Source organism: Astatotilapia calliptera, chromosome 7 (genome assembly GCF_900246225.1).
Source record: "Astatotilapia calliptera chromosome 7, fAstCal1.2, whole genome shotgun sequence".
Taxonomy (NCBI): Eukaryota; Metazoa; Chordata; class Actinopteri; order Cichliformes; family Cichlidae; genus Astatotilapia; species Astatotilapia calliptera.
Genome location: NC_039308.1, coordinates 63,424,314 through 64,001,029, shown reverse-complemented (window position 1 = coordinate 64,001,029; position 576,716 = coordinate 63,424,314). Strand labels below are relative to the sequence as shown.

The following is a 576,716-nucleotide window of genomic DNA, read 5'->3' as shown; positions in this document are numbered from 1 at the left end:
TTAGGCCTGGTAAACCCCACAGACCTCCCGTGTTGTTGGGATTCACAGGCGTTTCCATTCAGTCTATTGGGTTCACTTTACAGAATTAATTAAATGTTCCCTCTGCCCACCTGAGCCTGGGTTTCACCTGCTCCAAATCTGCTAAAAATAAAATCTTTTTTTTTTTTTTTTTAAAGAAAAAGGAAATAAAATAAAACTTAGTTTGAAAGAACCCTACCTTTGTTCCATGACTCATGGAAAAACGGCAAAAAATTTGATTTGTCTGTTTGCGATGCAGTCACTGACATTCGGCCGAGATGCAAAAGCTTATATCTCAGATCCCTCAGATCAATGAGTGTCTTCTGAAGCGCTCCTTGTAGTCCGTCATTCTCTTTCTGTTCTGCTAAGGAGAGTGCTCCTTTAATGGATTTGAACACTAAACTGATGAAGGGGCATTTATTGGCTTATCAGGACAAATCGCATTTTTGAGCTGGCTCTTTGAATCAGAGCTCCTGTCTATAATAGGATAAACAAAATGGCCGAATCTGGGAGAGTGTGTGAACTCACAGATGTTAGATATTCCAAGAGAGATTTTAAGAAATGTTGGCTCCTGTGCAAAGCTTTTAAAATTTGATTAAAGTGACTGAGCCCTGTGCCTGCTGGCACGTTAAGCCCCTCTGAATATTAGCCTTAGGGATGGGAACTGATAAGAATTTAGCAATTCCGATTCCATAATCAATACCACTTATCGATTTGATTCCTTATCGATCCTCTCATCGATTGTCATTGGGTTCTCATTGGCTCCATTTTGAGAGTCAGCACCACTGCTAAGCATCAATAAAGAAATTACATTCATGCAATTAATGTGCTGTGGGTCAAATGTTTGTTTATGTTTGTGGAGGTGTTTCCACTCTTTGTTCTGATCAGTGTTGGAGCCGTTGTTCAAAAAAGTCATTATTACACATATTACACAGAACATTTTTGTTAAAATTAGTTGAGTACGTTACTTAATTACTGCTGGGAAGAAGTCCTTTTTTTATACTACTGGTTACATTACTTTCATGTTTCTCTTAATAGAATACAAAGCTACAATACAAATACAAAGCCACACAAAGCAAAGATGAAAACCAGCACAAAAAAGTGATCGCCACAGCGATTCTCCTACAGAAACTCAGAGTTGAAACTCAGGGACTGACTGCTGGGATCGGCATTTAGTCAGCTTTCACTCTGGGTTCTTGGCTAGCTTACCATTAGCATGCTGTCCTGTCAGATGCTTGCAAAGAACCAAAGTTGTGTTGGCACCATAATGCGGTTGTTTCTATCCTGCATGCAGTTGCTACTTTACCATTTATCTCGTCCTTTTGTGCAATAAAAACAAATGTCCATATGCATGCTCTAGACTGCGTAGGTATTTTCCTCCTCTGGCATGCTAACTGAAATCAGCTGATTGTAGTGCGATTGCAAGAACCGATAAGCATGATTGATAGGCAGGTAGACTACTGGGAACCAGTTTTCTACAAGAACCGGTTCTCGATTCCCATCCCTAGTTAACTCTTTCCTTGCACTTGCAAATGAATCATCTGCACTCTGTACAAAGTGCAGAAATATAATTTAATTTGGGTAAATGAGATGAAATTAGACCCCCCAAAAAAAATGCTTGTCCTGAAGCTTTAATATCGCTGTGCCTCTGGTGTGGTCTGTAAACTATGCAAACTAGAAAAGCAATGAAATATTGCAATTTCATGGGAAAAGATTAATCATTTCATTCTTCCATTTGGTGTTTCAGCATTTCATTTGTGTACCAAATCAGTCAACCAAAAAGGAATGTTAATGTAGTGAGCACAAAACGAATATTTCACAGCTTAACATCGTACTGCAAGGCAACTATATTTAACAGCACAATTTAATATGCAACATCACTGAGTTATAAAAGCAGCTCCTGCTGAGGGAACCCAAGAAAGCAGTATTGATTGGAGGGCCAACGCAGTGCTTCGTTTTTATCGACTGACCCCCGCTGTCAGGAAGAAGCCTGACAAGCTATTCACTGTGGAAACACAAAGAACATAAATGGACAATTCAGCTATCAAATGCTGGCAGCGTGAGATCACTCACATGTGAATTTTGTGGAGATATAAGTATGTAATTATATTCAGCTTGTACTTTTAGATTCATATTTATTTGTAGTTCCACATAGACATAAAGGAGAGGAAATAAGGAAACAGTGGTCATCTATTACTATTGTCTAACCAGTATGAAATCCAATCTCTTCCACCTTATAAACACACATCATTATGAATTCATATAAACCAGATGACCACAATCCAGAATAGTCAATCAGGTTTGGGGCAAACCATGAAAAACACAGGGCACTGGTAAAGATACTGTCAGTCATGTAGTGCATAAAAAGCTTTTCCATTATCTTTATAAACAACAAAAAATCCACCATAAATTGTCTGAACATAAGTTTTTGTAGGCTGGTAAAAACTAAACTCTAGGTTATGCAGCATTGGTGGGAAATCATATACAGTCATGTGAGGAAGAAAGTTTTCACAAGACTCTGTGTAGTCCTGTGAAAAGCTAAACACACTCTTACTGCTTCCACAAGAATTAAGAGGAAAAGCAGCAGCCATTACTCAAATGACTAACCTCTATAAACCCAGAAGTTTGGGCAGTTTGCTGGTCTGGAGCATTTAAGTCTAAACTAAATGACAACTAAATGACACGATCTCCCCAGGAGTGGATGTCCCAGCAAAATCACTCTCAAGGTCAGACCATCCAATGCATAAGGTCCACAAACCACATCTTAGGTCACAGTTAACAGTTAGAAAAAGAACAAGTATGGCTTGAATGGAAGGCTATTCTCTCTGAAAATAAGACAACAGCGCAGCTTAGGTTTGCAAAATTTCATTTGAATAAAACACCATAGTTCTTAAATAATGCACTTTGGACAGACCAAAGAGGGGGCGACTGGCAATAATGCACAGCATTGGTGAAAAAAACCACAGAATATGAGCATGAAGACCTCATACCAACTATCAACCGCAGGGGTGGAGGGTTAATGATTTGGGCTTCTTCTGCAGCCACAGGACCTGGGCACCTTGCAGTTAATCATAATGAAATCCTCTGTATATCAAAGTATTCTAGAGTCAAATGTAAATCCATCTGTCCGATAGCTAAAACTTGGCCAAAACTGAGTCATGCAGCAGGAGAATGATCCCAAGCACAGCAGCATATCTACAACAGAATGTTTGAAAAAGAAAAGAATCAACGTTTGGCAATGGCCCAGTCAAAGTCAAGACTGAAATGCTGGGATGGGACCTTAAGAAAGCTGTGCATAAACAAACACTCAAAAACATCAATGAATTCAAACTTCGGAAATAAGAGTGGGCCAAAATTGGTCAAAGAGCAAATAATTAGTTGAAGTTACTGTAGTGAAAGGAGATTCTACAAGCTACTGATCATGGCGTGTAGTTTTTTCAGGAGACTTCAAGGAGTCCTGTGAAAAAGACTTGAAGAATTCAAATTTAAATCTGGCAGGCAGAAAGGAACTGAAATAAGAGACAGCTATAAACACATATACACACATTTTTACACCCAAACCAGATTTTGCAATATACACGTAGCTATCCTTACTGGGCCTACTTATGAACATGTTGGCAAAAAAAAAAATCAATAAATTCAGATCTAGCGAAAAAAAGAGAAATAGTTTCCACTCAACAGTAAGCAAATTTACTATTTCTCTGGTTCTACTTTTGGTCTCAGCTGACTCCTGAAGGAAATCTCCTGTTTTTAAACTGCTCACTGTTTACAGTACTTGTTTAAAAAGCTCAACACTAACTTGTTCTGTAGTGCTGTTGAACTAAAAAAAGGGGGGGGGGGGGGGACTCATGACCATGAAACCTTGACATTAATCTAAAAGTTAAACAGTGTCGGGTGATATTTTTTTGAGTTTGGCACCTGAGTCAAACTTTATGTTTTAGCTCAGCTCCACTATCCAACTCCCCTTACACCACTTTAACTCTTCTTAGAGGACATGTAATCTGAAAGCAAACGCATACACTGAACTTTTTTTTTTCTTTATCTTTTCCCTAGGTCACCTCTCTCACATGCTTTTTGGACTTTTGTTATCACGTTTACGAGATAAATTCATTCCAGCTGGTTTAAAGGAAGTGTGAAAAAGAGGTTAAAACAATATTAAAGTACAACTGGGTCATAGCAGCTTGATACTGCTGTTCCTTCCCAAATCTTTCACTGAGTTGCTTTGTGGTTCTGTTATTTGTTCAGCCATGGCCAGGGTTTTCTCGGGGTAATGAATAGCATGCTAGTGTGCAGCCCACAACCAGGAGGCTGTGACTTTGCTGGAGGAAGAACCCTGCTGTTCTCTGCCAATTAGAGCCACCCAGTCGCCCCAGCCACCCTGCTGATCTACAAAGAAACCTCATCATTGCAGTGGCTTCTGTAATAATACCAGACTGTACGTCCTGAAGCCAGCATGACAGTTATTGCAAATAAGAATGCCGATCTGCTTTATTCACCCCCAATGTTAAAGTTGCTGTTCGTGGACTATTTATACTTTTTACTTGACATCGCATCATTAGAGAAATGCCCACTTAGAAGGTGAAACAAGACATTCTTCCACTGCCTGCCAGTTACTTTTTACTGAGTTCCTTTTGTCAAAATATGGAGAGCAAAGTGCTTCTAGAAGCAAGAGTCACAACTCGACAGCCATCTTGGAATGAATCTGTTACGGTCCTGGGTCTTTGATCCAGCTTTTCCTGATTTCTGGACTTGATTATTAGCTGTCTTTCATTTGACTTCATGATTCAAGCCTTGTCCTTGTTTCAATTTTTGTTTTATATGTGGTATTCCCCTTTGTTCCCTATGTTTAGTTAACCCGGTTAGTGTTTCTGCTTATTTACTTCTTGTATTATTTTGATAGTCATCTGTCCTTGTGACTTGTTCTTAGTTTACTTCCCTCTGCTTCCTCATCAGCTTTACTTCAGCTTTGTGTAGTTCCCAATGTCCACATCACGTCTTATTTACACCGTCACTTTGTCCTTGTTCTTTGTTTTGTCCTCCTGTACTGTACCGTTTGCTGTTTTCCGTGGTTCCTGTTGTTTCCGAGTACCCGGAATAACCCCTAGAGCTTCCTTTGTTTGTTCACTGACTTTGTTATTTCTTGCTGCTTGCTGGACTACTGTTTCACCTCCAATAAAAGGTTGTTTTCATTTGATCCAGGCCGATCTAAGAGTCTGTATTTGGGGCCTTTATTTACCATCAAAAGTTTTGAGAATATTTGATAATATCATGGTTTTATTATTAGCTCATTACAGCACAAACCACTTGTCTGGTCACCACACAATAACACTGAATACTTTCATGATAATTCATGCTATAGACAAATTAAGCATAAAAAAATCACCTAACTACATCTTTATGTAGGTTTGTGATAGAGTAGTGTTTTGACTGTGTTGGGGAAATCACCACCGTCTTCAGCATAAGCGTTCGGGGTCATCACTCAAAAAAAGGTTGTGACTTTCTTAAAGAAATGGACACAAAGCAAAGCTGAGTGATTGCCACTCTGTTTCTACTGTAGAAATATGTACAGGCAGAAACTGAAGCTACAGCACTACAAAGTGGACTGCTCATTACTGCCTTTGTTACCTGTTGAAGTTCAGGCTTCACCTGCAGGGCCGGGTCAGAATACACTCAGCTTCAACGTGAATCTGGGTTCTTTGCTGCTAGCTTTATGTTGACATGCTGTCTGTGCAGATGTTTCCAGAGAAAAAAACTTTGTGTTAGGAGTATAATGAAGCGTTTTCTGTCATGAATGTAGTTTTCCATATACCATCTCCAGCTTGTTCTTTTGTGCAATAAAAATAAAGGGAATGTCCATGCGGTTAAAAGCTCCCTCCTTAAAAATTCCACAGGAACTGAAACCTGTGCTGACTGTAGAACAAGTGTGAAGGGAGAAAAGGCACATTTGGTGTTTTGCAATGCTTTGTAATGTAGGGGGGAAAATGTCTATGTATATATAAAACTAATAATCAGTGAATAAATGGTCTAGTTTAAAGGGTTTAGTTTACTCATGTTGCTTTCCTAGTGATAGTTTTTAATAGCATAGTTAACTTCCTGGCTAATGCTAACTGAATGTTAAGACAACTTCATTGGTCAGTTGTGATGTTGATCCCTGACCAACACTGTTATGATGATTTAGGAGCAAAACCAACATGGGGATATCAAACCCTGGCAATACAACTGCTGTATCAAGGCAATTTTTGATAGGAAAAATGGTACTCATATGATATTGATAACTTGATATGTGTTAATAATTAATTAAATAGGTTGATGTTTTCACATTATGAGCTTCCATAAGCCTTTGTAATGTTTTAAAGCTCCTTTTTTGCTTGAACACATTGCGGTTAACATGGAAAACTTTTAATTTTTTTTTTTACTATTTTTAATCACTGTAGTCTCAGGGAGCTGCTGTATATGGATACTACCTGCTCAAAACTGTAGGTTTGTAAACATATATTTATTTTCGTTCCTTTGAAAGGTGCTCTTAATATTTCTGGTTTGAGAAAAATTGACAGGCAAGAGCGCCTCACCATCACATGATGGAAAACTATTACTAAGAGTCACGAGGATACCTGAGAGCCTTGGATTGAACATTATGTCCAACCACAAATAAGAAACTCCAAAGAGGTTTTCCATTTCTGTATTGACATGTTGCTATGCTACCACATTGTACAGTCCCTCTTTTCTCAGAGCAGAGAACTCTTCACATTCATGGTTTTCAGGGTCTGACAACATAGCTAATGGGATCCCTGAGCACTCAAGAGCTGGATGCCATTCACTTCCAGGAAGCATTAGTAATGTTATTAACATTAGAGGAGAAGAGGCTTTTTCAGGAAAGAGACATGGTACAATTAAGAGGCATGTTTGGCTGGTGCTGTTTATTTCTGACAGGCTAGTGGGCTGAAGATTTTATAGATGATATGTGAATAATAATTATATTATACCACACTGCCAAACTGCTTCCTCAATATGTTAGGGCTATAAATTGTCACTAATGAACAATAAAATTTTATGTTAGAATCAAATAAAAGTAGATTTCTCAAATAAAATGTTTGTGTGTGTGTGTGTGTGTGTGTGTGTGTGTGTGTGTGTGTGTGTGTGTGTGTGTGTGTGTGTGTGTGTGTGTGTGTGAGAGAGAGAGAGAGAGAGAGAGAGAGAGAGATGAGTTAAGATGTAGCTTGCCAATTACTCTTAAGATGAGAAGTCTGACATTTTATTTTTGATGGTAGTGGAAGAAAAACAACTTCCTGAAATACTCTAAACCTTAAAATGGTACATTTTGTGAAATGCGCTTTTTTTTTTTGCCAAAACCTACATGAAAAGATGGATACCACCAACAAACAGATGTTCACTATAGGTGCTGTGTATGTTCTTTCTTCATTCAAAACAGGCAGTTTCCCACCTAATAGAACACTTTTAATTTTTTGCAACAATTTGATATCTCAGGGTATCAAATACTGTTCTGTGTCCTTCATGTCTCCAAATTATGCACAAAGTGTTTGTGCACCCCTTGGGCCATACTGTATAACACAAGTTAACAGCCCATTTTTCAAAGAGCTGAACAGTCCACGTTAGGAGGCTGGAACAGTGGTGGTGGTGAAGTCACATTCGTCATCCAGCTACACTTGCTGTTTGGAACTTTTAGTTTTGAACTTCTGTTTGTGCTTTTCTTCGCTTATTTTTTACTTTAAACTTTTACTTGCTAGTAAGACTTAGGCATCAAAAATTATTCTGTTTGGAAGGTTTGGAAACTAAATTACATTGGGTTGCAAAGCATTAACATTTAAACACACTTACACTTAAATGTGAAGAGTTGTAAGTGACTGTTACACCCCGGCCTAGGCAACCGGGGTGCAACGCAGGAAAATAAAAATAAGGCAAAAACACACGAGAAAAAAACTAAAGCTCTCCACCAAAATCCCAAAACGAAGGTGTCTCAAACGAAAATATTAACAAACCCATTCACAACTATTTACAACAGACTATTTATTTACAACAAGACGTCAAACTATTTACAACGGGGGGAAGATCGCGACCATGACACACTGAAACACAAGGCTTAAATACATAGAAGGGCAATCAGGGAATGGACAACAGGAGGGAAACACAGCTGGGGCAAATTAGACCTGACGAGACAAGGAAACGTAAACTGAACACACTAAAATAACACAGACTTTCAAAGTAAAACAGGAAACACATGACAGTCACGCAAAAGCAACACACCGACAACACCAAAACGTAACATTTCCCCCCACCCAAAAATCAAACATGTAACCCCAAGTGAAATGTTTGATCAAAAGCGGATGAAGGCTGGTGGAGGCTGGAGCGGTCCCACTGACCCTCCAGCAGACGACGAAGGCTGGAGCGGTCCCTCGGACCCTCCAGCGAAGGCAGACGAAGGCTGGAGCGGTCCCACGGACCCTCCAGCGAAGACAAACGAAGGCTGAAGCGAAGGCAGACGAAGCTGATGGAGGCTGGAGCGGTCCCACTGACCCTCCAGCAAACGACGAAGGCTGGAGCGGTCCCTCGGACCCTCCAGCGAAGGCGGATGAAGGCTGGAGCGGTCCCACGGACCCTCCAGCGACGACAAAGGCTGGGGCGGTCCCACGGACCCTCCCCCCGGCGAAGGCGGATGAAAGCAGACGAAGCTGATGGAGGCTGGAGCGGTCCCACGGACCCTCCAGCAGACGACGAAGGCTGGTGCGGTCCCCCCGGACCCTCCAGCAGAGGCGGATGAAGGCTGGAGCGGTCCCTCGGACGCTCCAGCGAAGGCGGATGAGCAGCCCACCAGCTGCACACACGGACCCGCAGCCCACCAGCTGCACACACGGACCCGCAGCCCACCAGCTGCACACACGGACACGCAGCCCACCAGCTGCACACACGGACACGCAGCCCACCAGCTGCACACACGGACACGCAGCCCACCAGCTGCACACACGGACACGCAGCCCACCAGCTGCAGAAGGCTGGAGCGGTCCCTCGGATCCTCCAGCGAAGGCGGATGAAGGCTGGAGCGGTCCCTCGGATCCTCCAGCGAAGACAGACGGAGGCTGAAGCGGTCCTCGGACCCTCCAGCGAAGACAGAAGGCCGAAGCTGTCCCTCCTTCGGACCCTCCAGCGATCCCGGACGAGCCCCCATATGTTACACCCCGGCCTAGGCAACCGGGGTGCAACGCAGGAAAATAAAAATAAGGCGTGACTGAACCATGTTTCTACTCCAAGAGTATCTTATGTTTATTTTAGCCACACTAAGGACTTGACATTTGACAAAATGGCAGCATATATGCAAATCAATATATATGCAAAGTGTTGTTACATCAAGACTGAACTGGGACAAAAAATTGGCCCTAGATTTTGGTCAAAGCAACCTATATATATATATATATATATATATATATATATATATATATATATATATATATATATATATATATATATATATATATATATATATATATATGCCGTTATGCAACCCATAACGGCAATGCTCAGTGGCTAGAGGATCTGAGGGCAGACCACAGCGACCTCCCTGAACAGGGTCCAGTAACCATCACAGTGGCAGATATCCAAGAAAGGGTCTCCAGTATGAAGAGTTGGACAGCACCAGGGCCCGACATGGTTCACACCTACTGGCTGAAGAAGCTGACTGCACTCCACGAGCGTCTGGCAGCACAAATGAACCAGCTGCTAGTTAACGAAAGACACCCGGAATGGCTAACTGAAGGCCGGACGGTCCTGATCCCCAAGGACCCCAAGAAGGGACCGGTCCCCTCCAACTACCGACCAATAACGTGCCTCAGTACTACATGGAAGCTCCTGTCAGGCATCATATCGGCTAAGATGAACAGGCACATGGGTCAGTACATGAGCGGGACACAGAAAGGAATTGGCAAGAATACCAGAGGTGCAAAACACCAGCTACTGGTAGACAGAACAATCAGCCGAGACTGCAAGACCAGACTGACCAACCTGTGCACTGCCTGGATTGATTACAAGAAGGCCTATGACTCAATGCCCCACAGCTGGATACTGGAATGCCTAGAATTGTACAAGATCAATGGGACCCTAAGAGCCTTCATCAGGAACTCAATGGGGATGTGGCGTACAACACTAGAGGCCAACTCCAAGCCCATAGCACAAGTTACCATCAAGTGCGGGATCTACCAAGGAGATGCTCTGTCCCCACTGCTGTTCTGCATAGGCCTGAACCCCCTCAGTGAGATCATTAACAAGACTGGCTACGGATACCGGCTACGGAACGGAGCAGTTGTCAGCCACCTCCTGTACATGGATGACATCAAGCTGTATGCCAAGAGTGAACGAGACATCGATTCACTGATCCACACTACCAGGCTATACAGCAATGACATTGGAATGTCGTTCGGACTGGAGAAGTGTAGTCGGATGGTAACAAAGAGAGGGAAGGTAGTCAGAACTGAGGGGATTGAACTACCAGAAGGCAACATTGCAGACATAGAGGACAGTTACAAGTACCTGGGGATCCCGCAGGCAAATGGGAACCATGAAGAGGCCGCTAGAAAGGCTGCAACCACCAAGTACCTGCAGAGGGTCAGGCAAGTCCTGAGGAGTCAGCTGAATGGTAAGAACAAGATCCGGGCCATCAACACATACGCCCTGCCCGTGATCAGGTACCCTGCTGGGGTAATAAGCTGGCCAAAGGAGGAGATAGAAGCCACTGACATAAAGACAAGAAAGCTCCTGACCATGCATGGAGGGTTTCACCCCAAGTCCAGCACCCTGAGGCTGTACGCTAAGCGGAAGGAAGGGGGCCGGGGACTGGTGAGTGTCAGCACCACAGTCCAGGATGAGACAAGGAACATCCAAGAATACATTGGGAAGATGGCCCCAACTGACCGAGTGCTCAGTGAATACCTCAGGCAGCAGAAACCCAAGAAAGAGGATGGAGACGAGGAACCATCATGGAAGGACAGGCCCCTGCACGGTATGTACCACCGGCAGATAGAGGAGGTGGCTGATATCCAGAAATCCTACCAGTGGCTGGACAAAGCTGGACTGAAAGACAGCACAGAGGCACTAATCATGGCAGCACAAGAACAAGCTCTGAGCACAAGATCCATAGAGGCTGGGGTCTATCACACCAGGCAAGACCCCAGGTGCAGGCTGTGTAAAGATGCCCCAGAGACAATCCAGCACATTACAGCAGGGTGCAAGATGCTAGCAGGCAAGGCATACATGGAACGCCATAACCAAGTGGCCGGCATAGTGTACAGGAACATCTGTGCTGAGTACAACCTGGAAGTCCCGAGGTCAAAATGGGAGATGCCCCCAAGGGTGGTGGAGAATGACCGAGCTAAGATCCTGTGGGACTTCCAGATACAGACGGACAAAATGGTGGTGGCTAACCAACCGGACATAGTGGTGGTAGACAAACAGAAGAAGGCGGCCGTAGTGATCGATGTAGCGGTTCCGAATGACAGCAATATCAGGAAGAAGGAACACGAGAAGCTGGAGAAATACCAAGGGCTCAGAGAAGAGCTCGAGAGGATGTGGAGGGTGAAGGTAACGGTGGTCCCCGTGGTAATCGGAGCACTAGGTGCGGTGACTCCCAAGCTAGGCGAGTGGCTCCAGCAGATCCCGGGAACAACATCGGAAATCTCTGTCCAGAAGAGCGCAGTCCTGGGAACAGCTAAGATACTGCGCAGGACCCTCAAGCTCCCAGGCCTCTGGTAGAGGACCCGAGCTTGAAGGATAAACCGCCCGCAGGGGCGTGCTGGGTGTTTTTTATATATATATGGGTGTACAATTGTTGCTGGGTTAGACATGTGACAATTATAAGCTGGACTTTACTTCTTAAGAGTGGCTCATGGTCAAAGTTCCCATTCATTTTACCTGAATCCTTCAATCGCTCCCTTCCTAATTATGTCACTGCATCTATTTTCTTACCGCGTTGATTTCACCTTCCTCTGTCTCTTTCTCACAGCTAACCCTGATAACAGCAGCCTCTTGTGACGGTGAGGACTGGTTACTAGTTATTGCTGGAACTACTCTTGGTGGTGCAGCTGCTAACATATGACACATTTTGCTGCATCTATTTTTAGTTTCTTTTTTCTCTCTCTCTTAGCTTTTCAGCTCCGCCTTTTCACCACAGTAAACTGTTCTACAGCAAAGGTAAGGGAGGGGCTGCTTGCATCAAGAGATTTGATTGGGCAATACAGTGTCAGTAATGAAAATGAACAAATGGGCTGCTGTGAGTGCTTGTAGGGCCGGCGCACAGCGGCTCTTCAAGTAACCCAGCCCTGTGTAACATCCATATGTACAAGCTTCATCTTTCCAGTTTTTGATAGTCCATTGCTGCCTGTCCTGGTACGCTATCGGATGCTGATAAGTAAATAGAGTATTCTATTTGCAGCATGCAAAAATGTTGGCCGTGTTGACTCGTACAAAAACAGACAACAGACAAAAAAGGCCAGATTATTCACTCATCTTAGAAAAGATTAAAAATGGGGTCTATTAATATATATAGGTTATTAATACTCACTCTAGTTTTTATTAGATAAGATAAGATAAGATAAGATAACCTTTATTAGTCCCACACGTGGGAAATTTGTTAATAATTAATAATGTTAATAATTAATAATTAAATGCACATTAATTTAATTAATAAATTGATTTAGTGACTACCTCTTTAAGTAGTCCAGGAGAAGAGATGCTGACACTAGTGTGTGTGCATGCATGTGTGTGCATTTGTGTGTTGGTGACTACTCATAACCCTAACCAGCTAACCAAGGAAACCATTTAATAAGAAGAAAACTGTCCTCTGTGTTTCTGACATATGACACATGAAACTCTGTCCTTCTTTAACGACACGTTAACATCTCGATGGTGCTTATGGCTCAGCCTTTGAATTGTTGTTTTCCCAGGATGCACAGAATGCATCATTAAAGATCTTTTCTCTAATCCACACAGGCCAACAACAAGTGTGCAGCACAATTCTGGGTCTTCTTCCAGACTTTGGCTTTTCCAGAAGCTCAAACTTCAACCCTATTGAAAATTTGAAGGCTATGTTTCAAAACTGTGTGCATACCACGAAATGCACCAACTTAAGTGAACTCCATCAGTTCTGCCAAGAATATACAACCAAAATTATGCCATAACTATCTTATCAAGGTGCAGCTTGCAAAGGAATGTTTAACCAAATATTAGTGAGATTATGAATATATTTGAGCATAAATAATTTTTACCCTGAAGAAATCATTCAAAGCCCTAAAATTACCGTGACATCCATGCACATAATGAGTGCATGTAAACTGACCACAACTGTATGTTTTTGTAATGAATAAAGGTATAGCGTATTATTTTTAATGGGCCTTACATGTTTGGGATCACTTATAACATAAAATAAGTCACTTAAGTTACTGCTTCTGCATGAAAGCTGCAATAAACTCAGAGGAAAGACTTCTGCAAATAGTTGTAAACAACAAATACTTGAGCTCCTGTTCATGCTCTGGTGAAGCGAAGTGAAATTGTGTAGCAAATTGAGGAGGGGCGGACTATGACATGATGTGGTATAGAAGCTATCTGAGCTTCAGTTTTTCTCATTTTATTTTTGTCCTGCATGGACAAAATCCAACACATATTCACAAAAGGCAGCAGCGCCATGTTACAAGGCAACAGAAATATTCACACTGAACGAAAAAGGAATCACAAATAGCATAATGCTCCAAGGCTCACAACAGAGAGAGAACTCCTACCTTCAACATTCACCCTGACACCCTCAAACATTGATGAGTCTTCAACAGCTATACTGTCAAGCCTTGATGTGCCAACATCTGCCAGCACATCTGCCCTTGCATATTGCAGTGGAAAGCAAATTCACAAGGCCCACAGATTTTCACAGCTGATGAGCAGGAAGTGGCAGAGGAGGCTGTCTATTGAGGAAGAGGAGAGATCATCTTTCTCTGCATTTACTCAAAGGGACAGACACCACATTAACATCTATGCTTTGGGATCAACTGTGAAACACATCAGTGCTTAAAAAAAAAAAATATATATATATATATATATATATATAAAAAAATTTTCACATCCATAACATCTATTCATGTTCATTTTTGTCTAGCTATATTGGTCTCATTGACTTGGGTTTTTTAAAAGTGGCAGTACAATCTTGACCCCAACCTCTTGGTGAGAGGTTATTGTGCAAAGCCCATGGATCCGATTTTCACAGGGCGTCTTGATTACATTTCAGATGCAAATAAAGTAAAAGCAAAAGGAAAAAGATATGCATATAGTGACCCAAAGTCCTCAAAAGAGCTACAACATGTGCGCAGAGCACTAGTGTTTGAGAGCTAGGGGACAAGAAAAGGGACATTTGCAGATTATGGATTCAGTTATGAAGAATGCATTTAAAAAGTTCATAAGGAAGAATTTTATTCATTGTTTAAAAGCCATTTCCCACTTTTGTAGTGGTGCTAGTTTGTATACTCGTTTGCATTTCCTCTTACTGTATACCTCAAATACTTGAAACTGTAGCCTACATAAATACAACTAATACAACTGCTATTACATTTTCATTATAGAGAAACTTGAGTGATTCGTGTTTCTAGTCAATTCATAAATGGAGTACAGCAACAGCATATTCCTGTGTCCCACTAATCAAACTTGTAAGTGTTTAGTAATAGTCCATGTAATTTTGTAACATTTGCTATTTAATTCTTCTGACTTTAAGTACATAAAAATTAAAAACAATTAACAAATGGCAATTTTTAAAGGAAAGGGGAGTATATAATTTATTTATTAAATACATTAATGGGGGGGAAACGTGTAATCTGTGCATCCTTTCTTTTAAAATACTCTGGAAGTAACCACTACAAAATACTAACAGTGCTTATGTGGAAGTTCTAATTTTTAACTGATTTTAGTATTTTACATGAACATTTTTATGGTTTTGTGAAAAAAGTGGCACAATTTAACAGGCTTCTCTATTTACATGAAAGATGTTCAAACTTTATTTTCTATGCTAATAAAAAAGGGCAATTTATGATGTATGCAACATATTCTATAAAGGAGAGGCTTTGAGGCTTCTTACTATTTGATGTGAGATTTTCATGGTCAATGTGAGAGCTTATAGAGTGTCAAATCATCAGTGCACACCTGCTTTAGAGGTATTGGGTGGATTTTCTTAGCTAGCTGTTCATATCCACTTCTAGTTTTCATGCAAGGCCAAACTTACCACCAGCAGTTACCTAAAAGAAGCAACACAGACATGAAAGTGATATCTCTTGACTTATTGGCAAGAAAGTGAAAAATTGAAAATATTCCTCTAAGCTTTAATATATATTAAAGCGTATATATATATATATATATATATATATATATATATATATATATATATATATATATATATATATATATATATATATATATATATATATATGCCTTAATATATATAGAGCCAATTTAAAGCACTTTGTGAATAGAATAACTGAGATCTTCTGATAGTCATGGACTTAAACAGAGAAAAACGGTACAACGGTATGGCCCCATCAAACTCTTTCTCTGAATCTTGGGCAAATCTGGGCTCTTTCTTAAATAAGCCAGATGGAGTCCACAGACATTCTACATGCTCAAGGACAAACATTTTATCTGCAACATTTTATCAGTTTATATTATGTCTGATTTTTTTCCTTCTTAAGCCTGGGGACTAAATATCCTTGGATACTTCACCTCTTAGATCCCAATCTGCCAACCTTGTTGTGAATATTTAAAATTTGAAATACGTGACCTATTTTTTTTATTACAGAAAGATAGAACGTATGCAATGTCTGCAGCTGGACAATCAAGGACACATGCACAGGTTTCATGTAATGAAAAACAAAAATAAGCGTGCACGCAAATAGATCATCAGTTTACAAACAACATTAAATTGCCATGTTAATGGCTGTAGACTTCAGTTTTAAAAAGCAAAAGAGGACCGCAGTAAAGCAGATTAAGTACTCTGAGTGTCACGAATGGCACATATTGCAACACAAAAAGGATGAACCATTATTGTATTATTGCGGGGATGATCTGATATCGTCGTGTTGGTGTTGTTCCCAGATCATCATGAAAATGTTGTTCCAGGTTCAACATTGCAAGTGACAAATCACATTGTTGTGACGTTATTCTTTTGTGTGCCAAGCCATTTGTGCATTTATGAAATTCCAATGTTGCAAGGACAATATCAGTTCTGCTTACCATTTATTAAAGGGTTACGGTTATGGTCTGTTGATCGGCGGACAGAGGCGGTTTCTCGCAGCTTAAGTACAGTTTTTTGTTTTACGGCGGTTTTTCCCGAAGTCGCAAAAGTATGACGTCACAACATTCTGATTGGTCACTTGCAATGTTGATCCTGGAGCAACATTTAATATGATGATCTGGGAACAACACCAACACGACGATATCAGATCGTGCCTTAACTACCATTACTACAAAAGCCACACAGTTTGTATCTGTCACAGCAGGACTGAACGGACTCACGCGCAGGCTCTAGGTCTTTAAAGCACAAGAGTCTTTATTACGATACACCAGGTGATTATTTACAAAGGTGAGGGGAAGGCCGGGCTCCAGGGGTCCACACACGAATGGGAAAGACGCCGAAAGTCACACACACACTCTGTCCACTCCTCACGCTCCTCTTCACACTCCAATCACTCAGGTAACACAGGGGTTGGTCCAGGGAATGAGGGTCGGCAACGGTCCAGCGACGAGAAACACAGAGCTGCCATCTTATAATGGAGCTGGAACACTCGTGATGAGCCACAGGTGCGTGATTGCAACCAGGTGCGTGGGCCAAGGGCAGGAGCCCACAGGTGAGCTCCGCCCAGGCAGAGGGAGGAGGGAAAGAGGGGAAGGGAGAGAGCAGGAACAAAAAAAGAATATAAAAACATATGTAGCCATACTGAGGCGACCGGGTAGGCACAGGGACCCTGACAGTATCATTATCGTTTTGAGCTGTTTTTAATTATGAACACCTGCAAAGAAATTTGCACATCAAAATGATCATTTAAATGCGCTTCAATGATTTTTTTCTGGACATTTTTCTTTTTAAGTTTTGCCACCACCTCAGTATAATGGAGGTAAACACAACAACATGTGCCGCAATAATGCACGATCTGATATCGTCGTGTTGGTGTTGTTCCCAGATCATCATATTAAATGTTGTTCCAGGCTCAACATTGCAAATGACCAATCAGAATGTTGTGACGTCATACTTTTGCGACTTCGGGAAAAACCGCCGTAAAACAAAAAACTGTACTTAAGCTGCGAGAAACCGCCTCTGTCCGCCGATCAACGGACCCTGACCCTAACCCTTTAATAAACGGTAAGCAAAACTGATATTGTCCTTGCAACATTGGAATTTCATAAATACACGAATGGCTTGGCGCGCAAAAGAATAACGTCACAACAATGTGATCGGTCACTTGCAATGTTGAACCTGGAACAACATTTTCATGATGATCTGGGAACAACACCAACACGACGATATCAGATCATCCGTAGTTAAGGCGGAAGAACATACTTCTGCATTCACGTCTAAATGCTGTGAGTGCAAAATCAATCAAATTCTACAATATCTAAAATATCTTATTATTTTATTATTATTTCATTATCTAAAAACATGAGGTTTTTAAAAGGCACAAAATAATTTCCTCTGTTTGCCTTTGTAGTCATTTTATTTAGTATGTGGCAAATATACACATCTATCTAGAAACTGGTTCACCCGAAAGATAAAACTCCAAAACACAGACTTAACAATGTGGTGTATGCTGTACAGTGTAGCGAGGAATGCCCAGACCTCTACATCGGAGAGACCAAACAGCCACTTCACAAGCGCATGGCACAACATAGAAGAGCCACCTCCACAGGACAAGACTCAGCAGTTTATCTGCATCTAAAGGTCAAAGGTCACTCTTTGAGGATGCCAGTGTTCGCATTTTGGACAGAGAGGACAGATGGTTTGAAAGAGGAGTGAAAGAAGCCATCTATGTCCACTGTGAGCGACCATCTTTGAACAGAGGCGGTGGTTTACGACACCAGCTGTCTGCCATCTATAATCCAGTTTTGAGTTCCCTTCCCAGACGCCTTAACGCCCACTCACACCCTGGGCTATCTGACCTCAGGAAATCACATGATAGGGTGGGGCCGGGTTTCACAATGAGCTAACCTGAAACCCTGGCTGATTGTGACCCACACCCATTTTCACACCTTGGCAACCTAAAGAAGTCCAGATGCTTTTCTTTCCAAGCTCTATAGACTATATACATTTATCTATATAGAGAGAGAAACAGATCATATAGATATAACAACATATTTACACATTTGTAATTGATAAGATTAAATTTTAGTATCTCAACAAAGGATTAATAACAATGCTTGTGTGTTGCCTTTGTTGCTTTAAAACCCTGTTATAGCCTTATTAGCAATAAAAATGGTCTTTAGGACTCTAATCTGTTTTTTGCTCTGGGAGAAATGCAGTGAGAACACTTTTAACCCATAAAACAGGTGCAGAGCGGGAGCATGCAGAAGATATTTCTTCATGTACAGCAATTTATGTATTCAGGTTGTATGTCTACATGTGTCTCAGTAGTCTTTAAGTGGTCTAATGGGACCCAGGTGCTAATCCTAAAGTGGAGAAGAAGAAAAAAAAAGCAAGGCTAGGGTTGATTTTATGTAGCCTATTTGCTCTGTGTGAGTATACCTATATAAACATGCATCACAATAGGTGATTACAGGGTGCTGTGTGCAAGGTGCCATTATTCCTCACCACACTAGAGAAGGTAATTGTATAAATATTGACTAACTGGAATTATTAACTTGCCAAAAACAAATTAGCTTGCTATACACTTATAATCAATATTTCTATATTAAGAGTTAATCACATTACACTTGGTAAGCGAAAGCTAAAGCTCATGGTGGTGTTACGTTCTGGTCCCGGCAAGTAAATAAACGTAACAAATAGTTTGCCCCACTCACTTCCCACCCACACAAAAACCCCAACAACGACACCTTTTTTAAGTATTTAAGCAGCCATTTATTTTCCTCAGCAGTGAGCAATGCCAAAACAATAAACAAAACTCCCTATAAAACAATCCCTAGTCTTCCCTACACCAAAATAAAAAGAAGCCAAAACAAAAGACAAGTCACTTACCTAACTATCTAACGAAAAACAGGAGAAAACTTGTTCAACAAAAGAAAACGGCTTCTCACGCCTACTAGGCTGCGACAGTGAAAGTTATACAACAAATGAACAAAAAAAGTGACCGCCACTGGTTAACTTATTTACAATTATTTACATGGCAAGGCTAGAGGTACACGTGAATACTCCAGCCTGCACTACAATAATCACACACACAACTCCGTGATCGAGTCAACGGGGTTCCCAAAAGAAACACTGCCAGGTGTCTGTCATCCGGACGTTAAGTACTGGAGGTGGTCCATCAATTATCCAATCCGAGGATAGGTAAAGACTCCACCCGGATACTTAGCAGCCACGCCTAGGTGTCCACCTTCTAGGAGAGGGAAAAAGAAAGAAAAGGGAAAATACCACCAAACACATCACTGGGTCATAACAGTTTTCCCCACCCAAAAAAATCAAACATCCAACCCCACACAAAGATGTTTGATTTAAGCCCTAGAGAGGGCATCAGCCATAACGTTCTCTAAGCCCTTTTTATATCGGATCTCAATGTTGAAGTCCTGAAGGAGTAGGGACCAACGCATAAGGCGCTGGTTACTGTTTTGCATCCGAGATAGAAACTGGAGAGGGTTAAGGTCAGAGAACACAATGGTTGGAACAGGACTAGATCCCAGGTACACTTCAAAGTGCTGCAAGGCCAATAGCAAGGCTAAGGCTTCCTTTTCAATCGTGCTGTAATGCAGTTGGTGTTTTAGAAATTTTCTAGAAAAGAAGCAGACTGGGTGGTCAATGCCATTGTCATCCTCCTGCACGAGCACTGCACCTGCCCCCAAAACACTGGCGTCCACCTCAAGCTTGAACGGATGTGTAAAATCAGGGGCGGCCAACACCGGAGCACTACAAAGGAGAGCTTTAGCAGCTTCGAAAGCGAACTGACATTTCTCTGTCCACACAAATGGCGATTTTGGACTGGCAAGACTAGTTAACGGGGCTACTACCTCAGAGAAGTTTTTGCAGAACCCACGGTAATAACCTACCATGCCCAAAAAACGCCGCAGCTCCCGGCGAGTCTGTGGAACTGGAAAGTCTACTATTGCCTGCACTTTCACAGCAACAGGGAGGACTCTACCTTGTCCTACTTGTTTCCCTAGATAAGTTACAACCGCCTTTCCAAATTCACACTTAGCCAGATTCAGTGTCAGAGAGGCATCATGCAACCGGTCAAATATTTCCCTGAGAATCTTGAGGTGTTCAGTCCAGGTGGAGGAATAGGCCACTATATCATCCAGATACACTTCGCAATTTACGACTCCCTGTAACACAGTGTTCATCAGTCGTTGAAATGTGGCGGGGGCATTTCTCAACCCGAACGGCATGACGGTATATTGCAAAAAATGATCGGGTGTAACAAAGGCACTGATTTCTGATGCGCGTTGAGTTAAGGGGACCTGCCAGTACCCTTTTAAGAGGTCAAGTTTGGTTACAAAGTTTGCCGAACCCACACGATCGACCAGATCATCCATACGTGGGAGAGGAAACGAATCGGGTTTCGTAACAGCATTTACTTTTCGGAAATCATTACAGAAACGGGGAGTTTGATCGGATTTTGGAACGAGAAGGGATGGTGAGCTCCAAGAGCTATTACTGGGGAAAGCAAAACCGTGGTCAAGAAGATACTGGACTTCCTGCTGCATAATGGCCCGCTTAGTGGGATTTACCCGGTATGCATGCTGCTTTATGGGCTTATGGTCACCCACATCAATATCATGACTTAATACATGCGTTTGAGTGGGGATGTCACCGAAAAGAGCAGAGTAGTTTGTAATGAGCTCACGGACATCAGACTTAGCGGGATCAGACAGGGGCGCCAAATAGGCATCCAAGTCAGCCAAGATTTCAGAGTTCCCAAGACGCGCACCCGAAACAGAGGTGTGCCTGTCATCCAACCCGTCATCGCCGGGACTATACAAAGGTGGAGAAACGGATACCGACACAATAGGTGACACAACAGGTGCCAAACTAGAGCGGTCACGATCAATGTATTCCTTTAGCATGTTGATGTGACAGACGCGACTTTTCCTCTTACGATCAGGGGTTAACACCACATAGTCCGTCTCACTTAGTTTGCACTCAATGACATACGGACCGGAAAACTTTGCTTGCAGGGAAGAACCAACAACCGGCAAGAAAGCCAACACACGGTCACCTGACTGGAACATCCGTACTACAGACTTCTTATCAAAATGTGTTTTCATTCTAACCTGAGCCTTTGCCAGCATGTCACGAGCCAAAGCACAGGCATTATGTAGCCTCTCCTTAAACAAACTAACATAGTCCAGAATATTTTCTTTCGGCCGATGACTATCTGAGAGAAATTTCTCTTTCAGGAGACGTAACGGACCGCGCACCGTGTGGCCAAAAACCAAATCAGCTGGACTGAACCCCAAAGACTCCTGACATGTCTCCCTGACGGCAAACAACAGTAGTGGCACCCCCTCATCCCACTCACGGCCAGACTCCGTGCAAAATTTGCGAAGCATGTTTTTTAGGGTTTGATGGAACCTTTCTAATGCACCCTGACTCTCCGGGTGGTATGCGCTTGAAGTGTGATGAGTGACTCCGAGCTCTGTCATGACCTGGGCAAAGATTTTAGACATAAAGTTTGTGCCCTGATCAGTTTGGATGCGTTTAGGCAACCCGAAAGTGGAAAAAAACTTAACTAATGCTTTCACAATCCCACGGGTTTTTAATGAGCGTAGTGGAATGGCCTCCGGATAACGAGTGGTAATACACATCATGGTAAGTAGGTATTGATTTCCGGACTGTGTTTTAGGGAGAGGACCCACACAGTCAACAATGACATGTTCAAAAGGTTCCCCAACAACCGGGATGGGTTGTAGCGGAGCAGCGGGAATCGCCTGATTTGGTTTGCCGGCAAGCTGACACGTGTGACACGAGCGGCAGAATCTTACCACATCAGATTTGAGACCAGGCCAAAAGAAATAACGGAGGACACGGTTATATGTTTTTGTGATTCCCAAATGACCGGACATAATGTGGTCATGTGCCAAGCTTAGGACCTGGGGACGAAGCGACTGCGGAACAACAATCTGCTGCACTCCCTCATGGGTGCAGCCAGAACTGGGAGTCCAGTAGCGCATCAGCACCCCATCCTCAATAAGGTAGGACGCAGATCTCCCACTCTTAGGCTCGGTCACATACGCCCAACAAGATGACAAGCTCTCATCATTTTTTTGAATTTCTATAAGCTTGTCTTTATCTACTGACAGAGTCATAGTCTCCTCATCCGGCTGAAGTGATACAGAGACAGGGGTACCTTCACAGGCGGGTTGCAAGCTCAGTGTGTCTGAAGCGCTTAAGAAAAAGTCGCTAAGACCCACCACGTCACCCTGTTTGCGTGCCTGCGCACGTGTCACAGCACACACGGGAAACAAAGGAACAGCATTTGATGTAGCACAAGCGAAACCACTATTATCTGTAAGTGGTATATCAACTACTTCTGGCGACGGAAAAACTGTGCAGCCAGCTAGATCGTTTCCCAAAATGATGTCAATACCTGCCACCGGTAACTGGGGTCGCACCCCAAGCTTAACCTCACCAGACAAAAACTGAGACGAAAGCTGCACCAAATGTAAAGGAACCCGTATTACACACATCCTAACTCCCCAGGCTAACACATCAGCCCCACAATAGGATTGAGCTGAAAACGGTAAAACCCCCTCACGAATGAGCGACTGTTTCGCACCAGTGTCTCGCAAAATACTGACAGGAGCCCGCCGATCTTCCCCTATCAAGGAAACAAAACCGTGTGACACAAATGGCTTAAACTCCTCATCTACCTTATCATTTTCGGGTACCATCACCTCCCCCAAAGGAGGAGGGTTTATCTGCAGAAGGTTTATTGGGGAAGGAGATGCACCCTTCCTGGTCATTTCTTTTCTTTTCAGAGCAGGGCAAACCGCAATAAGGTGTCCCTGCTCATGGCAAAAAAAACACACGCGGTTCTCAACGGATGAGGGGATGGCACGGCGGGTGCCCCTTGGAGACCATCGGGGCGGGCCACCGGAAGACGAAAAACTGTGAGCAGGAGCCGAAAACATCACTTTATGTGTCAACACAAACTCATCAGCCCGTATAGCAGCAGCGGCGAGAGTCGTAACCTTCTGTTCGTTTAAGTAGGTTACCACAGTGTCTGGTAGTTGATTTTTAAACTCTTCTAACGTCACCAACTCACGCAGGTCTTCCAAGGTTTTTACTTCTGTAGCATGACACCACTTATCAAACAAAGTTTTCTTTTCTCTGGCAAACTCCACATAGGTCTGGTTGGCGGATTTTTTCCCATCCCTAAATCTCTGCCTGTAAGCCTCTGGCACAAGCTCGTAAGCGCGTAGGACAGCAGCCTTCACCGTATCATAGTCAAAACTGTCCTCCAGAGAAAGAGCGGTACATACCTCTTGAGCTTTCCCCACCAATCTACATTGGAGTAAAAGAGACCACACATCCTTTGGCCAGTGCAGCGCACCTGCGATACGTTCAAACACTGTGAAATACGAATCCACCTCAGTTTCCCGAAACGCCGGCACCATTTTGATGTGTTTACTCACATCAAAGCCACCACCTGGCATCGGGGCCGGTGGCTGCGGAGATGGCGACTGCGGGGATGATGACCCCGGGGAGGGTACCTGCGGGGATGATGACTCCGGGGAGGGTACCTGCGGGGATGGTGACTCCGGGGAGGGTACCTGCGGGGATGGTGACTGCGGGGCTAACCGAGGTACAGGAGGGCTGGCAGACACAGAGGCTCCCCTCTCTACCTCCAGAGCCCTGATCCTCAAGTGCATAGCGTCCACCTCCAACTGCTGTTTCTTTAGCTCCACCTCCTTAATGCGCAGCGTTAACTGCAGCTCCTCCACAGAAGAGCTAGGCGGAACAGGGAGATTTTTCAGTGGGGCAGAAACACCAGCAACAGCCCCCAGCTCAACCCCCCCTGCAGGACCCGGCTCACCAAACAACCCCCTGTCCGTCAACTGGACACACAGGAGCTCCCTAAGATCCCGGACGAGCCCCCAATATGTTACGTTCTGGTCCCGGCAAGTAAATAAACGTAACAAATAGTTTGCCCCACTCACTTCCCACCCACACAAAAACCCCAACAACGACACCTTTTTTAAGTATTTAAGCAGCCATTTATTTTCCTCAGCAGTGAGCAATGCCAAAACAATAAACAAAACTCCCTATAAAACAATCCCTAGTCTTCCCTACACCAAAATAAAAAGAAGCCAAAACAAAAGACAAGTCACTTACCTAACTATCTAACGAAAAACAGGAGAAAACTTGTTCAACAAAAGAAAACGGCTTCTCACGCCTACTAGGCTGCGACAGTGAAAGTTATACAACAAATGAACAAAAAAAGTGACCGCCACTGGTTAACTTATTTACAATTATTTACATGGCAAGGCTAGAGGTACACGTGAATACTCCAGCCTGCACTACAATAATCACACACACAACTCCGTGATCGAGTCAACGGGGTTCCCAAAAGAAACACTGCCAGGTGTCTGTCATCCGGACGTTAAGTACTGGAGGTGGTCCATCAATTATCCAATCCGAGGATAGGTAAAGACTCCACCCGGATACTTAGCAGCCACGCCTAGGTGTCCACCTTCTAGGAGAGGGAAAAAGAAAGAAAAGGGAAAATACCACCAAACACATCACTGGGTCATAACAGTTTTCCCCACCCAAAAAAAATCAAACATCCAACCCCACACAAAGATGTTTGATTTAAGCCCTAGAGAGGGCATCAGCCATAACGTTCTCTAAGCCCTTTTTATATCGGATCTCAATGTTGAAGTCCTGAAGGAGTAGGGACCAACGCATAAGGCGCTGGTTACTGTTTTGCATCCGAGATAGAAACTGGAGAGGGTTAAGGTCAGAGAACACAATGGTTGGAACAGGACTAGATCCCAGGTACACTTCAAAGTGCTGCAAGGCCAATAGCAAGGCTAAGGCTTCCTTTTCAATCGTGCTGTAATGCAGTTGGTGTTTTAGAAATTTTCTAGAAAAGAAGCAGACTGGGTGGTCAATGCCATTGTCATCCTCCTGCACGAGCACTGCACCTGCCCCCAAAACACTGGCGTCCACCTCAAGCTTGAACGGATGTGTAAAATCAGGGGCGGCCAACACCGGAGCACTACAAAGGAGAGCTTTAGCAGCTTCGAAAGCGAACTGACATTTCTCTGTCCACACAAATGGCGATTTTGGACTGGCAAGACTAGTTAACGGGGCTACTACCTCAGAGAAGTTTTTGCAGAACCCACGGTAATAACCTACCATGCCCAAAAAACGCCGCAGCTCCCGGCGAGTCTGTGGAACTGGAAAGTCTACTATTGCCTGCACTTTCACAGCAACAGGGAGGACTCTACCTTGTCCTACTTGTTTCCCTAGATAAGTTACAACCGCCTTTCCAAATTCACACTTAGCCAGATTCAGTGTCAGAGAGGCATCATGCAACCGGTCAAATATTTCCCTGAGAATCTTGAGGTGTTCAGTCCAGGTGGAGGAATAGGCCACTATATCATCCAGATACACTTCGCAATTTACGACTCCCTGTAACACAGTGTTCATCAGTCGTTGAAATGTGGCGGGGGCATTTCTCAACCCGAACGGCATGACGGTATATTGCAAAAAATGATCGGGTGTAACAAAGGCACTGATTTCTGATGCGCGTTGAGTTAAGGGGACCTGCCAGTACCCTTTTAAGAGGTCAAGTTTGGTTACAAAGTTTGCCGAACCCACACGATCGACCAGATCATCCATACGTGGGAGAGGAAACGAATCGGGTTTCGTAACAGCATTTACTTTTCGGAAATCATTACAGAAACGGGGAGTTTGATCGGATTTTGGAACGAGAAGGGATGGTGAGCTCCAAGAGCTATTACTGGGGAAAGCAAAACCGTGGTCAAGAAGATACTGGACTTCCTGCTGCATAATGGCCCGCTTAGTGGGATTTACCCGGTATGCATGCTGCTTTATGGGCTTATGGTCACCCACATCAATATCATGACTTAATACATGCGTTTGAGTGGGGATGTCACCGAAAAGAGCAGAGTAGTTTGTAATGAGCTCACGGACATCAGACTTAGCGGGATCAGACAGGGGCGCCAAATAGGCATCCAAGTCAGCCAAGATTTCAGAGTTCCCAAGACGCGCACCCGAAACAGAGGTGTGCCTGTCATCCAACCCGTCATCGCCGGGACTATACAAAGGTGGAGAAACGGATACCGACACAATAGGTGACACAACAGGTGCCAAACTAGAGCGGTCACGATCAATGTATTCCTTTAGCATGTTGATGTGACAGACGCGACTTTTCCTCTTACGATCAGGGGTTAACACCACATAGTCCGTCTCACTTAGTTTGCACTCAATGACATACGGACCGGAAAACTTTGCTTGCAGGGAAGAACCAACAACCGGCAAGAAAGCCAACACACGGTCACCTGACTGGAACATCCGTACTACAGACTTCTTATCAAAATGTGTTTTCATTCTAACCTGAGCCTTTGCCAGCATGTCACGAGCCAAAGCACAGGCATTATGTAGCCTCTCCTTAAACAAACTAACATAGTCCAGAATATTTTCTTTCGGCCGATGACTATCTGAGAGAAATTTCTCTTTCAGGAGACGTAACGGACCGCGCACCGTGTGGCCAAAAACCAAATCAGCTGGACTGAACCCCAAAGACTCCTGACATGTCTCCCTGACGGCAAACAACAGTAGTGGCACCCCCTCATCCCACTCACGGCCAGACTCCGTGCAAAATTTGCGAAGCATGTTTTTTAGGGTTTGATGGAACCTTTCTAATGCACCCTGACTCTCCGGGTGGTATGCGCTTGAAGTGTGATGAGTGACTCCGAGCTCTGTCATGACCTGGGCAAAGATTTTAGACATAAAGTTTGTGCCCTGATCAGTTTGGATGCGTTTAGGCAACCCGAAAGTGGAAAAAAACTTAACTAATGCTTTCACAATCCCACGGGTTTTTAATGAGCGTAGTGGAATGGCCTCCGGATAACGAGTGGTAATACACATCATGGTAAGTAGGTATTGATTTCCGGACTGTGTTTTAGGGAGAGGACCCACACAGTCAACAATGACATGTTCAAAAGGTTCCCCAACAACCGGGATGGGTTGTAGCGGAGCAGCGGGAATCGCCTGATTTGGTTTGCCGGCAAGCTGACACGTGTGACACGAGCGGCAGAATCTTACCACATCAGATTTGAGACCAGGCCAAAAGAAATAACGGAGGACACGGTTATATGTTTTTGTGATTCCCAAATGACCGGACATAATGTGGTCATGTGCCAAGCTTAGGACCTGGGGACGAAGCGACTGCGGAACAACAATCTGCTGCACTCCCTCATGGGTGCAGCCAGAACTGGGAGTCCAGTAGCGCATCAGCACCCCATCCTCAATAAGGTAGGACGCAGATCTCCCACTCTTAGGCTCGGTCACATACGCCCAACAAGATGACAAGCTCTCATCATTTTTTTGAATTTCTATAAGCTTGTCTTTATCTACTGACAGAGTCATAGTCTCCTCATCCGGCTGAAGTGATACAGAGACAGGGGTACCTTCACAGGCGGGTTGCAAGCTCAGTGTGTCTGAAGCGCTTAAGAAAAAGTCGCTAAGACCCACCACGTCACCCTGTTTGCGTGCCTGCGCACGTGTCACAGCACACACGGGAAACAAAGGAACAGCATTTGATGTAGCACAAGCGAAACCACTATTATCTGTAAGTGGTATATCAACTACTTCTGGCGACGGAAAAACTGTGCAGCCAGCTAGATCGTTTCCCAAAATGATGTCAATACCTGCCACCGGTAACTGGGGTCGCACCCCAAGCTTAACCTCACCAGACAAAAACTGAGACGAAAGCTGCACCAAATGTAAAGGAACCCGTATTACACACATCCTAACTCCCCAGGCTAACACATCAGCCCCACAATAGGATTGAGCTGAAAACGGTAAAACCCCCTCACGAATGAGCGACTGTTTCGCACCAGTGTCTCGCAAAATACTGACAGGAGCCCGCCGATCTTCCCCTATCAAGGAAACAAAACCGTGTGACACAAATGGCTTAAACTCCTCATCTACCTTATCATTTTCGGGTACCATCACCTCCCCCAAAGGAGGAGGGTTTATCTGCAGAAGGTTTATTGGGGAAGGAGATGCACCCTTCCTGGTCATTTCTTTTCTTTTCAGAGCAGGGCAAACCGCAATAAGGTGTCCCTGCTCATGGCAAAAAAAACACACGCGGTTCTCAACGGATGAGGGGATGGCACGGCGGGTGCCCCTTGGAGACCATCGGGGCGGGCCACCGGAAGACGAAAAACTGTGAGCAGGAGCCGAAAACATCACTTTATGTGTCAACACAAACTCATCAGCCCGTATAGCAGCAGCGGCGAGAGTCGTAACCTTCTGTTCGTTTAAGTAGGTTACCACAGTGTCTGGTAGTTGATTTTTAAACTCTTCTAACGTCACCAACTCACGCAGGTCTTCCAAGGTTTTTACTTCTGTAGCATGACACCACTTATCAAACAAAGTTTTCTTTTCTCTGGCAAACTCCACATAGGTCTGGTTGGCGGATTTTTTCCCATCCCTAAATCTCTGCCTGTAAGCCTCTGGCACAAGCTCGTAAGCGCGTAGGACAGCAGCCTTCACCGTATCATAGTCAAAACTGTCCTCCAGAGAAAGAGCGGTACATACCTCTTGAGCTTTCCCCACCAATCTACATTGGAGTAAAAGAGACCACACATCCTTTGGCCAGTGCAGCGCACCTGCGATACGTTCAAACACTGTGAAATACGAATCCACCTCAGTTTCCCGAAACGCCGGCACCATTTTGATGTGTTTACTCACATCAAAGCCACCACCTGGCATCGGGGCCGGTGGCTGCGGAGATGGCGACTGCGGGGATGATGACCCCGGGGAGGGTACCTGCGGGGATGATGACTCCGGGGAGGGTACCTGCGGGGATGGTGACTCCGGGGAGGGTACCTGCGGGGATGGTGACTGCGGGGCTAACCGAGGTACAGGAGGGCTGGCAGACACAGAGGCTCCCCTCTCTACCTCCAGAGCCCTGATCCTCAAGTGCATAGCGTCCACCTCCAACTGCTGTTTCTTTAGCTCCACCTCCTTAATGCGCAGCGTTAACTGCAGCTCCTCCACAGAAGAGCTAGGCGGAACAGGGAGATTTTTCAGTGGGGCAGAAACACCAGCAACAGCCCCCAGCTCAACCCCCCCTGCAGGACCCGGCTCACCAAACAACCCCCTGTCCGTCAACTGGACACACAGGAGCTCCCTAAGATCCCGGACGAGCCCCCAATATGTTACGTTCTGGTCCCGGCAAGTAAATAAACGTAACAAATAGTTTGCCCCACTCACTTCCCACCCACACAAAAACCCCAACAACGACACCTTTTTTAAGTATTTAAGCAGCCATTTATTTTCCTCAGCAGTGAGCAATGCCAAAACAATAAACAAAACTCCCTATAAAACAATCCCTAGTCTTCCCTACACCAAAATAAAAAGAAGCCAAAACAAAAGACAAGTCACTTACCTAACTATCTAACGAAAAACAGGAGAAAACTTGTTCAACAAAAGAAAACGGCTTCTCACGCCTACTAGGCTGCGACAGTGAAAGTTATACAACAAATGAACAAAAAAAGTGACCGCCACTGGTTAACTTATTTACAATTATTTACATGGCAAGGCTAGAGGTACACGTGAATACTCCAGCCTGCACTACAATAATCACACACACAACTCCGTGATCGAGTCAACGGGGTTCCCAAAAGAAACACTGCCAGGTGTCTGTCATCCGGACGTTAAGTACTGGAGGTGGTCCATCAATTATCCAATCCGAGGATAGGTAAAGACTCCACCCGGATACTTAGCAGCCACGCCTAGGTGTCCACCTTCTAGGAGAGGGAAAAAGAAAGAAAAGGGAAAATACCACCAAACACATCACTGGGTCATAACAGTGGTAAACACACAGAGAATTATGACTCAGCTCTGCAGTTCTCCTCACAAAGCATTTACATCGCATCTTTTATGTTTGCTTTTAATGATTCATTTCACTATTATGCACTTTTAATGCCATTCCTCAGTCACACTGTTGTCATCCATACACTATATATAAAAGACTGGCATAGCTTCCAGGTCTGGAAACGGAAGCCAAATGTGGAAGTACCTTGGAATACAATAGCAAGCAGCAGATGACTCAGAAAGTCTGATATAGTAGACTATAAGTCCACTTAGATTATGACTTCAGCTAATAATTTCCTAAAGATGGTTATGGTTTCAATCCTTTGTTGCAAGATTTATTTAAGGCAAAAACCAGCTTTATTTTGTAAGTTCATAAACAGGCAGAATAAAGACCAAGGAGCTGGTGGTGGACTTCAGAAGGAGTCAGCACAGAGACTACAAGCCCACTATCATCAGTGGAGCTCCAGTGGAGAGGGTGTTGTCCTTCAAGTATCTCGGTGTCCACATCTCCTCAGACCTGACATGGTCTCCCCACATTCAGGTCCAGACCAAAAAGGCTAGGCAGCGCCTGTACCACCTACGACAACTGAGGAAGTCCATCCTGGCAACAAACTGTTCCAACTTCTGCAATCTGGTAAAAGGTTCCACATCATCCGGGCAAGAACAGAGAGACTCAAGAGGAGCTTCTATCCTCAAGCCATCTGGGCCCTAAACACACACACCCGCCCTCTCACATCATCCATAAGTGACTGAAACAGGACTCTCTTCCAGACACTCTAAACCGACCGGCACAATGTACATTTCAAATTCCTTTAATTTTAAATATGTTCATATTGTCTGTTCTGTAAAATAGTCAGATTGTCTATTCTTATTTAATTCACTTAATGTACAGAATTCACCTGCTTGCTGCATACATGCTGCTACTGCACATTCATCTAATGTATATATTATATACACTGAACAAAAATATAAACGCAACACTTTTGTTTTTGCTCCCATTCCCCATGGGATGGACGTAGAGACCACTGTTTGGGAGGGATGGTTATATTGTGTATCTGGAATGAATTTTAGGTCTCTACGTCCATCCCATGGGGAATGGGAGCAGTAACAAAGGTGTTGCGTTTATATTTTTGTTCAGTGTATAATGTTCTTTGTCTCCTTTTTGCACAAGTCGTATAACTATGCATGTAACGAATAAAGAACCTTGAACCTTGAAACTAAAGTATATTTATTACATCTATTCTACATTTTTGTAATTGACAAGGTAATCATAATTTGTGTGAGTGTGATCAAGTGTTAAGTAGCAACTGACAATTTTCTGGTACTTTTATTTTTAAAGAGCTTAGGATCTCTGACTTTAAGTTATTAGAATTTTAGATTTGGTTCCACAGTGAAGAGCAGTGTAATAGAACCAACTGACCCAAAATCCCACCAACCAACAGTTGTACAGGGACTGATTCACGCATAGCAACAGGCCAGATACCCCAAAACAGTCCCCACAGGGATGGGGTCAAAAGCCTTCTCAAAGTCCAAAAAACACATGTAGCCTGGTTAGGCAGACTTCAATGCACGCTCAAATATCTCTGAGGCAAGCTGGACAGTTTTTTTCACAACCAAGTTAAAACGCACAATGTTGCTACTCCAAGGTATGGGCAAACTCTCTCAGAATGGATGATGAGTGTGACCCACTGTAATTGGATGGGAGTTATTAGTGCCCAATGATGTGATATCAAAAGAAATAGGGAGTCCACCTTTTCATTTATCAGGGATCTGTGCTGGATGGAAAGTAATGGCGCTCACAGAGTTATAACCAGACTATTGAGGTAATAACTTCAGTACATAGCAACAGACTTGAAATTATATAAACCTATCACTTATAAATGACTTTTCTGTGCTTGGTCATCTGAGCAATCAATAATAGATAAGACAGTGACACATGCAGAAAAGACTCCATTATTTATTCAGCTAAATGTTCAGGATGGGAGTTTGTGGTCATCATGGAAGAATTGCATCTACATATCTTTCAGCTCCAAAGAATCTTATTGCTGTACTATAACCGCATAAAGAAGAAATATTGTCTTGTACAGCGAACTAAGGTCAAAGTCAACCTGTGAACATAATGCAAATGCTTATAACAGATTGTCTGGCATGCGGGGTATGTGCTTAAGACAATCCCTGAGTCACCGCAAGCTGAGAAGAAAGACTTCTCCCTGAAATAAAGCAAACATCTTCCCCCGCCAGTCCTCCACAGAATATGAGTTTCCAAAATGTAGCAGAGCAAATGTAGACTTTTGTTACCTTTCTGATATAAGCAATGAATACTGCAGCTTCTTTGCTAAAGTTAGATAAGTAGGTATGGTGAAACGTTGACACTGTATCCAAAGTCTAAATATGGGCCCTATATTAAGGGCCTCTACTCATGATTCAGTGTAGTACCATCTCATTGTGAAAGTAAAACCATTATTAAAGTGTAAAGTGACTGAGAGGGATTATTTTTCTCCTGTTAATGATTACAGTGTCAACACTCAAATTCCTTAGTCGGTCACATTTCTATCTCACCACTGACACCTACACTTTCGGTTTTCCCATATATGCACGCTGCCAGTAGATGAGTTTCGCTTTAACCTTGAACTACCCGGGAATCTTTCCCACTGCGCTTCCTCTATTTTCTCTCTCAGTACAAACAATCCCTCCCGATGAAGCAGCGCACAGAGTGGTGACCCACAAACGCTCTCCTGGGATGTCAAACATGGTCGCCCGCTGATGATTCAAACTGGTTGACACTGGGAGTATTTAGAGGGATGAGCCTATTGCCTGCATGTGCAACCCATTATTTTCTCTAAGTGTCATCTACCAGTGCTGCCTCCTCCTGTTTCACATCTTACAGCTGTCTTTGAAACACAAGCCTTTCAGGGGAAACAGCCTGTTTTGTTCAGTTTTAGTGTGACATTTTTATGAGTCTGCAATTCTCAGGGGAGAAGCAGCCTCAGCTCAGTGTATTGTTCCAAAAAGTTTCTAATAGGGGTGGGTTTTCACGTAGCAGAAGAGGACTAAAGACTCACTCTGTCTCTTTCTCTCTATATAACCCATAAACTCTCCACCTTTTCTCTCCATATCACTTTCCTCTATGACCATCTCTGCTGGGTCTAATTTCCTTCTATTTCCCTCCAAACTGTCTCACTGTGGTGTGTGTGTTACAAATCACATACCACACACTCGCTGCTCCGCTGGGGCTCTGCCTCAATCTGACACTAGTCGCCATCTGTAAATGGTTTCAAGTCAACCCAACGGTTTAAATCAAGAACATGAAAAACTGCAATTCTCTCAAAGAAATCTTTTAATTGATTTATTTGATGACAATCTACAAAACCTCAGACATGAAAAGCAGCAAATATCTTTGTCAGTACAAGGACAGCTAATTAAACAGATAATGGGTTTCATCAGTAATACTTTCTTCTTCCAGCTGGGCATTTTCTTTTTTTCTCTCTCTTTTTTTTAACATAAGCCAGGACCGAATGAGTGTGACTATTGTCTCTTTGGAAGCAGCTCAGTTATCAGTTTGCACTTGCGTGATCTATTTTAATGAGATATCGCTGCACATTTATTATAATACTTAATGCTGCAATCTGCTTGTGAGCTAGCCCAGTCTGGCAAATACATATGCAGCTGCACTGTAAACAAACACATATGCCGTCATGCACTGTGTACACAGCCACACGCGAATAACTATCGCTCATCACGGGCTGTTTCCATGGTTTCCCTCTTTAAAATAAAAATGAATCCCGTGATCCTGTGTTGACGCCTGAGACAGAGTTTATTTGCTTCTTTCCATGGATGCCCTTATTTTTGTTTAACAGTTAAAGATACAAAGAGGACATGTACAACTGAAATGACTGATCAAACTGGGTGCCACATGTTCCTCACCATAAATGTGAAACATTTAACCTTCACCAATATTCTCCCGAAACATTCACAGCTAGCAGCTGGCAGTGGCCAGTGAATACGAGGAACCCTGTGGTCATCAGAAGTTTTTTTTCATTTAACACTAAATAATTGTCAACAAAATGCACTGAGAGTCCCTATCTACAGAAACCAGAGACTAGGCTATCACTTTTTCTTCTAAGGACGTTACTATTGCAGAGGGCTTTTACCCCCACAATATTATTTAATTACTTAGTAGCAAAAGCCAATAATTACCACTGTGTTACTTCTTATCATTAGTTTTCCGTTACACTGAAAACATATTTCAGTCCCCTTCCCGTTGCAAGCAGTCTGTAAATTCATCTGAAGCATATAGCGTACTCATTTTCTTGTTGCCCCAATCACATCCCATGATAATTAAAAGGAGGAAAATGAATTCGCTACAGCTCATTGTTTTGATCTGTATTAATCAACGAGTAAACTCTCTAAATAAATTATGCTTTCTGAGTTTCCTGGCAAGTATTTCCTCTGGCGCCCTGCTGTACACATTTGTCAACTGAGCCAAACATGTTCAGAGACCAAAGTCACTTTTCTGAAAGCAAGCGGACTGAAAAAAAGAAAGGCCAATGGCAAACGGTCGTACTTAATCAACTGTCCTCCCAGAAAAATTGGCATTATGTCATAATGTTTAGTAGTCATTATGACACAAAATATCCTAAGTAGCATTTATCCAAAGAAGAATTATAAAAGAGACATGATGAAAACAGCTGAACCTCCAGCAGCAAACAAGGTTAACTTTCAGTTGAGTCACTTCTTTAAGTTCAGTATCCCGTTATCTTCAAAACAACCATCTAGGAAACAACATAATGGATTGTTCAGGTTGCCAGACATGTTTGTATGTGTCATCCAGGACACTGACGTCTAGAAATTTAGGGATTTTAGCTACCACTTAATTCCAGTGCTTTATCAAAACATTTTCCTGCCTTAAGGAGGTTGAAACTGCAAAAACAGCTTCATGACTTTCTTTTCTGAGAATAAATACTGCATATAATCAGGTAGTTTTATTACTGGTAATAGGTCTTTTTTTTTTTTACTGAATTTCCTGGAGGAACCCACCCAAAGGATTAATAAAGTTTTATCTAATCTAATCTAGGTGAAAATCTGATGCCAGAACTTCACCTGCTTTTTTTGGATGAATCTATTAATACAAATACTCTAAAATATATTTTAAAAAGTCCTGCTCTGCATGTCTAAAATACTTTCTATGACCCACAGCTGGATTTATATCGTCTAAAATTACTCACATGGCCAGTCAAATACATTATTTATGGGTTACGTAACTTCCTGTAATATGTCTCTGCATTGGCAGGACTTTAATTGTGATTTATTCAGCACCTGTCCTTCGTTCAGTTCATGACAGCTTTGCTTAAAAAGGTGTCTGCAGGTAAAAGTGACTCATAAATGAATAAATTCAAATAATTTCAAGACTTTTTTTAATCAATAGTCGTCTGGATATAACAGAGCTTTTCTGCTCTGATACATGTCTCAGTCTATAATAAATTTAATTGTCATATGCATCTCAAAATGCGTGGGTTCAGTCTCCAGTTATAAATCTGTTTTTAACACTGGCATAAAACCTTCTTCTTTTTTCCCCTTTAAATGAAATGGTGCTAAGCTTTGTGTGAAAGTGTGGGCTGTATGTTTGCATGCCTGGGATTCTGCTTCAGGTAACATGACTAAGAATATCCTCTAGTGGTGAAAAGAGGTTGTGTAAGGACGGTGGATGCTCAGAGTCAGTGTGGTGTGCTCAGCATCCACTTGTACATACAGTAAAGTGGCCGCAGGCTCTGAAGGAACATCCCTGAGGTTAGACATCCATTATCATGATGATTATAAAAGAGACACACAATAGGGCTTCTAGTTTTTTATAAATCTCTCACAAGTCTGAAAGAAACACTTGAGAAGCAACCCATATGAATCTGAAATATAGCTGCAGACAGCGATGAAAAGCTACTGTATTTAATCATTAGTGATTATTAAACGCTGGCTCTTTCTCCCATAGTGTGTGTTTTGGTCCTGCCTCTCTCTGCTGCTCTGTTGCCCTCACCCCCAACCATTCACATGGATGCCTGCCCCTCCCTGAGCTCGGCTCTGCTGAAGGTTTCTTCTTGTTAAAAGGATGTTTTTTAGATCTCACTGTCTCCAGCTGCTTGCACATAGGGTGTCTTGTGATTGTTGGGCTTTCTTTCTAACATTGTAGAGTCTTTATCTTATGATACAAAGCACCTTGAGGCTACTGTTATTGCGAACTGGCACAACACAAATAAAATTGAATGAACTGAATCAGGTGGTCGAGCACTTCAGAAGGGCAACATTAGTTTAGCAATTCTGAACATGTTTCTTTTTTTAAACTCTCAGCTTCCAATACTGATAGAAAAAGCATGCTTCTTCTTATTGAAACACCCACACCCCCCACACCCCCTAGAATGATTGATGCAATTTTGTGCAAACAACCTTAGAAAAGAATTCTTACACAAAGTCTAATGGAAACAAGCAGTTGCTGAGATATGTCTTCATACCTTCAAATTCACTTTGTTGTGTTTGTTTAAATCCTAAGGAAGGACAATAAAGGTGCTATAATGCTTTCTTTCTTATCTTCTTTAACATTGAATGCACTAGACTGCACATTTAGAAAGAAAAGGAGGTGTTCCACAGCATTTCATTTTACATTTGTTGCCAGGAGGGTCTATTCCTTTTTTTTTTATTGCACTTCCAACCCTGTTAGTGAGGTTTTGTTCTCACTGGATAGTCTACATTTATGCAACCCCTGAAACAACTACAATGCATGAGGCTAAGTGTTATAGAATTAAAGATTTGTTTTTAATAGTCCATGATTGGAATATTTTACTTTCACGAGGGCAGAACATCTGCTGCTGCACAAGAGCCCAGAGGTTATCATTGCTGCCCGGGTCTAAAATCTTTTATCCTGTGGTTCCACAGACTGAAGAGGCAGAAGAGGAAGGAAATAGTACAAGAAAGAGTAAGAAAAGTGTGCTCATGTGTGCCAATCTGATAATATAACATTACAACAGAGAAAATAATTAAAACTCACAACAGTAAACGTTGACTTACAAATCATCTCAGCAGAAAAAGGTATGAACAGTCTAACAATATAATATATATTAAATATTAAAATAACTGCCATATTTTGTGACACAGTTTTCACTTTGTGTCTGAAATAAAGTGGTGTTTTAAAGGCCAGACTGTGTTCTACTACCTCACCGAATCCACGCAGAGATCATCTTCCCCATTTTTTCGAGTAACCAGATTGACCAATAGGGGGAGCAATAACACTTGTTTACTTACAAACTACTTTAGAACTAATGTATTTTATTCAATAATAATTTTGTGGTGCTTGGGGCCCCACAGTGGTGTGTGTGTTACCTGAGTCTCCAGATTTTTTGAGCAAACAAACACCAAATTGCCTAAAACTAAACTTATAAACATTCAAAACAGGCCAGTGGATGCAAAAATAGGACTCTGACTCAGCTCTATCAGGAGGTGAGAAGAGTTTATTACAGTTTTGCAGTTCAATGCTAATGAAGCTGATGTTGACTGGAGATTGTGGCTGGCAGTGGCAGGCAGGCTGAAGTTGGCTGAGAGTGGGGCTGATTGAGTGGTGCAGAGTTGGACGGGAGAGTATAGAAACACGGTCCAGGAACACAACACAAAGGAGAACTAGATAACGACACAGGTCTACAAAACTCATCAAAGACAAGAGAAGAGTTGGCCATGACACAACAGAGTGATGAGGAGCAGATGAGAAGACAGGGTGCATGTGCCTCAGAGCTTGATTGGTGGATGGGCATCAGGTGTGCAGGTTGATTGCACATCAGTAGATGATTAGAGCGCCAATGCCATACACACAAAAACAACAGAGAAAACAGGGACCAGAAAAATACACAGGAAGGGGAAAGACATACAAGAAATAGAGGGATTAATGGAGAGATAAAGCAGTGACCGTGACATTCTGAGAAGTACAGTTACACTATTTTGCATATTTTATGTTACTTTGGTTCAGGTTCTTTTTAAAGAAAAGAGGTTTCAGGCCGTAAAGACACTTTGTACTTTGCAGTCTGCACTCCTGCAAACCCCTGGGAAATGGGACAGGAGGACACAGAGGAAATTTATAGCCAGCACTCAAAGGGTGGAGGTTTCATTGCAATATCACTGATGAAAGGTTTGATGATCCTCTTTGGGAGGTTTTGCTTTTACTGGGGGAGTTCATCATGCAGGAGTGGTACCTTTATTTCCCTTTGGAATGCCACTTGTGGAGTTCTAGAGTTCATCAAAAGGGAGGAGATAATTTACAGGTGTCATTAGTCCGGCTGGGCAGAAGAAAAGTGCATCAAACAATAAATTAATAGTTTTAAATCTGAAAGGATGAAGAGTAATGTTGCATTTCAGAGTGGAGGAAGAAGTTGGATGGAAAGAATAGAGGCTTGATACTCATATTGAACTGACTCCGGTCTGGCTGCGCTGTCAGGATTTAACCTTTAAGCCTAAAAACACTTAACTACTGTAACAGTTTAGAGTTTTTGCTGGGAGAGCTGTAGAAAGCACTTCTCATACTAACATAACTGTGATTAACTCGGTGATAAAGAAGCCAAACATCACAAAAATTATAATGGAAACATTTCTAGTAGACTTTATCAACTCGATTCTGTTGTCTGTTCTCATTCTTGTCATTTTTTTCTTGTTTTTTCTTCATGCTCTGTGTATACATTACTAAAAACAGAAAACCTTTTGCTTTGAATTCTCATTCCCATGTGCCAAAAGTATCTTCCTGTTTCAATGAACAGAGGCTATGAATTGCTTTTTAAACTGTTAAATTTCAGGTCTGTTGAACAAGCAAATCATACATGATGCTATAAAAAGATGTCTGAAGCACAGCCAGTATAATGGAGAACAAAGGTATATGTGATCTTCTCCGTGTGCAGAGTGTGATCAAATTGCTGCGCCATTTCCACACAGACTCATAGACCGGGGCCTCAAGGTTGCAATTCCAATATGAAATCAACTCGCTACACCCGCTAGCTGTGATAGACAGCAGCCATCTGTAAACACAATCCCCGAGCAGATCTGTGGGTGTGCCAGTCTAGGCCACAGGGGTCAGGTCTCGGTAAATTCAATGACAAGAAGACAACTATCCATTAGGACTCCTCCACCTTCTCCATCAAAAAGCAATACTTTCTCACAAGATGAGAACATAAGAGGCGCCATAATTGAAGCCTCGGGCTGCAGTCCCCTCTGCCACCAGATAAACTGCACATAATGTATGACTGTGTCTCAGTAAACCACCCGATCATATACGCACTGTTGTTTTTCACTCTATTCATTTGAAGTAAATACTTTAGCAATGTTAACTACGTAAAGCACTTGCTTTAGTTTGTACTGCAAACATGACCGGGATGCTGGGCAAAATGCTTTGTTCTTTTATCATGTTAATTATTGATGTTTTTTATTATTAATTTCAATCTTTTTGTTTCTTTTTATAAAATCCTATTCATATTACTGTACATTTTATCCTCTGTTTTGCAAAAATAGTCTATATTTTCTGAAGCTGTCTTCTACCTGCAAATTAGAGGTGAGACAACATATAAATAGCTTTGATTGTGTGGCTCATTGTCCATCAAGATGGTGAAAAACTTGATTTTGGAAGAAAGAAAGAATTGTAAGATAAAGAGTTTTTAGAACATGAGGCTTTTGCAGTAAATGGCCTGTATTTGTATAGCGCTTTATTAGTCCAAGGACCCCAAAGCGCTTTACACATTGTGAGATTATTCTGTTATCATATGTTATCTTATATCTGTAGTTAAAGTAGTTGAATTATGTTAACTGCTGTAGGTCATATAATTTCCTTTAGTTTAGATGGTGTGCTGTGTATGTAGTTTAGTTCTCATTATACTTTTGGGTTAAAAGAACATATTCATTTTGTAGTTCATTAGATAAAGTGTGCATCACTCTGTATCCTTGATCTGCTGTGAATGTCTCACACTGTGTTCTTGACATGTTTTACTGCATGAAAAGAAAGGTTGTATGCAGGAGACTCTGCGTCTAGGACAGGGGAGACAGACCACATTCCATACCCCCACCTTTACAGAGAGCAGAAAGACAGGGAGCCGAGGTCATAACTTAGGCGCCGTAACAGAGAAAGAATGTGAATGTTTAGGCTTTTACGACTAGATGGGGGCCACTAGAGGCTATAAGAAGCTGAGTAACCCGTCACCATTTGGAGACATGCTGTGACCCTCTGCAAGCATCTCTCCTGTCCGGACGTTCTTATGCTCTTAAGTGTTGAATTGTATGGAAATAAATGATTGTTGATTGAGCATTTATACACTGAGTATTGTCCTTCCTTCAGCCCAAAGATTAAAAGAATTGGGAGATTTTAACAACATCCAGTCATCCACCCATTCACACACACCGGTGCTGGCAAGCTACATTGTAGCCACAGCCACCCTGGGGCGCACTGACAGAGGCGAGGCTGCCGGACACTGGCAGCCTCTGACCACCACCAGTAGGCAACGGGTGAAGTGTCTTGCCCAAGGACACAACGATCAAGACTGTCCGAGCCAGGGCTCGAACCGGCAACCTTCCGATTACAAGACGAACTCCCAACTCTTGAGCCACGATCACCCCATTTATTGGTAATGACTGTGCAGGACAATAGGCAAGGCAAATGACACAGCAAATAGTCTGAGGAAGCCTCAAACTGAGTATCAAACTGAGACTCAAACCCAGGGCATGCAATATGGACTGTAGCCTTCAGCACATGGGCCACTGCCTCAACCAGGCGACCTCTGTGACTTGCATGTTTTTATTTCGTATTGTGGTTTAACTTTTTATGTCTTAAAGGTTTTGAATGGCTTCGTTTTTATTTGTTTTGAACGTCTTATTTTGTTGTGCAAACTCCTAACTGTTTTTTGTTTTATGAATTCTGCCGAGATTATTTTTCCCTAGCCCAAGACTGGCTAATTGACATAATTGAGTCACCTGACAGATGGCCACAAGGGCTAAGCCGCAGCTGGAGATAGGTTGCACATCCCTATGACTAATTTGCTGTTTCTCCTTTAGTGTAACATCTAGTGGCAGGTGGCAGGAGACAAGTAGCAGCTGTACATGACCAGGTCCTGCAAAACGTAGCTGCCACTGATTAATCATTACTTATTTTACACACAAATAGTGATCAGTAATGTGCAGGGCATCAAATCTCATTTTGACTTTTTCATCCTAGATGCCACCTAGAATTGCATCCTAATCAGGAAATGTTCCCTGATCTAAAGTTTATTCTAAATCCAGTAGGAACAAAAGTAATAGCTGTGATATGTCTGCCTAAGATGGACAGAGAGACATAATATGCATGCATCAGGTGAAAGAAAAACTGCAAAACTGTCCCTTATGAGCTGTATAAACTGGTAAAAAATAGGCCTTTTACCAGTAGGTAAAATAGGATCAGTGAAGTTGAGTTACATAGACCAACATGAATCTGTTCAATTTCTAATTCAATTAAAAAAAGGAAACATTAATAATGAGCAGAAACCTGTAATTGTTCAATACAATCACGGTTTTCCCACCCATATATATGTTCTAATTATGTTTTACTGTTTTAAAATTAATTTGGTCAAGTTGCACTTTTGTACTTTAATATGCTCTGACAGGGGAGGTATGTATTACTTGGAATAGCGTGTCCACAAACCCAATTACACTGACTGAGAGAGAAAAACACTATATATCCCATAAACAGATAATAAATGCACGCCCATCATTAGCTAAAATTACATTAATACTGCATATAAACCACTGGTAGGAACTGTTTTGAACGGAACCGAGAGTCTGTGTGTTGTTTCCAGACGGTCGAAGGAAGCTTCGTCCGACCTTGTTTTGCATTCGTGTGGGAAGCAGCAAGAATCGTGTTATCTGTTAACCTTGTTAACTTGATTGTTGCACCATTGTAAGGTTTTGAAGAGTCACGCTTTACAAATAACAGGATACAACTGTTAGCTTCAACGAGAAATAGTAAAAGCCTCTCCAAAAATGCAGTTATGAGGCTAATGGGACTGAAAGCCCCGCTAACGTTAGTCTAGCTGCTTTTATCTCTGCTTTGTTATAATGTCAGCAGCGCTTTTAATGCCCCTGCAATGCAGCCGCCATGGTAAACTTATTTACAAAGTGTTTACGCAGACACAAGGACACAGATACCTCTCAAATGTCTGCCCATCTGCTGAGCACATCAGGAAGTTTATTATAGAAAACACGGAGATAACAGGAGAGCAGAGCCTGACTCCTGAGATCAGGCTGAGGTTATTCACCCCCCGATGCAGATTCTGGCGAGAGAGACCGGAGTTATGGCCCTTTGATGACCCCTACTGGGCTATATACTGGCCAGGGGGACAGGCACTGTCGAGGTAAGATGACAACCATGGCTAACCGGTCACTTTATTAGGTACACGTCTTAAACTGCTCGTTAACACAGATATCTAATAATGCATTCACATGGCTGCAACTCAGAGCATTTAGGCATGTAGACGTGGTCAAGACGACCTGCTGAAGTTCAAACCAAGCTTCATGGGCCTTCCGCATACCTCTACAGTTGTTACCTGACATGTTTTATATCTATATGTTTTCCTCTACGTTGGTGTCAGCTTTAACCTTACAGTTTCTGTGCCATCGCCAGCACAGAAACACCATCCTACCATAACTGCCATCCATTCCTAAGGCAGGTTCTCTCTGATTGTGATCTGTATTAGTGTTAGTGTGTACCAGTCTACCTTCAACGCCCAACCCTTCACACCATGGCGTTAAATACTTGCAATTTTCTAATAACGAGTGTACCAACTCTATTATAACCATACATTGAAATTCATGTTAAAAAGAAACTTTATTAAAAATTTTATTTCTAACAGAACAGAATAAACTTTCTGGCATATGCAGAAGAGCATTGCTGAACACTCAGCGGCAGAAGACCACACCAGGTGGCACTCCTGTCAGATGAGTATTATGTATGTACACTGCAACACAGCATAGATCTTCACCCAAAAATACACTTCAGAATGCTTTTAAGACATCAGGGTTCCGCTCCGTCATGCATTAACAAGAAGATGACATGCATCAGTTACAGTAAATGGTCAATTTAAAAAGATAAAAACAGACAAAGAAGTTCCTCTTTCTATCACATTCTTCCATACATGGCAATTTGTTTCACCCTCCAGATGGTCCTTGAGGGTTTGCAACCTTCTCGACTCTTCTTCTGTCACCTGTTACTAGGCAAACTCAAATGCAGTTAGAAGCAAAATGAATTCCAGGCCTTTGGCCTGGCCTTTCTTTAAAAGCATTTATGTTTGTAAGCGTGTAGGCTTGTTAACCTTCTGTTGCTCCAAGTCACTTACACCATGGATCGTCAGGACATCGCGCCAAACGAAACTTAAGACCTTTAAATAGACTGAGCATCAACTCTTTCATGAGCACAACCTGCAATGTGTGTATAAAATGGTTATAGCCGCACCTGTAATAGAAGTTTTAATGTAATGCCAGTAGCTCTTAATGAACGTTTTAATGCAATGATAATGATGAAAGCTATATGTAGCAGTAAAATATTTTCTTTATTCCCACACACGTCATGTGTTTGCAGCTGACAAATCTACAGCAACTTTATGATACTGTCATCACAATATAGACTACAAAGAAGGTACACCTAATAAAGCGCTAGCTAGTGTAGTTTTTGATGTCCAGCAATTTCTGATAACAAATCGTTTGTTTTTCTTTAATGACTTCCTATTAAAGGTATATCTTAGATAACCCTGAGGTGTGCCGGAATCAGACAGTCCTGGATCTGGGGAGCGGCTGTGGAGCCTCTGCCATTGCTGCAACACTGCGTGGTGCTGCTCACGTAGTAGCTAATGACGTTGACACTGGTACGCATTTGTGTGTATTTATTTATGTGTTCACATAATCTGTTATTGTTGCTGAATGTTTCTGAACTGTTAAATAAAAAAGCAGGAATTATGAGAAAGTAGGTTTGTTGTTAAAATGGTTCACATGTGTATTTTTTACGCTTTGCAAGGACATACACTTTATCCCTCTGTTAAGAGATGTACTCTAAAACACTTCTTCAGTAGAGAATCAGAGAAGAGAAACACGCAGAATTTCTTGCTAGCAAGGGCAGCCTCCAGAACTGAGACTCGCACTGAGAAACTGCCCCGGTCTTTATTTATACTTCAGTGGGTGCTTGTGTGTGCGTGTGTGTCCCCATAAACGACTTCCCTAAACCTGCTGGACTGGAAGTCCAGCAGTTCATCTAAACAAAAAGCACTTAGACTTGAACAGATATAGCTACGTTAATCCTACCGTAAAACAATAAGACAAGGTACGACCTCTCCCATGCTCCTAGGATGTGGGGGTGAACGCCAGAACACCCTGGAATGTTACAGACCTCCTAGGATGAGACATTCTTTCAATATGCCACCAACTATATACTTCTAAACACAAATGATTACATGCAGTATTCTACCATATGCAAACTTATATCATTAAAAGACTATACTGACTACTAAGTACAATTTTCCATTGACACCCTCTATACATCCACATGTATGACCAATTTCAAAAGTCATTCTGACTCTAGATTATTTTAAATTATGATTTATGTCCAGTTTTGCATTTTTGCTGTAGCTTTTTGCATTATCTGAAAGAAATTAATACTTTTTCCTGTGTGTTGTCTAGAATTATTGGTGGTGATACATTTGCACTACTACTGGCATTTAAAGTAAAAAAAAAAAAAAGGCTAATAGATGATGCCAAAAAGGAGGATAACATTAACAAAATAGTTATTTTTAAATACTATTGAAGCTGTTATAGTATTTTACCATATCTTGCAGTAGAAGCCTTAAATCTACTGGTTTGTGTTACAGTTGCAGCTGTTGCGACCCAAATGAACTGTGAGCTGAACGGGCTGGAACCACCTGTTTGTCTGACGACAAACATGATTGGTTCAGAACCCGACGCCTTCAGCCTGATCCTCTTAGGTGACATGTTCTACGATGAGGCCCTCGCCACTCACCTTCACAGCTGGTTGGACAGCTGTGTCAGAGTCTATGGCACTAAAGTACTTATCGGAGATCCCGGCAGAGCCCAATTTGAGAGTCACAGCATCCGACAGCTGTTGCATCAGCTTGCCCAGTTTGAGCTGCCTGAGTCTGTTAGAGAGGAGAACTATGGTCTAACTTTCAGCACTGTTTGGTGCTACCGTCCTGAACTGTAACAAATAAATCGTAGCATCTGTGATGTATTAATCTCTGCCTAATTATTGTATCAAAAATACTCCCCTGAATTGAAATGTGAAGATGTTTTGTGACTTCTACGCAGTTACTGTTTACTCTGGGTCATGAAAAGTCTTCATTGAAAAGAAGAAACAGAAGTGGAAGGGAATACAAGCTTAAAGTTATTCATAATTTTAGTGTATTGTTAACTTGATCACAATTTTTAAATGCATGTAAGTTACACACTGCATATTAGTGCTATTCACAAACATTTGCAGAGAACTCTCATGAATATATTGGTAAATCAACAAGAAACACTGAGAAATATGATTCTTGAAATATTTGACCTGTATAAAGTATTATGGCCATCACACTATCTTTTTCAACTGTTTAATAACTCATGTCTTAAATGTATTTCACATCGTTCACTTTTGAGTCACAAAATTTAGAAACATTCTGGGCCATTCATACAACCTGGAAAGTTTGGCTTAAAATTATTGACCAATTTAAACACTGGGTGGTGAACAGAAGATGGCAAAAGACAAAAAACAAAAACAAAGGGAAAAAAACAACAACTTGGTACCAAACTCTTGAACCTTAATGTCACAGAGTACATAGTGTGCATTATTATTACTATTATTATGTAGGCATTAGTAAATACTAACTTAATAAAGATGTGCCACGCTTAATTTCATAAGAAGCATGAAGATACAGTGATCTTTATCCAGAAATGGGAATTATGTTTGTGGCTAAACCATTATCCACAAAAACATCAAAAATCTTAGCGTGTGAGGCTGTGCCAGTAAAGGGTCGTAGATTTGACATCTCTGAATGAAATTCAAAATGTTTTTTATAACTATGGTTAATGTATAGTTTGACTTCTAAGGTACACACAACACAACAAGACATAGAAGAGGGGATAGTTTACTACACATCATAAAAACAAAAACATTCATCTCCAATCTTTCAACTGTATCTTTCTGTTCTGACTTTAGAGTCTTTGTTTGTTCATTGAGCCGCACTTTGAGAATCACACCGTTGTGGTAGTGTGGGAGAAAAGGGTAAGGTGTGTGTTGGGTCTGTCTAGCACAGGCCCACCGCTGGAACGAGACAATTTAACTACACAGCAAAAGCATTGAACACCAAGTAGGCAAAGTTCTTTATGTTACTCATGCATGAGGGAGAGAACCACGACAAGCGCCGTTCCTTCGCTTGACCACAGTCGCTCTCGTCCGCTCCCCCGTAACACTGCTCTTTTATGGAGGTTACATGAATATACATGGGTTCATTAACATATGACGTCTACATACACACAAAGAGTACCTTGCCTGTGCGTTGTGTAAGTGTGTGTGTGTGTGTGGGGCCAGAGTGTGACCCCATGAAGGCTCCCTGAAGCTGGTGCCAGGAGTCTAGCGGTCCATCTAAACAAAAGGCTCTTACACTCACACGGATATACGTGTGTTTGCTATACCATAAATGAGCAAGAGAAGATACGACCTCTCCTAGGACGTGTGTGATCTATGCCAGAACACTCTGTAGAGGAGTGAACGCACCCCCCTCTTCATGCTACACAGAGTTGTTACAGACCTCCTAGGATGAGACATTCTTTCAATCTACAAATGATTATATATTTCTAAGCATATATGAGTAAATATTTCTAAGCATAAATGACAATGAACAATACAAATCTAACAGTGTGAGAGACTAAACCATTACACAAAAAACTTCTAAAGTCTAAAGAGTGTGTGAGGCTGTTAGCCGTGTTGTCCAGCAATAAACATATCCACAATGTGACTCTCAGAATCGCTGATTTCAATAGGTTTTACTTGGAGCAACGACTGAACCATGCGACTTATCTGCCTCCTTTATATGGGGTTGCCTCCTGAGGTACAAAATGAGTCTTTCAAATGTGTTGGAATATCCCACTGCATGTATAGGCACTCTGGACACCGCATGGTCTTATTTCTATTAGCCCTGACTCAGCTGTGGCCTGCTTTCAGTTAGTTACGGGTTCACTTTCCTTACAAGTACATCACAGTTATTTGCTCCTGTGTTTAGGGGGAAAAAAGCAGCTAATAGTTTGTGGGTTTTGTGTTTGTTGTTAGTGGGTGTCTGTGGTGTTTTGTTTTGGGGTTGTTTTTTGTCAAACTAGGAGTGAACAAAAGCAGAAAAAACAGTAAAGATGCAGACTGTAAAAGTCTAGTTTATTTAGTGAATTCGTCAATTTTTTTATAGTCCACAAAGCAAAGAAGCCTACAACATAAATGGATACTACAACATAACATGGACAGTACGAAGTAAAACTCATTGTCTTAACAGTTTATATTCTTTACATTTAAGAAAAAAATGATATTGGAGTTTTTTTGGTGTTTTAAGCCTTCTGTTAAAACGTGTGTCTTCACTTCTTTCTCCCAGCAGCTTTACTGAAGTGACACTTTAACCTACAGCTGATGCTTCACATCACAATCTTTGTGATGAAAAAAAAACATGTTTTCTCGTTAAAATATGTTCATGCTGTTACTTCTCATGAAAATGGACAAAACCCCTGTTCAAGCTTCCTCTTCTTCCTTCCTCTTTATTAATTACCATAGATCATTAATAGGAACCACAAAAGATTTGTCATATTATCCCCACAAAACAACATGTTTTCATAGAAACCGTTGTGATACAGAGATTTAGTCTTGTTTCACAATGTGTCATGGTCCGGGTGTGTGCCAATGTGTCTCCCTCCAAGTCGGCATCTTCACCCCTGGGAGGGGCCTCAGTGTTCTGCTGATTGCTCACACCTGTGGGTAATTTAGCCGGGGACTCATAAGGCCAGCGCACTCAACCTCTCGACTCGACTCTCCCTCCAGCCCAATCCCTGGAACTGCTGTTTTTTGGGTTTCTTCTTCTTCTTCTTCTTCTTCTTCTTCTTCTTCTTCTTCTCATTTTTAGAGGGACTTTTACAAGAGGGAAGCTGGTTTTCTAATTAGCAGAAATGCTCAATAGACAGAAAAACAAGGACACAGCCCTAAAAGAAAATTACCGTGAGATGAGGAACACAGGGCACGGTGGTTGGCACGGTGGTTAGCACTGTTGCCGCACAGCAAGAAGGTCCTGAGTTCAATTCCACCATCAGGCCGGGGTCTTTCTGTGTGGAGTCTGCATGTTCTCCCCGTGTTTGCGTGGGTTCTCTCCGGGTACTCCGGCTTCCTCCCACCATCCAAAGACATGCAACTTGTGGGGATAGGTTAATTGGATAATCCAAATTGCCACTAGGTGTGAATGTGCGAGTGAGTGTGAATGGTTGTCTGTCCCTATGTGTTAGCCCTGCGACAGACTGGCGACCTGTCCAGGGTGTACCCCGCCTTTCGCCCTATGACAGCTGGGATAGGCTCCAGCGCCCCCCGCGACCCTGAAAAGGATAAGCGGAAGCAAATGGATGGATGGATGAGGAACACAGCCATGTTTTACGCACACTGCAGTTCAAGAAGAAGTCAAGAAGGAGGAGACGACCGAACATCTGTGCAAAGAATGTTTATGTTCATCCTGAGAGGGGGGGTGGAGCTTGGAGGAGGCAACTTTAAATTGGGACCTTAAAGACTGGCGTTGCTTTGCTTGGTTCCAGATTCTAGCTAGACTGCGGTAGAATTCCAAAAAAGGGCATTTCAAAGAAATCGTTAAAGCGTAAAATTAGACATTTACACCCATGATGTAACCTTCTGACCATGCTTATTTAAACACAGTCTTGAAAAAGTGAGCAAATGTAGGTCGACTGCTCTTTGTAACTTCCAGATAATGTGTTAATGTCAGCTACTACTGCAGTCATCCTGTTGCTTCTACTCAGACTCTGTTATCTTGTAATATTGTATATACGGCAAAGGTTTAACTGACTGATGAAATACACATTGCTCCACATATTATGCATATATGCAAGAATATATATTTATCTTGTAACACTAATTAATATTAAAATCTGAAACATAATGTATTGTTTGGAGTTTAGTCTGTTACTGTTACTATTTTTACCATTTCTTCTTGGAGCAGATGTAACCCACAAAATTTCCTTAGGGGTTATTAATAAAGTATTCTGATTCTGATTGTTTCAGGATGACCTGCCATCATCCAATGACACATCTGCTTACCTGTATCTTTTTCTTGTTTCTCCTCTTCTTTTCTCTTTTTTCTAAACTGAGGACCTGAGGGCTTTGAACTTTTCTTGTCCATCTTGGTTTTAATTTTGCACTCCAGTATGAACACCATTCCCCAACCCGAGGATCACCACAACATAACCTAATAGACCTACCTATCTTAGTTCACAGATTAACTTTGCCTAGGGTTTATTTCTGAGATTTCGCACAACCCACAAAGTAAATTTCCCAGTGTTAAATCAGCAGTGTTAAAGTGTATTTACTCTAATATAGTCATTATAACAACAGCTGGAGCAAAACGCCTCCCAGTGTGGGTGATAATTCGTGGAGTTAAAAGAGCAGTCACAGTGTCAATGTTACTCTAGAAAGCTCCTCCCACCTCAGACTCCTTTTCAAACCAAGAGGATTTTTCACGATGCCATTTTCTTCACGTCAGTTACACGGCAAGTTGTTCATATTCACTTATTAAACCAACAATTTGACATTTTAAACACAAGTAGCATGTTAAAATAAGGTTACATTCCTTTTGTCCATGTTTATTATATATTTCATTTCGTACCTGAAGCAAATGTGACACTGCCTGTATGCTAACGTAGGGTTGTTAATTAGTGTTGGCGAAGACTGTAAGGCTTGTTAATTTATTTCAGTGTGTAGTGGTGATTGTGTTGTGTTCTAGCATGTTTGAAATTCCATTAAATTAAACCCTCCATGTGTTGGGAGCTACATATTAACATTAGCTAGCTAACTAGCATTTTGGCTAACCTTGGTGCACGGTCAATTCGCTTGTTATTGTTACATTTTAAATTATGTAAGGCAAGCATTAACTAATTAAAATTTTACACTGATGTTACATCTTTCACTTCTTTTTGGATACCTAGATATAGAGGTCGTTTTCAGTAAGGTTATTGTCTTATTTCAATTCCACTGTCTTCAGTGATTTTACAGTTACAGTGATTACAACCAGCAGGCAGTATAAGCTTGATAAAGTATCCAAAATATCCAGGATTCAGTTTGTAATGTTTTCTTTTTGTAGTTTGAACTTAAGATGACAGTGTTTGTATTTGTAGTGAGTTAACTTGATGTTAACTAATGATGGTATTGACACAAGTTACCTTTTTCCATTTTTGTTAGCAGACTGTGCAGTATGTTAAACTAAAGATGAACAAAATACTGACTCCCTAGTGCTAAGTTAGATCAGACAAATGGTAAAAGTACTAGTAATTATTTTAGGTCTGTATTGAGGAATATATTTCATGTAGGTGAAATACTCATTTAGTACAGGGCTTAAAAACTACAGCCAAAGGGCTGAAACACCTTGTTACACTGAAAAAAAGTAACAGTGTAAGAAATAACGCTGCAAGGCTGTTTTACTGGTATTTATGGGACTGTTTTAATTTTCACATTTTCTATTTACAGTAGTTCAAAGAAGAGCACTGACTATAAGAAATTACTGTCCACAGGAAGCATGTTGCTTAAAGCAAAACTGGGAGGTGTGCAGAAATTTGCTAGAGTATCTGAGCCAAGCCTTAAGGAATTTTGATTGCTGGTAAGAAAACAACATTGTATAAAAAAGGTGTTCAAGGTGCTTTAAGTTCTTTTTGTTATTTAGTCTCTTCAAACTGCATTTAATGATTAATTGAAAATCATTTACGTTTTGAAATCATCTTAGCTATGAATGTATATTTAGTGGGAAAACTGTATGTGAGTGTGTCAAGGTTCGAGTTTTTGAGGAGGAGACAAACGACTGCATGGTCCTCAGTAGATGTCAAAATAGTGGTTTTTATTATACACATATATATGTGGGGAAGATGAGCATCATAAACCTTTCAGAGCTGATCTCCCCCGAACAACCATGTCACAAGGCTTTTATTGCAATGATGACGTCAAGTCACATGATAAGTATCAGTCAGTTCTCAGAACTCAGGAAGTTCCCTGTGATGGCCAAACCCGTGGCCACACTCTAAAGTCGGTAACTTTTGTATTTTCATTCTTCATTTTGAACATGGTAATACATTTTAGTCTCCGATAACTTTATTGATTGGTTTGGATACATTTGTTCTATTTGTAAGCGCGCACATTTAGTTTACTTATGTATTCATACTAAATTTCTTTGCTTTCTGACTAACTTTTGTCTTTTTATTTCTTACCTGCCATCATCCCTGGGAGTTGCTGGACAAAAGATGGTAGCCAGGGTTTGAAACCATTAAATACAAAGGAAGATAATTGGACCACACCATCACTTCCTGCTGAAGGGGGGAATGTGTGTTTTCTTTACTTTAAAAACAAAGTATTTGTATTTAATTAAATATTTGAGTTTAGGGTTTAATGGGGTTTTTGATTTTCTTCTTCAGTGTTTAGTTTATTAACAAACTAGATTGTACTGCATCGTTTGTGATTTATGATTGTGTTTTGTTTTTTACCCCTCATGTGTCACAATGGTCTGATCAGCCATTATATATACCCTTGTATGTCATTTCATGTTTATGTAACACTGATGTAGCGCTAATGAGTTAATACAGGCTAGGGATTGAGTGTGATTATTATTAATCAGAAGATTTAGGAATGCTACTGGAGCTGATGGGCAGTAATTAAATACACACAACACAAAATGCTTTTGCAGGTACCATGTATTTAACCGAAAGCAAAGAAAATTAAGAAAAGAAAATGAAAGCTTAAATAATCATTCCTGCTGTAGCTATTTAATTAATAGAAAAACCCAGTGGGGGTGCACAAAAACAACTAAGCAAATTCTTCTGGCTTATACCAAGCAATATAGATTCTCAAAAAAGTTCCCCATAAATAACACATGTTAACATCGAAAACACTGATCCACACTGAAGTCCATGAGTTTTATCTGAATATCCATGAGAGATGTCCAAGCGCTATTGTCCATAAACGGGGGAACTGGTGTGTATGATTGTGGAAATCAGTGTATTCGGAAATTACGGGACAGAGCGTCGCCTTTGATAGCTTCCTACCAGTCCAGTGGAAGCTTCAATGCAGAATGAGTCCTGCTCCTAGCCGTTCATTGGCTCGCCATCCTTTTCCATACCCAAAAAAGGTTCACCTGGCCTGCATTAAATAAACAAGGCCAATAAGAAATCACAAGAATAACATACAAAAATGTCAGCCAATTAAGCTAAATACATTAAGTTATTCTTGTTCCTGTGTACACAATTTATAAAAATAAACAAACAATATATTGGTTAAATATAATATTTCTAACCAATAAGGATTTAACTGAAAACATTTCAACTGCTACATACATACATACTATGTAGCTCCACAACATTTGTTATTCAACAACTATCAGTCAAATCAAATTGTTTGGACCGGCAGCAGCCGATTAGGGTCAGCTGGTAGCAATACAAACAGTCAATTAAAAGTTCAAACTCACCAATTCCGTTCTGTTCAGTGCACAACAACATTATGGCTCTGGCTCACAGTAATCAGCATCTAAGTTGCATAAGTTAGTTGGTGTTAAAAAAATGCATTAAAACGGGAAAAGCAAATGTTTGCCAATACACACCTGCAACAGCTCTGTCACCTGGCTTGCCTCCACGCATCTGACGGGAGGAAGCCGGGACAGGCTTACTATGACCTACATGCCATTCGATTGGCTGAGCAAAGTCATGTGGTTGGAGTCATGCATTTGTGATGCGTTCAATGGCAGGAAATAAGTGCAGGAAATTACTCTGGGTTACACCTAGGTCAATTATGTATGTTTGGGCAGTCATTTGGTTTGTTAAGGTTGCAGTCTTTGCCTGAGTTCAGTTTTGTTTCTTTGACCTCTTTTATGAGCTCAACATTTATTAGTCTTGTAAATATAATTTTTGGGGGTTAAATAAATGGAAACTATATTTTTCTAATAACTCCTGGGCTCCTCCTGTTTTTCAACTCGGTCCATCACATTCCCCTTATATGGCCTCCAGATGTTTCCACTCAGTCCAGCACTTAGAGAAAACCAGTGTGTGTGGTGTGTATATCTATTCGTTTCTATTGTGAGTGTGTGTGTGTCAAACAGGGAGCATGTCCTGAGACGCCCTCACAGTTCTCCATAAGTGTGTGCGTGTTCTACATGACTATGTAGGTGCGTGTAGTGTGGACTTGAATGTGTGTACTCTGTGTAAGTGTATTCAATTGTTGTCCAAAACCAAATATGGGGTTGTCTTTAGTCAGCCTCAGCTTTGACAGCATTACAGTGGAATGTGTGGGGAGTGTGTAGTGCATGTATCTGCAGACCTCTTATTATTGCTCAGTTTAACATGAATATGATTAAGCCTGGAATGCAGGATTCTTCTGTAACCATAAATGATAAACCATAAGTGATGCAAAAGCAATAATACTGAGTGTGAATAGTAACACAGAGACAGTAAAATATTATTCCACCTGATAAGTGTCACTCCTTTTAATCTACCACTTATCAAGCATGTTAGCGCCACTTAATAATTTAGTTTTTATTTACCTGAGTCACTTTTGAAAAAGTATCTTGACATGATCTTCATTTTAGGCTACAAAACATTAAATGTCATGTAATCTTTTTGTTTACACAAAGTTGTGTGCTTGTTTCCAGCATTTGCAAATTTTGGTGTGCCAGCCATAACAAAAGGAGTGAAAGTTTTTGATAGTTCAGGGACTGAGTTGGATGATGATGTATTTGAGGATATAGTAACAGATTCCTCAACTGGGATACTAACCATCAAATATGAAAAAGGTTTGTTTGAGTGATGTGTGTTTCACTGGATGCCATTATTTTAGTATCATTATTACATTGTTTAGGAGGGACCATGTACACTACATCTGTACAGATGAGAAAGTCATTGCGGCACTCTGTACCATGTGTTATTATCCACTTAGCTGAAAACAAACTGGTAGACAACACAGCTCCAAGCAATTTCTGGACCTTCTTCCAGCTCTCCAAGTGTCACCATCTTTCCTGTTCCTAAAGCTAATGTTTCCAGGCTAAAGGCCTCCCAATGCTTTATTTTATTACTATTATATTTATTTGTACTTGTGGTGTACTGTGAAGGTACACTCTGTAAGGCTGCATCTTTAGCCTGAGTATGAATCTCAAAAAACACATACTCCATTGAGGAGACCAAACTATTCACAGTAGATTGGCTTAATCCAGCTGCCCTGAGCTGTGCAGCAGCTGAGGCACACATATCCAAAGTGCTCTTATTTGACCTTTTCAACTTTTCAGATGTTGTGGGTGTTTCTTCTACATTAGTTGACATCACCTCTCCTGTAGTGCTAAGGTCTTTAACTGCCACATCAGGCACTAGTAGCCTGTTGGTCAAAATAGTTAAGGTGTTTGGTATTTAAATGTTTTCTAAAACCTGTGGTTTGGATGAACGTGTACATGTTGTGAAGCATAGTGTTGTAAGATGTGCCAAACACAAAATGTGCTTTAAACAGTTCATCAAAAGCACCAAGTGAAGAGGTAGACTTGCATGGTATGGCATTCTTGTCAAGAATAATGAAGAACCGGTGGATGCCATTCTTTTTCACCCCAACAGCCAGGAGGTAGGGTTGAGTGCTGGTAGTGAGGCCATTCTCCCCACAAGCTCCTCGGAGCCGGTATCTGGTTGCGGAACATGAAGACGCTCTTATTTTTCCCTTCTTTCCACGGAGCATCGGTTGCTTCTGATCTGTTACTGTAGACGGTGACGGGGGTGTCACTAAGCACCGATGAGGACCAGTCACCGCTGCTGCCTCCCATGGGAGAGCAGATCTCTTCCCCGTCCAAGTACAGAGGAACGCAGGGCTGCAGAATGAAAGGCTCCATGTTGTCTGTGCATAGAAAAGTGCTGGCCCTCCCCGTTTTTATTCTCCTCCCTCCACAGACCCCCCTCCCTCTAAGGGAGAAAACAATTTTTTCACACAGGACGTGATTAGTCACACATATGGAATCCAATACACACTTCCAGAGTACCCTCCCCTCACTGGATGCAATTCGTCGCGCGTATGGATCATATTACACACTTCCAGAGTAGCCTACTTCCGGTAAGGTCAAAAGGTCAAGGTGGGGTGTTACTTTTTTACGGTGTCTTAAAGTCTGAAACAGCCAACAATGCTCAGTTGTTAGAAACAATGTAACAATGCAGCAAGGTTGGGTAGTCGCTTAACTAACCGTAGAAAATCTGCTTATAAAAGAAACACACACACACAATTTGCCGTTTCAGCTCGATTGTCTGATAACAAAAGTCTTTCTATAGTGTCAGTGTAAAAAGACAAAGTAATTCCTGTTTGTATAAATTCACCATGAAAAGCCAAAATGCGCACAATGGCTGATGAACCTAATTAAAACGCACCCGCTACGAGAAGACAGAGCGTGCGCAGTGGGACCGCATGGCCCGGAAGTGCCCCTTTTTCGGATGAGTGGGCGCGCGTGCGTGAGAGTGCATGAGCGCGTGCTCGTACGTGCAAAAAGTGCCAGTTTTTAAGCTCGGCAATGGGGATGTGGAAAGAACTCTTCCTGGCTGCTGACTTTCCTGAGGATGCCACTGACGTAAATGCTGACATTGGTGAGCTGTTGTTTCTTTGATTAGCACACAGAACAGTTATCCTTTTTGTCTTTTGGGTCTACTCAAACATTTTGTCAATGCAGATGCATTGAAATGTGTTTTTGTTGATGATGATGATTCAACTTTATTAAAAACAAATAATTTTTTGCAGGCTGGGACAGTGACCTCTCAGCAATTCTATTGCTATTACATCTGATTCCACCATCTGGTCAGGGTCGGAAGAGACCAGGAAATGTGTCAGCTTCTCAAGCAGAAAGGCGTCTTGTGGTCTTCAAGAAGGTTTGTGTTTCTTTTCTATTTTTATGTTATGAATTACCAATTTAAGAAACACTTGATTCTTATTGCCTGTCTGTATTTGTCTTTTCACAAATATTCAAGAGCACCTTAATGCCATCACTCCACATTTCACTACCACAGAGATTCATACTCAGGCTAAAGATGCAGCCTTACAGAGTGTACCTCCACAGTACACCACAAGTAAAAATAAATATAATAGTAATAAAATAAAGCATTGGGAGGCCTTTAGCCTGGAAACATTAGCTTTAGGACCAGGAAAGATGGTGACACTTGGAGAGCTGGAAGAAGGTCCAGAAATTTCTTGGAGTTGTGTTGTCTACCAGTTTGTTTTCAGCTAAGTGGATAATAACACATGGTACAGAGTGCCACAATGACTTTATCATCTGTACAGATGTAGTGTCTGAGATTCCGTTTTTTTGTAAGATCAAAAGTATTGTTGTGAAAGATGACATTGTATTGCTCTGCGGAAAACTGATGGAAACCCTGTATTTTGATGACCATTATCATGCATTTAGGGTCAGACTGCATCCCAATATGGTGCTGAAGGTGTTGAACATCAATGAGCTGTGTTTCTTCTTCAAATGAAGTATGGCATTTCAGATTCCTCCCTGTATGTCATTCCGTATGGCGGTTTTATGCCGAACTAAATTCATTGTTTTAAAGTGTTTTATACACTACATGAGATATTTTTATATTTTGAGCCTGACATAAAAATAAAGCTGTTAAATGTATTATCTAGTTGTGGTTTTTGCTCACTTTTTTATATGTAAAAGCATTATTAAAAACCAGGTTTTCATGCTGCAAAACACAAAACTCAAAATCTTTCAACATTCCCTCCTGTTGGTAGCGAATTTAACAATATACAGCAGATACATCAATGTGTTTCAGACACAGACCCTACATTGTGAGTGCTTTCGGTCTAATCATAAAATGTGTATCATTCAAACATAATCATTCATCACATTAGTTTCATACTCATCGTCTTCTCCTTCTTCCTCGTCTGGCACAGTGACATATGCAACAAGAGATTGGGATATCATTCTTGATACCATTCCTCTTACACAGGGAATAATGCATGTAGTAAAGATACAAAACATGATAAGTATTACGCCAATAAACATCAAAACCTTAAACATCAAAACCTTAAACATCAGCATTTTCCATGAGCCGCTCATAAGCCAATCCCACCAATTACTTTGTGAATTTGCCCAATCGGTTACCTGTGCCTGTTTAATGTTTCTAAGTAATTGTAGAGCATTTGTCATATTGTCAGAATGCACATTGTCTGGAATATAAGTGCAACAAGTTGTATTAAACAAAACACAAAGTCCGCCCTTTTCTGCCAAGATCATGTCCAGGGCAACTCGGTGTTGCATAACAGTTATTCTTATGGCATCAATTTCCTGATTTTGCTCTTTGTTGATGCTGGTCGATGCATTTAAAAACAGCCCAAAACGATAGTCCAATAGTCAGGGGGTTGCTGTGGTTTAGGACAATTCCTGAATATTGACTGGCAAAGCTTACAGCGCATGTCACTTGGGTCATGTTCATAGGTCTGCCATATAATGTAGCATGCTGTGTTGTAGCAGGCATGTGTGAGCATATATAACAATTTTTGCCTTCTGCGATTATATATGTATCTATACCAGGCGTTGTTCATCCAGGGATGGATGTGGTCCTGTGTCACTTCAGCCAGGTGTGAGTTGTCATTATGTCCATGCCCTTCTATGTAAGTTGGCTTCTTGATCCTTTAAGTGCATCAGGGTCTATGCTGTAAGCAGCAGGGCCAAGGTCGTCAGCAGAATAATCTTCATGATGACCAGACACACCGATTTGCTCTGGTGAGTAGACTACAGGCGAGAAGTAGAAGGCGGGATATACCCAATCAGCCCTCCCTTCACCTTATAGATCACCAAAGAGTCGCGGTGGTGGTATCTTTGTAGCTTCATTTAAAGGAAGAAGAGCTTGTGAATTGGACAATTGCAGGAAAAGGGAGTGAGACATTGTGTGCAGAAAAAATGTGCTGTGACAGCCAAAAAGCTACCTCCTTTTTCAACAGATAAGCTCCTGTTTCAACAGATAAGCTAACGGTTTTTCCTTTTAAGGAGTTATTATTGAATTCTATACATGCCACACCTGTAGTTGTTTGAGTATAAATAAAGAATATACTGAGAGCCCCAGCGCGATTCCCTCTGTGACGGGGCATCGTCCATGTACATGTAAAATCTCTGAGTCGGTGTTTCTTGCCTCCTAAGAGTTTTCTCCTCACAGGGTTTTTGCCGATGCTGCACCCCACCACAATGCCGCCCCGGGCAAAAGCCCGTGTCGCCGGTATCAAAAACCGCTAATGCATACTAGTCATTTAAGCGACCAATAATTTTTTGGAATTTAAAATGTGCTAACTCAATTTGCTCAACACAGCCCAGAGTAGTATTGAAAAAAATAATCTTGTTAGACACAAGAGCAACTCAAACATCTTTTTCGGGAGCCGAACAGGGCTAACACGTTTTTCCGTTAACTCCGTTCAACCTTGCACGGTGCTGGAGGCCTTTCAATAAATATAAGAAGATGGTTAAGGCGAGAGATTACTATTCTGTCTTTTACATCGGTACAAAGGGAGGACTAAAAGCCAAAAAAGAGAGACGTTTTTTAAAAAATGACACTTTAAAACAGTTCAAGTATCTCTGTGTTTACGGACAGTAATATCGAGTAAACATTTACCAGTCTGAAGGTTGGAAGTTGATCATGGAGCAGTCAAAGGAGCTTGCAAAGAAAAGTGTCTGGACTTCTTTAAGTTGCTTGAAGACGTTTCACCTCTCATCCGAGAAGCTTCTTCAGTTCTAAGGTCAAATGGTGGAGAGCACACGAAAACACCCGAAACTCTGGCAGATTGGGACCCACACCCAGTTTCACACCTTGGCTCAGGCGATTAGAGGATCATCGGGGGTCCTTTTGTCCCTCTGTGGGGGGTCACTCCCACTAGGTTATATCTGGGACTCTCCACCATTTGACCTTAGAACTGAAGAAGCTTCTCGGATGAGAGGTGAAACGTCTTCAAGCAACTTAAAGAAGTCCAGACGCTTTTCTTTGCAAGCTCCTTTGACTACGATGACCTGGATGACTGAGAACCTTCACAGACGATAATGGAGCAGTCAGAAAGCTTTCCTTTGTTAAATCAAACTGCTTTCTTATTACGACTGCTGATGATTACTTTGTATTGAATGAACTTAAAAAATTAATAATGTGTCCAATAATATGCATAATATATGGAGCAATGTGTATATTGGTTTCATCAGTCTCTGGGTGTGAGTATAAGCTTTGTGCAAACGTGAGCAGCAGGATGACTGCAGTTCCCTTATAAGTAGTAGCTGACATTAACAGGTTATCTGGAAGTTACAAAAATGACTTTTTTCAAGACCATCTTTAAATAAACAGATTTGGTCAGAAGTTTACAGATATTCATCAGTGGTGTAAATGTCTAATTATAGTCTTTTAATGATTTCTTTGAACGGCTCTTTCTCCAGGATGGGAGGATACAGCAGTCTAGTTAGAATCAGGAACAAAGCAGAGCAACACCAGTCTTATCAGGTCCTAATTTAAAGTCGCCGCCTCCAGTTTCCAACCAGTGGCCAGCTGCCACCTAGCACTCACATAACAGAAAACATGACAAGGTCTTTGATCAGTGACCCTTGATCTGTAGTTGTTGATCAATGGTCATGAGAATTTGCATATTAATGATCAAGGAACTGATCTCACAGCCCATTGATAATTCAGTGGTGCTACTTTCAGTCATTGTGCAATATACTGTGTTATGGAAATTTTAACAATAACCTGCAACACACCCAGTGAGCTTGATTTGAAGTGGGTTTAATAAACACATTGCAATGTGGAGAGAGCATCCCAGTGAAACACCAGCACCATCTCTGAATTGTGGCCACCGTCCTTGCATCTTATATACAGAGACACAGACAAAGAACATTCCACTAACTCTCACATGTTGGCCCCTCCTCCTTCACAGAGAGAATTATGACTTTGTTTTCTGCTTGGCCGTCACCTAAGGATTTACATCCCTGATAAGCAGGAGTCTCACTATCTGTATAATGTCTCCCATTACAATGGCCTCACTGTGTTAACATTCCACATGCATGTAAACTAGTGACAGGAATGCTCCTACAATAGTAAAGTGAGAAATTGATATTACTGTATCTAATGTGATATGATTAAATATGTGATTAATACATGAGAAAAGAAATCTGCCACCACAACTGTTTGTAGGGTTGGTGAAACCTGCAGTCAGCTGAGACTGAAGAAGTCACTTGGATGAGTGATGAAATGTTTCTCACACTGAAAGCGCTACGTCCAGATGAACAGAATAAACCTTTTGGGAACAGAAAACAGAAAAAATGACAGAAGGCAGACTTTCAGGCAGGCAAACTAACTACTGTAATCAATCTGTCTCTATAAAGCCATATGCGCTTAGATTGGAGATTCTGATGCATCACCGATCTCCACTGACACGTCGGAATCTGCATCCTGCAACAACCCCGCAAGTATGTCTTGCTTTGACTTTCCCATGTGATCAGTTGCTCTCTGCCCAGCCAATCAATCAATCAATCAATCAATCAATCAATCAATCAATCAATCAATCAATCAATCAATCAATCAAGGCTTTATTTGCCACGTGCAGGTTGCCCTGCAGTGAAATGGGAACAAAAAAACTCCTCTGCACAAAAAAGCACATAAATGTCCACAACACAACATTATGGAACACATGACCAGCCACAGAGTCGGGTGGGGGGTGAGGAGTAATCCGAAGCAAACACAGCAGCCATCCTGCCCAGCGCTACCATTCCAGCGCGGGCTCAGACCCGCCGTGTTCCCAGGAGGGAACAAGCATCGAAGGCGTTTGGAAAGGGAGGGGGGATGAGTGTGTGCATATTAGTGTATATGTATGTGTGTGCGTATCCATAGTTCAGCTGAGACAGCGTCCTTCGCCCTGCCAGGCTAAGTAAACAGTCTTCCAGCCAAACCAGGTGGCCTTACATGGAATGGGAAGGAACAGACTAAACACAGTCGTTATCAGGGTGTTTTGTTGGGCTCCAGCCTTGCGACCGCAGCTGGCGCCGAAAGGGTATCCGTATGAAGTGATGGTGCTTTTTACTTTAGTGCGAACAACTCATATGAATTTCAAAGCTGTTCTAACAGTCCAACACTGGTCTCTCAATCTCCCGTTGGAGAGCCATGAGCTTCGCCATGATGTTATTAAACTTGCGCTCTGCGATGTTGTCATTCTTGTGCTCAAAGAGCTGATTCTGAGAACTCACGACCACAGTGAGCCTCCCCAAGATGTCATCCAATTTGCGCTCAGAGATGCTATTCCGAGCGAGCCCCTCCAAGATGTAATCCAGTCTGCACTCAGAGGTCTTATTCTGAGTATTCACAGCAGCCGTAGCCTCTCCAAGATCTTATCCGTGCTGCACTCAATGAGCCCATTTTGAGAAACTTACGCCTCTTCCCATCGTTTCAATCCCAGCGGGCAGCCTTGTGGGGGTTTGAACAGCCGGTTCCGCTTCCTTAATTCTTCGATAAGTCAGGGCCAACCCAGCTCCGAACAGCCAGAACCCTCTTATCATGGTTCCGAATAGGTAGATATCTTCAGCACTCAAGCTCACCCAAGCCCAAACTTCTCGTTGAGAAAGGGGTGTCAATTGCATTTAGGGACCAGTTGATCAAATCCATAATTCCTCTTTTAGGTTTCAGAGAGCAGACTGTGAGAGAGTGTTCCAGGGAAAAGTAATACAAAAAACACGAGACTAGACAAGGACATATGAGGCTAAGCAGGGAAGCTAAGGGAGAGGAGGAGGAGAAAAGTGCGACCGCCTTCGTCAAGAGCAGAAAAAAAAGCCACAGCCTGTGGGCATTGTATGCAATGAGTATGTTATGATACCATTGAGATAGAGCTTTTGTGAGATGTTTGTGTGATGCTATAAAAGAGGCGCTGCCCTGCCCAGAGCGCAGAGCACTCATGACTGCAATAACCATCAGTGCTGACTGTCTGTGTATTTCTCCCACGCCTGGTAATAAAGGTACTGACTACAGTTGACTGTGTCTGCAGACTTTGTTAACAGAAATTCCATAACATCTGTTATTAACATCATCCACTGGGAGCTTCATGGCATAAGTTTCAATGCCCAAGCAGTTCCTGTATGTGTAGATGGCCCACTACTGTTGTCTGCATGCTGTACAGTAGTGAATGACAAACAGAACACTGAAGGATTTATTTTCAGTGTTTAGCAATGAGTAGCGTTGTTTCCTTGTCTGTCTCGAACACCAAGGACATACAGAGAATGAAATTTACATTAGTGCTTGTTTCATGTCGAAGAAGTGCTTTGTTGCTGTCACTTGCTAATCGTAACCCTGGATCCATTCATGTTAACCAAATAACTAAGAAGTGTATTATTTTAATGATCATTATTATTTTGAATGAGAGTGTTAAAACAAATATTGATTTTTGTTATGCAACACCATTCTTCACATTCCTCCCCGATAAACAGGCTGCCTATAATCTATTATGAAAGCTCACACAGGCCGTTGAACATTAGTAATTTTACGATCCGTCAATGAAACGAAAAACAGAAATCTCAGCTGTTTCAAATTAAATCATCTCAATTCCACTGTGACAATATAGTGGCTTTTTTTGGCACAATAACTTTGTGAGTTAAGTGTATTGACTTTTTTATGTTGGTGCTGATATTCTGGTTTTAGCTCACTGAATATATAAACATCAAAATTTGCAACTAAGAGAAAATCAATAAAAATACATTTGCCAACTGAAAATGGTGTTTAAGAACAAAGAAATGAGAAGAATGATCATATGGGTGATTCAGCATATCAGTCCAGCAGCAAGATGGCTCACGGTTCAAAACAGCCTTTCTGAGTTTACATGTTCCCTCTGTGCCTGTGTACATTGTCTAGTTTGGTATTAATTAGCATTGTCTAGTTTGGTATTAGCCCCTGTGTGTGGATGTAACTTTGAATGATTGTCTCTATGTATGAGTGTTGCAGTGGACTGGCAAACTGTGAAGGGTGTATGGTGCATAGGTGGGACAGGTGGATCAACTGATAATATATTCAAATATGTTTTTACATAAAGTAATAAACTAACCCTTGTTAAAGATAGGTTTTCAAGCTTAGACAAAATGAATGTTCATGGCTGAAACACACACATAATAAAATTTTATCTCTGGCGAATCAAAGATCTCACTAGAGGTCACCATATCATATCTAAAAAAAATAATAACCACATTTGATTCTAAGCAGTAATTTCAGTATTTTTAAAGTAACCTTATGTCAGTGCGAATGAAACATGACTGTGTTCAGTAAGCAAAAGTGCATAAGTTTGACTTTCCTCCGCTTTATAGATTTTTTAGAAAACATTTTTTTAAATTACGTTTATATTTGATCAGGTGACTTAAAAAAGTGACATAGCTACATGGAAAGTGCCTGCAGGACTGTGTGCAACGGCTTGTTCCACACATACTGGCTGATCAGCAAGTGAGCTGAATGTAGCTGGTAGTTTGGTGAAGTATAGGGGAATTTACACTGATAGGGAGGGTTAGTTTCTCAAGTAGCAACATGTCAGCAGTATAAGGGCGATTACCTGGTGGTGTTGGAGCGATGCATCTAAAAAGGATATGAATCTCAACATGAAACTGTGCAATTGTGTTTTAGTTAAGGGAGTGAGTTCCAACAAGCCCAAATTGGATGTTGTTTGAACAGTGCCACATCTGACATCTGCCTAGGGTCCCATATGGAAAAGATATATATAAATCTTATAAAGTTTGTATCTGTCTTGTGTGAAACTTGTATGAAAAGCATATAAGAGTGAAAACTGATATAAGATCCCTTGAAAAATTATATAAATGAAACTTGTATGTTTTGGATACTTACTAAAACAACATATGAAAGTAATGAGAAAGTGGCCACTTTCATGAGTAAATCATATAAGTTTTTACTATTTCTTTTCCATATGGGGTAATTTCCAGAAAACTGCTATAAAGTAAAAACATGCATAAACATTTTTGATTTGATATCAAACAATACAATAAGATCAACAAAGAGGATCGTTGCAAGGAGCAGAATAAAACCGTTAATGGGCATTTCACCTTCCTGTAATTTGGGTTTGTTTCAGATTATTTCCAGGAACTACGCCATTTCCCTTTAATGCTAAACAACTATTGCAGCTTATAAATCAATTATAATACCTACTATTAGTTTAGACAAAGACAAAACCACATTAAAAATGGATAATTTAATCGTAGAAACAATAATAAAAAAATTTTAAAAAATGGTTAGAGTACAAATACTGAAAGTGTAGAAAAACAGTAAAAAACTCACAATGCAAATGTTACAAGTCAAGTTTTTTGTCAAAAAAACAACAACAAAGATTTTAGACTTACACCCCCTTTCATGGATATCACTTGTTAATTTGAACATGGCTCTGAACATGTGGACTTACCATCTAAAGTCTGCATGCACTCTCTGATGCACAGACACAAGACAAACTATGCAGTGTCATGCATCTTCAGAGCTTCTCAGCTCATTAAACAGAACTGCACCGACAGCAAATACCATGTATTCCTTTCATGTCTGTCGCGAGTACAGTGGTGAACCGACAAGGAGCAGTGACACAATAATAATCAATGACGAACAGAATGTCATCACTTGAACAAATTTGTAAAGGCTGCCAAGTTCCCACATCCCACAAGTCAGTAACTACACCTGCTCCATGACTGTAATGCTTTTTACAGGCATGTAAACAACAAAAGGTTGCACAGCCTTAATGTATTGCTTGTATATACACTGCAGAAAAAAACACAAAGGCATAATTTTAGTCAGAATCTTTGTACTAAATGTCTTAAATGGAAAAAAAAAAAAAAAAAAAAGTATTCCCTGAGAAGAGACATCTTTCACATTATTAATCTTTTGAGTGAGAGCGCTCCTTGTATTTCTTCTGATACTCGTGGAAGAGACTGAAGGTCTTGGGAATAGGTCGAGGTCGATTCTTCTGCAGACTCGAACTCCATTTACCTATGATGTAATTAATAACCATTAGACAAAAACTGCCTAATTAATAAAATTTTTAAAAAGGCAGAATAAGAACTGATGTATGCTTCAGATGTAGTTGCTACCTTTCGGTTTTGCAGCAGCTGTAGCAGCGCTCTGCTCTTTCTCTGGCTCTTCTGGAAAGACAGATTCAAAATTTCCTTAAAATAAATTTTGTTGTCCGTCTCAAAGAAAAAGAAAAAACAAACAGTACTTTCCAGTTCCCATGTTTACCACCACTCTAATCTGCAAGACACCAGTATCCCACTCCAACTATGACCCATCGAGGAGCAGAGATGTCATTAGTCTTTTCTGGGTCAATTTATGTTGAATGTCCCTGCTTTATGTGGACACTCCAACAATATATTTGCCAATCACCCTTCTAACATGCAATAAAAAACAAACAAAAAAAAAACAACAAAAAAAACAAAAACAAAACAAAACTGAGGCGTTATACGTGAATTACAATAAAGCATTGAAATTTTAAATTTTTAAAGAATACTTTTAGCTTCATAAATTTGGATCTTTACCAAAAAGAATGGGTCTGCACCATCTGGAGAGATCACAGTTTTTACCAAAATAAACCAAAAATCTGCCTTCTGTGATCCATTCTTTTCAATAGATAATAATCATCATCATCATCATCATCATCATCATCAAATCAACTTTATTGTGGGCAATATTAGAATAACGGTACCCCCTCTATCTATGGTATTTACCTGAAATGGGATTGGTGGATTGCTTCCTGCCACTGGATCCATCTTTGAGGTCAAAGTTACTGGGTAGAACACTGAACCTCAAGACTATGTGCTCCTGGCAAGGTTTGACATTTTGGCTTTCACTTTTAGAGGAACACCTCTTATTATCAGCAGTGATATCCTTCTTCTCCTCTCCAAGCGTCTTCAGACTCCGGGATTCCTTAATTCCATCTCGTTTCATCAAGATACCCCCGGCAACAGAGTAAGAACGATGTTTACGGGTTTTTTTGTGACTAGCTTTAGTCTGTTGAAAACTTCTCCACCATTTGTCATGAATTAGCTGTTTTACTGAATAATTCCTCTTGTACACCATGTCACTGGACTTGCTACTCAAAGGGTTGAGATTGACAGTAAGAACTTCTGGAGGCCTCAGGTGTGCTGCCTTAGATGCACCCTTTACAAAACGGAAATGGGCTTTTCTGCTGCCAGTTAAAGCACACTTGTCTTGTTGAGCTGAGCCAAACAGCACCAGTTCTGCAGTTCTTTTTGAGTCTATATTGAGAGCTTCAGCTTCAACAGCAGGCTCCTTTTCACATTTTGAAACATCATCAAGGGCATTTTCTAAATTAAGATCAACAGGCAAGTTGCATTTCTTTGATTCCTTTTGGGGTGGACCAAATTCATCATCCCATTCGAGTCTCTTGTGTTTTCTTTTGATTTTTTTATGCTTGACAGATACTTTAAAGTCACCTTCAGCACAGATTTGAGATTGCTCTTTGGTTTCCAAAGGTGACACTGGCACATCTAAAGCTTCTTCACAACTCCTGTCATGATCCAGGATCTGGATGGCAATCTCAGTCTCAGTGCTGCAGAACTTTTCAGTTTCAGCTTTGTTAGTACTGACTGAGGCACCTGACAGACTCGATGCTGTAGACGTTGGTTGTTCTTGTCCACACTTATCGTAAGGTTCAGACATCTTTATGGCAAGATCTGTCTTCTGGCTAAGAATTTCATTTTCACCACTGGAGAGATCTTCATCTTCATCACTTATAATTATAATACCTGAATGACTGGTATTGGCTATTTTGGAGTGGTTCTTAGAATTTTGTTCAGAAGGCAATTGAGGTTGGTCATCAACTTCAGTCAAATCTATGGTTTGACCAAGAAAGCTGCAAAGCTCAGAACCACTAAATGTCACAACTTGATCATCAGTGTTCTCCTTGTCCTTTACTGGATCCTTCCCAAGCTGGTTATTGTGCTTTAGTACAACTGTTTCGCCACTATCACTGGTATTTTTTAACCCTTTTCCAAACTTTTGTTCTTTCTGGCTGTGGCATTTACAATCATAAGATGTACTTGATCCTATAGTCATTTTCAACAGCTTTGTAAGACAGCAAAGCGACTGACTTATGCCAATTTCCACAGTTTCCAATTTTGATTCCCACGATGTGGACTCTGTATTATCAGGTGTCTCACTCTCCGTGGAACTACTTACGACCCTCTCTGCATCCATACTTTGTGGCATCTCATTTTCGCTTTGCTCATGGTAACGTTTGGCTTCTTCTGGAGGCATAACTTGGATTTTCAGGGACAAACATGGGTCACTGGCATCATCTGTCTGATTAGAGGAGGGAGTTTGAATGGAGGGGGGTTTGAGTGTGGTGGCTTCTTTTCCTTCATTTGAATCAACGGGTTCAAAATGTGTTGATGGCAAGATCTTGCTTGGCACTTTACTCATAATTGCAGGATCACTGTTGTTGATGTGCATCTGATCTTTCTGGCCATCACTCTCAAGCAATGAAGTGTGATGTTTCAGAGACAATGGGAAACCAAATTCTTTGTCTATTTCATCCAACTGCTCATTTAGATTTAACCATGATGATTTGTAAGGCAATTCTGAAAATACTTCATTGTCTTTGAGGACATGGTAGCTTTCCATTTGCTCCTCAAAATTGCCATCTACCTGCAACAGTACAACAGAGTTGGCTGTTAAATGTTTTTGGCAGAATTCTTTAACTTCTAAAACCTTGAGAAAGCCTACCTTGCATGAGTACATTTGCAGTGTTTCAAGTTTTCCCTCCCAAAACAGGTCTATAATTTTTTGTGCAGTGTGTAATTCTTTCAAATCGCTGAGCTCTTTCTGATTCTTTTCTGCATCTTTTATCAACTTCGTTAGTGCCAATAATGTCCATGGGGATGTTGGGAGTGCGGAAAGATCAGAAACGGGTGATGTTGAAAGTGTCTGGATCCCACTTTGGTCTTCAGGAGAATTTTGGCATACTGATTCTTGGGATGGAATTGAATTTTGAACATTAACATCCAGTTCAGGTTGTTTTCCTGTGTTTTGTGTCCCTGACTCTGAAGATGGCAGCGTTTTGTTAATTGCTGTGGTATCTAAAACAAAAGTTTCCTTAGGGTTGTTTAAAGAGTCTCCTGCTGTGGAATCAGAAGAAGCATGGTCATTGTGAAGCTGACCTTCCAGTGATGGCAGTGGTTGTACAACAGCAATAGCTTTGGTGCTGGCATTTCCAGGTGATGAGTGAATGGAGCTGTCATTTAACTGGACTGATGACAGCATCTCAAAACTGCTTGCTACTGATGATTGTGTCTTGCGGTCAACAGATTCCGGCAGCAGGGATGAACAAAGCAACAATTCAATTAAGCTACAGTTCTTTTTAGGATGAATTTCGTTACTTGGGCTTCTTTCATTTCCTGCAGCAGATTTGTGGAAACCGTTAGGTACACAGGTTTGCTGATGGGGTGTACTTACAGCGTGCTGTGTTCTTGACATTACATTTTGAGTGCTTTGAGGTAAAGACTGTCCAGAATGCCCGGGTAATAACTTGATGGAATTCAAGTTACTATAATTTTTACGGGTAGCCGAAGTCCCAGGTTGAATATTAGATTGATTAGACGAGACCATTGTGGTCGTTCTGACATACTGCTGCTGTCTGTGATTTGCATAGCTGTACGGTGGAGGAGGACGACAACCATCAAACCCAGGAGTGCATGAATTATTTAAACCATCTGCACTTAATGAGTGCCTGATCACTTTCTGTTGTTTATAAGTTTTTATCTGACGCCCTCTCATTTCTGCAGAGTAATTAATATTTTCATACTTTTTATAAAAATTTGAGTTACTGTAGGTGGCAGTCTTGATCCCATTGTTGTTTCTTAATTGGTGCTGAGCCGAGTGTTGCTGAGTTTTGTGGCTGGTGCTGGAAAAGTAAGAATTCTGTGCACTTGATGGTGGATATGTTGCAATGTTACTGTTTCCTGAAGTCTGAGAGGTTCCCATATTGTAACTCTGTGAGTTGACAGGAGAGAATCCATGCTGAGTGCCGCTTTGTCTTTGAACCTGATTGTTCGAAACAAGGTACACAGTCTGTTCTGAGCCAGACATCATAGTGCTGGTACATAAACCACGTTCAGGTGGAAATGAGGTAGTTGGTGTAGTGTACGCTGAAATGGGTTTTGTCAAGTCTCCATTCACATTCTGTTGCATGCCCTGCTGAACACTGACATGCTGGATATTAGTCACAGTTCTATCCTGTGTTCCAATCATTTGTCTCTCATTAACAACCAGTGGCTCTTTCCAATGAGTGGACATGCCTTGCTGGGGATATGTAGTGTTTGAGTTCATCTGGTTAGGTGGACTCTGAGTTGATGAATTCTGATCACAGTCTTGCAGAGTGGGAATCTGAAATCCAGATGCTGGCAAAGATGGGTTTCCACTTTGCTTATTAGCTGATACATTTTGAATATAGTTAAATAACATACCAGAAAAATAACTGTTTTTATTGCCTCCACCATTCTGCTGAGAAGAAACCTCCTGATAAGTTCCTGCAGAAGTCTGCAAATTTGACATTTGTCTGTTAGAATAAGCTCCATTGTGCAAAGGGAAATGTTCAGCGTGTGCATTTTGCACTCCTAGGTTTCTTGCTTGATAGTGAATGCTTTGTTTTGGAGTCCAAGATTGCAGATTTCTTGTTCCATCATGGGCATGATAAGGAGCAGCTTGCGAGGGCTGAGAGGCTTGTCTAATCTGCTGGTGTTGTCCATTCATCAATGTACAGGACTGCATCTTCTTCCTCCGTTAAGGTTTGTAGTGGGTTCAATTGGGAATGATCCTGAAAAAAAGGATAAAAAAATAAATAAATAAAATAACAAGTTTCTAACCAATTATCAGCAATAGAAGCATTGACCAGAAGTACAATAAATAAACAGGATAGTTGTTTGTGCAAACATGGCTTTTTGCACAAACAAGTTTTCTTCCAACATTTAAAAAAAAAAAAAAAAAAAATTCTGGTAACCTGTCAGGCGAGTGGCTTTTATTAGTGGCATGTTGTGAAAGCTTATATTAAATAAGTAGTTATATATTGTGAGAGGTGACTCTCACAATAAATGAGCAGAAAGGTTATATATATAATTGTTGTGACACGTGTTCGAAATGCAGAGAGGTGCGCTCGATTTGCCACACGGAGCAGCGCGAGAGTAAAGCACGAGGGAGGGGCTAATAATCGGCTCAGTCATTTTTAATGATCGTTGAAAGCCCAGATCGTAATCGTGATTAAAATTCGATTAAATGAGCAGCCCTAGGTGGTAGTCCCCATTTTTAAGGTGGAGTACACCCTTCAGTCCCCCAACTATTAGAGGTGGGAATCACCATACATCCCACGATACGATATTATCACAATACTTAACACACGATACGATATTAATGCAATTTTTAAAAATATTTTGCGATATTCAGATTCTGTACATAAAGGTAAACTTTATCAATATTCGTTTTATCTAATATCAAAGTCTCGCACTCAGTCTCGCTCTCATTTTCAGTCAGTTTTATTGTTGACAAACTGAACGGTTTGTATTACAGTCTAGTCCAACTTAACTGAATGCAACCATCTGGTACAATTATAGCTATTCTGAACTATGCAATTTATGAAAACTATGTAGCCCCTTCAGCAACTGAAGAATTTGAAAGTAAATTAAAACAAAATATAATTTTTACATTTAAGACATGTTTTATTTTAAGTTTAAATAAAAAAGTTTTAATTAAAATAAGTAAACTGTCATGTTTATTGCTGCCAAAAAAAGTTAAACACATTTGGACAGTTAAAGGAATGTCAGGATTCTTGCTCAGAAAAAGGATCAACATGCTCTGAAGTCAGAGCACAAAAACCTTTTTGTAACAAAATATCAGTTTCTGCTGTCCCTGTATCGATACATTATTAGCAAACAAAATATCACGATACTACACAGTATCGATTTTTTTCCCCCACCCCTACCAACTATGAGGGAGAAAGACACTCCTCAGCCTCTCCAGGAAGGTCTATACTATTGTACTGGAAAAGAGAGTTTGTACATTAGTGGAAACCCAAATATAGGAGGAATACAGTTTTCATTCTGGCTGCAGAATGCTGGACCAGTGCATTATCCTTGAGAATATTCAAGTGCACATGGGAGTTTGCCAGACCCGTCTACATGTAGACATTGAGAAGGACATAACCTAGTTTCTACACACTTCCAGCAAAGAATAAGGAAGCTGTAGCATATGGTTTAAAGCTGCAAATAATACACCAAGTAATTTTTTTCCCTTAAAGTGGCAGTTTACATTTCTCCCTCTGCTGACCTACTGTATGCCATACATGCCAACCCTCCCGATTTTTCCGGGAGAATCCCAAATTTCAGTGTCCCTCCCAAAAATCTCCCGATTTTCCACCCAGACAACAAAATTGGGGAGAAGAAAAAAACAAAAAAAAAAAAAAACAAAAAAAAAACATCCCAGATTGGCCCAGCCAATTCCAGTTTCCAGCAATGGCTACTACTACTACTAAGTTTTAATATTACACTTGTTACTCTTTCTGGATCACAAAATAAACTTTTAACATATTTTCAGGCGAGTTCAGGCGAGCTGTGTAAACTTCAAATATCAGCGCCGGCGAGAACAGCAAACTCCCGGCACATAATTTTTAAAACCCCTGCGGTCTTTCGCTACTCAGGTTAAACATGATATATAAGTCACTTAGATAATGTAAAAATGTTATTGTTTGGCGTTTTTCAGTGTTTAATTTGTTCATGAGTAAATTGGTTTGGCTGAGATTAAAGTTATTAGATTAGATTAAATAAAACTTTATTAATCCCTCGGGAGGGTTTCCACACAGCTGAATAAACTTCAAACAGAAAACTGATTAAACAGAAGTGTGGGATGGTCGAAAATTTACGCCAGCATCCGGTTATATATTGTAGATAGCAAGGAACAGACAGCAGAGTTTCACTCCAATGAGAGAGCTAGTGACGTAAGGCTGAAGGCTTTCTGTCGGTATGTTGTAGCGACAGAAAAGGCTAACTTGGTTATCATTTTGCAGGGGAAAAAAAGAAAGAAAAAAAAAAGACTGCTAAAAATAAAAACAGAGGTTTTTGGACAAAGTTTGCATTCTCCATTGCCAAGCACCGGCACCGTTTCAAAAGTACCGGTTTGGCACAGGTATCGGATAAAACCTAAACGATACCCATCCATAGGTAAAAAGAGGAACTGTCAGAAAAGGACATAACAGGCAATGAACCAAGGTTGAGTTTGGGTGTGGTAAAAAAAAAAAAAAAAAAAAAAAAAAAAAGAAGAACTGTCTAAGAAAAGTGGGGTAAGAGTAAGACACGGAGGAAGTGGGACATAAAGTGGACTGGGTTAAAAGCACCACTGCACTTTACAGGAAGGGACAGAGTCGTCTCCTGTTGTGGCCAGTGCCATCCCCTATAACTCCTTTTCCATTAGTACTGTTGATAATAATAGATTGCTTGGTATACATTGGAGTTAGAGAGACTGCAGAGTTTGTGAATATTTGCAACATTATAATATGGCGACTGTTAGGAGGTAAGAATACATATAGAAAAATAGTCTTGGATTATGAACAAAGGGCTGGGGTGCAGGGCAGAAGAACTGCCAACACCCACCCCCAGACAGGAAGCCACAGGTACAAGCCTGGAGGAGGGCAACCCCAGGATGAACAATAGAGAGAGCAGTGGAAGACTACGGAGGAGGGGTGCCAAAGGGCAGCCCTCCAATGCTATAAAGGTAGGTGTGTGTGTGTGTGTGTGTGTGTGTGTGTGTGTGTGTGTGTGTGTGTCATGGGGGTGCGTTTGGGTAGAGCTGGGCGATATATCGAGTTTTTAAAAAATATCGATATATTTTTATACGAGATATAAGATGTGACAATATCCTTTATATCGATATAGTCTATGTTACGTTATAATTATACTTGTGGAGCCGCAAGTTTGCCTCTCTTTCGTCCACTTTTGTCTCTACGTTACTCGGCCTCGCCTCTCCTTCACTGAACACAACTCCCCCTCCTCCCCCATCGCTTCACCTGCAGGAAGCGACAAGATGGACACGGCAAATCTCCGTTAACGAGTTACTGCGCATCGCCCGTGCGTGGGGCTGGACGGCGTCAACGTGTTAGCTAGCTAACCACGCTAACGAGCTAACCACGCTAACGAGCTAACCACGCTAACGCCATGCAGCCCAGAGGTGCTGCACGGACTAAAATCCTTTCATTCTCTCAAAAGTTGACAGCGCGCCTTATGTATGAATTCTGGTTGTGCTTGATGGCCGCGAACCGATTTTATGTGGAACACGGCGCTCAGCAATCTGTCAAAAAATGTTTGAGTATGACTTTGGTAAACTACGGAGCTGCACCGCTTGATGGATTGTCGGAGGATTACGGCTGAGCCTCGCGGAGTGATACGTACTGTGCTTCAACGTAATAGTACCCTACTGTGTATAAGGACCATAAATGGCACCAAGAGACGTGGTTGCGAAGCGGATTTCAAACTCCAGGCTGTCAGTCACGCAGTACAAGTTGGGAACAGAGCAGCTGTGAAATCTGTCTTTGTTATTGTGCTCGTCTGTTAGTTTACATTTTGACTGCACAATTGTGAGCTCTTTGTTTAGCACAAAAACAGCATTGTTTTCTTTTATTTATGGAGCATTATTATTTAATAAATGCTCATAATTTATTTTTGAGTAAATTTTATGTACATCTGTGCTGTATGTTAATAAAAGTGCCTGTGTGACATCTGGGACACAGCTTTGACTAAGAACTCTCTTTTTGTTCTTACTTTATGGCTTTAAAAAATATATATCGAGATATATCTTATATCGCCATCCAGCTAAAAAATATCGAGATATGAATTTTGGGTCATATCGCCCAGCCCTACGTTTGGGTGACCTCCTGCTCACCAAAGGATCATAAAAGCAGGAAGCTTACAGCACAAGAAACAGATCTTTCAGATAGGATCCATCTATAATAAAACCTCCCTAAGCCTCCCCCAGCACCAAATTGGCTGGAGAGGTGGTCAGAGACAAAGGAATGTCTTTGATCCTACTGCTTGAACCAAGACTTTACAAATTTAAGAAACACAATGACAACATTCAACAATTTGACTCTAACATGAACCCTTGGGGAACATGGTGTTTTTTGCAACCATTTCCCCGTTGCTGGGTTTCAAAAATGGCGGTATTGATTTTCGTGCACGAGACCTTCTCACGACTCATCAAGTGATGCTAATGACCAGCCGGTCACATGCAGTCTGATGACATCACATTTTAGCTGTGGCTGTCACGCGAAGGGTAAACTGATGGCACAACCATAGCTGGACTGGCCATCGGGCATACCGGGTGATTTTTCGTTTTTATGGGCCGATTTTTTGTAATGGTATAAACAATAAGAGGTGGTGGATTGGCCAGATGCTGGTCGATGTGTTAAAATAACTCAGTTGTTTGGTGGTGGCTACGGCGGAGATTCCACAGAGGCCAGCAGGTGGATGAGGGAAAGGGGAGGCAGGAGGGGAGGCAGGAGAGACCCGAGGCGGCCGCCGGTCCGAGTGTCAGGTGAACTGAACTTCAGGTAAGAAGTTATGACCTGCAGTCTATCAGGGTCAGATATAAACCAAGTTTAGGTGTGGTTTATTTTCGTTGTGCTGACTTTTCACAGTCAGTTACAATAACTCGTACTGCGTGCTAGCTAGCATGACGGAGTTTATATACAGCTGGGTGGGTGCTATGTTACTGATAGTGAACTTTATTTTATTCATAAGGTTATTAGAGTTGCCAACAGTCCCATAAAAAACAGAATCGTCTCGTATTCAGAGAAAATATTACGCGTTTCGTATTGAGCTGAAAAGGAACAGTTTGTCCCGGACTTCAGCTACAATGGAAAAAGACACAAAGCTGGAGTTTACGCTGCACAGCTGCCTCTTCTTCTCTCATCATGAAACTGATCAATGATCAGCTGATCGGCTTTTCTCTCTTGTTTGTTTATCGCCCCCTTTGCACCAGAAAGGAAACCAGCGGATGTCGTGCTAAACAACAGCAGCACCTTTAAGCTTGATCAGCTGTTGTTAGGATTTATTTAATATTAATTTGACATGAATGAGTTGAAGGGAAGTTATGAACTGTTTCTGAGAGACAAATAACACCAGGATGCTTTTCTGTGTAGCTGACAGCTGGTAACTGTGCAGGGGCGGGTCTAGCAAAGTGTTGCCAGGGGGCCAGGTAGGGCATTAACAAGGAAAGGGGGGCACAAAGAAATACTTTTTTCTTATTCTCATTTAAAATGTCTAGCTTTTATTAAATAATTATCTGAATCTTACAACCAAAGTTTTCATCTGATGTAGCGTGTATAGAAATCATACATATACCAACAAGACGGCATACATCACTGTCACCACAGCATCTGTTTTCATTCAAAGGCTATAATACCTGGTGGGCCGTTCTGTAGTCAAAACGCCCGGGCCGATTTTTGTCCCAGTCCAGCCCTGGGTACGACACGCGGTGAATTAATCTGAGAATGTGCATTAAAAAAAAAAAAAAAATTATGCCGCTTCTTAATGACAGTATCTAACAACCCCAACTACAAGATTCAGTTTGTAATTGGCTAAAAATAAGTTTAACTGTCTTCAGAACATTGCAGAGGCTTTACTGACTATATTTGGCTCAACGTATCTGTGTGAGCAGATTTTCTCTCACATGAAGACTGTCCTCAGGTAGCCGTCTGAATGCTGGACACTGAGACCTGTGTCTCTGAGTGGGAGACCAGAGATCACATTAACATATGTATCCCTGTTTTAACCAACATGCCATATTGCCTTATTTTTCTTATCATTGTTGTGAGGGTATCATAAATAGCATTTGCATTTTCTGTTGTACAGTCCATTTGCTGTCTTTTTTTTTTTGTTTGTTTCAAAATAGCTGATAACTATTCGCTGATAGCTGCCAACATCTGCAAACAAATTCTATAAAGTGGTTCTATATAGTGTGTAGCTGTTAATATAGAGCGTTATTAAATTTATTGCTAATGCAATCATATGGCACATTGACTTCCGAAGACATTTTAGATGGCACACAAGGTTGCCTACCCCTGTACTAATGAAAAAGAGGCTTAATTGTTGCATGCTGGGGCAGCAGGTTGAACTGTACAATGTGGTAGCATAGCAACATATCAATTATAGAAATGGAAATCATCTTGTAACAACATGCATTTTTATGCTTTGAAAAAAGATAAGAGTGTTTGGACATAATGTTCAATCCAAGGCTTTCGGGTATCCTTATGATTCTTGGTTGTAGTTTTCCATCATGATGGTGAGGTGCTTTTTCCAGGTTTCTCAAGCTACAAATATGAAGAGTACCTTTTAAAATAAATATAAATTTATGTTAAGAAACCTTGAGTTTGTTTGATCCATATACAGCAGGGCCCTATTTCAGGAAGCCGGTTTAGTGCAAACTCTGAGTAAGTACACCCTGAGTTAACGAAAACTCTGGGTTTTCGGTTTCACAAAGTGAGTTTAGATTAATTCTGAGTGAGTTACTATGACGACACACTCCGTGAAGCTAACCTGCCCCCTAGCAGGTTTACTTCAACTAACCCTGACCTTCTCCGCCTCCTTGTCGGAAACCTGACTGTAGGAAGTGTCAGACATGGCGTGCCCCTCCCTTGAAGAGCCAGTAGATGTTGAAGCCCAAATCCTCCGCAGAGCTCTCCGCCGGGAGAGCGTGATTAGAGCGCGCTCGGACATTTTATCATTTCCTGATGATTTTCTGTGTGAACGTTACTGTTTTTCAGCACAATCTATAATTCATTTGAATAACATCCTCAGGCCTAATATTGCTCATGTGACACATCGCGGACATTCTCTCAGTTCTGTACATATTATTTGTATTGCACTTCAGTTTTTTGCAAACGGGAGCTTTCTGTATAATATTGGTGATGCTGAGCACGTTTCCAAGGCTACCGTCTGTCGGGCAGTCAGGAATGTTACAGTTGCACTGAAACGTCTCCTGTACTCGTTTGTGGTGTTCCCCGGTCATAGACCCACAAGATTTATCAAAGAGGGATTCCACAAAATTGCAGGTATCAGGATGAACAAAACTTAATTCATGATGTGGTGATACTTGAACTACTTCTTAAATTTTACATTTATTTTCAGGGTTCCCAGGCGTGATTGGCTGTATAGATGGCACTCACATTCCAATCATTGCTTCTTCAGTAAATGAAGGAGACTATGTGAACAGGAAGTCTTTCCACAGCATTAATGTACAGGTACATAGTTCCCTGTAGTATTTCAAACTAACAAATTATTTCATTATAGTAATGGATGCTAATTTGTGTTCTCTGCACTGTGAAGATCATATGTGATGCTGCCAACATTATGACAAATGTGGAAGCCAACTGCTCAGTCTTTGTGAGTGGTGGTGGTGGAGGACCCCCACCTGTTTTTCGGGCCTCCGCTTTTTTTTCTGTTGGCTATAACGGGTCACATTTGAGCATACAGAGTAAGCAAATATGTACTTGTAATGTGCTCAGATAATTTCAATAAGTGCTTACAGAGGGGAAATTAATGTAGCCTCTAACTGCAATTGATTGACATAGGACAAACAGACCAAGCACTATGGCTCATAATACAATTACACCTTACCTGTTTGGACTATATTTTTATATTTCATTTTTACTTGCTGCCAGGAACGTTTGGGGCCTGTTGGGTTGCACCTGCGCTCACATCACATCACAAAATCAAATGTATAAAATAAAAAATAAAATATAATAAAATAACGTGTTAAATGGGTGGAAATCCCTAGATCAATGTTTAAATTAACACTCACGCATTGACTCTGTCGGCTATGTTTTGCCATGCATGCTCCCTTTCTTTTGCAGCTGAGGCTGTGTTACTTTTTTTCCGCGGAATTTGCATGTTATCGGCATATACTGCCATCAGAATTTCGGCCTCAAGCGCTGTAAAATACATTGACCGCGCCTTCTTTCCCTCCGTCTCCATGGTGACTCACTTAATCTGTGCTCCACTAATCAGGGCTTTATGTATCCTCGTGCGTGCGCTTAACTTGGGGTTAAAGCAACTCCGCGTTGACTGAACTAATTGTTATCAGCCTTTCTGAAACCGAATATTCCGAGTTGGACAGTTCGGGGTTACTCAACCCTGAGTATTGTTTTTCACTTTGAGTTTTCTAAACTGGCTTCCTGAAATAGGGCCCAGATGTCTGGGACTAGATTGATTAAAAATAGTAAAGAAAAGGTTTTATTTCGCTTTATTTAAGGAAGGTTTTCCTTTTTCAACCTCAATGTGTGAACACTGCTGGTCTTTTGTCACTTCAAACAAAAAAGGATCTTTAAATTATTACAGAGGGCTAATTGTACCAATACATTAATTATCATTTGTAACTTTAAGATTTTCATTCATTTTTAAAATAGCAAATGGATTGGTTTTTATGTAGCTCGTTTCTAATCCATGTGATACAACATGCCCCATTCAGCTATGATCGATAACTGCAGATATCAGCTGGATCCATCGGAGACCAATTTGGGGTTTGTAGCTTGCTCAAGGATTGTTGGCATGCAGACTGAAACCATGTCCACACTAATGCGTTTTCATATGAAAACGCATCTTTTTCTCTCTCCGTTTTGGCCTTCTGTCCACACTGAGACGGCGTTTTCGTTCAAGGAAAGTGCAGCGTTTTGAAAACGCTCTACAAAGTGGATACATTTGAAAACTGTAACGAGATTTTCTACATAATACAATATAATCAAGTGTGCCTTATATTTTGTATGTTCATATATTTCAACATAACCAAGCTTATTGTTAAAGAGAACATGATGCATTCCTTACTTCAATGTGTGATGTCAGATAAAGCATGATATACTTCTGTATTGTTATATTTCAGTATGTGAGTGGGTGTGAGGTCAGATAAGCACTGAGTTAACGTCTAACCTCTCCCCGACTGCTTACAGAAGAGGAAGTACTATGTAACTTACTTTCTCCTATAAATAAAGCAACCAAGCCTGCACTCTGTGTGTGTGTGTGTGTGTCTTCTCAGAGACATTCACCCGTGCGCACGTTTCTAAAACTCTCTGAGTCGGTCTGCAGTGTCTTATTTCTCTTATTTGTGTTTGAACAAACGTCTACCCCTGACAAAAACGCAGTTTTCACATCGCAGTAGGGCTGCACGATTTTGCATAAAATGAGAATCACGATTTTTTGGCTTAGAATTGAGATCACGATTCTCTCACGATTTTCTTTTCCAGTATAAATATTTATTGCACTTATTAACTGCACATCAACTTCGTAACAGTTGAGACTGAACATAAAAACAATAAATAAACATAAAAACAACAAATGTCTCACGTTTTGTTGTTGCCGCAAAATGTTGTACTGCTTGAAATTCCGTCTCCACCGTTACTCGACACTGCATGTATAGAGCAGGTAGTGCAACAATAGAAAAATAGTTGCGGGACGGCACTGTGTAGCGTTTGTCTAGGGTGTTGATCATTTTCCTAAATCCCTCGTTTTGCACAGTGTTGATGGGAGCCAGGTGATAAGTAATAGCCTCTGTAATTTCTTTGTGCCTGCGGGAGGTCGACGTGTATAGGGAAGCGCTGTGTAAGGTTCCCGTTATTGATGTTTGGGTGGTTGACCGGGACGGATTTTCTCCTGTCACTTTCTCGTCATCCCTGACGTGCTCTCCGTTGTTTTTTCCCCTGCTAATTTTAGCATCACACGGCACAGCTTCTGTATCACGTGGTATAAGGCTCCGCCCTTGTCATTTGTTGAACAGGAAGAGTGAGCGCTTGTTTTCAAGCAGAGTACGTCCCGGATCAAAATGCGGTACAATCGTCGTTGTTTTTTTTTTGTTTGTTTTTTTGGTTTTTTTAAATCGTTGTCATTTGGAAATGAGATCGCACATAAGTATGAATCGAGATTTTCTAACGATTAATCGTGCAGCCCTGCGTCGCAGTGTGGACAGCGGACCCGGAGCCTTTTCGAAAACGATGACACAATTTAGTCATGTGATGCAGTCATGTGACTGTGGAGCAGGGAAATTATTTTACTGCTATTGTTAAATAATCATCATTATTATCAGTACCATTGCATTAATAATATAATCTGCAGTATGATCATTGCTTTAACAATGTAACAGATAGCTTTAAGATGGCCTTAAGATGTTTATGATGATGTTAATTTTGTATTTCAGATGCAGTTATAACTATTGTGTACACAATGCATATCTGTGCTTATTTGAGTTGATGTTCAGGTTCTTTAAAGGTCTTAAGCTTCACTGACGTGACTGTTCAGGTGATACATGCTGAGGGAAAACTAGAACATAGAAGGAATTGCAATACATGCTTACAAAACACTTATATCAGGTCATTTCATATTAAGGTTTTAGTAGAGGTTCTTGGTTAAAACATTTATTTAGTAGAGGACATATACATAGTCTCAGTTAGGTTGTAACACATAAGGATGAGCCTCTGTTCTGGTAAAAGGTCAGAAGTGCAACAGGTGAATTGAGAAAGAGCATTTGAGGACGAGACACAGACAGTTAGTAGGTGAAGAGGTGACACAGAGAGCATGTGAGGTCGTGACACACACACATTAGTTAGATTTATTTATAGGAAAGAGTTTAGTCATGTCTGGCTGTAACTGCAAAATTGTCTCGGTAAAAGAGGAACCGTCCTTGTCTTCTCGGCAAGAAAGAGGAACAAGACAAGAACTGAAAGGTAGACAGGAAGTGCCAGCCATGAAGATAGAAGACGATGTTCTTTTTAAACTGTGTTAAAAGTCGTTGTGGTTTTGATTTGACGTATGTGTATATATCCTGTCTGTGACGCATGAAGGGGCGTCAGTAAATCAAGCCCTGACGGTATAAAATCTGTGTATGCTTTGAGGAAGTCGAAGACTACTTGCTGTCGGCGTACAGAGTGTCTTCCCACACGTGTGTAGTCATTAAAATCATTGTTTGACCAAGAGCTTCTGGACCATGGGTGGTTTGTACTCTCCTTCCTCAATTTTGAACCTTAACATGACCAATTAAACTAAGATAGCGGAGGGCATTATAGCGCAGTTGTTTTGTTTGCTCTCAATTTTGACAGCCCTATTAAAAATTAATATCAGTTTGTACATGCTCCAGATAGCTTCTCTTCAAATTCTTTCATTCTCACTCACTTTTGCAACTTTGTACGTTACTCGCAGCAACAAGTCCACCTCATTGTTAGTCCGTTTAAAAAACTCTCTGCTTTTCCTCAACATTTTTCCGCGACGTTTCAAAGAGCCAGAAAGTAAATAAATGGTAGACAGAAATTAGGTAGTTGGAATAGTCTTGCATTTCACGCATGTGCAGTACTGCAACGTAAGCATTTTCGGCTGTTTCAATGTGGACGCACAACTCTGTGAAAACGACTGAAAACAGTGTGGACGTGGAGCGTTTTCAGACAAAAACGCCTCCTGGCTGCATTTTAACATAGCTATTGTTGTTTCAGCAAGTTTTAGAACTAAAGAATCTCAAAAGAAGTCCAGTTGTCTTCTTTTTTTCTCCCCCTCAAGCTCTTGCAACAATCTTTGACTCACCATCAGCTGTTAGAACTGCAGAAGCCTTTATATTAAGAGGTAAAACATTTTCAAGAACCTCAAAAGAAGTCCAGGAGCCTTCAACTCAAGCACTTACAACTACCATGACTTGGATGACTGAGAGCATACATTGGTTGCTAAACAAAACAACTGCTGCACACATTTTATGTCACAGTATTTTTGCTCCTTCTGTCAGACAACATTTGGAGGTCCTTAACTCTGTGAAGTGCAACAAAACTATGAGAATTAAAACAACTGATAACCAGAGTTTTTGAATCAGGAGTCCTTCAACACAGTACATCACCCACTCACACTGAAGTGCCAAGACACTGATAACACAGAGATGTGTGTTCCCAGGAGACTGAGCGAAACAGGTCCCACAACAACCTGCTACATTTCCCAGTGGCCCTAAAACCATTGGAACAAAGACAAAGCTAGATGTCGTCAACATTTATTAAAAGAATGGGTGCAAATTAACACCCATACTTTTACAATTATTTACTAGTAAAATAATACTAGGCACTGGCTTACATTCTCAAAGGATCCCCCCTTACCACCAGTTTTTAATGATACCATCCTCATGAACTAGCAAAGGTACAGAGGATTGACCAGAACCACACATATACACTAACAAACTGTTCATGATACACGTGGAAGAGAAATCTTCACTTGGACAACATGGGTTCACTGATTCAGGTCACTATGCAAATAAAAAGCAAATTGAATAGTTTTTACTGCTCTTAGGTTTAATGATGCTTTTGTTCCATACATTGTGTCTCATGGTGCTCTCAGAATAGATGCATATTAGGAGTGTGTTGAATATTTTAGGAGTAGATACACTTTGTATATCCATGTTGACCTACATCAGTTTTTTGCATTCAAAGTATAATCTAATCTAATATAATATAATAATATCCTTGACCCATTTTATTTGTGTGAATAATATTACAATTTACTAATCTTTAATTAGTTAGTGTGTTTATTTCAAAAAGGTATGTATACAGCTCAGTTATACCGCAAGATCATAATTTCATATCTTAAGGTAAAGGTTATTAAAACACAGGAAGATCACACGCATAATACCAATACACTTTTCATTTTAGGTCAAATAGCCGCCTCATATTTAATTAATGTTGCACTTATCTCACAACTAAGAGTCTTTTGAACACAAGTATATTAAGGTTTGAGTACTTCAACCAGTTTCTGACCAGTGTGCACATAAATAAACACAGAATTCTTTGTGATCCATCCTACATCCTGTACTGGGCACTGGCACCATTAGGAAGAAGGCATAGAGTGTGGCAGTACAAACTAAATGGGTTAAAGAAGGCTTTTGTCCCTCTACCCAACAGAATCAAAGAGAGCCTAAAATAAGCTGACACAGATTTATAGAACTGAAGTCAGATTTCCCAGTGAGAACAACAAAGTATCAATCAAGATCCTTAATATTATAAAAACACAAGCACACATAGGCACCTTAAAAAAATCTGTATGCATAAAGTAGGATTTGAGGTTCTGAACATGCTTCCTTAAGAGGTAAATAGCCGATTCTAAACAGGCTGTTATTCAACAGACCAGGGGTCCATTCTTCGTACCTCGCTAAGTAAGTTAGCTGGATTTGATTGTTGACGATTTCACGTGATCCTGGATCGTTCGGTTCTCCGAAGCTCATCCGGGACTTGCTGTCATAGCAACAGATCCGTAAGCGTAAACCTGCTCGGGAGCAGGCTTACTTTATGTAAACAAGATTAGATCGCGGCCACTCAGGTATGTCCGCTTCATTTATACGAAAGCAACAGCAATATTTTACCACCGTTTTACCATAAATAAATATTATCAATGTAACTAAAGATAATGCAGTATTTGATCCTTTTATTGATTCCATACAGATACATACAGGTCATTTCCTAAAAAAAGGGAAATGTACTATTAATCATTCTATTTCATGTATTTGATTATTTCAGATGTAATTCATATTTTAGAGTAGTAATAGTAAATTACTTCGTGTAATCAAGATGAGAGACCACGGCTATAAAAGCGAAGGTGGATTTGGGAAGTCTGTCGCAGCCATGTCCTGTCCGTATACGCGAGCCACCCATTGCGGAAGGTGCAAGATTGATGAGGGGAGTTTTCAGAACTCAGCGTATATTGCGGGATAGACAGGATCCTTTAGCTCAGCGCGACAGTGTGCTCATAGAGAGATATCAATTTTCCCGTGAGGGTATTATTTACTTAACCAACTTGTTGACGAGGGGGTGCAGGACCACCACCTGTCTTTTTTTGCTCTGCCCTTTTCTTGGTTGCTGTTATAAACAAACAGATTATTTCAGGGTCTCTTTTCAAGAGACTAAAAAGTAGGGCTGCCACAAACGATTATTTTGATAGTCGACTAGTCACCGATTATTTATGCGATTAGTCGACTAATCAGATCATCATCCACTGGACGTAAAACTACAGCTTATTGCACCAGCAGCATCTGCTCTTATATAACTATCATTAGCTTACAGCTTTAAGCTTTTAAGGTGCTAACTAAAAATAAAGACAAGATGATAGTTTATTCAATTTTAATGAAATTTGCAGATTGTTTCGGTAAAGTTTAATAAACTCCTTGCTATCTAAAATATAACAGGACACCGAGTATATTCTCCAGCATCTCACACTTCTGATAATCAGCTGTCTGCTTGACGTTTATTCAGCTGTGTAAAAACTATAACTTTAATCTCAGCCAAACCGATTTACTCAGGAACAAATAAAATACTAAAAAAAAAAGCCAAACAATAACATTTTTAATTTATCTAAGTGACTCATATATATTTAACCTGAGTCGCGAAAGACGGCGGTGGGTTTGAAAACAATTTGCCGGGAGTCCGGTGTTCTCACGGCGCTAGTGACCTAGCCCCCGGCTAGCTATCGAGCTAGTGGGTAACAGACGTCTCCAAAAACGTCGGAGCGCTTTTGAAAATATGTGGTGTCCTGATAAACTGAGCAGATATTTGAGGTTTACACAGCTACATTCTCGCCTGAAAATATGTTAAACGTTTATTTTGTGACCCAGAAAGATTAATAAGAGTAATATTAAAACTAACTAGCTACCGCCATTGTTGGAAACTAAGCTGGGCCGCACTATGAATTCTGGGACACAGCTGCTTCTTCTTCTTCGGGGTTTAACGGCAGCTGGCATCCTTGTACATGCTGTTTCAGTCCGTTATTACACTCTTAAATCCTGCTATTATTCCTGCGTCTTTTGCGATCTTACAAAGCTTCAAACGACACGTCGACTATTAAATCAGTCGTCGACAATTTTGATAGTCGACGTAATCGTGACCAGTCGACAAATCGTGGCAGCCCTACTAAAAAGCAATATAAGTGATAAATATTACCATTCTGTGTAACCACACCAGCCCAGGACCTCCACATCCAGCAGGTTCACCTCCAAGATCGTCTGAGACCAGCCACCCAGACAGCTGCTGGAACAATTGGTTTGCACAACCAAACAATTTCTGCACAAACTGTCAGAAACCGTCTCAGGGACGCTCAACTGCATAAAATCAGGTCAAGACGTCCTCATCGGGGTCTTGACCTGACTCCAGCTCGTCGCCGTAACAGACTTGTGTGGGCAAATGCTCACATTCGATGGCGTCTGGCACGTTGGAGAGGTGTGCGCTTCACGGATGAATCATGGTTCACATTGTTCAGGGCAGATGGCAGCTGAGAATGTCCCAGTTCTTGCATGGCCAGCATACTCACCGGACATGTCACCCATTGAGCATGTTCGGGATGTGCTTGACCGGCGTATACGACAGCGTGTACCAGTTCCCACGAATATCCAACAACCTCGCACAGCCATTGAAGTGGAGTGGACCAACATTCCACAGGCCACAATTGACAATCTGATAGACTCCATGCGACGATGTGTTGCACTGCATGAGGCAAATGGTGGTCACACCAGATACTGACCGGTTCTGGGTCCCCAGACCCCCCAATTAGGGCTGCCACGATTAGTCGACTAGTCACGATTACGTCGACTATCAAAATTGTCGACGACTAATTTAATAGTCGACGTGTTGTTTGAAGCTTTGTAAGATCCCAAAAGACGCAGGAATAAGTAGTAGTATTTAAGAGTGTAATAACGGACTGAAACAGAAAATGGCAGCACTGCATGTTCAAGGATGCCAGCTGCCGTTAAACTCCGAAGAAGAAGAAGCAGTGTCCCAGAATTCATAGTGCGGCCCTGCTCAATTTTCAACAATGGCGGCAGCTGGTTAGTTTTAATATTACTCTTATTATTCTTTCTGGGTCACAAAATAAACGTTTAACATATTTTCAGGCGAGAATGTAACTGTGTAAGCCTCAAATATCTGCTCAGTTTATCAAGACACCACATATTTTCAAAAGCGCTCCGACGTTTTTGGAGACGTCTGTTACCCACTAGCTCGATAGCTAGCAGGGGGCAAGGCTCACTAGAGCCGGTGACAGCACATACCTTAAACTTAAAGCTGTAAGCTAATGGTAGTTATATAAGAGCAGATGCTGCTGGTGCAATAAGCTGTACGTTTTACATCCAATTGATGCACGATCTGATAAGTCGACTAATCGCAAAAATAATCGGTGACTAGTCGACTATCAAAATAATCGTTTGTGGCAGCCCTACCCCCAATAGCGCAAAAAACTGCACATTCCAGGGTGGCCTTTTGTTGTGGGCAGTCTGAGGTACACCTGTGCACTACTCATGATGTCAGATCAGCATCCTGATGTGGCACACCTGTGAGGTGGGATGGATTATCTCAATGTAGCAGATGTGCCCACTACCACACATTTGGACTGATTTGTGACCACTGTTTGGGAGGGATGGTTATATTGTGTATCTGGAATGAATTTTAGGTCTCTACGTCCATCCCATGGGGAATGGGAGCAGTAACAAAGGTGTTGCGTTTATATTTTTGTTGAGTGTAATAAATTTACCCTACCGCCTACTGGTGTTGGCCAGAGGGGCCGATGGCGCGATATGGCAGCCTCGCTTCTGTCAGTCTGCCCCAGGGCAGCTGTGGCTACAACCGTAGCTGCTTCCACCAGTGTGTGAATGTGAGAGTGAATGAATAGTGGCATTGTAAAGCGCTTTGGGTGCCTTGAAAAGCACTATATAAATCCAATCCATTGTTATTATTATTATTATTATTATTATTATTATTATTATTATTATTATTAAATTACTTACGAGTTTAATTTGTCAGCAACTTTCTGCCAGCCCTCTCTCCTTGCTTTTGCAGCCTTTGCAGTGTTCCCTTGCGTTTTAATTAAACTCTGAAACTCCTGAAATCCCTCAATCAAGAGTTCTTGCTCTGCTGCCGAAAAATACCGAGCGCGCTCCTTCGACATTTTCGCCGACCAATCAAAGGGTTGCCGATCAAGGTTTCTACTATCGATGCGTAGCCCCTGTTAAGCCACCCAGTGATCTCACATTACTTCATCCAGCTATACTAATCGTCAACAACAGGTGTGTTCGGAGAACCGGAATAGCGAGCTCAAAGTTATCCAAGATCAAATCATCGCGCTGTGTCATTTGATCTTGGATGTAGTAAGCGAGGTACGAAGAACGGACCCCTGGAAAAAGAGTATTGTTGGTAGTGATTATGTCAAGGCTACAGAACACTCAAGCCTTCCCACTCCACACAACATCACCATATACAAGTTGCCTTTATATTTTGACGGTACCTGGAGTATCGGCTAGTGATGTGCGGATCGATACTGAAATATCGATTCCTCCGATACCAATCATTTATGTTCTAGAATCGATTCTCACATTAAAATATCGATATTTTAGTAATTTAGGGTAAATTTGTAGTTTACCATTAACAGGAACACAGTGGAAAGAAACTATTTCATTCGGTTGTCTACAATTGGAAGGAACTACTTCCTCGTCCACCTTTCATAGTCATGTGCGAAATATGGCTGTATAAATGTGGCAGGCCCTTGGCTTGCGCACTCACAGTGGCTGAGCGTAATTGGAGTCATGTGCGGACGTATTTTACATCCACAAACAGCCGAGACATGGTTTGAGATACATGTGGCAAGAAAGTGAGGTGTTGTGGCAACACCACAAATTTGTCAAACACCTCAGAGTAAATCATATCTCAGAATATGACGAGCGTATGTTAAGGCGAACTGAAGAGGAGGAGTGGACAGGGACAGGTGCTGCTAGGGCGAGACAGACGTCTCTCACGGAGTCCTTTAGTGCTGCAGGCAGGCAAGGTGTTCAAATAGCTCACGACTTCAGGTTTTTTATTTCTGTATGATGAATTCTGCATTATTAAGTGATAAGAACAAGTAATCTGATGTCCTGTAATCATTATGAAACTATAATTTGAGATACAATAAATAAAATACGTTTTTGTACAAGGTATCGTATCGGATCAGTATCGCCGATACCACCCTCAATATTACTTGGTATCAGATCGGAAAGGAAATCAGTGGTATCGCACATCACTAGTATCGGCCTGTGTTTACTTGGTATCAGGTCAATACAGAAAAAATAATTATGGCAAAGCACAGCAAACCTCATCATCAAATGTTCTTGCTCTGTGGTGACTGGTTATCTGAAGAGGTTAGAAAATAATGCATTTTTAGCAGTTAATATCCTGAGAAAGGTAGCTGGGGTTAACTTGTGCAAACACGAATTTTATTTTTAATGTAATCTTACGAACAACATTTATTTCCCTCCACAGAGCAATAGTGAATGATCAGGGGTTTGCCATCAGTGATCAGAGAGTGGCTCGGAGACCATAAAACATCATTTTCAGACATTGACTGGCTGCCAGAGTCCACACTTCGGGATGTGCTGGAGATGTTAGAGCTGGTCCGACACTCCCCTTATGCTGGGCTTACACTGTGCGATTTTTGGCCCATTTTGAGCCGATTTTTGAGTCGTGCGACCGTTTTGGCGATCGGCCCGATTTTGGCCTTCATCGTCCGTCGTGCATCGTGTAGTATACGTGGGGTAACGAGAAGCGATTAACACCTCACGACCAGCTCCCGATCACCAATCGCTTGGTGACCGTCGTGAGGGTGTCACCGCAGCTTCTCACACTGCGAACGCGCAAACACAAATGTCAGCGAAAAAGACTGCGCAGCACAGCGGTGCAGCGTGTGATCTGGACACAAGCGATGGAGGCACAACTTGTAGAACTATGGCAAGCTCATCCGAGCCTTTTCGTTGTGGCTTCACATAATTATCACAACAACCGTGAAAATAGTTGGATTTACATTGCTGCTCAATCCCAGCTGCCTGATCAGTGTTTTTCCATTAGCAATTTAGCAAAGTTGATGGTGGTGGTGCGCGTGTCTGTGTGAGTGAAAGACAGAGAGGGAGAGCGAGCGACAGAAATTCTGTTATAACCTTCCTTTTATGGACGCACAGTGTGAGCACTCTGGTCGCATCCGAGCATAGTATAGTGCGAGACCCTGCATCGTGACCTACCAACTTCTAACCCCTGCGAGTCAATCGTGCAGTTTGAGCAGAAGCTGAATAACGCGACTGAAAAAAAGAAAAAAAAAATCGCACAGTGTAAGCCCAGCATTAGCGAAACGTTAACGCGACGCTGGATGCAGTATATTCAGACAGTCAGCCGACTTTACATTTTAGGTACATAACGCTGCTGAATGTAGCCCTCCAGCTAAACTGGCGGCTCTCCCGACGCTTAAAAAGGTTGTGCCTTTATTTTCAATGCAAGGCTTACATTTGTGCTTTACTCTTTCTTAAAATCGTAAAACTCAGTAACATCCGGTTTTAACGCTGATCAGTAACGTCGGATGTTAATATTAAAATTTAATGTAGTCTATTATGCTCATCCACAGCTTCACTCATGTGTGCAGGCAGCGTACACTACACAACATCTGTACTGTACTTGAGTATTTGAGCAACTGAGAAACTTACTTTTTCACGAATTCTGGCTGAGCCGCAGCGGTTTCAAATAGTCCGCATCCTCTAGGATAAAACAGCTTCTCTTTGTGGAAGTGGCGTGATTTCATCCATATCACATCCGGGTTTAATAAGGGAAAGTTTTAGTCCTTCTCCTGGGGTTGGTTAAACGCCATGGAGATTCAACTCTTTCACCTCGCGCTAACGCCCTCTGCTTATGAGTGTCGGCGGGTCGGAGACGTCATCGAAGGAGGCGGACCCCGACGAACACGTGTGGCTTCACAAAACAGGACCACGACTCATCTTCGCCCAGAGGAAGTACGAATGTTCGAGTTCCCAGTCGGAATTTGAATCTTTCCCACTCGGAAAGTCGATGCAGTCCCAGCAACAGTGCTGTGCCAAAATTAAGATTTTGGAGCCCATACCAAATACAGGGCCAGTATTATACCCGTACCCATACTTTTAACCTATAAAGGCAGTTTATGTAGGGGAGAGCATGATTGTAGTGATTTATGATATATTTAGTGATTTTCCACAATAATTAGTTAATACAACTAAACGCACCTTTCAGCTTTTCATGCATTTTGAAACTGTTTTTTTTTTTCTGGAAACCTTAAACGTAAACGTGTCTAAGGGACCGAGCTCTAATTCTCCAGAGAATCTCATTCTTCGAAGCACCACCCAGAGTTTGTGACCAAAGGGACAAAGCAAATCAATTCAAGAGCTTCTGGGTTAGCTCTTCCTTCACATCAGACTGGTACAGTGTCCACATCACTGCAGAAACTACACAAATCTGTCAGTCACCTGCACTCTCCCCTTACGCACACGTACAACGACTAACAAGAGCTAAACACACACTGCAGCCACTTGTAGCACACAGATTTGCCTCATGCTCTCCTCAGGGAGAAACAAACAGTTGCTACATCTTGATGCATGCTCAATCATCCAGGTAAAGAAATCCCAAAAAGTTGATTCTGTTCATCTGGACGTAACGTTTTTTTCAATGGAAGAAACATTTCACCAGTTTCTTCATCATTATTATGCAAATTGTTCTGACCATTGGTCAACGACCATGAGTACAGCTCACAGAAAGTTGGGGAATGGTTGAAACCACATCATCGTAAGATGGTGATTTGCAGCCGTTTAGAGAGTTTTTCCCTTTTCATGTAAATGGCCCTCGGATTTGAGCAGGAAGTCAAGGAGGCCGTTAACATGAAAATGGAAGAAAAAAAAACACCTCTGAATCGAGGAGGGGGACTAAGGGTCCATCTTTTTACATCTTACAATGCATCATTGCAGACTGAACAAAAACTGCAAATGCAGAAGCAGGAAGTGAAAATTAACCACAACCTTACTACTTCCACAAGAATAATAGCAGGGGATATCCAGGGGGGATAATAGCAGCCAGGTGCTGCTAATAAAATCAACTTGATTAAGTGAGTGCCAACAAGTGTGACCAGAAAAACAACGGTTTTGGCAGTTTGCTGGTCTGGAGAGGGAGTTCTGTTTAGTTTTAGCAGCGGCAAGCCTGCGCTGCCAGGAGGAGAGGAGGATGGCAGCAACAAGGAAGAACCTGGCTATAAGAAAGTATTTTTCAAAGAAACCTGTAAGTCACTTAAAGTCAAGTTCACTCATAAAATGTGTCCGTCATAATAACGTTACAGGCTATGCTAGGCTTTGGCCCACATCAGTCTAAAATTGTATGTAACCATGAATAACGTGTTTTGGAAACTAACTGCACAACAGGCAGCACTATCAGTTCTCTAAGTCTCAGAGCAGCATTTCTAATTTTGATTGAAACTGTCAGAGAAAACTGCAGACTCGAGTAAGCCAGGATATTAGTTTTAGAATTATGTCTAACGTTAAAATGTTGGTGACACAATAATTTCGTCCTAATGGCACTGACATATTCATAGGGTTAATTTTTGAGACAAAATATCATGAGGTAGTCATGATTTTGCAAATATTCCACCTTGTTTTAAAAATGCACTCACCCTACAAAAATTACTGATGAGTCAAGATCTGCACAAACTGACAGAAACACTGAAGCAGCTACACATTTTATTCTTATTGTCATGTATGTCCTATTTGTCAGGTGACAGAGGCAGCTCTGCCATGTTGTAGCTCAGAGGTGAAGAGGCGAGGTCACAGGTGACTGACTGATGATTTGGTGCTATAGATTAACTAGTATTTATCATCATAACAATTGTTAGGCTGCTGATGCAAATTGATTCGTTAGTGTATATTTGACAAAGAATCTGAATTGACATGTCTCACTTTTTATATGGCATGAATCAATGTATTATTTTATCAGGTAGCAATATGTCCTAGTGCAGGGGAAGAGCCAGGGCCAAAGCTGAGGCACATCAAGCACATAGTAATAATTTTAATCTGAGGATAAAACGCAGGTACTTAGGATGAAAGATACTTCAGTGCTCTCAGGAGACTAAAAAGATGGCTACGGTCAACAATGACTCAAATGAAATTAAACAATGCTGCTGTGTGTCCACCAGGAGAGACTGGACAGTATAGATGTAAAACAAACATGCCAGCAGTTTATCTCAGTTAACGAGAGGAGCAGGCATGTGTTCGGCTCCTTCACATAGTGGACATTGAAGTAATGATGTTAAGTGCTTAAAGTCATTTTCTTTTATTGTCATGACTGTATTTGAAGCTATTTTTATTTTTGTATGATACCTGATTTATATGGAATGTGGAAGTAAACTAAAGCCTAAAATACTTTAGTCAGTCATTTGTTTAATAGTAATTTAACATTATATAATTCGCATATAAAACTATGAATTGTAATTTTAAATGGTTTTAAAGCATGCAGAATAGCATATGTAGGCAAGTATATTTCTCTTTTTTTTTCTTTTCTTTTTTTTTATCAAGAAGCAAAGACAAAAAAAAAGAAAAGGCAGGGTTCGATGGTAGAATCATCCGTCCCCACCAATGCCAAAACCAAATCTACGCCCTTGTCAAAATCCCAACAATTTAGAAGCTACGGTATATGCAAGATGCTGTAAGCCTACAAAAATCTTTGATGAGCAGTGTGAAACCACCTCATCTTTATTGATGGGGTTATTTCCAGCGTGCTCCATATTCTGATTAACCAAATGCATGGATCACCTTTTTAGATGTTAAAGATGCAGCAACCCTGTTCCCAGACAGGGCAGCAAATGCTGTCTCTGCTCAACCATAAATTCCCCCAAACCCTGCCCCCAAACAAATGTGCTGAGCAATAAAAAGGTTTCTGGTGGAGTCTGGAGAAGGCTTCAGTGTAGTGGGGGCGTTGCAACTGTATAAACACTGGAATGATGGCTTAAACAGTTTAATTCCACCAAGACCCAAGAATGACCTCCATGTTTAAACTTAGTGACAGGATGGATATGAAACATGCAGAGGAACCCCTCCCTCTACCCAATAAGCTGGTTGTCAGTTTGATTTGAATGAAGTTGGATGAAGAAACTGTGTTTTCCTCTTCTTTTGGAGACATTGTCATATGCTTAAATGCATGTAGAAATATATGTTATGACCTATTTGCTTCCATAGTTTGTTATAACCTCAAAATGAACACTGTACCTCCCACACACACGCACACACCTATAAAATGCAGAACTATATCTTTCCATATCATAAATCTGTAGCCAAACCAGAGGTGGGGGAAATAGTGCCTTTGTCTTACTTAAAATTATGTTTTAAAGACTAAAATAATACTATTTTTACGATCAACAATATATTAAAATCACACACTGCTTTTAAAGCTTTGATTTGTATTTTTTTTTTAACATTTGTGATTTTATTGCAAGCTGTCATGTTAAAATCTAGTTTTGTCCACCTGTAAGATTTATATTGCCCTGAACTCTCAAGATAATGATAAAAAATCATTTTAATGTGGTTATTCATGCCTTAATTAGAAATAAAGGGTTAAATAAATTGAAGCCACATCCAGAATAAAAAAATGTGATGATAAAGGAACACAGAACCCACTGTGGGATAACCTATGATGTAAATGCTCTGTATATTATCAGTAGTAATATACCTACACTACAAGGCTGAAAACTGATTAGATTAATGTCTGATGATCTTTTGTGCTTCTTCAAGAGAGAGATACTCCCATACAGCTTATGACAAAATTTAATCCGAAGTGATTGATGGCCCTAATCATGACCTTTTGACCTCCCCCCTCCCCCCCGGAAGTGTGTAATTTGATCCCATAAGCGTGTCGAATTGCATCCGGAGAAGGGAGGGGGGAAACCTCCGGAAGCGCGCCATCTGTTGTTGGGAAAAAAAAAGTTTTTAGAGGGAGGGAGTGCAGCGGGGGAGGAGAATAAAAAGCAGAGAGGAGTCCGTCACAATTTCTAAGGCACAGACGCAAGATGGATTTCCTTCTGCAGCCCAGCAGCGTTCCTGTGTCCGATGAGATCTGCTCTCCCAAAGAAGAAGGCTTTGAATATGACATATTCAAATACAGCATATTTACTATGGAAGGCCTCGATCCGGACCTTATGACCCTACCGGAAATACTCCGGAAGTGTCTAGTCATTTTCAGACCTGATGCGTCATGTTCCCTAAGCATGAGGGGAGGGGTATGGTTCCTGAAGCACAGCGGTGATGCAGCAGATGATTCTGTGATGTATAGAGAGACAGAGCGGCAGTTAGTTTTCCGCAAACTCATAGTTTGAATTCTGTTTCGATATTATGACAATTTTCTCTGTTTTTTACAATAGCGGGTGTAATTTTACTTTCTTAAGCTGCACCGGCGTTTGTAATGGGAATAAAGACTGACTTCCTGTAGAGATTTCAATAGTATTTTATTTTCCTATAATACAGACGCTGTAAAAAACCTTTAAGATACACCATAGCTTGTGATGAAAAGAAGAACTTTCTATCCGCTTGTAACCTACAGGCTGCCTATGTGTAAAAAATGAATAAATATCCCTTAGTGAATACTACTTTTCCTTTTGAGAGACTGAAAAACAAACTATAATTGCCGCGACAGGCGATCTTGTTTCACACACACACACACACACACACACACACACACACACACACACACACACACACACACACACACACACACACAGTTTAACAAACCAGAGCTGACACTGCCATCCTGTCGTCTCATTAACTGACTCTGATAATGAAATTTGAATGTACATGTGTTGAAGGTGCGGGTCTTGTTGAATTATTAAACATACTTTCTTTAATTTTTCGAGCCACAAAAACAACAACTTTTAATTTTCTTCTGCTTGAGTCTCGGCCTCGGGTAGCTCTACTTATCATTGCTCAGTCAGTCGTCTGTTTGTGCTACTTTTTTTCAAGGAGCAGTGGATTATTGGTAAGGGTGACTTTATGTGTTTAGCTACTTAAGTGGAAGTACTGTGGAAAGTTTTACCTTACATACATAGATCTACCAGTACAGCTTCTGAGGTAACTGTTTACAAAATGTTATAATCTATTCAAAGGTTCTTTGCAATTTTACATTGATAAACATTATCCTTAACACATTTGGCCCACATAAAGTACTATGGCCATCACACTGTCATTTAGAATTGTTTAAATAACTCGTGTCTTAAGTCCTTCCATCAAACAGAAAATTAAAAAAAAAAAACATGGTTCACTTTTATATCACAAAATGTTAGAAATATAAGCCGTTCATAACAACCTGAAAGGCTGGGAGTTTAAAATGCAAACCGATGGAAGCAGAAGTAGAAGACTATAACGTCTCAGAGCATACGGTGTCTATTAATGTGTAGACATGTATAAATAAGAGCTTAATAAAGATGCCTAATTTCTTAAGAAATAAACAGGTGGAGTGATCTTTATCAAAAGTGGATGTTGCATCTGTGGCTAAACCACTGTACCCAAAAAAACTTTAAAAATCTACTGTGTGTGAGGCTGTGTAAGTAAAGCTTGCCCTTCACACCTGTGTGTAATAAACCATTTGTTGGGGGTTGTGGATTTGGCACCTCAGCATTGTGAAAGTGGGGAAACATGTTTCTGGCTGTGCATAAGATTCCTCCTTACAACTTAGAATCTCAGTTCTAAATGAAATTCAGATGTTTTTTTAAGTATGGCTAATGTATTAATTGACTTCTAAGGCACACACACACACACACACACACACACACACACACACACACACACACACACACACACACACACACAAGAACAACACAGAGAAGAAGAAGAGGGGGTTGTTTTACTACACATCATAAAAACGCAATCATTCATCTTCCAACTGTATCTTTCTGTTCTGGCTTTAGAGTCATAGGTTGTTTACTGAGCCGTACTTTGGGAGTCATACTGTTGTGATACTGAGGAGAAAAGGGTAAGGTTTGATAGACTAAACCCTTACACACATAACTTGAATAACCTAAAGAGTGTGTGAGACTGCTAGCTGTGTTGTTCAGCAATAAACTCCTCTACAAATGTGTTAGTAAAGAGCGACTTGTACTTCTGTCCCATTAAGCAACGGTTTAACAAATTTCACTGCAAACTATAAAAGGAATCTGGATTTATATAGAACATAGTAGTGATGGATTAAGTGCAGGAAACACTAGTATAAGGTGTCTATTGAACAAATCTCCTTCAGCGTTCAAAATGACCAAAGTGAGGCCTACAGGCGTTTCTCTCGGTTGGTTGTGTTTAGGGAAAAAGCAGCTAAATACACTGAGATTGCTCCGCATTGTTAGTGAGTTAACTCTGGATATCTGTAGGTTTTGTCAAACTTGGAGTGAACAAAAGCAGAAAAACAGTAAAAGATGCAGACAGTGAAAGTCTGGTTTATTTCATGAACACAATGAAACATTTTACAGTCCACAGAGCAAAGTAGCATACATGATAAATAGATACACATAACATGAGAAGTAAAACTCGTCGTCTTACCACATGTTATATTCTGTAAACTTAAAATAACCACAGAAATTAGAGTTTAGTGTTTTAAAGTCATTATTAAAAACATGAGTCAACATTACTGAAGTGACGCTTTAACGATGCGTCTTATCACCGTGTTTATGATGATAAAACATGTTCTCTCGTTAGTAGATGTCAGCGCTGTCACTTGTCATGAAAATGTCCAGAGCCAGGGTTCCTCTTTAATCACCATTGATCATTAATAGGGTCACAAAAGATTTGTCACATTATCCCCATAAACAAAATGCTTTTATAGAAATCATTGTGATACAAATATTTAGATTCTTGATTCACAATGTGCACGAACTCAAAATCTTTAGAGGTTCATATTTATAAAGTATCGCAAATAATACATTTATACCATTGTATGAGCTACACTTCTTGTAAAAACTGATTGAAAAAAGCTCCTGTCGTGACCTTCCTTCTGTGAGGACACGCACACACACAGAGAGAGAGAGGGGGAAGATCATTAGGATTGGAGGCGTTTTTGGATTTTCACTTATTGTTGGCTTTACAGTCACATAAAATTCATTCCAATTTTTTTGCCTTTGCTTCAATTAAGGTGTTTCTTTAAATCTACAGCAGCTTCCTTTTCAAAAAGTTTACTGACATAGTAAGGAAGTAGCTAGGGAACTCAGTAAGTATGAGCAACAACAGCTTAGGGACTGTTTCTACAATAAAGAGGAATTCATCATCATCTGCAGTTCATCGAAAAAAAAAAAAGTGCCATTAAAAACAATTCAGCAGATCCTCAAAGTATGGATACAATCTGTTTTCAGCTGTAGAGGTACGCTTCATGTACTTATCAACATGCAGTTTAGAGGCTTGCATTAGAGTGCTTTGGTACTTGGGCCTCTTTTATTTAGCACGGTTATACCATTGTGTATTTAGCTATATAAATATGCTCAAGAGTCTATTGTATGTTTCTCCTGCGCTCTGTGAATGAAAGTCTCTGCAGTTTAACAAACCAGAGCTGACACTGCCATCCTGTCGTCTCATTAACTGACTCTGATAATGTAACCAGAAGGCCTCAACTTCCGTTCATCAGTGATAGCAGTGTTATTGATTATGTAATTATGTCATCCTCATTTCTCCCTTATGTGGTAGATTTTGAAGTTGATATTTTTGGATATATTGTCATCTTATAAGCATTGTCCTATCTGTGTTGAGCTTACAAATGAAGTGCCAGTAAGGAAAAAATAAATTTAAAGAATAATGAGGGCCAGACTAGACAAAAGATTTTCTTGATAGTCTACATCAGAGGTTAATTAGCAATGCATTAAATTAATTGGATGCAACTGAGGATATGATTGTTAACCAAGAAAAAATGGATTCAGTAGTAACAAAGCTTGAAGATGTATATAAAATTGCAGAGGTTTGATTTGGTATGTTGAAAAATGCTACCGTAACTATTATGAAGAGAAGAATTAGTTTAACATTGAGTGTAAGAAGGAATTGTGTTAAGGCAAAGACTTAAGGAAGTGTTAGAAACCTAATAAGTTCCAGATCCTGCTGAGAGAAAAAAAAAAAAAAAAAAAGAACTCTGACGGACGTGTCTTTTAATCTTGTCAACAAATCCTTAATCATCTAAATCTGCCATTTATCATCTTGTAAAATGTTCCCTCTGCTTCTGTTGCACATCTCCCCCCGGACACTCTCTGCTTCACCAGCCCTGTGCAGGTGGTCCAACCCCTGCCTGCCTCCTTAAACTGGGGTGTTTAAATCTCTTTACCTCTGTTGTGAACTTCACACAAAGTTTGTGGTAACAAAATCAAACTGACGAGGATCTCGTTTGAAAAACACACACACTCACGAGACAAAATAAAAACAGACTGCTCAAAGCAAAAGCAGAGCCCTCACAGCTGGTAGTACAAACACAGTGACAACATGCGTATTAGATACCCTCAGTGCCAGAAGCATAAATATGAAAAAATGTGATCACCAAGAGTATCCTAACAACGGCGTTGAGGTGGGTGTTACAGTAAAGAAAAAAAAAAAGTAGCCAAATTTTCATCGGAAAATGTTGAATTTTAGTAAAAACAATGCTCTGTAGTTTGATACTGTCGTTACAGACAAAGCAGATGTTTAAAGCCTTTGGACGCACATTTGAAATGCACTCATTCTCCTTATCAGCTGGAAACATTAAAGCCGTAAAATGACTTTTTCAAACGGATAAAAACTATTGAACAACAGCAATGTTGAGCCTGTTCCAAAATTTGGATGTACATGTGTTGAAGGTGTGGGTCTTGTTGAATTATTAAACATACATTCTTTAATTTTTCGAGCCACAAAAACAACAACTTTTAATTTTCTTCTGCTTGAGTCTCGGCCTCGGGTAGCTCTACTTATCATTGCTCAGTCAGTCGTCTGTTTGTGCTACTTTTTTTCAAGGAGCAGTGGATTATTGGTAAGGGTGACTTTATGTGTTTAGCTACTTAAGTGGAAGTACTGTGGAAAGTTTTACCTTACATACATAGATCTACCAGTACAGCTTCTGAGGTAACTGTTTACAAAATGTTATAATCTATTCAAAGGTTCTTTGCAATTTTACATTGATAAACATTATCCTTAACACATTTGGCCCACATAAAGTACTATGGCCATCACACTGTCATTTAGAATTGTTTAAATAACTCGTGTCTTAAGTCCTTCCATCAAACAGAAAATTAAAAAAAAAAAAACATGGTTCACTTTTATATCACAAAATGTTAGAAATATAAGCCGTTCATAACAACCTGAAAGGCTGGGAGTTTAAAATGCAAACCGATGGAAGCAGAAGTAGAAGACTATAACGTCTCAGAGCACACGGTGTCTATTAATGTGTAGACATGTATAAATAAGAGCTTAATAAAGATGCTTAATTTCTTAAGAAATAAACAGGTGGAGTGATCTTTATCAAAAGTGGATGTTGCATCTGTGGCTAAACCACTGTACCCAAAAAAACTTTAAAAAAATCTACTGTGTGTGAGGCTGTGTAAGTAAAGCTTGCCCTTCACACCTGCGTGTAATAAACCATTTGTTGGGGGTTGTGGATTTGGCACCTCAGCATTGTGAAAGTGGGGAAACATGTTTCTGGCTGTGCATAAGATTCCTCCTTACAACTTAGAATCTCAGTTCTAAATGAAATTCAGATGTTTTTTTAAGTATGGCTAATGTATTAATTGACTTCTAAGGCACACACACACACACACACACACACACACACAAGAACAACACAGAGAAGAAGAAGAGGGGGTCGTTTTACTACACATCATAAAAACGCAATCATTCATCTTCCAACTGTATCTTTCTGTTCTGGCTTTAGAGTCATAGGTTGTTTACTGAGCCGTACTTTGGGAGTCATACTGTTGTGATACTGAGGAGAAAAGGGTAAGGTTTGATAGACTAAACCCTTACACACATAACTTGAATAACCTAAAGAGTGTGTGAGACTGCTAGCTGTGTTGTTCAGCATTAAACTCATCTACAAATGTGTTAGTAAAGAGCGACTTGTACTTCTGTCCCATTAAGCAACGGTTTAACAAATTTCACTGCAAACTATAAAAGGAATCTGGATTTATATAGAACATAGTAGTGATGGATTAAGTGCAGGAAACACTAGTATAAGGTGTCTATTGAACAAATCTCCTTCAGCGTTCAAAATGACCAAAGTGAGGCCTACAGGCGTTTCTCTCGGTTGGTTGTGTTCAGGGAAAAAGCAGCTAAATACACTGAGACTGCTCCACATTGTTAGTGAGTTAACTCTGGATATCTGTAGGTTTTGTCAAACTTGGAGTGAACAAAAGCAGAAAAACAGTAAAAGATGCAGACAGTGAAAGTCTGGTTTATTTCATGAACACAATGAAACATTTTACAGTCCACAGAGCAAAGTAGCATACATGATAAATAGATACACATAACATGAGAAGTAAAACTCGTCGTCTTACCACATGTTATATTCTGTAAACTTAAAATAACCACAGAAATTAGAGTTTAGTGTTTTAAAGTCATTATTAAAAACATGAGTCAACATTACTGAAGTGACGCTTTAACGATGCGTCTTATCACCGTGTTTATGATGATAAAACATGTTCTCTCGTTAGTAGTTGTCCGCGCTGTCACTTGTCATGAAAATGTCCAGAGCCAGGGTTCCTCTTTAATCACCATTGATCATTAATAGGGTCACAAAAGATTTGTCACATTATCCCCATAAACAAAATTGCTTTTATAGAAATCATTGTGATACAAATATTTAGATTCTTGATTCACAATGTGCACGAACTCAAAATCTTTAGAGGTTCATATTTATAAAGTATCGCAAATAATACATTTATACCATTGTATGAGCTACACTTCTTGTAAAAACTGATTGAAAAAAGCTCCTGTCGTGACCTTCCTTCTGTGAGGACACGCACACACACAGAGAGAGAGAGGGGGAAGATCATTAGGATTGGAGGCGTTTTTGGATTTTCACTTATTGTTGGCTTTACAGTCACATAAAATTCATTCCAATTTTTTTGCCTTTGCTTCAATTAAGGTGTTTCTTTAAATCTACAGCAGCTTCCTTTTCAAAAAGTTTACTGACATAGTAAGGAAGTAGCTAGGGAACTCAGTAAGTATGAGCAACAACAGCTTAGGGACTGTTAGGATATTCTTGGTGATCACATTTTTTCATATTTATGCTTCTGGCACTGAGGGTATCTAATACGCATGTTGTCACTGTGTTTGTACTACCAGCTGTGAGGGCTCTGCTTTTGCTTTGAGCAGTCTGTTTTTATTTTGTCTCGTGAGTGTGTGTATTTTTCAAACGAGATCCTCGTCAGTTTGATTTTGTTACCACAAACTTTGTGTGAAGTTCACAACAGAGGTAAAGAGATTTAAACACCCCAGTTTAAGGAGGCAGGCAGGGGTTGGACCACCTGCACAGGGCTGGTGAAGCAGAGAGTGTCCGGGGGGAGATGTGCAACAGAAGCAGAGGGAACATTTTACAAGATGATAAATGGCAGATTTAGATGATTAAGGATTTGTTGACAAGATTAAAAGACATGTCCGTCAGAGTTCTTTTTTTTTTTTTTTTTTCTCTCAGCAGGATCTGGAACTTATTAGGTTTCTAACACTTCCTTAAGTCTTTGCCTTAACACAATTCCTTCTTACACTCAATGTTAAACTAATTCTTCTCTTCATAATAGTTACGGTAGCATTTTTCAACATACCAAATCAAACCTCTGCAATTTTATATACATCTTCAAGCTTTGTTACTACTGAATCCATTTTTTCTTGGTTAACAATCATATCCTCAGTTGCATCCAATTAATTTAATGCATTGCTAATTAACCTCTGATGTAGACTATCAAGAAAATCTTTTGTCTAGTCTGGCCCTCATTATTCTTTAAATTTATTTTTTCCTTACTGGCACTTCATTTGTAAGCTCAACACAGATAGGACAATGCTTATAAGATGACAATATATCCAAAAATATCAACTTCAAAATCTACCACATAAGGGAGAAATGAGGATGACATAATTACATAATCAATAACACTGCTATCACTGATGAACGGAAGTTGAGGCCTTCTGGTTACATTATCAGAGTCAGTTAATGAGACGACAGGATGGCAGTGTCAGCTCTGGTTTGTTAAACTGCAGAGACTTTCATTCACAGAGCGCAGGAGAGTTGAATTCTCCAGGTATTTCAACGTGAAATGAATTCCTTTTTTTTTTTTTTTTTTTTCTTTTCTTCTTTTTCTTTTCTCTTAATACGGGACAGACTTGACTGGGGGAAAGAAGGGGAGAAAGAAAGAGGGAAAGAGAAACAGCTGAGAAGAGGGACGGGGGAGAAGGGCAAAAGACAAAAACCAACAGAACGGGCAGAGAAAAAAAATGCATATATCAATCACCTGGATCACCTGCTGAGAGAGAAAAAAGAAAGCAAGCAGAAGAGAACAAGAGTAATAGAATAAACAACATCACAATGATATATGGGAATATGACAGTAAATACTAAATGTTAAACATTATTGTGCAGCACATAAGATCAACAGAACACAGTGTGCTTTGAGGTAGGAGCCAAAAAGGGTGTAGTTTGTGGGTGTGATCACCCGTGTGTACACCTGTGAGCATGGACGCGCTTGTTTTTTGTTTTTTTAAAAGGTTCCTTCATGTAATAATCTGCTAGAGGGTGTGGGGGGGCCACAGCCCCGTCCTCCAGGGCATGAAGCAGGTATGGAGGAGATCAAAACTCCAGACATCCAGAGGCCCCCAGAACACAAGAGACCAAGGAAGACCAACAGAGGGGCAGCTGCGCCACTGTCCCGGAAAGAGCTGAGGAGAGTCCCAGATGAGGGCTCACTCAGCAGCCGCGGAGCAGAAGCCAGGGGGAGTTGCAGTGACGCGCCCGTGAGCTCCGCCGGCAGCCAGCTGCGCCTGAGTGACCGAGCCCCAGGCCGAGAGGCCGGGGGCACCCCACCTCCGAAGTGGCCCGAGCGAGCCCCAGGCTCCAGGCCCCGATAAGCGGCCGCCAAGGAGTGAGCCGGTGTGTACCTGGACGCCCATCCCCGGACAGAGTTCAACAACATTACAGTTTGATTAAATAAAAAAGTTTTTAGACTACACAAGGTTCATTTTCTCCTCTGATAGTAATCATATTAAACATGTCAAGAAAGAAAGAGTATAAAGAAAAATAGTAAATGTGTGTCTAATTAAACTCTTCCTGTGAGCCTTACTTCATCCTTTAATATGTTTGGTGTTACAAACTTGAAGAAGCACAGAAAAGATCATCAGACATTAATCTAATCAGTTTTCAGCCTTCATTCATATTGAAAAGTTGAAATCTTCCCTGCTAGACCCAAGTGCAGCGTTTAACACCGTCGGCCAGAACATTTTATTACAGCTATTATTAAATGGAGAGTCCTCTTCACACACTGAGGTTAATTATGAAGCTCCACAGGCTTCTGTGCAAAGACCAGTTCTGTTTACATTATACGTGCTTTAGAAGACATAGCATACCACAGGTCAGCTCAGCAACATTTCGACTTTGGCTTGTTTTTTCTGGTTAACGTTAATTACGTAATTTAGAATTAAAGTTGAGTGTTTTTAGCATTTAGGATGGCCGTGGCGAGTAACTCAAGTGCTGTAAACATTTCATGAAACCTCATCAAAAGTTATCTGAGTTGGAAGGGTGGCTGTTAATAAGCCATTCTTAAGGAAGGAGAACAGAGAAAAATAAGGCTGAGGTGTGCCAAATTACACAAGAAATTGACTGGGAAAAGAAATCAGCTGTAATATGTCTTATGGAGTAATGAATCCAAGTTTGAAATATGCATGGAAGAGGTCCGAAGAGAGATACAACAGTGAATGTCTATAGCCGTCTTTAACACAGCGTGGATACTCTACCGTGCTTTGAGGCTGGATTTCAGCCAGTGTTGTTGGAGCTCTTATCCAAATTAATCAAATTATGAATGTAGAAAAGTTCCACCAGATTTTGATCGACCATGTAATACCACGTAGTGTCTGATTGGCTTCAACTTCATTTTTCAGTACGACAATGATCGCAAACATACTGCCAATGTAGTCAAAGTATGCCTGGATGAAACAACGCATCAGTCATGGATTGATCTCTCCAGGGTTCGAACCTCAAGATAATCGAAGCAGTGTGGGATCATCTTGACAGAAAACAAAACAAAAGGCAGCCAGCATCCAAAGAAGAGTCTCGGATGTCTTTCAAGAAGCCTGCAGAACTAAGAAATTACAAGAAAGCTTACCTATTAGAGTTTAAGCTGTGTTGAAGAATGAAAGGCAGCTTTAACTGGACAAAAGGGGAAAAAAATCCCACATTGACAGCTAACTCAAGAGACAAAAAGCATTAGAACTCAAGTCATTACCTTACTTAAGGATAAATAAGTTAATTAATTACATTAATGCATAAGCAGAAAATAACCTACAGTAACTGCTTTGCGATATGGAAGTGCAAAAGACAACTGAAAGGGAGGATAGTTTCTATATATGTGGTTTCTATTAAGGGACAGAGGAACGATAAGAAATCAAGGACAAGGAGTGTGGTGTAGATAAGTGAGGAAATCCGATCATTACTACAAATTTAGTTGAAATTTAAATATTTTAACTATGGTGTGTGAGGTGGGCCCCTGGGTGCCTCCTGTGAGGGCTGTCTGTTTTCCACATTCTGCAACGGTAAAATTACGACTTTGAGGCGGATATTTGTTTTACCAAATGGACAAAACCCGTCTCCTGTTGACAAAACTCGCCTCATGGTTGACTCTTTCCCACAGAGGGGGGGTGCTTTAATAAACTTATTCGAATATGAGCTTTTTTCCACTAAGACTTGTTTTATGGGGAGATGTACGAAATTATTTACCGGGTTACAAGCAATGATAATATCGGATGTTGACTCCTCAGCATCATCGTTTTCTATCTATTGAGAAAACCCAATGTAAAAGTAATGAAGAAAAAAAAAAAACTCTTCCGCCGTCTCACTCCTCCTTGACCCGCGGGGGGGTGTGTGTGTGTGTGTGTGTGTGTGTGTGTGGGTGTGTGGGTGTGTGTGTGTGTGTGTGTAACAAGATCGCCTGTCGCTGCAATTATGGTTTGTTTTTCAGTCTCTCAAAAGGAAAAGTAGTATTCACTAAGGGATATTTATTCATTTTTTACACATAGGCAGCCTGTAGGTTACAAGCGGATAGAAAGTTCTTCTTTTCATCACAAGCTATGGTGTATCTTAAAGGTTTTTTACAGCGTCTGTATTATAGGAAAATAAAATACTATTGAAATCTCTACAGGAAGTCAGTCTTTATTCCCATTACAAACGCCGGTGCAGCTTAAGAAAGTAAAATTACACCCGCTATTGTAAAAAACAGAGAAAATTGTCATAATATCGAAACAGAATTCAAATTATGAGTTTGCGGAAAACTAACTGCCGCTCTGTCTCTCTATACATCACAGAATCATCTGCTGCATCACCGCTGTGCTTCAGGAACCATACCCCTCCCCTCATGCTTAGGGAACATGACGCATCAGGTCTGAAAATGACTAGACACTTCCGGAGTATTTCCGGTAGGGTCATAAGGTCCGGATCGAGGCCTTCCATAGTAAATATGCTGTATTTGAATATGTCATATTCAAAGCCTTCTTCTTTGGGAGAGCAGATCTCATCGGACACAGGAACGCTGCTGGGCTGCAGAAGGAAATCCATCTTGCGTCTGTGCCTTAGAAATTGTGACGGACTCCTCTCTGCTTTTTATTCTCCTCCCCTGCTGCACTCCCTCCCTCTAAAAACTTTTTTTTTTCCCAACAACAGATGGCGCGCTTCCGGAGGTTTCCCCCCTCCCTTCTCAGGATGCAATTCGACACGCTTAGCGACAGATGGCGCGCTTCCGGGGTTCACCCCCCTTCTCCGGATGCAATTCGTCACGCTTAGGGGATCAAATTACACACTTCCGGGGGGGAGGGGGGAGGTCAAAAGGTCATGATTAGGGCCATCAATCACTTCGGATTAAATTTTGTCATAAACCGTATGGGAGTATCTCTCTTACGTGATAAATAGATACACGTAACACGGACAGTGAGAAGTAAAACTCGTCGTCTTACCACATGTTATATTCTGTAAACTTAAAATAAACCACAGAAATGAGTGTTTAGTGTTTTAAAGTCATCTATTAAAACATGAGTCAACATTACTGAAGTGACACTTTAACGATGCTTCATATCATCGTGTTTATGATGATAAAACAGGTTCTCTCATTTGTAGATGTCTGCGCTGTCACTTGTCATGAAAATGTCCTGCGCCAGGGTTCAAGCTTCCTCTTCAGTTACCATTGATCATTAATAGGGTCACAAAAGATTTGTTACATTATCCCCATAAACAAAATGCTTTTATAGAAATCATTGTGATGTGTGCATGAACTCAAAATCTTTAGAGTTTCGTATTTATTAAGTATCGCAAAGAATACATTTATACCATTGTATGAGCTACACTTCTTGTAAAAAAATAAACTGATTGGTAATGCGTTTGAGAAAAGCTCCTGCTGGGACCTTCCTTCTGTGAGGGCACACACACACACACACACACACACACACACACACACACACACACACACACACACACACACACACACACACACACACACAGGGGGGGGGATCATTAATACAAAGGATTGGAGCCGGTTTTTGGATTTTCACTTGTTGTTGGCTTTAATATGAACAGTCACATAAAATTCATTCCAATTTTTTGCCTTTGCTTCAATTAAGATGTTTCTTTAAATCTACAACAGCTTCCTGTTCAAAAAGTTTACTGACATAGTAAGGAAGTAGCTAGGGACCTCAGTAAGTATGAGCAATGTGGGATTATAATATTATAATATTAGTTTGCATTATTCTCCTGAATTAGAAGAAGGTGATAACTATTACATTTGTTAAACTGATTTGCATTACATTAGACTGCTGATTTATTGTGAATGAATGATATTGTTTTATGATGCATTATACTGCTGAGTTATGAGAAATACTGTTCGCAGAAAGTCATCGCCTTATTTGTCTGATTAGAAGAGAACAGAGCATACTGCCTGATCTCAGCAGGAGCAGATAAACAGGGAGCCAAGGCCATAGCTTAGGCGCAGTGTGAGAGAAAGAATGTGAATGTTTAGGCTTTTATGATTAGGTGGGGGCCACTAGAGGCTATAAGAGGTTGATCAATGCTCCACCATTTTGAGATCTGATGCTGTCTGCGTACAGTGTCCATCTCCCACGCGTGTGTTCATTAAAATCATCGTTTGACTCAACCCGGCCGGACCAGTGTTGTTATTTTGGTTTTCCTCTTGTATCCATCTCCAATTCTTTGAATCCGTAACAGTTTGGGGGCTCGTCCTGTGGTATTGGGGTGGAAGTTGGAGGCTTGGACGGTCCGAGGTGGTCAGATAGGCAGACATTATCCGGCAATCGTACTGAGTGGACAGGCGCCTTTATAAAAGAGGTATGCACAGGCCTGTTGATTTTATCCGAAGTGTGCTGAATTGGACGATAAAATTAAATGTCTATTCAGTAAAAGTTGCCGGTGAGTGTCTGTTTTGATTTTGATGAGAAAATGTCATGAGAATTGAAGTTAAAGTAATGATAATGAAACGTTGAAAGTGACAGTACTGAGGATTTAAAGCAGTTGGACTGCTAAGAGAATTTAAAGCAGTTGGACTGCTGAGTGAATTTAGTGTGATAGGGAATTGGTCATTTTGTGGGTTAGAGTCCCCATTGGTCAGACAGGTTGGACCTGCGTCAGTCATACTCTTGTTTTGGGGTGTTGACTGTTGTTTCAAAGTATTATAAATTTTTCAAGGACGGCAGTTAAGATAAGATAAGACTTTATTGATCCCACAACGGGGAAATTTTTGCGTCACCTCAGCTCAGGTACAGATATATGAAGGAAATACAAAAATACAATTAAGTACAATCAATGGGGGAAAAAAAGTAAGATAATACACTATATACAATGGTAGCATACACAGTATGTGATTATGGAGATAGTTGGAAATATGGAAGACAAACTATATAGCTTGGAAGGTCATGGAAGGTCCATTATGCATGAAGTGGTGACCGTGGATGTTCACAGTGTCCAGTGACTTATGGCATCATGATTGAGGAGTTATAGAGTCTAACTGCTGTTGGGATGAATGATCTGCGAAAGCGCTCCTTCTTCCAGCGAGGGTGTTTCAGTCTCTGACTAAAGGAGCTGCTCAGCCCACTCACATACTCATGCAGTGGGTGAGGTGGGTTGTTCATGATGGATGTCAGCTTTACTAACATCCTCCCCTCACCAACCAACTCCACAGACTCCAGGGGATATCCCAGCATGGAGCTAGACCTCCGCACCAGTTTGTCAATCCTGCTCCTGTCCCTGTCCGTGCATCCACTCCCCCAGCAGGCCACTGCATAGAAAAGGGCAGATGCTACCACAGTGTCATAGAATGTCCTTAACAGAGTCCTGCAGACTCCGAAGGACCTCAGTCTCCTCAGCAGGTGGAGTCGACTCTGGCCCTTCTTATACAGGACGTCTGTATTTGTAGTCCAGTCCAGTTTATTGTTGAGGTGAACACCCAGGTACTTATAAGAGTCCACTATCTCAATGTCTTTCCCTTGGATGTTCACCGGTGTTGTAGGGGGTGACTTCCTCCTGAAGTCTATGATCATCTTCTTTGTCTTGCCGGCGTTGATTTGGAGTACGTTGGTCTCACACCAGCCAACAAAGTCACTGATGACCCCCCTGTATTCCTGATCATTCCCGTCTGATACGCATTCAATGATGGCTGTATCATCTGAGAACTTCTGTATATGGCAATCGTCCGAATTATAACAGAAGTCTGAAGTGTAAAGGCTGAACAGGAAAGGTGAGAGAACCGTGCCCTGTGGTGCCCCCGTGCTGCAGATTACCACCTCAGACACACAGTCATGGAGCCTCACATACTGTGGTCTGTTGGTAAGGTAGTCGATGGTCCATGCAGTCAGCTGTTTGCCTACTCCGGCTCCCTCCAGCTTCCCTCTCAGTAGTGCGGGTTGGATGGTGTTGAAAGCACTGGAGAAGTCAAAAAACACGATCCTCACAGTGCTCCCCGCCTGCTCTAAGTGAGAGAGGGATCGGTGTACCAGGTAGATGACAGTGTCATCCACCCCAATTCCAGAACGGTAGGCGAACTGCAGGGGGTCCAACACTAAGCCTACCAGTGGCTGAAGGTGGTGCAGGATGAGCCTTTCCATGGTCTTCATCAGATGAGAAGTCAAGGTAACAGGCCTGAAGTGGTTGGGCTCCCTGGGGTGTGCGATTTTTGGCACCGGAACCACACAGGAAGTCTTCCACAGTTCAGGAACCCTCTCCAGGCCTCAGGCTCAGGTTGAAGATGTACAGGGCCACCTGACAGAGCTGGTCTGCACAGTCCCTGAGCAGTCTGGAACAGATTCCATCCGGACCTGCTGCCTTCCTTGCCTTCGTCCTCTTGAGCTGATTTCTCACCTGATCAGCTGTGAAGTAAGGCAAGGCAAATTTATTTGTATAGCACAATTCAACAACAAGGTGATTCAAAGTGCTTTACAGAGACATTAGAAACAAAAACAAATAAAAAGCATTATTTAAAATAGATTAAAACAAGCAAACAAACTAACTAACTAAACACACACATTTCACACCTGTTCGCGCGATCTGAACCCTTATCGTAAGGGGAGCTACCAGTCCTTCTGTGGACGAGCTACTTTCTATTTTAAATTCCCTGAATTTAAAATACTCTCTAGACCCAGTCTAGACCCAGTTGGGGAGCTACCCAGAGCTCTAATCCCACACCTGTTCGCGCGATCTGAATCCTTATCGTAAGGGGAGCTACCAGTCCTTCTGTGGACGAGCTACAGTAGATGTGAGGCTGGGCTGGAGTGGGGGGTGGGGCTCGCTTTGTTGTGGATAGATGTGTAGATAGGGGTGAAGCAGAGTTGTGGTGAGAGGAGAGCTCAGGTGACAATGGCATTGGAGGGGGGGGCAAATGGAGGGGGGGTTAATGGAACCTGGGGGGTGGGAGAGGTGATAAGTGGGCCAAAGTGGGCCATTGTCAAATCTGTTAAAAAACAGATTCAAGTCGTTAGCCCACCCCCGGCCAGCAGACACTGTGGCTCCTCCATTGTCCTGGAAATGTCCAGAGATTTGTTTCATGTTCCTCCAGACTTCTCTGACGTTTTTCTGTTGGAGTTGGTTTTTCATCTTCCTCCTGAAGCACTCCTTGCCTTCTCGGATCTTGTATTTAAGCTCCTTTTGGACTTAAGTTCCTCCTTGTCTCCCGACCAGAAAGCACTCTTCTTCTTGTTCAGCAGGGCCTTCAGTTCTGGGGTGACCCACGGTTTATTGTTTGAGAAACACTGTATCTTCTTGGTAGGCACAGTGTTCTCAACACAGGAATTAATGTAGTCCGTGATGCAGTGAGTGAGGGCGTCTATGTCCTCACCGTGAGGCTTGCAGAGTTCCTGCCAGTCTGTGCATTCAAAACAGTCTCTTAAGGCCTCAGTGCATTCCTCAGACCACACCCTTATCACCTTCTTTGTGGGGGGGGTTCCTCTTCACCATATGAGTGTAGGCGAGGTGGAGTAGGACCAGGTGGAGAAGGACCAGGTTGTGGTCTGAGTGGCCAAGCGGGGGGAGGGGTGATGCACTGTAAGCCTGCTTTGTGTTGGCAAACAATAGATCCAGGGTTTTGCTGTCCCTTGTATGGCAGTCAACGTACTGGGAGAAGTTTGGGAGAGGGACAGCTAGTGAGGCATGATTGAAGTCCCCAGAAATGATAATGAGGGACTGCGGATGTGCCATCTGTAGCTGAGAGACAGTGGAGTGAATGTAATCACAGGCTGCTGTAGCGTCGGCCGAGGGTGGGATGTAAACAGTCAGCACAATAATGTGTGAAAATTCCCTGGCCAGGTGGTATGGCCGGACGCTAACTGCCAACAGTTCATTGTCTTTGGTACAGCTCTGTTCCTTCACAGTGATGTGCCCGGGGTTACACCATCTCTCGTTGACATACATTGCTAGTCCCCCACCTCTCCTCTTACAACTCTCCATTGCATTCCGGTCCGCTCTAACCAGTTGAAAGCCATCCAGAGTTATGACAGTGTCCGGTGTGTGGTCCGTGAGCCATGTCTCGGTAAACAGGAGGAGGCTGCTCTGCTTGTACTCCCACTGCAGTCTGGTTAGCGCAATCCGGTTGTTCAGTGATGACGCGACGAATCCTACTTCCGGGTCTAAAGTAGTCTGCGTTTAATATGGCTTTTGTGTTGTTAACATGTTTAATGTTATGTATTTTCTTCTATTTGATCTCAAAAAGCTCCTAAAACAGTCAGTGATCCCTGTTGACCTCCCTCGGCTTTTATTATCACTAATCATTTATTTAAGCTCAGTTTTTAAAACCTTAGGATGTAACTAAGCGAAGCTCTCAGTTTACCGGTCGATCTACGTCCCTACCCTCACCTATGGCCACGAGCTGTGGGTAGTGACCGAAAGAACGAGATCGCGGATACAAGCGGCAGAAATGAGCTTCCTCCGAAGGGTGGCTGGCCTCTCCCTTAGAGATAGGGTGAGAAGTTCGGCCATCCGGGAGGGGCTCAGAGTAGAGCAGCTGCTGCTCCACATCGAAAGGAGCCAGCTGAGGTGGTTCGGGCATCTGACAAGGATGCCCCCTGGGCGCCTCCTGGGTGAGGTGTTCCAGGCATGTCCCACCGGGAGGAGGCCCCGCGGCAGACCCAGGACACGCTGGAGAGATTATATCTCTCGGCTGGCCTGGGAACGCTTTGGTATTCCCCCGGATAAGCTGGAGGAGGTGGCTGGGGTGAGGGAGGTCTGGGCCTCTTTGCTTAGGCTGCTGCCCCCGCGACCCGGCCTCGGATAAAGCGGATGAAGATGGATGGATGGATGGATGGATGGATGGATGTAACTACAGCCCAGCCCATGCAGCAGTATATGAATGACTAACCTCGTATTGTGGATGGATTATCTCAGTTGTTCTCCTGGCTGAAGTTTGGTCCTTTTACAGCATCCTGCCATGCGATTACATTTGTTCCTGACCACCGAGAACACTCACGTTAAAAAAGTTAGCTTGTTTATATTATGCTAACATAGCTGTGTCGCTAGCGGTCACGTAGCACATCATTATATACCAGCTAGCCCAACTTCAGTAACCCTACAAACGTCACTGCTGTTTAGTTTTCTGTCTTCATTTATGCTGGAAGTGATAGCAGAGCTGTACGTTTTAATTTGTTTCCAAAACCCCGCAGGACATGCTATATTGTATTTAGATAGAAGCTAGCGAGCTAACTCCCTGCTAACTTCTAACTCCGTTAAATGTCATAAATTCCGTTTTCATGGATGCCTGGATGTTAAACTCAATTGTTACACCTGGTAGAGCAGAACGCTGATCATTTTATTAAAGATGAAAGACTTAAGACAGTTTTTCAACTCTCAGTAATGCCATAGTGATCGTTTGATATATGGACCTGCAGCGGAGTTTAGACCCAGACACGGCTAGTGACGTCAGACTGAACAATCGGATTAGCTCTTCCATCTTGTTGGGTAAAGATCTTACATTACCCATGAGAATGGATGGAATGCTTGGTTTGTACCGTCTCCTTCTTTCCTGGTATTTCACTCCAGCCCTGCGTCCCCTCCTCCAACGTCGTAATTCCTTCAGAATCTTGGGTCGCTCCTCCGGGAGTACTTTCCTGTTGCCCAGTGCTAGCAGCTGCTCCCTACTGTAAACAATGGCTTGGCTTACAGATTCTCCAGAAGTGGTGGTAAAAAAGTCCCAAAAAGAGTAGAAGACGTACTACTATCTCTCACGAAAATTTGTGGGTCCATGTCCCGTTGCACAACAAATAAAACACAACCAAGAGTGTTGGGTAAAAACAACTTAAAGCACAAGAAAAAACAGAAATGAAAGAAAAAAGCTGGGAGCTGAGGAAACAGGCTGCCTACCGTGGAGCCATCTTGGACTGCTAGGAAGCGCATAGCCCGGACGTTACGGTCCCTCCTGGTCACGGACGTGCGACCTTGACCTGTTGGCGAACAGGGTTAGTTCAGTTTGGCTTGACCGTGGGGTACAGGGTATCCTGGAATAAGCTAAGAGTTTGAGTCTCTTTACTGTTTGGAATGGTATCTGCGCTTTTTTTTTTTTTTTTTTTTTTTTTTGGGCACCTTGGGTGTTGGACACTTTTAAATTGAGTTAGGGATTTTAGAGATGAGGCCAGAAACTGTTGGACAGATACTGGTTAATTGATCACAAAAAAGTTGGACTTTATCGGTTGGACCATTAACTTAAATTTGTCGAAATTGTTTAGGCGCTAAAGCTGTCAGGCCTGAGAGTGATTGTAAATATAAGACGTCTTTGTAATATAAAATAAGAGAGTTTGGTGTGAGAGGAGGCGGTGAAACGCTTAGAGTATTAACGGCTTTATAAACACTGTTGCAAACAATGATACATGCCTATAATTAAGACGCTGATTTGGCTGATTATAATATTACAAATAAAGTTTTGAATGACTACGGTGAATGTTTGATGTTTGGCTGGGTTCTGATATAGAAGAGACAAATCATGCATGATTTAGACCGGCACTTCAGTCGGCAGGGTAAGATTGAGTGATAAATACGGGGGGGATTTGTTTCAGTTTTGTGGTGTGAAGCAGGATTTATAAGATTTTTAAGTGGTTCTTGGTTCAGTTCAATAATATAAGCAGTTACATTTGATTTACTTTTGGTTTTATCATAATATAGGGTGTGATCAAGCACGAATTTCAGCACTAGATGTGGTGTAGTAATTTCATTTTATTTAGATTGTGAGATTATTCTCTTATCATATGTTATCTTATATTTGTAGTTAAAGTAGTTGAATTAGAATACTGCTGTAGGTCATATAATATCCTTTAGTCTAGATTGTGTGCGGTAGTTTCCATTATATTCTTGGGTTAAAAGAATGTGACCATTTTTGGATTTGTTAGACAGGTGTGCATTACCCTGTACCCTTGATCTGCTGTGAATGTGTTACACTGTTTCTTGACATTTCATACTGCTGAATCATGAAGAGAATGTTGTGTGCAGAGGACCTTGTGCCGATAATAGAAGAGACAGACCACATTCCATACCCCCACCTTTACAGAGAGCAGAAAGACAGGGAGCCGAGGTCATAACTTAGGCGCCGTAACAGAGAAAGAATGTGAATGTTTAGGCTTTTACGACTGGGTGGGGGCCACTAGAGACTATAAAAAGCGGAGTAGCCCGTCACCATTTTGAGATTTGCTGTGACCCTCTTCATGCATGTCTCCCCATCCGGATGGCTTGTGCTCATAAGTGTTGAATTGTATGGGAATAAAGGATTGTTGATTGAGCATTTATACACCGAGTATTGTCCTTCCTTCAGCCCAAAGATTAAAAGAATTGGGAGATTTTAACAACTTGGTGCCTGGTGACCCGGATCTTTGGCGTGCTGAGGAGGGGCAGATTTGGCCTGTGGTGAGATCGTGGGGCGAGGCGAACAGAGGACCGGTCCAAATATAAAAAGGTAAGCACATCCTGTTGTATTATAAATACCAAATGTGCATATTGGGCTTTCCAAATTAATCTGTTCGCTGAGTTACACGTATTTTCACATTAAATTGTCGATGTCTGGTTTTCGGCGCGAGATACTAACAACATAAGTTGAGGCTGATTTCCAGTGTGTCATAGGAACTGGCTCTAGCAAGATACTAAAAACATTCTACGTTGAGACTAGAGTTGCAGCCCACGTTACCCTCCACATTTAACTTTGTCTATGACTGGCTTCTGTTGCAAGAAATGGGGAAAACTTCTAAGACGCGGCCAAAGTTTAGCATATGAAATAGAGGTGAAATAGAGTCTGGCTTATGGTGTGCTTGCATTTTCAAAGGTGAGCTCAGAGGTTTCTGTGTGTGTTTCTGCTTGTGAGACGCGCTCTTTGTGTGTTTCTGTGTGTGAAATATGAACATGGTGACAGTGACGGTTGATGTGTGAATGGGAGGACATTAGAGCAAAGACACATTTTAGGATCAAAGGTTGATGCCTAGTGGACCTGTGGAAATTAAGTTTGTTCATGGTGTGGCAACCCCCCTGTCTGTGGACGCACAGGCCGGTCCAGCGGCGTCTGGTTAGCCGAGGTGGCGACTTGGGACGTTAGAACCCCCACATAGCTACAGAGTAACACTGAAACTTCTGTGTAATCATGGGTTTACATTTATTCTGGACTAGAACAAGACACATTTTGCGAACAAAGGTTGAGTTCTATATTAGTAAAAGAGAAAGGTTGAATTCCTCGTTTCAGTGATTGAAATTGCCGTTTGCCTCTCCCCTGACGAGTGTGAAATTAAATAAAGAGGGAATTTGGAGCCACATAGAGATAGACGGGCATAATTGGGTGTAATACTCTGTGGTGTAAGAAAAAAGGAATAGAGGAGTTAAAGTAGTAAGAGGTGAGTAGTGGTGTGAAATATGTTGGGTTTTAAAACTGACGTAGAGAAAGGAGAAATAGAGGGAGAGTGGAGAATTATTGAGAAGCAGAGAGAGGAGTGTGTTGGGAGACTGGCATGCAGTCTGCACTGTAAAGGTGGGCGTGTTGCCTGCCGGTCTATTTAACAGTGATGAAGTTGATATTAAATAAATCTCTTAGTGTGTTAATACAGGTGGCTACGGACCTGGACCAACCGCCCCCCACAAGCACAGCGGCCGAAGCAAAAGTATAGTAGTGGTCACCACACCCAGCAAGAATCAGCAGCTGTGGAAAAGACAGCAGCGAGGAGAGAATTAGAGGAGAAATTAAGAGAAGTTTTAACACATAAAACTGGGGCCAACGGACTTGTGGAGGTTGGGAAGGCGTCCGGAGCATCACAACAAAAGGTGAAACAAAAACACACACAAGCAGAGAAATGTGAGAGAAAGGCTCCTTTTAAGGTAATGCCTTGTTTGAGAAAAAAGTAAAAATAACCCGCCTACAAATGCACACACACGCAATGAAAAAACAGCTTACACTCATGAACACATGCAGATTTTCCAGCAAGGTTAAAGCAGGGAAACTTAACATACACCTGTTGTTAAATGATGAAGTTTATCCACTACTAACAAATAAACCCTCTGGGTTGCAGGACAACAATTTAACTTCAAAGAAAAAGAAAATAAAGAGACTGGTATGACCAACCAGTGATGGAACAACAAATTTAGTGGTTAAGAGTCAAATTGTGAGATGTTTTCTGCTGATTACTGACGGAAAGAAATTTCTCTTATGTGAGTTTAAACATGATCTTAAGAATTTGAACATGTGCATGTCGTCCTGTCAACTTGGTGGCTTATAAGTTGATTATATCGTGAGAAAAAAAAAAGGGGGGAGAGAAGGCTGACACAGGGCCTGCCCCGGTGTTTCTCCCCTCTCTTTGTAACACAGCCAACACAACATCATTTTCCTGTTTGTTTGTTTGTTTGTTTTTGTTTTTTCTCTTTATGTTTAATTACAGGCTGCTTTGCCGGCCCTGGAAGCCGAGGCTGACCTGGACTCCTGCTCTCCCCTCTACCATCTTCGACGTGACCCTGACCAAACGCTGCAGCAGCTGGACCCACAACTGCTGACCTTAACAACTCTGCATTAACACTGTGCAGGACAGTGATGGACCAACACGGATGATCAGGCAGCAAAAAGGGCGTGGCCGAGACAGGAGGAGCAACTGAGGTCAAAAGGCACCTCAGAATGGACAAAACACAGAAGAAGATGCAGGTTTCACCTGCGGTGAGCATGGACACTGGAGAAAGGACTGCCCCAGTTGGGGTCAGAGCCAGGATGGACAGAACTTTGAGCAGCAGCAGCAGCAATGGATGCAAACAGACTGAGATGGAGGAGGGCAGGACCCCTGGGCACGCTTCAGGCTGTGGTTTACCCAAGACACCAGAACAGGGAAGTGATGAACACAGACACACACGTCTACACACACACAGATTCAGAATGAAGTGAAATACACACATGAACAGATGTGCACTTGTCGATTGAGTGAGAAATGACACACACACACACACACACACACACACACGCTGATGCAATGAAGAATGCTTTGCTAACAAATGCTTATGCTGATATGCAAAATGCTGCATACAAACATCCAAATATACAGAATTTGTTATGAGAAGCCATTGATTACTTAGAATGTGTTTTATGTCACCCAGAGGGCATTTATGTAGATTTAAGGAATAAGGTCTAAAACAGTTTGGTTATGAAAACAATGTCTGTGCGTGATGTCTGTTTATGGCTCAAGGCCTTGATTGAATTGTTTATTGTGCTTCACACAGCCCTGATGAGGAACAGTGGCACAGAGTGAAAATGATGAACTAATAGAGTAAGTTTTAGGTCGGAGTACCGCATTTTCTGTGATTGAGATTTAATTCAAGGAGGAACAAAAGGTGTTACGGCACCTGAGGTTCTCATTCCAACACAATATTGTCCCAGGAGAAGCAAAAATTTCCTGTGAATTTCTGGTTGATTTTTGGGTTTTGCTTAACGCTAGCTTGATTCTATCAGTGAGCTTTGGGTTGTTTTCTTTCTCTAAGAGAGAGAAAGATGGTTTTATGCTTGGACATGTTTGAAATGGGCCCCAGTATTTGTTATTATATGAGTATTTTATTGGTTACGTTTGTTTTTGCTTTTGTTACAGTGCACTGAAATAAGAACATCTGAGAGGTGTGATCCACCGGTGGTGATATTTTGGTATTTTGTGAGTTCCTGATTTAACAAATCAGCTCTTTAATCCAGGCCTGAGGGATTGAACTTTAAAGCGCTATAAAATATTCTTACTGAAAACAGTCGCAAAGTATTTTTCTCCATGATTATAATGGGCTCTGGAGAAATTCACTTATATGGGACATTGATCACATGAGAACTCCTGAGCCAAAAAGGATTGCAGCCAGTCAATCCAGTCCAAAAAAAACAAGGAACTGTTTTCCTTTAAAATGATGACGTCATCTTGCTGGTGATGGCTACTCGAATAGGTCGCACGTGAGACTCCATTATCAGCAACATCTGGTATGAATGTGTGTGGCTGTATGCATGTGACTGGACTGTGATGGACGGACTAAAAGTTTTGACTGACTCGATTCTGAGACAAAAACGACACAGACTTTAGGATTAGTAAATGTTGAGCAATAATTCACCCAGCCTGCAACAGATGGGTGGATACTTTGTTTTGTTTTGTTTTTGCAGGAGCAGGAGGATAAGAGAGAGCAGAGGGGGAGAATGTAGCTTCACAGGAGTGTGGAACTGCAGACTTAACCCTTTGGTGGCTAATTTCGAGTTACTGATGTTTGCAATAAGAAAATTGTGTTTTATTAGCTGTGTTTCGATTAATGTATCACATTATATTGTTGGGAATGTTAAATGCTAAAGTGAAGAAAAGGTTTGATTTCACTCATGACTGAACATGTTATTATTAACCATAGCAGGCCACTGTAAAAAGTCAATTAACTTTTATAGAGGAAAAAGCCAAAACTTTAACAATACCTATGAATAACAGGGGAATGATAGCCTTGTCACATTCAAAATGAAGATATGTAATAACAAACATGGGTCCACGTGATTTAGGTTCTTTCTTGAAATGGTCAGCAATTTAAAAAGTAGAGATATAACTGACAGGGGCATGTGATAGGATGGGGTACTGCAAGAGAACAAGAGCAAATTACAGACAGAAAACCTATTGTGTTTAGTTTTGATAAATTCAGATTAAAATGTACCATTACACTCAGAGGATCAATAGGAAATCAAATATATGCAAATTTTGCATGAAGCACATGACTGATAACTGTTCTGGCCCCAATTGTCCTGAGCTTTTGTTTTTACAGCACCCACTTGTCCACACCAACAGTTTCTCGCCACCAAAAGGGGGTACTTGCAAAGGATAGGGAGGAATATCATCAAAAGTGGGAAAGGTAAGCCCCGATGGGGGTGATAACACCATTAATTTCACTTATGGTAAAATTTGTTAAAATTAGACCCCAGAAAAAGAAAAATTTTTCAAACATTTAGAGACAGAGTGGAGTTCAGTAATGTAGCAAACCACATAAGGATGGAGCGTTGGAATCGATAAGATGGTGAAATAACACGCAGTAAAAATGTTGACCGTGTTGATTATGTTTATTCCAGTGTGCAGAGATTGGCTAATCTGACCAGGAAATGTTATAAAATGGATTGTCGGAACAGTCAGCGTTAAAGTCACCATTGACAGTCCAGACTAAGATGGCGTTGGACATCTTCAGGGCGGAAAAGAGTTGGTGCTACCAAGGTGTGGTTTGGCTTGTTGTATGTATATTTCAAGATGATATGGCTCTGGATGGACCAGTTACCAGGGCATGGAAGGAGGACAGACTTATTAAATGAGGAGAAGGAATTTTCTGGGATTGAAGATCCTCTGGGTGAGTGGTTGACTAAAAGCATTCCTAAAATAAAAGCTATCTTTTGTTATGGATTGGTAATAGATTGATAATTGGCCACATTTACAGCTGTATTGACTTGTTATAGACTCAGCCTATTTGATGTTTAAGCACTCTGTCAATGGCTGGGGGGCTGGGAGGAGGTGCTGGCCGTCAGACTGGGGTCTGGGACGCGGGGCCTCCCTGCTACTGCAGATAAGGAGGTGGTCCGCTTGCCTCCACCCCAGAGAGAAGGGTTACATCTCCTGGATCTAGGTGCGGCTTGCCCCCCTGAGGGCGGGGGTACCTGGACCTGGGATATAGAGTATGTTTGGGGAGTGCGACTGTCTGTGCAGTGTCTATTTGTGTCTGTCTACACGTTGGGTGAGTGCCGAGTATTTGGTTGTGCATATGGGGTGGGAATGCACGTCTGTGTCCGCGTGTGCCTGTTCGTCTGTGTCTATATGTCAGGTTGGGTCTTAGACTCAACGTCTCTGGGAACATCTCAGGCCCTCTAAAGTACGGAGGCCTATCTCCCCTCACCACACTCCCTGCCGGTGGCTGATGCCCTCAGACGTTGGTGTGTTGGTGGTCCTTGTCGTCTGGGGCTGGGCTCTCATGTATGTACCGGCTCACTCTTGGTGGCCGATTGGCGGGGCTGGGTGCCTGTGGCCCGGCTGGGCTCCTTCCAGGGGTGGGATGCCCTCAGGCCTCTGGCCTCTGGGCCTGAAGCTCGGTCCTCTCTGGCACAGCTGGCTGCCGGCAGAGCCCGCAGGCACGCCACTGCAACCCCCTCTGGCCTCTGCTCCGTAGCTGCGGGCTGTGGTAGGAGATGTAATTGTCTGCCTGTAGAGATAAAGGTGTGGGGGTGTGTCAGTTTTCCTCTGACATGATAAGATAAAGGAATTGACTGAATTTATTTTCCCAGATCCTGTTATTTCGTAAAGTGACGTTTTAGGCTACATGTTGAAAACTTAACAGGCGGTGCCTCGATAACTATTTTTGTTCTGCCGTGCAGACGAGACATAATGAAGTTCCTCTTGAAAACACTCCTTGCATCCACTACTGATGTGGTGAACAGTTCTAAGTAATGTGTTTCCCTTAGAAAATAAAGTATAGAAATAGCAACACAGGAAATAAAAAAAAAAAAGCATGGCTGCAGGAACTGTTGCATAAGAGAATAACAGGAACACTCACAGCAGGATATGACTTAACTTTGCAGTAATATAAATCTTATGAAGGAAATATATACTCAAAAGTTCATGTGTTTGCAATAGTACATGATCAAACCAAGATATAATATCTTAGTTTGATCTAAATTTAACAGGCTTAGTTTATTTCTAATGCATATCTTAAAGGCTAAGATGGCTGTGTGGGATGACCAACAAGTGTTTTGTGCTTTAAGATCCTAGAAATCTAAAATCTACATTCAGAGAATAAAAGAAAACCTTTAGGTTGATTTCTTACTATAAAAAGTAATAATTGTGACATTTTAGTTCTTTTGTGGATAGAGCCACAGTAAAAGCTGCATCCACTGAGCTCAGACATCAAGTAGACTGTTGTTGGGTTCATTTGTGCTGGTAAGGCAAATAATAATGGAAGGAAAAGGTTTGCAGGTATATGAGAAATTCATAGCTTGAGAGGTGTGTGTGTGTGTGTGTGTGTGTGTGTGTGTGTGTGTGTGTGTGTGTGTGTGAGAGAGAGAGAGAGAGAGAGAGAGAGAGAGAGAGAGAGAGAGAGAGAGAGAGAGAGAGAGAGAGAGAGAGAGAGAGAGAGAGAGAGAGAGAGAGAGAGAGAGAGATTTGTTTTTATGTTTTAAAATTTCTCATGAATTATTATGGAAGCTTGTCTTTGTAATCTTGTGCTTACTATCATTAATCATCATGTCTCAATTTAATGCCATAATTTCTTCATGCTTCTGAGCACATAATAGCTGTGTGCAGCTGTCATAGATATCATAGATAACATACTCGGAAGCAAGCAGGAAACAGTGACAGGAACATTTTATTTTGTGACTGCAGAGTCATCAAAGGTCAAATTATACTTTTCTGAGAGACAAATTTGATGTCGGTGCATACCAGACCCACGAGATCTTGGTTTAAAGGCGCCTTCATACTGTGCAGTTTCAGCAGTTTGTTGCGATCATGTGTGGCATGATGCCACAATGTGTGACGTGGATCACTAAATTTTGGCGAGAAGTCAAGATTAATGCATAAAGGTTGTATAATGATAACACAGACTCACGTAAGTATGATAGTGATAACAGCTGCAGAACACATCATACAAATAAGGCTTCTGGTGCAGCAGCTCAACTAGATTTTATTCTTTTTTGAAATCCCAAATGTTTTTCTTTCCCACACTTTACTTATATTTGTTACATTTAAGTTTGCTTTGTTTTTGAGTTTCTTGGGTTTTTTTGCACAAATAAGGGAACCGATTGATCCGTGCTCATTTTATTCTCCAGTTAGTCAGCTGACATAAGTCACTTTAAAAATCACAATAGTGAAATTGTGTCATGTTAAATGTTAAATTTCTTTCTTTTTTTAACACAGTGTGCTTTGAACCCGACTTTGTCCAAGAAATTTAAAAGCATCCCATTTTTGAACATCACACATTTGACTTCAATCTTTAGGTGAGCAATCCAGACTCAGAGGCAAAACTGTGGAGGGACTTTTCCCAGATATGGTCCCAAATTTCATAACTTTTGCACATACAGTTCTTGGGGCTGCTGTTAACTCTACTGGTAGACAAAGAAAGATTAAGAAGAATTTGTTTAACATTCAGTAGCTTCATTACTAGAGCCCCCAGATAGGTTTACAGCTGCTACATAGTACGTTATTGTGTTGTTACTAAGCTGGACTGTTCTGCCTTTTCTGTGTTCATTCATCAGCCTTTCTATTATCTCAAAACTATCTGAAACGGAAAGACAAGAGACACAGTAGCTGGTTTCTACCACTTAATGTACTTTTTCAGACATAGCAAAATACACTGAATACAAATTTGCAACATTATAAAAAAAGATTTAAAATGCAATACATCTGAATAGGCCTCCACATAATGTTTCATTGCACTTTCATTTCTGTACTAAGAGAAATTACAGGGGGAAAAAAAACATATTGTGACAACACACACACACACACACACACACACACACACACACACACACACACACACACACACACACACAGTGAAGCACAAGATGAAAAAAATTGCACTCTCGCTGTCATGGTTTGTCTGTTTTCGTGACGTCCTGACTTTGTAAGTACATGATGGTTTGCAGTGGATTAGACAGACACAAAGATGTGAAATGTGCAAAAATTAAGAGTATTTGTATGTGTCCTGTAGGTGTGTTTCTTGTGTTTTAAATAAACACCTTAAGGCAGAAAACTGTGTTACTTGTTCATAAAGGTGAAGGCACATTTGTGTGTTGCAAATCTTCAGTATTACTTGCATTTTGCCTTTTAAAATAATAAGCACTATAAGGGTTTTGTTTTCTCATTTTGAATCTACACACTGCCTGGATCACCAATGCACCACAGCATGAGAAAAGCAATTGAAAGTAGAGCAGTCCCTAGAAGATCTCCAAGGGCTGTGAGGTAAGGTATTGAGTAACTGTCGGGGTCTTTACCCCTCCTCCACAAACAGTGAACCAAACAGTCAGCCATGCAGAGCAGAATTAACACCTAAAAAAAACAAAGAATGAGACATAAGATCACAGCAGACTAAGTTGCTCTATGCAAAGAGAAATAGCCTGTCAGTGCACATTTGACTTACCTGAATCAAAGATGCAAACAAGAAGGCGATGGTGAAGAGAGGACTTGGCAAAGTGTGGCCTCCTTTGATCAGGTGAATAACATGTAAGAAGATCAACTGACCAGGGATCACCAGGAGAAGCAGAATCTTAGCAGATCGATGGTTTGCTCCTGCCCAACAAAGGTGAACGTCAGATTGTGTTGGCAAACTGTGTTTATTATGTAAATTGTTTCAAATTTGATTTTTACCTGAACCAAAGAATGTGTGCCAAGGGTTGGAACAGCTCTGTCGACCCTCAGGCAACTGCCCCGGTGAGTATTTCAAATGCAGATGAGTTGAAATACGACTAGATTGTATGGAAACGAGATTTCCGCCAACACCTCATGAGAAAAGAAAAGGAGCATTTAAGCCAGCTTTTGTGCAAGTAAAGAATAAAGAATATGAACAAAAAAGGAGAACATTCAACTGGTGACCAACCTAATGTATGTATGCACTGTCAGGAAAAAAATAAAAATAAATATATATATATATATATATTTTTTTTTTTTTATATACATAACGTTGCACTTTTGCTGTAACAAACAAATTTCCCACCTGTGGGACTAATAAAGGTCATCTTATCTTATCTTATATTGTGTGCTGTGACAAAACAAGGGAAAGGCAATTTCCTAATGTTGTAAACCTCAACATCTGGCAATAAACCCATTCTGATTCTGATTCTGATTCTGAAACTGTGCCACAATTAGCATGAGAGTCAAAAACTTTTTTAAAATTCATTTCAGGCACAACAAAATACATATATTGAACATAAAGTGCACAAAACAAAAAACAAAAATTACCTGAAAAGGAGTGGGACGAAGAAAACTTATTAAATCCCACCCCTATACTCACTCATCAACAAAAACAATAAGCTTCCCACAGCTACGCCCATCGTTACAACCAAACAAACCATCAACAGCCGCGGGCACATGCAAGCATCTCAACGGCAGCTCGCAAACAACAATTAGAACCATCATAACTAAATACAGAATATATAATAATTATAAATTGCGTTACCACAGGTAACAGGCAATAATAATTACATAGTGACAAACACACATACATACATACATACATATATATCTACACACACATGTAGTAGTAGTATTTATTTATTGTCATTGTCAAGAACAATGAAATTGCGTTTGGGGCTTCCATACAACCCAAAAAAAGAAGAAAATAATAAATACCCCTTAAAACCCAAGTGTACATATTTAACCCAGTGTGACTCCAATGCAATAAGACAATCCTTAGCAATAATGTTCGTAGAAATTCAGACAAAGACCTGAGAAACATGACAAAATACAACAATGCAACCCATTCAATATTATTGTACTGTGAGATATGATATCAGATATGATAGTTATCTATTTACGAAAGAGGGGGGGGGGGGCAGGAGGGGGAAGAGAATAAAGATATGATGCACCAATGCAGACCAGTTCATTGCTATTAAGAAGTTGGATATGGTTATTGTCCGTGAGAGGGGGGCAGAGAGTTCAGGAGCCTCACAGCCTGTGGATACAGGCTGTTGGCCAGTCTGGATGTTCTGGCCTGTATAGACCTGTACCTTCTCCCTGAGGGCAGCAGATGGAAAAGGTGGCACGCAGGGTGATGTTGGTCCCGCAGGATACTGTGCACCCTCCTCAGACAGCGAGTGGGGAAGATATTACTGATCTCTGGCAGACTTGTTCCAATAATTCTGCCAGCTTCTTTCACCACCCGCTGGAGTGCTTGCTGATCGGCCTTGGTGCAGCTGGGGAACCACACTAGAAATCCATACGTCAGAACGCTGCTGATGGCACAGTTGTAGAAGTTCAACATCAGAGATCTGGGAATGTGTGCGCTCCGCAGTCTCCTCAGGTAGTAGAGGCGCTGTTGGGCCTTCCGTGCAACTGAGGTGATATGGTTGCCCCAGGACAGGTCCTCGGTCACAGTTACCCCCAAGAATTTAAAACTGCTCACCCTCTCCACCGCCTCACTGCCAATGAAGAGAGGCAGATGGTTGTTATGACCCCTCTTCCGGAAATCTACAATGATCTCCTTGGTCTTTTTGGTGTTTAAGACCAAGTTATTGTCGTGGCACCATGACTCTAGTTGTTGCACCTCTGTCCTATAGTTTGTCTCATCGTTGTTGGATATAAGTCCGAGCACTGTAGTGTCATCTGCAAACTTAACAATGAGATTGGACGCGCAGGAGGAAATACAGTCATGGGTGAAGAGAGTGTATAGCAGAGGGCTCAGAACAAACCCCTGAGGGGCACCGGTGTTGACCACAAGGGTGGAAGAGGTGTTCTTACCCACTCTGACACTCTGTCTACGGTTAGTGAGGAAGTCCACAATCCAGTTGCACAGAGAGGAGTTAAGTCCCAGTTGGTGGAGTTTGGGACGGAGTTTGTATATCCGGCCATACAAACTCCGTCCCAAACTCCACCAACTATATATATGTACATACATACGCACACTTTTTTTTTTTTTTTTTGGAATCCATACCAGCAATGGTAAGAGAACAGACATTACAGAGCACACTAAACCATCATTGAGTATACTGTGACCAGACCAACTGTTTGTAGAGGAATTTAAATCTATGAATGTTTTTGCATTGTTTCAGTTGTAAACTCAGACTATTCCAGATTTTCACACCACATACAGACACACAAAAACCTTTACGGGTTGTTCGAGTTCTGGGTAATTTGAATTCCCCGAAGCCTCTCACATTATAAACCCTTTCTCGAATTTCAAATATAATTTGTAAATTTGTAGGTAGAAGTTTATTAAAGGCTTTGTATAAGATTATAGATGTATTGTAATTAACCAGATCCTGACTTTGCCTGAAGAAAGAGTTTGTGAGTATGATCTAGATAACCAGCCTTGTGAATAATACGCAGTGCTCGTTTCTGTACTGTGACTAATGGATTAGTTGTATTTTTATATGTGTTTCTAAGAATTGTACTGTCCCTGTCAAGGTCTGCGGAGGCAGACCGTGCGGAAAGGTGTGTGGTGGACCCAGGTGCGAACACAAACGAGGATGCAGGAGTGGATTCCAACCAAAACGAGCCTTTTATTATGGCTGAAAACTCATGGAAAAGAACAACAAAGTAACTGAGGGAAAACCTGAACATAGACTGGGAAACTATGACTCTAATGAGATTTAGACTGCAAAATACAAACTATGGCTGGGATACTATGACAAGGGGTAGGGGAGATAACACAGACGACGCGAGACAGACTGTATGAAACACAGAGACTAAATACACATGAGGGATGATCAGGGGAAGTGGCCACACATGGGAACACAGCTGACACACATGAACTTAACGACAGGACAGAAGGAGTGAAACTGAATACACTGACCGTGAATACAGACTTTCAAAGTAAAACAGGAAACATGGAGATTAGACAAGACACATGAACCGGGGAGACGTAGTACAGGGGAGATGACATAACCACACGAAGGGCAAGGGAGACTTAATACACGGGTAGTATGTACAAATGGCTGGACTGCCTTAGTGACCCTAAACAAAGAATAAACATCAAAATAGGCTAAAACACAAAACACTGGGTCGCACGACCCAGGACCATGACAGTCCCAAAATCAGACTTCTGGTCATGTTTCAGAGCTACAAATACCATAAAATGTGACACAAACAAAAGGAAAAAATAGCATTTCCACCATAAGCTTCCTAAGAGAAAAACACAAAATGCTACTTTGCTGAAGGGAAAGTGGGAAGTAAAAATCCTCATTAATATTTTGACTAGTGTTTCATTGAATGAGAAATATTATGTGTGAAAAGTACCATAATTATTTACTCCACTATTTTCAGTTACTGTGTGTATTAAAATACATGTGTACAACTCAATTTGACCAAAGGACAGTTAACTTGTTAAAAAAATTCTAAAGCACTGGAATATCACATATATGGTACTAATAGATCATTTATTTTACATCACATGTATTTGTCTCACAACACAGAATGTTTTGAGAACTTTTTGAGCTTGAGTGATCTGTATCTATCTAAGACGAAGACTCTGTGTGGGTGTTGATGTTGTACTTAGACTCCACATGTAGCTTGGGAAATGGATTGTACCCATGCTGCTCAAGGTGTTTTTCATGGCAGAAGGATGGGCTGAATGGTTGCGATACACAAGGCCATGTGGCCTCATAAAAGGTTTATCAGCGCAAGAGCCACATTGGAGATACATTAGAGATAAGAAATAGGAAGAGAACAGTGAAGTATCTGCTCCATAGGTTGATTCTGTTCATCTGGACGTAGCGTTTTCAGTGGGAGAAAGATTTTGTCACTCATCCAAGTGACTTCTTCAGTCTCAGCTGACTGCAGGTTTCCCCAACCTTATAAACAGTACATTGCACCACTGAAGGAACAATGGGCTGGGAGGTCAGTTCCTTCATCATAATTATGCAAATTCTCATGACCATTGATCAACAACCACTGATCAATGGCCATGAGTACCATTCACAGAGAGTTGGGGAATGGCTGCAATCACAGCATTGTAAGATGGCGAAAGATGTACCCTTAGGCCCCCTCCTCGATTCAGAAATGGTCTTTCCCTTTTCACGTAAATGGCCTCCTGGACTCGGCGCTCAAACCTCCCTGTGCACGATGTGTACATCCTCATCATTGAAAGAGTGTCCACTGGCCTGTAGGTGTAAATAGACTGCAGAGTCCTGGCCTGACGAGGTAGCTCTTCTGTTTTGTGCCATCCGCTTCTCCAGAGGTTGTTTTATTTCTCTGATATATAAATCCTGGCAATCCTCCTGGCACTTAACAGCGCACACTATGCTCCTCTGTTTGTGTCAGCGGACCTGATCCTTGGGGTGGACCGATTTTTGGCACAGTGTGTTTTGGGTTTTAAAAGCCACAGAGACACGTATTTACTTACCTGGGTGATTGAGAATGCATCAAGATGTAAAGTATCAGATTTTCTGAACATCTGTCAGGGCAAGGAAATCACAGATTGGGCAACCTTGGTAGAAGCCGTGGAGCTGTTGATGTTGCTGGTCCGCATATTGATTTTGTTCAAGTCTGTTTGGTACAGCTTTTTGGTCCAGGAGTTCCTTTTGTTTATTTTCTCAACACATTATTAAAATTGTATTTCAGTAAATTATTTTCATGATTAAATTAGCTTTTTTTTTTATTCAGTTTAGTGAATACAGGACTGTGTGGTCATAAAATGATTTCAATCTTCCATTAAGTTAAGCCCCTTATCTACAAGTAGAACACTGCACTGTGCTTCATCATAAATACTTATGAATAAGATAAAAAATAAATAAACTTCATGCCAATGGAAATACAAGTGTTTTCTAATAGTGTTCCCTAAATCTATGGAGGAGCAAACCTAACAAAACTTAAAAGAAAGAAACAAATGAATAAACAAAGAAGCAAAGAAATATGAAAAGAATCAGGGTGATTATGCATGTAAAAGTGGAAAAGCCCTTGCACAGAATTCTAAAGAACTTCACATATTTTTGGTGTCAAAGACTTGTTGCCTACAACAAGTAAGGACTATGCATATTCATGTATTCATGTTTTGAAAAGCAAATTGCTTTTAAGATAAAAGATCCCAGTTGTAGGATTGACTGTGCAAATTACAGCTAAAGGAGAGAAGTCTTCCCCAGATCGCTCTCTGATTATCAGATTCTTATCCAGGTCGTCACACTTTCAGATCTTTAATAGGCCTTAAACTGTGGCGACAAGATAAAGTCCCAGCTGTGAGTGTGGAGTCCTTTTGAAATTTAACAGTCAGAGCGTCTGTGTAGACAGTGACGTGTGTTCGCAAGATAGTTTCATCACTGGGACCCGAGTAAACTCTAAGTTTTTGCATCTTTTTTAAATGCTACAGCTCTGTTCTAGGATGCCCTCTGGACCCAGTGGAGGTGGTGAGTGACAGGAGAACGGCGGCTAAGCTGTCATCCCTGTTGGACAACATCTCCCACCCCATGCAGCAGACTGTGACAGCACTGAGCAGCTCCTTCAGTGGGAGACTGCGGCACCCACGGTGTGGGACGGAGAGATTTCGCAGGTCTTTCCTCCCCACTGCTGTCAGACTCCATAATAAAGACTTTAACTGATCAAGCACACACATCCATACATATGCAATAATACTAAGTGCAATAATCCTTTCTGTCATCATTGTATTTTTACTCAGTTGTATATAGTATTTGTATTTGTATTCTATTTTTATCTTATTGTATATTTATTTTATTTTATTCTACTGTATATAGTATTTTATTTTATTCTATTCTGTACAGCTGTGTACTGTATTTATTCTTATTGTATTCTAATTTTTGCCTCATAACTTTTGCACTGTCCACTTCCTGCTGTGACAAAACAAATTTCCCACGTGTGGGACTAATAAAGGTTATCTTATCTTATCCACTGCGATTGGTTGATAGAGTTGTTGTTGTTGTGTCTTTCAATAATGACATATAAAGTATCTTAATCTTACAGGGAATGGCTGTCAGCTGGTCATGTGAGACATGGTTTACCCAACATTTTATAGATTTTGATCATTTTGTTTAAAGGTGCAAGTTGCATGCAGTTTAAACATTTGGATCCCTTTGCAGGATTTGACTTAACCAATAGCTTGAGCCAAGAGCTTTGGTTAAATTCCAGGTCACGTTGTTAATTGTCTAGACTAAACCTACAGTTGTAGTTGGAAGTTTACATACATTCATTGGGGGTCTTTCAACTCTCTTTTTCCAGGGTGGTATGATTTTACACCATACATCTGTAACGTATTTATAAACAAGAATTAGGTGCACAGGTTTGAACTTGTCACGGCTGCCGAGGCGAGCCGTGTGGAGTTAGAAGAAGGACCCAAGATGCAGGCAGTGGATGAGATGCCGGTGAGTTTATTTACACAGTGGTGAGAAGGCAAAACAGGCAAGAGGGAAGACAAAACTAAAGACCTGAACTGGGAAAGCTAAATGACAAACCTGAGATGAAACAAAAAAGGGAAGAGAGGCAGAGAGACGAGCAGGACACCGAGGACCACAGACTGACGCGGAGTTACACAGACGAACCGGCAACAGGCAGGAGAACACACAGGGCTTAAATACACACACCAGTAATCAGGGGATGAGAGACAGGAGGGCAACACAGCTGGGAGGAATCTGGGCTGACGGGACAGGGGAAACGTAAACTGATCACACTCACATACGACACGGACCTTCACAATAAAACAGGAAACTCAGATACATGGAACCAGACAAGACATTGAACTAAACAGACAGATTCACAAACAGATGGGGAGACACCATAGACAGACAGATACAGACTCAGAGGCAGATCGAAAATAACACAGAACTTAAACAATCATCATCTAGAAAATGATAACAAACTAAAAGCGCTGGGTCACCGACCCAGGACCATGACAGAACTTATTTTGGATTTTCCCTAATCCAGCAGTCCCCAACCCCTGGGGACCACTTTATCATTTTTTATCGTTATTTTGTAATTGTTTTTATCGTTAACTTGGTTTCCCTGGGTCTTTTCCCATGTGGTATGAATACATCTCTTTTTTTGATACCGATACTGGTTTTGTTTGTATTTTTTTGTATTAGTGCGCGACACCTTAAAGGCCAGTCCGTGAAAATATGGTCGGACATAGACCGGCCTGTGGCGCAACTTTACTTTACTTATTTGCCATTGTAAAAATGTCTTTTAGTGACTCTATCAACTAATGGAAAGGGATAAAAGTGGCCTTTTAACAAGACACAAAAATAGTAACAAAAAGAACTATAAAAACTAGCAGTTAAAAAAAACTACATACAAACAAAAGGAAGAAATAGCGTACAAAGAACGGGAATATATGCAAAGATTGGCTTGTTGCTATCTATCAGCAATACAGAACCACAAATGATTTTTCAACTCATATTACTGGTCATATTATTTTACAAGCAGAAATATAATACTTCTTTCACTGGAAGAGGTTTGAGTTCCAGGTAATACGGATGCATACGCAAACATCCTGGGCGAACCAGCACAAAACTGTCCTCGGAGAGTAAAAGGAACACTGCTGAAGAATATACAGCAATGCATATTAACTTATCTATCTTGGCTGACATTTTAACTTCCTCATAATAAATTTTTAGGGCCTGGCTTCAGCTCACTAAATCACCTCAAGTTGCAAATTTTGACACAAAGCTGTGGTGGTCCAGCTTTTCAGATCCAATTAATATCAAATCACTCATAAAGATCTTTTGGAAAAGAGTAGAATTCTTAGAACAGAGTTTATTAAACATTGTCATATGAACAGCAGAACAGTACATTTTGCAGCAAAAATAACACGTAGAAAGCAAGCAAAGCAAACTAAAGTGAAGCAACCTTGGGGTGTACAGCCTTAAAGCACATCTGGCAAAGACATACCAAAGGACAGACAGGAAAAAGGCAGCAGTCTGGGGTATATCGACCTTCCTCTTATATAGGATCAGCATTGGGTACCCTTTCATTCTTTGTTCTTTCTTTTCATCTTCAACTTATGATACATAACTTTCTGACCCTACCCCATTATTTCTCAAGGACCGGTCTTACAGCAGGATTATTTTTTTCACATGTTCGCTAAGAATAGAAATTATGATTATGCGAGCATTACCAAATTATGTACAAAATGTAGAATTGTCCATACATTACATCAATATGTTGTTATGATCTCAAATACAAGAACACAAATAAAGAGAACAACTCACCATTTATGACAGGGGCATAAACTATAATCCCTGCCAAGTTTGGATCTAATACAGTCTTGTCCAGAATAACTCCTCCAATACTAGAAGAAAGACAATCAAAATAATACCAGTAAGAGGTATGTGAGGGTATTCATAATATTTTTCTATTATCTTTTTCTAACATAAAGCAAACGAGTTAATGGTATCAAATGATCAAATTGTTATTATAGAAATTATCCATATGATGACTTACTGTTTGTTTGCTTTATTTAAAAATTCACACTAGAGAACACCATCAGGAAATCTGAACATGTGAAAGCAGCAGAGAGTACCTGCTGATGAGCATTGCTATAATGATGGGTTCCCAGCCTGTGTGCAGCAAGATTTCACTGGCTGGATGTTTGGATGAGGCAGCCACCCAGGCAGGAATCAGGCATAAAAACGATAGATTTACCAGATACAACACATATGGATAAAGTTCTGTCAAAAAGAAAAAAGAGATTATTTTGCCTTTTATTTTCTATCAGGATTTAGTTGAAAAAGTAAAGGCTGTGATCTTGGTGGACTTGGGTGAACTGGTGTCATTTGTTGGCCAAAAGTAAAAAATACATGACTTCTAGCACTTGCACCAAATATACAGCATTACTCTTCACTGTTTGTACATTCAAACCAGACCATGTTATGGCCCTTATCTCTCACCTATAAAGGAGTAGAACCACTGACTGAAGCATGCCAACAAGGCAAGAGTGATGAGATCTCCAAAGCTGGCTGCTATCGGTGTGGCCACATTGTCAGGGTTGATTCCTATCCGCTTGGAGCCAATGATCACTCCCACCATAACGATACCTTGAAGAAGTTAAAGACAAGCTAAAAGTGTTCAGTGTTCATTCTGCTTGAGCATTTGACCTTAAAAGATTTTCATTCAAATATTTCAGCTTTAATAGAATAAAGTAATATAGAGTCAAGAATGAATGGAAAGCAAGGGCCAGAGTTCATTCAGTTGTAACCAAAAACACATTTTAATGGGGAAAATTAGGAAAAATTTTTATCATTTTGTAGTATTCAGGTCACTGCTAGAACACTACGCCCAATAAATAATAGTAGTAATTGAATTATTTTAGACATTAGACATCAGTAGCTGTGAATATGTACTGTGTGCATTGTAGCTACAGAGCAATAAAGATGATATGAAATGATGTCTGTGAAGGTCCTCAGTAATCCACGTCATCATAGTCTACGGAGCTAAAAAAAAACCGTGACATCTCATCCGAGAAGCTTCTTTAGTTCTAAGAGCAATTGGTGGAGAGTCCTACATTTTTAAGCCCTATTGGGAATGTTAATAAGAGGGTCGTGGACCCCCTATTGATCCCCTGCCTAATCACACGAGCCAAGGTGTGAAAATGGGAGTGGGTCACAATCAGACAAGTTTTATGTGTGAACCCATTGTGAGATCTAGCCCCACCCTATCATGTGATTTACTGAGGTCAAATAGCCCAAGACGTGAGTGGGTGTTAAGGCATCTTTGAACAGACGTAGGGTTTTCAGTGGCAGAAAGATTTCGTCACTCATCCAAGTGACTTCCTCAGTTTCAGCTGACTGCAGGTTTCAATCTTATAAACAGGACATTTGCATAATGACTGAAACCAGCCCACTGAAGGAACAATGGGCTGGGAGGTCGGTTCCTTCATCATAATTATGCAAATTCTCATGACCATTGATCAACAACCACTGATCAATGGCCATGAGTACCATTCACAGAGAGTTGGGGAATGGCTGCAATCACAGCATTGTAAGATGGCGAAAGATGTACCCTTAGGCCCCCTCCTCGATTCAGAGATGGTCTTTACCTTTTCACGTAAATGGCCTCCTGGACTCGGCGCTCAAACCTCCCTGTCCAGGATGTTACATCCTCATCATTGAAAGAGTGTCCACTGGCCTGTAGGTGTAATAGACCCATTTCTGTAATATACTTACATATCTATATTATTGCTAATATATATTGTAATATATCTATATCACTAAAGCACTTCTGGATGGATGCAAACTGCATTTCGTTGCCCTGTACCTGTGCATGTGCAATGACAATAAAGTTGAATTCTATTCTATTCTATTCTATTCTAAATAGACTGCAGAGTCCTGGCCTGACGAGGTAGCTCTTCCGTGTTGTGCCATCCGCTTCTCCAGAGGTTGTTTTGTTTCCCTGATGTATAAATCCTGGCAATCCTCCTGAACATAACATATGTTAACATATGTTAACTTAAGATAGGTTAACATATGTTGTAACTTATGTTACTCTCACTGAAAACGCTACGTCCAGATGAACAGAATCAACCTTTGGAGACCTATTCTTGTTTTCACCCCTTGGCTCGTGTGATTAGGCAGAGGATCAATAGGGGGTCCACGGCCCTATTAGGGATACTCCCAATGCGTCTTAAAAATCTTGGGCTCTACACCAATTGCTCTTAGAACTGCAGAAGCTTCTGGGATAAGCGGTGAAACATCTTCAAGAAAGTCAAGAAATCCAGATGCTTTTTTTTTTCAAGCTCTTTAGACCATGATATGAAATTATATTGTTGGGTTTATCTAAGTGCAAACCCTGCTGGAACAATTAGACAATCAACTGCAGCAGCAAAACAAGACACAAGACAGAGCTCTTTGTGTGATCACTCACGAGGGAAGCCGACTAAGGTCAAGCGCTGTTCCCTCCACTTGAACGTTGTTGACCTCGGCCAGACTACAGGTGGCACTCCTTTTATTGTGATTACAAGAATATGCATAGTTCCATTAACACGTGATAGTCTCAAACAGACATGTGCGTGTAAGACTTGTAACAGTCCAACTAAGACAAAAGACTGTTGTAACTGAACCTGAACCAAACCTGTCGTGAGGACTAAAAAACTGTGGAGCAACGAGGCTGTGGAGGAGCTTCACACGTGTTTGGAGTCTACAGACTGGGACACAATGAGGGCTCCTTCTAACAGCTTGGACGAGTTTACGGACACTGTCACCTCCTATATCCACTTCTGTGAGGACAGCATTGTGCTATCACGCACTAGGGTGAGTTATAACAATGACAAACCCTGGTTTACTCCTAAACTCAAAAAGCTGTGGCTGGAAAAGAGTAAGGCGTTCAGAAGTGGAGACAGGGACTGCTACAGAGAGGCCAAGTACAGGTTCACTAAAGAAGTGGACGTTGCTAAACATCAGCACTCCGAGAAGATGCAGCAGCAGATCTCAGAGAATGACTCGGCCTCTGTGTGGAAAAGTTTTAGGAATATCACCAACTACAAGCGTAAAACCCCCCACTCCACTGCTGACTTGCTCTTGGCCAACACCCTTAACGACTTTTACTGCCGTTTTGACGAGCCATCAGGCAGCCTTCACACCTCCAACGGCCCCAACAATAGAGACACTTTGGACATTCATTCCCCGACCTCTCCCGTCTCCATAGAGATTGAAAATGTGACGTCATTCAGGGGTAAAACCGCAAAGGATTCTGGGAACGCGTGGCAAGCGGTACTAGCGCATGCAGGCTTTCAATTGAAATCAATTACACAGCGATAAAAAGAAACACAAAAAATGTCAAGAAGCTGTTGTATTATTAACTGCAATAGCCGGTCGCATGACAGCCACGGGAAGCCGACGGGTAAAGAGATCGGTTGTTATCGGATTACGTCGTTGAAGAGAAATTGTTCAAGCCATGTTTCCGAAGTAACAAAGACGCGACGGATGGCCTGGATTGCAGCCATTCGAAGACCAAATATAACGTCCCAGAACACTCCAGCTCACAGGTTAGTCTGCTCCAAGCATTCCCACAAAGGTCAGTCTTCTGTTGTAGTTAATACGTCATTTTTCATAACATAATTAGTGATATAGGTTACAAGCAAGTCTGGCGCTGAACAGAAATTGTCGCGCTATGCTCCTTTGTTTATTGTGCATAAATAGTAAATTGTCCTGACACAATATTGCGTTTCGCTTCTGTTATTACCATGGTACATTGAGAAAAACATATACTTTTATTCACAGGATAAAACAGTTGTTTTGTATCACTAATTGCCCAGTACGATTACAGCATACAGTATTATTGTCACTGCTACATTTCTGTAATGCTACCAGAAATTATTTCCACTACTAATTAATTACCGTTAACCTCAAAGGTCCTATTAATAAACGGTTAACGAATGTGTATTTATGAAGACAATTTGTGAGACTGGTAAACTTACCTTTGTTCGTACAATGGTCTTTCATTCTACACGATGCATTTCAAGGTCCTGTACCCATCCGTCAGTAAACTGTACCTGGGCTTGTTGCAGTGACCTGAAGTTACTAAACTTCATGAGTGTATGCACTCACTCTAAGAACCGTATAATTATAAATCTGAGCGTGGTGAAAGTTGGGCAGCGCGCGAACGTCTTTTGTCCACTCTGTTTGCTCTTAAGGGTCTGACCCTTTCACTCCTTTGATTTTTTTCCTCGTATCTTTTCTTTGACTTTTCATCAAGTCTGTCTTTGTATGGACCGGCATTGTTCTCCTTCATTTTGTACATACCTTTTTTGGGGGGCAAAGAAAAAGCAAAAAGGTATTGGAACCGGAGAATGAACGTTTTGCGGTGCTGCAAATGCTTGCGTTTGATGCATTGCTTTGATTGTTTCCCACTAGTACCTGGCATGCAATGCGCGAAAATCACGTGGTCTGTCAATCTCTATAGAGCCATCACCACCATCAAACACTTCACCTACAACACCCCCCTCCACACCCCACACCAAGGAGGATTTCACACCACCTTCTCCCACTACAACCCTTCATATTCATGAAGCAGATGTGATGAAACAGTTCAAGAGTCTGAATGCTCGAAAAGCTCCTGGCTCAGACGGTGTGTCTCCTGCCACCCTCAGACACTGTGCAAACGAGCTGGCCCCAGTGTTTTCTGGCATTTTCAACTCCTCACTGCAGGCATGTCATGTGCCTGCCTGCTTCAAGTCCTCTACCATGATCCCTGTCCCCAAGAAACCAAGGATCACTGGACTAAATGACTACAGACCTGTAGCTCTGACATCTGTGGTCATGAAGTCATTTGAGCGCCTGGTTCTCTCCTACCTCAAGACCCTCACGGCCCCCCTCCTGGACCCCCTGCAGTTTGCATACAGAGCCAGCAGGTCTGTAGACAATGCTATCAACTACACTTCATCCTGCAGCATTTGGACTCCCCAGGAACCTACGCCAGGATCCTGTTTGTGGACTTCAGCTCCGCCTTCAACACCATCCTTCCAGACCATCTCCAAGGCAAGCTTTCCCAGATGAATGTGCCTGATCCTATCTGCGGGTGGATTACTGACTTCCTGACGGACAGGAAGCAGCATGTGAGGCTGGGAAAGAACGTCTTAATGCTCAATTCTGATTTTTTTGATCAAATCCGATTTTTTTGTCTGCTTGTTCACACTACAAATAAAATGTGACAGCAAACGCGCTCTAGTGTGAAGCGGCCCACATGTGGAAAAGAAGATGATGGTCCTTAATATAAAGACTTCGGACTTCGGAGTCAGCTGCTATAAGAAGATCATTGGTTATTTTTATAAGTGCTGTTTCAGTGCTATGGGAGGGGCGAAAACCAGACTGGAAAACATTGATTGCAAATGAAAAATCCTTCATTTGCAATCAATGACCTCATGACCCTATATAAACAGGAAGTACTGGGGCGGCCCTTCCCACACACCTGGTTTAGATATAGGACCTGAATAAATGAACAAACATGGTAAGTGTAACCAAAGCAACATAAAAAAACATCATTTACCAGACATTTGCCTGTGAACAGGAGAAAATTCAAATGACCTGATGGTTAACAGTATTTGCTTTAAAAAACATATGCATGAATGTAATGGATGTAACTACTATTATGGTTGACTGTAAAATAACAAAGAATAAATTCTCAATATCGTTAAGGGACAAGTGGTAAATGAGTTCATGCCTAACCACTTTGTCACAGAGAGGTCAAGGACAGTGTAGTAATGGCAAGTTATTATTTACCTTGCAGCAGTGAAGCCACAAATGCAGTAGAAACACTGGTTGAGCATAGGAGCATTATATGATTAAAGGGCATCTGTCCTTCTGCCATCCAGCCCAACAGAGATGCCATTAGGGAAGCCAGCAGGCCCAGCACTGTAGCTTGTAGCTTGTTAAATGAAAAGAATAGTGAGAAAATATCATTCCTGGCAGACAAAATGTCATACTGCACAGATAAGCAGATATATTGAAATTTATCCATATATTTTGTCACAGTTTTTTATTTCCTTGTCTTTTTGAATGAAAATGATGTACCTGCTTGAGTGCCAGGTTTCCAGCAATCAGCATCCACTTTTCTCTGGGAGAGTCCATTTTTCCTGCATTCACCTGACAACATCAAACATTTTATCTCCTTAAAAAATGTGCTTCTACAATTTAATTACATGACAAACCCATTTAGCTGATGGAGATACTATCCATCTATCTTCTCTCGTTTATCCAATTCAGTGTTGCAGGAGGTCTGAAACCTATCCCATCTATCACAGGACAAAGGGTAGGGGACAGCATGGACAAACTTGTATACACTGAACATATATACTATATAATCATATATACTGACATACACTATATGCCTACACTAGCGTTTTTATATATTGGACTCACCATGTGTCAAGAGATGTATTCTAAATACACTTCTTCAGCTGAGAGTCAGAGAGTGGAGACACACAGTTTTACTTGCAGCACAAGAGTGAGGGCTCCGGGACTCGCACTCTGCCACTGCCCTGGTCTTTATTTATATACAACAGTAGGTGTGTTTGTTTATTACATTCGAATGTGGATGTGTATATGTGTGTGTGCGCGTGTGTGCGTGTGCCACGAGAGGCTCCTCTACCTGGTACAAAGTGAAACTGCTTGTTAAGCTCTTATCTAGCAGGTACTGCTCCTTCCCTGCATGATAACGGGTCACAGTGAATTAAAACAACAGTCTGAGTCATAAAGAAGTCATCATGCAGTATTCTATCATATGCAAACTTATATTATTAAAATATTATACTGACTACTAAGTACAATTTTCTATTGACACCATGTTAAGCATTTAACAGCATAATTAAGATTAATTTGTAACTTGTGATTGTGTTATGACCTGTGGTGACATGCCAAGACAAAGGGTTAATCAAAGTTGGCCCTGCTGAAGATGCACCTCTGACAGCCTACACTGTCCAAAGTTGTCAAAAACCTGTCATGAATAAAATTTTTAGCTTACTTTTGGCAGCAAAACTGACAAAACTGTCAGGCAGATTAATCGTTTCTACTGCGAAGCCGTCCTTGCACCTGTTGTTTCTGAATTTCTCACTCACTTTGGCCATAAAAGGACTGATTAAAATGATGGATGAAAAGGTCTGGGAAGGGGTGCCAGGAAGTTATATAAGACAAGTGCTGAAGATCAAAAAGAGAACAAAAATGAGTAAAATCAACATATTAACTGGAGTTAATATGTTAAAGTATCGATGTTTGTAAAATTGGGAAAATACCTATCGTTTTAATTTAAAACTAAATAAGTAAAAAGACAAGAAATGGAAAGTTACCCAGCACCAGGATGATGGTTTGTGGACTCCTATAAAAAAGTCAGGTAAGCTTTTTCCATCAGTTACCTTGTATGTCTCTGCTGTTTGTGCTTAAAGGCTCTACACCCCATGGGTTTGCTTTGCTGCTTTGCTATGTGTTGTGATGTACTGTTCTGCTGTTCATATGACTGTGTTTAATAAACTCCGTTTAAAGTACTGTGCTCTTTTCCAGAGGATCTTTTGAGGCAAATTTGATTTTAATAGACTCTAACAAAACGGGATTTCCTCGTCATTAGCTGGATAACAGTTATCATGTTATCATACGATCCGACAAGATCACCAGTCTATTGCAGCGCTAATTCAGAAACAGACAATCATACGTGCACACATTCTCACTCTCAACTATGACCAGTTAACAATGACCAGTTAATTTGATTCTATACATATATTTGGGGTGGAAGCAAGAGTTACCCGGAGAGAACCTACAAAAATGTGAGGAGAGCATGCAAACTCCAGACAGTGGGGCCTCAGGTGGCCAGTGGATTCAAATCCAGGACCTTCCTGCTGTGAGGCAACAGTAAGAAGACCAGAGTTGGGTAGTAACGAGCTACAGTGGGGCAAAAAAGTATTTAGTCAGCCACCAATTGTGCAAGTTCCCCCTCCTAAAATGATGACAGAGGTCAGTAATTTGCACCAGAGGTACACTTCAACTGTGAGAGACAGAATGTGAAAAAAAAATCCATGAATCCACATGGTAGGATTTGTAAAGAATTTATTCGTAAATCAGGGTGGAAAATAAGTATTTGGTCAATAACAAAAATACAACTTGAAGGAAAAAAATGTCCATCCCGGTTTTCCCTCCAAGGCACGAGCGATAAGCAGAGTTCTGTCCTTTCCTTCTAAGATTCCTAATTATTTAAAGCAACACTCAGGTATGCCATTCAGCGTGTTAGTACGAGCTCGGGAGCAGCTTGGGAGAACAAGAAAACCGAGACTGCTTTAGGTTGTCTTCCCAGTCGACTCAAAGGTTTATTAAGTATACAACAGCTTATATAGAGAAAAAAAGGTTCGTGTGTCAGCAAGTTCTCAGTTCAAACCGGTACAGACCAAATAAGGAAACGTCTTCCTGCCTTGTGAGCAAAGAAGTATCCTGTGTGTAGTTTATCAGTTCAGCTACAATTTATGATCATCCCAGCAAAATACACTCCTAGACATAGAATACAGAGTTCTTTCATTAGTGAATTCTGAAACAAACCACCTGGCCTTTAACGAGCCTTTTTCTAAGAGATAAAGAAGGGAGGATGGGAGTAAGGAAGTGGTCTCGTCTCTGTGGTATTTTCGACCTTGGGGTACCAGCCTGTGAGTCTTACACATCAATTCTTGGGTCAGAGAGAAAGAGAAAAACAACTAGTAAATGGGCCTTATTGAGTAACTCTTTTCTGTATAAAACAATATCCTGTAAATGCTACCGTGGTATCAAAATATCACAACACAACTCAATACTTTGTAACATAACCTTTGTTGGCAATAACAGAGGTCAAACGTTTACTATAGGTCTTTACCAGGTTTGCACACACAGTAGCTGGTATTTTGGCCCATTCCTCCATGCAGATCTTCTCGAGAGCAGTGATGTTTTGGGGCTGTCGCCGAGCAACACGGACTTTCAACTCCCGCCACAGATTTTCTATGGGGTTGAGGTCTGGAGACTGGCTAGGCCACTCCAGGACTTTCAAATGCTTCTTACGGAGCCACTCCTTTGTTGCCCGGGCGGTGTGTTTTGGATCATTGTCATGTTGGAAGACCCAGCCTCGTTTCATCTTCAAAGTTCTCACTGATGGAAGGAGGTTTTGGCTCAAAATCTCACGATACATGGCCCCATTCATTCTGTCCTTAACACGGATCAGTCGTCCTGTCCCCTTGGCAGAAAAACAGCCCCATAGCATGATGTTTCCACCCCCATGCTTCACAGTAGGTATGGTGTTCTTGGGATGCAACTCAGTATTCTTCTTCCTCCAAATACGACGAGTTGAGTTTATACCAAAAAGTTCTACTTTGGTTTCATCTGACCACATGACATTCTCCCAATCCTCTGCTGTATCATCCATGTGCTCTCTGGCAAACTTCAGACGGGCCTGGACATGCACTGGCTTCAGCAGCGAACACGTCTGGCACTGCGGGATTTGATTCCCTGCCGTTGTAGTGTGTTACTGATGGTGACCTTTGTTACTTTGGTCCCAGCTCTCTGCAGGTCATTCACCAGGTCCCCCCGTGTGGTTCTGGGATCTTTGCTCACCGTTCTCATGATCATTTTGACCCCACGGGATGAGATCTTGCGTGGAGCCCCAGATCGAGGGAGATTATCAGTGGTCTTGTATGTCTTCCATTTTCTGATGATTGCTCCCACAGTTGATTTTTTCACACCAAGCTGCTTGCCTATTGTAGATTCACTCTTCCCAGTCTGGTGCAGGTCTACAATACTTTTCCTGGTGTCCTTCGAAAGCTCTTTGGTCTTGGCCATGGCGGAGTTTGGAGTCTGACTGTTTGAGGCTGTGGACAGGTGTCTTTTATACAGATGATGAGTTCAAACAGGTGCCATTCATACAGGTAACGAGTGGGGGACAGAAAAGCTTCTTACAGAAGACGTTACAGGTCTGAGAGAGCCAGAGATTTTCCATGTTTGAGGTGACCAAATACTTATTTTCCACCCTGATTTACGAATAAATTCTTTACAAATCCTACCATGTGGATTCAAGGATTTTTTTCCACATTCTGTCTCTCACAGTTGAAGTGTACCTCTGGTGCAAAGTACTGACCTCTGTCATCATTTTAAGTGGGGGAACTTGCACAATACTTTTTTGCCCCACTGTACATTTACTCTGTTCCATTTACTTGAGTAAGTTTTTGAAAAAAGTATACTTCTAAAAGGACCATTGAACCATACTTTTTACTTTTACTTGAGTAAAGGGGGGCTTGAGCAGAGGGAGGGGGACTCTGTATTTAGGTGCATGAGGCCTGGTGCAACAACGGGACAATTATAAACAGTCACTGCTCCCCGAACCTCGAGTACATGTCAGTAAAATGCCGGCCTTTTTTTCTACCAAGATGGCTAACAGTAGTGATCATCACCGCTGTGTACATGCCACCTGACACGACGTGTAAACACAACGCTGTCTATCCTGCTGAACACCATTAACAAACAGCAGCAGGTCCACCCTGAAGGTGTTTACATATTTGCAGGTAACTTTAATAAGGCCGACATAAAGACTGTACTCCCAAAGTTCTATCAGCATGTAAAATGTCCCACCAGGGGAGAGAACACCCTAGATCATATTTACTCCAACATCAAGCATGCATATTGTAGGGATTAGAGAAATTATTTTACTGCTATTGTCCAGATTACCATTGCATTAATAATACAGTTTACAGTATTGATATTGTATTCAGATGTTTAAACATATTGGTACCCAATTAGCCTTTATTACAGGTGCAGCTATAACCACCTTAAACTGTTGAGTTGAATCTATATTCTTAAATGCTTTTGAATGCTTTTTATAATCTTAAATGTTTATAGGCAGATTACATTGCATTATATGAAAGGCTCACCTTTGAATATAATCTGGGCCTAAAAGTCTTGACAGGAAACTGCAGGTTTGCAGTTATATAAGAATATACTTTTATATTATTTTATTAAAGATCACCTCCTCCAGGGTGGAGAGCTTCCTGCCAACAACCACAACCAGGCTCCACCATCAGCCAGCAGGCCACAGCCAGGCTCCACCATCAGCCAGCAGGCCACAGCCAGGCTCCTCCATCAGCCAGCAGGCCACAGCCAGGCTCCACCATCAGCCAGCAGGCCACAGCCAGGCTCCACCATCAGCCAGCAGGCCACAGCCAGGCTCCTCCATCAGCCAGCAGGCCACAGCCAGGCTCCACCATCAGCCAGCAGGCCACAGCCAGGCTCCTCCATCAGCCAGCAGGCCACAGCCAGGCTCCACCATCAGCCAGCAGGCCACAGCCAGGCTCCCCCATCAGCCAGCAGGCCCAGCCAGGCTCCCCCATCAGCCAGCAGGCCACAGCCAGGCTCCACCATCAGCCAGCAGGCCCAGCCAGGCTCCCCCATCAGCCAGCAGGCCACAGCCAGGCTCCACCATCAGCCAGCAGGCCCAGCCAGGCTCCACCATCAGCCAGCAGGCCACAGCCAGGCTCCCCCATCAGCCAGCAGGCCACAGCCAGGCTCCTCCATTAAGCTTCTAGTAGTGGTTCTTGCTTATGAGATTTATTCAATATATTACACATATAGTTTCAGTTGTGTACGTGCTGGCCTTCTGTCTGATGAAAGGTTATGAGCAGAGGTGAGACAAAGTGCAGCTGAGGTCGTGACATATACACACACACACACACACACAGTTGATAGATTTAGTTATAGGTGAGAGGTTAATCATGTTTTTCTTGCAACTGCAAAACTGTCTCTGCAAAAAAGAACAGTTTGCAGGATGTGGGCCTGATGTTTCAGACGATAAGCGAGTGTCCGGCAGCGACAGAAAGACACCTGCCGTGGAGACGGAGACAATGTTCTTTTCAAACTGTGTTAAAAGTCATTGTGGTTTTGATTTGACGTATGTATGTATTGTATCTGATGACGCATGAGGGGGCGTTAACCCTGATGAATCAAAAGCAATCTGAAGTGTCTTTTTGGGTGGAGATCTACAGCTGATGTTTTGCAGTGTACATCTCACCACGCTGCGTGTGGTCATTAAAATCAATTGTTTGACCAAGCTCTTCTGGACCATGGTTGTTTTTACTCTCCTCCTCAATATTTGAACCCTTAACAGAGTCATACCCCTCCCCCACCTTGGCCAGTCCGACCACCTCTCCCTCCTGCTCTTCCCAGCCTACACCCCCCTCAAACACAGTGCCAGGCCCACCACAAAAACTGTTAAAAGCTGGCCTGAAAATGCTCTCTCCAAACAGCAGGACTGCTTCACAAAATCAGATTAGAATCAGAACACCAGGACCTAGAAACTTTCACAGGATCAGTACTGGACTATATCAAGTTCTGTATTGGAACTGTGACTGTGGACAAAAGCATTTGGGTTTTCCCAAATCAAAAACCCTGCATACTTTCACCAGAATCTTGAACCTCTCACTGATCAGGCAGCCATCCCATCCTAGTCACTCTTGGCCTCTCCCCTCTCACATGTGCCTGGATAAAGGACTTTCTTACAAACGGACTCGGCCCTCATCTCTCCTCCACTCGCACACTGAGCACTGGGTCCCCACAGGGCTGTGTGCTGAGCCCCCTCCAGTATTCTCTCTACACCCAAAAATAACCTGGAACTGAACACTAAGAAAACCAAAGAGGTCATTGTCGACTTCAGGAGGCACAGCACGGACTCAACCCCCCTATACATCCTCATCTCCGCTGACATCTCCTGGACAGACAACATCTCAGCAGTAGTCAAGAAGTAGTCAAGAAGGCCAAACAGTGGCTGCACTTCCTGAGGGTCCTCAGGAAGTACAAGCTGGACTCCAACTTGCTGCTGACCTTCTACCGCTCGTCCATTGAGAGCCTGCTAACATACTGAATCACAGTATGGTATGGCAGCTGCACTAAGGCAGACAGAGCGAGGCTTTAGAGTGTAGTCGAGGCAGCACAGAAGATCATTGGCTGCCCTCTTCCCCTCCCTGATGGACATTTATTTCTCCTGCTGCCTCAGCAGAGCAGCACACATCATCAAAAACCGTTCCCAGCCTGGTTTTAGCCTCAGCACAAAGACCCACAGCCTCAAGAACAGATTCTTCCCAAAGGCCATAACCACCCTTAACTCATACATGCGCCAATAACACAGTCCCACCCCCAATTTTTCCATTTACCTCTATAAACCACGACCGTGCAATACCAAATTCTATGTGCAATAACCCGAATCGTATATACATAACACTATTTATTTACATATTTACTTTTTTACTCTGGATTGTATATTTGTACATTTTATATACTTTTTCTGTTAATACTGTTCAGATGTATATAGTGCTGCAGAACTGTGCACCCCCCAGCCCACCCACACATGTTTGCACTGAGTTGGAGATGCTCTGTATCTCACTGTACAACTGTATAGTGATATTTGACACTTTTTTAAATAATTCATTTCACACATTAGATAACTACTAATAATGGATCATCCCGCCAGTGGAGTTACCTGTAACTCTTTCACCAATCAGATATAGCCATCCAGTCACATGACCAGTGTGGAGATACAGAAATTATTTTACTGCTACAATATAACCCGCATTATTAACATTGCATTAATAATATACCCTACAGCATTGATATTGCATTAAAGATGTTTATTAAAGCTACTGCCACCATATTAACCTTTTTATTACAGGTGCAGCCATAATCATTTTATACACATTGCATGTTTGTGCTCATTCAGAGTTGATGCTCAGTCTATTAAAGAAGGTTTTAAGCTTCGTGAAGCGCTATGTCTTCACATACTGTGTAGGTGACTTGGAGCACAGAAGGATTGCGTACATGCTTACAGCACGCATATAATCCAGAAACCTGTCAGGCCAAAGGCCTGAAATTCATTTAGCTTCTAACCGCATTTTAGTTTGCTTAGTAACAGATGACAGAAGACAAGTCAAGAAAAGGACAAGCTCTCAGGGACCATCTAGGCTTGCAACTCATTGCCGTGTATGGAAGGTGTTATAGAAAGAGGAACTTCTGTGTCTGTTTTTAGCCATCTAAGATGTACCTTTTAATCTAATCGATGTATTTGATCTGTAGTCGACGTGAGAAGGGGCATTAACCCTGATGTTATAAAATCATTTTCAAGTGTATTCTTAGCAGGAGTCGTGTGCTGATGTGATGCTGCATACTTCTTCTCCTGCGTGTGTTTTAATAAACTCATTGTTTGATTGCACTCTTCTGGGCTTCTGTTGGTTTGTTTCATTGCTCAACATTTTTTGGATTCGGGACACCAGTTACAAACTGTGACGGGCAGGGCGGACCAAGCCTTTCAAACTAGCGGACACACGGAAAGAAGAAACACAGAAGACAACTGCCCCAAAAACTCTGTAACATAAAAATGAAACTAGATCTTATTGATTTACTGCAAAAGGACTCTAGAAGTAAAAGTTGCACGGCTTTTGTCTTGCAATCTAATCATTCAAATTAATGGGTAGTTTTGACAGTTTTTTGCTGCATTTTGACAGGTTTATGACTTATAGTTTGTAAACAAAAAAAAGGGTTCCAGATGGAGATTATTATTAGTTATGGATTACTTTGACAACACAAATTGTCCAAAGTTTTAGAAATTCCTAATTAGTAAGATTTGTGGTTAATTTTTTGCACTATAACTTATTTTCATAAAAGCCATAAAAATGTCAAGTAGGATTTATTACTTTTAACTGTAAGACTGGCACAACAGCCATTGTTTCTGATCCTACGAGCTGACCCTGACTATAAATCTGTCAAAGTAATGAAGACGGCCTATAAGGTCTGGGAATAATGCCCAGAAAGTTATGTTATGTTATTGGTTGTCATTTGCTTTGTGTTCTTTTCCTTCTCTGTTGTTGTAAAGTTTTGTTTTATTGTTTATATGACTGTTCAACAAACTCTGTTCTTTTCCAGAGGATCTTTTGGAGCGATTTGATTTTTAATTGGATCTTTAAAAAAATGAATCCACAAGTGACAGGTTTGATAAAGTTTATATACAAGATCCAACAGTTTCTCTCCAGCTAGCTTAAGTGTCTGGTTTTTCAAATACATACTAAGCCTTTAAACAACATATGTTTTTCCAGATCGTCTTTCCTGTGCATCTCTGTGCATTCTTGTGTGTCATAAAATGCAAGTTGCAGAGTCAAATGGAGACTGGAATCTTTATTGAGGCAATGCATCCAAGAGAGGCATCATTAATCTCTGCAGGGAAGGGCAACAGGAGAAGATGCAAACTGAAACTTTAAATAGATACAGGAGGTATTTATGAAGAGTAGAAAGGCTGGGATTAAGGAGCACACCTTAAACTATGTGTGATGATAACAAAAGAAGCAAAGCAAAGGACAAGGCACCAGATACAGAGGACTAACAAAATAATACAGGAAGTAAGTGAATGGAGAATCTACAGTCGTTGCTCTGAACACTGAAAAGTCAACTCTGCTAGGTTTTACAATGGGTGATTTGCACTACCGTAACTCTTCGACCAGTTGGGACTTAGGAGACATTTCAAATGGTTAGTGAAAGAGAAGACGAGGTTTACGAAACATTACATGTGCATCATTAGAATGCACGAGCCATGACGGTTCAATCACAGGTAAGAATTGATGACGCATGAAGCAGAGATGCGGGTGTGGAGAAGTGGCAATGCCTAAAAACACCTGGAACTTTGTAATATAAAAGGGACAATATATTAAAAAAACAGAGTGGTCTTAGGCTCAAAAAATGTTTTTGTACATATTTAGTATAGTTCATATTTAAAGCTGATGTTGTGTTACATTTGTTCATGTTGAATATCAGTTTCCACTTAACTATAAATCTGAAAAAACTGAGTCTATTTTGTGTTTTTTCCCACTTTAAACTGTTCCATTGTCATAACAATACAATAATGTAAAATGACTGTCAGATATTGAAAGCGGAGGTTATTCTGAAAGGTGCAAAAGCATTCGCTTATAGTATGATTTCTGACCCTTTTACAGCCAAAATTACCAAATAAGTCCAGGCTGCCTGTATGTATATTAAGGTATACATAGCAAGAAAAGGAAGCAGTTTACTATCAATTATTTACTATCTATTATAAAACACTACTCTTAAGCAGTGGTGTTTCAAAGACATCATTATGTTCTGACTTTATTGAGTTGCATTTTGGTAAAACCTATATGGATTTGGTAAAGTGATCAGAATAGGATTCCCTTAACTGGCAGTAATGTGTTTGAAAGTTCTACTGTGTGAAAAAAGATCTTGACTTTCCTTATTTATAACTTTATTATTTAAGTTTATTTCTGTTCATACTTTTAACTGTTGAAAATTATTCTGATAATTTAATCACCAAAACCAATCTCTCTCTGTGTGTGTGTGTGTGTGTGTGTGTGTGTGTGTGTGTGTGTGTGTGTGTGTGTGTGTGTGTGTGTGTGTGTGTGTGTGTGTGTGTGTTTGCATTATGCACTCGCTCCAGGGCACCGAAACACAGGGTAATGAATATCTTGGACTAATGCCCCCATATCCTCTGGCTTTTCAGCCCAAAAAAGAAAGACATGTAGCCATGTGTTGTTGCTATGGCCCCTTCTGCAGATAGAACAAAAGACAATACTTGATCCTGGCACGATGGCATTTCCCTTTGCCACCAGTTGACACTGATACTTGTGTCTCATGAACTAGCAAACATGTCTAGTCTGGTAGGGTCGTGCATGGGTTGAGGGGGTGGGGGTTTTAAATATCTGCTACTGTAATATTAGTAACAGAAAGGGGAAAAAATGTGATTCTTGTGATTTGAAAAATGAATGTGCTCCAGTGTTACAGTGCAGATTGTGGATGTTAGGGAAAATGTTGCAAATAAATTTGGTAACAATTGAAAATGGTATTTTCTAAAAACAATGTGCAGTCAAATAAACATTTTTGGAGTATTGTTGGAATTTATTTGTCTCAGTATGATCCACATGTATGATAAAAAAAAAGGGGGGGGGGGGGGAATTATAATTGAGAATTTGGCTGTTGTCAGTATACCCTTCCATTGTATCATTTTTTTTTACTAATCTTTAACTTTTTAAATCATAACTTTATTTAATAGAATGAATAGTGGTTGTCTTTATGTTTTTAAACTCAAGCTTGTAGTTTTTCAGTAAAATATGTAAAATTACACACTCACAGCAGTCGAGAGTCTTGAAGCCAGAGTCATTTCCAAGTTTCCCTTCATGCCTAAAACAGCTGGGACCAGAATTAAGATCTCTGTGATTTCTTGGAACACCTCCCAGCTCTGCCCAAAAAACATATAAATAAAATACATATTGCAAAATATTTATGTAAAGAAAACAATTTTAAACATTGCAGTGTTCTGTTCCTGACCTGAGCAATATCGAGCAGTATCCCGGCAGAAACTGTTCCAAGCCCAGCCAACAGAAATGGCACCAGAATCTGCACAACCATGGAACAGATGGACTCTTCGGGTGCACCTGAGACATTTGCATCTTTTGGTTGAGGGGATCTGGTGAGCCGTGACCTGCCATAAAGCTGATTTGGGAGCAAAAAATCTGTCTCGGTGTACTCCTCTGGCTCATAATAGATATTTTCATTAGAAGTAAAATGCTGTGAGTTTCCAGAGAACTGGGATAAAGATGTGTTGGATCTGTTTTGTTGGCTTGGGGAAACAGAATCACTGTGGGTCAGTTTTGTATCCTGTGACTCTTGGACAACCATGGTGCAAACTTTGGTTCAGCGATATGTTGCTCCAGCTGCTCCTACGCCAATGATTAGAAAAAGTTGATCTAAATAGGAAATAGAAAAACTTGTGTCATTGCCAAGTGTGCAACTTTCATATAGAGATAGAGAGAGGGTTTCTTGTACAAGCCTGTTTCAGAATCATCTGATTGCAAGGATTGCTTGAATTATCATTCTTCATGCCCGTTTCACATCAGTATCACTGAGGCTGCATTGTCTTGCAGAGACAGTGCTCTTTATTTGAAATTCCTTAGACATGACCAGGTACTAAACCACTGAGGTTGGCAGTTTATAAGATGGGAAATGGACAAAATGTGTTACTTTTTAGCTACTTTTTATCACAAGCTAAAATAAAAAATTACAGACTATGTCAGAATCGAATTCGTCCTTTTTTTTGTTTTGTTTTTTTATTTTGTTATTCTTCTTTTCAGTTGGGAATGTTAATATAACAAAAATACAGTATCTTATAATCACAAGACATCCAACATATAATAACAAAGATATACTTTTATTAAGATAAGAGTTTAAGCAGGTTCTAATTAACAAACCCTTAAATGATCAAAAACATACAAATATCTAACAGTACTAATCCAAATATAAATAATTTTGTTCTTAGTTTTTACGGTTATCAATGCGGACTCTTGTATTGCTGAACCCACCAGATACACTTAAAAAAGTGTATCCGGTTTGAAGATTAACATCAAATTGGTTAAGGACAGAAAAAAGGACTCCGTTGAGAATTTTGCACTGCTTACTTTTTCCTGGTGTTTCGCCATCTCTCCAGTACCTCTGATAACAAACTCCCTTGATAATGAAACATTTCTTGTTTTAATCTAAGACACTCCAGTCTCTTTTTTTCCAAGTTAAAAAACAATGAAAATGTGCCTTACCCTTTTCTTACACCATAAGTGAACAACAGGAGGGCATCTCTTCTGGCACACTGCTGCTGAGCGTGACTCTTCCTTGTGGTTTCTGTTAATGTCTGAATGGTGTGTTCAATCTCCAGTGTGGCAATATTCTAACAACCCATCACCACACACACCTATCTGTCTGTCTATCCTGAGTGTCAACTCATCTAGTGTTCCTTCCTCAGAGACTCCGTTTCCCATGAGCATTAGCGGCCTTTCAGAGAATCATGAGATCCATCATGGGATCGTGTAGTACTACTTTTTAGCAGCGCTGTGTTTGGGGTTTTCGCTTATTCATTCTAGCACCATGGCGGTGGAAATCATCTCACCCGACTGGGAGTTTGACCGTTTTGACGATGGTTCACAAAGTAAGTGCTCAATTGAGCCCTGACATGCAAAGAAAGACTGTGGCAGGCTAAAGTTTACTACTTTAGCATCAACCGCTAGCTCAAGTTGCTAGCTCGATGCGTTGCAGCTGGGCTTCGTATTAGTGAAAGAAACTGCACACTGCTGTTTAATTCCCAAAATGTATGTTTAGTAAATGCCATCAAAATAAAAGTAAGTATTTACTACCCCCGGAATAATTAAAACTGAAGGAGTAAATTAGTGGAATTAATAGCTAGCTGTAGCTGGCGAACGTAAATCGACGCAGTTTGTCACGTACAGCTGATCGATCTGACAGCTGGTTTTGACTGTGTAGTTAACGCCGTACTCTTTCGCTTACTCACATTTAATTTACTTGTTTGTTTTTTTTCTTTAATGTTATGTTTAGGGCGAGAAAACTGCCCAGTGCTTTCCTGTGTTTATCTCCTTGTGACTTTCCTTCTCAGGCTCTCAAAATATTTATTTACGACAACCTGAACGAACGACCTATATGTGCCGTTACTCAACTACATTTATTGGAAAATGTAGTTTGGTAACACCTTGTAACCAGGCATAGTGTAGATTTACGCATTTTAGGTTAAATTTAGAATCTATTGGGCATCTGAATCATGCTTTAAGTTTTAAATGACAGTTACAAGTGTCTCTTTCTTTAATGAAAATCTAGTAGTGCAAGAGCAGCATTGTTGCTTATAAAATGTTGTAAACTTGTAAAGGAAGGGCAGAAAATCAACCCATATTTTTTTTCTGGTTAGTAAAAGTCAGTAACGTTGTCAAACCTTCCTCACAACAGAGATACACACAGAGGTTCAACTGAAGAACTACAGGAAGTTTCTGGAGGAGTACACCTCTCAGCTGAAGGGTATTGAAGAGGCTCTGGATGAGTCCATTGGAGATGTATGGGACTTTACTCTGGACCCCATCGCCCTTAAGGTAAAACCCCCAAATATACTGGCTTGGTTGAAAAGACTGACATTGCTTTTACACAGTTATAACTTGCGTAATTTCCTTCCTTATACTTTATGCCCTTTCAGCTTCTTCCCTATGAGCAGTCATCCTTATTAGAATTAATTAAAACTGACAATAAGGTAAGTAAAGACAAACAAATTAGTCATTTTTCATTTTCATATCCACAGAGTTGTTCTTTTTTTAAAAAACAAAACAAAAACAAATGTCACTTTGGTTGTGTGCAGGTCCTGAACAAAGTTATCACAGTTTATGCTGCTCTCTGTAGTGAAGTTAAGAAGCTTAAATATGAGGTAAGTGTGGTCAAACAGCTCAGTTACTTTGTGCATGGCTTATGATTATGTCATGTTTATATCGGCATGTCTGCATACTCTTGACTAAGGTGGAAGTAAAGCTACTGTTACTTTCAGCAATTTTAGTAGCTCTTTTTTTTTTTTAACTTTGTTTTCTTTAAGATATTAATTTAGCCTCGTTTTGTTGCTTTTCAAGGCAGAAACCAAATTCTACAATGGCCTATTGTACTATGGAGAAGGAGGTAATCTGTCAACTTTTACTGTTTCATGTTGTTTTTGTTCTAGGTTTGCCCTCTGTGATACACAGTGCTTATTAAGATTAAAAAAAGGCATGTGTGAATTTCTCTTACAGTGTCTGAAACCAGTGTTGTTGAGGGGGAGTCCCAGATTCAGATGGGCAGATTCATCTCATTCCTACAGGTGGGTAGTAACTGATTTCTGCCATAACCTTATTTACTGATGTCTGGAAGACAGAAATATTTATTTTCCTTTGTCCTTTCATAGGAGCTGTCCTGTTTTGTATCCAGATGTTATGAAGTGGTGGTCAGTATTGTGCATCAGCTGGCAGCACTCTACAACAGCAACAAGTATGAACCATGGATACATGACCATAATGTTACAGTCATTGCACTATTTTTGCAGGATTGCAGAGAGAGGTTGTGTGCACTTTATATTTAATGAAAGTCCTCAGCTACTCTGCAATGACAGTCTCATTGTATCCAACCTACCTCATATTAGATAAGTGGTTGTGAATGGCCTGACTTGGGTATTTGCTATAGCGAATGAAGCATGAGCTGGTTCCCAGGCTGTATTTTGCTCTGTCATGGTCAAACAGAATGTACTAAACTATCTTTCTTCTAAATTACAGGGGTGCAACAAAAATCATAGAATCCTCTGGTGTCCATTTCCAGGTAGGGTTCAAATTTTGTGAGACCTTTAGTATTTGCAGATGTTACTCAGTCATTTATACCATGTCTGCCCTGCTTTTCCTTTGCAGATAGTATACGAACACCTGGGAGAGTTGTTGGTGGTGCTGCTCACACTTGATGAGATTATGGAAAATCACAACACACTAAAAGACCACTGGAAGATGTATAAAAGGTAATTACCCAGTAAGCTATGATGGCATGTGACATACAGTGTAAAAGATGCAATGAAGCAGTTCCACATCTCTGGCCAGAAATCACCACATTCGGACAGGAAAGGGTATAGAATGCTATAAAAGCACATTTCTCTTGTGGTTTTTTTTGTTTGTTTTTATTTTAGTCTAAAAATAGGTAAACGAGTTAAGTTTCTGTAAAAACAAAAAACAGTTTGCATACATGATGCTGAGGAGCAGGCAGGACTCGCCAAACACAACAACCTCCATTCATGTATGTTGAGGTTTCTGTCCTTAGCGATCATTCTAGAGTGAAGGTGTTTTCCTCGTGTCACACAAGTGTCTCATTGCATAGTCATAGTTTATAAGCTACAGTTTAATGATCACTTGACCTGTTAAATAGTACACTGTAGACATGTGTTTTCATAAATATGAAGAGAATGTGACCTGTAATTATGAAAGTAAAGCAAAATATATCTGTCACAATACAGAACTGCATCCCAGTCTTTTGTTCACATAAGTACTGGGGTTTGATTTATCATTTGTAGGTTTTTCTTCCACACACTCACACAATCACACGTACATATATGTGCACTTACACTCAGTGGTAAATATATGCATCTGGTTTTGTTGCCTGCTTGGGTCGTGGAATCTATATATTCAGTTACAGACATGTAACAGACATGTAACTGAATATGGGGCAAATCTTATACTGGCCCCAAGATTTCTGGAGTTTGTTTTTTGCAAAGTGGCCTTCATATAGGCCAGCCCCTTAAGTGAAAACATATGTTAAAATCTACATACTTGTTGGAGTTAGCCGATGTTTTTCTTCCTTTTTCATGCGAGGAGTTCCCACGTATGTGTGGGAACACCTCGCACTAGATCTGAAAAGCATCTCTGTAGTCTTCCTCTTTTCCTCTGACCTGGTAACGCCATATTCAGCATTCTTTGTCCAGTGTAGTCATCTGCACGTCCAAACCGTCTCAGCCTTTTCACTTTGTCTTTACACTGCTCAACCTGAGCTGATATACTATACTTTTGATATACTCATTTCTAATCCTCCCCATTGTTAGAGTCAAATTGTTGAATGGCTGTAGCTCAGGTGGTAGAGCGGGTCACCTACTCACCGCAAGGTCGGTGGTTTGATCCCAGGCTCCTCCAGTCTACATGCCAAATATCCTTGGGCAAGATGCTAACCCCATGTTTGCCTACTGGTGGTGGTCAGAGGGCCCGGTGGCGGCAGTGTCTGGCAGCCTCACCTCTGTCAGTGCTGCCCCAGGGCAGCTATGGCTACAGTGTAGCTTGCCATCACCAATGGGTGAATGACTGATTGTAGTGTAAAGCGCTTTGGGGTCCTTAGGAGCGCTTTACTTAGGGACTAAGTAAATTTGTTTAAGTAAATTTTATTTCTGTCACAGAAATAAAAGGCTGCAGAGGAAGCTGGTTCTTCGAAGTGTTCTGACACCGACGGCAGAAGGGCTGTTCTGAGATCCTTCCCTTGCTAGCATGTGAAAAACTGGTTGAGCTGTTCGTCTTGCTTCGTTAACAGGAATATGTTTCTGAAACAGCAGGGCCTGTGGAAGTGCAGACCCAACACCCATCCTGGTCACTCTCACTGAAAAACCCAAGCTCTACCTCTGTCTATGCCACCATCTCCAAACCATACATTATAGAAGGTCTCACGAGCATCTTGCAATCCTTCCTGTTCACTCTTGCTGTTTATCCCTTACACAGGTTACTGAAATCTGTGCACCATAACCCTGGGAAATTTTCCATTCCTGAAGACAAGCTGAAACCTTTTGAGAAGCTCTTGCTCAAGCTGGAGGGGCAACTGCTGGATGGCATGATACTCCAGGTGACTTTCCCTTAATTTATTATTATATTGGTGTTAAGTAGAGGTTTTTGGGAAGATAATATGATGAACATTATTCGTATGATCTGCAACAGGCCTGTGTCGAACAAAGATTTGATGATCCTGGGGAGGGAGTAGCAGTTTCCAAAAACAGTGCCTTTGCTGAGGAGTTTGCCTTCAACATTCGCACCATATTTGCAAGTGTTGAATCCAAAATTGGTCAGTTGTTTCTTCTTCCACAATAGACTAGTTTCCTTTAAGTTGTTCTTCAGAGCCGGACTTATTTCTGGTTGTGTTTCTTTTCTCTTTTTCAGGTGAACCTTCAGAAATTGACCAGAGAGACAAATATGCTGGTGTCTGTGGTCTCTTTGTGCTTCACTTTCACATTTTCAGGAGTGTTGACAAAAAGCTTTACAAGGCGCTGCTCGATGTCTGTAAAAAGGTGGATTTCTGTTCTTGGACTTTTTATTACTTGTTCAGTGGGAGTCCCTGCTCATTGTTTTCTTTGATCTGGCCTGAGAACTAAAAGTCTGCTCTTGTGTGTCAACATCTTCACTTAGGTTCCAGCAGTCACTCTGGTTGCAAACATCATCTGGTTTCCCGACACTTTCCTCACCAATAAGGTCCCTGCTGCAGCTAAACTGATGGATAGGAAGAGTCTACAGGCCATCAAAGCACAGAGAGACACATACCTGCAACAAAGAGCGCAGACATTAACAAAGTGAGTAAAGCTGAATGTCAGCCACATTTATTAAATATAAAGTGAAGTATCTAAACATATTGTTTGTGTTCAGGGACATTCAGTCCTACTATCTGTTTGTTACTTCTTGGATGATGAAGATGGAGTCCATCTTGTACAAAGAACAAAAAAGTGAGAAGTTGCAAGAGGACCTTAACAGCAGGTGTAATGTGTTTGTACAGGTGAGTAGTGTGTTGGGTTTATCTAGGCACAAACCCCGCTGGAACACAAGACACTCAACTGCATGACAAGACAAGACAAGAAGGCGCTCTCCGTGTTTAGTGGCTTGCGAGGGAAGTCAGCCAAAGTTGAGGAAAAGATTCCTTCACCCGAACTCAGCCAACTTCGACTGATTCCTTCGCTACAGCTTTTTATTGTCAGCGAGCAATCATTCATGAATATGCAATTACAAATACATGTGACATTCTTAAGCAGGTGTGTGTGTGTGTGTGTGTGTGTGTGTGTGTGTGTGTGTGTGTGTGTGTGTGTGTGTGTGACCACTATAAATTGACATATGGCCTTTCAATGAACTTAAACTGTGTGTATGAGGTATGCAGGAAAGCAGAAGTAAGCGTCTCGCTAAATGATAGGAACAGGAACTTGCAACAGGTCATGTCTCAGACGAACATTTAAAGGTGTGAAGTCTTGCACTCTTAACAAACAGAACAATCTAGTTCATAAAGCTATAATGGAAATTATAACATCGAGGCTGCTTCCTCTCATCTCATGGTACACGAGTGCACACAGAATCTTATCAGACCTAATAAGGATATGATTTTTATCAGCATACAGATGATTATATATTTCTAAGCATAAATGATTGTGTTCCTAAGCACAAATGACAATATAAAAAATATCAATTCCAACAAATGACTTTTTATTTTGTATAATCTCTGAATGCATGAATGATTTTTTTCTTTCTTTTTTTTACATTGAGTATCTTCTCACCGCAGAAGTAACTTTATTGATTTGTCGTCTTCAGTTAGATAAATCTACTTCCTGTTTCATTTCATAAAGTTGTGTGGAGCTTTACATTCATGTTTGACCCGTTATTTAGCAAAGTGTTGTGTTTCATTCATAGGGTATTCTGTATGCTTACACCGTCAGTACCATTATCAAGACGACCATGAACATGTACGTGTCGATGCAGCGGCCCATGACCAAGACATCGGTCAAAGCTCTCTGTCGACTAGTTGAGTTACTCAAGGTGTGTGTGTGTGTTTGAGTGTTGCCCCTCTGTTTAAATACCTGTTGCATTGAGAAAAATAATGAATGTCATGTGACTCTCCTCTCAGGCTGTGGAGCACACGTTTCACAGACGCTCTATGGTTGTTGCTGACTCCGTTTCTCACATCACTCAGCAGCTGCAGGCGCTGGCGCTCAGTGCCATCAGCATTGCCAAGGTAAACGAAACAAGCAATAAATCCTGTCAATGTTGCCTTAAGGCAACTGTTGTTGTAATTTGGCACTATATAAATAAAATTTATGAGTTGAATTGATGATTTGACCATTTCCACTACGTTTTCTGTCAAGGTTGCTCAGAGTTGAATTTCATAAACGTTTTTTTTAGAGATGAAGCTTGAGCAAAGAAGAACCCTGTCAGGGGTAGACATTTGTTCAAACACAAGTAAGAGAAATAAGACACTGCAGACCGACTCAGAGAGTATTAGAATACGTGCGCACGGGTGAATGTCTCTGGGAAGACACACACACAGAGTGCAGGCTCGGTTGCTTTATTTATAGTGAAAGTAAGTTTACATAGTACTTCCTCTTTTAACAGAAAGGGGAGAGGTCGGGCATTATCTCAGCTTATCTGACCTTGCACACATACACTGAAAATAACAATGCAGAAGTATATCATGCTTATCTGACATCACACACACAAGGAATGCATTATGTTCTCTTTAACAATAAGCTTGGTTATGTGAAAATATATGAACACACAAAATATAAGGCACACTTGATTATATTGTATTATAGAGATTTGGTTATATTGTATAATGTAGAAAATCTCTTGACAAACCCCTTAGATTTCAGTACAGATGTGGGTTGCTGTCTTTAAAATGGTTATGATGGAACATTTCTAGTTTATTCTTTATTTGGGTTTAGGTGCTTAAAATTTCCATTGTAGAAGTTTTATGTAGCTTCATCTCTAGGTTGAATGACAGGCGTGCAAATATGACCTGATATAGCCTGCTTAACTTTGTTATCTGGTGACTGTTAGGGCATAGAAGGAGGAAACTCCCAGAAAGACTAGTGCCAGGTGCTTCCTGCAACATAGGGTGTAGGAGTTTGCTTCCTGCCCAGGTATTGCACAGCAACAGCATGGTGGGGGGGAGACAAGAAACTGCGGAAAGAAGTTCTTACAGTGTGTGTGTGTGTGTGTGTGTGTGTGTGTGTGTGTGTGTGTGTGTGTGTGTGTGTGTGTGTGTGTGTGTGTGTGTGTGTGTGTGTGTGTGATATTATAAAAGGGTTGCTGCAACGTCTTAAGGGCAGAGCTCTCATGACTGTATAACTGTGAATGCAGAAATAAAAGGCTTCCCTACAGCTGATCGCATTGCAAACTTTATTAACAGAAAATTCCATGACATGGTAAAACTGACATTAGTGCAGATGTGCTCTTTGAATGCGTTTTCTGAATGGTGTACCATTATTGTAGGGTCTACCTTACAGTATAAAGAGCCTTGAGGCAACTGTTGTTGTGATTTTGTGCTGTATAAATAACATTGAATTGAAGCATTTAATAAAAATGTCTTCTCTCCCTCAAGAAAAGGGTGATCTCTGATAAGAAGTACAGTGAGCAGCGGTTGGATGTGCTGTCCTCTTTGGTGCTGGCAGAAAATGCTTTGAGTGGTCCCAGCACAAAGGAGCGACGCCTTGTGGTGTCTCTGGCTCTCTGCGTCGGCACTCAGCTGGTAAGTCAGGAGGAGACTTCATTTTATACACAAACCGTCAATAGAAAATTGTACTTAGTAGTCAGTATAATCTTTTAATAATATAAGTTTACATATGGTAGTGATAGGATGTGCGATCCTTAATAGTCTGCAAAAGCTTTGCGTGCATTCCAGAGTGCTCTGGCATTCACACCCACATCCTAGGAGCGTGGGAAAGGTCGTACCTTGTCTTATTGTTTTACGGTAGGATTAACGTAGCTATGTCGGTTTTAGTCTAAGTGCCTTTTTTACATATAGATGAACTATTGGATTTTCCAGACCAGCAGGTTTAAGGGAAGTCGTTTATGGGGTCACACTCTGACACACGCACACACACATACATATACACCTCCACATTCCAATGTAAGGAACAAACACCCACTGATGTATAAATAAAGACCAGGGCAGTCTCTCAGTGCGAGTCTTTGAGCCTCACTCTTGTGTGTGAGCTCTGGTGGCTGCCCTTGCTAGCAAGAAAACTGTGTTTCTCCTCTCTGATTCTCAGCTGAAGATGTGTTTTAGAATACATCTCTTGACAGAAACAATTTTTCCTTCGTATTTTCTTTTCTTCTTCATTGTCATCTTAATTTTATTCCAGAAAACTTTCAAGGATGAGGAGCTTCTTCCGCTGCAGCTTGTACTGAAGAAGCTGGATCTGATTAGTGAGCTAAGTGAAAGGTGAGACCTTTTCCCTCTTTTGTCATGCGCCACAGTGCAGGACACTGTTTGGGGGATGGATGGAACCAGCCTTAAGTTGAAATGACACTGTGGAGATCAGGGAAATTATTTTGCTGCTATTGTTAATGGTCATCGTCATTACCATTGCATTAATAATATAATCTACAGCATTGATATTGCATTCAGATGTTTAAACAGTGTGTGTCTTTCAGAAAGACTAAGTTGCAGGCTGACAGGAAATTGCAGGTTTGCAGAGTGTGCCTTTTGCAGAAGTGAAACTAAAACCAGAGTCTAAGTGCAGGTTATTCTGAGGATTACATGTGAGGATGAGCCTCTGTTCTGGTGAAAGGTCAGAAGTGCAACGGGTGAGATGAGAGAGCATTTAAGGACGAGACACACATACAGTTAGTGGGATCATTTATAGGTGAGAGGTTAGTCATGTTTGCTTGCAACTGCGAAATTGTCTCTGCAAAAAGAGGAACAGTTTCTTGCAGGATGTGGGTCTGGTGTTCCAGACGAGAAGTGAAAGTCAAAAGGTTGACAGGAAACATCTGCCATGAAGATAGAGACAATGTTCCTTTTTAAACTGTGTTAAAAGTCATTGTGGTCTGGGAACCTATGCATATATTGTATCTGATGACGCATGAGGGGGCGTCATTAAATTCAAACCCTCATGGTATAAAATATCTGCTTATGCTTTGATTAGTCGGAGATCAGCCCTGTCTGCAAACGGAGCTGGTCCCCCCACGCGTGTATTTCATTAAAATCAATTGTTTGACCAAGCTCTTCTGGACCATGGTTGTTTGTACTCTCCTTCCTCAATTTTGAACCTTAACAACACACAATTGTAAACTCATAACAATAAAAAAAGAAGAACTAGAGCAGGTTGTCAAAGTGGGGGGGAAAAAAATGACAATCAAAAAAATCAAAGCAGCCTTTTATAATTAGAAGTGGTTGGAATAAACCACTCTAGTGGTCTACTCTATTCACTACAGCATACTTCGTGCCAGTGTGTGTGTCTAGTGCTTTGCTGAAAACAGTGCAAGTGTCTACACACAGCAGGACATACTTATAGAGGTCCAGTACCACGTGTCGGAAGGACAGAAGAATCCAAAATGCACCATTTAGAACTCTCATGTGTCTCATGCCACTAATCTAAAGCCAACAAACACATCCATTCAGACACTGATCCAAATGTTCAGCACAAGCACATGCTGGCAGGTGACTCACTGATTATTTGTTGAAGCTCACAGCCATCTGGCATCTCGGTGAAGTTTCCATTAGATGGTGTGGAAATATTTGGCGCAGATGGGACTGATTCAGTCTCATCTTTCACCTACCTTAAGATTATCCCTGCATGCTAAAATATTCAACAAAGTGTTCTTTGTTCCTCAGGGTCAAGCTTCAGTGTGACTGCAGTTTCCTGTACTGGCACCGAGCTGTGTTTCCCATCTATCTAGATGATGTATATGACAACGCCGTAGACGCAGCACGAATACATGTAAGCAGACAGACCTGTGATGAACATGACACAGTGAAACTCTGAAACATTGTGGTGTAACTCAAAAACAGTTGAGGAAATCTCTAGAAAATGTACAAAGACACTTTACAAGTCCTTGGCCCTCAACTACAGCAACATCTGCTTTCATTACACCTTTATAAGGGCTGTTTATCACACAGGACTGAGTGCAGTGTTCACTGGGTCAGATTGACCCTGGCAAAACACATTATTCTTTCCCCGCTAATTTCTTAACTCACACTTGTTGAGTAGAGTACACACATACCAGCAGAAAGTAAGAGGTGTAACCATACACAAGATAGAAATGTATGAGTAATAGGTTACATATTGCTTCACATCATATTCACTACACAATACTTCGTGCTAGTGTGTGTATTTTTTGTCTTTATTTTAGTGAGGTTTTGAGTGTTATCTCATTTTTGGCTATTCTGCTGTTCTGTCCATCTGCACGGTGATTGGCGTGAGCAGTACATGTTCAGTGCACTAAGGGACAGTGTGCTGTCTATGATGCACTCCAAACACATGGAGTCATGTGACCAGCTGCTGGAGAGCTACGACAAGGAGATCATGGACGTGTTCAAGGAGGTGAGAGCGTGCTCTGAACAGGCTTCTTTCGTGGCTATTTTAAGGCTTTTATTTGTTAAGATTCTTCCTTCCTGTGTTGTAGCACCTGCTCGACAAGCTGTGTAAGGAGATTGAGAAGGACCTGCGTCTCTCTGTTCACACGCACCTGAAGCTTGATGACAGGAACCCTTTTAAAGTTGGCATGAAGGATCTGGCCCACTTCTTCTCCCTCAAGCCCATTCGATTCTTCAATCGTTTCATTCATATCAAAGGTGCAAAAGAACTTTTCATACGTCTGTGCCCTCAAACCATGTTTACTCCTGTTTTTTGCTTTTAGTTTTAGCCATGGGAAACGCTTAATGTTTTTTTGTGGGTGGGGACACTTTAAAGAATATATTTTTAGTCACCTGTATGGTTATTTGTGAAGACATCTGTTATTTTTCTAAAGTCATTTGAATTTTTAAAAAGTGTCCTATCATTTTTATTCTTTTCATTATTTTTTTAATGTAAGGTGTGCGTTTGATTTGCACTCTCAAATTTTTAATAGTACAGTGACTTCTTATGCACCAACAACATGAACTAAACTCTTGTCTTGTGCCATTCTGTGCTGTGGCACACACACGTTTTTTGCATTGCAGAAAAGCACAATACAAACATCCCTTTTTGCTCTCTGAAGGTTGCTGCTATTGCTTTCTGGTGACTTAGTCCCAAGTTATAGTAAATATAAAAAGGTCCTCCATAAGTGATTTGTTCTTTGCATGAATGTTTCTTTAACAGTAAACCGTTTACTGCAATACTGTAAGGTTTTTAATGTGCTACAGCCTATGTGACGCACTACCTGGATAAAACGTTCTACAACCTGACGACTGTCGCTCTGCATGACTGGGCCACCTACAGTGAGATGAGAAACCTTGCTACACAGCGCTATGGACTCACAATGACAGAGGCTCATCTGCCCAGCCAGACGCTAGAGCAGGTCTGTTTGGTTACACCTCCTCCCTCATGAGCAGAGGTGGAGATTTACATAGACAAATTAACCAAATCCTCCTTGTTCTCACCAGGGTTTGGATGTTTTGGAGATCATGAGGAACATTCATGTTTTTGTCTCACGATACCTTTATAACCTCAACAACCAGGTCAGAGTCCATACGGATTTTTCTCCCATTGAATCGCAAAGTGTTGCTGCCTCTGCAGTTATAATTGTTTTTGTGACAGATCTTCATTGAGAAGGCAAGCAACAACAAGCACTTGAACACCATCAACATCCGTCACATCGCCAACTCCATCCGAACACACGGTACAGGAATCATGAACACCACTGTGAGTTTCCAGCAGAAAACAACAGCATGTGTTTTGACATTCTCATATGTGAATGTAAGGCCTGTTTTATATTTCCTCTATTCTTCCGTCAGGTGAATTTCACCTACCAGTTTCTGCAAAAGAAGTTTTACATCTTCAGTCAGTTTATGTACGACGAACACATCAAGTCCAGACTCATCAAAGACATACGTTTCTTCAGAGAAACAAAGGACCAGTCTGATCAGAAGGTGCAGTCTTCTCTGTCTTTCCATTTTCAGTCATTTTAAGTGAACAGAAGTTTGGCAGAGGGGGAAGACCCTGGAGCCAGGGAGTAAAAGTAGAGCTGTCATTGCTCGGGCTAAGCTGTCACAGTACCATATGTCTTGTCTTGTTGTTACAGTATCCGTTTGAGCGAGCAGAGAAGTTTAACCGTGGCATCAGGAAACTGGGCATCACTCCTGATGGACAGAGCTACCTGGACCAGTTTAGACAGCTGATCAGCCAGATCGGTGAGGATGCTTTTATTGGTTTCTGGTATTAAACATTAAACTGCAGTTGCATGCAAAGACAACACAATTTCACACTGTTCTTTCAGGTAACGCCATGGGCTATGTACGTATGATCCGTTCTGGAGGCCTTCATTGTTGCAGCAGCGCAATCAGGTATAATAAAAGGAATTTGAGTGAAAGTTTATATGGCTTCAGTTAGAAGGAATTACTGATATATTGTGTAAACGTGAGGTTAAATGTGATTTTACATCAGAAACATTTTTATCTTGCTATTGGAAACATTTTCTTTTTCATTATTGCTTCAGATTTGTCCCAGATCTGGAGGATATAGTCAACTTTGAGGAGCTGGTGAAAGAAGAGGGACTGTCAGAGGAGACCCAAAAGGCTGCTGGGTGAGTTATCTGTAAAAAGTCAGTCAGTCGCTTCTTGTGTGTCACTGTTTGCTGAGCAGGCCCTTTATTTTGGAAGGACGGTGCATCAATGAATTTTAAGTCATATGTCAGCTTCAGAGTGTAATCCAACAATCCTGCACCTAGCAGTTAGTGTTGTGTGCATTGCTGTTATTGTACCAGCAGGGGGCACCAAAGATAGGAAAAAGATAACTGAAGTGCTTCCCACATTGTTTTCAGTTTATCATTTAAATTCTAAAAGAAAAGGGAAAGGTTTGATGTTGATAAATTACAACTCTAAATTATAGCAAAAGAGTATGATTGTTGGAGTGATATTTTATGATTGTCAATTGTACTTAGAAACATATAATCGATTGCATAGTGATACAATGTCTGATCCTTAGTAGTCTGCAAAGAGTCTGTGTGCGTTCCAGAGTGCTCTGGCGTACCACACACATCCTAAGGTCATGAGAGAGGTCGTACCTTCTCTTTCTGAGACATAGTATGGGAGGACACCTACTCTGTATCTGTTTGAGTACAAGGGCCCTTTGTTTAGGTGGACCGCTGGACTCCTGGCGCCAGCTTTGGGGAGTCGTTCTTGGGGTCATATTTTAAACCACCTCCCCCACACACACACACACACACACACACACACACACACACACACACACACACACAGACTGGTACTCTTTGTTCACATGCATGCCTGTTTAAGATGTCATATGTTAATGAAACCATGCAATGATGATTTGTAATGATGGAAAAAATGTAAAGGAAATAAATCACATCACATCCCGGCCAAACACCGGAGTGATCTCTGCCGATGGCCACCGCCGTATTGCAATGTTACATAAAAGTTATATGTAACATTGTTATATATAATCACAATTGAATTGAAATGAACACATACTGTATTTTTCCCATATAGTTTCATATATTATCTACTGTGGGGGTAATAAATTCAAGTTTCACCCTGCACTTTTCCAAAATATGTATTCCTTCAATGTAATTCCTTCTTTGCTGTCATTTATTTGCTTTCTATTATGATTATTATGCTTCACAGCATCCTGGACTCTGTTTTGGGAGATCTGACCAGCAACTCTGCCGAGGGGACGGAGTACTTCAAGATGCTGGTGGCCGTGTTTGCGCCTGAGTTTCGCAGTGCAAAGAACATGCACCTGAGGAACTTCTACATGATTGTACCACCGCTGGTCGGTGCTGATGCTGTTTTGCTACATGTCATGTTCTCTTCACTTGAAATCAGTTTGTACTTACTTACATTTATTGCAACAAATCTCACTCCTAGACGGTGAATTTTGTGGAGCACTCCATCAGCTGCAAAGAGAAACTCAACAAGAAAAACAAATCTGGAGCTGCTTTTACAGACGACGGCTTTGCAATGGGTGAGCAGACAAACCTGATAATACACACGGACATCCTTAATCCTTTCTTCTGTACTGGCCTTGGACGTACTCTCCTCTTTTTCTGTCCCCTCTCTGCCTCCTCTCTCAGGTGTGGCGTACATTCTGAAGCTACTGGACCAGTATCTAGAGTTTGACTCTTTGCACTGGTTCCAGTCTGTCAGAGACAAGTACAAGAAAGAGATGAATGCAGTGGTGAAAGAGCAGAGCGTTCAGTCTGCCAACCAAGATGAAAAGTTGCTGCAAACCATGAATCTCACCCAGAAGAGGCTGGACGTGTACCTCCAGGTACATTTTGGTTTCAAGAAGTTTAACTGCTGGTTGGCGTGGTTGTGAGCCTGGCACTGAGATGTGTTTCTGAACTGTTTTCCCTTTTCATTTCAGGAGTTTGAGCTTCTCTACTTCTCTTTAAGCAGCGCCCGGATCTTCTTCAGAGCTGACAAGACAGCAGCTGAGGAAACTCAGGAGAAGAAAGATAAAGGTTAGCAGTTTGTGGGGTTCTTAATAAAGTCCTTTAATTATGCAAAACCACTGGCACACTCCCACCGTCATGTATGCTTTTTGTAGATAATTTTTCAAGAGATGGAAAGATTAAAGTTGTCATTTTATTTCCAACAGAAAATGCTGCCAAAGCAGGAAGTTCTGCAGATAGTTCCACCCCCGCTGACCCTGCCTCGAAGTGAGCCTCGCTGTCAGATCACTGTCACGTACTGAAGAGGAGAGCTCAGCAGCAGGCTGCGTTCGTGTGTCCATTTCAGGGATTTAAAATAACTGGAAGATGTTGAAAACGGTAGAAAGACAATGACTTTAAAACGCTTTGTGTTCTGTCACAGCACGGTCGTCTTCATTAGACAAAGAATGTGTACTTAAAGTGCTAATCAGGATATCACCCCTGCATCTAATAACTCACTTTGTATTAGTAGCATTTACAAATGCAGCAGCGTTTTAAAAAGATGAACCGGCTTAACAAATCTAATGTAAAAGTGTATCTTTTGATATTTTTACTCAGTCTGGATGAACGTATTTTTACTACTGCACCGTCAGTCATGAACTAGTTTGGATCTTTGTTTCAATTAACTGGTGTGCTGCCTATTTGTTGGTGTCCACTGTACTTATTGTGATTCTTTATGGCCTTCAATGGAAACTTTGAAATGAAGTCTCTTGTGAATGTTTTCAATGTATAATTTCACATTTGTGTGCCATAACGGTGTACCATTTCTTGGTCCACTTTATACATTGTATGAATTAGGGCGTGTATGTGCCTTTCTAAACTGTGGATACTTGTTTTGATAACATAATTTGGAAATAATTCATCCGATGCAAAAGATACAGCGCTAAAATTAAATTATTTTATACTGCTGCTCTGAAGGTGTATCATTACATTTGTTTTCCAGTTTTGTATCTTAAGCATGTGGTACATGTGTAATTACATTCCATGTATTAACTAAAGGAATAAAAAATAAACTTTGCATTTTCAGCAGAATTTAATGGCTCATTTCAGAGTCTGTATTAAAAGGTGTGAAAAGTCGAGTGTCTGCTGTGGATGATTTCTCTAAACTGTCTTACAAATTTGAATTTAATTTTCTCTGTTGCACTGCACAGTATTAACAAATCAGAGGCCAATTTTAGTAAGATACTCAATAAACAAGACACACGGTTCAGGAAAGCCTTTTTCTGCTTTAATACAAAGAAATTAAGATTTTAAATTCAGAAAATACAAGATTGGTCTGTTTTTTTGTTTTTTTTCCTCATGTCTTTTTTCCGTTTGCTATGAAATGCTGCTGTCCACCACTGTTCAATCAGCTTAAAATGAAATGCATCCTTTTGGTTGTGTTTGAGTCGAAATTCAGGGGATGATAATGATCTCTAGGTTTATTTAATTTTTTAATGGTGGGGCTTAGATTCAGGCCTTTCCTCATGTGACATTTTAATATTTTTTAGTTTGATGCAAGTGCCCAGTGTGATATGACACCCTGTCCAGCCGATCCCGAAAACTCCTGTCGCATCCACATATTGCATCCATGCTTACCTCATAAAAACGAGGTACAAGTCAGGGCAAAATTTCTTCCAAAATAAATGTCATATATATATATGTATATATATATACACACACACACACACATACATATATGTAGCAATCATATATACACATTCGTACATACATATACTAATTTATGTGATGCAAAGAAAAAAAATGTACACATTTCTTACAAAATTGTAACAAAGACTGGAAAGAGTTCTGTTTGCTCTGGAGCAAAGTCGTGTAGATGTTCAGCCTCTGAGGACTTCTCCATCAAAGTAGTCTCCTACATTTGTGTCCATGTTTGGGCAGCACAGACGTCACAGAGAGACGAAGAAACTGTATGTGACAGAAAAGGTTTGGTGACGCAAAAACAGGGTGGAAGGATGAATGTAAATTGAAAGGAGGGAGGCTAAAAAGGTGAAACGTATAGATGTGGGAGAATTGCATGAGCTCCCTGACTCAAAACATCAACAACAAAAGAAAAGCAAATAACAATAGAAAAGAGGGGGAGAAATTATCAGGGGGTGTTCACATAAAAAAAGGACAAACAAATTTTGTGTTCTTTTATTACTAAATATAGTGCAACAATAAACATTGCATTTCTTTCACCCTTTAACTTGCTTCCTAGGATGTCAACGTTTCTTTTCCCCGTCTTTAATTCAGTTAACACTTGGTATAAATACAAAGAATAACCTTTGTTCTGTCACTGCCCTGTGCCACAAGGTCAGTCCTCCTTTCAGAGAAAAAACAGGCTTCAGATTCAGAGACGTAAACATAACACAGACCCTGCTCAAAACAAGAGAGGAGGAAAAAAAAACAAAAAAAACAAAAAAACAAAAACAGGAGGAACATGAAGAATAAAAACAAAACATTCGTTGGTGTTTTGGGGCAGCTTGTAAATTTGAAAATGCAGGGCAGTTTTAATGGTGGTGATGACCCCTACAGTCAAAGAGCCAAATCCTCGAGGAATAAAAAAAACCAAGCTGTGTGGACCTCCTCGTCCCTCCTGGACAACGGTGTCGTGTACAGGAACAGCTGCGGCCTTTGGACTGGTTGGGCCTTAGAAGGCCTGCTGGGCTGGGTTGTAGTTGAATGTTGTTGGCACGTGAGGCCTCTCTTCCAGCTTGTCGTACTCCAGATGAAATTCCTTAGAGAAACAGATAGTTTTAAGATAATAGCTCTAATCCTCAAAACTAAAAATAATAAAACTTGATAATATCAACTCTTACCTTGGCTACTTTCCTCCAGTTAAGACAATCAAAAAAGTAGTAGGTACCCCTCTCATAGGTGTTAGTCTTCAGTGTAGGCTCCATGCCAGGTGCCCTAGTTATCCAAACCCGTTCCTCTTTGTGGTACCTCCAGTCCCGGTTAAAGCTGGAGAGTGAAGAACACATTAATAAGTATTACAATAAATAAATAAAACGCTGCCACCTGGTGGCTAACCAGGGACCAAGAAAGATTCATTTCAAGAGTTTCACTCACACTTCCAGCTATTTCTACAAAAACTAAAAATGATTATGTTCATACAAAAGAAGAAAAATTATTCCATAAACAAACAATATTGTACCTTGTTAAGTGTTAATCTAAGAGTACACAGCAGAATCGATCATCATTTTAAAGCTTTACAAGCGTTTTTTCCAAAGGTTTGTTTATAAGAGATGTACTTGTGTAGTTCGACTTTAAAACCCTGACTTGGCCGTTTCGAGCACTGCCATGTAGGGCTGGGCCATATTATACCGTTCACGGTAATACCGGTATAATGTTAGGCAACGATAGGAAAATGAAATATCGCGATAGAATGGGAGTAAAACGCGCATGCGCAGTGCCTTTGTTTTCATACGCACATGGCCGATTGTTGAGTGAAACAGATGAACCAGAATTGGTTTGTAAAAATGGTGCAACTTCCATGATGTGGAACTGGTTTGGTGTTTGTCCGTCAGATACACGACAAAGCACATTTTTTTGCAGAACATGCAAGCGGCCGTTGTTATTGTCATATTTGTCGGACTAAGATGCTCTTAAATCTGGGAGTAATCTGGGTCCTAAACTCCGTATCTTCAGGTCAAACAACACTGCAGCATCACTTAGAGTTAAAAACTGTCTAAATTCTTTCATCTTTAATAAAACGATCAGCATTGCTGCTTTACCAGGTGTAACTATGAAGTTTAACTTCCAGGCATCCATGAAAACTAAAGTTATTACATTTAACGGAGTTAGACGTTAGCAGGAAGCTAGCGGAAGTTAGCTCGCTCGTTTCGCTAGTTACCTAAGCATGATATAGCATGTTCTGACTGAGAGATTTCTGAAAAAAATCAAACGTACAGTTCTGCTATCACTTCCAACATAAATGAAGACAGGAAACTAAACAGCAGTGACGTTTGTAGGGTTACTGAAGTTGGGCTAGCTGGTATATTATGATGTGCTACGTGATCGCTAGCGACACAGCTATGTTAGCATAACATAAACAGTGAAGCTGGAGGACGAACACTAACACTTTTCCACTTATAAAAGTTAACGTGAAGGTTCTTCATGGTTAGAGACAAATGCAATCGCATGGCAGGATGCTGTAAACGGACCAAACTTCAGTCAGGAGAACAACTGAGATAATCCATCCACAATACGAGGTTAGTCATTAATATACTGCAGCAACATGGGAATAGAGCAGCTGCCAGAGAATTCAACATTAATGAATCAATGGTACAGAAGTGGAGGAAGCAAGAAGAATGAGTTTAATAAAGTTTGATTTATCTGACTGCTTTGTTTCGCTTAATGTGCCTTATAATCCCGTGCACCTTATGGTCCGAAAAATACATACTGCACACTGCAGTTTAATGTTGCAAAGCACCTCTTTTTAACTTCAGTGGATATTATACATGGTTATGCTCAGGATATGTCAGCCCATTTCTACTGGAAATGCCTTTTGGTTAAACTTTCAGCAAGGAATTTGCATTTGCACTGTTACATTTTTATAAAGCTTTAATGTACATAAAAACCAGCTTCTTGTTTAAGTGAAAATAAATGGAAGGTTGTCTTTTTGCGCTAGTAAGGTTGTGGAGTTGTATTTTGTCTCGCATCAATTATATCGTCGGTTATATCGTTATCGCAAATTTTCAAATATATATCGTGATAAATATTTTTGGCCATATCGCCCTGCTCTACTGCCATGTAGTGTTTTTGAAATCTGGTCACAACTGAGGGGTGGAAATAACAGAACCTGTTGTGTCATCTATTCAACTCCAAATAGGACAAAAAACAGAAACTGAGATAAACAGATTACCTCAAGTGATGAGTATGGTTCATTTTCCCCCCCATGGACTTCTACACAAGAAGAAGTCATTAAGAATGAATGCAGATTTGAAAACACTTCTGCATACCCTTTACTTTTTAGATCAGCAAGCTATGTTCATCGTTAATAAGTAGTCTAGGCTTTTTCTTAATGTGCGTTGGTTCAACCCTCCTGGCTTCCGCTCTCAGTTGTGTCTTCCGAGGCCTTTGGACTGAACGGGCCTTAGAAGGCCTACTGAGCTGGGTTGTAGATGAATGTTGCTGAACTTGTGTGTCAGGAAAAAGTCAATTATATTTGCATCTGCTGAGAGAATCCCTGTGGTTTAGAATTTAGATTCAGTTTTATATAATGTTCTAGCTTGTTTTTCTGTTTACGGATTGCTTAATTTCCTCTTCACAAAACTGTCTCATCTGCTCGCCAGTGAAACGTTTTTAATACGAAGCAGCAACTGCAAAGACTGTCGACTTTACACGACTCCTTTAAACTTCTTTGCTAAGTAAGGTGATCATCTCCTGGACAGACAAACACCTTTGTGCCCGTTTCTAGCAAAAAGTCAGTACTCACAGCTCCACTGCTGCCAGAAGCTGTAGCAGATCTCCTCCATTCATGTAGTACAGGTAGAACAACAGGTCTTCACCGTATCGAGACAGTTTGATGGCAGCCAACTAGAGTCAAGACAAGACAGTATAGATTAATTTTATTTTACTACATTAATCTTTGAACCGCTTACATTGAGCTCAAGTTCATGGTTACCTTGTCCCTTATGTGGATATTTGTTAAATACTCCGATGGAACATGGAAGTCTAAAAATGCAGATACAGATATAGGTTAGCAGCACACACAAGAGTGTCTAAAGCAGTGTGTAACTGTTTTAATTCACTGTGGCTTTGAAAATTTATGCTACCGATATGCCAAAAATGTGGTCTCCAGGTCGGATAAAAAAAGCAAAAACCAGGAGGCCTGCCAGAATCTAAATCTTATTAATTAACTCTGTCAACAGCCAACTACTTGTAATAAAATAGTTGAAGGTTTTTTTAGCTGCACTAATTTTAAAGGGCCACATGTATGTCTGTACTTTAATTTCCACAACAACAGTTTTTGTTAAAAAAGAAAAAAAAACATGACTAAAAATGTAAATATTTTACAAAAATACTAAGATTGCATTGCATCCTTTCTCTGCTCCTCCTCAGCACTAATGCAAATGTCTTGACACCTGCTCTGACTCTGGTCTTGAAAGCTACTCAGGACTGTCATACATCAAATTAATGTCTTACCGATGTCTTGAGGTCGACAAGGTGCGGAAGCCCAAGGAGAGGCAAACTTGGGGTACAAGTTTCTGTCAAAGAGTTTAGTTGCAATCAGTTCTTGCTAGTATTAATATCAAAAGCAGACTGTTTGCTAAACGTTTTAGATAAAACAGGAAGAAATGTCAAAAACTCTGAAAATACCAACTTTTACCAACCTACTGATGCAGTCAGCAGGGGGCAAACTTAACTAATGGAGTCTCTTTCCTCTTATTTCTTTATTACCTCTGAGTAAGAATGAAATTTGATGTATATCAAAAATCATAGACCCTGAAACTTAAAAGACCAGCGTGTATGATTTAGTGCTCCTCCCGTGACTGTTACAAATGCAAAAGGTTCCTAATGTATAAAAATGACAGTGAAGGGACTCACCCCTTCTGCAGATAATAAAAAGCTAATTCTAAGGCAACAAAGACACTGCGCCTCTTGTATTCAGCCACTGATACATTAATGACAATACGATTACATCCATCCAAAGAAACGGTGGGGAACTAAATAGATTCATTCATTAAAAATAAAAGCAGACAGATGTAACATGCATTATTGGACTAAAAATTTTTATTGTTTCTTTGTGTGTGTGTTTTTTATAGGAAAAATCAGTATGTATTTGCAGGGTAATGAAATTTGTCTTACTCTGGTGAGTTTAAGTTGAGTCCCAGTGTTGTGAGGTCACTTCCTAACGCCAGATGGACCATCCCCGGATCAGTCTCTGCTGCCCGGATAAACGTCAGTAGGCCAATCATGCCAAATTGATCCGTCACCATTCCTGCGGGAATGTTCGTCACCCGACCTGCAGCAGCAAGACAACTCAAGATTAAAACAAACTGTAGAAACTGGACTCTGAGCTAGATTCAGTACTTAATGTCAAATCACCTCTGCATTAATAACTACACTTTGTGAACAAACCAACTAAATACCTCTTTGAACTCATGATCACAGGTAAATTAATGGAAAAGTGATTATGGCTGTGTTACAATGAACGTTATTTTGTTGGTTTCCTCACTGTAGCTTAGTTGATAATTATCTAACCCCAAATGCAGGTTAACACGTCCAACTGCCTCACTCAAGGCAATTAAGAAGGGTTGTTTTGGTGGAATAGCAGCAATACGATTGGCAGTGAAGACTCACCATCAGGCAACACCTGAATCCCTTTCTTCTGGTTGTTGTTCTGTGCTGAGGCCGTCTTGTCTCCGGGAAACTTGGGCCCATCTGCATTGGATGTGCTCTTGTTTGTGGAGTTCAAGTTCTAAAGGGAAGGGGGAAAAAATCAATAGGCAGGAAAAATAATGCATGTATTTATTTCAATTCTTTTGATCTGTACCCTTCTCACAAAAAAAATAAAAAAGTTCTGCCAGTGTGCTGTGTGACTTACAGTTTTGCTGTCATCGTTGTTCAACGTGGGATCCTTATAGTTTGGCCCAGGCAGTGCAGGGAAGTCCTCATTGTGGATGGAGAAATCCTGTGTCTGCTCAGTTGATGGCTTTGTCACCATGCCAACTTGATGATGAAAGTGTAACAGCAAAGAAAAAAACAAAACAAACAAAATGGTACAATCAGCAATGATAGTCTGTCGTGTGCAGTGTAACAAAAGCTTAGCTAACATTATGAAGCTCATCTGATGGTTTTCAGCTGAAATCCATTTCCAATGTTGATGGAATGTGCTGTCAGTGATTCATGTGAGGAAAATAAGACACTTTCTACAGTCTAATGGCTTACCATAAGGCGCTCGTCCAGTCAGTGGGTTGAGAACTGGTGTAGGGTTTCCGGTCCCTTCTCTCCGACTCCTATCTGCTAATGCAGGGAAGTCTGACAAATCCAGTCCTGTTACATTTTCACTCCCATCTGTTACACAAGGACAATACAAACATGTGAATCCTTAAATACACTATTTTTGTAAATATGTAATAATGTAGCCTTATTGTAAAGTAGATTAAGGATGTAGCAGCTCTCCCCTTTTTTGATGTGTATTTATGTAACAGTTTAAAAAGAGTCAGATCAGTTTAATGAGATTTTTATTCAGACCTAATTTCCTGCAATTCATTTCAAGGATACACAGTTTATGTATGATGGGTAGCACTGTTTGCTGCTGTTAACTCTTGTAAGACCCTAACAGCAGCATTAATGGAAAGCTGTGATTTTGTGCAGGAAACAGTATTATTTATCAGGCTGTGGCTGTTTTTTATGCTTTAAACACACACAGACAGAGCAATGTTAGTCTAAAAGTAGCTGAAACCTAATGGTTACCTGATGGTTAGACAAAAGTGAACAACCAACCTGTGCCGTTGAAGATGTTGCTTGATAATGAGTTGTTCATGAAAGCTTGATTGCGGTTCATCCCAAATCCTGACATGCTGCACAGACAGAAAAAAATAAGAAAAAAGAAAGAAAAAGGATACAAACATTTCCTTAATTAGAAAAATATGTTTTAGAAAGCAACTGTACACACAAAAGGACACACCGAAGGTAACCCATGCCAGCACTATGAAGCAAGATTTGAGCTCATCCAGGTAACTTCAAGGTTAACCCTGGCTTTTCATTATTACAAAGGTGGTACATCACCATGGTAACTTACATCCTAACCTGTTTCAGAGCATGTTACGTTCACAGTTAAAGATAAACAGGTACAAAACCAGTGCCTACTCATCAATCAGTTTTCTGCAAAATGTCACTGTTCCTTGGATTTCAGTGCATGGATAAAGTTGTGTAGTTCACTGTGTTGGATTAGAAACAGATTCTTAGACATAAGTTTATTTTTCCTGTTGGGTGCAAACCATTTTATTGTTCTAAATTTACAAACGGGGCGCCTATTTTTACTTATTTGTTTTGAACTTTTTTTGTTTCTTTTTTTAAAATCTCAGACCGGGATAAAGCTGAAAGATTTAAAAAAAAAAAAAACATCTTGTGTACATCGAAACTTTAATGTAAAGTAAATATTCACTGTATTAGTTTCTCCTGTTCTTGATTGAGCTGTGATAGCTGTGAGGTGCCTGTTAACTTCAGCAGCTTGCATTCTTACCCGCTTTCTTTCAGGCTGTAATAGGCTAAACTTTATTAATACAGTAGGACTCTGGGAGTCTCCCTGATCAAACACTTAAAGCGCACATACATTCATATGGCGCTTTTAATACTACGCTACTATTTAATAAAAATTTAAAAAAACTCTCTCTCACACACACACACACCACACACACAGGTTTGGGTTCAGCATGTATTATTTTCTTCAGATTTTTCCTCATATTACAGTTTTGTCATTTTCTGCAAAATCAGCTGCTCTGCTGCCAACAGACTTATCCACATTTCAGATTGGTCAAAAGCTGTAAACAGCACCTCTTTCATGCTGGTAGCTAGATTGAGAAACCCTGGGTTGCCTTGTTAAGTTGATAATCAGCTTCTTGTGACTGCTTGGCTCAATCACCAGTTTTAAGATAACTGAACCCAGATAGCAGAAAGACATCCTGTGTATGTTGAATTTGCATCATAGTACAGGGCCATGTTCCTTTGAAACACTGGTGGATATGTGCAATAAATACTAAATCCATCTACCTGTTTATGGTAAAGGGCTGGCGTGCTGGCTGCTGTTTGGGCATACAGATGATACTGGGTGAGCTACGGTTGGGGCTTCCCAGCCCCGAGCTGCCCATGCTGTTGGTCCTGCCGCTTATCCCAATGCCTTGACCGACCTGAGAGTGATTCAGCACGTTCCTCGAATTCATCGGTAACGTCCCCCTGTTAAAACATCATCATCCAATTTAGTGAATTCAAAGTTTTCTTAAACAGCACGATTAATCAGTCAAGTTCACACTCACCTGCTTGGTGATGGTGGGGTATGGAGAGACATGGTGGGGACTCCTGTTGTGGGGGTGATATGACTTGGTAGCTGCGACCCTTGCGTTAGACTTCGGTTTAACTGAGGTGTGTTGTTTCCCATGCCTCTTACTGAGAAGCCGAGTGCACCTGCACAAAGACAAAAGAAAGCTTTTCAGTTATCTGTTCAAATAACACAATCAAACTAAGTAACTCTAGTTCAGAGGTAAAAAGCAGAATTGTCTTTACGATTTTAAGTCCATCACAAATGACAAAACTGATGTAACAGGCTGTAAGATAAAGGTCAGCACTCACTTTGTGGACCATATAAACTCGCACCGAGCTGCGACAGCTGACCCGATGACGATGGTGAGGGAGAGGACAGCATCTGGAGAAAAACATTCAAGGACAGAACAGAGTAAGATAAATGTGGAAAAAAAATCTCAACAGGTAAGAAAGGTGTACCAGCACACAAAACTCACATCTTTATCCGACCGATGTGGAAACATCGTCGGCTGGTTGTAGTACATGCTTTCATCGGTAAAGTCGTTATCGACAACGTCAACGAACTCTACAAATTTCTTTCTAGCACCAAACATGCCTTTTGTCACCTGAAGAGAGAGAAAGGAACATTAATTAAAATGTGCATGTGAAAGAAAGCAGACGCTCAAGAGTGAACTTTTTGAACTTATACTGTGGCTTAGATTTGAATTTTAATTCTCTTTAGATTTCTACTTGAACTAGATAAAATTCAGAGCCAGTAAGGTTCAACCTATATATATATATATATATATATATATATATATATATATATATATATATATATTAGTTTCAGATGTAGCCATTCTTGTATTTTGCTTGTTTACATTATTGTATTTTGCACAACTCTGTTGCTTGTGAAGCTCGCACACAAGAATTTCACTCACATGTGCTGTACCAATGTACCTGCACATGTGATGTGACAATAAAAGTGATTTGATTTTGATTTGACCTATACAATATTTTCTGGTCAACTTCTACACTAGCCTAAAAATGTTATGGTTTCAAAATTGGACATTAAATTTTTTTTTAGTTTTAGTATTTATAGAATAATTCTTGCAGCATTCATTCAGGCAGTCAGCGTGGCAATTGCCTGATCTCTGCTCACAGTTGCAGCAGCAGGGTAAGAATTAGGAACAGGGGTACGCATTTTCTGCTAAAGACTCTCTCCGAAATGGTCCGTCGGCCAAATTGGTTTGGTCAAGATAATGCACAGACAAACATATGTCACCACTAGTACCCTGCACCTTATACTACTCTACTAAGTCTGTGATGGGGAGAAGAAATTAGCAAGGAGACATTGCAGGGATCAGAAGTGGATAATAAATTGGCATCAAGCAATCCAAACCACCCGTTAAGGTGTATTGTGTGTCCTAAAACCCCCTCAGCATTCCTCTGGGGTAAGGAAGGTGGAAGCAGGTTCAGAAGGGTAAGCAGGCAGGGGGTGAATCCCAGTTTTGGTTCCTCCTGGGTTTTGAATAGGAGTCAGCTCAAGGCATACTGGCTAATAGGTAAGGATTAGAGTTAAAGAAGCACATACGGGGAATTAAGATTAGAATTTAGCTCCTAGGGTTAGAGTCTTGTATCAGACTGCCAATTGCACCTTGTGTTGATGGCAACTTGACCTTGGAACACTACTGACTCATTACTCCTGTTTTGCTATACTTATTTGTATTTGGGATTTTATTTTATTTTTTACATGAGTACTTGTTGCATTTTTAATCCCTGTGACTACATTTTAAACTTAGAGCAAGGGTCAGGGAGCAAGTGAAAATAACAAATTTGCATAGATTATGTTTAGCAGAAGTACTTTCTCAGTTATAATGAGAGCACCTTGGAAACCAGAGAAATCTGTTCTAATCTGGTAAGACTACTGGGCTGAAATTTTTGTTATGCAGTACAACTTGTTAGGCTTCCTCAATCCAGAATGGTAGCTGAATAAAAATAACTATTTCTTCATTTCTGTGATTAAGCATTCTACATGTTTGATTTTGTACTGTTGTGAAATATGTCAATACCTTCCAGAAACTGTCTCTAACTAATAACTAATGTTATTCTTTTTTGTTAGTCTATGAGACGGTTTTTTTTAAACACATTTGAATAATTCTTGGAACTTTTTACTGTATTTGCTCCCATTTAAAGAACCTGATTCACTTTCATGGTAAAAGAAGCCAGTTCTCTTTAACAGATTCTCAGATATTCGAGTTCAAACACTGCTTTAGATATCAAATCAATGTGTGGGGGGAAAACACACACGTATATATCATCGACAAGCCTAAATCCACAGACGATCTGTGGTTAGTTGTCCAAGATGTTTAGAACAACCTACCAGCCGAGCTCCGTCAAAAACTGTGTGCAAGTATACCTAAAAGAATTGATGCTGTTTTGAAGGCAAAGGGTGGCCACACCAAATACTGATTTGATTTAGATTTCTCTTTTGTTCCTTCACTGCATTTTGTTGTTTGATTAAAATAAATGATTAACACTTGCATTTTTGAAAGCATTCTTTGTTTACAGCATCTTTCCTCACCTGCCTAAAACTTTTGCACAGTACTGTATATCTCAAGTACTTTATATTTAAAGTACTTCCTATGCGATTCTGAAATTCCACAGCAATCAGTCTATATGTTTAAACTTTGGACTACACTTTTTTAGGCAAATCAAAGACGGCTGAGCAGAAAATGTTGTTAAAAACCCCAATGATCTGAGACTGAATAGCCCATGTCTGAAACTAACAGCACCGCATTGTATTGTTTGTGCAACTGGAACTTTACTGCCGCCACACAGCGTTGATATTTCATAACCTTTGTATAAACAAAAAGATATCTTATATGACTGCAAGGCTAAGTTAAATGGAAGCATCTGGAAATGCAATATGTTATAATTTCTTTGTAATTCAATGGGCTACAACTGGCACCTTACGGTTCTTAAAATAAACTTTTGAATAGTTGCTTTCTCTACGAATTTAAAATGAAGATTGATTTATTTGACTTTTACAACAAAAAAAACAAAAACTGCAGCCCTACGATACCTGTTAACTAAATGAGATGACAGCAGAACTGGTTGTTAAGTTCCATCCCGTTAAACTTTACTATTGATGTGTTTAACAGCAACAAAGCTAACAGGCTAGCCAACACTAGTTTAGGTAGCTAACATTAGCAGGCTAGGTGCTTGTCACTTTGAGTTAGCTTAGCTAGCTTAACGTCAGCTTGCTAACTGGCTACTCTAAAAACAACCAAAGTAACAGAGCGTTTAAACTGAGAAATACACAGTGGTTTAGCTACCAGTAACACTGGCCCTCTTTGCCTCCGTTTATCCACTGTCAGCTGTGTGTTTTCACGGCTCAGTTTATGCTCCGATTGCAGGCAGTGGCAGTAGGAGCAGATAGACCAATAGCGACAATCTGCGGATGCTAAAGGCTAACGACGTGCTACGTATTTAAACGAAAGAAAGCAAGGGAGGTAAAAAGCTCCAGCTGACGGAGTTTAATTTACATAGGGCAATTTTAACATAAGAACAAAAATAAGTAAAATAATCTCACCGCATCAATTTCCCTTCGCTTCGTTAGATCCAAGATGGCTGTGAGTATTCTCAATCGAAAGAGGTCTAGCCTTTACCCCCTGACCTTACAACCTGCTGATCACTTCCGTACACAAAAACGAACACATCTGATAGTTTCCCTAACAGGGTGCTGGGAGAAGAACCAACAGATATCCAGAAAAGCACTTCACGGAGGGGGAAAGAAAAAAAGAAGATTTTGCAGTCATTTAAAGCAAATATGACACTGTCGAGTTTTTGTCTCCCTCGTGTGAACATCAGGTGTCTCACTCCAGTAAAATAAATGTGTGGATTTACATACTGCAGAGGATGTGATTGTCAGCAATAAAAGTTTGGTTACCAACCACATTTGACACATATCTCATAGAGTATCCCAAATCTCACAGGTTTCTGTGCAAAAACATGAACTTTGCATGTTGACAAGGGCCTTATGTCACAACTGGGTTTTTGGTTGTTTTTTACTTAACGTTTTTTGTTTGTTTGTTTTTACTCTACATTTAATCAAATTAGCACACAACAAACTGGGGGCTATATCTGTTCATATCTTACATAAAATGAGTAGTTGAGAAAAGCCTGGTAGTCAGAGGTATTTTAAAGTGGACCTGCAGGAGCTAACACTGTTCACAGTGGCATGAATTACTCAGTGAGGTTGGAAAACAGCAGCTTCACATGAATTTAATATGGCCCGGAAACTTAAAACCACATTGTATGGACTTCCTCAGCAGATGGCGTCTTAAGGCTGTTATAATGATCCTTTATCAGTTAGTTTGCCAAACACTTAAAGTGTTTGGCAAACCATCAATCATCATTATTTATCTGCTGAGGAAAAGAACTGGACATAGCTGAAAGCTTTGGGAACAACAAGTAAGCCTAGTGTAAGGGGGGGAAATAAATGGGTTTTACAGTAGAAAAGGCAGGTATAAAATTAATGATGTTTCCATTCCAGTTACTTCACCCTGGAACCATATATTATATCTGTGCTTCCCTTCCTGTGAGATATCCAGATTTTTAATATGAACAGGATCTTTTATGACAGTCACACTATTGTGCTCTGGCAGTAAGTGGCTGCGGGAAAGTGATAAAAACAGTGTGTCAGTGAGTGAAAGCAGATGAGGGTCAACTATTGCCCCCTCAGATAAGGACAATGAAATCCCTTCCTAATTTTATCTAGTTGGAAAATAGCCCCAATGAAGATATGTCAGATAGCATGGACACTTCACACCTCTTGTAAGATATCCAGCTTACTTACAGGATATTCATCTTTGAGTATAAGCTTGCATGAAGATTGTTTGGATTTGGAGGATTTGACTTGCTATGTGTTCATTCTAAATGAACCCATTTCCAAGACTATACAATGTGGCATTGGCAAAACACAGATCTACAGAGATTTTCCATAACTGAAAACATAGTATACTCTAATCAAAGTAATCTGATATCCCTGCAAACACTGGCAAATTGCTAAGAACATTTCACCTGTTGAGCCCAGTGGCTTCCACCCAAGACTGCCTCTGGGATGATTACAGCAGAATGCAAATGACCTTTGTTGCTCTTTCATCACAAAGCACTTATTCTGCTTATCCATGTCACCCTGCCCCTCCCTGTTTCTCTCTCTCCCACCTCTGTCATCTCAGAGAAGAAGAGGGGAAAGTCATTAGGCACAAATGGGGAGGAGAGAGCTAGTGGTTGCTATAGCCATGAGAGTCTGGCAGAGCTTGGAGCCACAGAGAGATAGTGAGAGGACTGCACTGGGAAATATCTGCCCAGGGAATACAATAAGTTTTCAGCTCATTAAGTTGGATAAACAAATGGCTTACTGTAGGAGATACTGGGAGTCATACTGGATATCATCAGCAAGACATTAGAAAGAAGGTATTTTGAATTTTTTGTATGAACATCTTAACACTTACAATGTTTTTCTGTTTAATTTTATTATATATTACCTTGACACAATACCCCCTTTATTACATTAAAGGATGCACTTCATAATATAACTGATGTGTCATCCTCCTTCCTAAGCTGTTGTATGATTTCACTGTTTCTTTTTTCTTGATTATCAAGATGAATAAACGCAGAGGGGAAGTGGAGGAGTGTTAATGGAACACCATGAAATTCACTTGAAGATAAAGGAGATGGATGTCGAGTAACAGTCTTGTGGCAGAAACAGTAAGAAAAATGGGCAATGCCATGAGAAGTATTCTCGCCTTCATTCCTTCTGAACGCTGCCAGCGCTTCTTAGTTGGGGACCTGAAGGAGATGCCACTAGATCGGACCCTGGACCTGAGTAGCCGACAGCTGCGAAAGCTGCCTGTTGCTGCCTGTCTCTTCAATGAGTTGGTGAAGCTTTACCTGAGTGACAACAACCTCAGCAGCTTACCGGCTGAAGTGCAGAGCCTGAGAAAGCTGCAGCTTCTGGCCCTCGATTTTAACTGCTTTGAGGAGCTCCCACTAGCCATATGCAGGTTGCCCCAGCTTAGTATTCTTTACTTGGGTAATAACAGGCTTTATCACCTCCCCGTAGAGCTGAGAGAGCTTAGGGAACTTAGCACTCTGTGGCTGGAGACTAATTGCTTCACTGTTTTCCCTAAGGTTGTTTGTGAGCTCTCAAATCTAAAGACCCTGCACCTCGGATATAACCAGATACGGAGTTTACCCAAAGAATTTGGACGGCTGCACGAGCTGCGAAGTATTTGGCTTGCTGGGAACCAACTGCCAGATTTCCCACCAGTGTTACTTGAAATGCACTCTCTGGCTGTTGTTGATGTAGATCGGAACAGAATACGTCATTTTCCTAGCCTTTCTCACATGCAGGGGTTAAAACTTGTGATCTATGACCACAACCCCTGTGTTAATGCCCCAGCAGTGGCTGAGGGAGTCAGAAGGGTTGGGCGATGGGCTGATAGCTCAGATGACGAGCAGGAAGATGATGCTTCAAAAGCAGCAAGTGAGACTACAGCTGAGGTTGTCGAAGTCCATCCTGAAGAGCAACAGAACATTCAAGGTTAAGGACCAAAGTGACCTTCAGCTGTGGGGAGCTGGGATTGACTGGCCAGGCTCGAGTGGCGTCCTGGAGCACTTAAAGCAGAGTGGCATGACAAATACCGTCAGGGTGATGGTATTTGGTCCATATATGGTAAAGCCAATCATTTAAAAGGGAAAGCTCACCTCTGAAATCAAATCTACACACACACACCCTCAACTGGCCTGCTGTGCTACTTGTCTATCAGATTGTTTGGTGAGAGTTGGCCAGTTTTAGATATACTAGTTATGTTTGCATTTACATATCTTAGGATTATGACTTTATTTTGGATTGAACTGTCCTTATAAAGGCCATAAAGTAATGAAATCCAAAATGCATAGTCTGTAAAATGGGATATTTGAATCACGACATAAAAGCAACATTTAAAAAAACAAAATAAAAAGACTGCATGCCTTGAAATTATTCATTTCAATACTTTTTAATTGATCTTTTCCCTCTGGAATGTTGCATGTATTATATTGTTTGTGTATTGCCAAGTTCACATAGTATGTTTGCAAGGCAATGTGTCAAAACAGGCATTAACATTATTCTAGTAAATCAGCCATGCAGCTGTTGCTGTCCAGTGATCTGAGAATTAGTTTCTACTTTTATACTTTTATAGTCAGTATAATTCACAGTTTGTGACTTCTGATTTTACAATGCAAAGCATTAGAAAACATTTTGTTCCAGCAGTGCAAGATAGTATCTGCACCTGCTGAGGATTTTAATACCAGAGATGGATGGTTTAAGTCAATTAGTGCACTCTGTATCCAGACCAATGCATAATTCATCGACTAGATTGGAGCTGTGGCTTTGAATAAAGACTGCTAATGGGCCATAATGTCGTTGCTGTAAGGTTCTGGTTTGAAACAGATCATACATGCAATTTTGCAATTCCCCTGTGTACCAGGAAAATGTTCTGTAAACAAGCTTAAAAGTAATTCCACGATATATGATCTGGGCATTTGGAAACTTTCTAAACAAAATGCATAAAAAAAAAAAAGATTGAAAGGGCTTGAAATTGTTTTTTCTTCTGGAAATGTGATTATTTACGACTGGTTTCTGTGCTTCCACCTTTCATAGATCTTTATATTATTCTATAAATATGTATTTGATTTTTTAAATATATGAATGCATAATATTTTACCTAAATGTATACTTATATTACGTTATAGTATTTATTATGATTTCAGGTAATCTTTTACATTTGTATGGTCCTATTATAAACTACATATATATCAATCTGATTTTGTTATGTTTTATGTGCTTAACATTATGTTTTAATGTAACAATGGAATAAACTTATTTAATCTTATATTAAACACAACACCTATTTTGTTTTTTAAATCAGTATAGTTAAATTTGGTTTGTGAATGTATAAACATATTTATGTTTAGTCATTCAAAAGCATTCACCAGAGTTTTGGTACGTTTTTACCTTTATAACAAAATCAGACGTCATGTGAAGTTGCAGGATTTTTTTCAAACCAATAGCTGTAATGTTATTTAATCTATGCTTAAGTGTGACACATACCTATATATAGATTTCATGCTTAATACAAGCCAACAGCATCAATGTTAACCCTTTAAGTATCTGCAGATCACAACTTATTACAAACCATTTGAGTTTGCATTGCTGCTCTCTCTGCACACACACACTCACTGACCACTTTATTGGGTACACTGTGCTAGCACCAGGTTCAATCTGCTTTTCCCTTAAAAAACTGTGTTAATTCGCATAGATTCAACAAGATGCTGGAAACATTCCTCTGAGCTTTTGGTCTATGCTGAAATGATAGCATCACATGATAAAAATCTCCTGTAGCGCCACATGTCAAAGGTGCTATGGGATTGAGATCTGATAAGTGTGTAATTCACTGTCAGTTTGAAGAAACGAGTTTGGGCTTTGTGTACCCTGCTGGAACTAGCCATCAGAAGTTGCTTAGAATTTCCAGTAAATTATCTGTACAAGAGATTGGAACAAAAAGAAGTAAACATATTTTTGTTTAAAATGTTAAAAACCCAGTATTCAGGACATGTTTACTGGAGATACAAGTTAACTTATCTTGTCGATGATTTTACATTTCTCAAATGTATATGTAATGTAATGTAAATTTGTTATTAAGTAATTTACTGTAAGACTGCAAGACAGTCATCAGATTTCTCTATAGGAATTAAAAATTCAGTTGGTAGCTAGAGTTGCTTTATTATGGTGACAATAAAGAAGTTAACTGTGTTTAATTTGTTTAACACATAACATCTACTCGTATTTTCTCAGGATACAAGATGAGAGATTATGAGTGCATTATATTACATACATAAATATCTTTGGTTCAAAGTCCAACGAAAACACAACTTGCCCACTTCCTTTACTTAAACTTACTTGGATCCAAAGCACCCCTGAAGTGCAGGTTAAACACATGGAGGCTGAGCCACATACTAACATCAGCTTCAATTCTACAGTAACTTTACTATTCCTCTTATTCTCCATAGTCATTAATGATAAATAAAGAAAGTTTCACATGTATCAATAAACTTATATTACTTAAAAGACCCATCTAAAATGTTCTGGTGCTTGGTTGTGATGAAAACTGAATAAATAATATTTTTTAACAAACAGCAGAACGCAAACTGCACTTAATAATAAAGACCTCATAGAATGAACCACAACTGTATAAAAGAGTCAAGCTTTAACTAAATATGCCACACTAGGTAAGTCATGTGGTACACTGAAAAAGAACATGTATTTATAATATAAAAACAAACAAACAAACAAAACATAATTTTTTTTAGATCCCTCAGGCTGGGCTCTTTGCACCTTTTACCATAGCTGTCTTTTTACACCAAAATTTCCAAATCTAATTGGTCTCTCAATGACCCTTTGAGAAAATGCATCAGTCTTTTGCAGTTTTGTTTCAATTGCAAAGCATTTACTTTCAAAAGTGGCATCATATTTAATGATGTTTGAACTGAGAAGTAAGGGTAACACATGAGGAGATTGAACTGACTTAAAAGGGTGTGTTAAGCTGTTGGCATTATGTGACGATAGAGAATACTGTTAGACAAGCCAGATCTGGAATGTAGCACCTCTTGATGTGGGAAAGAATAAACTCAAATGTAACAAAGACAAGAATTGTAAGACCAGAAGAAAGAAATAAGCAGCACTAAAAGTTACAAAAAAAACCCTCTTGTCAAAATGAGAAGTGTTCCAGCTAAAACAATGTGGCTAGTACTGATTACAGTCATGCATGTGAATTTGATCAAATTGGAACAGTAGGTATGCTTCAATCTATCACGATCTGCCAAATCACATTCAAACTGCTAAAGAGTGATAATGGAATATATAAGCATATCCTACAGGTACTGTAACTGTGTGAGGTGACAGGGTTCAAAGGCTCATCCAGGGTCCAGGTCTCTGCCGTAGTACTGTTTCACCCAGCTGAGGTGGAGAATTCTCTTCCACCTCTGGCCCATCAGACTCATGAGACTCCTCTTCCTTGCTATCTGGAACATCAGGCCCCAAGGAATCTGGGATTACAGAGGCATTCTTTGACAGCTCAGTGCCTGTGCCAGTCTCCTGAAAATCAGATGACTCACTCACAGATCCAGTCACTTTAGAAGAATTAAGTTCCTTCTGAGAGTTTTCCCTCTCCATGCGCTTTCGGACCTCTTCTCTCCTCTGCTGGATGCGGGTGTCGTCTCCCATCATAACCCTGACTCTCACTTGATCTGGAGGCCAGAGTCCACCCCATATAAACTGCAGGTAGCTGAACAGCACAATGACACTGAGGAAGGCAAAGTTGGTCGCTACGCCAATCACTGCAGATGTCAGGGGGAAGTTATACAGAACATATCGAATACCAGTGAAGTAAGCGTGGATACGGAGCTGAGATGAGTAGATCTGAACCTGTTTTGAGTGGATCTCAATGACTGCACCAATAGTGGGTTGATAAGCGTTGGTCTTGAAGTCTGAGAACAGCTCCACCTCTATGAGCTGCTTCTGCTCCGCCATGCCAGTGACGAGAAGAGGAGCGAACACTAAGGTACTCATAGTCTGCAGAAGCTTAGAGCGGTAATGCAGCATTGTAGATCTTCCAACTGATGAGACAGTCGTTCCACCCTTGGTATAACAAGACATCTTTACCATGAACATACCCAGCTCTTCATTCACTGGCGATTCAGGCATTTCCAACTCCAAAGATATTCGGTAAGGCTGACCATTGGCCATCACCTGATCTCTGCCATTCTTCATGAAAGAGATGTTGGCTGTGGGGAAGGAGCAAAGTCTCGTCTCCGAGGTATCACAGTCAGCAGTGTAGAAGAAGTGCACTGGGGTGGAGAAGCTCACGGTAGGCATATAAGAGTAATAAAAGCTCCCATAGAGAAAGATGGACACCCAGAGCAGCAGCACTAGGACACAAAAAAGGATGGCTGCCTGAAGCAGTGTCCGTCGGGCTTTGAGGAGCGTGACAGCTGCCACATCGTGCAGCCAGTGCAGAAGTGGTCCCATGGCACCTCCTAATGTTTCCGAACCGGAACTCACCGACCTTCTTCTGGTCCCGTTCTGGACAGTCGTTGCTCCTTGGATTCCCGTGGACCGCTGCCTCAGCGGAAGGTCCCTACCTTGATGCATCAGTGGGTGGGTCTCCTCCATAACCGTGTAATCGCTTATCTTCACCCTCCATTTCAAGTCTGGTTAACCGGCTACACGCTAACCGTGATAGTTGCAGCTACCGTCACGGGCGAAATAAACTACTCGGCAAAAACAAATATCCTGTTTTTCTAAAGTCTGGACTGTGTTGGTTTCACTCAGACTGTGAATTTAAGATAGCAAATTAGCCTACCGGGTTACACAGTGAATTTCCGGAGACTATGCTCAAAACACTACACCGTGAACCGGAAGTGAAAAGCTTTTGTGCCAGCTCGAAGCAGCGACGTAGAAAAAAAGCAGTAATTAACGTCGCCAGCGAAGGAAGCAGGCCTACAAACACATAAACAGAGATGGGGAAGAAAAGTCGCCTCCCTGGAGGAGCCGTCGGTCGGAGAACTATATTGCAGCTTTCCCCACCCGGGAACCGCGGCGTGAATGTTGGAGAGAGAGAAGAAGCGCCCTCGGGATCTGATGGTATTTTATCTCAGTAGCATGTTAGCGGCAGGCTAGCCTAGTGCTAAATACCTGAGGTGCGAACAACGGGCTCATCTGATTATCATTAATTACAATAATACTGTTATTTTTATATTTAGCTGTCCAGTTACTTAACATATGCTGCAAATATACACCGTCGCTGAGAAACTGCAGCTGAGAGCTGTAGTTATTATGAATTATTTTTCTAATTTTAGCTTCTACCAGAAGCTATAGGCTAGTGCGCTAAGCTAACAGTTCGGGGAACATCATCACTTTATCTTACAAAATATGTTAGAAGATAGGATAGGATCAGCTAGCCAAAAAGAAATGGGGGAATGATCTGTGGGATCGATACCCTTAGACCGCGATGCTTTTTATTTAGTCTATGAATACCTGTAATGTTAAAAGCGACAATACTTTACTACAAAACTTTGGTTTTTTTCCCCAGATGAACAGGATGGGGATGGGCATAGATTCGTGAGACGCACAAACATCAAGGCTCCAGCAGTAAAAGCTACAGGTGAAGTGTTTTTCTCTCCCTCTCTCTTTTCGTGTGTGTTGCTGCAGTCATTCTCAAGCAGCAGATTCAAGACTTTATTTCATTTCGCTGAACAAAGCTATTTTGCTTTCCCTTGTAGAGGGGTTGTCTTTGCTCGGAGCCTATGAGGATAGCGATGAAGAGGATGCGGGAGATTCTCATCGGTCAGCCGCAAATTCTCAACACAATCAGTCAGGTGACATCGACAGCACACTGGCCAATTTCATGGCTGTAAGTATGATGAGGATACTGTAAGCCAGTCTCTTATTATTTATGTTGAGCTAATAAAGGTGTAGATTAATGACAAGTAGGTTAAAGTCAACTTCTACTTCATAACTTTATAAAATTGTTTGTTTTTCCTGATTTTTCAAATAACTTATGCAGATTTTATACTCTCTGAGCTCCTTATTCATTATTAAATCATATACTCTATGTAAAGCCTAGTGCTTTGACCCGTGTGGTTTATTCACGCAACTAAAAACTTGCCGTCTGTGTTTTCTGGTTGCAGGAAATTGATGCAATCACAACTCAGCCAAGTTCAGATGATGCACCAACTCATCAGTCAGTTCCAAGTGCTACTCCACCCAAACCTGAGGTTAATACTCAGCAGCCAGCTGCTGGTGAAGGACAGAATCAGCAAGGCACAGACTTTGAGTACAATACACAGTACTCACTAGCCGGCGGTAATTATCTCTGCTGCATTAAAATATCAAGTGTGCATGTCCTTAGTGAACTGATTTATATTTCTTCACCAAAAATAATTTGTATATTAATGTATTTATATTCATATGAAAAGAAAACTGTATTTTTCTAATGTTATAGTCTTGATTACATAAAGTATTTAACAATGTGCTACATTGATTATATAAAGAGATCAATCACGCAGTGGTTACTTTCAAAAGGGACGGTTTGATATTGATGTCTACTAACCATTAAACGCAGCCAATTTATTTATTTTTTTGTTAATATCTTCTTTGCTCTAACTGAGAACACTGGAGGGTTTTTTTTTTTGTCTTATTTTGTTTGTTTGTTAATTTTTGAGATTATGTTTTGGTGGTTTTTAAAGTCCCATGTATTTGCTTGTATTTCAGTGGGTGTAGAGATGGGAGACTGGCAGGAGGTGTGGGACGAGAACTCTGGTTGCTATTATTACTGGAACACACTGACCAATGAAGTGTCCTGGGAGCTGCCACACTATCTAGCTGATCAGGTGCAAAGCCTGGGACATTATACCAACAGGTAGGAGACATTAAGAGTATTAAACAAAGTGTTTGAAAATTATGTTTATTTCTGACACCTGATAATTGTGGGTATTCTGCTTTTATTTATAGCTCGAGTGTCAATGGAAATGGCACAGCTCATGCAGGTTATTGCACAGAAGAAAATGCTGTATCTGCTGCCACAACATCATCAGCAAAAGAGACAAAAGTAAAGGCATGTTCCATCTGTCCCCAATTCAACTATTCAGCTAGTTTCTGTTTTGTTTAAATACTCTCACTTTGATACTAAATATGACTTGCACTGTGTTTTTCTTTAAAGGAGGTAATTGAAAGCGTTGTAGGCCTCACAAGTGAAGAGGAAGAGCGCCAGGGAGTTGCTGCAGCACTCCTCGCTCCTCTGATCCCCTCTGAAGTGAAGGAAGCAGAAGAGAAATGGAGGAAAAGACTGCTTAAAGGCCTGGATGAGAGTGAGAATAGCTTGGATTCTGACGGAGATGGCGTTCGTCTTACAGGATCTCCTTCTACCCCTCTGAGGGACTCAGACTCAGCTCCCATTGTCCAGAAAGATGGATGCACCAAGAAGCAATCTGGAGACAACTCTGAAGGTGATGAAGAGGCAGAAGAGGACACCATGGAGTTAGAACTGGCTCTGGAAAGGAAAAAGGTGTGTATTTAATGCAGCAAAAGGAATATCTTTGAAACTTTCTTTTGGCACACAGAATAATCAAACACCTGACTCTTAGGCTGAGCTACGAGCACTGGAGGAGGGTGATGTCAGTGCTGGGGGCTCCAGTCCTTGTTCTGAGAATAGCCAAGAAGCCTCCGGTCCTCGTGGTGTTCTGCTGAAGAAGAACCGGTGGAAGACTTCTTTCCTCAGTGCTGCCAGCCCCGACTCTAACAGTAGAAGCTCAGATATACCGGATAACACAGAGACCGGTTAGTTTAAACATTAACACATGAGAGAAGTGGGTGGAATAACATAAAAAAATTTCTATCTACATAATTTTATGCCTCTCTTGTTTCTTGTAGCACTTCCTAAAGTCTTAGAAAGTGTTGAGGAAGGAGAAGACAATGAAGTGGAAAATTCTGAGGACAAAATGGGTTCAAAACCTTCCGTGAAGGAGGAGGGGGAGACATCTGAGCTCAAAGAGGAAACTCCTGAGCTCAAGGTAACAACACTACTACTATTACTAACAAACAGTAATTGTGCACTCTCTTTTGAGAAGTATTTTAATGGTAAAAAATGTAGTTTCAGATCGGTGAACTGGCAAACACCTTAATCAGCAAGATGGAGTTTCTTGGGATAAATAAGAAAGGGATCTCAAACTTTCAGCTGCTTCTGCTACAAACTGAGGTGCGTGGATATTCATTTTCTAAGCAATGTCATCCTAACTTCCATTTGCTGCTTTTCTAATGCGACTTTTAAAATATTTAACATTTAATTTTGTTTCACATGATTTTGCACAGGCACGCGGTAGTATTTAATATTTAAAATCTTCATAATAATTCATCATAAGGTGTCATTCTGGAAACTTACTGTAATTACTCTTCCATATTACTCATCTATCCTGCAGCTCTTCTGTCTGTATCTGTCTCTTGAGCCCTTTAGTTATATTTTATGGGCTTTTGTCTAATTTTTGTCTCTGTCCCTCTTGTCTTTCTTCTTTTGTTCTTTATTTCATTTTTCCCCCAGACACGGGTTGCTGATTGGAGGGAGGGCGCTCTGAATGGAGTCTATCTTCGCCGCCGGCTGCAGGAAGCTGCCGAACACATAAAATATTACGAACTTAACGCCACCCCTAAAGGCTGGTCCTGCCACTGGGACAGGTACGCGCTCCTTACCTTTCACATCTCTAAACTCCCCAGCCCCCCAAAAATCTTACCGTGTGACTACACATCCCTCAGTGCTGAGGTTGCAGACTTTGTAACATGACTTGGGGAGAAGCTTAACCAGTCCGAGTGGATCAAAATACTTACCAGAAACAGACTCTTCAGGTTTTTGTGATGCAGTCCTTTGCGTACACTGATAAGGGAGCATCCACTCTGGGCCTGCCTGCTTCGTGTTAAATACACCTGCCACAGAGAGGACTCTTAGTCCCTTAACAGACTCTTAAGCCTTTTGTTGTAAAAGGGCATTTGTAAACTGATTATGGGTCCAGTCAGTGGAAAAACTGGGAGGGGGTGTATGGTAGGAAGGTTTGGTTGCGTGGGACAGCTTTGCACTTTACAGGACTACAACCCCCTGAATGCAATGCTGAAAGAGTGATGCCCTGGAAGCGACGAGTGTCACGCATCAAATAAAAGGTGAAGATGGAGCAATGACGGGAATCCAGCAGGTCAGACCAACTCTATTTCATATGTTTTCCTGTTTTTCCATTTACTTCTTTCTGACATAAAATGAGTTGAATTTGTGCTTCTTATTTTATGCCCTATGGTTGTTGTTGCTGCTGCTGCTGCTGATAATAATAATGGTACTTCCTCCCCGGCGTCTTCCTGTGTCTGGGAGGGAATGGTTGTCTAAAACAAAAGAAATGTGACAACCATGGTGTGAGCTGCTGAATGCTGCTTTCAGGACCTAGAGATGATTTGTTTGTTTATTTATTCCTGAGAGCAAGGTGGGTTCCCTATCCACAACCATAACCACACTCTTAATTCGGCCTTTGTTCAGGACAGTTAAAAGCACTGTCCATACCAACATTCCTAGTCCTTAATTGTGGCCATACTGTCCACTCCCTTGCCCTTCTGTCCCAGGGTATCAAGCTACACAGCAAGTATGTAGACCAGTGGTTGAGACTTGTGCCTTCTATCTCTGTTGTCCCACTCTCTAGAGAGCACAGGCGGTATTTCTATGTGAAGGACCGGACCGGTGCCTCCCAGTGGGATTTTCCAACAGAGGATGACAAGGAGGAGGACCTGAAAGATGGCGAGGGTACTCAGACACAGACTTCAAGCCAGGTGGATACCAAAACAAGTGCATCAGGTGTCACAGGTAAATCTGTTATTACTGCTGCTGATCTTAGACTAGGAGAAAATTACTGGGGAGTGGAAAGGAAAATAACTGCAATAAAGTCTGTTCAATACATATTTCTTTGCTGTAATTGCATAATAATGTTAATCTCCCTTTTTTTTTTTTTTTTTATTGTTTTATTTTTAAACAAAGGATCTACATGTCCTCCTACTGCCCCGCCACCGCTACCTCCTCAGCCCAATCCATCATCCTTCTGGTCCCCATCCCAACCTCCACTTCCTGACAGCCCTCCTCCACCATCCAACTACCCCCCACCTCCACCACTCCCCCCAGGCTCACCACCTCCCCCACCTCCCCCTCCTGACAGTGATGGAGAGATCATGGAGGTGGAGATGGAGATGGATGATGACAATGATGAAGAGCCTCCAGCCCCTGGAACTGAGGAAGATGGCAGTGGGAAGCCTCCTTTGCCGCCAGGCTCTGCTAGCACGAAGGTGTGGAAGTAGTTATGATTCTAATTACATTAGTGTTTTCATTTTTTTCAGAAGAACAGCCATCAGCTTTAGCTTTATATTGTATTTGTTGTCATTTACACAGGCTGTCGAGTCATCGGGTCCCCTGGGAAAGGGTCAAAAACGTAAAGCTGGTCAGATGAATAAAACCATTACAATTGGCAGCAGTCCCATTCTGTACACCCAGCCAGCTGCCAGTGCAGGTAAAAATAAAAAAAAAAGTTTCATTACACGTCCATCATAATGAAAACAAAAGGCAAAGCTACCCTGAATAAGGGACAGTACATGTACACAATTGGTTAATTTAATATGTTTACAAAGTAGCAATAAAGTTTCTCCTTGTCTGCAGCCCCTCTAATGTCAGCAACTGCCTACTGGGGTATGCCGGCCGTCACTGCCCCTTTGGTACCTTGTGAACCTCCAGCTCCACCTGTCCCAGTTCTGCCTCCACAACCACCACTGCCACCATCTCAGCCACCCTTTGAACCTACTGGGGCAAAAACTCTGCCCACAGACAAGAGCAAGAAAACCAAAAAGGATAAGGTTAGTATTGGAGTTAAAATCAGCTGACCAAGAAGTCTTTCATTCCGGAGTGTTCATCATGGTTTGTCTTTTGTTAGACTAATTGTTCTCAAAAAAAAATTCCTTTCCATGAAGCCGTCCCTTTGATGCAATACTTAAAATGACATTCAGGAAAACATGCAGTTCACGTTTTCCATTTGACACACTTCTCTCTCTCTAGCCCAAGAAAAGTAAGACCAAAATGCCTTCTCTGGTGAAGAAGTGGCAGAGTATACAGAAGGAGTTGGATGAGGAAGAAAAGAGCAGTTCCAGTGATGAAGATAGAGATCTGCTCAACAAGAAAAGTATTGAAGAGTGGAAGCAACAGCAGCTCAGCACGTATGTGGTTATGCCCTTTCCTTTTACTTTAGGTTTTCATTTTTTTATTTTTTAAAATGAGCTTTACTTGTTTTTACTGCTTTCTCGCCCAGTTTTACTCTTATTTCAGTGATTATAAATGTAACTTTTTTTCAATTTTTACAGAGGAAAAGCTTCAAAGAATGCCAACTTTGAGGCACTGCCCGAGGACTGGCGGGAACGCCTGAAGAAAAGGAAGATGAACACGTAACATCAGGTCTGGGTCATACACTGTCCAGGCAATGTTTTTAAAAACCACTCCAACCACTGTCATTAGGTTATCCTTCCCCAGCTTAGGGTTTTCTCTAAACTTGAACTTTTACTTGTCCGTGATGAAGACATTTAGAAGCCCTTACATGGCAGGCCATGAATGTCCTCCTGGTTTTTGTAGCCACCACTGTAAATGTGCCAAATGTCTCGAGTAAATCGGTATATCAAGTGTTTCATGGCTATTTTGTATAGCCCCTTGTAGATGATCACCCATTTGTTTTGGAGGATTTTATTTTGAGCATTTTTACAATGTTGTATATAAAATGTATAATGGGATAAGCCATGTTTGTGGAGGGGAGGGTGGGGGGGACTTCGTTGAACTTGTATATTTTGTAAAAAATTATTAAAATGTTTCTAAAGTGATCTTTTTTTTTTTTTCTTTTGCATTTTTGTTCTGTTTTGTTTTCCCTCCCACCATCTCAATCACAATACTACAATGACTAGGGCATACAACTATACAAACGGCACAAGAGTGCATTTGGATCAGTCTTTTTTTTTTTTTTTTTTCTTTTTTTTTTTTTTTAGGGTTTTATGACAAAGTCGATACTACATTCATTGTTCTGTGTGTTAGTTATGGGCAGGAGGAGACGTACAGAGCTCTGCATCTGAATCCAAGTCTAGAAGTACAAGAACTTGGGTGTCCTTAAGGATAACAGGCTGAACTGGAAGAGCAAAATGGGAATTATTGGGAGATGAGCAGGCTCTTTCCTAAGTAAGCTGTAAATCCTTCAGTATGTGCAGATGGAGACTCACCAGTGGTGAGTGCAGTTTGTACTGTGGTCTGCTGGGGGAACAGGATCAGAGCTGATGATACCCACAGACTGATTAACCCTCTGAGTCTGATCAAAATCACTACCCTTTCAGCTTGTTCGTGGCCACCTACAGATTAGGTCTGTAATTTTTAGTGCAGAGAAAGCAAAAACATAAAAACTCCCTCTCAAACTGTTCGTGGCCAAAAATGGCCACCCCTTGTTTACATTTACAAAATGCTATAGAATTCATATATATTAAGAAAAATGTCCAGTTTTTTTAACATGATTTTTTAGATTAGCATCAGGGCTGTTCATGAAAATCAAAATTTCATTAAAATTCTGAAATTTAACCCTTTAAATATCAGTTAGAGCACATAATCATAACTCATAAATTGAGAAAATCATAAAATCCCAGTTTTTTTCTAAATAATACATGCCATCTGATTTATTTGCTAACCATGATGGTTAGATGCATAGCAATAATTAACAGCATCAATGACATTTATGCAACATTTGTTTTTCTGCAGTGGCAGAAAAACAAAAAAACTCCCTCTCAGACCGTCCGTGGCCAAAAATGGCCACCCCTTGTTTACATTTACAGAATACTATAAAATTATTATATATTAAAACATTTTTCTACTTAGACCAACTTCATTTTTTAAATGAAAACCAGTCCTAGTCATGAAAACCATTTTTATTCCTGTGAGTAATGACCCCAATAAAAGAAACTCCCACTTTGTTAGTCATGCCAAAAACGGCCTTTTATTGCTTGTTTGTACAAAATACATCCTCTTTCTGTGTGTGTGTGTGTGTGTGTGTGTGTGTACACGTGTACTCAGGGAAGGCAGGACACGCAAACCACAGCAGAGTGATCTTTGCAGACACTCTTTTCACAGCTGGAGCAAGTGGTTGCCGTTCTTCTTCTGTTTATACACAGTTCGCACCTTTTCCTCGTTTTGTTGATGGGCTTTGGGTCAGACTCTGTTTCTGATTCTGTCTGCTGTATCTCAGCAACAATAGCAGCGGCTGCTTTTGAGCGTGGGGCACAAGGCCGTCTTGCAATTTCTGGAGTCACCAGCATGTAGCCCAGCTCCTCCAGGAACACCCTTCGTTTGTGGGTCTTGGCGGACTCCCACTCAGGATTCACTGCTTTCCACAGGACAAAGCCATTGTATGCTGAGATGTCCAGAAGATTGTAGAACAGAGCCAGTGGCCAGCGACTGGTTTTCCTCCGACAACTGTAGGTGCCGACAACCTTGTCTAGGTTATCCACTCCACCTTTACACTTGTTGTAATCAAGGATTGCTGCTGGCTTCTTCTTTTCCCCATCACTGACTGCTGGTTCCCTATGCTTTGTGCTCAAAAGAAGCACATTCTTCCCTTGCTTGGGCATGTAGGAGACTGTCATGGTTGTTTTGGTGAAGGCAAAGAGAGATGAAAGAATCTTCCTCTGTCTCAGCTGAACAAGCTGGGGAGGGAGCTCTGGTTTGTTTCCCCTGATTGTGCCAACCAGAGCTACTTTTCTTCTGAGCAGCTCCTCTGCCAAGCTGAACGATGTAAAGAAGTTGTCACAAGTGACAGTGTGTCCTTTGAGCCCCTCTGTCAGTTGTAGCACAACTCTCATTCCCTGATTAACTTCCCGGGAACTTCCAGATTTTCCTGTGTAAATTTCCATCTTCCAAGCATAGGAGGTTGCCACATCACAGATCACCCAGATTTTAATGCCATATTTTGCAGGCTTCTTGGGCATATACTGCCGAAATCCACATCGACCTTTGAATCCAACCATCTGCTCATCGACACAGACGTCAACTCCTGGATTGAACAGCAGGGGGAGACGAGCAACCCACTTTTCCCACAGGTCGCGAAATGCAGCAAGCTTATCGTTCCTGAAACATCTCGGGCGGGCGAGCTTGTCATCAAAGCGGATGTTAGCGCTGATCTGGGCGTAGCGATAGTGGGGCATTGTAGCACGGAATATTGCCCGTCCGGTCTTGTCAGCCCACAAACCACGCGATGCTTCATGCCTTGAGCGGTAGACACCAGCGAGAATCAAAGTCCCAATGTACGCTCTCATCTCCACATCATCCACATCCCTCCAATTCTCACACTTTCGCCTCCCATGCAGGTTTGTGTAGGTGCACAGCAGCTGAATGATCTCTTCTGTCACAAACAGGTCAAATGCAGATCTCAGGGTGCTAATGCGGGTAACTGCATACAGGGTGGGCCCTGGAGTGATACCAGTGGGTACTGGATTGTAGCGCATGGTCTCCTCAGCAGTGGGAAACCACTCAATATTCCCAGAACGAGACATCCACTCGGCCCCCGGCGCCCCGGCGTCTGCCGCTTCTCCTACCGTCTCTTCCATTAGCCGCTCTACCTCGACTGCTGTCTTTGTATCATTCTCACTTGCTGAAGAAGAGGAATCGGGCACTGGATGGTAATCCTCATCATTGGTAGTGATGCTGTCATTCTCTGAGGAGACTGATGCAGCGGATTCCTCGTCATCTTCGCTCTCTGAGTGCCTCACATAGTCAGGTGCTTGAAGCAGTGAATATGACCGTCTTGCCATCTTGCCAGAGCAAAAATGATCTTGAAGCTGCTGGGTTTATTTATAGCTTTGACTATGACTTATGACGGCACCTGTATACAGGACAGAATTACAAACAGTCCCAGTTTGTTGTTGTTTATGCTACAGCTACAGCTTTGAATTTTGCAGAGTGTCCTGTGAGTTCTTTCTCTGTGTTGCGGGAATTACTGTCTTGCGTGTGACTGGGTGCAGTAAGGAGTGTATGTGATGTGTGTGAGCATTGACTGTAGAAAACATGGACGACGCGACAGCTCCCCAAAAATGAAGCCAAAACGTCCCTATCGCCCCCTGCAGTATAAGTCATAAACCCGCCTCCTCCATGTTAGCGGATGGGAGTGGGGTCAGACTAAAATAAATTAATTCTCCTTAGATATTTTTTTCCAAAGATTATTTCTTTTCTTTTCAATAGTTCTCATCACGCTGTTTGATGTCCAAGGGGTCTCCTTTCCCATAAGTTTGATTCTAATTCCTACTACGGTGACGTTAAATTGGGCTGAAACGTACGGTGGCCCTGAGAGGCCAAACGGACTGCAACTTCAGAAAACACGTGCAAAAAGAAAAATGCTGCAAAAAGAAAGACGCTGCACTGCAACTTCAAGAAAAACGCTGCACTGCAAAAAGAAAAACGCTACAAAGAGAAAAGCGCTGCAAAAGCACAACGGAAATAGGAAAAAAGACAACGGAAAGCTTCATTTCTAAGGCTACATTAAACATTATCTTTGTTAGAATTACCTTTGAATGTATATTCCAGATATCTGTAGCATTATTAGAATCATGAGATTACAACACTAGTGATGTGACGTTCTGTATCGAGGTTTCAAAGCTTGTGTCGAGTAATGGAGAGGGCGTTTCCGCGATGCGCGTATCGAGGCTTGCTTCATTTATGGGAGGAGCTGAAAATGATGACGTCCGAAGCCTCGCTGCCCGGCTGTACCACGTGACTGGTTCATGAAGTGGTTCGAACTTTGCCGCGAGATATGACAGCGATATAAACCCCTCAGACTTCATTCAAAATGTGGGTGTTTGATGGAGAGTTGCGGTTAGTGAGAGTTTGGAGACAGTTTGGAGGTTTATGAGAGTGAGGAGAGAAAGTCAGGAGAGAATGGAGCCAGCTAAGAAGAGGAGGATGTCCTCCCCTGTGTGGGAACATTTTGATTTTATTCCTCCCAACAAGGTATGTAAATTTCTACAGAAGATATATTTTCATAATACTGATGGTGCAATACAATTTATGTTAAGCTGTCTTGACTTTTGTACAAGGTGAAGTGTTTGCTATGTGCCAGGGAGCTGGGATATAACAACAACACCTCATCCATGCTTAGGCACTACAGAGCTTTGCATGAGAATAAGGGGAACACCGATTGTGGAGCAAGACCAGGTGTGCCATCAAATGCCATGATAATATAGCATGCAGTAATGTTACTAAATGATATAACAATATTATACAGCTGTAATAAGTTACGTGTGTGATGTTTATATTTGTGCTTTGTCTTTATTGTCTTTCCTCAGGAGAACAATCTCAAATAGATGAAGACCTGGTTAGCATGGTGATTGAGGACTCACAGCCATTTAGCATTGTGGAGGACAAAGGATTTAAAAGATTTGTTAAACCATTAAATCCTAGCTATGTTCTCCCCACTAAAAAGGCCATAAAAGCAGTGAAAATTTAGTTTTTATAGAATAAAATGTGAACAGGCAGGACTGAGGCTCAAAGCCTCAATGTGTAGCTGTCCATACCTCAACGTTACAAAAGCACAACTACTGTCCACACCCCAACCACACCTCACCTCACAGTAAATGATCATTTCCATTTTAAGCATTTCCAAATGATCATTTTCCATACTGCCAGTATAAATATACACAGTATACTGCATCACTACAATATACATGTTTTACACACTCCTTTTGTTGTTGACATTTACAGGCTGTGTGCAAAAGGCCACACTCTTCAAATTCATGCCAACTAATATTTTTACGTCCAGTAGGTGTCCTACTAGAGCAAATGAAGCTTCAAGAAGCTTTGCGCTGGGATGAACCAATTGGATGAAAAGTCAAGTCAAGTCAAGTCAAGTATGTATTTATTGTCATTGTCAAAGAACAATGAAATTGCGTTTGGGGCTTCCGTACAACCCGTAAAAAAAAAAATACCCCTTAAAACCCAAGTGTAAATATTTAACCCAGTGTGACTTCAGTGCAATGAGACAATCCTTAGCAACAACATGAGAACAAGACAGGTAATGTTCATAGGACATTCAGACAAAGACCTGAGAAACATGACAAAATGCAACAATGCAACCCGTTCAATATTATTATACTGTGAGATATGATGGTTGTCTATTTAAGAAAGAGGGGGGGGGGGGGGGGGGGCAGGGGGGAAAGAGAATAAAGATATAATGCACCAATGCAAACCAGTTCATTGCTATTGAGAAGTTGGATATGGTTATTGTCCGTGAGAGGAGGGCAGAGAGGGGAGGGGGGCAGAATTCAGGAGCCTCACAGCCTGTGGATACAGGCTGTTGGCCAGTCTGGATGTTCTGGCCTGTATAGACCTGTACCTTCTCCCTGAGGGCAGCAGGTGGAAAAGGTGGTACGCAGGGTGATGTTGGTCCCGCAGGATACTGTGCACCCTCCTCAGACAGCGAGTGGGGAAGATATTACTGATCTCTGGCAGACTTGTTCCAATAATTCTGCCAGCTTCTTTCACCACCCGCTGGAGTGCTTGCTGGTCGGCCTTGGTGCAGCTGGGGAACCACACTAGAAATCCATGCGTCAGAACGCTGCTGATGGCACAGTTGTAGAAGTTCAACATCAGAGGTCTGGGAATGTGTGCGCTCCGCAGTCTCCTCAGTTAGTAGAGGCGCTGTTGGGCCTTCCGTGCAACTGAGGTGATATGGTTGCCCCAGGACAGGTCCTCAGTTACAGTTACCCCCAAGAATTTAAAACTGCTCACCCTCTCCACCGCCTCACTACCAATGAAGAGAGGCAGATGGTTGTTATGACCCTTCCTCCGGAAATCTACAGTGCTTCATGAAGCTTCATCTGCCCATCACTACTGACATCCACTTAACCACAGCTAAAAAAAAAGAAATTTAAAGCAAACTTACCGCAACATGTTTCCTCAGGTTAGATGTTGAGTTTTTGTACACTGAAACGTCGGTTTGCTTTGGCTCACACAGAAGACATCGCATTATATAGCTGTCCTTTTGTACTCCTTTAAAGCGAAACATGCTTTGCATATGCGGCCAAGGGTGTTTGTCCTGTTCAGTGTTAGCGGAGACGGTTGCCATTTTTTGATGTATTTCTTCTGTCCGTCTTTGGAAGTTGAAAGGCTTGGGCTACTTGGCCTGCCATTTTATAGTGGATCACTTAACAAAAAGGCTATGAAAACTATTACTATTTGTAGTAATTACAAATTATTTGAATGTTTGTAATTCTTTGTATTACACCCCCTGGCATATGTTAATTTTGTTCTGATTGTATATGAAGGAAACGGTTTCCAGGGCCTAATCCGTGGATCGGCTTCCTCCGAGGCGTGGACGTCTATCAGCAGAGAATGTACCTTCACCTATCAGCAGAGAATGTCCCTTAGTCTGTAACACAGTCAAATATATTCTCAAGTAATATTCAAGCATGCCATTCAGCGTGTTAGTACGAGCTCGGGAGCAGCTTGGGAGAACAAGAAAACAGAGACTGCTTCAGGTTGTCTTCCCAAATTGACTCAACTTTATTCACAAGTACAACAGTTTATATAGAGGGTAAAATTCATGAGACAGCAGATTATCAGTTTAAACCAGTACAGACCAAGATAAGGGAGCGTCTTCCTGCCCTTGGGTGAAGAAGCATCCTTTGTATAGTTTATCAGTTCAGCTACAATTGTGATTATCTCAGCGACATATTTTCAAGGCACGAAATAAAGAGTTCTTTCATTAGTGAATTCTGAAACAAACCATTTGGCCTTCAACAGGCGTCTCCTAAGAGATTTAGAAACTAATGTAGCTGAGGGAGTGATCTCTGTGGTATTTCAACCTTGTACCAGCCTGTGATTCTCACACATCAATTCTTGGGTCAAAGAGAAAAATAACTAAAACAAAGGGGCCTTATTGAATGACAGAGTTTTCCTGTATAATGTCACTATAAAACAATATCCAGTAAATGCTCCCATGGTACTAAAATACCTAACAGTATACATGTTCTGTATACTGTTTCTTAATAAAGTTTAATATTTAAAAAAAATAAAATAAAATACTAGGCCTGCCATTTTATATCTGGTCATGTGACCGCATGGCTACGTCTGATTGGTGAAAGAGTTACCGGTAGCTCCAAGTGGCGGCATGATCCATCCAATGTGTGAAATTAATTATTTAAAAAAGTAACGAGTCGAATTTTGCAAATGTAGCGGAGTAAAAGTACGGTTTCTTCTTCACAAATGTACTCAAGTAAAAGTAAAAAGTATCGTGCAAAAAAGGTACTTTAAAAGTACATTTTTTTCAAAAACCTACTCAAGTAAATGTAGCGGAGTAAATGTAGCTCGTTACTACCCACCTCTGATTATAGGCTAATAAAAAGCCTTCCCTTCATAGACCATGGATAAAAGCCAGACTATTCAACGGTCCAGCCGAAATGTGAGACAGGGGACAAAGACTATACATGCTGTGCAGTCCCGTAAAGAGGGTAATCTAGTCACCGTACTGCCATGTAATGTTATTATTATTATAAATCTTATAATAATGTTACTATTAGTATTATATTGTTATTATTTGTAACTATAAAATTATTTTGAAAATGTATGTAATATTTTACACAAAGTATTTTTTTTCTTATCGACATCATCATCGCGCATTTCCTAGATTTTTTCAGTAAGTTACCTGTTTCCATGGCAACTTTGGTGTTGAGGCTTTTGGTTGCATAGCAAAGTCAGGTCCCCCGAAAAAGGTTGTTCAGTGTAGTCTTACTTACCTCTAAAACGTACGCTTATATTTCGCCGGGGGGCCGTAGTACAATCAAATATGAGCGAGGTAAGTGGCCGTCAGAGTGTGATAAACGTAGAAAGCGCTAGCACGGTCAGAAATGTTAGCAAGCTGCCAAAATAATGTATGCTAACGATAGTAGTGGCGTTTACACGCTCGAAAATGTAGTGAACAAGGTTTTTAAGTTGCTGTCTTCATGCAGGAATGCCATGTTAAGATCCCCGTGAGAGATTCTACACTCAAACCTACACAGGTAATTTGGAGTTTCTTTGTTTACGTTAAATGTTATTTTAGTTTACTAAAGCAGAGCTCTGATACAGCTACGTTGGGCTGCGCCCTCATTCACAACGGGTCGCCAGAGCGGGCAGTTACGTGTTTGATTTGGTAGATATTTTTTAAACAAAAGCCAGGCCTAACCCTTTTTGAAAAATGACCCTGACGAAATAAAGGGGGAAAAGAGGGGGTGCGGGGTCTTGATATTCAAACTAAACTGTAAAGATCCAATCCAATCTAAAAATCAATTAAAACTGAACTATATGAAAAACCAAAAGAATGAACATTTCCTTTGGAATTTAAACGACGTGAGAAACCACTACTGAAATGTACAAAATAACTGTTTTTGTCTTTTGGTCATATTTTTCTGATACAGGTTGCACACACGGGCAAAACACATTTTTGTCATTGAAAGTATTGCAGTGATTTGTCCTGGACTACCAATGGTGGAAGATCCTGTATCAGATCAGATCCTGTTGTGTCTCTTTGGAGGAAAATGGGGGGTATCAGATGATTTTGATCTGTTGCTTTGATTTGAAATTATACAGTCAGAAGATTATATACACTTATCATGGGCTTAAATATCAAACACCAAATGGTAATTTGGGGGGGGTTAATGAATTCTTTGAACTTTTCTTTTTCCAGGCTGGAATGATTGTACAGCCTATATTATTAAAGAATTTAAAAATGAAAATTATTTAGGATTTTCTGTATTCCAGACACAGGGTCAGAAAGTATACAGACACACTTTAACATAAACAGTTGTACATAAGTTCAAATTATGCTGGTGTGTCACCACTTTCCCAAGATGTGGAAAAACACCCAAACAGTCATACTCAGGACAGGAAATCTAAAGTTTTATGTTCAGACAAGTTAGCAAGTTAGCTATTTAGTCATAATGGCAAGTATATATTTGGAGTGAAACTTTCAAACTTAAGCCCTCTGTACCAGCTGTCAAGCATGGTGTTCGTAGCATCATGCTTTGGGGCTGTTTTGCTGCCAGTGGTACTGGTACGTTATTCAAAGTGATTGAAATAAGGAGGACTACCTCCAAATTCTTCAGCTAAAAACAACAGCTAGACATTTAAAACACAATGAGCCTTTCCAAAAGGACAATGATCCTAAACACACACATACACAAAAAAACATTGTTCAAAGAAATTATTAAAAGCTTAAAAATCCCATGACTTTCATTCCAGTGATGAGTGTATGTAAACTTCTGAACTCTATGTATGTAACAGCTAATGACCGATGGAAAGACCTGAAAACAGCATAACTGAAAACATCCACTAGAAGATGTTGAAATTTTTTTATTTTATATTGTCTTGATTACAAACCAGTATTGGTGCAGGTGCTAAGTTATATATGTTTATTGGTTAAAAATTGATCCAGCACTGATTACTTATATTTTCCTGACCAGGCAGAGAAAACATCAACCATGGTCAGCTCTGCTGTTAGGAACTGTGGAACTGCCCACCAGCTGGACACAGCAGACACCAGTTACTCCCGCACAGATGAAGATGATGAGGAACTGACAAAGATGAAGCAGTGTAAGCTGTTTTCATAAAGGGTGTTATTGTATAACATGTATGTAGCCTAAATGTTGCTGATACACGAGTGTCAATGTAATGAACTTTTGAAAAGCAAGCATGGTCATCTCATTTCAGTTTTACATCTTTATATATTTAACAAGCACTGTTTTATAAATGAGATAACTGCATCTGTCAGCGTAAACCCCATGAGGCAAGTGGGCATACATGATGAAGATTGTAGCAAACAGCATGATTGTTAAAATAGCATTAAAGGTGTGTTTCATGTTCCCACTCAGTATGTAGAGACCTAAGTCAGAAGCTGAGGACCACACAGCTACTCGTTACCATCAGTGGTGGGCGACCTGTTATAAGTCTCAGGCCACCACCAGAACTGGTCAACTTCTCATGCGGCATCCGCTGGCCAATAGAGTGTGAGGTCATCAGCGACATTATCCATCACATAGGTAATGCTTCATTTCAATAAAACTTTGATGTCACTGGGTTTTTTTAGTGGTAAGAATAAAAACCATACCAACAATATGTTGAACAGAAATTTGGCATTCCCTTGTTTAAAATGAGTGTATTTTCTAGAGTGGGACCCACCAGAGCCAGAGCCCTTCTATCAGTGCACAGGATATGAGAGGACACCCATGCCAGTCGGAGAGGAGAGGGGGAAGGTGGTATTCTGCATTGACCATGGTAACTCTTAACTGTCATCATTGGGATTTATGTTTGCACTTCCAGGTTATTTCATATGTACTTTAAGTTATATACCGTATACTGTCACTATTCTCTGAAAAAACAATGTAAATTCAGTGCATCTTAAAGCTTTAAGTAAATTTAGTGTTTCTTTTTTTTGTTTTGTTCTTCTCATCCTTTAAAGCCGCTAAGCACCCATATTTCACCTACTCTCGTATTGGAGGAAGCAGAGAACCCATTAAGCGAGCCACTTTTTATGATGTCAGTCAGTCAGAGCTGACTCTCAAGTTTGAGTCACGGTTTGAGAGTGGGAACCTTCAGCAGGCCGTCCAAGTGTGAGTCTGCAGGTTTATTGTTCTTTTCAGTTGTATATTTTCACTTTTGGAGTAATGTTAGGTTCAGTTTGGATCTCTGCTCATATTTTCTTGCCTGTTCAGGGGTGCCTATGACTATGAGCTGACCCTGCGCACAGACATGTACACAACAAAGCACACGCAGTGGTTTTACTTCAGGGTCAGGAACACAAAAGCTGGCGTCACCTACCGCTTCACTATCATTAACTTGATGAAGAGGAGCAGTCTGTATTCACAGGGTATGAAACCACTCCTGTACTCTGAGAGGGATGCTGAAGAGAATGGTGTTGGATGGAAACGCGCAGGTTCAAATATCAAATACTACCAGAACTGCAGTCAGGTAGGTGGCATCTGGATTAAGTTTAACTATGATACCTTATTTCCCAGAACCAATCACTTTCTCCCTTTGAACATTAGCTGAGAATTAAATGTATGAACATAGTGTAGAGGTAATCTGTCAAAGATTAATGCCTGAACTGAAAGTCTGACTGTAGACAGGATTGTTTCTAAAAGTATATTTTCTCTGCGTCACTTAGAATACAAAGGACAACAACAGTGATGGCATCACCCTTTACTCACTCTCCTGGACACTCCAGTTCCCTTATGATTCAGACACCTGCTACCTGGCCCACTGCTACCCCTACACATATTCACGCCTGCAGCGCTACCTTAGCCGTATTACTTCCAACCCTACAGTTAGGTCATACTGCAAAGTACGGGTCTTGTGCCAAAGTCTTGCTGGAAACGCTGTGTATGTGATAACAGTAACACCCCAGGACTCTAACAGAATGGACGACAAGACCAAGAAGGCTGTGGTGGTGACAGCCAGGGTGCACCCAGGAGAATCCAATGCATCCTGGATGATGGAGGGATTCCTGAACTTTCTTCTTGGTGACTCAGATGATGCTCAGCTTCTCAGGGACACTTTTGTTTTTAAGGTGCCTGTTGTCTCTATTCTGGCTTAATGTGTTAATCCGTACTGAAATACATTGCAAATTTGTGTGTTTGTTTTTTGTTTGTGAAAGAAGATAACAATCAATTTAATATAATAAACCTATTTTTTATAATACACTTGTTTTTTTTTAACGTATTGTTACAGATCGCTGTGTTTCTCTAGTTTTAATTATGGCAATTAAGCTAATTTTTGTTTGCTCCTCTTTGGTGCTGCAGGTGGTCCCAATGTTGAACCCAGATGGTGTCGTGGTGGGTAACTACCGCTGCTCTCTTGCAGGCAGGGACCTCAACAGAAACTACAGGACACTGCTCAGAGATTCCTTTCCTTCTGTGTGGCACACCCGAAACATGGTGGAAAAGTGAGACTTGATAAAAAAAAAATGCTAAATGCTAAAAAAAAAAAATCATTTTTGACATGTTTAGAGTTGCTTAATCAAGCTCAAGATATTTCTCCTTTGAAGTGCCTCAGGCTTTCCAATATGTTTCAAATATGATGATTACCAAACAGCCTGTGCATACACAATTTTTTAATTGATTGTGAATGTTGACTGAATTTGTTTCTTAATCGAAATCTCTGCCACACTGCATTTTCCTCAGATTACTGGCCGAAAGAGATGTAGTTCTTTACTGTGATTTTCATGGTCACAGCCGAAAAAACGATGTCTTCATGTATGGCTGCAAAAACAAAGGTGACTCTACACTGAAACTTCACGCGAGAGTCTTTCCACTAATGATGAGCAAGAATGCTAGCAATAAGGTAAAGTGTATTTTGTCTGAGGGCTTTCAAACACTGTTGCTGACTTTTAAGATTAAAGTTCGACATTTTTTTCTGTGGTTGTATGGGCCTTACCTTACCCACCTGTTTGTCACTCACCAGTATTTAAACTTCAAGTTTACTACCTATCAAACTCTTGATATTTCATATACACTGTTCTTTTCTTAGTTCTCCTTTAACAGCTGTAAATTCCGGGTGCAGAAGAGCAAAGAGGGCACAGGACGAATCGTCATGTGGAGACTTGGCATCAAAAACAGCTACACCATGGAGGCCACCTTTGGAGGCTCCACTTTAGGTGAGTAAAAAACTTTCTGAAGATGTGCATGTTTTTTGTAAGCTTGCACATATCACGTAAGCGGATTTATAATTTGCTGAACTCTTAGGCGACAGGAGAGGAACACATTTTACTACTCAAGACTTGAAGTCCCTGGGTTTTCACCTGTGTGACACCCTCCTGGACTATTGTGACCCTGATCCAATAAAGGTGAGAGATTAAGCAAATATAAAAACAAATACTATAGTAAGCTCCAACTCAGTCTAGTTGCTATTGTATGACCGTTAATAATAATCCTGGATACTTGTGTTTTGATATAGTGACTGTATATATATGCAATTATTTTAATTTTGTCTGTGCTTTTTATTTGAGATCACTTATTGTCTGACAGAATTGGCATTGCTGCAAAAGGAGTTCAGAGAAAGACTGGGCAAAGATTTGGGCAACAGCTCTGACCTCAAAACCAGGTGATAAAAATATATATTTTTATCCATACTAACCACACTTGGGCAATGTGAGATTGGGAGAATATTTTCTGAATTAGCCTGAATGCAAACATTTTTCTTTTGCTCTCATAGCACGAGTGGCTCAGATAGTTCAGATTCAGAAGGACTCCCACTTCATTTGCTGAACCAGCCAGAAACATATACAGAGGTAAACTGACTACACTAATACACCGAAGCCTCCAGCACCTGTTTGACTGTAGTAATCAGTTTTAAGTCATATGTTCTGTTAGTTTACAACATGCTTCTGTTTTCTGTCACAGCAAACTCTAGTGACGAAAAAAAAGAAACACTTCAGGAGTCATAAAGAGAGGAATAGACGACGACCAAACAGAGTAAAAAACAAAACACAGCAAAAGGTCCTGAAAAGCAACACGAAAAGTCTTTAATCAGCCAGATCTTAAATAAAAAAAGAAAAAGTTGGTGATTCTTAAGTTCACCTTGACTTTTGTTTGATTTTAGCCATTATGAACTCAAAATATTTAATCTTTTTCTGGTCTTGCCTTTTAGAGGCTGGCATTTCTGCAGATTCCTTGAACCATTTCATGGTTTTATGCACTTTAGAGGGAGAAATATGCAATTGCTTTTAAACAATTCTTTAATTTTTTCATTTTTTTAATACCAAATCATGATTGCAGTCACCCATTGACATCACCTCTCTCATTTCACATCTTTATTTTATTATTGCAATTATTGCGACGTTATTAGCCCACATTTACCCTTATCCTAGCTTGTTTTAAAAATGTGATGCAGGCCTGAAATGCAGGACTGGATGCATATTAACAAATGAAATGATCGAACAAAAGAGGAAATATTTTGAGGTTATCTAGCCTGGAATAAAAGTCAAAGTCCATCTAAGATTTGAATTTTCATTATTTATATTGTAGATACAGTCAGAAATGGTCTCCTGACCTAAGTGTTTTATGTACTAGAAATGTCACATGGGCCAAATATAAAATCTGAAAATCTTCTGCAGCCAACTCAGATATTTACTTATAGTTCTGATCATCACACATCCAAAAATTATTTCCTATTAATTACATGCTATTGGACAATTTTAGGGTCTACTTTTGCAAGCCACTGTAACTATTTCATGAAAATTTTAAGCCAAATTGCAAAACCCTCATTAAAGGTTCTTTGGGATACCAAAGGAAATTTCAATAGAAAATTCTGTTTGATTTTGGAACCACTCCAAAAGGATATTATCCAGTAAAATTGCATCTTATCCTGTTTAGTTTAAAATTCAAACGATTCCAACACTTTGGGAATCACTGCTGTAAACAATACTCTTGATCTTTGCAGGAGTCTGACGTGCCCCCTGACAAAACAATCAAAGAGAGCGTCCAAAAGAGGCCTGCTGAACGCCACAGGAAGAAACCTCACGTATGAAACAGCATCCAAACGTGTTTGTGGTCTTCACAGTAACACCAGCTACACTACAATATTGAGGCTGGTGAACAGATGAAGACATTTACTGATCCTTACTGTTTCCTCCTTTGTTAAGGTAAACACTCTGATGAGAAAAGGTCCTACAATCACTCACCATGGTGAGGTCAGTCAGGTGAGGCTGTGGCAGGGCTGCAAGCATGTAAAGGTGATCATGTGAAGGTCATTTATTTGAAGCCTTATGCATCAACCATAAACCTGCCTTTTGTAAGCACTAAAAATTCACAGAGAATCTGCAGATGTCTTGCAATACCTGGAGCAGACCATAATCTTTCATTTCAAATTTGTAATCAGGAAAACTCAGATCTACGTTACAGTCCAGAACCACGCCCACTTCACAGCAAATACACCGGTGCTTCACCCCACAAAGGTAAGGTTTATTTTGGAGATTCAGTCTGCAGGTAAAGGTCAGAGTATTTCCAAACTAATGTGGAGCTCTTGCTTGACTTACTTTACAGGTGATCCGGACATGGAGACAGGACGGCCGGGACACTCCTCTCCCCCACTGAACCTCAGGGCTCTCATTCCACCGTCATCAAAAATCATAAAGTCCAGCCAGCATCAACATCACTGCCACCGCCAGCCTTTTACCCCCTACAAATTCTACAAAGGTTTGTCTGTCTGTACACTTCTTTCAGGTGGAACTTAATTATATTATTACTAATGTTAAAAAGTCAGTCAATTCAAGTTTGTATCAAATTGTCGCTCCTCTGTAGTGAAACTTGTCTTCCCCTTTCAGGGCTGCCACCTTTGCTTACATCAGCCCACGGGTAAACCTCACAATCTTATTATATCTTTATCATTAAACAGAACTAAAGATTGAGAAATGTTGTGTCTCTTTTGTGACAGATCTCCCAAATTCACCTATGTGAATATGTCTCCAGAAATAATTCCAAGAAGGCATCTACTGACAAGTTTCAACAACAACAAATTCAGTGGCCGGCACATTTTTAGAGACAGCTCTTCATGGCTCTCACATTACGTTGATGCAAAAGAGACCTCACGCACAGAAATGACCGAGACCAAATGGTATAAAAGGGAAGAAGACAATTCCTCAGAAGGTTGGGTTGCACATTTGTTATATTAAGACTAGTCAGTTTGTAGTTAGTTATTATTGTGATAAATTTTCATGAAATAGCTCCATCACTGTTACTTACTTTACTTTGACTTTATTCAGTGGATTCATCACTGTTCAGACATGATGTTCAGGACCTGAAAGCTCATACTCGTGACACCTCCCTGAAGGAACCCGATTCATGCAGATTTTTTGTGCCTGTGCTTAGGGACCTAACAGGAATAAGGTGAACTTCTCCATTATCCTCTTAATTCTGTGATTTATTATTTCTGTTAAATATTATGATAATAATACAAGCATTGTTCATTTAAACCCTGGTCTCTCCTTTTTCAATTTCCTCAGAAAAAGCAACGACAAAAGACACAGGGGTATTTTACCTTCATCCCCCATGAGAGAGCAACTTCCACGTCCACAGAGTGACACAGTCAGCGTGCTTCAGGCTAAGGACATTAGGCTCTATCACTTTGGAGAAGAAAGCCATACAACTGTGACTCCACAAGAAGTAATGGTCAAAAGGACATCACAGTCAGCCTTGCACAAGCGAAAACCTCTAATCTGAGAAGTACACACTTAATTTATTCACTGGTCAGTGATGGAATTTTTTTTCTTTTTTACTTCAACAGTTGTTTACAAAAGAAACCCTAGAAAAAAAATACTCAGTATGGATCAGAGGGAAGGGAAAACTCCAGGAATAGTTAAAAATGCCTCTTATTAAACATGAAATAAATAAATTGACTCTGAATTTAATCACTTTTTTTCCTTTTTGCTTAATGTTAATGGCCCTGATAAAGACCTGATTTATGGCTGAAAAATCTTCATCTTTGGCTCTTTCTAACAAACGACAAAGGATTCACATCATGTTCATGTTTTTTAATGCAAAATGTGAAAACATATTAATAAAATAAATGTTAATAAAATACAAAAAATATATGTTAAAAATCCCCTATTTTCAATAACGGATCTTGAGTAGCAGCTACCCCGTGCAGCATGTCTAAGACAAAATGTGACAGTTTCTTGTTGTTAGCCTGTGACCCTGGAGATGTGAGCAGAGGTTTTGCCCAGATGTGGACGTCAGAGTGTGAGAAGTCAGTCAAACTGTCGCAGATGAAATTGGCTTTCTGTGTGTCTGACCATGTCGCGGAGCGCAACAAAACCAGAAATGGCCTGGGAGCATTCAGGGATACAATCCGTGTTAATAAATGTAGCTACGAAATTCTGAAAATGTTGATAATGCAACTTACCATACCTGTGTGAGTATGAATAAGGCAAGGATGATGTGAACACCTCTCTCCAGGGGCTGAACAAGGATGGCTTCATTAAAGAGCTGAAACAGGATTAATGGAAACTGCAGCAGGACGCTCAAGAGCCAAAATCCAGCCAGCTCTGGGACCTTCAACAAATACAGTCATTTGACAAGTTTTCATCTCTGCCGTCCACTCACTGGGTTTCTTTACATATAATTATACAAATATCCTTATTTCATATGTGAATGTATAAATGCACCTTTTGCTGCAAGTTCCCGGCATAACCAAGGTAGAGTCGAATAGCCTCGATCAGCGTCATCAGGATAAGAATAGTAACAAGGATGATTTTGTAGTAGTCTGACAAAGCAGGATACTGGTGGAAATAACAAGCCAAACAACACAGTTTATAGTCTAACACTAAAACTTGTATCCACTTTGTAATGTTTTTTTTTTTTAAATGCTACACTCTGAGATAAACTCAAGCAAATTTCCTGTTGCATTTTCAGATTTAATTTTTTAAAATAATAAGTATCGAAAAAAGTCAGATATTACTGTTTTGGGATTTTATGTCCAGCTGAAAACACTCAAAAAATATTTATGTGTTGACTTTAAAGCAACTGAAATATAAAAATTTTGCAAAGTGCCAAATGTGTCTCAAATGTTAAATCTTGTTCATTCTTCCACATCCTTGCTTTTAAACGTATGATGTGATTTTTTTTTCTGCTCCTCTTCATAACCACTTGTGTATTTTGGAATGTTTTTATTGGTAAGATTACAGTTCCTAACACACTGGGACAAAGTCTGTTTTTGAAAGAAAAAAAAACCGTGAAAACGTGGCACACGGTACTACTAAAAGGTCAAATACATTTAACATATTTTTAACTGAATGTGATTTTTGCTAAATAACTACACGGAGTATAAAAGGAAGCCAAGGTTTGTAATTTTTGATACACGATAGTCTTCTTGCTATCATGTATTCTCCTTTTTGTCTCAATAACCTTTAAAATTGGTATTTACTGTTATTTCAGTTGCTGTTTTGTCCAGTAACTATTTATGTTTCAGTGGTGAGCTACATATTTCATGTGGTGCTCACAAATAATTAACAAAAAACACTAAAACAAAATCTGAGCACCCAGTTGAAAGTTTTCCAGGATTTACTGCAGCTTCATTCCCTTTAATTTGTGCCCACGTTCATTGTATCCCACAAACATTTGTGTAACTTAGGGGCTTTAATTTAGCACCTCGGGCACAGGGTAGGTTGCAGAAAACATTCGACATGTTAACCTGGGAGACCTTCAGGCACCTGTGGAGTTTCCAGCATGACAGGATGGAGCACCATGTCACAAGGGAAAAAGTAATAACTAAGTGACCTGGTGATCATCAAATTCACACTTTGGATCCATGGCCAGGAAACTATGCAGCAGATGGTAGAGTAGTTAGCATTGTTGGTTCACAGGAAGAAGGTCCTGTGTGGACTTTGCATGATCCCCCTGTGTTTGTGTGGGTTCTCTCTGGGTACTACCAACAGTCAAAACACATGCAGCTAGTGAGGTTAGGTTATTTATTGAATCTAAATCGACTGTAGCTGTGAATGGTTGTCTTTCTTTGTTAGTCCAGTGACACACTGGCGACCTTTACAGGGTGGACCCCTGATGCTGAAATCCAGCATACCACAGAAAGGTGCATAACAATCTAAATAAGAGTGGAAAGGGTCAAGATTGTAAACCAGAATTATGTTGGCATAATACCTTAAGCTGCAGCATTACAGTTTCACTGATCCACCACCAGGGGAAGAACCACATGTTAAAGTACAGAGACATCTGGAGCTGGAGGCTTGAAAGAACTCGATTGTCTGAAAACAAATACAAACAGCAGAACATACACGAACCGAATAAGCAACCTAAGTGCAAATAAACTACTGGAAAGCTTAGTTTGAGTAAACAACAGCCATTAGTGCAGCTACATCAATGCTAACACCAATGCTAATTCATCAGTAACGTTAGCTGCATTCACCGTGTGCCAAAAACGCGTCGCGGTCTTTAGAGGAAGACTCCGTCCGACTCTGGTCAAACAAAACGTTGCGAGAAAAGTCCTCTAAATGTTTTCTAAGTGTCTCCGGGAGCTCCATGGTCCGCTAAATAAAAACATTACAAGAGGAAAACCACTCCGCCTCTTCCTCACTGAGAAACTGAACGCCGTTGTCGTTTCCATGGCTACCAGGGAAATCTCGCGTTCTGTGTTTAAATCTCGCATGGAATATGTTCTTTGTATTTAACCAGACACCTTTCCTCTTAGTGCTTTTATTAAATAGCGCATCTGCCTACAATATATTAATATACCACAGTGGTAAGTAAGTAAGTAAATAAATAATTTATAAATAAATATTAATAATGAACTTTATATTTGAGAAAAAATGTCTAACATTTAAAAAAAATAATAATAATAATAGAAAAGTAGCTCTGCAGATTTATAGGTGGAGCTACATTAGCTTTAGATTTTTGGACGTGTTTGGACAGACTATTAAATCACTTGTACTTTTGTTTCCATTGAAAGTGAAAGTTACAGATGTGGAACGAAGATGGCCGAGAGCTGTGAAGTACTACATTCCTTCTCCTGCTCCATATGCCTGGATGTTTTGAAGAATCCCGTGACTCTTCACTGTGGCCACAGCTACTGTATGGACTGTATAAATGGCTGCTTCGACCAGGAGAATCAGAGTGGTATTTACAGCTGCCCACAGTGCAGACACACTTTCAACCCAAGACCCGTCCTCAAGAAAAACACAGTGCTGGTTGATTTGATGGTAAAAATGTCTGTGAGAGCACAATCCAACATGCGAGTAAAGGATGAAGCTGGACCAGGGGATGTGGAGTGTGATTTCTGCACTGTGAGGAAGCTGAAAGCTGTTAAGTCTTGCCTGGTATGTCTGGCATCTTACTGTGCCACTCACTTGCAACCTCACTATAAGTCTGCTGTGTTTAAGAGGCACAAGTTGGTCGAAGTGTCAGCTTCCATACAAGAGAAGATCTGCTCCAAGCACGACAAGCTACTCGAAGTCTACTGTCGCAGTGATGGGCAGTGCGTTTGTCTCCTTTGTGTGATGGACGAACATAAAGGCCATGACACTGTCTCGGCTGCAGCAGAGAGAAAAGATAAGCAGGTAATAATATAGTTGTAGACTTCCAACCATCATCCATGCTGTTGTGAATTTCAATTTAAAGTTACTGCTAGAGCTTCATAGGGTTTTAAGGGATTTTTTATATTCAGCTGTATTTCTGTAATTTAAACTTTGATGATTTTGTAATGATGGCTTTTAGAAACAACTTGGAAAGAAGAAACAAATAATCCAGCAAGGCATTCAAGAAAAAGAGAAGCAGCTCCGGCAACTAAGACAGAAAACTAAAGGACTGAAGGTGAAGTTTTGAATCTGTGTTATGTAAAGTTTTCCTTAAAAATCTGTTTCTGCAAAGTAACCAGCATTGTTCCTTTATGTCCTCTTGTCCTATTCTCGTGAAGGTTTTTTGTTACCTCAAAGGAAAAAAAGTGTAATCAAGAATAAATTTGCCACTTCCAAAACGTCATGTAAATTCTTAACAAGATAAAATTATGAAGTTGTCTAGAAATTAAATAAAATTAATTAAATTAAGCCCTTAAACCAACAACTGTGAGATGTTAAATGGAATTTTTTACTGCTCAGGCTTCAAGTGATGCAGCAGTTGCTCAAAATGAGAAAGCCTATGCTGAGATTGTTCTGAAGGCAGACAAAAGGCGCTATGCCGTGAACGATCTGATCAGAGATCAGGAGAAGGCCACGTTGAGTCGCGCTGGGGAGCTTGTGGATCGGCTGGAGAAGGAAATCAGTGAGCTGAGGAAGCGAGAGGACCAACTGAAGCAGCTGTCGCTCACTGAAGATCACATTAATTTCCTGCAGGTGCGCAAACAGTCAAATACGTGGATCATATTGTGTGCAGGGCAGCAGTTAATGATGTGTTTATTGTTTTGCATGTTTACAGCACTGCCAGACCATTTTTGACTGTACAGAACCTGATCTGTCTTCTGATGTGAACATCCAACTGCACACACCTTTCGACTTTGTCACAAAAGCTATTTCTGACTTGAGAGACAAAATGGAAAGCGTGGCCAAGAGCATTGCACAAATATCTGAGACAAGTAAGATGAGAAGTTAGCTAAAATAATGCTTAGTAAAATCATGCTAATCATTTTTAATTAAATAGAACAGGAAGTGCTACTTTCAATAATATCATGTTTTGTACTTTTAGTTGAAGTTGATCCTGATCCCAAGACAAGAGAGGAGTTTTCTATGTGTGAGTCATTTGTTTAGTGTACATATTTTTATTCAGTTTCTGTGCTTTCCGTTACTTTGATTTCACTGAGTTAATATTTCCTGACATTGTACTTTTAGTTGAAGTTGATCCTGATCCCAAGACAAGAGAGGAGTTTTCTATGTGTGAGTCATTTGTTTAGTGTACATATTTTTATTCAGTTTCTGTGCTTTCCGTTACTTTGATTTCACTGAGTTAATATTTCCTGACATTGTACTTTTCAGATTCCTGCTGCATAACATTGGATCCCAACACAGCATTTGAAAACCTGTTGCTCTCTGATGGAAACACCAAAGTAACCTGGGCTAAAAAAACCCAGAGGTACCCTTACCACCCAGATAGATTTACCAAATATGATCAAGTGTTGTGCACTGAGGGTTTATCTGGTGTTTGCTACTGGGAGGTTGAATGGAAAGGGCCACGGGTTGAGATAGCCCTGTGCTATAAAGGAACAGAGCTGGAAGAAAGTGGCTTCGGCTACACCGACCAGTCCTGGTGCATTTCTCTTTCTAGTTCCTGTTGCGCTTTTTGGCACAATGAAGTCAAAACTAGAATACCCGTCCCCTGTTCCTCTACAGTGGGAGTGTATTTGAACCACAAGGGAGGGAGCCTGTCCTTCTACAGCGTGTCTGATTCTGGTCAAATGGTGCTCGTTCACAGAGTTCAGACCACATTCTCCCAGCCTCTGTACCCTGGGTTCATGGTCTCCAGAGGAGCCTCAGTTAGGATAATCACACCAGAGTAAAGCGACATCAGAAGCACCAGAATTACATCAGGTGTATCAGTACATGTTTATCACTATTCACAAAGTACTCTTAAGTATAATAATACAGTCTGTTGACTCTTGCTCATTATAGCTAAAGCGTCCTTGTTTAAAATATTTTTGTTTGTGAGGCTAAAGACATTAGGCTAACATTTACTGAACTGAATTTATTTGGCAAGTGTGTTTGTGCACAGAGGTCTGTTGTGTGTATACAGTGTTCAAGAGGGTGCAGTTACATAAACATGCACTAATATATTCATAGAGAAAATCCTCTACAGAAATGTCAATGCTGAGAATTCTTAAACCATTATGTGACTGTTTAATTATGTCGATAAAAGTGGAATTCTTCTTCTCAAAAGACTCATTTCTAAGTGTAATCTTGCAAATACAGATCCATAGAACTGCATTTTAAGACGCTGTTATTATTATTTTTATGGTGCACGGTGGTTAGCACTGTTGCCTTATAGCAAGAAGATCCCAAGTTTGACTCCACCATCTGGCCAGGACCTTTTTGTGTGGAGTTGTCATGTTCTCTGGGTACTCTTGCTTTCTCCCACAGTCCAAAGACAGGCAATTAGAGGGGTTTAGGTTAATCGGTAATTCTAAATTACCCATAAGGGTGACTGCGAATGGTTGCCTGTCTGGCGACCCGTCCACCTCTCACCATATGATAGCTGGGATAGGTTCCAGCCTATCCCAACTACCATAGAGGATTTTATTTGTATTAGAGATGGACCGATCCGATATTACGTATCGGTATCGGTCCGATACTGACCTAAATTACTGTTAGAGAAAAAAAAAATTAATCACCTTAAATGGCACGCAAAATGCACCCCACATAGCAGTCGGAGCAGTATGCATCACGTGATAGAGCGGCTGTGGCATGCCGGACCTGTCGGTGGTCTGGATAGCATGTGGAGCTTCGCTAGCAACCTGGCATTTCATCTCCGACAAAGTTATCCCCGAGAGAAGTAAAGCAAGTGTGTAAGTCCATCTCTGAATGTTTGTAAAGCATTCCCACGTTAAGCTTAACAAGTGACTGCCTCTCGCTCTCCGGCTGCTACTTCAATCGTGAAACTGCTTAAATGATCAGCTGATCGGCTTTTCTGTCGCGAGTCCGTCTGTCTTGTTTGTTTTTGGTCCACTTTGCACCAGAAAGAGCAAACCAGCGGCTGAACAACAGCAGCACGTTTAAGCTTGATCAGCTATTGTTAGAATGTATTTATTATTACTTTCTACACCAGGATCTTTTTCTACCTAGCTGACGCTGGTAACTGTGCAGGGGCGGATCTAGCAAAGTTTAGCCAGGGGGGCCGATAGGGCATTAACAGGGAAAAGGGGGCACAAAGACATACTTTTCTTTCTTATTCTCATTTAAAATGTCGAGCTTTTAATAAATAATTATCTGACACCCAAAGTTTTAATTTGATGTAAAATGAATAGAAGTCAATTACTGTATATAGTGACTATTAAGTCTAATAATACCCTAGTAAGCTATAGTACTTTTTACTTTGGGAAGGTACCATCTGTGCAGTCTGCAATTTTGTTGAAGAAAGATGTTGAATCTATTTAATATTTCTTGAAAAATAATTGATTTCTGTGCATTTTTTTTCACACTGCATCAAATTAAGGTTGATTACGTCGATTAAGCATCATGAGGTGGCGCGTGAGGGGTGGTTCCTTATTTTTTATTTATTTATGTTTGTTGTTGCTGGGAGTTGGAACCCTATTAGTTAGGTTGCTTAATATTTACGCTAAGTACTCTTTAAAATACCAGAATAGGGAGGATGGTGTAGGTCTAAGTTTATTAGATTGATCAGTATTGCTGAACTATGAAATATTTTTTTTGTATACAGGTATAACAGAATAGCTTTAGTGTAGTTGTTGTTTTAAACTTGAGTATGAACTTGCAGACTTGCAAAATGCAGCAAGATATTTAAAAAACAGTTTTGTTGATTAAAAAACACTATATCGGATTCTAGTGATGGGACGTTCTGTATCGAGGCTTCGGAGCGTGTGTCGAGTAATGGAGGGGGCGTTTCCGCGAAGCGCGTATCGAGGCTTGCTTCATTTATGGGAGGAGCTGAAAATGATGACGTCCGAAGCCTCGCTGCCCGGCTGTACCACGTGACTGGTTCATGAAGCGGTTCGAACTTTGCCGCAAATAATCATTTTCCATACTGCCATCACTACAATATACATGTTTTACACACTCCTTTTGTTGTTGACATTTACAGGCTGTGTGCAAAATGCCACACTCTTCAAATTCATGCCAGCTATTATTTTTACGTCCAGTAGGTGTCCTGCTAGAGCAAATGAAGCTTCATGAAGCTTCGCGTTTGTATATTATTTAACCTCTTAGGACCTGGCGTCCACATATGTGGACATCACATTGCAAATTCAAATTTTATTTGTCACACACACACAACCATACACAGTATGACATGGGGGTGAAATGCTTGCTGTACAATGCCCGACCATTAAATGACAGAAGAAAAGTTTTACAATATTTACAATTTACAGTTTACTTCTGTCACGGGCTGAAAGCAGGGACTCAAGCGCAGAGCAGGTTGATGTCTCAGAACACGATTTATTTACACACCCGTGCAATAATATATACAGTGACGGGAAATTCAGGGTTCCAGGGGATTAGGGGAAGGCTCTCTCTCTCTCTCTCACGCTCGCTCACGTCCTCACACACGTTCGTACCGCGGGGAGGTCACAGGTCCGGGAAGATAAGCTGGAACAGGGAAAGGGAGAAATCACTCACAAATCACGAAGGCAGGGCGTAAAGGTATAAGACCACGGGAGCTGGAAAGGTAGACGTCAGTAGCGCAATCATCCCGCGATGAGAGGATCTGTGACCCAGCCTCAAATAAGACGGATAATCAGCTGATCGCCAACAGCTGTGAGAGCCAAGGGCGGGAGCCAGCTGTGAGCTCCGCAGGCAGAGAGATAGGGGGAGAAAGAGAAAAAGAAAAAAACACAAGTGTAGCCTTGTGAGGCCGGCTGGGCAGGCACGGGGACCATGACAACTACAGAATTTACAAATTAATTAACATTTGGGTTATTTAGACCAAAATACTCAATTTTGCTTTACAAGGGCCTGATATCCACTTACAAGGACATTATACTGCTACTGTTCTATCAAAATTTTAAATGAATATGCTCATATGTGGCTCTTATTTTTCTTAAAAACAAAAATAAAGTAAAAAAAAAAATCTGGTAATTCTTTGTTTTTACATTCATCGGGCCGAATATGTCCAAATATCAAAGAGAAACTAAAAATGCATGCCGTGGAAGAGTTCAGGTCTTAGGAGGTTAATGTTACAAACTCAAAAGTGAAACCAAATTCTGCCAACATAAGAACCAAAATAACAAAAAGGAAATAAACTTATTTAATTGCTTTAAAAAAGGTTTTGCAGCTCACTAAATCATGTATATCTACTAGCGCCCTGTGGTTTGGCCAGAACGTGAAGAATAAACTCTAACTTAGCAAATTACTTTTTTCAAAATAGCCAAAAGGAAAGCAGGGGTTGTTTTACTGACCTGTATCAAAATGGCATTTTTTTCTGAAAGAGAAATAGCTTTGAATCTAGGTAACAGGTCATGACTGCATTTGATGAAAGGCTGATACTTTCACACAAATACTTTCACTTACTTCCAGTTAATGCAGTTATTCTTTAAATCAGAATAGCGGGCATTTATTGTGCTGTCAATGAGGTCTTGAGTGCCCTCCCACTAGGAACAAGCTGCCTTTAAGCCACTCCTTCCTCAGAGAAATAGAAAGTAACTTCTCTTGTGGAGGAAGAAAATGGCTCACGCTGTGGACCTATTTGACTGCTCCGTATGTTTGGGATTATTGGAGGATCCAGTGACTACTACTTGTGGACACAGCTACTGTATGAAATGTATCAATACTTTCTGGGATACAAAACATGACAGTAAAGAAACTTACAGCTGCCCTCAGTGCAGGCAGACTTTTAACAGAAGGCCTGTTTTGAAGAGGAACACCATTCTGGCTAACTTGTTAGAGGAACATAAGAAAACAACCAGACAAGGAGCTGCTCCTACCGTAGCTTCTGATGATAACATCTATGCTGCACCTGGGGATGTGCAGTGCGACCTTTGCACAGGGAGGAAACGCAAAGCTCACATGTTTTGTCAGGTGTGTTTAGCCTCTTACTGTGAGGCTCACCTGGAACCTCATTTTCAGGTGCCACCGCTACAAAAGCACAAACTAGTAAAAGCTTCTACGAGGATCAAAGAAAGCATCTGCAGTCGTCATGACAAACTTCAGGAGCTTTACTGCCGCACCGATCGGCAGTTCCTGTGCCTCATGTGTGCGGTGGATGAACACAAAGGCCATAACACTATATCCGTCACAGAAGAAAAGCAAGAGATGCAGGTTAGTCAGTTTAGTCCCATGTTGTAAACATTTGTTGCACGGCATTTATGAGGTCCTGAAAAGTTTCTGCATTTGTTTAACAGAGGCACCTGGAAAAGACCAAATGGGTAATCACAGACAGAGTGCTGGCTTCAGAGGCCAAAATGGAAAAGCTGATGGAAGCTGCAGGCTCTATAAGAGTGAGTGTTATCCCCAAACATAAATATGCATTTGTTTGGTTCAGCAAAGGATTTTTTTGTGTTTTTAAATACATAATAAGTAATAAGTTTTATATCATTTTGAGTGGAAAAAGTATGTAAACCTTAAAAATTAGCAGTGCAGCTAAGGGGGGGGGAAATCATTTGTTTTCAGCCAGTGCGATGACAGCTGTGAGTCGGTGCTCTGTTGACATTATTTCAAAAGGTTAGTGGAACTGTTAGAGTAATACAAGATTCATGTTTGGGACTCAGTGGCAGGGGTGAACAAACCTGGCTTAGAATCAATCATTCATTTAATGTAAAAAAACAAAACAACAAACAGTATTTAAAATTAATAGGAGTATTAACTACTACGTGTCCTAAGCCAAGATGCTGAGCACCAAATTGGTGTGAGAGTTTACAAGTCAGCAATTCAGTCAGTGATTGAGTGTGACTTGTTTAGTTGGCTTGGATCACTATTGTAACAGTCATAGCAGGCAAATAGTACATTTTTCCTACAGGACGCTGCCTGGGAGGTGTGTGATGACTTTGAGCGGGTCTGTGAGGAACGTATCCTGCTGTACACCCACTTCCTGAGGAAGAAGTGCTCTGAGATGAGAGAGAAAGTTGGAGAGGCTGAGAAAGCTGGAGTGGACTGGACCGAACACCACCTCGGGCAGCTGAAGCGTGAAGTGTCTGAGTTAAGGAGGAGAGAGAGTAAAATCTGTCAGCTTTCACAAACAGAGGATCCCATTCAGTTTCTTCAGGTTATGGCTGCTTTTTGATACTTTAGGCTTATGTCTCATTTTGTATCCAGTTTGTGAGGTTAAATATTAATATTAATGTTTCCCTGTGCAGGGCTTCCAAACCCTGGGTGACCTCCCTGTGCTCACAGACTCACACAGAGAGCTTGACAACTTGACAAAGTTCGTCACTGCACAAAAGAATAAAATGAAAAAGATGAGCGACGAAGAAAAAAGGGATCTGACGGATTATTCTGGAAAAATCATCAGTAAGTGTGATCATCTGGGATCATTTGAGATTTTTAAACATCATAACTGTGGTCTCATGTTATTTACTTAAAAACTATGCTTTTTGTGTTTTTCCTTACAAGTGTCAAGAAGGACAAGGCCGCAGGAGGGACGGACAAGGACAGAACTTGTGATGAAATATAAGAGTAAGCATGATGTTAATGACTACAGACATATTTGAGAGCTTAAGCGAGTCCTTCGTAATCAATGAGTTTTTCATTTTCCCTGCAGACTCCAAAATCGAGGTGGATCCTGACACTGTAGCAGCTTGTCTTTACCTCTCTGATACAAAGAAAGAGATATCATGGTGTGACAAGGACCAGGCTCATCCAGATCACCCTGACAGATTCACATACTTTTACCAGGCTTTGTGTAAAAAGGGCCTCAGAGGAAACCACTACTGGGAGGTGGAGTGGGATGGTGGCATAGTTGAGGTGGCTGTGTCGTACAGAGGGATAGATAGAAAGGGTTCAGGGAAAGATTGCTGTTTTGGCCACAATGCTCTGTCCTGGAAATTAATCTGCTCTCCTTCTGGTTGCACATTCTGGCACAATAATCTTCACAAAGGTCAAATTCCTCCGGCTGTCTCCCACAAAGTAGGGGTACACCTTAATTATGAAGAGGGAACGCTGGCTTTTTACAGCGTATCTGGAGTTGAAAGTTTGACACTGCTGCACCAAATCCAGACAACCTTCACCGAGCCCCTCTATCCCGGGTTTTCTGTGGATCTTGGTGCAACACTGAAAATAAGCAACATCTAGCTGGCACGGCTGGCAGCCTTAAGCCAATTTCCCTCGGGATGAATAAAGTGTGATCAATCAATCAATTTTGTGACCGGTTGTGAGTTAGATTTCCTGTTCATGAAGTTCATCCAAAAACAAACTTTTTCAAACTTGTGTTTATTGATCAGATCACTCTAAGTTATTGATAAGGCAGATGTTATTTCGAGGGAAAATAAAACACAATTAAGTGCAATAGCATCAAATAAAAATGACCTTTGACTTCTGACAGCCGTTGGTTACAGCAATGCTGACATTAACCTGCTTGTGACGATTGCCTAATGAGAAATAAAGATATCAGTTTAAAATTGTTGACATTTTTAATTCCCTCTCAATGATTACTCACACAGTGACCGCACACACTGATCATCCCAAAGTAAAGATTGAGAGAAAATGAAATCCATGAAGGATACCAAAACACTGAACATGCTAATGACATCATTGAAAGCAGCATCAGTTTCATGTGATGTATTTGTAGAATAATTATATTTTTAAAAGAGTTTTTACATGAAAATGTGTTTCTATTTTTTACTTCATGTTGTGTCTCCAGTTGTGTGTGAACGTTCGATTAGTTCACAGAGTACAAACAATTCAGCCTCCACGTGCTGAAATAAACCTAAAAGAAAATCAAGTGTGTCAGGTGGCTGGATGGGGAAAAACTGAAACTGATGGCGAACCTGTTGATGAGCCGACGGTGGTGGACGTGTCTGCCATTGAACCAAAGGTCTGTAAGAAACACTGGCCTGGTCTTCCTGCCGGTGTTTCCTGTGCAGGTGGATATGGAACAACCAAAGGATTCTGTCAGGTATGTTTTCTGTGATTTCAGTGGAAACTTGTGTTCTGTTGACAAATGTATAAAAAAAAAAGAAGAATATAATCTGACATATTAAAATCCTCACAGGGTGAGGTAATACCAGGATGCTCTGTAGAATCTTGACCACTTTGTCATGGGAATTGATCCGCTGCTGACCGCAAGGCACTGCAGTGGAGACGTTTGACTTCAGATGTTTGGTGTAAAACCAAAGCTCTCAGGAGAATTCTCGAATACTGTAACTCTACATGAGTACAGTAATGGAGTATTTTTACTTTGTCGCATCATTGATTAACATAATTCAACGTTTTAACATAATTTATTTTAAAAGAATTTTGTCTGTGTGCGTGATGCTGTGCAAAGCGTCCTGCATTAGAAACAATGGAAAACTATCCACGTCTCTCATTTTCAGCGTCTCGTTTGATTTTTGATGCAGTACGCTCATTTGGCCACACAGCGGCGCTGCTGACTTGTTAAATAGCTCAGCAGAAACATTTCAAATTTTATTCAGCATTCGTTTCGTGTCTTATTATGAAAACGCCTCATGCGTGACCTCATCAGAAGCTCAAATGCTATTACGGCAGCCATAAGTGACGCCCATATCAGGAGCGACCAGTTTCTGGTCAGGCTCTGGTGTGCTGGATTCAAAAGCCAGCCAGCCCTCATAGAACCCCATGTTAAAAAGTTCAGTTTCTCAGCATCAAGCTAAAGTAAGGGTTTTGTTCTGAATCAACATTAACGTTTAAGAGATGGATGGACTAAAAAATATGGACCATGGAAGAAAATTGAGAACAGTTAAAACATTTATTTTATCTTAAAATATCTGAATAACTGGAGCTGCTTTTATTTGCACTCATTTATCAAAAAAGAGGAAACACATTAGCAGAGGAAAAGTCATTTTCAAAGCATTTTAAACAATGAAAAGTCCTTGTGAAATCTGAGGTAACATACAACTAAACCATCGGAAAATTAAATTGATGACTGCTCACTATACGGCTGAATGTATGAAATGCTTCAATGATAAATTAAAAAAAAAAGACAGAATTTATGAACTCAAGGATAATCATACATATAACAATTACAGCTGTAACCATTAGTACACACATCAAGTTCAAATGATGTCCATTTCAAAGTAATTGCTGGAAAGGACATTGTCGAACCCGGTACAAAATTCAGGATAAGAACTGTAAGTAAATGGCACTTCAAGGGTAGCTCCACAGGTATGAGCAACAGGCCTTCTGTTGAGCCCAGTTTCAGCATTAAAGCACACACAAATTTTGTCAACACAGATCACAGAAGATCCTGTGCAGAAGTGCAGGATTTTTTCAGCTTTGGTTCATCAGTGTTTTTGACATAACGCTGAAGATGGTTAAAGGTTGTCTGTTCTCCCTGAGACAGTATCAATTTTGTTGTTTCAAATAGCTGCACTACTCTTTTGCCTGTGGCCTTCTTTGTCTCATACAGAGACAACACACTTTCCTTGTCTGACAGTTTCAGCTGCAGACGTGCCATGGGTGTGGAGAAGCAATCCATTATATACTTTGGCTCTTGGAGAATGGCCTTATGAGCCATTGTTTCAATGGCAGGATGCATGTTGTTCTTAGGTGATGGGAAGTGGGAACCCATCCTTGTAGAAAAGGTGAAGCAGGTCCTCTTCATCATTTTCATCCAATGTGCCTTTTAGAACTTTATCAACAGCTGATCTCTCAACAGGAGGGAGATAGTTGAGAAACGATGTACGGTAATCAGAATGTCTACATCAACTGATGCCTTTTGACAGCCTCACAGGAAAGACACCATGATCTAGTAAGCCTTTTACCCATATCTGCCCAACTGCTTGCCTTTTAGCCTCACAAAAGTCTGGCCTCAGCCTTGGAACTCGTTCAGTTTCACCTTCACACTGTTCCAAAAATTGCTCCCAAAATGCAGTGTAAACCTCCCTTGACACCCCAGCGTCATCAACAGCATTTTCATTTACAAAGTTCAACTTTAAAGTCACATTCATTATGCTACTGTCCATAAATACAGTCAAAAGATCATCAACAACCTTTATCCTGCCAATTGATACACGTAGGGGGCTCTGTGGATCTCCTGAATTTGATGGGGAAAGTTGGTTGCTTGAATCTAAAGGCAAACCTTGTGCGATGATATTCAGTCCATGGTCCTGGGTACAAGAAAAAACATGCACTTTCCATAAGAAATGTAAATGAATTATACAGATTCTAAAATATCAATGTTCTGAATATGTTTGAAATTTATTTGTGCAAGTACTGCAGTAATTGACAGCAGACACATTAACCCTTCAAGTTCATGAGACTCTTCTTCAATCTTTTACCTTAGCCTATTAAAAATCATGAATGTTCTTAAAAAGTCTACAAAATATGTCAATAGATTTTAAGACATTGAAAAAAGATACACCTCTTTATTTTCAGCCTACATGTCTCACTTACAAGAGTAAAAGGATGTATTACAGTGGCGTCCACGTTACCATGGTAACGGCACAGCCAGATAACTTTATGAAATTTCAAAACATATGTGCACTTAACCAGTTATGTTAATTAACCTGAACATATTTACAAGAGTTAACATTAAAGGCTTGCATATACAACAAGTGTTTTTCAACAAGTTACTCGCCTTCTCAACCCCGGTGTTTTATGCTGTCTTGTTCTTTGACTTACGGAATTTTATACGTACTTTGTCTTGATGCATGTGTATGATGTCCTCTTGTGGGACCTCTCTTGACCGCAGGAAATGTTCTAAATCCTCCTCCATTTCTGCTCCGTACCGTACCGCACCCTTCAACAGAACCGCCATCAAAAAGTAGCAGGATCTTTTGCGGACGCTCGCAAAACTTTTGCAAGATCCCGAGTAACTTTTGCGAGCGCTCGCAAAAGTTCTTCTCATTTTTTTCTCCCATGTCCCTTGCGGGGCTCCGTACTGTACCATACGAATAATATGACCGACCATACAGAAAACATTTGCTTGGCCTGCTAATGTGACGCCTCGACCAAAAATCCTGGCCACGCCCCCTGCTGTGACATCACGTTCCAAAGAATCAAAGGATCAAAGGCTCAAAGAGCGCTGACGTCAAATTCGCAGCCACGAAAGTCTATAAATACCCCCTCTTCACCGTTGCAAACACAGTTTTACTTGGAACATTTTCAGAAACAGCGAGTTGTGTTTAGCAAACCAGAAACCTTTCAGAAAGGGACTATTTTAAAGTTAAATAATTAAGCACACGTATTTTTCTTTCGACACGTTGCATTAAGCTTTTAAAGAAATGTCACGAGAAATAGTCAATAATTCACAGTCTGACAGAGCGATTCCAGCGGAATCAATCGAACTATGTGGGTTAGTGGAGAGAGAAATATCGGAGCCTAGGGACCTTCAAATGAAAATACAAGAACTCCAGTTGGAGTTAAGCACCCTAAAGCGCGAAAAGAAATATTACAAAAAGAATTACTATCGCTTTAAAAATGAGCGTGAACAAATGAGTACAGATGTGCATGACAGGAATGTCCACTTTAGGGAAAGCATGGTTGAGCTTGAAGAAGTGACTCAACAGTCAGATAACATCCAAGCTCTAATTGTTGCAGAGAATAAAAATTTGCAAGCAGAGGTTAGAACCTTTCGGATGATGCTCCATGAATTTCAGGAAAAGGAAGCATCTCTGCTTGAGCAGAACAGCAACATTGTTGCTGAGTTGTCTCAGATTGAAAGGGAGAGAAATGAACAGAAGAAAGAGAACGCACATCTCAAGGAAGCGTTAGTGAGACTTGAGCACCAAGTGGGAGAAGCTCACCATAAAATATCAAAAAAAGAAGAGATAATAGAAAAACAGAATAGAGAAATAGATCACAAGACTGAACAGATAGTTGAGCTGAAAAAAGAAATCTGTACTCTTCAGCGTCGGGTGAGACAGGCTCTGGATGACAAACAGTCACAGGTGGAATCTCTGGAGGCTAAATTGCAGGAACAGGTTAAAGCCGTTCAAATGATGCACTGTGACTTTCAGGAAAAGGAAGAATATCTCCTTAAGGAGAACAGCAGCATTGCTGCTGAGATAAACAAATTAAAAACAGCGAACACAAATCTCAAGAAACGTTTACAAAATCTTGAGTATCAAGAAAAGACAACAGAAAGTCTGACACTGCAAATATTTTGGCTGAAAGAAAAAGTCAAAGAGCAAAATTTCAAGATTGTTCATAACGAAGATCTCATAGATGAACTTTATGAACATCTTAAAATGAAAAGAGAAATAATTAATAATCTTCAGGATGAGCTGAGAAGGGAGGAGGAAGAAGAAATATTAGCTGCTGTTCACAACATCACTGGTGAACCTCTGCAGCTGGAGAATCTTGCTCCTGAACCCGAGGAGCTTTTTTTTCCTGCCTTGGAACCACCTCCTGATGTGGTCCCGACACAGGAGAATCTTGGTCTTCAACCTGAAGAGCTTGATTGTCCTGTCTCAGAACCATCTCCTGACGTGGCTCCGACTAGTGGTTCATGGCGTCATGGTGCCAAACGCCTACTTAAAATAGGTTTAGGTGTTGCCGCAGTAGGCCTTATTATACCTGCAGCTTACTGGGGCTTTTCAATGCTTAACAGTGATTGCCTATTTAACTCTGTCTATGGCCTCCTTGAGCCATATTGCCACCTTGGTGATGGATTAGGTCCCTTTTAAAGACTAGTAATGATGGACTGCTTTTCATCCACAGTCCAGAAAACCATACGTTGTTCATGTTAGACAACGTGCGCAACATTTAGCTAACTTGTGCTCTCATTTTTCTTTTCTTTTGCCTCTCACCCCCCAACCAGTCGCGACAGATGGCTGCCCCTTCCTGAGCCTGGTTCTGTCAAAGGTTTCTTCCTGTTTAAAGGGAGTTTTTCCTTTCCACTGTGCCTAGTGCTTGCTCACAGGGGATCATTTGATTGTTGGGGTTTAATTTGTTAAAAAACACAACAAATTAGGTGAGGGGTTCACATAATAGAGAGCACGACAAAAACTACAAATTTTTAAAAAATTTGTTAGTTGCAAATCAAAATAAAGACAACAATTTCTGAAAAACATCTCTTACGGCTCTGTTTATTTGCTTAAATGAACACTTGTATTTTTTGTCATAGAAGAATATATACATTGTCTTAAATATCTAATAATTTTAAATTTAGCCCTGCACTCCATGAGATAAACTGAGATGAGATAAACTGTGGCACAGACGGCTGTCGGCCTGGCGAGGGAGAGTTCCTCTTCAACCTCCAGACGGAACCCAGTTTGTTACTCGCAGCATCGCAAAATTAGACACAGCAATTTCTTAGAGTCTGGTTTAAGTCCTGAAATGACATCTCCTTACCTGTCACGGTTCTGGGTCAGTTTGAGCCAGTATTTTGAGTTGTTATGTTTTGGTGTGTTTTTGCATTATGGATTGTTTTCTTATTCTCTTGTGGTGCTTTTGTTGGTTATGATGATGATGATTATTAATCTATGTTTTAGTTATTCTTGTTTAGGGATTAGTTCTTAGGTTTTGTGTTCTCATGTTTTTTGCTGGTTTAGTTCAGTGTCTAGTCTGTCTCTCTCTGTCCAGTCCGTGTCTTAGTTTAGTGTTAGTTTAGTGTGTATTGTTGTCCTGTTTCCTGTTTTCCATTCCCTGATTACTTCCCTGTGTATATTAGCCCTGTGTTTGCCCTTGCTCAGTGCCGCATCGTACCATCGGATGTGTGTTTTATACTGTGGTCAATATTTTCGTGTTCACTACCCTTGTTCAGTTCATGTTTTAATTTCTCCAGCAATAAAGCTGAGGTTTTGAGTTACAATTCTGTGTTTGAGTCCTGCATTTGGATCCTCATCTCTGCCTGCCCGCACACAGAGCCCTCTATTTAAAATCCAACTCTTACCTGAACTCTCCTGCCTTTCTGTCTCTCTTGCTGCCTTGTAACGCACCACCCCCCTTTTGACATTAGATAATGGTAAATCAAACCTGCACTGCAGAGAGGTTGGCATGACAGGAAGTCGAGATGATAACGATAGACCAGCCTTCAAACTAAGACGCGTGATGTATAAAAGTCTTTCTGCTGAGTAAAGGACAGTTTGAGTGTCCTGCTGGCACCATGCACTGTCTTCACAAGTTTCTTCTTTGTTTTCTACCATGTCTACAAGGCATCAGTGTGAACATCAAATATACCTGATTTATCTTACGGCTGTAAACGGCACACTAACTTTATCATCTTCTTTTTTTTTAATTTACCAGAGTTTTCAACAGGAATTTTTCATGGAACAAAAGCTTCGGACAACTCGATACCCTACATGGGATCAGTTCAGAATAACAAGGGTCAACATGTCTGTGGAGAATTCCTCATCACTGAAGACTTTGTGCTCACTGCTGCACACATTAATAAAGTGTTATCTTCAGGACAAGCTGCACATTTAAAATTCAGAGTTAGAGACAATAGTGCAGTTTCCAATATTAGTGCACTGATTGACAAAGTGATAAAAATAATCTCTGAGTACTTCTTTCTCAGTTAAAAATCAAGAATCAAACAGTAAACAATTACCTTTCCTCTTATTATAACTATCTTTTTTCTTTTAAATAGTAGTAAAACTGCATCAAAACACTGATTGATAAATGTTTTTTTTACCTTTTCCCCCTTTCAAGTAAATAAATTAATACTTTTAAGACATTAAGACATATTTGATAATAAACATAACATGAGCAATTCAGCTACTTCAGTGTCCAAATAGTGGGAAAAGTGAAAGTAGCTTGGACGGAATTGGTCGCAAGGGAAATCCAAATAGCTCAACACAAATATATGAATATTTCTGAGGTTTCTGCTGTGTGAGTTAAACAGTGGATATTTTTAAGTCTTTCCCAAGATGCTTGTTAAAATGTAAAATCTGACATTTGGCACTTTTTGATGACTCTTACCTCGTTAGTTTTTATATCAAGGTGTAAAATGTAATAACAGCTCAACTCCCTGAGAGTTTAGGAGAGAATTTCTATTATTCTGCTTTTTCTTGTGACTAAACTCCTCTTTATTTGCAGTTTTGTGAAAGACTTGAATGATACAAAACACATAATAAACAATGTAACATGCCTTTTTAGTATTTCATTTTAAGGCTGATTTTACAGCTTCCTTCATGCCTAAAACTGAGCCCAAAGAGACTTTGAGAGGATGATTTCTCTGTAACTTAAGTCTCATTTATGTTGCATTATTTATATTTAGAGCTTTAAACATAGAGGGTGAGTCTTTTTGAGTTTATTGTGTTGTAAGGTAGAGGAACAAAATGAAAACAAGCTTTTGTTTGTTTTAAAGCGATGGGAAACTACTGCTAAACTGACTCAAAGTAAAGGATTGCTTTTTCTGAAATGACTCAAATGAAGGATCATGATAATAATTTGTTTACTGATTTTAATAAACTATAATTTACCTTTTTTGATGAGGTAATATTACAGTATACTCTTAAATTCATGTTTGCATGAATAAAATAAAGTTGTGATGACACGCAGTTAGAGACATGTTTGATTAAATGCTCATTTCATATTTTTCACATCAGTCCTAGAAATTTCTTGGTGACAACATAATTGATTAACAGAAACGAGGACGGTACCTTGGATGCTTTGTCCTTTTTTCCTGATAATTCACTGGAGAAACCTTCACAAAAATACATATAGTTATATAATGTTTATTTACTATTTGTATTGAAATTTATCCTGATATAAGATGCAATAATTTAAAGGTAGTTATACTCTTTAAATGTTTATATATTTTTCAAAGTGACGGTTAAAAACAGATTACGTTATTCTGTTTGTGTCATGTCTAAAATTGATCACGTTTAAGCACACTTTGTTTGGAAAAGTGGTTAATAGCTTTAAGTCTGATTTTCATTGTGAGGAGAGCTTGAAATATGATTGCTTTGTAATTGCAGCTACTGTTCAGTCACGTAAACGGAGTCATTGCTTTAGCTAAACTGCCTTAAAGTAAGGACCATGCATACTAATAATAAAATTCTTTATTGAGTTTATTGTACTAATATTCACCTTTTCAATATAGAAATGTCACAGTTTACTCCTGAATTCACATTTATGTAAATAAAACAAAGCTCACAATTCATGACGTTTAATTAAATACACAATATACGTGAAAATAAATAAAATATGCACACTTCATATATTACATTTTTACATTTTTACAATTTAGTCAATCACTATAAATTTTGACTCGGTAACAAAGTGCTAGCACCAGTAACAGAGGACATTTTAGAGAAATCATTCATAAAATGCAGTCGGTGCAGTCTACAGTGTCGTAGAAGCGCAGACAGGCCTTGTAATGCAGCAGCTTCTCAGTCAGAGGGCTGATGGTCAGCGCTTTGCCCTGAACACTTAGGTCCACGTACCTGCACAACATTAATGTAACAAGAAATACACTTAGAGCTGTGATACTTTTTTTTCTTTTTACAAATATACTTGTAAAAACATGCTTTGAATAAAAAGTTTACACTGAAACCGTTTAGTTATCATGTTTCTTATATCAAACTCTATGTATGTGTTTTTGCTAAAACATCAAATTCTTTACCAGCTGTTGATATGAACCTTCAACAGACTGTGATGGACATGGAACAATCTAACCTTTATTGGATCATCGTCTACCTGTTTTACTGTACCTGTATGACACACTCCAAAATGCCAGGGTATTTACAGCCATCAGTGTGGCCAAGAGGAAGAAGAATCTCTCCAAATTGCCATCATGCAGTGTGCTTGGGTAAAAGCTTCCTGTAACAGAGCACCACAGTGTTTAGTACCAGTGCCTCTATGTCATTTGTTAGTCCTGTATTTGTATTTTCTTGTTTGTTTGTTTGAATTTTACCTCCAGAGAGAAAGTACATCAGCTGAATAATAAAGGCACCGAGAAAACATCCCCCTCCATAGGACAGAGTGAGGAAGTGCAGGGCGATCCCTCTGATGTGGTTCGGGGTGAGCTGGAAAGAAATGAGGGAGCCTGCCAGACAACAGAAACTGTATGAGCATGTCTCCTGCTGCTTATGTGCCACATTATACTCGTTTCACAAATCAGAATGATATGCACAAACGGAAACATAACAGTAAGTCTCCCACTCACACGCAGGGGTGACGAGAGCTTCTGCCAGACCGAGCAGGATGTACTGAGGAGCCAGCTGGAAACACGGCATGGAAGAAACTTGCAAAAGCTTTCCAGAAAGTGTCTGCTCCACCAGGGGGTAAGACTTCCTCTGCAGCTCAGTCAAACCTGCAACCAGGACCGACAGAGTGGCACATGCATGGCCCAGAGCTGGAGGGGGAGGATGGACAGGGTGGGGTGATGAGAGAGGGGGCTGAGGAATGGGAGGTTGTGATTACAAGACAAAAAGAGGGAATGAGAGGAGATAAAGGAATATTTAAGAGAATAAATAACGACAACATGCGAACTAGTTGGGGCTTGCATGCATGTAAATACTCACTAATACGTTTTACAGGTGCTGGAGGAGTTTTTTCCATGGACAGGTAGCAGGTCATCACACACTCCATCAGTGGCGCTAAGAGCAGCAGAGGCAGGATGCTGATCACATTCATGGCAGCGATGGGCAAAAGGTGGTCCTTCAGGTGAAGGTTGGAGCTCATCGTCTGAATGTAGTAACCTGAGGGGATCTGTGGGAGGCATATTTCTTAACCAGACCTGAAGGCGATTAAACATGTCAGTTTTCTGCTTCATGCATTATAATTTCTCAGGGACCTACCTGTGTGAGGCAGACTCTGTAGAGCAGCTGAAGCCCATAAAGAGGGAAGAGCTTGGCCAGGACTTTGGCATTCTCCACGTGAGTCTCACTGTACCGGCCACCATTATTCTCTTTCGCCCGGTCCAGCCAAGATGCTACCTGCCCGCTCAAGTAGCGATAGTGGAGGCAGCACATCTTGAAAGAGTTCAAGAAAACTCCCAATGTGGTCAGTAATGATCCACCTAAGCTCAATAAAAGCATGAAGCACGAACAGTTGAACGTTTTGTGGCCTGTACAAAAAAGGAGACGAGGAAAAGGTTTTCTCTTTCTAATCCTTTTTTTGGTATCTTACCTTTCTTGGGTTTGTAGGTGAGGTTACTGCGCATCATGTGTATGGCAATGAGAGCCAGCAGCACTGAGGTGAAGGGGATGAGGAAGCCCAGATTTTTGGCCACAGATTGCTGGATGTAAGCAATGCCCAGAAACACAACAGTGGAATTCAGATTCACCAGCCAGTAGAACCTAAATTAAGAGAAAAAAAATCTTAGAGTGAGCCAGTGATATTGGTCAGACTTAAATCCAAAATATCTTTGTGCTAATTTCATCATCTAGGGTGGTTCAATTTAAACTTGTTTTGTCTATGAAAGGAGGAGTCCTTAGAGGAAACCCCCCATGCACTCTAGTATAGAATTACCATTATGTCAGAAAGGTTTGTTTGTAATATAATAACAAAGGCATGTCACTACTACTTTTTTTGTCTGAAATCAAACCATACGAAACCCAACCTCGCAGAACTAAAAATGAATCTACTGGTAAACTACATGTATGATGCGTCAGGGTAGCCTCATCACCCACCAGTTGAAGAAGGTCAGGAGCTGGTGCTGGTTGTAGCCCTGCAGGTTGTAAGCTCCCATGGGGCAAAGGATAGCTCGGATGCCACCGATGCCCAGTGCAGCAGCCAGCAGGCCAGTGTAAAAAAGAATCTGCTGCTCCCGAGACCCCAGCTGGTGGGTCATGTGGTGGCTGTCGATGTAGAAATCCTCAAAGGGAAATGCCACCACAGGCAACATGGCTGTACCTACAGTGGCAGATGCATCTAATGATTCTGAGTGATATTTTCTTTTTGGCAATGGTTGATTTGATACATTCATGAGATATGTAGTCAAAAAAAAATTACTGAAACAAATGAAAAGAAGTACAAGGTGCCCACCTGTTTTCCTGCCATTTAAAAATAAAAATAAATACATTATAATATTACAACATTATAAACAGCTGTCATCGCCTAACATCAGATCTTACTCTAGTCTTGCTTTTCACAATAATACAGTCCAAGATGGTAAACACTGTTTTAGAAGTCATATGGCTTCAAATTCTTGGCAGCCAACTTGTGTCAACCTTTAATCCCTTGTGTCTTACCAAAGAAATGAAGAAACGCACACACGTATAGCACCTTAGTCCTTCCTAGACAGGCTTCTGCAAACCAGCCAACCAGAACAGGGGTGAGTGTGCTGGCTCCTATGAAGCACAGGTTGACTGTTGCAGCGAGGTAGTTGTCATATCCGAGCTTCACAGTGCAAAATAGAATCATGTTACATACAATCCCAAAGAAAGTGAACCTTTCAAATAACTCCACAAGAAGTACACAGATGATCACTTGGAGCTTCTTGCGAGGCTTCTTTCGTGGTCTCTGGTCTAGATGAGGCGTGTGGGAGATACGTCGCAGTGGGCTTCTGCCCTCCGGGAGTCTCCTGAAGTCTCCTGCTACCATCCCGGGCAGCTCTTCTGCTTGGTGGGGTGAATGCTGTCGGTAAAGAGCTTTGAATGAGAACTGCTGCCCTTGTCGGGAAGGAGTAACAGAAGCTGGAATCTCACAACCAGGTGTAACTCTGACACTGGACACGTATACTCAGCCACACCCACCTGTTTTCTGCAAATGGCCATACCTGATTCGTCCATCTTTATTTTACGGGGAAGTGTGGATGTATTACTCAGATTTCACACATTATGAAAAACTATATAAGGGAGGAGTGATGGATGGGAGCTATTTAGAGGACAACCCTAAAATATTTCTAATATTTCAAAGATAAACATGTGGCTGTTTGATTTATTTATTTTTGTTTTTTTAAATAATGATCTTTAATGCTGTGAAGATAGCATTATTATCCAGATCAAACGGGTTCAATTTCACTTCAAGTCATCTTATAAGATACCTGGTATAAATAATGACTTAAATAATGTTGCCAATGAATGGTCTGTCATGTGATGATAAATATAATCAGTTTATTAAGTGGAGCTCTGGAGTAGTAGTAGTTAGTTTCTGGGAATACAATAAGCCCAATAACTAATGTCTCCCTTTGAAGGTTAATCTTTCCATGATTGAGGTTAACCACGGTTGCTGACATGCTCACTGTTTTCAGTTAACATAATCACAGTTGTATTGTGGGAACGTACAATATTATTGTAACATTAAAAAATAAACAAGTGCAGAAGGTTTTACAAACACTCACAAAATATTACATGTCTCTGTGAAAGCAGCTCTTCTCTTCACTTCCCCGTACAACCTCATTTTGACTGGCCTGCTGGTAATTAGACTCAAAATGTTAAGTGAGAGTGAGACAGGGTGCATGTGCAGGTTAACTTCAACTAAAGGAGCTCTGAGACAGACAGCATTTTATCACTGTAGGAGGTGAACTAGCTGTCCAAACAAGCACTGAACATTGGAATTCATTAAAGTACAAAGTCTACAGTCCTTAATAGACTTATTTTTAGACTTATCTACATTTTATTGATATGCTGACAACATTTAATGATAAGCACCTTGCAATAATACTACCAGAAATGAAGCAAGAGTCCAATCAATATATCTGATTTCTCTGTCTTCCCCACCTTTAGGAATGTCTCATGTAATAAAATATGATAGAAGCAGTCATTCTAATGAACCTCACAAAATGATTGAAGCTTTATCATATTTAAATGTCCCAATTGCCTTTTTTAATGAAGAAACAGCTAAAAGTTTACACACAGTGTATCACACACTCATCACAAACATGAATGTCATGGTAATTTTGAGCTTCATATGATGTCTTTGAACTTTTTTCCAGATTGGAACGGTTGTAGTATACATAGTAGTATATATATAGTATACATCCTTAATGCCTTAGAAAACAAGAATTAAGTTAACAAGTTTAAATTTCTTTTCGGATTTAGTCCTTTAAAGCAAAAAAAAAAAGTGGCCTATATTTTAGTGTAATTTAAACTGGGAAGTAATATACAAACGTGAGATTTTGTACCATTATTACTTTAAATAAAAAGTGGAAATGTGAAGCAGTTTGAGCAGGTTGATTAGGACTGTTAAACTACGTGCGTTTTTGTGGTGTCGCCATGGTTACGACAACAGCGTCCAGCTCAGCGTGGGGGCGTGGTGTATCATGGGAAAAAGTTTGTAAATCACTTCTAACCTCCGCTGCTGCAAACTCGTGATTGGAAGAAGAGACCAGCTGGCCTGGAAAGAGACAGTTAACCTGTAAAATTAAACATAATAGCTCCAGTTTGCATTTGTTTTTTCCGGTAAGCTAGTTTGCTCTGCTAATGTTTCATAGCATGTCACAAAATGTGTTTATGTTGTCGTTAGAGTGAGCTAAGGAGCTGAGCTAACGTTAGCATGCTGCTAAATACATATTTTCATATAGCGTCGTCCGTGTCTGACATTGGAATTTCAGATTTATGTGTCTCATTACCCATTTCTTTTACATTTTACATAAGAAAACAGAAAAGACTTAGCGAACTTTGTTCGCTTTTGTGCTGTCCGCTACAGATTTGCTGGCTAGTGATGTCTGGAGAGAGGCTACCCAACTGCTTCAGCTCGACCCCTCTCAAAGACTTCCATCCATCAAAGGACTTTGGCGACGGAATCCTATCCGACGAAGAAGACACTTTTTCTCTGCTTTCTCCAATCTATCATGACAGCTTCGACAGTGACGAAGAAGAACTGAGATCCACCCCAGATCAGCAGACCACTTCCCCCAGAGAGAGGGATGACTCCAGGCTCAGTATTTCACCATTCAGGTGCTGCAGTAAAGCTTTAGTTCAGGCTTGTTTGCGGCATAGCTAATTTTATATCTGCGTTTATTTTATAGATGTGAGCTACCAAAAGCGATTTCGGAGCAGCCTGCAGCTTCACCTACCCTCAGTGCGTGGGAAATGTGGTTGGTGAATAAAGCAAAAGAGGAGCGTCTTAAGCAGGAAAAGAAAGTAGAAAAGGCATGCAGTCATTAGTCCCATCCCCATAATAGAAAAGTGTTTTTATTCTGATTGTAATTTGTTGTAGTGACCATTTCACCCCAATAAAAGCTCCGTGTGTCCCGTATATTAGGAGCACTTACTAAAAGAAAGAAAAGAAAAACAAGAACGGGAGCAGGAACAGAAAAAGCTCATCATGGAAAACAAGATCCAAGAATGGCTAAAACTTAAAACAGAACAGGTAAACAACTTCTCAAGTAAAATTGTTGTGTTGATCTTCTTATCTGCTACGCTACAGTCTTTTATGTTTCTTGTTATAATTCTAGGAGAGACATGAGCAACTTCTTAAACAAAGAAAGGAGGAGGAGGAGATGCAGAGGCAGCAGGAGAGACGGCGGGAGACTGAACAGAAAGCTCAACAAAAGTACAAAGACTGGCTGCAAAGAAAGAACCAAGAAAAAATAGAAAAGGAAAAGAAGGAGAAAGTAATCAGGCTCTCGTTCAGCTGTCTCTTCTTTTTTAAATTCCAAATGGTTTCTCAGAGATTTCTTTTGTATCTTTTTGACAGGAGGAAGCCTCCCTGAAGGAGGAGCAGGAGATGGAGCGGCGTAGGAGGGCTGAAGAGAAGTTTAAGGAATGGCTGGCAAAGGCGAATGAAAAAAGCAAAGCTAGTCCCAAAAAGCCCAGCTATCCATCAAGTATGTTTATTTGAATTAACTTGGCGTTATTGGGTTTATTTTACTCAAACATCATAATCATTCCATAGAATAGAATAGAATTCAACTTTGTTGTCATTGCACATGCACAGGTACAGGGCAACGAAATGCAGTTTGCATCCATCCAGAAGTGCTTTAGCCATGATATAGATATATTACAATATATATTAGCAATAATATAGATATGTAAGTATATTACAGAAATGGGTCTATTATGGTATGTTATAATGTACACGGTATGAAGTATGTTATGAATATTCTATAACTATAAGTATGTACAGGCTGTAGTGAGTACAAGCTATGTACAGGCTATGAACAGGATATAAATATGAAAAACTATACAGAAATCTGAGATATACAGTTATACAGAAATGTGAACTATGGAAGTTATAAACAGTTTTAGGGTTAAAAGTTATCGTATGTACAGAATGATTATTTACACAGAATTATACAGTAGTGCAGTTAAGATAAGTGAGACATGTGGATAATTTCTACAGAGGCTATATAAAGTGCTAGTGGTTGTGAGTGGTGGTTCAGTCCATGTTATTATTGTGTGTTTGAGGGTACAGTTGTTCATTGTGTGTGTGTGTGTGTGTGTGTGTGTGTGTGTGTGTGTGTGTGTGTGTGTGTGTGTGTGTGTATGTTCAGTCCATGAGTTTAACGTGGGTCAGATGTCAGGAGGCAGAGTTCAGGAGTCTGACAGCTGTGGGGAAGAAGCTGTTCCGGTACCTGGTGGTCTTAGTCCGGAGGCTCCTGTAGATAGACGGTAGCTCATTAGTTTAATTAGACTTCCAGAGATTTATGTGTCACTGTTGCATTGGATTGTTTTTTTCTAGGTCCCTATGACAAATCCTACCCATCGCCCAGTTTTGTCAATCCAATCCCCTGGAAGCCAATCCATGTCCCTCCTCCAGAACCATCCTCCCTCGAGACATCAAGCAAGAAACCTCTGAAACAGAGAAAAAGTCAACAGAGCCTCAGCAACACATTTAGGCTGAGAAAGACTCAGAGTCCAGCACATTTGCAGCAGAAGAGATGACACAGCAGGTTGACGTGTATGACTGTGATGCGGCAGCTTAGTTACGGGCTTAACTGTGATTTCTGCACCACCACAGCTTCTGGGCCAAGACTCTGCTGAGTCACACAAGGATTTTTGTTCTCTTAAGGTGGTTGTGGTGAAGACGTATTTGGTTTATGTTTTTTTTTTTTTTTTTTTAAATCAATGGAATTATTCAAATTTTGATATGATGTTCGTGTGACTAGATATTTAAAAGTCCAGAATACAATTTTCTGTAGATGTACTGCAATACATTTTTTTTATTTGGATAAATGTGGCACAGTCAAAGATCTGTTTCGGTCTCATTCATTCTGTGGTCAACAAAACCACGTTTCATTGCACTGAACAAATAAGGCACCACCCGCATGACAGAAAGAAGGTGGCTGGTGGTCACAGCCAAAGATAGACCCAGCTTGGTCAAGTGCCCCTCACACTTCACACATTGTTCTGTGTCCAGCTGTGCCTTGTTCTTCTGTGGGCTGAGATGACGACAGAATGTAGTGAGGGGGTGGAAAGAGAGAGAGAGAGATTCAGAGCAGTATGCTCAGTCTGTGTTAGCATTTCACTGTGATGCCAATGTGTGAAGCCTGAGGTAAAATGATTTAAATTATGCTTTTCTGGTGTATTTTTGTGTAGTTTCTTCTTGTTCATTTTGTGGTTAACTCTTTACAGTTTCCTGATTGCTCTGGAATGTGTTAGCTGGTTGTAATCAGGGAGAAGAGCTTATGTTTTCTTTAATTGTTAATCATTGTGGGGTGGGCAGCTGTTAAAACAAAGATGTAACGTGATTACATTTTGTCGTGAGTAGTTTTATTGGGTGTAAGGGTGTAGGCTGTTTGCTCTAAGGTATTTGAAGCCTTGTAAATAAAACCTTTCTCCACATGAAAGGTTAGTCACAGGGACACAGAAATTTGAGAAAAAAGTGCTTTATTTTATCCTTGGAAGAAAAAGTCAAACAGTAATGTTACAACTTAAAAAGTAAGAAGCAACATGAGATAAAATAACATCAATGCTCAAACCAATCCAAGCAACCAAAACTGATCAGATGAGAAGGATCTCTTAAATACCTGCTGATCGGACCAATTTAGACACAAGGGAACAAAGCTAATCAACTAATATTAGAGAAGCAAAATCAAGCTTTAATTTAATTGTTACTCTAACCTAACAGTAATTAAAAGAACAACTAAATACCTTACTGAGGAGACACAGAAAATAAATGCATTTAACATAAATGACTCCAGCTATCTTCCTATGATCTTGGAATACGTGGTATCTCCCAATCAGCACTTTCTGTATTAAATAGTGATGCGTTCAAAGACACCTCTTTTGCTCGTTATATGCTGGCAGACCATATCATTGCTTGGAGAACCCAGCACTGCAAAACCAGAGAAATTATTAGAAATTAAAGTAAATCCAACAAATTTAACATACACTCTCAGTGAACTTTATTAGGTATATTTGCTAGTACTGGATTGGAGCTCATTTTGCCCCCAGAACTGCATTAATTGTTCAAATGTCCCTTTCCACCACATCCTAAAGGTGTTCTTCTGGATTGACATCTGTTGACTGTGAAGGCCATTTGAATATAGTGAATTCACCGTCATGTTCAAGAATCCAGTTTGAAATGATTTTGCCTGGTGCATTACCCTGCTGGAAGACGTCACCATAAGAGCACTCAGACCAGCCTGTATTGGACCAATAATCATACCACATTCAAAGTCACTTAAATCACCGTTCTGGCCTATTCTGATGCTCAGTTTGCACTTCCGCAGGTTATCTTGACCATGCCCACATGCTTAAATACTGATTTTTATAGTTGCATGGCTGCAAGTGTAGCAGTCACACCCTCTTAAAATGGGAAGTCTGCACTCAGAGTGAACCTTCAACACTTTTGTTCACTCCTATAATTTACGGTAAGTTCTAGCTACTCATTTTAGCTCGATCTTTAAGAGCCTTTGGTAATGAATGATTGCTGTCTGGCTCTTTCAGGTATTGAGTCCTGTTAAACATACAAAGAAAATCCATATCCCAAGATGCAGTGGTGCAGGTGGGCTGGCAGTTGGAAATCACAACTTCCAACACAGGTAGGAGGCGTGTCTTATACTGCCTCAGAAGTAAACTGAGTGGCGCAGGGGTGTAGCAAGCACACAGAGTGACAGTCTAAAGGGCAGAAGGACAGAATCTACTTGTGTTTCAAGAATGTGACTACTGGTGTAATGTAGATATGGAAACAAACTCCTGATGAAGAAACAGCTTTTGGATTCTGACTAGTCTGTCTCAAGGAATATTGATTTTTATCCCTGCTATGGAATACCTGAGCTGATTGTGTAATCTTTTCTGATTATTGAACAAAGGTTAAAGAATGGGTTTAAGATAGCAGAAGAAAAAAGCAAGCTGCTTCACTAGATTTGACAGATTAGATTTGACAGAACCTTTACTTTTTATTGAGCTCTGGATGGATCTTTCACCAGGGATCAAACTGTCTGTGTTACTTCTGCCAGTAGACAATTGATTTTTCCCTTTCTTTCTCAAGGATGTGACTGCTGTTTGTGTAAATATTCTAAGTTCTTATTGACACAACTTGGAAGGGACCGGTTCATTTGCACTGAGGCCCAAAGGTATTGGGTCTCGTCTTACAGCGATAGTGTTTTTTTTCCCTCTCTCTGTTCCTCTTGTCACCATGCAGACTGCTGGGCCAGAGATTGAAGACTCTTTTGACTTTCTTTTTAAAATCATCTTGGTTGGTGACTCAGATGTTGGGAAGACCTGCGTGGTGCAAAGCTTCAAATCTGGCATCTTCATCGAAAAGCAACAAAACACCATTGGTGTTGACTTTACTGTTCGTACCCTGGACATTGATGGCAAGAAGGTGAAGGTAGATGACTTTTATTTTAAGCACTTGCATCACAGCTGATAGTGCAGTCCTGTCCACATATTTAGGTGTGTGCAATTTATGAGATCCGTGTGGGTGCACTCTTGTCTTAAAGTAAAGAATTCCTTTTGTTTTATTTCTTCAGAGAAAGGGGAGGGGCTGACAAGCTGTCTGTAGTATCCTCGGTGTTTCTGTTAGCTTTCTGGGTGTGTTGATTTATTAGCTGCTAGTTTATAATTCTGTTTAGACATTTGCAGACATTTGTTCAGAAACAACTGCAAACAGCAGACAAACCTGACATCATACTTGAATAACTTAAGAGTTGTACGCTGTTGATCCTTAACCTATTCTGTATAACCGGTTAACCCATATTTGTGTTATCTGTGTTTTGCAGATGCAGGTGTGGGACACTGCGGGACAGGAGCGTTTCCGCACCATAACTCAAAGCTACTACCGCAGCGCCCATGGGGCGATGGTGGCCTATGACATCACTCGACGCAGCACATTTGAATCGGTTCCACACTGGATCAGGGAAGTGGAGCTGTACGGAGCTGCCAGTGTGGTGCTGATACTCATTGGTATGTAAACTGTCTGCACAGAGCAGAATATATTTTTGAGTTGTAGATATTGTCACAAAAAACATGTTACAAAATCAATTCAAACAACAAGACAAAAGTCACTTGCAAAGTCATTAGCAGATCCGTAGATTGTGCTAATAAAGGGATGAACATGGTCACCAAAAAGACTGAAGTAGACTGTGTTGTTTAACAATGTGTTAACAATATGTGCCAAGAAAATATCCCAAACAATGTCACACCAGCAGCTTTAGCTGTTGATACAAGGCAGGATAAATCCATATTTTCATGATTAGATCAAATCCTGATCTCACTAACTGAATGCAGTATTGTTGTATTAATTTGCAATAGGTCAATGACATGAAAGAGCATGCCAGTGAGGGAGAGTATTTTTATGTAGAGTTTAGATATTCTTCTTGTGTCTCTGTAGGTAGTGTATCGTGTAACGTCCACCTACAGACCAAAGACATATGCATAATGTGCTAAAACAGCGATTCCGGTGTGTGACTGTTGTCTGTATTAACCCTAAAAAAATGTATCTTATAGTTAAAGTCTACTAAGTTTGTTGGGAAAGATATAATTCCAAAAAGTCAGAAACATGCCCCATGTTTTTGACGGGTAAAGTTTAAATGTGATCTGAAGACTTGGTTGTAGTAAGTGTTGCACTAAAAGAGTAATTTAACTGAAAATGATACAAATCATAGCTGCAAATATCTGCTTCACTTCTGTTTTTACCAACTCTGGTTCTGTTCACCACTGCAGGTAATAAGTCAGATCTCCACACTAAGAGACAGGTGCTCTTCGAGGATGCTTGCAATCTGGCAGAAGACAGTGGTGTGCTGGCTGCTCTGGAAACCTCAGCCAAGGAGGCCCAGAACATAGAGGCTGCCTTCATTCTTATGGCTCGAGAACTAATGGCACGCAATGGTATGACCATCATAAACGAGTCCTCTGAAAACTCTCCTCAGTTCATGCTGAGTAACAACTCTCACCCGGTTCCTAGTGCCGTGGTTACAGATAAAAAGTGTGGGTGCCGAGAAGGCTGAAGCAGGGAGTCACTCGAAGAGTGGGAATGGAGGCCTGAATACTCAATTTACCTGTTTCTCTACCAGAGAATGGGATGTTATTTAAAGAGAAACTGTGTGTTGCAACGTGTGTGTGAATACTGGTTTTGTATGTTTTGACTTTTTAATATTTAACATGTTGTAATATTATTCTAAGGATAATGAATGTGATGACAAACCACTCCTCTGCCAGAGGACTCTGTACACAGACTCCAGCACAGTAAACACTACAGTTTTACATGTAGCCTTGTGTCATTTTAATCCCTTTTTTTAAGGTTCTTTCACATCATATGGCTTTTGAAGTACAATGCCACAGGTTTAAGTCACCTGCAAATCACACATTGTTAAACCAGTTACAAATGTAAAAACTGTATTTTCAGTGGCGCTGTAACTATAACTGCAGTCTTCTAACAGACATTCACTATTCATTATGTGAAAAACCCTACTGTTAAATTCCACCAACTTCAGAAAATAAGACTAGTTTTTTTCAAAATAAAATTTAACATGCTGCTGGCTAAAGTAAAAAAAATGATGTAATACACTCATAGCTGGCAACTTAAATAGAGCTTATAAATTCATGTTTAAAAAAAATTATTAGGTAAAATATGACAGCAGTAAAAACAAATTAGGACCTATAGGGGTGTCTTTTTTTTGACTGTGCAAATGCCTGAAATAGTAATGTCACAAAACTGTGTCTTTGTACAGCTCTTTCTGAATCAGTCTAAACTTGCTGGAAAGATGTAACTGTGGAGGAATTCCACCTGAAATCCACTCATGAGCTTACCAATACTTAAAGTACTAAAATGTGTAATTCAACAACTTAATGTATGTACTCAAAAACCTGAATTCCTTGACTCAGAAACAGTGATGTCTATTATTGAAAACTTAAACTTTTTTAAAAGAATTCAGCAGTGGTCTGATGCACTATTATGGATGACTGATTTAAAATGCAACTTCTATGTATTTGATATTATTCCTTTTTACAGCTGACTCTATGGCTCGTTATAACATAGTAACACCTACTTCTCCCCTGTAATAATCAAGGGAATGGTTTGATAACCTGTTGCTAATGGTGAAAGGTCAGACTATGAGATGGAGACCCCTACTGTAGTGGCCAGCCTTCCTGCTTAAATACCAACTCAACCGCCTCCTTCACATCATGCACCACGAAGGATGGTTGAGTGAGGCTGGGATCGAAGCGGAAGTCTCTGTGACCATGGAAGATGCGTTGTTCTGTGACTGTTTTCGTTGGGTCTGAGAGCAGCTCCTGTTGGTCTTTGCTGTACACTCCTGTGCACACCAGGATTGAGCTACATCCCTCAGGGAGATCCCTTTCTACCACACGTGAAGCTCCACCTAGTTCTGCTGATGTCATTTTAGGGGTGTCATCAACAGCTGAGGGATCTATACTTCCACCAGCACTCTGAGCCTGCATCTGTGCCTTGGTGTGACGAGAAGACTGGAGGTAGCGATTGTAGAGGTTGGCGCCATATATGTCGGCCATGGGATTATCACTATAAAAAAAAAAAGGACTCAGTTCAAATTATTTTTTAAACTGAATTTCTAAGTGTTAAATGTAGACTGAAAAACTCACCCTATAGCATACACCCTCTTCACAGGCGTGTTCCAGCCAAGTCTTTCAGCCTGTTGTCTAATCAGCAGCTCAGCGTAGTTATAAGTCACCACACTGGGCTTCCCAATCAGAGCCTCGTACTTGAGTTTGTATCCTGTGACCTTCTTGTACAGAGACTCTAAGCACACCAGGAACATACCATGACCAAACCTGTGATGCAAGGAACAGGAAATACAGTATTGTGAGAAAGTTTTTGTTTTGTTCCCTTTCTTAGTTTTTTGCACATTGTCATATTTGTGACTTTAACGTTACAGATCGAACTAATTTTAATATTGGGCATAACCTGAGTAAATACAAAATGCAGTTTTTTAAATGATTTCATTTATTAAGGGAAAAGCTATCAAAGCCAACTTGGTCCAATATAAAAAAACCTAAACCTAATAACTGGTTGTGACACACTTGGCAAGCAAGCATTTGTGGAGGAGCTTTGTGCAACTCCTCTTTAAATAATTGTTTTAATTCAGGCACATCAGAGGGTTTTCAAGGATGAACTGCCCGTTTAAGTTCAGATGCCAAAGAATCTTAATTGGAATTAAGTCTGGACTTTGAATAGACCACTCCATGATCTTCATTTTGTTTTGTTTTTTAGCCATTCAGAGGTGCACTTGCTGGTGTGTTTTGGATCATTGTCCTGCTGGACGTCCTTTAGATGTTGTTCTGGGTTCTTTTGTGACCTGCTGGATAGGTGATGCACTCCTGGGATCATTTTGGTACGCCGGGCACTCTTGGGAAGGTTCACCTGTGTTCCACGTTTTCTCTCATAGCTTTCACTATGATTTGCCTTTGTACCCCTTTCTAGACTGATAATGTCAATGACTTTGTTTCTTAGTGGTTTCTTCAGAGTGTGGCATGATGTGTTGCTTTCTTGAATAATTTTGCCTAATTCACTTAACTTCTATTGAAGAGGTTTCTTTATTCAACAGGTTTCTCAGTAATCAGGCCACTGTGGCTGGTGAAGTTGAACTCAGCTCTCAAATGTGGTTACTCAAAAGTAATTCATGATTTAATGAGAGATCGATCACTTTTTCACACAGGGCCAGGTAGGTTTTGATAATAGTGCTTTTCCATGGCACTGTATAACAAGAATACTGTAAAATTTGAAGGTTGTAATATTTCAGACTGTGGTGTTGATGTGTACCGGGGATTCCAGGCCTCTGCCATCCACAGCAGGTCCATGTTACATGCCAGGACGGGGATGTGAGGATAATGCGCTGAACTCCAAGTGCTGCCTGGGTTCCCACCAGTTAGCAGCACGTCAACAATAAGCTGGAGGTTGGTCTCCCATCTAATAGGCTCACCAAATAAAACAACAGCTGCAGGACCAAATAAAAACAAAACATACAATTAGGCCACATTACCAGAAAATCATTAATTCTCAGGGATTATGTAATGACTGCGCAAAGGAAACATACCATCTATTGGCCGTAAACCTTTAGTGGGCGGCACCTGAAGGACATTGTGCAAAGTTGGGAAGACGTGTAACTGAACTGAACATAAATGGATTAAACAGTATTACTTACAACATCTTTGGGTCTTCTATTGTGATCCACAACATCTAGGACTGGGTACGCTTCTCTGAGCACATCTATAGTAACAACATCCTGAAAGCCCAGGCTGAAGTTTGGCGAGTTAAAGTCAAACCGGTTGAGCAGGAATTACAAGCTGGAAATATGTAGAAAATCTTAACAGTGTTTTGGGTATTTGGTGTTTTTTTGTAACATGTTTTCCAATGTTTAATTTACTGCATTTCTTTATATTTCAAATAACAATGTTTGACTTGAATTAAAAACAAAATCCCACTAACTCAAAAAAACAAAAAAATCTGTTGAAGGGCTTCACAGAGACTGTCAAGCAGTAAAGGGAACAAAGGGTGAAACGATTAAACACTGATAACAAAGTGGAACATGGAGAAAAACAAGTGAATAAACAGAACATTCAGCTTTAAAGGTCAACATCCAGAGTGCAGGCACCAGATTACCCGAGTTATTGCAGGATACTTATGAGCGACTTCCTCTACTGGACCCTGTCCGGAGACCAGCACACGCATTTTGTGGAACTGGGTAAACATTCGCAAAGGACTATGGGATAGCATCACCTGGTCTGGAGACACCTGAGATAAACAGAGTCTAGAATAAATGGCTGATATCAAAGAATATTAAAAACAAAATACACGAGACAAAGCAAACTGATAATGTTTTAAAAGGCTCTCAATTTACCTCCACCTCAAGCAGATGTGACAGATGTTCCGCTTTTGTCTGCCTCATGCAGTTCCCAGCATTAGTGACAAACACCACAGGGACCTTGTATTTTCCGCTGTGGTCCACCAGGTTTTTGAAGCACTGCTTGGCTGCAGGGATTGGAGTCTTGCCTCTCACCAGCACCCCATCAATGTCAAAGAGGAGCCCGAAGGAGCTGCTTGCCTGAGGAGGGAGCAGGCGACAGAGTGGGGACATGTGTAGTATGACAACATAAGGTTACTCATTAACTGATACTGCATTCTGAGCAGTCTTTGAGAGCTCATCGCTGCAGGCACACTGAACTGAGTGAGACTTTGATCCCACTGCAGCTTCTATGAGCTATGCAGCATAGTTTTATTAAAGTTAGTGATTGAACACTGATGAATTGATACTAAAATAATCTATACCGTACTATATACTATAGTATACTAAAAATACAATGATCAATGTGTGCAGTGAGTAGCCTCAGCATGCTCTCCTGCTGGGACATTCAGTCTCTGGCCTTTTGCTCCACCATCTTGTAAGTTTCTACATATTTATAATAATTCCTCTGAGATTTTAGCTTATTATATTAAATAGTTTCCTAGATATTGTTTAAGAAAGAGCCCATCCACTCACTTTTTTCACACACTGAAATCTAAGGAAATATTCAAATATAAATATCTCAAAGTTCTTTCACATTTCTTACCATAAAATTTATTGAGGATCTGCGTTTGACAAATAAAAATATGAAAAACATTCATGCATTCCTTATAAGTCCCTTACAAGTTTGGTGTGCATTGTAAACATAAAAAATTACTTTATAAAAATGTAAAATGTGGCACATTTGTCCTCTGGCCTCTCCTTCAAGGTCAAACAACATCAAACATTCAGTCTTTTATCTTCAAAATTATGTTTAGAATTCTACTGCCATTGTTTGTATTGGCAACATTTAGGAAATGATATTGGTATATGGGGACTAAAAATAATATAGTCTGCATCCAAATGATGTTATATTTGACCTCTGACCTCAAGCTTTCTTTGTGGAGTTGACTCCAAAATGTATTATATCGTTAAAGAAAGTATTATCAAGAAAAAAGAGCTGCAAGTCAGTACCTATTATCCATTACCCACTCCTACATAATATTTTTATAATCAAATTAAACATCTGTAATCCTACCTTTACCTAATTTTTACTGCACTACAAACAAACAAAGAAAACAAAATTCATACATACAAAATGTAATACTTCCCTTAATAGCGGGTAGCCTTGGTGGAGGTTTGCACTCTGAGTGCTTCTTCTTGTAAAATACAACTACGTCATTCAGAAATTGTGAGTCCTCTTTCCAATGTGATTTTTTATTAGCAGTTTTCAAATATGGCACTCTGCAGGACTGCTTGACTTTTTTAGTTAGCCAATACCCAGACACATGAGACAAATGTGAAGTTGTGTTCAAACATGGTCTGAGATTTCAAAGTGTGGAAAAAGATTTGAAAGTGGGTGAATGGGCTTTAACAAAAGAGACTAAAACTTCACAGAAATCACCGGATATTTCCAAACTTTAGATTAGAATATTTATATTTAAGTCAAAGATGGCTGAGCAGAAAATGTTTAAAAAAAAAATTGGATAACTTGAGATTGAATACTCTTCTGTCAGGATACATTTCTTTGACAGGTAGCACTGAAATGGGATGGAGCGCCACCGTGCTTTCAATCAGCACTCCCTTCTCCACTCTCGTTAATACAGTTTGTACAAAGCGTTGACTTACATGGCTATAACATCTTGAGGCCGAAGACTGGGTGTTCGCTTGCTTTGCTGCTCCCTCGCAGCTTGATTTCAGCAGCTGCCAGCCACTCTTTAAATATCTCACTCTCTGCATTGTTTCAGGCACTTTAGTGGAAAAGGCGACGTGTAAACAACAACAACAACAGACACGGCCGAGCTAGCTTTAGCTGCGCCAACGGTAACGGCTAACTTAGCAAATGTGACCGCTGAAGAACCGGGTCATGATATTTTTATCAGTCTAAGTCAATACCATACTCTGCGCTCCTCATACTGTAATATACGGGTGTATACCGAGGAGCGGTACAATTTGTCATAGCTCTGAGGACGCATGCGCAAAGAAGCAAACCGTTGAACTTCCAGGTCCAATATTACGTCAACAACGGAAACCCACACGTTTATCATTTTTGTAGAAATGAAAGTCACTTTCTAACTTACTAACTTTGAAACTCAATAAACTCTGTACCTGAACACAATACTAATATTATTATTTATTTATTAGTTTCAACATCATGTATAAATAACTGTAAATTTCATGGCAAAGATACAAAACTATATTATCTTTAAAAAAAGACCCCAAAATATTACATTTTATGATTTGCATGTTTGCATTTCCCCCCTCTAATTTTCCTCATTTCTGACACATTTCATGTATAGTTGTATAAAACAAAACGAATATACGAATAATTATTATTTTTTTGTACATATTTTTTCTTGATTATTTGCACTTAGTTTTACAAAAACTTTACTTAATTTTATCTGGGTTATTATAACCAGTAGCAAGGTTTGTTGACATTTTTACCTACTTCAGTTAGTTTACTGTCATTCTCCTTTGCAGATGCCTTTGTGCCACCCACCTCCACCTCTCATCACTCAAACTCCATTCAAGCCACCTTCATCTCAGCTCCGGGGGTCCTGCTCTAATCCCTTTTACAGCCAGGGTCCATTCGGCTGAGATAGGCCATCGGAGTCTAACCGTGTATATTCTGTTCATCGATAAATCATTTTCATCCTTTCTAATAATCTTTCCTTATTGAAACGCTTCTATGTAACACATTAGTAAACATAAGTTCTTATATATGTCATACTTTTAAAAAAAATACATGATTTTAAAAGTACAAATAAATTCATATTCAGTAAACTTTGAATAGTATGTACTTGTTTCAATAAAGGTTACACATTTGATGTGGAACATGAACGTCTGTTCCATGATCCCAAGATGACATCCAACATTCATCTGTATATGAAAATTTAAAAAACTGCCCAATTCCAAAAATAAAAATGACAACAATTTGGTTGTCACAGTAAAAAAAATTCAAAGCTGCATCTTTTTTAATTAAATATAAAGAACTGATTGTACACTGATTTAAAATAACTCTACGATTTTTATTAGTCCAAAGCACAAAATATCAACAACATTTAGTCTAGTTTTTAAAAATAAACACAGCAGAATAAGCAGCCATAACAGAGATAAACACAGCTACACATTACAGAAAATATCAGAGCATTATTCTCAGCTGTATCTTAGCTCATTTTCAAGTCCAAAGATTTTTGCCTTCAGAGCCATCAGCTCGCCCTGAACCTTTTTGGTCCTGGCATTGGTTTGTCGTACTTCATGAAGGATGGCTAAGTCCTGGTTGGGCCCCACATTCAAGGTAACCTGATGAAAAGAGAATCTCCCAGTCAATACTTACTAAAATGTGATTTTGGACATGAGCAAGGTGGAAAAATTGAAGGAAGATGGGTGAAGGTTTTGCTTAACTTTGTTTTGCATTAAAATTAAAGCCATTCACAGTGCTTATAATATGTAAAAACAAGCACAGGCATGCTGAGATCACAAATAACTTTCTAATAAAAATCAATTGGTCACACAGTTTGATCTTTTTACCTTCAGAAGCTGTTTTTCTACATCTTTGAGTTTCTGTCTGAGGAGTTTAAGGTCTGCCTTGAAGCCCTCCACCTCCATCACCCTCCTCTTCTCCAATGCCTCATAACGCTGAGTCATCAGCTGGAGGCGCTTGGCCATTTTCTCTGAACGCTCCTGCACACAGAAGCAAGGTATCAGTAAAAAGAAACTTGGTGATCGCCATCAACATCAGATACCATTTAATCAGAGATGTGTATAAGGCTTGTACAGACTGAACCATCAATCAAACTGGTGTACCTTGAATATTTCCCTGCCCACATCCCCTTCCTCTCTGATTTGGGACAGTTCTGTTTCAAAAGTAATGCACTGCTCCCTGTACATGTCTGCCAGACGGTTGGCTTGCTTCAGCTCCTCCTGCAATATCTGTTTGAAAAAAGAATAAAGAAAAAAACAGAGACTACAATGAACTCGCCAAAAAACTGTGATTTATTCTGAAGACATTAATAAAAGGCATTTATACAACCTCGCGAAATGGAATCAGGAAATACTTCTTACAGACTTTCATGAACACAAACAGATAGTTAATGTTACCTTTAACTCCTCTTTGTGTGGCTGATCTGACTCTGACTGAGGCTGAGGGAGGGCTGTGCTGCTGCTGGGCTGCCACGTTCGCCCCAACTCAGTGCTGACACCCCTGGCCTTCCTAAGACGGCTGTGGCAGGAGTCCAGTTCCCTCAGCAGGCGATCCTTCTCCACCATCCAGCTCTTCTCATTAGCTCGTGTGTCAAACTTTAGCTGTAAAAAATCTCTGGTGCTCTCATGCAACAGGTTCTGAGTTCGCTGGAGTCTGACATGTCAAAGGAGATAAATAAAAGTAAATCTGGAAATTTAATGGAAATTTAATGTCAGCCACAGAAGACAAAAGTCTAGAGGTTTGTTTTACAAACAGCTATAAGTCACAATGATAAATAACTAAAAATACAGACATCATAAACTACATAAACTATAAGACTAACTTGTCAGTCAGAGCAGCAATGCGGTCCTGATCTCTCTGCCGCTGTGCCTCGGCCTCCTCTGCTTTAATCTTTCGATCCTCCAGCAGAGCGTCCACCTGCTCTTTGGCCAGGCGAGTCTGCTCTTCCATTTGAGCCTGCAACGCCTCCACCTGGAGACATGTGCCACAAAATGTAAACACAGGACACACAAGAGAAAGAAATGTTTAACTTTCTGTAACAGATCATATAAATGAAATCGCATTTCAAGCATACATAAAGTGGGCCCATACCTGTAGCAACAATGTCTCTTTTTCATTGTTGTACTGTACCAAGTTCTCTCCATTTTCTCTATCTGCAAATTTAGTTCTCCTGCCACTCTCTGCTTAAATATAAAATCAAAACGGCATGGTCATTACAAAAGGCTGGTTTAAATACATAAGTAGTGATGACTTGATTAAAAACAAACAAAAACAACAACACAAATAAAATACATTCACATTTTCTTGAATAATCAGACGAAAGAAAATAATATTATTTGTAGAAAAATATATTTTCAAACCTTTCCTGGTTGCAGCAGGTCTCAACTTTGTTGGCCTAAGACTGAGACTTTCCTCCAGTCTTGACTCTGGGTACCTCTGTGAGATAGTGACCTGAAATATAGCAATAACAGTAGTACAACAGTATTTTTAACTACTCTGGGAGCTTCAATGTCATAACCCTAAACAACTGCCTGACTGCATTACCATGATAACAGCCAAACGGAGGCTTGCTTTTAGAAGGACTTTGCTAATATCATTAAAAATGCTGTAGTTCTGTTTAGCAGCACCAGCCAATCCAGTGTATCTTACTGAGATTATAAATTTGAGTTCAAAGCATCGACTCAGAAAATGACCTACAATGAAGTAAGCACGTACCTTGTGAGGAGGTTCCCGGTGGAAATATGTCATCTCTCCTGTATCAGGACCCACAAGAGCAAGAAGGTGTTGGATTTTCTTCCTGTCCTCCAGCTCTCTGTAAAACAGTGGCTAGATGGTAATAAAGTTTTATACACAGAAGCAACAACAGATAATGGTGGTTACAAGTTATCAAGATATCAAATGCCACACACCTACTGCTATCAGTCAAGAATAACTTGTATAGGCTTCAACTTTCTTAACGAAATATGTTAACATATATCTGTGCATTCCACTGGTTTTAATTATTAAAAATATGTAAAAAAATAAAATAAATACTTGGTCAGTTGCAGTAAGCCAGATGGTAAAGTAACTCATCACTATTGACAGAATAGTAATCATTCTCTGCAGGCACTGTGACTCACTTTTATCAATATTAAATGCTATACTTAAGGTTGAACTGTACACCTACCTGATCTTTAGTCTGTCGTTTTCTGCATAAAGCCGCAGAGACTGCTCTCTCTCTTGGAAAAGGTAGACCTGCATGTCACTCAGAGCACTCTGAAGCTCTGCAATCTCTCCTTCGCGCTGTCGTATTTCCCACTGTAGCTTATGCTTTCAGGGCATTATGAAGGGAGGCAAGATTAGTCAGGCAAAGATTCTTTGGCACAAATGGCTTAACATCAAAGCCTCTCACATTGACTCCCATCTCTCACCTGATCTTCAGTGAGGCTTTTATACTTTTCCAGCATCTGCAGCAGCTCCAAGTGCTCGCTATCAAACTGGGCAATCTTCTGTCTGTAGAACTCCAGAAGCTCTCTGGATGGACGCAGTTGCGCCAGACGCTCGTGAATAGGGGGGAGTGGCGAGTCAAGCTCCTGACCCGGGGTACGAATAGTAGTCCTGGTGGGTGAAAAACAGAAAAAGAAAACAAAGAACATGAAGCATTTTGAAGAAGATGATACTGGCATACAATTTACATTTGGGCATTGAAGACTCACACTTTGGTTGTAACTGTAACAGCTACAATATCACAGCACTTTACCAATGACATATAAACTGCGTAAAGGATTACCCAGGAATTTAAACCCATTTAGGTAATAACGCTTAATCCATGTGGGATGAGTCTGTAACAGTAGGGGAACCAGACTGTCACAATAAATCCAAGTATCATTTAGGGAGATTAAAGTAAAAAGCATTACTCTGGCTCACTCTGTGCTATGGCAACAAAAGTCCAGCGTTCAGCGTGTCAAATGCATGTTCTTTACCTGTGTGGTGTTGCATGTTTCTTTGGGGACCCCATCCTGTTGCAGACACTGTAAACAAAATGGAAAATACATATACAGATGCTTAAAAGGTTTACATGAATAATGAGTTGTTTTTAAATAATGAGCACTTAAAACAGTTTTGTGGTCTTAATATTCACATACTTTAAGAGCCCAATTATGTAAAGAGCATAAACGGAGTCAGCAGAACAGATATAATTATACAAATACTGAAATACATCATTAGAAAAAAATAAACACATCTTGTATTAGGAATTGGTGGACAAGCAAAATATTACCCTTTGCAGTATTTCTAATTATTATGACACGTTACATAACCGGTGAATACGTCAACTAAAAGAACTTCTAGAGTGGATTGCAGAGCTAACAGGGTAATTTATACCAGTCGTGTATCTCGGTTGCCACACACTGGGCGGTAGGGGGAGCGGGACTTTTAAAACCAGTCCGCTATTCTTGCCGAGGGATAATTTAACGCTTTAAACCCATATTAAACGGCCACGTCAATGATTCAGTTGGTCACAAAGAACCTGTACTTCACATAAAAAATAATCTATAAAAAAGAGCATGTCGTAGCAAAATGAGTAGGTATGTTTTATTTTTCATGGTGATGAATTCATGAGAAATAAGAAATGTCATATTATATAGCGCACCAATATAGCTGTCGTACGTTTTTCCAGGTTTTCTTTTCGCTTAAATACTTCTGAATTTTACTCACCCGTTACAACTTTAAACAGTCTAGCAGCACCGCGGTGTTGTTCTTTTGAAATCAGGAAGTTACCGCCCCTTTTTCTTCTTCGTAGGAACTCAGCCGTAACAGACGTTATTTTGCCACCTAGGGACCGTAGAGACAACAACCTAAAAATATAATATAATATTTTATTATCATGAATATATTTATTAAAAAAACATATGATGACGTGTGTTTAATTCGTTTATTTATTCAATCCTTTATTTATTTGTTTAATTATCAACAAATTAATCAGACTTAGCAAGAAGTCCAAGCGACACAGTCAACCCTTCAAAATAAAGGTCTTAATTATAAATTTGAGCTTGAAATAAAGCGTACAGCAATTAAATTTTGTGGACACGATGTTTTTCAATATTAAAAGTGACTATATTTACAACAAAGACCCCTTTAATTTTGACGAATAAGCATATCACTATAACATTTTTAACCGGAAGCTCCGATTGCAGTCCTACTACCTTGACGTATTGACCTCCGGCCGCTTCCCGTCAAACTTGACCAATGCTGAGATCTCACGTCGGACCGCTTTGTGGTGTTTCTCAACAATGGAGCGGAAAGTTGCTCGAGAATTTAGGCACAAGGTATGATAAAAATAACAACAGTTTTTACTATTTTACATGAATTAAATAGATGTTAAATGAAGCTGTTTTTTTTTCTACCTGGTTGTCTCTTCGCTGGCTGGCTCAGGTGTCTGCCGGTGAGATGTTGCGTAGACAGGCCTGCCCGACAAAGCGACGAATAAAAAACAAAACAAAAACAAAAAATCCTCAACTTTTATTTTAACAGTAATTCAAACATATCATTAGGAAATAAAGTTGCTGTTTGTTTTTAATGTTGTTGTAGTAGATTTACGGGTTTTTATTTAGCTGAAACATCTGCTTCTAATCTCATCTGCTGCCCAAGTGAAACGAGTGTCGGGGGATTTTGTCTTTTTGATGACACTTAAATCTCTTTGCACAATTTAAGAGGTTGCTGTAAGACTGTTTTCCCTCTTGATTGGTACCTTATTCTTATTCAGGTAAAAGTTATACGGCAGAGGTCACTATCGTAAACAACAAGCAGTATAAAATGTTATTAGGAGTCAGGATTCATTCATGCAGCGAATCAACTTGAAATTATACGTGTGTGGGCGGTGTTGACTACTTCCCCCCAAAAAGTCATCAGCAGCAAAGATAACAGAGGAAGAGAACACGATATGTTCAAGGCTTTTTCGTCCCCAGAGCATGTAGGGATCACCTCACAGCCATCTGTGCTGCACGCAGGCAAGCAGAGTCCCATATTGTAGGCTCTCCACAAAGGGCGCTTTCGCATTAGATAATGTGTCAGATACGAGCAGCTAAGCGGAAGAGATGCGACAATTTACGGGTTTAATTAGAGGCTGAGGGGTGAATGAGGCACAAATGGGCTTTGTTTCTGTTTGCGGCACTGTCTTAATTGTTTGGTTGAGGATGTTTGTCAGTTTTATGGTCTGATTTGCCTGAAAATTGGATTATTGTGCAATTTTATTGTGTTTTTATTTGCATAAAAGTCACACATTTTTATTCTGTAGGTACTACACTGTGACAGAGAAGCTCACTGTATGAAAACAGTTCTGATCTTTAAACCAGAACTGCTTGTCTGCCTAACAAGTTATCTATACTTTACTGGTTTATGGTGCCAAGGTCCATGTGGCTCAGTCTGCAGGAAAAAGAGAAGTTTATGACCGTTCACACACCCTGTGTGGCTCAGTGGCGCTGCCTTAACTTTAACCCCTGCAGAAATGGTCCTTGGAGGGTGTGTGCTCTATGATGCCTGTTCTTTAATTTGAGGTCTGATTATTCAACATGAGGCGTGCGTGTGTGAATGTTTACTTCTTTTTGAGATGTAAGGTGACACTCCGGACCTTCCTACTGCAGCCTCTCCTCATCCCTGTGGCCATTATTTCCTCCCAGGGGTTTGATGGTTAGACATGGGCAGCCCATTACACGTTTAGCACATGGACATCCAGGGAGTTATCTGAACTTTAATGTCTTAGAAAGTGAGGCTTTCAGCTTATTATAGGAGAGATTTTGCTGGAGACAGATGGTAAAATGTGTTATATCAGCGACTGGCCCAAACGGTTCCTTAAAACTATCCTGCTGCAACTGAACCGTCATCAGGTTTGTATGACTCGGACACACACACACACACACACACACACACACACACACACACACACACACACACACACACACACACACGGCTCACCCCCTGTAGCTGACAGGAAAACAGGGGAGAGATACAGTGTGTTTCAGGGGCCTTAATGAAGAAGGATGGTACCAGATGCTTGTGTTTTCTTGCAGGTGGAGTTGCTGATTGAAAATGAAGCAGAAAAGGATTACCTGTATGACGTCCTCCGCATGTATCACCAGTGAGTACCATCTGTCACTGCTCAGCATGTCTACAGAGTGTGTGTTGTATTTCCTCACTGATTTTTCACACTTTATGACTAAAACATTGATGATTATGGAATAGATTATGTCCTTAAATAACTTTGCACAACTATAGCCAAAAAGAGTTCCAACGAAGGAACTGTAGGCATGTATGGGTCTTTGTAGTATCTGTATAGATTTAAATACAAAAAACATCTTCTTCTGCTTCTGTATGTTTTCTCTAGCTTTTAATATTTTCATGAATAATATTTAGGAGCCATTAATCTTGTCCCTGACAGTTTTAATGCTCGCAGAACTCTGGTTCAAATCCTCCTCTGGGTCGTGTTTTTTGATGAAAATGTGGTCCTGGAGGACATGAGAGGGGGGAGGGATAGGTCTAGGTTTCAATTAATCTTTGTACAGAGGCACAGTCCTGTGACCCTATTGGTTAAGCCTCTGATCAGTTTCCACTGAGCTCCGACAAGCCTGGCCAGTTATCAACAAAAGCTCTTTTTATGTTCAACCTCCAAATGGAGCTAAAATGGCACATATTAATTATTCAAAAGGAAGGTGACCTGGAAGAATTTCATACCATAGCATTTACTTTGCTGCGTTAATTGCTGTTCCAGTTGCCCTTTATCCTGAAATTAAAAAAATACTCAAAGGGACATTTGGATGGTTTTTTTGTTTTTTTTATTGTGAGGAGAAAATGCCTGTGGCTCTAGAGAGATTGCTTTGTAAATCCTGATCAATTGCATCAGTTGGTGCAGAAGGTAAAGTACAAACGTTTTAAAAATCAGGTGTTTAGACTCTGATAGAAGTGAGATTTTCATCTCCTTGTCAGTGTCAAGGGAAAAATCCCACACGGATCAGGAAAAGAGTCTGGTTCCTAAACTGACCCACCTGCACTCTAGACATATCATGCTTTGAAAACCATTTGGCATATTATGAAACAAAAATGACTAAGCAATAGCTCTTTGAAACAATTAAATATGAGTTTAAATAATTATCTACATTTTTCACAGCATCCCAGCCTTTTTGGAAATCCCTTTTTTGCAGACTTTCTCATATTGTTTGGTTTTCAAGGGGAGCTTTCAGCGTTTTGTAATTGCATAAATTAGCAGATGTGGTAAATTGTTGTGAAACCGCTAATTATCCTCCTCTCACTTTCCAGGTCGATGGATTTGCGAGTGCTGGTGGGAGACCTAAAGCTGGTAATTAACGAACCAAAGCGTCTCCCCTTGTTTGACGCCATCCGACCTCTCATCCCTCTCAAACACCAGGTGGAGTATGACTTGCTCACCCCCAAGAGGTCAAGGTGAGTACAACATGGTTATTTATTGCCTTTTTAGCATGCAGTTATTGACCCTGGCATGCATTCACCTTATGTTGGCTTGTACATCTTGCTTAATATTTTCCTCTCTCACCTGATGTGTGCAGGAAGCTAAAAGAGGTGCGTTTGGATCGGACTAATCGTGATGGTCTAGGTCTGAGCGTCCGAGGAGGGCTTGAGTTTGGCTGTGGTCTTTATATATCCCAGATTATAAAAGAGGGACAAGCTGATAATGTGGGCCTACAGGTACTATAATTATAATTTATGTTTGTTTCTACAGATTTTTTTATTCTTTAAAAAAAATATGAATATACAGACTGGGGTTACAGCACTATTTACGAATCTATCCACATGCGGAATAATTATATCTCTTTATAATGGGGGTGGATTTAATATTCCTAGTTCTAGTTGAATACAAACAGAAAATGTCAGTAAAAGAGTAAACTTAAATTCAGTTAGTGCTTATTTTTTCCATTTAATCTTATGTTATATTTATTTAAAATTCTGTTTAGTTTTTACCCCTCTGCTGTCAAAAGCTAATTGGGTATTGTCATTACCCCACCCGGTGGGCAGGTGGGTGACGTGGACACCCAAGTTCATGAATGCAATAACTGGAGAACGAGGCAACGTAGGAGATTAAAATTGATACCACAGTGTGTCCACTAGGAGGCTGAGGGGTAGCGCTGGTGTTTGCCAGTATTTTTTTTTGTTTTGTCATGGAGCCTTTTATTTAATTCATGTTTTATATATATATACCATTGTACTTAATCTTTTTCTTTTTTTTATTTTTTTACATTTTGTGCTTTAGCTTTTTTTATAACTGTTATAACAAAGTAACTTTTTACTACTACTGAGACCTTTGATAATGGTGATCATTTCTGGCCTAATCAAATACAAGAATCTTCAATCGGAGATTTTAAATTTTAACTGAATAGATTTTTTTTTATTGCAAGTGTGTAGTGTTTTAAACCGGCCTTACATAGTGTAAAATAGACTTATGAAGGAAGCATTTGACTGTAAACCACTTACATAATGACATTTAATTTCTCATCTATGATATATTCTCCTGTCTTCATATATAGGTTGGTGATGAGATTGTGCGTATCAATGGATACTCTATTTCCTCCTGTATCCACGAGGAGGTCATCAGTCTCATCAAGACAAAGAATGTCGTGTCACTCAAAGTTCGACGTAGGTTAACCACAGACTTTGTGTCCATTAGTAGTGCCATTACCTGCTAACATGAAAGTGATCTAACTTGTGTTATCTTACTTATTTTTCTGTGCAGACGTGGGGATGATCCCAGTGAAAACGTGAGATATGAATCCACTTGTGTATTACTGTTGTAACAAACTGTGCCGTGCTCTAGAATACTGCTGCTGTGCAGGGCTGAATTCTCATAGTTTTTTCTCATTTCTCCAGCTCATCAGATGAACCCCTGAAGTGGCAGTTTGTCGACCAGTTTGTTTCTGAATCGGGGGTGAGAGATGAAATGCTACTTTCTTCTTAATGGTGTTTGTTTACCAGCCAGCTAAAAGACTTCTCCTGTACTCTTCAAGGAGAAAAAAAGCAGTGTGGCCGGTTTGGCATCCATTGGAGGAAAGGAGATCAAGGAGAAGAAAGTTTTCCTCAGTCTTGTGGGTACCAAGGGCATGGGCATTAGCATATCCAGTGGTCCAACCCAAAAACCTGGTATATACATCAGTAACGTCAAGCCAGGCTCCCTCTCTGCAGAAGTTGGGCTTGAGGTGATTTTTTTCTAAAAGACTGCAGAGATCGTATTAAATTATGATACTCGTAAATCTATTGACAGTGAATATGTGCGTCGTATCAAAATGTAGGCTGGAGACCAGATTGTGGAGGTGAACGGAGTGGATTTCACTAACATGGACCACAGAGACGTATGTTTTGCTTAATTTAATTATTTTTATATGTTTTTATTTCCTTTTTTAAAATTTCTCTTTGTTTTTAAAAAACTATGCCTCTCATGGTAGTAAAAGTTAAGCCCTCTCTCACTGCTTGTGTTTGTTCTCAGCTTAAATCACTGAGGTGCATTACCAAAGCCAAATTAGTGTTTAACCAGCAAAAATCCTTCCTGTGGCTGATGGCCAAAACCAAGCTTGCAACATGTTTCTATATTTAACTGAATAATTCACACGCTGATGAATGCAAATAGGACACACAACGCGGGCTCCAGAGATTGTCTGTTTTTTTTTTCTCTTTAATTTCATAAAACTGAACTTTATAAGTGCTATTTAAAATCCTCTGTTTCAACATTTCCAGGCCGTGAAAGTCCTGAAGAGCAGCAGAAGTTTGACTATTACAGTTCTGGCAGGAGCTGTAAGTACACTCTTGTTTTGAATACAAATGTACGTCAGGCTGCTGCTGCTGGTGGTGTAATGATGTGGGGGATATTTTCATGGCACAATTTGGGCCCATTATTAAAAACTGAGCATCGTTTAACTGCCACAGCCTACCTGAACATTGCTGTTGACCACATCTACCTGACAAATCTGGAACAACTGTGTGATGCCGTCATATCGATATGGACCAAAATCTCTAAGGAATGTGTCCGACACCTTAAAAAATAATTGCAGTGAAAGATGAAGGCAATTCATCTTTCATTGGATATAAGGGTCCAATCTGGTACTAGTTAGATGTATGTAATAAAGCGTCCAATGAGTGTATATAATTAATAAGTGCATAAAATTTTAGTTTATGCTTTTACTGCAGCTTGTTTAATCAAACCCATATGCAATGAGATGGATTTGATAAAGAGTCTAACGCTAGCAAGCCCCGATCGAGTCACAGATGAATCGTCAAATTTCATTGATATTTAACTTCTGTCCCCCTGATACGGGGCAAAAGGCAGGAGATCAGTTAGGCTCGGGGCTTAAGAAGTTAATAAGGGCAAAATCTTTTACTATTTTGCATAACTTTACAGAATAATATGCAGATGTGGAGAAACCTTTCAGATAAAATCACTTTCCTCAGTTTTGAAGCAACTTCTGAGAAAGCAGGTTCCTCTGAGAAAGTAAAACACTTACGGGATCATCTGTCATGGACGAAGAGACAGAGACTTCTGCCTCCTGCTTAATTTCTCCTTTACATTCCTGCATTGCTCAGATTAATCTGTCTGTTTGTTTTGGAGGCATAACAGCACCAGCCTGTGCTGTAGCCCCGCTGTCTGCAGGAGCGACATTTATCATCAGTCAAGTTACTCATCATGTTGTTTGCTCTGGGACTCAGTCATGAGGCCTGTGTAACAGAGACAGGCATTCACATCTTATTTATTTATTTCCTTGGTGCCCGTCTAATGTCGTTATCTGTGAGTATGTCTTTGTTTGGACGTGTGCAGTAAATCACCTTCAGGTCAGAGACACTTTAGTTTTAAAACGGCTTTTCATATTGGTATGATGTTATTTTTCTGCATATTTGGGGAACCCTGCAGCATTAAATCATCCAGAACATTTGCAATATGCAGTGTAACACCGTGATATAAAGTATACCTCTAGAATGCATTTTATAGCGTTTTGTTCCAGCAGTTGGATAACAAAATTGCAGTATACAATGAATTTAAAATTAAGTTAGAGCTATTCTGCTGAAACAGTGTGTATAATTAATGCTGATGTAAATCAGAAGCCATTTTCACCTGCTTTTATGTGGCTATACCTCATGCTATCTGCAGAAAATTGTTTATTAATCAGTACTGTGACATTTGAAAACATGCAAGAGCACCAAAAAGTGAGCACACCATCAGAAAATCAATACGCCAAGGTCACAAAAAGATGCATGTGGTCTTGAGGGATGTTTAGTGGTCTCTGTACCACTTCTCAGCAGAGGTAACAAGGACAAACACTTCAAGACTGACATATACAGGACACGACAGGAAAAAAAAGGGTCTGATGAATCCAGGGTCGAGACTTGTTACAATAACAGAAGAATGTATGAACAATGCCACAAACCCAGACATTAGGGTGTGACTGCTCTTAAGTTCAGCACCTGCTTCAGTTAATTACACTCGGGCCAAAAAGAAGAAGAGATGCAGCTATAAGGACAACACAGGATATTGTAATTATATACCAGTAATAGAAATTGCTGATCTACTCAATGATTCTGAGAGGCTTCAAGGATGTCAGGTTCCAAAAACTGACATCTCCCCTCTGTTCTCGGTCAGAGAGACTGGTTTGGACTTGCCTGTCAGTCTCCAGAGCTAAAGTTTGAGGACCCCTGCTGTATGTCTTTCCGTCATTACTGTCTGTGGCTCTCACTCTCTCAGGGCAGTGAGCTGTTTATGACAGATGAGGAGCGTCTGGCACTGGAGGCCCGCAGGGACGTGGAGAGGAAGGAGCTGATGCACCAGAAGAAGGTGGCACTGGAGACCAACAAAATCATTAAAGAGCAGCAGGAGAAGGAGAGACAGTGAGTGAACAGCACAAAACTTCTAATTAACCTTGTCCTGACACGAGATGGAGCTTCTGCAGTGTATGGTGGGAGTTGTATAGTTTATGTTGTAATGCAAGATGCTGACTTCATGCTAGTTAGCAAGCTTGCTGTCGCTTTAACTTCAAAGGTACGACGTTGATCTGACTCTGTTCAAACAGATGTTACTTAGGCTTTGGATCACACTTTGTTTTCAGGTAATCCTAACAGGAGAAAGCCTTACTAATGTAAATGCCACTAAGATATTTTTTTATGCTATAGATAGGTCATCAGTAATATGACATGTAAATGTTTGTTGTAGTAACTTTATCAGTGCTCTCACGGTGTCTTTCTAGGCAACAAGAAGCCAAAAACTTAAAAAACTGTTCGTATTGGAATCATATTCTTTAGAACAGGGGTGTCAAACTCCAGGCCTCGGGGGCCGGTGTCCTGCAGGTTTTAGATCTCACCCAGGGTCAACACACCTGAATCAAAGATTAGTTCATTAACAGGCTTCTGGAGAACTTCAAGACATGTTGAGGAGGTAATTTAGCCATTTAAATCAGCTGTCTTGGATGAAGGACACATCTAAAACCTGCAGGACACCGGCCCTCGAGGCCTGGAGTTCGACACCTGTGCTTTAGAAGCACCTGAACAATATGTCCAAATGAATATGGATGTTAGTTTGTGTCTGCTGGACTTTTTATTAGAGTAAAACAACAGCTGATGCCCCACTAATGGTCTTTCTGAGTGGAAAATAGGAAATGTTCACCAAATCTTACAGTTTGGCTGTGTGCAATACCACCATGGATTTCAAATCAAAAGATGTCACTAACCTGGTTATAAAACCCCCGAGAGTTAGTTTTGAGCCTCTGAAAGTTGGTGAATATGTGTAAAAATCCATCTAATTCCAAAACAGTTATAATAACCCCTCTGAAGTAAAGTCGTGTCTTCATTCTTTGCCACTGTGGTGGCGTACAGAGGCAAAACTACAAAAACTGTGTCACTGTCCAAATACTCATGGGACTAACCATAGATAATAAGCATATATGTACCCTTCAGTCTATTATTTTTCCTTTCCCACATAGCAAGCAGGTCTGGCCCCCGATCTGGTATCAAGCCGGCACTGCTGGTTGACTTCTGGCATGATAAGACGTATGCCATCCAGATATGGGCCAGGCCTGGCATAGATGGCACTGTCTATGTGATGGCATGCCACATCTGGCTCGATTGTGGTTTGGTTTATGTGGCCCAGGCTCATAGAAAACAGGCCTGGCCCGGATCTGGCATCAAGCTGGCACTTCTGACTGACCGGTGTCATGGCAGAGTGTATGTCAACCAGATGTGGGGCAGGTCTGGCAATGATGGCACTGTTTATGTTCCTATTTGACTATTTTAGTTAGAAGACCCAAATGCCATGTTGTAATACTATACTTCTATGAAAGCCAACATTTCAAATCAGAAAGGGTTTTATTGCCAAATGTTGAGCAGGTTTACAACATCAGGAAATTGCTGCGGTGCTTCAGTGCAAACATACTGTCATAAATTACGCTAAAATAGACATAAAAATAAGAATAAGAATTAAAAGTGCTAAGTAGATAGATATATACATGAGTGCAGGTGGTGATCAGTGCCAAACATGGAATGATGCAGTGAACACAGCGTAGGGTCATGTGTTAGTGTTGGGAACAGTCATATGGTTATTGTTCATGTGTTCAACAGCAGAGGGGAAGAAACTGTTCTTATGGCGAGAGGTTCTGGTGCGAATGGACCGGAGCCTCCTGCCTGAGGGGAGCAGGTCAAACAGACTGTATCCAGGGTGAGAAGGGTCAGCTGAGATCCGAGCTGCACGCCCCAGTGTCCTGGAGGTGTACAGGTCCTTCAGAGATGGGAGTCTGCAGCCAATCACCTTCTCAGCAGAGCGCACAACACGCTGCAGTCTCTGTTTGTCCCTGATAGTGGCTCCAGCGTACCACACGGTGATGGAGGAGGTGAGGATGGACTCGATGATTGCAGTGTAGAATTGCATCATCGTCCGTGTTGGCAGGTTGAATTTCTTCAGCTGCCTCAGGAAGTACATCCTCTGCTGGGCTTTCTTAATGACGGAGGTGATGGTGGGCTCCCACTTCAGGTCCTGGGTGATGGTGGTACCCAGGAAGCGGAATGAGTCCACAGAGGTGATGGGGGTGTCAGTCAGGATGATGGGGGGGAGTGGGGCTGTGTGCTTCCTGAAGTCCCACTAATGCAGGTTTGACAGGTTTGTGAGTGTACACTTTGTCCAAAACCTAGTGAGGGTTTACTCATTTTTGCCAGTGGGTGGCTGTAGCTCAGGTGGTAGAGTAGGTCACCTATTGATTGGAAGGTTAGTGGTTCGATCCCTGGGTCCTCCAGTCTGCATGTCGTGAGTATGAATGTAGTTAGGAAGCACTCAGTTAAGAGAAAGTGTGTGGTTAGGAGAGTTGAAAAATGCTCTATAAGAATCAGGCCATTCACTGTCTGAACAGAGTTTCATAATGTTACTTTTGCACTATTATTAACATGTTGTTATTACATGGCTTAATTAAGGTACACATTAGGCTGACATCTGGGGCCAGAGCTGAAACTGTTCTGGGCCAGCGGTGTGTCTGCAACTGGCCCGTGGCTGCACACAACTTACACATGGCCCACATACCGCAAAGAATGACGGCCCTTTGGTGGCCCAGACAAGGTTTGCCAGAGGTAATCCACACATGGGCCAGCAAAACCACCAGTGTGTCTGCAACTGGCCTTGTGCTGGCCCATATGTGGGCCACCTTTGGCAAACCAGGTCTGGGCCACCAAAGGGCCGTCATTCTTTGCGGTATGTGGGCCATGTGTAAGCACATTGTGTGGGCCAGACCCGGACCATACCAATTTTGCTATCTGGGTTGTTGATAAAGATCCTGAGATAATTTGATCCTGAGATCATCTTAAGACTCACTTATTCAGACTAGCTTTTAATTAGATTTGTGCTGTATGTTTGATTGTACGTTTATCTGTTTTATATTATTGTGAAGCACTTTGTGGTTTTTATCCTGTGAAGAGTGCTATATAAATCAATAAAGAAAGTAAATTACAATTTAAATGAGTTTTTCCACCATTAAAATGTGCAAACAACAAATTTTACAGAACACTGACAAAAAAATTGTTGTGATAAAATGTCACACAATTACTAGATGCAAATTTAGCCCTCTAAAAGGCTTCACCATTGGTTGTGTGGAGTGGTCCCCTGACTTTGCTCCTGCAGCTGGATGTGAAAATCATGGGCTGTTTAATAAAACATTGCCAATGAATTATTATCAAATTCCCCTTCATTACATTTCATAATGTTAAGGCATGGTCATACTGAAACCACAGACAATATCAGGCAATGAGAGTGTACTACCTTTGTAAGCAGATGAAACAATTTATGCAAAAATATGGGAACTCCGGGCAAATGTTATGCAAATAACGAACATCAATAGGAGGCTTTTTCAATGATTAAAATGCTGCTACTTGTTATTGTAACAAACAGGGGAACAAAGACACTCAGTTCATCAGCTGGAAGGTTATTTTTTGTGATCATTCACAGAGCACTGCTGTCAGCCTAGTATGCCCTCAAGTGTACAAAGTAAACTAACAACTGGGTCAATAATCAGAGATGAAATGTCATCATCTAATGGGAAAGGCGTTGACTGATGTTCCCTCAATATTTTCCAGAAAGCAGTCTTCTCTGGATCCAGTCAGTCAATTAGTGACTGATTACTTATTTATTCTTTTCCCACTGATCTACAAACAGATGATTGCAAAAATGACCAGCTGTGTGCATCAGAAACATTAATCAACAAATACACAGGAATACTCTTTAATCTAACTTATACATCTTATAATGTTCACTTTATTAAATCATTTACAAATTTAGCCCGCTGCTTGTAAATTCAGAGGATACACTTGATAACCTCAGTGCTTTCAGTTGTAATATTCATCTCCAACAATACCTGGGAATGAATAATATGTGTGTATATTATAAATTGACACGCAAAAGGAGACAAGTTGTAATTGCAGACACCAAATGGCCAAAGCAGTAAAACCACCTGCACCACGATGGTCACCTAAATGTCAAAGCATGGACACGAGACGCTGGCAGAGGATCCTTTGGATCGATCGTGGGGGGTGGGAATCCTAATTAACTGCTCTCTGGGGATTTTGCAGGCCGATGGGTTGCCTCTAGATTATTTAGCTGGCTCATGGGTGTCAAAGTAACATCTATATTCCTTTCGCCCACTGGTTGCTGATTAGAGCCCAGTACACTAACATGTTGTGTAAATGGAAGATATTGGTTTGTTTTATAGACGAAAGATGGAGCTCTCTCAGAAAGCTGCAGAAGAGGAGGAGCGTTATCAGAAGGAAATGGAAAGGTGCACAACTGATTACTTTTAATGTGATGAACTTCCAAGCAAATATTGTTTAAATGTGTATATAATTTCGTACATCTCTGTAGGATTGAAGCTATGGAGAAAAAACACAACAGAGAGTGGGAGGAGGACTATGGTACTGACAGACCCAAGAGCCCTAAATCCAGTCCAAAGGTCCCATCACCAAGAACCACCCCAACTCCAAAGGCCAAAAGTTCTCGTAAGGACCGACAGCAGTGTCTTCTTTTTAAAATGCATGAATCCTGTGTTTCGTTCTGAAACCAGCGAGGCGCTCGTGTTTTACTTCATTCACCCAGTTTCTCTGCGCTCTCTCTCTCTCTCTGCCGCTGCTGTGTGCTGTGCTGCTTTTTATGACCTCTTCTTTATGCTGATGAAGTCAACTCTTTCGCTGAGGAAGATGAGGAAGATGAGGAGGATGAGGAGGACGAGGAGGACAGAGAAGTGAGTGTGGGGCCTCAGCTGACATTGTGACAGCTGTTGTAGGTGGATGTCTGCGCGAAGCGAAGCAGCAAACGCAAAGACAAGTGCAGGATTTCCTTTGCCAATCACAGTTTCACAATGGGAGTCTTATGTTTGTATTATTACCCCAGCTGTTTTTTTGTTTTTTTTTGTTGGTAGAAGCTGCTGAAAGTTAATGCCAGCACATGTTTTGCATCACTTGAAATGCAGTTACAACTTCATTTTTTTTATTTGGACAGCATGAATGGATTCATTTCTCTCTTTGAGTGCTTTGTTTGGCTGGGATGATGGAGTTTGATGTCACTGTTTAATCTGAAATCATCCTTGTAAGCTTGACCTGTTCATTTCTGTCTTTAGCATTTGGCTGGTTTTATCGATATGAGGGGAAACTGCCATCATTACGCAAGGTACTGTCAGCTGTGTGGGTTCAGTTTGCTGTGATGTCTTCTTATAGTGTTGGTTAGACGTTTAAAATCAGGGCTTTTGCTTTTAACTTTATTCACTAAGTGAAAGTGGTTTGCTAGGGTTTTTTATTCATACACTGTGTGGTATCACTAGGCTTTATTTGCCTGCAGTGCTTTTGAGTTTGGATTGGCAGATTTGCCTGTCCCCGTTCCTTCCTTGTATTCTGACTAACTGGTGATATGTCAGAAAGGAGACAAAAAGAAGAAAAAGAAGAAAGTGTCCAACACAGACACACTGCAGGAGCAGAGAAAAAACAAGAAGGAGATGGAGTTTGAGCTGAAACTCGCCAAAGAGAAGGAAGAGATGCACGAGCGAGAGAAGCAACTCAAGATCAGTCGGCTGGTTCAGGAGGTATGTGGAGGGGGTGCAGAGGAGCAAGCGCTGAGTTCAGCTGCATACATCGGTTATTTTATAGATCAGCGTGCAAGCATGCGTGAAGGACTGACTCCTGTTGTGTGATGCTGCCTGGCTCTGACTCTGTACCAGGTTTCAGAGACGGAGAGAGAAGACTTAGAGGAGTCAGAAAAGGTGCAGCACTGGGTGGAGCGTCTATGTCAGACACGACTGGAGCAGATCTCGTGTGTGGAGAATGAATCCCCCGAGGTACAGAGTGAGACCTCCTCTGTCTGAATGTAATTTTATATGCAATGTTTAAAATACTGGTTAAAGAACATATATACTGCTTTGAAGGCACAGCAGCCCAACAATAATGAGCAAGGTGGCATCGGTTCACTCATTTGCATGGAACAAAAACAGGGAGACTGCACCATGAGCGGAATATTAAATGCAGTCATTTGTTTGTTGAACAGAATATTCAGCCAGTCATGTTTTTGTGTAATTTGGTAGAAAAGTTCAGGCGGTATTTTTTTCTTAAGGTGCATTCATTGTGAAATGGTTTAAAAAGTGAATTAACGTGAGGTGAAATTTTTTCCATTTCATTCTGACTTCTAAGCTCTCCCCGCCACGCTCCCCTGCTTCTGAGCCAAAAGTGAAGCGTTTTCCTGGTGGTCTTCACCTGGCCACCACTGATCTGGACGACATTAACCTGGATGAAGTGGATCAGAGCTTGAGGGGCCCATTAAAAAGACTAGCCCCCACCCAGCCCAGCACCAGCCAGCCACCCCCTCCCTTGCCTCTCCCTCCACGCTCGCCCAACCTGAATCCAACCATCCATAACTATCCCCCCTCTCCTTCTCAGGCGTCCCCACAGCGCCGGCCCCCTTCCCCACCTAATGCTAGGAAACCTCCATCTGCCTCATCCACTTTGACGAATAAGAGGCTGAGACCTCAGCCGCACCCCCAACCTTCCTCTCATTACCCGTCTCGTGTGTCGCGACCTCCATCGTCCCCTCAACCTGCTCCCCGGCCCCCTCCGCCCCCACCCCCTCCTCCTCCTCCGCCGCCCCCACCTCCTCCACCACCGCCACCTCCACAGCACTCTGAAGAACAACTTGGCACCATCAGAGTGTACCAAAACCATCATCACCAGCATCCCCCCAGTCCACCAGAACCCAGGAGTGAGTGGGAGGCAGGCAGATATCTCCCCAGAGGAGGGATTTACTCGTCTAACACTAGTGAAATGTCCTACCCCTCCAGTCCAAAGGTCAGAGATCCTCATGTGTGAAACATGTGAGTTGCTATTGAAGATGTAGATTGCTACATCTTCAATAGCAACATTAGTTTTTCTTCAATGCGTAGGTTTAGGTGCATGTCGTCTCTTATGTGTTCGGATGTTTTAATGCATGAAGAGAGAGCAGCACGTTCTATCTACAGTGAGCTGCTTGTGTTTCTTTGTAGTGTGTGGTTTCTTCTTTCTTCTTATGTTTGTGCGTGTGCAGTTGGGCCTCTGGGGTTGGCAGTAGATGCTTTTGAACTCTCAGCCATGGTGTGATATCTGAGAGAACGGGTGTGGGTCTTGGAGTGTCTTGCGCTGATATTTTCCTGAGTGGTCTGTTTGTGCCAGAGGGCTGAAAGTTTCATTATATTCCACTGTGGCTCAGGTAATGAGAAATACATCCCATGCCAGTCGTGTTTCAACTTCAAGCAGCCCGCTGGTGAGTCTTGCTGCAAAAGGTCATGCTGACATTTGTAATCGCACCTTCTTCTTTTCTTTTTTTTTGTTCATTTAAAATAATGTGCTTTTCCAAATAAGCAAATATATATATTTCAATACTACCCTTTGCTCAGTTGTTGCTTGGAAACCTGGTCTTTCCCCATTAGCAACTAGCTCCCAGTCCCCCCAATCAGAGGCGTCAGATGGCCCCGGTCATGTCTAAGCCTGTCATGCTGCCTCAGTCACAGACCCACCGCCCAGATCCACACAGACCTGCTCTACGATCTGATGGCCTGGTAATAAACACATTACACTGCAGTGAATTTTCGAATATTCTCAAGATAAAAACCATTGGTAGCTTAAAAGGGTCATCAGACATTCAGACTTTTGACACAGCATGCCATCAGCCGGCTGAAGAATTACTCTTTGCCTCATCTCAGACTCCTGATGAGTTTCCCTGATTCTCCAGCTGTTTCCCAGTCTGTAGTTTTCATATTATAAAGGTGACCAGTTAATCTTCTTGTAATAAACTTGGATCAAACTGGGCAGGCTATGAATGTTAAAATCTGCATTTTAAAATTCAAAAGAACAGCTTTGTTTTCCAGTAACTGTCACAGAGTCACAACACAACACACTTCAGCACTGATATGCTGAAATGAGCCATTAAGTGATTATTATTCATAATAAACAGGCATTTTTGGGCACAACAAAACATTTGATGGCATTAATAGAATTAATATTTTTTTGTTTTATTGTAATCAATAAAACCATCAGTTTCTTAGTAGCAATTGTTAGTTGCTGGCATAGTGTAATGTCAATGTAAACAGCCAGCAATGGTAAGCTGAAACTGTGTTACAGGTAAATGTAGCTAAATGTGGTCAGAAGTCACCCGGACTTTGAACCAGAGGGGGCAGTAACACACTGCTGCTCAACCTGGTCTAAAGTTTCATCTTTAAAGTGTTCAGACTGGACTAAAAGTCTTTACCTGCTTTTGTGTTTCAGCCTCCTGAAATGTTGAAACGGATGGTGCCTTTCAACTCGTCTTTTAAAACAAACAACAAGCGACAAGTAATCCATATGTCAACTTCTCCATTAATACTCTGCAGTGCTTTTCTTCTGTTCTTTTTTTCTTTTTTTTAATCTCCATGCTTACGCCTCAGGTTTGGCTATTGAGTGAAACCTCAGTGATGGCTTCTTCATTTTTCCCCATGTGCATCACTGTCTTTTGATGTAGCTGAGCTTCTATTGATTTGGAGTAGATGATGATATTGTCTACTCCATAAAGGAATGCATGTCAAAGGTTTGGTTTTACAGCAGTGATGGCAAGTGATGCTTTGAACTCTCTCATAGAGGCTCACTGAAGACTCCAAGTGGTTGAAATATCTGTCTACGTGTTTCTTGTACAGTCTACATAACCAGAAGAAAGGAACACGGTTGCTTTACGCTTTCATGTGGCTTTAGTTTAATATTTAAACACTACACCTGTTTGCATTGCTTGATGGCTCCTCTCTCCAGCCACAGCAAATCAAAACGTACATTACCAATGAATTCATCATCTATGTCCAACTTTGAGCCACTGTGTAACAACAGGAAATGAGCCTCTCTGACTCATAACTGCGTAAATGTGATGTCCGTTTGCTCTTGTTTCCTTCCTATGAAATTAAACAGCCGTTTAGAATGATTTGTGAGTTTTTTCTGCCTGTGCATGTTAGTGTGAATTATTGTCTTGATAACGGAATTAAGGGGTGAGGCTTTCAAAGCAACTGTGTTACGCCTTAAAAGCCGAAGTGCTTTTTTAAAATAAATGACTGTTTCCCCCCTTTATCAGATCAACATAGGAGTGATTGTCAAAGGAAATCTGGCCAGCACACCATGCAGTGACTTGTTAAACAGCTCATGTCTGCAGTGATGTGCTCTTTATTAACTTCCTATTGACATATTGATCATTTTTAATAAACTGCCTTTTGATTCTCTTTCAGGGATTTCAGAAATATGTGGATGACTTTGACCCCTACTCCATGGTATCGTATGGCCAAGCCTAACACTACAGCTATGCAGAATGTGCTGCAGATAGTATAAAATCACAAATAAAGACTGTTTAGAGGAATTCAGTCCAAAATTCAGTTTCTGCTTTTTCACGAGCCACAAAGTTTCTTACAAAAGCAGATGATTCTTTGACAAATCCTCCCAAAAGCCATTATAGCATATGACCCTATATAATCATGTCTTTTTTTAAGCTTTCTGCTATTGCAGTCTATTAAAATATGCAGTGAGGCTTCAAAAAAGATGTAAAGTCATATCTCAGTAACAGTTTTATCAATCAAAATCAAACTTTCAAAATTCAACCTCTTAAGCAACAAAAATGGTCTTACTGTATTTGACCACTAGAGATCCATCATTTTTATATTTGTGAAAATATAAAGTTAATGGTTTTGTTTACAAGCATGTGATCAGTAGATAATCAAGACAGCTGATAGGCCTAATTACTTACCTAGTGATGTCATTAAAAATTGGTATTGCTGACACAATTTATAAAGTGGGAGAAAATGATAGGTTAAAAAACTAATTTAGTAATAATATCAATAAGTGACAGGTGTCAGCCGGTAAATAAACTAGACTAAATACTGCTGCATAACTAATTTCTGGTAGCTAGCCAATAGATCAAACATATTATAATTATCATTAACAGTTTGATGTGAAACAGGCAGCTTTTCATTAACTTAAAAAGCTGCAGTGATCTCTTTTTTTCCCTACAGTCCTGCATTTTAAATATTCTTTGTTTGTGGCTAAACACATGTTCAAAGAGTAGCGAGCTATTCATTATGCTGCCACCTCATTCGTTTTATTGATCAGTTAGTTTGTGCCTCTCCATCTGCGATCCTTTCTCTGTCATAGTTCTCTGCGGACCAGATAGCCGGCCGAGATGTGAGGCAGCTGCGAATCAAAAAGGTAGGCAGAGCCTTTGTTGCTGTGAGGAGAGGAAAAGGAAGATATTCAAGAAAACGACTCATGGTGTGTTTGCTTATCATTCTTAAGGATGGAAACCTTGACCTGGCGCTGGAGGGGGGAGCAGACTCTCCTTTGGGGAAGTTGGTGGTATCTGCAGTGTATGAGGGTGGTGCTGCTGATAAGCACGGTTAGTTCATTTTTAATCTCCACACTTGCATGTCATGATTTCTAAAAATCTGTATTTCAGTTTTTTAAAGCTTTGCTTTAAAAGCTACTGATGTAGTGGCTTCATTCACAGGCATGTTGACCTCAGCAAAGGTGGATGTTAGTGAAGGTTAACTCGCTAAATACAAGTGTCAAAGTCTTTGAGTCTGTTTACTTAAACTGCTTGTTCTTAACAAGCCACATGACTTTGTCCTGCTAGCGTCAACAGCTGGAAAACCTAAACATCCACATTAGTTCTTGAAGCATCTTGTTTTCTTTGCCACGGTTTGCTAATCAAATCTGGTGCTTGACTAGTGGCAGACGGACTCATCAACAGTGTGTAGTCTGAACAAATGCTGGACATGGAGATGCACAATACAAACTGGTGTAAACAGCAGTTTGTCTTTGGTTTTTCCTACTGAGCTGATCAGCCAAGATGCATTTTTTTTTCATGCCCTTAAAACAGGTCCTATTCCTACCTAACAGAACAGGAGTTCAGTTCTGCTTTATTTTGTTGTGCCAATTCATGTCAGGGCACTTGAAATTATAAGGTATAGACCCTGAAATAATAGAATGAGCTGACCATCATCAAAATGTCTTATAACCTGGTGTTCCACTCCCTCAGGTTCCAGCAACATACACACCAAGCTTGAGGTGTTTTTCCCTTTGAAATCCTACTCGGGGTAACCTTTGAAGCTCTTTTTTGAACTGAGTGATTTCTGTAATCAGCATCAGAAGTTAGCGTGGGCGGTCTCTCCCTATCTTGTTGATATGAATTGAGGTGTCATCAAGGGTTCAGTGGCAGAGATTCATTTATTTATTTGTAAAATATATATGAGGTGAATATTTGTGTGTGTGCCTCTGGTTGAATGAGTGGCAGTCCTGTTCTTTTTGTAGTAAAATTACATCATCAGGGGCATTGTGATACGGTCTCTGACCTCAAAGGGGATCAATAAACCTCCTTATTGTGACATGCACCTTTGCTGTGACAACAGGCACTGCGTTAGTTATCAGTGTTATCCAGGCATACTTAAACCTGTGAACCTGAATAGCCAGAAAATGTTTAACTTTTTTGAAACTGGAGTATTTATTTAACCTTCTGACAAATTAAAAAAACAAACAAGCAAGAAATTAAATATCAATTTGCATCATTTTTGCAATATATGAAATATGATACACTTGGTGTTACAGGGTTAAGAACTGCTAAAGCAATCTAAATATTATATATATATATATATATATATATATATATATATATATATATATTTTTTTTTTTTTTTTTTTTTTTTTTTACATTTACAGTGTTGCTATTGTCTCCTGTTGATGCTGCTGCCCAGTTAAATATCTGTGACATCTGTCTTTGTAGGTGGGATTGTACCCGGGGATGAACTCATGGCTGTGAATGGGAAGATCCTGATTGATGCCACACTGACTGAGGGGCAAAACTCTCTGACTCGAGCCTGGAGCAGTGGAGGGGTATGACTCCAGAGATTCAGATTAAATGAAACGCCATGCTCCCTCCCTCCCCCTTTTTTTGTTAAGTAGAAATTTCACCCCCTTAGTGCAGCATGGTGTTTTATTGATTTTCATTAAAAACCTTATCAACCCTGATTGATTGTGTGTGTTGTAGATTCAGTCGGGCTGCTTGAGTTCATAACTCCTATTGATTCAGTCACATGCAAATTGGTTTTCACCCCCAGGATTGGATCGATGTGGTGATCGCTGTGGCCCCCCCAAAAGACTATGAGGATGAAGTGTAAGCATTCACGTTCTTCTTATTATTTATGCAGCATTTTGTTAGAAGTTTAATGAAATAAAATGGATTTTGTTCAGGTGTTTATAGGTGTGTGTGTGTGTGTGTGTGCGTGTGTGTGCATGTGTATGCAGCCCTAAGTCAGCATCAGTCAGTCACACCGTGAACAGAAAGGTGTTTGAAGGCAGTGCAACACTTTACAGACATGGCTACCTACTTCAGCACTAGCCCTCCCTCTCCTGTACCTCACCCTCATCCTGGTAATCGACGTAGTCTTCAAACCTCCTCTTCTTCACTGCACGTCCCGGGGGATGTTTGGTGTGGCGCTTGTTTTTATTTGGCCCCATTTTTTTTGTTGTTGTTGTTCTTAAGGGCATGTGACAGTCTCCCTGTCATTTAGAGGAAAGCAAAGAATCTCTCTTCCTGTTATAGCTCGGCTAGTGCCACATAAAGAAAGTGTGACAATAACTCTATGTGGACACAATATGCAGCTTATTTAGAAAATGTCACCTCAAGACAGCCTGTCCAGTGATAAAGCCATGCTGTTTGAGTGAAGACATTTACAACTAATGCGATCAGTGACCTGTGCCTCCATATATCTGTCAGATCACAACCCAGGGAGTCATAAATAAACGCATCCATACACGTAAGGCCTCTGTGGTACCTCATGAGGTCATGGACACTTGTAAAAGCAGCCTAGGACTCCTGCCAGCCTTCAGCAGTTATTCTGATTCATGTTGTTCAATGGGACTGTTACATGTTCTGAAACCAGCCCATTCCCAGGGTTGGATCTGGAGTGTTTTTGATATAAAGATAAATAAAATGATTTCATGTTTTTGGTGCTCAGCTGCATGTGTTGGCCTGTAGTGCTGAGTGTGAAGTGACTGAAGTTTTTCCAGCGCATACATTTGTTAACAGTTAATAAAGCACAGCGGATTTAATCTTTGTGTTTGATGCAGTTGAATAAAGTAGATCTGACAGATCTTTTCTCTTGCAGGACGTTCTTTTGATCTCATCTACAACCTGCCAAGAAAACCAGACTAATTGAGAAGCTTATAATTTTTGATTCTTCCACGATTCACCAATCGCAACACGACACATCAACTTGCCCAACATGGTCTTTTTGTCTTTACTTGGTTTTTCTTTCTAAAATTGAGCCATGCTGTCTATATGAGCTGTCACTGTCTTGGCTTGATAATGGATGGTCCAGTCAATATGCAGTTGTCACCACCAATCTTCATCGCTTCTTCTAATTTAGACACACCTGAGCTTTCCTTTCATCTGTCAGTATAAGAAAGGGGGGGGAAAAAAAGACAATTTGTAATCAATAGCTCCTCTTAAGGACATGAAATGAGGTTGTGTTGTGCATGCTAATTTTTCTGCTTCATGTTTTCCTTTTTAAACACTGTTTCTAAGTTAGTGATGCAAAAAAAATACATGTAAAAATAAAAAATAATTATGCGAGTGCGTGTCAATGCCTTTTCATTATACACTGTATATTTTTATGATTTAAGCTTAATTGATCCATATTCTTCCTTGCTTATCCCTGGTAGAGTAGGTGTTCCAGCTGTTATGGAGGGGGGGCTATTGAAGTGTAGCATATAGCATATAGAATAGAGACTTACAGCCAATCAACAGATAACCCAACATGTATGACTTTGGGCTGTGGGGGGGAAGGTATGGATGATGGCTCAGAGGGGGCATGGAGGTACCATAAACCCTGCCAGTTGGTGGATTTTAATCCAGGACCTTATTGATGTGATTTTGTACATAACTGAAGCTGACTGTGAAACTGCTTAAACTATACCAGGTTCCACTTTTGTTGGTTTCAAAAGTGGATCATGAGGTCAACTGCTTGATTATTTACTCGTTTTTGCAAGTTATGCTGAGGGCTGTGACCGAATGTCCACAGGGGGCGACAAAGCTCCTTCGTGAATACTGATCGAATGGAATCGTGTGCTTTAGATAATCCTCCGTGTCATCAAATGGGCCAGCATCAGATTTGTAATCGGTGTGTTTAAGTTAAAGGTGGCAAACACAAAAAATAAAGAGAATGCACCGCGTGGGTTTCATGTAATATTACACCTGTGTTGCTTTGCTGGGCAGCATTCCGCTTCCCTCTTTTCTAAGCTCTGTGCAGTCATCCACTCCCGCCTCATTGTTCATACGTGACATCTGTCTGCTGCCAGTTGGCCGCTGTGCTGCGTGTAGCTGCCGATGTTCTACCTCTACGGTTCATGATACAGTCCAAAGGTTGGCTGGAAAGATCTGCCTCTTTCTTCCTGCAACCCCTCCTCTTCCTCCTCCTCCTTCCCCTCCTGGGTACCCGGGGTCAGCACCGTGGACAGCTCCTTTCCGTCACCCGTAAACCATCGCCTGCGGTCGGGCTGTCAAACGCAAGTAGGACAGCGAGAAGTCGGGCGCACTCTGAACACATGAGACTGTGCTATTTACGAGATTTTGTCTCTTTTCTTTTTTTAACATCCAAGCGACGGATGTGACAGAAGATTGTTTCTGAAGTCAGAGATACGAGGCTGGAACAATGATCTCACGATATAAACCGGTAAGTGCTACTACAGTATATCTGTAACCTGCCCAGTCGCTTGATCGATATTCAATTTAAAGCATCGAATATTCTGCATGTAGGCCTACGATTAAGGTCGAAAATACACAAAAGACACACGTAATTTGATTTAATTGCACGCAGCATTTTACAGATATGAGCTCTCTCCAGATTAAGGCCTATCCAGTGATGATACAAGTCATTTCAGTTCATATTTAGTCAGTGAATCCCCGTGTGCGCTGTAATTGGTTCATCCATCACCGAGGCTTATTTCTGGAGGCGAGTTCTGAGAGTTTAAACTATTGAGTGTGCTGATTTCTCAACAGGGCCATTGCACCGAGTGTGGTAACAAATTGTCACAGGCAGATGGGGAGCATTTCACAAAAACAAGTACCTCCCCTTCCTCTTTCTCTCATAGGTGAGAAAAATGCCTAGAAAGTAGATGTACACGGATGCTACAATGCAATGCATGAGTCACTGGTCACCCCTTACCCTTACTTTACACCCACAGACATAATCATCACACTACTTCAGCCAACACATAGTCAAACCTTGTTTTCAGTTAAGCCACTGTCGTTTGGTTGGCATCAATCTGTATTTGGGGTTTTATGACGTAACAGTGGCTCAGTGTCTATTTTGAGGCCGGTCTGATATTTTAGGATTTCTTTTAGGATCTATTGTTCTCCCTTTGTGTTGTGAGTTTGCTAAGATGATGTTGACTTTTCCTCTCTTGGCGTCTCTCTGAGAGGCTGCTGCTCTGTCTAGTCATTTTCTCTGTCCTCACCCACTCCAATGCTTCAACCCTCCCCAGGCTATACAGTGATGACCATCTCTGATGTAGGGCATCACAGAACGAAAGTATAATAATAGCCTAGGGGCATTGTAATATAAAGAAGGAATCTTTAATTGAAGCCTGATGCTGGTAGTAGAAACAAAACAACACAAAACAAGTAACCCCCAACAGACTTAACAATATGTATTCTGTTCTGTTTAACTGGACTTGGTCCTATAACCCTATTTTTCCTTTATTTTTAAACAAAATGATAGAGCTAATATCTACTAAGATATTTGACGTGTGCAGGAAGTGATTAGGTAGGGCTGCAGCTGACCCAAACATCATATATTGGGTGATGAAATCAAAAACCAACTGGAATATCATTTTACAGCTATGCCTGGTGTCCCTTTCCTACTTCCCATATATCTCAGTGCTTAAAGTGTAACTAGAAGCACTACAGCATATGGGGCCAACCTGAACCTTACTGTTTCTTGCATTTTGGACACATTTATGGCTTTACAATCATAATCCACTTATTTATTTTCTACATATTAAGTGTATATAAGTATCAGTCAAATTAGAATAATTCTGTTCTGCTGGGATTGAATAAATGCAGGCTTGCAAAAGCATTGCATCCTGTTTTATGGTATCACTGCTTGCAGAAAGCTGTGCACTGTAATGAACATTTGCAAAAGTAAATACTACCTTGCTTTTAAATAGATAGCTGGAATTTAATGTCTATATCTCGAGATGCCTTAAGTACAGGACAACATGTTCGGCGAAGCTTGCAAGTCAGTTCAAAGAGGAAACTCGAGCTGTACTGTGTCACGCACATTTACATGCCCCGCTCTCCTCACGTCACATACCAAACACACCCTCCAATTTGGCGGCCTCTTTAAAGCTTTCCCATCTCTCGCTCTGATATGTCTTTTTTAACCTCTCCTCATTTCAAACATGAGTTCTCAGCCTGAACCTACAGTAAGTTGTATTTTTTCTCATATTAAATGTACATTGCTGTTGTTATACCACAGTCTGAGTCCGTGTACGTGAATCGGCTGACAAGTGTCTGTGTAAACAACAAAACACTTGTGTAAACTGCTCATTACGGTTAAGCTTAGCTCCTTGCTGCAACGATGTAAAAGGTCATCAGCCATGGATTACATTGAATGTAAATCATTTTAAATGCTAAGAAAAGGCCATCGGTCTATCCTGGTCGACAGATGGATTATTGAAATCTGCTCCCATGTGGGTCTTTGCTGATCCTGCTCTACAAGCAGGCTGCTACTGGCTGCAGTGGGATTTCTCTCTGCAGGACCATACACATAATGCATCCACGCCAGGAATTCATAAATATTTGATGCTATCGTTCCTCATGTGTTGAGCCTGGTTATTCCGTTATTGTGTTTGTTTTTTAATTTTTTATCATTTTGATAAAAATTGTGTTTTAGAATTATGTAAGCCCTGAGAACATGTTTTTGAGATTTAGATTTTATGCGCTTGCTCATGCTTCACACGTACTTCTGTATGACGTTTGCACTGTTCATCCACTAGCTGTATCCCAGTGTCTCGCTCTTCATCATTCACTGTTCCCTTCCACCCTCCCCCTCCTACCTTTAGTTTCTCTCCAGCTCGTCTGCACACTCTGCACACTCTGCCCCTTCTGCGCTCCTCTCCCAAGGTCGACTTTGAGCTCTCGATTGCAAAGAGACAGGAATAGCAGGTGGACTGCAGAATGCTGTCGCTGCTCGATCAGTGTGTGTGTGTGTGCGTTTATGAGGAATGCGAACATGTCTGAATGTATTCCAGTGGAGCTGTGCAGCTCTGTGCACAAGTGAAGCTTCAGCCTTAGAGGATGTCTGCAGACTGCGGATGGACGAGCTGCAGATGCTTTTCACCGGCATGGCCAGAAAAGCTGCTTAAACTATCACAGAGGAGAGGGAGCTGCCGCCGCTGCTGCTACTGCCACTGCTGCGCTGGACTGTGACTGTCCCTGACCTCTTCCTCCCTCCTCCTCTGTCTCCTCTCTTTCACTCGAGCTGATATTTGGGAGCTGGATTAGAGAGGGAACAGGAAGGAAGACACCTTGGGAATTACCGGGATCCACTGCAGACGTCAGTGTTTCCTTTTGAAAAGACGACATGCTCTGAGAACCTCTTCTTCTAAATCTCTCCGTCTGTGTCTCCTGTCCTCCCCTCATCCTCTCCTCCTCCTCCTGTTCCCGGCAGAGTCCCGGTTCCACCATGTCCTTGGCATTCTGTGGAAACGAGAATAACTCGATGGCCTACAACGTGGATGGAGGGGTTCTGAACAACGGCTGTTTCCTGGATGCGCTCAATGTGGTCCCACATGTTTTTGTCCTCTTCATCACCTTCCCCATCCTCTTCATCGGTGAGTGTCAATGAAGTGAGATCCTCCTTTTCACTGCACAGTTTTACCTGCCTTGACTTCCACACGTGCTCAGATAACGTGTCAGCACAAGTCAGCATGATGGGCTTCGATATGTTTTCTGTCTTTCTCACATTCCTCTTAATCAGCTTGTTTTATTCTGCATGCGGTTGATGAACTATTGCATGATGTATTCAGTGAGTGCTCCACTTGCTTTATAGAGTCTGTTCATTTCAGTATACTCAACCTTTATGCCACCGACGAGTGGTTTTGAGTGCGCATTTCATTCTCCGATTTATAACACCCACAAATATCTGCAGGTGTATGGGTTAGCCAGTTATGGAAGGCTGAGCCTCTTCAGTGACACCACACGAGGACATAATTACTGAGCTGCAAGCATTTTTCTGAGCAAATTAACGTCTTTCGATAAAATGCAAGCAAACAGATGATGGCATTAGGTTGCACCTTGTTTGCCCTCCTATCTGGCCGCTGGTCATTTCTGTTAGAGTCATCAGCAGCGTGTAATGGATCAGCACTACATGCACATTTTGCTGCTACAGTCACACATGCTCCAGCGCTGTCATCTGACCTTTCACATGGGTGTGTGTGTAATGTGTGTGCCCATTTAGTGCCCTCCTTTTCATTTTTCAAAAGCAAGACACCACTCTATAAGTGCTCACTATTCATTGTGGAACAAAGTGGAAGAAGATGCAAAATGTAACTTTTACACTATTTTCCCCATTATTATCTGGACAATAATAGTGTAATTAAACAGTTTGTGCTTCTACTTTAGAAATATTCCAGTCATCTCTCACATTTAAAACACTGTTTCTCCATATATCAATATTGTTGCTTTTCCTAATTAAAGAATCCCGATACTTTCTCTATCTGCAGATATCTCTATAAATGTTTCTCTTTGTCTTTCCTTTAACTTGAAGACAAAAACACTCACTGATAAGGCACTAAGGGGCTCTATAAGTCCACTGTTAGATGATAACAGGCTGCAAGCTGCAGGGGGTTTTCCCTCTCTCCTGTCACACTGAGCTGATGTGCTCTCGCTAACAACTTTGCCACCAAACACAAACCTCAGGGGTGTGAAATGTTTTCTGTTTATCTTGATTCACTTGATAAAACCTCTTAAGCATCCTGTGATGTGCATTGCCCTTGAGAGAGTCAGCTCATTATTTTCACCATGTCACATCAAGGCTAAGAGAGGATATTGGGGATACATGCACCACAACACCATCGCTGACTTGAATGAATCCTTATTACCTGCTGTTGGCTGTAGGAAATCCATGTAATTATAATTAATGCACAGTTCGATGCAATGCATACTTTTATTATATATCTGCAATGCTATCACTTAATATGTGGCTTATTTACCCTAGTGCCAAATTATTTGAGTAAATATTATGGTGCTGACTTTAATGATGCTTTTCAGTACTTGAGCCGAGAGTGTGCGTCAAAAAGAGTTAGAGGAAGTGATGGAGTACATGCCAGCCTGTGCCAGCACTTCTCACTGAGAAAAACTGTTAAGGTGCCAAGAAGTGAGGAGTGATTCACAGAATTTCATCAGTAGAGATGAGTTTTATGACAGCAAAATCAAATCTGAAATATAAATTGCACTTTGATTATCAGTTGCTGTTTTACAAGCCAAGCTCTATTGTATTACAGGGCAAACTGAGACCAACATCTGTCTAAGAGGAAATTAATGGAGAAGGAGGTTTGAGCAATAAATAATTGACTTAAGGATCTCAGGCAAGCAGCCATCTAACCACATCTATTGGCTCCTTGCCTGCAGAGAGTCAAACAATCAAAGTGATAATAACACAACTTTCCTGCTGTACTCTAGCAGCCTGGTATTTTCTCCCAGCAGAGCCATCTTTCTATTTTCCCTTCTGTAAGTTATTCACCATGCTTGAGCATGCCAGCTCTTTATCATGGAGCTCATGATGTACAACACATTCATTCAAGACTGCTCACAAGTTTATTTTCCTAGTGGAGACTCCCATAGAAAAATGGCTTTTGTCATCTTGCTCTGTGCTAATGTTCTTTCCCCCTGTGCATAAAAAAGATACGTCTTGGTTATATACGAGATCAAGGCCCTCAGGCACCACTGCATTAAAAAAAGTCAGGGTTTTGTCATGGAAATCACTGCATGGGCTCCAGAACACTTGCACAAATCACCGTCTGTGAACACAGTGCACCGTACCATCCACAAACGCAAGTTAAAGATCTACAGAAGAAGAACCTATGTGTGAACATGATCCAGAAACGCTTCTTTCTTCTCTTCATCTCATTTAAAATTGTCACGATCTGGTACAGGGATTCAAACGCAGAGCGGTAAGGTATCTCCAAGGTGTAGTTTATTTACAGTGCCAGTGCAATATATGTACAGTGAAGGGATCCAAAACTCCGGGGGAATCACAGGGTAACTCGCTCACGTCTTCTTCGCTCACACTCACACACGTTCCCGCAGCAGGGAGGTCGCAGGTCCCGGGGGGGGGGGGGGGGGGGGGGGGGGGGCGGGGGGGATGTTAGGGGTACAATCATCCAGCGACGAGAGGATCTGTGTTCCAGCCTCAAATAGTGCTCCCGGTGATGATGGGTGAGTGTTGTCAGGTGTGTGTGTGGGCCAAGGGCAGGAGCCCACAGTGAGCTCCGCCCAGGCAGAGAGGGAGAGAACAGAAACAGCAATTGTAGCCTTGTGGGGCCGACCGGGCAGGCACGGAGACCATGACAGTACCCCCCCCCTCAACGGGAGCCTCCCGGTGACCCACCAGGCTTACCTGGATGCCTGCGGTGGAAGTCCCGGAGCATGGCCTAATCCAGGACAGCAGCTCGAGGCACCCAGGAGCGTTCCTCTATCCCGTAGCCCTCCCAGTCAACCAGGTACTGAAAACCCCGGCGCCGGGAGTCCATGATGCGGGTGATATTGTAGACCAGCTGACCATCCACGAGCCGGGGGGGCGGCACAACGGGCTGGAGAGCACCGGCTTGACCTGAGACACATGGAAGACATTGTGAATGCGCATGTTGCGCGGCAGCTTGAGGCGGACAGACACAGGGTTCACAACGGCTTCCACGGGAAAAGGGCCAATAAACTGAGGAGACAGCTTCTTTGACTCAGTCCGTAGCGGCACAAAACGGGTAGCCAGCCATACCTGTTGACTGATGGTGTACACGGGGGCCGGTGTCCGGCGACGGTCAGCGAGGGTCTTGTTCCGCTCCTTAGTACGGAGTAGGGCAGCCCGAGTCGCCCGCCAGGCACGACGGCACCCGCGGAGGTGAGCCTGTACAGAAGGAACGGAGTGCTCACCTTCGATGGCCGGGAGCAAAGGCGGTTGATAGCCCAGGGACGCTTCGAAGGGAGACTTGCCCGTGGCGGAGGACGTGTGGCTGTTGTGGGCGTATTCGATCCATGGAAGCTGTTCACTCCAGGTCGATTGGTTGTGCGAAGCGACACAGCGGAGGGCAGCTTCCAGCTCCTGGTTGGCCCGCTCCGATTGCCCGTTACTCTGTGGATGGAAACCGGAAGACAGACTGACCTTGGCCCCCAGTGCGGAGCAGAACTCCCTCCAAACACGGGACGTGAATTGCGGCCCTCTATCCGAGACCATGACAAAAATGAACTGAAGCAAAATAGAAAACTGCTCTGTGGTCAGGAAATCAAAATTAGATTTTTTCTTTTCAAAAACATGGATGCCATAACCTGATGGTATGCATTAGAGCGTATGGAATTGGTAGCTTGGACATCTGCAAAGGCACCATCAATGCTGAAAAGTATATACAGGGTTTAGAGTGACATGTTTTCTCAGTTTAAACATTTGATAGAGTCTCTGTCTTCTACTGTGAGTAAAATGGTTCTTTTTTGGCCTTTTTGTATTTAAAGTGAAATGACCCTGTTGCTTTTCAATCACTTTCATTTCCTGGTTCATGTTTGAGGTTGGGGCAGCCAGAGTTCAAAGGTCCACATCCACCACAGCACCTGGCTTCACTTTCCTGGACACAACCTGCGATGGCTCCTCACCTTCATCCTGCTCTTCATCCTCGTCTGTGAGATTGCAGAGGGCATTGTCTCAGATGGGTATGTTTGGCATTTTAATAACACAACACTGCAGCCTCATGATGATCTCAGTCATTATGAGGTGATGTTTGTTATGTCATGACACTAGTGAGAATGTTCATTTTTATATGCTTTTGTTTAGTTTAAATGTATAGTATAGTAAAATGTATTTTGTGTATTATCAGTATGATTTTTGTGTGACACAATTCAATTTTTCCGCCATTATTCAATTATGTAATTATGCAATCCAGGAAGGATTGCAGTTGTTGATTGTTCAAATTGTTGATTGCTTGCTTTCTACTTATACAGTAGTGAAGCAGAGTAGATTTTATTGCTAAACAACTTTTAGTTAAGAATATGAAGACAAAGAACAAAATGCGGCGTGAAATAAAAGCTTAAAGCTAGTCAAAGCTAACAGTGAGGAAGTGGAGGTTGTGATCTGACAGTTATCAGTTTGCAAGCTAAAAAAAAGTTCATGATATGATTTACTTTTTTGGATTTATTTATTTACTGTACACAGAAATAAGGACACTACCACAGCAGGAATAAGAGGAGTTGACATAACGCAAAAGCTGGCAAGGCAAAGAGAAGATGCAGTGGAGCAAGAAAAAAGAAGAACAAAGCACAGGCTCTTTTCAAAGCAGCCATTTTAATATGAAAAATACATGTTACATGTAACGTTAGAAAAGACACAGAGCCCTCATTAATGTGCTGCCGTGAAAAGTTTTTTTTTTTTTATTACTAAAATCCATGTCCGTGACTACAAACAGGAAACTGTAGGAATTAATAGCATACTGAAGTGGGTTTGTAAAAAAAATGGAAAAAGTCTAATGCAGACAAAAGGATGCTACTTAGCATAATGGAGCCTGCTAGCATTCACCACCAGCCAACACAATACAGACAAAGCCACTGAGAGGCAAATGTTAATATTTGCCAACTGAAAGCACGTCAGTGAGCTTTACCCTGGACTCCAATAAGCATGTCTGTAGACTATGAGAGGAAGCCAGAGTACCCACAGACAACCCATGCAGGCACAGGCAAAACATATAAACTTCTCACACTAAGGCTTCAGCTGGCAAATGGATTCAAACCCATAACCTGCTGTGAGATGACAGTACTGCCTCCATTTCCTGGATAATCTCATGAAATGACTCACAGGGCTATATCAGAATCCAAACTGCTCATGTTTAGGTCTCGTTATCTAATTCGTCTCTATGTGTATCCTGTTGTTGTCTAATTTAGTTTACCAGGCTCTAGATTAGTTGTGGAGATTGGGGTGGTTAGCCCTATGAGGTAAAGAGAAATTTGGCTAATTTACTTGCTTAATGAGACATCTGTCAAAATGCATAATGATAATAATTATTATTTTATTGTTATCAGCCTAACCTGTTTCTTTCTCTATCTGATGTTTATTTGCAGGTTCAGTCAGTCCCTCCATCTTCACCTGTACATGCCTGCAGCTCTGGCCTTCATGGCTGGCATCACCTCTATTGTCTACTATCATAACATTGAGACCTCCAACTTTCCCAAACTACTGTTAGGTATCGTCTGTTTATTCTTTTTTTCATTTTCCTGAGAGAGACAACTTTACCTTTACTGTCAGCCTCACCCTGGGATATACTGCTTAGCATATTCATTCGTAGAACTGAGATGAAGTGAATGCAATACGATTTGTGATCATGGCTTGTGAAGCTAGCATTAGCTTTGTACTTACTTGAATGTCTGATAAAGAATGGCAACTGATTATTGATTTACTACACTCTACGGGATTACATTACATTACATAACAGAGCAGCAGGGTCAGTGTTGTCATTTGCAGATGACTGGTTCATTACTTTCAGATAATGATGCAGGGCAGTGTCATCGAGGGGGATTGTTCTCTGTGCAGATATTAATTATGCATTTAAATTAATATAAAGTGAAAGCGCTGCACAGTTTGCACAGCAGACAAGCATCTCCATGGCAAATATATTTAGTTTTTTTGTTATGAAATGATCAGTGTTTTCAGTTCCTCTAGTTCGTGATAGTTATTGATAAATAGGGCAGTGTCATGCTTCACCTTTGTCCATTAGTTTTCCACATGTGATGTTTGCTTGTGGAACAATCACACTACAGTTTTCCCTTCCTTCTCAGGCATCATTAACTCATCTGTGTGCAGCTCCTGGTGCTTTATTCAATGCTCCCATTGAGTCACTCAGCTTCCCTGGCTGTAAGGTTTCCATTTCACAGCCAGACAGAAATTCATCTTCTAAAGAGAGCCTTGGGTGTTGACTTTTATGCTAGAGATATTCTTCATTATAAAGAAGATAAAAAAATCTCAGTGGTTTTGCTATTGGCCAGCAGTGTAACCTTTGTGTAGAAACAAGAATCCGTTATCGTCTCATATCGTCTGGACTGACGTGATGTAGCTCCATCAAAAATCACAATGGAACAAAGACAACAGATTTAGCTTCTGTTTCCTGAATTAGACGTCTCCTAGAAACACAGTGCAATGGAAACGGAGGAAAGAAACAAGAAGAAAAAACTCATATCTTAACTGTTCTCTTACGCAGCTGAAACATGAGATTGAATGGTGTCTCCACATTTTAAATAAATTATAACACGAGTTGAACCATGGACACAGTTATATGAAATGTATCCCAGCCTGTAACAAAATACACCTATTGCACAAATTGAGTTTCAGAGAGAACGATGTCATTTTGATGACACTTTTTCATTTAGACTGAAATATAAGTTTGCGGTCGAGTTATTTATCGTTTCTGGCTTATCTGGTAATTCACTGTGTGACTCTGATCCCTGCTAAATCCCTTTAGCCCTGCTGATCTACTGGGTGCTGGCCTTCATCATGAAGACCATCAAGTTTGCCAAGTACACCGAGCATGGCATCGGCCCCAGGCAGCTACGCTACTGCATCACAGGACTGCTAGTGCTGCTGTATGGACTCCTACTAACTGTAGAGATCAACGTGATCCTCGGCAGGGTAAGTGTGTACATTTGTGTCTTTGTCCACTGTTGTGTGTGCAGGTATAACACATAAGCTACTGAGAGTGACGTAAGATCATTCAGATGCAGTGGTACTACTTTTTGTTAAGCTCTTAAAATGGTAATAATTACACTGGAGCATGTGACGGTGGTTATGAACCTTCACTGGCTTTCATTCGAATGCAAGTAAACATGCCATTTATCCTAAACTGCATATTTATGAAAAACAAAAAATAATCTCCAGATTTTAAAGCCAGGCTGGCCAGCAACAGTGACAATACAGCAGCTGCATTTAAAGACAATGATGTGACATTTCCTTTCAGCCTTGCTTGCGATTTTGCTGAGGCCATTTACAGTATCCCCTGCAGCTGGGGAGCATTTTATTCCCCATGGTTCAGTTTTATGAATCAGATGATTAAAATGATGACAGCTCCAACCGCATACGATGTTTTTGAGAATTTTTAATCAATTGTGGAAACTCTGTGAGCCTGAGAAGAGAGCTTTATTTTTAATACATCATTATAATGTAAAATCCATGAAGGTCATGGTCATTTTTGGACTTTTCATGATTTATTTGAACTGACTGCAATACTGTACATCGTTAATCATTAAAAAATGAGAACAATGTTCAGATGTTTGAATTTAGTTTTGATTTCTGTAATCTATACCAGGTCAAAAGTATTCATAGTCTCACATATATACATACACCTTCAATAATATTTGGTTAAATGTCCCTTAGGAAGTTGCACCTCACCCACATACTTTTGTTAGCCATCAGCAAGCTTCAGGCATAATTCAGGCTGCATATTTAGCCACTTGTTTAACCAGTTGGTCATGTTCATTTAAACTGGTTGCAGATGTGGCTTTTAAGCAAAGTCCACAAATTTTAATAGGATTAATGTTGAGGCTTTGGGAAGGCCTTTCCAGAATCTTAACGTTAGCCTGCTTTATCCGTTCCAAAGCTAGCTATGATGTGTGTTTGGAGTCATTGTCCTGTTGGAACACCACCTACGTCCGAGTTTTAACCATCTATCTGTTGATGTGGGTTGGGGTTAGTCGTTGTTCTTCATTATTCCATTCACATTATGTAATGTACCAACACCGCTGGCATGATGCTACCACTGTCATACTTGGCAGCTGGTACAGTTTTAAATGGTTTGAAAGCCTCACGATTAGGCCTCAAAACATACCTCTTGTCACTGTGGCCAATCTTTGTCTCATCTGATGATAAAGTTTTTCTCCAGAAGGCATTTGGCTCATCCATGAGGGCTGCTTCAACTTTCAGTTTTAGTTTGAATGTGTTGATTTTGGAGCAGGGGGTACTTTCTTGGTTAGCACCCTTGAAGACCATGGTTATGTGAAAATCACCTCACTCTGAATGCAGAAGCTGGTGTTTCAGTACCTTCCAGTTCATGGCAGGCTTAATGGTTTCTGGGTTATTCCTGAATATCCATCCATCCATCCATTTTCTTCCACTTATCCGGGGCCGGGTCGCAGGGGCAGGAGCCCAAGCAGAGAAGTCCAGACCTCCCTCTCCCCATCCACCTCCTCTAGCTTACCCGGGGAAACACCAAGGCGTTCCCTGGCCAGCCAAGAGATATAATCTCTCCAGCGTGTCCTTGGTCTGCCCTGGGGCCTCCTCCCAGTGGGACATGCCTGGAAAACCTCACCCAGGAGGCGCCCAGGGGGCATCCTTGTCAGATGCCTGAACCACCTCACCTGGCCCCTTATCTCTAAGGGAGAGGCCAGCCACCCTTCAGAGGAAGCCCATTTCTGCCGCTTGTATTCGTGATCTCATTCTTTTGGTCACTATCCATAGCTCGTGACCATAGGTGAGGGTAGGGACGTAGATCGACAGGTAAATTGAGAGCTTCGCTTTTACGCTCAGCTCTCTCTTCACCACAACAGACAGGTACAGCGTCCGCATCACTGCAGCCGCTGCACCAATCCGTCTGTCGATCTGGCAAATTTCTTACATACAGTTATTTGAACTGATGATCTCAGAATCCTCAAATTAATTGACCCTTTGTGGTTTGCAGAAAAATAAATTCAAACTTATTGACCCAGTTCTTGTTTTTTAAGGTCATTAAAGACGTGTGCTGTACAACCAGTTCTGTTTGCTCCATCCTAATGTTAGCCTTTTCACCATTTTAGTGCAAACTTCTGATGATTCACATTGAACCCAAAGTAACAGTGATAACTGTGCAGTTACACCAGCTTATCACCGATACAGAAGCATCCTGTTGGAACAGTGATCCAAACTTTTCAAGTCAAATGCAAAAGTTTTAAAAAAAAAAAGGCATAAATATTTTTTTTTCTGAATGCAAAATTGATCCTTTCACTTTCATTTAAAGTATATCTAAAAGACACAAGATCCCCCTCACACGTGTGGTTCAGTGTGAGGCTTCATGCTGGTCTCTGATCACGTTTCTAGATGTATCTTATTAATATTCTATCGATGATTGTTCAGCTTTTGACATTTTCAGCCTTCTGACCCTTTCTGAGCATGGAGAAAATGTCAGAGCAGAGTGCTCTTTTCTTGTCTTTTTCCTCTGGACAATTCACAATGTGTTTGTCTCTGTTAACCTCTGCACTAAGCAAACACCTGTTACTAAATCACAGAGCCGTGGGCAAACAGCAGAGAAACAGATTCTCCCATCATCCGCTGCAATAATTTGGCCTGCTAGACCTCAGTTTCTTGAAGTGTCTTCATCTGCACTGTTAAAAGTGTGCAAACAGTTTATATTAATAATTGATGTGAACTTTCATGTTGAAGTAATAGAAAAGAAATCATTACATGCTTTCATTAAAAAGCTAATTTAGATTTTACTGGCTGACAAAATGAATAAACGATTGTTAAATCAAACCTTTCTAATTATTCATGCTCAGGATCTTGCTGAACATATTTTGCTGGGAATTCCATTTTATTCCATTTTTTTGTTGTGGTTAAAATAGAGCCTGATTTCAACTCTTAAACTTTACATTAGTCATAAATTTCCATATCAGACAGCCTGTACTACTACTACTATAATTAACCCCACTAATAAGAGTCTTTTCAGCTGACATATAATTATCGTCTGCTGTGCACAGGTTAGTCGATATTTCTGTACATTTAAAGCCCAATCAGTGGTTTTTAGAGTTCACTCTTAGTTTTCAGGTAACTAGGGGGAATTGAACAGTTAATCAAAGCTCTTCTTTTTGTCACAGCGCTACATGTGTTTCGCCAATCCAACAGAGGTGAAGCCTCCCGAAGACCTTCAGGACCTCGGCGTTCGCTTCCTGCAGCCCTTCGTTAACTTGTTATCCAAAGCCACCTACTGGTGGATGAACACCTTCATTACCTCTGCTCACAAACGACCCATCGACCTCAAGGTCATTGGCAAACTGCCCATAGCAATGAGAGCACTCACAAACTATATAAAGCTTCGCAGGGCCTTTGAAGACCAAAAGGTTAGTATTAGTAGATCTTTGTGAACAGTAAGTGGGCTGAGGTTGTTGTCCAGTAAATAGTCAATGTGTGTGTCAAAAGCACATCTGCTTTCCTTGTATTTCCTTGTTTAAGCTGAATAAATGATTGCATATACAGGGAGTGCAGAATTATTAGGCAAGTTGTATTTTTGAGGAATAATTTTATTATTGAACAACAACCATGTTCTCAATGAACCCAAAAAACTCATTAATATCAAAGCTGAATGTTTTTGGAAGTAGTTTTTAGTTTGTTTTTAGTTTCTGCTATTTTAGGGGGATATCTGTGTGTGCAGGTGACTATTACTGTGCATAATTATTAGGCAACTTAACCAAAAACAAATATATACCCATTTCAATTATTTATTTTTACCAGTGAAACCAATATAACATCTCCACATTCACAAATATACATTTCTGACATTCAAAAACAAATCAGCGACCAATATAGCCACCTTTCTTTGCAAGGACACTCAAAAGCCTGCCATCCATGGATTCTGTCAGTGTTTTGATCTGTTCACCATCAACATTGCGTGCAGCAGCAACCACAGCCTCCCAGACACTGTTCAGAGAGGTGTACTGTTTTCCCTCCTTGTAAATCTCACATTTGATGATGGACCACAGGTTCTCAATGGGGTTCAGATCAGGTGAACAAGGAGGCCATGTCATTAGTTTTTCTTCTTTTATACCCTTTCTTGCCAGCCACGCTGTGGAGTACTTGGACGCGTGTGATGGAGCATTGTCCTGCATGAAAATCATGTTTTTCTTGAAGGATGCAGACTTCTTCCTGTACCACTGCTTGAAGACGTGTCTTCCAGAAACTGGCAGTAGGACTGGGAGTTGAGCTTGACTCCATCCTCAACCCGAAAAGGCCCCACAAGCTCATCTTTGATGATACCAGCCCAAACCAGTACTCCACCTCCACCTTGCTGGTGTCTGAGTCGGACTGGAGCTCTCTGCCCTTTACCAATCCAGCCACGGGCCCATCCATCTGGCCCATCAAGACTCACTCTCATTTCATCAGTCCATAAAACCTTAGAAAAATCAGTCTTGAGATATTTCTTGGCCCAGTCTTGACGTTTCAGCTTGTGTGTCTTGTTCAGTGGTGGTCGTCTTTCAGCCTTTCTTCCCTTGGCCATGTCTCTGAGTATTGCACACCTTGTGCTTTTGGGCACTCCAGTGATGTTGCAGCTCTGAAATATGGCCAAACTGGTGGCAAGTGGCATCTTGGCGGCTGCACGCTTGACTTTTCTCAGTTCATGGGCAGTTATTTTGCGCCTTGGTTTTTCCACACGCTTCTTGCGACCCTGTTGACTATTTTGAATGAAACGCTTGATTGTTCGATGATCACGCTTCAGAAGCTTTGCAATTTTGAGACTGCTGCATCCCTCTGCAAGATATCTCACTATTTTTGACTTTTCTGAGCCTGTCAAGTCCTTCTTTTGACCCATTTTGCCAAAGGAAAGGACGTTGCCTAATAATTATGCACACCTGATATAGGGTGTTGATGTCATTAGACCACACCCCTTCTCATTACAGAGATGCACATCCCCTAATATGCTTAATTGGTAGTAGACTTTCGAGCCTATACAGCTTGGAGTAAGACAACGTGCATGAAGAGGATGATGTGGACAAAATACTCATTTGCCTAATAATTCTGCACTCCCTGTATATCAGGCACTGATAACCAGCAAAGGTGAAATGCACAAATCTGTCTGTCCATGACTTTAATATGAATAATTCAGGGCCTACTTTAGCATATCCTGGACATAACTTTTGTCCATCACTGAAATTCACCCTCATATTTACACCTACAGTCAATTCAGAGTTAAACATTACTTCACTTAAGTCTGTGGCCTGTTGGGGTAAAGCAGTGCTTTCACAGAAATCCATCCCACACAGGCAAAGTTAGAACACAAACTCTCAACACTGTGTTTCTTTTTGATTATCAGGGGATCATCTTGGACGTTGAGCTTTGAGACACAAATAAGACTTTAAGTATTTCTGTGAGAAGTCAACATGTTGCTTATTCTCTTCATTTTGGCCCGTTTTTGCTGTGCTTTTTTAAAAAAATGTTTCTGCCGGGTATGTTTGAATCAATGTCTTTCCTGCAGTGACTCATGGCTTGCTGAACTCTGGGACTAATAAACTTTATTTAGACATCATAGAGATGAGTACTTGACTAATGTAAACAGTGAATTGTCACACTGCCACGAGAATGTGTGTAGTGTATGTACACACGGTCAGGCTTATTCTCTATATCGTGCTTGTGTTTTATTTAGGATTTACCCCAGTTGTATACCATCCTCTCTACTGTTTTAGATATGTGCTGATTAAACCTTATTGTATTTATGGTATTTATGGTGGTGATATATTAGATTGCATTTTTGCATACTATAAGGGCTTTCTAGTACTTTTTCATCTCCATATATGTAAATGAGGAAAGGCATAAAAGCACCTTGCTGGCTTTGACTTTCTGTGTTGGGCTTGCTTCACATCCCTGCATTTTTGAAGGTTTCCTCCTGGTATACGTCCATTTGCATAAGCCAGTTTTAAATGGATGTAATAACATTTTTATTTGCTGCTTATTAAAAAAGAAGAAGAAAAACTTTCTCTAATAAAATGTAATATTTGAACTCTTTCAATTCCTCTTTCTTTAGCAGAATCGATAGATGAGTTAGTTCTTAATATGGCTCCCAGAAAGATTCCATGTGTTTTAAAATTATATTATGATGTGTGTTTGGTATTTTCATTTGAGACTTTTATGTGGTGAACACAGCTTATGTCCCGTTCTCTTCTTCTCTGGTCTTCTAGTCTCGCTAATGTCAGTCCAAGCTGTCTCTCTTTCCTCTTTCCCTCTCTGTCTCTCTGTCCATCTCACTTCTGGAGCACGTGTCAGGGGTCAGATGTGAAGGGCGTCCTCTGTAGGGTCATTGTTTTCCAGTGTTTGGAAGGTCACGCTCAACGTCACGTCTGCATGTGCGTCCAGTGTGAACGCAACCCCACTTCCTTCCGGCAGGAGCAGAGGATGAGAGAGACTGAGGGATCCCAGTGGAGCGCTGGGGAAGGGTGGTGGTGGGGCATTTAGAGGAGGGCCTGGAGGCGCCAGGTCATTCCCATTCTACTGTGAACGAGGCAACATCCTGACCCCTGTGGGGGTGAAAGCACTACACTTCATGGGAAGCTAGTTACAGTGTGAGTGTGTGAGAACGAAACATCCTCCTTCCTAGTTGTTTGAACTTGAGGTAGGAAGAAAGGATGTGTGTGTGTGTATGTGTGTGCAAACACTGATGTTTAATATGAGCTTGAATTGAAAGATAGAGGCACATGACCAGGGTCACGTTTGTTCTCACAGTTCTGAGAATGACTTAGAGATGGTCACAGAGATGCGCACACACAGTGAAAATGTCCTGGGACTGTTTACTGCACCGTAGCAGTCCAGATGTTTTCCTGTCATCGTACTAACTGACTCACTGAGCCATGCTCTTGTGTTGTTTTAGGAAATTCATAAAATTGTATATAAATAAATATAAATTAACAGCAATACCTTCTCCAGTCAGTCTTGGAATCTCTGTTTTTGTGTCCCTGACATGGTGCTCCAGCTTCATTACCCTCAGAGGAGTTATGTAGGCTTTTCATGTGATGCAGTGTGAAACTTGCCATTAATCATGCTATCCTATGCAGCAACGAGGTGGATGGGAGCCTTGAACCTGACCTCATTTTAAAGGTTTCTGTTGCAGTGCTGTGATCTAATGGTGTTGACTCAGCTTTTATGTTCAAGCAGTTATTTCCTTTTGCTATGTTAGCCAGCTTTTATGCTCAAATCTCTTTGCCTTTTGTTGTGCTGCTAGTTCAACAACACAGATAAATGGCACTTCTCTTCAAAGACGTAATCTTCATCATGCTAACAAAATACTCTGATTACTGTTTGTAATTTAGACTTTCAATAAAAAAAAGCCACACTTGTTATTGTGCCCTGGCAGATTAGCTGTATTTGACAAAGAATATTTAAAAAGTGGCTTATTTGTCTTCATGCTAATATTTTTCTACATCTGGCCCTTCTTTTTATTACCCTCAAGAGGCCTCAGGGCATAGCACCGCAAAGTCCAAAGTGGATCTGGCAAGCCCTGAGAAAAGCATTCGGCAGACCTCTCATCCTCAGCATCACGTTCCGCTTCCTGGCCGACCTGCTGGGCTTTGCCGGTCCTCTCTGCATCTCTGGCATAGTCCACCACATCAGCAAAGACAATCGCACCATTCAGCCACCGGTGAGGCCATGCACACAGCACAACATAACATAAAAACTATTGTTATTAGCAAGTACGGATGCTGAATTTTTACTAGTCCGACATTTAAATACGTTTTATTGCATTTGTTCAGGTAATGAGAGCAGCTTTAGGCATAACAGAGACATTACATAGCTTCCTCTGGCCTCTCAAAGGTTATGATGCCCTGTCTCCCCTGCACACCTGCCTGATGGTGCTCTAATTTAAACTTCGTCAAATATTTATGCGACTTATTGCTTTAGAAGTTGTCTCTGGTCGGGTGTCTTTCTGTAAGAATAACTCTTCAATTATTTGTTTGAAAGTCAAGTCCAATGCAGGGAACGGTAAGAAAAAATAGACTTACAGTAAGAAGCACTCAGTAAATATTCTTGTCTGCAGGGCAACAAGCTGAAAAATAGTGACAATTTCAGCCAATGAGTATCGAGAGAGCAAAACAAGGGAAAGTTACAAGGATGAGTTGCCATGGAGTGCAGACATATTTCTAATCAATAATTTGTAATTCCCTCTGGGAGAACGATTACTTTGTTATGCAGGATTCATAAATTTTTGAGAGAGATACCGTGTCCCTGTTCTTCTTGGGTTTCCAGCCTACACCCACATATCAGCTGTGCGTTTCACTCCAAAGCCTCTGTTTCATTTCAGTTTAATTGAGTTTCATGCACAATATTAAAGCTTGCTCTGAAATGGAGGTAATATGTTTTAAATGGATGATGTTTTCCTCAAATTTTGAAGTGATGAACGGGAACATTTGTAGCTGAAATTAAAAATCCAGGGCAGTTCAGCCTATATTCCTAACAACTGTTCCTGCTTGTCTAACATCTCCCTGTGTCTGCACTTCCAGATAAAGCTGCTTGGGATCTATTTCATTTCCTCCAAGGAGTTTCTGGAGAACGCATACGTGTTGGCTGTGCTGCTCTTCTTCGCCCTACTCCTGCAGAGGACTTTCCTCCAGGCCTCTTACTATGTGGCTATTGAAACAGGCATCAACCTGCGTGGAGCCATACAGGTACACTGCACTGATCTGTTCTCTAAGGAAACTTTCTTTATGAGACGTTTAAAGATCTTTTATTGGAAAACTGAAGTCTGATAAACTCAGTGGCACCCAGTAAAAGGACTAAACACAGAAACTACTGTCTATTTTATCCTTTGCTTACATTTTCATTTTAAAGCAATAAAATCCACAGATTTGGGTGTCTGGACATGATAATGCTGCAACAAGAGGCAGTTTGCTGTTAATGAGTAAATACTTAATTGCCAAAAAGAAACATTAAAGCATTTTTTAATTGTAAATAATTACAAAAAAAGCTCAGTGAAGATTTTGCAATGCCATAAATGATAAATTAAATAAAGACCAGGTTTTATTAAGACATATACACTCACTGGACACTATTAGGTACACCTTGCTAGTACTGGGTTGTTATTATTCAATTCACTTCATGGCATAGAGTCAACAAGCTGCAGGAAACATTCTTCAGACATCTTGCTCCATATTGACACAATAACATCACACAGTTGCTGCAGATTTATTGTAAGCACATCCCAAAGGTGCGCAGTCGGATTTAGATCTGTTGCTCACGGAAAGCATCCGTGTTTTCATGTTGTTTATGCCAAATTCTGATCCCACAGCCTGAATATCGCAGCAGAAATAGAGATTCATCAAACCCGGCAAAGATTTTGTAATCTTCTATTGTCCGGTTTTGGTTATCCTGTGTAAATTGTAGTCTCAGTTTCCTGTTCTTAGCTAACACACGTGGCACCCACCCAGTGTGGTTTTTTCCTGCTTTAGCCCATCCGCTTCAAGGCTTGATGTGTTGTATGTTCAGAGACGCTCTTATTCATACCTGTTGAAGTGAGCGCTTATTTCTTGATGCTGTTGCCTTCCTGTCAGCTCAAAGCAGTCTGATCATTCTCCTCTGACCTCTGGCATCAACAAAGCATTTTCACACAGAGAACTGCAGCTGACTAGTATTTTCTCTTTTTGTGGCCCATTTTATATAAATTCTTGTGGTAGTTGTGTGAGGTAAATCCCAGTAGATCAGCAGTTTCTGAAACTGACAGACTAGCCTGTTAGGCAGCAAAACCCATGAAATGTTCAAAATAACTTAAATCACCTGATGCTCAATTTGAGCTGCCTGCATGCCAAGTTGTTACCATGTGACCAGCTAATTAGATATCTATGTTAACGATGAACTGGACAGGTGGTCTGTGAGTGTGTATTGAGACACGGCATTGTGTTAAAGACTAATCAGCACTATAATAAGCACCAGTTAACTAATGATCATTACAAGGAAATGTATTGCTGTCAACCCTTTTATGTTTTTTGTTCTCTCCCCAGACAAAAATCTACAACAAAATCATGCGTCTGTGCACCTCCACCATGTCCATGGGTGAGCTAACCGTAGGTCAGATCTGCAACCTGGTTGCCATCGATACCAACCAGCTGATGTGGTTCTTCTTCCTCTGCCCTAACCTGTGGGCCATGCCAGTACAGGTATGAAGCACGTTGTTCTTCTCTACTCCGTAGATATCTTTAGGGTTTTGTTTCCACTGAGAGCAGCACTCAGTGTAGGTGTTTTATTGAAGCTTTATATGTTTCATGCTTTAATTATATTTCTAACTTTTGCTCTCTGCTACAGAATGGCAGTGGGTTACTTCCATTAATATACATTTCATCCCAGAAAGCTGCAACACTTGCTAAAGAGAACAGGAGCGGAGATGTCTGCACTAAAATCTTCTGGAAGATGTCCTGTAGAACTTTCTAGCAAGTTATGTTAGAATTCAGTCCCACTGACCATGAAGTTGTAACCAAGCTTAAGCTGGAACTAATGAATGCTTTTCGTTTCTCGAAAATCCTTTTGCAAAACAGATTTATTGTGAAATCCTGTTTACACCATGTGTACTTGCTAGCATTTTTCACCCTCCTCCTGTTTGAAACCTTCAGGATGACTGTATATCTAGTTGTCCATAAACAAAACAAGAACTAGAGGTCCAAAGCTCCAGAGTGAACCTTTAATGTTGTCTTTACTACGAGGGACTCAGTGTCATTGTAACCATGGTCACAGCTCAGGTGATCCCTGTGACTGCTCTGCCTCCTGTTATTTATGTGGCTCTATTGCTAGGCTGCAGTCCTTTACTGCAGAACTATAAATAATGCTTTACACTGTGTTACAGTGCAGGTATAAGTGTAACTCTGTGTCATACTTTTGCTGGCTTTCTGTTACTGCATTCCATTGTGTATTGTTAGATAGTTTTCTCTGCACACGAGTGTGTTAGATATTAGTAAAGGTGTGAGTCAAAGGTGTTTATCACACTGCATTTTTAATACCAGATTGTTTGGTGTCTGTCTTTCTGCAATGTGCATTGTATTTTCTCTTTACCGCATGGGAGAAGAAATGATTGCATGCACAGATGTGGGGGCTTAAAAACTGAGCACTGGGTGTTGGAGATGAACAGCCTAATGCATGCAGTAGACGACCTTTATGCACTACTTTGGAATAAGTGGATCGCATAATTTATGACAAGCAGCACTGTTATTGAGCGTGTTTACTTTTATACCATTGGGATAAATTAGATTTCAATATGACAACTGTTTATGATAAAAATACAATTTCAGCAAAACATGGAGATCAGGTAGTTTCTTGTGTCACAGAATGCCTGCAAAAACTCATGGTTCATCCTCCCACCTGTTCTTTCTCAAGGCCCTGCATAATACATTTTTTATGTCATTTTTGCATATATAGTAAATCCCTGTCTAGTGTTTGTGCCTTGTTTCATTTTTAGTTTTATAATTTGCTCGACAACCACGTCAAACACTAAATGAAAAACTGCTAAAATGAACAAAAGTAAAAAGTATTCTGTGAGTATCTCGGAGACTAAAGCAGAATTTGTATTCACTGGCCGTTCCCACCCGTCTGTGAATGAATCCATTGCGTTTGCTCTCCACTGCCTGCTGCACTGATGAGATGGATGAAGTTCAATACTCATCTCAGACGTGACAGCTCTTTACCTTTTTCACATGATCTAGTTACCTCTGCATTTCTCTGTGTTTCAGATTAGTGACTGCACTAACATTTTAATATTTTATTACCCCCGCTGATGCCTCACATAACAGATACAATTATTTCAATACTATGTTTCTGCTGTGAGGCTATCCAGCATTTTTTTTAGTCATGGTAGAAAAGACAGAGATGGGACCTAGTACCACAATCCCAAAGTCTGAATTCAGGCATCGGTTGTTTTATTTCTTACATCTGTGTTTTTCCTCCGAAATATCTTTTATAGGCAGGTAGAAAAAAGACAAAACAAAATGATGAATGCTTTAAAACTCACCGTGTTGCTTTAAGCAACCAGAGATATCAGTCTTTTATTCGTGATACAGAAAGGCCATTCTTGCCATTGTGGTTATGTTAACAATGGCTCTGGTCCATCAGGTGTCCCAGTGAGCAATAGCAGTGAACCAGCATGTACAATAACAGGAACCTGAACGGAATTCAGTCTTTTTAAAAAATATTAATAATTACACCTTTGCTTTTCCTGCTATGACAAGCCAAAGTACCTGTTGTGACAGGATCAGTTATGACTCAGGATGAGCTAATCAAAGCTCTTTTTGTTGAAGTTTGTCTATTTCCTTCTCATTTAACATCCATGTGAGATGATGCTTGCAGCATGACCAGCTGCAATTGCAAAGAGCAGATTTGGTTCCTTTTTTTAAACAATGCTGCAGTCCTTAGGGAGCTGCAAAGGCAGAAGGTGATGCAAGATATATATAAAAAAAGATGCATATAAAGTAGTGGAAACCTCACAGATGTGTATAGCTTGGCTGCTTAGCTCCAGTTATGTGCGATTGATGTGAGGAGCTGACAGAAACTGTGTGGGGGCTGGTGGTTTATACAGCTGACACCTTTCTAGGCCTTTATAAAGAATAAAGAGAAAACCAATCACTCACCTACTCTCCGGTGACACGTTTCTATCTTTGTATTCACTGGATATTAGGTGGGAGGTTTGCTATAAGCTGACCTACTATAAGGTCACCACTTCACAGAAAGCTCTGCGGTAAATTCATATGGATTTTGTAATTGTCAGTGGGGAGTGTTGTGTGAATGAAAACTACCTCTGTGGAAATCTTGTTTTCGTCTCCTGCTTAATGTTTTTTTTCTTCCCTGCTCAGATTGTTGTGGGAGTGATCCTGCTCTACTACCTCTTGGGAATCAGTGCCTTGATTGGAGCGACCGTCATTGCTGTGTTAGCTCCTGTACAATACTTTGTGGCCACAAAGCTATCCCAAACACAGAAAAGCACCCTGGTGAGTGCTACCATGGGCCTTTCTTTCTTTTTTAAAAGATGTATAACTATGTAACTATTTGTTTCTAGTTTTGGTCATGTTTGCATCTGAGGATGGCCGAGTGTGTCATTTAAGCTAATATATTTAAAAAATAAATGGATGGTAATCTTCTGACCTTTTTATAACCAACTGCACATAATTGCCACTTGGTCAGAGTGAATGTTTTTTAGAATGCAATTTAGAAAATGTTGTTTTTATAGCAGCACCTCAAAATAACAGCTATCGTCTCCTTGGGGAATGAGGACAGCCACTTTCCACAAACCCTCCTTACCTCAGGCCTATCTGCTCCAAAGATACATTTAATACAACCAGTCAAATATGATTACAGTGTTTTCGTCAGTCCTTGTTATCGCTGCTGTGCCTTGATGTGCTGGATTGAGGTTAGGTAATCAAATGTGCCTTTATCAGGAATATTCCAGTGAGCGCCTGAAGAAGACCAACGAACTGCTGCGGGGCATCAAGCTGCTGAAACTGTATGCTTGGGAGCGCATCTTCTGTGACAGTGTGGAGGAGACCAGGGTTAAAGAGCTCACCAGCCTGCAGGCCTTTGCTCTTTACACATCCATATCCAGTAAGTTCATTTGGTCCCCTCCCACTAATGATATTTGACTTGATTCCTGGACTCTTTTAGAGTAGTTTTGTATGATTCAGATTTCTCAATAGTCCAATATTTAACTTATGCTGCCCCCTTCCTGCCTTTAACTCCGCTTTCTTCTTAAACATAAGACTTGATCAGTAAGCAGCTTGAGCTTCTGTGTTCACAGCCAGATGTGTGTCACTGACATGACAGATCAAAGATCCGAGACTGAAACAAAGTGTTTGGACCAATCTGCAGACGGAACTTTTCAGACTGGATTACAAATGCTGACCCTGCTGTTTAAAACTTTGGTTTTACTACTGAAGCAGTATATAAACAGTACCGTGCAAAAGTCATCAGCCAGCCTCCTTATTTTGAATTTTTGGCTTCCAAGTAGTCTGATTTCCCTGTAAAGTTTTTAAAGTGGTGGTAAGCAACAGTCCTCCAGGTTTCCCGAAGCTCTTTCAGAGTTGCTAAAAGAGCTTTGCTGTTTTTTCACTCATTATTTTAGTTCAGTTTTTATACATGAGCATTTTCAAAGAAACTGTTTTTTTTGTAAGTTATTTAACACTGACCTATTACAGTGGGGCAAAAAATGTATTTAGTCAGCCACCGATTGTGCAAGTTCCCCCACTTAAAATGATGACAGAGGTCAGTAATTTGCACCAGAGGTACACTTCAACTGTGAGAGACAGAATGTGAAAAAAAAATCCATGAATTCACATGGTAGGATTTGTAAAGAATTTATTCGTAAATCAGGGTGGAAAATAAGTATTTGGTCACCTCAAACATGGAAAATCTCTGGCTCTCACAGACCTGTAACGTCTTCTGTAAGACGCTTTTCTGTCCCCCACTCGTTACCTGTATGAATGGCACCTGTTTGAACTCATCATCTGTATAAAAGACACCTGTCCACAGCCTCAAACAGTCAGACTCCAAACTCCGCCATGGCCAAGAACAAAGAGCTTTCGAAGGACACCAGGAAAAGTATTGTAGACCTGCACCAGACTGGGAAGAGTGAATCTACAATAGGCAAGCAGCTTGGTGTGAAAAAATCAACTGTGGGAGCAATCATCAGAAAATGGAAGACATACAAGACCACTGATAATCTCCCTCGATCTGGGGCTCCACGCAAGATCTCATCCCGTGGGGTCAAAATGATCATGAGAACGGTGAGCAAAGATCCCAGAACCACACGGGGGGACCTGGTGAATGACCTGCAGAGAGCTGGGACCAAAGTAACAAAGCTCACCATCAGTAACACACTACAACGGCAGGGAATCAAATCCCGCAGTGCCAGACGTGTTCCGCTGCTGAAGCCAGTGCATGTCCAGGCCCGTCTGAAGTTTGCCAGAGAGCACATGGATGATACAGCAGAGGATTGGGAGAATGTCATGTGGTCAGATGAAACCAAAGTAGAACTTTTTGGTATAAACTCAACTCGTCGTGTTTGGAGGAAGAAGAATACTGAGTTGCATCCCAAGAACACCATACCTACTGTGAAGCATGGGGGTGGAAACATCATGCTATGGGGCTGTTTTTCTGCCAAGGGGACAGGACGACTGATCCGTGTTAAGGACATAATGAATGGGGCCATGTATCGTGAGATTCTGAGCCAAAACCTCCTTCCATCAGTGAGAACTTTGAAGATGAAACGAGGCTGGGTCTTCCAACATGACAATGATCCAAAACACACCGCCCGGGCAACAAAGGAGTGGCTCCGTAAGAAGCATTTGAAAGTCCTGGAGTGGCCTAGCCAGTCTCCAGACCTCAACCCCATAGAAAATCTGTGGCGGGAGTTGAAAGTCCGTGTTGCTCGGCAACAGCCCCAAAACATCACTGCTCTCGAGAAGATCTGCATGGAGGAATGGGCCAAAATACCAGCTACTGTGTGTGCAAACCTGGTAAAGACCTATAGTAAACGTTTGACCTCTGTTATTGCCAACAAAGGTTATGTTACAAAGTATTGAGTTGTATTTTTGTTATTGACCAAATACTTATTTTCCACCCTGATTTACGAATAAATTCTTTACAAATCCTACCATGTGGATTCATGGATTTTTTTTTTTCACATTCTGTCTCTCACAGTTGAAGTGTACCTCTGGTGCAAATTACTGACCTCTGTCATCATTTTAGGTGGGGGAACTTGCACAATCGGTGGCTGACTAAATACTTTTTTGCCCCACTGTAGTTCCTGGAAAAATGACAACCATACATTTTTATTTTTAACCAAATATGTTCTTAAAAAGTGGCTGGAAAGTCATAATCGCAAACTACAGGAAAAAAAAATAACATCCTGCAAAGACCTGAGACATTCTTCATTCGGTTGATCTTCTCTTCTGTGAAGCCTCCTTAGAAATGGAAGCTGTCAAAAAGGCATTGTTAGGGAGGAGAACCAGGAAGGAAAGGCTGAGGTATGACAAATTACACAAGAACTGGATTTAAAATCAGTGGCAACAGGTCATATGATGAAATTGTCAACAGAATAGACAGAGAAGGAGAGAGGTACAACAGAGAGTGTCTGCAGCCATCTGTAAAATACAGTGTTGAGATTCTGTCATGGTTTGCGTCTGCACATGTATGCAACGTATCTTATGGAGTAACTAAGGAGAGCAGTGCAACCATAAGTGTTTACAGTGATCTTGGGATCTTGTCAAAACTGATATAATTATCTCAGAAACATATCCACCATCCAATACAATCTGGAAAGCATCTGACTGGCAACAAAAATGCACACTGTAACACTACCAGACATGCAGTAGCCTCCCCAGAGCCTATCAGGAGGATCATCTTGACAGAAATGAACAAAAGGCAACCAACATACAAAGAAGAGCTTTGAAAGTCCTTCAAAAAGCCCAGAGAACGATTCCTGAACACTACTTGAAGGAATTATAAGAAAGAGAGTTCAGGCTGTGACGAAGAAAAGTGACGGTCATGCCAAATACTGACTTTGAAGCTCGTTGCAGACATTGTTTTTGCCTTATGCATGTGTATTTCCATGTATGTTTGCACATGTTTTTGGCTTAAAACTTTCACATAGTATAACAGAAAAGATGGAAAATCTTCAGACTGAAAAATCTGAATCTAAGTTCATGTTTTAGCCCCACAGGTTCCAGTCAATATTTAAAATTAGTCTACTGGAACTCTAAAAGTAACTAGATGTGATAAAAACCAGTGCTGAAGGCTAGCCTGGATTATTGTTACAGTGCTCAACATTATTACTTGATAGTCATTTATTTTTCTCTCATTGTCCATCCTCTTTTCTCCTACACGCTTAGATGAACAGTCCTATAACAGGCTGAGTCCTAAATCTAAAATCAATAGTTGCCGATTGTTGTAGAGGAGGGAAGAAGCAATATCATTTCCTCACTGACAGACGACTCAGGAAAGATTTATGAAGCAAAGCATTTTTATGACAATTAAGTGTTTTCATCTGTTTATATCCGGACAACATGCCACTTTTAAATATTATCTTATATTATAGAGTGACAGAAAATTAGAAAATGATGGACAGGAGAGAAGTTTTTACAAGACTTGAATTCATTACCTTGATTGATTAGCTTGTACGCACCTGCTCCTGGGAGGAAATTAAATTCCAGCCATGAACAAAAGAGATGTTCAATATCAGTTATGTGATGTTTCAACACAACATCTGAGCAAAAAGCGATATAAGGTCAAAAAAAATGTCAAAAAATGTTTAATTCTCTTACAGCTTTTGTGATTTTCTTATTTTCTTTCAGTTTTCATGAATGCAGCTATTCCTATAGCAGCTGTGTTGACGGTAAGTTTAATTTAAAATGTAATAATCATTATGCTTAAGTTAGCTGGGACTTTTATCTTGTTGTCTTGTTCCCAGTGTGAAGGGTAGAGCAGAGACAGTGCCAAGTAGTCTGACTGTCCAGTGACGTTTCACACTGAGACAGTGGAGGACTTTCTGAAGTCCTTCATGGATGTAGACTTGAGTGATGACAAATGAGAAAAGTCAGACTGATACCAAGGAACAGGATGACTGTGAAGGACACATGGAGACAAACGCCTCATCTATCATTTGATTTAATCTTCAGACTCTTAACAAGATGATGCAAGTCAGACTGGCAGCCAAAAGATTATCAATTAAAGGATGAAAATTGTTATTATGAGACTAACTTTTCCCATTATGTGCTCCTTCTGAACCTGCAGACATTTGTGGTTCACGTCCACATCTCAGAGGATGCTGATCTGTCACCAGCTGTGGCCTTTGCCTCTCTGTCCCTTTTTCACATCCTGGTCACACCCCTCTTCCTCCTCTCCAGCGTGGTGCGCTCCACTGTCAAGGCCCTGGTTAGGTGAGAAAGAAAGCCGTGTTTGGACAAATAACATTTTTGAAGACAGTCGTGCGGCAGGAGACTTAAACTACAACAACAGACTGAGCAAAGTCATGAAAAGCGGCTCGATTAGATGAAGCACTTGACCTTTACCCGCAGTGGATGGATCAGCTTATTAGATCAGCCTTTTCTCGTGTAACAAAGACCCTCACTCCTCAGTTACTTCAGTCAACTGGTCTCTGACACTAATGTTTATTAATCTCACCAATTTCAATTAGTTTGCCAATCGTAACATCGGTTGTCATTAGGGTGGTGCAGAGCAGCTACTCCGCTATCACAACTCAGATCTCCGATCCTTCTGGCTGCTTTTCTTATTGTATTGGGTGATGAAACTGATTGTTTCATGCTGTATCTGTGCAGGGTAATTAGAATAGATATGATCAAGCTATTTTATACCTTTATCTTCTGAGAAAATGTGCCACATGTCTGCAGATGTCTTGATAGGCTACCGATTGCACAAAAGCAGGGCTCCCCCTACAAATCTGACCTATAAATAATAAAATCCAAAAAGGTGTTAGTTTATGTTTTGTGTTGTTGGTGTGTGTACTCTCTCTTTCCTGCACTCCTCAGCTGGTCCCTCTGTAAGACTGTGGGATCTTTACCTTACAATTCAAAGCACTTTGAGACGACTCCAACCGTCACTACAGGGATGGAACTGAACCACCCTGGTTAGGCATGTCTTTTGTAAACATAAGCTGTCAGATCATTATCAAATTCAAATATGAAGGAGTTTACTAATTAAAACAATCCTCTGGGGATGTCTCATAAAATCAGCGAAGCAGAGCTCTTCTCGTTAGCACTCTTCAGGTAATAAGGCACGTTGAATCCCATCATCTCAGTCTGTAGCTCTTAGCAGTAATTGTGAATTATGTGTGATGGATGGATGAAATTGCCACAACAGGACACGTTTCTTTTCCTTTAAACAGCCTCCTACAACAGTGTCGGCAGCCTGGTCACTTGTTAAATGTAGTAGATTATAGATTGAAACTTACCCTCTTAACTGTACGGTAATGTTAGAACCCCTTTCTGATTTCAGAGGGATCGTATTTTCAGACGTTCTTTTCTGACGATATAGCCACCCACCTCGTCGTGGGCAGCTGTTCGCGGCATGGCAGACGCGGGCTTCTTAAAGCAATGTGCTTGGAGAGGAGAAGCAGTGGAAATTTAGCTGCAGAAACAGCTTGCTATAAGCCATCGTACTTGTGATGGTGTTGAGTTCAAATTTTTACATGCATGGTGAAACAAATGCCAAGCAATAAAATGACTGTTACATCTCATATTTAAGATTCTTAGAAAGAATAAATTCAGATTTACTCTCTCTGTGATCTGCAGCTGTAATTTAAATATGTGTTCTCAGCACTCATTGTGTGCTGGGTTTAGCAGCGGTAAACATTTTAAGTCGAGCAGTTTGGGATCCTTTGAGGTTTCTATTTTGGGACTGTGCTATCTCACACACTTAATCAACGACAAGGGGGGAAAATTTAGATTTAACACCTCAGCTTATCTTCACTCAACATGAGAAAATGTTTCTTTGAGAGGAAAGAGAGGATTTGATCGTAGCAATATACTGTAAAGAAACAGAAATGCATTTTTTAGACTTTTGGACTGAACATGTGAGTGAATCATGAGTCATTCTCATTACATAATCCAGTTGATTTTGGAGGTATGTTTTTCTTGTGATCTTCTCATTTTAATGCCGTAGATTTGGACGTGTACTTTTCTCATCTATACCAGGTGTTTAATCTCTGGAGAACTTAAAGACATAAATGAAGAAAATGGGATATAACAAGTTTCAGCTCTTTTTATTTGGCACTGATTTTGTAATTTATTCATCAAGGAGAAGGAGTAAAGTGAAGGTGATGCAGAGATATGTGGGTGTGTGTGACAGAGGCAGACCAGCTGATAAAGCTCATCCTTAGTGAACCGTGTTTCATTGATTAGCCAGTCAGCATGGGCAAATGAAAGATGTGACACTAAACAGCAGTTCTCTTCACATGAATGAAAGTGAACTAATTTAAATGCCACGTCACTTGAGCCGGGCTTTTATTATGAGAATTTATTATGATGCTTTATGTTGGCTATATTAATAACAGCCTGTTAATTTTATTTATGATGCATATTTTATTTTAGTATTTATTGCTTCATTGCTTTTCTGTCCTCTGTTTTATTTGCAGCGTTCAGAAGCTCAGCGAGTTTTTTTCGAGCGATGAGATCGGAGACGAGCAGGAGCCCAAAGCAACGTTACCCACTGGCTCCAGCAATCACAACCAAAATCGGTACCAGGCTGTGGTAAGGGCTTGAGTTTAGAAAACAAAGTGGATAAAATCTCTTTCAAAGTGACTCCTTTGAACATTTTCATCCTCTACCTTACCGCCTTCCTCACCGTTACCTTTTTGTCCTTTGTGCTGCATGTTATACAATCCTCCTTTAGTCATCCTCTAAACCTTTCCCTTTGTCCTGCTCCTCCTCCTCTTTATCCCGATTTTTCCAGCCCCTGAAGGTGGTGAATCGGAAGCGCCCCACGCGGGATGACTGGAAAAACTATGGCTCAGAGGGGAACCACGAAGGCGATGGACCCTTTCAGGATGTAGATCAAGATATCTGCATCAAGGTGAGAGAGACAGTCAGAGAGACCAATGAGCCTCCAGACTGGGCTGCAGGTGAGGTAGATATGAGTTGAGATACCCAGGAGCCCAACGTTTATCACACATTTATTATTGTTACTTTAACTAAATTTGGAGATTTATGTTTAGCATTTGTTAGGAAGTGAATACTCATTCCCTGCAGGGTCTTTTTTTTTTTTTTAACATTTTCACCAGCTCATGTAGGAGTTTTGTTTTAGATTTTATTTTGGTTTAGTAGTATACTAACATGTTCCTGATTTTTATTTGTATATACTGTTTAATTTGAATCCATATTCACCCAAATATGAGATGTGGTATGTTATTTATCACACTCCCCATCCCTACGAGATCAAAGTCCTCAGAGCATCACTGCTCTTCAAAACTGTTTCAAAGCTGAACCAATTAGCTTGAAATGTCATCATCACAGCACAGTCTGTACATCATGCATGATGTTTTGGACACCACTTATCAGATTTTAAGTCAACTTGTAAAAATATTTTGGTGTGTTTTTTTTTTTAACACAGTTTCTACATTTGCACTGAATTGTGTGAGATTTGCATTTGCTGTCATCCACATATTAATATCTGGGTTACTGTAAGCGGGATTTTCAATAATTAGATTATATTAGATTAGATGAAACTTTATTAATCCCTCAGGTGGGTTCCTCCGGGAAATTCGGTTATACCATATATACACATATATAACTACAGAGACATATATAAATACAGAGTATACAAAAGGGATAAATAGAATAAACAGAAATAAGAGTACAAGGGAATTGCACATTTCAAGTTTCAAGTATTGTGAGTCTATTGCACCACTGGATATTAACAAAAAGTATTGCACAGTGAAAAGGCACTACAGCTTGTAGGAAATCTGAGCATTTTGACACATGCCATGCAATTCTTTGCCTGCATACAGTAATTCATTCTCTGTATGTCACCAAAATATTCTGGAAGCAAGTAAACAACACCAGCATGACATGAATAAGAATTAGGCAACAGTTACTTTATAGCCTCACATACGTATGCACCATTTTGAGAAGGATTGCGCGCTTACAAAGAGAGAAAAATTATCCTTTGTTTGATGTTTTTACCAGCACGGCAGCTCGGTGGCACGGTGGTTAGCACTGTTGCCGCACAGCAAGAAGGTCCTGAGTTCAATTCCAACACCAGGCCGGGGTCTTTCTGTGTGGAGTTTGCATGTTCTCCCCGTGTTTGCGTGGGTTCCCTCCGGGTACTCCGGCTTCCTCCCACCATCCAAAGACATGCAGCTTGTGGGGATAGGTTAATTGGATAATCCAAATTGTCACTAGGTGTGAATGTTCGAATGAATGTGAGTGCGAATAGTTGTCTGTCCCTGTGTGTTAGCCCTGTGACAGACTGGCGACCTGTCCAGGGTGTACCCTGCCTCTCGCCCTATGACAGCTGGGATAGGCTCCAGCGCCCCCCGCGACCCTGAAAAGGATAAGCGGAAGCGAATGGATGGATGGATGGATGGATGGGTGGATGGGATGGATGATGTTTTTACCGCATGTGCCTGTGCATCTTTTCAGATATCAAATGGCTATTTCACCTGGGTCGATGGAGCACCAACGCTTTCAAATGTGGACATCAAAATTCCCTTTGGTGAGCATCAAGCAGTGCCATGTACAGTCTGTCTGCCCCTGCTTCGCTTGTTTCTCTATTCAGTTGTTTAACGTGCTCATTCACTCACAGTACTGTTGCCTCTTCTTCATGAAATCTCTCAGGTAAGCTGACGATGATTGTGGGCCAGGTGGGTTGTGGGAAATCCTCTTTGTTACTGGCAGCGCTGGGAGAAATGCAGAGAGTGTCTGGAACTGTCACCTGGAACAGGTCAGCTATATTTTTTTTTACTTATTATTTGGTGCTTGCAAAAGTGTGCGATAATCAGTTGTGAAATGTGATTCTGATCTCTCTTTGTGGGTCTGAAGAAGTGCAGATATTGTTGCTTTATCAGTCTGAGAGACTGATGTGCACCATATCGATCTGCAGGGAATCTTTGAGGCTGAAAGTTGATTAAAAGTAAACAGAATTGCAATTCTTCTTTAAACTGTAGGACACTGGAAGAACAATGGAAGTGATTAAATTTTCTTTGTTGAGATTATGATTCTTCTTGAGAACAGTACTGATCTCATTAGCATGATAGTGCTTAATAGCAGTCACCCCAGTACATCGATCACCTCACCCATCCATTCAATTATAAGGAAAAAAAACAAATGCACCACCAGGGAAACACTTGTCACTGCTGCATCTCATACACTTCATTCTATGGAATCAAATTCAGTCCAGAGGTTAAAGGAAATTCCAAGAAATCTGCTACCTATAGGGACCTGAACCACTCCAGCTGATGTCGCGCCACGTTTCCTTCTCCATCCTCAGCCTGCGTTATTTTCTGACATATGGTTTTCCAAACCTCTCTGATAATTGGTCTGTCATGGGCACCTTTGTTCTTTTATTTATGTGTTTTTGCACAACTATTAATTACATGCCGCTGACAGGGCAATTACCAACAAAATCAGACTTACAAGTACTCTGTTTCCATGACACAGCAGTATAACATAAACGGATTTGTAGGTCAGTGAAATGAGCTGATATGGCAGCTTTCTTTTTTATGGTTGGGAGAAACATTGTGGAAGAATGTGGGCATCCTTTTATGCACCACTGACCTAGATTCAGTTGGCTGCTTTTGGTTGAAAATCCCAACTGGTTTGCTGTGGCTGCAGGCCAGAAGCCCACCTCCTAATGACACCTGGGTATGCCTTTTTAGCACTTATCAGCTCACTTCCTTTAAATAATCCTCCAGTTTTCTGTCATCTGCCTTTTTTTTTTTTAGGTTGAATTAATTTATCTGGACAAATGTTTGTTTGTTTTTAATTTCAGACCAGATTTGGCTTTTGTGCTGAGGCAGAATTTCCTCATAACTCTGTAAATTAGATCATCATTTCAACAAATAAAGTCTGTTAATTGAATATTTTGGTTAAATAATAATAAAGTGGTATTCACCATGTGGTTAATAAAAACAAAGGAAATGCCAAAAGCTGTGAAAAGACATAGAAACTGAGCTAAATTTACTCTATTTCACTGCATACTGTGTATCTGTTACAAGTAAAGTGATAGCAAGAATAAAATTATATTTCTCATATTGTACGATAAATTTGAAGAAAAACAGCGATTATGTGACTCTTCAGATTCATTTTGCTACCCTTTGAGTGATTCAGAGCCCCAGATGTAAAAACCACTGTGCTAATGAATGCATTGTAATGCACTGGACAGGCTGTGCTGTTATAGTCTCATCTCAGTTTGACAGATTTAAATAGATGAAATACTTTTTTCATTATAATCTGGATTATTTTGATTAATAGTTTGAATACAGTGTATTTATTATTAATACATCATTCATATTAACATTTAACAATGCTGCTCATTCTGGACAAACTATAAACTTTTTCTTGTTTACTTATTTTTTGGATTGAGTTCATTTAGTGACCCAGTTCTCCTTTTTGGTGCCTTCTGAGTCTTTTTTTAAGGTCCTGCTGCAGATGTGGCTTTCCACTCTTAGGTTTCAGCCAAACAAAACTCAGTGGGTCTTTAAAAGTAGACTGAATTTAAAATAGCACAATGCAAAGTGAATCCTCACATCGTGCCAGATGCATTCTGGGAGCCATTAGCCTTCGTTTTCTGCATCTGAATGTCTCGTCACCTACCCAGGATGGCGCGCTGCTATCAGTCTCCATTTGTCACCAAAGTCTAGGCTGTTCTACTTGATTGTCACAATGTCTCTGGCAGCCAAACACACACTTCTGCTGTGTTGATGCCAGGGTTGTGCTGGCACTCCCTCTGATATTAAATTGGAATGAACTTCAGGCACGCCAAGTGCTCGAGCATCTAAGTTATCATCTATCCCTGGGAGACTAAAAGGCTGTCAGTTAGACTTTGCATTGCTGAAGTATGCAGACGCACAACCTGAGTAGTTTCTTCCTCTGTTTTCTCTGGTTTTGCTGTTATTGTCATGCAATGTTTTTGAGTCAGCAGCATGTACTGTATTGCTAAGAAACACACATAAACATGCAGATTAAATGAGAGCAGCTTGTGCCTGGCAGGGGCCGAACACATGACTAATCAGACGCGTGAGCATGTGAGCTTGTCAGATATATAAAGACAGTCTCATTGACTTGGTGGTAATTGGTGATTCACAGTCAGCTGTTACTGACCGGCTGATGGTGTTTATGACTGCGATACCTTGTCTGAGCTCACCATGCTCCATGTGTTTGTTTCATCAAGCACTGAAAACCTATTCTAGTCACCTGAAAAAAAAGGGGCCATTGAACAGCTGTTGTGAAGCTCTGTATTAGATTGAGGACCCCTCTGTTCATAGAAGTTATGTTTTTTTTTTCTGAGCTTTTTAATGATTTCTTGTTCACCTTGGCTTACAGATTGAAACTGAACCTCTTTAACCTTTGGGGGGAAAGCGTCTGGTTTTATTTTTAAATCAGTGTTGCTTTTTCTGAGCTGTAGATGTATGTGACATTGCAAGGACTGGGACTGTACCTCAGAATCATTAGAAAGGAGTCAAGCTCTAGTCTGTCTTTGCAGGGGTACTTGATTTTAATAAAGTCTGATAATATTGTAATTATATGGAACCTGTTGGATTACAGGTCCCAGAGGGTGGCATCTTTCCTATTAAGGGTGACTGCTTGATAAAAACTTAATTAATCTCATCCATTGGTGGGAAACCACACACACAAACACCCCACCTGCTCCCTCTGGCGCCTGTAGTCCTCTTCAACTCTCCTGATCCAAATATGGCACAGAGCAGGGGGACATCTGGGGCTTCTCTTATATTAAAGTACATGACTATTTGCATTTTGACCTCGATATTCAGTCAAAATGCCGAAGGTCTCTTATCACGTGTGCACTACACCCAGAGTTCAGCTATTAGACAGGAAGGTTGCAACCTTAAAACATACCTGTTGAAGTAATTAACTGCAGCAGGACAGTGACTTACTCTTGTTTTAGAATTATCGGATGAAAAGTGCACTTTACTGTGGAGGATCACTGAAATGTAAAGGTTGTAGACTGCTTTAAATTATGAAGCTGAAGAAAACTTAAGAATTCATGATGGTTTACTACACACTTTGCAGTTTTTATTTTCTTTAGGCACATAGCAACTGGTGGCTACAGCACAACCAAAATGACTGCAACCATGTGCAATCAACTTGTAATGAAACTTGGTCACCTGCAGACTGAGCGTGCTGGATGCTTGACCTTGGAGCAACCAGCTGGTTTTACAACTACTTGCAATTGGCCCCAGACAGCAAAACAATTCAATGCAATCCGATGCCGATCACTAGTTTTTTCGTGGTCTCACAAATGTTGCCAACCTATTTTTCCTCTAGTGTGACTGGGCCATTAAAGACACCAGGTAAATCCTGACAAATCCTCCACAGCCTGCACTACGGCATGCAGCGGGGAAAAATGTTCAGATACATGCCATTAAAAGCTGACCAGAATCAGCACTTATTAATCACACATGGTGTAGTGCTGTTTACTTTATGCACATAGCATAATGATTGTTTTGTATAATGTGTGCATTGCGTTTATTGTCTGTTTGCATTGTCTGCATGTTGTCTGCGTTATCTGAGTCACCGTCAATCAGAAATAAACACTTTAAATTAGAAAGTGTTGGTGAATCACTCAGCCTAGCTTTTTCTTTTTTTTCTTTTTTTTGCCTGTCCCGTTTGGATCTTTAGCCGTCAGAATTGTTGTCTGAAGGCCAAGAAAGATGCCAAGTGGATTTACTTTTCCAAGTGGATCATCATAGCCTTGCCATATTGGTCCATTTGATTGACCTTTATTATAGTTATGTATTTATTTTATTTTCATTTTTTAAAGATGGGACAGACATGATTGGAGGATAGGACAGGGAGAAAGAATGAAAGAAAGAGAGGGAGAGAAAGAAAAATAGAGGGGAGACGAGACGGTGAGAAAAGGGGGAAGAAAAAAAAAAAGAAAAACAAACAAAACACCTGGATCACCTGTATGGAGATAAAAAACCAGAAGAGAAAACAAACAACAAAGAGCAACATAATAAAAAAAACAGCACCATCACAATAAACTAGCTAACAGTAGATAACAGTAGATACTTTTTTAATTTCACCTGTTGAGAATGAAAATGAAAACAAGCAAAAGAAAACGAGAGCAACATAATAAACAACATCACGATGATATATGGGAATATAACAGTAAATACTAAATATTAAACATTATTGTGCAGCACGTAAGATCGACACTCAGCCTAGCTTTAAAGATTAGATTTCAGTTTCTTGCTGCTGATAGAAAGCGTCAAGTGTGACTTCTTATAAATTGTCATAACCTTGGGTCCTTCAAAATGTTGATTGAAAATCTCTTTCAGTATCTCAATCAGAGATAAAACCTGTAAGTCATCAGCTCCATCGTGGTTCCAGCTGCAGGAAAAACAACACCCTCAAGCTTCCGTCTTTGTTAAGTGTCATCAGATGATTTGGTGTGATTAGGTTACTCCTCCACAAAGATGAGAACAGTGGTGGAAGTGCATGATCATGGCTGATTGCTTGTTTGACAGTAAGCTCGGGATGACGTGGGTTGTCATGCCCATTGTTAGCTTTTTTTTTTTTAATACATTCTGTGTTTTTCAAACTTCTCAGTTTAGGTCTCATGATGAAGGAAGCTTTTAATGAGAACATCATCTTCCATTTGTTTTTGCAGTATAGTAACCGTAGCAACCTTGTATTGTCTAGATGCACAGTGTCCGCACCTTGTCCAAGTGTACAAATCACTTCATGTTAGTTGTTCCACTCTAAATTATTGGCTTTTTGGCCACCATTTTTATATTAAAGAAACTAAAGGAGTAATGAACTTGCTCAAAAATAAATATGTTTGCTTTTAGGAGGAAAAAAACATGTTTTGATATTTACCAAGTAAACTAAATTTGCATTTTGACTTGCCACATAAATTTGTTCCCCCTGTTTGCTTCTAGCTGCTTTTACACAGCCGTGCTTGCGTGTGAGTGTGCACCATGTGTGAGCCTTTAAATATCAGTCAGCCTTCCTAACAGCTGTGCCCTCTGGCTGACGTAATGCTGCTGCAGTAAACTTTGAGTAAATCTCTCCGGTTGTCCTCAGATGGGATCGGAGTCACCTTCTCAGGACAAGTGTTTGAGGTGTCAACTTGTCAAACCTAAAAATACACCACAGCATCAACTGAGCATGTGCAAAGCCAAAAACAGCCAATCACATCCTAATAAATGTTAGGGTTAGGGCTGTGAATGTCTGTGCATTTTGTTACACGAGAAAGAGCTTGTGGGAGTTTCAAATGACAATAAATGTAATAATAAAGAGCCATAATTACCAACTTTCCCTTGGTCTTTAATAAAAGCAGTTTTACAATTACGAACTAGTAACATATATATATATTTTTTCTATTATTTACAGTCTGCCAAACCTGGAGTCTGAAGGGGATGAGAGGTAAGTGTTGCAAGCAGAAAGCTAAAATCATCGTGTATTTTTAGTAAGGCCTTAAAGTGCTCGGACAGACTGTGCTGGTTACTGTGTGAACTATTTTCACAGCAACAATAGTGTGCAGTATAAATCAGGATTATAAATAGAGCTCGGTTGACAGTTCAGAGTTGTCACTGCTTTAGCTAACACACATGGAAGCCTTATCATAGCACACTGTGGCTGATTGTTTCTATTTGTGACTCAGCTTTCCTTTCACTGCTTTCTCACTCTGGACCTACATGTACACACAATGAAGCTTCCATATTTCAAGTATTTGTGTTGTGTTTACTTTTGAAAGCTGTTGTTTCGTCATTAACTGATGCCTCTGTTTCTGCTGACTGAACACGTAACTCTTTGCTATGTGTGTGTCTAATGGTAGCATGATGTTTTATGGGTAGGAGGGCAAGAAGCAAAGACCTGAGGCAACACACATCTCATCTTTGTTTAAATAGGAATAATCTAGTTTAGCTAGATTGCCCCAGTGACTGGAAACAGATTCAGTTGCGTTAAATAATAGATTACTGCCCAGTGAAGTTATTAAGGCAATTTAAAAGTATTTTAAAGCTTACCAATCAGAAGGTTGGTAGTTTGATTCCTGGCTCAGACCTGAGTTCACAGGTACACACTGGCCTTGTTTTTTTTTCTTCACTCAGTTTACCTCACTTTTTTATTGTTAGCAGCATCTAACAGTGAGAAACAAAATGAATAAGGTACCAGTGAATGGCCACACACATCCATACACCAGCCGCAGACTTAGTGCTGACGTACTAATCTCAGGCGGAGGAATCAGATTCTCAGAGAACTGCAGGCACCACAATCCAAACGGGGTGATGCTGATTTCCAGTTCAGCAAATTACAGGAAGAAAAATGAAGAGGGCGTGGGCGTTATTTTAGGAAGCATCAGATCACCGCTAATGATAGACTTGCTCATGTAGGGCAGTGGTTGGCCTGTTTGTGTTGGGGTGGCAGTGACATGATTGCCATAGTGAGGGAAGAGTACGCGGGTTAGTGAGTGTGTTTGGTTTTTGTTAATCATTACAGGAATTTGGTGGAGTCAACAGACTGTTTATTTCAGGGGGAACAATGCCTGTTTAATTATTTGGGCGTGTCTCTAATGAGTGCCGTGTGTTTGGTATTTTCTCCACAGTCCGACAGACAAAGACGCAGCAGGTGAAGGAGACATCAGGTGAGCGCAGTCTCCATGGAGATGCATCACCAATAACAGCAGAGCCATTAGAGATGTATCTGTGGGTGGTTATCTACAGTGTGGGCCATTTATATGGATACACCGTAATAACATGGGAATGGTTGGTGATATTAAAGTCCTGTTTGTGGCACATTAGTATATGTGAGGGGGCAAACTCCTCAAGATGGGTGGTGGCCATGGTGGCCATTTAGAAGTCGGCCATCTTGGATACAACTTTTGTTTTTTCAATAGGAAGAGGGCCATGTGACACATCAAACTTATTGGTAATGTCACAAGAAAAACAATGGTGTGCTTGGTTTCAGGGTAACTTTATTCTGCTACGTTCTGTTTTCTGTCTTTATTGATCACCCTCAAGAACTAGCTATTCCCACTGCTTATATACTTGCCCCAGACCCTCGGTTACATATTGACTCCACAAATACGGAAGGTCGTTAATGATCCCAGAGGTTAAATAGATTTTTAACCTTCACCCATGTGTGAAACTATACACTCATTAAGAGGTAAAATGTAAACATAGAGATATTATTGTGTTTGTTTGACCCTGCTTTAAACCTGCTTGTGTCGTAAATCTCTGGTAGGAAGAGAGGCCCTGTGGCCTACGCTTCCCAGAAGGCCTGGCTGCTGAACGCCACAGTGGTGGAGAACATCACTTTTGAGATGCCCATGATAAAATCAAGGTAAGACCTCATACTTTTATTGCACTGTTTAAAAAAACAAAGGTATAATGAGTATATTTGTTCACTCACGCTTTTCAGTGGATGCCGCTGTTGGTTGGGGTGCCGCACGCTGCTGGCATATGTATGTTTGGTATAACTGGATCGTTCACACCAGCATTTTTTATACCCAGTTTTTGTCACAGGATAGGGAGTGTGGCAAGCAGGCAATGGACCCAGAATGCTAGACTCAAACGGAATTAAACTCGAAATCTCAGCTTTTATTTTGCTGGCAATAAGGTGAAGAAAACAAAAGCAAACAAGGTAACAGAGCAGGGTAGGAACTGAAGGATGGAGGCTCACGCAGCACGAGGGAGGACCCGACAAAGAACAAAGGGAGACACGGACAACATATACACGGGAGGAGATTAGGGCAGAGTGGACAAACATGGGAGCACAGCTAAACAGAATCTAAGACAGACAGAAGAAGCAAAACTGAACCTGATGCACAGAAAACAAGAAGACAAGGACTGTCAAAATAAAACAGAAGGCAACTAACACAGAGCCCAGGACTATAACTTATAACTTGACAAGACAGGGACGCCAGACAACCACCGAGACAGAAGACAGTCAGACAATGACTTCGTACAGGAGGTATGAAACACAGAGAAGAGACTAGGACAGACTGGACAAGGAGGGGAACTAATACAGTCAGTCAAAACACTAGAAACAGGCGTACTAGCAAGAACTATACTCGAGACTAAATAATTTAGAACAAGAACACGAGTCCAAAACAAAAACCAGGACCATGAACAGTTTTCTGTTACGTATAGACACAACACTACTTATTAACACTACTGCCTGCCTGGAGTTAGGTGCCTTTTTTTGCTTGAATAATTCGTAGGTCATTATTAAGTGGTTGAATGCCCATAGATAAACTTTGAATAACCTTTAAAGACATTTAAAGACTTTAAAGAACTATCATGAAGTCTGGCACCTGCAAAGAAATGAGGGGCTGCACAGACTTTTTGCACTTTTGCAGCTTTGTGGTTTTCACACTCTTGTTTAGATGATTTTTGTCTTTGTTTTCCTTTTTGTGTGTCTGTGGATGTGCAGAACATGTCATACCATAAGTAACCAGTGTATGAGCTCTACTGAAATTCAAATTGTTGTCACTGTGCTGTTGTGACACGTGCAATCACAACAATGTTAAAAATAACATCCAGAGTTGTTCATTATAACAAGGGGATCTACTCTCAGTCAAGTCGAGCAGTTTAGCCAAATTAGAGCCAACAGCACTTCTGCTCCCTCCAGCAACTGTAGTAAATTGGATGTGAATAGTCAATAGTTCTGTTATGAACTCTTCACATAAGCAGCCTTGACACTGAAACACCTCAAGCCAGGGTGTTTTGTTGCTGAAGGTGTGTGGTTCTTTGTGCCTCTTGTGTTGTGATGCAGCGTGTCTCCAGTTTTGCTCGCTGTTGAAAACGCCTGTGGAGGGACACTCTAGATACACACATGCCGCTTTCATCCACACAACAAATGGTATTTCTCAAAGGTCGAATGCATTTATGGCATCGTCTTGGGTCTCTGTGGCTCTAATGGACTGTTTTTGATAAAACAGGTTTAATGGACTACTGTGCTTTGTTGCTGTGGAGATGTTCAATAAAACAGTCTCCAGTCTCGCTCTATCGCTGCTGTCCTACTGCGCTGTCTGTTTTATCCAGCAAAATCTGGATTACCACCGGGCTGCAGCAGGTCCATGAACTTCCAAGCTGTTTAATCAAGGCTGTTGTAACCTGCTGTGTCCGTTATTGTATCACATTTTCTTATGCTTGTGAAACAGTTGGTTCAAGTGATACAGTTCCTCCAAAGCTCTGCTCCAATTCTATGGCTATTAGGAAATGCCAAAGAAACATAAACAGAACACTTTATCACCTACCTAGCTAATATGTAAGTTTGGATATTCACTAAGCAGAGAGCATGTATTTCTCCACCCTGACATAGACCCCAAACACTAAACTCAGTCTTTGATTCAACATTGTGCTGCAAAACAGTTGAATTCCTGCATTTGGAAAAAGCCCACAATTTGTCCCTGTGTATCCACAAATATAAACCATGAGCTAATCTGTTTTGTTTTTAATTTAAAAAGCAGACATCTAAGCATCTTATTTAATAATATCACCTTAAAAAGACTATAGAAGAAGTCTGTGCATTATCTAAACTTCCCAGAGATATTAGAGGAGAGTTTTTTGGTATTTTCTGGACAACGACAATATTTTTAGGTCATAACCTTCTTGTTACTTCAGTAATTGAGTGACTGACAAACTGTCATGTCAAACTATGTGTGGCTTACGTTTTACACTGTGTGGGTTATCTTAAATAGAGAGTAAAGAAATTCTTGTATCGCCTCTTTAGTCTTTGTCTTTGTGGCGTTGAACCCTTTAGGGTAAAACCTTTTAAGATGAACCAGAGAAGCTGCTATTTTCAGTTTCCTCCACTCTCTTTCATGGACTGTGTTATGCATACATAACGCAGTCCCATGAGTTACATTTATGTGAATGTGAATCAATGGCCCAAGAGATAATAATGAGCAGGGCTGTAGTTTCCCTCTGCTTGGTATTAGCAGCTGCTCTCTGCCCTCATCTGTATTCTGTCTCTGTTTCTGCCCGGCAGATACAAAGCTGTCATTGAGGCCTGCTCGCTTCAGCCTGACATTGACATTCTTCCACAGGGAGACCAGACAGAGATCGGGGAACGGGTCAGTATCACAGTAACATTTATGAGTTTCTGTCTGGCTGTAGCTCCCACTGTGGCTCGTTTTATTGCAGAATCATTTGTCATCGTTACTGTGTAGCAAGATTTTGATGTTTGCGTATCAGGAAACTAGACTGACCCTGTTCATTTAGAGCGCTGTCATGTTGGATTTCTTCATGCACCAGTAATGCAGGAAATAAACCCTAGTCTCCTTTGCTCCTCTAAGGAAAAGAGCCGCACATATTTCTGGATATTGTTAATTCATCTTTGTGTTGCAGCCCCTATGAGATAACATTTTGCTGTCCTCCGATGCAGGGCATCATCCTATCAGGTGGACAGAAACAGCGAATCAGCGTGGCCAGAGCCATGTACCAGCAGACCAACGTTGTGTTTCTGGTGAGACTGCACACAGAAATAACTGAACAGTTTAAACGGATGGCTTCTCAGGCTGCACCTGTGATTTATCAGTATTCATTGAGAAACTGTTTCTGTAGCACTACCTGACGGTGCTTGTGATTCTCTTTCTGATGCCTCCCTGTGTGACATAAATAGCTACACACTCTAAGAAGCCCAGAGCAGAAGGTTTAAAAAACATTCCCTGCCATTAAATAGAAATAACTTTATATGACATCGATCTCAAAATTTCCTCTATTAATCCTTCAAATATTAAAAAAATAGAAGTTGAAGAAACAGGAGAAACACCACAATGACTTTCTGTGTGCTCACGACTCATGACTGGGGGGAATGTAGTGTTCAGTATCTTGTTCAATGACACTTTGACCTTTTAGCTTGTGGATAACTTACCCGATACCCTGAGCCACAGCCACCCTGCCCAGCATTTTTGAATTAATATTTAAATTAATATTAAATATTGTAGTGTAACACATCCTAACACATCCCCATTTATAGTATGTATACATCTATAACACCTTGTGATCACATCCTTACAGTAACATCTAATTTATATTCACAAAACTTCTGTTTCGCATGTTATATGATGATGCCATCAGGTTACCTGGCAACCAGCTAACAACAGCCTAAAATAAGCTGATGTCTGTTTTGTTTTTTTCTTTATCTGCCTACAACACCTTATGAAAGCATTCTGTCATTTTCATTTCATTACATAATAACTTCTCACGTTTACTCAAAAACGTAATTATATATAATATAACTATGATGTTGGCCTAGCAACAACTTAACAGTGGGCATATATGTATGTATATTCACCATCTGAATCATGTTTTCAGGAGATGTATTGGTTTGTTTTCCTCTGAACTTCTCTACATATGTAGGATGACCCATTTTCTGCTTTGGACATCCACCTGAGTGACCATCTGATGCAGGATGGCATCCTGAAGCTCCTGAGAGAAGAGAAGAGGACCGTGGTGCTGGTCACACACAAACTGCAATATTTACCACATGCAGACTGGGTAAGAACTGCTTAATAGTTAATAAGACTGTCCGTCTGGGATGGCTGGTATATAATGGACGATAAAGACATCTTATTGTCTCATTTATGACGCACTTTATCTCTCAAAGATCCCAAAGCAAATAGAGATTGAGTCTCAGCTAAATACAGATCATATTTTTTCTATCTTCTTTTGTGTGTGTGGCTATTATTAGATTATTGCCATGAAAGATGGCACCATCCAGACTGAGGGGACTCTGAAGGACGTCCAAAACTCTGAACCTGAACTCTTTGAGCAGTGGAAAACCCTCATGAACAGACAGGATCAGGAGTTTGAGAAGGTGATTAATGACTGCAAAAGCAAAATGTTATCTTTTAATCAGCGCCAAGAATCTTTAATTTGTGTAATTTGAACACTTTCTTTTGTAGATCCAGGTGAGACAGACACGCCGTCTCTGTCTGGAATGAAAGTTAGATTACCTGGGTGTTTTTATGCTGAAATAAATTCACTGTTGATCTCTCCTTCAGGAAACTGTGGCAGAGAGTATGACAGACCTAGAGAGAAAAAACCTGCGGAGGGCCATGTATTCAAGAGAGGCAGCCAGGACTGAAGAGGATGAGGAAGGTGAGAGGACACAGGAAAGAGTCACGAGGACAGCAGCTGGAATGTGCATGACTGGTGTGGGTGCTTCTCAGCCTGATTTAATGCTTATGTTTCCCTTAATGATAGATGCAGGATGACAATTCCCCTTCTCCTGCTGAGAGCTTAAGCTTATTCAGCTTATTTTAATCTTAACATCTTTTGTAATGTCTGCAGTTATTTGAATGACTCATAGTTCCCTGTATTTGATTCCTTCCTGTCTCTTATCTTGGTTTGGTCTTTTTGTCTTTTCGTTCCTCTTTTGACCTTTTCAGCAACTGGATACGTCGCCATGTTATTTCCCACCGCCTCCTGCTGTGATTAACCATTGAATCTGATCCTTTCTCTGTGTGTGTGTGTTTGCTGTTGAACGAACACCTGCAGTTGAAAAACGCTAAGGTGCGCTGGCTGTACACTTTATCTTTGTTCTGTGTTGTCTCCCGTGTGCTGGTGGCACCCCGGGGTGGACTTGTGCGATGGCTCCAGCTACCCTCATGTTCGATCGAGCAGGTGTGGCCAGAAAGCATGGTTTGAAAAAAAAAGTTGAAACAGAAAAAGACATTTGTGGCATTGTAGCGCTGCTAGCTAACGGCACATGTGTTTGCTTCTCTGTTTTAGAATCTCATCATCCATTTTCCTGCTCTTTCCCCCTCCCAAACATTTGTCTCTCTTGCTCTTGAAGGCTTACTTAGTGTGAGCATGACTGTAGTTGAGAGTAGTTGTTTCTTTAGGCCTGCCACTCATTATTTCCCCATCTTTTCCTCCCTTTTTCTCTTGCTTCCTCTCCACCTGCAGCTTGTCTGAGCCTCTCAGACACCCACATGCAGCCTCATGCTCCAAAGCTTGCTGCTTGATGTAATGTGATACATTTAAATCCGAAGTGGGAAAAAGGTTGGAGGTCGTTACATTATCTCTTCACCCCCGAGTCAGTGTGCGGTGGTCACCCTGGTGCTCCTGAAAAACATGCCTTTCATGGGAATGAGCGACTGCTTGTCTTTGTGGAGTGTAGCTTCTGTAGCCTCTAGCACACCTTCTCCTCTCATTTGGACCTCTGTCTATTATTTCTTCACTTCTCTCCTTTCCTGTGCTAGTCGTGGATTGTCAGACTGGCGCAGGAGGAGAAATGTTGAGCAATATGTCAGAAAAAGAAAGAGGAAAAAGTGAAGGAATGAAATATTTGAGAAGAAGGGTAGAAGGAGAGAAAGAAATGTAATGAGCGTCTGAGCTGTGAGTTGTAGCAGAGCAGGGCGTTTTTAGACAGAAATAAGCAAATTTACATACAGTAAGATTTAAAAAAATGTGACAATGGAAGCAGTCCTTGCAAAATAGATAACTCGGCCTAATTACATCTCACAATTGGCCAAAAACAAAACCTTTAACACTGCACTTCATCTCTGTTTCAACCCCAGAGGAATCTGTGGAGAGTGAAGATGATGACAACCTGTCACAGGTAATGCGCCAGAGAGCTACCATCCCCTGGCGCTCCTGCGGCACCTACCTGTCCTCTGCAGGGCTCCTCCTGCTCAGCCTGCTCCTCCTGTCGCAGCTCCTCAAACACTCCCTCATGGTGGCCATTGACTACTGGCTGGCCCACTGGACGTCACATGTCATCGCAGCCAAGAAAGACGCCTCAGCTCACAACTGTACCATCGTACAGGTGAGAGGATGCACCGCTCAGCTTTTGATTTAGACACTTAGCTCTTTGTTTCTGCTTCTCTTGAGATATTTTAGAGCCATAAAGTATTTTCTGCTTCGTTCACACTGCCTTTTTAAAAATTATTTGACCATTAATACAATCAGTCGGTCATTTTTTTAAAAGATCCATCTAGTGGGATGAAAACAAACAACACCAATTTAAATTATTGTATAAAATGTTTGGCATCATTTGACTTATAATCCAAACATGCTTTTCTGTAAGAGGTAAATATTAGCTAACGTTAAAGGAATAATTGATAAGCTTCAAAAAAGACAGACTGCATTAGATGCAAATAGTTTATCTGATTGTAGGCCAGCGTGAATTACATAATATTCTCACTAATTCTCAGTTAAGCAGAGCTGACCTACAACACAAACACACGCAGATCCAGACCAACACCAACACACCCTGAAGAGACTGCAGCTCGGCCTCATCTGAATATTAAAGCTGAACTAACATATTTATAGAAGTCAGTTTCCAAATGGAAAATGTTCGGGTTAAAGCACGTGTGAGGTCTGATGTGAATGCCAGCTGCAGTGCTGTAATTTATGAAGAAGTTTAAACTCTCAGTAACTGAGTCATAAATCTGAGTGGGTAAAAGCTGCACTCCTGTCCACACCAGGTGACTGTAGAATGATTTAGCACCTATAAAGCATTTCCTACACCCTTTTTCTACTTACTACTTGACTGTTTTAGTTACCGCTTAACCAAAATGGTCAGTAGCCTTCACACACTAACATAAAAAAACACTCTGAGTAAGCAGAGGAAGAGTTAACCTACGTCATCCACATTCAAGAAGTCGCACGGGCTGTTAACAAAGGATTGTGTTTCAGGACCAGTAAAACAACACTGTCATCAGTAGTTGCTGTATATATATATTTGTGTGCATGCGTGTCTGTGTTATGTGTGCATGTGTGAAATGCCAGGTCACGTGAAGGCCGTCGACAGACTGCATAAAAGGCACCGTGTCCTGCTGAATATAAGCAGCAGCCGTCTGTCTCTTTCTCTCACCCACAAACATCCACTGCATGTCCAGCTAAGCGTTGATAATAAATTGTCACTTGAATGCTGATCACAACTTGTCTGGCTGAACTTCAGTGCGTCGTTGCCAGCTTTATCTAATCTGCGCTGTGCTACAGACTAATCCACGAGGAGACTCTCAGAAGTCCTGTTCTGACAAACGCACACTCGGCCACTTCACATAAATGCCACACTGCTTCTCTCCTTCTAGAGAGAGGAAATAATTGAGCAGTGAGAGGATTAGATAGTGGAAATGCTTCATGTCACAAGTGGCAACTGGGCTGAGTGATGAGCAGCTAAAGGGTCTTTTTTTCCAGTGATATCTCTGATATATTTTGCTCTTCTTTTATAGGTCCTACCTGCAACTTTTTCACTGTATATAAAAATAAGCATCAGCTAACATTAATAGCTGAGACGGTAATGAGTTCATCTAAACTCCCAAATATATATTCTGAGAGGTGCTGATGACATCAAATTTTAAAAATGACCTTTTTTTTCTCCTTCAAATAGTAAATCTTATCATTTTATATCATTTCTATGTTCTAATGTGAATAAATGTGGCTTTGTGATATTTGCATTTCACTGAATTCTGTTTTTAATTACACTTTGCACACCTTCCCAGCTTTTTTGGAATTATCTATCAGTTTGAGGTGCCAGACCTGCTTTTGGATTATGCTTCCTGGCTTTTGTTTAAATTTAGATCAGTGTGACTCAGCGGGGAGAGCAGGTTATGTACAAATCACAGGTTTTAGCCAAGTGAAGCATGCCGTGCTGCAACTGTTTCACTCATGCAGCATAATCATCAGTTCAGTTTGCTTTGTGACTTACGAGATCTAATCAATCAGGACTGCGTGGAAACCATTACAACCATAAAATCCTCACGATTACGCCCTGAAGCTTGTCTTTATATGTTTATATGCTGTCTTTATATACATTTTAATGTTTGGTGCTAGAGCTGTTATTTCTTGGCCACTGCTCCTTCAGAGGATGGAGTGCTGTCCCTTAACTCTGTCATTAGTAAATGGTTAGGATCTTGATATTAGGTCTATTTTTATAAAATAAATGTAGCTATTTCTTTAGCGAACTGTGTGAAATTGAAGAAATTTGAATTAGTGATATGTGAGAATGAAAATGAAGATAAACATTTCTTAGTATTATGATCAAAAGTTATCACATAAAATAAAAGAGGATAGAAAATTTGGATCCAGGGTGAAGAGAATAATTAGATTGGAAGAAAAAGGAAGAAGAAAATAGTTCCCCAGCCCTCTTTATTTCTCTTTTTCTGTTCAAATATTACCAGCTTAGCTTGGAAACTCTCACTGGCTTTTGTCCTAGACAGCTGGTTTTTTAACCAGCCTCGATGTTTAATTGTGTTTATAATTACAACAAAGTAAGTAGGACGACAGACTCTTCTTTCTCAAACAACACATAGCATTGTGCTCATGCCTTTTATAACCCCCTCTGTATTTGTATGTGTGTGTGTTATAGGACTGTGGCTTCAGCCACTCCTGGTATCTGTCTGTGTTCAGTGTGCTCTGCTGCCTGGGCATCATCCTCTGTCTTGCCACCTCCGTGGCTGTGGAGTGGACCGGTCACAAAGTGGCCAAAGAGCTCCACCACAACCTGCTCAACAAGATCATCCTGGCCCCCATGAGGTGCGACGCTCAGCGCGTTTGTGTGTTTGTCTGTGTGCATGTGTGCGTGTGTGTGTGCATTATGATGTGTGAAAACGGGCAGAGACAGAGAAAGATGTGTGTTTGCTGATGATATAAGAGAAAACACAGTTAAAAGGTTTTTTGCCTCATTACTCTGAGCACCATCTGCTTTCCTCATGCAAAACCCAGGAGACATCACCTGCCTCAAGACACATTGGAAAGCACTGTATATACACATAAAGAAGCTGCATTAACATACTGTGCAGAATTCACATGAATGAATGTAAACTCAAGATTCAAGATCTTTTATTTGCCACGTGCATAGTTATACAAGTACAACACGCAGTGAAATGTGTCCTGATACGCTCCTCGACTGTGCAAAAAGAGAGAGAAAACACTATATACAGTAAGTAAATATATACAAAGAGGACATTATGTGCAGTAACTGAGCCAGACAACTCTGGAAAAAATCTATTTCCATCTGTAAGTCAACGTTTCGGATTATTGGCTCAAAAAATGGCATGTTAAATTTTTAACTTACTAAATCAAGCTTCTGAAAACAACTCAAATATGAGAAAATAACATGAATGTTTGAGTTATAAAGTGGAAATGCATTTTTTTCAGTGGCAGAAGCATCCACACTGTTTTTAAATATTGAATCTTATTTTATTTTATTGTATAATTCTGATCTTTGAAAATAACCTTATGAGATTAAATCAGTCATGTCAAGGCACTTTACGTTGTAAGGTTCAGTCTTAACAAGATGATAGAAAGGATCCCCTGCGAGCAAGGTCCCATATCAGAGGAAGAGACCCCAGGTGGTTGGGGGTGAGCGGAAAGAGGTGGGAGAAAGCCCACAGGTGAAAACACAAAGTTAATGACATGCAGTAGAAGCACAGAACTGCATGGAGAGTGGAAAAGAGCCGAATGGAGAATGCTCAGTGCATCATGGGAAGTCCCCCAGCAGCCTGAGCCTATAACAACATAACAAATGGTTAAGAGTCACCTGATCCAGGCCTGCCTATAAGCTTTATCAAAAAGAAAAGCTTTTAAGTCTAATATTAAAAGCACAGACACCTCTAAGGGAGCCAAGTGCTCTATTTGGGATAATTTGATACTTTAAGGTCTTTAAGATATGATGGAGCTCAGGTCTTCGTATGTGAGGTATGTGAGGTATGTGAGAAGGATTTTAAATTCAATTATGGATTTAACAGAGAGCCAATGAAGAAAAGCTAATCTCTTTCTAGTCCTTGTTAGAGCTCCAGCGGAAGCATTTTTGATAAGCCGGCAGTATTTCAGAGAGTAATCTGGTCATTTTGATGATAAAGTCCAGGGGATTTTACTCTCTTTCTTCTCTTCAGGCTCTTTGAGACCACTCCTCTCGGCAGCATCCTAAACAGATTTTCCACTGACACCAACACGATCGATCAGCACATTCCCACCACCCTCGAGTGCCTCTCCCGCTCCACCTTGCTATGCGTGTCTGCTTTGGGTGTCATCTCCTACGTCACACCCGTTTTCCTCATTGCCCTTCTGCCGCTGGCTGTCACCTGCTACTTTATTCAGAAATACTTCCGGATGGCTTCCAGGTGAGTCTGACGGGATAGTTGGAGGGAAGTCACAGACACATTGCTATATAGCCAGATTATTTTTTTTTTGGTGGGACAAAATAAATATTCCTTTTCAGAATGAAATTCATTAGATTTATGATTTGGATGCAAAAATCTAATATCTGATATTTCCCCGTTTGCTGTCTCTGCTATGTTCTGGTCAGGGACCTGCAGCAGTTGGAGGACAGCACACAGCTCCCTTTACTCTCCCACTTCTCTGAGACAGTTGAAGGTCTCACCACTATACGAGCCCTCAGGTAACACATGCTTACATCCTTGGTGAAAATGGGAACTTTTAAAAAGCCATAGCCGAGGTTAAAAATACAATATTTTTCAAAAGACTTCAGAACGCTGTAGGATACTTGCGTGCAAACAGAGACACACAAAAGCTTCAGCATTTACGACTGGACTAGAGTGGACTGTTGGTTAGGTAATTATGTACTGTAGAAGTGAAAATGCCAAAAGCTTATTTCAGGTATTTGGCTAAAATCAAACATTCAGTGACAAAGGAGCCACAAGTGCAAACATTTGAAGTTGTTTTCAGATCCTCGAGATCTTTGCACATTTGGAAAGGCAGCGTTTATTGAAATATCCTTACATATGTGGCATTTTCCTGAACCCGAAAATGTCAAAAGAAATTTCAGCCTTAAATACCAAACAGCCAAAGCCATTAGTTTTATTTTTGTCACTAAAATGTCATTATATTCCTAAAAGATAAAGAGCAATGAGAAATAGCATACGGTGCTCTTCTTAGATGTAGATGTAACGCAGTCTGTGATACAGTGAAATAACAAATGAATGAATTAAACCCCTTCTGTTGGCAGGTATGAGCCCAGGTTCAGACAGAGGTTACTACAGTTCACCGATGCCAACAACATCGCCTCTCTCTTCCTCACAGCAGCCAACCGTTGGCTGGAGGTCCGCATGGTAATGATCCGTCTGCTGCGCCCTTCTTTAAAATTCCCATCAGTTCTGCTTCACTGTTTGTCAGATATCTGCTTCACATTTATGTCGATGTTGCTGGGTAACTGCTCCCTCTGTTGGGGTCTATAAAACACTGAATTTTTCATTCTCGTATTAGCTTGAAATGCTGTCTACATGTCATGTTTTATGTATTGACCGTGCTGCTCACAGTTCATTCGACTCCTTGTGTTTCACAGCAGCAGAAACCTTTGAAATGTTGATGAATGCAAACAAGAACACGCCCCCACCGCCCCCACTGTCATGTCTGCTAACAATAAACCAATCTACAATAATGGATCTCTTTAAGCGTTATTTACCTTCTTCAGTTATTAAGTGAAGCGTTAACTTCTCGCTGCGATGTTGACTTCGTCTGTCTCTGCAGGAGTACATCGGAGCCTGTGTGGTGTTGGTGGCGGCGGTAGCTTCCATCACCAATTCGCTCTACAACCAGCTGTCCCCCGGGCTGGTGGGGCTCGGTCTGACATACGCACTCATGGTGAGAGTGTGTGTGTGTGTGTGTTTAACTGTTTAGCTGTTAAGGTATTTACAGGTTTAAGCTCAATGTTGCAAAAACCTCCCGCAGCACTAGTAGTATAAAGAACACTTTCATTACTTGACCAATGTGTTTCATTTGTAGTTAATTTATTTTAAAAAAGGATGGAGAAAATTGTCTTTTGTAACAATTTCTTTCGTCTGTTTCTACTGATTCTTACATGTTTTAGTGCAGACAGATAAAAATAACTTTTACAGTCACAGTAAAAAGAAAATGTGTCCTTTCTCAAGTTTGTACACATCAGTGAAAAGAAATCTGATCCTTACCAGGTTTTAAATTGAGTACATACAACCTGAGATGAACAAAAACACATGACATGCTGCACCATAATAATTAATCATCATGGTATGACTTCATCAGTCTCTCGCATGGCTCACTCTTCTTTACAATGTTGCTTCAGTTCCCCGTTTATGCACGGCTCTCTTAAGTTTCTCTCTGACACATGGACTGGACTGGGTCACTGCAACACCTTGATTATTTTCTTTTTCAGCCATTCTGTTGTAGCTTGGCCACAATAAAGGTTGTGGATGCTAAAAGGTAGAAAAGGTTGATTTTTGTGTAAATTTGTTTCTTTTTTTGGTATATTTTTGCTGTAAAAATGCAGCAATTTCAGATAAATTGGGAACAAAATGTTTTTATTTCAAGTGTTTTATTTCTGTGTTTCTGAAAAAGCCGGTCTAGAAAATTCATCGTGACAGTCACGAAAAGCCGAGACACACTGAGGATATTCGAGTTGTATCTGGGTGAAAACAACAACAATGTCCACACCGAAAGGACTGCGTGTCTGTGTGGTGACATTTACTCAGCTCATCTCCTCCCTCCTCCCTTCTTGTATCAGGTGTCCAACTACATGAACTGGATGGTGCGTAACTTGGCAGACATGGAAGTACAGCTTGGCTCAGTCAAGAGGATTAACGGCCTGCTCAAAACTGAACCAGAGAATTACGAGGGACTGCTCAGTGAGTGCACTCTGCCGCCTCAAATTAAACTTTCTTACTGATTCAGCAGGCGCTCAGAGAAGTCATGTCTAACGTCTTACCACCTGAAAAGTGTTTGTGATTTCTTCTTGAGTGAAGAAGCCTGAAATTAACTCTACGTTCATCACTGTCAGTTCAAGAAGGCTGTCATAATGCTCACGAGAAATGGATCTTTATCCCTCTCGCACTTTTTGAAAACTCTGCTAATGTCGTTTTATATCCCCTAATAATCGATCATGCATGCGCCATGTAAAAGTGTGTGCGTGTGCAGTATGCAGTGCGTCTGTTTCTTATCCATAAAATGTGGGAAAGTTTTACATTTTGGTCACAAATTGAAGGAGAATATATGCTGGTAAGGTGGATTCACTCAAGTTTTTTGCTTCTCGGATGGAAAAAAGATCAAATTGAAAGTCGTGATGTTTTTCTTGTGTGTCTCAGCTGTGTCTCAGGTTCCTGACGGCTGGCCCCGACAGGGAGAGATCAAGATACAGAATCTGAGCGTTCGTTATGACGCCACGCTGAAGCCTGTGCTCAAAAATGTCAACGCACATATCAGCCCTGGTCAGAAGGTACAGGACAGAAACCTGTGTTTGAATGTGGAGGAGCATAACAGATTAAATGAAAACTATTTGGAGAAAAAACAAATATAGGTCATATAGTTGCATAACAGCTAAATGACGCAATTTTTGCATATTTCCATTTAATCTGGTGTTATTTTCCCTCAAACTTTTTGTATTTCTGTTTTTTATGTTATTATTTTACTGTTGGTGTTTGCACGTGTGCCCCGTCAGATAAGGAAGCTGTCATTCAAACTGTGTTATGGACTGTTTTTGATCAGCGTCAGACTCACAGCAGAAATACATACTAAGATTTAAATAAACCGGACAGCTAATTAACAGGAGAAATGATACAAGGTCAAATAAATAAATCACATTTAAATATAAATGAAATAATGTCTGCATTTATTTTTAATGCCACTTTGGATGCATTTAAGGAAATATTAATGTATTCACTCAATACTTTATTTTTTGTGATTTTTATTTTTATTTTACCAATTTAAGTCTTCTACTTGTGAAAAGAGATAATACAGAAAATACACATTTTAGTTTACTGAGCACTGGTGAGCCTTTTAATGGACTTTGACATGTTCAGGGAGTAGCCTGCTCTTGCTTTATCCTGCCTTAACAGCTAAGATAGACTCTAGCCACATGCCTCCCACACCAGTAAGCTGCTAAGAGAATGGATGGATAGATTAATGGTGATAATTATGATGACTGTTTTTGCTTTTTTTCCCAGGTGGGGATCTGTGGCAGGACCGGCAGCGGTAAATCCTCTTTCTCCTTGGCCTTCTTCCGCATGGTGGACATGTTTGAGGGTAAAATATCACTTCGGCTTCACACCAGCACAAAAAAAAGTTAACAGGATAAAATATACATCTACTTTTGGCTGTTTGCTTATTCACACGTAGATCTGCACGTTTGATTTTTACACCAGATGCCCTTCCTGACATAATCCAAATGGGATTCGTGTCTCCACAGGGGATAAAATAATAATTGAAATAGTAGAAAAAAAGAGGAAAAGTGTCTTAATTGGTGAAATCGGGGTGTTTTTGTAAACTTCTGTCACACAGGAAGGATTGTGATTGATAACATCGACATCTCCAAGCTGCCTCTGCAGACTCTCAGATCTCGGCTGTCCATCATCCTCCAAGACCCTATCCTGTTCAGTGGCACCATCCGGTACAGTACACTTCTCTGTCAAAAAGAAGACTAGTGAATCAGTGATTCTGCATTATAGTAAACGGGGGGGGGGGGGGTAGAGAGTCTTCAAAACAGGAGGTGAGCTGTGGATAAGAGCAGTGTCCTCTGAAAACTGCAGTGAAGAGGTTTATTTTTAGACTCCAGCAGCACTGACCGTAAAAGCAATGTCATCCCAGAGAAAAAACAAGCTGCACGATGGTCTCAGACTGTAGTTTTATCCAGTGATGTAAAAGTATATTTCAGTGTTTGTCCCTTTACATGTATGGACTCAGTTTAGTGACGACAGAAGGGTGTGTCGCTCGAGTTGACCAGCTCATACGCTTTAGTCCATTTACTGGAATATTCATTACACAGTCATCAGAGACGCTGCTTCACATAGATCATAATGAAAATGGCCCCAGTGACAGCTCGGAGGTGAGGATTATATTAAAGCTTAAATGTACAGACCACGAATAAAAATGACTTTTTTAAAGCAAAAATACTGATTTCAGACCCTCAAAATATAATATTTATTATGTCTTGTGAAATACAAACATGGATTATTGGTGACTTGGGATATTAGGAAGGATATTTCTCACTGTTTTATGACATTTTACAGATCATCCAAATATTTGTCATTCAAAAAAAATGCCTTAATCATGAAGTAACTGAAAGTTGCAGCACTAAATGTAGCTTGTTTTTGCGGGTTTGTAGGTTCAACCTGGACCCAGAGATGAAAGCAACCGATGAGATGCTGTGGGAAGCGCTGGAGATAGCTCAGCTGAAACTTGTTGTTAAATCACTTCCAGGAGGCTTGGGTGAGACATCTGTGTTTGTTCATATGTGTGTGTCAACTATGTCGCATTTGCAAACTGTTTATTTTAAAAGACACACAGAAAGTAAAGTGTGCTCACCCGGATCTGAACATTAAACAGAAAAATTAATTCTTTCTCAGAAGTTACATGCACTCTGTCAGCGTCACATCTACCAGCTGCTCGAGTGTCCCCATACAAAGATCGAGCCGCTGTATCAGATGACATGAGCATTCATTTTTAACTCGCTGCAGTGGCTGTTTTATGTGCTGCTGCTCCGTCCTGCACAGTCTTCTGCTCGTGGTTTTGACACAGGACACTAGACAGTTGCCGCCAGCAGGACGACTCGCGGCCAGATCAAATATTATCTGAAAGTCAAGTCAGAAAATCCAACGTGCATAAATGATGAATGCTTGAAGCGATGATGTTGCACGGGGCCGTCTTTGTGTGGACATTAACACTGGCGCGTGAGCACTTCCAGTTTATCACTCGATTCCTTACGTCTCTGCCGTCCTCTGGAATTCATCACAACAACAACAAAAGAAACGCTTCTCTTGTGAAATAAGCCTGCTGCTCATCTCACATTATCAATTTTAGTCTTGTGTGACACTGACGAATGTGTGTGTGTGTGTGTGTGTGTGTCAGGATGTGACAGGTTCAAGCTAAGCTGCTTGCAGCTTTAGTTTATGTCTGCTGGAACCAGATGTTCAGTAAGATATTGATCCCTGAGGCTGGAGCTGATGGCTAATTAAGTTCGTCCTTTGATTTGGTTTAAGCAACAATACAGTGTGCTATAGATTTATGCTGTGTGGTGAACCAACCTGAGTCCTTGTTACTGCCTTTATATGTTCATAATGGCAACTGTAGTTTGAGGAATTAAAAAATAACCTTATTAATCATATTTAATGCAAAACACCAAACAATGCCTCTCAGTGTGACTTCACTGCATAATGCAGCTCACCCCTCCCATTATTTCTAACCCTTTACATTCACCTTGTAACTAGTTTGATTCCTGTTGGAAGCCTCTGTTTGAAGAGTGACACGCATCCTACTGTTGAATAAACCGAGCGCCGGATCCTCTCGTTGTTTCTTCTTTCTGTATATAAACGTCAAACTTACATGACGTTACAAACAAAAAGAAAATCTCAACATTCAGCGAATTAAGTCATTAATTATTTACCTAATGGTAGATTTTTTTTATTCTGTGTTAGGTTAAATCACTAGAGAGCTCTTTGGTTCTTCAAGCATTTTTATGACTTAACCTTCATCATTTATAACACTGAGGAGAAAATGGGAAATCAATATCCTATTGATCTGCAATCCAAAACCTAAAGGCTAATTAACTTTACCCTCTTACTCTTTACACTCTTACTTAAGAAAATAACTGAACTACGTAGTTCCTCTGTAGTGTCATGTGTCGCAAAAAACAACAATAAAAATTGCTTCTAAATTCTGGAAATGATTGAAACATATTGAAGTGTATGTTTGTGTTTTCAGATGCCATAGTGACAGAAGGAGGAGAAAACTTCAGTCAGGGTCAGAGACAGCTGTTCTGTCTGGCCAGAGCCTTCGTCAGGAAAAGCAGTATCCTTATCATGGACGAAGCCACAGCATCCATAGACATGGCAACGGTGAGTGTGTAATTAAACAAAGAGCATCTTTAAGGCAGAGAGTGGAGAGCAGGTGTGAAGAGAGAGAAAAGAAATGAGAAAATCAGAGAAAGGGGAGGTGAAGGACACGAGAAGAGCAGGGGTGACACAAAGTGCACGCGGTAATTTTCATCTGTGGGCATGGCAACAAAGAAAATGAAGGAAAAGCTGACAGACTGAATGATTTGTGAATAGATGTGCAAAGGTAAAAGATTAACACTTTGTTCTTTTGTAGAGTAATATTACAAGAGGTACAGAATGAGAAAAAAAATCTCAGCAGTTTTGGGAGTAAATGGTAAATGACCTGTATTTGTATAGCGCTTTACTTAGTCCCTAAGGACCCCAAAGCGCTTTACACTACATGTGTAACATGTAGTGTAACATGTAGTGTACATGAGTAAACCTTTAACTGATGCTTTTTGCATGCAAGGAGAAAAAGTGTAGGAGAAAACATGCATGAAGTGCCAAGAGAAAATCTGAAATAGAAGGAAAATACTGAGCACACCGAGAGCCTGAGGGGAATTTCAGGAAATGGTTGCTCCGTACTTAAAAGCCTCTCTTTTATACGATTGGCCACAAAGAGCGCCTGTTCCAGCTTACAATAAGGCAGCAGCACTGCCCTCAAGGAAACACGATTGAGCCTGTAAGAAGGGACGAGACAATGAACAAGAGATGATGGTTTGAACAATAAGGGTGAAAATGTGATTTTTTTTTTTTTAAACAACACGAATGATGATGTTAACTATCGAAAGCACCTTTTGTTTTTACACAAACTCTGAATCCCAGTGAAGATAAAAGCATGTTTGCTTAAACTAACCTCCCTGCCTCCATCTCCACAGGAGAACATCCTGCAGAAAGTGGTGATGACTGCTTTTGCTGATCGAACAGTAGTTATCATAGCAGTGAGTATATCCCCCTTGCCATTTACAGTAATGCATACAGCTTTGGCATTATCACAAGGACTGCTGACCTTTGCACTGCACTGCTGACGCTTTAAACAATAGCTTTGCCGGCATTTTAACCTTGAAAAGCTACAAATACAGTGCTAGTTATTGAAAGAGGAAATCAAGGCATGTTTCTGGTCTTATTCTTTGTTATTGCAATTACATTATAGAGAAATAACAGAGGTTAAAAAAAAGTATGATAAAATGTGTGGTGCTCACTTTTAATATTTCTCATGAAATATTTAAGAACAAAAGCCAAACAGCCAGAAACCTGATGAACTCTGGTATTTACAGTGGATGCAACCACACACTTAATTTACCAGCCAATATAAAGATGCGCATACAGCTTTTTCTATCGCAGCTTTGTTTCTAAACCGTCCGAGTGATCTAGCATTGGCTGGACTGCTCACTGCAGTAATTACTTTCTTCTGCTCTGTCGCGCAGCATCGCGTCCACACCATTCTCAATGCCGACCTGGTGATCGTGATGAAGCGGGGGATCATCCTTGAGTACGACAGACCGCAGGCTCTGCTGGACAAGGAGGACAGTGTCTTCGCCTCCTTTGTGCAAGCGGACAAGTAGCACAAGAGGAGGAAGAGTGTGGAAGCATTAAAGGAAGACATTCAAAGTGCAATTGATCCCATGGAATATATTCCTTTTATTTTTTAATCATGTTGTATTATATTTGTACATAAGAATGTTAATGCTTTGTTAATAAAACATAACTTATCCTTAAAGTGTGTGTCCAGAGTTATTTGTGCAGTGAGACTAAAAGTGTGTTTTGGGCATTTGTTAAACTTGCTGTTTGAAACTGATTAGTCATCATGGGATTGTAAGTTTAAAATGACCTGGAGCTAAACAGACAAATAAATGCACACTGCCAGAAACAAAGCATGCTATAAACATTCTTCATGTGCTTCTAGTGGGATTGAGGCTGCACTTAATGGAGTGAACACTGACAATCTGACAATAGAAATTTATAAAGCTGGGATGGGCTCGGAGATGAAAAACAAAACAGACAAGATCTGGTTTCTGTGGTTGACCAGCCCACTGCCTGCTAGTGCCTAATGTTGTTTAAGTTACAAAAACTCTGACCATTATATGATCGGATAATAAGCTGCCTGTGGCATAGCAGCTACACGGCTGAACAGTTCTTAATGCGTAATGGTCTCTCCTGCATTCTCATTGAAAATGAAAGGAAGGGCACCACTCTGGTGGTAATGGTGGTAGTGGAGGGAGGGACTGCCTCTCCTTCTCACGTTACCAAGCTATAGCGAAGTAGCGAGATCAGCAAAGAGCCAACTGCGCCTCATGACCCTGCCTCCTCTTCCAAATGTGATAAAACTCAGCTCAGAGGCCCATTACGCGGCGATAGAAGGAACATTTTACATCTCACTCGATTTCCTTTACGCACAGGGCCGCGGTGAGTGCATACCAACGCAGCGGTAGATGGAGATCACAATGGGAACAAAGCGGTGTGCCACAACTACGCATGGTCGCTCCATTTCGTGAGTGACGGCGTCAGCTGCGGAGCTGTTAGAAGAATCTTCTCATGGGATTTGGCGGTTGCGAGGCGCCTGATCTGGAGGCAACGTGAGGAGCACACATACCTCCAGAAAACGGGGCACTACAAGGCTCTCCCTTCGTGCACCTGACAGCTGCCGAAAAGCTGACATCGCACCGGTGAGTACCGGCTGGTAAGAGAAGTCACCGGGAGATAGGAGAATTCATTTTTTTTCATCCAAGCACAAGCAGGCAGCACCTTCAAAGCGAAACGGCTGTGGGTACGTAGCATGGGAGCGCTATGTTGTCCAGGAAAGGACTCATTCCTGAAGATTACTTGCTTACACGTTTGGCCGAGGATGTTCTGCAGCCCAAGTTCAAGGCGAAAGCGGGGAAGGCTCGGTTCGTCTCCAAGAACGGCACATGCAATGTGGCGCATACCAACATCCGAGAACAGGGCCGATTCTTGCAGGATGTGTTTACCACGCTCGTGGATTTAAAATGGCTTCACACGCTCATCATTTTCACCATGTCGTTTCTGTGCAGCTGGCTCCTTTTTGGAATGATCTGGTGGCTCGTTGCGTTTGCGCACGGCGACTTGGACCAGAGCGGAGACGACTTTATCCCGTGCGTAACGGATATTCACTCCTTCTCCTCCGCGTTTCTGTTCTCTATAGAGGTCCAAGTGACCATCGGCTTCGGGGGCCGGATGATCACGGAGGAATGCGTCTCCGCTATCATCATTCTGATCGTGCAAAACATCGTCGGGTTGGTAATCAACGCCATCATGCTTGGCTGCATCTTCATGAAAACCGCTCAGGCCAACAGGCGCGCGGAGACGCTCATTTTCAGCAAACACGCTGTTATCTCTGTCCGAAACAACAAGCTCTGCTTTATGGTTCGCATCGGGGATCTGAGGAAAAGCATGATCATCAGCGCCACCGTGCGAATGCAGGTTGTCAAGAGAACCACCACGGAGGAGGGAGAGGTGGTGCCACTAGACCAACTCGACATACACATGGATAACCCAGTGGGTACCAATGGCATCTTCCTGGTATCTCCCCTCATCATCTGTCACATAATTGACAAGCACAGCCCCCTTTACGAGCTTTCAGCCTCTGATCTGTTACACCAAGACATAGAGGTGATCGTTGTGTTGGAGGGGGTAGTGGAGACCACCGGTATCACCACCCAGGCCAGGACGTCCTACGTGTCTGAGGAGATCCTGTGGGGACAGCGCTTTGTGCCTACAGTGTCCGAAGAGGACGGCATGTACGCAGTGGACTACTCCAAGTTTGGCAACACTATGAAGGTCCCAACACCTTGCTGCAGCGCTAAGAAACTGGATGAGGCAGGTGGCATCGCTCGGTTTAAACTGACCGAGGGCGTCACCTTGCGGGCGTCAGTAAGAAGACGTCGGGGCTCCGCGGTGGCTCGAAGGTCCAGGCTGGAGACCATGAAAGCTCACGATTAAGAGTGTGAAAATCATGTCTGCGAGCATTTTGTATGAGTGTTAACAGTCTAAGATTGGTGGTTATAGATTCAGATAATCATATTTATTTTATAACATATGACAGGGATTACCTGTAATCAACAATCAGCATATTCTCTGCAGCCGTATGCAGCCCGTGCGCACAACATGCTTTTATACTCAGGGTCAGCGTGAAAATGAGATAGAATGCACTGATAATTAGAAGTGACTGTTGTATCAAGAGTGAATCAGCTTGCCTTTTATTTAAAGAAAAAAGTGACTGCATGTGTCCTAAATAAATAAAAGAACGCTGCTAGAAATGGTGTTGTGAATGGGTCACAAGACGGAAATGAAATTAGAACAATGAGGCACTCCCACAATTAAGCAAGGCGTTCTCAACATGCGGAAGAACTCATTAGTATATCCCCTGATTTTACACAGCATAAGTTATAGCACAGTAGGCTGTAGCACTAAACAAAAAACTGCACTACAGTTTCTCATTACTCTTGTCGATGGCTACATAGCTGCCAGCTACTCTGACAAAGATTAAAATACAAACAGTCAAAGATCAGGGCTGAAGAAGCAGTCATACCCAAACCCAACTCTACAGGCTGGATCAAACTAACCTTACAGTTCCCACAGTACAGTCAAAAGAATCATTTACATTTTATGAGATCGCATTTTCCACTTGCAGAAAAAAGGCGAAATGTAAAGTATAAAATATATTTATTACAGAAGCATCGTGGATGAGATTGTGCTATACTCAAGTATGACTTCCCTCCAGTTAGCTCTTTTCAAGTTTCACATGTATCCTTCCACAAAGTCTCTCCAGATAAGGAACCAAAGGTTTTGGCATTTTCTCCCTAAACAGACAGGCAGCCAGACTGCCCTCGAGGTCTCCACAGAGGCCAAACAGAAGAAAACTGAGTTCTTCACTCTCCAAAAAAAGATATCTTTTGCCTGCCTCCCATCTTCCATTCATTCTAACAAGCTTCTGGTCATACTAAAGAACCTTTGATCACCATTACAAAAGGGTCAACACATGCTGAGTAGTATTTTATCTTAGGAGTGAGGTGGAAACAAAAATTCCAGTGTGAAGTTGGTGGAGTTCCCATTAAAATGCTCACATCAGGCTGCTTCTTCAATTTCCACAAAAAACAAAAACAAACAAAAGACACAGAGACAGCTGGCATTTCTCTCTTTTATTAGATTATAATCCGCAGAGCTTAAAATATTAAATTGCTTTTAACTTAGTTAATAATTAAAATACATAAAAACAAGAGCCAGAACTGAGGAACCCTGCAAAAAAAGTTAAAATAAATAAAAAAGGAGAATTATAAATTGAATCCTCCTCCATACAGAGGCTATTTCTGACAGAACCCGCTTGTGATTCTTTGTACAGTAAAGTCCAAGCAGACTGTGCATTTTCTATACATGTGTAATGATACTGTTATCATTTCCAAAGTAATTTTTCCTCTGATATATATATATAAAAAGCAAATTTAAAGGGACTGGTAAAAATAAAATAATTTTTATTTTGCACTGGAATTACTGGTTTAAACAGCAGAGCAGCATCACACCATTGCCCTCACCTCTCACTCCATCCCTCTCTCCCCCTCTCTGCGCCTGCAGACATTACCTCATGTCTTTGTCCTTCTGTGCTGCTGGAGTGAGTGGGTGGAGATGGTGTTGGTGGGTTAAGGGGCTGCTGCTGTGTGAGACACCAGCAAACAGCTCTGATTCACCTTATGCAGGCACCAATCTGTCTCAAAGTCTCGATTCTCTGATAGGATTAAATATCTCTCATACAATCTTTATATTCTCTTCTCCATCTCCCCGTTTCTGTGGCATCTTCCACATCTTTGCTGCCCTCTAAAGGTAAGCTCTGGGATATTTTTGTTAAGGGGTTCCCCTGGTGATTATTTGACTATATTGTAGTTAAACACAATCGACATCTGTCTGAGCAGTCTGGTGAACAAGGGATAGAGAATGAAAATGAGTAGAGTCTCTCTGGCAGCAGTGACGTATTCTCTCAGGTCCTGAGTAGGAAGCGCTTTAATCATCCCCCACATAAACAACCCAAAACAGTGATTGGCTAGTATCGCCCCTGTCAGGCAGTAACATGGCTCCCTACTGGCCAGGGTAGTGGCCATGCGCCTGTCGGCCGCCTCCCACTGTCGAAGGGGGGAAGGACAAGCCCACAAGTCAGCAGAGACGCCTCTTCTCCACACATCAACAACACTGTACAATAGTAGGTCGAAGCAAAGCAGAGCCCCCCTTCCTGTACTGTATGTTAGGCAGAGGATAGAGGGAGGTGAAGTGCTGACAAACACACTGCACCTCCCTCTCAAACCAAAAATAAAAAGTCAACAAAAAATAAAAGAAAATAAAAACCAAAAAAAATAAAACACATACTTTTTGTTCCTAGTTTAAATTGCAGAGAAGGTGGGAGGAATTTGTCCCTTGGAGGAACGCTCACGCCAATTCCTGCTGGCGTGACAAACTCCTCCCCTACCCACCACCCCAACCCTCCCCCTTGAAAAATCCCCCCCCCCCCCCTTTTCTTCCGGCTGGTTGGAGTTGTAGCGAAATATAAGGGTAGTGGAAGGTCTCTTAAGTCCTGCTTGCACCAGGGCCTGGCTGTCTGTCCTTCTCCATCTGATCTTCTAACACCCCCGCGGCTGCCGTTTCACCACCGCCCCCCCGCTCATCTCTCCGTCACGTGGTTTTGTGAAGAAGGGGAGGGTGCTGTGGCGGAGGGGGCCGGGGTTAGTGCTGGCAGCGGGGCAGGGGCGCAGAGGATTTCGGACAGGTCGTCCATGATACAGGTCTCCTTGGGGTCGACCAGGTTGAATTCCCTTACGAAAACGATGAAATGTGCATACAGAGTGTTCAAGTGGCCCTGCAGTTCCAGAGCTACCGTCTCTTTAAAGTGCGCCCAGTAGAGGTGAGCCAGCACGTGGAACAGGTACCGGCAGATCTTCTTTACCAAGGACTCAAAGGAGTTGGGGAACTCTTTGCCTGAAACGAGAAAAAGACAAAAACAATAATAACTAAATGACTGAGCTTTTGGCAGTATTATGAACTGGCTCGTGTTGCCAGTCCCTGAATAAAATATTATAACTTGGTGTGAATGCAAAACTAAAGATGCAGCACTGCTGTAGGTTTGCATTTAGTGTGAGTTATTTAAAAAGTGCTGATAATATTCATTGCTTAGATAATAAAGTAAAAAATCCCAAGACTCACAAAGCCTTTTGATTGCAATCTACAATTTCTTCCTGCTGTTACTCAATGGACTGCTGCTGATTTATGGTACCCTACACTTCCACATCTGCACCAGCAGGGGGAAGTAAAGTGCTTTAACACTTGAGAGCTGCTCTGGCCCGCACTCACCATATTTTGTAGGAAAGATTTCCTCATCTGTGACCAGTTTCTGACAAAGACTCATTACAAAGTCTACATATTGTGGAGCAGTGCACTTCGTCTTCTTCCCCTTCTCGTCATACCAGTAGTATATTCTAGAAAGAGAGTAACACAGAGGAAACGTCACAATCCCTGTTATTACAACAACATTAAGACATGAATGGAGAACAGGATGTGATTACACAGCAGTGATCAGAGCTTTAATAATCATAATGAATGCTGCTGAAAGAATGTGTGTGGCTCATGTAGCAGCAGCAAAATTAGCTCAGACAAAAGTGTTTGCTAGAACAACAACAACAAACCTTATTTATATAGCACATTTAAAAACCAGTGGTGTACCAAAGTGCTTAACATGCAAGAAGTAACAGGGAAGGATGAGGGCTATGGCAAGGTACCAAAACGTGCTAGCATGGCATTAAAACACACGAAGGCAAAAGAATTGCATATAAAAGCATAAAAGAAGGCTAAGTGTAGAGGATAAAACAGTCAGAAAAAATTAATAATGAATTAAAAGTAATTAAGAATAAGCCGAAGATAAGAATAAGCGTTAAGCTAACTATCAAGCAAGCGTTAACTGGTAGAAAAGGCAAGGCTAAATAAGTGGGTTTTTAACCGCGTATAGCGATGGGGAGGTTATTCCATAAATCGGGTGCAGCCAAGGCAAACGCGCGGTCACCTCTAGTCTTCAGCCGAGATCTCGGCAGTACCAAGAGTGACTGGGAAGATAGTAGGGGTGTATGATCTAAGTAGCTCAATGAGGTAGCTTGGCGCTATATTGTTAATAATTCGGAAGGTAAGCAGCAGGATTTTGAATTGAATGCGGTAGAACAGAAACAAGCAAGCAGGAAGATAAAATAACACAAGTGACAATTAGCTCATGAAAAATCACCTGCTTTGTTTCCTCATCGAGGAAAAACCCAGCCCTCTAATCAGAGTATCACTGTATGACTGAAAGTGATACGTCAATCTTATGCACAACCCAGATATTATGTTTACATTTTTTGGCTACAGCGGATCCCGTGACTCTGAGTTTTAATTTCCTGATCAGGCCACATTGCCTCTTGCTGACACTGATCCCCCGTCAGTCCTGCTGCTGGGCAAACATTTCCGTGGGGGCTGACCCAGATAACTGAATTGTAAGCGGCTGGCTTGGAAACATGGTTAACAAAAGGTCAAACGGGAGGTCAGCAGGCACCTTAGAGATAGATGAATGAGCCACGGGAGGCTTTTCGAGGGCTGTCAGGAGACGAGATGTTGAGACAGAAATGGCAAAATAACCACAGGGACGAGAGATGATCTCTGAGTTGGAGAGGCCAGTGAATAAGCAGATAAAATGTGAGTGCAGGTGTAGCGGTCTGCAGTGCGGCTGTGGGAGGCAGCAGGGCAGACATAACAAAACCTGAGGAATGTAAAGTGTCCACATAGCTGATCCTCCAGGAGGCAACTACTGACCACAACAGCAGGACATGACACTTACAATACACTAACAGACAGACAGTCTAATACTGTGTGCATGTGGGAGACGGGCTAAACTACAAATATACCTGTGCTGCTAAATACACAGAGACAAGCAGACATGGTAAAGATAACACAGTGACTTAGTCAGACTTCATGAACGGGGCACAGACAGCTTTTCAAATTTAATATGCTTTTGCTTAACCTTTAGTTTGTCTCTTTTATAGTGTCCTCGGTTTATAGTTAAGAAGAAAAAGAAGTTATAAAAAAAAAAAAAAAAAAAATCAAATCGTTCAAATTGTTCGAGTGTGTACAACGATCGCCTGTAGAGATGTAAGAAGAAATCTGATCACAAAACAAGATTAAATTAAGTAAATCTAATTGAGGATACTTTATAAAACATGGCTTTATGCCTTTTTCAACTTTCTGTCTACTGCAGATTTTGATTCAATTGTATTTCTTAATTTCCTTCCTCACTTTATTTTGCTTTTAAATACTGACTTACACAAAAACTGACTGTGCAGTGAATGTTTAGCTTCGAGCTAAGTGACTGGATGTTTTTTTTATTCTTTCCTAATGACGTACGTTTTTATAACAATGCTGAAGAAGTGGGTGTATTTTCAGAAACAGAATCTAAACTGGAAACATCTATAAGAACTCAATGTATAGTGAACACAGTGAGCACTTCTATCCACCCACCTACACAAAATGGGTCTAAATAGTTACCAAATGGTTCTGGTGCCTTCAGAGCTCATGGAAACATTTTCTTCCAAAAATAGTGCTCAGCTCTGCCCTTGGGCAGGGGCACTGACGCTGCTGCTGTGACTGGGCCTCAGTCAGTTTTAACCACAGAGGGCGGCGCGTGCCAGGTCCTGCATAGGCAGGAAAAGGCGGGGTGCTGGGTACCAGGCAGCGGAGAAAGGTACAATCCTAAATGCTGGGCTTACATTTGGAGTTCAGACTATTTTCATTTTCACTCCAACTCTGCGTCTTTAATATTCAAGACATTAACTCACAAACAAAAACCTGTTAATCTGCTCCAACGCCTCCTCCGTTCAAATACCGCAGGTGAAGCATGTTTGTCTTATTTGTCAGGGTGTGGGTTAGAAGCAGTAGCTCAAGGTGACAACAGTGGAAAACTTCATTGTCTGACAGCTGAACTCGTGATTACTGTCAAACACCAGGTTGTTTGTCGATGTCTCAGAATTCGGCTTGAGTGATTGCATTACTTACAATGTGTTAAGAGGTGTTTAGTGATTTTTGCGGTTTTTCAAAGTGTGGCTAATCTAGTTTTTCGAGCCTTCAGCAGACACAGGGGAAAAGAAGGCCTCTTTTTAAGAGTCAAGGCCTCATAAAAAGACTGCACCAAACCTCAACAGGGGAAGCAAGTTCAATAAATACTTAAGAGTTAGTCATAATCCCCTTGTGTTAACATGAGATGGATACACCTCTGTCAGGATTATCCTAAACAAACTAATGTAAAATATGCCTAATTTACTGCACATAGTAGTGATAAACCAGTTTAGTACAAAAGGTATGGGTCTAAAAACGTGACAAGTTTCAAAAAATATCCTGTGTGGTGACTTCAGAGCGATACACATTTCAGCCCCTGGACTGGAACCGATTGCTAACAAATGGCAAGAGATTAAAGGCAGACATCCTGGTGACACTTTGATCAGAGAATCAAGGAAATGTGTGTGTGATGTGAGTGTAATGATATTAGCAGGGTTCAGACAGCAGCAAAAATCACAGGCTGGACTGCAAGGCATTGAAGTTGAACCTGGCCCAGGCTACAGTTATTAGCATGTGGACTCTACATTTGCCAGACTACATCAGGTTTTCGTCTGTGCAAGCCAGTGATAATAATGAAAAGAGGAAAACTAGTGCTTAAAAAGGCCATGCCTTGGGTGCAACATCTAAGCACATCAAAGCACAGCAGCCCTAACCTTCTGTTTGTGAGGGGCAGCCAATCAGAAAAAAGTTGACTTAATAGGTGAGTGGCCTTAAAGGCCCCCTTCCCAGACCTGAGAACCTGGATGAAGGACTAGTGTAAAATAAGGATCATTTTTGAACTGCCAATCATGCTAATAAATTCACAAAATAATACGAAGCTTCAGATGAGCTGAACAGATCTCCTTGAAAGCTTTAAAATACGCACATTTCTATACTGTGTGGGTAGTTAGAAGACCGAGCACCTCCTCGGGGTTGTGAGTTCGCCCTTGCTGACCAGAGAAACGTTGCTTAATGAATTATCCAATAGGACACCAGATTTCTGATGAATAAACCAATAAGGGCTCTCCAGGTGAGTGATGAATAAACCAGAAGTGTGGGCGATAACTTACGTGTTGCAGGCCGTCATGGCTTGACAGATCTCCCCAGTACAGAACTCTGAGATAGTGCTGTACTGAAGGTTGATAAGATTGAAGAATGTTGTTGCTGTGGGAAAGAGATGAGAGAGCACAAGACTGTTGGTCATCCACAACACAGGAATTATAACAACACTAATGCACAGGCATGCCAGTGGGTGAATGACCGTAAGAAGATATGTTATTGTCACGTTCTTCTTTGGCTCGTGAGGACACACCTAAAATTGTATACGCAATGCTTAGTGGGAAGTCAGAGTCACATGCGCACACACTAATTCCAATTATCACATCCTTCAAAAGATGTTTTTGTTTCTGATTCACACAAAGAATGGGAGGGAGGCTTTGACAAGCATTCACCTAAAACAGACAGGTATTTTTGCTGCAAGGTAGAACTCCTGCACAGCCTTATACGCTTGCACAACAGTGTAACAAAGCAAAGCTGGGGTCTATAGGGGCTCAAGTAAACTATTCAACTGTCAACATGCTTGCAAGGCATGTTAGTTGTAGGAAAACCCGTCCATCTTACTTGTAGTGTGAGACTCCTTAAGTAATACGTCTTCTGTGACTGTGTTTTTTTAAAGCTTTGAACTACTAGAGGGACTCCCAATGTAATCATCTCCAACAACAGGAGACATAAATACGCTAAATAAGGCAAAATGTCAACCGATTTTTACAAAGGAAAGAAGTAGATCCCTTGCTATTCCTATTAGGATTAAACTACCATCCCACTAGTTCCCACACATTTTCCCCCCTGCGCAACATAGAAGCCTGAATTTGGAAAATATTTAATATAAATGACATCATTATTTATTTGGTTACAAGAAAGAAAGAAAAAAAATCTAAACATTGCTCCACCCAACTGAGTTTCCTGGAAGCTAAACCTCAGCCACTGATGGATACATGCAAGCTTGTGTAACTTAATTTTCATGGTGAAAAACTTATCGGCATGTGAAATCACATCTGTTGTTATGCAAAAGTGTTTTATTAGCTAAAATAAAAAGGAAAGAAGAATTGCACCCCACCCCCCTGCACGCACCGTAGTGGTTTGGATATGTAACCAAAGCAAAGTCAAAAAGAAAGTCTGAGACTGATCCAGCTGCCAGGTCATAGAAAGCTGAATAAACTCCAGAAGCGACGCTCATAATGGCAAATATACATTCTGGTAAAGGCTGACACGCTGCACTGAGAGTGGCTGTAAATGGTGGCGTGTAGTGTTGCACCGGGAACAGTCTCTAAACTGTGCCAGGCCTGGATCATGTTAAAGGCTTAGCTCCCTTGTCCTACTTGTTATATCCAGGTGAGTGACAAGCGCATATAGATGTGGAAAGCAATTCCAAGCCCCCGAGAAAACATTACAAGTGGGTGCAAACACCAAGCTCGATCAATGAGTACGGACCTCACTAAATGTCTTTTAAATGCCGAGCATCTACAAGTGTCCAACTCTATTGTTCAAATTTGTCACGACTACCACAGTCAAAGGCACTCACTGTTGCTGGCTAGCCATTCGTTGAGATCTATCTCTCTGGGCAGCACCACCAACTCCTTAAGGTCGAAGTCCACCACGCGGACTTTCGTGAACTCTGGTTCCAAGTACTGTTTCTTCTCTTCTGCTGGTGGCTTCTTTCCATTTGGCTTCGTTTTGGACTTCCTGGAATATAGAAGACAACAGGGCAGATTAATAAAATGATAAGGGTGCCGATAAGGCAAATACAAGATAAAGTGAAGCGGGAGAAGAAATTTACTAGTGCCTGAGATTTATGCCAGCTGTAAAACTACAGTTTAGTTTGAGTCTGTAAAGAATGAAAGTTGCTCAGGCTGCTGAAAAACCCCCCACATATATTCTACAACCAGCCTTTCAAGATGAGCTGGTCAAATGATAAGCCAACAGTAAATATAGAAACAAAACAGCCCAAGTTAGTACTTCAGTAAAATTCCACTGATAAACAGGGAAGTCAGCATAAAATAACTGGTATGCATCCAATCCATAACAGATTGCAAAAATATCAGTTACGAAACACAAACGTTCTGTGACTCTTCCATCGTTTGATTAACAGCAGCCTAAAGAGACCAAACAAAAGAGCCCTTTGTTACTGTACCTATCCTCCAACTCTGGCTCAATACCGAATGTTTGTAGAATAGCTTCTATAAAGGCAGCCATCTCCAGCTCCTTGTACTTCCACTGTTAGTTTTAGTGCTGCAATGTGATATTGCACTCTGCCAGAGTTCCCAGGGCTGAGCCCTTTCTTCCCTCAGCTCCTGCTCAGTGAAGGCACTGCCTTCCTGGGTTAAAGGTTGAAAATCTTAACAAGCAGCAGACTTTGCGCAATCAACTGTCCACCCATCTTCCTTTTTCACAATTTTAAAAGTTAGGACTAATAATAACCAGCTTAATCTGCTATTCCATTCAAGCCTTTCCACACCCTGTAAAGACTATTATTCTTCTCGATTATACATGCGTCTTTATTTCGCTCCTACTTGCCAGTGCTACGCTGTTTTGGTTTGCTGAAGGACAAAGGAGGTTCAGTTTGCTCCTTAAATTTATTGTGCTACTGCTGACCTTCATTTCCAGCCTTCTTGAACTTATTGCAAATTCCCCTCATCCTCGTTTCTCCACAACCTCCAAACACAATGATCCATCAATGTGTTCTCGGCTCTTGCCTTCTGTCCTTTACTTCCTGTTCACAGCTCACCTCACTGGAGTTTACAGGAGGAAAGTTAATTGGCTTGTTTTTCTGCATGAAAAAGGGTATTAAATTCATGGAAGAAGAGCAAAAGAGAGCAGGCAGAAGTAGAAAGGAATGGAGCGAGGAGGGAAGATCAACACAGGCCCAGCTGATATCCATGGGAACTAATAAACACTTTCAAAACACGACTGGACTGTAAAGCACGAGGCCTCTTGGCCAGAGCTCCGTGTTCAAAAGCCTTTCACTGTTTAATTCCGTTCTCCAGGAAGCATCGCCCAGCTTTCCACCTCAGCAAACAAGGAAAGGCATGTCAACATAATACAGACAGATACAGAGCCCTGGAGCTTTTTACTTTGTAAATGTTTAAGACACCCCCGCCCCCATTTCCTTACATGTTCACTGTCTCCTAATTGATCTGTCAGACAAATGCTTAGCTGTAAACTGTCTTCTGGATGCGTCTGAAAACACTGAAAGACTCACACTTGCATAGTCACACTCGCAGACACACACCAAAGGTTGCAAAGGTGCTAAAGGTTCTTGTTTGTTGGGAAATTATTCGGATGTTTCCGTCAGGCAGTACCTGAGCTCGTTTTGGCATCATTTAGAAAAAACAAAAGTAAAACCACAGAGACACTGGAGATTACACGCTGATGGTTAATTATTAATGACAGGCTACTTTCACCAGTTGCTCCACTCATGTGTCTTAAGGCATCTTTCTGTCCTTTCCTCCCATCCTTCTCTCCTCACAGCACCATTTGCACTGTACTTTGAATCTACGACGTGGGTACAGTGCAACTGTAAGCTGCAACTATCTAGACTTACTCTTGATTGTCCTGCCCAACCAGCTTTCAATTTACCCCACACTATGAACTGTACCGAGTCAGTTTTAATTGCCAATCTTTTTTTCACATTTAAAGTTCCTTCAAGTGCTTGTTTTTTTCCCCCATATCTCCTTATCGCCATCTGCTTCCTTCCTCTAGCCAAAACAAACAGAAAATACCCCCCTTCCCTCTCATGAGGGCACAGACATATTCATGTGGTCTGTGTGGTTTTGCGCTGTAAGCTACATGTTCTATCACGTGAAAAAGCTTTTCCCGACAAAAGAGCTTCATCTTTGGATACCATAAGCTCTCACAACGTTTCAAAGGTTTTGCTAAGCCTTTCAGAACAACTGGTCAAGTCCTGTGAAATGATCCTTTTAAAAACATTGTTTCACTGAGCCATTTCCTGCCTTTCTTTTTGTAATTTCATAATTTTCCCACACAATTGCCTCCTCCAGTTCTTACGAATATTTGAGGATAAGGGGAGGTGATGGTCTGTAGCCATTAGTTTATTTTAGGATAAAGAAAACTTCCTCTTTGCCAGCACTCCTCCCTTCACACAACTTTCTGATTGGTAATGTTCTCCAAGGCAAGTTTTTGCCATAAAAGGCATCAGATGCCTCTTTCTCCTCGCCAGATCAGGGGCAGATCAGGGCAATCCAGAAGTCAGGAGTGTGGGGGAGAAAAGGAACATGTGCCTGGCACCAGCAGAAGCAGGTCCACGATATGGCCTCATAATCGAGAGATACATTTAAACCTGATTTATATACGAGTGGATGGCGAGAAGCAGGAAGAAACACCTGCTGGTGTTTATCTGCAATGAAAACAAAAAGGAAATAGGGCTGTTATACAGGTTAGGCAAAGTTCAGTGCTGCAGAGCTGTGGAGTAACTGACCCGACAGCTGTTCAACTCCATCCGTTATCCACTCTCACCCTTTCACTTTTCCCAGCAATGCCACCTCCCCCACCATCAAGCCATCTTCTCTCACTACCTTTCCTCTTGTACAAGACCAAAAGTACAGAGCAAATGCACTGTGTGTGTCGCGCGCAGACACACACACACGCACGCACACACACACACAGCAGTAGCCCCCTTTTCCCACCAAAGAAAAAGTAGAAGAAGCAAGTTCTATCTGGTCTGAAAGACTGTTTGTGTAGACATGTGAGCATCAACCAAGCCAAACATGCATATACATGACGTGCAAATGTTAACTGCTGATTATTTTCTGACTGTGGGCCAAATAAATCCTGAATACGCTTGGTTCTTACAAAAGGCTCATCTAACAGAAAAGGAGGAACCTCTTGGACTTGCTTTTGGCGTACCTACATCTCATTACCAGAATCTGGTTCCAATTAATCGTGCCATCGGATGGGGCTACATTACCGCACCATCTTGGAGAATTAACTACAGTAGTTTCTCTAACACCATAAATTGGCGACTAAACCGCTTCAGGAGTATTCAGAACATGCCGACTTCTTCTTTCCATAGTTAATCATCTCCATATCACCAAATCACTGACATTAATGCTTTAAAATAAAAGAAAAAGAAAAACAAACAACATTTTCAGTTTTTACTGGTTCTTTCTGTGAGCTGAACACAAACAAAGAAAACCTGTTCAACAAAACCCATGTTCCTCTTGAGCCTTTGGCTCCAGGCGAGCAAAATATTACACAACTGTTGCTTGAATTGGCTTTTTGGATAACAGCGGTATCCAGCGAGTGGCATATGGACGCTTTAATGCAATCTGGTCGGGTGACACTGACAATTTTTACCATTTTCTTTAAGACAGCTGCTTTCTATATGAAGAGCTTTGATCTGACTGATAAAAAAAAAAAAAAGCGATCAAATGCACTGGCACATTAAACAAAATATAAATATAAAGTAAAAAGTAAAACAAAAAAAACAACAACAACCAAAAAAACAAATCAGAAATCAGCACTGGCATCCACTGGAGGTCATACAGCAAATAAAGCCTTACTATGTGCCCAGACCTTAAACACACGTCATAGTTTAAGGATCAAGTCATATATTGAAGTGCATCTCTAATTTATTTATCATTTCTAAGCCCATTATTATACTAGTCAAGTTTAAAAAAGTGTGATAAAACTCTGAATAATACTGAAATTTAATGGTAAGGCCAGAACAGAGTGAATGAACTCTGCTATTTTGTTAAATAAGCAGCTTTCTCCAAGTCTGCTGATCTATTTCAGGACTTAAATTAAATAGACCCAATGGCACCCTGCCCTGAAAAACCACAAAGAGGGAAAAAAGCAAGCAGTCTGAGCGCACCAAAGCTCCACCACAGCAGCCATTACAGAGCTTACAAAAGAGACCGACTTAAGGATCGACTAAACCTGAGGTTCATCCTTGTTAAGTCAGTACTGCCTTATTCAGAGTTAAGTATAGTTTTAATATTTTGCCAATTTTAGTTTTTGGACAAGAAAACAAAAACTACAACAGTGCAGCTGTCACCACTTAATCAACAGCTTTACTGGGGGTGAAAGCAGCCTCACAAATGAGTAAATGAGGACTGTAGCCAGGGTGCGGACCTAAACATATGTAAATGTACACACACACACACACACACACACACACACACTATCTACTAGCCCTGTTCTAGCAACTTCTCCTTGTTATCCTATCAAACATCCCATTTACTGGCTCTCAGTCTACCAAAATATGCAAGGAACCCCTGTGAGCACCACATTCGAGCCTCATCATCATAACAACACAAGGGTTTGGGACTTAACCACCTGTGAGTGTAATCTTGAATTGATTTAACACAATAGGAAGCAACATACTGAAATAAAGCACAATTTCTCGACACCAATCATCACCAACCATCAATCTACTTGTAGAAAAACGAGAACGGGTAAGGCATAAATACCTAAAAGCCATCTTAGTAATCTTTTGTCTAACCTCTACTCATAACAGCGTCTAAGTCAAGGGCATTGAATCAGTGACTGAAGGAGGAAATAGGATTATATAAGGTCGGTGTTAACTCAAACAGGGTAATTTTATTTAGGTTTTACTGAAGATTTCTGAAACCATCCCCCCCCGCAAATACATTAAGGCTGTAGTTTCTCGGTGATCAGCACATTTCTTGAGCACGGGTGTTGAGTTCGCAAGAAAGACGGAGCAGAAAAACTTGTTCTTGCAAAAGACAACATACTGTACAACAACACTTTCTGATGCTGCTCTTATATCCAGCCTAGAATATGTTAAGCGAACCTACAATAGTGGGGAGTCCCCTCACTATCCCTCTCCACATCTTCACAAAACACCACAGGATGTGAGGCATGTGCCCTTTGGGCTGCTGCTTGAAGAGAAGCACACCTGGCCGAAGACTTGAAAAGTAACAGGAACCTTCATCACAGCATTAACATGACTGTCTGTCCCCTGGAGGAACACAGTCATAATGACTGTGGGCCTCTGACACAAACAGAGTAGACACATTTATTCTCTATAACTGGGGTAGCTCTATCACGTTGTATGACACACAAACAAACTGTTAACCCATATATTGGGGTCAGGCATTCCTCAGGTATTAAGTCTGCGCCTTCATATTATGACCTGTAGATAGCAGTAAAATTCTTTTTTATAAATTAAGAGGCTAATTACACATAACCTTGGCAAATATTTGACCTTTTATTCATTTTTACTTTAAGGGAAAAGGGGGGTAATTTTTTTCTGTGACTAACACAATTAAGTATGTTAAAATACTACAGGCGTCTTTAATAATTGATTAGACTGGATGAGAAGATAGTGTCACATTTCTCCTGCTCTTGTTGAGTCTTGCTAAGAGCTGCAGCGAAAGCAATTATTAGTTTTCAGGTGATCCTGATAATTTGCACTGACCCCAGAATCACAGGAGCCCAATACTTGTGTAATTACTGCAGGCAAGAGGCAGCAAGTTTATCTTGATTTAACCACAGATTAGAGACTTTCTAGCTTTAGATACAAAAACAACAAATTAAAAAAAAACCGAAACAAACCATATTTAACTGTTAGCGCTGCTGTAATCAGAAGGTGGTGAAATATGACGACAAAAACAAACAACAGGCAAAGTCGACGCGGGTTTTTGCGTCTTCGATAAAAGCAGCATTACGACACTAAAACAACCCACTGCTTCGGCTTCATTAAAAGCAACAACGCAGGGGAAACACTCAAGTGAATAGCAGATACAACACTTTTAAGTTAAAATATAAGTTTTACCTTAGTACTTTTCCAACTGCCTGGAGCACCATTTTGCAACTTAGTCCGGTTTTAGAGTTTTTCTGAGGGTGCATGACCTTCTTATCTACAGAAAAGAAGTAAGAGTCTCTGACCATAGCTTAAAACATGAAGAGAGATGTCAGAGTCTCTCCTTAATACTGTTAAGCTGTAGTCTGCCTGTAAAAACACTACGTTGGGACTTATGAGAAGGTGTGACTCACTGTAGGGTAGAGAAAAAAAAACGTTGTGAGCACACTTTACAGAAAGGCGCTCCTCCTCTATTGCTGTCGTCCAATCGCAGAGGGGAAGAAACGTGCAAAAGGGGTGGGGTGTGGTGACGTCAGTGTCTGCCCATGTGGACGTGGTTCAGCCTTTCCCCAGAATTGCAGTTACAATGTAGCAACAGGTGGTCCGCAGGTAAACGACAAACAATAAAAAGGTGTCGCTAGACTTTATATACCTGCTGATTTACACAAGCATGACCGTTTCTGGGTTTACAACAGTGATACTGCATATGTATGCTTAAAGTTGTTAACTTTCACAAAATAAGTTGGTGCAAATATAACTAAAACCAATATATGCATTTTAAATAATGCTCAAACTCATCTGCCGACATTGAAAATTGTGGATGAAAAGCGTTGCAAGTGTAGGTAAAAAACATTTATTTCTGTGTTAAAATAACCATTAAAACCTTCGTTCACTTTAATTGTCTTGCATGCTGTGCAACATTCCTCCTGTTCATTCTGAACTTCAACTGAGTCAATTTATGATAGGCTGGCAGCAGTCAGGCGAGTTCAGACATGCTGTAAAAGCTGAAGAACCAGTGAGCCAATCAAACAAAGCCTGCTTAAAAGCCAAAAGGAGATCTGTAAAAAACATCTGGAGGTTACTTTGCATTTCTTATTTGATATTTTTTCTTAAAGCACATGTATGATATAAATTCTAATTAAATTATCAGTAGAGAGCTGAAGCGGCAACACTTAAGTATAAAATGTGCTAGTGTAAATGAACACAGACAAGTGGAAGGTGTTCCATTCATGAGAAGATTACAACTAGTGTTACTAAGCTATCATTCCCTCACTGTTCTTCCCTCTAATTACTGCCTTACAACAGATGAGCCCTCTTATTCTCTCTCTGCGCATTTCACCGCCTCACTCCTTTACTGTCTGTTTTTGCTCAGTCTCCTCAGACAAAACTTCATGCGCCCGGCTATAGTATAGATTCATGCATGGACACAAATCTATGGGATTCTGTAGCGCTATGTGCATGCCTTGAGTTGGGGAATGCAGTTGTAAGAGCAAGATGAATGAGACTGTCAGAGTGTGTAAGGAATATGTAGTACTTGTTTATGGGTAACCCTTATATGATCAAAAAAAAAAAAAAAAATAGAAAGAAATTTTAAGAGACAGCGAGTAGGATAGGCTCCTTTCTGCACCCACATCCTGCATACCACATTACGGGTGCACACGGAGTCTGGCTCTGGCCCCGATACCAGCTGTGAGGAGTCTGGGGAAGAGGGGAGAGAGACAGCGAGACAGAGACCAGAACAGGGCACAGACTCTGTTCTTAAGATGCTAATAATAGTATCAGCATGCCTCACCATAAAGACTACAGAAAGCGTTTAAAAAAATAAAAGGGTGGGGGGCATGGGTGTCTGTCTTAGGGTGAGTAAGCAGGAACAAATAAGTGAGCAGCTTAACCAGTCACTGTGTAAGCAAGAGGTAAGAAAGGGATATATAATCAGACGTGGGGGTAGTTTGTGTTGGGGCTGTGGTCGGTATGTTGTATCTAGCTCATTATCAAAAGTCTACAGGTCTCAGGAAGATTAAAAAAAAAAAAAAAAAAAAAGTTCTAAATATTGCAAAATGTACAGCAAATTTTCATCAAATTCTTGGTCATTTTCTGCTTGTGTTTACTGTCATTTCGGGAACTTCTTCAAACTGCTAATAGTTTCATTCTCTTCATTCCCTTTTTGCTGTCATTTTAATGATGAAAAATAAAAGAAAAGAAATTTTATAATAAGGTATTACAGGACATCATAAACACTAAAATCACATTTTTATGTGGTCTATCACAGTGTGATATTGCTGTTTAAAGTGTTACATGTAATCATGAGAAAACAGTGTGTCGCTATAATGGAAATCCCATGCTTGAGGAACTTTCCACTAATTTGCTTCTAACTATTGGACCCAAGTGGTCACTGAAAATAGAAAACATCATTTGAGCGCTTGGCCTCGACAATCGCTTGTGGGAACAAAACGTTTAGCGAATCGGGGATAAAAGTTAGAGGAGGCAGAGCTTGTTAACCTAAAATAGACCCTTCTTTTACTAAACGGGCGATATGTGATCACGACTGCAGTCTGCAGCGCTGTGTGACCATTTGGATTCTGATGATGCACAAGTCGGACCTCTCTTATGCAACGTCTGACGTGAATGGAAACCAACTGCCACATTCCTTTGTCTCTCACACAGAGGTTTACTCTTCCCTCCCTGCTAGCGTCCTCCCCTTCAAATACGCAGACAAGGCTACCTGCTTTCAACAAAACAGATATTGCTGTAAATTACTAATAACACAGCAAAGCTTTCACAGGAAAGGTTGGATAGAAAAGGCCAAGTCCTGTAATGACCTGCCAGTAATGCAGATACAGGATCAAATTTCTATTCTCTGAACACACATCCATTTGTTTGTGGGTAAGGCATAGTTCTTGAGAAAGTGTAGCAACTTTTTTCCACTATAAAAAGGTTACGGATGTAAAATCCACAGCAACAACAATTTGCAGATTAGTTTAACAAGCAAAACCACAGAAAGACTGACTTTATCAGTACCTGGAAGCTGCTTGAAGGATGTTAAACTAATCAAAAACGACCACCCTGATTAAGAGATACCAAAGGATTGGATTTAATTACAAAACAGGACGCTTGTGGGAAAAAATAAAAGAATAAACAGAGGCAATTTATGGAAACACCGACATCACTGATACTGACAGATGCCTAATGAAGCCCTAATGTGATGTCGGTAAAAAAAAAAAAAACCCAAACAACAACATTAAGCATGATAATTATAGTCAGAACTGATCAGACCAACAGATAAGAAAAATAAGCACTGTAAGAAATGTAAGATATTCATTCACCACAGCATTGACGTTATGAGCAACAATGCATAAGGCATAGATAAAATTCATATTTATGTGTTAAAATCTGCTGAAAGTTTTCGTTATCACTAAAAGGTTTTAAAGTGGAATACAAGATTCTGGATAAAACATGTTTGTGAACAGCGATCTCTGGAGCTGGCTCAACAGGTTGAGTCTGAAAGTCAGTGGACAAATTCCACGTATTTAAAACAAAGAAAACACTGATTCCAGGCCAGAGCTACATGAGTCACGACCATAGCAGATGCGCCTTGGGGCCTGGCAACAGACCAGTCCTGGTCAGGCCACAGTGAATCTCCAGCCAATCATCGCTGGGGTCAAAATGCCAAACAGCTCAGGGACCCAACCGTGTTAAAACCCAAAATAAATGAATCGGAAACAGTAGTTCCAAGTTGCTCGATATGACCCGTTGGTGTTGCATTCTGGGCATGTGGGAGTGTGCACTGTGTTTAGGTAAGGTCTTAGGCAGTAACAACAGCACAGACCGAAGGTCTTTAGAGCCTGGGGGGTTTCTATAGGCACGGATAAAGGTCAGCAGGGCCAGGGAGATAACTTTGGACCATGAACCCAGCGACCTGACCTGCAGTACATAACTGCAGAAGAAAATCTGTTTAATAAAAATATAGCATCTGCTACCATGCCTCCCTATTAATCAAAAATAAGGAAAAAAACCAACATTGGTAATTTTCTCCCTTTTCTTCTGAAAAACTGTGGAGATAAATGGGCACGTATGGTCTGTATGTCTGTGCAAACACCAGCCAAAAAAGGCAGCTTCAATGACTACGATCAGCTAGAAAGTGCTTACACCTACTTGCTACAGACCATTTTGGGCTTATAAAGAGTGCAACAAGCAGCTGTGCTTTTAACACCATCTCAACTTGCTACTCATATGAAGCACATGGCATTAAACATTTACAATAATTCAGCAAGCCCCTTACAGAGACTAACTAGTCTTTGCTCACCACTTTCTCCCTTCGACCTTTATGCCTGTGAATCTTTGCACATATGCTCTCGTGTCCTTTGCGTCATCTCTTCTTTGCTCTACATTCCTGTAGGGGAAGGGCTACAAGCAAAGACATGTCATTGCTTTCTGCAAACACAGCTTTGTTAAACAAAGAGAAGAGTTACTTTAAGACTGAACTGAAGGAGATCAAGAGCATTCGATTCTGGCTCACAGTTCAGTTGGACATTCTTGTTTGGGAGGTATATGTGAGCACTTCATGCACAAACATAATAGAGTTCCAACTTCATGCTCTATTTAAAAACAGCAATGGCATCAAAGAACTTGACCTGTCTGATCAATTGCTGCTGCATCTGTAAGCGAGTTACAAGTCAGCTTAGTCTGGAGTTCAGACATTTTGCTGCAAACCTTTGGCACAGAGTTGATTTCAATATGAAAGCAGAGAGAGTGTAATAGACAGGAGGACGGGTTTTTTCTTGTTTAAAGCTAAAGGAAGACAGGACTTCAGCAAGAAGCAGACATGAGATGAGAAATTCCAGATTCGTATCCAAATCCTTATAAATCACCGACATGGATGCTACATGGATTATGTCAGTGAGAAATGACTGAGAATGAAACAGAGAGAAATGGATGAAATGGGGGGGGGGGGGGAGACTAGGAAATGGGAATGAGCAAGGAGTTAAGATTAGTGAGAGTGATAAAGTGAGAGGTTTGAGCTGCAGAGAATGACGCAAGGGGAAAAACAGAAGAGAAAAAGTGTTAATAACAGTTAAAAGCAAGAAGAAGAAGCAAAGAGTGAAAGAGTTTAGATCATGTGGGAGGTTGTCACAGCATGCCCTGGCTGCCCGCTGCACTCCTCCTCCCTGCATTCCTTAGGAGGGGAGAGTCTCTATCTATCCTGCACTTCACCATTTGGACCAGCCAAACGCCTGTCTGTCAAGTGTAACAGCGCACAAAGAGCCCCCCAAAACACAGACACAAAAACACAACCTCCAAGGCTTAAAATGACATGGCATGTTCAATTTTTATTTAAATTTAACAGTCTAGAGGAAGGAGAGACAGATGACCTGCAATAATCTATAAAATGGTGCTTATAAGAGATTCTCCTTCATCAAGAAGAACCAAGAGAATGTGGCTAAGTTTTGGAACACTTAGATATAAACTTAAACATTGTAAAAATTTAGGTATGTGCAAATGTAACAAGTTTGCACTGCTGGAGACACAAAAGCTTTCCTTCACATGTTCCCAGAACCCCGTATAGACTTGAAAAAAGACCAGGAAAAATCTCTTTTCCTGCGATTGTGCAAATTCCTGGATGCACACAGACTTATCTTAATGATTCCCCAACTGCAGATAAAATTCAGAACATTTTTGAACCAAAGCAAAACATTAGCAGCAGGTTACAGTTTAAATAAAACAAAACAAACAAACAACAAACAAGCAGTGCACAGGCTGAGAGAAGAGGACCACACAGGTATGACTTGGGTGTGAGATCAACATTGCCATCTACTGGCAATGAACAGCTGCATCAAACCAGGAAACAGACAACGCAAAGAAATACATTTTTTCCTTTTTTCATCTAAGAAGAAGAAGAAGCTGAGAGGCATCTTCCCACCACTGGAAAAAGACCTCTCAAGGCAGACATTGTTTGAAACTTACACAACCTCACAGCTAGACACAGTTTTCCACTCCACTTTTCCATCCCTGGGTGTGGATGCTTAGATGTGTGTGTTAAGTTTCTGTGTGCTTTTTTTTGCCACCTGAAACCGAACCATAGCTGTGCTGACGTTACAGATGCCAGCATCCTTTGAAGACTATAAAATTTAATGAGTTAGTTTCCACTACTGCTGGTGTCGGTTGAGTAAGATGAACATAAAAGAAAATATAGTGTGAAAAGGACACGGGGAATAATATTTTAACAACTTTTCAGTAAAGCTGGGCAGGATGAGGCAAGAAAAGGGGAACTTGTAACATAAAGAAGAGCTGTGGTCAGACTTGAGCTGCTGTTTGCGTCGGAGCACAAGTAGTAGTCTCTGTGTGTGTGTGTGTGTGTGTGTGTGTGTGTGTGTGTGTTAGGGAGGCCAGCAGAGAATAAGGTGGAAGGGGGAAGGATGGAGAAGAAAGAGCATCATGGAAAGAGGAGGTTGCGGGAAATAAGATGGAGGTGACGCCCATGTTTGCACAGGATGTATGTGTGAAGGGTGGAGTATGATTGGGTAGACCACGGGGCTTTGGGGTGAACAGAGCTCTCTTTTCAGGGTTCCAAGAGAAAAAAAAATAACAACAAAAAAACAACAAAATGAGATGAAACTGCTAGAATGGACCTTAAAAAAAAGAAACAAAGTAGAAACAGGCTTTGGCAAAACAAAATGAAAAGAAATATCGCAAAGCAGTGAAGAAACTGTTGGTGACTCTTAAAAGTAAAAATGATGCACGGGGTAAAGAGCAGAGTGTGGGGTTTCTGCACAGTTTGGGTAGCCTTCTGCTTTTTGCTGCAGGGCTGTGCATGTCTGCTCTGATCCAGCTCATTAACTCCTAAGTAAGGGTATTTAGACACACATTTCCTATTGAGGGGAATGTGGACGCAAGTATCCTATAGCGCTTCCAGGAACAGACTCGCACCACCACATACTGACTGAAAGCACAGAATGTTCCCTTAAAATGGACATTTAAGCTCAAGTAATTGGGTTTCGGAGTGAAAACTAGATGACGACGAGGAATGAGTGACTTACTGATGCAGAGCAGCCCGTTTGCTTCAGTGTCTGGGTTGACATATTTTATATCATCAATTTTTGAAGTGATGAAACGTGGGAAAGGTAAATGTGACAAACGCTCGAAACCTGAACTACATAAAAGACAGGTATGGCACAGTGCCATACCTAAGAGAAATTTCAAACGACACTAACAACAATGCCTTAAAAACCAGCTGATGAGATCTGTATTGCTGTTAAAAATCCAATGCCATATCGCATTAGTCTGCCTGTTAATGCACACGTACACAGACAGACATCTCTTTCTAGGTATACTGTATATCACTGCATCCTCCCCAACCTGTGAGAGAAACACAGACACAAACAGAGACGAGAGATGAAGGGTTTCCCCCCCAAACCCTTCCTATTTCCCAGAGGAAAGATCTCAATTTCCTCCGTCAGACTGTCTGGTATGTTGCCGTTTCATTTGCTTTTTTCTCCAGCCTGGCCAATGTCCTTCTGCTCTTTAACCCGGGGGCCGTGGAGATAGCAGGCCTGCTCTAAACTTGGTAAACTGTAGCCACCAATAAATAGTGAACAAGTCATACTTATCTGTGCTTTGCCCCCTGCCCACTGGGCTCTCACACTGGTCCATTTTCTTGACAATTTATATGTATATATGCATTTAAACATTTGTTATTATAATGTAAAGTTTCTATAGACAATAGTGGGGTTTTCAGGGGTAAAATACTACTTCAAGTGAACCCATGAATGTTACATAAACTCAAAAAGTTCTTGTAAGTTGTTTTTTTGGGCTGCCTCTCAGTTTGTGATCCACTGTCTGAAATGAACCATTTAACCCATCTGTAAGGCAGGTTTGCAGGTAGTGCGACTGCCGAGTGTCTGAGGCGTCCATTTGAAAGGATCGCTCCTCTTTCTTTGTTTTCAACATTCAGCTCAGTAAGTAACATGAGCACTTTGAGAAATGCTCTTCCAACACTTGTCTCCACAGACTGTTACACATCCATTAGCTAGAGTGCGTGTTGTACAATAGTTGACATGTCGTAGTCACAACAAGCCCCCGAGAGCCTGGCTGGCTTTAAATCAGCCAACTCACATCTGCTGCTCTGATTATCAAAACAGTTGCTGGGTCAAATGAGGAGGCCAAGGGTAATAATTCATATCCCTAATAACTCAGGGATATGGGTACAACATCAAAAACAAAGGATAAACAGACTCTTAAGCAGAGAGGAAGTTTATTAATCTAACCAAAAAGCTCTGAGAGGACAAGCACAAAAAGAAAGAAAGAAGAAAACGAGACAACATCCACCTCCTTGATGACTAGACGAGATCTCTTCACCATCTGATAGCAGAGGAAACTCTGGTCCATTGTGTAAGCCCGATTAATTGTGGGAGTGATGAAGCTGCAGGAAGCAGTCACACCCAGGAGCTCACAAAAAGGTGAAAAGAAGCATGTGACTCAAAGAAGCCAACAAATTTACAAAGCAAAAACGAGGCGGCTGGAAAATATGAGCAATTTTAAACCTTTGATGTGCGCATTTTAACATCTAATCGGCTTAGAGGTGTACAGACAGCGTTGTAACATGTGACTGTGTTTGTGCAACAGCTCTGCTGCCCAGAGAGGAAGTCTGATCTCTCCAAGGAAGATACTTGGAAAGAAGGCAGGGAGGTTTTAACCACCAGCAACGCCTTTTACGGACACCCAATCATAACAACAACAGCTCTGAGACTAAACTGCAGAAGCTCGGAAAGACTCGGACCGAGCTGCACTTTGTTTAGAATGTAACCGCGTCCAACCCAAAGACCTTTGTTACGATGATTCGCAGTGACAGAAGATCACGCAGCCATGTCTGTAAATGCCCATCCCTGGTGGCTAATCAAGAGGAAAAAGACAGTGCGCACATGTTAGTGTGATGGTAGCGAGGAGGCAGCCTTGGTAAAGGAGAGGACAGGAGGATTTAGGAGGGGAAAGAAAGGCAGCAAATGTTACAGAAATACAAAGCTACTCATGTTTTGCTATTTGAGGGCAATTCACAGACGACTTCAGATATAGCAAAAAACCTCCGTGACATGTCCTGTGTTTGCAGAGTAATACATGTACACAATCTTACTGAGCTACACAAACACTGACGCACTGAAAGCAAGTGTACATAAAGATTGATCTCCCCTTTTTCCATTCAGCATCCTCGTGGCACGTCAATGAAAAAGAGAAGGATGTGGGCATAGGCAGCTGCTGCCAGTATAAGAACAAGGAAAGAAAAGAGATTGAAGGAAAGAAGACACAGGACAGGTCAAATCAATAGATGCTAATGGAGCCGTTTCACTGATGAGCAGTAATATTTGGGTTTTCCTCCGCAGAATACAAGTGAAAGGATGAGCTGTGGTGAGACGCATTTGAGACTAATTTCACCTTTTCGGTGAGATGAGATCAGCAGATGACTACAGAGCCACGTAAGAAAGTGTGTCTGTTCGTCTCCGTGCCAGGGGATTCAGGTGTAAACAAGCCTCTGATTGGCTGTAAACAGGGGAGGATCCATCTACCACCTGGGAAGATGAGCTTATGCAGTGACATCATCTCTCACCGTGGGGGATGGGCTGGTTGCCAGTGAAGTAAGCACATCTGTCCGCAACACAAAAGACTTCACAAAAGACTGTGTGTGCGTCTTGGTGGCATTGTGCTCATCACAAGCAGAAGAGCTTTATGGCTACAAAAAGGGCATCTGAGGTGAGTGCTTGTTTGGCACACAACCTTTAAATGAATGCTGCCTCAGAACAAACTGGAGTCAGCACTCTGCAGCACCACTGCTTTCTCGGGAGCCACAGTTTCCACCCTCTGATTGTCCAATAATCAATCTCTGTGGACGACTCCTACGTCTGAGCGTAGGAGTCGTCCTACGTCCTACGATGCTTTGATTTTAAGGTGTGAAATTAAAATCTTAATAAAGCTTATTTTTCCTCGTCTTCTCTCTTTGGTAACAGCGACATGTCAGATAGCAGTTAATTGAAACAAATGAGGAGACTCAGCCTCCAGAGGCACTGCAGCATAGAGCCAATTACGCAGCCATGCATGTGACTGCATTTTATTTTTTATTTTTAATAGTACAAACAAGGATGTCTTACCTACTGACCACCAAATTCAGTGTTCAATTAGACAGAACCAGACCACCCCTCCCTTTTCACAACTGCATGGGACAAGCTTGACAAACAGGAAATGAGACGCCCAGGCACTTCCCCTCTCCACTCAAATGGGTCTGTTGTTGCCAGAGGCTAAACACACAAGACGTGGGCTGCTTCTGCAACAACCCGCCACCTTTACAGCCTGTACAAAGCCTCCAGACACGTTGTTTTGGTAGTGAAATTTGTCTCGCCCCTTTCCTGCCACCTGACCAACCGAGAAACTGAGCCAACACAATGAAGCCATTATCCACTTGCCAATTGGGCCACCATGCAGCTGTAACACGTTTTCCGATGCCTACAGGGCACCTGCTGCCACACACACAAACACTCTTGGGTAACATTTGTCTAAACTGCACTGATAGGTAACGTGGAGAGTACCGTCTTCACCTTGTTATTGTTTCGCTGCCACAAACTGGAAAAGGATACTTCAGAAACAAAAAACCTGCGAAGTGGTCGAATGGTTTTTGATTTAAGCATGTGTGCTGCTGACTGAGAGAATCTAAATGCGGAGGTGAGGTTAGTGCAAGGCCATCTCTTTGTACTCCTCCTGAGCCAGCAGAACAGGGCTGCTTCTGAAACACACACACAGACTGTGTTATGCAACCAGCCTCTTGTGTGAGGCTCTGCCCTCTGCAGTGACTAGAGGGCAGGTGAACGTAGAGGACAGTCAGTTAAGGCAAGATGGACAGAGCTTGCTTAACATGTGAACTGACTAACGGCAGATTTAGACTTTTGTGGTGAATGTACAGCGTAACCTAGGTAACTGGCTGACATCACCCCAATCTTGTTGTGTTCAGTTTATTTGTTCCAGGAACAAATATGTTTGTCCCTTAAATTTTTTTTTTTTTACTTCTTAGCACATTTTGCATTTTCTTTCCAAGAATTTACTGACATTTATGCATGCTTATACTGAAATGATGACAGTTATTCTCTCATCAACGGTGCTGAACGGGCCAACCGCAAAAAATGGATTCTGCGTCAATACGATGTGTAGTTATGTTTATATGGAGGACGTCAGGTTACACCGTCAGGAAATTAAGCCCAGAAGAACTCATTAAAAAGCAGATGTCCTTGTTTAGATACCCCTTTATGCCTCATTTCTTCAAATATCTCTTTCCACATTAAGATGCTGGGTGATAAGACGTCTCCTACTGGGCATGTGCAGAGGAAAGCCTCAAACTAGTGAGAAACAAACAGAAAAAAAACAATATGCTTTTTCCAGTTGTGCAGTGGCTGTTTGTCATTTAAATTGATTTTTACTTGTTCCCATTAACAGTATTCATATTTTTTATTTGACTCATCAGGACTAGAAGCTACAGGAGGCACTGGAATTTTTTGGGGGGGATTTTTGACCTGTTTGGATCATTTCCTCTCTTCTGGGCACCTTAGACATGGATGATATTGTACCACAATCCCTTACTGTGTTTCTAATGCACTGATTATTCCCAGGAGATGGCAACAACTTCAGTGACACAGACAAAGGGACTGTCTGGCACTGAGTCATGGTTTCATCACTGAAGAACCAGTTTGGAGAGAAGATCAAACTGGTAAAGCCATGCTTTTGATGAAGCTGTTTTTCCTCCTCCTCCTTCAGCTGAGTTCAATAAACAATCTGACAGTTATTCAACACGCCTTCATTTTCATCACACATTACAAAACCAACCAAGTAGAGCAGGACGATGTGACCAAAAATATTTATCACGATATACATTTGAAAATTTGCGATAACGATATAACTGACGATATAATTGACACTAGACAAAATACTTTACAACTCCTCAACTTTATTAGTGCAAAAAACCCATCAATGTATTTTCACTTAAACAAGCAAATTCCTCGCTGACAGTTTAACCAAAAGGCGTTTCCAGTGGAAAGTGGCCGACATATCCTCAGCATAACCATGTATAATATCCACAAAACTTAAAAAGAGGTTATACACACACAATACTGTAATATTATGTTGAAGCACAGTACGTATCACTCCGCGAGGCTGCCTACGATAGCCGTAACGCTCCGACAATCCATCAAGCGGCGCGGCTTCGTAGCTTAGCAAAGTCGCACTGAAACATTTGACAGATTTTCGAGCGCCGTGTACATAAAATCATTTCGAGGTCAGTAAACACAACCAGAATTCATACATAAGGCACACGGGATTATAAGAGGCACTGTCGATTTTCAGAAAAATCAAAGGATGGATTTTAAGTGCGCCGCATTTTCCAAAAAACACGGTAATAACGACGGCCCGCTAGCATGCTCTACCATAAATAGTGCTTTGTTGTTTATCTGACGGACGAAAGCTAAACCAGTCCCACACCACTGAAGTTGCAGCATTTTTACAAACCAGTTCTGGTTCGTCCGTTTCATTCAACGATCCGCTTTCGCTCTTCTCATTCTGCGTCGCCGCCATGTGCGTATGTAAACAAAGGCACTGCGCATGTGCGTTTTACCCATATTCTATCGCGATATTTCATTTTCCTATCGTTGCCCAAAACTACACCGGTATTACCGTGAATGGTATGATATAGCCCAGCCCTACAACCAGCAGTGTTCTGAGGCCAGATAAAGATCGATTTACAAATTCACCAGGTTTAACGAGGGCACGGTCTGACTGCAGGCATTTGCCTTTTTGCAGCCAGTCAGGGAGTGTCTAATATATGTGAGAATTAAGATTTTGATATCCTGCTGGTTGACTTTCAACTCTATGGCTCATTTATTTGGGTGGAGTAGTTTATGACAAACACTAGTCGGGTTACAAGGACAACAGATTTTAAAAAAAAAGAAGAAACGACTACATATTACAGCCCTTATCTAAAATGTAAAGGCTGATCTTACAGTTTGATTTGATGTGTAAGCCTTTTTCTCAAGTTGGAATGATAAATGCTGCCTATTGTACAACACAAAGCCACAGGAAATAATTCCATTCACTTTTTCCAGGAATTGAATAGATAATGGTTATATGGCATGCCTAGGCATTAGTCGTTTCAACAAACTTTCCTGAAAAATTTGAGCATTTCCAATCAATCTGAGTGACCGTGAGCCACAGAATAAGGGAGCCCGCTGGGCTGAGGGGAAGGATCGCGGGGCTTGTTGGTGGAGAATGGTGTTCTTGTTGAGCTCAGCTCTGTGACAGCAGCCCGGTCTGCCAAAGACAGCCTAATGAGAGACACATGGCATCCAGTATGGTCTGCTCTGCTAGTACGACACACAGCTATTGTTCTACACCACACATTATAAAACTAACCAAGTGACCCACTGCAAGCAAACATACACAAGCTTTGTCATGTGATGGAGCCTTACAGTCTGACTGCAGCCGCTTTCCAGCGACGTGTCAGCAACATGTCTTACGGGTAGAGAAACGCTGAACCACAAAATGCTGCCAAAACTGAAATTTTCTCTTTGTTTCATGCTGTAATTGTGTAGAGAGGTCTGACGACCACAACTCTGACATTCAAAAACTGAATGAAACCCTGACCTTGGATTCAACTCCAACAGCAGTAGTTGCCTCAGGAGTGTTGCGTTGGAAGAGACCCTGGAAAAATCAATTCTTGTGAGTTTGTGGGTGCAAAGAGTATGTGAGAGCACGAGAATGGTTTCTACACGTTACAATTAGAGCTGGGCGATAGAACGATAACGATATGTATCGCGATATAACTTTTACTCGATAGAGAAATTAAGCTATCGCGATAGACCTCGCCGCTCTTGTCCTCTTAAAAAAAAAAAAAAAAAAAAAAAAGGTCAGCCAATCCAAATTAAGTAGCGCAGAGCCGAACCAATCACAGCCGCAGCGTCACGTCGCGTGACTTGTTACGTACAGCACAAGTGCCAAGCCGCACGTGTGTTTGTTTGGGAAGCAGCCAGCGGGTAATGGAGGAAATGAGTGTGCCGACTAGAAAAATCAACCGAGCGTGACCGAAGAGAAAACAGATGATGGTTCCAATGCCGGAGAGATTGTCGAACGGAAGAGCCATAGAAGTTCCGTAGTGTGAAGGTATTTCAGCTATTTCAAGTCTGACAAAAAACAGAGTAGCGTGCACTGTAAATTGTGCCGAAAGCAAGTCTGGAAATACAATAAACTGGTGCATGCGTCACACTGTGCGCCACGTTATTGTTTCGGTGAAATGAATTTCTACAATAGTGTTACTGTTAATTCTACTCTCTGCAGTGTTTAAATGCTTACATATACACACAGTTACTGTCCCTCCACACATACGACTCGGTTCTGCTTCTATGCCCCAGCTTTGTTTACTTTTTCCCACCGAGGCTTCTAGACTTCTGATTGGCCAACATTTCTGCACGGTTAGGAATCTAGCGCCACCTGCTGCTTTGGCATGTTCATAGCAGCGTTTTCCTTCATTTCTGCCTTTATGTGTGGACGGGATTATTTTTTTAAAACGAAAACGGAAAATCTCAGTTTTCAAAAATACCCGTGTACGTGTGGACGTAGCCTCAGTCTCTGACTGGAAGCGCTAATTCATCATTCGGCTTTTGTCAGACTAAAGTAACTGTTAAAACTGTTTGAAAAGCTAAGCTATACAACAAGGAGAGATTGAGAATTTCCTTTTAGTTCTCAGTTTATTTGATATTGACAAAAGTTAGTCAGTTTTGTCTGTTCTTCTGTAAAACAAACTAAGATTTATTTTTAGAATTAATATTTTGTTTCTAAGTGGAATTGACAATTTAGTCTGTTTCATTTGTTCTATTTTGAAACTTAAACGCTTTAGCGGCTGCCTTTTGTGTAGTTTGCAATATTTGCCTTTATTTAGCTGAAAAAGTCTCATGTTCCTTAAGTACATCTACCCTGTTGAACTTATTATGGGAAATAAATATTTAAAAACAAGCTGCTGATTATTTCACATTTTACTTGTGAGCAACGGCACATTTAAATCTTACAAATATAGTTATTTGGCTTATATCGTGATAGATATCGTTATCGCCTGAAATGAAAAAAACATATCGTGATATGAAAAAATCTCATATCGCCCAGCTCTAGTTACAATACATAAAGATCTTAGTGAGGGGTTCCTTAGATAACCGCCAACGAGACTGAAACCATTTTAATTCAGCTATTTAATCGAAACTCATCAGGACAGTCACGCTCAGCAAGAATAAGAAGTATTTTCTGCTCCCTTGGTTAGACGAGACAATCTACCAACAGAAAGAAAGAAATGAAGCACGCAAGATTAAAACAGTGGCACGAACATGTAGACGTGGCCGTGTTAGCTTCCTGTCTTTAATGTATCGGTAATAAAAGGGTTAAATTTCAATTAAAACAAAAACACTAGGATATAGTACACTACATATATGTGATCGAACAATATGCTTCTAATAATATGTTTGCAGTTAATTTTCAGATATTTCATCATTCAAATTAAAGTATTATATTATATTGGCTAAATGTATCAGCACTCTCACAGCAAAGTGACTGCAGTCCCTGCTTTATCGGTTAAGTTATTTGGATAACATTTCCAGAGGTAATACGGTTTATGTCCATGTAGAATTCTATACCCCTGAATTCTGCCCCCTGCTGGCCATTAGAATGATGCCACTTGCATATTTTAGACTTGAAAGCAATTTTTATCTTGCCTATACACATGTTTCCTCCCCCGATTTTGCCTATGTATAAAAATCAAAGCTACTGACTGGACAGAAACATAATACAACGGCCAAGTAATTAAAGCCAAGTCAGTTTTATTTTACTTGCGTCATACGACGACAGACGTTTCAGATGGCTTTGTTCTAAATGACATGATCGACATTGGAGTTGACAGTGATTGTTGGAGTGCTGGCAGGCGTTTTCTACTTCACACAATGCTACCGTTGAAAGCTTAAACACCGGAGCCCAGCGGACCCAGGGCTGCCTCGAGTCGAGGTCAACGAGGACCCGTTCAGATGGGTGTGCCTCCTAAAACACACATTAATCAAGAAATATAACATCACTGCCAAGACATCTGATTGGCTGATGAAGTCGCAAAGGAAGAGAAGAGCTAAAAATAGACCTGAGAGCCCATTTTGGCTTAATGAGCCCAAGAGACATCAGGATCAGGTCCCACCCCTGCCTTCACCATGATGGGGGGAGAATAGTTAAATAGTTCTGGCATAAGCCCTGCCTTTACCAGGCTTCTGTGTGCATTTCACCAACAGCATTTAACACATGCAGAGCTTTAGATTTACATTACGCACACACAGAAACGACAGGCTGTTATTCATGCTAAAAGTAGCGATGAAGTGTAAACAAAGTTCTGAATCCCACTGAGGCCTAATCGAATCCAGCTGTGGTGGATGTGTTAAAGCTACAATTTTACCCTCACCATCAAAATGGTCCTTTAAGACTAGAAAGCTATATTTAGACTTTATACAGCAGTTGGGGCACGCTTCGAGTGGCTAGCTCTAAAACCACAAGAGAGAAGAACCAGAATCTTTCTGCTCCAACTGCCCAAGAGCCTATATCATCTTAGCCTCTCTTTCAAGCACAATAACCAGCTACGTGCATGCCAGTAAGCCAGTCAGATTTTTTTAAAACTAAAGCTCTGCATAGCCGTGCTAGGTCTATCTGCGGGAGGGGGGGGGGGGACAAAAAAACAAACTGGGAACATTTACTTTTTTCTTTTAAAGAGCAAAGTCTGTTAAGTCCAGTGTTCTGCAAACACCAGGGGAAACAGAAGACGAGGAAAAACGTTCCCCTGTCCCTTTATGCTGGAACACTGTGTCCAAAAAAAACAAACAGTGTTGCACAGCCAAAGGGGCACACAACAGGATGAGAGGAGAAGCTGGGCAAGCATGACTGACGAGCTACCTTTTGGCTGTATTCCATTTTATTTCAACCAGTTCTAACCTACCCTCCAAACAAAACCCATAACCTCCAAAGTCTAGCACTCCGCTTCTCTGTTCAGCTATAGGAGCCTGGCTATGAGCCATCGACATCCCCTTGTCTGCAACTCCGTGCCTCCCCCCCTCCTCTTGCCCTCCCCACAATTCAAGATACAGTGTGTGTCTGACTACAGCAGAATATCTGCCTGTTACAGCAGCAGTGTCCTCAAAAGTCTCCCCCAAACCGCAGCACAATAACAGAGAGCGAGTGGGCAGGAGAGGAAACGGGAGGAGGGATCAGATGGAGAAGTTGAAGTTTAACTTAAAGACTGCTAGAAATTATACTCTCAACAGCAAGAAACAACAACAACAAAAGGGGAATGAAAGGTCAAGAGTCGACACGTAAAATATACCTATAGAAGAAGCAGTCACAGCACACCAGCACCCCCATCCAGCAGTCGATCAAGCAGAGCCAAGGTGACGATGCTCCAAACCACAGCACCCTATATACCGTTTCACCTCCCCGTTTTTGCTCCCGTTTGAAACTCTGCTACAGGTGCACCAGGAAAACTGCTCCCAGCTCCAACGTAGCACTGAGTGTAATCATATGTCTGCTGCAAAGACCTTCGACTTCAACGCAGGTCACGCACGAAGCTGGCTGGACGGGCAGAGAAAAACACCTCAAAACAAACAACCATTCACAAAACTAGACGCACTTCTCTGAGCAGGTTTCTCTTTCTCGCTCCTTTCCAACTACTGCAACTGCCTGCTTCACTTTCACACTCTTGCGCTCGCTCTCTCTCCCTCTCTCCCTCCCTCCCACTTGCTGGCTCACACTTGAAAGGCGGGAAGATTAGCTTGGCAAACAGAGTCCCATAAACAAACTGCTGACTGCTGGGCAGTACATGGTGGACTGCAGGGTAGAGCGAAAAGGAGGGACATTGGGGGGCAGGGGAGCGGGGGGTGAAAATCCCTGGGAGGCAGTAATCTTGACATCTGTATACATCCTAAACAAGGGCTAAACATCCCATCTCCACCCATCGCAGACCAAACACACAATGTTTACTAAATCGAAGTCTGAGTCAAATCCTGTCCAACCTCTGCAGAAAGTCGAGGAGTTCAGGAAGCTGACAGACCCGCAGTTTTGCACCGTCATCGTAACTGCAGAAAGGTGATTGCCAGCTCTTGCATTAATATCGAGAAAGGACTGAACACAGGAATGAACACGCAGCACAAGGTTCTACAGCGTTTTGAGCACATATAAGTGCCTGTGACTGTTCATTCATATAAATGATGCATAGGTACGGTAAGGGAGGGGATAGCGCAGAGACAAGCCTCCAGGAAGTGAGCCAATCACTGCAGAGTACTCTAGTTATGATGCGGGCAAATAAGGAGAAGGACACAAATAAAAACATTCAGCTTCTTTTGCTCCCCATCATTCACTTCCTCGCTGCTCAAAACACACATAAGCACTTTAAGGGACTGCAGAGAACAGATCAATGTCTGCTGCTTAAATCGAAGGCTTCAGACACTGCCGGACACACCAGACAAACACAGGATTAACTGAGCATAACGAAGGCAGCCTATGCCAGTGAATACTGACGCTTCAATGTCAAAGAGACCGAATCCACTCTGCTGTTTAGTGAAAACAAATCACTGCAGCCTGCCAAGAAAAAGACTGAGATAGCAGAGCCAGGAGACAGTCACCTTCAGAAGATGGCAGTTATGTAACCGCAGCGAAGGGGGGCTTTGCTCTTTTTCTGCCGTTGAGTTCTCAAAGAAGCTCTGAACTGTGAGATGAATGTGGAAAAAAAACAAAAAACAAACGAACAAAAAAAGCCAGCAGTGATTGTAGACTCTCTCGCCTAACCTATTCTTACCCTGCTGCGCACAAGTTTTTGAGATGCAAGATGACAAAGAAGCACCGCAGCAGCAATGACGTCAGCTCTCCTCCTCCTCATCTTCTTCCTTCTGCTCCCTGGAGAAGTGCTAACAGGAGCTTCAGCTTTAAGGCCTCCTCTGTCATAGCTTAATTATTCCTCTCTCTCTCTCACCTGCATCCACACAGATGTGAAAGTATATGTGGAGCATGACTACATCACACACACACTTCCTAAGTGAAAAAAAGAAAGAGGTTGAGCGCGTATGCAGTGATAATATCACTCGCATTTTCAACCGCGTGATGAAATGAGTGTTGGCACTCGTTAGCCCCCTTTGTTTCCAAGCACCTGAGAGTCAGGATGTGGTGTGTGTGTGTGTGTGTGTGTGTGTGTGTGTGTGTGTGTGTGTGTGTGTGTGTGTGTGTGTATAAAGCACAGCGGAAAGTCCTACATCTTATAACAAGCCAAAGGGGAAAAGGAGTGCCAAGGGGAAAGGGGAAGAAATGAAACTGCCATTGAATCAACTGTCACTTTCAACAATGTGACCAGCTTCTTGTGGGTCTCCATCTGCGTGTGTTTTTGCCAAATAAGTCAAGCCAACCATAAAATCAAGACATCCGGAGTAACGGTTGCACGGGCTGTGCATGACTCATTTGGAGGAAAGCAGAAAAAACTTTTTTGTACAAACGTGTGACTTGGACTGATAACGATGAGGAGAGAGAAAGAGACAAAGTGAACCGATGAGCAGTGGAAAGACCTGACTCGTGATTGGTTTTGAAACACTGGTATATGAATGAAGGCTGTTGCAACCATGCAAAGGCAAGGTCGGTTGGGGAGGGGGGGGGGGGCAGAGGTACATCATTCATGCCGCTACATACAAAGTTGCTAGGTGATGTAACCTCAAGAAAGGGTATTCCTGGGAAGGGGAAAGCGAGGGGAGGATAAAGAAGGGAGAGAGGGACAAAACACAGTTTCCCTAAGTGAGAAGAGGGAAAACAAAAGAAAGAGCCCAACCCCTAAAAAAGCGAGACCAACAGGTTTTTCTCCCCATCCAGCTACAGAAACTTGAATTACACATGGGTACCACGCTGGTGAAAGGGCACCAACGGTTAAACGAGCTGACACACTAAAGGATTTAACAGCCGTCTGATCAACCAATGCTTTTAAGGTAATCAACTCTGAGGCTGTCATTAAAATGGCAAACTCACTCAAATTGTGTAAGTGCATTATAAATAAATACAAAGTTTCCTCTAATGTCCACGCCAGCAGAGACCAAGCCTTCAAAGACTCAAGCTGCAGCTAATGCCACAGCAATATCGCTGATGTTGCAGTAGAAAAGTAGCCAAACTCTCCGTTAGCAACATGAAGCGTTACTCTAGAACATTACAGAGATGCCATAAAGAGACCTCGGAGCACTACGAGAGAACGTGAACTGATTTAGGAGCTCAGGATATGACAACACGTCTCCCCCCGCGCTCCATACAGACACACGCTGGCAGCACTGCTCCGCACTCTTACCTATTTAACGTATAGGACCCGTTCCTTTTGAATCTCATCCTGGATGACAGGAAGCGGATAAAGAAATCCAGAATTGATGGTGTTTCTTTCTTATTGTCGCAGCTCGAAACAAACGAACAGCGCCGCGTCTCCCTCCGGACCGCTGCAGAACAAACAAACGCCTTTTCTCGTTTTTTTGTTGCAGACCTCTCCCTCTCTCCTCCACAACTGTTTCTTTCTACCGTTCCTCTCCCCAGTCCTCCACCCCGTCGCCTCCTTCTTTTCTTCCTCCTCCTCCTACTCCTTTGGTTCCCGACTCGATTTAGTTTCCGTGCATGGGGCAGGGTTAACGAGTCTTCATGCTGCAGGAGTTGCGATTAGAACAAAGCCAGACCTCGTACCGGTGACATGTGGTCGGTGTAAGTTGGAAAAAATCTAGTGATATTAACACGAAGTCTGGTTGAGACTGCTCGGCTTTGTGTCCACAGCCTCGCTGACGCAAACCAGCGCGCTTTACTCCAAAAGAGAGGAAAGCAATGTAACTTGAATCCTTTCAATATTACCACATCTACATCCCTTCCTCAGGCTCCACTCGGCGGCATAAAACCGATATAAAAGTGACCCCTAAACACAATAAAACATTAAAAAACAAAACAAAAAAGGTCCCTTTATGGAGAATGATGATCGAAGCGAGTCAGTTTTCTTCTCTCCACACAGGGTCCCGCGGAGGATCTCATGTTTCAACCGCGTTTCCTATCAGCGGAGCTAAAAATACGCATTTATATTCCTCCATATAGGCTGAACGCAAACCAGACGCCACCACCCCAACACGGATCTTGTCAGCGCCTGAAGGGTGAGACAGATTTGACGCTAAGAATAGGGCTGAGGATCCATTAATGCCATTTAAATCCAAAGTAGTCCTTCCAGGTGTATCTGTGGCTTTCTAACGCGCATATAGTCACTTTACATTAAACTCCAGGAGCACTATTCGGCTCTTTTGTTACTGGCATATAAACACTGGATTAAGATTTTAACAGGATGTGGTTTAATAAAGAAAAACTACGGTAATCACAGCTGATTACATGGTTGGTTTGTAATGATAAAAAGGGGGTGGGTGGGTATGCCTATTAATCCCCATCTACTATACCAAGGAACTCTTGACCGTGCATTAGGTACAGATGAGCACAATGATCAATCCTGACTTGCTAGTGAGTAATAGCCACATTTTTTCCCAGCACCTTCCTTAGAAATGATAATGAAATGAGTTGGAGGATAATTTAAGCGGACATAAAGGTGAGACTGGATCCCCTCAAGCTAGGCCCATGTGTGTCTGTTTCCATCGGGGGGGGGGGGGGGGGGGGGGGGGGGGGCTCTTTCACCTGGCAGATAATCTTCACACCACCTGATAATCTGTGTACACCGACTACAACCAAAGATAAAGCAAAGCTGTTGTTTTGTCAAGCTTGGCTTTTTAATGGATTTGTTAAAAAAAAAAAAAAAAAAAAACTGTTTGGAGGAGTTGGAGAGGAGAAAAGAGGGCAAGAATGGAGCTAAAATTTGGTAGACAGCCAGACCACAGAAAGCGAAGAGGAGATGTGGTTTTCTTATACGGCTGAGTAAGCTTTGAGAAGGGGAAGATGACATGCAATGAAGGCTCAAAATCCAGGACAGCATTGTGTGTTGCAGTAACGGCAAATTAGGGTTTTAGAAATGTTACATTTGCTCTAAATTCTCCAACAGCAGCTTAATTACAGGGAAAGCCCAGCTAATCTAGGAGGATATGGTTTAAAGAATCCTGAGTTACTTGGTTAATAATTTCTCTAATAGCAAAATAAAAGATCTCATTACGTTTTGCGCACGTGTCCTGAGGGATTAGAAGCACAAAATAATGAATCCAGGCATGCGGTTAAGTTTAAAAGTAATCCAACTTATTCCGCATTACATCATATATAAGTGCAAAAGTGCAGTGTGGCATTTGTGTGCGTGTTTCCTCTGCTGCCGCAAAATACTCGGGACTGGTTTCATAGCTCCAAGTCGTTTATTACAATAAGAGCAGCTTGGCACCAAAAGTGCTGATCAATGGCACTGCTGTAGCTGCTCCATCAGTCACTGCAGAGTTGCACAACAGCAGCTGGAGGTAGAGAAGAGGAGGAGGAAGACAACAGGAGGCAGGAGTATGAGGGAGAATATCAACAGCAAGAAAACGTGACTTTTAAAAGGTGTGGGGCAGTGAACGCTGCAGACCACGGAGGCACAATTAGCATGGGTTTTATTGATGCTCCTCCTATTCAGTCTTCCTGCACCTCAACTATCCCTGATTTATTGCTCTGTTTGCAGCCCCTTCATTAAGTTAATTTGAGCTTTCTTCTTTTGCAATTCTTATGCTGATTCCTCCATTTCCTCCACCTGGCATCACTTCTCTCCATCCAGCCCATCCCTCCCTACACTCTTATTCTTGTTGTGCAACAATGTGGTGAACTGTAAGTGCATCTCCTTGCATACTAATGAGGATAAAAGTTGCCAGCCAAACAGCAATGCCTTTACTCTCTCCCTCTCTTTTTTTTTCCTGTCTAAAAGATGAAGCTTCTGAGGGCACAGAGGTTAAAATAAAATACCCATAAACCTTCTCTGTTCATTTCTCTGCCTCGTTTTTAATGACAGGGAAGCTTCCAGAAAGCGGTCATCATTGGCTGGTGTGTGGCTGTGGAATAGCCCTGCCCCCTTCAACCCTCGCTCCTGCTCTGAAGCTTTCCAGGAATACTCTGGTGGACCGCAATGCACAAACACACACAGACACACACACACAGTATATCAAGGCTCCAGGAACCTGAGTGCATGTATAAGAAGAGAGGCCAGCTTTAGAGTCTCCAAGTTTCCCAGCACTGACAGAGGTGATACTGACAGAAACCACACAACTCCCTACTTCAGTGCCAAAAAAGTCTTACGAAACCACTACCATGTTTGTATTATGCAATTTAATGTACATAGGGTTTTGCTGCCAAGAACCAAACACATGCTGTTTTTCTTTCCAACACAAGTGGGCACACTCCAAAAATGTTTACGCACACAAAAACAGCACAGCAGAGGTATATGTGAGCTGGGGCCGAGCCAAGCGGTGTGGTATGAAAGAGCCTATATATACACAGCCAGGCTGGGTGACGCCAGGAGGCGGTCGGTCTTTCTGTGTGTGTCTGTCTTTCACATCGTGGCCTGAAACAGAAGCAAGAGAACTGCTTGTCCACCTTTTTGGGCTTCTGCCACCAGGATGGGTAGCACCACAAAGCCTGTGAAGATAGATTCACGAGGGGCAGATGTGACACAGTAAATTAAAAGACAGTGGTGATTTTATTTTCTCAGGATGGTGGGACTTTGGTGCCACCTGCTGTTAAAAAGAAATAATGTACTGCTCAAGCTAAAGTAAACGCTTTCTCATTATTCCTGTGGCACGCATGAGCTGAGAAACAGTCATGAGAGAAAGACAGCAGGAAGGGGAGGAAAGCTGCAGGAAGAGGTGCGGGCCGCCGCTGATGTCCTGACGACTGGTATGCTGTCTGGTATTGCTGGCATGTGAATAAAGGCTTTGAATTAGAGATAAAGGGAAAAAGAGAAGACAGATGACGGAGGAAGGCTATGTCAAGAAGATCCGGGCTCTCAGTGTCATGGTATTGCTGATATGTGAAAGGCAGGACGTTATGACATGAATGACAGGAGCCAATGAGAAGCAAGGACTCTGCAGAAGATGTTTGCAGGTTAAAAAAAATGGTTACACACTGATGGGAATAAACTACAGATGAGAGGACACAATGAGGACTTGAACCGCCCACTTTGTGTGTGTGTTTTAGGGGAAAAACAGAGCATGCCTCAGCACAAATAAGAACAGAACTAGTGATCCCAATCAGCCTCAGGCTGGTGGTGTACTGGTATCACTGGTTTAAAACTGCAGCTGCTTGGTACAGTCATGTGATACTGGACTGCATCGAGCCTGGTGCACACTGGGAAGGCCTGCAAGCCATGATTATGCAACAACAAGATCTGATTTCATGCCCACTGGATCTCTCCTCTCCTTCCGTTATCTCAACTCGTACTTTATCTACATTTATCCTGCAACCAGAGTATCTTCATCGCTTTTCTCAGTCTTCAACACACATGAGACTGAGCATATTCCACCATCTCTTGGAAAATAGTGACCTTATATGACCTGCTAAAAATCAATGATTAAGCAAATGAAGTTACCCAACTCCTAGCAGGTAATCATTTTTTATCCACAGACATGTTCCTTTCTGGTGAAAAGTCATGTAACCTGTAGATGTGCTGCCCTCTTGTGGCATTAAAAAACAGCTTAAAACCACATTCTATGGACATCACTATAAGTTCTTAGTCTTTTCTCTTAGAAAAGAGAGCCACAGCTGTGCTTTACTTCCTATGATTGTAGAAAGAGAAAAATGGAGCCTGGCCAACTGGTCGGACCAGCTAAGGATGGTCTAGACGATAACAGATATAGAGGAGCATGAACTCAAGCTGTAACATCTGAACTTGAAGACAAAACATAAACGTCCTTGTTAGAGGGTTCTTTCACTCACATTTAAATAACATTCAAGGCTATTTTTACTTATCTCACATTTTACATCACAAAAAGAGGCAGTCATCTGTGCAGTCAACTCGCACGCCATACCTTTCCAGACCACACATACTGGTGTGGCTGTTAAATCTGGGACCAGATCAATGCAGGACTCCATCAGAGGCTCACAATATGTGAGTGAGTGTGTTTTTGTTTTTTTTAATTAAAAAAAACATTTTAAGATTACAGTGGCAAAAACATCCTTTAAAAGTTTTTCTGCACTAAAGATTTAAAATGGATTAAAAACGTGGAAAATCTATACTACAGTACACATAGTTTTTTTAGTTATTTTTATACTTTATTGCAACATTGATTAGTTTTATTTATTTATTTTTATTGACAGCAGGCTCTATATGAATGCTCTAATTGTTGCCGTTATGGCCTCTTGTCCCCTTATTAATTTCACTGCAATACTGAACTTCATAATTTTCATTCTCTACTTAAAACATAATGCACAGCAACTGCATCACTAAGCTTCATGCAAACATTTTGTGTACATCACGCTGGTTTGTACAGTGTTAACTATTGGACAGTGACCCTTTGTGACCAAACACTGAGCTGTGTAATACGAATGAGGCTGTGTGTAACTTAGACTCAAATTCCAGAAATAATTTATTCAACCGCGGGGTTGTGTGAAAATGCCACAGAAAGTGTTTGCTGAGCAAATGGAGCATCTCTAGTTTAGCCCCAAACAGCTCTATGCTAATGCCGAAAAACTCCTTCCCCAGGAAACTGAGCCCGACACTGGAAACCCACTGAAACACTGACAGTGCTGAAGTATGTAGCCCACACCTGACAGTGGTTATGCAACAGCTGGCATGTTCAGCAGTGTGTTTGTATGAAGACTAGCATTGTCCAGGTTGCAGCTACTGTGCAGTCTGTGGAGACCAGTGACCAAACGCCTCTGTGCAAACTGCTCACCTTTTAGCTGTTGGGCAATTGTGGCTCACGAGTTGGCAGTTTGTCTTGTAATCAGAAGGTTGCCGGTTTGAGCCCCGGCTCAGACAGTCTCAGTCGTTGTGTCCTTGGGCAAGACACTTCACCCGTTGCCTACTGGTGGTGGTCAGAGGGCCCGGTGGCGCCAGTGTCCGGCAGCCTCGCCTCTGTCAGTGCGCCCCAGGGCAGCTGTGGCTACAATGTAGCTGCCATCACCAGTGTGTGAATGTGTGTGTGAATGAGTGAATGACTGAACGTGTAAAGCGCTATACAAATACAGGCCATTTACCATTCAGAAATTATATTCTGATAGATAACTCCAATAAACCAGCACCAGTGAAGGGTTCGCCGTAATGTAAGGCTAGACAAAGTAATAAAGCAAGGTCATCTGCTCCGAGCAACACAGAAGAGCCACAATGAAGAATTTATGTCTGTTATTAAAGTTTTTCGGGCAGCTAGTGCAAAGATGTTGTTTAAAGACACAAATTCCACTTGTGATAATCGTCACGTTCATGAATTGTATGTATTATTTTCTGGTCTTTCTTGTTTATTAGCACTCAGGCATGAAATGCAGCTGCACAGACGGAACTGACAGTGACAAGTTGACTAAGACGAGGAGACAGAAAGATGGAAAGAAAGGCACGTGCGGTTAGAGACGCCGCTCACGTTTCTGCGTTATGATAAACGCAAAGGAGCGACAGATGCCCAGCCGGGGCCCACGTGAGGGAAGCAGCTCTTCCTGTGTTTGTGCATCTCGCTGTTTGCTTTCCCTTTTGCACAACAAGTGACGAGATTTCCTGCAAGCTCCTGTTCCAGACTCCCAGCACAGGCAGAGAGGCAGAACAATGAGGAGGAAGAGAGAGCCGGGCAGTGCAGGAGATAATGGAGGAACACACACACGCACAGGTCATGTGCAAACACAGGCAAAGATTGAGGTGTACATGAGGACACACACCCTGAATCAAACAAGCACACATGCAGGCAGTGTGGATAACTACAATGAGGCCAAATACAACATGAAAAAGGAGAAGCAAAGGGACCAAAAAAAGAAAGAAAACAACACAGGGAAATTGCAACATAAAGGCCCAGAACCTTATCAAAATCAAGACTGCAGATTTAATTTCATTCAGTCAGCACTAACATTTCCTTCTGAAGCACGGTCTAGTTTAGTCAGTGCAGTAGCTTCCACGTCATCAAGGTTACTCGGTGAGGTGAAATCCCCAGCGGTTGTGAGAAATGTCCCATCTGTGCATACAGTACATGGCCCTGAGCGACACATGAACTCACCAGAGCGCACCAAACCCCTGACCTACACTTCATCTACAAGAAGAAACGGATGTGGGGAATGCGTCTTACTCTTTTATTCCCCACACAAAAAACAAATGTTCAACCTGACACACTGACACCAAGGTTAAGACGAGAAACAGCTTACAGAGCGGATGTCCAGCACACAAGTGCTGCGACGCATATAGCCTCTTCCAGAGCCATAGATAGCGCTTTTCTATTTCTATCTGCTGCTTCTGTCAAATCCCAGCATTTTAAGTAGTCGGGAAGCTCTCAGTGTGCATTGAATGCGCTGCTGATGAACAGGAGCAATCATTTTGTGTTAGTTTAGACCTCAGAGGTCAAAATACTTTAATTTTTCGCATTTTTCTCGCTCCCTGAAGCAAATAAACCCTTACAGCCTGCACCATGGAAACAAACAATTTGTGTCCATTACGCCTGTGCCTTTACATGATGAAAAATAAAAATAAAACAAAGGTTCCACCTCGTGATACCAATGATATAGCGATGCCATGTGTTTACATTCCCAAGCGAGCACAACAATGACACAAGCCCAGACATGTCTAAGAGTGAGCAGCAGCAGGTCAGCCTTGAATAATGATTCTATACCTGGAAAAAAGCAAGCTACTTCAACAGCACACAAGTGTTAACACTAACTGTGACTCAATCTAGCATCGCTGGGGTGCTCGTTAGTTGCGCTCCGTATGACAGGAAGAGCAAATGGTGGATGGAAGCCAGTGATGTGGTTACAAGCTGCTAAAGCAGAGTTTTAAGACTGTATCCCCCACTCCTCGCGTTTCTGCAGCTTATGATTGCAACTTGCCAAATATGGTAACTTGTGGCTTCAAAGAAATAACAAAGATAGCCAAATTGCTAATACTGAGGCCCTAAAATGTCCAAAATCAGTGACATGTTTAAGAATTATTATCTTCAAATCCTTTATTACCTCATATTTCTATTACAGCTGGGTACAAAATAATTCATTATACAGTAGGGCTGCTCAATTAATCGAATTTTAATCACGATTACGATCTGGGCTTTCAACGATCATTGCAAATGACTGAGCCGATTATTAGCCCCTCCCTCATGCTTTACTCTCGCGCTGCTCCGTGTGGCAATTCGAGCGCACTTCTCTGCATCTCGAATGTGTCACAACAATTAAGAGGACCCGAGGGAAGCTCGGAAAGCTAAGCAGAAGTTATTTCGAGAGGAGAGTGACTGCCGTTGGTTGAAAAGAGAGGTAAAAAAAACTTCAGTGGTGTGGAAACATTATGGGTTCGCGGAGTCAGAACTGGGCTCAATTAGACATAGTGTGTAAACTTTGCTATGGTGTCATAGCTGCACCACAGAGCAACACTGCAAAGTTCACTAAACATAGATGTTTACATTTTTCATTTATTTTTTATATTGCAAACATTTGCACTGTTATCAGTATTTGCACACTATTTTATATTATTTTTTAAAGTCATTATCCAATACATTGTTATTGTTAACCCTTTAAATCCCTGTAGAACCGGAACCGCGTAAGCTAGCGCAATAATTAGTTTTGCATATGAAACCAGAGGAGTTGTACTTACATCTTATGCCATCAGCTTGTCCTCGGTCACGGTTTCCTTCCACATAAAGCTTTGCAAAAATTGCATAAAAAGCGCTTGCAGGAACAAAAACATAATATTCCAGAAACAGCTTTGCCGATCAGATCAGCTGTTCGTAACACTTCCCACAATGAAAACGATGGAAACGCAAACTATCGCATGTCCGCCATTTCCTGTCTGAAACCGGAAGTAATGTCATTTTCGCGGAAAATGTAGTTCTTTACTTGTAGGCCTTAAAAGCCTATACTGGTCATGTTTGACTTTTCTGAATAGTTTCTGTGATGCTTAGAACTCGAATTGCACTGCTGGAAATAGTTTATTTTGATGCACCTGCTGTTTTCTTTGCAAATTTGCATCATAGGATTGTTTTTTGTTTTTCCTGCAGTATATAAAAATTGCTGTATCTCCAAAATAAAACTATGAAGACGCTCAAAATAAATTTCCTATGGTGGGAAACTATTTTTTGCAACTTTTTTGTATTTAAAGTTTTGAGGGATAAACCTCTTAAATTTCTCCAAGTAGAAATATATATGTAAAAAAACAAAAACGATTTTCAATTTTTTTGTAGTTTATTGCACTTTTTTGTAATTAATGTAATTACTATGGACTTAATGCATACATATTATTAAAATATGGGCTATAACAGTTGTATTGATGTATAGCAACTTGAAATGCTCCCAAAAATGGCACTACAGCATGTAAAAAAATATATATATATAAGCTCTGGCGGACTTGGTTCTATGGTAGGTCTTAAAGGGTTAAATAAATATCGTCAAATAATCGAGATCTCAATTTCAGTGAAAATAATTGTGATTATCATTTTTGCCATAATCGAGCAGCCCTATTATACAGTGCTATCACAACGGGTTGTTTTTGTCAGTACTTCTCAATATCTGTAACTGAAAGACAGAAAAAAATAGCCTAAAAAAGGCATAATGCAGAAATGATGCATTTAGTTCCTTCAACCTCCTGTCAGAATGTGTCGTTTCATTACTATTCAATTTCAATAATGAACTCAATAGCACTCTGATTTACTTTGCCCCCCACTGCTTCCTAGTGCTAATTAGTTAATTTATTAATAAATGTCTGGTTTTGTAAATAACATGTGGTGTAAATTTTCCATGGTGCAAGCCATTTACCACCTCCCCCACTGCTGCGTCAAACGTATTTTACCAGCATTTTAAACACAAGAAGTTTTAACATGTGATAGATATACCATTGATTTATATGTGACCAAGCCTGCATGCAAGAAAAGCAGCACTGTCACTGTCACTGGTTGCATAATGATTTAAAAATGCAGAGAACGTCATTAATCACTTCTCAAACAGGCAGCTACTGGTATTGGTGCTTTACAAAGACATGGCATACTCATGGGGAGGAAGTGTGGCTGAAGAAGATAAAGAGTAGCGCAGAAGGAATGAGGGAGAATAAAGAGTATACAAAAGAGAGGAGTTCGGGAGTCACTGGCTCGCGTCACAGATCTCCCTCCATCACTCTTTATGTAGGCTAATCTCTTCCATCTCACCTCCCTGAGCCGACTGGCTCACTTAGCCTCTTTTAACCAGCTAACGGATGGTAATAAATCAGCAGCACACTCCTCTCACCTCTAATCTCTCGTAGCCTGCTCTGCTCCGCACACTCCCCCTGATATATGACTCAGTCCACCTCGACTCCTAGTGCGAGGCAGTTACTGATGGAAGTAGGGGTTAGACAGCAACCAGAAAATCAGAAAGTGTGGATGACGGATGAGACCAGAAGCAAGAAGAAGAAAGAACAGACTCACATCTCCTGTTTTTCTGCTTTACTTATTTTGAACTTTAAGCCTTTTGTTCAATATTTTCTCGTCTAGACCTTTGTCACATATTAGGGAATAGTATTTTAAGAGTTTCACATCTGTGGCAAAATATTTTTGGAAGTTTGTAAAATTTGCATTTAATCAAACTATGCAATTAAAAATAACTTTTTATAGGCAGGGAAAAAGGTTACGTTGTAGCCTCCCATATTGGAAGTTTTAAAATGTTAAATCTGGTGTCGACAGATGAAGTCGGAGCATGGCTTCCTGGATTAAACTGTGGCAAAGTGAGCTGCTCCTGAACCCCCTGTGCCTCATAATACCCTGTATTCACAGCCAGTCTTCTGCACAGCAAACTTGTAACCTAGCTCCCTGTGCTAACAAGCTGTTGGCTCAGTGTTGTCATTTATCACCCAGCTCAGAGACCACCTGGGATTAGAAAGGCTTTAAGAAAGGTCATGTTTAACAGGTCAACCGTTAACAAACACTAGAGAAGATGAAGATTAGTGTTGTGACACGGTATGCAAGACCACGGGCATGACTATGTTATAATGAAGTGCAATGTTGTGTGTGTGCAAAGAGCATGGACAGAGCACGTTCCCCAGTGTGGTTCTCTGCAAACACTCAGATGATCAGACTTATCCGTGTTTACACTAAACACCGCCTCAAGGGTCAAATACTTTGTTGTGTGCCTTGTGTTTCTTGTATTTTGTCCAGCTTTGAGCTTTTCAGCCCTGCTCCTGGGAGGCCGTGTCAGCAGCTTCCACAGAGTGACCCCAACCCTGCAGCGGAAATTGGACGACCCCGAACACCAGCTCCCTCTCCGTTATCTCCCTTTGCCTTCATTCCAAGTCAAACTCTTCCCTCAAAAACATCTCCCTCCTCCTCCACATCCTTTTTTAGATTCAAGCTAACAAGTTCACAGCCTCACACACTCATGTTTGGCACCCTGTCCACAACACAATTAGGTTTGTAGATGCAGGCATGTCGATTGTCCTACAGGAAAAAGAAGGGAATCCTGTGGAGATACACATTATAAACCAGTTTAATGAAATCTGGAAATCTAAACTGCTGCTACTGATATTTTCCATACTGATAGGTGGGGAAGGATGATACTGGTTGTGGGTGGATGTTTTGCATGTACTACCCTGTGTCATCCCACATCAGAGCATGAGTCTTCTCCCCTCCCTCCATCTCTGTCAGTGTGACATTTGATTTCTGACTCACAAGTTAAAGATATGTACAGGCCATATGGGCAGATCAAAGCTGTCAGTTACACATAGCAAATATATGGCTGCTGGTGTTGGCCTGTCACAGTCTCCCTCTAATCTTACACACTGTCTCTCCACTGTTAATTTCTCACCCCAACTGCTTCAATGTGTGCTGTATGAATGTTAATGCACAGACATGCACACATATAAAAAGAGCAAAAAGCTCTGACTGAAGTTTTGTTTCTTCACTGATGCCAGCAACTAAAACTTTGCCAACTAACCTGAAAAAATAAATTAAAACAAATCTTTGTAGTCACAGTTTCTATTACAGGTCACATGCAGTAAAGTCCATTTTTCATCTAGACAATTGTATCATTTCATTTCCTGGTACTTGAACTGTTGAAAAATTGTCCAGTGTTTACTGATAAGTTACATTTCCTTTACTCGTTTATTAAAATGTGACACTTTTATGATCTGAGCGAGCCACCAAGCGGGACAGACAAATGGAACAAGGCGCCAAACTGTTTCCAGTTAACATCTAACTGAGTTTAAAGAAATCAGTTCTGGGAAAAGTCCAAGACACCAATTACAAATTAAGCCTTTGCACACCATTTGGTTGAGAGGCACATGACATCATCTTTTAATTCCTGTCCAAACTACCAAACAGGAAGTTTTTTTTGTTTTTTTGTAAAGACAAAGGGAAAAAAACAAGAAAAGTTAAGATTAGCTTTCTCACTTCCTTCTCCATTTAGGGCAGCTTTATATTCACATCTGCCATGTTCCTATGAGATCTCACATTAGTATCAACACATGACTTCCCTTTCTGTTTTTGTGATTTATTGTCCCACCACAAATGGTAAATAGTAAATGTAACCCATGTAATCCCACTTAAGGTTGGTATCCGTGGCACTGGAAACATCCACATCCTTCCTGTGCCAGGCACCAATGTGCACATACACAAGAACACACATCCGCATTCACCTTTACAGCCAGTGGGAGTGGACGGGCCACTGATTAAAGGGGGATAAAAAACAAATAGTGGGATGCTGAGGAAAGACGAAAGTGTTGGAGAAAAAACATGTGGCAGCAGAGGAGTACAGCCTTGAGATGATTCCCTGAGGCGGGCATGTGTGCTTTGGAGAAAGAGGGAGAGAGAGAGAGAGAGCGCGAGTGAGTGTGTTTACTCGGCTTACCCTGCCTGATGCAACACGGAGATCTCTAATCCAATTATAGTTCAAACCAGCCTAGCGGTCTAGCTTCAGCCACCAAGGACAAACCTAGCTAGCTTACATCAACGCCAGTAGCCCACCGGCTCTGTACAGATTTAGCAGCTAACTGCTCAGCTGAAACCTCGCCCGAGGGTGCCGACCACATAAAAAATAAATAAAAATCAGCCAGAATTAAATCCTTCCTCCTCCAAGACAAATGAAACCTGATTAGCTGAATGAGACTCTAGAGTTCTGCTGCAGAAACACTCAAATCTTGGTCTTCACAGTTTTGGGAATCAAAGCAGGAGGTTAAGGATCCACAGGAGAAATACTATGCATTTGGACTCCTCAGTCCTTCTGGTGCATTTTTCCCCATTTCTGACCTGCACAGAGTTCCAAACTGCATTTCTCCTTCTGTCATTTGCAGCCTGGCCCCTGCTGTTAAATCTCCTTCTTCGTCCTCTATTTAAGAGCTCTGCTGTTTCTAATCTACCTCCCTGCCCCACGTTGCCGCTTCCCATTTATCTGAATATCTCAACCTATTGCCTAGGCGTCTCTATCGCATTCCTCCTTCCCTCACTTTACAAAAAAAAAAAAGTCTCATGCTGTTCTCCTCCTTATCATCTACCTCTGTCTTCCTTTTCCTCTGGTGTATTTAATTCATATTTCCTTAGGTAGCACATCTCAACTCTTATTAGCCAGATCTTGGAAATTATATTGTTAATCTTTTTGGTTTCTTATCTAGCTATTCAACTTCTGGAAAGACTCAGCCGGTTTTGTTTCAGATGATAACTATGTATGTCAGGTTTCCTGTGCCATATCTAACAGAGCATTCTGCAAGACTACATTCCTCAGTTTGGCCATGACCTCAGGAAACACTTTACTCGTGACTTTATGGCTTCAGTTGGTAGATTCAAGTCTTACCGAATAAAACAAAGCCAATTCTGGTCCCCACTGCAATCAAAAATACCAATAAACCAGGGAATGCTACAAGACAGACCTGCTCTAAAGCATACTATTCTATGAGTATACAACAGCCTTTGGTTTCTCAGACAGATATAACCCTCGTTAGAGGCGCCCGCTTTCAAAAAGACAAGGCAGTCATGGCCAAAACACTCATCTCAAAGATTCACAAGTCACTAGGTGACATTGCAGTGGGGCTACATCCATCTCGTATATATAGTTTATGGCATTGAACAAGTGGACATGTATCAGTAGCTCAAGTTCTCTGAGGCTTATTAATAGATTCAGAACTTCTCTGTGACTCAGTAGTGTAATGAGACTTGTACGCTCACACAGAAAATGTGCGTGCCTATTGAAATTGTGGCACTTTAATTAGTTTATGAACAAAACGGTCATATGATTAATCTCTGACATTCTAATTTAGAAAAACAGAATTATATTTAACCCAATAAACAGAAAAGAAACATATAGAGAGAAAGAATATATCTTCTTAAATAAGAAAGATGTCATTAAATGCATCTTATAGCCAAACTTGCAGCAGAACTGTTCTTTGCGGCATTCAGTGTGGGTGGATAGCAACAACAACAACAACTACTAAAAATCTGCTGCAGGATGTTCAACTTATCTTAGATGATCTTAAGACAGTTGTAGCCAACAGCGGCCCATGACTGCGATGCTCTCTGACAGAACAGTAGCTGCTCCGAGGCCTGTGGCAGGCAGTTCAGCTACAAGAAGAGCGAGTCAAGTTTGGGATCTGCATACTGAAGTCAGCTCTGTAATTAAGCATGTGAGAGGAAAATGTCCTGATGTGACCAATACCAAGAGGTGGAAGGGGTGAGAGTGAGAGAGCAGCTGATCAGCTATGATGGTTCCTGCCTGCTGCCAGTGTTTTTCCTCGTCTCCCTCTCTCCATTTGTTGGCAGCGCCAGTGGTGTGTGCTGGGCAGAGCTGCCCAGAGCGTTATGAAAGAGTAAACACAGTCGCAGCGTGGTGCCACTCCCCTGCCAAGTGAAACAGAGGCAAAACACACACATACATGCACACAAACACACACACAACCATGCCAGAAGCTGAACAGTGCAGCCCAGCTGAGAACATCTCCACATTCAAAGCAGCAACAAATTCATTTTACAGACTGTAAACACATCGAAACATATGGCCTCTTAAACCAGTGTAATATGCTGGTTAAATGTTACCAACCAGTGTAGTTGACACTGTGAAACACAGTCTGTTCAAGCTTTTGAACAGGTCAGAACCCATGTGAGTGGGTGGAGAAGCTTCACATGCGCATCCAGCTCCAGGTACTCAGAGCTGGGTTTCATTTGCAGCCTCTCAATCTATCGCAGTATTTAGTTGCAGTGCACTCAGAGCATGCACTGCCCTGAGGCTTTTGAAAGCTCATCTTCACTCAAATATATTGGCAAAAAGGGGAGAAGAAAAACAAAGCCTACCACACTTAGCAAGAGTTTCCATCTCAAGTGCTCGTGAAAGTGCTTAATACAACCATGCATGCATTTGGATTCTTCATTATCCACTTCATCCACTTATGCATATTCAGTGAAAGGCAAACTGCAGAGTCATCCTGGTATCAGATTCATTCATTCACTTTCAATAGTGCCTTTATATCACCCTGAATGATGCACACTGATATCCTGGAACACTAAGATACAGAAACCTCATTTAAGATTTAATTGGACACCAACTGGTTTAGGATGGTTCTCAAAAATGATCGCCCACAATTTTAACCAATGTGAAAATGATCATCTTATAAGTGCAGAACACCTGCATCTCTACGACCACTGTTAATCCTGCATGCTCTAGGTGTCAGCTTTCTGTGAAACTTGATGTCATTGACAACTCTGAACTATAACAGCTCGACTCTGATGGTGTGTCTGAGGAATAGGAGGGACCTGGCACCGCTGTCGCAAAATAATGGTACAGCCTTGAAGAAGGGAGCCGATATCAGAGGCAAGATGAGGACTTGTTTGTTTTGACTCTGCCCCTCCAGCTCTGCTTTGCCCTTACACTGTTTTCCTTTCTCTTTCCCCACACGAGGCAAGCCCACAAAAAAAAGCAACAAAAAAAAATAAAGCATGATAGCGCTTGTACAACATTACTCAGCATCTAGGCGTTCCTCCTACCCCTCCACTAGCTTTTACTAGTTTAAAACATTTCTCAAAAACATTACCAAGGCTGCGTTGCTCTATGTGGCTGCACAGTCCAGCTCAGGCAGCAGTCAAGCACGAAAACGTCTCTGCATGTCAGTGTCCAGAGAGCAAGCGCGAGTAAGGGGGGGAGGGAGGGAGTAGAAGACAGAGTGTGTTAAAGGGTTGAAAGTGACTACAGAGTCCTTTGTGGGGAGTAAACAAACCTCAGAAACGGAGGCACATCATGGTAGAATAACCTCAAGCCTGACGTTGAACCCCGGGAATGGGCCCTCGCGTCACTAAAGCAGCGCAGAATTAATGTGAGGCGCATAAAACAATTATTGGAAAACTAGAAATTAGTACTGATTAATATTAAATATTGATATAATAATCTGATGCAATTCACAGGCAATCTGGTGCTTGGGAAACAAAGTTCCCACCCTGAGTAAGCAGCTTGTTTAATCACCTTTAATAGCGATATCTTGAAGCAATCACTTTTTTGTATGTCGTTATTAACGCTCTCATATTGCTCACTGAAGCTCCAATAACATTTCAATCATTGCAATGCCTTGATTCTTTTCGTTTCAGCCATTCTACAGTAGATCTGCAGCTGTGCTTGGGGTCCTCATCGTATTTCATGACCTAGCTTTAGCTGGTGGACTTTATAGTTCGGTATATAGAGGAACTCAGTCTTGCAAAACAAGCCCATACCATCACCTCTCCACCACCATGCTTGACAGTTGCTTTGAGGCATTTGTGCTGATATGTTGAGTTTAGTTTTTGCCTAATATGAGCATTATGGCCAGACATCTCCACTTTGTTCTAATCTGTCCAAAAGACACTGTTCCTGAATCTTGTGGTTGTGGTTCAGGTCCAGCTTGCATATGCATGACTTGCCAGGATGCTCTTTTTAGAGAGGCCACCCTTCTAAAATAAAAGCTATACTAGTTCAGTCCTTATAATTTAACATTTAACCTGGTAACTGAGGCCTGTCAAGTCTCACAGGTATGTCACTTGAGATTTTTCTCTGAACATCGCTTGGTCTGACCTTGGGGTAAAAGATGGTCACATTCACTGAGAGAATTTGATTAGCAGTACCTCTTAGTTCGGGAAGGCAGTAAGAGAGTACTTGGCTTTTTCCAGATTTGTGTGAAAACTATTTTTCACATGACTGTTACTGGCATTTTAACATTTGTGTTTTCAGTTATTTTTTTTTTGCTTTTACATATAAACACTTGGAAAGTTAGACTCCTAAAGACCGGGACATTCAGATCTCCTGTGCAAGCTCTAGGACAGATTAGTTCTAAACTGACCAAATTACCAGAAACTCAGAAACATTTCTTATTAAACCATAAACATACAGTCACAGGATGTTGGTTTTCAACTGACATTAACCATGGTGTCATTTGTGCTCCATGTTAGGAGCTGCGGAGAAACTACGTGTCAGGATACAGGATTTACAACAAACACGGGCGTAATGTATTAAACACTAAAGCAGATTTAGCTACGTTACGTGGTCTTAAAAACCTTGGCTTGGGTTGCCGTGGGTGTGCAGTAGTAAAGCAACTTCAGTGCCAGACACGTTACATTGATTCTTAATAGAGCAAGGCTCTTACATGCTGTCTGCAGAGAGCCAACAGAAGCTCTTGTTTGATTTATGTATCGCACAGTAAACAGCTTCACAGACAGACGTTAAGAACTTCTGGGAACTGACGCTTACCTCTCTCAGGTTAGACCTAGTAAGCAAACGGTGTACAAAAGGAACAGCACACATGATTCAAAACCTGACACTAGACAGCAAAGACTCAATACTAGGAACTCAGTGACAGGGTTGTTAGTTTCCACCCTTAAAAGCAGGTGACTGCATTAAGATGATGTCTGCTCATCTGTCGCAGTCTATTATCAGAACTGCATCTGTGGTGCAAGCAGCGGAAGCAGCCACCTGGGCTGAGAACGTGCGCATGTGTTTTTACATGTGTATGCCTGCACCGCGGCAGAGATGGAAATAAGGCGGTGAGGTTACTTGAGGACAGGGTTGAAGTGCACAAAATCCCCATTGGGAAGATACACACAGAGCAAGTGGAAAGCGTAAAAAGGGATATTAGTCAAACATGCAGGCTAAGAATGAAAGTACTGACACCGTACCAAGATATTCTACCACAAGGTTTTGTAAGCGTCGGTTCGTGACCACATGAACAGGTCAGGTGATACGCACACAGAGTTAAGAGATTTAACACTGAACATGTTGCATGTTTTCTAAAATACACACATTTTTTTTTGTTCTTAACGGTGTATTTGCAGACAAACTAGAAACGTTTTAAAACATAGGAGTCTGCTGTATAAGAACTAACACATGGCGACTGGTTTATTCTACATGTTTGAACTTCCGTTATATTGTAACTGACGCTCAAATTAAGACATGACTTCATTTAAACTGATGAAATCTTGCAGCCGATTTAGCTACAATAGTTTTATGCAAACCATCCCCCCGCCCAAGAAACTAATATTTGATAAAGAAAACTAAAGTTTCATACCTATATATACACAAACACAATATACAGGAAAATAAAATTAAAATAAATATTTTTTATTTATTTTTTTAAGTCCCTCCTGGATATACAGTCATCCAAATTACTGCTACTCTATTAATATAATCCAACACTGCAACAGAAACGTATTCCCGGCCACTAAAATGATTAGGCTTAGAAACTGACACATGTGCCCACCTCTTCAATCCCCCCACTCACTACTTTTAAACCTAAAAAGCAGCATGGACTCATGAGAAACTGTGCATTCAGGCCATAGGTGAAAAAATTATTAAGAAATTGCATTATCACACTAAAAAAAAAAAAACAACAACAAAAAAAGAAAAACCTACTAAGAGACACAGAAAGACACCTCTTATTTTGGAAATGACCCACAGTGGCAAGCGAGCTTTACAAATAGACAGACGTTTACCACTGCTGACAACGTCCAACCTATAAGTAGTTCATGTGAATTCCCCTTCTCGATCTACCATCATCTGACAGTGTCACTCTCTTTTTACATTTTAAACAGTTTTAAAAAGATAGTAACTAAACCATTTCAATCTGACTCAAGTCACACCTGAAGTTTGACATTTTTCAGTACAATGCCACAAGAAGCACCATAACACCTTATTCTGATGATAGGAAGGTAAATAGCTTAATCGTGTTAGAGCTTAACATCTTCCTACAAGAAATGTGGCTAAAAACATCACAGAGGGTGAAGTCATAACAGAAATCAGGAACTGTACAGGAAGCTTGTTCAGACTTTGCCGAAACCGTTTTAGACGTCAGTTTGACTTTATGGTCATTTTGGCTGTTAGGCAGCATTCACACAGATTCAGCCTTCAGTGCTCCTGCTTCTCACGAGTGCTGATCTGTTGTTTTGCTCATGTTTGAAGTTTAGACAAGTTTGACTTTGTAATGCCAGCAAAGGCGTCAGCCAATCAAGTCGCATTTATTCAAATCCTCCAGACTGCGTCATAAAAATATCCTTAGAGTGCGAGGTGGGTGCGGTGCGGTATCAAAATTTAGGAAAAGTCAGACTGAAGCTTGGCTGCCATGCCTTGTGATCATTGGTTATTGTTGCTATGATGACTGTGCCAGCAAAGCATCTGTGTGAATCCTGCCTTAGTGCTGTTATATTTATACTGCATCGCACGTTATACACTAAATAGCAGAAAGACATTACTTTATATAATCAATTTTCTCGTTCAAATACTTTTATATGAACCTGACGAAATTTGAGATCTATAAAATAAAAAGACACAAAAAGCCAGAACCTATCACATGACTTGCATTACTCCCATAGTGCTGGATATTGATACACTACCCATATACCTAGCCAAAGGTGATACGGTGCCTTTTTAAGTGTACAAGTCTGACTCTTGCTCAGATCGGGCAGCCTGAAGCAGTGCTCCACTTAGACGCTGTACTTTCCATTCGCTCGCTCTTCGTTCAGCATTACCAAGCCATCACTCAAAAGCAAGGGGATTAAACATCTGTCAAAGCCTACCCATTTCACCCAGCAGCAAAAGACACATTTAGGCGTCGCACATCTCTCCAGTGATTTAACATCCTGTCTGACTCTGAATAGGGACAGATGAGGTCATTCAGCTCTGAAATAATGCGCTCCGTCTAAAATATCACAGTACACAGATAGAGTGCAGCTAGTTAACAAACAGATTTAGGCTAAAAAGTGGTACGTGTATGTATCACCATACCAAGAGGTGGTAGCCTCAGCTAAAACCAGTGGTTGGTTCTTGTGAGTATGTCTCCCACCATAATATGTTGTTGTCTCTAGATCTCCTCCTTTATTCACCATTACAACCACTCACAGGCTTCTCATCTGTCTCCATTTGATTCCCTGCAGAGCTTCATCTTTCCTATGAACTACACTCTCCCTTCCCCCACCTTATAATTTCTTTTAACTATCCCACAATCAACCATTTTATCAAAAGCAACCTTATCACCTTCCACCCTCCCCATTATCTGGTTAATTAACGAAAAAAAAAAAGAAAAAAAAAAAGGAGGTATCACTTATTCCTTTATCTCTTTTGATCATCCTGTTTTTTCCTCCTCTCTCCAAATCAGCCACTCTTTTTCACTAGATCTTCTTCTTCCATCATCCTTATGCTCACACTCTCAATTCATTCTTCCATTGGTCTTGGCAGGGGTGTCCTTCACCCCAGGTTTGTATTCAGAGTGATTACACGCTTGGTTAATTCATGGACTCCATACTGTTGATGACGCACACTGGACACGTTCCTGCTGGCCTCCAATGCATTTAGATCACAAACGCTCAACTTAACTGCATATTTGCACTCTATCCAAAGAGCTCCTTTAACATGCAGGTAAACACATACTCTCAACATGACCAAATGCCATCACTGGATATTAGGCATGACCTTCTATCACAAAGCCAATCTGCTTTGTTGTTGTTTTTTAATACACAAAAATGTATTAAATAGAACCAACTACAACTTTTCTCAGCTGGAGAACACGGACTACACCAAATACATTCAGTAACATCCACAGACAGGCAGAGGTCTTTTCTTTTATATGTAGGCCTTTACTTTCCTCATTTCTTCTAAAACCAAGCTACATCAGATCGCTGTGCAAAATAGTTCAGGTCTGAAAGCACCGTCTGGGAAAAAAATGATTATTTCATGGCTTTGGGGGGAAAAAGGGAAGAGAAATTAAGGACCTATAAAAAAAAGAATTATAACAGAGAGCTGATGTTATTTAAGACAAGTTACTGCAAGAACCAGTTAGTGAAACCAGGAAAACCAGTGTCATAGGGAGGGGAAAAACACAAGTTAAACAATGACTACAAGAAACCCGTGTCTACCAAAGCAGTCAAATGCTCTTTATGCAAAGCAGACCATGCATGGAAAACCTGCATAAAATATCAAACAGGCCACTCAGGAGCAAATGTGTTATTTACCAATACTGCCTGATGTCTAACAAGCAACCCGGTTTTCTTTGTTGTTTTTTTAAGTTACTGGAAAGCGTGCCTGGGCACAATTGATAAAGCCTGAGATTATGACTTATGAGCAGACTGTCTTGGACAACAAGTTAACTGTCTTTACAGAGCTAACAGTCAGCCTACATCGAGCTCAGGGAGCAGACTTGCAGCATTGTTATCTACCAGAAAAAACTGAGCAGACATGTAGAAACTCCCCTAAGAACGGGCCTCCACCCTTCCTCATCCCTGATGTGCTTTTAAAGTGCTGCAGCAAGCCAACAATGATAAACTGTAAGCAAAAGCAATAACCTGATCAATGTTTAAGTCCGAGCCATTTGTGTATATGATGACACCGAGTTTTTATTTCACATTTCAGGTTTGGATTTCAACTTGCAAACGCACCTTGGAGTGCAACGTCTCTGACGCCCTACTTTGATTGGAGACAAACGAGACCAGACAATCCAGTGTCTTAAGAGTTTGCATAGCAAATCCGAAGTCTACAACAATGCTCTGGGCTGTCAGGGTTTGGAAAGTTACTCCGTCGCTTCCACTGATTTCAAATGTTAAGCCCGAGCACACCGATCGTGGCTTTGAACTTTGGTTGTATAGCAGGTATCGTCACCGAGGCTGATAAATGCAGTCCCTATCACGAGCTTTCACTCAAAACTCATGACTTGTGCAGCCTCGAGCTAAAAATAACGCAGCTTACACAGCATCACCAACCTCTGTCAGGTGTCAACCGCTACACCAAGGCAGAAAATTGCGCGCTTCACTTCGCTGACAAAAACATACACGCTGTGCTTCAAGATGTGCACGGTGCACACACATTCTCCATCGGTGAGCTTTCTCTCTGACACCAGAACCTCTGCTGTGCCTCAAAGGTTGCACATTAGATAAGTTAGCACGACTGCTAGCAGCGGTTCCCCTCCGTCAAAGCGACCAGCGCACCTTGCGCTGGGAAATAAGGGAAACCGCTCATAGCCGCGTTAGCAGCGCTGACAAGCCGCTAACCTAAAGTCCATCACCTCAGCGATGAGGTCACCGTCCAGTAAACTGCCATGTATAGCAATATTATCACGACCTACTCCGGGAGCTGCCATCCTTGGCTAGTAATCTGCGGCCCGAAGAGATGCCGAAAAATACCACCTGGCCCTGGGTAACGCTATCATGAGGCCGGTTAACCGTTGCCAGCTTTGCTAGCCTCGTCGGAGCGAAGCTAAGCTAAGCAACACGCCAACCGTTTACACACAGATTAAAGCGAGAATTTAACACTGTTGAACACGACAGTGCACCTGCATAACGCCGACTCCAGTGGTATCAGCTGCAGAGAAGTGAATTTGCAGGCAGCATCAGAAAGACTGCGCAGCTGACCTGTCATATAAGAGAGGATGCTATAGCTATGCAAGTTAGCTGTCTGTACTCACCCCATTAACCAATCCATGGTGCTGTTTGTGGCTAGCTTAGCTAATGTTAGCTGGCAGGGGATAAATCCACCAGGAGCTGGAGGCAACCCCCTAGTTTATCCAGCCACCACCCTCGCTACACTAGCTGACTGGCCCCCCGAGTCCTGTTGCTCTTTCCCCACGGGGCCCGCGTCTCTCCCAGTCGATGGATCCCGGCCGGTCAAACGCAAACGCCGCTTGAACTTCAAGCGATTGTTCTTGTTTTGATCCCCCAGTTAGCTCGGATCATGAAGCGGCAGGAACACAGTCGGATCAGTCTGTTAGCTGGTAGCGGGACTGAAGCATTGAGTGACTTTGAGCACGAAGGCGAGGAGAGCGGCAGTTCGAGTCTGTCTTGCGTCGCGGTGTGTTCAGTGTTCAGTAGCGCTGCGTTAGACTTGCCCACGGGGATGTCGCTGGTCAGACCGGTAACCTCTGTCATGAAGCCTTGTATGGCCACTGCGCTGCCAGCCTGAACCTTCACTGGAGCTGCTGCTTTCTGAACGAGGTCTAAATCGGAGTCCGGAAGTAAACACAGACCCGACCCACTCTGTCTCTTGTGCGTAAAATGCGTGTGAGCGCAGATGCAATGGGATATGTAGTTGAAGAATTAAAAATAATGGGGGTAAAACCGGTAGGTTTGGCGTGATCACGCTACGAAGACAAATCCAACACCAAACACGTTCACGCGCTAATAGAACGATTACCTATGGCAAGCCGTTAGAGCCATAATTACCGTCCAGTGGATGCGGAGCTTAGCGGGCTTGGGCGTTATAACACAAAGTCAAGACACTTGCCATCTTATTCTAGGTTAGTGACTCCCAGTTGGATGATTCATGTCAAGTCAGCGTGGGCCTTCTGCTCAACCATTTCCGATTTTGTTTTTTCATTTATTCAACTGTAATTCTGGATTGAGCAAAGATGACAAGCCAAACGATTAAAAACAACATTACAGAACAAAATTGTGGACTTTCCAGATGGTACTCTAATTATAAGTGAGAAAATAATTAAGTTAAATATATGCACCTCTTTAAAGGGAAAATTGCTATACTTACCTACAAAAAATATAATTAGATCAAAATTAAGTTCTCAGTTATTGTGAGACAACCATTTGTAAATACCTTCAAAAGTATTTGTTACACAAAATACATTTAAATAGCTCTATATAAATATAACTATGCATCAAATTTCACGACAACTATTATGTATATCCAAACTTTGGAACATAGAATTTTTGGTCAAGCAGGTTTAAGATGAAATGACCCAGCTTGGAAATGAAGATCCTTTGTCATGAAACTGGATTACCAAGCATGCAGCTGCCAGCAGGTCAACAAAAGTAGGTTGGGTATTATTACAACCAATAATGCTATTCGTTGGTGTTATCATACCTGAATGCTTAAACCTAGGTTTAGGTGCTTTTTTCTTTTACAAGAATCAGTCTTATCATTTATCTGTGGTCAGATATTTATCCAGCATTAGATAACTCAGAAAAGTCTATGGGGAAATATTTCTGTCCGTACTGTTTTATTGTTATAACACACATAAGAAGAGCTCTTCTTATAAATGCTGCTGGAGGCCATACATCTCAATAGGAATACATGCTAACCTTTCACTGTGAACCTGTCCAGCCAGGCAGCTACAGTAATGAGCAGTGTATCACTGGCTATGGTCTTAGCTATAAAGCTCTGTTAGCTCTCTGAAACAGATTGTCCTCCCACAGGAGAAACTGTGTTTTATGTCTATAGTGATATTTCAGTTGTTAGCACTCTAAAGACCCGAAGTCTAAAAAAAAAAAATCATAGATGAATAATAACTCCTGTTCTCTGTTTTTAAATTATTTGGAAAACTCATTTTATTTATTTTTATTCCAGTTTCAAAGAATTGGGTCAAATATATTTAATTAGAATAACAGTAATTGTTATTTACCGAGCAGTTTTGTTTTGCACAGTTGTAGTTTATTGCCATTTTAAACCTGCTTGTCTTATAACACGATATATATTTCATTATAGTTCACCATGCACCAGACTTTCCCCTTCACTAGCTTTTCCTTAGTCAGTTTGTTCTCATTCTTTCCCCACCATTTTCCTCTTAAAGAAAAGCATCGATCAGACAGATGCATTTTGGAGAGAAAAAAAATAGATCAATATGTAGTTTGCTCTGTAAAAAGGACTGCCGCCCTACTGCTTCCTATCTCAGACATCATTAGAGCAAGACGTATAGCCATCATCAGCCCTTAACTCCCCCCTCCTCATCCTCCTCCTCCGTCTGTATCAGCCTCCCTTTGCTTCCTATTCCTTCCTTTCCTCTGTCATGCTCCACTATGCATCCTCGGGCGTCTATAAATAACAGTATCAAACAGGCGACAGAGAGGGCATTCAGAACAGGAGCCCTGTTAACAGCAGGCAGATCCACACGATTGGTTCGTTGACGCTCCAGCGTCCAGCTGGCCACCAATCGATTCAGTGTGGGGCGGGGTTTCTGAATTGATTGACAAAAAGCTGAAAACTCGTGTAATTCCATTGAAGGCCACGCGAGGGAGGTGTGGGATGCTTGTTGATGCTACAGTTTGGAATCAGCTGATCCAGGGTTTGGGATTGTTAGCAACACAAAGCACAAGCACGACACAGAGAGGAAGTCTCTTTTAAACATGCACCAGACTTGCCTTTTCAAAGCTTAATTTCTAGAGATACACAATACTTCTGTCACGCTGGACAATTCCTTATAAACGCTTCCAAAACTCTGGATTATCCTATGAATTTTCCAAAATATTGTGTCATTGTTTGCAGAATAAGACACAAAATCCAGGTTGCCTTCAGTTAACTGGGGAGAAAGTACTGGGATCTCATGCTAATTATTATAAACTGAACAAATGATATCATGCGTGCACTTTTATAGGGAAATTCATAGGGAAATGCTTATGTAGTCAAAATATCTGTTCTAAATGTTTGGTGTATCTGGTTCACATCCAGCCTGTTTTAATTAATTAATTAAAGTTCACTGGGGCTCTCCTAAGTTCTTCCCAGGAGTGGCTCTCACACTCAGGGGGCTCTGGATGTCTGGGGCCTGGATCTCCTTCATGTCTGCTTCATGACCTGGGGGACGGGGCTATGGCTCCCCACACGCCCCCCAGCAGATCATTACATGGAGAAACCTTTTGAATACAAGCGCGCTTATCCACCCAGGTGTGCACACAGGTGTACACACACACAGGTGCTCACAGACACAAACTTCACCTTTCTTGGCTGCTACCTCAAAGCACATTGTGCGCTGTCGGTCTTGCGTGCTGCCCAACAACATTCAATATTTAGTATTTACTGTTATTTACACTTAGCTAGATTATTGCGATGGTGTTGTGTTTATTATGTTGCTCTCTTTCTTGCTTGTTTTCTCTTCTTTTTTTCTCAGCAGGTGATCCAGCTGATTTTTTTCTTCCCCTCCCCTCTTTTTATTCCTCCGCTTTCTTTCTTTCTTTCTTTCTTTCTTTCTTTCTTTCTTTCTTTCTTTCTTTCTTTCTTTCTTTCTTTCTTTCTTTCTTTCTTTCTTTCTTTCTTTCTTTCTTTCTTTCTTTCTTTCTTTCTTTCTTTCTTTCTTTCAGCCTCCTTCCCCAGTCATGTCTGTCCCATCTGTAACTACTGAAAATAAAATAAATAAATAATAATAACAAAGGTCAACCAATTGGACCAATATGGCAAGGCTGTGATGATCCACTTGGTAAAGTAAATCTGTTGGGCATCTTTCTTTGCCTTCAGATAATAATTCTGATGGCTAAAGAACAAAACGGGACAGGCACCAAAAAAAAAAAAAGATTAATACTTAATCTGTGCAATGCAGCAGAAGAGACATTTGATTTTTTTAAAGTCACATTTTAAGCTATATTTTTGCCAAAAACAGTTTTTTGAACTGGGGAAACATTTGCAGATATTCTTTACAGTATGCCCCATCCTCTTCTTCTTCAGTTCATTAAAAAAAAAAACACACCCACACATATAAAGAGTGTTTTCTAGAGGGAACTGTAAAATACCTTAGCTTTTGGCCATCAGGCTTTGCTTATTGAGCAGCACTTACCTGGAATATCAACAACTCTCAAATCATTTTCTAAATCCAAAACACTGGTTACTGAATAATCAAACATGTCATAATCTCAAGTTGTGTAAACTAGTGTTTTGGCTACTTGTGTACCCTTTTGTATTGGTGTGCATGTGACTTTGTGTCCCAGCCACGGGACTTGGGCACCTTGCACGCACCTTGAGTCGACCATAAACTCCTCTGTATGGCAAAGTGAGGCCATTCATCTGAGAGATAAAGCATGTTTCAAATGGGGTCATGCAACAGGACAACAATCCCAAGCACAGCAGCAAATTCACAACAGAATGACTGACAAAGAAAAGAATCAAGATGCTGCAATGCCCAGCTGATGTCCAGACCTAAGACTGACTGAAATGCTGTGGAACTTAAGAGAGCTACGCACAAACAAATGCCCACAAATGTCAGTGAACTGAAGCAACATTGTAAAGCAGAATGGGCCCAACTTCCTCCATAAAGATATGAGAGACTGATAAAGTCATAAAGAAAACAATTACTCTAAGTTATTACTGCTAAAGGTGATTCTATAAGCTGCTGTGTCATTGAGGAAACACAGTGAAAAACATGTCGTTTTCACATGACTCCATGAATGCGCTATTTATTAGTCATATGCAAATGCCAGCCTGCCAGCAACATGCTCCTGAAAGTTAGCCTGTACTGCTAAATCTTGCACAGTTACATGATTTAACCAAGAGTTAATGTTAACTAATGTGCACCGTCTCCTTTAATGCAAAATGAACAGAAACATAAACCGTGTTTAAAACACACTGCCATTGTAAAATTCACGACAATACTTCAGCATACCACTGTGAATGAACCTCAGTCTGCAGTGACCTCAGGTGTTCAGTGAACCATGTTTACCTCTTTCAAGGGTATGACCTGCAGCTTGACTTCAGAGACACAGCCAGAGATGTGCTCTGTGGGAAAATGAGCTGGGCTCTGGTCAGGTGCTCGTCTGAGTTAGCCAAGGTCATTTCCTGAAATGCATCCACTCGTCGATACAGAGTCAGCCAGGGGGTCGATATGTTCCCATTGCACAGCACCCCCGCCAGTACGGTGGATGAAAGAGATCTGCACCCGTACCTAGTGCGTCATCCCTAATCTTAGACATACAGTCAGCAAATGCAATAAAAACAGCAGCAATTCAACGTAATACAATCCAAGATCAATCCTACTTTAAACACAATCTTTGCTGAGTTTGTTATGGTCAGTTTTAAAATAAACCTGTGATCTTGTTTGTGGTTTATTATAACTTGCATATTAAATACAGGTAGTAGATTATATATTACACCTTGCAATGTATTACAAAACACCTAGTTACATACAAAAAGGAAGCACAGGTTTAACTATTAACTATTAGGGTGACCCAAGTACTTCTGATCATGAAAAAGATCTGTTGTGGTGGCTGCATTGTGCTGTTGCCTTCCTTTCAAGTTGTACACCTGCTGTAGCTCCATACATTTGTATCCCGATCGCTGCATGTTGTAATGATCACACAGTCCTGACTCTTCAAAACATGGCCATTTTTACTGGCAGACTTAAACAACCGGGCTTGGACTTGGGCCTTTCTTTTTCAAAAACTTTAAAGCCTTTTTTGGATCAAAAATAAGATTATTGTGAAAGCTCGCACACACAAGCACACATACCTATAGATCAGCTCAGCGCTGCAGGGTGAGTGAAGCTGCGCCATGACTGATATGATTTATTCATAGCTGGCAGCAGTAACTCAAAAAGCCATTAGGAGGCATTAAAACGGAGACACCTCACATTACTCTTGCATGAATAATAAATGCTTAATAGATGCAATGAGGTGTATGCAGATCAGTGTTTTAGCTTCATTAGAACACTATTTTGCCTACTAAGGAACTAAAAGTATGTTTTGATCAGAGGTGCTTGATTGCAAAAAGACAGTTGATTCATTCTTGAATCTTAAAGAAACTCAAATGAGACCTGCAAGTTAAACTCAGTTTGTTTTGGAATCTTTTTAAATCAGACTTATGTAACCTCAGGATAATTTGTTTGCGAACCTTTAATAGTAGAACTGCAGAAATATTTATGTTGAAATAGGTAAACATCCCCTTAGTTGGATACAGTGTGCATGCAAGTGTGTGTGTGGTTGTGTTAGACATGTTTACTGTTAGCAGGCTGATCTCATATCACCGATGGATTAATTTTCAGTTTCTCAATAATGATCACATAACATAAGGTGATGATAATGGCTGTTTGCATGACTGGGTTTCAAAACGTCGGCACCGCCAAGTCTGTCTGCCTGTGTGTCTTTTCAGTCAGTATATGATGTGTGTGTGTGTGTTTGTTGTAGTGCTTGTGTCATTGCTGGCTCCACACTGACGGCTGATGTCTTAGTGCGTGAGTCAGTCTTAGCCACATTACTCATGTCTGCAGACCTACCTGGCTCCAGTGTGCCGATGCTTTAAAGATGGACAAGAGGTGGAGGGGGTGGAGAAGCAGAAGGTGGATGTGACTCTCTCAGACTAAATTCATGCTGTTGTGATTCTAAAAGAGGACAGCAGTTAAATCAGGAGACTGTTTGACCCAAGACTCTGAAACCAATTTGGGATTTTCAAAAAGAAAAAGCTGCACTTGCTGCACAGTTTTGCCTCCGGTACGTTAAACCCAGAGCGACTCGTCTTCGGAGCAGTCAAATCATGCTGTTTTAATGCAGTAAATTTTCCGTGACCACAGTGATGCAGCCCCCCTTCCCCCTTTCTGTTTCTAGCAAATCAGACATGAAGTCATTTTCAGCCAGAAGCAAGTCAACAGAAATAACTTGCATGTGGCTCTGAGGTCATGGGCAGAGAGAGGAGAAATGATAACAGAGCAGCAGCCACAAATACTAAGTGTCAGCAGCAAGCAGTCCACAGAGTGAGAGATTCCGTCTTTGTCTTGGCAACATACAAGTCATGGTGTCTCTGTGATTGTTAAAGCTGTCCTCCCCAAGCAACGGGTCTAATTATGTGCATCAGTGTTTACAGTCAAAATTTTGGGATTTTTGCTCTAAATTCCAAAGCTGTAATCAACAGAAAAGACTCACTACATGTGAAGTATTGTCATCACTGTGTTGTTTACTCTTAACCTAGCTCTAAAAAGTAGGTACATTTTTTTCTCTCAATAAAATAATGTAGTCAGAATGTAAATATTATTTACAAAACCAATAAAATTGTTCAGCCGCAATACCAAAAAAATGTGTTTTCTACCCAACCAAGAAAAGTCACTAAGTTCAAATTGAAAGTATTTGAAAGCAGCTCCCTTTTATCCACACGGCTGACCATAAAAGAGGTCCCATTCATTGTTGTGTGAAAAGACAAAGGCCTGCATTTTAAATCTGATGTAAAAGTCAGCAAAGTGTATACATGTTGAAGCTCAGATTTACCGATTCAGTCAGGATTGCATGAATAACGACAAAAAGGCTTAGGTTCGGTTAAAAACAGTAACTAAAGACTGTTTTAACACAAGCTAAACACAATACCTGCAGGCCACTGTGGGTACAGTATAGTAGAGTTAGTAAAGGCTCAGTTAGGATACTGAACCGGTCTTGCATACTGTGGTCTGTGCTCTGTGAAACTATTTTTGTTTATTTTTGGCTCTCACAGGGATGATGCAGTGTCTGAACTAAGTGGAACCACATCCACCTGAAGCACTGTCTTCTTCTGTGGTGGTCCAGGATGTTGTTTTTGGAGGTGCGGATGCTGAGATATGGGATACACGCTGTGTGCTGCTGACTAGCCTGTGTGTGTATCTGTTTGTGTGTGTGTGTGTTGACATGCTGATGGGGTTTGGAGCAGGGCAGAGTGCTGATGGGGCTGATGTGGTGAAAGAGAGAGAGAGTTGCAGTTTGTTCTACTGAAAGACAGAGACAGATGTCAGCAGCACCAGCTGCTTCAGTCAGCACATTGAGCATACATACACATGCTCATTTACGGTGATGAAGAGTTGCTTTGCTCACACACGTGGTATGTATGGAGAGGAAATGAAGTTAGACTTTCCCTCTCTCATTCTCGTTTCATTTCAGAAAGCAGAAACTGTGGGAAACCTGAGGCCCAACGGGCTGATGTAGATTCAATCTGCTGCTGGCTTCACTAGTGGAACAAAAATATTGATCGCCTCTCACCTTCCTGTCAGGGGACAAAAGTGGAGCTGCTGAGGTTGACTAGCAGCCAGCAGTAGGTGGCAGCAGTCAGTTACACAACACCTGAATGAGTAATCAAGGCCGAGTGTCTGCTTTCTGCTGCTGCTGTGTGCGCATATATGCAAGCCCCTCATCACTCAACCACACTCCAGCTCCACTGTAGATGCAAATTATATTGAACCTGTCTCTGTAGCCTATGAAAATCACCCAGGTGGATGCATGATTGTTACCATGACCCATTTCTGTAAGCACTTTTACTCTTATTCATATCAAAAGCTCCAGACAGCGCAGTGTGTCCTCACAGCCTTTCTTTTTCCAGTGATTTGCCTGTCTAGACACCCCCTCTTGTCTTGCTGTAACACTGCAGGCTGTAATACACAGGTGGCCATGACAACACTAACTGCATTAGGCTGGATTACCTGAGGCCTGCTGAGCCTCTGAGCCAACCAGGGATTCCTCCTCACCACAGGCCTCACACACAGACGCACACAGCCTGTTGCTCAAGAAACTAATGATCTCCCTGTGTTCATTTATTTAGCTCATTTCACTGTGGTGAGTTGTAACTCATGTAGAAATGAAGGCCCGCTCATGACTGCCCTCAAGACTGCATGAGGGGAACAGCAGAAAGGGACGCTGGACACATATGTTTGTACCAAGGCTGCTGCTGGCCTGGCATAGACCAGAGGGGAACTACCACAGTCTGCCTGGCCTCCCAGTCCAAAGAGCTCCACTTTTCGCCTGCTTGCGTGAGAGATGGATAGGGATGAGAGAGAGGTTAGGGAGAGGGAGTCAGACAGAGAGAAATAGTAGGACGAGCAGGCTGCCAGACTACAGGGTTATATAAGGACAAGAGTTTTCCATGGGAAAAAAAGGGGGGCAAGAAATGCTGTTTGGAGTCAGCCATCCTAAGTGACGCGTGGAAAAGTGCGGAATGCTTTGCTGACGTAACTTTCGAGCAGGGAAAGAGCCTAATGAGTATGTGGCGGAGATTAAAGTGTGCAAAAGAAAAAGCACATAAAAAAGAAGGAGAGGAAGAGAAAGCGGGCATGTTCTGTGAAAATATGTGCGTGCGTGAGTCCACTTTGGATGCGAACGAGTGGAAAAGCGGAAAAAAGAGTGGCGTAGATTGCTGACGTAATGCTTCCAAACTGTTTCCATATAGAAGGCCTGGACCAGGCGCCAGGCAGCCCCTCAGCATACGTCTGGTACCCATCAGCCACTGTGAGAGGGAGGACACACACGCTATCATTCACCCACACATGCATGCTAACACATATGCAGCACATGTTAATGCACATATTGTTCACAGATGTAATGTTTAACTGTCACTACTATTTGCTGTCTGCATAAAACATGTAAAAACGTATCTATGCACACATAGAGGGACAAGGAGCAGACATTAATAAAAGCACGCACAAAACAAAGTAGATCCTTCCATATGACCCACAAGAGGTCTGTGGACATGACTGATGATGATGTAGATTTGCATTAAAGAGTTCAAACTGTGCTCTCTATCCCATCATCATAAAACCAAAGATGGAAAAAGTTGTGGTGAGTTGCGAGAGACTTCAGGAATCCATTTCTACTGTATTACTTCACACTAATATCCTACTTTGAGTGGTTATTTAAACAAAAACAAAAAAAGCACCACTGTTTGTGCTTTACACATAAACTTCCTATCCTGAGATGCTAACCAGAGTGCTCTGATTGTTCTTTGCTATGTGGTTTGACTTTGGTCACAGAGAGTATAAACGGTCCTGGGTTGTCATGTACTGTTTAAACATGATAATCCTGCATATTATGAAAAACACAATTTGACTCACAACTATTTATATAATTGTGATGTAGACTAAAATCACTGGTGCTTACTGTGCAGTCATTATGTCTCTGTCATGACCAGGAGCTTCTGTGTCACCACACAAATCAACACAACTTACAAAACCGGTTGGGTTTGCCCTCATATAAATATATGTGTGTGTGTGTGTGTGTGTGTGTGTGTGTGTGTGTGTGTGTGTGTGTGTGTGTGTGTGTAAAAACATCTCATGCATGCATAGAGATATCGGTCTAACATCCAAAGAATGCGTACACTCATCAGACACTTTATTGGGTACACCTATTCAACTGTTTGTTACCTCTAATATCTATGCTTTAAACTTGGTATGGTTGGTGCCAGGCGGCTGGTATACTTTAGTGGTATTTAACTACACAACAATAAGCTTTACAGAGAATGGTCAGAAAAGGAGAAAATATCCAGTGAGGAACAGTTCTCTCTCTCTCTGTGTCAGTCTCTGTGGCAACATTCGGATAGGAGGGTCAGGATTTGGTGTAAATATGAAAACACGGACCCACCCAGCTTTGTATCAACTGTTCAGGCTAGTAGTGGTGTTTGCTTGACCCGTTGACTAGTTTGGGCTCCTTAGTACCAACTGAGCGTCATTTAAACATCACAGCCTACCTGAATATTGTTACTGGCCACTGGCCCCTTTATGACCACAGTGCAGACACCTGCTGACGGCTCCTTCCTGCGTAACACACCATGTCACAAAAGCTCAAATCATCTCAAACCTTCTTCTTGAACATGTCAATGAGTTCACTGTATTCAACAGTGAACTCCTGCACCTTTGGGATGTGGTGGAATGGGATTTGCATTATGGATGTAGAGCCAACAAATCTGCATCAGCTGTGATGACAGTATGGACCGAAATCTCTAAGTACCGTTTCCAGCACCTTGTTGAGTCTGTGCCACGAAGAACTAAGAATTTCTGAGGGCAAACTAGTGCTACAAAGGCATACCTAATAAAGTTTCATATGCACACTTTTATCCGACACCTAGACACACACACACACGCTCACTTTCTATCCACATGCACATTATTTGCATTCTTTCCAGCTGCCTGTCTGGCCTTGACCCTCCCATATATTTGTTTTACTAAACAATCTGCAAAGTAAAGAAGCGCTCAGGGCTATTAAAATATAAATGAAAAATAAATAAATAAAGAAACAGCAGAGAAATTACCACGAAAAAAGGAATTGCTCTGAAAGCTATTTCAGGACATTGCACACTCGCAACAGGAAACCTGCAAAGAAGTGCAGACTACAGCAGAACAGAAAAGAGACTGTAGACAAGGCAGGTTACCCGAGATGCAGATCCGTATATAATACGAGCTGAGGGCACCTTGAAAAACAAACGCACACACATATACGCATCTAGAGGGCGCATATTGTAAAGGGATTATCTGTTGTGATCCAAGTAATAAATATGCACACCAGCGTGGCAAGTAGGATGAAAGTGAGTAAATGGGATTTTACTGTGTATTTCATAGCCACGGTGGTCTTGTCAGGGGGAATTCCCATGATGGCAATAAAAGAGAGACACACTCAGAGAAGAAAAGCAGAGGGACTCAGCTGGAGATGGTGGTAATGTCATTACCTCTGCCTGTCTCTTATTGGACACGCTCATTAAGGCAGCATTGTGCTGAAGGCTAAGGGCCATCTGGTTTTGCATGTTGTTTGTGTGTTTGGACACGCTGAAAGGATTTGTTCCATCTTCTTCGCTCCTCCTCACCTCACTCATTTCCCCATTAGTTGTTTGGGCTAGACCAGATCAAATCCTGGGGCTTTAGGAGGGATGTCTTGTTTGCAGGAGAGATGTTGTTTGATTGCACAAGGTGGAATTCCACCATGACATCATGAAACCAAAACTGCTTTTGTAGTGAAACCCCCACCGATGGCGCTCGATGAATGCCCCCCATGGATTCGGATGTTTTTTGTAACATACGTGTACACTGTATTCTCTTGGGGCAAATGCCTCTCTTTGTCTTTTTCTTTCTCACACAAACACACCACTACCTCATCTCAGTGTCTCATCCCCTAGAGGTAAGCAATGTTCAAACACATCACATCATTGGTAAACACCGCACCCTTGCCAGTCAGCCTCCCTTACTCGTGTGCTCAAAGAAACAGAGGGATAAGGAAGAGGCTGAGGAGGAGACGAGCCGGAAAAGACCTGTGAACCTGTCGTGTGTGTGCTCTGAGTAAAAAAGAGGAAGCAAAGCCGTAACCAGACAGTGAGTCAATCAGGAAAACGGGGAAGAACAGGGTGATGTTTTTTAGAGGCATAACATGCCCCTTTCCTGTTCTCAGACACACATGTACACTCACCAAGCACTTTATATAGCACTTGTGCAATCCAACACAACAGCTGTTTCAAGGCTTCCACATTTACAGCAGTGACAAAATATTAGGGAATCTTTTTTTACAGCTCAGATTGCAGTTGTGCCACCACTTTTGTGTTTATTGTCAACTGAAGCTGAAAACAAGTTTCGTAAAAGTAGAATTTGTGGCGCAGCTGTTTTGTTTGGTTGCATTAGATTGCACAAGTGTTTCTAGTTAAGGCTCAGGGAGTGCATATAAGGTGTGCTTTAGGTCGCCACGTGGTGAAAAAAAATCTCTGATGGAGGCACCTAAACGTTACCTTGGTGTGAATTCATCCGTTAACTACTGGTGAGAAAAACTAAAAAGACATTTATGCAATTAAACAATGTATATCTGTTAATTGTTTTGTACTTCAGTGTGAAATGTTTTACATTCATGCCTATTTCTTACTTGGACAACAAGACTGGCACTGCTCTCATGTCTTTATAAACCCATAGCTAGCAACCTGCACCTTAGGAACTGGAAACAAAGAAACAGCGAGCTCTGTCCAGCTCTAATAAAATCCCTGTTTTTCCTTTATTTATCTATTACTCCTTATTCTTCAAATGAAACCATGGAATATGCTTAGCTGTGATTTTTTTAAGTGCTGAGGGTGGTTGAGGGTGTTGTCAGGCTATTTGGTTCCCTCTGTTTCCTGTCTGTAAGCTAAACTAAGCTAGCTGGATGTCCTTACAACAGATGACACTTAGCACACGTCCTCTCTTCTTGGCCAGAACAAAGCTTGTTGCTGGGCTGTGAGGGTGCATAAAGTATACTGTACAACCAGTGGCTAACAAATTTATTAGACCATCACCCAATGTTTGTGCTGCAGCTGCCCTAAATTAACAGCAGTGGGAATTACCAAATTCATGTTTTAAATGTTTCTGTAACTAATAATCCACCCATATGTGGATGCGCTTTAATCCAAGGGATATTTCTAAAAATATAATTACTGGCAGCACGGTACAGATATTTACTTTCAATCTAGAACATGACTTTTTTTTAAATGACAAGTGACATAATAAACTTGCTAAGAACTGTAAATATGACTATGTATTAAAAATCCAAAGTTATTTGGATTTGTCAACTTTTGTTTTACCTGGGACTGCTTTGATGTTTTGGTTGTTTTTTTGGATTGTTGTCCTACGTTTGAGCTTTACTATCTGTAAATCCATTACCCTTATTTGGACTCATTAAAAGAATGTGTTTTGTATATGAAAAGCTGTAAATAAAATAATATGTCCCCTCCGTGCAAAACTGCGATTAGTACAAGCTGCTAAATCTGCTGTCAGAGATCGGACATCCAAATACTTTAGGGACTTAAGACATCCTTCCTTCTAAGTTATCTTGTGCCACGTTGTGAGAGTCAACATTTATATAGCAACAGTACCAGATATTTACCCTAAAAAAAGTTGAAAGACCTAGCTCAAATAATTTTCTAGATAATTAAAAAAACGATGCCAAAAAGCCATCTGACACCCCTACTTTCATTCACTGTAATATACTCTTCTTTTTTGAAAGTAGGAACCTGAAATGTTGCTTAATTCTTATTAAGACATGTCTCTTTTCTCTTGTTCTCTTCAAATTAGTCTTTGCATTTAATAATTCACAACCCTACCAGCATATGCAACCATGTGCCACCGGCACTGACGGAGAACAAGAGGAAGAAAAAAATCAATGAAACCCTGTTGTGTGGTCAGAGACGAGTTTGTTAAACAGAAAATCAATACTGAGCCTCTGCATCTCTGGATGTCGTAATGTGTTGTTAATCTGTTGGTGGAATTCCCTCCCCAGCCCTGATCGCACACAATGTAAACACACAAAGAAGAAGAAGAAGAAGAAGAAGCAGAGAGGAGTTTGTATTTTGTCATTTCTGTATTTTTGTCTCATTTTCACAAAAACATGAACAGGGGAAGGAAAAGCCTTTCAGTAGAACCTGAGGTATTTTTGCATCAAGCAGCCTAAGGTATCAGGATTTTCTTTTAAAAACTCATCTAAATTCATCAGTGTTCTTAGATGCGTTGCTATTTACACAACAACATAGTAATAATAATAACAATAATAATAATAATTTTAGCAAATGGGACAGCCTGCATCATCCTTGTTACATGTCATAAATAATTCTAACAACAGTTTTTTAAAAAATATAAGGAGGGAGGTGAGGAAAAGAAAGGTTGCTTGAGCCCCGGGGGAAACATAGGAATCTATCTGAACTTACTGTAGTTGCAGCAGCATAAGGTCAAAAGTCAGAGATTGCCAAAGAGTAAAGCTAATCAAGGGTCAAAGGAAAAATAAACACATTTACATCATAAATAAATAACCATCTCGCACCAGGAGAGCATTCATGTCTTTCACCTCAGGATACCAAGATCCTCACTTTTTTCCTTTCCATTTTGTTACTGGTGTTTTTAATCAAAGCTTTGGAAAATAAGAAATAAGAAAACAAAAAACAGACAGAAAGAAAGAAAAGCTAAGGAGCTTTATGGACATGCATTGTGCTGATGTACCAGCAGCTGTGTACCCTGTGTCGGGCTTGGCTCACTGAAAGATCCCCTGAGAATGAACAAAAGGGTGTGTGTGTGTGTGTGTGTAAGGGAGGGGAGCTAGGCTTTACATGTGTGAGTATAAGGGCATACAGTGTGAGGTGTGTATGCGTGTGTGTGTGTTGGTTTCAGCTTTGGTGGATGCACTGTAATGATGACTGATAAACATGTGCTGGCTCAGGGAGGACGCTCAGCCTTTAAATCTCAAACTTGTGAAAGATTGCGTCTGTTTGCATATAGCTGTTGTTATGCAAGCCCTCATGAAACTGGCAGAGGATGTTTCACTGTGTGTGAGTGATCAGAGATTGCATGGCTGCTCTGTCTCCCTCGTCACACAGACAAACAAAACAGTCTTTTTAGGTAACGCTTAAGCCCTCAATTGAAATCAACGAGGTCACGCTGCAGATGAGCGAGAACAGCAGTGCTGTCCTTAAAAGATATTAGAGGGGAGTGTGTGTCATCTTCTAAGTACAAAAAAAAAAAAAAAAAGAGTCAAAACTTGGCTTTAGGAGTATCATGTTGCAAGGATGCGAAAGATAATTTGACTAATTGTTACCAGAAAAGCAGAAAAGTGCATCTCAGGATCATACATCACTCTCCCCAAAGAAGGAACATCACATATTGCTTTGCTTGAATTTGTTGAATGTGTGTATTCGTTTGAGTGTGTGTTCATAAATACCATACAGCAAATAATAATAATAATTATAATTCAACAAAAGAAAAAAGAAATAAATCCACAAAACATTATATTATTTCTCATTACCAGAATGAACCAATACAATAAATTAAAACTATAACTAAACAGAAGTCCATTAAAATTGCTATATATATTCATATTGTATATATAGTATTCGTCTGTCTGTAGTCAGCCTCTCAGGTGCATGCTCAGTGGCGACCATAGGTGGTGACTGGAAGGAGTGGGAGGAGGCTCAGAGGGGGTCTAATAGCGAGCTGAGGGGTTATTAACGCATACCCTCATCAGCATCCTGAAACCTCAGTCCCATCACGCTGTTAACACTGGAAACAAGGGAACAAAGTCAGGAAAGGCGCACTGTGCTTTAGGAGGGGGAAACACTGCCCATTCTTCAAATAGTTTTTCATCAACAAAATGCAGAGGATCCTTCATTGTCAGGGTGCAGTACCGCCTTAATATTAAGTCCTTTGGGTCTCTCTGCCTTGTGCTGTGGCGATGTGAGGATATGGTGCTGTTAAGGAGTCCTTTATTGTTTTCCCTGTAGTAGGCAGAGCCACTGGGAAGGGGGACAAACGTAGCCGTGCGAGCTTATGAGGCTTATCGAAACCAGGGTGAAGCGTTGGGAGAGAGAACATCAGGCTTGGCTCAAATCACAAGCTATACACCCACTGAAACACGCTACGTTTGACCACAGGCAAGCAGTTTGTGTCTCAACTCTGTCAAAATAAGGGAAGAATTCTATATATTAAGGATGCAACATTTGCCCTGGGCTGTTTCATTTTGTCTGGGACAGAGCTCATAAACATAAAGAGTTCAGTACCTAGATTTGTCCTCTTTACCTCCCTCCCCCCCCAAGATTTTTCTTCATTTTTGTACAAGAGTTCAGGATGGTTATGGTCTGCCAAGCACCACATCTGAGGCTCTGTCTGTCCAGGTGCGAATGCTAACCTTTTCACATTAACGCTCAGCTTGCATTTGTCCTTCTCTCAACTAGAGTCTTTAACACTGTCTGTAAGGGGAGCTTAAAAAACCCCAATAACAACTCCTCGGCTCCACCTTGAATGTCCTCTTCCTGTGCTCCCTCTAACTAGGTCCATTTTTGCCCCCAAGGGGCAGCTCTGATGATGTCATTATCTGTCAGGATACCTCTATGATCTCCATGCTCCCAGAGAAGCTTGACTGCTTCCCAATTTTCCCCAGTTCTTCCCTGGACCTTGTCTCGGAGATGCCCTCCTCAAACTCCATCTGACAGCTGCGCCGCTTGAACTGCTTTTCAGATGCAGCCCCACTGTGACTCGAGCTGGTGGACATTGTCACTGCTGAAGACGACGAAGAGTCTCGGAGGTCTCGCTGCGTCTGTGGTGCTGACGGCTTCTCCCTCTGGGATTTGTCTCGTAACCGCACACCTTCGCTACACCCAAATGCCACATACGCCGAGCTGCTACCGAACCTCACCGATGACTCCTGTCCCCCTACCTCTCCTGCTCCCAGCTCCATCTCTCCCTGACCACCTTCCTCTGCTCCAAAGTGCCAGGGAGCATCTGCAGTCGGGGTGACTGGAGTGACGGGGGTTGTGGCTTGGACAGTGTCTCTGTGTTTGGTCCACATAGCCCCAGAACCCACAGTGGGCAGGGAAGGTAATGAGAGGAGCAGGGAGCCCTTTAGGTTTTCTTCCAGGCTGGGGCTCTTGTGGTCCAGCAGCAAGTTGAGGGACTGCGGAGGCTGCCGTGGTTGGGAGTGGATCGGCGAACTGCTGCAGTTTTGTTTGGTTTTTCTTCTGGGTCTGGATGAGGAAGAACCAGAACGATGGACTCCTTCACTTCCACTGAATCCCAAGCCTCCTATGCTGCCCCCACTGCCCGGTGAGGGGAATGGTGAATCAGAGGAGCTGGGGCTGTCAAGGACGGGAGACTGAGAACAGACACCATTGGAGATGCCTGTTCCTGGGCTGTCAAGCTTGCACAGCTTGGGGACGTCTTCAGAGTGTGTGGGTGCCAGGTTGGGGCAGTGGGGACTGTTAGGGGAATAGACAGACTTAATGTCTAGGGAGAAGGAGCGTTTGAGTCGATTAGTGTCCATGATCCTCTCTGCAGAGAGGTGCAGGCCATTGAAGCCTTGCTGGAGAGAGGTGGGTGACGACAGCTTGGGTTCCGGTGGGATGCGTGGCTCTGTGGTGGATGAGTCACAGTTGCTATGATGACCATTCATCTCGAAACTTGTGATGACTCCGTTAACCTCTGAATTCTGCTTAGTGTTGTTTTCAGATTTCTTGTCATCGGAGGTTAAAGCTTGGAGTAATCGCAGGCCCTTCTCAAACTCCAGCAACTGACCCAGGAAGTTAAAGTTGGGGGATATGGACGGTCTTCTGTCCTTTACGAATCTGTCAGCAGAAAAAATAAAAAGTTTGAAAAAAATAGGACACAACTAAGCAATTGTATTCTGAAGTGCGGTAATGGTTTTATAATAAATCACATCTGAATTCCTAAGATTAAATAAATGACCTATATAAAGGGTGTGAGCCCTTTTACTGATTCACAATACATAATAGTGTGCCAGACTTGTCCTGACAGGGCAAAGCTAAGCCTTTTGTATAAACTACGCTTGCTGGCAGGGATCTAAGAATTAGATTCCACCTGACAACAATGGGATGTCTTTCTACTGGTACTGACACCTTAGCTCAGCTGTTAATGGGTGGGAAGTGCAGGTGTACCTGTAGGCATCATCTGATGATAGGCCCATTGTCTTCATGATGTATGCTATGGCGATGGTTGCTGAACGTGAGATTCCAGCCAGGCAGTGCACAATGACTCTGCAGTTTGATACCTTAGCTTTGTCTGTTGATAGGTGGAAACAAATAAGTATGAATATATAGAACTATATGAAAATACATGCAACACTGCATACCACTGACAGGTCTCCTTTTTAGTAGGAAGACTCGGGAGAAAATCAGTGTCTACTGAATAAAAACAGACATATCCTGAAAGAGTACAAGGGTTCATCTAAGCAGACAGTTTACCTATATTACATGTGCATGGTTACATAAAACACAGAACACGCCCTTACCTATGAATTCGTTCGTTTTGTCCAGCCATGGAAGTAATTTCTCACAGTAGTTGTCATTTACTGGGATGCGCATGAAATGGCTTTCGCTGATAAAGTCTGGCTTGGGGCAGGTGTTGCTGGCATTCAGCACATAGGTGATGCCATTCTGAGCCATCAGATCCTGCAGAGAGGGACATGTACGTGGTTTAGCATCATGCTTTATTGCGAGTAAGAGCAAGTCAAGACATTCTTTACTGGCAAAATATCCAAAATAAATGATACCTTATTGAGGACGTCTTTTTGTGATCCCAAATAGAGGTGAGGCAGGATGCGAGTAGGCCCTACGTTAGCTACAGGCAAGCAGGGCTGGGACAAGCTCATAGGTAGAGCAGTGGCGGGCTTCCCTTCACACAGGCCGGGGAAACAGGAGGAAAAAGCTGCAAAGCCTCCTGCAGGGAAAGAAGAGATGGAGAGAAGCGGTTAGGCATATGAATGGTTTTCCATTTAGACACACACGAACACACACGCACTGGGAACTCTGCAAAGACTTCCATCACGAACACTGCACCATCATTAGCAGACGCTCAGTAGTCTTTAAAAGGTGAATCTGGGCTACAAAGTCTGGGTCCCTTTAGAGCAGCAGGAGCTGGAAAAAAAGGGGCTCTCTGTGCTTCTGTGAGTGAGTTACGTTAACTGCTGGGTGGCCAGGAATGCGCGTCTGGCCCTTTAAGAGGCAGGCGGCTCCACTTTTGGCATATGTGTATGCGTGCGTGTGTGTGGCTCCGTTTCCTGCATGAGCTCATGTCCTGTAGCAGAGCATTGCGTCAGGCTGAGGGAATGAGAGAGGCCACAGGTGCAGGGCCAGGACAGAGGCCCAGTAACATCTCCACTGACAGCTGAAAAGCACACACACACTAATGCATGGTCAAACGCACACCCACACACACACGACAGAAGACGAAGAAGATATGACCTGAAGAAATGATCTCATACTGTTGCGGTCAATATATCCCAATATTCACTCTCACTGACATTAACACACTCTCCACTCAATTCACACACACACACACACACACACACACACACACACACACACACACACACACACACACACACACACACACACACACACACACACCCATACTCATTAATAGTCTGTAGTACTGCAGTTGTACAACTACAGGGAGGGGGACAAGGAAAAGAGGTAGGAATCTTCTTTGGGTGCTGACCTCGCTGAGGAGTGTGGAGAGGAGAGGGAGTGCTTCAAGGAAACCTTGAGTCCCAGAAAGACGATTAGAGCCTAATCTAGGTTCAGCCTTCCCTGACCCAATCCTGGATGCAGTGCATGCACACACCTTAACACACACACATACATACACATTCACTTAGTGAGAGTGAGTGAGACATGACATCACTATCCCCAAGTAGCACACACAGCACAGTGCAAGCAGGACGCTGCCTTCCCCTGTAACACACACCCAGCTGCCCTACTCGAGTAACAACAACTGGCAAACAAACACATGTGGAGAACACAGTTTCATGTGCGTGCACCCAACAAACAGGAGAGCTGCGTAAAAAGGTTGTGCAAATCCACAGAAGATAGCAGCTTTTGGTATGTGGTGCTATTTCACAACAGCACAGCTTTTGAGCGGTGAGTAGGCTGGGTGCATCCCGATGACCTAGTGCTATTCTGGGTGCAATGTTCCTTTAAGAGCAAAGTGAAGAAGGCCTGCCTGTTTCCAGCTATTAATGGCAACCAGCGGAGCGATGACATCAACAGTCCACATGGGTGGTGGAGTGTAGAGAGGCATTTGATGCAGAAAGAGCAATCGGATAACTTTCAAGAGGAGGCTGAGGGATTGCTGCCATTACGGCAACAACTCTATGATCAAACCTTTTCTTGGCCTATATAGCGTAGACTAAACAGACAGAGTGTGGAGTTCACACTAGACTGTTTCTCAATAGCTTCTCCCCTTGCAGCAAGCCTACGGGCAGTGCTACAGCACTGATAATTGATAAAGCAGAGGGAGGAAGGGATCTCTGAAGAGTTTCTTTCCTGGTTTCCTACTTCCCAGGCTGCTGGTGAAAAAAATTGCACTACATATAGCATATACTGTATCTGTGTGAGGGAGTGGTATGTTCCTGGAGACAGTCGGATCAACAGGAATAGCTACATCACACAGCAAGCATTTCCTTTTGTATGTGCTTACATTGTTAGAGAGTTGTTAGAAGGACTGAAGACAGGACATTCCACACGGTCTGTGTGTTTATGTGTGTGTGTGAGTGTGCAGGGAAATGAACACACGAACAGAAATATTCTGAATTGACTGAACTGATAATTGTAGTCCCGACTAGTGTAGCACGCCTAATCTCGTGTTAAATAAACACAAAAAAAGCACAAAGTTGGGCCAGCTAGAGTTTGCCTATGAGTGAGTAAGGGGTTACTGGCATAAAGGGTGACTGAAGTCAGAGATAAGAAAGCAGGACTGCGTGTGCCTTCTGGCTTTTCGAGTGCTATTACAGCGACATTACGTCAACACAATTACAAACACCTTCCTTGTAGTCAAAGCTTTACACGGTTGGTGCTAATGGACATTAGTCACACAGGAGATAGCGTGTTATTGCCACCTCGTCACCTGACCTTGCTCTACTTAGGGTTGCCAAGACAACAAAGAAAAGCAGTGTTGTTGATGACAATTTGCTTCCCCTCACCGACACCACCCTGCTCCAAATACTGGTAAGAAACAAGGGCATATGAGCACACTGATTTACGCACACATACACCAAAAAACCTAAAAGATGTGGCCTCACATTCTCCATTAGAAAAGGATGACACATCCGTTCATTCCTATCTAAGCACACATATAAACATACTGTACACTCACACTGAGGTCACTGAAAATACCCTGTGACACACACCAGCCCAGCTGTCTGTGAAGATGACATCAGAAAGTCAAATGGGAGAGATGAGTTCACCTTCATGATAATCAGCAGAAACTGACACCCTGCATTAAACTCACGAGTTAAATTTCCCACAGACATACCAACCTAAACCTACAGTTTTGTTTTTGTGGAATAAAAACCAGAGCTTCTCACATTATTGTTCAAACACTGAAATCATGAAACCATACTCTGGCAGGATGTGACTAAATTCTGAACATACTCTTTAAAAGAAGAAAAGAAAAGAAAAAAGAAAAAAAAAAGCAGTTTGGGGAGTAGGAAAACCCACAACCGGGAAAGAGGGCACTGTGTCGCCATCGGCAGCTCTCAGCAGTGGTGACTTCCTTTTTCCGTTTTTCTCTGCCCACTTCATCATTTAAGCAACTGCTTATTTTCCTCTCTCTTGCTCCGTCAGAGGCGAGCACTCAGGCCTTTCTTTGTTTGCCGGCAGCGAGCAGCAGTCCCTCTCCTCTCCCACATCTAAATTAATACCCAGCTTTCAGTATGAAGGCATGGGCTATTGTTTCGCTAACGTGAAAAGTGTGTATGTTAAGCAGATCAAATTCAGACTCTTCAGAGCTGTGCTGCTGCAGAAAACTAAAAGATGAATGGAGGGTGGAATAAGCGAATGAACAGAGGCACACAAAACACCTGCCTAGAAGTTATGGTTTAATGGGATCTCTGCTATTACATCACTGCTGTTCGTACAATTGACTTCCTTGCCAACACAAGCTCACCCCCTTTCTGTGTGTGTGTGTGTGTGTGTGTGCTTCAGCCTCCGTTTTACTCTTTTACTTGTCTGTTAATGGAGTAGGGGGGGCAATACACAAAGCAGCCGTGTTCATGCACACAGACAAGCTTTCAGGCCCAGGGGGTGGGGGGGCATTGAACGACTACCCCACTCCCCCTCCATCATTTTTCTCTTTGGCTGATATCAGGGGAGACATGACGCCATCCTCTGTGCCCCTCCAGCTGTCCCCTCCACTATGAGGGGACATTAGCATCTCAATGTACCCGCTCCCCTCCCCACCTCACCCTCCTCACATGACATCATTGCACACATGTCCCACTTCAGCTCCACAAAGGCTGTGCTGGGGCCTGACGATGCAATGAAAGTGTGTGCGCTTGTGTGGGTTTTTGTGACAGAAATGTGTAGACTGACAGAACATGGATGAGATAGTAGGATGAGGTCATCGCTTTCATGCACAGCATCGGCTTTATGATGGCTGCGAATGAGAGCACGATATTTACGTCATATTAGCTGACGGTTAAACTTCATTGCTCTTTATCTTCCTGGACAGATAGCAGGAATATTCCACTTTGATCAACTGCCGTTTCAGCAGCACCGTGTTACTGCAATAAAAGACCATAAACCACCATATAATTTAGCCTGCATTGACAAATCTATTTCCACAGAGATGTGTTAAAGTGCTCAGTACCTGTGACACATATAATTCTATTTTCATCTGCTGATGGCAAATGTGTGATCCCCCACCCATCCCAGCTTTCTCTGAGTACATGAATTTGACACTTACAGCAGCAGAATCTGGTTGTGTAGATATAACCCGTACATGCACATGTGCACATGTGAAGAGTGACAGGTGCAGATAACTGCTTTGAGCCGGTGCTCTAAAATGCCCTGTGTGTACCGTCTAAATAGACGTACATCTGTTATCCAAAAGGTTCAACTACAAAATGAGCAAATTAATTTGAGCAAATGACGAGATATTTTGTGCAACGTGCACGATGCCGTATTGTCGTATAAAAAGGATTTTTCCATTGCTCTGCATTGCCTCATTGCTCTGTGTGAAAAGGTGTTATGTTAAACACCTGCAGTGCACACTGCACACATATTGATAACATAATCTCCACAAGACACCATTCTGCAGAGAGAGCGAGTGAGCAGGAGCGAGAAAGAAAAGCCAAGAGCAGAGGAAAAGAAAGAGAGAAAGAAAGAGCCTTTGTGATAATTTTACATCTCAATGACCACAGGCTGAGAGAGCATGAGCACTATGTCATACCATGGGTCACAGCTCTCATCCGCTCCCCCACTAGCTCTTTTTCTCTCCTCTTTTCCCTCTTCATCGCTTCTCATCTTCATGATGTCATCTTCTTAATCCCCTTTCTTCCTATTCTATACCTCTAAACAAATTAAGTCCAAAAACAAAAGATGGGACAGCAACTCTCAGGTCTGGCTTGCTACGCCTAATAAATTCTTTTTTAGCCTGATGTAGAATCCCATCTCTCTTGAAAAAAAAACTCTTAAAAATTCACTTCACTGCTATGTTTCGTTCGGATAAAGCTTGAAATGGTAAATACCTGACAGTCCACTGTGTGTACTCATCTGCAGCGCACAAACTATTATCAGTGGCTTTCCACCTTGTTCGCACCTTTTCTGCATGTATTCAGCAATCGTGCATTTCATAGCCATGCAACTCAATGCATATCATAAATCACATTCCATCTTCTGCATGTATGCCAAACGCACAGGACTTCAATCCAAACATGTTGCATCTTATCACCTTGCACCCACACAGACACACGTATCTCTTCTCCTCCAGGTGAATACACACCTCGAAGCTCTCTCCCCTCCTTCATCCGGCGGACCCTGATCTTCAGCCTCATGTCTGTGTCCTGCAGGTCCGGCCAAAAACAGTCCTCTGCTGGGGCAATCACCACATCCAGAGGCATCCCCCAGAACGCACTCTGTTCTCCTCAGAAGAGTGACAAAGGTGAGCCCACTGAAAACCCCAAGTCCACAAAACTCCACTCAAGTCAAGTTAGCTGTTCCAGCTGTCCAGCCGGTGACCCTCGGCAAATGGACCCAGCAGAACAAAAACTAGTCCAAAATGTCTGTGGACACGCTCCTCAAGTCAACAAATGGCCAAAATCCCATGCAATGACCACAAAATTCCTAAAATTCTCCTGCGTCAATATTTGGTAATTCTGTGGTTTTGTGAAGAATGGTGACCACAGAGAGTGCCAGAGACAAAACAAAAGTGAGTAGCCTGTAACGCCTGTATGTAAACGCCAGTTGTAATCTGCCTGCAGCTGGTTTACAGAGCGTCTGTGTGTTCCTCTGAGCGCTCTCTCTGTCTCTGTGAGTCCACAGCCAGAAGAGCAGCCCACTATTGTTGTGCCGCTCCACTCTCCTTTCCTCTCATTCGCTCAGTCACTGGCTTACACTCCTCCCTCTCCCTCCCTCCTCTCTCTCTCTCTCTCTCTGCGAAGAGGATGACGGAGCTGCACTCTCTCCTCGAGCTCTGGGGGTGAATGAGCTCACTTGCCGTGAGCTCAGACTCTACCCAACCTCCCCTCCCTCCTTCTCTGCTACCTCCCTCTCTTGTGGAGCCAGTGCTCCGTCATAGCTAATGTCTAAGGCATGTAACCACATTCCTTACTCACCCAGCAAATATGCGGCCACCTCAGGGGCCTAGCTACAAAACAGGCCTCTATCAGGGTAGGATGGAAGCTAAACCACAGCTATCACGCTGTTAACAAACAGCTACGTTATAGATTTAACTGTCTTTGTTCTCAATGAAAGAGAGGAGAGAGATAATGCTTGGCTTTTGGAAGCCTTTCACTGACTGGCGTTACTTGTTTTTGTAAATGCCGTCATACATAACAAACAGAAATATGCTTTATTTTTATTTTTTTTACATGAACCGTTTTCCTGTTTTCTCATTTAATTCATTTGAGATGTTAGGGATGATTACCTGATGATAATTATATCATATCTACAATAATTAGACTCCTACAGCTATGCAGTACTATCTATTACTGAGTAGAAACTAAATACCTACATTAGGTTGATTGCCTTAAATGTACTGCATCCTCTTAGCACATTACGCTTACTGCAGGAGAGGGAATTAAGGCTGTGCGGTGCGCTGACAGCTGATTTGTCTCTCAAGGTGAGGGAATGTATGTGACTTCACCACTTTTCCTGCACTGGTTCATGTCTAACATGTTTGTGTTTGGACACTGCGATTTTGTCTGGAGGATGTGAAGGTAGCCAGGCGAGAAGAAAGAAAGCAAAAGCAGAGCAGAAGTATGGAAAAAAGAAAGAAATGAAAGCAGACAAAAGAGGAAGGAAATACTAGAGGTGATGAAAAGACCAAACAAGCTCGTGGTCAGCCAGCCACCATCGATTTGACAGGCCACAGACTCTTGGTACTATGGAATGACAAACACGTGGGCCACAAGTCCAATTATGGAAACGAGGCAGTAAAAAACTTCACAAAACTACTGGAAGAGACTCAGTGTTAGCAAACTGCGATGCAGGTACAGCTGTTTGTCGAGTTATTAATATGAGGCTATTGTGTTTTGTGCGTTTCTGCAATAAGTCAGAGCATATACAGACTTGCTTTCTCGTCTTTTTAGCACACGTTTATGCCAATCAACCTTTGGCTGAAAATAATAGATGTATGGAAACAACTATGTTTAGGCCAGTTGACCGTCCTTTCTATCTCTTCTGTCCCGTGCTGAGACTTCACAGTGCACTGATTACATTCAAACTAGGTCAGATGGACTTCAATGACATTAAGTCACCGCACTGCTCCAAAAAAAAAGAGAGCGAGAGAAAAAAGGCAAATAAGCTTATACAAGATGTCCAGTTAGGGGGCCAGCTGCATGCTGACTGACCTCATCTCATCACTGCAGACCCCTGAATGATCACACATGGGTGAGAACAGCTTTACGTCATCCTCTGTTCAACTGCAAGAGAGGGCGCGAGAGGAAATGGGCCTAATGATGAGCTTTGTGAAAAATGCAGACACTGGTTTTGGGAGAGTGTCAAACTATGAATAAACACACGTCACCCCACAATCACCATTTTAACACACACTCATGCACTGTTCTCCCATTTGCATCTGAACAGGTGTGGCATGCCATGGTGGTCAGCCGGGGTCGCTACGCTTTAAACCCACAGATCATCACCTCAGTTTGAATCCACGCCTCGGCTTAGTTGTTCTGGCTGTGTGGCTCGAAGCCATAAAGTAGCTTTGAAACACACGAGGCTCTAACACCTGCAAACTCTGAGCAGTGGAAACCGACAGCAACAAAACAAAGTAGCTGCTGGGTGATACCATGCTGAAATACCATGCTGTCGCTCTCTTTATACTCCTCTCCTCCTCCTCTGGTCCTCAGCAGGGTAACAAGGCTGAGAATAGTAGATGTGTTAATTAGAGGATTACAGCCAAGATGCTATAAATGACAGCCGGGCCTTCTTTATTGACTGCACATGTGTGCCCTGCAGCTACAGAAATAGGTGGGATGGTCACTTTGCTCGCCCCCTCCGCTGAGATTCTCTCTTAGATTTAGAGCATACTTTTATGGTGCAGAGCTTGTTACTAAGGTGACGCATGTTTACACACACATACATACACAGAGCCCAGCCAAAACTGATAATGAGCAGTTGGTATGGGAAGGAAACGGAGAAGGTGGGTAAAGGACGAGGAGCCCTGGGATGTCCGAACTGACTGGGAATGCCTCAACAAGAGATGGTGGTGTTGGGTTGATTGAAAGGAGAAACACGACCTTTGCACCTGACAACTGTAGAGAGTTGTGAGGATTATAGAGCTTGTAGTTCTGTGCTTACATGTTGTAAATGTATCATAAATGCAAACATACTGCATAGTGCAGGGTTCAGTCTGAACTCTAAACCCCTTTAAATGTTAAATAAAAGTCTATGTTTATTGCCCTTAAGTTAAAAAAAAAGACTAACTTAACTTTTGCCATGAAATTGGTCGGTTTTGCACAATAAACCAAATCTTTATTACTAAATAAAAGGTAATTACTGCACGTACAAAGTTTTACTTTTCACCACATAGATAACAAAGACTAGATGGCCTATGTGGCCATAATAGGAACATAAAGATAAATTAGTTAATATTCTGAATCTTTCTTTCAATTATTTAATAAACTCTTTGAAATGTCTTTTAAAATATTGAACTTTTTGAAGTTAAGATAAAAGCACTAAAACACATTCTAGGCACTGAAAATGTATTAAGCTTAAATTATGAATAATTTGATATTAATAGTTAATGACTAATTATTTAATGGACTGAATGAGTCAACTCTACTCCAATATTGTTCTCTTTTATAACTCAGTATAAAGTTAATATATGGTTTTTTTTGCACCAGCACAAATTTTAACATTTATCACCAGCAGCTCATCAAAAACGTATGCCCGTAAACTCTGTTTGAACTGAGTTGCTGATACAAATATTTTCTTTAATATATTTTGTCAGAGCCCCCCCCCCTCCTTTTCCACTGAGACAGGCAGCAACAGGAGCGTCACTCTACACCGTGGATCATCTGTCAGGATATCACAGGAAAGAGAGACGTCATCCTCTGGATACGGCAGGTTAGGCTGATGAAGACTGTCAGTTAATGCATGTGTGTGTGTGTCTGTGTGTGTGAGAGAGAGAGAGAGCGGGAGAGAAGGATGACTGGTGCAAAGGTGAGAGAAAGGAGAGAATAGTGCTCCAGGGATACGAATAGAGTAAATAGTTATTTGTGTCTGTGTGGGTAAATACAAGTTTATGCACTCTTGCACAGGTGTATGATCACTGCACATGTGTGCATGTGCGTGTGTGTGTGTGTGTGTGTGTGTGTGTGTGAGCAAAAATGTGTTGATAGTGCTGGTTGTCAGGGGATCAGTAACAAGGATGCTCTTGCAGTGATGTAATGCCTACAGGAGAACACAGCTGCCATGCCTGGGGGGTGAGGTAGTCACCAGGGGAGAAAGAGGGGAGGATGGATCGAGGAATGGAGCAATTGAGGGAGGGGGAAGTGCTGAAGAAGAGAAGAGGAGGGGGAGATTAAGTCATGGGAGGATACTGGCGAGGAAGAGGGGCTGTTTGAATCAATAGGGAGATAGCTGAAATGATGCTGTCATATTGCCAGGGGACATTAGAAATGTCACCGGTATTGTGTGTGTGCTCATCTTGACTCTTTTTCAAACATCTATAATTGCACCACCATTAATCTGCACACACTACTGAAATTTTCTGTTCAGCTTTTTAGAACAGAAAAGTGTGTAAATATGTGAGTCTCTCAGACATATAGAGAAGCTTTATGTCTTCGTTACATATGATAACATCAATAGGGTTGAGGAAGTGAAAACAGGGAATCGGAGGGAAGGGCAGGTGGTGGTTCTTAGATGCAATCGAGAGAAGGAAGCACAAGATTAGGGGTGCACTGATGCACCACCTGGTCATGTGTGAGGCTGGGCATGAGGCAGTCTGATCTCTATCTGCACAGCCTCGAGGGATGCTAGCTCGTAGCACTCATTCGGCAGACCCCCCTACCCTCCAAACAACTTAAGCCCCTGGAGAAGCTCAGAACCCGGGGGTTACTGCACCAGTAAATCTCTCTCACTGGCAAGAAATTAGTTTAGACTTACTTTTAGACACTCACTCAAGCATTTCCACAAAGTATAAACACACACAGACACACAAAACGGGGAGAAGCTAAAAAGGGTAAGCTATCAAGCACACCAAAGGGGGCTTTCAGGACCAGACGGGTTTTCATAAACCAGATGAACTACTTAAAAATACCAGTTTGAGGTTTTGAATGGTGTGTGTGTGTGTGTCTGTGTATGCATGTGGAGACAAAGGGGGACTGTTAAGTTTCAATATGAATCGCTGCTGGCCACTGCATGTGTATCTTGCGTGCATATAAAGCCTGTGCATTCACTTTGAGTGCATATAAAATAAATGTTAACTTTATCTTTATACAGCGAGACAGCTTACAGCTGTTTTCTGCGGTTTTATATGGATGAATAATGTATGTGTGTGTGCAAAACAGGCTGAATATGTGCAGAAACCATGTCCATGACAATACAGTAATGAAAACATGAAGAACGCGAATGTGTGCGTGCATTAAGAGCACACACTTCACCCTGCTCTGATTTCCCCAGAGGTGAGTTTGTCTACACAGGTTCTCTTGAGTAGAACGGATGGCTATTTCATTCTAAATGCAAATGGCCTGAGCTGGAATGCATAGAATAACACCCCTCATCTCTCTCATTGTCTCTCGCATGTGGTATCAGTCTTATAATGGCGATACTGTGAGAGAGAGGAGCCGACACCAGATCTGTTTGTTTTTAATGGGCTTGTTTCACTGCTACGTGCAGACAGACAGGCAGGTCTCAGATCAGTTTAGTGTTAATTAGCTCCTACCAGCACAGCAGGCAGGTTGACAGATCCACTGTCCTCACAACAGAGCTGGAAGCCACGCCATCTGCTCCTCTGTTAGCTCAGCGTCATGTCTACCTGTCTTACAATTAACTCAGACAGTCTCAGGCTGTACCAGGGCATCTCTCTGCAAACGATATGCTGTGCCTGTCTGTGCCTGTCACTGAGTGGTGTTTTCAGATTAAGTGATATTCTTTAAGAGGAAAACTACTATTATCTCATCAATGTGTTAGTGACTCCCAGGGTTTCTTTGACCATACTGAGGCATATTAGAAATGGAAAAGTAACACAAATCAGCTTATAATTCAACAAAAAGACAAAAAAAAGAAAAGAAAACAAACAAAAAAAAGTATGTCATTCTTCCAGTCAATTCCCCTCCTGGACAGAGATCCGTCACAAGGCAGGGTGTAACCTGCAGACTGGATTTGGGTGTAGAGGACATGGTGACAGCGGCTACTGCAACACCCAAGGTCAAGGTTAGTTTTTCCGGCCATTACATGCCCTGGACACTGTGTGCATGTGTGAATGTGTCACATCCACAATGCGACAGTGACATCACTCCGTCAGCTACAGAAGAACAATAGGAAGGGAATGACGTAATGCCATGGAAGGAACTGGGCAAGCTGTTTCTGCGTGCACCACTGTGCCAACACCTACATCATGCCGTTTAATCATCTGTAAAGCTGGTGGGATTTCTGAGCTTCCCTTTTACTTTTTAGTCCAAATACAAAACAACAAAATATAGATATATAGAAGATTGGTGTGCATACATGTTCTCTAGACATCTTTTTCTTTTACCCTGGGGAACCCTGATGTCACTTTATCAGAAACAGGAAGTAGTTACACAACACAAGAGGAAGTGGCCTCTCAGTGCTGTCCAGCCTTCATCTCTGTATGTGTGTGTGTATAAGTGAGTTTTTTGTGTGTCCGCAGAGGGGGAGATATGAGGAGGACTGAGAATGATCACAAACTGCTGCATACCTCAATCTGAAGGTTTGGATTTGCCTGGAACTCCAAAATTAGCCTGTTGCTGTGGAGATAGAAAATCTCCCTCTTTTATCAGGAAACAGCAGCAGCCCTCGAGGTTGAACCCAAACATTTCAGTGTGTGATCAGCATGTATTTACGGTAAAACGACCTGTGTTACAAGTCTGTATACATACCAGGAAAAGTGTTAAACCACACAGGATTTAAAGTATCAGCACTGTAACAGGCAACTATTCTACTCCTCTGCTACTAGTCTGGAAAAGAAGAACCTTTCTCAACCCTTTTTGGAGAATAATTAGCAAACAGCATATTAAAGCAGATCATCTGGTGCTATAAGTTTAAAGGGAACAAAGTACAAGTCTGCAAAGACATGGACCTCGTCCACACAGTAAAAGTGGAGTCTTTTCAGTAGGTAAATAAGGAAGCAGCTCTGTGGCATGCCAGAGATAAAGTGCATCAAAGACAGCCCAGTGATAAACAGGAATCCACCATTGTTCCAAGGAATGACGTTATGACAGGAGCGGCAGTGGGCAGTCCGAGCATGAATGGAATCTGGTGGATGCAGTCCAGGCCTCGGTAGGATAAACTAGCATAATTGTTAGCTACTCCTTTCCCTTTTCTTCTGCCTTTGGAAATTTCCACTCCACATGTGTGTCAGAGACGTCAGGGTAAGCGCCTCAGCGGTAAGCTGACGGTGTAGCAACCAAACTAGCGAATACTTGGCCCAAACTCATGATGAGGTTTGAGTTATGAGGTGCTGATGGGGGTGAAGCGAGCTTTGGGTAGCACACTGTTCAGCTTCAGCTCCTGTTGACCCGATGTGTTGACACTGCCTAGGTAACAGTTTCAACAAACTATTTTTATCCCCTGCTGGATGAATGTATGACCGGGGGCAGGCTGGGACGTTCAAAAGGCCTCTAGATAGAGTCTAGAGTTCCAATGCCGCAGGACACAGAAGGTATGAACAGACTGTATACATAAACCAGCTTAAATACCTATACTATAAACAAGTATGTATTTAGGTCAACGTCACAGGATTTTGCCAAAAAGTTTACCAAGAGTAAAACATCAAAAAAGTAAGCAAATATTAATTCTGCATGTGTAAACAAAACCCTAATTTAAACCCTTAATGGTTATTTTTTACAGTCATGTTTTGTCTTTGCCACACATGTTATTCTGAATCACTGTGAACTTTATGTTAATTTCTTCCCACGATTAAAGTTATTTTAATTCTTCTAAGCTTAAGTATCAGTACCAGAGTCTCATTCACAGACATATCCACACTACTTGAAATTTATGCACATCTCTCCCATACCGGGATCTGGGAGAAACCTTCAGTCTTCTCCTTTGCATGTCAAAGTATATGCGTACAACAATGTGTTTCTCTTGTGCGTCTGTGTGCGTGTGTGTGTGTGTGTGTGTGTGTGCAAGGGACTCGGTGATGGAGGAGAAAAGGAAGAAGAGCAGAAGGCAAGCAGAGCAGTGAGATCACGTCATGGTGGAAACATTTGGCAGCAGCTCACATAAACACACACACACGCACACACACACACATGCGCGTGCATCACACTGTGCACACACATAAACATGCACATATGCTGGCCTGTTTTTGTTCTCCCAAATTTAAGGGAAAGAAGGGGAAAATGACATCAAGCTCATCATGTGAGGCCAATGAGACGGACGGGGGAGGGGGCGAGAACACTGGCAGAAACAGAACATTGTTACATAAAATGCAACTTGGTACTGACCTCCTCTGGGCTTTGTTACCATATTTATGTGTGTGTGTAAGAGTGTCTGTCCACATGTGCACGTATTTGCAAGCTTTCTCAAGTGTGTGCACAAGTTAAGGGTTTGCCCAATATCTCATCAAGGTCATTACCTACAAAGCAGAAAACTGAGCATTATGTCACTGTCCAGTTAGAGGGCTTTTCAAACTATGTCACACTTTTCTGAGGCGGGAGGTGATGTCATAGATATTTTATAGCCTTTATTCTTTGACCTTTGTGCTCCCGCGGTGCTGGCTGGGGTGGGGCCGGTATGTGTTGTGTATCTACAGGCCAGGGTGAGAGCATCGAGGCCACTGGCGCCAGATGTGACGACCGCAGGAGTCTGGGCCTAAAAATAGAGCTCTGTTCTCAGCACCATGAAACAGAAGAGAGGAAGGAGGAAGAGGAGGAGGAGGAGAAGGGTATGGGTAAAGCGAAGTAGAAGTAAGGGGGAAGGTAAAGGGGGTTGAAGGAGAGATGTAAAGAGGACTGCTGAGGAAGGCGAGGTCATTGAGAATACTGTGTCAGTTCTCCCTGGGGACGGTGAGCTCACCTCCTAATGGCACCACTGGCTCCTTCTCAATGAAATCATTGATCTGCTAGAACTCCCATTGGCGTAATTGAGAGGTAGGAGGGGGACGTGGAGGGGCAGAAAGGAGCAGAGAGGTGCAGAAGGGGCAGGTTAGGAGGTTAGTATACACAGGAAAGAAGGGGGTGACGGAGAAGCTGAAGAGAGAAAAGTTGTAGGTGGGGAGAAAAAAATGGACCTCAGACACACATCCACAATTAGTCTGCAACCTCTGACCAATGATAACACACCTGGAGGCATAAAGCAGTAGGCAAATGTCATTCAAACACTGTTTACACAACTTGATCGATCACGTCATTTTCCATCACACGTTTATCTTTAGAAGCCGACAGAACCCAGACCCCCAAGCAAAACTATAAAACTTTTACAGCAGATACATTTTTAGCAGTTTCCGATCACATAAAACTGGTGATCCGCATCTGTTGAAGCATCTCAAACACACATGCGCGCTGCAGGTGTCCGCGTAAATTGTGTGTGTGTGTGTAAGCAGTTTCTTCACCTCAGGCTTCAGCTTCAGAAAGGGAGACTTCATGCTGGGCTCCAGAAGGAAAGAAAGTCTTTCATTTCTGTGGAGGCTCACAAACACCGAGCAGTGCGACCTGTCTCTCTGAGCGAGCTCTGTGACCACACAGGCTCTGACACGCACACGCATACTCACGCACACATTCAGGATGAAATAAGGAGTATTACCTCATCTCCTCAATTGCTCTCATTTGTCTATTATGTCTTTTCTCACACAAATACTCCAAAACATTGCCTCATACTCATTCGTGCTCTGCTTTATATGCACATATTCATGCACGCACAAAAACATGCATGCTCACAAACAGACCTCCTTATGTAGCTCATTGGAATGTCTGAACGGCTGCATTGTAAGGTTGTGCCTCCCATGATTACCTCACCTCTTCAGCTTCTCTCTAATGTCTGCACACACACGCACACACACACGAAAAACACTCCCCACACTGTTGTATAACAGCACACGAGAATGAGCCGTAACTTACTTGACCTTTGTACCCCCGTGTCTGTGCAATAACACCCTAACCTGATGTCATCAAAGCCCAGAGGAACACAGCAGCTCCTGTATGTGTCTGCATTATTTACAATGTGCATGACAAAGAAAGTGCAAGTGAAAGAAAATGAGAGAGAGGCACCTTTCATCTCCTGATACCTCCCATCAGTATGTCACTGCCTTGTCTCTTGTGTGCTTTTGCGTGGGAGACAGAAAAAAAATCAAAAACTGTGCCCCAGATCACATGCTACAGTATATAAATGAACTCTTTTCAATGCAGTTCATAGGACTCTGTATCAGGGACAACACTGTCCATCTACTGGACACTTAAAACTGTCGTGCAATACTAGAATAGCATAACTCATTTTGTCACATTTTATTGTGAAACAACGCAGTTTGATTGATGTGTGTGTCTTCAACGGAATGTGAAACAGCACAAACCTGACGAGGCCTGTTCATCTGTGAAATCACTCAAATATTCACTGACATCATCGCCCTGAACATGTCAGTGAATATTCTTAATTCACCTATGTAGCGAAATAGTACAATTTTTTTTAAAAGCTATATGAGAGTGAAAAGGCAGCAAACACTTCAAATTTAGGATTAATACACTGCAAAACTTTATTTTCCTTTGGCCACATAACTGTTTCAGGATTACCTCTGCACTATGAGTGCAGTCAAGTGCTGCCACTATAGACTATTTAGACATGTCCCTTGTCCCTTGTCACTACCTCATTTCAGTTGGTGTCCCCTTTCTCTCCTTTTTCCCTTTGACCTAACGGTGTGGTGTTTTAGTAATCCCACGAAAAACACTGGCAGATGGTGCAAGAGAAGATTAGAAGGAGTCTCACACATTAGAAAACTCTGTAGACTCACACATTACATGGATGACATATACATCTGCATGTTCCCGCACCTTCATTTCCTCTTTATGACCCAACTGCTGTGATGGTGCTTTTATAATGCTATTTTTGCATGTGTTTAATTTCCTAATTTCTAGCTGTCACCCCCTCAACTTAAAGTACTTGAAAAAAAAAAGGAAAAAAATGTGCTATGAATAAAACATATTGTTATTTTTATCTCCACCTCCCTTCCACTTGAAAACACTACCCAACTCTCTTTTCATCCACAGCTCATGAGTAGCCTTTTTGAAAGTTCTCTTTTTATTCTGTCTTGCATATTAGACTGCTGAAACTAGAACACGGCAGCAAAACATTTCATGCTGTCAGTTCTATAGCGGGGCTGCTGTGACGTATGACACAGCTGGCATCGGCTAACATACCACCTAGCCCCACACTAGCAGGGAGTGTTCAGCGTTGTCTCCAATTTGGCTGTGTGCTTGCAGATTGGTGGGAAATGCACAAACTTTAGAGCCACTGGGGAGGCAGCTGGCTCCAACCAAGTGATGATCTCTCCCTCTACACACACACACACACACACACACACACACACACACACACACACACACACGCTATCAGAACTCTGAAAAAGGCAAGACGCATCAGCTTGAGCTCCAACTGGGTGAGATCACCACTGTGTTAAAAATACAGCTGTCCTGAGAGAGGCATGTTTCTCACAAACACTTTCACGCAATCAATGAAGTAGCATAACCTTAACCTTTGTGCTTGCATGGATTCACAAGGACACTCTCCAAGTACAACTACATCCAGCGTGAATGCATTCTTTAATACAGGGTGAGAATCTGCATTAGTAATTTCATTCACAAAAACAATTGCCCTTTTGGGACAATGCTACCAGTATGACGTTTTCCACATGTAACGACATGGTGTGCTTTCCAGTTGATCAATTACTGAATGGTGGAAACCTGAGAGGGGTCACAGATTGTTTTGGGATCAATATGTTCCCAGAGCATTCATTATGATTGTGTAACATTTCATTCAGGCAGCTTATCTGGCATCTCCTGTCTTCTCCTGTCTTATTTCCCCTAGTTGAAAGGAAATTTAAGTCAATAAGCATTAGGTTTAAAAATGCAAAAAACATAAATCCCTTTCAGAAATGTTGCCTTAATCTCCCTTTGGCAAGCGTCTGCATAACTGACATTTAAGGTAGAAAAATCAACCTCCCCTCAGACAGGCAGCTTCATAATTATTCTCAAATTCACCCTGTTCATCCCATTTATGGATTCTTTTCATCTCGCAATCCATTTCTCCCTCCTTTACCCACCCACATTACCCCTCACTGGATTTGCACCAGTGCTACACTCTGCGTAGTGTGTACGTCTGGTGTGAGGCTGAAAATAAGTCCTCAGTCAGATATGAGGTCACCACGGGAATTATTAGTAGCATAAATCAGAGGTTCAGTAGAAGGGAGGTGTAAAAGCATAAGGTGGGCGGAGAGGGAGGTGTGAACTGGGATTATTTTTTTAAATTTGGGAGACGGGAGTAATGCCAATTAAAGTCAAGAATGAGGAGGCAGAGACAGGACAAAAACATAAAGGATGGACAAAAAGAAGCATACGTTTTTACTCATTATTTAATCCATTACTTTATTTTGGGTGGGTTTCATTTTTGACATCTTCGGCTTTTATTTAACAGTAAAGTACAGAGAGTGGATGGGAAAGCAGTGAGTGAGTGGGAGGAATGGCTGGGAAAGGCTAGTGCATGTGGTGGCCTTTGGTCATTCACAAAACCAGGTGAGCAACTTTTTACTGGTTTTTAGGAGGCAAGTGTGACATCTTCAAATGAGTAATTCTGTCAAACCAGTGGCCCATTTCGAAAAATAGTTTTCTTGCATGCTTGCTTTCACTGCTCTGTGAAGAGCTTGAGATCCAAGATGGCACATCGTGACCCCTGACCTTTGAACTTTCTCTGGGCTCAGTTTGTTCACAAATCACACATTGTGCCACTGTGGGGTTTTTTTGTAACAGAAAAGACAAGCGTCCTTTTAGACACCAGGCACTTTGTTGCTGCAAACTGTGCAGACGCAATGAACAAGAATGCCCGTCATCCCCAATTATAATATAAACATTGTCACATTAATAAAGGCAACTTAACAGCAACACTTAAAAATCCTGACAAGCATATCCTATTCTTATCTCTAACACCTTCACACTGATGCTTTTTTCCCCACATAAGCAGATCCCACAGCAATCGTTCACATAACGTCATAATGCATGCAGGCACATGCATGCAACACCACCCACCTGCATGCATGCACTGCAAATACAGACAAATATTATGTATACAACGCTGCTGCTAGCTCCACTGACCCCAATATTACAACCACCCAAACAAAAGCGGACGCCATTGGCTGAGTCCTACAGGAGAATATTCTCTGCCACTGTTGTCGTGGAAACAGCAGAAAAGCGGGGACAAAAATGGAAGAGGTGTGATTCCTCTTTTTCTTCCTCTGTTGAAGAAACACAACGAGAACGAGCCGAGATTGATAACGAGGAGGGAGCTGCTGACAGGGGGTCCTTCAGTATTAACAAAATCCCGGCTTTTCAGTAATCAGAGAGTGTGTGTTTGTGTTCGTGTGTGTGAGGCATCAAACGCGGTCGTGTGTATGCACTTTGTATGCACGGGTGTGTCCACCCAAAGCATGCGCTCAGTACACTTCTGTGACAAATTGTAGAGGCTGTGTGCTTTCAGGCAATCCTAGGCATCCGTGAATGACTCATGAAAAAAGCACTAATCTCCCAGCGGAGGGAAGAGGAGAAGAATGGGGATGCAGAGAGAAGAGCCGAGATTTGCAAGAGCAGCATGCCTCCGCTGCCTCGTTTCAAATCCTGACTGAGGCAGATTACACTCCCCATTCTGCACTGACATATTTGGGACAGATTCATAAGCCTCGGCGGGCGGATATGTGTGTGTGTAATATCATCCCTTAAAAAGCTGCAGCCACCACAATCAAGATGTTATTAACTCAGCGACTATTAACAGTCTTGGTGGGGCTCAATTATAAATCTCAGTGTGCTTAGTGGACACTACGACAGGGTAATAACTGTGATAAATAAGGCCAGAGGATTGAAAGTTGAGCTTCACCATTACTGCAGAGATGCTGGGTAAGGGGAAGAGTGCAGGGGAGTTTACTTCCCCTCTCCCTCCTGGGCTCACACATACCTGCAAACCTTACACCACGAAGTCAGAACACTAGTATAGTGTTAAGAAATGGGGAACTGACTAAGGGCTACATTGTTGTCCTGTTGTTCTCATGAGTGACATCTGCTGATCAAACTGTGCAACGACAACAGTGCACCTGTTCGGGCTACAATAAATAGCAGTGCATACACACACACACAAAGGAAAACAGGCTTTGAGATATACAAAGTCTGCTCTTTCCCCTTTTCTTTTGCACCACCACCAACACCACACATGTCTTACCGGTGAGAAGGGAGACTTTGTGGAAGGTGCCCTCCAACTTTCCCATGAGAATGTGCACAAAACCATCTTTGGACAGATGCCCTGCTTCTTTGGAACTCTGGTCATAAACCACCACTTCCTGCTTCCTGCCCAGCTCAACCTGCACAGAAGATAAACAACAAGGAAGAGAAGAGAATTGATTATACAACAAAAATATCTTGTGTCAAAGCCAGCAAGGAAGTACGAGTTAGAAAAAACTGGAATTTCTATCTAATTGGCATCTTGGGTAATTTGGGACTTGGGACAACCCCAGCATTTGAATCTATGACATGTATTCAAACTTGTGGGTGGGGTTTGAGGAATATTTTCTTTCGCCTGAGTAAACCCAGGCATTGTAAGAGGGCATTCTGATGACGCAGTGATGGTAAATGAGCTGCGGCAGGGACCAAACCTGTTTCCTCAAACACCTGACCTCTGTGCTGCTTTCACATTTTCCAGGAAGAAGCAACAAAAATAAAAAAGAAATAAAAAGGAACTCACAAACACACTACTGGGTGTTTTGACAATAAACTTTTACTGGTGCCTGTGACTGCAACAGTAAACAGCAAGCACTGCGCGTGCTTATAGTTATAAGATAATGCACAGGACTATGAATATTGCATTAGGGTAGGGTATTGCACTGTTCAGTCATAATGTTTTGTTTTGGACAAATATGAGAAGGATGATTGCAGTAATAGAGGATAAAATCATGAAAGCTGGCTGCATAGCGAAGGGCGTGGACATCCAGTGGCTTCATAGTGATGCTGTTTATGTCAGATTGGGAGAAAGATGAGAGGATGTGAGCATGCGCTGATGCGACAAAGTATTTCTTTGCGTGTGTGTGTTTGCATGAGGGAGCATGTGCATGAGGCTGCACACAAACTAGCCAGACTGTGTTCATTCTCCATGTTGTCAGGCAGGCTTTGGTCACATGACCATCAGGCAGCGCCTACTGCAGCTATGAATCACTACCTCACTGAACCGCCACTGGACAGGAGACGGGAGAGGGAGCGGGAAGGAGGGCCAGCTACAGGGAGAAAAGGATGGAGGGGGATTGGGGTGAGGTGTGGGGGTAACTACACATTGGGTCAGTGAACAATAGAGACAAAAATTGAGAAAAAGAAAAAGGGGACAAAAAAGGAATTTAGGAGATGAAACAGAAGACGGAGAGCGGCGACAATGAAACGAGACGGGTCGTGAATTCTTTGTGTACCTCAGTAAACAACAAAAGCACATCATCCTCATGTGCAAAGTGTCGCTGAATATCTGCTAGCTTCCACTTCCTCAATGTCTCTTTGCTCTCTGTGCACATGAAGGCACAATGGCGATGACAACTCATGATATACACAGCTCCACAGTGCACCTGGAGCGCGTTTGCTAATGTTTCTGCTTACAGAGCAGCTGTAGCAGAGTGGCTTGGAAGACTGCCAGGCAGGTGATTTAGACAGGACAAGGTCAGTCTCTGAAGCATGCTAAAATCTCACTCTGGCTTAATAAAGGCTGACTTAGCTAAGCCTGCCTGCATCCAACACCAATACTGACCTAAAAGAATGAAAACCTGGGGTCTCGTTTATAAAACAGACTACCCATTATAAGCTCTCAAATGACTTATGACAGGGAACCATTTAGAAGTGGTTATTTACAGCAAAGCCTACACTTGATGTGTGTGAACATCAATATCTGCAAAAAAAAAAACCCCAACAACATACATGATGTGATATTCTATAAATAGTTCATCCAATGTGAAGGAAGTAACCAGACCTATATTATGGGATTGCAAAAAGACACTGACAATTAGTGCTGGTTAACATCTTATAGCGACAAGCAGCCTACTGTTAACAGCTTCATAAATAATCTGCAACACAGACCATCAGAAAATTGCAAACACCCTGGTTTCTTTTTATTCTATTTATTAGCATTGCGATATTTAGACTTCTTATCTATATCACCTAAAGTGGTTGCAATAAACAACTGTTGCTAAAATACACTGCAAAAATAATAAGATCATGGTTTGTGTGCAATGGAGCTATGAGGCCATCTGGCCCAGTATACACTCACATACAAAATATCAACCAGATTAAGATCAAAAAAAGAAAGAGCCTGGAGGTGATTAGCATTAATTTAACCGTAATTAAAGTGCACCATTTCTATGATTTCCTGTTTTAGCATTAAACTGCCCACAATGCACAATTTGTTATTTGCCCTGCGTCTCTTTGTCTTTGTTTTAAATTCCCTGCATCCTTCATCCTAACTAACCCTGGATATTTTGGCTAATAATCCTAATGGGATCAGATCTAATTTGGGAGTCTGATCTCAGTGCCTGAGGATTACAGGCCTTTAACCGTACAAACGTGCGTTAACACAAATATAAACACACCGCTCAATGCACACTTTGGTGTTGTTTATCAGCTGCGCAGTCTAAAAGGTTTACTTTCTAATGTGAAAACATGGAATGAATCTCATAAAGGAAATACTGTCGCTCTCTGTGAAACTACTGTGTTCATACATTACATAGAAAACATCATAATTAAATACTTTTCTCAAACAACCACAGACACTGCAGTTGCATTTTTTAACATTTTATTTTCACAGGTTTGGTGGTACTACCACAATATAGAAAAAAATCTATAAATTTGCTGCAAATGATAAAATTAAGTGACAGTTAAATGCCATTTTGATGACTATTTTTTGATAAATTAGATCTCACCTTATTCCCTTATAAGACGAAAAGGAATGTCTAGATTTGTTAGAAAGTATAAATGGCATAACAGATAGAAGAATATTACACCAGATGCTAAAAACTACCCATCTGGCTAAGCATGTGAAACACATGGAGGTTGCTGCAGTGCTGGAGGTCAACGACCCAGGGCTGGGACTTGCTGTCAGACTGCAGCAGTAGTACAGATCCCTCATCCCTCTGCAGTGCTACAGCATCACTACTATTACAGTACTGGCCCAGGCTCTCTGACGCATGCACACTGCAGGTAAACAAGGAATGCCACTAGCAGAGAGGAAAAACAAGGGATGAAGGAACAGAAGAGGAAGCCAGGGAAAGGAATGCCAAGAAGGGGGATCAGACGGAAACTTGAGGGAGGATTAGATATAAAGCAAGAGAGAGATGGAGGGACAGAAGGTAGCACTAGCACACCAAATGCTACAATCCTGCTGCACCCAGGTCTCTCTAAAGGAGCTGGAGACCGGCGTCACAGCAGAGAATAAACAACAAACATGAGAGGCAAGATGCATAAAAGATGAAATTCTATTAAATGAGATACACAGAGCTAGAAAAAGGATAACATTTGACCCTGAAAGAGAAAAAAAATGAAGGGATTGGGCAAGAGAGTCAGAAGTCCCTGTACACTTCTAACTGACCCTGTTATAAAATATGTAAGGAGTGGAAGAAAAACGAGGTTGGAGACAAGGCTGCAAGTTAGGGCATGGACTTTGTGTCAATGCTCCTCTGAAGGAACAGTTTGTATGTATACACACACACACACACACACACATAATGAAAGATAACTGATGGGTAGCTTGGCAACAGAAGATATCTATGAAATAAGGGAAACGCTGTCCTGCTTTACGGTAACAGTTTGTGCAAAAAAGTGACATACAACTTCCCTCTGACCCCTGTCTTGCTGCTGACCAGTGACAAGGTCAGTGCTGAGTGGGAGTATGTGTGTGTGTACTGGTCTGTGACACAAATCTAAAAATGGACCCACATTCCTGAAGCACAGTCTGGGTCCCCTCACGGTGTCCACTCTGGGAGGACCCACACAAAACAAGAGGAGTGCGGTACGAGCCATCTTCAGTTAACAGTAAATTCTTCAGTAACGAGGAGCTGAAGAGATACAGGAAATGGCAATTACGAAATCTCTCTTTAAAAAGACAGCACAGTGAGCAGGAGTCAGAGTTTGTCATACTGATTCACCAGAAAAAAATTAAGTACGTACCACCCATACGCCTATCATTTCAGTTGGTTTCTGGGTACATTTCTAACATTATTTCTATGCCGATGTGGCACCAACTGGACCAAACTTTCAACAGTATACACGGTATATTGCATGTACTCTAGTGTCTCCTTTTAAGTATTCAATAAGTCTGTTTAAGACCCCGGCTCACAGGTGCAAACTACACCTCTCGCGACTGTCAAGCTACCACCCTGGGGATGATGATGTCATTGACTGAAACTGGCAGCTGCCACCTCCATGTATGCTTCAGTAGGTGTGATATGTGTGTGTGAGACACTAACAACTGTGCTCATAAGATGTGGAAAGAGGTATATAATATGGTTCAACCTGGGTTCATAGATAATTTAGATTCTAGCCTTAGTATGGGGAATAACTGTGAAACATCCTTTAAAGTAAAACTTTACACCTGAATGAAAGTGAATCTGACTGGGATGTGGGTATGTGGCATGGTGGTGAAAGCTCCTGACGGCTCTGTGCATGTGCAGTGTGAGGTCATCCCTGATGATTTCTGAGATGCGGTCACCTGATCTGGTGTGGTCACACCTACATGTTGGTGAATATCAGGGATCCTTTAGCACACAGACACACATAAGGCCCTGTTCAGGGTACACATTTATATACAAGTGAATTTTTATACTTTTACATAAAAGTTTGTCTGTCTCAGTACACAGACTTCATTTTTGTCTGTAAAGAAAGCATTCATTCTCTTTATGTGGTAACACCTCATCATCCTCCCAATTCTTTATATAATGAAGTCATGTTTTGTATCCCAAAATCCTCTCACATGAACTCACACTAGAGTAAAGAAATATACATATATTATATTTTCTGTAATTGTTAGTTTTACTTTGTGATTAGATCTGAAACTATATACAGATTATGACATGTGTGTCTATGTTAAACAGTGGGATCTTAAAAGCAAACAATGACTCAGTGCATGACCTCATCAAAGCAAACATATGACATTATCCATCTCTGTAGAAACACCACTGCTGGCTTTAGCATTTCTGTTTAAATTCAGATAAATGTGAATGAAACACACGGAAATTTCCCATTTTTCCCATCTGGGTCACCTGGGAAATAACCAACACAGAAATTCATCATCTATGTTCTCAGAGTCCACTCTTGCAATCATGGGAGATGACACATGAAACACGTGTGATGTCCTTGATGGTAAAACACAGTCTGTGTCAGACACTAGATGACAAACACTTTTTGATCATAACAAAGTAAATAACTATTTCCTCTTTAGATGCACATTTGATTTATTCATGAAAGTGTAACTTTTTTCATGCAACACTGAATTAAGCATGAATTAAAGTAAACATGCTGTAAGAGAAAAATGGGAAAGTCACCATTTTAATAAGAAAATCCTATAAGAGAAATACAAAAAGATGAATTCTTGCAACTGTAGCTAATGAGATTTATTTTTTAAATTGTCTTTCCATATGGGGTTCCCTATCATGCATCATTACAGCCGCCTCCTAACCCTTGACATGGAGGATAAACACAACATATGGTGTGTCATCAGTGGAATTGATGGAGATCTTCTACATTGCATAAATCCATTAGTCACATGTTATCTCTCTCTGTTTGGCAGGACACTCAGCCGATATCACCAATTAAGATCACAGACAAGATTACAGCCTTTCTTGGCTTTATTGCTGCATGCCCATTATACCAAACAAAAAGAATCAGCCTATTGTTCATTATCATGTCTAAAATGTTGGTATCACAACAGCTGGAGAATATTTTCAGGTGTAAAATGAATGTTTCCATAAAGGCATCACATTGGTACGGCTGCAGCTAACAATTATTCAGTTATTTATTGTTTTTTGATTATACAGTGAAATTGGAGAAATATGTTTAAATCTGTTTGCATAATTTCTTCAAATTGCCTGTTTAGTCTGACTAATAGTGCAGAAATCACAAAAGGAAATCAGCAGCATTTAGAAAGCTGAAAGTGACTGTTAAGGGTTTCACTTGTTGTCATTCGACTTCCCAAAACACTTTTTCCCCCTCTCTTGATCTTGATTAAATGTCTCAACCAATCAGTTAATACCCATTACAGAGTCCAGTACTGGGGAATGGCTCAATATATTTATCAATTTTCTTTTTTTGGTTATCTATTTGTGCTATATTGATTTCAGCATTATTCTATTTTGCAAGCAGAAATCCTAAATTTTACAAGTTCACCCCGTCACATCTGTCTTAAACTTGATGCACTACATCTTGGTCAGTGTGCTGATACAGCTGGTTTCTTCACTTTACATCAAAAATGCAAAAATCAGCTAAATTTTCATCTGGAAACCTACTTGTGGTTATAAATATTTAAGTTCTGCCACATTAACAGATTTGACAGCTCATAAGTGCAACGTATCTATATGCAGGCATGCTATTTCGTTTAACAAAAGCGTGGGGTCCATGTCTATATAGAAGAGGAAGGGTGCTTCCCCAGGCTGGTTACTGGTAGTGAAAACCTCTGGTCCATCTGTCAGGCCTGCCTGGCCGGCTGTCCCTGTCACAGCAGCAGGGATTAGCCAGGCTTAAGCCAAGAAACCAGCCGCCTGCCCTCTAGCCTGTCGGAAAAGGCATGAGGAAGCCCCATTTCCGACTAAGCCTGCGCTCTCCCAGCAGAGGTCGTCCATCATCTAGCCTACTGTGTCCAGTTCTCTACACCTACATTAATAGAGAGCATTAATAAAAGGAGCTATGAAGGGATGGAACGTGAAAGGCAGAAGAAAGAGGACACCATTTTGTTTGCTGCTGTTCTGTTCATTCAGCTCAGTTAACTGAAGCATTGGGAGCTTCGATGAAAGAGGGTGAGTGCAGCGCCTTGGGGGACGCAGGCTATTAGTTCTCAATGGGATGCGAGGCGAGAGGCAGCTGGGGAGGAGGCGGAGGCAACAGCCCATCCATGAATACTGTCAATGCTGCTCTCCTGCTTCCTGCATTCACTTCCCATACAAAGAGCCACAATGGTGTCCTTTGGCGTTTTGGCTGGCTGAGACAGCTCCTGGAGATGCTCAGAGCCATGTGGGGGGTACAGACGATGGTGTGTGTGTGTGTGTGTGTGTATGGGGGGGTCAGTCGGGAGCTGGCTTAAACACCACACAGCCAATCTGCACGTGCCCAGCCCGCGGCCTGCCAGTGGCCACACAAAAGGGATGATGTCATGCTTAGCCAATAACAAAAGAGTCTGGGTCCGTCAGGCCCTCCTCTCTAACCCGGCTAGTTCCAGCTTTATCCAGCCTAGCATTAATCGCAAGCCTTATCCTCTTTACTGGGGGTGGGGAATGGATAATAACAAAGCAGGCATGGGACAACACTAGACAGTGAGAGGAGAACTGGAATAAACTAATAAGAATCGAGGTGGTTGCGAGCAGCTGCAGGCTATGGTTGCAAAACAGACAGACAGAGCTGTCACGAGAATGAAAGTGAGCGAAATCAGGAGGAAGCATGGCTCTGTGGGGTGCCACAGTGTGAGATCTGCCAAGCACAGAGCCCCACACAGAGATGAACCCAGAGACGGAGCACAGAAACACGCTCTAGCGCGCTGCACTCAGGGCAAGTAATGAAACTGAAACTCTGACAGTGATCCAAAGCCTCAAATAAACATTTCTCCAGCAGCAGCTAATTTAAATCCATCGCTTTCTCTTTGTTGTCTACATCTCTAGTGTTCAAAAGATTTTATTTTTGGGTGTGTAAGATCTCGGCTAAAATAAAACCATTATCGGAACAAAACTGGATCTTTTGGTCGGAATAATACAAGTATTCAGATACAGAATCTTCTGGCTGATAATGGTTCATGTTAGGTGAAAAGGAAGGCATGTGGGGTCGACTCGCATTAAAGCATTAGAGCCAGGGAAAAACAGCAGGTATATAGGGACTCGGTTAAATATCCCAGGTGCTATTAGTGGAACTGAAGTTCATTTTACCATGTAGACGCTGTCTGTCATCTACAAATGTTAGTGTAACCCAGCAGGAGTAAACAGAGCAATAAAGTAATAAAGTCTAAATATTTGCCTTTTTTTTTGGGAAGTGATGTTTTTAGTTATGAAAGATGTACCAAGCAGGTAAATACATGTCAGCCAGTTTGGGGCTGACACACAATGGCATAAAATGGAAGCTGGTCATAAATCACTCTTATAAATAGGTTCAACAGAATAAGATGAGTGGCAGGCCAGACAACCAGACCGCCTCCTGGCAACCAGGAAGTAGAACAACAAAAAAGAAGTGTGAACTGCCATTCTGAGTCACGCCTAAAAAAAAAAAATTCACTCACCTGGCAAGTGTCATGGGTTGCTGTGAATCATTGTTTTATTGCACTGGGTGTAACTAAAAAGTTGAATATCTAAAAATAACATTTGAAGCCAGGAGGCAGAAAATCATCTCCCATGTCCTCTACAGCTTTTTTGCTTTCTGTATTCAGTCAAGTAAAACTGTTAGCTGATGAATGCATGCGCAAACATGACAGCACAAAAAGCACATACCGCACACAAAACACACTGATGTCAACCCTCCTCCTCTCCCCTTGCCCCCCCCCCCCCCTCCCCCCTCAGAGATCCTTCAGTTTCACACAGAGACTAAAAATACAGGAGTCAGCATGCCGCGGCTGGACAAGCCATGGAAAGAAGGCTGTCATATTCAGAGGAGAAGTCATGGAAACCAGAAGGATCCGATTTCAGGGCCACTGATAAGCAACAAACATACAGTATGCGTGCCTGCCCACCAAATATAGCATCCACTAATGTGCTTGGCTAACACAGAGGAGGCTAGTTTGGAACTACAGTGAAACGCAGGTCAGACTGTTGGTAATAATCTCATACAGCTGGCGTAAAGTCAGCATCTTGCATGACGGCACTTCAACGGTGTGACAGCGTGCTGACAAGGGAACCTGAATCTGAGACCCCAGGCTCAAAGAAAGTCCTCCTATATCAACCCACTGCACCTACTGCATAATGAAAACATGCTACAAGCAGAGCTGCTATACTACTAAACTCTAAATGTGAGCAGACGAACAAACAAAAATTTGTAAATCACCAAGGTGTGCTTGGGACAAGTCAATCAGTTGTTTAAAGGAGTTATTTCAGTCTGTGGGTTGAGGGAATTTATGAAGCACAGAAAGCACTAAATATAAAAACGCGAACCATTTTTTGAAACACTCAAATTTTTATTTTGATCAAGTTCAATAAGAATATGAATACCACTCATGTTCTTCAATACGAGATCAATATGAGTTTCGTAATTGTAAAACTACCAGTATCTTAAATTTGGCTTGGCACAAAGACTGCACACAGGGGAAACGGCTAGTTTGGCTCCGAGCAAAAGTGACAAACTCCACTTACTGGCACCTCTAAATCTCAGCAGTTAGCATGCTTTGTCTTATTTATTTGTGAGAAGTGTAAAAACATACAAATGACCATTTTAAGAGGTTTTAAGAGTAGATTATGAAGCAGGTAGGAATCAAGTGTCTCACCGTTATCAGCAAGGTAGGAGCTTGGCATAATGTCAGCTTGGCACTTAAGTGAATGGCTCTCTAATCACATTCTACCACCCAAAAAGCATCAGCTGTCAGGTAGCCTTAATTGAGCTTTAACTCACCTTCACTTTGCCATTGGGTTGAAGCAACTCAGTGACAGACACTTTGTCCTGCTGCAGCCGCCTCTTCACCAGCTTTGAGCAGCAAACGTTGACCGCGCCTTGTACGTGTGACGCATTGTACTCAGAAAACGTCCTGCTGTCAATCACCAGCAAGCGGCCTGTCCCTCTCTGGATGAGGCTCGCCAGGCGCTTGATGTCCATGGCGCTCTTCTTGTTGGGCCCTTTCTCCCCTGCCATGATGTAAGACGGGCTGAGTGGTAAGCTAGGGTCAAAGACGTGGGGGTGAGGGGTAGTGGGGTATGAAGAATGAGGGGTAGATGAGAGAGGTGGAGGAAGGAGGAGATAAGGGTCAGTGGAGAAGGGCTACCACTGGAGCAGACGCTGGGAGATCCATGGTGCCTAAAAGAAGAAGCGACAAAAAAAAAAAAAAGGAAAGAGAATTAAGTAAGCAAAGCATTCATGGAGAAATGTAAGAACGCGACAAACATGTGATCATAAAGGGCACATGTTGGTCTAAGCTTCACTCAATCACTCCATGGCAACAAATAAAGCCCTTCAAACTCAACTGCTGCAAAGTCACAACAACGGATCCATTTCACACACATTTCCAATCCTGACTCTAGCACAAGAATTCACACGTACTTTTGATCTTTTGCATTATCTTTTATTAGCAGATATTTAGCACCTGGCATTTTAAAATAACCACAGTGCTATAAAGATGAATACAAAAGTTATTTAAAGACTTAAAAGCTGACCGGATCATCCAACGAGATTTAGCAGTCCTGGGATCTGAAGGAATATCACACATCCGAAGACAAAGACTTAAATTCGACAAGTGTGAGTGCCTGTGTAACTGTGTGAAGGCTGGTGGTTGTTGACCGAGGGTCTCTTGTGCAGTAGCTCGTGAAACAGGAAACTGAGAGCGTGCGATAAATTAAGCCAGGGGAATTCAAAGAGCAGGTCTGGACACAGGCAGAAGGCCTGTGTGACATCCTGTGCGTGTGTGTTTGTATGTGTGTTTCAAATTAACCATCCACAAACTTGATGAACTGCCTCCGTCTATCCGTCACTTCTAATCACTCTGATCTCCTCCGTGCTCACATTCACCACAGCCCTTTTACCTTTAACATGGGACACACACACACACACACACGATCAGTCGTTTATTGGGGTTGTGAGAAACAGCATGTGTGCGCGTGCTAGACTGCACATTACAAAACCACTGTGCCATTTAATTAAGTCAACATGCAAATGAAAAAAAACCCAGCGTAGTTTGAGGTCCATTTCATTGGTCAACCAGGTGTCATGCGACAAGTAAAAGGTCAGAATGTGAATGCAGCCATGTTGTTTTATTCATCTACAGGCACGTGGTGTCATTAAAAATGAATGGGCCTCTTCTCGCTTACCCCAAAGCGTAAATGGAGGTTTAAACCTCAGCTGAAAAGGAAGAGTGTGAGTGACAGAGGTGCAGTAGCCAAAACAAAAACGATGATAAGGCTATGTTCCTCTTGAGAGGATGGGCAAAAAAGAAAAACAGTTAACAACACTGGTGAGAAAGTGAGAGAGGGGGTTAAACTGGGGAGGAAATGTATCTAATCACTTGTGTCCTGCAACTTTTCACCTGTGGTCTGGCAGCGCCACAGAGGGAGGGAGTAGAGCGAGAAAGGAGAGCTGTGTGGAGGTAACGAAGGATGTTATTCAGCCAGGATCTCTCCAGCCTAGCAACTTAGCCAGCTCAAGGTGAGGGAGAGGGGATGATTGTGGAGCAGGGAAGAAACAGATGAAGGAGAATGTGGGTGAAAAATCAAATCTCACATGCAGACGACCACATCAAACATATGACATGGAGGTTGAGTAGTGCTTCACTACAGCCTACAGCTCGTCTCCTATTGACTTGTAGTCTGCTGGATGAACTGAACATGCAGCCGATGTACACATGCTTTTGCTGCCTGGCAACACGCCTGATGCAAGAGGAGCAGCACAAGAACATGAAAGAGAGTCTAGAGAGACAGTAGCAACTGCTTGCACTGTTAAACAACAAACTGCTGCTGAATCAGAACGTAGATACCGGCAAGCATTGACATAGATAAAAATTTAGATAGTCAATGAAGGTTGAAGGCAAAACGCCCACTGGCTTGCACAACATATAAAACAGCACAAACAAATGAGCACAGTCCACCTAAGCTTAGCTGATCTTTTCTTTAACTGAAAAAGTGAATCCCAGTTTATGTGTAACTAGCATGCTGACATAACTTCACATTATAAGCATCCGGATATGCTTATAATATCCGGATGCTTATAATGTGCTTTCTACTCTGCAGAAAGCTTTGCTGCAATACCAGTTTGCCCCTGTACAAAAAACATCCGCTGCCACATTACAACCTGCCCCATCACCTGTTATACCGTACCTTATCTGGCAGGAAGCCCTTCGGTCGTGCAGCTAACAACACAGCTTCGAGGGATGTGAATCTTTTGCTGTCTTTCTCTGTGTCCCTGCCGCTGCTGAGCACAGCATCTGATGCTGCATATGTCTAATGGCGACTGCTCTCCCACCCACCCAGTCTCACACTTTTTCCTCTCTGAATCTCTCCTTCCTTCTCTATCACTCTCTTTCTTGCTTTTGTGCAGTGAACAGAGATGGGGAGGGGATGAGTGTGCAGGTTTACATGTGTGGTAGTCAGAGACGGAGCGCTCTGCATCTTTATGTCGCTTGACAATTGTCCCATGGCAAACTCAAAAAAATCCCGCTTCTATGGACAGAAAGGGGGTTGGAATAAAAGGTTAATAAGAGAAAACAGCAAGAATATTGACAATAAAATATGAGAAAGGCAGAGAAATTAAAAGAAGCAACACAGCCATCCACGTGATTACTCAGCATAACAAACATCGCCCATCTCCTCATGCAGAAAAAATGCCCCTCCACATCACATCCAAGCAGGAAAAAAAAGGAAGAATCATTAAATAAATAAATAAATAAAATAAGCTCCTCACACTTAAGGAAGCAGCACTAGGCTGTGATGCTCCGACTGAACAGAAGAAAACAAGCAAAGAGAAGAGAAAGCAGAGAGACAGACACACTGTGTACAGGCCTGGAGCAGATTTGGTTGCCATGGAAACAGCCCAGGCTGGGGTGATAAGGGGGCACGAGAAGGGTGATTGTGATGGGATGCTCACTGATGCTGATACAAGATAAAGCTAAAACAGACAGTGGAGCTCAAGATAGATTCTCCAAACCTGAGCTGTATGTGCACCTTTTATTTTACTCACTTAAAAGAAAATGACCACAAATTAGCCTAAAAGCCACCGACCAAAATTATTTTAATATATTTCTATCTGATGTTTCCTCTAATGTAGCCCAAAAATCTCACTGCTTTCCCAAAAGCAAGTTCACACAGTCAGAAGATCCACACAGACCAGGTTATGCAGATCCAAGGAGTCAAAACAAAATAATTACACCACGACAACTTGCAGAGAAACTAGTCTGACTGGTCAACTTTGAGGAAATTTTTACTCCAGGTGGGATTTTTTTTTTATAAACCCTACACATCCTTCGGATTTCTGGAAATATTAGCTGTAAATGAATGGTACCCAGAAATTTGACGCCCAGCTGTATCTCTTCACCAACCAGTCAACTTGCTGTTCACATGCAAATTTGGCGAGACACACGTAAGTAATGACTTTAAAGCAATTCAATAGGTAAGCACAAAGATGAGTGTAAACACTTCAGCATGCAGCCAAATATGATGTCAACTCAAATCATCTTTCTTTCTGAGTTATGCTGTTGGATGATGGCCAAAAAGGTGTTTTTTAAGGACATTATGATGTCACTGTTAAGGATGGCTATTGAGAACCGGTTCCAAATACTTCATGATCATATGCCTTTGAGCTCCACCTATCAATGCTGGTGTGGTTTTCTACATTGCAGAACAATGACGCTAAAGCAGTGGATCTTTTCGTAATTCCTCCCATTCAACCATTTGTTTATACTATGAAAACTTTAGATAATAACACACTGCGTTGACGATAAAAATCCTGCGCTGACCGACATTTCTCCACAAGGAAAATTGATTGGATGTCAACAAGGAAAATGATAAAGAATCAGGGCAATATGCAGAATTGATAATGATGAAAATCTTATCAACATCCCTCCCTAGTCACAGTGGAACTGACCTATTGGATATAACTTGTCATCGCGTCATCATTTTATGCTAGTAGGATTTTGTTGTGTTTTCTAATAATTAAGGTGCTTTGTGAGGTCACAGTGACGTCTGAAATCTAATGAACTTCCTCCAGACAAAGACAATTAACAGACTCCCAATCAAACATCAAACAAATCAAACATTTTCCCCTCTTGTCATGCAAAACACAGCAACACAAATCATTGACAGACTCTACTGAAACGGTTCAATAAAAGACTGATAACAAAAAAGGTTGGTGCATATTAACATCAAGCTGAGGAAGTAACTTTATCTCAATAAAATGGGCAACACACGCAGGTGTATTCACAGCCTTTCACCATGGGGTGAACATGAAGGGCCAGCTCCATGATGACATTATCAGACATCAGGGACAGAGGCAAACACAAAGAGAGTAACTGGAGGGCAACCAGTGGTGATGTAATACCATCCAGGTTATTCATTAACTCCCTGCATAACGTCACCTGCGGCCACAGCCTTGAGTAGGCTGATATGAAGCGAGCAAGGTTCGCACAATGACAGGCACGACTGGTTTGTTTAGACCACAAACAATTACATCACCAGCGCATCTTGTGCCCTTTAGTCTGTGCAGCAGGCCCTCTCATGAACTCAAAGTTTGCATATATATGTGTATGTAAGCTGTCTGTCTGTCTCTCTCTCTCTGGAGTGTTTCACTTACACTTTAAAGGGTGACCACAACAAAGCACTGTTCAGCAGAAGTGGGAAAAAAAGACGAACCGATACAGCATAGCATCGTATTATTTTTATCAAGCCACGGACACTAATTCAAGCAACATTACATCATATTTGCTCAACTGAAAAAGGCATTCAAGAATGGACACACTTGGCTTAGCTAATAGCTCAGTTACACTAGTAGTAGTACAAAAGCTGGACAACAACCTTGTATCTGCCAGAAACAAAACAAACCTGTGGTTGCCTTGTGATTGTACTGGATTCTTTTCACATTCTGGGACCAATTGCAACATGCTGCTTTTTTCAATGAACATAACATGAGTGGACTCGACTCAGCTGGCTGCCAAACAGATGTATTCTGGTTTTATTCATATAGAACAGGAAGGTAGCTAAACACAAATGTGAATTTCTGCTAAATGTGTTTTTTTGTCTGTGTAGACAGTAACAGATTGATAGCACACTGACGCTGTCTAATAGCAACAATTATGGCAGATTTTAGTGACAGTGTCTGTGCTTTCCTGCTTTATCTTATTGGATTAACTTTGTGGACATAATTTGCAGTGAAATCACAATCTATGCTATTGAAATATTTACCCTTTCAAAATGCCAAAAACTGCAATAATATCAGAATATCAAGTATTCTGATATTATTGTATCATGGGATGTCTGGTGATTGCCACTTCTAATGAGCAGGTACAGGATCACCTGTTTATAGTGGAGAATTTTAGTAGAAGTTCTTGCAATTGTGTTAAAAGGCAAAATATTAGCATATCATGCAAAATCACGACAGAATGAATAAAAGTATTGTCAGTTAAAGATTAATCTCTTGGTCTGTACAAAGGCCCAAAACAGTTAGCATTATAAGCAGTGTTGTTTTGTCTCACAGTCCAAAACCAAAAGATATCTAGTTGACTTTCACCGGTGAGAACCTCCGACTTGATTAAGAAAATACTTTATCATTAATTTTCTGTCAGGTAAATAAATGAAAGCATGACTGTTGTGAGTTCAGTGGCATTCACTGCTTTTAGCTATACAATAAACGTAGTAAACAATTAATTTATAGCTGTAATCAATTATTATTGTGGAATTTAAAAAGAAACAGTTATTGGCACACCTTAAATCATCAAATTTTTAACAATGCTTACAATTAATGGTTAATAGTTGATGATTGTCTAACCCTGAGTGTTTACCACGACTAATAACCAGTGTAACATGCTGTTGCAGCGGTTCTGTCATTTTAAAAAATCGATTTCTTGGTGCAGCTGGACAGCGCTATCATATTGTAAACAACACATCCAAGCATGAAGCCTTCCGGCGTCCTCTCATCAATACTCCCTCAGTGCACTGACTGCTGTAAAATGCAGGGTCATACATAGCTGGGACTACCCCCAGACTCCACTACAACAGCCACATGATAGGTAATGTAAATGTAAATAATATCGAGAATCTCTGATACAAAAATACATCGTCAAATAAATATAATGTGTACATATAGAAATGCTCTGAAAAATCAAATCATCAGAGATGGGGGCGCACATACACATACACACACAACACAAAAACAAAAAACAGACAAGACGTTGTGTATCGTTTACCAGCGTTCAAAATGATGGAGGCTGAGCGGTCGCAGCGCACTACAATAAACCGACCTACATTAGAAATAAGAATAGACTCCAGTGCGGACAGCAGGCACTGCTTTTAAAAAACGCCGGATATAGTCAGCATCAACTATTGTTATACCCCACACTTACAGAGAGGTTGTTTTGAGTGGGAAACCTGGCCTGGGTTTGTTATGACGCGTGGATATGTCCGCATGCGAAAATGAGCCCTCTCCATTGATCGGGAAGGCTGTGATGACTTTAACCAGCGCGAACATTAAACAGAAAATTCGGGAAGAAACCTAATACACCTACCTTACAATAGGAAACCGGCACAGCGATTTTTTTGCATCCCAATAAAACGATCGATAACTTGAGCATGGACGAGGTTTATTCCCATTATGAGACGGGCGCGCACTTAAAGAGGGGGGAGGAGTGCGAGCTGACGGGCACGAGCACAGACAGCGAGCAGCCGATTCAAACAAACAAATGTCCTTTCTTGCTAATTGACAAACACACTCAAGCACTCACCTCGGGCTCCATGCGTCTGCGGGGTGTTATTCAACTGGCCTCCATGTGTGAGGGGACAGTGGCGGAGTCTTCATGGGGGCTGGCCGGTGTTTACTTGGCGGTGTTGCGGGGTGTACAGTAAAGACCTCAGCTGACAGAGGATGACAGCGCCAGGAGCAAACCAGGCATGAAAGCGCGCGGTGATAGGCTACAAACGGCCTCCTCAGCCGTTCAGCTGGCTCGTGGAGAGCAAGATTAGCTTTACTAGGCTAGGTGAAGGCTAAAACTGTTAGCTGTTATTGTGTGTGTGTGTGTGTGTGAGGAGGAGGGGGGTGGTTAGGTACGGAAGGTGCACTTTAGCACTTTCATGAACTAAAGCGATGAGGTCATGGTTCAGGAGGGAGACGGGAAAAAAGGAAACTGTGAGGTTGACGTCACTTCCAACCAATCAGCGGCGACGGTTTAGGACTAGGGTGACGTCAGTGATCTGATCTGCGAATTAAAGGGACAGTCCGGCTTTTTTTTCTTTTTTTAAAGGAGACGCACTCACGTTGAGTGTGTGTGTTTTTTAAAACTGCCTTACACACAGAAAAAACAGGGATAATATGAATCTTTATTTATTTCCTTATTTTATTATATTCAAATAATTATTATCAAATACAAATCACATAACACCTTTTAAATGTCTCATTTTGTTTTATTTTTATGTGCTCCTTTCTGTTTCTGTTTCTCTTTTATGCCTTATTGAGCAATATTGTCTCGTTATGTTGTAGGTGTGTTTCAGCTATTCTGCCTCATTTACGCTATGTTGCTGCAGGTTATCCTTATATGTTTTGGCTTCTGCGAAATAATCATTTCCCCCGTTTTGGGATTAATAACGTGTATTCACTTAGACTACACTGCAGTCTGATCTTAGAATTTAAATGCAAAACAATTGCAAGTCATTTTCTTAAGCATTAATACAGTTTTGCAGGGAACCACTATATCTTTTTTTATTTGTAAGTTTTTATTCTATTTTACTTTTCTGAATTTCTTTCGGTTCGTTTCCTGAGGTTAGGCCTACGGTAAAAATGTAGAGCTTTTAAAAAAAAATAATACAAAAAATTGAAACTAAATCCGAGACAAACGATATGAGCATGCAGCTCAGACTCGTGTCTGTGTTACTTCATAACAAGTAAAAGCCAAATTTTGTAAAAGTAGATTTTCTAAAACAGGCTCACCCAGTGTTAGCAGCCCTGGATGGTTGACTATTACTATTATTAATATTTCAAAATCTATTTCGTATTTGCTCTTCGTCATGGACCAAACGATTTAAGCTGAATTGCACTTGCAAACTACTGAGCTGCCCGTTTCTCTTTGTGAAAGATACAGGCTACGCTGAAGTGTCATTTGGATGCCACTGATTTAATTTTGATTATGTTTTTCAAGATAGTGTTTTAAAAATAATGTGCAAGAAACGAAAACTGATCGATCTACAGTATCGCATTCTCACTCAGCCCGGTTTCTGCAATGAATGGATGATTGGTGTTTGAATTCACCGCCAAGTAAATTCACTGAATTCATTGAATTCATCAGCTCTCTATTGTTAGATTAAAGCCTTTGTTTTGTTGCTTTGAACAATCTGTCAGCGAGCAGTTGCCTGCAGGGAGGTTTGGCAATGTGTGTCATTAGATCGCATATACTGACCCCTAGCGGTGAACGTGTGCGATTGCAGCCTGTCAGCATGAAACCAAAAAAGACTGGGGGTGGAAAAAAGACTGATCAGATGATCAGGGCAGAGTAACTCTAAAAAAACAACAACACAAATTCATGAAAATCTATCTTTATTTGGATGCAAAAAGTCACAACTTAAAGCGATACTGTAGCAGAGGAGAGGAATACTGATTGCTGGTTGGTTGTACGTCTGACTGTTTGGCTATTAAGTTATCCCCATTTTGATCTTCAGAAGAAGTCCAAGTAAGCACGGACAACAAACACTCAAAATAGAAGCTTTTCAATCAAGTAGCCTGGAGATTATCAGAAGATTATGTCACATGCCTGACAATACACTGTAGCCTTTCTTGTCTGTCTCAACCAGGTGCTGCTGTAAAAGGTCATTTTGGCAGTTATATTCTCCCGGCTGATGTCTTATTTATAAAGCGGTCCGAGCCCACTCTGGTAAGTTCATCCTCTGATAACGTCCGGGGCCACTGATCTGAAGCGTCATGATAGTCAAGATAGAAGTTGTTTGACTTTTTGTAGAAAACTGTCTTCACTGTTTTAGCTGCCTTACACATAGCGATTATTTCTCGTGTTGTCAACTGAGAGTGGCCTCGAGTCACAGATAGAATAGAGTGGGGACTGTGTGAAAACTCAGTCTGAGGTAAAATTCTCCAAGAAAACGATAAAAACGTACACAGAAAGCAAAGCATATTAAAGCAAAGCCTAAAGACCTAAAGTAATAATACTGAACATAATCTATTTATCTTCTGTACTGTAAGGTAACTTAGGTAGTTGTCACATTTTGTTCCGTTAAATCTTGCAATATAAACCGATGGTTTGATCCACAGTATGAGCTACATTCCATCATGGTGTAAACGGAAATATACACAAGGCATCTACTCGAAAGGATTGTATCAAAATGTTCTAAAAATATCTCTGGTTGGTTTCACAAAAGCAAACTGTATCAAAAGCATTGGCCGAGAGCAAGCAATAATAATAGGCTTAAACCCTTTTACACAACAAAAAGCAGGACAACCAATCACGTCGCTTTGATTGTGGACCTATGGAGTCCCATACAGCACATGCAATCCATTAAACTCAACACAATCAAAACACAATACAGAAAAAAGAACTTTTACAGCTGAACATCGGAGAGACAACCTTTGTTGGTCTATTGTGCTTCATACAGATTAGGCCTGGCCTGTCTATACAACAATCATGGGCTTCTTACTTCACAGATGTGTTCAAGCTACTGTTTAAAGCAGAGGCATTGCAGAACTTGAAACTCTGAGGGCAACAAGCTTCATGATAGAAAATTGGACATTTACAAGAATATCCTTATGTTTATGGTGTATTGTTTATGCAACTTTTTTTTTTTTTTGCTTTCCTCTTCATTACATCCTCCCGTGTGTGTCACTGGAAACGTTGATTGTGCACAATGGATTCTCCGGAGCTCCTGCATTGATTTTTCTAATGGTGTGATTCTATTTCTGGCCTCTGTCCCCTCAGTATCCCTGGCTCTGTGACGCCTCTGAGTTAACGTCTATGTGGCCTTAATGCAGAAGTTGTTTACTGTAAACATCATGGGCCATGAGGACTGCACAGGCAGCATGGTAAAACTGTAATACTGTAGATTGCACAGAAATCCTAATTAGTAGTGATGGGTCGTTCGCGAACGAAATGGCTCTTAGAGCCGGCTCTTTGACGTGAACGACGCGAGCCGGCTCCTTATCGTGAGCCGTCACGTGGGTTTTCTTTTTTTTTTCTTTCTCTCAGCCTCTCTCTCGCACTTTTTTTCCGCTTCACTCTGCACGCGAGCCTTGTGCTTTATGCTGGGCAGAGGGGGGAGGGGCGGTAGTTACACTCAGTAGCACAGGAACAGAGCCAGAGAGAGAGAAAGAGAGGCAGGGACAACAACATTAGAAAGGTATAGTAATCATCCACAACTATTTTCAGTTGCAGATGATAAAGGATTGAGAAAGTTTATTCATGCAGGTCCATATGACAGAGAATATGCATGTTCTTTTAGTTTTCATATTATAATTTATATTTAATTGTGTTGTGGTTTGCAGTGTTTTGTGTTCTTTTCACTTTAAATTTGTGAAAGGAAAAAGCTGAAAATTTAAATAGTTAAAACTTGAAATGTGAATAGTTGATTTTTGTATTATATGATTTATTTATTACATTTTATGTGGAGTGAATAAATAAAAGTATATTTACGGTGGCCCCTAGAGACAAAGCACATACAAACTTCAAATCACGTACGAACTCTGAAGCATGTACAAACTCCAAAACACGTAAAAACTCCAAAACACGTAAAAACACGTACAAACTCCGAAGCACGTAAAAACTCAGAAGCACATAAAAACTCAAAACACGTACAAAAGACAACAGAAGTGCTCCAGGATGCTGGGCGCAGTGTTGAGCCTTTGTTATCTTGTGGCTACACAAGCCAGCAAGTACCAACGACCGGATTTGGTGTGTGGTAATAACAGGTAAATGAACTTGTTTTTAAATTATTTGAATATATATATGAGTGCCTGTGTATAAATACACAAACAATACACACATGCTTTCAATTGTGTAATTTAAGTGATCTAGTAGCTCGGCTTTGGAAGTTCAGTTCATGCTAGAAATGTGTTTTGGAGTTTGTACGTGTTTTGTCTCTAGGGGCCACCGCATATATTTATATATAAACATATATAAATAAAACCACTTGTTTTTATGTTAGTAATTCCTTTTGTGCATAATTTTATATTATTGTTAATAATAAATTAATTAAAGCAACAAAACAACCTGAAGAGCCGGTTCGGAGCCGAAAGAGCCGGCTCTTTTTAGTGAGCCGAACCGAAAGAGCCGGATCTCTAAAAAGAGCCGGAAATCCCATCACTACTAATTAGTTAGTTAATAACCTAATCGTTATACATTCCTATGTTCCATAACATTGCACATGCCTTTAATGAACACTTAGCACCATGCAACCTGAAGATGAGGTGACTCTTGAATGCAGCAAAAGTTGAGACAGGCCTTCTGTAATGATTTTTTTTTTTTTTTTTACATTGAAATTGAGAGAAAAGGCTAGACGTCATTTACTTTTACATTTCATATGAACTTTTATATCAGTATAGTTAAATATTAGGCTGGCATTTGATTATCTCTGTAGATTTAAACGATGCTGACACTTATACTGTAAAGGGCCCTTATTGTCAACACATACTTTCTTTCATTTCCTTACAGGTAAGTCACACCACTGCAGGCGATCTGATTATACTTCACTTCCAGTCTAACCTTTCGATAACTGTACAATCATTACACGAGGAAGCTGTTTTAGACCAAGTGCAAAACAAGGCCTCGATGACGGAGACTAATGTGCAGTGGTGTGATGGAAACCTTAGCAGTGCAAATGAAATGAAGGCGAGAGTGCTGGCTTGGATTATTTTAGGTGTGACTGCTTCAACTTATCAAGAACATGTGGATCGATGGGACTGCGTTACTACTATTTTCAGGTGAGTTATCTCAAATCACACCTCCTCTATATTTGTTCTACTCAACCACGCACAATTAGCACAGATTCAGTTCTGTTTGAGTGACCCTGCCTTGAGTGAAGAGAATAACATGGTTTGAACTTGTTAAAGGGTGAGATTGAGATGATGTTAGGTACAGTGGTGCATACCACCTGAGGCGGTTACGTGTACAGTGGTGTGTCTCGGTCTGGGTGTGGCTGTTGGGCTCCATCTACTCCTCAGCAGTTTGAGAAAGCTGCTTCTCATACAAGCTCAGGACGTGATGCACAAACTGGTACTGCTCACACGTCTGTATCATGCCACCCCTGAAAAACACACACACAAAGAGATACCATTAAATCTAACACTTCACATAGTAATTATATAACAAAATTAAATGGAAAAATTTCGTTTAAAGTCAACATTTGTTTATCAGCTCCAGCAAAAAATAAAATGTTTATCACATTTTTTCAAACAATGAATGAAATACATTAGCCATGACATCTTGACTTATTAAACTCAGATGTATCCAATAACGCTAATAATGACTGCTTTCATTGTGGGTGTTCTAATGTGCTTGATGGCCGGCTGGGATTGTACCTCACATAAATAATATTACTAGTAGCACCCATGCTTGTTGTTTTCTGACTCAAAAGTGAGTAAAGGTAATCATTTCCTTTAACACTCACAGAACCATGCATGGTTTTTTGAAGTGTGTAATTAATGGACTATAATTTTAAGATCCCCGACCCGGTCCTGAATTGGATAAGCACAAGACGGATGGAGGGACAGATAATTTAGAAGAAGGTTTGGTGACCTTCTTTTTGGAACTAAATCAAACTACGTCAGCTGAGCTTTTATGCCAGAACTAAAGATAGGCACGAGCACAGATAAGAGCTCTAAGCATATCTCACCTGTCCAGACGGAGCTGGCAGGTGGTTCTCAGGATGTCAACTACACCCTCAGTCCTCAGCTGCTTGCACAGGATGGAGGTGGCAATGAAGCAGCCAGTTCGACCAATTCCAGCACTGTAAAGAAAAAGTTGGAGAAGTAATGTGTTGGATTTTTGTATTCACTGAAATTTCAATTTCAGCGAAGGCACCATAAATCGAGGAACTGAATTGATTTGTGCAGTGACAAAAACCAGCAAAACAAGATACTGTAATATAAAACTAAAGATGGCTTTATCTTCTAAATATGAAATCTTTCATGCTCCCAATACTACAAACAAGTTGCTTTAGCCCTGTACCTGCAGTGGACAATTATAGGGCCACTGGAGGGCAGGGCTTCCTCACGGGCCCTTTCCACTTCCTGCACCAGCTCCAGCAGGGGTGGAGCCTTGTCTGGGGTCTTCTGATCAGGCCAGGAAGTGTACCAGTACTGCCGCAGAGTGCGCTCCTCTTCCCCGCACTGGTGCATGCACACAGACAGTGACACAGATGTCATTATACCAAGCACACAGAGAACACCTGTTGCTCTTCATGCTTGACCAAACAGTTGCCTTGGTTTAGTAGTGAACGCAGAACAAACATTAAAAAAAGAGATTGTACAAAAACAGACTATTTGTCCTGGTCTGTACTGAGCATAAACAAATTTCTGAAAGTCAGTCCACCAATAATTATGAATCCTATAGATAAACAACATAACATGAGGAGATGAATAATCAACAAGCTTTTAACTCATTGAAGTTACATAATGATCCCCTGGTGCTTAGCAATCGGATGCAGGCTGCATTTACTGAATTATCTTGTTTTGTTTGCTAAGTGCCGATGCCACCATGACCTCAAATTAAAAATAAAGCACCCATCATGAACACATGAATGGAGCGTTGAGCGAACCACCTTCCAACACCCATATCTGTTGTGATAAATTACTGGATAAAATATGACTGTTTGATACACATAATTTTAGAAACATGTTTTTGTTGAGTCGGGAACACAAAATAATAATCTTCTGCAGTGTTTTTGTGACATTAATCGAGGGATCATCATGTAAACAGTGCATTTAATCGTGCACATACGTATCAGCAGATGCAGGTAAAAGTAGCTAATTAAAACGCACGGATTTATGGCTGATATTGTAGCCATGCAGATAGTTCTGATCCACATCTAACATCTGAATTTAAATTGGCACCTAAGGGATGAAATTTAATTTAAGTGCCTTAGATTGAAAGAATAAAAACAAAAATGTAACATATCTTTAGAGAAATTTCCACTTTGAATATAACATAAAGCACACTTTTAAAATTTTTTAGGGTGTTACGTGGAAAGACGTCTGCTAACACAGATGACATATAAAGTAAAGGTGGGTAATCCTTTGGAATTAGCCACGTGCAGGATTGTCAACTTTGCCACGGCTTATCGCCTTTGGGCCAAGAGAGAGGAAAATGAATTCTAAAGTTTATCAAGGCATCATTCAGGACAATGATACAGAGGCTTTCTGATGTTACCTGCTCATGAAAGCCTTTACTGCTTTAAGCACATTAGCATACAGATGACAGGGTTTAACTTGCACACTTCTGTTCCTAATTACATGTTAAGAACCTGGCTGTGAACCCTTAGTTTTGTTTTAATTCATATATTTGACAGTATGAGCACCAGAAGAAAAATTAAAATAACTTGTAACTAGTTCTATATTTTTGTTTCGTTCACTTATTTCTTTGTGCATCCCTCTCAGTATGTATTCTGTCATCCCTTTAGGTCAACTTTCTTCTGATTTGCTGCCTCTTACAAACAGAACATGTGAACAGCAGATGGGTGGGGCTTATGTGCTCACAGCCAGACCTGTGCCTGAGACCGTATTAGGGATATCCACTCCATTTGACATCTGTCTCGAGCAGACTATTTGGAGCAGACCTGAGCTTTTGGCTCACCGGGATTAGTTTTACATATGTTGACCTAAATGAAACTTTGGCCACGCTTAACATGAGCATCCACCACTGTAACCCCATCCCGCCACCCATCCACCTCTGTATAAGGTTGTTTCCATTTTCATGTATGCATATCATTAGAGGCAAACAGCTTTTTGGCATTACTTGAAGCTAAAACATTAAAGTGGTGTTGTTGTGGTTCACCCTTTGTATTTCACATATTAATGCATTCTCTGTCGGTTACCTTCAGAGTAAACACCCTCAGACTGTAGTCATCCTCCTGGGTCACCTTGACCACAGTGATTTCGATGCCTTCGTGTGTCACAGTGTCCTCGGGCCAGTACTCAGCACATTTCTACAAGAAACAATAGACACAGCAGATAATATAGCTGGTTAATATTTAGGAACATTTATCAAAGAATCCTTTGAACAGTTACCTCATTCTTCTCCTCCAGGTTGGTGATCATCACTATGATTGGGGTCCTCTCTTGCCACACCATCCTCCATAAATCCCCCACTGTGTTCACAGTGGGACCCTGGGTAGCAATGTATGCACGCTCCTCGCCCCCATAACCCTGCACATGCACACACTCGTTGTTTTGCTACCATTACATATCAAAGCCATAACAAATCGCTGCATCAGAGTGCATTTGAACTTACTTTGAGATAATTAGCGTTGATATAGGTAAAAAGAAAATCATCTTCATCCTGTGACTTCAAGATCACTCTGCTGTGCGTGTCTGCAGGTGGACAATGTGACATTATCATGAGAAAGGGAGCTGGTTACACATTCATTCATTCTGTATCTCATCCTACAGCTCAGTGATACAAAATGGTTGCACCCTTATGTGTGTCATTGTGAACATAAATACTGGAAATTTGATGTCTTGCAAACACATTTTAACATTAAAGTGAAAGAGGATGCAAAATTATTTAAGATAATCAGCATAAAAATAGTTTTAAAAATTGCTACCTCAATATTATGTTTATAGTAACTGATGTCACTAGCTTGTGTTACAGCTCTACTTACTGGGTAAAATTGTTTTGTAGCGATTCTTTCTCACCAGCCCTGGGTAATTGTACTCCTTAGGGTCCACAAAGTTCATGGGAGTTTCCTGCCAATGGACACAGAACAATGAAGGCAAATGAAAGTGAAGAAATGGGGAAGTCCAAAAGTCACCTTCTACATAACAACCAAACGGTGAGGAAATAATATTAAACACGTGAAGTCGTTCACAGCCTCTCACACTCAACCATTGCTTTATTAGTGTGTGTGTGTGTGTGTGTGTGTGTGAACGCGCATCCTTCTTCCTAACAGACACAAGAATTTTCTGTGGGTTTTTGTATGCAAAAAGAAAAAAAAATGCTTGCATCCCTCCATCTTCCGCCCACTAACAGAAAGTAGAAAAGCTTACGGGCGTGTGCAGAGCACCGATCGGTGTGTGTGGCTGCATCTGTGTGTGCGTGTACGTCTTTTCCGGTGAGTCTCTGTTCATTTCATATTAATCTCGAGAACGTAGGTGGCTGAGCTACTGTTGCTGCACTCACATAAAACTCAGCCTGCAGGCTCTGGTCGTCCATGGCCCTTGTGTGTAGCATGGCAGGGGTCAGGACGTGCGTTCCCTGTCGGAGATACTCCTGGGCCGACTGGTCTCTTGGAGAGAGTTGGGCTCCGTAGCCATAGGGCTCTGTGCAGCCTGGTGTGCACATGTCCAAGGTCAGGGAAACATTGGAGCCTCTCCTGTTTTATTCAGACAGTCAGACAAATGCATATATCTGCATTACAAATGAATGAATAAAGTGTGAGTCTCCCTGCTGGAAGAAAAACAAACATAAATGCAAACATTTCCACCTGCTGGATGCTCTTTTCTAACCTCTCCTGAAGCCCCACTGGTGTGACAGTAAGGGTGGCAGCATCTCCCTCCGTCCTGGTATCTGCACCTATATCAAATACTGGAGTCTGGGGCACCGGGTCCAGGTCTATCAGATCCTCCTGGGCATCTGTCCACTCTGACAAGGTGAAAGAGGGCTGACGGCTCACAGACTGACGTCGATCACCAATGTCCCTCGACACAGTTCCTGATGACCACAAGCCAGAGCCATAATTCCACTTGCACACCAGGTGGATGATCTAAGGATAGAAAAGAAGACAAAAAAGAAGCAGTCAATAAGTAAATCAATCAAACACACAACAACAGGTCGCTACGTTAAGAAACAACCGATTCAATCGATCTTGTTTCCTTTTAAGATTATTTTCCATCTTTATAGCAAATAACACCAATTCAGCATGCATCATGCATTAAATTCATGCTGAAATGACCAAAATTGTGAAATGTTTGCATAAAAATAGAGCTTAAAATAAAGGATCCAGCCAGTGTTTTACCATGACTACACAGATGGCCACGCCGATGCCTGCAGTGCCATGAACAATCCAATTGTGCTCTGTGGTGTTTACCACATCCCTCATCACCACTGACTGGCCAATAAAGGGAAACACAGAGAGAGAATGAGTTAGTCAGACATAGTTGAGTGCTTCACATCCTGTTAAACAGCTGTTTATTCTCCACCCAGACTTAAAAGCTGTCAGCCACATCTAGGATTGATACTTACATCCGTTCCAAAAATAGGGTGGCAGGGTAAGATGAACCCCAGGTAGAAGTCAATGACCTGCAGGGCTTTGTAGATGGAAGAGAGTGGCCCATTTCCATCCACCACAAAAAATATCCAGTACCCCTGGGGGGAGAGAAGAAGGAAGGCAGATTGTCACCACTCCAGTCATTCATGCACTGGAAATCGGACTGCAGCCATTCTCAGGTGAAAAGCGAAAAGGAAAGAAGATGGACCATTACACAGGCATAAAAAATATGTAAATTGTCCACATAGAGTCTAGTGTCGTAATCGTGGCTGCATTTACGAGGCTCTTTTATTTACTTATGGTAATGTTGCACCTGTCCTTTTTTCTGTTTAAATGAATCAAACATGAAGTCAACAATAGACGGAAACAGGAAGAGGGAATTAATGGTGAAGAGGTGTCAAATTTTAGCCTCATCTAGCCACCCCCAGAAAAAGTATTTTCCAAGCCTGAAGCACTTGAAGCAAATATGAAAATGCAATCATACATATGAAAAGATAAACCACTGTGGAAAATTAAAGGTCAAGCTGAAAGAAAACCTCAAGCTTAAGTGTTGACTTGTCATTTGCAAGGCGGATATTGCAGGTGAAACCCAAAGACGACCTAAAAACTTACTCTGATTAAAAGCAGATGATAGAGAGCCTGGAACACATACCAAGATTTGGGAAGTGATAAACAGTGCTGCCCAGCAGTGGAGTTCAATCACCAGTGTGTACACCTTGCGTAAAAACACTTCCTCTTGGGGGTTTTGGCCCTCAGCGGTTCCATCTTTACATTCTAGGAGCCCGTCTTTTTTAAGGGCTCCGTCGCCAATTTTTTCAGTCTTTGTGGGCTCGTCTAGCCAAACGGGATCCTCATCAGGCCTCAGGAAGATGGAGTCCTCGGTGTGGGAACGAGTGGAGCTACTCAGCCGACGGGTCATGATGCCCCTGTTGAACGAGGTTCCTTTGTGTTAAAAGGCCTTTCATATGTTATAAATCAGATTTTAAATGCATTTAGTTTACACGTGTTTATCATTAGGTGTTCGGTTTTATGTGTGCCATTATCTGAAAATCATCCCATCAAATACAAACTCCAGTTTTTAACCCTTTAAAAATGTAGACAAATGGCAACACATTTACTTATACTTTGGAGATCTTTGATAGGATCCTAGACTCTGAAACACCTACAGTACCTGGTGTTTGAAACATACAGATGTTAACATGCAGGTGTTCTTCTGTACTTACAACTTATTTGCGATTTTTCTGCTTTTGTGTACAATAAAATGTCGAGGCCATAATTTTCAGCCACACTGGGACTACATGCTGATTTTCATTTCAAGTATGTGCTATCTGTGTTTGTCACATTGCGTGTGTCTAATGTGTGGTTCTAAATGAGCGTGTATATGACAAAAAGGTTGCGTTTATTCTGCAGGTCTATTCAAATGTACAGCTAAGCAGCACAGAGTGGCTCTCATCTCCGGATCCTCTTGTCTCCCTTAGATTGGACTCCATCGTGTGTGTGTGTGTGTGTGTGTGTGTGAATTTGACAGAGAGAGAGAGAGAGAGGCTCCATTGTGGAGAAATGAGTCAGGGGTAGCGTGTTTACAGCCCTGTCCGTCACCTTGGCAACTGAGTGGCTCTCATCCCTCTCATCCGTCCTGAGCATTATCATCTACTGACAACACAGTCACACACACACAGTCAGCAGTGTATTCAAAGCTCTTTTCCGCTCAGCACTTTCAATATATATATATATATATATATATATATATATATATATAGAGAGAGAGAGAGAGAGAGAGAGAGAGAGATAGATAGATAGATAGATAGATAGATAGATAGATAGATAGATAGATAGATAGATAGATAGATAGATAGATAGATAGATATTGTCACATGTTTCAGATAATCAAAACAATGTTATTATCAGAGTCAAATATAAGCAGGGTAAATACAAAATGCAGTTTTTAAATGATGATTTCATTGATTAAGGGAGAAAAGTTATCCAAGCCTACCTGGTCCTGTGTAACACAGTGATTGCCCCTCCTGTTTAATCATGAATTAACTGTAATTAACCACATTGTTTTGAAAGCTAAGTTCAGTTTCACTAAACATACTCAGGCCTGATTACTGGCAGATCTGATGAATCAAGAAATCCCTTAAAGAGCCTGCTTCAGCAAGATAAAAGATCTCAAAAAGCAACACATTGTGCCACGATCTGAACACAAAGACAATGCGTTGTGTGTTTTCTAACATCAAAGGTCAATAAAGTCAAATGACTGACTGACCTATGAGAGATGGCAACGAACTGGCAGGGGAGTCACATCACATGATCAAGGTAAAACCTGTATCCTGGGGCATCCGGTCACAGTCAGCCATTGTGAGGCAGAGTCAATTCTAAAAGACACAAGACAGTAGCTCAGGGCTTACATTCAAAGGTTAGCAAAATGATAAAGCTGTTGCAGATGTACTAAACATGCAAATCTCTCCAACCTCTGGAGCAGAAAAAAACAACAAACAAGTAAGAAAGTGTCTCTTCCTCAAATAGCCAGGGATAATACAAAATAATACAAAACTGGTGCAAAAAATACAGTTTTATGAGTCACCTGCATGGTTATACGTGGTTCACGGTGTGACCATTTTAAACGATCACTTGATAATATGATATGTTAACACTACCACTTAAGCAGTGAACCTTTCGGACTATTGTTAATACAATTAAATCGCAGAAGTTTGCGCCATTTATCCGAGTCTGTGTGGTGTGAGCCCTATACCTCCTAGATGCAAGTCTGGGCATCAAAATATCAGTTTACGAACCAATGAGCGATGACACGGTGGATACATCCATTAGTTTAAAGTCTATGATAGACAGTAGAGTGACAAATCCAACTGGTAACATTGATAGACACTGAGAGAGGGTTAATAATTCAGCTTTCTCTAATGATGGATCAGAGTAGCACCCTTGTAGACTCCCAGCTGTGCGCTCATGAGGGGAGGATAGTGATGTAAGGTGACACAGTAAACTGTCAATATTTCTTCCCCACTCTTTCTTTCCCTGCCTCTCTCTGCATCCCGAAGAGGCAGGGATGATTCAAGCCAGACTAAGCAGACACCCTCAGAAATACATTCAGATTGCTCCAGTCGAATCAGTATGCATGATGAAGTCGAGCCTTCTCTGCCCTCCTCTCCTCTCTACCATCTCCCCCTCTCTCCTTATGTGCCACTGGACCCTGTTGAACGAATGGGGTGTGCTCAGCGGAATATGAGACCACACCAGTAGCAGGAGCTTAGTGTGTGTGTGTGTGTTCACTTTGAGTCCGTTTCTTTCTCTTTGCTTGCTGTGAAGGTGGTTTTGAAGTGATGACGCCAGTTAGACTGGCTTGTAGCCATGGCAATGTGCATACATGCAACGTACACACGTATGTTAAGTACACACACACACACACACACACACACACACAGGCATGGATTGTGTTGTATAAGAGTGCTTCAATGTGTTCCATTTTTCAACAATAGGTGGACAGGTAGAAGAGTGGATGAAGGGATGAATGGAAGGAAGAGCAACTCTTTTTTTTGTGTGAAGGTTGTCTGAAGCAATGACGCAGTGAGGTTGGCGTTTTGGTAACTGTGGCAACCAGCATACTGTAGCGTGTGTGTGTGTGTGTGTGTGTGTGTGTGCGCGCACATATACACAGACTTTTGTCAGATACCCCGCATGAAAAATGAAAAACACAAACACACATCTGCACTGGGAGAGCAGTGACAACATTCACGTTTGCCCTAAGAAAAAAAAAAAATCGGCCTCTCTTTGCTTTTATTCTTTGAGGTAAATATTTCTGTTTTTCTGCTACTTGCTTTGTCTCAGCGCTTGTTTGGCAAACTGTCTGATATATTTAACCCAAGCAGTCGCTGGGATCTCAGAAATCCTGAGGTCACGAGTCCTCTTCTCCTACTCATTCATTACTCATTACTCCAACATTAGTGAATTGTACACGCTAAATACATCAGAAGTTTCTCATTACTTCCAGATTATTGTACAATTTCTGTTCCTTCCCTTTTTAATGTTTCTAACGTTGCAGAAAAAGACATGAATTTAAATATTGCTGTTTGCGTAGTCTGCAGATGAGAATTAAAATACTCGCTGCAACTCCGGATTCAGTTAAACTGATGAATAAATAATATATATCTGGTCAGCTATATTATATTGCATTCTGTTTCCAAACATGTTGCATGTACATGTAAAGGTATATTTAATTACAGTTCTGAAGATAGAATTTATTCATAATAGAATAAAAAAAATCTGAAAGTTTATGATAAGCTTTTCATTTACACTATAATCATTTAACACAAACAAAAACATCAACCCAGAGCAATTTACTGTTCCCATTCCAGCTGTTTTGTGCATGATTTTATCTGCATTTCACAGTCATATCTGGTATGTTTGCAAATTTCTCGAAAAGAAAGCTTTGTTTCAACTGATGCTTCTATAGAATATATTAACACAGATAGTTCAGGAGCTTACAATGAAAATTAAAGATTTTATTACAAATCCAAAAAGATCAGAATCATTTAGCTGAGGATTGAGCTCAGGCCGAGTGAATTTAAAGCAAATAGGTCAAACCTGATGACGGATTGAGCCTCATTCCTCATTGAAGGTGTACTGTCCTTGGGTCTTACAAACACCACCCCCTCAGTCTTCAAATAGAGTATGCGCATACTGTTTCCATTGATCTGCATCCATTCAAGAACCCACCATCCAATGGAGTCTAAAAGTAGGCCGTACAAAATGCCTATTGCCTCTGTCCCAGAAGGGCTCGAGGACCAGAAATGAGAAGGGGGCTGCCAGCTGTGTATAGCTTTTTCCTACTGTCGGGAACAGGGGGAATTAAAGTGGTGACAGCTGGCGTGCGCTTTAATGGATATTCCTGATGCTCCCAGCGTCTCTGTGTGGAAAAACAATAAGTCCAAATCTGCTTCTTTAGTCTGTTATTTAAAAAACAACCTGTTTCCAGGAGAATCAAAGTGAATAAAGGGCGAGTATCAAGTGTGTTGCTGAAGTGCTCATATGGCAGAGAGACGAGGTAAGAGGAAGCTCTTACTGAAAGTGATGATGAGATGGAAACATGAGATAAAGTCACGAGGGCCAAGACCAGCCTCATCAACCTTTATCTCCCATACACACACAGAAAATCTTGATATTAATACACACATAAGCCAGCAATGACCTTAAAATGAAATGCCCAGCAAACCTGCAGCCTTTTCTTGTATATCACAAAGACAGATAATCAATCAGCTCTATTGTTTACATACACTTCCACGATCGCTCGCAGCTGCTCCATGGGTATTTTTGGAGAGAAATCTCATTAAGGCACATATAAACTTACAATTCAGCCAAAGCTGTACTGTATGAATAATTAAAATGTGCTGCATAGCAAATTGATTTACAGGCTGCTGGAGATAAATCTGGATTCTTGGTGACAAAAGATTGTGTTACATGATTGCACTGCATCAAAACACCAGTGCAGGAATGGCATTCTCTGGCAGTCATTCATACTAAGACAAAACACCATTCATATCACGTACATGGCTACGGTGAGCTAGAGCGACCACACAGTGCAGGGCTGGATGGATTAGTAATGAATCACTCGGGGAGGTGGACTGTTGCATCTCTCTCTGGTAACTCCCACATTGTCACATAGACATGATACAACACAGAGGAAATCAAGCTTTGAGTGATAAACGAGAAGGAAAATACACAGTTAAAAGCGCCATCGACGGACCAACCTGTTGGCAAATGATCAGTTTCAATGATCTAAGAATAAACACGCACATATACACCTCCTACATCACACATCTCCTACCTTTTTACAGCACAGGAAAGCGCAGCGGCCATGTAAACCGTAGGGGCTTTGCTGAGGAATTGGTATTCACCTCATGTCATACAGCCACGCAGGGGGAAAGAGCGAGAGACAGCGGAGAGGCGAGGAGGGCTGGAACGGTCACAGTCACTCAACCACAGCCTTAAGTCTGGTTAGGATAAGTCCTCTTACCTGGCTGAGCCCGTCTTCACATCGCCATCTGCTGCTCTGCTCCCTGTGAGCCAAACCACCAGGAGCCAAACACCAAGAACCACGCCAATCCCTTTACTGCTTCTCTGTCTGGGAGATGGAGGAGTGTGTTTGCATGTAAGAAGGAGACAGACCGACAGTGAGAGACACAGAGAGTAAGAGGACGCGTGTGAGCCTAGGAAAACAAGAAATTGCAAATGTAAGGGGTGTGTGTGTTTGTGTGTCCGTGAGAGAAAGAGAGACAGAGGTATGAAAGTCTGATGGGTTTTCTTTTGTTTGTATCCTGAAGGAGAGAGAGAGAGATCCACAGGCGGCAGCTTCGTCTAGGTATATGCAGCAAGAGGCTGTACGGTAGCCTTGGCAACAGAGCCAGAATAAGGGAGAGCGAGGGAGGGAGGGAGCTAAGGAGAGAGCTAGAGCAAAAGAGAGAGAGAGAGAGAGAGTGTGTTTATTAATCTTATTGTGGGGACATAAATCTGTTAATACAGTTATATCAGGGGGGCTCACCTCTAAAGGAAGGTTTCAACAAGGTAAACCATTAAGTTTTAGTGGTGAAGGATAAGCCTGGATATATTACATATATTTTAATTATAGTTGGCAAACCCCACTAAAAATGCCAAAACCTGAAGAAAATGCATGCTGCCAACAGACTCTAGGCTTTGATTATAGCTCAAAAAAGGTAAAAAATAACTGAATAAATGAATAAATAAATAAATAAAATACAGGCATTGTTGAGCCACATTGCTTCTTCAGTGTTACAATGAAAAGGGTCACTGGATCTGTCATTTAGCCACCTTACTTAAAAAAAAAACCAGTTGATAATCTGCAGCTGAAAATACATCAAATTTATCTAACACCAGAAACATACCAACAAACACGAGCTGTTTCTTTGAGAAAATACATTTGCGACCAATTTGTCTCTGAAGATTTGCATCGTCTTTGCTACTGAAGGGTGATTGGGGTTTATTGCAACAGACAGGCTGGAGGACATCATGAAGCTCGAGGAGATAAATGCTTTGCTGAATCTGTTTATAATAACGACAATAAAGAAAAAAACTCTCCAGGAAACAATAAAAGAAGAAATCAACATCTTCTTAAGTGACAAAAGACGTGTGTCTCTGTGTGTGTAGTGGGGGAAGTCGGCTCATAACACATCACTGAGCAGCGAACACCCCCCACTGTCACCTCCTCTGCTTCCAAGCTGTACGCTCTGCCACCCACCATCTCTCACTCATCTCAGTCACCACCCCCCACCCCATCATCGCCCAGGTCTATTCTCCTTTTCCGGTCTCTATCATTCTCTGTCTTCTTAAACCTCTTGTCATTTCCCATCCCTCCTTCTTCAATGTGATGTGCTCTCTCTCTCTCTCTCTCACACACACACACACACACACACACACACACACACACACACACACACACACACACACACACACACACACACACACACACCCACCCTCCTTCCTGTCTTGCCATATGGTAGCCTTTCCCTGTCATGAGCTCTCTGAACTCACCAGCAGCACAAACAGCCTCTATATGACCAACACAAATCACGGGGAAAACAAACATAGACTGCATACAATGTTTATATTATATTATTTGGAAAAAAGATAAAGATTGTCACACATGAAAGAGTAATTAACATGTTACACCAGAGCCCTCTGCTAAAATGTGCTTCTGTACACAAGACAAATTGTTGCAAAGAGAAAATTTAAAGGCACCAAAGCTTGTCTGATTTCCCTTTGGCCACTTGGAGGCAGCAGAAACAAGCTGTGAAAACAACATACAGGTTATCACCTTTGCTACCTTTCCTACCAGTATAATCTCAACATTCAGCTGAACAAATATGTCTGTACTGATGAATTCAAGTATTCACCCTGTTCCCCCTCTATTTAAGTTAAATTTCTTCTGATTGGCTGCTCGGCACAAATAGAAGGTTTGAACAGCAAGTAGAAGAGGTTGTTGTGCTCACAGCCAGAGTTGTGTATATTAGGGATACCTGTACTCATTTGTGTAACACAAACCCAGGAGTTAAAAAAAAAAAATAATAGTGATGAAAAACAAAGAAATAAAAACTCACGGTCTGAAAACATTTCTCTTATAGCTGGTGTCACAACGGGTTCACACCAGTCTCTCCAGTTTCCTCAATAAAATTCAAGTGACTTGCTAAACTAAACCTTGTGTCCTTAAACACTTTCTCTCTTTCTGCCCTTTCTTATTTATGACCCACTTCAGAGTCCTCTCCTTTCCATCAATATATCTCTCCCACACATCCTCACCTTTCTCCTACTGCAGTCAGCTAAATGAACTCCTCTGTCTTTCATCTTCCCATTCCCCTTTTCCTTTTTTCACCATTAAGCTATGATCTAATCTAATTAATGATACAAAGAAAGATTTATCCAGTGGCCTTGAACTGTCCGGTTCACTAGCTGCCACGCAGAAACATCAAACTCTGACATCACTTCCTCATTCTCTCTCACACAATTGATACCACACAGCAATTTTACTGAAATGTGATGTAATCTCACAGAGGTGTTAAAATGCTTACTTCCCGGAAAGCTTAATGAAGTGCAATGTAGAACTTATAAAGAACAGTAAGAAAATTATTAAAGTGGGGTTTTTTTCCATATTAAAACAGATTGTGGAGCAACATTCTTGTGGTAACAAATGGAGGCATCTAGTGGTCCTAGTGACTCACTGCTGGTGTCTTCATAAACGTACCCAGTAGACTCTGTCTCATTAATACTTGCTGGAACATTTAGCCAAGTGGTATTTTGTGTGGGGAGTTTATTTTTATTTATTTTTTTAGCACACTAATTGGGTTTAAAGCCTTCCTGTCTGTTACCAAACAGATGCCAAACTCAGATTTGACTGTGACTCATCGTGTCGCATTCAGATGAATGCAGCAGTTTCCAGCAATAAAACACAGCCCAACACAAACCGGCAGGATAATCTTGCTGCACATTTGCATTAGAGAGAATCAGGGAGCTATAAAGTGCTCATCTGATGAACGCAGCCTGCAGCAGGCTCACTTCCTGTTTCATAAAAGAAGACACATTATTTGTTGTAATTTCACAGGATTAGGTAAATCAAATCTAAAGAAATTCTAGAGAAAATATTTGTTTATTGTCACTGGTATGATGGTGACACTATACAGCAAGTTAAATAAACTTGTGAAACACAGCTGAAATGTGCAGGGTCAAATGTGCTCTCTGACACTGCAATCCTGCGAGACCTTGCACCAAAAAAAGTGCAGTGTTCATGGACTAACTTGTCCATGAACACTGCACTTTATTTTGGTTTATAGCATCTGTTGCAAATCAGAGATGACTATTACCAGGCAGAGCAGGTTTAACGAATAAGGGCAGTATTAAACGTTTTAAGACCAAGTATTTTTAGTGTTTGATCAACTGCATGAAATAAATAATAATTTTTGTACTTTGCAGCTCGGACTCATGTTTCACATCGGTTTTACTGAAATTCTACTAAAATGCTGAAGTACTTCCTGAATGATATGATGCTTCCCATTCCTAGAAAAAAAAAACAGAAAAAAATTAGATTAAGTATAATATGTGAAATTTGGCAATAATTTGCTATTTGTTTAAAGTCAGGGTTTTTTTTGTAGATTTACAGTACTGAGAGATCTGCTTATAAATAACTGATCTTTCAGTGCCAGTAGTCCTCGACTTGGTTATACTTTAACTTTTGCCTTCAGATAGTAATTTATTCCTAATCGAGTGGTCACTCGTTTCTCGGTTCGCCCTTCAGATATTCCGTTAAAATATTACCATTTGATGTAAATGACATTATTCACAGGAATTTACCCAGAAGACTTATTTTTAATGCTGTTTGTGCCAGTAAATAGTGAGAAAAACACCTCCTCCCAGTTCCTGAGCAGCTATGTAAAAAAAACTTTAACACATCTGTGTCGCCTGGACTGGCGATATGAAAATGACAGCGGCAGTATTACCAAAATGAAAGTGTTATTCCACTCATAATCATTTAGACTAGGGAAAAAAATAAACCATTGCTAGTTGTCTGCCAGTGCTTGCAGAGGACCTCAGTTTTTTCATTCGTTTATGTGATGCTATATGGGAAATGAGCCTCATGGGAGGTTTTTGTTTATCTGTTAAACACTGAATGTGGATTTGTGTGTACGTGCTCAGTCGGTTATTTACATTGGATGCAAAATGTGTTTTGTACACGGATTTGTTTTAACATGAGCATTTTTGAGAGAAAGAAGAGACATTAATCTTGAAAGGAATTATAGTAAAATCAAATGTCTTTGATGAGCTTTAAATGGGGTGTGCAAACATTATGTTTTTCCAGTGCGTCTCCACCCTCGCTGCAGGGCCCGGTCACAGCAACCTAGCCGCACCATCACTGCTAAACTTCAGATTGGATGTTAGATTAGAAATCTATGTTTATTCTAGGGTTCAAATCTCAAGACGCCCAGACAGTAGAGATGGACAACCACTAGTTCATGACCACAACCTCAATTGTGTCCATTTACTCAACATAAACAAACAAACAAGTAATGCAGGGTATGGAGGAGAGTTCAATGCTTTGGATAAAACAGTGCACAGTCAAATATTAGAGCTATGGTGTGTACTTTATTAGTGCTTTGCATACAGCATCCAAATATACCATTAAAAAAATGCTCATGTCGAAAAAAGTTGGGATGGGATCATGTTTACACTATGTGCCATTCCCATTTCCTTTACCAACTGTAATCAGCTGCTGGTCTTTCCACATTCTTTAAATGTTTTAATGACATTGTGCTTTAGCTGAGGAGCTATTTACAGTACCCAGTGATATTTTTGACCTACTGCCATTAAGTCTAATTAACTGCAATACTTTGACTGCACAGTCAAATAGCTGAGCTGCAATGACAACTTTTGATGTGTGTTTCTGCATATTAAAATATTTTTCTGAAAATTGTACATTGTCTGTGTTCAAATGTTTGACATGTTTTCAGTTTGTCACTGCATTGTGTTTTTGTTTACTTTTTATACAGTATGAATTAGAGGAAGTTATTTGAACTGGTTAGTTCAAACCAAAAATGTGATGGAAAATGAGAAGGTGGACTGTATCGGGGGAAGTGCAAACAAAAGACTCGCTACCCGTCATGTCGTCCATTGCTTTTTCTTCTTCTTCTTCTTTTTTTAAAGCATTACAAATATGTTTATGTCAGCTTGAGAAAGTTTGTATTTCTATATCTGTTGGCAGAAGCAACAGGCAGATATTTCAAAGAAAAGGTTTAACTGCACCTCACCTTTCAACAACAAAGCAATACAAAAGTACAACAGAGCCTTTATAAAATTTAACACAGTTTAAAACTTAAGTTTTATAAAACTTAGTTTTGGTTGCGTATTTTTCAGAACCATTTAACCATTTATTTTCTTCTTTAGAGTAACTGGAGCGTTTTCCAGCTCTCATAGGGTGTCACAGAAAGAGACATGGAAAGGTCACCTGTATGTTGAAGAGCCAACACAAACTGCACATACACAGGTTCCAGTTGTTTAAATCCATGACCTTCCTGCTGTCAGGCAGCAGTGCTGCACACACACAGCTAGTGTTAAGATCTGAGAACTAATCTTAGTGAGCATATTTAGACTTATGTATGGCTTCATAACTGGAATTAAACTATAATATAGAGAAGTGTTATGTTTCTGTATACAGTCCTAAAAATATCACAAGAACAGAAGATAGGGACATTTAATAAGTTAGAAATCAGCTGGCTGTTACTGAACACAAGGACAAACCTTCACCTGATATGAAGGAACTAGCAGTTTATTTAACTTTGTGAATATTGTCAAGCAACCTTTTTAGTAGAATTTTATCTCAAAGATTTAAGAAAAGTATTTGTCAATTGCTTTTAGTTAACTATTTCAGCCTATAGCAAACTATTTCTGTTCCTTTTAATAGCAATAGCTGGAAATTTAAAATTTGTCTGTCACTTATTAAACATCTCTGCTGTCTAGTTTTACCATATTCTCTGACATCAAGGTTAATGTCACATTTAAATTCAGGTATTTATATATTTATCCATTTTCATTAACTGTAAGAGTGGGGACACTAGGGTTTATCCTGGATGTAGTATTTAATTCAATTCGATTGACCTTTTGTTCTGTAGTGCCAAATCACTATAAAGGCCCTACAGTATTGGAGAGAAAGCCATCAGATGATCCCCTGTGAGCAGCCACTAGGCAGTGGTGGAAAGGAAAAATGCCTTTTTTAACCAGGAAGAACAACCTTTGTCACATTTTCCCTTAATTCTTTATCAATTGCAAGGGCCGCTGTTTGGGAATCTTGGAACTGAAGATGTGATTAATTCAAACTGATGCTGACTTTATAATTCTTGTGTGTTGTTAAACAGGTCTGACCACATCAAGTATGGTCACCTAAATATAGGAAGTAAATAACCAAATTAAGTTATTTTAACCATGAAAGCATTCTGCACGCAGCACAATGTGGATCTTTTCAATCACACCATGCAACCTTCTCTTTTAACTACCTAAAGCAGTTAAAAGACACATTTGTTCACACTATAAATATTTTTCTTTGCAACCAGAGGACAGAGTGGGTTAGGAAAAGGCTCAAAGACAAGCTCTTTTGCAAAGATGAAGCAATGTTATTGTTTGCCTTCACATTCAGCAAAAAAAAACACAATCATTTTACAAGTGTGTGTGTGTGTGTGTGTGCGTGCGTGCGTGCGTGCGTGCGTGCGTGTGTGTGCGTGCGTGCGTGTGTGTGTGTGTGTGTGTGCATAGCACAATTATAATCTTTCACAAAAGATGTGCTCATTGTTTGTTTTCCCTTCTTCTAACATGAGTATTTGCACAGAGTAGCTGTACTGTAACCCTCACAGTATATTTGCTTAATTGATTTTGTTCCTGGCCATCAATGCCAGCGATAAGCTATATAACACGGCAATGTTGTTACTGGAACAGCAAAGGGTAAGAGGAGTAAAACACATCTGGAAAAGGAGAATTCATCGGTCATTTCCTTGGGTGTTTCCTATGGAACCAAAGAGAAACATTATCTCAGTTGGTAGAAGATTGTGTGAGCAAACTTCAAACACTTGATCTTTTTTTTCTTCTTCTGGCATTTTCAAAGATCATCCATATCAAAGAGATGTTTTATCACTCAGAGGGCTAAGGAAGAGGTGCGGCTCACTCAGGGGCTCACTCCCAGTTCAAAACTGTGAATAAAGTCAAAAGATTGTTCTTACAACTTCTTAGAACTGACGTCACTTCTACAGTAAATACAGTTTCTTCTCTTTATTTCTGGTGAAGATCTTCAGTATAAGTTTTGGGCTAAGAGACAAGTATGTAACAACTCCGGCCTCTAGGAAATCCATCCATTGTTTTCATTATTTGGACTGGAAATCAAAGTGCTTTGCTTTCTTTCCTGCTGCCTATAACTTTTTCAGCTAAATTAAACATTCAAAGGATATGTTTGTTTAAGTTTTAAAATTAAACCAAGGAGCATTTTTCTGCTTTTGCAGTTCCTTGAAGCTCTTTCCAATAACTTTGACTGTGTCACGGCGATAGAGATGAGCCGTGTGGAAGTAATAAAGGAAAATCCAAACGCAGGCACTTGTAAAGGTGTGAAGGTGGTTTATTAAACACAAAATAAAAATAGACAAACGGCAAACGGAGAATGAACTAAACGATACTGGGAACAACTAACTACAGAACAGGAACCTGAACATGAAGGAAGCTAGACGATGGTATATGATGGTGACAGCAGTGCAAACACATGAATGGAACATGGTAGACAGACAGACCAGCAGCTACTACAGCAGAGGACACAACTTAAATACACTCAGAGAAACACAGGGAGATTACACACAGGTGGGGGACACAGCTGGGAGTAATTAACGAGACGAGACAAGGGAGGTAAACTGAACACACCCACATGAGACGCAGACCTTCACAATAAAACAGGAACAAGACATCACTACACAAAGACGCAGACCAGACACAGAACTAAACCCACACAAAACATGAGAACACAAACCCTGTGAACAAAACCCTAAACCAGAACCACAGTAATATAATCTTTTGTAAATAATCAAAACACCAGAGAACCCCAAAACACTCCATAATGCAAAAATAAACCCAAAACATAATAAACTTAAAATGCTGGGTCGAACCGACCCAGAACCATGACAGACTGTCAGTGGACCATTATTACAGTAAAGAAGCAAACATTACAAAAAGCCAACAGCTAATGAATCTGCTCAGATAAATTCTAAATGCATTTACGTACTCTGCACCATCACAGTAGCAATGAAGTTTCAGTAAGTTATCTGAAAAAACAGCAGGTGACTTTCCTTGTAATGATGTATAATTTAATCAATCAATACTTTATTTATATAGCACATTTAAAAGACCAGAGATACTCCAAAGTGCTTCTCAATAATAAAATATGAAATAAAATGAATTAGACATGGATACAGATACATGCATTCCCAGTTAAAACAAAGCACTAATTAACCCGTACTATGCTAAAAGAAATATTTCACACCTAGTGTAAAAGTTAGATAAAATCAGCACAGAAATATCAACTGGAAGAACCCAGTAACACAATAATTTAAAATTACACACAAATGCAATTAAAGTACAAAGTGCACATCTGATAAATCCTAACTAATCTGAAATGCAAGATCAAATAAATAAGTTTTCAATCGTGTTTTAAAAGGAAAACTGTTCCAGAGGTTCGGTGCAGCAATGGCAAAGGCACGATCACCTCTGGTTTTCAGCCGGGACCTAGGTTGCACCAGGAGCATTTGACTCGATGATCGAAGTGCTCTCCTAGGAGTATACCAGCTGACAAGTTCAGTTAAATAGCACGGTGCAATATTATTTACGATTTTGAATGTAAGCAGTAAAATCTTAAAATCAATCCGATATTTGATGGGCAGCCAGTGCAGGTCAGCAAGGATCAGGGTAATAAAATCAAACCTTCTAGTACCAGTTAAAAGGCGTGCCGCTGCATTTTGAACAAGTTGTAGTTCATGGAGAAGGGCAGATTGGAGGCCCAGGTAAAGGGAGTTCCAGTAATCTAATCTTGAGGTAACAAATGCATGTATAAGTTTTTCCAGATCCATTCGCGGTATGTAATGCTTAGCCTTCAGAGATTTGTCATAGCTGGTAAAAGCTAGACCGTACCACAGAGGACACTTGCTTAACAAGTTTAAAGGAGCTGTCCAAAAGAACACCCAAGTTGAGAGTTGAGGCTCAGGTGTGAAATTTATGGTTTTCAGGGTTTTTATCTGTGACACCTTAAAGGCCGGCCTGTGAAAACACAAAATAATTAAACAATCTTGAAACACCCCCCAGGCAATGAATCATGTGATTTGATCCAATTAGGCTGTCAGCAGTACTTCAGCTCTCCCATCCCTTTGCCACACCTTTTGCCAACCAGCAAGGAGAAGCCAAACCCCAGGTAACTCAAACAAAGAAAGATGTATTAATATAACATAAAACAGAACTTTGACCTTGTAGTGTTAATGTGTGTGCACTCCATATAAACACTGGAAGGTGTGATAGAAAAAAAATTAATTTAATAAAGAAACAATACATTGGACAGTAAGTAGAATATATTTAAAGTAGTGACTGCAAAGTAAACGAGAGTGAAGCAACTAGCGGAGAGGTGTGGAGCTTACCATGTGTGGATTGCACCATACTGAACTCTAAAGAGAGGATTATATGTTTAGGTTAGGTGCAGTTGTCTAAGTGGAGCTTAGAAAGAAAAGCATCTGGACTTCTTTAAGTTGCTTGAAGATGTTTCACCTCTCATCCGAGAAACTTCTCGAAGTCCAGAGACTTTTCTTTCCAAACTCCTTAGACTACGATGACCTGGATGACTGAGAACCTTCACAGAAGTTAGGTGCAGTTGTTAAAAGGCATTGTTGTGCTAAGAAACTTTGCATCCTGGCATTCACGCGGCTGGCTTTACTTGCTACTGACGAAGCACAGCAATTGAAAAACCTCAAGCAAAGACGAGTGTGATGCTCTTCTCCATTTTACCCAATGCATTTGTAATTTTTCAAGTAAAATTAACAATTTTTTTTTTTTTACATGTTGACAGCTTTATTTTTTACCAAGTACATGTTAACACTTGTTTGCAGAAACAAGATAAGAAGACCAAAAAAAGAAAAAGAAAAAAAGTTGTCTCAAGTGGAACTTTGCCAAAGGAGGCCTCACATAAAAGATGGGACCGGCTGCCTTAATTAGGCTCGGCTTGCTAGTTCTTCGGCTGCTTTAATTCATCATGCCATAGATTCAGCGAAGTCCTGGATATATCCCTGAGAGATTTTGGTCCATTATGACATGATAGTATCACACATTTGCAGCAGATTTGTTGGCTACATACCCGTGATGCAAATATCCTGTTCCACCACAACCCAAAGGTGCTCTTGGAGATAAAGATCTGGTGACTGTGGAGGCCATTTGAGTACAGTGAACTCATTGTCATGTTCATGTTCATATCAGACACCATAGCGCAGTTTCAGAGGTCCTGTGTCTATCTTTAGGTCAAAGTTGTTTTTACAGATTGAGAATGCAACATTGAGTAGGTGGTAAGTGCATGTAAAATCTACTTTGGACCTATCCTATCACCCTGGCAACTTGGAACATGAAGCTTTCTAAATAGTAATTGTCTCACATGAGACTCTCCTGGCTGAGAGTTATAAGCCTCGTGCAACACCACTCTTCCAACATTCTTGTGCAGATTTTGTTGCTTGTTTTCAAAGTGGAAACACTTCTTTGAGTAATTCTACCCACTTCTCATTTTCAGAGCATCAAATTCTGCCATATTTTAAGAAGCTGCCGCCCTCTCCAAATAACACAGAAGGTGTTTTTTACCATCTGAGCCTGATGCGCTTAAGTTATAATAAGACAGGTTTGTGACAACTGTATATATGACATTTGCATGCACTGATCATGGGCATGAATGTGCATGTGTTTGAATTCATGGTGGATTTTCTCTAATCTACACAGGGTCAAAAGTGTACATACGAGCTTAAATGCATATTCTCTGTGACTGTTTTGCTGCACATGGTGTTGGTACGTTGCACAATTTTTGGTGTCTAAATCTATCAATGAGCTAAAAGGGTGTCAAATTTCTGTCAGTCCATCAACCCAATAATGATTTGTTACAATATCTTTTAAATAATTTTTTACAATACTATAATTTAATTGTTTTAAACTGTTACTTGCTTAAAGAAATCTTGTCTTTATGGGATAATACACTAATCTTTTTGTATAAAAAATGTCAGTGTTTTAATGAACAGTTAATTTCTGTTAGTATTTAGTAAAAATCAGATGCCTGAATACTCTGTGTTGCATGAATCGATGATGATGACCAGAAAGATGAAGAGTCGAGAGGCCTTTTAGGGATAATAGAATGCCATCGCTAAGAGTTGCGTGTTCTTACAAAGGTGCTTCATTAAAAAACTACAGGATGATTTGCAAATGTTCTGCAACTCTCTGTGTGGAAAATAGAGATCACTTTATGTTGAATGGGCGCATGCTGGTTATGCAATGATCGGCAGAGTTAAGGCACTACTAACGGTAGTATAGTCTACACCAGAGTTACGCTGCATGTTTGACGACTGCACTTTGACTTCAGGTCACTCAGACTGAGATATTTAAGTCTAATGCATGTTTCTTTTTTATGAATGCATGCAGATAAGATTCCTTCTGTCCCTGTGGTCAAATGCTATCACCAACATCTCTCAAAAGAAAACATCTGAGTCTTGATCTCCTGACAGAGCACAAAAAAGGAAAAGAGCAGCAGGCTAGAAAGAAAAACAACATATTAGTTAAATTTATAATGGCTACAGGAAGAACATATGGAAGGTGCGGCTTTAAAAAAAAACAAATTGCAACAATCCGAGAGCATTATGTAACACTGAGAATAATACGTCACAGTGACCAGTTCACATCTTCTCTATCTCCATTAGACATCATTAGTTGGGCTCTTTTAACAGCCAGTATAAAACTGTCTGTCAAAAAGCGGCTTTGGCATCCAGTGTACTAAGAGGTCAAAAAAATCACCCACTTAACAGAGCACGTCTTTAAAAGCACCAGTATTAAAGAGGCGTTAATTATACACGTACACATGAGAGCGATTCATGGCTAGCCAGCTATTCTGGAGTAATGAAAATGAGGATTTCCTAATTTTGGCAACTTTAAAATAACATAAAACTGAGAATGTGTTTTTTGAGTAATGAGTTCTAACGCTGTAGTAGAAAGGAGATTTACGTGTTGCTCACATATGACATAAGCTTCAGTCTATGACCACGGTTAACTGAAAAAGACAAATTTCCTGCTTGTGTCTTCTTCTGTGTTCTAATCATCAGGATGCAATAAGGTTTGCGCTGAACAACGCATAATTCACATTTCAACTGTGAAGTGACCTCCCAGCTATGCCACTTTAACTCAGAATGTTCACTTCACATGCGCCGTGAAGGCCTAAAAGGTATTATAAAGCTGGCCCGAGGAAAATGGTGAAACAGGGGTGTTATGAAAGCCACCTTTCAACGACACAGCTGAGACTTGGTCTCAAACTGTTTTTATTTTTTTTGACGGTGAGATCACTTTACTCAACTAACTTCTAGTGTCGCTAGATCTCAATTTAACACAGCACCTTAGAGATGCAGCAGCATGTTAGTATATTTCAAACACTTTGATATAGCTATGGCATGAAGAATTAAAGCAGCTAACCCAGCACTAACAAGGTGCACAAAATAAAGTAGTCAGTCAACTTTGAGCAGACAATTTACATGAAGCCTCATCGGCAAAGTGCCACTTTAGAAAGCTTTTTCCTTTTTTGTGTGTTTATAGAGCAGGCTTCTTATCTTATATCCACAAACGAGTGTTAATCTGTACTAGTTAAAAATAAATCTATTAACATGTAAAATATTTTTGTTTTACTCACTTAGCTATGAACGCATTTGTTTAAGTGAACAAGGACTTCATGCAGGTCTTTGCTTAAGGTCTCTAAATTATCATGCTTGGTCAATAGCCAGGTGGGGATATAGAGACCACGTGATTTACATGAATTGTTATGTCAGGACCCAACATTTCCTGGCATAATGATGCATTTAAACAACCTAAACACGCAACATGCAGAGGGTTCCTAGTTTAAACCTCCTCGTTGGCTGGAACCTTTCCTTGCATGTCCTCTCAGTGCCAAATAAAACTATGACACACTGTACAACATTGTCATACATCAGGCCAGTCTGTGTCACTCAGAAGAGCTTTTTAGAGACGGGAAAACAAACAGGAAGTTGCTGCAACATTTCTGTCGCCCATCAGTATTCATTTATTTTAAATTATGTTGTTAAGTTGTAGCAAAAATCTACCATTATTATTTTCAACCAGTAAAACCCGACCAGCCTCTGGTGTTCACAAAACTAAACTTCTGTCTTCTTCTGTGTTCCAAGTTTGTTTCTAGGAAGTGCAACTTAGCAGTATTTCTATAGAACATGAGAACATCCTACAACGTTACACAGTAAGTGCTGACAAGTAACAGAATTTTTTTTTTAACATGTAAAAGTGTGAAGGTGATAAACAACACATTCCAAAAAGTTCAAAACGCACTTGTGAGAATGTCTCAAAAGATGAGCAGAACAAGCACAAGACAGCAGCATAAAATTCAACACGGGATGAACACGCAGGATGCGTAAACATGTCTGCACTCAACATAAAGGATGTATATTCATATATGCACAAGGCACATTAAGAAAGTATATTTAGGGCAGTGAAGTTACATGCCTGAAATTTTATTTTGGTGTGCAGTAACTGGTGTATGTTCTGAATTACAATAAAGTAGCTTTTCTATTCTATTTTTTAATATGGGTTTCTGTGCATATTCATAACTTACACACAATACTTACACTAGAAAAGGGTTTCATTTTCAAGAATTAAGTATTAAATGTTTATTTATTTTGGAATTATTCATCCTAAGTAGTGTGACAAGGAGGCTTGTTTTTTTGCTTTTGTTTTACAGCCACACACACACACACACACACACACACACACACACACACACACACACACACACACACACACACACACACTCTGTTATAAACTGTTTCCTGTCCATCCAGCACTAACAAGAAAAACAAAGCTGATAAAATAGGCTATAAATAAGCTTTACATGAAGACTGGCCCTTATCATTCATACCATGTAGTTTATTTCTTTTATCATTCATTTGAATTGAGTTTACATGGAGAAATATAACAGCAGCCAGAGCTTCCATTTAGTCCTTCAGCAGACGATAAAAAAGTTTTTGTCGTGATCCTGCATTTTGTCTGCAGTGTTTTATTTTCAGACTCTCTGTTTCTGTTTGACTTTGTTTTAGTTTTCATTTTGAATATTACCTTTGCTCTGGTTCCAGTGTTTGTAGCAGTGACTCTACATTGAGCAGAGTAGTGGTGGTAGTGAAGGCTAATGAGATAGGGTGAACCATCCAAAACAGTGAACAGGGCAGAAGAGAGATGAAGACCGCAGTGCAGGGAGGGTGCAGCGGGTGGGGATGAGTGTCAAGGGTGTTTTGTGACAGCAAGATAGCAGCAAGAGTGAAAGGGGAGATTTACAAGATGGTAATGAGACCTGATGTGGTTTATGGTTTGGAGATGGTGCTGACAAAAAGACATGAGGCCGAGCTGGAAGTGAAAGTGTTGAAGATACTCAGGTTTTCATCGGGAGTGAACAAATTATCAGAGGGTCAGCTCAGGCTGAATGATTTGGAGACAAAGTTGATCTTGATGCTCACAGTTTCACAGCTGAAATAAAGATGTTTATGGCATGTCACAACAATTATCTTCATTGCTTTCCTAGTCTGAAAACCATCCCTGACTGAAACACCAACAAAATGCATTAAGTCACTAAGTCAAAGATTATTTAAGCACCCTATGTCTACTTTACTGTGAGTAATAATAGTGTTAGTGGCAACATACTTACTGCACATGTGGGAATACTGTAAGTTGGAATCGCCAACCAATTGACATTTTCCAGCTTTCTTCCGGAGCTCTTCAATTTTGTGTCATTACAACTGTGTGTCTCAGTATGTGAGTGGGACCCACTAGTTAGATACTTTAGACTTTATCTGTATAGACTATAAATAACTGAACTGTTGACCATGTCTTTTTCAGTATTAGTAATGGAAATTTCTCACATCTCTATGTTCCTTAACAGCTATCCGCAGGCTAAATGCACATCCTTAGACTGCATTAGTGGTGTTAGCTAATGAGTTAGGACTCAACGCTCATTCAAATAAAGTCACTTTTGTGGCCAAAGATGACTAAAACAACAAGACAAGGTCAAGCCATGAGTGAATATATTAAATTATAAACGGGTTTTGAAAATTGCAGGTTTATTTGTTTTTTTAGTTCTTTAAACTACTTTTGTCTCGAGTCTTCAGGCATGAAATATCTCTCTCACTGTAGTCCCCCTTATCTTTGGCCTAATACTCTGTTTTGTTGTGAAATGACTGAACTGCTTTAGAGAGGAGAAACCAGGCCAGTGATATTAGGGATGTTTCCCAGTAACATTGGCTTTGAAAAATGGGATTTCCGTCGTGTTAGAAACGGGACACTGCATTCCTTCGACCTGCTTGGCAAAGTTATGGGAAGAATGTTGGATTTCTTCGAGGAAAGAGGGAAGGCAGACTTTTAGTTGATGAGGAAGTAGTTCGAGCTGAAGTGAGGAAAAACTGAAGAGAGGCGGACTACTCTGAATGACGCGCCTCTGGCCGCTGCTCCTCCCCGTGAATTCAGAGGAAAAAGTTTCATTCTCTCACTTTAAACTCTCCTGATGTAGCAACGGTTTGACTCAGGTGTTAGAAGAAAGTCCAGTCGTTGTTTGTTTTCTGTTGTTTTTTTTTGCAAGCGAAAGGGAAGTTTGGACATGAAAGTGTGCAGCGGGTAGAAAAAGCACTAGAATCCGTTCTCCCAGTGTGCGGCATCATGAAGCTCTCAATGCGCTTCAGCGTCCCTCTGTGGACTCTTCTGGTCTTCAGCGCCTTCCTCAAGGTAAGAAAAACTTAATCCTTTTTACAATATGAGCGAAATTAAACACGACACTACTGCACTTTTCCAACTATTGCACTGCGCTCTGTTTCGGTGATGCGCACGGTTTTCATGAGTTCGTGGTTCCTGCACCTGTTGCGCAGGTACGTCCCCTAAGTCAGCAATCGGTGGAGTGTACCTCACGCTTAAAGGGAAAGTTTATGGAAAACATTTCTGCTGTTATAACACATTAATTTTGTGCTGATACCAACAAAGATGTAATAGTACAATAAAACTTGGTCCTTTGAAAGTTTCAACTGCATAAAAAATTATAACGATGGGTAATTAATATGTCGGACTTGAGCTAGAGAGTTTTAACAGTGACGCAATATTAAAATGCATTGCCAAAGTAGACTAAATGACTCACTCTCTTTGTTGGTAAACTGTTTGTTCAAGTGACCTGACCTGTAGTCTGAAATCCCCTGAAATACATTCCTCTGAAAAGAGGCTCAACTAACGGATAGACTGTGGCATCCAGCTTCCACAGATCCACCTGTCCCGTGTCCCACTGATCAGTCTGCCCAGAGAGAGGGGGAGAAAAGATGAGAGAGTTTGAGAATGGCATGCGAGGATGTGTGTGGCCAACACAAAGGGGTCAGGAAAGGAATGTGGTGCAGCTCAGTGTCCCCTTCACTTCACAGACCCAGGGACTTGCCCAGTTACTTGTTCATCTCTAATAAGTGATAAGTGGCTTAACTACTTTTTTGTTTAGAATCAGAAGACAATTGAACAGCTGTGCTGCATATTCCAAGTTTAATATCAGTGCTTGATGAAAAGGCACGTTCTTTATGCAAATATTTATTCCATGGTGCCGTGATGCTGACTCTATTAATACACTTCAAAGGACCTGATCTGATACCTCTGCCACCCCGGCTCGCTTCTTTCCGTATGTGATCCTCACCGTTCTTCAGTGTAAAGTAACATGGAACCAATGATTAATGTGGAGCTGTGTCAGCACCGATCAAACGACAACAGAGCAAAGTTTTATACTGAGAAGGAGGATGATTTTAAATGCTTATCTGTGACATTGTTGCCGATGCACATTTAGATTGATAAACTGCGGAAATTGTTCCTTTGCACATTGTTTTTTTTTTTTTTTTTGAAGGGTGGAGCTGTAAGCCCATTCTGTAAGTAACTAAGCAAGTAATAGAAAATAAAATAACACAACACACACACACACACACACACACACACACACACACACACACACACACACACACACACACACACACCCTTTCATTTACTGGACAGATCAGCAGAAGTGACATGATGGTTTTGTGCTTCTGAAAGAGGAGGTGGATAGAAAAGCATGGGTGGATAGATTATGAGTTTCACACCAGAGATAGCAACTGTTTTCACTTTTCCCATCAGCAGTCAACAGTATCTTTTATTTACTTATTTTTTAGATACTCAATATATTGGCAACACCTTAATAATAATAATAATGGATTGCATTTATATAGCGCTTTTCGAAGCCCTCAAAGCGCTTTACAATGCCACTATTCATTCACTCTCACATTCACACACTGGTGGAGGCAGCTACGGTTGTAGCCACAGCTGCCCTGCACACTGCAAGCAGACTGAACGAAGCGAGGCTGCCATATTGTGGCATCGGCCCCACTGGCCATCACCAGTAGGCGGTAGGTGAAGTGTCTTGCCCAAGGACACCACGACCGAGACTGTCCGAGCCGGAGCTCGAACCGGCAACCTTCCGATTACAAGGCGAACGGCCAACTCTTGAGCCACGATCGCTTAACTTTAACATAGATGTTCTGATTAAAACCTCATCATCATCCTGTTTTTGTATTCAGTTATGAGAAATGACCACTGCTTAATATTTCCCCCTGTTAATAATTAAATGCAGCTTGTTGAAGTGTCCTGTTGAAATACACAAATGTTCTGTTAGCACATCACATGATATCTCTTATTTCCATTGGGGAAGTAAAGGTACAGAGACCTGTTAACTAAGTCAGCTTCTGTGCTGCTGAGTACACAGGTTGAGCAGCGATGAACTCTGGCTGCACGCTACACATGCAAATAAAACCCTGACACGAGTACAGTTGTTTTCTGTAGACTAAAGAGAACGGCAGACTTTACATAAGGCTTTAACTATGGGCATCAGTTTAGAAATTTGTTGTCAGTTTCTTGAGGCCAGAAACTTGTTTAACTTAATATTTGTGAATACTACGCCTCAATTTGGAATTCTTTCCAAAGATAAGAGACACGAAAATCTTCTCATTTCGCTCAAAACATGTTTCGTTTGATTCCTCCGGGGCTAAACTAAGAGTGCTCCTCACTCCACAGAACAAAGAAATCTAAGAGAAAGTAATTTCTAGCTTAGGTGTGATGCTGGAAAATTCCCCAGTTGGTTTAATAAAAAAATTAATAATTATATATTTTTTATTATTAATTGAAAAATTCACAAGAGTTAGTCTTTTAAAAAAATCCTTGCATGACTTAAAATATCAACCCTCGTTTTTTCATTTTAATGAGATATACTTGTGGTTCTTATGGCAAGTCTATACAGTATACATGACCACAACACAGATATGTAAAAAAGACATAAAAGCTTCTTATCGAAATCTCTGTCTGACTCTCTTCATCCGCTGGCAACTTCCATTAGAACAGTTTTCTTACATTTTACTACAACATCCAAATATAGATATTACAATTTTAACCATTCTGTGTATTTTTTTTTTTAAAACTTGACTGGAACATATGAAGCATAAGGGTCAGAGGACAAAATCGGCCTAGCAAGGACTCCAATCAGGCCCAGTGGATGACTTTGAAAAATGTGAAGGAGGGTTAAAAATGTGGATTTTTAGCTGTATTTTAACAACCAAAAAATTTCTTTAATTTATTACATTTTAAACCCAAACACAGATGTCTTTCATTCACCCCAGCAATATAACACATGAGATGAAATTTTGAAATTGTAGGTATTTAATATCCTAAGATATCTCAAGGATTTAATGTGTAATTAACCATCAGATAGAAAGGGGAGTTTCACGTGTCCGGCGCGCTAGACATCAAAGTAAGCTGCATGAGGCCCTCGATATAAAAGGACTTTGACAGTATCTACTATTTAAGTATCTACTCTTATAAATGCTTTTATAATATCTTTTATCTGTACCAACATTTAGTCCTAACTTTAACTTTCATAGAAACTTTTTTGCTTGAAGGATTGCAAATATAGCCCCTGGTCTTTTGATGAAACAGCAGTATAAACTTGGGGCCGTGTTCACAAACTTTTTAAGAATCCTCTGACAGATGAAGTGGGCCTTCATCTGTCAGAGGCCTCGGGGGATGTGACTTTTCTAAGCTATGACTCTTGGGCCTTGTTTATGGGCAAAGAAAGGTCTGAAAGTCACAAGGTGTGGTCAAACCCTATGCTGCGTATGACACCTTTAAAAAGGTGTGATTACATGAACAATAAAAGAAACAAACATACAAAAAGCTTACAGCCTACAGACATACCTGTTTGCACAATTGCAACACCCACTCACATGCTGACAGTTACTTTAATTATTTGCTAACCTTATTATTATCTATTTATTGTTAAAAGGGAAAACAAGCTTTCATCACTTACATTTGTACCGTGTATCGGGAATGTAAAGTATGTATGCACATACTTGAGTAGTGGCACTTAAGATTATGTAACTGAGGCTAGTATGTTTACATACATTAGACAACTATAACCACACAATCAAATACTAGACTCCATCTCTCTCCATCCTCGTCTCCATCAGCAGTTACATGAACTACATGACATTTCCATTAAATGTGTGGTAATTATGACCATGTCTGGCAGCGCTGGGCAAAAATTAATATTAGTTACTTAGATTACACAAACATTAATTTAAAAAGTTTAAAAAAATTTATTTTAAAAAGTCACAGTAAAAAAATGTAAATTCAGACACATAATCCCTCTAAAGAGAGAATGGAAAGGCAAAGTAGAAAAGGGGAAATATTGTGCTTCCCTGTAACTTTTTTTGCATACAGATATTTTCCATTAGTGGAACTTAATATGTCCACCGTAGCTATGTCTAGTGTCAGTTTTGGTTTAACTACTGATTGAACCATATGAGGTATCTGAACCCACTAATGCTGAAATATCTATGGGTAGCCTCGGTAAAAGCGGGCTGTATGTTTGTTAACAAACTTTATTGTAATGTCATTGTATGGGCCTACATTTTTTTTGGGGGGGGGGCTTAAAATATATAATATGCAATCATTTGTTATTAATTTAATTTATAACTATAACAGAAATAATGGAAGTAAAAGAGATTCAAAATAGGTTTAGGTGGTGTGCTCCATATAGACTGCATCTGAGGTCATAGTCTGGCACACATCCATTAATGAACCAGGAAAAGTATAATACTTTGCATGTGTATATGGTTGTGTGCATCATTTCTTTGTCCTCCCCATGTCCTGCATCTGCGTCTCTCACTCTCTTTCTTGGCTTGCTTACCAGAGAATTGTGGCATTACTATTAGTTAGAAATGTCTTGGAACAAGGAAATGTGATGTTTTTTAACACTCTAAAAGAACTGGCTCGTCTGTGGTTGTGGACATTGCGTGAGGAGCAAGGCTGGACTGGGACAAAAAATCGGCCCGGGCATTTTGACTAGAGACCGGCCCACCAGGATAAAGATTGAAAATGTGACGTCATTCAGGGATAAAACCGCAAAGGATTCTGGGAACTTGTGGCAAGAGGTACTAGCGCACGCAGGCTTTCAATTGAACTCACTTACACAGCGATAAAAAGAAACCCAAAAAATGGCAAGAAGCTGTTGTATTATTAACTGCAATAGCCGGTGGCATGACAGCCACAGGAAGCCGACGGGTAAAGAGATCGGTTTTTTTTTCTTTTTTTTTTTTTATGGATTATGTCGTTGAAGTGAAATTTTTTTAAGCCATGTTTCCGAAGTAAGAGCCGATGGATGGTCTGGATATACCAAATATAACGTCTCAGAACACCCCAGCTCACATGTTAGTCTGCTCCAAGCATTCCCACAAAGGTCAGAGTTTTGTAGTAGTTAATACGTCATTTTTCTTAACATAATTGGTGATATAGGTTACAAGCAAGTCTGGCGCTGAACAGAAATTGTCGCGCTATGCTCCTTTGTTTATTGTGCATAAATAGTGAATTGTTCTGACACAATATTGCGTTTCGCTTCTGTTATAACCATGGTACACTGACAAAAACATATACTTTTATTCACAGGATAAAACAGTTGTTTTGTATCACTAATTGTCCATTGCGATTACAATATTATTGTCACTGCTACATTTCTGTGATGCTACTGTAACCGGTTTCTGCTTCATCCCGCTGCAACAGTTCGGCCCAAACAGACTCCTCGACTCTGCGTTGTGTAGTGTTTTTAAAAAGACAGTCTCTGATCGATCGTTGCCACTTTATTTCCTAAATGGAAACAACGTGTATTATCAGTGCACAGGCTCGCCATACACCACTCCGCAGAGCACACTCTCGTATGGCTAAGGCAGACTGGCAGCGATTACTGCAGCAATATTACAATTTCTAATATACAATAAAATAACAGCAACAACAAATGTACCTGAATGGAAACAACGGTGTATTATCAGTGCACAGGCTCGCCACACACCACTCCGCACAGCACACTACGGCAGAACATCTCATTAGCATTCCGCTTTAGCATACAGTTTCACACATTAATAAACAAATGAAAAGTACATAAAACTGGTGTTGGACATGTGTCCACTAAGCACTTATTACACTCGGTGCTCGTCAGCTAATCAAACATGTTTTATGTGTCTGTACTACTTAGCTATATTGTGTGCGGAACAATACAACTCACCTCTCGTATGGCTACGGCAGACTGGCAGCGATTACTGCAGCCAGCCACACCGAGAGGGGGGGCGCTGTTTCCCCATTACACTGATATTTGTGGCAAGTGGAATAATACCACATAAACACTGTTACACTACCAGAAATTATTTCCACTACTAATTAATTACCGTTGAGCTTAAAGGTCCTATTAATAAACTGTTAATGAATGTGTATTTATGAAGACGATTTGTGAGACTGGTAAACTTATGATATGTACAATAGTCTTTCGTTCTACGCGGTGCATTTCAAGGTCCTGCACCCATCCGTCGGTAAACTGTACCCGGGCATGTTGCAGTGACCTGAAGTTACTAAAGTTCATGAGTGTATGCACTCACTCCAAGAAGCGTATAATTATAAATCTGAGCGTGGTGAAAGTTGGGCAGCACGCTGATGTCTTTTGTCCACTCTTTCACTCCTTTGATTTTTTCCTCGTATCTTTTCTTTGTCTTTTCGCCGTCTGTCTTTGTACGGACCGGCATTGTTCTCCTTTTGTTTTGTACATTCCTTTTTTGTGCGGCAAAGAAAAAAAAGAAGGTATTGGAACCGGAGAATGAACGTTTTGCGGTGCTGCAAATGTTTGCATTTGATGCGGTACTTGGATTGTTTTGCCACGAGTTCCCGGCATGCAATGCGCGAAAATCACGTGATTGCTAAAGAAGGGGGAGGGTGCAGCCAGCCTCCTCGGCTGTAATTGGTCCAGCCCAGAGTCGATCATGACCAATTGGCCAATCCAACACCTTTCATTATATATACCCTTCCTAAAAAAAAAACCAAAAAAAAAACCCATCGGCCCATAAAAACAAAAAATCGCCAGCGGCCCACCGGGCAAATGCCCGGTATGCCCGATGGCCAGTCCAGCTATGGTGAGGAGGGCTGTCTTTCCGGCAAGCTGCAAGCCTTATGCCTGAAATGTGGGTGACGTTTGATGACGCGCGGTATCTCAATGACGTCTGATAAGTTTCTTTCTCCTGATGCATCCTGCTGGCTTTATACAAATTAGAAAGCCTTCCAGTGTTTTGAGTCCCATTACTGGTCTAAAGTGCAAAAGTCACAAATCAAACCCTCCTTTGTAGAATGGTGCACCCTCCACCCACTCCCAGGCCCCTTCATCTGCATCAAGACTGTCCAGTTTCAAATTGACATCCCCAGACCTTCTGCATTCAGCCAGCACTGCGAGTCGAAGTGCAGCTTGTACAATTTGAATTACAAAGAGTCACAGTTCCCCGTCCATGTAAATGAGACACAGGCTCCTCTCCGAGCCTGAAAGGCCTTATTGTCAGCAGATAACTATCTTTTTATCATTGGCATTTGAGCAAGTTATAACTAAACAAGGCTGTCGGAGGACAAAAATATGATTATTTTGCTGTTGTTTAATTTTTGCATCATAATGTCTTTCCAGAAAAGTGATTAAAATCAAAATACTATACAGCTGCCTACGTCAGTCAGTTAAGGCTGTTCATCAGCATCATGGGTGGTAAAATGTATAGCATTTATAATCTCACATAACTAAATATTCTATTTCAGTAACAATTCTCTAAAGAGTTCAATAAGTCAGTCAGTTACTCAACTACTGTTGGTAAGATTGGTATAAAAACGTGCATAGACTGGTTTGCCCATTAAACAGGTTAAAAAGGCTTGTTAAGTGATAACTGCTGACCACAAAAGGAGACTTTTGCTAATAAAATAAACCGCAGAAAGTGTTGCTTTACACCCAATGTTTCACTTTCACACATTTCAAATATCAAACTGCTCACACACACTGGTGTGATGAGTGTAACGCACTGGCCCTCTGTGCCCAGCATTTTGTGGGTGTGGGTATGTATGCATTCATGCACTGTTGCATTACGAGGAAGCTCTTAACGGTAAGAGCATTGTGCTCAGATGGGTATCTGCAGCTGGCAGCTCCACACTTGGCAGAGGGCAGCACAGCGCTGGGGACCGTAAATGCTACGTAACTCATTTCCGTATATTCTGATGTGGCTTCTGATAGGAGCTGCTAAACAGCGGTGTGGGAGGCTGGTACCTGGAGACAAACACCACTGATAGCAAAAGACAGCAGCTAATTTTAGACGCAGCATTCAGCATTATTTTATGATTCATCGTCCTATATTGTCTGAAAGGATCATAGTTATGTAGGAAAAGAATAGAATAAGCAGCGCATCAGATGTTGTTACTTGTTGAGCTATGTTGTGGGCCCAGTTCCCACATGATAGGATATCTCACTTTATATTATTAGGCAAGTAGTGTGGTTATCAGTTCCCCTGACATGAGCTATAGAGTGTTACATTTGTTCGTCATTTATATCAACGAAATTTGATGGATCATGATCTTTATTATAAACGTTTAACTTGTGGTTTTATATAGGGTTAAATGAAGTATCTCGCAGTCTTAAAGAAGAGCAGTGTTGATCACTAAAGGTATGTTGTGCTTTGGATGTTGGTGAACTTACAGCTTTGCTGAATTAACAGCAAACGTTCAGGGTTAGCAGGCAAAATTAGTCACTCGTATGTATGGTGATAATCTGAATTATTTTTATGGTGATTGCAAAATATGTATCCCAAGGATGAAAAAATAAAAGTTTAATATATGACTTAATTTTTTAACTTTTTAATCTTTATATTGTTTTAGTGTACACTGAGGGCCATGGCAGCATTGCAATGTCAAATTCCTGTGTATGACTGTACATATGGGCACTGACAATAAAGCTGACTTTGACTTTTGACAAAGCTATTAGTCGACACAAGTAAGTGATGTTTTGGCAACAGCAGCGCTTTAAGTAGACACGGTGAAGTTTTGATTTATTGGCTCTAGACCTTTGCATGACTAAACAGGCTGTAGGTATGAAGTAAAGCCAAATGCCTGACCTCCCTTAATATGGTCTAAATGTCTTATCAGGCATCTCTGGGTGGGCTCAGGAAGTTACATTAGAACAGAAACAATGAGCAGGTCACTCATATGCAGGCAATGACCTTTTAAATAGAGAACAGTCTGCCAACTTATTGCTAGAGAAAAATAGCAGCTTGAACAAAACTTGTCCACGTCATGCTGTACTTTAATGTTTGTATCACAAAAAAACTGCTAATATCACAATCCACTAACACACTATATACACACAGAGGTTTTAAATTACTCTGGATAATCAGACCTCTACTCAGGTTCAGGTTAAGAGGTGCTATAAAAGGAAATACCAGATCACACTCAAACCTATTAATCAATAACAATGGTAAATGGATGCACTTTGTCTCACCTTACCAGACACAACAAACCAAGGTATTGGGAGCTACAGGTCAAGTTCAGTCACATAAGAAGAAGATTCAAGTATTACCCACATATTATTTTACACTCTGGGATAAAGAAAAAATCTGATCTCACAGAATTATATGAAATGACCACAATATATTTATTATTGCCAATTGTGGTCAACAGGTCAAAGTAATTTATTGACTGGCTGTAATCATGCGATTGGACGTCTTTTATAGGACAGAATTCAGAAAGAGATCAGTTTAAGGTAGGTTTTAATTTGTGTCCAATTTTTAATATAATAGGGCAAGCATTGCTTGGCTTACTTGCTCTATAGTAAGTCTTAACTCACACATACTGTTAGGACTACATAATCAGAGCACGTGTTAAGTACCAAGAAGTTAGCATACCCCTGCCTGTGATAAATAATAATACAGTTAAGGACAGGAGATATCAAATAAAGAAAAAAGAATTTTAAAAGAAAGAATAAAGTGACGGATCACTTTCTAAAAAACTGATAAAACACAAGAGTGGAAAAGGTCAAACAGAGAAGGAGCAAAATCAGAGGAAACTATCAATATTTAATTTGTTCCTTGTCAATCGAAACACCTAATACTAATCTTCAACACACACAGACCTGCACACATAATCGTTAGAGTCAGATAACGTGATTTTGCAGAATTTACAGCTGGAGAGGAATCTACTTTCTCCACTCAGCAGGTCAGCAAGGGCACAAGACCCATTTTTAATAGTTTGTGTAATTTGAGAAGTAGAAACAAAGTATTGTGCAGTATTATGTAAAGTAGTGAAGTATTATGAGCGTATAGTGTTAAAGGCTGATTCTTGAACAAACAGCTTTAGAGGTCATTTCTTATTATGCAGGAAGGAACTCGGACATTATCAGGAGGTACAAGGAATCATAAGGAATCAGAACGTGGTAGGGCGTGTTTAGGGGTGATGTAATGTTTACTCAGTGGTCAGTACAGCCATTTCCTCCTCCTCCTGCAGAACGGCCCAGTCAAAGGGCCTAGATAGTGTACATGGTGAAAGGGTCATTGCCACATGGAGAACTACAAGAAGAAACTGAAGATTGTTTCAAACAGCAGTCTGTCGTCGCACTGGAGTTGTTTAAAAACGCCCATCAAATGTAATATGAGTAGGATAAAAGACTTAAACAGCAAATTTACTGTTTCTGCACAACAGTTCTCTAACACTTTTCACATAGAAGAGCCACAAATAATACCAACAATGAAAAACAAACCTGAGATGGGTGGAGTCGCTGTGGATTCAAAAGGAAAATGAACCATTTCTTGGGCACTATTTCCCAAACGGGACTTGGAGCTTTGGTTATTTTTGCTCTCTGAGTCAGTGTCAAGGCATAATTGCTTAAGATGATGCTTTGTTTATTTACTCAAGAGAAAATAAGTGATTCTTAGGAAGAGGGCCAAGGGAAATACAACTCCAGGGAGTCATAGCTTAGAAAAGTCACATCCCCCGAGGTCAGCTTTGCATGAAAACGTGAGATTGTCATAGTATTAAGATGCAGCTCTTACACAATGGTATGTGACCTTTACCATATTCTTCTGATGCTGGAAGAAGTTCAGTTTTTCGTTTTCGTTTTACTTAACACAGTTTAACATGTGTTTACTACATTTACTTACTGTACCAGGGCATTGAAAACATATTTTAAAGTACAAACCGCCTATTCAAAAGTACTTCTTAATTTTTGTATTACCACAAAGTCCTATTTGTAGCATCTCTGGTGTCCATCTAAAACAGCTGAAGGGCTTTCACCCACTATTATAAAACTCTACGTGTTCCATTTTCTTAAGGGCCTCTTCCTTCTCTTCCATGTCTTTTTTTAAAAGTGAACTTTTTTGGGTTACTAACATTAAAAACTTGGTTTTTAACATGAGCTCCAAGTGGGACATTTAGTCAGTAATCCCCACCCCTCAACAGCACCATGGTAACATGCCAAATTCAAATAATCTTATCTAAATCTAATTCATAAAGCCATTTAAACTCAAATTTGTTCTAAGATCATTTTTAAGGTGATCTGTTAATGTGTAACTTTGGTGACCCCCAGTGGCATTATGAAGTACATCCAGAGAATGCAGACTTTAGAGATTCTTCATGGCGTCCTAACATGTAGTATGGCTGAAAAAGAAACATTTCAGTATAAACTTAAAGTCATGGCAATTGTACAGAAAGATACAAAGTTAAAAGACTCTCAGTGTTGGCACAAGATCACTGTTTATCTAAAGAGTTTATCTAAACAGGTTGTCCAAACCCAACCCCAACATTAGCATGGTGTGGAATGCTTTTCTATTACTAACAAACTACCTGTGGTGGAAAAATGTCACTAAATTAGAGATGCTTAAAACATTAACACTCTCTCAGAGTGTTTGTCCTGTTAGGCAGAAACAGCAGAAGTGTAGTCATGCACATATATATACTTCCTCATACACTCTGTTCTTCCTGTTAAAGTGCAAAATCCACCCAGCTTACTTGAGTTTTCATTTCACACTACATGACCTAGTGTAGTGGTTGGTTGGGTAGTTAGTCTTTGGGTTTAGGTCAAAAAGAAAATAGTTGCAGCTTTAAAATATTGTTTACTGAGCATTGTAAAAAAAAAAACTAAATAAAAGAACATCAGACAAGTCAGGCTTTACTGAATGTTTATATATTAGATCCTGGGGGGAGACACAAATCCTTTTTAGGGTGCGCCAGAAGGCCATCTGGCGTAAAAATCAAACATCCACATGTGGCGACCCTTTGTGAATAAGGGAGCAGCCAAAAGTAGCTTTAATAATACGTTAACACCCTCCATCTGATCGTGAGGCTTTTGAAACCTTTAACTTTGACGTCAGTGTGCGAAACCTTTGTTCTTCAGAAACAAGAACACTAGCAAAGAGGACTGAAAAACTTTCCCACATTTTGTCACATTACAGCCACAAACATGAATCAATTTTATTGGAATTCCACGTGAAAGACCAACACAAAGTGGTGCACACGTGAGAAGTGGAACGAAAATCATACATGATTCCAAAAACTTTTTATAAATAAATCACTGCAAAGTGGGGTGTGTGTAATTATTCAGCCCCCTGAGTCAACACTTTGTAGAACCACCTTTTGCTGCAATTCCAGCTGCCAGTCTTTTAGGGTCTGTCTCTACCAGCTTTGCACATCTACAGACTGAAATCCTTGCCCTTTCTTCTTTGCAAAACAGCGGCCACACATAACGTTTTGTATTTTGGCTAAAAAGTTCCATTTTGGTCTCATCTGACCAGAGCACCTTCTTCACATGTTTGCTGTGTCCCCCACATGGCTTGTGGCAAACTGCAAACGGGACTTCATATGGTTTTCTGTTAACAATGGCTTTCGTCTTGCCACTCTTCCATAAAGACCAACGTTGTGCAGTGCACGACTAATAGTTGTCCTATGGACAGATTCCCCCACCTGAGCTGTAGATCTCTGCAGCTCGTCCAGAGTCACCATGGGCCTCTTGGTTGCATTTCTGATCAGCGCTCTCCTTGTTCGGCCTGTGAGTTTAGGAGGACGGCCTTGTCTTGGTAGGTTTACAGTTGTGCCATACTCCTTCCATTTCTGAATGATCGCTTGAACAGTGCTCCGTGGGATGTTCAAGGCTTGGGAAATCTTTTTGAGGCCTAAGCCTGCTTTAAATTTCTCAGTAACTTTATCCCTGACCTGTGTGGTGTGTTCTTTGGACTTCATGTTGTTGTTGCTCCCAATATTCTCTTAGACAACCTCCGAGGCCGTCACAGAGCAGCTGTATTTGTACTGACATTAGATTACACACAGGTGCACTCTATTTAGTCATTAGCACTCATCAGGCAATGTCTATGGGCAACTGACTGCACTCAGACCAAAGGGGGCTGAATAATTACGCACACCCCACTTTGCAGTTATTTATTTGTAAAAAAAAATGTTTGGAATCATGTATGATTTTCGTTCCACTTCTCACGTGTGCACCACTTTGTGTTGGTCTTTCACGTGGAATTCCAATAAAATTGATTCATGTTTGTGGCTGTAATGTGACAAAATGTGGAAAAGTTCAAGGGGGGCAAATAGTTTTGCAACCCACTGTACAATATTAGAGAAGTGAGTTCTCCAAACTTAAAATATTTTATTTACCAAGAATACCACAAGGATGAAAATGTCATGGTATCACAAAGGGATTTGGAATTTTAAAAATAAAGGGATTTGATTGGTTTTAATGTTGTAACAGTCACTGAATTTGTGTACGTTAACCCATCTTTTTAATGTGATGTCTTTTCTAAAATAAAACCTAAATATTTATCTTGTGTTATATGATAAACATTTACAAGGATGTTTATCAGTTTTATGGCACAACTGCTTTTTTGAATAAATAAGGAAATACTCACACAGATGCATTTCTAATTTAGATGATAGGTAGTAAAGAAATATCGTTGTATGTTGAAGAGACACAGTCAAACGCTAAACTGTCATTTGCCTCTCACTTTGTTTGTGATCTAATCATTTTTTTAGTTACCCACTTTGCTACTATAAATGTGACTTGTGGCTACAGTTAGTAAATATTTCAACAAACCTTTACTATCATATCATAAAACCACAAAGATTCACCTCATAATTCTGTGGCAGATGCAATAAAATACTTGCTGAAATGATTTGCAGCGACCATGACTGTCGTTTACAATTATGAAAGAACCTTATTCTGAGCCTGAGTTGCCTCTAATGCATCTATCGGGGTGTGAGTTTGTGCGTGAATGGTTTAGAAAAGTGCTTGTATAAATGTGTGTATGATCGGCTGAACAAAGCTTGTAGTTTAAAGAAAGACCTGTGATCAGGTTATATGTCTTTAGAACGTGTTTATCTTCGTGAAGATTCCCTCTGGGATTAATAAAGTCTCTCTGGTTAAGTCTGTCTGGTTTTAAATTGTTCTGTAAAACATGTAGCATTTTGCCAGCATTTTACTGAGTATCTGGAACTTGGAAATGAGTAGTTTCAATTTTCTCCTGTGTGTTTTATCAGGCCACTTCATTCTCAAATAATCAAGTTTGGAGTCAGTCAGCATTTTAAGTTGTTCAAGTGACCAAGAACCAAAGATCATGAGACAGCTGTGCTCATTATTGGACTGAATGTAAAAAAGGGTCACGATCGGTGAAAACAGAAAGAAACTGTTATGATTTTTTTGCAGGGTAAATATTCACATAGTGAAGAAAAACCTAAAAGCAAATAGGTTCATTGCGCAGTCAAGAACAATATATTCACAAATCAAACCATATAAACAGACGTCAAACAAAAAACAAATCTAAAGCCTCTTTAACTGAAAAAAAAACATATTTCCTCTGCTTTCAGCATCTGAATGTTTAAATTAGTAAGTTTACTAGTGTAGTTCATAACTAGGTTAGAACAATATCATTTCATTGCATTATGGCTTCCAAAATTGTCACTAGTTGACTGAAAAACTTGCTAAACTGAACACTAAAACATTGTGTTTTAAGGTCTGTTCCGCCATTATTAGAAGTTAATAATTGGCCATATCTGTGAGCCTTGTGAGGGAGACAATGATGCAGGTTTGAGCTATGATGCCATGAGTTTAATATTTAGCTGAGTGGGAAACAGTTTGAAAGGTAACATATCAGCAAGTAACTGTGAGCTATTTAAATTTTGGCTAATAAGTAATGTGGAATCAAAGCTTGGTATTTGGCTCGATACCAGGATACAGATGAAATACAAAGCTGACGTGCATGTTGTATTTATATATGCTGTGAGCAGCTTTACTTTATCCCCGAGGAATCAGATATCATCATGAAATCCAAGGAGGAGGAAGAACAATATTCAGAACAGCAGTTCCCCACATTTCTTCGTACCTTCAAGGCTGTTGAAGGATTAGAGATGGTTAGTTATTAGCGGAGTCTACTTCCTTGTTTGTACTAACTAGCACAAAATCGTGTTCTTTTCAGCTGTTACAGTGAAACTTTATCACACGCTACTGAGCTTTTGTGTGTTTTTTTTTAACCATCAAAATAGAAAATGTGATACCTAAACAGATCTGTGTGTAAACATTTTGAGGTTTCTAATTTAATTTCTGGTTCCTGAACACTTACACATTATGTGTAGGAAAATGTACGGATGAAATAATTCCCCACATGAGTGTGATTTGCAAGGAATTCTGGTCGAGAAACAGCTTGACGCTGCCATCAGGTCAAATCATGTTTTGGCTGGTTTGACCTGATAGCAGGTTCACTCTCCTTTCACGCAGAAGGAACAAAAAAATCCTGCATACACATCCAGCTTTGAATTTCAGCAGTGACCTGTGACATCGAACAGCTGGTTGGTTTTGATGCTTTGAATCTGTTCAAAACTAAATGCTGACCTCTGCTGGTGTAAAAATGATTTACCTTGTTTTTTTCTGTGTTAATCTCTGCAGAGCTCCCAAGCACAAAATATCTGTAAGTACTGGTTCCTCATTTATTCATGTGCTCTCTGTTTAATATTTTGACTTTTTATAGCTCAAAACTGAAGTTTTGTGAATTTCTCACTGTTGTCTTGAATGTCTTGGTTTTCTTGTTCTTCTTTTTAGCAAATTGTGCAACAGGAACCTTAAATATAACAACCACCACAACAACAGCAGATGTCAAATTTCAACTTGACTCAAACTGCAGCTTAACAGTTGGCGGTAATATGTCTGAAAAAGGTTTAATAACTGGTCTGACTCCTGGAGCTGTCTATCACATTGTCTTAAACTGTTCAGGCTCCTGCAATGTGTCAAACATCGCAACAAGTAAGTCATTTTATTTTTCTTAAATATATAAACTAATGATTCTGTGAGTTGGATGACAGTGATGTTAATATTAGTTTATAACCAATAATGAGAATATGATGAACTGATTTGTTTCCTGTTGACGTATCTCTAATTCACAGAGCCAGAAACGGTCAGTTTAACAGTCACTGATATCACAACATCCTCTATGTTTGTGAGCTGGACTAAACCAGTGGGAAACAGCTCCTTCTATAAAGTACAGTGGACAGATGGAGGAACAAGTGCCCCTGTAACTGTCAGTGACACGTTTAAGATCATTACTAACCTGACTGCTGGTGTCCAGTATGAAATAAATGTCACTGCAGTGGCAGATGATAATCATACTGAAGGACAGAGTGCTACTGTCACCAACTACACAAGTAAGCGAGCATTTACATGTTTTCATACTGTGAATTAGTGACTGTCTGCTGAGAATATCTGGTAAAATAAGGAGTCTTCTATCATCATAAGATAAGTTAAATTGAAAGGAAAGTAGAAGAAGAAATCCAGATGTAGAAGAAGAAGCCCTTTGAAGTGAGAAGGTTGGATCTCTCACCGATGTGTCCTCATATAACAGCTGTAGTTGTGCTCACTCTGTGTTTGAGTAACAGCTCCAATAATGGTTTGCATTTCTTTTGTACGTCTAGTTTAGATCTTCCTCTGAACTTCCAGCTGCATGAAATGTTACAGGGTCAGCATGTTGCTGCTCGTGTGTTTTTACTGTAACTTTGAGACAGAGAAGACTTGAGCTGATATTTTAATTGTTACCCATGTAGTGACTTCTCCCTTACAGAGCCTGAAGTAGTCAGATTACTCAGTGTTACTGCTTTCACAACGTCCTCTGTATCACTGAAGTGGACTGAAGCAGAGGGAAACAGCTGCTTCTATCTTGTAGAGTGGACAGATAGACATTTAAATGAGAATCACAGTGTGAATATCACATAAATAACCATCAGTGCACTAACTGCCTGTATGCAGTACAGATTTAGTTACTGCAGTGGCTGGTGATGAGCAAACTACAGGAGCTGCAGAGTTAATTTCACTGTATACAAACAGGATGTGCAGGAATTCCCATGCATTTTTTGCTCAAATAAATTCTACAATGAATTAATGATTCAGTCTAAAAAATGATCAATCTGTCTCTATTAGTGTTGTATGTAACACAGGCCTTTAAGGTGGCAGATGGTTGCCACTACCTGAGCCTGTTTCTGCTGGAGGTTTCTTCCTGTTAAAAGGGAGTTTTACCTCCCTACAGTCGCCAAGTGCACAAAGGAGGCTGTTTGATTGTTGCCGTTTTCTCTCTTTTAGTGTAGGGTCTTTACTAAAGTGCTTTGAGTTAACTAATTTGGCTCTATTTAAAGAAGATAAAATTGAATAGAATTGACTTCTCATGCAATTACCCTCTACTCACAGAGCCTAAATTAGTCAGGGATCTCATTGTCACTGAAACGAAAAACTATGAGAGCTGCAGAGTTAATTTTACTGTATACACATAAGATATGCAGGAATTCAACATCTAAATGAATTTGTAATCAGTGTTTTTCAAATGCTGTCCCTTAGGTGTTCTTTACTAAATGTGCTTCATATTTGATGGTGTCATTTTCTAATTTTAAAATATATTTATGTCAGTTTTCGTGTTTTTGCATCTTCCTCTCTGTAACACACAGAACCTGAAAAAGTGAATGATCTTACTGTCAGTGAAACCAGGACGTCCTCTATATTTCTGAACTGGACTGAGCCACAGGGTCAAAGGTCATTCTATAGAGTAGAGTGGACAGATGGAACAATAAACATGAATAAGACTGTGACTGAAACTAAAGTAAATGTCACTGAGCTGACTCCTGGAGTGAACTACACTTTCACTGTCACAGCAGTGGCTGGAGATAACAGTACACAAAGTGACGTAGCAACACTTTCTCAATACACAAGTAAGATGAAGAGTATGACCATTTCTGATCTGGGGTCTCGTGCTCTGTACTGTGTCACTGTTTCATTTTTTATCTTGTAGTTTATTATTTGTCAGCTTTTTAGGATAGTTTTTTTTCTAGTGAAGCAGTTACTTCAAAAATTATAGAAATTATTGTGACTTGAAAGACTTCAAATCTAAAAACACTTTTTATTCATGTGTGACATGGGTTTTTTGTTAAAAAGCATTTTATGATTTATTCACATATCCTCTCAGGTCTTTCTTAATTCAGTCCTCTTGGTTCTTACCTGTTGCAGTCACTGCTTATTGTTCTTGGCTCAGCAGTTCTTTTGTTTTCTTGTTCCTCCTCATGTACTCTCCACTCATAGAGTCTGAAGTAGTCATGAGTCTCTCTGTTGTTAACGTCACAACATCGTCAATTTTTGTGAGCTGGACTAAACCAGTGGGAAACAGCTTCTTCTATAAAGTACAGTGGACGAACTTCTCTGTAAATGTCAATGAGACATTTTATAATATTATTAACCTGACTGCTGGTGTCCAGTATGAAATAACTGTCACTGCAGTGGCTGGTGATGATAATTATACTGAAGGACAGAGTGCTACTGTCACCAACTACACAAGTAAGCGAGCATTTACATGTTTTCATACTGTCAATTAGTGACTGTCTGCTGAGAATATCTGGTAAAATAAGGAGTCTTCTATCATCATAAGATAAGTTAAATTGAAAGGAAAGTAGAAGAAGAAATCCAGATGTAGAAGAAGAAGCCCTTTGAAGTGAGAAGGTTGGATCTCTCACCGATGTGTCCTCATATAACAGCTGTAGTTGTGCTCACTCTGTGTTTGAGTAACAGCTCCAATAATGGTTTGCATTTCTTTTGTACGTCTAGTTTAGATCTTCCTCTGAACTTCCAGCTGCATGAAATGTTACAGGGTCAGCATGTTGCTGCTCGTGTGTTTTTACTGTAACTTTGAGACGGAGAAGACTTGAGCCAATATTTTAATTGTTACCCATGTAGTGACTTCTCCCTTACAGAGCCTGAAGTAGTCAGATTACTCAGTGTTACTGCTTTCACAACGTCCTCTGTATCACTGAAGTGGACTGAAGCAGAGGGAAACAGCTGCTTCTATCTTGTAGAGTGGACAGATAGACATTTAAATGAGAATCACAGTGTGAATAACACATAAATAACCATCAGTGCACTAACTGCCTGTATGCAGTACAGATTTAGTTACTGCAGTGGCTGGTGATGAGCAAACTACGGGAGCTGCAGAGTTAATTTCACTGTATACAAACAGGATGTGCAGGAATTCCCATGCATTTTTTGCTCAAATAAATTCTACAATGAATTAATGATTCAGTCTAAAAAATGATCAATCTGTCTCTATTAGTGTTGTATGTAACACAGGCCTTTAAGGTGGCAGATGGTTGCCACTACCTGAGCCTGTTTCTGCTGGAGGTTTCTTCCTGTTAAAAGGGAGTTTTACCTCCCTACAGTCGCCAAGTGCACAAAGGAGGCTGTTTGATTGTTGCCGTTTTCTCTCTTTTAGTGTAGGGTCTTTACTAAAGTGCTTTGAGCTAACTAATTTGGCTCTATTTAAAGAAGATAAAATTGAATAGAATTGACTTCTCATGCAATTACCCTCTACTCACAGAGCCTAAATTAGTCAGGGATCTCATTGTCACTGAAACGAAAAACTATGAGAGCTGCAGAGTTAATTTTACTGTATACACATAAGATATGCAGGAATTCAACATCTGAATGAATTTGTAATCAGTGTTTTTCAAATGCTGTCCCTTAGGTGTTCTTTACTAAATTTGCTTCATATTTGATGGTGTCATTTTCTAAAGTTAAAATATATTTATGTCAGTTTTCGTGTTTTTGCATCTTCCTCTCTGTAACTCACAGAACCTGAAAAAGTGAATGATCTTACTGTCAGTGAAACCAGGACGTCCTCTATATTTCTGAACTGGACTGAGCCACAGGGTCAAAGGTCATTCTATAGAGTAGAGTGGACAGATGGAACAATAAACATGAATAAGACTGTGACTGAAACTAAAGTAAATGTCACTGAGCTGACTCCTGGAGTGAACTACACTTTCACTGTCACAGCAGTGGCTGGAGATAACAGTACACAAAGTGACGTAGCAACACTTTCTCAATACACAAGTAAGATGAAGAGTATGACCATTTCTGATCTGGGGTCTCGTGCTCTGTACTGTGTCACTGTTTCATTTTTTATCTTGTAGTTTATTATTTGTCAACTTTTTAGGGTAGTTTTTTTTCTAGTGAAGCAGTTACTTCAAAAATTATAGAAATTATTGTGACTTGAAAGACTTCAAATCTAAAAGCACTTTTTATCCATGAGTGACAAGTTTGTTTGTTTTTTACCAAATTAAGTTTTTGATTTATTCACATATCCTCTCAGGTCTTTCTTAATTCAGTCCTCTTGGTTCTTACCTGTTGCAGTCACTGCTTATTGTACTTGGTTCAGCAGTTCTTTTGTTTTCTTGTTCCTCCTCATGTACTCTCCACTCATAGAGTCTGAAGTAGTCATGAGTCTCTCTGCTGTTAACGTCACAACATCGTCAATTTTTGTGAGCTGGACTAAACCAGTGGGAAACAGCTTCTTCTATAAAGTACAGTGGACAAACTTCTCTGTAAATGTCAATGAGACATTTTATAATATTATTAACCTGACTGCTGGTGTCCAGTATGAAATAAATGTCACTGCAGTGGCTGGTGATGGTTCTACTAAAGGACAGAGTGCTACTGTCACCAACTACACAAGTAAGCGAGCATTTACATGTTTTCATACTGTGAATTAGTGACTGTCTGCTGAGGATATCTGGTAAAATAAGGAGTCTTCTATCATCATAAGATAAGTTAAATTGAAAGGAAAGTAGAAGAAGAAATCCAGATGTAGAAGAAGAAGCCCTTTGAAGTGAGAAGGTTGGATCTCTCACCGATGTGTCCTCATATAACAGCTGTAGTTGTGCTCACTCTGTGTTTGAGTAACAGCTCCAATAATGGTTTGCATTTCTTTTGTACGTCTAGTTTAGAGCTTCCTCTGAACTTCCAGCTGCATGAAATGTTACAGGGTCAGCATGTTGCTGCTCGTGTGTTTTTACTGTAACTTTGAGACGGAGAAGACTTGAGCCGATATTTTAATTGTTACCCATGTAGTGACTTCTCCCTTACAGAGCCTGAAGTAGTCAGATTACTCAGTGTTACTGCTTTCACAACGTCCTCTGTATCACTGAAGTGGACTGAAGCAGAGGGAAACAGCTGCTTCTATCTTGTAGAGTGGACAGATAGACATTTAAATGAGAATCACAGTGTGAATAACACATAAATAACCATCAGTGCACTAACTGCCTGTATGCAGTACAGATTTAGTTACTGCAGTGGCTGGTGATGAGCAAACTACAGGAGCTGCAGAGTTAATTTCACTGTATACAAACAGGATGTGCAGGAATTCCCATGCATTCTTTGCTCAAATAAATTCTACAATGAATTAATGATTCAGTCTAAAAAATGATCAATCTGTCTCTATTAGTGTTGTATGTAACACAGGCCTTTAAGGTGGCAGATGGTTGCCACTACCTGAGCCTGTTTCTGCTGGAGGTTTCTTCCTGTTAAAAGGGAGTTTTACCTCCCTACAGTCGCCAAGTGCACAAAGGAGGCTGTTTGATTGTTGCCGTTTTCTCTCTTTTAGTGTAGGGTCTTTACTAAAGTGCTTTGAGCTAACTAATTTGGCTCTATTTAAAGAAGATAAAATTGAATAGAATTGACTTCTCATGCAATTACCCTCTACTCACAGAGCCTAAATTAGTCAGGGATCTCATTGTCACTGAAATGAAAAACTATGAGAGCTGCAGAGTTAATTTTACTGTATACACATAAGATATGCAGGAATTCAACATCTAAATGAATTTGTAATCAGTGTTTTTCAAATGCTGTCCCTTAGGTGTTCTTTACTAAATGTGCTTCATATTTGATGGTGTCATTTTCTAATTTAAAATATATTTATGTCAGTTTTCGTGTTTTTGCATCTTCCTCTCTGTAACACACAGAACCTGAAAAAGTGAATGATCTTACTGTCAGTGAAACCAGGACGTCCTCTATATTTCTGAACTGGACTGAGCCACAGGGTCAAAGGTCATTCTATAGAGTAGAGTGGACAGATGGAACAATAAACATGAATAAGACTGTGACTGAAACTAAAGTAAATGTCACTGAGCTGACTCCTGGAGTGAACTACACTTTCACTGTCACAGCAGTGGCTGGAGATAACAGTACACAAAGTGACGTAGCAACACTTTCTCAATGCACAAGTAAGATGAAGAGTATGACCATTTCTGATCTGGGGTCTCGTGCTCTGTACTGTGTCACTGTTTCATTTTTTATCTTGTAGTTTATTATTTGTCAACTTTTTAGGGTAGTTTTTTTTCTAGTGAAGCAGTTACTTCAAAAATTATAGAAATTATTGTGACTTGAAAGACTTCAAATCTAAAAACACTTTTTATTCATGTGTGACATGGGTTTTTTGTTAAAAAGAATTTTATGATTTATTCACATATCCTCTCAGGTCTTTCTTAATTCAGTCCTCTTGGTTCTTACCTGTTGCAGTCACTGCTTATTGTTCTTGGCTCAGCAGTTCTTTTGTTTTCTTGTTCCTCCTCATGTACTCTCCACTCATAGAGCCTGAAGTAGTCACGAGTCTCTCTGTTGTTAACGTCACAACATCGTCTATGTTTGTGAGCTGGACTAAACCAGTGGGAAACAGCTTCTTCTATAAAGTACAGTGGACAAACTTCTCTGTAAATGTCAGTGACACGTTTAAGATCATTACTAACCTGACTGCTGGTGTCCAGTATGAAATAAATGTCACTGCAGTGGCTGGTGATGATAATTATACTGAAGGACAGAGTGCTACTGTCACCAACTACACAAGTAAGCGAGCATTTACATGTTTTCATACTGTGAATTAGTGACTGTCTGCTGAGAATATCTGGTAAAATAAGGAGTTTTCTATCATCATAAGATAAGTTAAATTGAAAGGAAAGTAGAAGAAGAAATCCAGATGTAGAAGAAGAAGCCCTTTGAAGTGAGAAGGTTGGATCTCTCACCGATGTGTCCTCATATAACAGCTGTAGTTGTGCTCGCTCTGTGTTTGAGTAACAGCTCCAATAATGGTTTGCATTTCTTTTGTACGTCTAGTTTAGATCTTCCTCTGAACTTCCAGCTGCATGAAATGTTACAGGGTCAGCATGTTGCTGCTCGTGTGTTTTTACTGTAACTTTGAGACAGAGAAGACTTGAGCTGATATTTTAATTGTTACCCATGTAGTGACTTCTCCCTTACAGAGCCTGAAGTAGTCAGATTACTCAGTGTTACTGCTTTCACAACGTCCTCTGTATCACTGAACTGGACTGAAGCAGAGGGAAACAGCTGCTTCTATCTTGTAGAGTGGACAGATAGACATTTAAATGAGAATCACAGTGTGAATATCACATAAATAACCATCAGTGCACTAACTGCCTGTATGCAGTACAGATTTAGTTACTGCAGTGGCTGGTGATGAGCAAACTACGGGAGCTGCAGAGTTAATTTCACTGTATACAAACAGGATGTGCAGGAATTCAACTTCTGAATCAATTTGTAATCAGTGTTTTTCAAATGCTGTCCCTTAGGTGTTCTTTACTAAATTTTCAGCATATTTGATGGTGTCATTTTCTAAAGTTAAAATTATAGTAATCTTAGTGTTGTTATTTTTGCATCTTCCTCTCTGTAACTCACAGAACCCGAGAAAGTGAATGATCTTACTGTCAGTGAAACCAGGACGTCCTCTATATTTCTGAACTGGACTGAGCCACAGGGTCAAAGGTCATTCTATAGAGTAGAGTGGACAGATGGAACAATAAACATGAATAAGACTGTGACTGAAACTAAAGTAAATGTCACTGAGCTGACTCCTGGAGTGAACTACACTTTCACTGTCACAGCAGTGGCTGGAGATAACAGTACACAAAGTGACGTAGCAACACTTTCTCAATACACAAGTAAGATGAAGAGTATGACCATTTCTGATCTGGGGTCTCGTGCTCTGTACTGTGTCACTGTTTCATTTTATCTTGTAGTTTATTATTTGTCAACTTTTTAGGATAGTTTTTTTTTCTAGTGAAGCAGTTACTTCAAAAATTAATGAAATCCTTTTTACAGGAAGACTTCAAATCTAAAAGCACTTTTTATCCATGAGTGACATGTTTGTTTGTTTGTTTTTTACCAAATTAAGTTTTTGATTTATTCACATATCCTCTCAGGTCTTTCTTAATTCAGTCCTCTTGGTTCTTACCTGTTGCAGTCACTGCTTATTGTTCTTGGCTCAGCAGTTCTTTTGTTTTCTTGTTCCTCCTCATGTACTCTCCACTCATAGAGCCTGAAGTAGTCACGAGTCTCTCTGTTGTTAACGTCACAACATCGGCAATTTCTGTGAGCTGGACTAAACCAGTGGGAAACAGCTTCTTCTATAAAGTACAGTGGACAAACTTCTCTGTAAATGTCAGTGACACGTTTAAGATCATTACTAACCTGACTGCTGGTGTCCAGTATGAAATAAATGTCACTGCAGTGGCTGGTGATGGTTCTACTAAAGGACAGAGTGCTACTGTCACCAACTACACAAGTAAGCGAGCATTTACATGTTTTCATACTGTGAATTAGTGACTGTCTGCTGAGGATATCTGGTAAAATAAGGAGTCTTCTATCATCATAAGATAAGTTAAATTGAAAGGAAAGTAGAAGAAGAAATCCAGATGTAGAAGAAGAAGCCCTTTGAAGTGAGAAGGTTGGATCTCTCACCGATGTGTCCTCATATAACAGCTGTAGTTGTGCTCACTCTGTGTTTGAGTAACAGCTCCAATAATGGTTTGCATTTCTTTTGTACGTCTAGTTTAGAGCTTCCTCTGAACTTCCAGCTGCATGAAATGTTACAGGGTCAGCATGTTGCTGCTCGTGTATTTTTACTGTAACTTTGAGACAGAGAAGACTTGAGCTGATATTTTAATTGTTACCCATGTAGTGACTTCTCCCTTACAGAGCCTGAAGTAGTCAGATTACTCAGTGTTACTGCTTTCACAACGTCCTCTGTATCATTGAAGTGGACTGAAGCAGAGGGAAACAGCTGCTTCTATCTTGTAGAGTGGACAGATAGACATTTAAATGAGAATCACAGTGTGAATAACACATAAATAACCATCAGTGCACTAACTGCCTGTATGCAGTACAGATTTAGAGTTTCTGCAGTGGCTGGTGATGAGCAAACTACGGGAGCTGCAGAGTTAATTTCACTGTATACAAACAGGATGTGCAGGAATTCAACTTCTGAATCAATTTGTAATCAGTGTTTTTCAAATGCTGTCCCTTAGGTGTTCTTTACTAAATTTTCAGCATATTTGATGGTGTCATTTTCTAAAGTTAAAATTATAGTAATCTTAGTGTTGTTATTTTTGCATCTATCTCTCTGTAACTCACAGAACCTGAAAAAGTGAATGATCTTACTGTCAGTGAAACCAGGACGTCCTCTATATTTCTGAACTGGACTGAGCCACAGGGTCAAAGGTCATTCTATAGAGTAGAGTGGACAGATGGAACAATAAACATGAATAAAACTGTGACTGAAACTAAAGTAAATGTCACTGAGCTGACTCCTGGAGTGAACTACACTTTCACTGTCACAGCAGTGGCTGGAGATAACAGTACACAAAGTGACGTAGCAACACTTTCTCAATACACAAGTAAGATGAAGAGTATGACCATTTCTGATCTGGGGTCTCGTGCTCTGTACTGTGTCACTGTTTCATTTTTTATCTTGTAGTTTATTATTTGTCAACTTTTTAGGACAGTTTTTTTTTTCTAGTGAAGCAGTTACTTCAAAAATTAATGAAATCCTTTTTACAGGAAGACTTCAAATCTAAAAGCACTTTTTATCCATGAGTGACATGTTTGTTTGTTTGTTTGTTTTTTACCAAATTAAGTTTTTGATTTATTCACATATCCTCTCAGGTTCTCCTTAATTCAGTTCTCTTGGTTCTTACCTGTTGCAGTCACTGCTTATTGTTCTTGTTCTAACAGTTCTTTTGTTTTCTTGTTCCTCCTCATGTACTCTCCACTCATAGAGCCTGAAGTAGTCACGAGTCTCTCTGCTGTTAACGTCACAACATCGTCTATTTTGGTGAGCTGGACTAAACCAGTGGGAAACAGCTTCTTCTATAAAGTACAGTGGACGAACTTCTCTGTAAATGTCAATGAGACATTTTATAATATTATTAACCTGACTGCTGGTGTCCAGTATGAAATAAATGTCACTGCAGTGGCTGGTGATGGTTCTACTAAAGGACAGAGTGCTACTGTCACCAACTACACAAGTAAGCGAGCATTTAAATGTTTTTCATACTTTGAATTAGTGACTGTCTGCTGAGAATATCTGGTAAAATAAGGAGTCTTCTATCATCATAAGATAAGTTAAATTGAAAGGAAAGTAGAAGAAGAAATCCAGATGTAGAAGAAGAAGCCCTTTGAAGTGAGAAGGTTGGATCTCTCACCGATGTGTCCTCATATAACAGCTGTAGTTGTGCTCACTCTGTGTTTGAGTAACAGCTCCAATAATCGTTATAGTTTTATCTCTAATAGGGTGATATTTTAAAACTTCTATATTGACATTTTTTGCAATATAGGCTAGAAAAAAATAAAAAAGACTGAATAATACAGAGGATGAGATTGTACAAGTGCTGATCTTTAGTCAGATTGTCTTTATCTAATTTTTATGACTTAAATGAAGGTGAAGCTTAAACTGCAAAGTCAAGTAGCCGCTTGTGTCGTTACTTTTAAACTCCCCTAAACAATGAAACAACTAAAATCAATCAACTTCTTCTTTAAATGTTAATATAAACCTACTCAAATTAAAGCTCTACACTTTATGCCTTATCCATAATTTCGAGTAGTGAAGGAAATTAAAATATATTTACAGTATAGCTGTCCAAACGTTTGGACATTTGTGTTATTAAAATGCCATTTACATCTTTATTCTACAGGGCCTGAAAAGCCTGGGAACATTAGTGTTACAGAAGGAACCAACACCTTAAGCATCAGCTGGATTTTGCCTCGAGGAAACATTAGTTATTATCAGGTCAAAATATCCAATGAAAACTTGTTTACAAACTCCAGTCAAACAATGGCCACAACAACCAGTTTCACCTATTTAAAACCCGGGAGACTCTATAATATCACAGTTACTGCTTTTGCTGGAAACCTCTGGAATACATCTGACCAGGTGTCATTTGCCACTGGTAAGCCCAACAACCTAATCTCTTTTCTTTATCACCATGTTTTTGAAGACCCTGAGAACAACTGTGGATACCATTAGAATGCTTCAAACATGAATAATGAGATTCTTGTGATAATAAATGTTAAATTGGGTACAAAAATATTATATTCAATTGCTGTTTTCAAATGCGTTATGCAGAAACACCTAAACAGTTAAAAACAGAAACAACAACAAAAAAACTGTGTAGATAAAGGTTGGCATCCTATCTGGAAACATAGGAGTATACTTATTTTATTACATTTTTATGGGACTGAACTGTTTTGTACTTCTTTAAAATAGCAAAATGACTTTAAGATGGTGTTATTTGTACCCTTTAGTTCCCAAACCTCCTGGGTCCATCATCTTTAGTAGCCGGAGCAACTCCTCACTCCAGCTGCAGTGGGCAACACCTGATGAGATGATCGGAGCTCCAGGCATCATATACAGTATCACCTATCAGGCTGTGGGTGGTCTCAGTCAAAACACAACTTCCACTCAAAATAACACTTTGCTTTCACTCCTTGACTCTGGAACCAATTACACTGTAACAGTAAAAACTACTGGACCTGGAAATTTAAGCAGCACGATTGTTCAGAATTCTTCTTTTACCTGTAAGTACAACAAAGAGAAAAACAAAGCCGTCAGACTGTCTGTTTTTAATGCGTGGTTTTACTGGCTAGCACCTAAGAACAATTCATATTAATCAACATATAATATGAGTGTTAGTGTTGGACAGTTTATTGTTAAGATATAGAGAGGAAATATGGTGTGAAGAGTTTGGTATGACATGTAACATGGATCTTTGATGTAATAAGTGCAAATCATTTAACTTCGGTTGTTTAACATTGTTTTCCAATTTGTCTTTTTTTAGTACCAAACCCAGTGAGGAATCTAATAGTCAGCCCTGAATCTACTACTTCACTAAATGTGAACTGGTCAAATCCACTGGGGGTCAAATCGTATTATATATACTTAGTTGACACTTACAATGACACAGGAGGACTTATTTACTCAACAAACATCACCAATAACAGCATTTCTGTACTGAATCTAAGCCCAGGAACTAACTACAGTGTCGCAGTCAGAACGAAAGCTGCAGAAGGAAGTGAATCTACGGTGGAGAAGGGATTCAGTTACACAAGTAAGAACTAAGATATAAACTCAGTCAAACTGTTGAAGTATCAGTGCTGTTTGGTCTGTGTTTTGTCACTTGAATACTTCAAACTGCAAATTTCTACAGTGCCCAAACCTGTGACCAACATCACAGTGGAGAGTGTGACCACGACCTCCATCAAGCTAACGTGGTCCAGACAAAATGATTACAAGCCTTCCTACTCCTACCTGGTCATAGCGAGACAGAGTGGCAGCGAGATAAAGAATGATTCGACAAAGAATGAGACGTACACCTTCTATAATCTGACCTCTGGAGAGCTGTACACATTTTCTGTGTTCACGGTTATAGCAGGGGTCAAATCCACAGAGGAAAATACACAGAGTTACACAAGTATGTCTTAAAAATCTCTGAAATGTGCTTCAAAGTCAAGTCTTCCTAATCCATCTTGCAATTTATAGTGATCCCCAACAGACTGTCAGAGCTTGGTTATATGTGATATTGTATTATTTATATGGATAGCATTTTTTTTTCTTAAAGGGGAACTGATAAGAGAAAAGAGTTCCAGGCACCACAGGCAGATATAGAAGCTTCAGTAAAGCTGAAGCCTACAATTTTCATAAAAAGTTTTCCTCCCTGTTTGACAATCAGTAGCTGTTAGCTCGATACCTTTGCTCTTTAGTTTCTATCCTTTCTGTGAAAGGTCTCAACCCCGAGCCAAAATATAACATCATCAGGGTTTTAGTGATGGTATATAAACTTCTAAAAGTAAATCTTTAAACATGTTTTTGGTCAGAAAACAAGTAATTTGGTCGACATTTTCTTTGTGTTACTACTCAGCCCCTATTAGTCCAATATTAATGTTCATTTAATTTGAATCTTCTTTTTTATCCAGTGCCTGAAGCAGTCTCAAACATTACAGCCGTAGGAACCACAACTAGCCTTTCAGTGAGCTGGACACTGGTGACAGGGAAGGTCTCCAGTTACAGTGTTGTGCTAAATAGTGCTGGACAGTTAGTGAACAGCACGGATGTAAACAATCAAACTACAAACATAGTCTTTGTGGACTTGACACCAGGAGTAATCTACTGTGTCCAGTTGATCACCAAAAGTGGACCTTTTCAGAGTAACAGTTCACGTGTCTGCGACGCAACTTGTGAGTTTCATTGACAATCTGACTTCTACCTCAAATTGTATATTCAGCATTTTTATCAACACCTATTTTAAAAATACATGTATTGTTTGAATTAATCAATCAAATAATCAAATCCTTCTCCTTCTTCAGTTCCCAACCCTCCTGGCTCCATCACAGTGCAATCTCAGACTGTTAATTCCATCAACTTCACCTGGGCCCTTCCACAGAACATGAACCACAATCAATACAACTTTAGTGTCACCACCACTAACAACACCTTTGTGACAAAAGACAACTGGTTCCTGCTGGGAAACCTCACATCTGGAAGCCCCTTCAATATCTCTGTTGTTACTGTGGGTGTGATGGGATATAAAAGTACATCAGTGACAACAGTAAACTATACCAGTGAGTAGACATACAGCTGATGAGATTGTGATTGTTATGGTGGATTTTCCTGGTTTTTTTAATTATTTTATTTTTATTGAGTTTGTCAGAGTGAAAGAAAAAGGATAGAGTTTATTTTGACTGGTACACTTTGTATTTGTTTTTGTTTGTTTGTTTTTATTTGTTTTGTTTACTTTTTTGGGATGTAGTGACAACAAAATGTCATTCAGACAGATTTTAAAATGTTTGGAATCAATTGTCTGTGTACGACATGCTGAGTACATAGATGTAATGCAGGTGTCCTTTTTCTAAAATAGTAATATTGTTAATACTATTTATCGTATTTCTTTTTCCTCTGAGTGTGAGGAACATGTAGCAGCAATCACAGGTTTTTCATCTGTCTCATTTTCTCAGGACCATTTCCTGTATCCAATCTGACTCAGACAGAAATAACTACAAATGCAGTGACCTTGGTGTGGGCACAGCAGGAGAGCAAATTAAGCTACTCTTACTGGGTGCAGGTCACCAACGAGTCCAATGTTACTGTAAACGAATTAAATGTGAACATAACAAATGCAACAATCAGAAATCTTCGTTCTGGGAGCAACTTCAACTTCACTGTCACTACACTGACAGCAGATGGCACTCAGGCAGATCCTGTGACAGTGTCTTACTTCACACGTATGTACAGTATATGTTGTCAGAATCTCTGCTTCTCCTGGAAATCCACGATACTAAACTCAAACTAAATCAGTAAAAACAACCAAAGTCAGCAACCATCAAAAGCTGAGCTTGGGTAGTTTATCATTATTCCAGTGAAAGAGAGCTGTTATAAGAAAAGTGCTGTTCATGTGCCTATAATACTGCTGTTGTTATTATAATAATAATAATTCCTCCTGTGTTTGTAGGGCCATACGGTATTACTGAGTTGGAGGCTGAAACCATAAACACAACTGCTATAAATCTGAACTGGACGAAGCCAGCTGAGTACAGGGCTGACTATAAATATCGAGTTGCTACATCAGGCTGTGCCTACAAAAACAACACCCTGGAACAAGAAACCATACAGATCTCAGGCCTCGACCCTGGGACCAACTGTACCTTCTGTGTTTCTGTCATGGCAGCAAATGGCATTGAAGGACAAACAGTCTGCACTTCTCAGTACACGAGTACGACTCAGCTGCCCTTTCTAGTTTTCTTTGTCAGACTATCATTGTTGACATGTTTTAATCCTTTGTTCTCTCATCACATCAACAGAGCCCGAGACAGTACAGCCCACTATCTCAGGTCATTCGAATAGTTCCATCACAGTGACATGGACGAAACCTAAAGGAAATGTGGAGCGTTACAGTCTTTACCTAACACCTAATACAACTATTCAATCCCTGAACTCTTTGAATACATCCTATCAGTTTGAAAACCTGCCAGCTGGACGAGCGCACAGCGTCATGTTAACCACAATAAGTGGACCCTTCAATGCGTCATCTGAACTTGTTACTAACGCCACTCGTGAGTAGAATAAATGTCTTCAATTTTGAGTGTAGTCACATTTATGTTAATATGTATGTATGTTTTTATTTACTTCAGCAGGTTTTGAGAATTTAGCTGTTACTGATAAAGTTTAATTTGACACTACACTAAACAACTGTAAAACAAAATTAATTAAAACAGTGAGCACTTACATAAGGTAACATGTTGCATCCCCCTTCCTCCAGTCCCTAACCCTCCTGGGACGATTGAGATCCTGAATAAAACAACGAGCTCCATTGAAACTCGATGGACAGAGGCGCCTCTGATGACCGGTGCTAATTTCTACTACCTGCTGACTTACACGTCATCCCAGCAATCCAACAATAGTACCACAAACACCAGAATGAACATCTCTTCCCTGTCTTCTGGGACTTCCTACAACATTTCTGTGAAAACTGTGGGGGAACTGGGATTTCAGAGTGAGACAGTTTATGTCTACATGGTCACAACAAGTAAGGCTTTCATTTCTGTAAAGAAGTATTGGAGAAGTTTGGGCAGTCTCCTCTTTCATTATTACTGTATGAATTAACTTTAATATCTCTCTAATGTCTGACAGGACCACTGGCAGTGCAGGAGCTCACGGCCACTCCAGGAGAGACATACATCACAGTCAACTGGACCAATCCACCTGACTACAAGAACAGCTATAAATACTTTTTGTCCTGGAATCAAACTAATTCCCAAATGCAGAACCTCATAGTTACACAAACTAATTATACTATCATTAACCTGGAACCTGGTCAGTGCTACAGTATTTATGTCACCACAGAGACCTCTGATGAAACACAGGGTGCACCAGTAATGATCACCAAATGCACAAGTACGGACACTAAGTAATAATTCTGCAAAATTTTGTCACCTATCTTTTACATGTGAAAAATGTAATTTTGATGATTCCACTATCACCAAAAGATAACTGAACAATCTGTTTTTGACAAATAAAATTTTGTCAAAAACATATTTTGTATTTTCTTTAGATATTTGATAGAAATATTATACTTTAATAGAACTGACAGATTTGTTCATTAGAGGTGTTCTGTTTTTTCCTTATTTCTGTTTCATGCTACAGATGCAAGCCCAGTGACAATCTTAGGCTGTCAAGGTCCAAACGACAATACTGCACAAATCATCTTGTCATGTACCACACCCCATGGCCAACACACTGGCTTCCAGATGATTGTAAATGGAAACAACATCAGTGCAACTGCATCTTGCAATTATACCATTTCTGGCCTTAACCACAATACTATATATAATGTGACTGTGATAACTCTAAGCCATGGAAATCCCAGCATTCCTGTGTATCGCGAGTGCTCAACAGGCATAGGTAAGGCTTTGTGTAATAATATTAGTGTTCTAATGTACTTAAAATCTAGAGTTTGAGATACATAGAGAAGCCTTTTATAGAAAATACCAGTTCCTAATAAAATCCTTTTTCCTTAATGGTGCTCAAAAACATCTATGCATTCATTTGTCTGTGACTGCTTTTATTGGTTGAGCTGTAGTTGATAGTACACTTTTATTTTTTTATCAAAGAGCCAGTAAATTCTGCTAGTTAGGTGCAATCGAATGGTGTCACACACAATAGTTTCATACTACAGATTGATCCAAGGATGTTTAACGACTCTAATTTTACGACTGCCTAATGAAATCTTTCTTCATTTCTCTGTTACATTTTTTCCAAACATTGTAGCTATCACTACTATTGCTGTTGCTGTATCAGTAGCAGTTTTTCTCATTCTCTTCAGTGTCCTCATCGCCTTTATTATCTACTGGAAAAGGTTTGCCACTATCACCAGTGATAAAAACATGTTCATTAAATATCCGTGTATATGAATAAATTCTATATTTACAGTTTATATACTTTATCTGCTCCTATAGGCTAGCCAAAAAAGAATCACCAGACATCCAGATTGAATCTTTAAGGTAAAATTTGTATTTTTATCATTTTGTTGTACTGTATGTATGATATACTTAGACAACAATTGTTCCTCTAATTGCTACTTATTCTTCTTTTTTGCATTTTTTATAGAGCCAAAGTGTAAGTACAACATTTTTTAACTCTCAAAGCTTCAGCATATCTTCCAAATATTAATTCTTTCCTGAAAGCACCTTATCACTCTTGCCTAAACTTTGGTTTGAGCAGAAGTGTGGCCGTGAGTGTGGAGGACTTTGAGGCTTATTACAAGAAGCAGAGAGCAGACTCCAACTGTGGCTTTGCAGAAGAATTTGAGGTAAATCCCCAAAACTGAATATATTAACTGACTCTTGATTTGTAAATATACTTATTCATAGTAGAACAATTTTATTTTTATTTCTTATTTTAACAATTTGTGTTCTAGACACACTCACCAGTGTCAATGTCAGTATAACAGCAATAAATCATTCCTGGTACAGCTTTACAGTATTACTTACAGTGCTCCAAAAGCTTTTTGCTGCCTGAAAAGAGACATCTTGGAGAGGTGCAACTGAAACAAAATCAAATGTAATTACTGTTACCAGAATGAGCCAAAATAATACTGAAATGTAATGCAAAGGGCAAAAAAAAGAAAAACTACCCGGAAAAAGTTTCATTTGCTTCTCTGGTACTCCACATGTAGCCACCAACTTTTTTTTTCTGTATTTTAAAGGACCTGAAGGTTGTTGGCACAGCTCAGTCAAAGTTACATGCACTGAATGTGGAGAACAAGCCTAAGAATCGCTACAACAATGTGCTTCCATGTGAGTCACTTTAACAAATCCATCTCTGCTGCTTTGACCATAACACCCTCACTCTTTAAACAATATCATTGCCTGCCTTACAGCATCTGCTACCATTTTAGTTTGTGCCTTGAACCAAACAATAGCATGCATCTATTAATGCATAACAGTGTAGGAAAATAATTTCTAATACTTTTTTTTTTAACAATAATAATTTTTAATTCCTTTCATGCTCATTACATTTCCCTTTAATTTCATCTCTTACATTTCATTTACCCTCTTGTTCACCTCCTAGATGACTCTTCTAGGGTGAAACTTTCCATTCTCCATGGAAGTCCGTCTGATGATTACATCAATGCTAACTACATGCCGGTGCGTACTGACACTTTTTGAGGCAGCTCTCTGCCACAGTCATTGCAGCATCAGCAAGCATCCTACTGAGCAATATAACTTTGCTTCTTGACATTGCCATTTGTTAAACGTTTCTGCCTTCATGTAAACTCTGCTTTGAAAAACGTCTCAGAAAAATCCAACTTGCTGTTTCATGTGGTTGAGCTCACATTTTATTTGGCAGGGTTACAACTCGAGGAAGGAGTTTATTGCAGCTCAAGGTCCTTTACCCACCACGGTCAACGATTTCTGGAGGATGATCTGGGAGAAGAATGTGCAGACTCTGGTCATGCTGACACGCTGTAATGAACAGGGACGAGTGAGTATTAACAAAAACACCACAACTAGCAGGACAAGCATGTTTACAGTAGGGATAGACTGATCTGATATTACGTGTCTGAATCGGTCCAATACTGACCTAAATTACTGTATCGAATATTGGAGAGAAATAAAAAATGTAATCCGATCCCTTAAATCTCACAAAACTTGCGACGTGGCATAACTCAGCTCATAACCGTAGCACGTTGGAGCACGTGATAGAGCGGCTGTGGCGTGCGAGACCTGTTGGTGATCTGGTTGAGCATTTGGAGCCTCGCTACCAACCCGGCATTTCATCTCCGTGGAAGTTATCCCAGAGAGAAGTAGAGCAAGTGTTTAAGTTCATCTCTGAATGTTAGTAAATGTTAAAGCATTCCCATGTTAAGCTTATCAACCGATATACATATATGGAGCGACTGCCTCTTTCTCCCCCTTCCTCTCCTGCTGCTACTTCAATCATCTGATCTTGGTGGATGTAAGCTGTAATTTAATGGCAGGTTTACATAACCCCACTCTATACACCTGTATGATATCAGTGTGACCACAGTAATCCCACCCACTTGCTGCCCAAACTTTTTGTTTGCAATGGACAGCTAATCAGAAGAAAGTTGTCATAAAGGGAACGTGACCACGAAGGGACACCGTTTAAGACATGGGTAGTATCAACACCAGGTGTCAGATAAACGAGGGTTATTTTGATCATTCAGAATGAGTCTAATAGAGGCCAAGAATGAAACAATACAGCTGAGGAAAAAGTTAGAATCCCTGTGATCTATTCATATGTTTCCATCTATACCAGGGGTCGGCAACCTTTTTGATGATGAGTGCCGTCTAAAATGTCCTCAGAAGTCAATGTGCCATATGATTGCATTGGCAATAAATTTAATAATGCTCTATACAGTCATGTGATGTTCCCCTGTAGCTCTAGTAGGGCTGTGCGATATGACCAAAATCTCATATCCCGATATAATACATCTATCGTCCCGACTACGATATAAATCACAAAATTTTAACATTTTCTGTAAATTCTGTGAATCTCGGGCGACTTGCGTGAAGTGTTTACAGCTGGACGTCGTGTACCTGGAGTCGAGTGTTTTAACAGATGCATAAATGACACATTTTTAGTCATAAGTTGTAATGGCTGCCGTTTTCTTTGTGAGTATTTATTACACGGCGTGCTGTGGTGAAAAGCCTGTTTTAAGGTTTATTTTTGAGCTTCTGACAGCTCTTTTTAGCTTCTCATCCGTAAACACTCTGCAAACTATTTCATGTGATTCAGTTTATTTTGAAAAGTCTCAACAGGATCTTGAGCTTTCTTGTGAAAGGTTTGTATGGGAAATAAACAAGCTGACACGCGATGGTTTTACCGTCGTTGTTGCTACGACAACGCGTAAAAACATGCTCTTTTCCGTCTGTAGTGTGGTTACATTAAATATAAGAGAAAGAGAGAACTTTAAGAAATTAATATAGCCACTGCAGTGACACAAAACGTTGAAAAAATATTGCCTTAAACTTTTTATTTTGCGACACCACGAAATAAATGATAGCGTAAAATGAAACGATAGATGTTTTTACAGTGTTTTTTTTTTATGTAAATGTTATTTTTACAATGTTTGCAGGTTTTTTTTAAAGCTAAAACATTTCCTTTCCAGGTAAAATGTGAGCAGTATTGGAGTTCTGGTACCAAGCGGTGTGACAACATCATTGTAAAAGCAACCTCTGAAATAACACTTGAGGACTGGACCCTCAGGGACTTTGACATTAAAAATGTGAGTGGTTTTCACATTGGTTTCAATATTGTTTTGTCTATATAGTGTCAGTGCTAAAGATAAATATACTACAATAATAGAAGAAAGCCCAACAATTACACGACCCCCTATCACCAAGCATTTGGTAACAATGGGAAGGAAGCATACTTCATACAGCATATATCCATATTTGTAAATTATTTTTGTAATAAATATTTATCATTTTTCAGAAGTATTTTTAGGAAAGGGAGAAACCTTTAGATTGGAAAACCCTATGGTCCCTGAATATTTAACATGGTTTACAGTAGGCGTCCTGCAACCAAAATAGACTACCTATTAAACTTTCCAATGTCTTAACAAATCTATGGTAATAACAAGGTCAGTGTTGACTGAAGTTCTCTCTGTTTACATCTATATAACTAATACTTTGTATCTTTGATTGTTGTAAAAAGGCACTTTTGCTTTTGCTTTAAAACATAAATCCTTGCAACACATTTTTGTCATGTTGTCCAGTTACCGTTTGAGGTATGTGGTAGTGATGTATCAGTCGAGTATGAATCGGGTCTTAGAGCCGGCTCTTTGAAGTGAACGATGGGAGCCGGCTCCTTATCGCGAGCCGTGTTATTTATTTATTCATTTTTTTCCTTTCTCTTACCCTCCCTCTCTCTTACCGAGCCCTGCGAGGGACATGGGAGAAAAAAAATTAAGATGAACTCGCAAAACTTCAAACTGGTGCAAGAACGTGTCCGAAAACGTCGGAGCACTTTTGTCAATATGTGATGTCTTGATAAACCGAGCAGATATTTGAAGTTTACACAGCTACGTTCTTGCCTTATCTTAAGTTTATTTTGTGAGCCAGAAAGTAATATTAAAACTAAGTAGCTATCGCCATAGTTGGAAACTGGAATTGGCCCGGCCTATCCCATAATTCATAGCGCGGCCCAGCCAATTCCAGTTTCCAGCAATTGCGGCATCTTCTATATTTTATTGTGTTGTGGTTTGAAGTGTTTTGTGTTTTTTCACTTTAAATTTGTTGAAACAGAAAAAGCTGAACATTTAAATAGTTAAAAGTTGAATTGTAAATAGTTGTTTTTTGTAATATGTTTATATGTTTTAAAATTAATTTTTTACATTTTATGTGAAGTGAATAAATAAAAGCATATTTATATAATAAACATGTATAAATAAAAAACCCCACTATTTTTTACATTAGTAATTCATTTTGTGCATAACTTTATATTGTTATTGACAATAAATTAATTAAAGCAACAAAACAACCTAAAGAGCCGCTTGGGAGCCGAAAGAGCCAGCTGTTTATAGTGGGCCGAGCTGAAAGAGCGAGTTCTCTAAAAAGAGCTGGAATTCTCATCACTAGTATGTGTTATTGTGTCTTGAGGATCTTCAGCTGTTTTGAGGTGCTTCGCTGTTTTGTCCTTCAGGTGAAAACAGCAGAAACCCGAGCAGTTCGTCACTTCCACTTCACAGCATGGCCAGATCACGGGGTACCAGAAACCACAGAGCTCCTCATCAGCTTCAGACATTTAGTCAGAGAGCACATGAACCAGTACTCAAAACACTCGCCCACAGTGGTCCACTGCAGGTTTGACAGAGCACACATGCAAATACACTCACAACTTTGTATTTATCCAGTGTGACCTGTTTTCAAAAATATATATATATATATTTATATATCTGTGTTTCTATGTTCTTTATGATTAGTGCTGGTGTGGGGCGCACAGGTACCTTTATAGCCATAGACAGACTGATTTTCCAGATTGAAAGAGAAAATACAGTGGATGTGTTCGGCATTGTTCATGATCTGCGCATGCACCGACCGCTTATGGTGCAGACAGAGGTAGGAATGTTCACATTCACTGTAGTGTGTTGTTTGACGTGATGAGTAATATGCCATATCTCAATGAACTTTTGCATTTGACATATGTGCAGGACCAGTATGTGTTCTTAAACCAGTGTGCTTTGGACATCATCCGGTCGAGAACGGGGACCAATGTGGATCTAATCTACCAAAACACCGCGGCAATCTATGAAAATATAGGCCCAAAAAAGGGGGCTCCCAAAAACGGATACCACAACTCATAGGCCCAGAAGTCCATCAGTTCTTCCATCTCTCTTCACTTTTAGAAAGAAACTGAGCAAATATCTGTGAAGGAGAGGCTGTGAGCACATTTTCCTGGATTTATTTTTATACCTTTTAGGCTTTTGATAACAGTCATCTAGCTTCCTGGATTCAAACTCAGATTATTTGATATTTATTTGTTACGATTTATGAATGTTGACAGTGGACGAAACTGTACGTAGAGCTGCAATAATGGATTATGTGTCTTGGACACTTTGCTATAATTGTATATTTTTGTATTGCTCAGATGTTTTATAAATGCTTCTTAATACTGTATATGACTCACTGATAATTAGATCTTTTTGCTCAGGTAGTGTGATGGATGCTGTACAGGTATTTTTGATCAGGAAAAACTTATAATAACCTTTGCCTTGTATAAAACAAATGCTGTTATGAAGACAGTGTGCCTTTTAAAGAGTTTTTTCCACCAGTTCACCAATAGGTGGCACTCTTATGTCTTCAAATGGAAAAGACAGACATCTGAAATTCAGCTGTCTGTTTGTGCATATTTTAAGCCAACATGAACTCTGCAATGTGTTTAAATGAAGGAGCCTTTTGCACATGTATGCACTGTATTGTGAATAATGCACTGGATGCATTTGTCTTCTACACTGTCTACTATGGAGATGTTTTTTTCAGTAGCATTAATATTTTGGCCAGTGCTTTGTAGACTGTTCGGATTATTTCTTTATACATACAATACTTTTATTACAATTTTATTTTTGCAATTTTACTTGCCTCAATAAAAAGCTCAGGAACTCAATTAAACTAAACATGTTCCTAGCATCTATGGTGTTTGTACTTTGACGAACTTAGTCCATTTTTTTCCTTATTTTCTACGTTGTGCATTCCTCACAGAAACTGTAATGTTATGTCACTTCCTGCTACATATCCGATCCTTGTATGGAAATACTGTGATGTTAAAATGGCCAGAGAAGTGCAGGCTTAAAGGACAGGATTTTCCATGAGGCAGATACTTTACTTTTTTAAAGATAATTTAGTAAAAGAGTACGCCTGTAGATATTTTTTAAAACGTATTTTTATTTTATCATAGTGTATTTAAAGCTATTTTAAGCATTTGGGTTTTAAATGAAAAATATGTATAATAATTACTAAGGTTTTAGGATATTTTATATGATGCTTGATGGTACAATGTGAAAATATATATAGAAAAAGGCAAGGATTCAAATTTTGTATACATTTTAACCTGTCATATGAAATGGGATTATATATATTATAAATTCTGGAAAATAGGGGCGTAATACTCCTCTTATTGTTTAAATCCCTCAGCTTCAATATGATTAAAGATTCATATGCTTGCTTTAATGTTACCTCTGGACAATTGTGAGTTTGGATCTATTTACAAAGCTCATCACTCAGAAAATAAACAAACTGCACACTGTGTCACAGCTACTGCAGCATGTCTGATAAACTCATTATGTATATAGTTTCCAAATTGTTTGAGTCAAATGGAAGGATCAAAAGGACCAACACAATACATGACTGCATGCTACAGAGCAGGATTGAGGTGTTACACCTTTGAATTATTCAATTTGAGGTTGCAGGTAGATAAGTGCACCCTCAACGGATGAATAAATAATACCATGTCTGTTTCTTACTTTGTAAGGAAAAAGCTTTTCACAAGGAGACTTTGACAGTTTTACAGCTCAGCACATCAGGCCTTCTGTTGCAAGACTTTGTACAGTATTGAGGTGGTTTAAAAGACCACTTTTTGTACACAGCATTGTTTTTCCACAAATGTAAGATTTTTTCAGCATGTCAGCTTAAATAGGCCTGCAGTTTCTCAGGCTTCTACTTTTTTCTCCCCCACTTCCCGACATAATTTCTGTCTCATGCCTCTCAGGTCCATAAGTTCGATGTTTAAAAAGTAGATCTGGCATTTGAATGCCCCATTTTGAACATAAATCCTGACCTGCAATTGGAAAATTAAAATAGAACAAAAGATAACTGGGTGATCCAAATTTAATAATAAAAGACCTCAAATGCTTATATGCCACAAATCCACCATAATGGATTACACTAGGATGTTTTTTCTAACCGTCTCTGAAATTGAATATAAAACAACAGTAAAGAGAAAATGAAATATTTGTCATCTGATCTAGGCAAAGGTACTAGACCACTCTTTTTCACTACAGTTTAAATATGGCCATTTCTATGTAAAGACCAGGGATTAGAGTTAGGTCCATATATATATTTGGACATAAGTTCTGCTTTTTGCCTGTTTACTAAGACATTTTCCGAATATAGTTAATGGACATGGACATAATGCGCAGACTCCCAGCTTTCATTTGAGGGTATCCACATTGATATTGGATGAAGGGTTTAGGAGTTAATTTGAGGTGTGGTGCTTGCATTTTGGAAGATTTTGCTGTGAACAGACAACATGCAGTTAAAGGAGCTCTCCGTGCAGGTGAAACAAGCCATCCTTAAAATGCAAGAAAAGAAAAGAAAAAAACATCCAAGAAATATTATGAGTGGAAAAATGTAGAGTTTGGTACATTCTGAGAAAGAAAGGAAGCACTGGTGAACCAAGCAACACGAAAAGACCTGGATGTCTATGTCTATCATCCACCATCATCTATGGTGGATGATGGCAAAATCATTTCCTTGGTCAAGAGAAATCCCTTCACAACCAAGTGGCCAATCAATATCCAAGTCTAACATAAAGAGAAGACTGCAAGAAAGTAAATCCAGAGTTCCACTGCAACTGCAAGCCACACATAAGTCTCAAGAATAGAAAGGCTAGGTTGGACTAGGCTAGATTTGCAGAGGCAGTGCAAGGGCTTGGGTGTGCACGGCTGCCAGTGGCACTGGGACGCTAGTGTTCATTGATGATGTGACACAGGACAGAAGAGCAGCTGAATGAATTCTGAGGTGTTCAGAGACATGCTGTCTGTTCAAATCCAGTTAAATGCAATCAGATTGATTCGGTGGTGTTTCATAATGCAGATGGACAATGACCCAAAACATACAGCAACCCAGGAGTTTGCTAAAGCAAAGAAGTGGAATATTCATGAATGGCCAAGTCAGTCATCTGATCTTAACCCAATTGAGCATGCATTTCACTTGTTGAAGACTAAACGTCAGACAGAAAGGCCCACAAACAAAAACCAGCTGAAAGCTGCAGCAGTAAAGGCCTGGCAGAGCATTAAAAAGGAGGAAACCCAGCATCTGGTGATTTCCATGAGTTCAAGACTTCAGGCTTCAATACCAGCAAAGGGCTTTCGAGTATTAGAAATGAAATTTTTATTCTTAGTCTTTTAATTTCTCGATTTACTTTTGAAACCCTAAAACTAAGGGATTGCGTTAAAAAAATTCCTCACACTTTTATGCAATGTTTTTATTCTACCTAAAAAATTAAAGTTGAAAGGCTACACTTAAGGTGCATTTGAGTTTTTTCATTTGAATTTCATTCTGGGAAATCTGTCCAAATATATATGGACCTAACTGTATGTGCAAATATGAATTATACATTTATAATAAAAAAATTGTGTGAAAATGTTTGCTCTTATAATTTTTCTGCCAAGCTATATGAACACTTCACTGAGTCTGAGAGTCTTTATCTTTACTATCTACATTTATCTAATATGAATATTTAATGCTAAAATTCTCTGCAACATCTTGATGAACTGAGACTCTAGATTTGAGATCGAACCAGATTAGCATGTATAGATCTTATACTTTATTTTTTTCTAATTTCATTTAGATTTTTATTTATAAAAAATATGCCCAATATGTGATCTGGATGAACTTCAAATGCCCACCTCTGGGACATGAAATTAGCTACACATCAACCCCGCAAAAGTAAAAGTCTTCATCTGTCATTTTACTACAACAAAATGACATACACTGGCAGGGAACAGTGTGCTGCCTAAAGAGTATCTGATATTGCATGTAAACTTATTTTATGATTGTATATTTTTATTTTCTACATGGAGTATGTTTACATTATGTAATACACTTCATTAAAAACATAATGTATATGTCAGTAGGAAATTCTCACTTATGAAGTTTTGTTTGTCCGTTTTGACTGGTCCCAGTTTGTGTACAAGCGTTTTCCACAATAGTAAATGTAAGCAGACGTGAAACTGAATCTGAAGCGGAAATGTGTGCCGGTGTTTATCTTGTAGGTCACATGCAGCTGGTGTTGTACGCTGCTATGGCCACAGGTGGCGCCATAGCTCCCTGTGTGTGACGGGCAGCAGATGATCCAGTCCACTCCGCACTCTCCATGTTGAGAGGAACCGAGCAACTTGTTCTCCAACCGTCCGTCACAGCCCACCTACTGCCCCCCTAAACCACCCAGCTGTCTCCATACAGCACCGTGCTATGACGCTGGACTGGAAAAGAAGCTTAGGAGCAAGTGCATGATCGTTTCCCTGATCGACAAAGAGTGAGTTTCTGTTACTACAGCACACCGCTAAGCACAACTTGCTATTTTTAGTCAACGTTACTTGTATCTATACAACTAACCCATGTTTTATGAGCTAACTGCTAGTTAGCTCTGACAGCGCTGAATAACAAAATGAGGGAAAAAATTGCGCGTTTCGTGGCATCCACGCTGTAATTTTAGTCTTCTCATCGTCGCAGCATATGAAGGAATTCGTTCAGTGGTTATAGTAACGTCATTCTGAGTGTTTGGTTTGCCGTCTCGTTGGGTAGCAGCTAACCTTACTAGCTTGTTGCCTCAAGTAAACCCCTCATCGCCACGTTAGCAGAGCAGCCCGTGCCCCATGCGGCTGCAGCTTTGCTGTCACTCGTTTGCATAGCAACCACGATCCCCGCCGATGCCCAGGATGGCTGCAACAAGCGAGTGCACGTACCTGTATGTGCTGCTTTTATGTTAAATCAGTTACAGTGTTGCGTTCACTTGCTTTTGTTACAAACTGTAAATAAATGAAAAATGCGTGTTATTGTGCTGTTAAGCACATGTGGCGGAGGATCATAGGAGTATTAACTGTAGTCATTAATCAAGCAGTCTGTAACGTCTCTGTATTATCTATGTCCCACGTGGGATGCGACGTTTTGCTTTGACTTTACTGCTGAGTGCAGATAATTCAAAGCAGAGCGACGAGGCTGGCAGACATTTAAATGTCAAATATGTGCAGGACAGTCCAAGACCTCGCCAGCGTTGGCCGGCTGCACTGTTGCAAGTGTGATACCAAACGTGTAACCTTTTTCATGGGTTCACCAGGAACACATTGTAAAAGCCAGGTAGGGTTTTCTGCAAAGAACGCTTTGAAACTCACCTTAAATATTTTTTTAATCTAACGACACACGCCTCCTCCATATTAATTTGACAAGAAATTAAATGCTGTGATTGCCAAATTTGGGGTTCATAATAACAGATGTTTAGGTGCCCTACTTTCTGCAAGTTTAAAAAGTAATCCCAAGCAAAGCTGATAAAAAGCAACATATAAATACTGGCCACTTACATTAGAAAATGCCTTCTTGTTTTCAGAAATCTATAAACAGGTGATTATCAGTATATGCATGAGCGCTTCCTTCATTGGTGCCAGTCTACATTCATTGACAAGTCAGATGCTGCAGCGCAGAAATGCCAAAACAGAGTGTTTTTTGGGGTCACTCAGAAACACAGACTTCATTACATAGCTTGTTTGTTTACAAGACCACGCTGAGAACGTTGCCAGCTCCGTCATGTAGTTCTCATTAAATTGTCTGAAGTTTCTGAAAGGAGTTCCTCCCACAGCAATATCAATAAAAAGTAATTAAAAAGATCCACATTGGCATTTGTGCACATGTTAGGGGTTTGTGAAAAAAGTGCAGCTTAAGAAACAGAAGATCATGAGTTTCTTCAAGCTTTTTAAAAAAATAAGTGCGGGTCAAACGATACTCGTGGCATTTGATCTGGATGAGATGATGACTAACTGTGGAGGCTTTTCACTGCCACTTTGTCTCATCCATCTTTAATTGTGTGGTATTATGTCGAGTCTGGCTTTGCTTGTGATGAGAATAACACTGGAGTGCTGGAGTGCACTTTAGTTAATAGTTAAAGGGTTTAGTGGAATGTTTCACCCTTGGTTGAAGTGAAAATAGATAATATGTGGGAAACTGCTGCAGAGCTTGACGAAGAGGCAGTTTTAAAGTGTGTCACTTGTTCACACTCTCTACTTCTTTATTTGCTTTGTTGCTTCAGCCTTTCTGGGTCTGCACATTCACTGGACTCAGTCTTTTAAAGAGGGTTATATAGAATGATAAACGTCTAACGTGCACTGTCGTCATTCACCATCAGATAAAAAATTGATCTGATATTGAATTACTGCAGAATGTCCTACTATGAGTGGTGGAAATAGCTGAGATAGGACCATGGCAAGCATGAGAAGGTCATTAGTATTACGTGGGCAGTGGAATTAGGTCATGAAATCATTACTAACAGAGACCACGTCTTGTTGCATATCTGATTTAAATAGAGTCTAACACCGCTCATCAGATTGACGCTTAATACAATTTTTTCCACTTTAGAAAAACAAAAATCACATTTGCTTTTCTGCGCTGATCTGTTGACACCCAAAGCCTTGACACGTCATGTGACAGTCTACCTTCCTCTAATCAGGTGGTGATATTTAATGGTGTTGGGCCCTAAGCCTATCAACTAGAACTGTGGCTTTGCTCTGTTGTGAAACACAAATGGGGGAGAGAGTGGCAGTGAAAGAAGGAAAGAGTAAAGAGCCGTTTGAGTCATTTTCTGTGGGTGGATAGTCCTGCTTTTTATCAGTGCTTTTTCTAGCAGGAAGACACAGCAACAGATGTCCCAACTTCCATGCTGTACTGTGAAGGATATGCAGAAAATACCACATCTCACTGCATCCTGTAGATCAGTCTCCACAGGAGAAGCCAGCTAGGCGTTGATGACGGGTGCTAGGTCCTCTCCGTCTTCCAGTCTAAATGCTAATCGCTGCTTTATTTGTTTTTATTTGGAAATCAGATATTTTCTCTGATCCTGATTGTCTCTGTGTATCTAAATGGCAATTTTCCAAAACACACTGTTCCCTTTAAAATGCTACTTTGAATCTGGCTGGTCTTCAAAGTGGAATTGTCCTATTCCAGGGCTGATAAGTGGCTCAGTGCTGTTTCCAGTTCCTCTGAGATTTAAATGCTTTCCCCGACATCTACTGGGGGAATCTAGGCTAATACTGCTCCATACTGAATTTTCCTCTCTGCCCCTAGAGAGCGAACGCACTTTTAGTAGCCCATATTGTTCCAAGATTCTCTTCCCCGGCAGAATTTTTCATCACAAGTTACTTTACAGATGCTAGCTGACATTTATGTTTTAAAACAGGCCATTTTTGTCACAGAATGTCACTTTTTCCAAGAAGAAAAAGTATTTATGTGAGCACAGAAAAACACAAAAATGTTTAATGTCTTCTTATTCCCTCATGGGTAACGCTTTTATCCAGATGCACACATTGTTTGCTCAGATATTATTATGTAAAAGTCAGTGGGACTTCTGTTATAAATTTGTAATTTGTAAATGTCTGCAGTTATGGTTTTATTTCCTCTAATATTAACACTGAGTAAAACACCCTACGGGTCTGGAAACAATGGCATTTTGCGTTGATCTGAAATCAACCCTGCAGAGTGAGGCAAAGGCTTGTGAAACCACGATCATGACGTTTAAATGTGGAACTGAAAACTAGATTCTCTCTTTTTTTGATGAATTGTGTATCAAACAGTGCATTCCAATTATTTTGCTATATGATTTAACAACCGACAGCCAGGATTTTAAAACTCTGGGCTCTCTCCGTGTCTCCTGCTTGATTTATCCAACACACACACACACACACACACACACACACACACACACACACACACACACACACACACACACACACACACACACACACACACACACACACACACAAAGAAATAAAGCATTTGAGACTGACCTCCTGACCCTTAGAAAGTGACTTCTTACTTTGTTCCAAGGAAACTGACCAGCAGGTGTCTGTATTTAGAGCAGGTTTGACACCATACATCCACCACTCAGCTTTCTACAGACTGCCAACGAGTATTCTCGCAGTAGCTAGTGCCTCTGCAATCAATATCCACCTCTCTATAGGTTACTACATGGAGTTGGTGGTTGTGTAAATGCTGACAGCTTTGGTTAGGGCCCAGTGTGCTGTGTGGATATTGTGGGTGTAAAACTTGATTTATTTAAAATAAGTGTCCATTATAGATGCTGTTGTGTTTTGTTGACATGGAATACATTCACTGTTTTGTTATTAAATAATAAGCAGCCATATGGATTAAGCTACTGCTATTCAGACTTTCCGCTCATAATGTTTTTGTTTGATTTTGTGAATGAGCTACATTAACTATGATGCAATATCCTTTTAAAAGTCTCCATTTGTTTTACGGCTGTTTCTGAGTGGCAGGGCTCATAAGGAGATTTTGTTCCGTCATTGAAAATGATTGGCACTGTGCGCTGCCCATGTCAGACGCTGATAATCTGTAGTTTTCTGGGATAAGCTGAAGCATCTGTGTTGAGTTTACTGCAGGGCCGTTGTAGATTTTGGACATACTTTTAACACAGCATTTTTTTTTCTGTTTACAAATGAGGTGTTGCTGAGAGGCTTGGTTACGTCATCAGTTTGTCAAATTCCACTTTATAGGGTTATCACAATCCTCTGTGCTGGCAGGATGATATTGGTGTTGAATTTTTGCCTGATGTTTTTATGACATGCGTTTTATTGGTGCCAGACAAATCCATTAATAGCTGTTAATGTAATTCTACAGCTTTGCCTTAGGGATCAGTAGTGTTAGCGTTCTGTCTGTTACTATGTCGTCTGTTTTCCTAATGAAGTAGTTAACAGGGGGAAAGTGGCTCTGTTACACTAAATGGAAACTTGTGACATCCATCTGTAGATAAACATGCCAAGTCACTCCAACAAAACAAGCATTGCCTTCACCTTTCAAAGTAACATTGGGTCCGAGACGATGGGTGATTTCCATGACACGGGACCATCATCTGACTTCAGTCTTAAAGTGACACTACACTACACTTTTAGGAGAGATTGCTTTAAAAGCTATTGATCATGAATAGTATGATTTATGCCATTACAGTGGTTTCCAACAGTGATTGAGTGTCACGCAGGGAAAAAAAATCTATGCTGTTCATAGGAGGTTGTTGAATCACTGCTGCAGCTTTTATCTGTGCTGCCTTACGCCCTGCAGTGTTTATGTGAGTCTGCTTCTAGCATTCCTCTCTGCTTCTGCTTTTCTGTCCTTATGTAAACAAATCTTGCTCTCATCTTTTTGTTGAAGGCACAGAGATTAAATTGATAAATGCTCCCATCTAACTCTAAAAAACAAAAAAAGAAGCTAAAAAACCTAAACCTTAAAACAGGCTTTTCCCTGCAGCACGCTATGTAATAAATACTCTCAAAGAAAATTACGGCAGTTTCAACTTATGTCTAAACATGTATAGTTTCATGCATCTGTCAAAACACTCGACTTCAGGTGCACGACGCTGAGCTGGTCCCATTTTGCTGGATTGAACTGTGATTTTTTCCAGTTTGTGATGCCCCTGATTTATACCAGACTGCTCAAACAATAGACCCCAAAGTAGGATGGCATGCGATTAGTACATTGGTCTTTAAGCGACATGAATACACTTAATGTTAAGTGGCCTTAGACCCAGAGCCAAATTTTGCATTGAGTTTAAATTGTGACCATAACAGACAGTGAGTCCTCACTTTGTGTCTCTGTGTCTCAGCAGACTGATTTTTATGTGTTGATAGAAGGTTATGTTCTGTTTATCTGTGCTATCTGTCTTCACTGGACAGACAGTTCCCGTATACCAAAGAACATTTTTAAATACCTGCCTCTATTACCCAATGCTCATATGGATCATAGTCTCAAATTCAACGTTAAGTGAAAGTCTTTGTCAAATTGACATTTCACTTAAAAGACAGTAGCTAACTTTATATCTGACTGTTGATGTCTAGCTATGGTCACAGCAAAATCCTTTGTGGCCTTATGTTTACCTAAGTGGGTTTGCATGGTCAGAGATGAGGGTTGTTGAAGGAGGCTGCTGATAAGAGGCCTTCCTTACGAAGGCTGTCTGACGTGATAAAAGTACCAACACAAGTACAAGTGAGGACTATTTGTATCCATTTAATCTTTAGGAAAATGATGACCTCAAGTCAGCAGAACTGTTCAAGATTGTTACAGGATAGACAGTTCAATTTGACAGGATAAAAAGGTGGATTTTTAGACTCCTAGAGGAAGTGAAGGGTTTTAAAGCACAGCTGTTACAGTAAGTCCAGAACTTTGGTTTATTGGGCAAAGATGAATAAAATATTTTCAGTTGGAATGGCAGACATTGTTAATGTTTCATGGGTTGGCTATAATGTTACAGCCAGTACTATATCAAGTTGGAAAACCTATTTCTAGTCTAGTTATTATTCACACTGTTCCTATTTTTATATTGATTTGAAGCAAGTCTGGCTGATCTGGAGAACTGGTTACATGCAACAGAATTATGCTATGAAATTACAAGATGCAATGAATCAAACATTTTTAATGTGCAATGTAAAGGATCTAGAATCAGAATAATTTTGTTGCTTTGCATCTTTTTGCACTGCAGTGATCTTTGCCCCTCATCAACCAATCAACTCAATTCAAGTTGCTAAGCAACTTGAGTTTGGCACTTTGGCATAGCTGCCAAAGCAGAGAGCTATGTCATTGGAAATCTTTTCAGTTTTCAGTAGGGAAATTTAAAATATTTCCTTCTAAAATCACAACAGAGGCTTAATATCACTGTACTGTGTAAAAGTTGTTTCCTGAAGGAAGTGCTGTAAAAACCAAATGCATGAATCTAAGGAGCTTGGAAAGAAAAGCGTCTGGACTTCTTTAAGTTGCTTGAAGACGTTTCACCTCTTATCTGAGAAGCTTTTTCAGTTCTAATGTCAAGTCAAGGTCTTTTCCAAGCTCCTTCGATTACAATGACCTGGATGACTGAGGACCATCATAGACAAATGCATGAATGTTGCTGTGGTGTTTTAATGTAGTTTCAAATATTTAGTTTCAAATGTTTAAAGCAAGACAGCAATCATTTGATTTAGTTCAAATCCATCACTAATTGCATTTTTTCATCTGTAATCTCTTTCTTACACATGTTACCTTCCTATCATTGCTTACAAGCCCAGCCTGACTTTCTGCTATGAATGCTGGCATACCCACAATGCCTTAAAATAAATGTTAATTAGCTGCTTCTGTGAAGACTAGCATACAATTTGCTGGTTAGATTCTATTCAGCACTGTTTGTTTGTAATTGTAGGGATAGTGATTGCTCTCTTTCTGACTTATATTTGGCCCACTATGTATGAATGTGATATGCGCCAAACAAAGAAGTACATCGTACACTGTGAGTCTCTTTAGTAAGAGTGTTGCATATAAACTGTCCGTTCTTTACACTTTTCTCTTGGCCTTTGGTCATGAGTTAAGTGCAATCCCAAGTTGTAATAGTGTAGTTTTTATGTGTTATGCAGTTAACTTTATTGCACTGTGAATTGGTCCCGAGAACAAATACTCTTCCATTGAAACCATGACACATTCTGGGCCACGGTGTCTTACTTCACTTGTGGTTTGCATTGTTTGTACATGTTGTGCATTTCATGATTCTTGTCTTTAAAGCAAAAAAAAAGGGGGCAAGCTAAATTACTCATTCCTTGTGTATTTTTCTTTCAGCTTTTTTTGTATTGGCTGTGCGTGTTTGACCTGATCTCGCCCCCCTCTTTGTCTTTGTCCCTCAAGTGCTGTTAGCTCAGCGATTCTCTTTCAGTTCACTTCTTATTTAGGTTAGATGTACTCAAGTGTTATGGCTTCCTCGTTTGCTAAGCAGCAGGATTTTAAAGGCGCAGATTCCACCACTCCTGACCACCCTGTTTTTTCACTTGTTGCACTACCATTACGTCTATTAACATTGGTGTAATCTGCACAGATACATGCATTTTCTCAGTTTTTTATTGCATGTATTAGGGGTATATGTAGTGCAGTGCTGCTTTGCAAACTGATGCTTGTGTGTGTTTTCGTTTGTAGATTTGTGACTTATCACATGTCCCAGTTGTGTGTGAATAGACAGGTTTTTCAAGAAAAGTGATTCAAAGGGATTTCAAGGGAAAACAAATGTAAGAATGGGAGGTGAAAACACAATTTTTAGCTGTAAATAATGAGAGTGAATGTAAATGTGTAACATCAAATTAAGTTCACTTATGTGGACATTGAACTGTCTGCAGCCATATTCCTGCTATCTTGCCTCACGTCTTCCTGGATTCACATCATACTGGGGTGTGTGTTTATCTAGTGTAACAGAAGTAGTTCTCCATAAATATGATAGTGTGACTGTGTTCCTTATGTTTTGGTAAACACAATCTCCTTTCCAACAAAATGGGATTGACAGTATCAGCATTGAATCTTTTCTTTTCATTGATCTTTTTTGAGGGGGAAATTTGATCCATAATTGTATTACAAGTCAACTTTAGCTAAAGGTGCAGGCTTGTTCTGACTTATTGAAATAAGGACTGGGAAAGAGTGGGGTGGGGCTCTAACACAGTGGTGTGACCAGGAGGAGCATTAGCGGGAGAGACGTTGGGGGTGAGGCAGGTTTGAGCGTTTGTACTGTGTGAGTTAAAGTGAAACCTTATTCTAACTTTTGCATCTCTGCAGGTGAGACAGGCTGATTCAACAAAAGCTTCTGGATGCAGTGTCTCCTGGGGCTCAGGTGAAAGGTAAGTTGAGCTTTCAGCTGCTGGCCCACTCTTTAATTTCTTAGTAATGAATACACTTAGCTAAATTGGATAGCCATCTGTTTTAGCTTCAGTTAGTCAAATGGTTTGTGTGTGCTGTTAGCATGTTACCGTCCAAGCTTGCATGTGCTTGAGTACTTTAATTGTACTTAAATGTACTTAAATTTGTGAACTGATTTTCTCAGTCCATCACCCTGCTTTCAATATCTGACACCAATGCGAGCACATTTTTACCCAGCGTTGCCAGGAGGGATAACTCACTTTCTGAGCAGAAGTAGGGCACATCTCTTAAGGTGTGAAGCAGACTCTCTGTTTCAGCCAGTTTTTATTACATTTAAGTAGAATATTCCCTGTCTACAGCTATTTGATCAAAGTGTTGGCTAGAGCAGTAAAGTCTGTGTTTGTTCTATGTTTGTGTGCACTAGAGTTTGTACACCATGTGACTTTAGAAGAAGAGAAACCGTTAGAAGTGAGATCAGCAGGTTACAGGGTGTGTCTGATTCGCTTGGTTCAGAGGGGAATAAGTGAGGTTTCACAAGGACAGCTGGCCTCAGATGGATACTTCTGAGAGATGGGCAAAGCCCTAAAACAGGCAGTTTGCCTGGGGAACATGGTGGTCTCTTATACAGAGGCAGGATGTAATTACTAGTTACTGGCTTTTTTCAGTCTTCTGTATTACACTGTGTATTTTTGTCTCTCCTGGAAGGATAAAAATATCTTTGTACACGTTTTCTGTACAAATTACAGATTTCACTTAGCTCTTTTGCACATCTGTCTAGAAAGGGTGACCGTGGATTTTTATTTACTTAACAAATGTAGCCTTGTTACTGTGAAAAATGTCACTTTGATGTTGTGGGAATAATAATAATAATAACACAGTAATCTTACTTTACTTTTAGTGTGCTGAAATTGTGTTGTCATTATGTAGGTTAGAGGTACTGCTTTGTGTGTCTGTGTAGCCCTAGGGTGGTAGTTATAAAAAGAGGCCAACTCGGTTCAGTACGGAAAAGCTCAGAGATTCAGCCATGCTAAAGTTGTTTACGTTGGCATGTGCTTGGAGCATGTGCTTTAACAGCAAATTACACATTAACCAGACAAATCCGGTACCTAGCAGCTTACTCCATGGCTGAACAGTCAGCGGGAAAATATTTAACTATTTCTCTCACAGATAACACAATTATGATTTGACTTGCGAAATATATGCATTTTTCAAGTCACGCTTTAGTTCAGTATTCATTGTAATACAATAATATGTGAGCCAATCTTTATATTTTGCTTTCAAGGAGCCAGACTTTCTTCTAATTTTTAAAGTGGTCCCATTTGTTCCCATTTCTTTAGCTGATTCAGTGAAAAAATGCCAAAGATGGCACAATTTGACAAGCACAAAAGAGTGTTTTGCAACAGTGAGGTGATTGCCAAAGAGCTATTAGCCAAAAACTTGGCAACACCTGGATTTATGTGTTGTTTGTGTTGTGGGGCATGCTAGGGAAATAATCAAATTGTGTTGCTATATCATGGATATTGTGAAATGGGGCTATCATGTAAAAATGTATCCATGTTATCACAGACATTATGATATACCACAGCCCTACAGTGTGGTGTTGACTTCTTAAGAGAATGGAACAAAAAGCAGCGATTCTTCTTCTTATCCTTCATGAAACTGCAAGGAAGTTTGCCTAAAAGAGTTCAGACTGTGTTGACGAATAAAGATAATCATACCAAATACTGACTGGTTAGAATTGTACCAACTATTTTTGTCTTTGTGACTTGCATAGAATACAGAGTAATCAAACATGAAATTATTAGATGTGATTGGGCCAAGTTACTTAATTAAACTAAAAAAAATAAATACTTACTTGGCTCTTTTGCAGTTTAATTGCATGTATTGAGTCCAGTTGCAATTTGGATTTGAAATCTATTAACTGTTCCTGATTAACTCACATGCAGCCACTTTTACACCATAATTTAGTAGAATTAATATTTCCTACTTCTGACAACTATTTTTGTGGAGAGTAAATTATCCAAAAACTATATGATTATCATTTTAACACCAGATTGCATCACAATACACACTGGGTAAAGATGTAAAGTGTACAAGGAGAGAAACACAAGAGCTTTTTATGGCATAGAAGTGGAACATGAATGCAATTTTCTCAACATTTCCACTCTGCCACCTCAGCTTTGTTTGTCTCAGTCATTCCACACACGCAGGGCGGTGATCACATTTTTGTTTACTCAAGTGGGGAGAAGGCAGACTGTTGTAATATTCTGTATCCAATATCTCTGTCAGTTCAAATCTAAAGTTAAGTATGCTTGAATGATGAAGATGTGTTGTAGGAAAGTCCTGAAATGCCAAATGCTGCACATTTAACCTGTTAGATTTTTCACACAAAAATCTAATCGTCTAAATTTCCAGCCAAATAACAAAAGACCATAACAATTAAGGTTTTTCTTTTTTTAAAAATATAGAAATTGTTAACAGTGGGATGAAATCAATATTTAGGCTTTCTTAATGCTTAAAAACAAGCTGCTTTGAGCGACAAATTACTGGATGTAGCATAACATGGTTGATTTAATGTTCTACATTAGTGTTCACAGGCTTAGTGGTTAGAACTGACCTTTCAAAACATGAAGGTCCTGAGATTGATCACCATCCATTGCCGATCCTTTCTATATATAGTTTGCATGTGGGTTTTTTTCTTGTTTGTTTTGTTTTTTCTGTCTCCTGCGTGACTTTCCTTTTATCAGCGAAATTAATTTTTTCAAAGTGCTCTTCAACAAAACCTTGCTAGAGAAGTAGAGTTGGTCCCCTGGTGCCAAACTCATCCTAGTTATTAGGACGGGTTAAATGCATCAAATGAATTTCTCTGCAGGGATCAATAAAACTTAATTTAACTTAATTTAACTTCAGTGTTACACAATGTTTGCCTGGAGTCATTTCATCAAAGAATAGTTATACAATCAGGAGCTGACCTTGCAGTAATTAAAGAACAAATAAAATCCAAATTGGTTGTCAGATAGAATAAATTTAAGGAGAGCTGATAATGGCATCTGCATTGACTACTGTAGAACACCATTCAGAGAAAATAGCACCCGACAGTCTTGTTTAATAAACAAAATAAAACCTAAGTTAATGAGAACAATACTCAGTAAATGTGATGTATATTTATTGTGCTTCTCGTGATTTGAAGAGAGGCCAGAGTATTGGTGACGCGTGGAGCCCTATAAGAACTGCCTACTCGGTATGAAACAGCATAATATGAGCAGAAATGATGCACCACTATGTGCACGCAGTTCAGTTACAGTGCCATTATAAATCTAAGTGGCTGAGGTTCTTGCACATTGGCAAATAAAACAGAAACTGTTTACTAGGCTAAACATAATTAAGGCATGTGTAAAACTATCGAAGTAAAGAGTTTGAAGTATTACTATAAAACATTAGCAAAGACTTGAGGATATGATTAGTACTCCGGCTGTTTGTGTCAGTGAATAGCTGAGAGCTCCTGCCAGCATCGTAAGTGTTCGTTATTGTGGGATTGATGGGGAGACAGAAAGAGGGCAGGTGACAGACGAGAGACGAGAAAACAAAGTGGATGGACGATCTGTGAGAAGTGTTCATCTGTTGATTTCCCCTGAAGTGTTTCAAAGGACAAACCTCCTGACTATAACATGATGCAGTTCTTCTCCAGTTATGTGCATAGTCTTGCTTTTTACTGTCCTTTGTGTCATATGTGGGATTTATATCCGTGACAAACTGGTTAAATGAGGTCTCGTACAGTAAATTGCATTTTTATTTATGGCTGTACAACACTATTTTTTTTTCTTCTTCTTCTTCCTTTTTTTGGTCTCTCAGTATAATTCAATTAAATACTGGGCAGGATGAACAGAAGTGTAGTCTGCCCTCATTACACTATGTTAATTTAATTCCTCATGTGACGGGACTATCAAGTGACTGTTTGGACAAAGGGAGGAACTTGTAGCAGGTTGACCCAATTACTTCTCATTAAATGCTTTACAAACCACAAGCTGTGGCACTGTCCATTCAGTATGCATATGAGATCACCCAGGGGTCCAGTACAGAGTGAACTGCAAGCAGCATTTTTTTTTGTCCCAGAAAACGAGTTTTGCAGCTTGTAAAAGTTGTTTTGAACTCTGCTTGTTGTTCTCTTTTACTGTTCCTCACTGCTGGAACGAAGAATTAAAGGAGCTCCATGCTGATATGAGGAGGGTAGCAGGTCAGGGACTTTGTAACTCAGTTTTGTGAAGATGATTCCAACAAATTCAGTGTTGATTAATTTAAACAGTGCTCTCATTCAGCATTTGTACTGTTGGAGGTTTAAGAAAAATTGTTTGTTTTTTTTGGTTGCAAGTTTGCTTCTTAGTTTTATCGTAGAGGACAGGGAAGTACATAAAAACTGCTTTGCCTGAAGCTAAAGGAATTATGCAATACCTGAAAGTTGGCTCATAGATGTAAACAAAATCTCTTATTTCATGTGTCCACTACTGTGCAAAAGTCTGAAGCCACCCTTCATTTCTTTATATTTACCTTTGAAGGAGCCATGGAAACATGCTGCCAATGCACTAAAAGCATACTTGGAAAGTGTTCCACTGTGTCTTTTTCTATTAGTAATAAATCAGCCATCTAAGAGCCTGAACTTAACATTAATGAACCAGCACGGGATCATTTTGACAGAAAATGGAGCAAAAGGAAGCTGCTATCCAAAGAAAGCTTTGGAATATCCTTCAAGAAGTCTGGAGAACCTTTCCTGAAGACAACTTAAAAGAAATGACAGTAAAGCTTGAAGAATAAAGGTGTCAAATATTGACTTTCAAGTCTGTTAGAGTTGCACAAACTCTGTTTTTACCTTATGCACACTATTTCCATTTATGTTTGCACATTTCAATAAATTGCTACATCTTTTTCCCTTTGGCTTGAGACTTTTGCACAGCAGTACATATAGCTTTGCAGAAGCTGTGCTTTAATTTGCTTGTGTTTTTTGCTGTCTAGATTTCCTGTAAACCAGAATGCACTGACCATGTAGATATCTAGCCAGCAACATTGATCAGGCATAAGTGTTTTTAAAGTGAACAGTGTGTAACAGCGCAGGCTCAAAACTTGCATGGAACTCTAACCTTACTGCTTATTTTCCCTGGAGCATTTGCATTTTCTCCTGTTTGTTCATTGATGAAGTCACGTAGCTCTAACACTTCTTTCAGTTATTGTACTGACTATCAGTCGGTTCATCTTTTGGCCATGACATACCAAGCTGGTAAGAAATCAGCAGAAGTAGGAGAGTTTTATCAGGTTGAAAACAGACATTCCAGTGAAAATGGATTATTTATTGCAGAAAGTATGAGACATAATTTGGTGTTTGGAATATTATAATACAGGGAATCTGCAATCAGCTTCTGCCCTCATCTGCTCTCTGGGTTGTTTTTTGCATTACCGTTATCTATCTGACACCTTGTCATCCGTTATCTCTTGACATCTTAAGCCACGCAGCCTCCCTCTCTCTGCTGGCAGGCATCTTTGTTCCAGTCCCTCACACCTCCTGTCTCTCCAGCAGAGAGAGACAGTGTCCCCTGAGGTCCACACTTAGCCAAGCTCATAACCTGTGCTGATTTATCACACAGGTTCATTTAGGCTCAAAAACAAACTCTGCCGTTGTTATAAATAACATATAAAGAAATTAATTAAAGGAAACAAAAATCCGATGCTACTAAAATTAACCACTTTCTCTATGTTACAGCTTGAGCTAAATAGATTCCTATATATAAATATGTGTTGGCATGATTCTGATTGATTACATGCAGTGATAAGAGCAACTTTAGCCAATGCACACATTAAATGAATCCAAAAAAAAGTTAGTGTGCACATTTTTGGGGTGCAAGATAAGAACACTGTTTTGCACAAATTAGCGACTGAGGCTGGCTTATCTTTTTCTTCATTTAATTTTTGAGGTTTCTTACAGCTTATCGTTACCTTTTCGTACAGAAAAGGGTTTGGTGCTATAAAAATGCTGTTCTAAAGCTGCAGGGCATTTAATTCACCACAGCAAGTTGAAGTAGAGCAAAAGACTGTATCTAATTTGTGGTGCAGTAATATTTAATTCAAGATGCAAAGGGATAAGAAAATTGGCTCACACTGACTGCTTTTTCATGGCTTTAGTTCTTTTTTTGGAATAGAAATGCAGAGACTTGGAACTGAACAGAAGGCAAGGACAGATATGATTAGAATGCCACTGACAATAAATTCATTCTCATTTGAACTGCATATTTTGACTTTGTTTTTTTTAGTTTTTTTTATTTTAGTTTTCATTTAACAATGTGAAGAAGGACCTAGGTTATAAGATTGCAGTGGTGGAGGCTTGGCTTCCCATAGCCAGAGTTTAGATTAAATATAGAATACATATGTGTTAATATGTGGGGTCATTTTTTTTTGTCTGTACTTCTTATCCCGTTTATTATCAATAATTATGCACCCATTGCTTTTTTTACTTGTTTTATCATACTTACTACCACACAGCACACTAAACTTAACTACACTCAAGTGTTTTTGTAGCTTTTAGACCATGGGTGTCAAACATAAGGTCCAGGGGGTGAAATTTTCCTTGCTCAGTCTCTACAATTAAATTCTCTCCCCATGATTGTTCAAACTACATAAAAGGAATTTAGTAATAGATTAAATGACAGGAAAAAATAATCAATTATAAAAATGTATCTTTATTACAATGGGTCAAAACTTTTAAAAAAACCTATTTTCTGCGAATTAACAAAACCTTCATGCTTTATAATTATATTACAGTCAACATTTAAGCCCAAAGAGTTGTGCTGACATATTTCTTTTTTTCTTTTTTTTTTTTTTTTTAAATACAACAGTTTCTATATTAGGTTGAAAACTGAGATATAAGGTTAAAATTGCACATATTTTTCTTATACAAAACATATCTCAGGGATTAAGCTTACTTACTGATATTGACAGAAAGGAGAATTTCACTGATCTGGACCACTTAAGATCAAAGATGTAAAATGAGTTTGACATCCCTCCTTTAGCAACAAGGTAAAGAACATTCAGCATTGTTTCACTTCACTCATTTCACCCTGCTTTATTAGGAAGGGAGAAAAAACAAAGCATTTGGCCTTTGCATTCCATCTTAAGACATTAGGACAGTTAAAACTGGGGTTGGTCCTGTAGTTTCAAAGTAAAATGCTGTTGACCCATCTTCTTCCCAGACATAGTCTGGCATTGTATCAACCTGAAATGGCTCTTGCTAGCAAAGGCTGGTAAAGTACAGTACAGTATCTCCCCCAAGCAAATCTTCCCAGTGACTGAAAACATCACCCACCAGGTTTTATGTTAGCAGCCCAACTATGCTAGATATGCAGGATTCATTGTTGAACTTTGATGGCTATTCTGAGAGGGGTTTTGGGAAGTTGAGTGTTAACTCGATGAAAGATTCTTTGTCTATTATGACTTAAAAAGATGTTCTCTGTAGCACGGGCCAAGCTAACGTAGCAACACCAGCACAGACAACAAAAGTAGCACATATTACCAGCTCCATATGCACACTGCCATATGGTGACAACACACACAGCTATAACACGTAGGCACAGGTAATACACATAGCATCTGTGGATTACCAATGCAATCTCATGTTGGCAGTGTTGGGGAGTAACGGAATACATGTACCGCCGTTATGTATTTAAAATACAAAATATGAGTAACTGTATTCCGTTACAGTTACCATTTAAAAAGGTGGTATTCAGAATACAGTTACTTTGTTGATATAAAAAGCTTACACGGCGGTATTTTCCTGTTTCATATGTTCGGCTGTGCCCTCTCTATTTTTGGTTTCCACGCCCCAAACAAAACACGCATTAAGACGCTCTAATGCCTGTGTCTCAATCTCGTGGCCCATGTCACCACTACTTGCGGCTTTCATAATGACGTGAAGAAATATTTTTAAAAGTTATTCACAAAAATAATTTAATATGAAGGCAATAGGCAGAGTGTTACATTGCCCTAAAGAATGTAGCTTCATGGGCAGTGTAGTCCGTGCTGCAGGGAGACTGCACTGCCATACCTGTTATGTGTTTGTGAGCGCGAGGGAGGGCGAAAAAGGAGAGTGGAAAAGTACAAGTTGTCACCGACCAGAAGCGGGAGATGGAAGCATGTAAATATAATAATAACCACTGCAGCCAAAAAGACTGTGCCTGATTAGGCAAGTTGTAAGTAAGCTTAAGACTCGATTGTACACTTTTTTCGTGTTTTTCTCTGAAACAATAAGTTCCTTTGGAGCAGCCTTTCAACACAAGTTGACCCAGACAACAAAGTAAAGCTAGTTTTCAGCTACGAGCCCGACATGAACCCGACGTATTAGCCAGAGATCCCTTTACTACGGTTTGGAGCCGCGGACCTGTTTTATATACGGATAGTTTTCTATACGAGATCGCTGCAAAAACTGCAGCCTTACCTAATGTCCACCTACTGTCACTCATTTTATATTAAGATTTAAAAATCTAGTTGCTATTGGTATGGCGAGTAACCTTCAGTAAAAGTAATAATTCACACAGCAATAGTACATTCATGTAGTTGTAAAAAGCATGATAATATATTAAGTAATCCAAAGTATTCAGAATACATTACTCTCATTGAGTAACGTAATGGATTACGTTAGGGCTGCTCAATTAATCGAATTTTAATCACGATTACGATCTGGGCTTTCAATGATCATTAAAAATGACTGAGCCGATTATTAGCCCCTCCCTCATTTATCCGCGACACCTTAAAGGCCGGTCTGTGAAAATATTGTCGGGCATAAACCGGTCCATGGCGCAAAAAAGGTTGGAGACCGCTGATTAAGAGGACCCGAGGGAAGCTCGGAAAGCTAAGCAGAAGTTATTTGGAGAGGAGAGTGACTGCCGTTGGTTGAAAAGAGAGGTAAAAAAAAACTTCAGTGGTGTTGCACACTATTTTATATTATTTTTTAAAGTCATTATTCAATACATTGTTATTGTTAACCCTTTAGCCGGTCAGAGCAGCACGCTCCGTTTTGTGTAACTATTTTTAAATCCCTGTAGAACCTGAACCGTGTAAGCTAGCGCAATAATTAGTTTTGCATATGAAACCAGAGGAGTTGTACTTACATCTGATGCCATCAGCTTGTCCTCGGTCACAGTTTCCTTCCACATAAAGCTTTGCAAAAATTGCATAAAAAGCGTTTGCAGGAACAAAAACATAATATTCCAGAAACACGCTTTGCTGATCCGATCAGCTGTTCCTAACACTTCCCACAATGAAAACGACAGAAACGCAAACTATCGCATGTCCGCCATTTCCTGCCCGAAACCGGAAGTGATGTCATTTTCGTGGAAAATGTAGTTTTTTACTTGTAGGCCTTAAAAGCCTATACTGGTCATGTTTGACTTTTCTGAATAGTTGCTGGGATGCTTAGAACTCGAATTGCACTGCTGGAAATAGTTTATTTTGATGCACCTGCTGTTTTCTTTGCAAATTTGCATCATAGGATTGTTTTTTGTTTTTCCTGCAGTATATAAAAATTGCTGCATCGCCAAAATAAAACTATGAAGACACTCAAAATAAATTTCCTGTTGTTGTAAACTATTTTTTGCAACTTTTTTGTATTTAAAGTTTTGAGGGATAAGCCTCTTAAAGTTCTCCAAGTAGAAATATATATGTAAAAAAACAAAAACGATTTTCAATTTTTTTGTAGTTTATTGCACTTTTTTGCAATTAATGTAGTTACTATGGACTTAATGCATACATATTATTAAAATATGGGCTATAACAGTTGTATAGCAACTTGAAATGCTCCCACAAATGGCACTACAACATGTAAAAAAATAATATAAGCTCTGGCAGACTTGGTTCTATAGTAGGTCTTAAAGGGTTAAATAAATATCGTCAAATAATCAAGATCTCAATTTCAGTGAAAATAATCGTGATTATCATTTTTGCCATAATCGAGCAGCCCTAGATTATGTTACAAAATACATTTTGGGGCATGTATTCTGTAATCTGTAGTGGAATACATTTTAAAAGTAACCTTCCCAACACAGCTTGTTGGGCGTAGTTCTCACTTAAGTTATTTGTATTTTTTTTTTTTTTAATAGGTCACACACAGATATCTTAAAATACATGTGCTAGTTATGATGAGTGAAAGTTCGGTGTTTACAAACAGCAGAAACTAAATGGCACAAGATTGAACAGAAGGATTTGTACATAAGGCGGTAAAACTTGAACGCTACTTAAAGAGGGCTTGAAGTGAACCTTTTTAGCGTCTCTAAAATGCTATGATTGTTTTCGTTCTTTAAAATAAATCTTCATTATCTTTGCACGTGGCTTCTCTCCTAGTCGGCCTTAATCATGTTTGAGTTATTTTGTTAGTGTGTTTGTGTTGTATGTGCTGGGGCACGTACCTTATTGAGGTGTCAATCTGCAGATGTTAATTTTCACATACTTTTTTAGATCCATTAATATGTCAGGTTAGTCTCACCGTCACCAGCAACATCCTTAATCATGCTAAAGCAGCATTGTACATGAGCTTCAAGAGGAGGAACATCAGAAAAAAGAAAGCAAGGGAGAGCGTGTCAGAACAAGTCAAAGTCAAGACTGCAGCATGTCACAGTCAATTATTGAGGTCGTCTGACAGTTGAAATAGTAAGCTAGGCCCTCTGTTTACATGCACATGTCCATATACGTTTGCATGATTGTTGATGTCCACATTTTTTTTTCTCTCCATCAAGGCTGGCCCAAGGCTACTTCTCACACACTGCATCCCCTGGCCTGGATCCAGCATATATGGAGCCAGCTGGCTTGATCTGTCTGCCAGGTCAAATATGGCTCCAGTGTGTGTCTTAGGACCTGCTTTCTTAGTCAGACTTATTCTGTGAAAGCAAAAACAAAAACTGCAATTGTTTTTGTATAATGTCAGTCTGGAGTTTCTGAAAAGAAATAACTGCTAGTTAGTGTTCTCTAGACACCTCGTTTCTTTGAATTATTGTGATGATTATTTTTTAAATGTATTTATTTTTTTAATCAGTCATGTTAAAAACACGTGCATGCACACACATCCACACTAAGCAACAAGAAGACAGGGTTAATTTACTTGTTGTTTTGAAAGGTAGAGGTCGGTAGAGGTTACGTTTTTCTATAGAATAATACGTCTGTGAAAAGAGTGGAAATGTGGAAAGCGATTGTTGGCCTGAGTCTGACTTTTCACACTGAATATGTTTTGGATCTGTAGTTGTTTTGATAAAACCAAAAAAGTGGTTCAATTTCAATTTACAGATAAATCTATTGGGTTAATCTTTCTTAAGTCTCTAAAGTTTGCAGCCATCCCCTTTGTAGGGACTCCTGGTCTTCTTTACTCCTTCATGACAGAAGCCTCTGTTCTAAATTGTGTTTATCATGGTTTGATGTTCTGCTAGTCTAACCTGAAGCACTGGGAACATTTGAAACTCTTTGACTAACTGGCAAATCCTAAGCCCTTCTTAGCAGGCCAGGGAAATAACTTATAATGTTTGATAGCTTTCCCGACCTTAACATAAACTGAAGTGATCGGGAAGAATAATATAAGCACATAAAATACTACCATAGGGTGCAACTGTTCACCTTGCTGCTTAAAATAGGGTAGGGACCACCCCAGTCTTTTATAGACCGAAGTGGACTTTCCCATTTAAGGTAAGATTAGATGGGAAATCTGGTTGGGAGGCATTTTCTCCATTTCAGTTCCTTAAAATATGCCAGCACCCCCACAACACTCAGAATAGAACACTAAACCACACATCCTCCCACAGTTACAAAATTAGACTGTCTCTGTTTGTTTCCTACAGTGACAGAAGACCTGCAGTAGTTCTACCTTTCTCATGTGCTGTTAAACACAATAGCTAAAATTGTTTGTTTAAAGAGTCAGTGTGTAGTTATCAGCAGTTTCTAAGGCACCCTTGTGTTTTGTATTCAGGAAGAAGTTCTAAATGTTCGTGAAGCTTTTGACCATTGACTATATATACATATATATATATATATATATATATATATATATATATATATATATATATATATATATATATATATATATATATATATATATATATATATATTTTAAACATGCTTGATTGATGCTGAAATATCCGGGTCAGCTTGTAGTTGAGGATGGAAATTACAGAGCGCTTTTAAATCTAAGCTTTGCAACATTTAAGGAGTTTTTTGTTTTCTTTAATAACTTTTTCTTCTCACTTTTGTTGAATATGCAGAATGAATTTGGACAAAATGTGACCTTATACCTCACCATCTTTCATGACAGTTTTTAAGCAGTGTTTTTTTTTTTCATGTGATGTGGCTGAGGATGAGAAATTATACATGTTCTTTTCAAATAATAGGAATATAAACTTTTTGAGCAGTCCCTAAGCAGGAGTAAAAGAAAAAAAGGTCAATGCATGTTATGTTCGGCTCATACATCTAGGTCATGTGGTCATCCAGTTGTTACAGGAAAATGACGGTTAACATGGCTGGGGGCAGTGAAGGGAGGATGGATAGAGCAATGGAAAGATGGGGGAGTGTATGGACTTAATCTGTGCCATCGTATTAAGAACAGCTGGTTTGATGCTGGCTTTCTGCATTTTGAGGCTCTGGCACATAGCAGGGCCAATGTGTGTTGAGGTGTTGGAATACAATTTAAGATTACTGGAAGTTATATGGACCAAAATAGAAGCTTTGTTTTTAATCTGAACACAGCTAAAAGAACACCATTCCACAGTGTCCTTCATCAGTGGGTCGAACCACTGTTGTATGTGTCTGTGTTGAATTTTGGCTATTTCATTTTATTAATTCCAGAAACATTTTTCCTTCTCTAATAATGTAGCTGCTAGTGTTGTTGACTGGCCACTCTTAAGTTGTGAAATTTAAGGTGTATCTCTGTGTCTGGTGACATGCAGTTCTCAGTGTAGCTGGCATAAGCTGAATCTATCCAAGAAGTATTTGCATTAACTTCTGTTTGTTCTGAGTCACAGGACACTGGAGCCTATCCCAGTTGTCATATTCAAAAGGTATGTTACATCCTGCACACGTCACCAGTCTATGTCAGGGAATGTTTACTCTTTTTTTTAACATGCCGTAAACTAGAGCTTGGACCAGTTGCAATTTTCTTGGCTAAATCTGAGTTCCAGTTTTTTTCCAAAGTGTGACCTACCAATACAGGTTTTTTGCCAGTTCTGGTTTTCTTTCTAAGAATGACAACTGAGTAACTTCCTTAATTGAAGAATAACGTGTTCATAGTAAAAGAAGTTAAACTTTACAATTTCTCTCAAACTGCAAGTAAGTTACAGGATCTCTTGTCACTTAAAAAACAAAGCGTGTGGCTACTGGAAAACCGAGCAGATAATTTCTGAAAATGCATTGTGTGAGCACATTGAGACTTCTATGTGCGATTCATGGTTGTTATATCAGTCGAGCAAATGAATAACATACAGGTTAGAACATGTATACGTCTTCCACTCCCCTGCCTTCCCAGGCGTGATTACTAAAAACAAACAGGCCTCATGTGCTTTCATCTCAACAAGGTAACTGTGGGTCAGACTCTTCTGTTGTTGTTGTTTTCTTTTAATCTGTCCTTCTCTTAGTTTAAGGTTAATGTACGACACTGGAATATGTGTCATTGACTGGCCTGGTGCTGTTACCTTACTCTTATCTTTTCCACAAGATGTTGATATTAGTGTGTAAATATTAGTCTAGCACCTGTGTAGCATTTGTGATAACTGAACCTCATGTTAGCCTTGCCTGGCAAACTTTGCGTTGTGTGCGGTGAGTGTTAAGAGGTGAGTTGCGTGCTGTGTTCAAGTATAATGAAGGTCAGTCAAGGGTTAGAACTGGCTAAGCGTGAAGAAAACCCTTTGCCTTTGTATTCTCATGGGTTCTGATCCTGTGACATTTTGTCTGTTGTCTCTGAAATACTGTATCAGTGTGTGTTGCTCACACTGATACAGTACTAATGCCACTGATTTGTGGCATTAGTACTTCTGAAGGGCAAGGGGAAGCTGGCCTGCATGTCAATCAGAGCTTAGCATTTTGTGCTGAAATGCAGCAAGTGCACATCAACCAGACTAATGGATTTTTTTCTTCCTTTCATTTTTTTCAGTTACATTTGGGAGGGTGTTTATTTGGTCTTTGTGTTTTGTACTTGTATTTTTTTGTAAGTATACCAACCTATTGACTAAAGAGGAAGAAAAAAGTGAAATGAGAATAGAGAAGTGGACTAGGGAAGTGCACCAGCAGTGGGTAAGCTTACTGTAAAATAAAACGAGCATTCGGTGTAAATGGCAAATGCGTGCGTGTGTCTATGTGTACGCACAAAAAAAACCCCAAAAGAAAAACAAAAAAAAAACCCTTGCATTCTCTCTTTCCACTGAGAAGGCAGTGGGCAGATCTACCCAATGCACTTGTTTGTTTGTTGTTATTTTTTATAGGGAATTTAGTAATAATTCCCTTCAATGTTTTTAAAATTGTTATTGAAAGAAGTTTTGATATGTGTTCTGTAAACTTTTGTCATCGTGCCAGAAGTAACTTGAGAACCCCAGTGCATATCAGTGATTATTGTATAAATTCCCTTTGAAGAATACTCCAACCTCACTAGCCTCGTTCCAACTGCTTCTCAGAACAACTATAAACGCTTTGATTCCTGCTGTGTTCAGATAGAGTGTCTTAAAGGGGTCTGAGAGGTCATATGCTGGCCCTTACTGGAACCTTCTAAAGAATAAATACGGTCAGTGTTTTGGTTTGATACTTTTGTGTCTTTTTATACAAGTGAATGAAAAGAATGCTTTTCCTAACTTATTTGGGTGTTTTGTGTAAAATCACAGTGCCTCAGCGCTAGTGCTGGAGTTGCTTGTTGGAGAGGAGCCTTTTATCTCTCCTTTGGCACTACATCATGTGCAGATGTAATCCTCCCTTCAGTTTGCAGCAGCAAGGCAGGCGCGCATGCAGTCACGTATGCGTAGCCTCTCTCTCTCTCTCTCTCTCTCTCTCTCTCTCTCTCTCTCTCTCTCTCTCTCTCTCTCTCTCCTTTTTTTTTAACTTGCTTCATTGAAGAAACACACATTAGCACTACTGTTTCATATATGCCTCACTGACAGGGTGACATGAACAAACACATTAAACATGCAAGGATGCCACACCCATGCTCCGTCTGCTCTGCCACTGTCCTCATACTCAAGTCTTTTTCCTAACTAATCCTTCCCTGCAACAGTGAGAGCTAGCTGCGATTGGTTTGTCCTGTCAGTATTCATGTCTGCCTACATATTAGTCTGACTCGGGGATGTACTGTAAGTGGTATTAATACTGTGTGTGTGTCCATCACCATGCAGCATGGCAGGCCATTGTGTTTTGCTGTTGTGTAATGCTCAAGCTTCAAGCTCTTTTCCATGCAGTCTGCACCCCACTCAGGGTTCAGCGGTGTACTACATATGCACGCATGCACTGCAGCAAAACATTAGCTATTTATAGCTCTGACCCACAAGGACAAAAAAAGCTTCTTGTTGAATTGATCTTCTTCTGTGTCATGTCTTGCTCATTCATACCTGCTTTTTTTGAAAGAGCGATGATGCAAAGGTGGGGGAAAAAGTGAGTAGAAGAGATTGAATGATTAGAAAGCAGCAGGGAGTCAAGAGGTAGAAGGAATGAGTCAGTGGTGCAGAATAGGCAATAGAGGGAAGTAGGGAGTGGTTTGACGAGCACGCGGATGTGAATGCTTTTGTATTTTTAATATGTGCGAGAATGCACTTGTAGCGGGAGGTCCTCAAGTAGTTCTCCAGCACTTAATCTAATTTCCAGTTTTACTCATTTCTATAGATTCAGGTGAATCGGTGGAGTCTGTAATACCTATATGTACATTTTCTCCTGCTGCACCTGCATGTGTCTAATCACAGTGGAATAACGTGGGAGAGTTAAAGATGAATCAGTCTGTGAAAACATTCTTTGAATGAATTTTATATAATCTGTTGTTCTTCAGTGTTGTAATTGGAGGCTTGTAGGCGAGACCGCTATGTAGGTGGGGAGTCTACTGTATGTGTTTGCATACTGAGAGAAAATGAATGGGTTTATATTGATCTGAGTGGGACAGAGTGTAGCTGCTCAGACAGACCCAGGTGGTTCCGCTCTGCCTGTTTTACAGTCCGCTCTGATTTGCTACGATCAGCTCGACATCTATTTGGTTGAGTAAAACGATCTTTCTGGAAACTGCTGTGACCCTCAGCAGCCGTTAATAACGTGCTAAGAATAGTTTGCAACTTGTCAATCGTTTCTGAGCTCAGTGGTGGCGAAAACAGGGCATGCATACAGCATGTGTACACCCGTATAGATTCGTGTGTGTGTGTGTGTGTGTGTGTGTGTGTGTGTGTGTGTGTGTGTGTGTGTGTGTGTGTGTGTGTGTGTGTGTGTGTGTGTGCTTTTTTTTTTTTTCTTTATGTGGGCTTGGTGGTCTGTAAGTATGACTCATCCACTGCTATAAATTAACAACAGCACAACAACGACTTGAAGCTACAGAGCTAAAGCTTGATCCTGTACACATGTGCAGTTGCTGCATTTGTCCCTTTTTGTGGGTGGAAATGTGCAACTGTTTAGAAGATAATTCTTTGTGGATATCTAGGGAAGGACTGATGAAGCTGTGTTTTTGAAATGGGGAAAATAAGAATAGCGTTTGTGTGGCTGGACACAGTAGATGTCTGTGGTCAGACTAACTGAACTTTCTTGAGGCTTCCATCTGTCATTTACTCTGACAATACACAGTGTGAACTGCTTGTCACTGCCATGCACAGTGCCATTATGTGAACAGGCTTACATGTCCTCGTACAGTAGGTCTTTGTTAGTGTAGGAGACAAGTGAAAGGGTGGGGGCTCTTATGGATTGACATAGACGGAGAGAAGAAGTGAATAAATATGGAGTTTGAGAGTCAGTGAAACGGGTTGAAGATCAGATTCAAAAGAGAGGGATCTGTAAAGACAGGATATTTCACTATTGGTAAATGAAAATATTGGTTGAACTAATGCATGCAGGCTCAGAACTTGAAAGTTCCCTTTTGTTCTAGCTACAGATTTCTTTCTTTATCTTTTTCTTCCATCCTTTTTACATCTACCTTGTCTCCATTTTTTCTTTTATGCGTCTCTCCCCTGCAGAGGAGAAGCAGGCCGCCAGGATGAAGGAGGAGAATTTGTTTCATCGGAGGTATTCGCTGTGCCCCAGTGCTACCTCCCCGCCCAAAATTGATCCCCGCACCCTCACCAGGAACCTCTCTTATGGAGGAGACAACGACTTCTACAACCTCAGCCCAGGTACAAGGTCAAGATGTCACAAGTGACAAAACGTGATATTTTGTGAAATAGTGGATTCCAGTGTCTGGGAAAGTATGGCGCACTGTGGTGAAACATACTTATGCCATATTAATCAGCAAACCTCAGCTGCTCTTTCTTAACTGCTTTGTGCACTGCCATGCTTTAATTGTTTGTCAGCAAGTTTTTTTCATTTATATGTGACTGTGTATTGTGGGTTCCCACCAGGCAGTGAGACAGACAGGAACGGTCTCTCCATGCTGAGTAATGAACTTAGTCCTGTCTTATCACCAGGCAGCAAGGTAAGAACTCAGTTCCTGATTGGGCAGGTCCTCAACAGTTGACTATTAATGTCTCATTGGGTGAGAGCACACTGTTGCCTTTTGTGATGACTAGTTCTCTCTGATTGCTCATAGTGGTAGCAGAATGAGACATCTGTGAGAATTTTATCATAGGGAAATCCAGCAGCTGTTTAGGCTTATTTTCAGGGGGTGGTTAACAAATGGGTCACTAAAAAATATAGAAGGAAGGGAAAATTTTACATTGTGTTTAAACAGCACCAACACAACAAGAATAAATATAAAACTGTGGGATTTGAAATCTCAGGCCAGTGGTGGGAACTGTGTCCTTAGGACCACAAGCCATGTATTTGACTCCCAGACCTATTTTGCCCCGGTGCTGTTTATGTTGTATTAGTGCTAACTATCCTATCTGTCTCCGCCCTTATAAATATGAATTAGGAGTGGTAAATAAACATTTCCAGTGGCAGTGGGTAATAGTCCTGTCTCGTCTCCTCTCCTCATGTCGCTTTGCCTCGTCTTGCAAGATTGCCTATTTATATGTGCAATAATTCACATGGCTTTCTCTTTGGATGTTACAGAATGCCTGTGTGGGCTCGATGATAATATTGGGTTAGTGCATATAGAACAAGTGGTTAAGTAACTGCACATCACAGTGAAATTGCAAATTACTTACCACTGTGATTCTAATGTCTGTTTACTTCAGTTCACCCCTTGTTGTTTAACCAAGGAAGTTAGTGGGTGTGTGGTCAAAGCGCCACAAATGACTGCCTGCCAAGTTTCCTTGCTGACTGAAAGGGCCACCCACCCCTCTTTACAAACCTTTGAAAACAGTAAAATATTGGGCCGTTCCCAACTAAAACAAATAAGGTTATTTAAACTTTTATTAACCACAGATTTATTTAAACTAAAATCCCTCCCAACAGGATTATTTGTCCATCATTTAACTCTGTCTTTCCTTTCTGTCTTAACTCCCGCCTCCAGTCTGAGTCCAGGATGTTTAATGGTGTTGAGAAGGACTGCCCCTCCCCCACCGAGAAGCTGGCCCGGAAGGAGTCGCTCAAGGTAGAGGTCACATCCTTGCTTGAGATGGTCAGCAGCTGTGTTGACTCATGTGCATGCTCATTTTAAACATTGCAGTATTCAAATATTTAAATGTTTACCTTTGATGTTAAGTCTTTGAATGTTGAATGCTAGAGTTAGTTTGACTCTGCTTCCACCTAGTGTTAAAACTTTGATATCAGTCCTTTGTTCAGTTCTGATCTTTCATTATTGTTTGCTTTTGTTTTTATAATGTTCTAAAGGTCCAAAAGCAGAATTATAGGCAAGAGAAGAAGCGAGCAGCTAAAGAACTGTCCACTGCACTTAAGGACCCCAGCGTCATCATCATGTCCAACTGGTTAAAGGTGTGACACTATTGCAGTAACAGCCAGGATAATAATAACCTTGATGTTAAACTGATGTCATTACATATTGACTTCCCAGTTTCCCTCTTACTTTTCAATGCTCTTAATATTTAATATGCTGCAGTTGTGAATTAACATATTTCATTTTCTTTACTTTATTTAGTTACTCTAAATTGCTTCCACTCTCATCCCTTATGCTTCTTTAGATCCGTGGCTCTTTAAAAAGTTGGACCAGATTGTGGTGTGCCTTGAAGCCTGGGGTTCTTCTGATCTATAAGACCCCCAAAACAGATCACTGGGTGGGTACCATCCTGCTCAGTGCATGCAAGCTGATCGAGAGACCCTCCAAGAAGGACGGCTTTTGCTTCAAGCTGTACCACCCACTGGATAAATCAATCTGGGCTGTCAAGGTCAGACATATTTGTAGGTTTATTCTGTCCAATTAAAATTATGTAATCAAAAACAGTTAGATTTTAATTGACAAGTTCACTCAGCATTAGGACAATTTAATATTTTGTGTATTTAGACAGTTAAATCTGATTTTATTTTTGTTTGTGTAGTAATAATTTTATTTGATTTTACTTTGTGTGGGGAAAAAAATCTGTCTTGGGTGACACCTAGTGGTTGTATTAAAAAGAAACTGGCTGTCTTCTATTTTCCTCACCGTAAATGTTATTTCTAAATGATAATTATCTCGTTTAGTGCTGCATAATTCTCATGGCCCTTGGGAGAGCCATTTGTTTCAATTGGTGCAACATGAATACACAACATGAAGCATGAGTCAGTATTTGATCCATATCCTCAGGGTCCCAAAGGAGAGAACGTTGGCTCCATCACGCAGCCTCTACCCAGTAACTACCTGATCTTCAGAGCTGCATCTGAGTCTGATGGTGAGGCATCTGAAGGTGCAGCTTCTTGCATGTTTGATGAAACTATATATATGCAACCAAACTGATCAACCCTTCTTCCCCTTAAAAAAAAAAAAAATCTGCTCTCCAGGTCGGTGTTGGATGGATGCCCTGGAGCTGGCTCTGAGCTGCTCCAGCCTCTACAAGCTGACGGCCAAAGCTGGGAAAGAAGGAGATATCAGCACGACTTCAGAGTCCTCCCATATACTGAACCTGCTGCAGTCCACGGCACTCACTGATACAGAGCTGCTGCAGTAAGTCATAAACTCACACAGCTAGATCCACGGACATATGACTGATTTCAGTCTTTCTTTTATAATTTGTTGTTATTGGATCACCGATGATTCCTGTATTCACGCTTTGCATAATTTCCTTAGGCATTAATAAAGTATTCTGATCCTGATTCTGATTGTTGACCATTTGCCCCATTTTGTTTTTCATATCACTGTCAGAAATTCCCATGGTACTCTCACTTATGTGATAAAACAGCTAAAGCCCAAGAACGTCAAATCCAGATTTTATTTATTTATTTTATTTATTCTCTATACATTTTTAACTAGGAGATTTCAAACTGTCTGTTCTTTAAATTATCGTAGTTTTGTAATGCAACTAGGGAAAAAAGTCACTTTTAGTGCACTTGTATGTAATCAACCTTATTTAAAAACTCTGCTAGGCTTATAAGAAACCATAGATTCATCACAATTCACACAACATTATAACAAATACCCCTGGGTATGCTTGGCTGAACTGAGGGCAGGATCTCACCTTACAGATAAGAGTTTTGCTGGACTAGGACCTGGGGCAAAATAGTGCTCTGTTTAGTTTAGTGTTTAGTTTTTGAATCAAACTGTTTAATGAGCTGCATTTTTCAGACATGGTTTTCAGAGCTACTTGCAGGCAGTGAAGAGACTGGAAATATTGGACTGAGGCAGAGTGAGGCAGATATTATGCATCATCACATGGATGATAAAATGCTGGTTGATGTGTCATTGCTTGGCTGTTTTTGACCACAACTGGGATTTGTGGTCTCCCAAGGGGCGATCGTGGCTCAAGAGTTGGGAGTTCGCCTTGTAATCGGAAGGTTGCCGGTTCGAGCCTCGGCTCGGACAGTCTCGGTCGTTGTGTCCTTGGGCAAGACACTTCACCTACCGCCTACTGGTGTTGGCCAGAAGGGCCGATGGCGCGATATGGCAGCCTCGCTTCTGTCAGTCTGCCCCAGGGCAGCTGTGGCTACAACTGTAGCTTGCCTCCACCAGTGTGTGAATGGGTGGATGACTGGGTGTGTAAAGCGCTTTGGGGTTCCTAGGGAGGACTAGTAAAAGCGCTATACAAATACAGGCCGTTTACCATTACTCTCTTTGGCTGGCTTTTTCCATGCTGTGTCACATACAGCCTCTGTGCTTTCTGGTGGTCAGCTCAGAACAGTGGATGAAGAAACATGGATTCTCTGGAGACATTATTGCTGAATCCAACGTTGGATAACTTCACAATGTTTGGGACAGTTTATTTTTAAATCATCATTGAATCATAACCAAGCAGTTTCCAGAACCAAAAAATGAAAAAATTAAATAGACTTCAACTGTTGTGTAAACTATATTTTAAAAAATAAAAATGTATTTTTGTTGGTGGCAGTCTCTGCATTTAATGTAGATTTTTCTTAGTAAGCAGTGCATTGTGCTATAGGAAAAGTGTGGGCACAACTAATAACGATAATTCTGGCTCATTACCAGCATGCACAATAGCAGGATATGATGGCATGCAGCCATCGTTAGTCCACCCTTGCGTTTTCTGTTGTGACATGTCAGAGTCTGTTGAGCATGTCCTGATTGTGCCCTTCTTTGTGACTCATGTGTTATCAGCCTTTATAAAGCTGGAAAATTGGATTCTGCAAAGTTTTGGCATTTTGCTCGAGTGAGTGGATACAGTCTGACCTTGTGAAAGTGGCTAAAAAAATGCATTTTGATGAGATCTGGGTATAATGGGGAAAAGGGAAGGATACAAATGGTAAATGACCTGTATTTGTATAGCGCTTTACTTAGTCCCTCTGACCACCACCAGTAGGCAGCGGGTGAAGTATCTTGCCCAAGGACACAACGACCGAGACTGTCTGAGTCGGGGCTCGAACCGGTAACCTTCCAATTAATGCCACTCTTTTGCACATGTCTCAACCAACTCTGTATATTTTTTATATATTTTATTTTATTGTTTACTCTATTTAATTTGTAAAATACGTACACACACACACACACACGCGCAGAAAAACATATTTAGTATACACATCCAGTAATGCATATACTATTATATATTGTACATATATTTATTAGTCTCAGATTTAGCCAATCTTATATTTTGCTTGTTTTACGTTATTGTATTTTTGCACAACTCTGTTGCTTGTGAAGCTCGCACACAAGAATTTCACTCACATGTACTGTACCAGTGTACCTGCACATGTGATGTGACAATAAAAGTGATTTGATTTGATTTGATTACAAGACGAACTGCTAACTCTTGAGCCACGATCGCCCCCACAATTTCCCACAATGAGGATTGTGGGAAATGCCTTCCATTTCCCATTTATGTTGTCAGAGTAACTATGATTATTAGGCATTCTGAGACTTGATCAATGTCTATGAAAAACAGTCATTGGACTTGATAGGCTTAATTTCACAGCTTACACACAATAGAGCGTAATCAGTATACAACTTTGAGTATTTGCTGTGAAACAAAGCAGAGTTGGGGCTTTTGTATGAAGTTAATCAATAGCTGAAATCATAAGGTGCCCTGTTTGCCACTGAAATCCTATTTGCAGTATAACTATGTGGTCCAAGTGTGTTTAATTGGTTATGTAGCCCTCATTCTGATCTTTTTGTGTATGGTTTACATCCAACATTAGAAGCCTCACTCCCCCTCACACCTCCCCTTTCTCTTACCTCCTCCCTCCGGACATCCATCCCAGCATTACCTCCTCTCCAATTCCTCTCCCATCCAATCACAAAAGCCCAACCAGTCACATGACTGACAGAGGAGCAGGAAGATGGAGCACAATATGAGCCATACACCACCCAGACAGAGACGGTAGCAGCACAGCCATTGCAGGCATGCACACAGACACACGTATGCACACGCATTCAGGAAGCAGGTTTGCCAGAGTCGAAGAAACAGAGCGTCACCTTTTTTTCTTTTAGGGAGTAGAGTGAAAACATTCACACACGCACACAGGAGAAGAGACAAGGACAGGCTGCATCTGTGATTGGATTTACTGGTGGTGTTTTGATCCTTGAGGAAGAGTTTGTCTGTATGTTTTAAGACTTTGAGGTAAGGAAAGCTTATTTACCTTTGGGTGTGTTTGGATTAATAAGTAACATTAACGTTAGCTGGAATGTGACTGTTCAGGTTTGGCAAACCCTGGGGCATTTTGAACCTGTAACTATCTTTGTTGTTGGACAGGCTATTTCCCTGTATGCTGTGACCACAATCCTAATACTGTATGTTCTTGTGGAAGCTTGCAGCACAATGCAGTTATTTTCCACTGTCCCAACGGTTGCTCATGTTTGTTAGGAAACAAAGCTTTGGAAATTGCTGGCATTGATTTTGCATGATGTAGGACTCTGCAGTCTCACTCCACAGACTTCCACTGTCTGAATTGTAAAATGGCTGTAGGCTGTTCCTTTTTAGCTACCAACCTCATAAATCTCTCCCTCCCGCCCCTCACTCTCACTTCTTCCTCGTTCCTTCTTTGACAGTTCACAAGCTGATGTATGACTTTCTTCTTTTTCGTTTTCCATGTTTTGTTCCCTTTTTTCTGATTAAGTGATAGCAGGTCTGAGGTCTGGGCCTTTTTATTGCCGATTGCAAAATCACACAGCTTGAAAACACTAACTCGGCACAGCATGAAGTTTAAGATGATTATTTTCTCGAGTTAATTTTTGGGTTAGTGTAAGCATTTGCTGCACAGACCATATGTGTTTGGATAGTTGTATGTTGTTTTTGTTCTGTACATGTACAAGTTCTGTGACTGAATTTAACTGTTGGGAAAATGTAATCCTTAACCCTTAAAAACCACTCAAATTAGTTATCTTGGGGGGAATTATGTAGTCGGTAATGGTGTGAAATCTTCAGTCTTAGTCACCAGCAGAATCTGTCTTTCTTGATGTGGGATTTTTGCTTGTATCTGGTTCTCAGTTAGTGAAATGGAGCAGTTAATTGAGAGTGAGGCAGATATTATGCATCATCACGTGGATAATAAAATGCTGTATAATGTGGATTTTTTTGTTTGTTTGTTTTTCTGTTTTTCCATGTGAATCCGAGCACACACAAATCTGCTGTATACCTAATTCCTCATGCTGTTGCTGCTGACGGCAATAAAAAAGTCAGCGCAGGTGTGCCATAGGACTGAGTGCTGCTGATTTACATGTTTGTAAATGATCTTGTTGGCAAAACCCCAGTGAGTCTAAAAACTCATCGTTTTACATTGTGTGCTGACAAATACTTAGTAGGCGATTGTCCAATTACTTTTGGGCCCTTAAAATTTGTGCACGCTGTTAAAATGCACGTGTTTCATTTACAGTGGTGCTTTACTGTAATATCCATTGTTGTTTTAAAATGAATGTGCTGAAGCACAGAGCCTACAGGTAGTTGAGTATTGTCTGTATATACAATACTTGCATGTTTATATATTAACTTGTTTGTGCATCTTTATTGTAGCCACGTAAATTCAAACCTAATGTTTAAGGGGTGGGATATGTGGACGTGAGGATTTGTAATCTGGATGTCCTGTCAACCCTTGAGGTCAACAAAGTTATTAACATCCATAGTCTCTAAAGTAGCAGACATACTCATCATAACTGTGAGGAGGATACAAGAGGACATCAGTTAAAAGCCATTTAGAGCTGTAATGTTCTTGGTAGGTAATTTCTTGTTCTTTAGAGACTTCTCCACTAGCAAGGCAGTCATAAAAACTTTGGCTCAAGTGACTTTTGAAAAGTCACTTGATCTTATGCATCATAATGCACAAGTTGAAAGATCAAGCCAGTGAGAAGCTATCAGATTTCTCCTCTGCAAGGGCTATTCAAGAGCCGGCATACAGCAGCGATAAAATGGCTGCTTATCATTATTATTAATGTAGTTGTAACCTGTTTGCTTATCTGTTCACTAGGTTGAATGACACAGTGCTGCTGGGAAATCACCACATGGAGCATGACGGCTTTTCAGATAAATCGGAGCGCGAAGCTCATGACGACTGGGACGCTGCAGCCAATGAGAACGGTGGAAGACTGACGGAGGAGAGCGATGTGGACCAGTCAGATGAGCTGTCCCCCGGGCCACAGGCCACAGCCTATGTAGAGCAGAGCACAGAGGAGATGGCTGAGGTGAGGCTGATTGTTATGTTTGCCTTGCAGTTCTGTTCGCCATCCTGATTACTTTTCTAATCTTACTTACGCACAACTACCTGCCCTCTGTGCATGTTCCTTTAGGCTGGCGAGGCATCCCAGGTGGAGACTGTATCAGAGGAGAACAAGGGCCTGATCTGGAGCTTGCTGAAGCAGCTGCGGCCAGGCATGGACCTGTCTAAGGTGGTGCTTCCAACCTTTATCCTGGAGCCGCGCTCCTTCCTGGACAAGCTGTCTGACTACTACTATCATGCAGATCTGCTCTCACAGTCAGTAAATCTTAGTGATTTCACTTAAGAACATACAGGGTGTATCACAAAGAATCACCTGATTTCAAAGTGCTTTAAAACTGCAGCTGTTCAACTATAATGATCAAAACACATACTGTTAGAACAAGCATGAGTTTCATGCAGGTAGGTAGCATAACAGCCGCAGTGGCTGCAGTCATTCCAGACATGCTTGCAAAATATGGGCTGAGTTTGACTATAGTACAGACACGTGCCTTGAATCTAGAGGAAGACACATTGAACACCAAGTTTTGTGGTGCTTTATTATAATACCCATTGTACACATAATGCAAAGTGGTGTGTTTGCTTTATATTTAGCCATGTATTTTAAAATTTACTGCACTCTTCTGTTTCCATTACTTACAAAAAATATAGTCTTTTGAAATCAGGTGATTCTTTTTTCCGCATTTATAGATTGTATGCATGTCTTTTTTATTTTTTTATTTTTGTTTCTTCACTACAGAGCCTCACTGGAAGAGAGTGCATATGGTCGGATCAAGCAGGTGCTGAGGTGGTACTTATCAGGTTTTTACAAGAAGCCCAAGGTAAGCTACGTTCACTCCAGTCAAGCTTATATAGTTCTGTTATCACATTAGCTGTACTGTATGACAAACCTAATTACAAGATGCACATCCATTCAGTGCCTGTTAGAGACTACAGTGACATCTGTTTTTAGAAGTAATGTGAAAGCTTTTCAGTGCATCACTACTATTAAATAAAATGCAGTATGTTGTATACTACAAGCCGGTGATCTTTTAAATAACATTTCACCATGAATCAGAGCAGAATCACTAAAAACTTAAAGCTTCAACTATTTAGTGTTTCCTAAATTTTTAAAGTCTGAATGGACACTCATCAGTCAGTTATAGATTTGCACAACCCATCAACCTCTATCATGTGGCTTTACCAGTACCACTGGAAGATTTTCTAAGTGTTAGCAGTTTTTGGCTGCTTGACAAATGTCTCTGTTCAGGGTCCATTTGTGCTGTAAAAATGTCAGGACGCACTTCCCACTGGTTAGAAATTTATTTCCTCTGTGGCAGCAGAGCTTCTGGGAATCTGAGCCAGCAGATAATGTGTGTCGATTAATCTGGCATTGCTCAGCACATTTTCAGCTGACTACTTTTGTGAAACTGTAGACTGATAAATTCTTGAGAAGCTCTCATCATAAGGCTACCAAACAAAAACTTTGCTCTGCTGCTGGAGTAATTGCATAACATCTATAGAACTGTCTGTTGTAGCTCTCTGGATAAGTGGTGCTGCACTCCATAATATTGCTTATTACGTGAAACAGGACAGAATCAAGTTATTACTTAAGAATTGTGCTCAATAGTAGCATAACAAAAAATTAAAGTAGCTTGATGTTTAATCTGGGAAATAAATCTTCTTTGTTTTGGATGATGCTTAAAGTGACACTAACATTTCTCTGTGTGTCTGCATTTACAGGGTCTGAAAAAACCTTACAATCCAATCCTGGGGGAGACATTTCGCTGCTGCTGGCTCCATCCAGAGACCAACAGCTGCACTTTCTACATAGCTGAACAGGTTAAATCAGACTCGTAGATAAGTGGCGAACCAGAACTGGACATGACTCTTGTCTCGTGTGAAATATCTTGCACAAACACTGTTTCGACAAACACACTGAGCAAACACCTATGCAGCAAGTGTAAAATTAATAAGTGCCAGAGGCAATGTTCCCTCTAATTTTTCATGTGTCTGAGCGAACAAACTCCCTGAGCGGTCCCTTGGACCACTGTGAGCGACAGCAGACGTGTGCACTGTGGTTACGCCAGCATCGAATCCATCCAAGTTACATGGTTTATTAAAATAATCACATTACAGCATTTACATTTATGTTAGGCTACTTTTAATTAACTGCTTTAGCCCACTTGCAATGAAAATTTAAAAAAATCTTATTCATGACCTGTGTAGTATGTTAACACTATTGGAAGTAAAAATAACTTGAACTCCAATTTTGAAAACACAACTTTCTTTTTTCTTTTTTTTTAAATAAAGCTCTGACTTGTATTATGAGTCTGAGGTCTGGGAGAGAGTCCTGTAACTCTGTCTGCAAAATACAGTATATAATGACCAATGTTGGGCAATTAATTATATAGTTACTTCTTCAAAAAAGTAACTGAGTTATGCAAACAACAAAGTTTTTTGCAGCTGTTTACCTAAAAATGCAGCCAAGGTGTTTTTTAAACAAACATTTCAAACTATTTACAGAACAATCAGGTGTTCTGCATCAAATTTGATGCCACACAAATTATTTGTGCCACTCCAAAAAATAATTTCTGTCACTATGAGATAAAGAAGAACAACAGTCTGATACCTGCAGGCCTGACAACAGGAGATGTATCACTCCTGTAACACCTGTAACATTCAGCAGTCGCCTCATTGTTCTGACACACACAACAAAACTATTGACTACACTACGCACTAACTACACAAGATTTGCGCTAAATGACGCAAATCTCTCACATCTCAAAACACTCCTAAAACTTCCCCTTTCCTAAACAACTAACAACTGTCACTTACTGACTAACACTGCAAAACAGAATTGTTAAAGTTTTCATTTTAATTTCAATTCAGGTTAGATTTTTTTTTTTTTGTGCGCAACGCAGATTTTCTGTGTGCAGAGGCCGTGCCAGCAGTGCGCAATTGCGCGCACACGCAGCTTAGAGGGAACATTGGCCAGAGAGTATCTGACAGTTTTTGCCTCGCTCTGCTGCTCAGATTTCGTTTTCTCTCTCTGTCCTCTGCCAGGTGTCGCACCATCCACCCATCTCTGCCTTTTATGTCTGCAATAGGAAGGATGGATTTTCTATTAGTGGAAGCATCCTGGCCAAGTCCAAATTCTATGGTACAGTCAGTATTTCACGATCTAATTCATTTGTCTCAGCCAGATGATCGGTACGGATTCAGTACATGTGTACGGTTATAAAAAGGCATGCAAGGACACCGTCATGATCTGGCCCAGTCTATGAGAAGCATTGTTAACCACATATTTCTCTGTTTTCCTGCTTTTGTAGGTAACTCTCTTTCAGCTATTCTAGATGGCAAAGCCCGGCTGCTATTCTTGAGCAGGGATGAGGAGTATGTCATCACCATGCCCTATGCTCACTGCAAAGGTAATAAATATGCATTACTTTCTACTCCACTAATCGTTCCATGTCCTTGTTGCTATGTTAGTATTAGCAGTATCTTTCCATAATCTTCTTAATACTGCAACATCTCTTTGGAAATAAGTAATATGTTTTCAGTGCCAAAAATTCTATGCGGTGGTAAAGGGTAGAGATGGCACGATACCACTTTTTTATGTCCGATACCGATATCATAAATTTGGATATCTGCCGATACCGATATGAATCCCATATAGTGTTTTTAATCAATAAAACTGTTTTTTTTAATACCTTGCTGCATTTTGTATAAGTTCATACTCAAGTTTAAATAAACAACAACACTAAAGCTTTTCTGTTATACCTGTATATAAAAATTACACTGCACCCAAAATATTTCATAGTTCAGCAATAAATTCAAATTCAAATTTTATTTGTCACATACACAGTCATACACAGTACGATATGCAGTGAAATGCTTACACAACTGCTCGTGACCTAAAGAAAAAAAAGGCTATGAATGAGATAGGAAATACATATGAAAATTAAAAAGGGTAAATTTAACTAGAAAGGAATAAAATAAAATATAAAAATTAAAGTTAAAAATGAAATAACTGTACAACAACCAATTAGAATGAAGGGTAAATTTAACTGGGAAAGAATAAGATAAAATATATAAATTAAAGTTGAAAATAAAATAACCGTACAACAAAATACACAAATACACAGTATAGAAATATATAAGAATGTATGAAGAAATATAAATATATATATATACAATAACAGCAGCTGTACAAGTATTAAATGGAAATGAAGAAATATAATGTCCAGTGTTGTGCAATCCACATTTGTAAGTGTCTCGATACTGATACTTTCTATTCTGGTATTTTAAAGAGTACTTAGGAGAAATATTCAGCAACCTAACTAATAGGGCTGCAAACTCCCAGCAAAAAAATAGGGAACCACCCTCTGCCTCATGATGCTTAATCGACATAATCAACTTTAATTTGACGCAGTGTGAAAAAAAATGCACAGAAATCAATTATTTTTCAAGAATAATTAAATAGATTCAACATCTTTCTTCAACAGAACTGCAGACTGCACAGATGGTACCTTCCCAAAGGAAAAAGTACTATAGCTTACTAGGGTATATTAGACTTAATAGTTACTATATACAGTAATGGACTTCTATATATTTTACATAAGATTACATCTTTGGGTGTAAGATTCAGATAATTATTTAATAAAAGCTAGACATTTTAAATGAGAATAAGAAAGAAAAGTATGTCTTTGTGTCCCCTTTCCCCTGTTAATGCCCTATCGGCCCCCCTGGCTAAACTTTGCTGGATCCGCCCCTGCACAGTTACCAGCGTCAGCTACGTAGAAAAAGATCCTGGAGTAGAAAGTAATATTAAATACATTCTAACAACAGCTTATCAAGCTTAAACATGCTGCTGTTGTTCAGCCACTGGTTTCCTCTTTCTGGTGCAAAGTGAGCCAAAAACAAAGAAGAGAGACGGACTCGCGATAGAAAAGCCGATCAGCTGATCATTAATCGGTTTCATGATTGAAGTAATAACAGGAGAGGGAGAGAGAGGCAGTCGCTCCATATATTGGTTGTTAAGCTTAACGTGGGAATGCTTTACAAACATTCAGAGATAAACTTACACACTTGCTTTACTTCTCTCTGGGATCACTTCCTCGGAGATGAAATTATAATTATAAGCAGTTAAATCAAAGAAGATATGAGATGTTAAGTAATTTATAGTTTTGCAGTAAGCACAGATACGGGATCATCTCCAGTTTTTCAAGGCTCAACTTTGTCTACAGATCAGTTGGGATAGTGTGAATGAGTGAGCACTGGAGGATATTAGTGGATCTGTAATGTGCATGGCATCTAATAAGTTGGGTTTCAGAAGTGGAATTCACAAACAAATGACCTGTATTGTCTGAAAATAATACCTTTTGTTGCTTCTGATTTTTGTTCTGCTGTACCACGCTGATTGTAGCCAATTCTGTTTGAGCTCCTCATTCTCACAATATAATTTACCAATCATTGCAACAGCACACACATGACAGGAGGCTAGAACACAAGCTCATCTACCGTGTTTACAATGAAATCTGACCAAACTGACACAATCTGTGTGGGCTGTAAATATTACAGCCATCTGTTCTGGCCAATATGTCTGATGTACTGGAAATCAAATGAAGCTCTGCTTCGCTGTGAGCACGAACTCTAATATGGCAGACAGTCAGAGTTCGAGATGGATGATGGGTGAGATATATAAATCAAGGCAGGTTTAAGTTTTTTATTTTGGGTCTGCTTCAGGATTTTTAAAATTCTTTCCTTCATCTTGTCTCTCAGGAATGCACTCACTGCAGTTGCCTACATGATAAATTCTACCAATAATTTATGAATTTCCTTCTGCTGAACTTGTTGATCTGATGCTGCAATATTGTCTCTCTCTCGTAGGGATTCTGTACGGCACTATGACACTAGAGCTGGGAGGGAAAGTTACCATTGAGTGTGAGAAAACCAAATGCGTAGCAGAGCTGGAGTTTAAACTGAAGGTATATTTTCAGAAAAAAGAAATGAAACATTTGTTTAACTGGTTGTTTTATCTAGTCAGCTGTTTTAGTAAAGGTATTGCATTTTCATTCTGTTCACTTCAGCCTTTTCTTGGAGGTTCTGGTTCTGTAAATCAGATCAATGGAAAGATCTTTGTCGGAGAGGAAGTACTGGCCACTGTTGATGGACACTGGGTAAGAACCTTAATCCTCTTGATCTCGTATGAAGTCTAAGGAGCTTGAATACATCTTTCAGCATCATTTGCTACCACACACACCACTCTTTAGCAATTAGTAATTAGTAATACTCTGTAGTACAAAATAGATAATCATAGGTTTAGGAGCAGCTGGAAGGTGCATAAAGTAAAGGATCTCCTCTGTATTGCTCTCACAGTGGCTTTGAGCATCAAAAAGCAAAAGTAAAGAAATTCAGTATTGTTATTTTGTTTTCTAGATGACTTTTTGGGATCTTTTGGGAATAGTTTCCAGTAGTTTCCAGGTTGGATTGAAAATAAGGGCAATGTCTTTTTATGTAGAGTCTTATGGATGGTTGTGGTCAATTAACTTTAAAAAAAACGTTAAAAGGGCTAAACTTTTGTTCAGGACAACGAGGTATTTATTCACGAGAAGCGCTCAGGCCAGCAGGAGATTTTGTGGAACCCAAGTCCAGAAATTCGCAGCGGTCGCCTCAAGAGACAAGTGGTCCAGTTAGACCAGCAGGGAGAATTTGAGTCCGAAAGGTAAAGCACAAAGATCATCTGTGTTAATTGTTAATTTGAGTGTTATTGAGTCAACAAATGCAAAACATTTGTGCTAGCATGATAGCTGATAACTGTAATAGTGGCTTCCATTTAACATGTGTCAGTGACCCAATGCTCAGAACCTTTAACTGCAGACGTTATTAGATATCCAGACGAGGTTGTGGCTGGGATGTCATTATATCTCATTATACACAATTCATTGGCCAGTGTGTTTTCCCCATTTGCATCTGATTGTAATATGCTCTTGGCAGACTGTGGCGGCATGTGACCAGTGCTATCATGGATAGGGACCAAGTGCGTGCCACCCAGGAGAAGTTTGTATTGGAGGAAGCTCAGCGGAGAGACACCAGAGAGAGAGGAGACAAACCCTGGCTTCCACAGCTTTTCCATCCGCACTCTGTCACCTCTGAGTGGACCTACAAGCACATGGAGTATGAGCACACTCTCTCTCTCTCTCTCTCTCTCTCTCTCTCACACACACACACACACACACACACACACACACACACACACACACACACACACTAGGGCCTTTTTTATTCAGCTTATAAGTGTAGTAAAAGGTGACCTGTGAAGGAAGGGGTCAGAAATGGTGTGAGAATAAATACTGATATGCCACAATACATGTCACTTGAAATAGTCAGGTGCTGAAAGCTGATAACAAACATTTATATTATATATAATGAGAGTAAGAGTATTATGAGGTATATAATACAGGACACCAGTACTGAAACTGGTACAGGGGTTATTGGTCAGTCACAGGTTGTTGCTAATTACTGTAATAAACTTTACAACAGGAAAAAAATCAAATGAGTCACTGTGATCTAGCTCACCATATCTCAGACATGACGCAGTACTGCAGTTTATGGTTTATTTATAGTATTTATAGTCCTTTGGTTGTTGTTTCACAAATGCTTTCATGCACGCTCATGCATATCTCCTTTTGTAATGAATACGATGGTTGGGGGCTGCAGGAAGACCTACAAGCACTGTGGTATCAGCAAGTGGGGACAAGCAAACAAGGATGTGAGGAAGTTTAAATTCCACTGGTTTATTTTTGCAGCACGCGACCGTGGGAACCTGAGCGCTGTTTTGTTCAGTTTGAGAAGGATGGCGTGATTCAGACGCAGGAGAAAAGCCAGAGACAACACAACGGACTCTCCTACAGTCACAGCTGGGCCAGTCAACAGAAGGTTAAACTGAAATATTTACTGATGAGCCTTTCACTGACATTTTATCAGAATGATCTCTGAGCTTCTTTCTTCATACTCATACTTTGTTGCTGCAATGTCACTGACAAGCGTGATAAGCCCCTTATTTTCAGCCACTTGATATTCATTGCAGTTTATCCAGATAGCCAGTGTTGTGTCAGCGTGCAGTATGCTGGGAATTTTCCGAATTGAAGTTTGTTGCACTTCTCCTCTCAGGCTGAGGTTAACGGGAAGCATAGGAAGGCGAGCAGTCAGCCGTCTAGCTGCAGCCAGAACACTGAGAGCAGCAGCACTACGCCGGAACCCACACATGAGTCCTCGGACAATGAAGGTGAGGTGTATGTGACCCCCTCCCCAAAATAAAATAGCTAAATAAATCTAACCTTCTGGTGTCTTATCATTGGTCTCTTGTCTGTTATGTACCTAGGCTATTCTAATCAGTGTGCCCGGTGCAGTAAAGAGATAAAGGACATTGCCATGTTAGAAGCTTCCATCACATCTATAAAGAAGACACAGCAGGATATCCAGAGGTGAGAGTAAACCAACTACTATTTGGACTGATTGGGACCTGATGAATGTAAAAACAAAGAATGACCAGATTTTTTTTTTTTTTTTACTGATTTTTCTTTCTGAGAGAAATGAGATCCACATATGAGGACATTCATTTAAAATTTTGATAGAACAGTGGCAGTATAATGTCCTCGTAAGTGGATATCAGGCCCTTGTAGAGCAAAATTTTGTATTTTGGTCTAAACAACCCAAATTGTGATGTCCACATATGTGGACTCCAGGTCCTAGGAGGTTAAGTTGTCGCAGATAAATATAACAAAATAAAACCGGTACCAAAAAAAAGAAGATTTATTCATAACACACGGGAAAAGACCCAGGGAAACAAACCATAAATTTCACAGAGAGAGCCTCAAATCCCGTGGCCTGGAGGTTGGGGACCACTGGCATATAGGACAATGGGGAGAGAGCAGGGCAGTGACATAAAGCAAAGAGCCTGGGATAGACTGGAACCTGGGCCCCTGCATTAGCCTCTTTGCATAAGGGACACCATATGCCAAGCCCATGTCAATTATATCTGGTCCCCATCTGCGAGGTTGTATAATTAAGAGAAAACAGCCCTGTAAAAAGATGTAAGCAGATTGGTTTTGAAGTCATTTGATAATAATAATGGATTGGATTTATATAGCGCTTTTCAAGGCACCCAAAGCGCTTTACAATGCCACTATTCATTCACTCTCACATTCACACACTGGTGGAGGCAAGCTACAGTTGTAACTACAGCTGCCCTGGGGCAGACTGACAGAAGCGAGGCTGCCATTTCGCGCCATCGGGCCCCTCTGGCCAACACCAGTAGGCGGTAGGGTAAAGTGTCTTGCCCAAGGACACAACGACCAGGACAGAGAGCCCAGGGATTGAACCAGCGACCTTCTGGTTACAGATGTGCTTCCCAACCCCCTGAGCCACGGTCGCCCCATGAGCCACAGTCGCCCCATAGTAGTAAATGAGTAGTAAATGTACAGCACAGTGTAATTGACTTTGCCTTTACACGTAACACAGCTTAGTCACAACATGTCATTAGACTGTCTCAGATAGTAACAGGTTTAAACTGTAGCAACCAACATATACACATCCACGGGAAAAAGAGAGGAAATGAGAGGGAGCACTATGTTTGTGAATCAAGTAAATCACCCTCTACCTGGTATCATCTCAAAAAAATATGTGAGCAAAATTCCACCTGGTCAAAAAGCCCAGGAGGCCAACAGCTGCGATCCACCACCAATCCTCCCGAGAGTAAACCAGCTACAACACATGTTACAAAGAATGGGAAAGAGACCCGGACACACATGTCTCATATCAACTACAGCCTGAGAGCCAGTGCTCTCTGAAACAATGTGATGCAAGACTTAAGGCAACAGAGCTCATAGCAGTGATTAAGAATCGGTGAGCTGCCTTAAATAAACACAAAAGCGATGTATAAGATAAAAAAAAAATGTTAACAAAAACCGCTGAATGCTACAGGAGACCATCCAAGGAGCTCAGGAAGTGATGAAACAATTTATGTTCGGATGAAGCTGTAACTCATCAGAAGCACACGTGCATCCGAAGCCGCTGCAGAACTGTTTGCACAGTTAATTGAAAGGTTCACGTAAATGCACACGATACAACGCAGCTGACTGGCAGTGATGTGTGGGGAGCAAGCTGCTGTTCTGGAAAACATTAATGTGTTGCTTGGCAACAGTCTAGTCCCAGTCCAGCTGTGTAACTATTTGTGTTAATGGAGTCTAATATTTGCTTTAATAAACTATTCTTAAGTTTCACTTCTTAGTGTTATCTAATGAATCCCACGTACAGAACTGATGTGTTCCACCTACTCCAATCAAACATTATCAGCTTATGATGATAATATTATGTTTTCTGTTTTTTTATATTGATTTTTACAGTAAAATCCAAACATACACAAGAAATTCTTAAAATAAGAAAGAACACAGTGGTAGGAGTTATGTTTTACTGGTGGTGTTTATTTCTAATGCGACGACGACTTTAAACATTACAGCTTAAGTGAAATTAATTTTAACTTACTAAACTTCCTCTAGTAGTTGCAATTCCTGCAGTATAAAAGAGACTGCAGCATATTAGAACCGGGTATTAAGAACAGTTCCACATGTTCTCCATCACTAAATGAGTACATGCAAATTACCATGGTGATTTAGCCAGGAAAAGAGAGCCACTTTTATGGCACAGAAACTGAGATTTTATGCTTGCTAACCATTAGTTTTGTTTCGTGATACACCTCTCTGGAGCACTCGTGTAGATGTTTATGTACTGACAGATGTAGTGATGATTCAGGCACAACAAATAGCTGTAAGCATAGTTGTCTGTGATATAGTTTAATTGGAATTAAATGCTGGAAAAGTGCATTTATGCTTGTTTTTAGTAGGTGTTTGCATTTTCATTCATTGTTATCATATTTAGTTTTTGGCTTGTGACCCTTAAAACATATGCAGGATGTGACTAGAGCGACTTGGGTGTTCCTAAAGTATTCAGAAACTAAACACAGTTAAGCAAATGTTTAAGAAAAAAAAATCATTAAATGAATATGTATTATTTCCGACTTCAGTCACCCTGGGACATCTTGAGAAATGTAGGCTGGGATTCATGTTGTTTTTATGAATTCCTGTTGAAATTCGTTCAAACAGTTGTTGATCCTGATCCTTCTCTTCCTGCAGGAACCTGGTGGCTCTGAGTCGTCAGATGGCTCGTCAGAGGACAACAGACGACAGCGTGTCGCTGACAGGCCGTCAGTGTCTCATCCTCTGCGTTCTGCTCCTCTCCCAGCTCCTGCTCAACTACGTCTTCACCTGAGCCAGCTCCTCGAGGAAGGAGTTTCCCCACTGGCACTGATCTGGCATCGGAGTCCTCTAAAAAGCACAAACTCTAATTAACAGAGGAGGGCAGGGACCTCAGATCAGTGCTGGGAGGGCAACTTTGTCCCTTTCTTTTCACTTCAAGGAGCCTGGACCTTACAGCAATAAACACAGCCACCGCCTGTCAGTCATCAGCAGAGAGAAACGGCACCCCCTAGTGTAGCCAGACTGAAAGAGCACCGGCACCCAAGCACTTTGGACAGGAGAGGAGGACTGAAGGACGAGCACGGTTCAGAAGATTTCAAATAAAGGAAGAAATGTATGACTGAGAATAGTCTGAGAATGATTTAGTAAGAACAAATGACAGAGAGGATGTTTCACCATTCCTTAGTGTCTTTTATATTCCCCTGCAATACTGTTTATCTGTGAGTGTGCCTGTACACGTGTTGTCTGTACCTACAATAGGCCCTTTGGGCACAGGCAGATCACCACTTGGACTTCTTCTTCCCTAACACTCCAGATTTTTGGGCCTTAATGCTGAAGCCAAAATAAGAAAAAAACAAAAAACAAAACAAAACAAAAAAAACCAACCAGAAGAAATGCAAATGAAGAAGGAAACTCTTCTCACAGTGCAATTGTGTGTTTTGTATCGGTGTACACTAAAATGCACTCCGTCTTGTCTGCTATTGATCATGCATTTACCAAAACAGTATTTATAATCCGAAAGGACAAAGAGTACTTGTTTACAGGCAGCACTGCTTCTGTTTGTAGGAAGGAGAATTGGAACGAGGCAGGGCCGAGAGCCAAACTGAGTGTCTTTATATTTGTGTGCCTGTAGTGAAGTAACTGAAGGGATGATAGGACAACACCTATTGGTCTAGACCATGACACTAGTTTGTACAATCAGTTACATGAAGAAGCATGGAGAGGATGAAACAGAGGGAGTAAATACAGAGAGAGAGGAAAACATAACTAATACTTTGGCCTAATAGAAGGGGTTTGTGTGTGCATCTCGGACTTCAACATGTTCAAGTGACTGTTTTAGATGTAAACACTTAGTAATGAGTTGTTCTTTTTTTTAATCTTTTAATCAGTTTGTATATATTTGTCAGGCCGTCTATTTCAAAAAGAGATTTCAGAATGTATTTATTGTGTGATTAACTTTGATTTTCCTAATCTAAATCAGCTTGGACGACAGAGACCAGGGGTGACAATCGATCTCCCGGGGCTTGTGTAGGTTTGTCATTTTGTATATGTATTTGTGTGAGTGCATGTATGTGTGTGTGTCCGTGTGATGGAGCACACAAGAGCGAGGACGCCTGTATGGCCACGCTAAACCAAGCCATGTCTGATGTTGATTTTTTACTGGTATATTAGTCCTTGAATTTGAGCCTCATCACCAGTACCAATCGGCACAGCAGGAGATGACGGACAAGCAGAAGAAGGAAGTCGACTCTTTGAATGCTTAATTTGTTTTTCTTTTCATTACTATCCTCTTTTCTACACTGCTGCCATGTTGTGGGATTCTACATGCCAGATTTTTTTTGTCATATGGAACAATGTGATGAAAACATGATGATTGCCTGTTTTCATTCATATCTGTTGACTACTGTAGCACTACAGTAAAATGTTTTAACCCTGCCTCTGCTTCTACCTCTCGTTAATATTTAAAATCATATCCAGTGATATTCACAGTGTTGCAAAATAGTTTTCTTTGCAATTCTCCCACTAGAGGGCGATGTTGATGTAGGTAAATAAATTTCAACTGGGACTGTATCACATTTGCAAAGCAACTCCCTTTTATGTAACTAGGCTGAGCTGTCAGCCTGATAAATCTTTTAAATGACGGTGGAGTGGGGTCCTTCAAATATATAAAGCCTTTTATTCGGTCAGGAAAAGGCAAATTGTGACGCACATTGTGAGCGCAGCTCCTTTAATTTGTTACTGTAAAGCATATTTAAAATGATGCATCTCACCACAAATCAAAACCAAGGTCTCAGTTTCATCTTTAAGAGATTTCTTTGCTTCATTGTGTTTGGGAGGGGTACCAAAAACTTTGGGTCGCATCTGTGATAGTAACTATGTTCAGCCCTGAGCTCAGGCC

At 40.8% G+C, this 576,716-nt stretch overlaps 26 protein-coding genes and 1 long non-coding RNA gene across 61 annotated transcripts; 14 read left to right on the top strand and 13 right to left on the bottom strand.

Annotated features, from left to right (window-relative positions):
• Positions 1-42,105: 42,105 nt before the first annotated feature.
• On the top strand, positions 42,106-45,558 carry etfbkmt (electron transfer flavoprotein subunit beta lysine methyltransferase). Its single transcript, XM_026177110.1, has 3 exons — positions 42,106-42,675; positions 44,051-44,181; positions 45,178-45,558. The coding sequence occupies exons 1-3, from the start codon at positions 42,380-42,382 to the stop codon at positions 45,525-45,527; spliced, it is 777 nt and encodes a 258-aa protein (XP_026032895.1). The 5' UTR covers positions 42,106-42,379; the 3' UTR covers positions 45,528-45,558.
• Positions 45,559-64,774: 19,216 nt separating this feature from the next.
• Positions 64,775-90,400, bottom strand: amn1 (antagonist of mitotic exit network 1 homolog (S. cerevisiae)). Its single transcript, XM_026176547.1, has 4 exons — positions 90,125-90,400; positions 66,307-70,415; positions 65,674-65,724; positions 64,775-65,572 (listed from the first exon to the last, which is right to left on the bottom strand). The coding sequence occupies exons 2-4, from the start codon at positions 70,367-70,369 to the stop codon at positions 65,460-65,462; spliced, it is 4,227 nt and encodes a 1,408-aa protein (XP_026032332.1). The 5' UTR covers positions 70,370-70,415; positions 90,125-90,400; the 3' UTR covers positions 64,775-65,459.
• Positions 90,401-123,130: 32,730 nt separating this feature from the next.
• On the bottom strand, positions 123,131-151,424 carry slc41a2a (solute carrier family 41 member 2a). 2 transcript variants are annotated; one of them, XM_026176544.1, is made up of 11 exons: positions 151,331-151,424; positions 150,069-150,487; positions 149,872-149,979; positions 138,759-138,830; positions 138,468-138,612; positions 133,143-133,289; positions 132,776-132,923; positions 132,465-132,544; positions 123,967-124,098; positions 123,740-123,888; positions 123,131-123,648 (listed from the first exon to the last, which is right to left on the bottom strand). In XM_026176544.1, the coding sequence occupies exons 2-11, from the start codon at positions 150,417-150,419 to the stop codon at positions 123,472-123,474; spliced, it is 1,509 nt and encodes a 502-aa protein (XP_026032329.1). In that variant the 5' UTR covers positions 150,420-150,487; positions 151,331-151,424; the 3' UTR covers positions 123,131-123,471. The 2 variants fall into 2 exon arrangements, with proteins under 2 accessions (XP_026032329.1, XP_026032330.1); XM_026176545.1 differs by lacking the exon at positions 151,331-151,424 and adding an exon at positions 151,196-151,237.
• A 132-nt stretch (positions 151,425-151,556) lies between these two features.
• Positions 151,557-167,518, top strand: washc4 (WASH complex subunit 4). Its single transcript, XM_026176541.1, has 33 exons — positions 151,557-151,716; positions 152,523-152,662; positions 152,764-152,817; positions 152,923-152,988; positions 153,185-153,230; positions 153,341-153,408; positions 153,493-153,575; positions 153,857-153,899; positions 153,986-154,089; positions 155,822-155,942; positions 156,035-156,158; positions 156,254-156,381; positions 156,500-156,660; positions 156,734-156,860; positions 157,760-157,885; positions 157,974-158,081; positions 159,447-159,593; positions 160,210-160,289; positions 161,685-161,790; positions 162,277-162,393; positions 162,476-162,644; positions 163,194-163,348; positions 163,434-163,508; positions 163,588-163,692; positions 163,785-163,919; positions 164,072-164,180; positions 164,267-164,333; positions 164,486-164,572; positions 165,633-165,780; positions 165,876-165,972; positions 166,082-166,278; positions 166,375-166,471; positions 166,609-167,518. The coding sequence occupies exons 1-33, from the start codon at positions 151,656-151,658 to the stop codon at positions 166,671-166,673; spliced, it is 3,516 nt and encodes a 1,171-aa protein (XP_026032326.1). The 5' UTR covers positions 151,557-151,655; the 3' UTR covers positions 166,674-167,518.
• Positions 167,519-168,562: 1,044 nt separating this feature from the next.
• On the bottom strand, positions 168,563-180,150 carry cnot2 (CCR4-NOT transcription complex, subunit 2). Its single transcript, XM_026176543.1, has 15 exons — positions 179,988-180,150; positions 176,890-177,018; positions 176,723-176,795; positions 176,410-176,557; positions 176,147-176,329; positions 174,878-174,954; positions 174,320-174,445; positions 173,976-174,100; positions 173,732-173,849; positions 173,237-173,393; positions 172,574-172,635; positions 172,053-172,102; positions 171,864-171,964; positions 169,243-169,387; positions 168,563-169,160 (listed from the first exon to the last, which is right to left on the bottom strand). The coding sequence occupies exons 2-15, from the start codon at positions 177,004-177,006 to the stop codon at positions 169,074-169,076; spliced, it is 1,569 nt and encodes a 522-aa protein (XP_026032328.1). The 5' UTR covers positions 177,007-177,018; positions 179,988-180,150; the 3' UTR covers positions 168,563-169,073.
• Positions 180,151-181,623: 1,473 nt separating this feature from the next.
• Positions 181,624-184,278, top strand: lrrc10 (leucine rich repeat containing 10). Its single transcript, XM_026176546.1, has 2 exons — positions 181,624-181,873; positions 182,063-184,278. Exon 2 carries the CDS (start codon positions 182,138-182,140, stop codon positions 183,005-183,007), a length of 870 nt encoding a protein of 289 aa, XP_026032331.1. The 5' UTR covers positions 181,624-181,873; positions 182,063-182,137; the 3' UTR covers positions 183,008-184,278.
• A 927-nt stretch (positions 184,279-185,205) lies between these two features.
• Positions 185,206-187,814, bottom strand: LOC113027078 (seipin-like). The gene has a single exon (XM_026176540.1). The coding sequence runs from the start codon at positions 187,671-187,673 to the stop codon at positions 186,408-186,410; it is 1,266 nt and encodes a 421-aa protein (XP_026032325.1). The 5' UTR covers positions 187,674-187,814; the 3' UTR covers positions 185,206-186,407.
• Positions 187,815-187,941: 127 nt separating this feature from the next.
• Positions 187,942-194,889, top strand: fnbp4 (formin binding protein 4). 2 transcript variants are annotated; one of them, XM_026176538.1, is made up of 17 exons: positions 187,942-188,144; positions 188,593-188,664; positions 188,783-188,913; positions 189,191-189,365; positions 189,774-189,921; positions 190,014-190,110; positions 190,222-190,566; positions 190,646-190,838; positions 190,932-191,071; positions 191,152-191,256; positions 191,596-191,729; positions 192,731-192,891; positions 193,063-193,364; positions 193,468-193,585; positions 193,732-193,925; positions 194,125-194,282; positions 194,427-194,889. In XM_026176538.1, exons 1-17 carry the CDS (start codon positions 188,021-188,023, stop codon positions 194,509-194,511), a joined length of 2,682 nt encoding a protein of 893 aa, XP_026032323.1. In that variant the 5' UTR covers positions 187,942-188,020; the 3' UTR covers positions 194,512-194,889. The 2 variants fall into 2 exon arrangements, with proteins under 2 accessions (XP_026032323.1, XP_026032322.1); XM_026176537.1 differs by having other exon boundaries at positions 190,014-190,116.
• Positions 194,890-195,102: 213 nt separating this feature from the next.
• LOC113027077 (piggyBac transposable element-derived protein 4-like) lies at positions 195,103-198,458 on the bottom strand. Its single transcript, XM_026176539.1, has one exon. It carries the CDS (start codon positions 197,892-197,894, stop codon positions 196,158-196,160), a length of 1,737 nt encoding a protein of 578 aa, XP_026032324.1. The 5' UTR covers positions 197,895-198,458; the 3' UTR covers positions 195,103-196,157.
• A 4,334-nt stretch (positions 198,459-202,792) lies between these two features.
• agbl2 (AGBL carboxypeptidase 2) lies at positions 202,793-211,510 on the top strand. 5 transcript variants are annotated; one of them, XM_026176530.1, is made up of 25 exons: positions 202,912-202,927; positions 203,082-203,132; positions 203,529-203,655; positions 204,573-204,702; positions 204,981-205,148; positions 205,276-205,383; positions 205,568-205,718; positions 205,821-206,076; positions 206,273-206,674; positions 206,907-207,049; positions 207,288-207,447; positions 207,634-207,760; positions 207,849-207,949; positions 208,112-208,206; positions 208,318-208,393; positions 208,506-208,601; positions 209,545-209,625; positions 209,747-209,836; positions 209,983-210,058; positions 210,147-210,299; positions 210,428-210,458; positions 210,538-210,749; positions 210,866-210,989; positions 211,106-211,265; positions 211,387-211,510. In XM_026176530.1, exons 3-25 carry the CDS (start codon positions 203,596-203,598, stop codon positions 211,456-211,458), a joined length of 3,072 nt encoding a protein of 1,023 aa, XP_026032315.1. In that variant the 5' UTR covers positions 202,912-202,927; positions 203,082-203,132; positions 203,529-203,595; the 3' UTR covers positions 211,459-211,510. The 5 variants fall into 5 exon arrangements, with proteins under 5 accessions (XP_026032316.1, XP_026032317.1, XP_026032314.1 ...); XM_026176531.1 differs by lacking the exon at positions 203,529-203,655 and having other exon boundaries at positions 202,793-202,927; positions 208,506-208,577; XM_026176532.1 differs by lacking the exon at positions 203,529-203,655 and having other exon boundaries at positions 202,793-202,927; positions 209,747-209,803.
• An 80-nt stretch (positions 211,511-211,590) lies between these two features.
• tmem17 (transmembrane protein 17) lies at positions 211,591-214,215 on the bottom strand. Its single transcript, XM_026176536.1, has 5 exons — positions 214,021-214,215; positions 213,756-213,859; positions 212,267-212,380; positions 212,010-212,153; positions 211,591-211,927 (listed from the first exon to the last, which is right to left on the bottom strand). The coding sequence occupies exons 1-5, from the start codon at positions 214,133-214,135 to the stop codon at positions 211,850-211,852; spliced, it is 555 nt and encodes a 184-aa protein (XP_026032321.1). The 5' UTR covers positions 214,136-214,215; the 3' UTR covers positions 211,591-211,849.
• Positions 214,216-214,289: 74 nt separating this feature from the next.
• On the top strand, positions 214,290-217,332 carry LOC113027074 (tripartite motif-containing protein 16-like). Its single transcript, XM_026176535.1, has 7 exons — positions 214,290-214,361; positions 214,561-215,167; positions 215,325-215,420; positions 215,705-215,938; positions 216,021-216,177; positions 216,288-216,332; positions 216,575-217,332. Exons 2-7 carry the CDS (start codon positions 214,586-214,588, stop codon positions 217,093-217,095), a joined length of 1,635 nt encoding a protein of 544 aa, XP_026032320.1. The 5' UTR covers positions 214,290-214,361; positions 214,561-214,585; the 3' UTR covers positions 217,096-217,332.
• Positions 217,333-219,683: 2,351 nt separating this feature from the next.
• LOC113027490 (uncharacterized) lies at positions 219,684-220,142 on the bottom strand. The gene is made up of 2 exons (XR_003273063.1): positions 219,939-220,142; positions 219,684-219,853 (listed from the first exon to the last, which is right to left on the bottom strand). It is a non-coding gene; the product is annotated as an uncharacterized LOC113027490 (long non-coding RNA).
• A 522-nt stretch (positions 220,143-220,664) lies between these two features.
• On the top strand, positions 220,665-223,815 carry LOC113027071 (tripartite motif-containing protein 16-like). The gene is made up of 6 exons (XM_026176528.1): positions 220,665-221,521; positions 221,605-221,700; positions 222,219-222,464; positions 222,556-222,709; positions 222,812-222,874; positions 222,960-223,815. The coding sequence occupies exons 1-6, from the start codon at positions 220,928-220,930 to the stop codon at positions 223,487-223,489; spliced, it is 1,683 nt and encodes a 560-aa protein (XP_026032313.1). The 5' UTR covers positions 220,665-220,927; the 3' UTR covers positions 223,490-223,815.
• An 8,687-nt stretch (positions 223,816-232,502) lies between these two features.
• slc15a5 (solute carrier family 15 member 5) lies at positions 232,503-235,998 on the bottom strand. The gene is given in 10 exon segments (XM_026177109.1): positions 232,503-232,707; positions 232,975-233,083; positions 233,178-233,309; positions 233,430-233,618; positions 233,788-233,974; positions 234,064-234,284; positions 234,395-234,564; positions 234,898-235,120; positions 235,459-235,819; positions 235,822-235,998. Coding segments are annotated over 10 exon segments (1,893 nt in total). The 3' UTR covers positions 232,503-232,583.
• Positions 235,999-237,447: 1,449 nt separating this feature from the next.
• ccdc34 (coiled-coil domain containing 34) lies at positions 237,448-241,650 on the top strand. Its single transcript, XM_026176526.1, has 8 exons — positions 237,448-237,609; positions 237,857-238,107; positions 238,179-238,302; positions 238,415-238,522; positions 238,608-238,766; positions 238,850-238,979; positions 239,834-240,646; positions 241,594-241,650. The coding sequence occupies exons 2-7, from the start codon at positions 237,872-237,874 to the stop codon at positions 240,034-240,036; spliced, it is 960 nt and encodes a 319-aa protein (XP_026032311.1). The 5' UTR covers positions 237,448-237,609; positions 237,857-237,871; the 3' UTR covers positions 240,037-240,646; positions 241,594-241,650.
• A 261-nt stretch (positions 241,651-241,911) lies between these two features.
• Positions 241,912-245,389, top strand: rab19 (RAB19, member RAS oncogene family). Its single transcript, XM_026176527.1, has 5 exons — positions 241,912-241,967; positions 242,044-242,138; positions 242,741-242,929; positions 243,321-243,504; positions 244,264-245,389. The coding sequence occupies exons 2-5, from the start codon at positions 242,088-242,090 to the stop codon at positions 244,545-244,547; spliced, it is 708 nt and encodes a 235-aa protein (XP_026032312.1). The 5' UTR covers positions 241,912-241,967; positions 242,044-242,087; the 3' UTR covers positions 244,548-245,389.
• Positions 244,799-250,572, bottom strand: hdhd5 (haloacid dehalogenase like hydrolase domain containing 5). The gene is made up of 8 exons (XM_026176525.1): positions 250,185-250,572; positions 248,415-248,618; positions 248,196-248,308; positions 247,719-247,812; positions 247,611-247,644; positions 247,337-247,511; positions 246,160-246,348; positions 244,799-246,079 (listed from the first exon to the last, which is right to left on the bottom strand). Exons 1-8 carry the CDS (start codon positions 250,293-250,295, stop codon positions 245,668-245,670), a joined length of 1,332 nt encoding a protein of 443 aa, XP_026032310.1. The 5' UTR covers positions 250,296-250,572; the 3' UTR covers positions 244,799-245,667.
• A 991-nt stretch (positions 250,573-251,563) lies between these two features.
• On the bottom strand, positions 251,564-256,509 carry ccdc77 (coiled-coil domain containing 77). Of its 4 annotated transcripts, none has more exons than XM_026176514.1 (13): positions 256,443-256,509; positions 255,955-256,094; positions 255,222-255,269; positions 254,670-254,856; positions 254,426-254,568; positions 253,975-254,071; positions 253,620-253,710; positions 253,351-253,442; positions 253,082-253,230; positions 252,657-252,912; positions 252,363-252,488; positions 252,087-252,239; positions 251,564-251,858 (listed from the first exon to the last, which is right to left on the bottom strand). In XM_026176514.1, exons 3-13 carry the CDS (start codon positions 255,254-255,256, stop codon positions 251,712-251,714), a joined length of 1,476 nt encoding a protein of 491 aa, XP_026032299.1. In that variant the 5' UTR covers positions 255,257-255,269; positions 255,955-256,094; positions 256,443-256,509; the 3' UTR covers positions 251,564-251,711. The 4 variants fall into 4 exon arrangements, with proteins under 4 accessions (XP_026032299.1, XP_026032302.1, XP_026032301.1 ...); XM_026176517.1 differs by having other exon boundaries at positions 253,351-253,439; XM_026176516.1 differs by lacking the exons at positions 255,955-256,094; positions 256,443-256,509 and adding an exon at positions 255,890-255,933.
• On the top strand, positions 256,463-277,874 carry ush1c (Usher syndrome 1C). Of its 5 annotated transcripts, none has more exons than XM_026176509.1 (20): positions 256,463-256,565; positions 258,306-258,373; positions 259,549-259,692; positions 259,815-259,953; positions 260,790-260,898; positions 260,996-261,020; positions 261,130-261,187; positions 261,267-261,455; positions 261,549-261,608; positions 261,991-262,047; positions 263,987-264,129; positions 268,479-268,544; positions 268,628-268,761; positions 268,939-269,003; positions 273,519-273,560; positions 274,435-274,488; positions 274,576-274,675; positions 276,059-276,168; positions 276,393-276,448; positions 277,443-277,874. In XM_026176509.1, the coding sequence occupies exons 1-20, from the start codon at positions 256,530-256,532 to the stop codon at positions 277,453-277,455; spliced, it is 1,668 nt and encodes a 555-aa protein (XP_026032294.1). In that variant the 5' UTR covers positions 256,463-256,529; the 3' UTR covers positions 277,456-277,874. The 5 variants fall into 5 exon arrangements, with proteins under 5 accessions (XP_026032294.1, XP_026032298.1, XP_026032296.1 ...); XM_026176508.1 differs by lacking the exon at positions 256,463-256,565 and adding an exon at positions 257,191-258,122; XM_026176513.1 differs by lacking the exons at positions 268,939-269,003; positions 277,443-277,874 and adding an exon at positions 269,995-270,014 and having other exon boundaries at positions 268,628-268,779; positions 276,393-276,452.
• Positions 277,875-278,425: 551 nt separating this feature from the next.
• abcc8 (ATP-binding cassette, sub-family C (CFTR/MRP), member 8) lies at positions 278,426-338,451 on the top strand. Of its 7 annotated transcripts, XM_026176504.1 has the most exons (41): positions 278,427-279,008; positions 279,335-279,426; positions 282,009-282,171; positions 286,114-286,255; positions 287,654-287,775; positions 289,048-289,214; positions 292,424-292,666; positions 296,761-296,949; positions 297,809-297,973; positions 299,303-299,458; positions 302,135-302,269; positions 302,717-302,879; positions 306,626-306,666; positions 307,065-307,210; positions 309,424-309,538; positions 309,741-309,860; positions 311,429-311,501; positions 311,624-311,729; positions 317,366-317,398; positions 318,579-318,617; positions 319,217-319,315; positions 321,968-322,052; positions 322,364-322,444; positions 323,341-323,478; positions 323,672-323,797; positions 323,985-324,081; positions 324,547-324,606; positions 325,506-325,753; positions 328,301-328,467; positions 329,829-330,056; positions 330,242-330,334; positions 330,902-331,004; positions 331,423-331,536; positions 332,432-332,552; positions 333,009-333,139; positions 333,867-333,945; positions 334,201-334,309; positions 335,024-335,127; positions 336,619-336,752; positions 337,610-337,672; positions 338,159-338,451. In XM_026176504.1, the coding sequence occupies exons 3-41, from the start codon at positions 282,024-282,026 to the stop codon at positions 338,294-338,296; spliced, it is 4,821 nt and encodes a 1,606-aa protein (XP_026032289.1). In that variant the 5' UTR covers positions 278,427-279,008; positions 279,335-279,426; positions 282,009-282,023; the 3' UTR covers positions 338,297-338,451. The 7 variants fall into 7 exon arrangements, with proteins under 7 accessions (XP_026032285.1, XP_026032289.1, XP_026032288.1 ...); XM_026176500.1 differs by lacking the exon at positions 279,335-279,426 and having other exon boundaries at positions 278,426-279,008; positions 309,681-309,860; XM_026176506.1 differs by lacking the exon at positions 278,427-279,008 and having other exon boundaries at positions 279,034-279,426.
• On the top strand, positions 338,449-341,801 carry kcnj11 (potassium inwardly rectifying channel subfamily J member 11). Its single transcript, XM_026176518.1, has one exon. The coding sequence runs from the start codon at positions 339,519-339,521 to the stop codon at positions 340,689-340,691; it is 1,173 nt and encodes a 390-aa protein (XP_026032303.1). The 5' UTR covers positions 338,449-339,518; the 3' UTR covers positions 340,692-341,801.
• A 74-nt stretch (positions 341,802-341,875) lies between these two features.
• On the bottom strand, positions 341,876-399,208 carry mob2a (MOB kinase activator 2a). 5 transcript variants are annotated; one of them, XM_026176524.1, is made up of 5 exons: positions 398,504-399,208; positions 349,420-349,580; positions 347,909-348,002; positions 344,082-344,206; positions 341,876-343,709 (listed from the first exon to the last, which is right to left on the bottom strand). In XM_026176524.1, the coding sequence occupies exons 1-5, from the start codon at positions 398,518-398,520 to the stop codon at positions 343,396-343,398; spliced, it is 711 nt and encodes a 236-aa protein (XP_026032309.1). In that variant the 5' UTR covers positions 398,521-399,208; the 3' UTR covers positions 341,876-343,395. The 5 variants fall into 5 exon arrangements, with proteins under 5 accessions (XP_026032309.1, XP_026032305.1, XP_026032307.1 ...); XM_026176520.1 differs by lacking the exon at positions 398,504-399,208 and adding an exon at positions 398,372-398,494; XM_026176522.1 differs by lacking the exon at positions 398,504-399,208 and adding an exon at positions 375,857-376,690.
• A 14,910-nt stretch (positions 399,209-414,118) lies between these two features.
• dusp8a (dual specificity phosphatase 8a) lies at positions 414,119-454,133 on the bottom strand. 6 transcript variants are annotated; one of them, XM_026176494.1, is made up of 7 exons: positions 453,667-454,133; positions 446,649-447,047; positions 437,059-437,197; positions 417,507-417,673; positions 417,246-417,405; positions 416,893-417,016; positions 414,119-416,562 (listed from the first exon to the last, which is right to left on the bottom strand). In XM_026176494.1, the coding sequence occupies exons 2-7, from the start codon at positions 446,883-446,885 to the stop codon at positions 415,320-415,322; spliced, it is 2,070 nt and encodes a 689-aa protein (XP_026032279.1). In that variant the 5' UTR covers positions 446,886-447,047; positions 453,667-454,133; the 3' UTR covers positions 414,119-415,319. The 6 variants fall into 6 exon arrangements, with proteins under 6 accessions (XP_026032279.1, XP_026032280.1, XP_026032283.1 ...); XM_026176495.1 differs by lacking the exon at positions 453,667-454,133 and adding an exon at positions 453,451-453,615; XM_026176498.1 differs by lacking the exon at positions 453,667-454,133 and adding an exon at positions 453,289-453,418.
• A 4,060-nt stretch (positions 454,134-458,193) lies between these two features.
• Positions 458,194-470,653, bottom strand: LOC113027061 (protein tyrosine phosphatase non-receptor type 5). Of its 2 annotated transcripts, XM_026176492.1 has the most exons (15): positions 470,382-470,653; positions 466,620-466,728; positions 465,953-466,003; positions 465,006-465,279; positions 464,329-464,451; positions 464,102-464,194; positions 463,593-463,849; positions 463,267-463,459; positions 462,749-462,833; positions 462,379-462,458; positions 462,156-462,293; positions 461,963-462,073; positions 460,099-460,259; positions 459,764-459,877; positions 458,194-459,175 (listed from the first exon to the last, which is right to left on the bottom strand). In XM_026176492.1, exons 3-15 carry the CDS (start codon positions 465,982-465,984, stop codon positions 459,082-459,084), a joined length of 1,755 nt encoding a protein of 584 aa, XP_026032277.1. In that variant the 5' UTR covers positions 465,985-466,003; positions 466,620-466,728; positions 470,382-470,653; the 3' UTR covers positions 458,194-459,081. The 2 variants fall into 2 exon arrangements, with proteins under 2 accessions (XP_026032277.1, XP_026032278.1); XM_026176493.1 differs by lacking the exon at positions 465,953-466,003.
• Positions 470,654-479,780: 9,127 nt separating this feature from the next.
• LOC113027060 (receptor-type tyrosine-protein phosphatase eta) lies at positions 479,781-525,923 on the top strand. 3 transcript variants are annotated; one of them, XM_026176488.1, is made up of 40 exons: positions 480,581-480,822; positions 481,209-481,313; positions 483,862-483,929; positions 486,312-486,454; positions 502,038-502,059; positions 502,191-502,391; positions 502,532-502,789; positions 504,077-504,337; positions 504,705-504,956; positions 506,244-506,504; positions 506,877-507,125; positions 508,412-508,672; positions 509,040-509,291; positions 510,140-510,400; positions 510,775-511,023; positions 511,874-512,134; positions 512,516-512,764; positions 513,431-513,685; positions 514,041-514,313; positions 514,574-514,843; positions 514,943-515,206; positions 515,709-515,969; positions 516,099-516,353; positions 516,747-517,013; positions 517,241-517,501; positions 517,590-517,841; positions 518,048-518,314; positions 518,419-518,682; positions 518,932-519,189; positions 519,556-519,643; positions 519,744-519,788; positions 519,895-519,903; positions 520,009-520,096; positions 520,493-520,583; positions 520,858-520,934; positions 521,137-521,271; positions 522,923-523,039; positions 524,458-524,618; positions 524,738-524,873; positions 524,966-525,923. In XM_026176488.1, exons 4-40 carry the CDS (start codon positions 486,389-486,391, stop codon positions 525,116-525,118), a joined length of 7,350 nt encoding a protein of 2,449 aa, XP_026032273.1. In that variant the 5' UTR covers positions 480,581-480,822; positions 481,209-481,313; positions 483,862-483,929; positions 486,312-486,388; the 3' UTR covers positions 525,119-525,923. The 3 variants fall into 3 exon arrangements, with proteins under 3 accessions (XP_026032274.1, XP_026032275.1, XP_026032273.1); XM_026176489.1 differs by lacking the exons at positions 480,581-480,822; positions 504,705-504,956; positions 506,244-506,504; positions 506,877-507,125; positions 508,412-508,672 and adding an exon at positions 479,781-479,855; XM_026176490.1 differs by lacking the exons at positions 480,581-480,822; positions 504,077-504,337; positions 504,705-504,956; ... (2 more) ...; positions 508,412-508,672; positions 509,040-509,291 and adding an exon at positions 479,781-479,855.
• A 3,398-nt stretch (positions 525,924-529,321) lies between these two features.
• Positions 529,322-576,253, top strand: osbpl5 (oxysterol binding protein-like 5). Of its 4 annotated transcripts, XM_026176484.1 has the most exons (23): positions 529,322-529,569; positions 537,867-537,928; positions 555,134-555,289; positions 555,515-555,588; positions 556,570-556,650; positions 556,890-556,991; positions 557,198-557,401; positions 557,797-557,881; positions 557,991-558,153; positions 563,055-563,268; positions 563,374-563,558; positions 564,040-564,121; positions 565,023-565,121; positions 566,346-566,442; positions 566,612-566,710; positions 569,172-569,269; positions 569,372-569,461; positions 569,870-570,006; positions 570,279-570,458; positions 571,091-571,220; positions 571,455-571,569; positions 571,666-571,768; positions 574,475-576,253. In XM_026176484.1, exons 3-23 carry the CDS (start codon positions 555,154-555,156, stop codon positions 574,608-574,610), a joined length of 2,610 nt encoding a protein of 869 aa, XP_026032269.1. In that variant the 5' UTR covers positions 529,322-529,569; positions 537,867-537,928; positions 555,134-555,153; the 3' UTR covers positions 574,611-576,253. The 4 variants fall into 4 exon arrangements, with proteins under 4 accessions (XP_026032269.1, XP_026032270.1, XP_026032271.1 ...); XM_026176485.1 differs by lacking the exons at positions 529,322-529,569; positions 537,867-537,928 and adding an exon at positions 554,739-554,978; XM_026176486.1 differs by lacking the exons at positions 529,322-529,569; positions 537,867-537,928; positions 555,515-555,588 and having other exon boundaries at positions 555,186-555,289.
• Positions 576,254-576,716: the final 463 nt, after the last annotated feature.

Coding starts and splice junctions, on each gene's coding strand:
- hdhd5 (XM_026176525.1), bottom strand. CDS start 250,295: ATGCAGAGAGTGAGATATTTAAAGAGTGGCTGGCAGCTGCTGAAATCA. Junction 247,512..247,610: donor AGGTTTACGGCCAATAGATG/GTATGTTTCCTT, acceptor TTGGTCCTGCAG/CTGTTGTTTTATTTGGTGAG. Junction 246,080..246,159: donor AAGAGGGTGTATGCTATAGG/GTGAGTTTTTCA, acceptor TTTTTTTTATAG/TGATAATCCCATGGCCGACA.
- mob2a (XM_026176519.1), bottom strand. CDS start 355,769: ATGGTCAGAGACTCTTACTTCTTTTCTGTAGATAAGAAGGTCATGCAC. Junction 348,003..349,419: donor CGAATGGCTAGCCAGCAACA/GTGAGTGCCTTT, acceptor TCTTTCCCACAG/CAACAACATTCTTCAATCTT. Junction 343,710..344,081: donor AATCTTTCCTACAAAATATG/GTGAGTGCGGGC, acceptor TTCTCGTTTCAG/GCAAAGAGTTCCCCAACTCC.
- LOC113027061 (XM_026176492.1), bottom strand. CDS start 465,984: ATGAGAGGGATGAGAGCCACTCAGTTGCCAAG. Junction 464,452..465,005: donor TTATCACTTCCCAAATCTTG/GTATGTGTTCCA, acceptor CTCTCCCCCCAG/GGGTACTGGATATTTTTTGT. Junction 462,074..462,155: donor ACCTGGAGGAGAAGAATGAG/GTAACTGTTCAA, acceptor TGTTTCTTGTAG/AAATGTGCTGAGTACTGGCC.
- osbpl5 (XM_026176484.1), top strand. CDS start 555,154: ATGAAGGAGGAGAATTTGTTTCATCGGAGGTATTCGCTGTGCCCCAGT. Junction 563,559..564,039: donor CATGCAGATCTGCTCTCACA/GTCAGTAAATCT, acceptor TCTTCACTACAG/AGCCTCACTGGAAGAGAGTG. Junction 564,122..565,022: donor GTTTTTACAAGAAGCCCAAG/GTAAGCTACGTT, acceptor CTGCATTTACAG/GGTCTGAAAAAACCTTACAA.
- agbl2 (XM_026176529.1), top strand. Junction 207,050..207,287: donor ACCCGAAACATGGTGGAAAA/GTGAGACTTGAT, acceptor CATTTTCCTCAG/ATTACTGGCCGAAAGAGATG. Junction 210,459..210,537: donor TTGCTTACATCAGCCCACGG/GTAAACCTCACA, acceptor CTTTTGTGACAG/ATCTCCCAAATTCACCTATG.
- ush1c (XM_026176508.1), top strand. CDS start 258,054: ATGTGTTATATCAGCGACTGGCCCAAACGGTTCCTTAAAACTATCCTG. Junction 264,130..268,478: donor CAGCAGGAGAAGGAGAGACA/GTGAGTGAACAG, acceptor TTTGTTTTATAG/ACGAAAGATGGAGCTCTCTC. Junction 268,545..268,627: donor TATCAGAAGGAAATGGAAAG/GTGCACAACTGA, acceptor ACATCTCTGTAG/GATTGAAGCTATGGAGAAAA.
- kcnj11 (XM_026176518.1), top strand. CDS start 339,519: ATGTTGTCCAGGAAAGGACTCATTCCTGAAGATTACTTGCTTACACGT.
- LOC113027077 (XM_026176539.1), bottom strand. CDS start 197,894: ATGGCAAGACGGTCATATTCACTGCTTCAAGCACCTGACTATGTGAGG.
- LOC113027078 (XM_026176540.1), bottom strand. CDS start 187,673: ATGGAGGAGACCCACCCACTGATGCATCAAGGTAGGGACCTTCCGCTG.
- fnbp4 (XM_026176537.1), top strand. CDS start 188,021: ATGGGGAAGAAAAGTCGCCTCCCTGGAGGAGCCGTCGGTCGGAGAACT. Junction 189,366..189,773: donor ACAGTACTCACTAGCCGGCG/GTAATTATCTCT, acceptor CTTGTATTTCAG/TGGGTGTAGAGATGGGAGAC. Junction 194,283..194,426: donor AAGCAACAGCAGCTCAGCAC/GTATGTGGTTAT, acceptor CAATTTTTACAG/AGGAAAAGCTTCAAAGAATG.
- rab19 (XM_026176527.1), top strand. CDS start 242,088: ATGCAGTGGTGCAGGTGGGCTGGCAGTTGGAAATCACAACTTCCAACA. Junction 242,139..242,740: donor AATCACAACTTCCAACACAG/GTAGGAGGCGTG, acceptor GTCACCATGCAG/ACTGCTGGGCCAGAGATTGA. Junction 243,505..244,263: donor TGTGGTGCTGATACTCATTG/GTATGTAAACTG, acceptor TCACCACTGCAG/GTAATAAGTCAGATCTCCAC.
- LOC113027071 (XM_026176528.1), top strand. CDS start 220,928: ATGGCTCACGCTGTGGACCTATTTGACTGCTCCGTATGTTTGGGATTA. Junction 221,701..222,218: donor AAGCTGCAGGCTCTATAAGA/GTGAGTGTTATC, acceptor TTTTTCCTACAG/GACGCTGCCTGGGAGGTGTG. Junction 222,465..222,555: donor ATCCCATTCAGTTTCTTCAG/GTTATGGCTGCT, acceptor TTCCCTGTGCAG/GGCTTCCAAACCCTGGGTGA.
- washc4 (XM_026176541.1), top strand. CDS start 151,656: ATGGCGGTGGAAATCATCTCACCCGACTGGGAGTTTGACCGTTTTGAC. Junction 153,409..153,492: donor GATTCATCTCATTCCTACAG/GTGGGTAGTAAC, acceptor GTCCTTTCATAG/GAGCTGTCCTGTTTTGTATC. Junction 164,181..164,266: donor ACAGCTGATCAGCCAGATCG/GTGAGGATGCTT, acceptor CTGTTCTTTCAG/GTAACGCCATGGGCTATGTA.
- amn1 (XM_026176547.1), bottom strand. CDS start 70,369: ATGCAGTCCTGTACATTGATGAATGGACAACACCAGCAGATTAGACAA. Junction 65,725..66,306: donor ATCCACCAATCCCATTTCAG/GTAAATACCATA, acceptor CTGTCTTTCCAG/AAGAGCCAGAGAAAGAGCAG. Junction 65,573..65,673: donor AGCTGCTGCAAAACCGAAAG/GTAGCAACTACA, acceptor ATTACATCATAG/GTAAATGGAGTTCGAGTCTG.
- slc41a2a (XM_026176544.1), bottom strand. CDS start 150,419: ATGGTTGTCCAAGAGTCACAGGATACAAAACTGACCCACAGTGATTCT. Junction 138,613..138,758: donor GAAACCTGGCACTCAAGCAG/GTACATCATTTT, acceptor TCATTTAACAAG/CTACAAGCTACAGTGCTGGG. Junction 133,290..138,467: donor TGTGGCTTCACTGCTGCAAG/GTAAATAATAAC, acceptor AACTTCTTCAAG/GTATCGTTATGGTGGGAGTG.
- ccdc77 (XM_026176514.1), bottom strand. CDS start 255,256: ATGGGGTCCCCAAAGAAACATGCAACACCACACAG. Junction 254,857..255,221: donor AAACATGCAACACCACACAG/GTAAAGAACATG, acceptor TTCACCCACCAG/GACTACTATTCGTACCCCGG. Junction 254,569..254,669: donor AAAGCCTCACTGAAGATCAG/GTGAGAGATGGG, acceptor ATGCCCTGAAAG/CATAAGCTACAGTGGGAAAT.
- lrrc10 (XM_026176546.1), top strand. CDS start 182,138: ATGTCGAGTAACAGTCTTGTGGCAGAAACAGTAAGAAAAATGGGCAAT.
- LOC113027074 (XM_026176535.1), top strand. CDS start 214,586: ATGGCCGAGAGCTGTGAAGTACTACATTCCTTCTCCTGCTCCATATGC. Junction 216,178..216,287: donor TGCACAAATATCTGAGACAA/GTAAGATGAGAA, acceptor TTGTACTTTTAG/TTGAAGTTGATCCTGATCCC. Junction 216,333..216,574: donor AAGAGAGGAGTTTTCTATGT/GTGAGTCATTTG, acceptor TGTACTTTTCAG/ATTCCTGCTGCATAACATTG.
- ccdc34 (XM_026176526.1), top strand. CDS start 237,872: ATGTCTGGAGAGAGGCTACCCAACTGCTTCAGCTCGACCCCTCTCAAA. Junction 238,108..238,178: donor CTCAGTATTTCACCATTCAG/GTGCTGCAGTAA, acceptor TTTATTTTATAG/ATGTGAGCTACCAAAAGCGA. Junction 238,523..238,607: donor TAAAACTTAAAACAGAACAG/GTAAACAACTTC, acceptor TTATAATTCTAG/GAGAGACATGAGCAACTTCT.
- abcc8 (XM_026176500.1), top strand. CDS start 278,988: ATGATCTCACGATATAAACCG. Junction 299,459..302,134: donor TGTGGGCCATGCCAGTACAG/GTATGAAGCACG, acceptor TTCCCTGCTCAG/ATTGTTGTGGGAGTGATCCT. Junction 319,316..321,967: donor ATGCCCATGATAAAATCAAG/GTAAGACCTCAT, acceptor TCTGCCCGGCAG/ATACAAAGCTGTCATTGAGG.
- cnot2 (XM_026176543.1), bottom strand. CDS start 177,006: ATGTTTGGTGCTAGAAAGAAATTTGTAGAGTTCGTTGACGTTGTCGAT. Junction 174,446..174,877: donor CAACATCTTCAACGGCACAG/GTTGGTTGTTCA, acceptor CTTGTGTAACAG/ATGGGAGTGAAAATGTAACA. Junction 169,388..171,863: donor CTTCTGGCAGCAGTGGAGCT/GTGAGTACTGAC, acceptor TTCACTCTCCAG/CTTTAACCGGGACTGGAGGT.
- LOC113027060 (XM_026176488.1), top strand. CDS start 486,389: ATGAAGCTCTCAATGCGCTTCAGCGTCCCTCTGTGGACTCTTCTGGTC. Junction 507,126..508,411: donor TACTGTCACCAACTACACAA/GTAAGCGAGCAT, acceptor TGTAACACACAG/AACCTGAAAAAGTGAATGAT. Junction 517,014..517,240: donor GACAGTGTCTTACTTCACAC/GTATGTACAGTA, acceptor CTGTGTTTGTAG/GGCCATACGGTATTACTGAG.
- dusp8a (XM_026176494.1), bottom strand. CDS start 446,885: ATGGCAGGGGAGAAAGGGCCCAACAAGAAGAGCGCCATGGACATCAAG. Junction 437,198..446,648: donor AACCCAATGGCAAAGTGAAG/GTGAGTTAAAGC, acceptor TCTTCTGTGCAG/GTTGAGCTGGGCAGGAAGCA. Junction 417,674..437,058: donor CAAAGTCTCCCTTCTCACCG/GTAAGACATGTG, acceptor CTTTCCCTGCAG/GAGGCTTTGCAGCTTTTTCC.
- etfbkmt (XM_026177110.1), top strand. CDS start 42,380: ATGTCAGCAGCGCTTTTAATGCCCCTGCAATGCAGCCGCCATGGTAAA. Junction 42,676..44,050: donor GGGGGACAGGCACTGTCGAG/GTAAGATGACAA, acceptor TTCCTATTAAAG/GTATATCTTAGATAACCCTG. Junction 44,182..45,177: donor AGCTAATGACGTTGACACTG/GTACGCATTTGT, acceptor TTTGTGTTACAG/TTGCAGCTGTTGCGACCCAA.
- tmem17 (XM_026176536.1), bottom strand. CDS start 214,135: ATGGAGCTCCCGGAGACACTTAGAAAACATTTAGAGGACTTTTCTCGC. Junction 212,381..213,755: donor CTGTAATGCTGCAGCTTAAG/GTATTATGCCAA, acceptor TATTTCCACCAG/TATCCTGCTTTGTCAGACTA. Junction 212,154..212,266: donor CCGGGAACTTGCAGCAAAAG/GTGCATTTATAC, acceptor TATTTGTTGAAG/GTCCCAGAGCTGGCTGGATT.